The 576,716-nt window shown below is 40.2% G+C and overlaps 3 protein-coding genes and 4 long non-coding RNA genes across 10 annotated transcripts; 3 read left to right on the top strand and 4 right to left on the bottom strand.

Moving 5' to 3' along the window:
* Nucleotides 1–6,656: 6,656 nt before the first annotated feature.
* On the bottom strand, nt 6,657–20,277 carry LOC309842983. The gene is made up of 3 exons (XR_014299894.1): nt 20,242–20,277; nt 8,845–8,903; nt 6,657–6,847 (listed from the first exon to the last, which is right to left on the bottom strand). It is a non-coding gene; the product is annotated as an uncharacterized lncRNA (long non-coding RNA).
* A 116,328-nt stretch (nt 20,278–136,605) lies between these two features.
* Nucleotides 136,606–150,967, top strand: LOC309842984. Its single transcript, XR_014299895.1, has 3 exons — nt 136,606–136,685; nt 137,595–137,701; nt 150,840–150,967. It is a non-coding gene; the product is annotated as an uncharacterized lncRNA (long non-coding RNA).
* Nucleotides 140,337–140,793, bottom strand: LOC309842986. Its single transcript, XR_014299897.1, has 2 exons — nt 140,609–140,793; nt 140,337–140,512 (listed from the first exon to the last, which is right to left on the bottom strand). It is a non-coding gene; the product is annotated as an uncharacterized lncRNA (long non-coding RNA).
* Nucleotides 150,968–182,636: 31,669 nt separating the features above from the next.
* On the bottom strand, nt 182,637–251,183 carry GDAP2 (ganglioside induced differentiation associated protein 2). Of its 3 annotated transcripts, XM_082688013.1 has the most exons (15): nt 250,972–251,158; nt 246,006–246,073; nt 244,281–244,508; nt 242,848–242,987; nt 224,139–224,292; nt 223,646–223,734; nt 218,106–218,182; nt 216,571–216,730; nt 215,383–215,539; nt 202,313–202,389; nt 201,474–201,550; nt 198,721–198,860; nt 197,996–198,050; nt 187,515–187,658; nt 182,637–183,101 (listed from the first exon to the last, which is right to left on the bottom strand). In XM_082688013.1, exons 3-15 carry the CDS (start codon nt 244,454–244,456, stop codon nt 183,054–183,056), a joined length of 1,494 nt encoding a protein of 497 aa, XP_082544139.1. In that variant the 5' UTR covers nt 244,457–244,508; nt 246,006–246,073; nt 250,972–251,158; the 3' UTR covers nt 182,637–183,053. The 3 variants fall into 3 exon arrangements, with proteins under 3 accessions (XP_082544139.1, XP_082544138.1, XP_082544140.1); XM_082688012.1 differs by lacking the exon at nt 246,006–246,073 and having other exon boundaries at nt 250,972–251,183; XM_082688014.1 differs by lacking the exons at nt 246,006–246,073; nt 250,972–251,158 and adding an exon at nt 250,679–250,810.
* A 20-nt stretch (nt 251,184–251,203) lies between these two features.
* Nucleotides 251,204–285,054, top strand: WDR3 (WD repeat domain 3). 2 transcript variants are annotated; one of them, XM_082688010.1, is made up of 27 exons: nt 251,204–251,302; nt 254,136–254,337; nt 255,364–255,573; nt 257,520–257,638; nt 259,442–259,520; nt 260,575–260,670; nt 261,604–261,714; nt 261,909–262,010; nt 262,467–262,564; nt 263,428–263,535; nt 264,033–264,263; nt 266,444–266,537; nt 272,657–272,758; nt 274,419–274,504; nt 274,679–274,814; nt 275,433–275,489; nt 276,740–276,840; nt 277,042–277,153; nt 277,297–277,431; nt 277,692–277,742; nt 278,249–278,314; nt 278,823–278,915; nt 279,350–279,397; nt 280,292–280,335; nt 281,953–282,081; nt 283,820–283,913; nt 284,314–285,054. In XM_082688010.1, exons 2-27 carry the CDS (start codon nt 254,167–254,169, stop codon nt 284,467–284,469), a joined length of 2,829 nt encoding a protein of 942 aa, XP_082544136.1. In that variant the 5' UTR covers nt 251,204–251,302; nt 254,136–254,166; the 3' UTR covers nt 284,470–285,054. The 2 variants fall into 2 exon arrangements, with proteins under 2 accessions (XP_082544136.1, XP_082544137.1); XM_082688011.1 differs by having other exon boundaries at nt 251,237–251,383.
* On the bottom strand, nt 278,663–500,525 carry SPAG17 (sperm associated antigen 17). The gene is made up of 49 exons (XM_082688009.1): nt 500,345–500,525; nt 462,172–462,312; nt 461,472–461,555; nt 429,915–430,046; nt 417,319–417,505; nt 415,550–415,744; nt 412,185–412,366; nt 408,403–408,564; nt 407,164–407,236; nt 406,848–406,960; nt 402,654–402,791; nt 402,452–402,565; nt 401,715–401,865; nt 395,578–395,805; nt 395,264–395,482; nt 389,063–389,124; nt 388,345–388,458; nt 381,055–381,209; nt 376,914–377,092; nt 376,157–376,248; nt 372,981–373,220; nt 371,875–371,986; nt 368,399–368,557; nt 367,133–367,246; nt 360,709–360,884; nt 358,313–358,430; nt 356,059–356,237; nt 353,956–354,115; nt 347,725–347,942; nt 343,838–343,982; nt 342,124–342,278; nt 330,161–330,349; nt 328,297–328,442; nt 327,859–327,989; nt 325,651–325,778; nt 323,469–323,651; nt 322,099–322,212; nt 321,296–321,341; nt 319,328–319,427; nt 319,062–319,109; nt 316,386–316,485; nt 315,539–315,641; nt 313,346–313,474; nt 305,880–306,016; nt 304,409–304,593; nt 302,415–302,475; nt 299,645–299,789; nt 297,191–297,335; nt 278,663–278,865 (listed from the first exon to the last, which is right to left on the bottom strand). Exons 1-48 carry the CDS (start codon nt 500,429–500,431, stop codon nt 297,196–297,198), a joined length of 6,669 nt encoding a protein of 2,222 aa, XP_082544135.1. The 5' UTR covers nt 500,432–500,525; the 3' UTR covers nt 278,663–278,865; nt 297,191–297,195.
* LOC309842972 lies at nt 297,216–301,669 on the top strand. Its single transcript, XR_014299882.1, has 3 exons — nt 297,216–297,302; nt 299,657–299,803; nt 300,175–301,669. It is a non-coding gene; the product is annotated as an uncharacterized lncRNA (long non-coding RNA).
* Nucleotides 500,526–576,716: the final 76,191 nt, after the last annotated feature.

The following is a 576,716-nucleotide window of genomic DNA, read 5'->3' as shown; positions in this document are numbered from 1 at the left end:
ACTGCTGTCAGCCCAGCTGTCCTCATAGGGAGATGCAGGTGTTGGTGATGGTGACCTTGGAGTGGCCAAGAATTAGAGACACAAGGTACTTGACATCAAGTCCCAAGCCCAGCAGCAGTGCCCAGAGATGCTATCTGCTCCTCGATACTGTCTGCCCTCCAACAGTTTCCAGTTTGCCTGGGGAACTAAGAGGTGCTATGTGGCATTTACAGCACTAACTAACGTATGTGTGCCGTGCATTCTTTGGCTCTGTGGGATACCAAGAAGTGAGTTGTAACACTAGCTACACTTTCCTGAAACCTACACAGCCGGCTGTACAAACTATCGTTAATGCTCATGACATTTCTACCAGGCAAGTGGCAGACGTTCGTCCCCCTACCCCATGGAACAGATGAGAAACCAAGGCTCAGAAAGGTCGAGCGACATGCTGCAGCCCACACAGCCACAGAGTGGTCTGTCAGCCCAGGCCAAACAACTTTGATACCTGGAGCCAAGACGGTGGTGGACCATGCCCAGCTGCTGGGCTGGGAGCCTGGGGCAGCGGCCAGCACTCTGTCCTGGCAGGCTGCCCCGTTGCCCATCGGCCGATGGGTGACAATATCATCACAATTCCCACTAGACAACCAGCTAGCCTCATTCCCGAGGTGTTTCCGGCTCACACAGTTCCCCAGAATTCCAGAGGTGCTTCTTCCAGCCCTGTGCCTGGGGAGGGGTGAATAGGGAATGAAAGGTGCTGTTTTGGAGAGCTGGCATGGACTTACTGTACAATGACGTCATTTTGTCCTTTCCCAGAACAACTTCCCTGTCCCAGGAATTAGAACCTACATATGCTGCAAAGCCCCAGAACCCTCCTGCTGCAGTGCAGCGGGCTCTTTTGTAAATGTGTGACCTGCTGGTTTTGCTGGGATGTGCACATTTCCAATAATGGTGATGATAAACAAAGAGGACTTTGCATGGAAGGGGCGTTTCCTCTCTCCAAAGCTGCTGTTTCAGATGTTCCTCCACTGCCTGGGCCCCGGGGCTGGCCCACCCCCATCCCTCACCGGGGGCTGCTCCCCCAGACCTAGCACCAAGCAGCCCTGGAGGAAAAGGGCAGAAACCGGGGCTCTCCCTGCTTGGGATTTCCCATGCTCACATTCCGGAGCACAGCTGAGTTCTCTCTGCTCCACAAGTGCCTCCTCCCCACCGGAAGAGCATTCAGTGACTTCCAGCAAGGTCAGCAGCCAGGACCCGTGGGGAGAGAGGTAGTGAGACACACACAGCCATTTGAGATCAGCTTGGACGAGTTTCTGATCCAGCCATTGTGGAAACTGACTGGATAAGTAACTTCTTGGGGGAATGATGAGGCTCTTAATAGCTCAAGGGTCAGCGATCTTTTTCTGTAAAGGGCCAAATAGATAATAGTTTAGTCTCTCTCACAACTCTGCTGTTGCCACCCAAAAAACCCAGAACAAAGCCAAACAAAAAACCAGCGAGAGTTAATACTGTGTTCCAATAAAACTTTATTTATAAACACTGAAATTTGCATTTAACATAATTTTGATGCATCCTGAAATATCATTATTTTGATTTCCCCTTAACCACTTAAAACGTAAAATCCATTCTTACTTGCTGGCTTTTTGGAAAACAGGCGACAGGAGAGATTTGACCTGCCAGCTCCGGTTTGTGAACCCTTGTCCTAGGTGCAAGTTGTCTCACAGCAAAACACTCTTCCTCTTTTTCTCACCCCAAGGCAAACATGTCTTTCAAACAGGTGGTACTGCAGCCGGGCAGTCTTGTTACCTCTTTGCCAGCTCCCTCCACCCTTTCTCGTCATGGTCTGGCTGTGGTTGCCTGTTGCACCTGCTAGCATGACCGGCTGTCATCACGACTGTGAAGCTGCCTGGAGGTTCTAGCCACGTGTGCATCACTGCCCTCCGGCCCCAGGTCATCCTCTTGGCCCGCCTCCCACCATACCTCTCATCCAGCGGGGGAAGCGCCTCTCCTTAGCAGAGTCACAAATTCTTCTGTGTTCCCAGAGAAGGGTGACTCCCTCCCTCGGTTCTTCATAGAGCTCCCAAATGATACAACTTCTGCTAAGAAGGCTGGTTCTGCTTACGACTCTTCCCAAAGAATGTGGAATGGTTTTCTTGGGAATTTCAAGTCACGTTCATCAGTGTTGAGTCCAATTTATCTTTCTTACCCCTACTTCCCCAAGACCCCAAGGTGCCTAAGCCCAAGGCAAGCCTTTTGTCCTGGTATCCTGGGGGCTGATTCCCAGACTCTCGAGACCTTCACCACTTCTCACAGGGGTCCTTGGGATTCTTTGAAAGTGAAGTGGCCAGCTATACCCCAAGTCTGGGTACGTCCAGCAGGGTCTGTCCTACCTCGCTCAGATCTCCCTGCCCCAGAGGCTCAGCGTCTGCCCCTGCAGCAGGCAACAGGCTGTCACAGGTTTAGAGAAATGATGGCCCTGATACACCAAATCCTTAAGAAGGATGGAGGTCCCAAACGAAAAAAAAAATCAATGTTGTCCCTAATGGGTTTAGAAGGGATAGAGAGGGCACTAATGAAATCAGTGTGACTCTGTAGACCATTCAGTCATTTAAGGGGAAGTCAAAGGGACCATATGAGAGAGGCTCAGCCCTGCCAAGAATAAGTCAAGAAGGTTCAAGCTGTGAAAAGAATATCTGAAAGATTCTAGGCTTCACCAAGAAAAATGTGGAGGGATAGCCCCGCCCCCTGGGGAGGGAGAGAGTGGAGCCCGTGATGCCTGGAAACCACAAGCTTGGTTCCTCCTGATTGTCTTTTCCATTCAGGACAGAGCTGGCAGAGAGAAGGGGATCTGAGTGAGGGGCCAGGCAGACTTTGCACTGTCATTTCTCAACTCTGTGAGCTTTGGTAGCTTACTTAACCTCTCTGTTTCCTCGACTACGAAAATAAGGATGATAACCTGCTATGGTTAGTATAAGGATTGAAGGAGATAAAGTTAGTGAAAAGAACCGAGCCCTAAGTAGATGGTTAAAAAATGATAACGTGTGTGTGTGTGTGTGTGTGTGTGTGTGTGTGTGTGTGTGTGTGAATTTAACCAGGACAATTCTTCAGTAAGTTAGTGGTCTTAGTGTGGGTCCTCAGACTGCCTGATTAAAGTCACCTGGGATGCTAGTAAAAAACTTAGGTTCCCAGGATCCCACCCCAAAAGTCTATTCAGCAGGTCTGGGGAGACGCCAGGGAATCACCCTCAGATTATTCTCATGTGTTCTGAGTTTGGACACCAGAGCAAGGGTTAAGGAGGTGATGTGCCCCAGAGTAGGGACATTCAGAGGACCCTTGGAGTTAGAAGGCAGGGTCGTAGCCTCAGAAGATGACATCCCATGGGATCCCATGTCACAGTTTTCAACAAGAAAGCAAGAGGACCAGAAACATCAGACCAACAAGTTAGATGTCTAACTTAGAATGAGTTTGACTTTTTTAAAGTGTTGCCCACACAGATTCAATGAGAGAGACCAATCTGCCTGTCATTTTCTCAGACTTTAGCATAGGATAACTTAGAATGGAAATCACATGGGTTAGCATTTAGTACACTCTCAACTAAAAGTCTGAAACTCACAGAACAATTGTGGGTTTCTTAACTTGGAGATGAGCAATGGATCATGAGAACTTTTTCACTATTTGAAAAGGTGTTATGTGAAAAAGTAAGCTGAGAAGATCTGTGATATCTATGGAGAGACAGTTGTGCTTTTGTGGTTTTAGCTGACTATTGTTAATATATTGCATTTTTACTTCAGATTTTGAAAACTTGTGTGGGGAGGAACTGGACTGGGTACTGAATAGGAATAAAATCAAGAGGATTTGTGGTTTTTAGAACAAAACAGGGTCTAAGAATTCCTCTCAGACGGTAGTGGTCAGAGATTTTCACTTCCCATGATAAAATCCCCAGGCTTGATGGTTTAGCTTTGAAAGGAGAGTCCTCCAGCGGGAAGGGTAGGGGACCCAGTGGCTCTTCATGCCACTTGCTTAGGAGCCTTTGTCGTAAGGGCCTTGCTACTTCCACTTGGGGAAGCCACTCTTCCCCACAGAGATGCCACCAAGTACCCCTGGCTCCCCAAAACCAGTCGAGAGAAGCTGGATGTTTCAAAAAGACATCTTACTAAAATTTAAAGGAGAACAAAAGGAAAATACATATGGAAAGAACAGAATTCTAAACCTAGAACAATGCAGAGCTGCTTAGCTCCTGATGCCCCCCAAGGTAGCTGGCCAGTGCATGTCTCCAGCTCCTAGACACGGACTCGGGTCTCAGCCTCCCCTAGAGGGGCCCACAGGTGCTGTCACTCCACCTCTGTGACCTCGTGACACTTCCTGGGGTCAGATTCCAGAATCCAGGAACGGATTCCCTACAGTTCTTTATCCAGGATCTCCCTTCTCGGGTTTTACATCTGCTGAGAGAATTCTTCGAACACTGCCCTCTTGAGGGAGACACACCTGCATCTTCACAGGACACAACCAGTGGTGGCACTCACGAACCCTGGACCGGATCCATCCCTGAGGTGGCAGGTTCCCGGGGATCTGCGTCCCACCTCTCCTCTGTCCGAAGCCCTACTCCAGTCAAGACCTTCTCTTCTCAAAATCCTGCAGTGGTAATCTGCACTGTGGAACTCAAATCACCTCCCAAGTCTGCCTCCCATTGCCCTGTCCCCAAGGGCCTTCTGGAAACTTCCACAGTCCTGAGAAGGGAAGACCAGGTGAGATACTCCCTTCAGCTGTAAAACAGTCACCAGTTTCCCCCTGGTTCCCTCACACATGGGGAGAGCACTGGCAGGTCACTGGCCCAGAGGCCAGGAGACCGTGTCCTCTTCGTGGGGTGTGAGCCTGTGGGACTTCCAGCGAGCCACTGGCCCCCACGAGGCCTCACTTTCCTTGCCTGCAAGATGCAGGTGTTGAACTGGCCCATCACTGGGGTCTTAGCCCACAGCTCCCTGCTGAGCCTACAGCCACAAGGACATTTGTGGCTCAGAAGAGCTGGGAAGGACCCAGAGGAGGCCTGACAGGAGGGAGGACCCTTGCTCCTGTCAGTACCAAGAGCCTACCTGGGACTTTTCTCTGAGCACAACCCTCGTGTGAGGAGAAATGGGTCAACTCTATTCAGGTTGGGCATGAGGGGTGTTTACAGCATGCCAGGTGGGGCGCGAGGCATGGGGGACTCAGATGGAGGAAAAGCAGTCAGTCCCTGCCCATGGCCAGTGAGTGTCTCGAGCTCCTAGACGCGGGCTCGTGGATTCCTAGAAACACTGTATAAAACCACACAAATGTCACCCTGTGCATGCATACTGAAAGGGGGGGTACCATACCCAGGTCTCCATTGAAGGGTATGCTGGGAAAAGCCCCTCACAGGAGGTGCCCCGAAGGGAGCTGGGCTTTACAGAAGGCATCCATGGGGCTTCAGGCGTCTGGGGAGCGGGGAGGCGATGGGAAGCCATTGACGGTTCTGGAGCAGGTGAGTGACACAATCAGACGGGAGTCTGAGAATAACGGCCATGGTTGCTGTGTGGTGCCTGGAAGTGCAAAGCTGAGGCTGCGGAAGACATGGCGGGAGGATGTGGGTCTGGACGTGGACACGGAGTGGTGACACAGCCCTTTGCAAATGTGAGTGTCATCCAACAATGTCAGAGAGTTCGTTCTGTAGACTCCTGGGCATGTGGCACATTGGTTTATTTCCATCACTCACCACATTTGATCTCCTAGAACCTTCTCCCCCGACCCTTGTGGTTCGGTTTCCTTCTCTGCCTCACTTAAGCCAACCCCAAACCCTTGGCAACTCCCCAGCCCCACCTGAAGTATGACCAGTTTCAGAATGTGATAGAGCTTCTGATTCCTATTTCACAGGGTCAATGTCTTCTATTACTCTAAGAATAGTATTCGTAAGAATTTGATGTTTTCTTGTGGTCCTAGTACCTGTTTTTTCCAAGTTCCTTTTCCGTGTTTATGGGTCTTATCCCATCTTCCGCTGTAGAGGCTTTCTTCAGAGTGCAGGTGACACTTGGCTGTCTGTTATCACTTTGGAACAAGTCACTTAGACATGAAGGACAAGCTTTGGCCAGGGCACGAAGCTTCCTTATGGGCTTCTAGCTGTCTCTGTTTAGGAGATGTCCACGTGGGTCTCTGTGGGCATTTCTCTGGGGTGGGCCCATCTTCCAAAGAGGAATCTGTCAGCCACACCTGGGTCTGGAGGCATAAGCTTGGCTCACAGCAAGGTGTGTGGACTTTCACTTAATTTCCACTTTTGGAATAGTATCTCAACCATGCCCTTAGCTATTGTTGGTATCCCTGAATCTGGAGCCTTTCCAACCCACCTTCTGCAGAGAGTAAACATCCCATCTTCCACCAATCTGCATTCAGGGTATTTTTCATTTCACACATCATAGTTATCATCTCTAGAGCTTCAGCTTGGGTTTTTGCATGTCTCCTACTTCTTAATATAGTCAATCTTTCCTCTGTTTTTTTGAAAACTAGAGTTGAGTATGATAACATGTTTTGTTACTAATGTAATTTTTTAAATTACGAGACTTTTTTTTTTTTTTTTTTTTTTTACAAATTGGTTTATTTATGAGAGAGATAGAGAGCAAGTGAGAGAACTCAAACAGAGGGAAGGAGCAGAGGGAAAGGGAGAAGCAGACTGCCCGCTGAGCAGGGTGCCTGGCATGGGGTTCAATCCCAGGACCCTGGGATCATGACCTGAGCCAAAGGCAGGCACTTAACTGACTGAGCCACCCAGTCACCTCTGTATTACAAAACTTCTTTTTCTTCTTCTTCTTCTTTTTCTTCTTCTCCTTCTTCTTCTTTTTCTTCTTCTTCTTCTTTTTTACAGGAGCTGAAAGTTTACAGAAAAGCTAAACAGAAGGTATAGAGTTCTCATTTATCCCCTCCCCCTTCCTTGCCCACCCCTACACAGTTTCCTGATTATGAATTAGTATCTTCCTAAGTGTGGAATATTTGTTAAAATTGAGTCAATACTGATACTTTCTTCTTCTTCTTCTTCTTCTTCTTATTAATTATTAACTGAAGTCCATAGTTTATATTAAGGCTCACTTGTATAGTATAACATTCTGTAGATTTTGAAGAATGTATTTCTAGATCACATTAAAAGTATGCTTTGTTTTGTAGTAAACTGCTAAATTGTCTTCCAAGTGTCTGTACCATTTGGCATCGTCACCAGCAATGAATGAGCTTTCCGGTTGCTCTATACCCTTGCCAGCATTTGATGCTGTTAGTGTTTTGCATGTTAGTCCTTCTAAAAGTATCATAACTTTTTAAATGCTCTTGTCTACCAGTTCAGTCATTGATGTCCATTCTCCATTTGATGCCCCTGAATGATAAGGTGTTACGCTCAGGCTGGTGGGGCACTGGAGACTGTTCCCTTCAGTCCTTTAGGGCAGTTCTTTCCCCCACTCTGAGTAGTTTCCTTACGGGTGTGCACTGCTCAGTACTTAGCTGAAGACCCATAGGGGACCCTCTGCCGATCTCTGGAGCTCCCTCCCCATGTAGCTCTGCGTTCTGATGCTCCACCCCACACTCTTCCAGATTCCCACCCACATCTTCAAAACTCAGTTCTCTTTGGCTTCCTCCTTCCTGACTAGCAGCCTGAAGACGCTCTCCTGCTGGTGAGCAGAAGCAACCAGGGGCGCTCAATGCTTTTGTTTCCCATCTCATGGGGATCACACACTGCCTTTCATTGCCTGATGTCCAATGTCTTTCAGATCTTTTGTCTGGTTTTACATTTTTTTTTTTTTTCAGGAAAGAGGGTAAAGATGGTCCCTTTTATTTCATCTTGGCTAGAAATGGAAGTCTAAGGATTTTTTTTTAATGGAACCAATGATCAATAAAGACAAAACTATTATTCCTGCAGTGTTCAGAATAGGTAGATTCCACAGAAGTGGGGTCATGGTACAAATCCTACCATACAAAATTCTTCAGTGTGTGGTTGGGTTCAACTTCAATGGTGCCACCCAGCAGGCCATATCCTCTACTCACCCTGTCCCTGAAAATGGGACCACCAATAATAGAGCCAGTGAACCAGCAGGAGAGGCTGTGCCTGTTCTCTCCCAAAGGCCAGGAGGCCAGATCTATCTTTGGAAATTGTGGCAAAGGGGGGACGTATGTTGGGAGCAACGAAATGATGGGAAAAAGAGATCATAACATCAGTGCAGTTTTTCTGATTAAAAAGCTTCATCTGTTTTCATTCAATCTCTTTAAGACAGTGGGTCTCAGTGGGTATTGCTAAGTAGGGAATCTATTTTTGGCAATTTAAGAGAGATCAAGCTAACTGAATGTCTCCTTGGTCCTTTATCTCTTATCTCTGGTGGCCTTATGGTGCTGTGTCTCTAGGTTATCTGGCAGCTCAGGCGATGGGAGTCACTGGGAGTCAGCTTCTTTCCTACATACCCAAAGATTAGCCCAAGAACACCCGCACTTTCAAATTTTTAGCTTTGTGACAGAATTATTTATAAAAGTCATTGCATACTTTCCTGACTTAGTAAGAGTAATGGACTGGCAATACCAATAGTGATAATAATAACACTCAATGAGTCTGGCACAATTTAAAGTGCTTGGCATGTATTAATTTAATCCTCATAGCAGTGTGAAGCATGTAGAAGCATTATCACCATTCTCTAGGTAAGGAAACATCCAGAGGGAGATTAAATATTTGGCCAAGCCACGTGGATTACAGAGTGTAATTTTATCAGTTCTTGGTAACTTGGAGATATTACTAGGATCATCACATATTGGACTATAGCCATCAATGTAGACACACGTATGGAAAGTCCTAGAAGTTTGAGAGCCGACCTGGGGTCCCCTGAAGTTGGGTACCTTGGAAAAGCGTTTGCTTCCATGGGAGCCTAAAGAGAGGCGAGCCATGGAGGCATCACCTAGAAAATGAATGTTGGGAGAGACCAAGGATTACAGGAGAGTGGAAAACAGGAAACCTTGCCTTTGGGGGAGGGGGAAGCATGGCAAGGTGCTGGAGGATACTGAGGCACACAGATGGTGGTCATGGTGAGCCTGCCCTACACCTGAAGCCGTGTGATGTCCGTTGCTACTTCAGTGGATTGGATGAAGCTGATCCCCTACGTGGACCGGATAACCCTCACAGCTACAAAACCTCCAGGGTGTTCCTTCCCTCAACAATAAAATTGGTAAAAAAAAAAAAAAAAAAAAAAAGCAAAACAAAACCTACCTAAACTGTAGGATTGACTTAGATTGACCCAGCTATGTACAGAAAGTGCTTGGCAGAATGTCTGGAATGAAGTAATAACTCAGTAAATGGTCTTAGCTGTTTTTAATAATGAAATTCTGGAGTGAGGCCAAGAAGAACAGTTGCCTTTGGTTATATAATACAGCCTGTCTATGACTTTAAATCTAGTGTCAGAGCCACAATGGGCACGTTTCTCTGGAGGGAGATTGTTCTCTGAACAGTGAGTGGCTGGGCTAGTGCTGGTGTCCGGTAAGCTCCCCCCTCCTCACCCTGCTGGGCAGCCCATCTGAGCGCGGCCCCTTCCCTTCCGGCTCCCTGGGCCTCGGCTTTCTGTTGCTGGGCTCCGGGCAGTCATATGACCGCTTCTCACTGTGCCCAGCTCACTCTAGCAGGGATCAGGCAGCCTGCACATTGAAGGACTCCCATGTCAGCAGCTCTGGGAGCCAGCAGGTCAGAGAGGAGCCCAGAGGTCCTGAACTGGAGTCTCCTAAAGGCCCAGCAGCTGACAAACTAGAATAGGACATCAGACCTAACAGTACATGGCTTAGCTCTGGGGAGTCCAGATTGTTATGGCCGTGACTGACCCCTGACTCTTTTCTCCTGTGGACCAGCTACACACCCTGTCCGGTAGAGACGCCACCTTCTAGAAGACATAGCCTCCACTAGAGATGACCACCAGGTGACCCGTGTGACTGGAGTTGGCCCTTCCGTGCCCCCAAACCAAGCAGCTTTTCCTTAGCCCCGAGTCGGGGAGGGTGTCGTTGGAAGGAGTGAGATGCGGAGTGAGGGAGAAGAGCTCAAGGCCTCAGGGCCCAGGGCCCAGAGGGAGCCTAAAGGAGATTGTCTTTGTGAGTAGTCTGGAAGAGAAATTAAAAAAAAAAAGTAATTTTAGTATTTCTATATCACTTAAGGGAGAATCGATGCCCCAGGAATTTTCTTCCTTTCTCTCGTAGCATCAGAAGCCATTCTTCAAATGAGCTTTCCTGTGGCTGCCCAATGTATATGGTAGCTGGAGGCACAATGTCTCTGCCCCCAACGTGGGGGGCCCAGAGTCCTGTAGGTTGCTTGGCACTCCCTCAGGAAGCCCGCAGCTCCCCTTCACAGAGCCCCAAGGGCCACACTCTGAAACCCTTTTAAACTAGGGGGACCAGGAACTGGGACGGTGCAGAAGCATCAGAGCCCCCCGTAGTAGTGCACGTTTCATGACACCTCGCGGTCAGAGCCCCTCTCCCCCCACAGTGTAGCAGTTCATTCTCTAAAAACTCACAAGCTCCGCCCATGAACTTCCACTGATTCTGCACTAGGGATTCCAAATGAATGAGTTTTTTGTTTTTTTTTTTTAAAGTCCTTTTTGAACCCATGAGATGAGAAGATTTGTACTCCCCCTTTTTTTAATTTGGGTAACTACCACCAGGTATAACCAATAAAACCTTGTTAATCCCTTAGAAGTCCCCCCAGAACCCCATATTCTGTTACCTCCCTCCTCCCCAAGGGTGTTGCTGCCCTGACCTTTGGGATACTTTTCCCCTCTTTTCCTTGTGTTTTTATCACCTGCGTACAGACCTCTAAGTGGAGTTGAGTTTTGCCTCGTTTTGAACTTGTTAGAAATGAACTCATAATTTCGTTCATTTAGAACATGCTCCCCTATGCTGTTTTGTCTGCAGTCGATTTTGAATGACAGTTGACTATATCATTCTCAGGTCCTCGAGCAAGTCAATGAACTTCTTTGAGCCTCAGTTGCCTCATCAAAAACTGTGGTTCAGAAGTGTCCTAGAACCTTCTCCAAATTCCTCTTTTATTGCAAAAGAGATAAGATAAGTGGAGCACAGAACTCCCAAATCACTGATGAGGATGGAAGAGAAGAGGAGTAAACACATTTTTGTGAGGAATAGCTACCTTTTCATTGAACAGAGAAATGAACGTTATCTTTGGGAGCAAGTGGTTCCAAAAGGAGAGAGATTCTGCCACATAATTGGAATTTTTATTTTTAAAATTCCAGAAGTGGCTTTCTCATTTTGGTAAGTCAGTGAGATCTCTACTACTGTAGGCTGAGCGGACGGCTCTGATGGATAATAACCCCTCAGTCTTCTACCACATCGCTTTTTGGTATCAAGGTGCTTCTAGAAATCATGAAACTTACACATAAAAATTACACATATAGTTTATTGGTTCTTCACCAGTCACTTGAATTTCATAGAACTGGGATTTTGCTGTAATGGCCCTATTTTACCCACCATCCATGGTCTACCTGCCCTTGAAGCCTCCACCTTTCCTATCTGACACTACCCCTGGCACCTGGCACTGTATAACCTGGCCCGCAGCTTCGTTTTCTGTGCGTTCAGTCCTGGGCAATGGTGAGCTGCTTCTACTTGTCACGGACCATTCCTGGATTTGGTGGGGAAACATCATGGATACACAGAATGCCCAGACAGCTTCCTGACTGCATCCTGAGGTCCAGCTGCCTCTCTGAGGTCTGCATTGACCTCACCCAGGGTGAACTCTCACGCACTGAGACCAAACATAAGTTCGAGGCATGTACAGATTGTAGTTGACTCTCTCAAAGGCTTTCCTGCTGGGTTTGGAGAATATTTTGGGTCGGAGGAGGTTGGGAGTGCTGTGCCCCAGTTTAACTGGGCTCGTCTTATGGAAGCCAGCATAGATGTGGTGAATTAAGACTTTTTTCCGAGAGCAGCACTGTCCAGTAGACCTTTTTGCTATGATGGATATGTTCTCTTCAGCTCTGTGCAATGCAGTCGGCATTTAGTACTCCATAAACCACTTAGCACACCAGCCGCTTAGCTACTGTGATTAAGGAGCTGTGTTTTTAATTTAATTGATTTTCATTTCAGTAGCCACATGTGGCTAGTGGTTTTGTTGTCAGACAAGTTCTAGAGTGTTCCTTTCCCATACAGTCTTTTCCTGGATGCATATTGAACTGCATGGTGTCAATACAAAGCAAACAACAACAACAACAAAAACCTCTCAATTTCCAAGGTCATCTGTCTCTCTGTTTCTTCAACTACCCTTGACTTCTGCAGTCTGGCTTCTGCTCACCAATGCACAGAAATTGCAGAGACGAGGCCACACATGCTCTCAATATTGCTAAATCCCTAACATCTGATGCTGGGTTATTTCTCTCTTCTCTTACCCTCTAGCTACATTCCTTTGGTCTTTACTGTCTGCTGCACGCCAGGATTTCAGGTGGTGATGAGGAAAAGGATACCATTCCAGTTTCCCTGTCTTGTGTTACAGTCTGGGTGTTCATTTTATGAATCTGGGACATTCGAACTGGTTGGACCACAACCCAGAAAAATATATTCTAGCTTGCAAGCAAGTGTGTAAGTATGTATAGATATAGATAGATGATAGATAAGCAGATAGATATGTAGACAGAATCATAGCAAAAGTTTCAGGGAAAGACATTTACTGAAATTATAGGCAAAATTATAGGTAATATTTTCAATACCATTTCTGAATGCTGGAGGAGATCTATTCTATTTCATGACACACCCACAATTTGAAAACTCTGCCCTAAATCCCAGCACTCCTCAGGCTCTGGTGTTACCACTGGCTGTCTCATGCCGCCTGCTTTCCCCACGCACCCTCACCCACCTTCACAGTGCCTACTGATTCTTCTTTGGAACTCTCTTTACACAGACTTCCACATCACATTCTGAGACCCATCACTGGCCTGTCCTATCCTAACTTCTTACTCTCTGGGGCCCAGATCAGATTTTTAAAAATTAACATATAATGTGTTATTTGTTTCAGGGGTACAGGTCTGTGAACCATCAGTCTTACACAATTCACAACACTCACCATAGCACATCCCCTCCCCAATGTCCACCACCCAGTTCCCCATCCCTCCCCCCAACAGCAGTCCTCAGTTTGTTTCTGAGATTAAGAGTCTCTTACGGTTTGTCTCCCTCTCTGGTTTCATCTTGTTTCATTTTTCCCTCCCTTCTCCTATGATCCTCTGTCTTGTTTCTCAAATTCCTCATATCACTAAAAGCACATGATAATTGTCTTTCTCTGATTGATTTGTTTTACTTAACATAATACCCTCCAGTTCCATCCATGTCATTGCAAATGGCAAGATTTTGGTGTTTTGATGGCTGCATAATGTTCTATTGTATATATATACCACATTGTCTTTATCCATTTATCTGTCGATGGACATCTGGGCTCTTTCCAGAGTTTTGCTATTGTGGACATTGCTGCTGTAAACATTGGGGTGCAGGTGCCCCTTTAGATCACTACATTTGTATCTTTAGGGTAAATATCCAGTAGTGCAATCACTGGGTTGTAGGGTAGCTCTATTTTCAACTTTTTGAGGACCCTCCATACTGTTTTCCAGAGTGGCTGCACCAGCTTGCATTCCCACCAGCAGTGTAAGAGGGTTCCCCTATCTCCGCATCCTCACCAACACCTTTCGTTTCCTGACTGGAAAATTTTAGCCATTCTGACTGGTGTGAGGCCAAATCCGATTTTATCCCCTTTTCCCAAATCCTGCCTCTTTTGTGCATACCATGTTAGTGAATGGTTCCATTCATCATCTACCCATTTCCCATAGGGAGAGACCTTCAAGGCATCCTTCTTGGATCCTACCTTATTGCTCTGTATGACATTAAGGGTCTCAGAGAGATCCTGCCCCTCAACCTCACCCCCACAGCTTCAGCTCTGACCCCCTCACCTCTACCATTGCTAATATATCTTCAAAGTTTTCTAAATCAGCTCTGTCCAATATCACATAGAGCAATAATGAAATTTTCTATATTGGCACTGTCTGATATGGTAACCATTAGACATGTGTAGCTGTGAGTACTTAAAATGTGGCTAGTGTGACAGAGGAGCTGATTTTAAGTTTATGTATTTTTTAAAAGATTTATTTATTAGAGACAGCATGCAAGTGGGGGGAGGGGCAGAGGGGATTTCCAGCAGACTGCCCGCTGAGCCTGAAGCCTGATGTGGGGCTCGATTTCACAATCCCGAGATCATGACCTGAGTTGAAATCAAGAAGTCGGTCGCTTAAACCACTGAACCACTCAGGTGCCCCATAAATTTTAAGTTGAGATAGCCGTATGTGGCTAGTGACGAATGTGCTGGAAAGCCGGGTCTAATTGACTTCCCTGTTGCCAAGGCACCTCCTCCCAGCCCCTGGAACAAAGAGACAACCTCTCAACCCCTGTTGGGTAAGCTAATGAAAGAAATAGAAAAATAGGAAAGCCGTATGAAGAGGCCAGCAGTACCATCAATTACCAGGTAGTACCAAACACCAACTCAATTTCTCAGATGAAATTTTTTCACCGATTTAAAAGAAAAAGGAGGAGGAGGACACCATGTTATCCAGTCTCTCTCTGTGTTAATTGATTAAGTAATTACTTGTTAAAATTAAGTAATTAAAGAAATAGATAGCAAGCATTACCACGGTGCTTGGCAAGTTCATGATGCAAAGATGAGTAAGACACGATCTCTCCAGGAGCTCGGATTCCAACGAGAGAGAGTAAGCCCATCATCACAATCCCACTGCAATGGCATTTGCATGATGTTTCGAAGGATGACAAAAATTTGCCAGGTAGAGAAGGAGGGTTATCTCAGGCCAGGAAGGAGCCTGTGTATATAGTGGACTATTGTGCATACCACGCTACTCTGAAACTTAGCAGCTTGGAACAGCATCTCCCGTCTCGTGTTTCTGCTGGCCAGTTTAGAACCCACTTCACTGGGTGGATGTGGCCCAAGGTCTGGGTCTGCAGGCACCTGGAGGTTTCCATTGGCTTGGAGAATCTGCTTCCCCATACTCCCACGTGGCAGCTGGCAGAGGGCTTTGTCTCTTGATGGCTGTTGGCAAGAGACCTCACTTCCTTACTACACAGGCCCCTCCTTGGGCTTCTTCCGTGTCTCGGTAACAGGTCAGCTGGCTTGGCACAGAGTGAGTGATGTGAGAATGAGCACGAAGCCCAGCCCCTGGAATCCCACATCATTATCTCTACATTATTTCACCTGTGGGAAGGGGCTCCCCAAGTCCAGCCCACACTCGGGGGGAGGGGAATCAGGCTCAGCCCTCAAAGGGAGGGGTATTAAAGAATATGTGGTCTTGTCTTAACACTACGTTGTGTTAATATCGTGCACAAAGGCACACGGTATGAATATTGCCAGTGTTTTTAGGGAAAACCAGGGTGTCCATTGAGGGTAGAGTAGATTTGTGTGTAACTGTTCCCAGTGGGATTTGGCCCTAGGAGAGCTCCAAGGCCTCAAAACTGCAGTGCCGGGGTGTGCAGTGCCGGTGTGTGGGTCAGTAATCCCTGCTCAAATGGGCAGCCAGCCAGATCCTACTGGACCAGCCCAAGTGGGGCTCTGGGGGTCACACTGCCCCACCAACACCATCTTACAGTTGAAAGCAGGGTGCTGAGTAAGGTCCCCTGCACACATTCTTCACATCAGGGGTTCCAGTGTACGTGGTCAGAACCCAGCCTCTCCCCACACTGTGTGTGTTGCAAAAGCCAACCTTGGGCTTTCTCAATTCCTCTTTAAGGCTGTCGGTGCACCTCTCCCCGCCCCCCCCCCACGGCTCTGCAGCTCCCTGACCCTCAGCTGAAGAACTTCTTTGCTTCGTTGTGGATCTTACATCCGCAGTTCTCCTAGTAGATGGGAGGGACGGATGGGAAGAGACTCCAGCTCCTCGGACTCTCTTCCGGGCCCTACAGAGGTTCTAGAAGTCATCCAGGTGTCATCTTGCTGCTCCCTTCTCAAGTTCGAAAAATTGCCTGGCTAAGGTGGTTCCAAGCCCTCACTCCCTCTTTAAAAAATTCTAAGCCTTTCCTACGATTTTCGCAAGTTTACCCTTTATGGTTGTCTCTGACTCTCAACTCCTGATTCCACTGAATTTGTTCATTTTACATCTGGGCTATTCCTGTTCTGGGCCCCAATGGCTCCAGAGCCCAAATGCTTCCTGTTATATAATTCCACAAAACCCCCGAATCCTACAAGACACAGTGTTAACTGCAGACTTGACTGAAAATGTATAAGAGTGAGAATTTAAATCACAACGATACAGACCCAGGTAATAGCCAGGACACCCAGTTAAATTTGAACTTTAGATGATCAATCATTTTTTATTGCGTGTCCCCCATTTTTTTTTTTAACTAAATCTAGCAACTCCAACAGCCAACAACCTCAAAATGAACATTAGGCCTTCTGGGGATTTCCGTGGTTGGGGTTACCTCTGGTCGCCAGCTCCCACCATCTTGCTGGCTCCCTGCTCTCTCCACTGTTGCCCCCTCCTCGTCCTACTCTAGGTTAGTTTGTGTACCCAAAACCATCCCGGTTCTAACCACAACAAAGGGGCCTCTCACTCACCCATACCTGCTCCCCTGTGAAGGTAGCTCTCCCCACTTCCATAAGTATCACATGATAACACCCTTAGAGGGGAACCACTATGGTGACAGCAAGGCCTTGTCTTCCACTCAAGATGGTTACAGAGCTTCCTTGCTGGCTGTGGTATTCCTGCTGAAGGACATGTGCTAGGCTGAACTATTCATGCATTCAGCACAAATTTATTGTATCCCTATGACTTACTAGGCTCTGGGTATAAAATGATCCATAAGATGAGATGTGGGTCACTGAGTGTGACCTGAGTGCAGGTGGCCAGCGGGCACTGTAGGTTGCAGGGGAGAGGGAACCCTGTGAATCCTACTATAGAGGTTAGTCTCGGAGTGTTTCCCAGAGGAGATATTCTTTCAGCCAGTCCAGGGTGGTAAAAGGGAGTTCATAGGTCAAGCAAAGGGGGTAGACATTCCAAGCAGAGAAAATGCAGGTTCAGGGAATGATAGAAAAGTTGGTATGAGCAAGAAGTAGAGGAGATGCCAAGAGCGTGGGCTTGGTGCGCTGCCTCCATGGCTCACCAGCTGAGTGGCCTCTCACTCAGGAAAGCTTCAGCCTCTCTGAGCGTCGTTCCCTCATGTGCCACAGCCCTAGGGGAAGGAGGAGAAGAGTGGCCACCCCATAAGATTGTGGTGACCTTTCAGTGAGGTGGTGCAAGTAACAGAACGGTAGAGAACAGCTCAAAACTTAACTCACAGCTTCTGCTCCCGCCAACCTAGTCTCCACAAATTACCTTCTAGAAATATTCTGTTCCCCAGCTGCAACGTTCCCTCGGCAGGTAAGATCACATTAGAAGTCCTTGTGCGAGTTGGCATCTACTTTTTCTCCCTTCCTCAGTGAGTACCTTGTACAACCTTGAGCACGTGAGCCTCCTTCAGACCTCAGGACGCACCCCCACAGAGTTTCCCCTGCGTGGGAGGCTCTTCCCACCCACCTATCTCCTGGCTGGCTCCTCATCCACTCTTCAGCTAAAGGGGAGATTAAATGTCACTTCCTGAAGCCTCCTTTGACCCCTCACCTGCGTTAGGTCCCCGAGTTCTCTGTTCCAGTGCCCAACACAGTTTCAGGCACACAGTAAAACTTTGTCTATATGAATAAATGGGGGAGGGGAACGCATATCAGCAACTGACCGCATGACCTTGGCCTGGTCACTTGACTTCACTGGGCTTCAGAGCTTCCTTATCTTTAGCCTGAAGGAGGATGAGACTTCTTTGAGCTCTGGCCATCTTTGCTTCTAACTCTAGGGTCTGCATGGATTGCCTGGACAATGCACGTGGGCAGTAAGGGGGTGGGAGGAGGCTGGGGCCATGGTGGAGGAGTAGGGCATCCACCCTGAGGCCCACCCACCCACGGGGCCCTGTGGTGACGTGATGGACAGGAGTCCGGGGACAGTCACAATCAAAACCATGGCCTCGCAATTTGAGTGCTTGGGTTTCAATTCGGTGAGCCTGACACCATGGTTAGACATAGTGAGTCTACTTCTGGAGGATAAATAAGAGCTCTGCATGGCCATGTGAACAGGCTCAGTGTATCACACACCCAAACACACACACACACACACACACACACACACACACACACACACACTTCAAAGGCACATTTGCAACTGCAAATACAAACGCAAACGCACTGAGATCTCTGAGCTCCCATCATCCATGCCCCGGGAAGTCCGGCCCCTCCTCCCTAAGCCCAGGAGCACTCTGCTGCTCTCTGAGTCTCCAGGGCATTTCTCCTCTCGCCCTTGGGTCCTCCCTGTCCGTGCACACCCCCAAGACTGTGCACCTGCGCCCCAGGGATGTCATACAGCCCCCCAGAGGTCAGAATGGGAGAATAATTTAAAGGACTCTCCAGGTGCACAGCTATTTGCATCTCCACAGTCTAAGGAGCCAAAAACAGCCTCGTCCGGTCACTAGAAACTTGAGGGTGTGCAGGTGCAGCTTTCAAGAGAACCGGGGACTAGTGACGTGTGGTGTCAGAGGGGCACAGGACCCGGGCAGTTTCAGTGTTTACAGAATGGGCTCACCGGTGATCTCACCCCTCACAACAGCTGAGCAGGGAGTATTTTTAGGTAGGAAACTGAGACCTGGACATGTAAAGTGAGTTGACCCCAGGCGTGCAGAGTAAGTGACAGGTGCCGCCTTGGCCCTGGCCTCCTCAGCAGGTTTCTGGCCTCAAGACCACTCCCCCTCTCCTCCACCCACCAGCTCTATTTCTTGTCTTGACCCCACCCTGCCCCTGGGGGCTCCATGTTCAGGCTCACCTCTCTCAAGCTCAGCCCTCTGGGGCCCTGGCCTGGGCTGAGAGGGGAAGGGAGGACTGTGAGGTCTCTAGAAACTCATGAAAGGTTATTTTTCGGGCATGGCTGGAGGGGGTGCTCCCGCCACAGACCCTGGTCCCTCCCTGGTTCCCAGAAGGGGCAGAGGTCTCTGGAGGAAAGCAAACGTGAGTCAGAAGACAGAGACCAACAGTCACATCAGCATACTGGCTTCCCCGGGCATGGAAACGGTGATATGGTGACTAATTCTCGAAAGCGGACAACCTAACATCTTTCTGAAGTGTAATGCCTGGTTGGTGGTTTCATCAGTCCGGAAACATATCTTACCGCCTTTCTCTCTCTCTCTCTCTCTCTCTCACACACACACACACACACACGCACGCACACACAGACGCTGGGGTTGCAGGAGGCAGGAGTTATTAGTCTGAATGACCTGAGGGCTCATGGAGCCCTGTATTTCCCAAAGTACCTTGCAGTCAAGGATCACCTGAGGTACTTGTTTAAATGACAGATTCTAACCTGGGCCCCATTCCAGGCCTTGGGAACCAGAATCTCCAAGGGAAGGGGTAGGGAGGCTGGATGTTCCATGAGGTTCCCGAGAGATTTTCATCACCAGGTTTCAAAATGACCAGACCAACGCGATCATTCTATAAGCCACATTTTAGTGATCTAGGGAGGCCCTGTGAACTGCCCAGGGTCACTCCGCAGGTTGTTAGCAGGATAGGCTTGTGAGTTCCTGGGAGGCGGGGGGAGGTCCTGACCACGGACACAAGGACCTCAGGGTTATTGTGCACCTGCTCGCCAACTTGGCCGTGACAGCCCAGGGAGCCTGCAGACTGCTGGGGTCCGTGCTGCTGTCTAACCCAGGTACGACACTCACTCCTTAGCCATCCTTGCTGGAAAGTGTGGCCCCCCTCATTAAAGAGACTGGGAGAGGGATCCCCAGGGGCTGGGTGCTTCCTGGGGCCCCAGAGGCATGAGAGGCGGGTTAGAATTTAAACCTGGATCTGGGACAAGTCTGCTTGGAAACTCTGCCCCGTGTTAGTTCTGAGAGACACTTTACCCCTTATTATGTCATCTGAGTCTCAGATGAAAATCTTGTGCTAGAGGCAGTTTCTCTTTCAGAGATCTAGAAGCCAAAGCTCAGGGCAGTGAGCTCACCTCCTAAGATCCGGGCAGTCAGCCCCGATGTGGGGGAATCCCAGGCTGTCTTACACCAAAGCCTGTACACTTCTTGCTTCTCTGCGCCAGAGGGGGGGGTGCCCTGAGGCTCAGACGCCTACTGGAACCATCGCACCCCCACTGCCCCAGGTGTGCTTTGCCCCAGCCCCACCCTCATACTGCCCGTCCCCCCCACCTGTGTTTGCGCCCAGCCCTCTTCTGATCGCTCCCGTGTTCTGCAGCTGGGCTCGGTGCACGCTGTCCATAAAGGACCAGACCGTGCGACCATTCAGGGCTTTGCAGGCTGGATGAACGCCGTCATAACCCCTAAACGCGGCCGATGTCGTGAGGAAGGAGCCACAGACATGTGAACAGATGAGCGTGGCTCAGTAAAGCGATTTCATGAGTTTGCCCATCCCTGTCTAAAAGAAAGCTGGGGCTGTGTGTTCGAGCAGGTGTTCATCTGTTTGCTCTGTCTGGGAGGGAACCTGTGTCTGCGTGAGAAGGCCCGTAGAAGAGCCTCCGTGGGTCTGACAACCTCACACCTGAGAAGAGAGGAGAGTACCTAGTCCTCAAGCACGGTTGGCTCACGCATGCGTGTGTTCCTTCATTCATTCACCAAGTGTCTCTGGAGCCCATGCTGGGGGCTGACACGTGCCGGGACTTGGCAAGACAGGCAGACGAGCTCTTGCCCTCGCAGGACTTGGAACTCAGTTGAACCTGGGGCTCCCTACGTGGTGAGAGATGGCTAGGGGTATAACACGACGAGGTTGGGAGCCAGGGAAGACTTCCCAAAGAAGTGACCTCTGAGCCGCGACCTAAAGTAGGACAAAGGAATTACTCAGGTGATGCAGGGACAAGGCAGGATGTGGTCAACACAGGGAAAGGGACCTCCAGGGACAGGTCTTTAAAGGTTGTTTGTAGGGAATATGTGCACGGCTAAAATGACTCTTTTGGGGGAAGGGGAATGGGAGTCTCTCATACAATAGAAACATCTGATTTTCCCATGGAGGTGGGGACCTGGCTGCTTGCTGGTTCTGTTTCATGATCCAAACGGCCCAGTCTCTGTCCTGGGAGACGGAGGGCATGAAGCATTGTGTTCGTTGGTGAATTGACACAGATGTGGACCAAACCATGTTTTGGGAAACAAGACGGTGTTTCTTCAGTTTTACTTCTGAGCAGGGCCTTTCCCATCCTTCCAAAAAATCCACATCACAAACTCCGGTGAAGAGAATGTTATTTTAGAGGCAAATGCTTAGAACTTAACATTTGTAATGTACTCTTCGTTTAAAATATAAAGCAATTTACTTTCTTTTTAAAAAAAAAAAAAAAAGAAAAATCATACCTAGTCATTCCTTGTTCCTGGGGCCCAAAAGACTCATTTGAGCTTTTTAAGGAAAATACAAGAAATGGCAACTATAGCAGTAAGTTAACTGGGTATTTGACTCCAATACTAATTTTATTTTTATTTTTGAGTATGCTTCCCAGAACTGGTATAGTCTTAGGAGTGTCTGAGCCATTGCTTTGATTCAGCTGCACATACAGGAGCCGTTGAGTCATACTGATTACGGACCACATGTGGATAAGCTCTTTCCCCCATTGGGCTCTCATGGCTGGACACGGAAGCCAAGTGCCCCAGGCAGGCTTGGGGACGCTGACAAAGATGATAGTGTCTGAGATCGTGGTGACAGCACAGCGCGAATGAAGCTAATACACCGCCTACGCCCTTGTACCTGGGTCCCGGGCTCCCTGCTGGCGATGCGCCATTCCCTGGAAGGATGCTCTTGGTCAAGTGTCCCCCGGGCAGCTGGCTGTTCCCATTGCCTCTGAGCTTTGAAATACACACTCCGGGATTGGAAGAAGCTGAGGGCTTTGGGCTCCCAGCCCAGAGCACTGTCTCTGGGGAAGCTGAGCTTTACTGGTGAGAACTGAAAACGGCTGAACAGAAGATCCTGGGGCATCTCGGTGCTGAATTTCTAAACAATCGCACGTCCAGCAGCTTTCCTGAAAGTCATTGCAACGGGGCCATTTCCCAAGGGAAGATGGAAGAGGGTGGTCATTGAGGTGGGGTGGCGCCTGTGGCGTGCGGGTGAAGGTGGCCCAGGAAACGGCCTGCCTTCCAGAGAAGGGACTCAGAGTCCTGTCGTGAAGCGGAGGAAATCTCAACTTGAAGGGGCCGAGTCCTGGCCTGGGTGGGGGTGGACCCTGATCAGAACGCCGTGTTGACTGTGGTTCTGTGGGCACGCCTGGGTTTTTTGGGTTTCCTGAGCGGAAAAGCATCTTGTTCTCAAAATCATGCAACCGCTGACCCATGTCAGAGGCAGGAAGGAAGGGGCCCCTCATGCTCCAGGTGTTTATTTCCTCCCCGGTCATAGGTTTCTAGGGTTCAAGAGCTTTTGGTTCATGCTTTATTTACTGAACTTCATACAGAAGCCCAGCCAGGCACATACCCACCGTCAGGATAGCAAGAGGTACCATTTCTGGTTCCACTTGGTCGCTGCCTAACAGCTTTGCTGAGAAGGTCCCTAGACCACCTCTAGCCCCACGGGAAGAGGCTGTGATCAATTACAATGACCACCATGGGTGTGCCACAGGCTTAGAAACTCTACAACTTAGTGGACTTTTCCCTGCTCCCTGGCCCCACGCGTGCAGTGTTCTGTGTACCAATACATGTCTGTTGAATTCAATTTAATCCACCTAGAACTTCTTTCCTTTTGAGTGGCAGGCAGAATCCACACTCCTTCTGATGGCTCAGCAGGTATAAAAGGACAATTGCCTTTTGAGCTCTCCGGAGGAAATCTGGAAAGCAGGAGGTGGGCAGGGAGAGGCAGATGTTTTCATTCATTCCACCGCTGTTTGTTTGGTCTCTGCTGTGGGCTGGCCAGCGTGCTGTGTGCTGGAGATGCACGGTATGTCCTGACAAATGACATCCTCCCTACGTCCTGTGCGGACACACTCCCATCTCTGCTGAGGTAGAAGGTTGCCCAAATGCCTCCCTATTCAGGGGAGCAGAAAAATCCTGCTACAGGTCATAAGTTGGCTTCCTGGGTAGCCGAGGGGTTGGGTGAAGAAATCCTCAGCAAGAGGCCATCTGGTCCAGCCCTTCCCAGAAATCTTTCCCGTAGGCTGCTGGCCCTGACAGGTGGCCCTTCTTCTCCCCACTGAGCTTCAAGCCTCTCAGTTCCCGCTGGGGTTGCTGTCAACTTCAGTTGGTTTTGGTAAACGTCAGTAGACTCTTCTCTTTGTGCCTCTGCACCCTGGTAGAAGACTTGAAGCACTTGTCAAAATCAGCTGGTGGCCCCTGGTTCCTGCTAAATTCTGGCAGTTCCAGAAAAAGCAGATAAAGAAGGTGGAAGGTCTTCTGGCTTGAAATCTACCAACTTTCTCCCTCTCCCAGCCCCTCCCGGAGCCCATTGGGCAGGTCTGGTTTCATGGGTCCCAACACGTGCAATCGCTAGATAAGAATTTCCAGAGAACCTGACCAGCAAGAGTTTAGTTACTATTTGGGTAAGTCATGATGTACGCTTCCTTGTGATTGGTTCCTAAGAACGCAGAAGTGCTCACTTCGTGCACTTTTAAATGGGTAAATAAATGGTTTGAAATCACAGAGAAAGGTGACATTGCCAGTCACATAGATCTTTTTAAAAAATTATTTAAATTCAGTTTAGTTAACATACACTGTATTGTTAGTTTCAGGGGTAGAGTTTAGTGATTCATCAGTCGCATACAACACCCAGTGCTCCTTACATCACGTGCCCTCCTTAGTGCCCATCACCCAGTAACCCTATCTCCCCCACCCATCTCCCCTCCAGCAACCCTCAGTTTGTTTTCCAGAGTTCAGTGTCTCCGATGGTTTGTGTTCCCCTCTCTTTTCATCTTATTTTTTTCTCCTTCCCTTCCCCTATGTTCATCTGTTTTGTTTCTGAAATTCCACATATCTCAACTTTTTTCACAGAGCTGGCACAAATAATCCTAAACTCTCTATTGGGGGGGGGCACCTGGGTGGCTCAGTGGGTTAAGCCTCTGCCTTTGGCTCGGGTCATGATCTCAGGGTCCTGGGATCGAGCCCCACATTGGGCTCTCTGCTCAGTGGGGAGCCTGCTTCTTCCTCTATCTCTGCCTGCTTCTCTGCCTACTTGTGATCTCTCTCCCTTATATATGTCCCTTATATCTCTCTTATTATTAATAAAATAATCTAAAAGAAAAAAAAATCCTAAAATCTGTATGGAACCCAAGAAGACCCCAAATAGCCAGAGCTGGTGGCATCACAATTCCGGACTTCAAGCTCCATGACAGAGTCGTCATCAGCAAGACAGTATGGCACTGGCACAAAAACAGACACATAGACCAATGGAACAGAGTAAAGACCCTGGTCACCTAGATCTTTGAAAGCTGTCATATAAATAAAAGTAGGAGCTTTTTGTTTTGTTTTGCTTCCTATGCTTTAAAAAAGGAAATAAGCTAAATGTTTCCCTGGTGAAACGCACTTTCCAATCTGTTCATACACATATACATCCTTGTGTGTGTGAGAGGCCATCCCCACGCATACTGATGGGCAGGTCCGTGCCGGAACAGAACATACCCTCTCCTTGTGTTGTGGTTTCTGATCTTCTGCCACAGTTGGTTTGAAGAGATCTGAATATCCCCTACCATCAGGGGCTACTTCTCATAGCATGTTTTTGTCTGCCCAGAACACCCCTCCATCACACCAGGTGTAGGTCATGAACACACTTAGTTGCAGGTTCGTAGGGACCCAAAAGCTTCCCCAGGTGTGTATCCTACTCTGTATTTCTGAAGGCACCATGGGTGGCAGGAAGAGCCTAGCCTTTGAAGTTACAAGGATCCAGACATGAGTGATGAACCTTGTGACGTTAGGCAGAGAATTGATCTCTGGAGCCTGGGCTTTCTGATTAGTAAAAGAAATGAGTTTGAAGCTGCCTGCTTCACCAGACTGTGGTTAGGATAAAATGAGGTGACATGCATAAAATAAAATATGCTACCTACCTGGCCCGTGGGGGATGCTTAGTTCCTTTCCCTCTGTAACCAATGGGAGTATTTCAACTAGTGTAGAGGAAGGATAAGCCTTAGCGGTCACGGTCCAACCCCTGCTCGGGCTACTCTGTTCCTTTCAGCACCCTTCCCTGAGCACCAACACCAAATCCCAGCCAGCCACAGGCCCTCTGGGAAGGGTCGTAAGACCTAACTGAATTGAACCCCTGGTTTTGTGGCCCAGGCTCGACCAGATGTGGGGACTAAAAAGGAACTTACTTCCATAAGAAGGAGCCCATTATTTTCAGGCACGTCATGTACTTGGCAATTACTTCAGAGAGATTAGACAAGAGCCACCTCAAATAGTGGAAAAGAAGAGACACTTAAGGGATGAAGGCAGCTCTGTAGAATGTGATACAGTCAGCATACTAATTAGTATATAGTCAGTATACTAGATAGATGTGCAAGCTTCCCATTCTGCTTATGGACAGCTGCTGAAGATACCATCCAGACTGGGTGTCATTCAAAGTGTTCCTGAACCCTTTGAACTATTCACAGACCTTCTCTCCAACTCCAGAGCTGCATATCCAACCATAGTTTTGACATCTGCACTTCAAAATTTAACAGGCATCTCAGACAACACATTCTAAAACTGGACTCCTGGTCCTCACACCCCAAATCTCTTTCGGCAGGGGGAGAAAAAGCTTGCCAGGGATGGGATGGGTGGGTCAGGGTGACTGTCTTTTGCGGGAGGTGAGGGGGGTGGAAATGACCCACAGAACCACTGCCGATGTCTGGAGTTGGTTCCTGGGATGAGGGAGAAGACAGTACCCATTCACATACCTCCTTCCCAGGCTGCTACGTGTTGCCCACAGCATCATTTGAAGGTGCCAACTGAGGTCACGGAATGCATTTTCCTTTTTTCCTGGATGATATTAATGACACAACCACGATTAAAGCCACAGTCACAACCGCATCATGTTACTTCTGGGAAAAGCTAAACAGACTCATGTGAATAGGAGCACACGTATTTCTAGAGATCTAATCTCAGCAGCCTCCAATCCCAACCACTTATGTGACTGGGCATTCAGTCTGATCTGTGATGACTTTGGGTTGCTATCTTTCAGGGTTACTGGAAACCTTGTCACTCTATATGGGAGAAAAAAGAAGAAATGACACTTTGATGTTGTCTCAGAAAGTACGGGTAGGATTTCCCCCTGTGAGAATGCATGTAGTTAGTCACTCAGAGCCCTGTTTTATTTAGCCCAGGAGTGTCACAGGGACAATCACATGTGCCAACAGAAAGTTATGAGGTTTGGGTTCTAATTTTGGTTAATCTTTGAAAGAGCTGTGGGATCTCTCTGAGTCCCGACTTCACCCACATAATAAGAAGGGTAGACAGAACGTTATCTAAGATTTTTTTTTTTTTTTTCAGCTTGGTCATTTGTGATCTTAACCTAACCACAAAACTCACAGATCTGTAGGACCTTCGTCTTTACATTTGTCCCTTTCCTTTAGAGCCCAGAGGAGATTCTGCTCATGGGACTCACCGTCTTCTCCTAGGCCAGTCCTTTCTCAATGGAGCCTAGGTCACTGGCTCCCTGGGTGGTCCTTCTAAAAGGTACAACACATGTTTTTTTTCTTCTATTTAAGAATTTTCATTGAGAACTCATCACTTTTTCTCTTGATGACAGGTTGCATTTTTCTGTCTTTTTACACGTCTTACGCTTTTTTGGTTGTGGGTCAGACTTGGTGAGGGATACTTTGTAGGGAGCGTGAATTTTCTCCTCTTCCTTTAAAGGGCAGTAAGTTTTGTTCTCCAAGTGGAAGGACACGTTGAACCCCCTGTCTGAATTTATGTTTGACAGGGGTTCTGCAGCCTGGCTCGCCTCTCTGAGGCTTTGCCTCTGGTGCACTTTCTCTCTCCATCTGTCTTTTTGGAGGTCTCACAATCTCACTCAGTTTTCTCATGGATAATCTAAGAAACAAAAACAAAGGCTCCATAGTTTATTCACCTCGTTGTGACTATTTCTGGTAGAAAGAGTGACCATGACAAAAATTACAGTTGGTAAAGTTATTTTGTAACCCCCAAATTGAAGAAACAGGGAGAGATCTTAGACCATATTAATTTATGTAAGACTGGACCAAGGAAAGTCAACTTTGTTAGGGATGAAGACGTGCACCCTCATAGTGGTAAAAGCTTTAATAAGCACAAGAGGATGTGAACAAAATAAAGAGATCAATGGATAAAATCTTTGCTGTGCCAAGCAAAAGAAAAAAAGATGAGATGGCAAAAATAATTCTGGTAACATAGAAGTAAGGAAAAATCTGAGACAATTTACAGATTTTACTTATTTTATTTATTTTTAGAGAGAGGGGAGAAAGGGAGCACGTAAGCAGGTGGAGGGGCAGAGACAGAGAAAAAGGAAAATCTCAAGCAGACTCCGAGCTCAGCATGGAGTCTGACCTGGGGCTCGATCTCACGACCCGAAGATCACAACTCAAGCCAACATCAAGAGTTGGACCCAACCCACTTAGCCACCAGGTGCCCTGAAACAATTTCATTGCATTAACAAAAATTCATTAGTGTTTATGTGACTTTGATTAAAAATATCTCTAGTGAAAACACTGAGATAAAAGTACAGCACAGGGAATGTAGTCAATATTATAGTAATAAGGTCGTGTGGTGACAGATGGAGACTATACGCACCGCACTGAACACTGAGTAATGTACAGAATTGTCACATCACACTATTGTATGCATGGAATTAATATAACATTGTACACAAATTATACTTTGATATAAACAAATAAATTTAAAAAACATCCTCCAGATGAGAATGATGGGTACACCACTGTGCTTTTCAACGTCTCCATGTCTTTGTACAAGGTCATCATTGATCTGGAAAATACCCTTCTGAGTTGGCCACCTGACCATCACTTCCTTGACCCCTGGCCCAGCCCAAGTGTTCATGTCCTTGGTGAAGTGCTCCCTACTATGCTAGACATAGCTGGGTCCTCCCTTTCTGTGTTCGCACCATCCTCTGTGCATCTCTATCTGTAGCTTAAACGCATACGTGCCTGGAGACTGTGAGCCCTTGAAGGCAGGTGCTCTTCCATATGCCTTGAAAAAATTGGTTCTTCACCCCAGTACCCAGGAGAATTTTGCTTCAACACATATATGAGTCGGTTCATATGAAACCCAGCCTGGGCCCCAAAAGGGAAAGCAGAGGGGGTACCCAGGGGTGATCGAGGCACAGTCCCTCCAATCATGGAGGGCGCTGTCCGGTAGGCAGATGGCTATCGGCCATAGGAGAGCCACACGAGAGGCCACGAGGAACACTGTTTGGGGGAGCAGGAACCCAGACCCAGCTGAGAGAATTTCCGATGTCTTTCCTAAAATTACAGTGGGTCTTTCCTTTGCATGGTAACATGTGGATCTTAAAATAAAAATGGAAAAATTCATTAAAAATAAAAGAAAAGATGAAGAAAGTTGCCCATGTTTCTATCACATAATGTAGCTCTTTTAATTTTTTCAGGCTTTTCTTTCTGTTTAAGGTTGGGGGCTTTAAAATTTTTTTTTAAATTTTGAAATTATTCTAAATTCACAGGAGTTTGAAAAATAGAACGGAGAGCTGCCGGGTTCTCCTTGACCAGTTTCCCCCAATGCTGACGTCTTTCATAAACATTGTCTAATAGCAAAACCAGGAAACTGACATTGGTGCTACCCACTGATTTTGCTCAGATCTCATCAGTTTTACATGTTACGAATATTTTGTGAACATGGGGGTTTTAATTTAAGATTTTATTTATTTATTTGAGAGAGGACACACGTGGGGTCGGGGGGAGAGGCAGAGGGAGAAGCAGCCTCCCCGCTGAGCAGGAAGCCTGACTGAGGGCTCGATCCCAGGGCCCTGGTATCATGACCTGAGCTGAAGGCAGATGCTTAACGGACTGAGCCACCCAGGTGCCCTGTGTGGTCTCTAATTCTCCAGTTTACTTTATCTTATGGTGTTGCACTGTCTGTGTGACCATCATTTCTAATGACTGGGTACTGAACATCGCCCCCAGCCCTGTTGGTACTTTGCCAAATTCTTCCTCTGTTAAAGTTTTCATTGTTTCAGTTTCACCGTTAGGAACAACCCTGTCCCATGTATTTTATATGCTTTTCATTATTTTATATACCTTTCTATATTTGATATTCTTTCCCCGAAGGTGATTGGAGAGGGGGAAAGAGTTGGGTGGTAGACTGTTTGGTAGGAGTACAGAATACTTTTTTCTTGAGAGGGGAAAGTTATGCACATATTTTGGGGCAAGATCTGATCAAGTAGAGAAGGAGCAGTTGAAGACACAGAAAAAGGTGTGAGGACTGGACAAAGTATGGGAGAAGGTTGGTGTGTGGTAGGTTCATTTCCTCAATGACCCCAATTCTTTACCCACACCACCCCCCATATCTAAGCCTTTTCCATGCAACTTTGGAGTGCTTGCTGGAATGCATGGTACTTTCTACTCGGTGTGGTGTACTTCGGCTGTAGAATAGGGCAGAAGTCACAGTAGGCCTTGAGTATGTCACTGAGGCTTTCTGTTCTGAACAGTTCATACCCAGGATAGAGGCTGAGGGAAGGAAAGGAAAGAGGGCTCAGCTCTAGATAAGGCCAGGCTTTCCAGAAAGAGCTGCATGGGAGTGGATGCTGGGCTTTGCCGAGACCATTTCTCCTCTGCTTCAGACGCTGAGTGGGCGGAGGATGATGGCATCTCAGATGAATGCTGACCTCATATATGGAATTCAACTCATAGAGGTTTCTATCTCCGCTGTCAGAGCTAAGAAGTCATACGGAAAGAGAAGTTCGACTTTTGTTTGGGGAAGCACAGATGGGCCACTCTGAAGACCAGGATTGCCGTGTACAGTTACATAGGCTGTGCCCTGCACAAGGAATCCTGCCCAGCACGGTGTGAAATGCACACAAGTATAGTGAAGCATGTATTCAAATAGAGGAACACCCCCCTCCCCGCCTGGCCTTCTTTTAAACTCAAGAACATACCTGCAAGGTCAAAGAACAGGCTTATACTTTGGGTACCAAAAACACCAAAGAGTGTCAGTAATAAGAATGAGGAGGGAAAGAGCACCAGAATTAAATATAGAATATCCTCAGCATCAAAAAGCCAAGCCGTGTCTTTGCTGAGGCTATTGAGATGTGATAATAAACTGATTTTTTTCCCCTCAGAGAGAAAGCTGGTTTAATTTTGGTTAGTGTGGTGCCACCGAGGGCTGTGTGTTCCCAGGGAAAGTGATGAGAGGAAGTAAAAAGAAAGGGGGTTCTCCTGAGAGAAGCATTTCCCTGCTGGGTAGAGTGGAGTCCTCCTTCAAGCCCATATTCGGGCAAGGATTCCATTACAATCTCTGAGGTCTGCATGACAGAGGAAATCACACAAGGAGAAAGTTCTGGGCCAGATGGGTGGGGGGTGGACCGGTCTTCCTCTAGTTTGTGTGAGTCAGAGTCTTGGGACTGGAAGGATCTGAGGGCTCATTCAGACAACCCTTTCCTTTAACAAATGAGAAAGGAAGCCCAGAGAGGGAAAGGGACTGGCCCAAGGTCACACAGCTCAGAAACAGCACAGCTGGAAGGAAAAACCAGAGATTTGTATTTTGCTCCCTTGGTTCTTTGCCTTGCCATCAAACCCCGGGAGCAGGGTGGCTAGTTGTTACAATACTGGGCCAGAGAGGGGCTTGAAATCAGTGTCCAGACTAAGTCCCCGACTTGAGAAAACCACTGGTATGAACAGCCTGGTATGAACCCGGGCCCTCACCATGGCACTGCTGCTGTCTGCAAGCTGCCTGATCAGGTAGTGCCTCGCACGTTCTGTGTGCTTCTCGGGGCTTCCCGACTGGAGTGAGCTCCTAGGACTGTCAGAAGTTGGTCACACCCCTGCCCGTGTGCTTCCCAGGACTGCGCCCACGGTTAGGATTCAGGAACTGCTCCAGACGCAGAATTGCATGTAGACATCTCCTAAGAGCAGCCAAGCAGTGGTTTTGGACACATTTTTGGATCAGGACCAACTGGGATTAAGCTTCCGGAATATCCCCAGGTTTGCTGTTTTTCCGACGGGGACAGAGACCGAGGGAGCCATGGGGGCGCTATAGGGAGGTGCAGATCATGACCCCCAGACACTTAGGCAGCAGGCCCCAGCACACACTCCCCAGCACGGGCTCTGGGGGTCCCAGCCATGCCCCATCTCTAGCTGGCTGTGCAGCTTTGGACGGTTCCCTCCCCTCTCTGGGCCCTGGGCTCCCCACCTGGACATTAGGGGGTGGACTGGATGGTCGCAGTGTCCCCTCCCAGCGGGGCCTTCTTTCCAGCTGCCATACATGTGCAGACTCAGAGCAACCAGGCAGAGGAGAGCAGTTTCCAGACACTTCCTCTTGCTCCGCCCTGCCCCTGCACCCGGTTCCCCTCTGAGCATTTTCTCTTTGCTTCTGTCTGGACACAGGGCTAGTCTGGCTGTTTCCCAGCCTTCCCTAGGAAATTGTCTTTGCCTGAAGCACACTGGTGCAAGGGCACTTGGCTGCCTCTCGACCCTTGGCCATGGCCTCCTGAAGGCACACAGCAGCTGGGGTAAAGGGGGAGCCTTCCTGTCACAATCCTGGGCAGCTGACAGGCAGCAGGGAAGGGCAGGGACTGGCTCTGTCCCCATGGTCACAGGGTTATGACCTTCTTCTCAATAGTTGTTCTCCTCCCCCATCCCGGGGCAGTGGGGAGGTAGGGAGGAAGCCCTGAATGCTATTGCCAAAGCAGAAGGGGAGGAGGGACAGTAGGGACGGTCTCAGGGAGGGAAGAGTTGCTCCTCTGGCGACCAGAGCAGGAAGTCCTCAGGACAGAGAGAGGCCCGGGCCAGCTGGTGCGCAGGCTGGAGGAAAGCGCTGCTCGGATCCCTCTCCCAAAAAGGAAAGAGGACACAGACCGTAGATTACAGGGTGTCTAATCCCCAATGGTCTGGCTCCGGCAAGGAATTAGGAACTCCTCATATTTTACCTTACAAGCCCAATGCCTGGCCCATGACAGAGGTTTGGTGAATGTTTTCTGAATTACTCTGAATTCTGCAGGCTACTGGATCACCTGCATAATCTCCGTGATTCTGGAGCCAGACGAAGGCTCCCTGGCCATCCCGGGCTTCCAGTGCCCGTGCTCACCGCCTTGTGCTCTCTTGGGAGCACGACTGGGGGTGGACAGAGTTCTGGGTGCTCCAGCAGGCTCCGGGCCTCTCGCCATGGCTTGCTGACCAGATGGCCAGGAGGCCTGGAGCAAAGAACTTCTGCTTCCCGGTCCTCAGTCTCCCCAGCTGTGAGCTAGAATGGAGAGGCAGTGATCTCAGTGCCCCACACTCTTGAGATCCCTCTAGAGCATCTGGAGGACCTGGGGACATGGGCACTGGGCAAATGCTTACAGAGAAACCAAACCTCAGTAGGGTCAAAGGTATTAAATACTTTGTGTCATTTCTGGTGGCCGCCTCTTGAATATTGCATAATATTGGTTTCTGGTATGACCAGAAACTTGAAAAATGAGTTTCTTGGCCTTGTGATTCGTGTGTAGATCTGTGTTAAAAAAAAAAAAATAATAATGCCAAAGTCTGCATTGTGCTTTTTAGATTTGTCAGTTCATTCATGGGTGCGTTCATTCAAAAAATTATCATCGAGCACCACAATAGGGAGGTGGTGGGGACAGACTAGGAGACTCAGAGAGGTCAGCAGCAAGTTACACCCCAGGATCATGACTTGAGCTGAAGGCAGATGGGTAACTGACTGAGCCACCCAGATATTCCCCCCAATAAGACATTTTTTTAAAAAATTAAATAAAAGAAGATCCTGTAACTGCATCTTGTGGGGAGAGGCCCCCTGCTTCCCCTTCTGAGGATAAGCAGGGGCTATTGGCTGGCAACGGTACCCAACCACAGGGGCCCTCCTCTTTTCCAGGCCATGAGGCTCCTTTTGGCCTGGTTCCGGTTCCCTAGTTTTGGGTTCTCTCGAACATGAAGGTTCAGGTTCAGCCCAGCGGGAGTCCTGAAGAAAGGGCCTGGTTGAGGACTTGAACAGGGGCAGGGCCAGACACTGGGAGGTCCCCTCGTGGGAAGGCCAGCCCCGGCTGCTCTTGAGGAGCTAGGAGCAAAGCCGAGTGGCTGGGGTGCGCTGTGCTCTGCAAGTGGGGCTCCCCCTGGCTGATTCTGCACCTTGGAAATCTGCCAGCTCCCTCCAGGTGGCCTGCGAGGGTGTGGCAACTCCACACACAAGGAAAACCTGGGTTAGAGGTCTTGTTTGCGGCTGTGCCTCAGGGTGATAGCTTTGTGACAATTCTGATTAGGCTGCTCCAAAACCTTTGTTTCATCTGCAACGGCTCTCCTCCATTTTTTTTTTTTTAAAGAAGTTGAAGGCCATGACTCTTCCCCTTCCCTTTGAAGTATGATGTCTGTTTCCTTGTTTGAGAACCACATGACTGCATTTCGTGTCAAATGTCCCTACTTGAAGTGTCGGATCCATACGCACCAAATGTCCGTGGAATAAAAACGTCTGCAGTGAGTGTTAACGCAGCAGAAAATGTGTTGCCATGTGCAGTCAAGATACCTAAGCTGCATCTGTATTCATGGACTATAAGCCAGCTGTCAACATGACTTGAGGTCGCCAATGCCAGCTGAGAAGAACAGCCTCCAAGAGGACAAACACAGATACATTCCGTGGCCCCCGAGGATCAAGGCGCGGGTCCAGCCTGTCCAGCCCCCACCAGGCTCTCAAAGGCCGGCGCTCCGAGCTTCTACAGCTCTGCTGAAGATGTCCTCTCCCACCCAGGGACATGGGAAACGCCAATACGGGATTCGTTCAGACAGGCCCCACGCCCAGGGCTCTCCCTACAACCCAAAGGCCCAGATTAACTTCCTGTGTTCCCCCACTTTTCTTTCTTTCTTTCTTTCTTTCTTTCTTTCTTTCTTTCTTTCTTTCTTTCTTTCTTTCTTTTTTTAATGTTTTTATTTAAATTCCAGCTAGTTAACCTATAGCGTAGTATCGGTTTCCCCACTTTTCTATCTGAGAGGGGACCCAAAGCCAAGACCTTCCTTCGATCTGTCTGGTTTAGAGCCGGACCAGACCCAGGAGGCCACCAGTCTATCGGGCGCCCAGGCCCCAGGAGGGCCCCCACTGAATACTTCAGTGACGAGGAACTCCCTGTTTGGGTCAACAGTCTGTGATTTCCATATCACTCAGATCGGTGATCCTTATGGTGAGCTGAAATGGGCCTCCCTGAAATTGCACTGCTGATTCTAGTTCTTTCCTGGGTAGGCGGGAGGCCTTTGCCTGCCTTCCCGTGACTGCCTTTCACATGTATGAGAGCAATTCTCCATACAAAACGGCCTTGCTCCTTCCACTCGGGGAATGGTGGTTCTTAATACTTCGAGGCCTTGGACCCCACTCCCTAATCCCAGAATCTGCAGATTTTCGTCCCAGGAAAAGGCGTCCTCAAGTCCACCTGTGCCGTTCCCTCTTGGGCACGTCCGTGGATCCCCCAAGAGCCCATGGACGGAGGTAGAAAGCTTGCAGTGGAGCTCAAAAGCCAGATGCCAGAGATGGACGGGAGCTCTGCCCCCTCTCCTGACCTCCCAGACGGAGACTGTGAGCGTCTGGACACCCAGTTGGCACTAGTCTGGACAGACCAGGTATCCGGCCTCCGTGGCCATCCACCAGGGAAAAAAGGGTTAGCCAGCTGTCTCGGAGTTTCTTCCCAAGGAGGGCCAGGGATGAAGGCACCCCCCTGGCCCTCGCCACCTCCACCCGAGCCAGGGGAGACGCGGAACTTGGATGCAGGCTGAATCCCAGAATGCGCTGAGATGACCTTCCCTCCTCCTCCCATTCATGTTCCCACCTGAATAAGCTTCCTCCCCAGGATGCTCCTAGCTTGGCCTCTATTAGCTGCTCTTTGGTTTTCTTTCCCTTTCCTTTTCCTTTTCCCTTCCTTCCTCCCTTCCTTCTTCCCTCCTTCCTTCCTTTATAGCCTTCTTTTTTTCTGAACTGAGGTAAGAAAGAGATGATCCCTCCCAGTGATCTCATTTTACACATAACTACGGAACTATACGGCGCATAGGCTTTCCTAAGCCGCCATTTTTGTTGTTGGTTTTTTTTGGTTCTGTGTGTGTGTGTGTTTGTGTTTTGTTTTGTTTTTTTGTTTTGTTTTGTTTTGTTTTTTTTTGCTTCACAATATTGCCATTCTTCTCCATGTCGTTAAAAATTCACTGTAGATTTTGGAGGGATTCTGGAGCTAGAGGGGGAGGGAAAGCGAAACATAGAGACGCAGGAAATCAGGCCGAGGGAAGAGGACTGAGGGAGAAGGAGGGGAGAGTCTGAAGTCTGAGAGAGGCGGCATTTCATGGCAGAAGGGCCAAGGATCAGGGTGGGAGTGGGCTCTGGCCTTGGGTGGCTCAGGGGAATTCTGCTGCCCCTTCTACACATGGACACTTAGCACAGGGGTGGGCGTCCTGAGGGCCCTGCTGGCAGCTGCTCGGTCTGGGGGAGCTCAGGGGTGACGGGATGCCCCAGGAGCAGCACACGTGGGGGTTGCTGGGAGGCGGCGAGCACGGGCACTGCCTGACCTCTCTGCGCATGACATGGCTTCTCGACCCTGAGCATACTGGTTGTCCTCCAGAGGGGCAGACTGATTTGGCAGTGACCTCAGGAATGGGCTTTTACCTTGAAACATCAATAGATTCCTTTTATTTAAACGTTCTTCATTTTTGTTTTACCAAAGTGTTCTGAAAGTTGCCCCCGCACCGTCCCTTCTTGAGACGCTTCCTCTGCCCCAGGACCCCTGTCCTCAGCGGGGACAGAGTGGTCCCCTCTGCTCCGGCAGCACCCAGGCACCTTCTGTCATGACCTGTGTCACCCGGAGTTGAAAGGATCTGAGAGCTTGGCGCTGGCAGGGAGGGCCTGGGTGCTAATCATCTTAGTCTCCCCTGGAGCCTGGCAGGAGAATGATCCTGTCACGTGATTCTCAAACAGTGGCCAAACCATGCCCCCAGGACCCCCGGAAAGGAGGAGGTGGTCTGGGGGACTGTGCATGTGACTCTGTCCCCCTCCTCTTCAGTAAGAGCACTGCCTTCTGCCTTCTCTCCTCCTGCTGTCGTATGCTTAACGCCAAACCCCCACTTGCTCTCTCTGAAAAGGACTGAGTCCCTGCGGTAGAAGGAAAAGGTTTATCCTCTGTTCAAGGAATGTGGTCAGTGAGGAACAAGAGAAGGATATTTAAGTGGGACAGGGAGTCGTTGTGCCCCAAACATGCCAACTTTATTCTCTTGGATCAAAACCACATCAGGCGTCTATGCAGAGCATTCTGGATAACTCCGAGATGTGTCCTTGTACTAAACGGTTATCTTTTTGGAAGCTGATACTGGAATATCTGGGATCATGAGTGTCCTGAAGGGAGGGACAACTTCACAGTTTCCCTGTACACTGTGCAAGTGAAAACAGCTCTGATGGTAGAAAGCATGGGGCCCTGGGTTGGACCTCTGCACTTTGGTCACCAGTGTCTACTGGATAACTGTGTTTTCAGACATAGTTATTAGCTTCGGTGTCTTGGGTTCTTTCTCCCAGAGTCATTTATTCTGATGACCAAAGGAGACAATACACGTGAGCAGTTTTTATAAGCTATGAAGACCTATTTTTAAATGGTGATTTTATTGATGTTGATGATAAACCTGAGTGATCTTACCGGCAGCAGCAGAGGGAACTTAGTCCTAGAGAGAAGAGGCCCTGGGATTTCAGAAATTTTCTCTGACTGATGCCATTGGCAATGTTCCCACCCCTGAAAGATCTGTGGAATCTGGAATGTGTGATGGTCCTCTGTACGCGCGTACGCCGGTGTGCTGATGGGGAAGGACAGTCCAAGCCAGAGTGGGCTCCTTCCAGGAAAGTCCTGCTGTAGGCTGGTGCTCAATTGTTCCAACCCCTACTAATGGACTCACCGCAAAGTGACCAACGCTTACTCGGGAGAGGGTGCTGGGGGCTGGCAGGCCCACATGTCAGGCTTATCTGAGCAGCCCGAGGCAATTTCCCATTGACTCAACGCCCACTCCACTGCCACCAGCAGCCCCTGACCCTCCAGCTTGGGGGAATAGCCGAGGGGTTGACAAGAAGTTCACCAAGTAGCCAGAAGTTTAGAAGGACAAGCCAGCATTCCCAGGAAGCCACAGCCCAGAGAAGTGAGGCAGCAGCTAAAAAGTGGCCCAAACCCAGACTCTGGAAGCGATTCCTTCTGTTTCCGAGGAGGATACACCCTTGTCCTTTTCACCCCAGCCTCCTATTCCGCCCTCCCCGAGTGCCACGAACCCTCAGGCAGGCTGAAGTTTATGTTCGTAACGGAAGTCACAAGCAAAAAATGTTCATAGTCTACCGGTGTTGACTTAAATTATTTTTTTATGTTACTTAAATGTGTGCCCACATAAAACTATGTATAAATTGCTAAATCATACAGGCCTAAAACTAAAGTAAATATACAGATTAAACATCATAGAAAGGATGCAACAGGCAAAGTCGGAAAAGTCCCGCATGATGGAGGAGGTGTTCTTGCTGGAAGTTATTTGCCGCCCGTGCAATGAGGGCCACAGCTCAGGCTCGTCTGCGTCTGGCCTGCCCTGTACGGCACCCCTGTGGGCTCCGTTGGAATAACTGCAAGGACTCGATGAACAAGCACAATATTTCCTCGTTGCATTGGCCTCTGTCCTTCACTTGTTTGTTTATGCCAATTAAAGTGTTGCCACTTGCTGCCCAATGTCAAGGACGACCTTGAACGCCACCGTCCTCGGTTATAAGGCAACATTAGATAATTCAGAACGTTAATTCCCCATAGCAGTGAATACAGTGAAGGTGACGATTCTCCTGGCCGATTTCAAGGACCTCTCTGGAGTATGGCCCCTGGTGGCCGTTTGATTCTGGACTTTGAGGCAGGAACAAGGCCTTGGTGAGAGGGCAGATGGGGGTTTTGCTCCACACTGCCCCCTTGTGGTGCTCTCCACCACACCTTCTCTAATGTCTGCACCTTCCTGTGTGGTTCAGGAGAGGAAAGGTCTCTGCTTCAACGGGTCAGGGGACAGAGGACAGCAGCAGTGCGGGTCAGCATGTTAGCTGGACTTGAGCAAAAGGATAGGAATGGCGGCCAGGATAACTGAGGTCATGGTTCGGTCTGAGCTCTTTTTCTCGCGTGACCTTTCCTCCTAACGTGACCCAGTCACTCTGGAGGTTACCATGATTACAGTAGTAGCAAGTGGTGTGCACCCTGCGGGGGATGAGGGGTTGGGGGCGTGGCCTCCTGGCTTCCTCAGCTATCCTGGACCCCAGTACCCTGAACCTTCCCACCTCCCAGAGATGCAAGAGGGGGCAAGCCTGTACCAGTAGGCTTTGGATTCTCCAGCCCTGTCTCTGTCTATATTAAAGCATGGGCTGAGGCCCTGGGGGTGTCTGGAGCTTTCCAGGAGGGCTTCAGGAAAGGGGTCGTCAAAGATGTGAGAGCTGGAACTCTGTGCTCTTCACCACTCTGTCCCCTTTCAAGATGCCAGAATCCTACCCACTTGAGCAGCTCCAGCTAGAATGTACTTTGGAATCACACAGACCAACATTCAAATCCTAGTTCTACCACGTATGACTTGGGCCCAATTTTCCTAATGTCTGGGAGCCTCAGCTCATTCGTAAAGGCGGGAAGGATTGTGCCCTTTGCTCAGACCTGTGAGGAGAAAATAGGATCAAGTATCTAAGAAGCATGAGGCAGGACACTCATGGTGAGTTGAATTCTTCTGCAATGACCTCCCTGCATGTTCAGAAACTCCTGCTCCAGGCTCCCCAGTGCAAGGCGCCCCCTGCTATGGCCCTGTTGGGGGGTCTAGAGTGTCACCCACCACCGGCTGCACCACACTGAGTGGCTGAACATGCCATCACTCTTCACCAAACAAGGACAAGCCTAGATTTTGTACCAAGATTTTTGTCCCCTCCACCCCCACCCCCCAAAGGACTTTCCCACACCACAAGCTGCCGATTTGGTCCTTCTCGGGCATGTGTCGTGCTCTAGCCTGAAATTGCGGTAAAGCCAAAAGTTATTCTGAGGTTGTCTTTAGCCTCACAGCTATTTCGGGCTCCAGTTGTGACGTGGGGAGAGAAGCCAGCACTCTCTGCCTGTGTCTCAGCCACAACTTCCAAGATTGGTCCTATTATGCTCCTGACACCCTCGGATCCAAAATAGCCCCTGTGTGGGGCTGGCGACGGCAGCCAGCTTAGACGGAGCCGGGATGTGCCCGAGTTACCCATCCTGCAGCTGGGCTGAAGAGGGCTGCAGGGCTTGAGACCACACTCCAGAGAGGTGGCCAGGGCTACGCCTCCGTCCTGCAAGCTGGCAGGCTTTGGGGGTGGGGCTGGTCTGCTGGCACAGCAGCTTCCAATCCCATGGCTCACTTCTGCCTCCTGAGTGTTCAACCGGATGCTTGCTTGTGGACGGGAGGCGTTCATTCATTCATCTGGGCCACAGATACTCCTGAACACCTGTCGTAGGTGCAGCCGTGGACAAAACACACAGAAACCTCTCTCTCGGGGAGCTAGCATAGCTGTCACAAAAGCTGTCATCACAAACTGGCATGGACTTTGTTAGTCTGCAAAGCACTTTTCCGTATCTTTTCTTACTGGCAGATCCTCTCGAATACTCAGTGTTAACACAACAGGTAGTTTTGTACTTTCCTGTCTCCGTGTCATTCTGCCATTACTTCTCTGAGTTAGACACCACTCCGTCTTACCGACAAGGAGGTGAAGACCCAGGAAAGGTCCATAAATTGTGTGAGGTCTGCACAGCCGGTAAGGGGTGGAGCTGGGATCTGAACCGAGGTCAGTCTGGCTTTAGGGACCAAGCAAGATCTTAACCCACTTTTTTTTTTTTTTTTTAAAGATTTTATTTATTTATTTGACAGAGAGAGATCACAAGTAGGCAGAGAGGCAGGCAGAAAGAGAGAGAGAGAGAGGAGGAAGCAGGCTCCCTGCTGAGCAGAGAGCCCGATGCGGGACTCGATCCCAGGACCCTGAGATCATGACCTGAGCCGAAGGCAGCGGCTTAACCCACTGAGCCACCCAGGTGCCCAAGATCTTAACCATTGTGCACAGAGAAGCTGCTGGCATCTGCTCACGGAGGCTCAGGGAGATGCACAGGTGGCCAAAGGCAAGCTCTCTTGCATGGAACGATGTGACATCAAAGGTGGAGGGAATTTTGAGTTCACCCTAGGCAGGATTCCGTCTACCTCAGCCCCAGTGGAAGGAACTGGATTCTGGTCCTGGATCCCTGGATCCCCCGAAACTGACAGCCTGGCGTGAGATTGGGGTGGGAAGCAAGCCAGGGTGTGTTGGTATCTTAACCAGAGAATGCCCAGCTGTTAAAGAAATTATCTGGAAATGTCCAGGAGGACATGGAGGGAGCTACCTAATGCCACAGCAAGGCCAAGACGATACACAGGTCCATGGCTTTGTGGCTTGGCTCTTCCTCTGTGAAGCTGCTCTTGTCCCAGGACACCAACCCTGTGACAATCCATAGCCTGTCATTTGGGTGGTTCTTGAGATCACGTCCCAGGAAGGGTCTGACGGGCCACAAGAAGAGGACTGCCCACAGGGCTCTCCCCGAGCTCTCCCTTAGCACGGATCTTCTCACTGGAGGGCCTGCAGCCAAGCCCAATGCACCTGTGGATTCCTCCATGCCCAGGTGTGCTCGGGCAGTTGGTCTTTACAGCTCTCTTCCCTCTTAACCCAATAAAAGTCTATTTTCATCTACAATTCTTAGTTTAAGCCTAGGCCTCATCTAACTGGTGACCTGGGGGCTAAAAGCATCCAACAGATTCTTTTTTTGGCCCAGAACAGGACTTTTTTTTTTTTTTCTTTTTAAGGAAAGAGTCCCACCCAGCAACTACCGTGGGCCAAGGTCTATTAGGGACCTGAGATACACCAGAGAACAAAACAGACTGATCTCTGCCCTATGTGGGGAGGCACAGTGAGACACATCATAAACGCAAAAGCCGATAACATAGTAAATGTAGTGATAAATGCTATCGTGGAAGGCGAAGCAGGGAAGACGGGTGGAGAGTCCTGAGGGGCAATCTAAACAGGAGAGCCAAGAAGGCCTCGTTAAGAAGATGACCTTCCAGGAAACACTTTAGGGAGGCCAAGAGTAAGCCATGCGGAGCTCTGCAGGGAAAAGTGTGCAGGCTGATGGAACAGCAAGCATGAAGTCCTAGCAGCAGCCTGTCATGTTTGATAAAATATTGGAGATTTTTATGATTATCTCTCTGGTCCTCAGAGGCATTTGAATTTGTGGCATTGCTATCAACTTATGTTGCTACTGGCCGTGGGAACTGCTCCTGTGACTCTGGCGTTGATTGGGGAAAAGCACAGGTAATAGAGGGAGAGCATGGTTAGTGCAAAGTATATAGAGAGCTGTGTTGACTTGCTCTTCTTGAGGGTGGGCTCCCTGAGGGCAGGGGCCAAGTCCCCAGGCCCGGGCCTGATGGATGCCCTCTCTCACTGTTCACAAATGCATGTTTGTACACATAAAGGCAGCGGTCCTGGACTGCAGGGGCTGGGAGATAGGAAGGAATGATGGTGGAGAGGGGTAGGCTTGAAATGAGCCCCACGCAGGAGGAAGCTCTGCCTAAGGGCCCCGCGATTCGAGCTGCGCTGATGATTCTGGGCGAACGGCTGGTGGCTTTAAAGGGAGTTTTGTTTCCAGCTCATTAGAAACAGTCAGTTGGTTTAACTGCAAGCCTAGCTCTTAATGTGATGCTCATCTAAGCAGATTGGAGACATTTTTGCCAGAGTTGCTATTTTAGCAGGCAACAATTTGTGTGCCCACCAGGAAACCAGGTTTGCTATGAAAATAGAGACTTCCCCCGGCATCTTGTGTTCAGGAACCGGCAGTAGCTGGCTTTCCATTTGAGCTGCTTCTTGTATAGGAAACAAGGCCATAAACTGGGGGTGGAACAGGGAGGGGACAACAGCTGCCCAGGTGGGCGCTGTTTGCAGATGCGGGAAAAGTAGGAAGGAGAACACTCTGGTTGGGCTCTCATGCCAACTAGGGTAATACTACCTGCCTCGCCCTGTTAAGGGCGGGATCCCACAAGAAGGCCTGTGAAAAGGGGCCTGCCCGTCGTCCCTTCTGTCTTTCTTGGAGACTCATCTTCTTCATTTACTAGGTCAGGCTGGAGAAAGGTTTCCTCTCTGTGAGATGGAAGCCCCCGGATGCATAAGGACAGAAAGAAGAAATCCAGCAAAAAGCCGCAGTGGGGACCTGGGACTCTCAGATCCGCAGGGCTAGTCACCCCAACACCAGTCTACAGATGAGACCCGCTACGGGAGCCACGGTTGGCCACCGCCGTTCCCAGGGCACCGTCATGGTGCTCCACTCACCTCCAGCTTGCTCCGCAAGCTCAGGGATACAGTGAAACAAGACACAGAGCACAGTCCCCAGGCGTCAAGTGTGCACCTACCAGAGACGGGAAGCCCGAGTCACAGCTGGCAGGCAGATGTGCGTGAGGGCTGCTCACACTTTCTGACCTCTCAATGTTCCCCTTGTTTGCAAAACAAGAATTGGGCACATTCGGGGTTCACATTTCCTGGGCAATTTTGGTTGCAAATAATCAGAACCTCATCTCAGCCAAAAGAGGCATTCACTCCTACCAGAACCCTAACAAGTGTGGAATAATCAAATCAGGACACAAACTTGGATGTGGCTAGGAGAAGGGACTCAGAGGCCACCTGACTCTCTATTCTTCCTTTGCCTGTTTATCTCTGCCAATCTCACTGCACCTGCTCATCTCTGGCTGTCTGGGAACATAACTGGCAATAGCTTTCCCCATGTGAGGGAATTTGACCTCCACTTTCTTGATTCGGAGTTAAAAATTCCCAGGAGAGAAGTTCATTGGCTTGGCTGGAGTCAGGGCCCTTCCCCAGGTCAGTGGGCCGTGGCCAGAGGGTGGGGTCATGCCAGAAGCAGGACACTGTCTGGGGGCTTGCCTGGGGGCCTGAGAGCTGGACGTCCATGATTCGTACCTACTGTGTAATCCTGGACACTTTAAACATTTAGTCTCAGTGGCCACCCCAGGGTGTTGACGCTGCTGTCATCTTTTAGTGGGGTACAAGCCACATCCTTGGGTGACTGGAGGTAGGACGGAGGTGGGGGCTTCCCGAGAGCGAAGAGGGGTGTGGGGCTTTCCCACAAACGGACACCATATCAAGTCCCTGCTGTCCTCACCCATCCACCCCTTATAATGTCACAGAGGTGTCTGTGAGGGTTATTCCTGCAGAGTGAGCAGGGGACCTGGGTGGGGGCTCCCATCTCAGACATTTTGGCTGATCATCTTTCCCATCCTTCCTTTTCTCCCCTACCGTCAGGGCCTTGCTTGAGAAGAAGACACCAATCCTGGCTCTACAGGTGCGGGGCGGGGGGGGGGGGGGCGGGAGGAGTTTCTGGAATGATTCTAGGGTCTCTCATGATCCAAGGAGGCTGTGGGAAGGGGAGAAGCAGGGCAGCGGGAGGGCTCCACAGCAGGAGCTCACACACTTGGACATCATGGTGCTCCCCAAAACCCAACTCAGCGTTAATGTCTGCAGACCCCCAGACCCCTCAGGCCTGCAGTTCCCAGTGCCGGGACAAACTGGTCTCAGTTTGGTTCAGTTATATGTGCCCTGAATGAACCAACAAGAGACATTCATTTTTTAACACCTCCCTCAACAAAGTTATTGTAAGTAACAATCATGAAATATGGATAATAATAATAATGACAGTGCGAGAAAAGAAGTACAGTGAAAGAGTTTACTATTGAACTTTGTATATCCAGTCATACCAATGAAAGTGAATGAAAAAGTAAGGTATAAAATAAAATAACTATTGCAGTATAATGAAGGAAAAAAGTCATGAAATTACTCTTTTTTACATTAATGTATTCTTTGCAAAAAAAAGGGAAATAAATTTACACTTGCATATTGGGCTGTCACAGTAATGAATAGTATCATTTCAGTGTTAGTTTTTAAGTTGTAACTTTGGTGAACTTATAACTTGGTTAAAATTAACCTTTGCATATTCATGTTCTATAGGTGATATAAGATTTCTTCATCCATCTTTGCTCATGGTTGACTGAATAATATTTTTCCTTAACATCAATTTAAAGTATTTTCTTCCATGTGAAGTAACATATAAGTAAATAGGGAAAGTTATAAATGTAAGGATAAATTTAGCAGAGATTCACTAGAATCCCATTCCCTAATAAATTCTAGAAATTGCAATACCATCCCAACACCATCCACATCTTTGTGTCTTAGTTATTGATACTAGTAGCTCTCGAAAGTTGACATGGTTGGAAATCTTCTAGTAAAACAGAAGAGTCATTGTACACCTTAATTATGTTTAGTTACAACTTCCAAAGTTTCTGTTCTATAAAATATTAATGTCTGAACAATAGTCAACATTGACGTTACTCAACCCATCGCTTTAGATCAAATGTCCGGTTTTTGGTGGTAATGGTCAAGGTGTCCTGCACTGCCCTTTTGATTCCACTGGTTAGTATAAGCCAGCATCTTCTGTCATTTCTCCTGGCATTCACAAAATGACACAATGAAAGTAATGTGACTTCTGTTTCTCCATTTTTGTTAGCACTATCCGATTACTGCTTCTATCGAATCGACTGTTGGGATGCAGGAATGTAAGACCACAGACGTTAGGCTTCTGAAGTGAGCTTGAAGGACTTCGGATCATTAGGAATTTACTTGAACGCGTGTGGCTTGAGTCTGTGTGTGCTGGGCCGGGACTGTGCAGCTGAGAGCTCTCCAAGTTAACTCCCATGTAGAATGCAAGTTATAAAGGATAACAAATGAAAAGGTGTTAATTTGAAGCTTGCATACATTTGATGAGAATTCAAACGTAAGCAATTGTTTAGGACTGAGACCAACAGAAGATTTTTTCAGGAAGGAGTACTTTATCACTGACATGGCTTCGCATTGCTGACACATGGTGATAATAAAAAGCAGATTGACTTCTATTTGGTTTTATTATTGTTTTTAAATTCTCTACAAGCTTCCTTATTGCCTGAACCCAGGGTAGATGGTCCCTCTTGCCCCGCAGTTGGTTCACCGCTGCACCCAATTATTGTGGTGGTGGTGGTCGTGAGGGTGGTGGGAAGAAGCTCATGTAATGAAATAGACAAAGACTTCACAGGCCCGCCCTGGGTTTCAAGGGCTGTACTCAGAGCAGGGGGCACTGCTGTGGCTCAAGCGGCTGCTCCACGTGGTGTCCATTATATTCTCCTTTTCGGTTGCTTAGCATACACACACACACACACACACACACACACACCCCATACACTTCATCCAATATAACCAAGATGCTCCCGCCCAGCATGACTGATGTGTGCCCACATACAACCACAAATGCAATGGGCTCTAATTCCAAGTCATATCAGCTACCGCATCCAAGATGGTAGCGTGAAGCCATTGTTCTCTGAGTCTAGATGGCCGAGTGATCTCCATTCCTCCTGTAGTTATACTGAGATGCCATCTGATATCCATCGGGCTTTGGATTACTTACCAAACAAAACCACTAATAACACACCCTATCCTCAAAGTCAATGCTAACACGATTTCTCCCATCTTAATGATATTCTTTAGCCAATCCCTGTGTATGACTGCTTTCTTCTCTCTAATGATCCTGCACAATTCCCTCCAGGCTGTGCTGAGTTCAGATGCTGGCCACAGAGTGGGCATTACCGAGTGGTGCAGCCCAGTATGGTGGATGGCTAGTTTTCTCTGGTTGGTGGGGGTCAGGGTGCAGTGAGAAATGTTTTCAGAGGGGCTTGAAGGTTTAGGGCTCCCGCCTCCCTCAGCTCCTCCCATAGATCATAATTCCCCCTGACAGGATTCCCCTCTTTCCTGACCATGCTGTACACACATAAAACCTAGTGAGTTTGTAAGCACAAGGGCAGGTCTAATTCCTGAAATATCAAGTTCTTGATATTTAGTTCTTGATGTTTTAGTGATCTCGTGCCAGTAGCTCGTGGGATCATATTAGGCCCTTAACCTTGAATATATGCCTCTAGGAAAGATTTCTGGGATGGAGTTAGCTGTTCTCTTACATGGGTTACCCCAAAACACTCAGAGCCAACCACCTGACTCTGTGGTCTCAGCCTTTCTCATCTCTGTTAAACTGCTTTTTTTTTTTTTTTAAAAGATTTTATTTATTTTATTTGACAGAGATCACAAGTAGGAAGAGAGGCAGGTAGAGAGAGAGAGAGGAGGTAGCAGGCTCCCTGCTGAGCAGAGAGCCCGATGCGGGGCTCGATCCCAGGACCCTGGGACCATGACCTGAGCTGAAGGCAGAGGCTCCAACCCACTGAGCCACCCAGGCGCCCCTCTGTTAAACTGCTTTATGGTGGCCTATTGGGTCCCCTTTAACCCTAGTGCTGGTCAAGTCCCAGGTGACCACAAGAAACACATTGATTTCACTTTTTACCAAGGTTACTGATCTCCAGTCTTGGAATAAAAATTATTATTGCCTTCACTACCACCCCAACCCAAAGACTTGTTACATTTTCCTTGAAGATCTGGAATTTGCAATATGCTCTCTAGAACCAATTAATGAATTATTTAATCTCATTATTTGAATAACCTCAGATACCACCTCTAGTGGATTTTTAGCAAAACTAAAGGGAAGAAGACATTTATGAGAAGAATACTGGGATATTCTTCCAATAAATGTCAGCCATAGAAGGTGACTATTGAATAAACACTTCAGCTGTGGGGAAGGGAGAAAACCAGGGTACACAGAAGGTCTCCGCAGCAAGGATCTGTGGCTTCTCTGGAATCCTTCTATTCATGAGCAGCAGCAAGCTGAAGCTCAGCATGTCTCGGGGAGAATCAAAAATTGGCCGAGCTCAAAACTGGTGTCTGACTATGTCAGGGGCAGAATTGTGTGGTCCAGACAAGACCAGTGGAGGGTGGAGACTGGGCGATATGCAGGTGCTGTACCCAGAGGAGGGTGGCTCTTGTGAGAGAGGCAGCCACCACTTGGGGTTTAGGGATGAGGGGGTGCGTACCTTCCATTTCCTTCATTAACCCTCACCCTGCCGTGGGTCCCACTCTCTATACACACTGGGGTCGATTCCACAGTGTTGACCGACTGATGAAAAGGTGTTATTAGCTAAACACAGGCTATAGAAGAGTTTCAAGACCATTGGATCTCTGGCTAGGAAGACAGTGGGGATTTGGAAAGAGAGCGAAGAAAACGAGGCGATGATTCTAGTCCAGACAAGAGAATTCAGAAGAAAAGCACGACTCTGTGTGACTCTGAGCCTTTCGCTGGCATCCGTAGCTTCCAAAAAGCCCTCCCCTCCCTGAATGTTAGCTCCTACCGTCTCTGTTGTTCATTTGACTTGGATACTCTGCCTTGCTCGGTACATTTCTGCATGTAAGCTCCGTATCCCAAACCACACAGATCAGAAGCCCCAAGGACAGAACGCATGTCCTACAGGTTTTTTGCATTTCTGGTTATCAAGCCTGTTGCCCCCTCACACACACAATATGCAGTGACTATCTCTTCATGATCACAATTGCCATAAGCATGACCAGGACAAATAATACTGCAAATTTTTCTGTCTAAGCATATCTTTTGCTGTTTTTTTTTTCTAACATTAAATTAATACTATGGCAATGACTAGGCCTGAAATTGATATTCCACTTAGGACCAGATTTAAGTAATGAAATAAGCAGGGTTTGGTTCATTTTTCACTCACCGTAGTCATAATCAATGCTTAATTAGTTGCTGATTTTCTTTCAAGTTCAAGCAGCTTACATATTGCTAGCTTTTTTTTTTTTAAAGAGAGATTAGAGTGGGGGAAGGGCACAGGGAGAGGGAGAATCTCAAGCAGGCTCCATGCCCAGTGTGGAATGTGATGCAAGCTTTGTTCTCATGACCCTAAGATCATGACTAGAGCCGAAATCAAGAGTTGGACGCTTAACAGACTGAGCCATCCAGGCACCCCTACGTATTTCTAATTCTACACGAGACAGTGTCTATAAGAAATCTAACAAGCTGTCTCACACATAGTAGGCACTCAATAAATATAAACTAAAATACACTGGTGATAAAAATCATTCACCTTGAATAACTTTTAGGCCAAACCTTCCAAGTAAGGCCCTTCAGAGTTTTTTGACATCATGATTCTCAAAACCCTTACAGGAAACTTGTATTTATCCCAGAGGGTGTCAGAGGGCTGAGGCTGGGGGACCCGGGAGTCAGATCTCCCCAGAGAGGTTTTCTTCCTGATCTTTCTCCTCCCGTCACCTCTTGCCTTCCCCATTTGGAGACTCTTTCAGATCTACATTATCTCTCAGGGCTTCTCTGTGGAAAAATGTGTTGAGATCACTTAGCCTTGGCTTTTTTCTTTTCTTTTTCTAGACAAGAAAAGCTATATGCTTGGGATTGATCTGGCAAAGGACTTCTTTGGCCTCTTCTTTGCTGTCAGACAAAAGCAAAACTGGAAGAGGAAAATCACATCGCAGGCCATCAAAACAGTCTCCTGGCCGTGTTAAGAGCCCAGCTCGTAGTTTCTGTTGCTCCCAGACTTCTCCTTGAAGCTTGCTCTGCTTAGAAGAGTCCTGGCAGATTTAGAGGAGACCACAGCATGTGTTTTGACAAAGGCAGCACATTTTCAAGAGGAAGACTCAAGAAGCTTGGGCTCCAGGGCTGGTGTCTCGGCTCGATGTCATGCTACGACTTACAAGCTGTGTCCCTTCTCCACCTCAGTTCTCTGTCTGTAAATGCAGGCAATAATTGTTTATATCTTACAGGTTGTTAAGAATTAAATGAGCACTTGACACATAATAAAGTACTTAATAGATATTAGTTCTCATTATTTTTACTGGGCTCCTGATTTGGGGAATCATCATTAGCCAGCCTGAGTGAGTGTGAGTGTCATAGCACACATATAGATTCCCACACACTATGTAATGTTTTTGTTGTGGGTCTGCCCCAGTCTTCAAGGTGGGTATTTACTCTGTTTTATTCAGTACTGGGTCTTTGTACCTGAAACAATGCTGGGTCTCGTAGGTACCCTAAAACGTTATTTGAGTAAATGTTGAAGGAAATCCGTAAACACAGATATGTGTGCACACACATCTATATACACAATCTTACACACACACACACACACACACACACAAATACACACTGGAATACACTGGAATACACACACTGGAATAGAAAGCATTTTCTTTCCAGAAATCTTGCTATTAGACCAGAGGAGGACAAGCTAGCAAAGGAGATCGTGACTAAGGTTGGGTTAACACAGTCTGATTTCAGAAACTATTCTAGTATACAAACTGAGGTTTTAAGAGAAGAGGTTAACACACCAACATTGCAGGAATCAAACACAAGGAAGTGGGAAGTAGTCCCAAGCGAGGAGATACTGCAGAGGAAGAGAGAGAGGGAGCGGCCGGGTGTCCCTGCCTCCTGCCTCCGGAAGAGGCTGCCCTGGGTTCTCAGGGCTTTGCCAAGGTGGGTCTGCTTCCTTTCCAGGGCTTCCTCTGGACCACGGGCCTAGAGAAGCAGTGGTGGGTTCCCTCCAGCCATCCTAAATTATTCTTCTATTTAGGTCAGTTTGCTCCGTTTCCCAGAGCTCTGGGGATTTCTTTAAAGGACAGTTCCTGGGCATTTTAAGGGCTTTGCTGAGTCACCACGTAAGAACTTTCCTGCAAAGAAGTCTGAGACTCCACTGACCGAGGCAGCAGGCCGCAGCTCCACAACGGCAGCGACAAGGCAGATGATCTCGAGGCTGTTCTGTGTTTAGGGTCTGGGAAAGAACCCAGGTATTCCTGGCAGGGGAAGCTGCCCACTGCCCATCGGGTGCAGACCTCTCTCCATGTGCTTTTCTCCTGGGACTCACAGGCTCCTGTGACCTCCTGCTGGGGGACTCCCCCGTCCTGCTCAACTTCTCCTGGGACTTTCAGAAGAACAGATCCCACTCTCCTCTTCTACTTTTCCATCCCAATGTCCCTGGAAACAGTCCAAACATGAGTGTTCAAACCAAAGAATGTGAGGGGCCGGTGTGGATCATGTCTTGGGTTATCTGCTCTCTGGAGAAGCTCAGGGACCCACAAGAGTGACACTCAGGGATCACGTCCTAAAGCCATGGGTCCTGCAAAAGATTAGCCCTCCTCATTTGGAAATTTTCAAGGTTCAGGGGCGTAATTTCACTAGTTTGGCAAATCAAAGATGTAGAAAGAGAATTCTTTATCTGTTTATCCACAATAGACTATTTCAGCAGCAAGCTTCCATACAGCAACAATTAATGAGCCAATTACGAATGAGGTTATCTAGATAGAAACAGTTGAACTCCATTTAAGCATTCATTGGTCAAAAATGTAGTGAGAGCTTGCTAAGTGGGAGACGGCGGGGCAGGTGGGAATGCTGACTTCAGTTGGAAAGGACAGGTGTCGATCTTCCGTGCACCGTGTTGATCTTTGCAAGTAATCTTCACAACCCGGAATCTTAGCTGGGTATATGACTTCCTAGCTGTTCCTGCACAGGATGGTGGAAGAATCAGACGCTAAGGGTTGGCAAACATTTCCCAGCTTCCCTTGCAGGTAGGTAAGGCTGAGACTCTGGACTAGTCGATAGGATTTGAATGAAAGTGGTATGTGCAACTTTGGGGTGAAGTCCATACTAGGGGAGCTGTTTCCTCTCTGCTCTGCCTTCCTGGGAACTGGAAATAGATGTGGTTGTGAGACTAGCAAATACACCTTTGTTCATCTGGGCAACGTTAAAGCGGTGAGACCAAAGGAACCCGAGTCCCTAGCTGGCTGCGGAGAACTGTCTCCTACCTCCACCACCTGCCCACTGATGGGTCATTTTATGAGAGGACGAAAACTTCTATCTTACTTGAATTCTTCTGTCTGAATGTCTCTCTGCTACATAAGCTGTTTTTACAGTTTTAATATAGTGAATAAGAAATCTGTGCCAAGGATGAAAAAAATGAAGAGGTTAAGCAAACTTTCTAAAATCGCTGAAGTACTATATGGTCCTTTTCACCCAGACTCGGACTCCGGTGTGATGCATTGGGCTTCCTCATGCCGTCTTCCCTAAAATCAGCAGAGAGTAGACGCTGTGAAGTCCCTTGGGCTTCTCAAGAAAAGGAGTTGTACTGTAGGGATTTTTAGGGGTTTATCTGGCAAAAAGCTTGTCAGAAAAGGGGGAGACTTGAACATTTACTGAATAGTGCTATATGCACTTCACATATGATGTTGCCTCAGGGATGCAGATGTCGCTCCCCAAATATGCACAGTCTGAGACGACTTGTCCTGAGCTGACAGTAAGTTCCACGTGAGAGAGCAGAAGCCTGGTGGGTGCTGAGGAGGGAGAGGGGGGCGTCGGACCACACTGGGTCAGGCAGAGCTTCCAGGAAGAGTTGGCCCTGGGCGTTGGATCTCACAGAATAGGTTGTGTCTGCAGAAAGAACGTGGCAAGTAGGGAGCGTGGCAGGAGCAGGGGACAAGGACCAGGGGAGCAGCAGCAGCAACGGCAGGAACAGAAGGTCCGTGAGGCGTTGGTAACCATGGGAAGCCCGGCTCCGCTCAGGCAGGGCTTTGAGGAGCGGAGTTCAGACTTCACTAGAGAAGTGGCATCAGTTCTAGTGAAGGGAAACTCGCTAGAGGAAACTCACCTAACGCGGTGTGTCAGCTATATTCAAATTTCAAACACTGAAAAAAGAAAAAAAAAAAAAAAGTCCAGACATCCAGTGTCGAATTCAGAATAAAATGATGGAAACATCAGAGACTCAGAGGCTGACTATTTCCTGAGCCACTCCGGGGCCCCAGGCGCCGGCTCCAGACGCGTGTGTCAGTAACCTGGACACTCCGTGGAGGACAGACAGGAAACCGGGAGGCCGCCGAGGAGGCTAAGTCGGGGAGCGGCAGCAGGAGCGAAGCGGTGGGATGGGGGGAAGCTGCGTGGGGAAGGCAGCACACACGGTGCTTGGCAGCCCGCTGGGTGTGGGAGGTGAGGGACAGAGAGGAACCCAAGATAACTTGGAGGTTTGTTTTCGTCTGGAAGCTTGAAGGGAAGAACATTTCTTAAAGATATTCTGACCTTTTTTTTTTTTTTTCTTGATTAATACAGTGGGTGTGTTCTACAAAGAACTGAAAAGACCTCCCTCTTCTGAGCAATATCCCTTTACCATGAGAAGGCACCAGAGGACTGGTGGCGGCATCCTGCGTTTCTCTGGGGACGAGTGCCATGGTGGGGACTTAGGATTATGGATTATGTTTTTTAAAACTATCAGATAGCTTTGTAATCTGTCATCTCACCCAAAGTTTGCCAAGACCTGCGGAATCTTGGATCTCTCAGGAATCAGGGAGCAGGCTGTCTGTACACCCACAGCAAGGACGGGCTCCCTACACACTCACTTGGCATGCTTCTCAGATTCAGGGCCGCCAGAAGTGAGCCGTCCTCCTCTGTCTGGCTTCCTCATCCTTCACTTTCCCTCTGGTATCTTCAGTTGCCTTGTGTCACAGGACACCTAGAAGTAGTTGGGGAGTGTTCAACTCTGACAGGAAAGCCAAATCTATCCAGTCACATATAAACGCGAGCTGGTGAATGAAAAGTTTCAGGCTCCTGGTACCTCAGTTTCCTTCTGTACAAAATAGAAGTGACCATTGCCCCTCTTGTAGGATTCTCGGGAGGACCGAGTTATGTAAAACCCTCAGAATGGTGCCTGGCACAAAAAGATTGCCATGCAGGTGTTACCCTTGGGCAGGTGTCAAAGGAGGGGAAACCGAGACTCAGAGAAGCTTAGTAATATTTCCCAAGTCATCCAATTGAATTTCATGCCACCTTGCTGAGGCATGCATCGGAAGTTAGGCATATCTGATATCACAAGCTTCTAAGCCCACACACTTTCCACTATGCCACCTCCTCCTTATAGAGAGCCTAGGATCGGTACAGTAACTGCCTCCTCAGCACAACTCCCTCAGAGAGGGAGACCTGGAGGCAAGAGCCAAATCTTGTTCACCGTCCTTCCTTCTGGAGCTCCAGAGAATATATCCAGTGGGATCAGGAATTTGTCACTAGACAAGGTACAGTCTTCCTAACGGGCTTTTCTCCTTGCACTCCTAGCAGCCAGAGAGATCTGTTAAAATGTAAGTCAGGACAAGGGAGCAAAGGCAATTCAATGGAGCAAAGGTAGTCTCTGCAACAAAAGGATCTCCATATGCAGAAAATGAATCTAGACACAGGACTCAGACCCTTCACAAAAATAAACTCAAAATGGGGGCGCCTGGGTGGCTCAGATGGTTAAGCATCTGCCTTCGGCTCAGGTCATGATCTCAGGGTTGTGGGATCGAGTCCCCATGTCAGGCTCCAGGCTCAGCAGGGAGTCTGCTTCTCCTTCTGCCTCTTCCCCTGCTTGTGTGCTCTCTCTCTTTCTAAAGAATAAATAAAATATTTTAAATAAAAAAAAATTTTTTTAATGTACTGAAAATAGATCATAGACCTGAATGTAAAATGTGAAACTATAAAACTCCCAGAACATAAGCGAGGAGGAGGCCTAGCAGAACTCAGGTATGATGATGTCTTTTAGATATAATACAAAGGACATCATCTTTAATAATTAATACACTGGAGTAAAATTAAGAACTTCTGCTCCATGGATAATGTCCAAAGAATTAGAAGACAAGCCTCAGACTGGGATAAAATATTGCAAAGCTATATCAGATAAAAGACTGCTCTCCAAAATATACAAAAACTCTTCAAACTCAACAACAAGAAAATAACCCGATTAAAACTGGGCCAAAGACCTAAATAGACGTTCACCAAAGAAAAGGAGCTGGCACATGAAAGAAGCACAGGAAAATATGTTTCATACCAAAGGTCTGGAGGCAGATGCAAATTAAGGCAACATTGATATACTACGACATATATATTAGAATGACCAAAATCCCGAACATGGACAACGCCAAATGCTGGCAAGGATTTGGAGCAACAGGAACGCTGGCTGCTGTGGGAATTCAGTCATGGCTGATAGGAATGTGAATTGGTACAGCTACTTCGGAAAGCAGTGGGGGGGTTTCTTCTAAAACTGAACACGCCCTCACCATATGGTCTTCCAGTAGCAGTCTTCGGCTTTCACCCAAAGGAGCTGAGAGATTATATCCAGACAAAAGCCTACACATACATGTTTATAGCAGCTTCACTCATGATTGCCCAAACCTGGAGGCAACAGCGATGTCCCTCAGTAGGTGAATGGATAAATAAACTGGGACACATCCAGACAACGAAACATGTAGCTCTAAAAAGAAATGAATTATCAAGCCATGAATGGTTGGGGAGAAATCTTAGATGCATATTATTAAGTGAAAGAAGCCAATTGGAAAAAGCTGCATACGGTCTGATTCCAACCATATGACATTCTGGAAAAGGCCAAACTATGGAAATAGAAACAATAGAAAGATCAGTGGTGGGGGGTAGCGTGATGAAGAGGCAGAGCACAGAGGATTTTAAGGGCAGGGAAAACACTCTGTATGACCCCGTGTTGATGGGCATGTGTCATTATACATTTGCTCAAATCCATAGAATATACAAAAGCATGAGTGAACCCTAAAGTAAACCATAGGTTTTCCGGTGATTAAGTGTCAATGTAGGTTCATCCGTGGTGATGCCTGTGCCCTCTGAGAAGTGGAGGTAACACGGCAGGCTGCGTATGTGGGGGTAAGGGAAGACAGGAAATCCTGGTCTCTTCCTTTCAATTTTGTTGTCAAAGTAAACCTGCTCTAAAAAAATAAAGTCTTTGTAAAAATGTAAATCAGTTCCTGTCACTCTTTGGCTCCAAACCCTCCAGTCATTTCCTATCACACTCAGAATGAAACCCAGCTTCCAGATTATGATGTGCTGGGCTCTCAGGACACGTTGCCTGGCTTCCTGTCCACCTTACCTCTTTCCCTGGCTCTTGTCAAAGTGGCCTCCTCCAGTCCTTGACCTCAGCACTTCATCTCATCTCATCCTTCTGCTTTCCCTGGATCTTTCCATGTCATTCCCTCATTTCACCCAAGAGGCCTCTGCTCTGATGCCACATTCTGCAAGATACCTTTCCTGAACCCCCAAGGGGCTGTCTTACCCTTTACCAGCCTTTCTTTATCAGCCAGTCAGAGCCAGTATTGCCCAATAGCTCAAGAGCAGGTTTTGTTGTGGCTGGACCTGTGGAAGTCTTGGTGTGACAGGGCGAGGGGCAGCAGGGTCCTAGGGTAAGTCTTGGTGTGACAGGGAGAGGGGCAGCAGGGGAGGGAAGTAATGGAAGACCACTTAGGGTAGCAGCTATTTGCCGATTGGTAGAGATGTCTTTCAGTATTTTAATCAGTGTGGCGACATCAGTCCATACCACACGGTACTACTGGGGCATAGTGCTGGGTCAGGCAGAGAGTAAGCACTTGAGAAATAATTGCTTCATTAAGTAAAGAAAGAAGAATGGACAGGGCAACACTTTGGGGTAAGAAAGTGAAAACAGTTAGCTTGTAGCATGGGGGAGGACGGTAGAGAGGGGCTCCAGGTTGGGATATGACATTAGAAGCTGGGGGGACTGGAGAGGGACCAGGGTCCTCCTCTCTGGGAGCTTCCTCTTTTTGTCTACTGCAGAGAAAAGGGTTCTACTCTTGTGTCCTCCACCGAAGTTGCTCCCCTGGTCTGCCATGCCTGCTGCTGACTTTGCCCTTGGATTGACCTGCTCCCCCTGGAATCTGGTTCAGCTCCATAGCTGGCTGTGCCCTCCATGCAGGTGGTAGCAGAAGGAAGATGTGGGGGACAGCACCCCTTGGCCTGCTCTGCCTGTCTTCCTCGCATCCCCATCCAAGGCTCTGGAGGCATTTCAGAGTGTCCACAGGGTCCTGTGCCTGTTTGGAAGAAACTATTCTCTTGGTTTTATGCTCTGTTGTTGCATTCTGAAATTCTTCATTACTTTGAAACGAGGGGCCCTGCATTTTCATTTCACATGGGGCCCTGCGAATCATGCAGCTGGAACCAAGGGTCCTACTTCCATAAAACAAGAAACCAGCCTGCTTGAGTTGAACCCCACCCACAGACAGACAAACATTTCTCTTCATGGCAGGCAATGGCTGAGCCCGGGGCTGGCCTGTGTAGCAAAAGGGGACCCATTACCCAGCTTTATGCCTTCAGGTGGTCACAGAAAATTAGGCAGGTAAGTTTTAAAGAGCTGCTTTTGATAATTCAGGCTGAACTCTTCATTTCATTTCTCCCTGAGCAGAAAGGACCAGTGACAGGATTGATGATTCTCTGGTGGAACAGGCTGTCCCGGAGGTCTAGGAAGGTAGCATGCATATGGGGAGTGGCGCGTGCACGTGCACCCACAGGCACCCCGGATTGGCTTCTTGCTTTCACATACGGGTTTGTTGATTTGTTGCTAATTAGCCAGAGTCATTCTGACAACTGAATTCTGGCTTCCCAGGCTCTGGAAGCCCAAAACGTTTGTTCAGACACTTGATTTTGCCCCCAAGGGCCCTCAAGTGAGGTAGGAGAGAGAAGACTGAGCTTAAGGCTGGGGCTGGGCCAAATTCCAGTTGTTTCGACTTCTTGTGTTTTTGTGGGGACTGTGCAGCCCCTGGGAGCAAGGTCTGTGTTCCAGGTGTCTCCATATACCTTGCACTAGGCACAGTGCCTTGAAAATAGCATGGCTCAATCAAGGTTATTGCTAAACCAATTAATGAAGCCACGGGCCTATCCAACAGCGGCTCCTGGTCTCTTGCCATGTGGCAGGCAGGCTTTGGAGGCACAACCTGGAGGAGGATTCCTCCGCCTCCGGGCTCCGGACTGTGACCTTTTGCCATCTCAAACTCAACATGCCCAAATGTGAGTTCATGCCCCTTGGCCAAGTCTAGCTCCCAACCCGAGTTCCCCAATGCATGGACGGCACCATTGTTCAGAGAGGCGTCACAGAGCCTCTCTGAGAGAGGCAAACTGCCCACATGTGGGTGCTGGCCGAGACCCTCAGGTGAGTGCATTACTCTGTGCCTCAGTTTCCTCAGAGTTGTGGGGATTGAATGAGCTGATGCACATAGAATATTATTATTATTACTACCCATGCAGGTCTTCAAGCCAGAAAACCAGGAATCAGGTTTGATACCTGCTTCTCCTCCAGTTTGCACCCCAGTCCTGGTTCTATGACCTGCTTAGTGGTTGAAGAATCCATTCTCTGCTCTCTCTCTCTCTCTCTCTTTATCATCGAAGTCCTGGTCCAAGCCACTGTCCTCTCTCAGTGGACCACTACAATTGTCCACAGTTGGTCTTTCTACTTCCTCTGCTCTACTCTGTTCTCTACACTATGCAGCTAAATTAATCTTTCCAAAATGTTGGTCTGATCATGTCGCCGTGCCCACAAGATCTTTAGGGTCTCCAGACTCCACACGTTCCACACCTGCCTTCGCCCTCTGCTCTACCAATGGGCGCCATTGGCAATTTCAGCCAGATCACTCTTGGTCCCCGGGGGACTGTACTGTGCATTGTACAATGCTAAGGACATCTCCGGTTTCTACCCACTAGATGCCTGTGGCAACTCTCACCTCAAGTCGTGTGACAAAAACATATTTCTGGACAGGGCCAGATGTTGTCCCCTGGGGGACAAAAATCCCCCCCCCCCCCACGGAGAACCTTTGCTGTAAAGCACTGTCTTCCTTCCTGGAATGAAGGATCAGGCTGCTCCTTCTGCCTAGAACTCTGTCTACCCCTTCTGGGTCTCAGAATATCTGTTCCACCATCATCTCCTTAGAGGAAGCTTTTCTGTGACTCCTGCTTTCAGGGTCTCCCTATTATAAGTTCTCCTAACATTGGGCACTACTCCTGCGTGGTACTTACCTAAGCTCAAAACAAGTGGTTACCAACAGAGTTGTATTTATGCTTTTCCTTGTATGATGATGGTTTGATTGACAACTGTCTGACCCAACAGACTACAGGGCCCATGTGGGCGGGTTCTGGGCTTGTTTTCATCCTCACCATAACCCTAAGATATGGCGCCTGACTTCACAGAGCTGCTTTCTAGGTTGGAGAAAGGCAAGTAAACAAGCAAATTCCACACGCCATTTTGTGGTGAAGTAATTACACAGTGGGAGCACACAGAGCACCTAACACAGTCTGAGGAAGGTCAGCAGGGCTCCTGGAGGAGGTGGCATCCTGGACCCTGCCAGGAGATTGGAAAGGTGTTTAAGAGTTAAGTGAATGAGGGAGAGAAGAGAAACTGGGAGAGTCTTGGGCTCCCGGGGGAAAAATCAGCTGGGGCAAAGATAGAGAAGTAAGACTGCATGGCCCTCAAGTCCCTCCTTCTCCAACTCTTCTGTCATCTTTTCCATCCGGATCTATGAGGCTTCCTTAGGCGGCCTCCCTCCTGGAAGAGGTGTGAGGAGAGGAAAGGATGGAGCCCCTGCAGTCTCTCCAGGAGGGCACCATCCATCCCTGTTGGCCCAGGCCTGCCTCCCTAAGGCCAGGCCTTAGGATAGCAGGTCCCCAATCCTAGGAAACTGCTGGTCCCTGAAGGAACCAGATAGTGGCTCATGGCACTCTGGGTTCATTCGTGGCCATACCAGCCCCGCTGGAGTGAGCAACAGGACATCTGCCCATCTTGGGATGACCTCTTGACACCTGGGCCTGAGTCCCGGCTCCATTCCTCACCAGACGGGTCATTCCTGGGAACTTGTGTCTCCAGCCTCCCTTTCTTTCTCAGACCCCCTGCCGCACGCGGCCACTGCAAGGGCCGAATGAGAGCATGTCTAGAAAAATGCTTTGTAAGCTTTGGAGCATGAGGCATTTTTATTACCATTCCTTTCCAGATCATTCAGGTCTGGAAGCCCTGAGATCCCACCGAGGCCAGCAGAGGACTCAGGGAGGCGGCTCTGGGTCACTCTCTGCTGTGAGTGAGCTGCCCGCCAGGCAGCCGCGGCCAAGGCCTGTCTGGACGGCCGCCTCCTGGACTCCGGTCCGGCCGCCTCCTCTCGAGCTCGCACCTCCTTTTCCTCTCACTGAGGGAACAGCCTCATTCGGAGTCTAAAGAAATGAAACCACCCTATAAAGTGCTGATCTGAGGGAGAAAAGCTTCCCAATTCTTTAGAGAGAGAGTATGTGTCCCTTGCGGCAGAGCTTTCCAACCCTTTCCTCCAAGTATAACACGGGGGAGGCCCGAAAGCCAAGGAGGCAGGCGCACTGGGCGGGCCCTCCTCGTAAAAGCAGGAACCTTCCTCCTCTTCTCTCATCTCTGCCCGGAAACCATCCTCAGCTCCTGTGGCCCAGGGCCGTTGACTCTGTTTTACCTCCCAGCTGGGTGGTTGACACCCACAGGCCCACCGCGGAGGCCACGTGTGACGGGTGACCACCTCTCAGACACCCGGGCCGTGCAAGAAGTCCCCAGCAGGCCGGAGCAGGGCTATGATTCTGTGGCTTCTCTGCTAAGCGGATTTGACATGTGGCTCGCAGGGCCTCGGGAGAGGCAGCGGGAAAAAAACATGGGATGCTCAAGCGCCGCGCAGCTCAGGCGTGTGCTGAAAAGTATTCGTTGTTTATCTGCCGTTCCAATGGAACTGGGCATCTGTATTTTCAGTCACTCAAATCTGACAAGTCCACCTTGGGAGACCATTTCTGCATCCATTTTTAAAATTTCCAGAGTGAGACCCGGCCCAGGGCCTGAACTTCCTGCCGGGTTTTTTGAGTCCAGTCTTTTGTTCCTGTTCTCCCCCACCCAGATTCCCAGGCATTATCCATCCAGGGGTGCGGGTGGGGCCCCAGCAGTACCCTGCTCGCAGTTCTGTCCCTGATGAGCAGGCAGGATGGCTGACTGGGGAACCGGAAGGTGATCCCCCTGGGGAAACTTCCATGATCCTACAGAAAGCATTTGTAGACACGGAGAGGATGCCTGTGGTCAGGTTGGGTGAGCGGGTGAATTCGCATGGAATAGGAGACGGGCAGGTGGGAGGTGTCTCTACCTTGGGGGCACAAGGGGTTTTGGCTGCTGCCCTGACGTGACTGCAGACTCATGTATCCATTTGTATACAGGAATTTGCCAGGGCCCTGAGAGAAGAGGTCTCGGGTTTGCAGACTGTTTCCCTGGACTTTAATCATTAAGATATGTGTCACGAACTTAGGTAGCGAGCAGCTGAGACCAGATTGCAGGAAAAGCAACGAGCAGGGCAGGGACACCCCCACAAGGAAACACTACAAAGAAAGGAGGTGGGAAGAAACCGGGCTGAGGAAGGAGAGTCTAATTCTAGATACAATGTGTCATGGATAGGGGAGACCATTTTGACCCTGGCCCCATGAGGGGGTCTTGGAGGGTGGGGAAAAAGTAGGTGAACTGAAGGAGCCGTGCCACGAACAGCTGCCCTGTGAGGAGCGGAGCAGTGCATTCTCTTCCTCATCATAGCTATTGACTCTCATTCCCTGAGGAACAGCAGGATTGGACAAAGGGGCAGAGTCTATGCGGGCAGCTGCAGGGACGACACGAGGAGCTTTGAAAACAGCTGGAGTGGGAAGTCAATCAGCCCAGAGCTCTGGAGACTGGCCAAGGCCTTGGCACACTGTCACACACACTGGCTAGTCAGGGTGATTCGGAGCTCCGTGGTCCTGAGGTCAGACCTTTCCATGGCGTCAGAGAGCCTTCTCTTCCAGTAGGTGGCAGCAGGTGAGCAAAGAGAAGAACTGAGATTGGGTTTAGGGGCACAGGTGTGTGTGTGTGTGTGTGTTCACATGCAATCTGGGAAAGTAACCAAGCTTCTCTGGTTTGGCAGGTGGGGGCTCCGCGGTCTTCTGTCTTGGTTGTTAAAGGAAATGGAACATCACTGTGTAGTCAAGGCTTAGTGAGATCAGGTCCGCTGGGGAATGCACACTGGGAAGATGCTGTCCATTTGGATTCCGGTCGACACCAGACTGAATTTCTTTTGATGAAACTTCTTTTGACTCCAGATTCAACTTCTTCCAAATGGAAGATATTGCTCAATTTTGTCAGTTCTTATCTTTCCTGAATGTTCAATTCATAAGGAAGTAGGAGAAGGGAACTATTTTTAAAAAGCATCCCTTTTTCTGAGCGGGTGCAGCTGTAGCCTAGTTTTGGAGAGTGGAGTACAGACTGGATTTCAGCCCCTGTTCTGTCCTCGGACGCATGCCCCCGCACAACCTTGCATTTAAAGAAAGAATATTCTAGAACATAAGTCCCATTACCCTATCATGACATTGTTACACTGACAGAATTAGTGGACATTTACCATACAGTAGGTACTAATCTGAACACTTTATGTGTTTGTTTGGAACCTTTGGGTCCTTGTAGCAGATCTGTCAGATGAAGAAACAGAGCAACTTGCCAAGGTGACCCAGTCATGCTGGAGCCGCCTTTGCTCTCTTAACCGCCTGCTGTCCTGCTCAACATGGAAAGACCCACGGCAACAAGGCAGAGTGCACAGATCAGATAGAGGCCACAAATGAAAGATCTGCAAGAAAAGTCAGGCAAGGCAGGGAAAAAATGAGAGAGAGAGAGCAAAACTGGTAACAAACGCTTGAAGTTGTGTGTATCAGAGATGCCACATATGCATGGTCAGCTCCGAGCTTTTCTGTAACCCACAGGAAGAGAGAAATCAGGGTCATTTTCAAGATTCCGAGTCTCCAGAAGGTAGAGGGGTCAAGTGTCAGGGGAGAAGCGCAACCATTTGTGGAAGTAAAATAAAAGGGAATTGTCTCAGTTGGTTCTTGAAGAGCCACTTATCCAAGGTCTCACAGCTGCTCAGCCATATTTAAACCCCAGCCACCTGGCCCCACAACCCACATTCTCACATGGGGCCCCACACTGCCCCTGGAGCTGGACATGGTGCTCTTAATGAATGTTTGTTGAATGGCTAAGTGACCGGAGCAGAAGAACCAGAACAGGTGGTTCAGGAGTGCAGCTGGATGTCGCCGCCTCCGTTCTTATGTAAGAGATGTTTATAAACCAAGTTCTTACACTTCAGGGACCTATTAGTAATAACCTTAATGTGTTCCTGAATGCAAAAGCAAACTAACTTTTAAATGCATTCGTTCAGACAAAGAGCACAAATGGCTATTGCGTGTCTCCCTTGACTTCGGCAGAACCTAAGAATTTGCTTGGAATCAACCTAATATGAATGGAATTTTACTTACTCACGGCAGTTCTACAGAAACTCCATCATATTCTCTCTCTCTCTCCCCCTCTCCCTCCCTTTCTCTTTCCTAGGACTTAGATGAACACAAGACTTGAGTCAGATACTGGGCTGTTCTTATAGAAGTAGAGAGGGAATATTACTGTAAGTATAAAACTGCTTATAAAATTCTTACAGCAATTGGAAAAAAATTGGAAACATTAACAGCTAAATCCCAATTCAGCTTATACCTCATTAAATAAAAAATCCTTCAAACGTGATAATCATTCAAAGAGGTCCTCAGTCAGCATAGTGAAGCAGAACCAAGTCCTCAGCCAGCGAGAAGGAAGCAGATGGCCCCTATCCCATAAAGATCCCCAAAGCTCCATAGCGAGCTTATGTTCTCCAAACTGTGTCTAAAATCTGTGTAGCACCTCTTAAACAGAATGCCTGAAGCTAATGCATATTGAGAATCTACTACAATCCTTTTGGTTCATTCACACATCTTCCCTTCTCTGAGACCCACAACAACCCTGGGATTTGGGTTGGGCCAACATAATTATCCCTGTTTTAGTTAAGAACACAGGCTTAGCAAGGTAGAGGAACCTGCCAGAAGCTATGAGTGAGTAGGGACCATCCTGAGGGCAAAAAGGAAGCCAGAATTCAAACCTGGGTCTCCTGCTCTCTGACCTCTAACCTCCACCGAAGATGTGAGCCCCCGCCCCCACCCATTGGAAGGCTGGAGAACTATGAAGGCCAAAGGGGTGCCCAGGGTCCACAAAGCACAGCTCTGCATATTCCAGTAAACTGGCTTTCCCTGCTGGAGGCCTTTGCAATCTACCATGTGGAGCATGGGCCCAGCACTCTCTTCTGCGGCTGCCTGGGCCGTGTTTATCAGCTCTTGCCTCCTCCTGTTGTCATGACCAAGTGTTCTTTTACATCATTGATGCATAGGAAGGCCTCACTCCATCCTGCAGATATGGGGTCTAGGACACAGAGCTCCTGTCAGAGGCAACTCTGCGCTCAACAGGTTCAGCTTCTTGTGAACCGTGTGCTCTAGAAGTTTCTTTAATTTTCCTGGGGTTTCTCTGGAAGTCAAAAAGGGTGAAATGTACAGATGGCACCTAGCAGTATGCCCAGCGTGACAAGATTTAGTGACCTTCCGTTCATGTATTTGGCCATTCCTGCCATTTACTTGGCAATTTCTGTTCTCTGCCTGTCCTGTGCCCAACATTTTTCTCAGCACTGGGGATGCAGCATGGGACAGAATTGATGAAAATCTGTGCCCCTGAGGAGCTTACGTTCTGGGGTAGAAATAGATAATCAAAAATAAAACAGATAAAACCAAGAATTGCTATGTAGGATCAACATAATGAAGAAAACTGAGGTAAGAGAGGATGGTTGATCCTGGAAGGCTTCTCAGAAGAGGTGGCATTTGAGCTGAATTCTGGAGGACAAGAGGAGCCGGCTAAGCCATGAGCCTTGCCAGGAGCTTGCCAGGCATAGACAGTTCAAGGGCGAGGACTGGGGTGAGAGCGACCTTGGCATTTCCAGGAGCTGTCGAAATGTCTGTGTGGCTGGAGTGGAGGAGGTGAGGATATGATTGTCAGGAGAAGGGGCTGGAGAAAAGAAGATGGCACAGCCCTGGAAGGCCATGGGAAGGAGTTCCTGCAGCCTGAAGAAGGGAGGGATGTGTGGAGAGACCGTATGGACATACCGGGCAGGAGTGGGCCAGCCGGAGGGGTATCGAGTATGTGGTCCATGTGTGTGAGACTTACCTAAAATATACCCTGAAAATACAAAGACAGCAGCCATCAGCACTACAGGGAGAAATGGATGAACCGAAAACTGTAGTTGGAGATGATCAGAAACTGATAGAGCAGATAAAAATGGTGAAATGCACAGGGATAAAGAAGATCTGAAATATAATAAATACACACACGTATATTCTTTTTTTAGTATGTACATTAGTTTGGAGTTTGCACTAAATCATTAAAGAAACCTCAATAAGCCCAAAGACTTGGCACCACTTGACATTCTCTAATATATTAAAGACAATTAGGAATTAGTAACAAAAGGATTTCAGCTCTAAAATTATGTGTTGGTCTGAAACGAAACAGCATCACTTGGGTTAAAATCTAGAATGTAAGAGAAATCGCAGTATGACTATAGAGCTGAGTGACAATGAAGACACAGCGGAATCTGAACTTCATGAAGATATTTATCAGGGTGTAAGAAAGGTTGGAAACCGGTGAGCTAAGCCACCTACTCAAAAGATCGGAAAAGAAGCAAGAGAGCATACCAAGAGCTCAACTTGTAGGAAGTAGGAAAACCAGAGCAAAAAAGATTAATAAGACTGAAACCTGGCTCTTTCCAAAGAGTCATAAAATAGGTCTCTTTCAAGGCAGATTGAGACAAAAAAGGATAATGGACGAATAAACAAAATACAGAAAAATAGAGACGTGAGAGAAATTTTCAAGTCCTGCTACAGACCGAAGGTTTGAGTGCCCCCAAAACCATATGTGGGAATCCTAATCCCCAGCCTGAGGGCGTTTGGAGGTGAGGTGTTTGGGAGGTAATTGGCTTTAGATGAGCTCACCCAGGTGGAGCCCCCACGATGGGGTTAGGGTCCTTACTGAGAAGAAACCTGGTTTTCTCTTCACGCACATGCTGAGGAAAAGCCATGTGAGCGTACAGGGAGAAGGCAGCTGTCTACAAGACAGGAAGAGGACCCTCACCAAGGACCAGGAACTAAATCTGTGGGCAGCTTGATCCTGGATTTTCTAGCCTCCAAATATATGAAAATAAATGTCTGTTGTTTAAGCCACCCAAGCTTCAACATGCTATTTTGTTATAGCTGCCTGAGCTCACTAACACAAGTATGTTATAAAGACTCTATGCTAAAACATTTGAAAATCTAGATGAAATTAAAACCCACCTGAGGTTGAAAATATCTTGAGTTGAAAGTGCATTTAATACACCCAACCTGGGGCGCCTGGGTGGCTCAGTCAGTTAAGCATCTGCCTTCAGCTCAGGTCATGATCCTAGGGTGCTGGGAATCGAGTCCCTCATCAGACTCCTTCCTCAGGGGGGAGTCTGCTTGTCCCTCTGCCTCTGCTCCTCCCTGACCTCCTTTGTTCATGCTTTCTCTTTCTCAAATAAATAAATAAAAACTTTACAATGGTAATAATACAGCTAATGTACCAAATATCATAGCTTGGCCCACATGGTGAGACAGGTCTCAACAGAAGGGACACATTTTTGGTTTTAAGAGGAGGAGGAGGGGGGGGGGAGGTGCTGACACAAGAATATTGGAAACTTGGTGGTAAAGAGAGAAGAGGGTTTATTCTAGAGACTTCCATTTGTTCAGTAAAACATAGACAGGTCAGTAGCTGAGAGTGGGGATGAGGAAGAATTAGGAGAAGGTGACAGAGTTCTGAGGCCAGAAGTTAAGGCATAAAATAGTTGTAAACCACACGATACAAGACTCAGACTGGCTTTGTAACCCCAGAGCGTGGTCCTGGCATGTCCTCGGTTAGGGTGTGAGGAATGACTGACAGAGTGGGGGCCAAGCAGCCTGCTGTGTGGACGCGGGGGCTGGGCAGAGCATTCAGATAGGCATCCTGGGTCTGGGTGACAAAAAAATCAGAGAGCACTAGATCTGGCCATCTGGTCTACAGACCTAGTTCCTCCTCGGCCCCTCCAGGTGTTCTGGTGAACTTGTTTCTGGGCTTTGGTTTTTCTCATCTGGAAAATGGGAATAATGGGGCCTGCTGCCTTTACCTTACAGAGCTAGTGTGAAAATTGTGTGGGTGACTTCACCGGTCACCCCCTCCAGATCCTTCCTCACTCTCTTGTTTAGCTCTGGGCCCCTGGAGGCTGACCTTATTGGACTGAAGTTCCTGGGTCCGTAGCCCTCTGACTTCCTTTTGGGCTCAGCCAGTTGAAGGCAGCAGCAGCAGATGGGAGAGCAGAAGGAGAGGATAGAGCTCTAAATGCTGCCATTCCCTACAGGCTTTGCTGCCATTCTGGCAACGCCCCGTTCCTCTCTACAGCTGCAGGTCCTGTGAGGTAGCCCCACGTCCATGGCTCCAGCTCTCTCGGGCTCAGACAACACCCTTCCCTCAGTGTTCAACCTGCACCTTCAGGCCCAAGAGTAGTAACTTCCAGTGCCTGGATATTGCCTGTGACCCTGGCCAGACCTCTGTCAATAATCTCTTCGTTCAACTCTTAAATCAGTCTCTTTGGAGGGTGCCATCCATTCCTGTCAGGCCAAGGACAGAAAGGCCATCCCGGTGCTGAACAAAGGTGAGGTAAGTGGGGGCAGGGAGAGAGAGAGTGCAGAAGAAGAGGACTAGCGTAAAGGTTTAAGGGACCATCTATAAAATCTTGCATGGTCTGACCCGAGGAAAAGGATTCTGCTTGCTTCCCCATGGCCTTGAAGTGGGAAGAAAGTTCTGGGAGCAGAAAAAGCTCCACTTAATGCTGAGGTAGAAGGGTGTTGCAGAAACCAAACTTCCATGGTTCAACCTGAAGGAGGGTCCAGGGGCAGGGAAAGGCAGGCCTTGTCCTTGGGACCAAAGTGTTCTTGGAAGCCACTGACCTACGCAAAGCTGCTCAGGTTTCCCACAAGGAACACACGAGCTTTCCAAAAACAGCACAGATCAACGAACAAATCATTGAGGAGGGCAATAAAAAGTTATTGCTGAGACCAGTCATTCATTATGTGAATAGGTCTCCATTGACAAGATTCTCTATATGTTGCTCTCCTCTGTTCATTCAGTGTGTTCTTTTAGGAGGTGTGTGCCAAAAGCGGGAGAGGGAAGTGGGGCCCAAGGTCCCAGCTCCGTCATGTGATGGACAGGTCCTCGTCATTTTTTCTTGCCTCACCCTGCTTGCCCTAGTTCCTTATCCAGCTTCCCCCAGATAAACCCACTGGGCCAGGCCCAACAGCATTCAGGTTCATTGTCGTGGTTTATATTCATCGCATCTACATCCAGTGGGCCAATGGACATAGTAGCACCTGACATGAACCCCTTTATCTCTGTGCAGCTGCAGCCAGCCACACCCCATCTTGTACCTCCCGAGCAAGTCCCATGGACTGGAATCATATGAGTCGGAGTTATTCAGATTTAATTGCCTCTCTCAGAGCCTTGGTCTCCTCGTCAATAAAAGCAGGAGCCATCTTGGCTGTCCCCAGGCTGGCTCTGAAGTGCCTGGCAGGAGGTCTAGCACAGAGAAGATAATCAGTAATGGAGAGTGCCTCCTTTCCTTCACCCTGGGGTTTTGTTGCTGCTGGGACACCTGAGTCCCAGGACTCCCCCCTCACCCAGGAAACTTCTGCTAGAGTGAGCACTCACTGGACATTCTCTGGACTTCCCTGCTTCCCTCTCTGAGGATGACCACTGTGCCAGGGCTACACTGTACCTACTTCATCCGGGTTCCAGCCACCTTCTCCCACATCCCATCTTGATTTCAGCCTAAACCCGTCTGCTTATGATTTCTTTGGGCTCCAAAACTCCATCTTCCTTTATTTATAGAAGATAAGGAAATCCTTCTTTGATGTCTATAAGATGGGTGCAAATATTCTGTATTCACTTAGGGCAGAGGGTAAAAGGCTTACCATCCTCTATCACTGATTTATATGTGACATTTAAAGATGCAGTCTAGTCTGTACAAACTTGACTTAAAATTAATATAACAGCTATCATGATCTTTCCTTCAATGTCTAATAAGCAATAATTCTATTGGCTCATTTAGAACATTTGTGTTTGGATAGCTTGGATCTCTCGAAAAAGCTCTCCAGGGGTGTTTGACTTGTTTTCATTTGATAAAATTTTTAGCAGTAAGTAGAGGCATTAAAAATCATCCCAAAGCCCATCAAGAGAGTCGGTTCATGGTGAATGCCTTTGTGCAGAGATTGAGGGAGGGAGGGAAGGTGTAAGCACCAACATTCCACTTTCTGTTTTCATTTTGTGCCGTTGAGGTGATCTGACTTCACATTTATGTCATTCTTCTTTATGAAAGTCACTGTCAACAGAGGCGGGGGGTTTGTTGTGGGGGGGAGTTGTTCACTTCTTTGTTTCCTATATTTAAAAACATAAATGCTATGTAATTTATATATTACAATATTTATAATATGTACAATTATATATGGCATATATTTTACATACACTATTTTAATAGTTCGTTAAGGTATAATAATAAGATACACACGTACACATCCATGAAACTATCACCACAATCAAGATAATGAACAGATCGGGCGCCTGGGTGGCTCAGTGGGTTAAGCCGCTGCCTTCGGCTCAGGTCATGATCTCAGAGTCCTGGGATCGAGTCCCGCATCGGGCTCTCTGCTGAGCAGAGAGCCTGCTTCCCTCTCTCTCTCTGCCTGCCTCTCCATCTACTTGTGATTTCTCTCTGTCAAATAAATAAATAAAATCTTTAAAAAAAAAAAAAAAGATAATGAACAGATCTTTCCTCCTAACAAATGTCCTCAGGCCCCTTGGCAATCTCTCCCTCCCATGCTCACCCTACACATCCCACAAATACTAATCTACTTTATGTCCTTAGAGATTATTCTGCATTTCCAGAATTTTCTATGAATATAATCACATAGTATGTATCCTTTTCTGTCTGTATTCTTTCACTCACCATAATTATTTAAATATTTATCCATGTTGTTGAATATATCAATAGTTTATTTCCTTTTATTGTTGAAGAGTATGCTATTTGAAGAATATACTAAATTTCTTTCCACTTTGGGGCTATTTCAGGTTATTCGAAAGAAAGCTACTATGGACATTCAGGTACGGTGTTTGTATGGACTTTCTCTAGAGCAAACACTTAGGAGTGGAATGGCCAGATCACACAGTAAGTTATATTTACCTCTTTAATAAACTTTCAATTGATTGTAGCACTTCCCATTCCCATCAGCAATGTGTGAGGGTCCCAGCCCCCCGTGTCCTTGCCAGCACGTGCTAATGGTCAGACGTTTCATTGTAGACATTCTCAGTATCTCACTGTGGTTTTAATTTGCTTTTCTCTCATGACTAGAGATGTTGAGTATCTTTTCATGTGCTCATTTGCCATTGATATATCTTTCCTTGATGAAGTATCTGTTCAAGTCTTCGGCCCTCTAGAAAAAATTCAATTGTTGGTTTGTCATTAGAGTTTTGGAGCTCCTTATATACAGGTTTACCTCCTGTTACTGTGTTTTGCTTTACTGTGCCCTGCGGACGTTGTTTTTACCAAGTGAAAGTCTGTGGCAACCATGTTGATGGAGTCTCCCGGAGCCATTTTCCAAGTAGCATTTGCTCAGTCTGTGTCTGTGTCACATTCTGGTAATTCTTGCACTATTTCAAGCTTTCTCATTATTATTATTATTATTATTATTATTATTATTATTATATCTGTTACCCTGATATGTGACCAGTGATTGTGACTTGTGGAAAGCACAGGTGGTGGTTAGTATTTTCTTTTTTAGCATTAAGGTACTTTTCAATTAAGGTCTTATATTGTGTTTTAGACAGAATGCAGCAATTTCTCCTGCATAGGATTAAGGGTCTCCAGACATTTGTCTGGAGTCTTCTCAGTCTTCTAAGAGCATAGACAGATGTAAAAAATCAAACAAATAGAAAACAGGCTTTTCAGAGAAACTAGCTGGAGAGAAGAACCAACATTTAAGAAGTCCTAATTGATATTAGAATAATAATTATCCTCACTTAGGAACATACTGCAGGCAAGATCAAGACCAAGTGAGAAAAGAACCATCAGGACTCAAGAAAGAGGTCATAGAAAATAAAAAGGATGACTACTGCAAGGCAAAGAAATGATCCTAATCTTGCAAAGCAGGTCTATTTGTCTATGTGGCCTGTCATAACAAAATACCACAACATGGATGGCTTACACAACAGAAATTTATCTCGCACAGTTCTGGAGGCCAGAAGTCCAAAATCAAGGTGTTGGAAGGTTTGGTTTCCAGTGAATCCTCATCCAGCTGAGCAAATGGCCATCTTTTGCTGGGCACGTGAACTCGTGGTGTGTCTTACTCTTCTTGTAAGGACAGCAGGCATCCTGGATCAGGGCCACTGGTATAACCTCATTTGAACTTGACTGTCTCCTTAAAGGCCCTGTCTCTACAGACAACCACACTGGAGGTTAGGGCTCCAATATATGAATTTGGGGGCAAATCAGTGTGGTCCATAACAGTAGGGAATTGAAAAATACTGCCTACGGCCAATGGAAAAGAAACAAAAGCATGCTTATCTATGGAAAGAACTTAAGATTTGAGGAACCTAAAATACTGACAACTGTACTGGAACATCTAGGTAGGCCAAGGTAGAACTAGAGACTTTAATCCTCACCTAGGAGAGCAGAAATTCAATGGACACCATTCTGAATTCATAAATTAAGAAATAGTGGTAGAAGCAGAGTATAGAACCAGAACAAAAAGTTGGAAGAGTTAAAAGGGGTTATTCCCAGGAAGAGTCAACAGAAGTGGGAGGTGTCCTCTGCTTTCCCTTTCAGAGTGAACCTCTCCTTACGATGTGGAGCCTTTTCCATGTATCTGATTTAAAAAATTAGCAAAAACTGCCAACCAAGTTAAAAACAAAACTGTGATCTCTCCCTCCGCTCTTTTCCTCTCCCTCTGGTGAGACCCTTCTTCAATATTTCCAAATATAGAGTCCATTTTGGAAATCCAAGCCTGGCAAGTACAAGCTCAGCTCCAACTCAGCATTTCCAGTTTCCTCTTTAATCCTGTTTTGGTTTTATCTTTATGTGTGTTTATTTCCACATCAGATTGTAGTTCCCTTCAAGACTTATCTGTGGCTCAATTCCAAAGCTTTGAACAATAACCTGGCACATGGAGATGCTCAGGGAATATTTGCTTTATAAACACAGATCTTGTTATCCCTCTGGAGAGCCATTCTGCTCAGCATCTCATCATCAACTGTGTCCCAGCCCTTGGAAACCAGTGCAGAGAGATCCTCATTAGGCTCATTTGAAGGCAAATTGCCTACAATACATTTAGAGTTTCAGTATACATTTAAGAAAGAGATATCAGAAAATGCTATGAAAAATGCCTAGGAGAAACCTCCCCCCGCCCCCGTTTACTTAAGCATAAACTTTTTAAACCTTACATGTATCTTCTGCTTCACTCATTCATCCATTAATTTGTCCTTAGCGGGTCCTATTATGTGCAAAGCTCTGTTTAAATGCACAATTTTATAAATCACATCCTGTCCTCATGTAGATTATGAGCTCTGCCCTCGAATGTGGAAGTCAAGGCCATTATATAAATTCAGAATTTATACTACAAAAACTTTAGAAGGTATACAGGTGCTTCCAACTGGATAACATACATACTTTTGCTGAAAACTTAGCTAGAAATTAAGTTGTTTTCTCAAGTAAACCACATTCCATCATTGCTTAATTGCTGCTACCTTGGAGATTCCTCTCCACCATTTCTGATTCATGCTCGTCTGGGTTTCTGACTCTAAGTTCCCTGCCAGCCCCAACCTCTCCTTTACAGAGTTCTCAATCTGTGAACAATGGATTGGTCAGTCATTTCAAGGAATCCACTGTGAGGGCCAGAGGGCCTTTGGGGAAGAAGGCGGTCATTCTCTGCATGGTCTCTTTGGTACAAAAGAGGCAGTGAAGTACTTTGGAGCAGGATATCTGTGACTTCTAACCCTCGGAATGCTATTATATCTGGGTTCCTGACATCCAGACCCTTAGGTTCTCAGGCTATTTCAAGTCTCCCAGGGACCAGATCAGGATGATGAGGAAAGAACAGCCAGAGGGTAAATGATCTGATCAGGATCTTCTCTGTGGTCTTGGGTGGAGTCTGAGCACTCTATTATCCAAAAGTACTGAGAACTTAGGCCTTTCAGAAGCTCCTTGGTTGAACTTCCTACTGATCATTCCCTAAGACACAAGCTCTGCTGCTGAAAGTCTAGCTCCAGGTGGACATTTAAACACATAATTAGCATGTACTATGTCCCAAGCAATAATTGAAGCAACTGGAAGATTCAGAAGCAGCCCATAAAAGATAATGAATGAATGATTCTGTTTTTGTAGGCTGAAAAAAACAGGGGTAATCAGAGTTGTCTAGGGTTTTGAAGGATGAGTAGATGTTTGCCAAATATATAAGGTAGGAGATTCTAAATAGTGGGAATAGCCCGTAAAAATAAAGGTGACTGTGATCACATGAAATCTCTGATGTCTATCACCAGATCTACATATATACCTGGCCTATGTCCATTTTATTTTATTTTATTTTATTTTATTTTATTTTATTTTATTTTATTTTATTTTATATTTTTAATTTCCTTTTAAGGTAGAGCAAGTATCCCTTAGGGAAGCTGACATCTTTCTGACATTGAGTTTTTCATCATTAACATGATCTTCTTTATTGCCTTTTAGGTTTTTTTCCCCACAAAGATCTTCCACAAGTTTGGATACCTTCTGTTTGGGGTTGTTGTTGCTATTATAGATATTAACTTCAAAAAGTTATTATTTCTATCTGAGTGGGACAAAAAAACCCACTATATACTTTCATATATTGATTTTATATTCAGCAACCCTGTTAAATTTTCTTCATTCTAGTAATTAGTAAATTATTTTCAATTGTCCATATAGACAATCATGTCTCCTGCAAAAAATGACTAATTTGTTTCTTCCTTTAAAATTCTTATACCTTCTATTTATTTTTCTTGTATTACTTCACTGATTATGAACTCCAATACAGTAGTGAACTGATATAGTACAAGCTGACATCTTTGTCTTATTCCTGGTTTTAAAGTGTCACATTCATTCTCTCTGACCTCAACACCTCACTTCCCTGGAATGGCTCTTGCTGCAGCCACCAGTAACCTCTACATTGCTGCATTTAAAAGACTTTTTTTTTTTAAAGATTTTATTTATTTGTTTGACAGACAGAGATCACAAGTAGACAGAGAGGCAGGCAGAGAGAAGGAGAAGCAGGCTCCCTGCTGAGCAGAGAGTCCCATGCGGGGCTTGATCCCAGGACCCTGAGATCATGACCTGAGTGGAAGGCAGAGGCTCCAACCCACTGAGCCACCCAGGCGCCCCTAAAAGACATTTTTTTTTTTACATGTGTGTACTTTATTATTTTTTAAATTTCTTTTCAGTGTAACAGTATTCATTGTTTTTGCACCACACCTAGTGCTCCATGCAATACATGCCCTCCCTAATACCCACCACCTAGTTACCCCAACCTCCCACCCCCGCCCTTTCAAAACCCTCAGGTTTTTTTTCAGAGTCCATAGTCTCTCATGGTTCACCTCCCATTCCAATTTCCCTCAACTCCCTTCTCTCTATCTCCCCATGTCCTCCGTGTTATTTGTTATGCTCCACAAATAAGTGAAACCATATGATAATTGACTCTCTCTGCTTGACTTATTTCACTCAGCATCATCTCTTCCAGTCCCGTCCATGTTGATACAAAAGTTGGGTATTCATCCTTTCTGATGGAGGCATACTACTCCATAGTGTATATGGACCACATCTTCCTTATCCATTCGTCCGTTGAGGGGCATCTTGGTTCTTTCCACAGTTTGGCGACCATTGCACAGTTTGGCCATTGCTGCTATAAACATTGGGGTGCAGATGGCCCTTCTTTTCACTCATCTGTATCTTTGGGGTAAATACCCAGTAGTGCAATTTAAATGGTGGTTTGTTTGACCTCAGTTCCAATGATATCACTGATCACCTCTATTCTCTCTCTCTCTCTCTCTCTCTTTTTTTAGATTTTATTGATTTATGAGAGAGAGAGAGAGAGAGCAAGCATGAGTTGAGGTGGGTTGGGGGGAGAAGCAGACTCCCCACTAAGCAGAGAGCCCAACTTGGGGCTCAATCCTAGGACACGGGGATTATGATCTGAGCTAAAGGCAGATGCTTAACCAGCTCCCTCTATTCTTGAAACATTCTCTTCTTTGAGCTCCCCTATACCACTTTCTCCTTCTAGAGTCTCTGACCACCTCTTCTCAGGTATTCTTCTCTTCACATCTGTATTTCCTCTAAATGTTGAAGCTCCTCAGGACTCATCCTGAGTCTCCTCCTTCATTCTACACTCTTCTTAATTGAGGTCATTCATTTCATATGCCATCTTTGTGATGCACACACACACACATACATTCACACACGACAACTTGACATTATGCTTAGATGTCACATAGGCATCTCAAACTTAGCTTGTTCAAAAGTAAACTTGTTATTTCCCCTACTCTAACGTAACCCTCCTGCAGTCTCCCATCTCAGTAAATGGTGCCTTTAGCCACTCAGTTACTCAAAAAAGAAAGACAGAAATGTGGGGCTCATTTTATTTCCTCCCTTTCTTTCATTCCTCTTCCCACATCCAATCTATTAGCAGGTATTTTTTATTCTAACTCATAGAGATATCTCAAATTCCTTTTGTTCTCCATGACTTTTCAGTCTAAGCTAACATACTTTCTTGCCCCACTTACAGCAGTAGTCTTCTAACTGGTGTCCTTAAACTTTTGTTCTTTTACAATCCCTTTGACAAAGCTGTTAAACTGATATTTTAGAAATATAAACCAGATCATGTTACTCCTTTGTGTCCCTTCATTGACCTCTCCTTATTCACTGTCCTCTAGCCTCTTGAACTCTTATAGTCTTCTGAGAGACCCAGTTTTTCCTGCCTAAGATCTTTGTACTTACAAACTCCAGGAAGGTGGGGATTGTATCTTTCTTGTTCTCAGTTTTATACCCAGGTCCAGGAATGTGTAGATAGTCCAAGAATGTATAAATATTTGCTGTATTAAGGAATGATGTTTCCTTTGTTTAGAATGTTCTTCCCTCACTTATTACCTGGTTAAATATTACTTATCATTTAGGTCTCATGTCACTTTAAACATCACTTTCTCAGAGCAGCCTTCTGAGACCACCCTTCACCTTATCTTTCCTTCTTAGGCACTAACCCTCACCGGCAACAGGGATAGATACTGACCCAGGCTGGACCAACTTCATAGTATCCCATTCCCTGAGTCAATATAAGTCTTCTCCTCAGATTTTCCTGTCTGGAAGTGGTAAGGAAGGCTGTCCTGCTCTTGGGTCAAAGAACTACTTGGCTGTGAATTACACTCTCTGATATGTGGAGAAGGCTCTTCTTGAGTAGAAGAAAATGAGGCCAAACTCAGAGAGATGTGGAGAAGAGGAACAAAGACAGAGAGAGCTCAGATCTGGATCTCATTATCCACCCTTGATGCCTTTTCCAAATCTGGATGGTCAATTCTTCCTTTCTTCTATGAGTTACCCCAATATCTTTTCAATCAGTTCTTCCTTTTTGCTTGATCTAATTCAAATTGGGTTTCTGTTATTTGTTATTGAAAGATTTCTGCTGATTGCCCAATGCTAAATCTAAATTTGGTCCCTTTGTTGTACTCTTTAAAACACACCATGCTTTTCTTTCATAACACTTATAAGAATTTATAAGTATGAATTCATTTTATATTTATTTAATATCTATCTCCCCATAGATGATGGAAGCCATGTTTATTTTGTTCACTGCTTTTTATCCTGCACTCAGTGTGGTGCCTTACACATAGCAAGCATTCAATAAATATTGGTTGAATTAGTGATTAAATAAATGATTCTGTGTTTGACTGGATATGAAGGGGCACAAAACAGGGAGGAGGTTTGGGATAATTCCTCATTTTCTGGCTTCACTGAAAGAGCAGAGGATGATATCATTGACTTGTATTGGGAAAAAATGAGGAGGAGTCAATGTAAGAGAGGAAGAATATGATTTAAGTTTTGGACATGAGTTTGGGGTACTCTTATTCTTATGGTATAGTGGAGCTTTCCAGCAAATATGGGATCTATTTGTCTCTGGCTTAGAAGAGAGGACAAGTTGGAGATTGGATTTGGAAAGGCTTAGATAATAGAATGCACTGGAAGTTTGGGGGAAAGATGAGATTCTCTAGGTAAGCACGAAATATGGGAGAGATCTGAGGACTGAAGAAAGGGCCCTAAAGAACAAACCTTCAGTCTAGAACCAGAGCTTATAAATTCTTATAAGTGTTATGAAAGAAAAGCATGGTGTGAACCAGTAGTCCTCAGAGTCTCCTTAACTCCTGACTTTTAGCTGGACCACAGGAGCCACTGAATAAGAAGTTGAGTCCTAGGTTTTGGAAACTTTAACTTTCTGAGGTATAAATTAGTTACATCTGTTTTACAGAAGAAGGCTCAGGGGTTAAGAAGGTAAAAATAACTTTCCCTGGATCTGACACTTGGGACATGCTCAGGCCAGAACTCTAGTGCCATGATCTTCCCACATTCCGGCTTCCTCTTCATCACAGATTTTTGTCATAGGAGGAGGGAGAGCAGATCTGTCACACAAAAGTTGTGAGAACAAAAGGTCCAGAGGGCAAAGTCAGCAGCCTGAACATTAACCAATTTCCAACTCTTGCCAAACCCACTTCTCAGAGGAGAGTGAGGTCAAGGTCTACAAACCCATTTCATGCTAGACTCTCTTCCTTTGGTGCTACCAGTTGATCTATGTGGTAATTCCCAGTGGCTCCTGCTTCAGGGCTGGTCCTATAGCTTTCCAGGCTTTTCTCTGCTCACTGACAGAGCAGCAGCTCAAAGAGTCTCTTTGGTTTCCCCTGGAAGGTCATGGTAAATGGAGACCCAGCACTCTGAGTTCACCTGCACTTGGGATTTTTTTCTTAATTCTGAAAGTAGAATCATTCATTTGGAAAAGTAAAGCTTCTGGAAATATAAAAGGAACAGACAAACAGAAGAAGAAGGAGGAGGAGGAGGAAGAGGAGGAGAAAATACACCCCATCACATCCTCTTAAAAGAAAAAACACATTTTTAGGAAAAATGACCATGATCTCATGCCTTTTAGATATCATGGCTGATCTAAAGCCATCTTATTAATTTAGAATCACAAAATGTATTATAACACAGTTTGCTCCCAAAATTATCACATGTGGTATATTTAGTGACAAGCAGACCTGATGAAAAATGAAAAAATTACAGGAGAGAAAATGGGGTGTTCATATTTCTCCTTGAGTTTCTAAGAAAACAAAAGCCATTCCCAGAACAAAAAAATTCCCCTCAGATTTTATTATGACCCAACTTGGACTATGATACAGAAAATTATACTCACAAAAGCCATGTCTCCTGGTCAATACCTACTATATATTTCCAGGAAAACAGGATTGTAAGCTACACTACTTTGAAGTTTATTCAAATATACAGAATCCTGATGCCACTCCTGCTTCAAATAAAAATCTACAGGGGTTGGTGGTGCTACAGGTGATGAGATGCCATCTGTAGGCAAGAAAGTGGTTAGATTTATACATCAGATGGTTTGCTCTCAAGACAGGAATAAAGGTTCTTAATCTAGATGGCATGAAAACATGGTCAACATGGCCCTTTGAGAGGACAGATCCAGCCCATCAGCAGCAACTGACTGAGGCTAGACATTAACTGACTTTTGCAAATGGTTTTTCTCTAAGTAATCACTGCCTAATAGGGATTGGAAGAGGGTCCACAGAATCCACGTGACTGGGAGCCTTGAACAGAGAAACCAGAAGAGTGGCCCTTGTCCCATTTCCTCCTAGGAACCAAGACTCACCAGATCAACAGGGGCCTCACTGTCTGTAATAGCCACACCCAAACCAGTGCTTCTTCCAGAAATGAAGAAGGGAGTGAGTTCTGAGCTAGAGTCATAATCTATGTTTCCAGCTAAAGCACACATACAGATAAAGAAAATAAGCAGAAGGGGAGATAAATGTTTGGGCCCAGATGTCAATTTTTGGAAGCTTTTCATGGTCTTATCAGCCATAGCTCTGAAAAGCCAGGTCTGAAATTTTCCTTTCTGAAGCAACAGGTGTTTGATTTCTCTTCAGAAATGGCAACTGTTTGGCTTGGGCAAACAGAGCTTGCACAAAAAGGACTAATAGCACTCTCTTTACTTTCCTTAATCAGTCCTTTTGTAATTTAACTTCATAGCCATGGGGGAATTTTCCACTTAGTTACAAATAACGCTTCCTATCTTCTGGACTGCTTATTTCTAAAACAGGTGGGTCTTGTTCTAGAAAGGTCAATATATGAAAACCCATGCTCACAGTACAGATAATTTGAACTACATAAAAATTCTTAACATTTAAAATAGGTGGTCCTTTGTACAGTGCATAGTTTGTTTATAAACCCTTAAGCCCATTAACTGCTTAGCCAGCATTTTTTAGCTATTGCCAAGTTAAGAGCAATCAGAAATGAAAATAAAATATATTTAAAACCAACGCAGAAATAAGTAGCCTTGTAGTATTAGGCAGCAGGGCTTGGTAGTCAAAAGAAATGGCTCTTGAGTCAAGCAGCCTCTGTTGGAAACCCTGCTTTGCTTCTTACAAGCTGTAAGCTGTGTGACTTTGGGCATGGTAATTCATCTTCCCAGGCCTCAGTTTCCTCATCTATGAATACCAGGAATACTAATTATAGTTCTCCCATAGGATTGTTGTGAAGGTAAAATAAGGTATTGTGTGTACATATATGTGTGTATATATATATGTGTATAGACTCACAGAGAGAGAGAGAGAGAGAGAGAGAGAGAGAGAGAATGAGCTTAGCAGAGTAAATACATAATAAACATTAGCTGTAATATTACTTCTAGTAGGCAAGTCGTTTTATCCTTAAGGGCCTATATTTCTCATTAATGAAATGAGAAAGTTGACTTCTAAAGTCTTTCTTTTAGTTACCAATTCTCCAGCTCATGTAGAAAATTAAAAAGAGAGAGAGAGAAGGCAGGAAAGGGAGGGGAAAGAATGGTCCAAGATAGCAGCCTGTGCAGATCATGAACTCACTTCTTTCAGAGATATACCAAATCTGCAGCTACATATGGATAGTTTCCCTCTGAAAAAGATTTGAAAACTAGATGAACTTCTCTCCATAACAAAGGGTAAAAGAACCACATCGAGATGGGAGGAAAGGCAGAGACACATTCTTGCAAAAAACAAACAAACAAACAAACAAACAAACAAACCCTTCACCAGAGAGATCCTTCTCCCAGAGGAGCAAAGGGTTGGTGCCCATATTAAACACCCTGGTCCCTGAGAAATGCATCAAAGCGACATGCCCCCAGAATGTGTGGTTTGGAAAACCAATGGGAGAGATGTCCAGGGGTTGCAATGTACTATAGGAAAGTGACATTCCCTTCTTGGAGGCCTCTTATATGGTCTTATTCTTGAGACCAAGTGAAAAATAGCCCTTTGAAAGTCACCTAGACTATACTTGAAGTGACTTCATTTGCTGGCCTGGGAACATCAGCTGGAGGGGCAGAGGATGGTTGAGATGCTCCCTGGACATGGAGGCACCAGCAGATGCTGTTGTGCTCTCTCCACATAGCTGCTAGCACAGACAAGCAAGCTTGGATATGACACCCTCCCACTGCATTGCTGCGATATGTGGGGGGTGAATGGTCATGGCACTTGCTGAGGGCAGGAAACATGGCCAGTTGCAACACTCTCTATGCCCTCTAAAAAGAGCTAGCAAGCACAAGTGTTTGTGGCATTTTCCCACTCCCAGCCTAAAGCGCAAGAGTGCACACAGACAAGGGACTCTCCAGCTGCACTGCTGAAGCCCACAGGCTTAGACAGTGAGGACATTTTCCTGCTGCCTTTCTGAAGATGGTGAATGAGCCCACTCCCAACACTTTCTAGTTGCCTTACAAAGCTAACCGGCATGAGAAATTTACACAGGAGACAACCTTGATTACTTGGCCTTGGTGGACAAGAGAACTGGTGCTCCAGAGCTCCACAGAACTGTAGCAATTGGAAAGACAGTTCTTGGCAGTCCACCACTCCTGGGCACTGCACAGATGCAGACTAAAACACAACCTGGTCTTCCTGTGAAAAAGTCCTATTTACTTATCCTGTAGCTTCAGCCTGAGAGATAGCCTCTAGGTTTCCCACACATATGGAGGTTAAAAGGTGCACTCAGAGAGTGTAAGCAGTGTGCACACCTTTGGCCTTTCTACAGCTTGACAAAACTTCCCAGAAAGGAGCTTATCTGCTCATCATGCTGAGCCCCAGGGGACACCAGATCTTTTGGTCTGGAGACCAGCAAAGGTCATAATTGTGACACCATGGGACACTATATATTTGCATACTTTAAGAGCTGCTGCCCAAGGGTCTTGCTTCTGATCAGCCAGAAACTAGATTCCAAATGAGATTTTTTTCCTTGAATCACTGACAAGACTTGGCACACCCTCAACAATGAGGGAATATCAAGAATAAATCAGCCAGTTAGACAATCACAAAGCTTTGACAGACAACAAATAACTTGGACAAGATTGAGTGAGAAAGATCATCACCTGAACAAGGTCACTTCTTCAAGACTGAGAGAGGTAGCTGTTTCACCTAATACATAAAAACAAACACAGAGGGTTTACAAAATGAGGACACAGAGAAATATGTTCCAAACAAAAGAACAAGATAAAACCCTAGAAAAAGACCTATATAATATGAATATAAGAAATCTACTGGTAAAGAATTTGAATAAAGAATTCAAAGTAATGGTCATAAAGATACTCACCAAACTCAGAAAAAGAACAGGTAAACAAAGTGAGAATCTCAACAAAAAGATAGAAAACATAAGCAAGTACCAAATAGAAGTCACAGTGCTAAAAAATACAATAACCAAACCGAAAAATACTCCAGGGGGGGTTCAATAGTAGATTGGATTAAGTAGAAGAGTGGACTAGAAAGCTTGAAGATAAAGCAATGGGACTCACTCAGACAGAGCAGCAAAAAGAAAAGGGAACTTTAAAAAATTAAGAAAACTTGAGGAGCACCTGTGTGGCTCAGATGGTTAAGTGTCTGCCTTTGGCTCAGGTCATGGTCCTAGGGTCCTGGGATCGAACCCTGCATTGGGCTCCCTGACAACAGGGAGTCTGATTCTCCCTCTTTCTCTGCTCATGCTCTCTCTCTCTCTCTCAAATAAATAAACAAAATATTTTTTAAAAAATAATCATGCTTAGCGAAATAAGTCAAGCAGAGAAAGACAACTATCATATGATCTCCCTGATATGAGGAAGTGGCGATGCAACATGGGGGCTTAAGTTGGAACGAGAAGAATAAATGAAACAAGATGGGATTGGGAGGGAGACAAACCATAAGTGACTCTTAATCTCACAAAACAAACTGAGGGTTGCTGGGGGGAGGGGGTTTGGGAGAAGGGAGTGGGGTTATGGACATTGGGGAGGGTATGTGCTTTGGTGAGTGCTGTGAAGTGTGTAAACCTGGTGATTCACAGACCTGTACCCCTGGGGATAAAAATATATGTTTATAAAAAATAAAAAATTTAAAAAAAAAGACCATGAAGGTAAAAAAAAAATAATAAAATAAAAATAAAAATATTAAGATAACTTGAGAGACTTCTATATTACATCAAGCAGAATAACATTTGTAATATAGAGGTCCCAAGGGAAGAAGAGGAAAAGAAGGGGCAGTAAATTAGATAGAGGACACATAAAATAAAAAGATGTAAAGTGACATCAAATATATAAAATGGGGAGGGATAAAATGTAGAGTTTTGGATAGTGTCCAGGTTTAAGTTTCTATCAACTTAAAATAGACTATTATATACATAGAATGATATATGTGAATGTCACAGTAACCAAAAAGCAAAAACTTATAGGAAATACACAAAAGAAAATCAGAAAGATATCTAAACACAACACTAAAGAAAGTCATCACACCATAAGGAAAGAGAGAAAGAGAAAAAGAAATGAACAAAGAACTACAAAAACAACTGGCAAAATGGCAATGAGTATGTACCTATCAATAATTACTTTTAAAAATAAATGGGCTAAATTCTCCAATCAAAAAACATGGAGTGGCTGAATGTATAAAAACAAAACAAAACACGACACTTCTATATACTGCCTACAAGAGGCTCACTTCAGAAGTAAGGACACACACAGACTAAAAGTAAAGAGATGGAAAAAGATATTCTATGCAAATGGAAATGGAAGAAAAAGCTGGCTTTATCAGACAAAATAAGCTTTAAAATAAAAACTGAATGAAATGCATAGAGGGACATTACATAATGATAAAGGAGTCGATCCAGCAAGATATAACACTTGTAAGTACGTATACATACCAACATAGTTGTACCAAAATATATAAAGCAGAAATTAACAGACCTAATGAGACAAAATGACAGCAATAAAATAATAAATAGGGACTCCCAACATTCCATTTACATATGGATAGATCATCCAAACAGAAAATCAATTAGGAACATTGGTCTTACATGACACATTAGAACAGATGGACTTAATATGTATATATAGAACATTCCATCCAGCATCAGCAGAATGCACTTCTCAAGGGCATATGTAACATTCTCCAGGATAAATTATATGTTAGGCCATTAGACAAGTCTCAATAAATTCAAGAAGGTTGACATCATATCAAGCATCTTTTCTGATGACAAGGGTATACAACTAGAAATCAAGTACAAGAAGAAAAGTAGAAAAATTACAAATATGAAATTAAACAACATGTTACTGAACAACGACTGGGTCAAAGAAATATAAGATGAAACTTAAAAATACTTGCAGGCCAATGAAAATAGGAAAACAATATATCAAAGCCTATGGATGCTGCCAAAGCAGTTCTAAGAGGGAAGCTCATAGCAATACAGGGTTACCTTAAGAAACAAGAGAAATATCAAATAAAAAATTTAACTTTATACTTAATGGGACTAGAAAACAAACAAAAAAAAGAACAAAGTCCAAATTTAGAAGGAAGGAAATAGTAAAGATCAGAGTGGAAATAAATGAAATAGAGACTAAAATGACAATAGAAAAGATCAGTGGAACTAAGAACTGGTCTCTGAAAACATAAAATTAACAGATCTAACAAAGAGGGGGGCTCAAGTAAGTAAAATCAGAAATTAAAGAAAGATTACAACTGATACCACAGAAATACGAGGATCATAAGAGACTACTATGACCAATTATATGACGACAAATTTGACGACCTGGAAAAAATGGATAAATTCCTAGAAATTTACAGTCTTCTAATACTGAACTGTAAAGAAATAGAAAATACAACTAGACCTACAGAGATTGACTCAGTAATCAAAACCTCCCTCACAAAAAAAGTCCAGGAACAGATGGCTTCACTGGCGAATTCTATCAAACATTCAAAGCTTTAATACCTATTCTTTTCAAACTCTTCCAAAAAATTGAAGAGGAGGGAAAAATTCCAAACTCGTTTTACATGGCAAGCGTCACCCTAATACCAATACCAGACAAGGACACCACAAGAAAGAAAATTACAAACCAATACCCTGATGAAGATAGATGCAAAACTTCTCAACAAAATATTAGCAACCTGAATTCAACAGTATATTAAAAGGTTCATACATCATGATCAGGTATGATTTATATCAGGGATACAAGAATGGTTCAACATTTGCAAATCAATCAATGTAAGATAACACATTGATGAAGTAAAGGATTAAAATAATAAAATCATCTCAATAGATGCAGAAATAGCATTTGACAAAATTTAACATCAACTTATGATTAAAAACTCTCAACAAAGTGTTTATAGAAGGAATATACTTCAACATAATAAGGGCCATATATGAAAAATCCATAGGTGCTATCATACTCGATGATTAAAAGTTGAAAGCTTTTCTTTAAGATCAAGAACAAAATAAGAATGCCTATTACCCCCACTTTTATTCAACATGGTATTAGAAGTACTAGCCAAAGCAATCAGGAAAGAGAAAGAAATAAAAGACATGAACATTTGAAAGGAAGAAATAATGCTGTCACTATATGACTATATATATATAGAAAATAATGCATCACTATATGACTATATATATAGAAAATCCTAAATACTCTACCAAAAAATTAGAATAAATAAATTCAGTAAAGTTTCAGGATATAAAGTTAATATACAAAAATCTGTTGTGTATCTATACACTAATAATAAAAATTTAGAAGGAAAAACCAAGAAAACAATCATATATACAATTATGTATAAGAGAATAAAATACTTAGGAATAAATTTAACCAAGGAGTTGAAAGACCTATAAACTGAAAACCATAAGATATTGGTGAAAAAAATTAAAGAAGACACAAATAAGTGGAAAGATATTCCATGTTCATGGACTATTAAAATGTTCATAGTACTCAAAGCAATATACATATCCAATGCAAAAATGCCAATGGCATTTTTCACAGAACTAGAGCAAATAATTCCAAATTCTTCACAAAAGACTCTAAATAGCCAAAACACTCTTGAGGAAGAAGAACAAAGTTGGAGGTAAAAGGTTCCCTGGATTCACACTATTCTACAAAGCTATAGTATATAGTGCCAGAACAGTATGGTATTGGCATAAAGACACACAAAGCAATGGAGAACTGTCTAGAATTAAACAGACACATATAGGGTCAATTACTTTATGTGAAAGGAGGCAAGAATATACAATGGGGAAAGAACATTTATCTCCTCCATAAATGGTGTTGGGAAAACTGGAAAGCCATATGGATAGGAATGAAACTAGATCACTATCTCACACCATACCCAAAATTAACTTGGGGTGCCTTGGTGGCTCAGTCAGTTGAGCATTCAACTCTTGGTTTTGGCTCAGGTCATGATCTTATGGGTCATGAAATTTAGCCCCATGTCAGGCTCTGTGCTCAGTGGCAGTCTGTTTTAAGATTCTCTCCCCTCTGCCCCTCTCCCCACTTGTGCACTCTATCTCTCTCTTTCTCTCTAAAATAAATTAATAAATCTTTAAAAAATTAACTCAAAATAGATTAAAGACTTGAATCTAAGACCTGAAACCATAACATTTTTAGGAGAAAACAACAGTGGTAATTTTATTAACGTTGGTCTTAGTGATGTTTTTTGGATCTGATTCCAAAGACAAGGGCAACAAAAATAAATTATTGGGACCAACTAAAATCAGAAAAACAAGAAACAACAATTGTTGGCAAGGATGTGGAGAAAAGAGAACCCTGGTGGAAATGTAAATTAATGTAATTATAACAGAAAACAGAAAATTTTTTTTCCTCAAAAAAAAAAAATTAAAGCTAGAGTTACTGTATGATCTAGGAGTTCCACTACTAGGTATCTGTGTGAAAAAACAAAAACATTAATTTAAAAAAACTATATGCACCCCAATGTTCATTGCAGCATTATTTATAATAGCCAAGATGTGGAAACAACCTAAGTGTTTATCAATGAATGAATGGATTAATATATATATATATATATATATATATATATATTCATTTAATAGTATATATGTAATATTTTATTATTCAGAATATATTATGATGGAATATTATTTAGTCATAAAAAGAATGAAATCTTGCATTTGTGAAGACATGGGTGGACCTTGAGGGTATTATACTAAGTCAGATAAGGAAAGACAAATACCACAAGATTTCACTTACATGTGTAATCTAAAAAAATAAAACAAAATCCAGATTCATAAATACAAAGAACAGATTGGTGGTTGCTGGGCAGGGGGTGAAGAGGATTAATAACTATAAACTTTCAGTTATAAAATAAATGTCATGTGTATGCAACATACAGCATGGGGAATATAGTCAATAATGTAAGATGACAGATGGTAACTAGACTTATTGTGGTGATCAGTTATAGTGTATACATGTCAAATCACATAGAACTGAATGTCAATTATACCTCAATAAAATAAATACATGGATGGGTAGATGGATGAGGAAGAAGAAGGAGGGGAAGGAAGAAGAGGAGGAAGAGAAGGAGAAGAAGAAAAAGAAGGAAAGAGAAGAAGCAGCAGCAGTGGAGTAGAAAGAAGAGAAAGAAGAGGAAAAAGGGAGGGCAGGACTAAGTGGGTACAAAAATGTCACTCTCCAAGACAGTCTTCTGAAAAGTAGCAATGTATTAGGAGGATATATACAGAGGGACAGAGACTTTGTTTGGTAATAAATGGAGAAACAGGAGAGATATTGTTGGGCTATACAACTACATATTTGCTGAGCCAGAAGATGGACATCAATGATATTTTCCTAATCTACATTCAAAAACCAGTTCAGAATCTAAGATATTAAACTATTATTGGGGGTATGTGCTCTAAACTCTGCTAGATATCTTATTCTTCTAAAGGAGAGCATCTGGTAAGTTTGTAATCTGCTTCACTGGCATTTGTGTTATATAGAGGGTGAATGTATTAGGAAAGATAGAAAGAGACTGGACATCTTTACCATCGAAGAGGAATGGATTGGTGCTGTAAAAATGGGAGGGATTTTGGGAGAAAATGGCCATGTCTTCTTCCAAGTTATAGTCATAAACAACAGGAATGCTGTGACTACCATACAGTATTCCAAAAAGTGGTGACCTTCAAATGGAATTGTATAGCCATAAATTGTACCCATAAAGAAGAAACTAGTAGGAATGTTGTTGGAGGTATTAAGTTATTCTAGGCATTATGGAGTACTTAGTACCTTCCAGGTTCAAGTTATGTACTGGGAAGACAGATTTTCTTTTAAACTATTTGTTCTATAGGCACCCACAAGGTCAGAGGGTATAGTTTATGGAGATGACATCAAGTGCACATTTCCAATATAGTTTGAATAATGTTAAGACAGAAGTGTGAACAGGCTACACAGGAAACTTGTGAGAGGCACTTAGCTAGACTCGGAAGGGTCAGAGAAAACTCTGACTAGGAAGTTTTCTAGTTGACCTGAGTTTTAAAGAATATAGGGAAGGACAGGTAAGAAGGAGGTTCTACTCTGAAAAAATATATGTCTGAAAGAGATCATAGTGGAAACTTGGAAAAATTTAGCTTTTCTATGAAATGGAATTTGAATTATGGCATAAAGGGAGATGGGAGCTAGAGAGGTAGAGAGAGGGCCAGGGCGTAAGGGGACTTGTATAAGGAGAGCCTTGCATAAGGTTTTGTAAATTATTTTGCATGTTATCATTCAAGTAATGGACATTACAGAAAGTTTGAATTGAAAACCAGAATGGTTTTCATAGAAGCAAAGCTGAAAACAGAACAGTAGCAGAAATCTAAAAGTGATGAGAAAGAAATTAGGGAGTGGCAAGAGAATGGAGAAGAGGGAGTGGATTTGAGTGATCCTGGGAGGTAGAAATGACATGATTTTGCTAAGAAGATCAACAAAAGGACTTGATGCTAATGTTTATGATAACATAAAGGATAATGTTGGTAATTGAAGACAAAAGAGTAGATGAAGTGGTCCAGGGAGAGTAGGTGGGGTAAGATGAAAAGATAGAGGACTGACTGAATTGCAAACCAAGAAGGGAGTGAAGAAGAAGCCAAAGAAGCAAGAAACAAACCAGGAGAGACAGTTGTCTTGAAATATCAAGAAAGTTTGACTTCTTCATTGCCAATTTGGATACCTTTTATTTCTCTTTGTTGTCTGATTGCTATTGCTAGGACTTCTAATACTATGTTGAACAAGAGTGGTGAAAGTGGGTATCCTTGTCGTGTTCCTGATCTCAACGGGAAGGCTGCAAGCTTTTTCCCATTGAGGATGATATTTGCTGTGGGTCTTTCATAGATAGATTTTATGAAGTTCAGGAATGTTCCCTCTATCCCTATACTTTGAAGCGTTTTAATCAGAAATGGATGCTGGATTTTGTCAAATGCTTTTTCTGCATCAATTGAGAGGACCATGTGGTTCTTCTCTCTTCTCATATTAATTTGTTCTATCACATTGATTAATTTGCAAATGTTGAAACCATCCTTGTAGCTCAGGGATGAATCCCACCTGGTCATGGTGGATAATCTTTTGAATGTGCTGTTGGATCCTGTTTGCTAGGATCTTGTTGAGAATCTTAGTATCCATATTCATCAGTGATATCGGTCTGAAATTCTCCTTTTTTGTAGGGTCTTTGCCTGGTTTGGGGATCCGAGTAATGCTGGCTTCATAAAAAGAGTCTGGAAGTTTTCCTTCTGCTTCAATTTTTTGAAACAGCTTCAGGAGTATAGGTGTTATTTCTTCTTTGAAAGTTTGGTAGAATTCCCCAGGGAATCCATCAGGTCCTGGGCTCTTGTTTTTTGGGAGGTTTTTGATCACTGCTTCAATCTTGTTACTAGATATCGGTCTATTCAGGTTGTCGATTTCTTCCTGGTTCCATTTTGGGAGTTTATAGTTTTCCAGGAATGCATCCATTTCATCAAGGTTGCTAAGCTTATTGGCATACAACCATTGATAATGACTTCTGATTGGGAATGAAGAAGTCAAACTCTCTCTCTTCGCAGATGACATGATTCTTTATATGGAACACCCAAAAGACTCCACCCCCAAACTACTAGAACTCACACAGCAATTCAGCAACATGGCAGGATACAAAGTCAATATGCAGAAATCAGTGGCTTTCTTATACACTAACAATCAAAATACAGAAAGGGAAATTAGAGAATCGATTCCATTTACTATAGCACCAAGAACAATAAGATACCTGGGAATAAACCTAACAAAAGAGGTAAAGGATCTGTACTCGAGGAACTACAGAACACTCATGAAGGAAATTGAAGAAGACACAAAAAGATGGAAGACCATTCCATGCTCTTGGATCAGAAGAATAGACATTGTTAAAATGTCTATACTGCCTAGAGCAATCTATACTTTTAATGCCATTCCGATCAAAATTCCACCAGTATTCTTCAAAGAGCTGGAGCAAATAATCCAGAAATTTGTATGGAATCAGAAGAGACCCCGAATCAATAAGGAAATGTTAAAAAACAAAAATAAAACTGGGGCATCACGTTACCTGATTTCAAGCTTTATTACAAAGCTGTAGTCACCAAGACAGCATGGTACTGGAATAAAAACAGACACATAGACCAGTGGAACAGAGCAGAGAGCCCAGATATGGATCCTCAACTCTATGGTCAATTAATCTTCGACAAAACAGGAAAAAATATACAGTGGAAAAAAGACAGTCTCTTCAATAAATGGTGCTGGGAAAACTGGGCAGCTATATGTAGAAGAATGAAACTCGACCATTCTCTTACACCGTACACAAAGATAAACTTAAAATGGATAAAAGACTCAACGTGAGACAGGAATCCATCAGAATCCTAGAGGAGAACATAGGCAGTAATCTCTTCGATATCAGACACAGCAACTTCTTTCAAGATATGTCTCCAAAGGCAAAGGAAACAAAAGTGAAAATAAACTTTTGGGACTTCATCAAAATCAAAAGCTTCTGCACAGCAAAGGAAACAGTCAACAAAACAAAGAGGCAACTCACGGAATGGGAGAAGATATTTGCAAATGACAGTACAGACAAAAGGTTGATATCCAGGATCTATAATGAACTCCTCAAATTAAATTCAAATTAAAACCACATTGAGATATCACCTTACTCCAGTTAGAATGGCCAAAATTAACAAGACAGGAAACAACATGTGTTGGAGGGGATGTGGAGAAAGGGGAACCCTCTTACACTGTTGGTGGGAATGCAAGTTGGTGCAGCCTCTTTGGAGAACAGTGTGGAGATTCCTCAAGAAATTAAAAATAGAACTTCCCTATGACCCTGCCATTGCACTCCTGGGTATTTACCCCAAATATACAGATGTCGTGAAAAGAAGGGCCGTCTGTACCCCCAATGTTTATAGCGGCAATGGCCACGGTCACCAAACTATGGAAAGAACCAAGATGCCCTTCAACGGATGAATGGATAAGGAAGATGTGGTCCATATACACTATGGAGTATTATGCCTCCATCAGAAAGGATGAATACCCAACTTTTGTAGCAACATGGACGGGACTGGAAGAGATTGTGCTGAGTGAAATAAGTCAAGCAGAGAGTCAATTATCATATGGTTTCACTTATTTGTGGAGCATAACAAATAGCATGGAGGACATGGGGAGTTAGAAGGGAGTTGGGGGAAATTGGAAGGGGAGGTGAATTATGAGATACTATGGACTCTGAAAAACAATCTGAGGGGTTTGAAGTGGTGGGGGGTTGGGAGGTTGGGGTACCAGGTGGTGGGTATTATAGAGGGCACGGATTGCATGGAGCACTGGGTGTGGTGAAAAAATAATGAATACTGTTATGCTGAAAATAAATAAATTTAATTTGAAAAAAAAAAGAGGAATATCAAGAAAGGCAAGGGTTTCAGGTGGGAAGTTAACAGTGTCTAAGTATCGGACTTAGCAAGAGAAAGACAGTCAAGAGTAGTGTCAATGGAGTGGTGGAAACATAAGCCAGATAGCCATGGATTGAGGTGAGGAAGTAGAAACAATAGAAACAGAGGAAATAGAGAGAGAATATACCATATTCTATCAGGAGGCTTGACTGTAAAGGAAAGGACAGATTTAAAGAGATGCCAATTTAAGGGAGAAATTAAAAAAAAAAAAAAACACTGAGAGACTGAGAAAATTTATCTAGGGAAGGGAGGAACCCTCTACAGGGAGAGACTGAAGATAGAGGCTGGATGAAAAGGAGCCCTCTTTGGCAATGGTCATGCTGTCCCTCAAAGGACTGAGCTTCCTGTCACTATTAGAGCACACTCACTGTCAGGGCTGCTAGAGGAAGGGTTCTTCCTTTCATCAGCCTAGCTGAACCCAATGATACCTTCTGACTCTTAGATTCTTCAACATGATGGTAATTTATCAATCTTTTCATATTTGTATAGCTATACACTGACTGAGGTAGGATATTCACATTGACTAAAGCTACATCACAGATCAAATTACCCAGGTCTGCAGTAGGGACCGTTGACCACTTGGCCATCCCAGCTCTCTCTGATTCAGAGATCACAGTGAATTCAGGGTAGAGGTGACTGTCAGGCTAACCATTTCCTTGGCCACCTCCCTATGTCTAGCTTGGGAATATTTGGTTTCAAAGTCTACCTGCCATTTTAATTCAACTCCACACAATTCAATTAATCATAGATCCATTGAGTGTGTGCAAAAGTTGTTTGCAAAGGTTGTATGATGAGAGTAACACACTTTCTGCCTGCAGGAAATGCAGTCTTTCCTCAGTCATTTATCTTTTCTGTGAACTGGAAATAAATAGAAGAGAAATGAATATAACAACCAGGGTAATGGTTTTCAAACCATGTCTACAGGACCCTCAGAGTCTAAGGAGGTGCTCTCTGACCACAGAAGTGGGAGAAGGTAGGTGAGGCTCCAAGCCTTCCTATCCCAGCTTCAAGTCAAGTAGTTTTACTTTCATTTGTTTTAATATGTCTCGGTAGTTATAGGTATTTGTTTGAACCAAGAGTTCCAAGCTTAAGCCACATCAAAGTAATGCTTGATCATCACAATTAAGAAAGGTGTATTGCTTAATACTAAGAATTACCAAAAAAAAAAAAAAAAAAAGCAGATCAAAGGCATCAGTAAAGAGGTTAATCTGGTCTTCCCAAGCCTGTTCAAGGAGTAATTCATCAGAAAAGAAGATACATAGCAGCAGGCTTTATAACAGTCCCATGCTGGGCTCTGGGGAGACAGAGATGAAGAAAACCTGGTCTCTATACCCTCAAGGACTTCATAATCCAGTAAGGAGACAGGCAGGGGAATGGCCATTCTGGGGTGGAACATGGTGTGGTCAAGTGCAGATTAAGGGCAGTGAGGAGACAAAAGTAGCAACAATAAATGCCATCTGAGAAGTAAGGGAGAGAGGATTTTCCAGGGAAAGCTTCGTAAGAGACCTGTTTAAGCTGAGTCAAATGTATGAGAGTTTGCTCGGAAAAGGAGAAGGGATGTACACCTATCTCTGTGGGAAGCTCCAAGAAGAGGCAGGAGAAGGGCGGGAGAAGATGGCCAAATGTTGGTCATCAGTACATGCGGGGGGGGGGGGCAAGCTGAATGAGTGATCTTGGCAGCTATTCCCTCAGGCTGCACCTGGACCTCTCAGAGGCCCTAAATGTTTCAGAGCACTTCCTGTCAGTCATGGGTTCCCTTCTGTGTCCTTCCAAGTACTGCCACCTAGTGGCCATACTCAAAGCCGAGCATTCCCTGGAGAGTCTTGATTGATGCAGACAGGGAATCATCTCAGTCTTCCCACTGATTTTAGAGTGGAAGAAACAGTGGGCTGGTAAGAGGGACAAGTGACTTCTCTGGGAAGTTTGTGAGAGCTGGGACTGGAATGGAATCTAGCTCTGTGACTTCAGGAAGGTTAGGTGGGATCTAGTTCACCCCCGGTCACCCTCTGGCTCTGGCTGGCTTGTACTGAAAGTTGAGTGAGACTCAACTTGCTAGCTGCCTCTGGACTGTGCTTAAAATCCTCATCCAGGCTTTGGTGTGGTGGGGACAGTTTAAGAGAGAAGGAATGTGGGAGTAAATGGTAGAGCAGGAGAGAAAGGAAGGGGATGTATTCTCCCCACTGCACACCCCACCACCACCAGTGCAGCTTTCAAACCTGTTTCTTAGCAATGAGAAAAAGTGGTTAGTGATGTCATAGGGATGGACAGAGACTACTCATCAGGCATTGGGAGTCACTATGTTAAAGACAGAAGGAGAGGGGACTCTTCAGTCATATCCTTTCTGAAGAATGGATGGGGGCAGGGGAACCCCATGGCCACAGGCAAAGAATAGCCAGGGACAGGGCTCAAGGCCTCTGAAAACACCTGTCAGCTGCTGAATGTCCAAAAAAGAAAAAGGGGGGGGATTCAAATAGAATTCTCTGTTCAAGCCAACCATTTACATGCAACATGTTTCAGAAACCCATCTGGGGTTACAGAATTCACTGTGGTTTCAATCTGTTCCAATGCAAAGCCATATACTCAACTATCCTGATTGAAATTCATATGCCACTGTGTGTAGGGCTGGGCATACTCTGTGGTGCTTGCAATATACTATATGTTTTGCAAATATATCTTTCCAAATATATATATTTAATGTTTGAAGTTTAAATAAAATTTAAATTAAAAAACATGATTCTTAAAACTGTATTTAGAGTCAAAACCCTTTTCTTACAAAAATCATAAGGAGTATTTTTGCCTAAGACAGACATTTTCTAGGTTAACAAGAACAGATGTGAATTTGCTTTGATTGTTTATACCTAGTAGCTAATGCATAATGGATTTTTACAATAAAAATTATAGGAATAATAAGACTAATATGATTGACATGGGCAAAAAAATAACAAGAACTGGATGGTAAAAGGAGGCGGGAGAAGAAAATCTGCATATTAAACAACAACAACTTTGGGCAGAGGATTACAAAGTGGAGCCTAAGCTTTGGTCTCCATACCCTGTCAGACTGAGAAAAAAAAATTGTTACAGTTGAGCCCTGAATGAGACCTTTCCTACATTACTACACTACTATTAGGGATGTATCTTGATCATTTCGTAGAGGAGGAAAGTAAGGTTCACAGAGGTTATCTGACCTTCCTGAGGCCATTCAGCTATCATGTGATGGTGTCACTCTATGAAATAAATGGTGGAGTTTTCTCATTGGCATGCTATCTCCAAAACCCTGAGCTGTCTCTACACCCTCTTAACTTTTTCTGCAAGTGTCCCCAGCATGAAGTCTGCCAGCACAATGAAAGCTTTCTGGCTGGGAGTAGGAAGAGCTAGGCTTGCTGATAGTTCAAGGGAGAGTCCTGGCCAAGGTGGCCTCACAGAGGAACTCCCCTTCCCACTCCCAAACAGAAAATTCCTTGAGTTGTTTCTGAATGTCCTATACTTGAGGCTGGGCAGCAGGTCCAGGGATCAAAGCCCTGGCACCTCATCTTGTACCCATCAAACTAAATTCCCAGAGGGAGGGAAAGAGGGAGGAGAAATGGGTGCTGCTTCTGATTAGTTTATGTCTTCTGCCAAAGTGAGATGTCCTCTCCCTGTGGACAATTAAATGGTTCTCACGGACCTGCCATCTGGGCTTAGCAGAGTGTGGAATGGCTTCTCTCTCTCTCTCTCTCTCTTTTTCTCTCTCTCTCTCCACCCTACTCCACCCTGGATTGGGGAACAGGCCAGGGAGATTCAGGAAATCTAGCCCCTTTCTCTTCTTCCCTACCCTTCCCTCCTTTCCTGGCATAGCTGCTGCTAACCCAGTCCTCCAGCCCTTCTCTCTCAGTTGAGGAAGCCAGTCCAGGAGCACGCCCTCTTGATGGCCCTGAATAGAGTCAGGGAGCCACCCTTGTCATTGTGCTGGACCTTGGGAAAGGAACTAGTGGCCCCAAAGATGGAAGCAGCATCAAATTTGCCAAACCAGTCCCAGAAAGGTTCTTGGAGAAGCAAAGCCCTGATTCAGTCACAATTTTCAGAGCAAACTCATGGCTTGCTGTTGCTGTTATTGTTGGTTTGTTTTGAGGTGGACTGTCATGTGAGTTGTGGTGGAGGCCAGCAATGGGAGGTGCCAATTGAGTCAAGCTCAGACAAAATCACTGAGTGGGGAAGGGATGTCTGATTTTTATGTCCTGACTTCTCAGGCCTCATCTTCCCTACCCACAGCCTTCAGATCCATCTGCTAACAAGCATGCACTTTGTCTACTTCCTGTGTTCCAGGCACTGTGCTGGGCCCTAGCCCTGACCTAACCCATATCATGGCAGGGGAGAAGAGAGAGCCAGGTAAACAGGCAAGTGAGAGACCTGTTAGATTTATAGAAGGTTTGATAAAATTGCAGAGGGGAAGTGTGAGATGCACCTTGGAGTCAAATTTTGAAGAGTGTAAAGGAGCCTGTCCAGCTCAGAAGGAAAGAAAGTATCAGAAAACAAAATAATTAGCAACTGTACTATGCTTTTGTTTTGTACAATCCTTCCTCCTAAATGACCTCACTTGATCCCTAAAACAACACTTTTAGGTTGAGAAGGAAGGTGCTATAGTCTGGCTCACAGCAGATACCTCATAAAAGTTTTTCCAGTGGGAGACAAGGAAACCAAGGGTCCAGAGAAGGCAATCTTTGTCAAGGTCACAGAGCAGGAAGCAGGGAGCCAGGGCTCAAACCTAGGTCTCTGACTCCAAATCCTGAGTGTTTCAGTGGTTTTCAGTACGAACTCCACAGACTGTGGGAGTCTTCCTGAGGGTACATGAGTTCTCTATGAGGATTTTCAAGTGTGTTTGTTTTGTTGATTATTTAACAAATTAATATAGGCATATCGTGGGTCATTGTGATGGCCCCTCATGTAGAAGTACACACAGGGTTTTGGTGCCCACATCTTTGTCTATGTTTACACACAGATTGGAGGCATCAGAGAGCCACCTCAAATCGCTATCTAAAAAAGAGTAGATTTAATGTATAAATGAAGCCTTGTCACCACTGAAAGCTGAGTGCATATCCTAACAACCAAGTTTCCACAAGAGCCTAAAAGGAAAAAAAAAAAAAAAAGAGTAGAAATATATAGTAACAAAGTAATAAAGGCTTAGTAACAAAGGCATACCTAATGCAAAACAAAAAACAAACAAGAAACAAACAAAACTGATTCCATAGAAGTAACTAACATATTTATGTTGCCAGTGACACTTTAAACAACATTATTAGTCACATTAAATTAACCCAAACTGGTTTAAACAATAAAGGGAAATTTTTTTTTGTTCACGTAGCTGAAAATTCTCAAGGCATTATGCCTTCAGGATCAATTTGATCAAGGCTCCAACTCCACTTCTCTGTATTACTCTTGGCTCTGCTCTCTTCCATGTGTCTGTTTTGACCACAGGCTAATAGTTATTCACTAGCAGCAACTGGGCCATTTGCTTCTTTATTCACATGCAGGGGGAAGAGACAAACAGACAAACAGAAGGAAAATCCCGAGTTTTGCTCATTAATTGGACTTATCCTTGAACCTTGAACCAACCTCTATAGCCAAAAAAATGGAAGGATATGTTTGGTTTAGGCCTTTTAGAGCAAGAGGGATGGGTTGACCCTGATTGGTTTATACTAAGCAGAGTCCACTGTGACATAGGAGACTGCAATCCCCTGGGAAAGAGGACAAAGGATATTGAAGAGGTAACTACATTGTCCACTATATGGGGTTAGAATATTATAGGAAGAAAAGTGCCATGGACAAAACCCATAAGAAAAGAAGTTATTAGCAGGTTAGAGAAATTAAATAAAATCTATGTGTCTGGATCTGTGCATGAGAAGAGGTTGGAAAAAAAGTTTCCTCAAGCCAGGGCATTCTAAACCATAGTAAGAAATTGGGAATTTTTTTTTTCTTCTAAGTGCAGTGGGAAGCCATTGAGGAATTTCAAGTAAAGGAAGGACATAATCAAGTTTTATCTTCTAATATAATGCCAACTGCTATGTGGAGATGGGTTCGGAAGAATGAGAAAAGAGTGAAAATGGGAAAGCCAGTTAGGAGCAATTGTAATGATCCAGGCAAAAGAGATTTATCGTGATGCTCATGAAGCTTATCCTTCAAGGCTCCTTGCTAGCACAAATCTCTTACAAGGTGCTCTTGAGAGAGCCTTGGAATGCACTCTCATGCTCAAATGTTTTCACACAATTTGTAAGAGTGAGAGGTTAATAGAACCAGATGAACTATCATCTATTCTACTCTAACTCACCCTCCATCACACTTGCCCTCATGACAGATGAACTTAGCGTGACCATGAAGATTCAGGGTGTCCAGCTAAGTGGAGGTTGAATTGCAGAAAAACTTAGTGTGGGTTTGATGGCATATATTTGTGGGGTTCTATAATGTTCTTCCAGTAAGGACCTAAGCAATAGGGTAGCCTCCATATCTTCATTTTTTTTCTCTCTTCACCATAACACTATACTTTTCTTTTCTTCCTTCCTTCCTTCCTTCCTTTCTTTCTTTTTTTTTTTTTTTAAGATTTTATTTATTTATTTTTCAGGGAAAGAGAGAGAGAGCACAAGCAGGGGTAGTGGCAGACAGAGGGAAAAGCAGGCTCCCCATTGAGAAAGGAGCCTGATGCAGGACTTGATCCCAGGACCATGACCTGAACCAAAGGCAGACACTTAATCAACTGAGTCACCCAGGTATCTCTACCATCACACTACACTTAATGGGTCTCCCACTGTTACCCCTGTGGTCCAGGCCTGACCTGGACCTATATCCTCCTAACACCTTCTCCTCTTCTAGTCCTGGTCCCTTCCAGCCCATCCTCCACACTGCCTTTCTGAAATGAAACAAAACAAAGATAGGAGACCATCACCCCTCAGATTAAAAAACCTTGATGAGAACTGTCCATTGCCCATAGGGTAAATTTTATCATGTTCCACCTATTTCTAATCCTTTTCCATCTCTTCTTGATCTCCTGAATTAAGAATTACTTGATATTTTCCACTTAACCTATAGTCTTACAAAGTAATAGGTAATGAAAGGAATAACTAATGGACAATGTTGACTCCTCTTCAATTTATCCACTCCTGAGCCTGAAACTCTTGCTTTTCTGTGGCTACAGCCCTGGGGAAGTGTTTTTGTTGTACCTTACACCTCATTTACTCCCAGTGGCTTATGTCAAGTAGGAGTGAGAGCTGATGTTGACCTTTGAAGGCTGAACTATGATGTGTTCCTTTTGACCACCTCTCTGCCCAAGAGCAATGCTATTTAATTGGTTTGACAGAGGATTATCACTGAAAAAATTCTGTGATGGTCCTGCTGGCAAGGGTGTAAACCCTGTGTGAATTCCTGAACCTGACTTTGGGGAAGGAGTGGGAGACTGAGCTAGGATTAGTAAGAAGGAGGGTCAAGCATGAGTATAAAGACTAGCCAGTTGTTGTGGTTGAAACAGATAAAAAGTGTTCTGTTTGTTTAACAAACATGTTGACATTACTCCTAGAACCAAGTCTAAGGAAGAAAACAACTCAACAAAAGTGATAAAACTCTAGCCAGACTGATCAGAAAATTGAGAAGACACAATTACCAGTTACAGAATGAAAAAGGATTTATCCTGTTGATTATACAGATATTTTACAAATAACAGAAATCTTTTGGACAACTTCAGGCCAAGAAATTTGACAACTTAGATGAAATGGACAAATTTCTTGAAAGGTAAAACTACTAAAGCTTACTCTAGAAGAAACTGTGTAACTCAAATATTCCTATATCTATTGAAGAAATTGAATTCATAGTTGAAAACCTTCCCACAAAATTAAAGACTAAGAAGACTTCATTAAGGGAATTCTATCAAACACTTAAGGAAGAAATAAGATCAATTCTATCCAAACTCTTCCAGAAAGTTGAAGTGAAGGGAGTAATTCCCAGTTTATTCTACCAGGCCAGCATGACCTTGATACCTAAACTGAAGACGTTGCAAGGAAACTATAGACAAACATCTTTAATAAACATAAAGGCAGAAATTCTTAACAATTTTTTTGGCAAGGTGAATCCAACAATATATAAAATGAATAATATAGTATGACCACGTTTATCCCAAGAATGCAGTTTCTCAAGGATGCAACATACAATGTCAATATAAAAAACCAATTGTGCAGGACCCTGGGATCATGACCCGAGCTAAAAAACCAATTGTGTATTTCTGTATATCAGTAATGAACAACCAAAAGTGAAATTTAAAGAACACCACTTACAACAAAAGAGATATGAAATATTTAGGGATAAATCTGATAAGATCTATAAACTGAAAAACTAAAAATCATTGCTGAGAGAAATTAAAGAAGATCTAAATAAATGCAGATAGATACTGTGTTTTTGAATTAGAAAATTCAATATTGTTAAGATACCAATTTTCTCCAATTATTCTATAGATTCAAACAAGCCTAATCAAAATCCCAGTAGCTTTTTTGTAGCAACTGACAAGATGGTTCTAAAATTCACTTGAAAACACAAAGGATCTGGAATAGCTAAAACAAATTGGAAAAAAAAGAACAGAGTTAGATAACTAATATTACCTGATATCCAGATTTATTATAAAATGTATAGTAATCAAGGGAGAAGGAGTAAGATGGTGGAGGAGTAGGAGACCTAAATTTAATCAGGTTCCAGGAACTGAGCTAGCTAGTTACCAAACCATTCTGAACATCTACAACTCAACACGAGATTGAAGAAAAGAATAGCAGCAACTCTAGGAACAAAAAAAGCGACCACTTTCTGGAAGGTAGGACATGCAGAGAAGTGAATCTGAGGTGATATATGGGAAGAGAGACTGCAGGGGGAGGGGCCAGCTCCTGGAAAGTGATAGATCAGCAGAGCACAAAATCAGAACTTTTAGAAGTCTGCTCCACTAAGGGAAGTCCCTCCAGTGGTTAAGGGGGGGGGGGGTGGAGCCTTCATGGGGACAGTGTGGTCTTAGGTCCCTCAAGTTCACAAAAAGAGCAGGGGTGTCTGAGTGTGGCAGAGCTCCCAGGTATCAGAGTGGAGAAGCCAACTACAGAGACGGAGCCGAGGAGTGAGCTCTCAGCTCACAGTTACCTTAAACTATGATCTGAGGCACATTTGGACCACTGCTCTTCAAGGTGGGAACCCACAAGCAGCAGATCGGGAGAGACTCACTTCCTCCTCTGGGAGGAGCAGCACAGGAATGAGCTGAGGAATTTACTGGGTTTGGAGACACCAAACAGGGCTGTGCATCAGAGACAGAAATGCTCAGTCACAGGCTGGGTGAGCTCAGAGCGCAGCCAGAGACCAGGGAGATGGGAGGGATTGACTACTTTTCTCTGAGGATGCACAGAGGAGTGGGGCCTGAGCTCGTTGCTCCTCCGGGGCCAGAGACTGGGAGGCCACCATCTTCATCTCCCTCCTCCAGAGCTCTATGGAAAGTGTTCAGGGAACAAAAGCAGCCAAGAGGGAACCCGAGCAGATTTCTTAGCCCAGCCCCTGGCAAGGGCAGTACAATTTTGCGTTGGGCAAAGACGTTTGAGAATCACTGCAACAGGCCCTTTCCCCAGAAGATCAGCAAGAATATCCAGCCAAGACCAAGATCACTGATCAATGAGAACAGTGGAAGTCCAGAGCTACGGGGAAAGCAGCACATAGAATTCATGATTTTCTTTTCCATGATTCTTCAGTCTTTCCAAGTTAAGTTCTTAAATTTTATTTTTTGGGGACACCTGGATAGCCCAGTGGGTTAAGCCTCTGCCTTCAGCTCAAGTCAGAGTCTCAGGGTTCTGGGATCGAGCCCCACATGGGGCTCTCTGCTCATCAGGGAGCCTGCTTCTCCCCCTCTCTCTGCCTGCATCTCTGCCTATTTGTGATCTCTTTCTCTCTCTCTGTCGAATAAATAAATAAAATCTTTTTTAAAAATTTATTTTTTCTTATTCTATTATTTTTTAATTTTCCCCTTTCCTATTTTAACCTTCTAAACTACTTTGTCTTATCAATAGCTTTTAAAAAATCTTTTAAAATATTCATTTTTATAGTCATGTTCTACGCCTTCATTGTATTTAACCTTATTTTTTGTATACATATAAGTTTTTCTTTCTTTAAAATTTTTGGATACAGTTTCTTCTAACAGATCAAAATATACCCTAAATCTAGCATATGGCTTTGTTCTAGTCTCCAGCCTGATTAGATTCTCTCCTTTTTTTCTTTTTTTAACCAACAGCTTATCAATTCCTTTTTAAAAATATTTTTTAAATTTTCATCTTTATAGTCATAATTGTTGAAAATAGAGCTACCCTATGACCCAACAATTGTGTTACTGGGTATTTACCCTAAAGATACAAATGTAGTGATCTGAAGGGGCATGTGCACCTAAATGTTCATAGTAGCAATGTCCACAATAGCAAAACAATGGAAATAACCTAGATGTCCATCAACAGATGAATGGATAGAGAAGATGTGGTTTATATATATACACTGGAATACTATGCAGCCATCAAAAAACCAAAATCTTGACATTTGCAATTATGTGGATGGAACTAGAGGGTATTATGTTAAGCAAAAAAGTCAATTGGAGAAAGAATTATCATATGATCTCTCTGATATAAGTAATTTGAGAGGCAGGGTGGGGGGTCATGGAGGGTAGGGAGGGAAAAAATGAAACAAGATGGGATCAGGAGGAAGACAAACCATAAGAGACTCTTAATTTCAGGAAACAAACTGAGGGCTGCTGGGGAGTTGAGGGGGTGGGAGATAGGGTGGCTGGCTGATGGACATTGTGGAGGGTATGTGCTGTGGTGAGTGCTGTAAATTGTGTAAGACTGATGATTCACAGATCTGTACTCCTGAAATAAATAATATATTATATGTTAGTTAAAAAAGAAAAGAAGATCAGTATAGTTTACCATATTAGCACACTAAAACAAATCCATGTTTTTATCTCAATAGATGCAGAGGATACATTTTTTTAAATAATTTTTTATTTTTTATAAACATATATTTTTATCCCCAGGGGTACAGATCTGTGAATCGCCAGGTTTACACACTTCACAGCACTCACCAAAGCACATACCCTCCCCAATGTCCATAACCCCACCCCCTTCTCCCAACCCCCCTCCCCCTGCAGAGGATACATTTGAATAAATTAGCATTGGCCTAGAATTAAAACTCTTAGCAAGCTAGAAATAAAAGGGAATGTCCTTGTCCTGATAAGGGTCATCTGCAAAAACCTACAGCAAAATATTATACTTATTGGTGAAGGGTTGAATCCTTCTCTCTTGAAATTGGAAAAAAGGTAAGAACGTCTACTCACCTGTTCTCTTCAACATTGTAGTGGAGATCCAAGCCAGTGCAGTAAGAGAAGAAAAAGGGATCTAAAGACATAGATTTGGAAAGACAGATCTAAAATTGTCTTTATTACATGATCATCAATTAAAAAATCCTAAGGAATCTACAAAATAGCTACTAGAGCAAATAACTAAGTTTAGCAAGTTTACAGGATACAAAGTTAATTTATAAAAATCAGCTGTATTTCCATATATTAAAACAAAAATCAAAATTAAAATGCAATTTATAATAACATCAAAAATATAAAATACTTAGGAATAAATCTGACAGAAGATGTGCAGATCTGTGTACTGAAAACTATAAATAATTATAGAGCAAAATTAAAGTCTTAAATAAATGAATAAATATACCATATTCATGGATTAGAAGACTCAATATTATGAAGATGTTAGTTCTTCCAAATTCATCTGTAGGAGTTCTGTAAGAGTCAATACCATCTCAAATAAAATCCTGACAGGATTTGTTGTACAAATTGATGAAGTGATTTAAAAATTGATATAAATTTATTAAACTAATACATTGTACATCTTAAACTTACACAAAGTTACATACTAATTACACTGCAATTTAAAAATAATTAAAAATTAATAAGCAAAAATTTTCCTTCCACATTCCCATCCCTAATTTGGACCATAAATTTTATTGGTTTTATTTTTTTCCTTTTATTTTTGTTCTCACTTCTAATAGGGAGTCCTACTGTATCTTATTATCCTTCTTCCTAAGGTGGCCTTGTTCCTCCCTCTAGAACTGTAATGGTGGCTGCAAAGAAACATGATTATATGTGATTAGAAATGAAAAATATGTCAATTTATCAGTTTCAGAATATTTTACCCATGAGAAACAATGTTTAAAAACATAGCAGGTGGGTGCCTAGGTGGTTCAGTGGGTTAAGCCTCTGCCTTTGGCCCAGGTCAAGATCTGAGAGTCCTGGGATGGAGCCCCGCATTGGGATCTCTGTTCGGCAGGGAGCCTGCTTCCCCCTCTCTCTTTGCCTGCCTCTCTGCCTACTTATGATCTCCCTTTCTCTGTCAAATAAATAAATAAATCTTTAAGAAAAAAACAAAACAGAGGACGGGCTGCCTTGCAATGCATTGATCTCTCTGTCCCTGGAAGCATTCAAGAGAGACTGAACTATCTTAATTCAACAATCATTTATAGAACACCTACCATGAATCAGACACTGGAGATATTGTAGTAAACAAGGTAAAAATAGTCTGTTTTCATGGGTTTTAAAAACTAGTAACATGTCCAGAATACCGAAGATTTCTGCATAAAGTAGAGATTTGAACTAGGTGACCTGAGAGTTCTCTTCTGGAGATCTGTAAATCTATGTTTCTGGGATTCAAAACAACAACAACAAAAATAAGTAAATAAATAAAGTTTTGTCTTCTAACAAGACAAATGCTTCTCTTGTGCCCTCTCAGGATTTGACAATGGTAGACTGAGTGCAAAGGAGTAAAGAACCCCAACACCTATGAAAGCACCCCTCCAAGCCTAAAACAAAAGAATTTGCCTGGCCCCATCATTAATCAAATTCATCTTGTACATGAAAGCTCTTGTGGGCTTCTGCCAGAGGGAAATGTCAAACACATGGTCTCGGGCCATTCTTGCCCCTGGGAAAGTTTGGAAGGAACTGTGTCAGAAAATACAAACCCATTTCCAGGAAAGTTCACCTTCTGGCATTGTCCCCTTCTCCTGGCTCGGGATCCTGCTTTAGGGATCTGCGTCAGGAAAGTGAGGCAGCCGTGAGCCAACCTAAGCCAGAGTGAGCAGATGGCCTGGCATTCTGGGAACATTCTAGGCATATTCCTTAAAGAACCACCACAGATACAAGGGACAATTCCAGGAAAACATGGAGTTGTAACTAGACTCATGGCTTGGGCACATTCGGCCAGCAAAGAAGTCCCAAGAGCAGACTTGCTGGAGTCAGGGTGGAGGAGACAGTTGGCTTCTCCTGCACACAAATCAATTTGATTATCCCCGCCTTATTGGACCTGATCACTGTTCCCTCCCAAAGACACCCTGTGGGTCTGAAGGCTGATGTCTAGTTGCAGCTCTAGGATTTAGAAGCAGGCTTGAAATGTTTCAGAAAAGGAAGTGAATGGACATCAAATCATCATCCCATTAACGGTTTTGTCCAAAGTGCTTTTTTTCCGTAGCCTTCGTATCTTTGTTCATGCTTTTTCCTCCTGTGATATTCTCTGCCTTCTGTGCTGTTGAAGTCCTACTGTTTTTCCACCCTCGGGTTATCTCAAGTGCTACTTCTTTCATGAAGCCTTTCTGGATTCTTTTAGCTCTAAATGATATCTCTTCTCTTAGTATTCTAAGTTATCTTAAGCAAATATTACATTTTCTATTACAGCATTTTGTGCATGGCTTGCCTTTTTAAAAATTAAATTCCAGGTGTCTTATGGACAGAGGCTATTCTTTCTATCTCATTTATAGCTCATTCTTTACATTTCATCCTACCCCTAAAGTAGGATACATTTTCCCCCCAACCATTGTGCATTTGCCCATGATGGGATTAAGAAAAACTGGGGGGAAAGGAGCTGAATAAATGGTCTTTATAGCAATCAGTGGTAAAGGTCAGAATCCTCCCATTTCTGCAAAGGGCACAGCAAGGTCTCCCCTACAGTCTCACTGGGGTCAACAATGGCTCTCTCTGTCCCAATAATCTAGAAAACTAAATTCACACTCAGTTCTGTCTAATTCACCCTGAATTCAAAAACAAGCAGTTCCACCTAAGTGAATTTTCCAGATCACTGGAGCTTATTTATTTGAATCCAAATTTTAGAAGTGATTTACAAAGCATGCTTTTCAAAAGGCATTTTGAATATCTCTGGAAAAGTCTAAAAGAGATGAGTTATAGTGGTTTTATCAATAAAGAATAACTTGGAAATTAAGAATAAAGGCGGAAGGAGACCTTCTTTTCAGTATGTACCCTTTTGTCCTTTTTGAATTTTGAATGATGTACATCTATTACCTATTATTCTAAAACTAATGGCATGCTTCCTTACTTCCTTGAATATAGCTGCCGAGTGTAAGTGAACTTTTCTTTCTGAGTCAGGATCCAGGATCATCATTATCAATATTATTTATTGTCTTGTTCATAAATAGAATTATTCCAACAGAAGTATTAAAGTTACCCAGAGTTATTCTCCCCTATACTAAATGACTCCAAAACTTCTAAGCCTCCAGAGGTTTTGAGTTTCGTTTACTTTTTAGATTCTCTATCTCTTCCCTGGCAGCTGTCACTTTTTGTTGTTATTTTAGTGACTGCTTATAGCAACCACTGCACCACTGCACCTCCCCCCCTTTTATTTGCTCATTTATTCTGATGTGACTTGGAAGTCAAATGATCTCAGATGATAAATAGGATTCAAGCGGAGATGGGAAGAAAAGAATTCTAGGAGGTTTTTTTTTTTTTAATACTATCAGCTATGTGGGTTATGGTTTTACTAAAATGGATTGGGCTGGGTGGTGTTCTAATCTAACACCAGGTTTACTCCTCTCTCACTCAATATGACACAGTCCTGAGCTTTCAGATAGCAGATCCTAGTGCTAGGCAGGCCTGATGGACACCTGGTACCAGAATGTTAGAGGCAATGCTTCTGAAAGCTAGAGATAACCCATATCTTACTGTCCATGGAGGACACAGGAAAACTACTACGATAATACCTGCGAACACAGAAAGTGATGAAGGTTGTTGTCATTCCATATGTGGACTTCATAACATCATTTTTGGCCCGTCTGTGGTATTTCTGATTATTTCTGGGTTTTTCGATTTTTATGTGGTTTTTGCTTCATTTTTTTGCTGTGTGCTAGATACCTAAGAGACTAGATAAGTAGCTTCTAGATAAGTAGAATTATTATTAATATCTTCATTAAAACTTTTCTCTCTCTTTATCTGAGTGAGGTTAAAATTAAAAAAAGAAAAAAAAAACCTAAAGAATTAACTGGCAACATAGGTGTAAGCAACAATCGCTCTAAACTCAAGTTAAACTGCACCTTCACTGAACTCAGATCGGTAACCAAGAAAGTGGAGCCCTGAGAGCCACCATACTGGGTGGAAGTAAAAATAGTTTGAAAAATCATTGGAAAACTACCAAGAAAGCTGAAAATACAGAGCAGAGAATGAGAAGAAGCCTTAAATATGGTGTGAACGTTCAATAAAGAAAGCAAAAGAAAGCTAATTGTGGAAATTACTAGCCAGTAAATTGGATAGTTATAGTAATAAAACAGATGTTAACAGTGAAAATCCATCAACATCTGGAAAGGATAAAGTCACAAAGGATTTATGGAAAGAAGTGAGTGCAAGAAACTCTGCAGAGGAGAAAAACAGAGTGAGGCCAGGTCTTTAGAAAAGGATCTGGAACTTGGGTAAAGGGTTTTTCTCAGTCTGCCACGCCATTTCTACTCTAAGGCCAGTTCAGATTGTTTTGGATGACAATGTGGTCACATGGACTCAGTAACTGGCTGAGAGATCAGAAATGAAGAATAATGATATAAATACCCAGGAATAGCTCCAGTGAGGGGAGCGGGGGGCTGAGGGCACTTCCCCAGAGAGCAGGGTCAGGTCTGGTTTTATTTAACATCTTTGCTAATGATTTGAAAGCAGGAACAAACAAATGTCAAGAAAATGTGCAAAGCACATCAACTAGAGACAAGGTCCACACACCAACCGGTGAGGAGTTTACCTGACAAGACTGAGAGCAATTATCAAAGGGAGCTGGAAATAACACAGGTCAGAGCAGCCTAGAAAAATGATCTGAAACCAAAACCAGTCACTCTTTGAGATTGGGTAGGGAAGGGTAATGGAAGGGAGAAAGGGAGTCAGAGAGATAGAGTAGGAAATAAGGATGGCCAAAATCAGTCTGAGGGGACAAATCATGTGTAACAACACTACATGGGAATGAAGTCCAACAGAGGTCCAGTTTTGAGGTTTGTACATATATAGCTGTGGATCAACAAATATGAAAGGATAAGTGACCCATTTATTCAGGGTTAAAGGAAAGAGAAGCAGAGGTGGGAGTGTACAGATTGGACTTCAGACATTTACCCAGAACATGCAAGCCCTAGGGGTGCACATCTAGTCATTACACTCCTAAGTATTTACCCAAGAGAAATGAAAGCACATGTCCATGCAAAGACGTGTATACCAATGTTCATGGCAGCACTGTTTGTCGTATTTGCCATTTTATGTTCCAACCAGTAGTATATGAGAATTCCACTTTCTCCATATTCTCACTAACACATAGTTTGGTCACACTTTTAATTTTTAGCATTTTCATATGGGAGCAATGATATTTCATTGTGGTTTTAATTTGCATTCTCAAATGATTAGTGATCTTAAGTATATTTTCATGTACTTATTTGCCATCTGCATATCTTCTTTGGTGAAGTGTCTATTCCATTTTTTCACCCATTTTTCTTTTTTCTTACTTTTCTTTTTTCTTTTTTTCCTTTCTTCTCCTCCTCCCCCTCCTCTTCCTCCTCCTCCTTCTTCCTCCTCACTTCTTCTCCTTCTCCTCCTCCTCACCCTCCTCCTCCTACTCCTCCACCTTCTTCTTCTTTGGTTGTTCTTTTACTACTGAATTTTGAGAGTATTTCATATGTTATGGATCAAGCACTTTCTCAGATATGAAATTTGCAGATATTTTCTCCCAGTGTGTGCCTTAACTTTTCATTGCCTTAAAAGTGTCTTTTGAAGAAAAAATTTTGATTCTTCAAAAAAAAATTTTTGATTTTAATGTTGTAGCTAAGGAATTTTTGTCCAACCCAAGATAACAAAGATTTTTCTACCATTTCCTTTTATACAACTTCTAAAAGTTTACTGATTTAAGTCAATACCTATTTGAGGGTTTCCTGGGTGGATCAATCAATTGAGCATCTGGCTCTTGATTTTGGCTTAGGTCATGGGATCGAGCCCTGGGTCGGGCTGCATGATCAGTGTGGAGTCAGCCTGTCCATCTCCCTCTGCTTCTGCCCCTGCTTGTGGATGCTTTCTCTTTAAAACAGATAAAAAAATAAACAAATAACTTTTTTTTAAAATAAGAAAATCAATATCTGAGTTAAGTTTTGTTTATGGTATTAGGTATGAATCAATCTTCTTCTCCTTCTTCTTTTTCTTCTTTTGTATATAGTTATTCCAACATCAGCTATTAAAAACACTATCCTTGGGACTCCTGGGTGGCTCAGTGAGTTAAGCCTTTGCCTTCGACTCAGGTCATGATCTCAGGGTCCTGGGATCGAGCCCCACATTGGGTTCTCTGCTCGGCAGGGAGCCTGCTTCCCGCTCTCTCTCTGCCTGCATGTGATCTCTCTCTGTCAAATAAGTAAAATCTTTAAAAAACAACAACAACAACACTATCCTCTCTCTGCTAAGTTCTTTTCTTTGTTGGCCAATTGACCATATATATGTGGGTCAGTTTCTGGACTTCCTGTTCTTTCTATTGATTTATTTGTCTATTTTGACACCAATATCATACTGTCTTGATTACTATATTATTTTTTATTAACATATAATGTATTAATTGTTTCAGGGGTACAGGTCTCTGAATCATCAGTCTTACACAACTCACAGAACTCACCATAGCACATACCCTCCCCATTGTCCATCACCCAGCCATCTTGTCTTTCCCACCCACCTCCCCTCCAGCAGCCCTCAATTTGATTCCTGAGGTTAAGAGTCTCTTATGGTTTGTCTCCCTCCCGGGTCCCATCCTTTTTCATTTTTCCCTTCCTTCCCCACACAGCTCCCCACCCTGCCTCTCAAATTCCTCATATCAGAGAGATCATATGCTAATTGTCTTTCTTTGATGGACTTATTTCTATTAGCATAATACCTTCTGGTTCCATCCACATTGTTGCAAATGTCAAGATTTGGGGTTTTTTGATGGCTGCATAGTATTTCTCTCTCTCTCTCTCTCTCTCTGTGTGTGTGTGTGTGTATCACATTTTCTTTATCCATTCATCTGTTGATGGACATCTGGGCTCTTTCCATAGTTTGGCTATTGTGGACATTGCTGCTATAAACACTGGGGTGCAGGTGCCTCTTTGGATCACTACATTTGTGTCTTCGGGGTAAATACCCAGGAGTACAATGGCTAGGTAATAGAGTGACTCTAGTTTCAACTTCTTGAGGAAGAAGAATGTTGTTTTCCAGAGTGGCTGCACCAGCTTGCATTCCCACTAATAGTGTAGGAGGGTTCCCCTCTCTCCGCATACTCACCAACACCTGTCATTTCCTGACTAGTTAATTTTAGCCATTCTGACTGGTGTGCGGTGGTATCTCACTGTGGTTTTGATTCGTATTTCCCTGATGCAGAGTGAGGTTGAAAACTTTTTGATGTGTCTGTTGGCCATTGGATGTCTTCTTTGCAGAAATGTCTGTTCATGTCTTCTGCTCATTTCTTGATTGGATTATTTGTTCTTTGGGTTTTGAGTTTGTAAGTTCTTTATGGATTTTGAATATTGATCTGATATGTCATATGCAAATATCCTCTCCCATTCTGTCAGTTGTCTTTTGGTTTTGTTGACTATTTCCTTTGCAGTGCAAAAGCTTTTGATCTTAATGAAGTCCCAATAATTCATTTCTGCCCTTATTTCCCTTGCCTTTGGTGATGTTTCTAGAAAGAAGTTGCTGTAGCTGAGGTTGAAGAGGCTGCTGCCTGTGTTCTCTCTCCTCTAGCATTTTGATGGATTTCTTTCTCTTTTGAGGTCTTTCATCTATTTTGAGTCTACTTTTGTGTGTGGTGTAAGGAAATGGTCCAGTTTCATTGTTCTACATGTGACTATCCAATTTTCCCAACACCATTTGTTGAAGAGACTGTCTTTTTTTCCATTGGACATTCTTTCCTGCTTTGTCAAAGATTAGTTGACCATAGAGCTGAGGGTCCATTTCTGGGCTCTCTATTCTCTTCCATTGATCTATGTGTCTGTTTTTGTGCTAGTACCATACTGTCTTGATGATGACAACTTTGTAATAGAGCTTGAAGTCTGGAATTGGTTTTCTTTTTCAACATTCCTGTGGCTATTCGGATTCTTTTCTGGTTCCATATAAATTTTAGGATTATATGTTCCATTCCTTTGAAAAAAGTTTATGGTGTTTTGATAGGGATTTCATTAAATGTGTAGATTGCTCTAGGTAGCATAGACATTTTCACAATAGTTATTCTTCTAATCCATGCACATGGAGCATTTTTCCATTTTTTTGTGTCTCCCTCAATTTCTTACATGAGTACTTTAAATTTTTCTGAGTACAGATTCTTTACTTCTTTGGTTAGATTTATCCCTAGGTATCTTATGGTTTGGGGTGCAACTATAAAAGGGATCAACTCCTTAATTTATCTTTTTTCTATCTTGCTGTTGGTGTATAAAAATGCAACTGATTTCTGTGCATTGATTTTATATCCTGACACTTTACTGAATTCCTCTATGAGTTCTAGCATTTTTAGAGTGGTGTCTTTTGGGTTTTCCACATAAAGTATCATATCATCTGCAAAGAGGTACAGTTTGACTTATTTCTTTGCCAGTTTGGATGCATTTTATCTCTCTGTGATGTCTGATTGCTGAGGCTAGGACTTCTAGTACTGTGTTGGATAGCAGTGGAGATAGTGGACATCCCTGGCGTGCTCCTGACCTTAGCAGAAAAGCTCTCAGTGTTTCCCCATTGAGAATGATATTCACTGTGGGTTTTTCATAGATGGCTTTGATGGTATTGAGGTATGTACCTTCTATCCCTATACTGTGAAGAGTTTTGTCAAGAAAGAATGATGTACTTTGTCAGATGCTTTTTCAGCATCTATTGAGAGTATCATATGATTCTTGTTCTTTCTTTTGTTACTGTATTGTATCACATTGATTGATTCACAGATGTTGAACCAACCTTGCAGCCCAGGAATAAATCCCACATGGTCGTGGTGAATAATCCTTTTAATGTACTATTGGATCTTATTGGTTAGTATTTTGGTGAAAATTTTTGCATCAAAAATTTTGGGATCAAGGTAATGCTGGCCTCATAAAATGAGTTTGGAAGTTTTCCTTTCATTTCTATTTTTTGGAACAGTTTCAAGAGAATAGGTATTAATTCATTAAATGTTTGGTAGAATTCCTCTGGGATGCCATCTGGCCCAGGGTTCTTATTTGCTGAGAGATTTTTGATGATTGCTTCAGTCTCATTACTGGTTCTGGGTCTGTTCGGGTTTTCTATTTCTTCCTGGTTCAGTTTTTGTAGTTTATAAGTCTCTACAAATGCATCCATTTCTTCCAAATTGTCAAATTTGCTGGTTTATATTTGCTTATAATACATTTTTATAATTGTTTGTACTCCTTTGGTGTTCATTGTAATCTCTCCTATTTCATTCATGACTTTATTAATTTGGGTCCTTTTTCTTGTCTTTTTGATATATCTGACCAGGGCTTTATCAATCTTATTAATTCTTTCAAAGAGCCAGCTCCTAGTTTTGTTGATTTGTTCCACTGTTCTTTTGGTTTCTATTTCATTGATTTCTGCTCTGATCTTTATGATTTCTCTTCTCTTGCTGCATTTAGGTTTTCTTTGCTGTTCTTTCTCCAGCCCCTTTAGGTGCAGGATTAGGGTTTGTTCTTGAGAACTTTCTTATTTCTTGAGAAGCGTTTGTGTTGCTATCTACTTTCCTCTCATGACTGCCTTTGTTGTGTCCCAAAGATTTTGAACATCTGTGTTTTCATTTTCATTTGTTTCCAGGAATTTTTTAAGTTCTTCTTTAATTTACTGGTTGACCAATTCATTCTTTAGTAGGATGCTTTCTAGCCTCCATGTATTTGAGCTCTTTCCAACTTTGCTCTTGTGGTTGAGTTCTAGTTTCAAAGTTCTGTGGTTTGAAAATATGCAGGGAATGATCCCAATCTTTTGGTACTGGTTGAGAACTGACTTGTGACTCAGGATGTGATCTATTCTGGAGAATGTTCCATGTACACTAGAGAAGAATGTGTATTCTGCTGCTTTGAAATGGAATGTTCTGAATACATCTGTGATGTCTATCTGGTCCAGTGTGTTATTTAAATTCTTTATTTCCTTGTTTATCTTTTGCTTAGGTGATCTGTCCATTTCAGTGAGACGGTGTTAAAGTTTCCTACTAATATTGTATTATTGCCAATGTGTTTCTTTGATTTTGTTATTAACTGGCTTATATAATTGGCTGCTCCTATGTTAGGGATATAGATATTTAAAATTGTTAGATCTTCTTGTTGAACAGACCCTTTAAGTATGATACAGTGTTCTTCCTCATCTCCTATTAAAGTCTTTGGCTTAAAATCTAATTTGTCTGAAATAAGGATTGCCACCCCAGCTTTCTTTTGATGTCCATTAGCATGGTAAATTGTTTTCCACTCTCTCACTTTCAACCTGGAGGTGGTTTTGGGTCTAAAATGAGTTTCTTGCAGACAGCATATCAGTGGGTCTTGTTTTTTTAATCCATTCTGATACCCTGTGTCTTTTGATTGGGGCATTTAGCCCATTTACATTCAGAGTAACTATTGAAAGATATGAATTTACTGCCATTGTATTACCTATAAGGTGACTGTTACTGTATATTTTCTCTGTTCCTTTCTGGTCTGTTACTTTTAGGCTCTCTCTTTGCTTAGAGGACCCCTTTCAATATATCCTGTAGGGTTTATTTGGCATTAGCAAATTCTTTTAGTTTTGTTTGTCCTGGAAGTCTTTTATTTCTCCTATTTCAAATGACAGCCTTGCTGGATATAGTATTCTTGGTGCATATTTTTCTCATTTAGTGCTCTGAATATATCATGCCAGTCCTTTCTGGCCTGCTAGGTCTCTGTGGATAGGTATTTTGCCAATATAATATTTCTACCATTGTATGTTATAGCCCTCTTGTCCAGAGCTGCTTTTAAAATTTTCTCTTTGTCACTGAGACTTGTAAGTTTTATTATTGGATGTTGGGGTATGGGCCTATTTTTATTGATTTTGAGGGGGGTTCTCTGTGCCTCCTGGATTTTGATGCTTGTTCCTTTCGCCAAATTAGGGAAATTCTCTGATATAATTTGCTCTAATATGCCTTCTGCTCCTCTCTTTCTTTCTTCTTCTTCTGGGATCCCAATTATTCTAATATTGTTTCTTCTTATGGTATCACTTATCTCTTGAATTCTCCCTCATGGTCCTAGTTGTTTGTCTCTCTTTTTCTCAGCTTTTTTTATTCTCCATCATTTGGTCTTCTATATCACTAAATCTCTCTTCTGCTTCATTTATCCTAGAAGTAAGAACCTCCATTTTTTGACGGCACCTCATTAATAGATTTTTAAGATTTCAACTTGGTTAGATTTTAGTTCTTTTGTTTCTCCAGAAAGGAATTCTCTAGTATCTTCCATGCTTTTTCAAGCCCAGCTATCATCTTGATAATCACCAGTCTAAACTCTAGTTCTGACATATTACAAAGGTCCATATTGATTATGTCCCTAGCTATTGGTACTGCCTCTTGTTCTTCTTTTTTTTTTTTTTTTTGAGGTAAGTTTTTCCACCTTTTCATTTTATCCAGATAAGAATAGATGAAGGAGAGAACAAAATACTAAAAGGGAGCAACAACCCTAGAAAGATATACACTGACCAAATTTGAAGAGACCTGAAACTGGGGGGAGAAGAAAAAAAAAAACATTTTTTTCTTCCACACTATTTTTAGTGTGTGTGTGTGTGTGTGTGTGTGTGTGTGTGTGTATTTATATGACTGGTGAATAGAACAGAGCCACACACTTGATTTTGGGTGTACTTTGGTCTGTTAGAAGAAACTACCTCCCAAAATTTTAAAGAAAGAAAAACTTATATATGTACAAAAAAATAGGGGTAAACATGATGAAGAGAAGGAATATGACTGTAAAGAGGAAAATTAAAAGAGATTCTAAAAAAGGAATTGATAAGTTAAGAAGTTGGTTGAAAAAGAAGGAAAAAAAAGAGGAAAGAATGTGATCAGGTTGGAGACTAGAACAAAGTCATTCACTAAATTGAGGGTACATTCTGATCTATTAGAAGAAGCTGTATCCCAAAATTTTAAAGAAAGTAAAACCTATACATATACAAAAAATAAGGTTAAATACAATGAAGGATAGACTATGACTGTAACAATGAAAATTTTAAAACATTTTTTAAAAGGTATTGATAAGATAAAATAGTTACAAAAGGTTAAAATAGGAAAAAGGAAAAATTTTAAAAATAGAATAAAAAAAATTTAAAAACTTAATTTAGAAAGACTGAAGTATCATAGGAAGAAAGCCATGAGTTCTATGTGTTGTTTCCCTCTCTAGTTCTGGAGTTCCACAGGTCTCATTGATTAGTGAACTTGGTCTTGTCTGGATGTTCTTGCTGATCTTCTGGGGAAGGGGTCTGTTGCTGTGATTCTCAAATGCCTTTGCCTGAGGCAGAATTGCACCCGCCCTTGCCAGGGGCCATACTAAGCAATCTGCTTGGGTTCCCTCTCAGCAGCTTTTGTTCCCTGAATGCTTTCCATAGACCTTTGGAGGAAGAGAATGAAGATGATGGCCTCCCAATCTCCGACACAGAGGACCTGAGAGCTCAGGGCCCCCTTCCTCAGTGTATGATGGTAGCTGTGGGCTTGTCACATAAGGCCTTTATTAAGTGAGGTCCATTCCTTCTATACCTAACTTGTTGAGAGTTTTTATCATGCATTTTGAATTTTGTCAAATGCTTTCTATGCATCTATTGAGGTGATTATTTGATTTTTATCCCTCATTCTATTACTGCAGAAAATTACAATGATTGATACGTATATGTTGAATTATCCTTGCATTCCAGGGATTAAATCTCACTTGATCATGGTGTATGCAATTTTTAATGTGTTGTTGAATTCAATTTTCTAGTATTTTGTTGAGGATTTTTGCATCTATGTTAATCAGGGATATTAGCTTTTAATTATCTACTCTTATAGCTTTGGTATTAGGGTAATGCTGGCCTTGTAAAATGATTTTGGAAGCATTCTTTCTTCAATTGTTGGAAAGAGTTTGAGAAGAATTGGTATTGATTCTTCTTTATATAATAGAATTTACCAGTTAAGCCATCAGGCTTTGGGCTTATCTTTGTTGGGAGGTTTTCAATTGTTGACTCAATATCTCTACTCCTTTTAGTCTATTAAGATTTTTTTCCTTATGACTCAGTATTCATATATCCCTGTTTCTATGAATTTACCCATTCCTTCTAGGCTATTCAATTTGTTGGCATGTAGTTTTTCATAGTAGTATTTTAGGACTTTTAAAATTTCTGTCCTGTTGTAATACCAGTTGTAATGGCTCCACTTTCATTTCTGAATTATTTATTTGAGTCTTCTTTTTTTTCCCTAGGCTGGCTAGGGAAAAAAAAAAAAAAAAAAAAAAAAAGAAGAAGAAGAAGAAAAGAAAAAACCCTCTCAGTTTCATTGATCTCTTCCAAAGTTTTTCTAGTTTTGATTTCATTTATTTCTGCTCTGACATTTGTTTTGTTTTACTAATTTTTGGCTTAATTCTTCTTTTTCTAGTTATACGCTATGTAAAGTTGTGTTGTTTATTTGAGATTTTTCTTTTTTCTTAATGTAGGCATTTATAAATTTTCTTCTTAGAACTATTTTTGCTGTATCCCTTATATTTTGGTATATTGTGTTTCCATTTTTGTTTGTTTCATGGATTTTTAAAAATTTCCCTTTTGATTTCTTCCTTGACCTATTAATTGTTTAGGAATGTGTTATTTACTTTCCACATATTTGTAAATTTATCTTATTTCCTTCTATAATTGGTTTCTAGTTTCATACCGTTGTGGTCAGAAAAGATGCTTGAACTCAACACACACAAAACAGATAATCATATCAAAAAATGGGCAGAAGACATGAACAGACACTTCTCCAATGAAGACATACAAATGGCTATCAGACATGTGAAAAAATGTTCATCATCACTAGCCATCAGGGAGATTCAAATTAAAACCACATTGAGATACCATCTTACACCAGTTAGAATGGCCAAAATTAGCAAGACAGGAAACAACGTGTGTTGGAGAGGATGTGGAGAAAGGGGAATCCTCTTACACTGTTGGTGGGAATGCAAGTTGTTCTCCAAAGTGGAGAACAGTGTGGAAATTCTTTAAGAAATTAAAAATAGAGCTTCCCTATGACCCTGCAATTGAACTACTGGTTATTTATCCCAAAGATACAGATGTAGTGAAAAGAAGGGCCATCTATATCCCAATGTTCATAGCAGCAATGGCCACAGTCGCCAAACTGTGGAAAGAACCAAGATGCCCTTCAACGGATGAATGGTTAAGGAAGATGTGGTCCATATACACTATGGAGGATTATGCCTCCATCAGAAAGGATGAATACCCAACTTTGGTATCAACATGGATGGGACTGGAAGAGATTATGCTGAGTGAAATAAATCAAGCAGAGAGAGTCAATTATCGTATGGTTTCACTTATTTGTGGAGCAAAGAAATAACACGGAGGACATGGGGAGATGGAGAGGAGAAGGGAGTTGAGGGAAATTGGAGGGGGAGATGAACCATGAGAGACTATGGACTCTGAAAATTAATCTGAGGGTTTTGAAGGTGTGGGGGGTGGGAGGTTGGGGGAGCCTGGTGGTGGGTATTACGGAAGTCATGTATTGCATGGAGCACTGGGTGTGCTGCATAAAAAATGAACTCTGTTACACTGAAAAGAAATTAAATTAAATAAAAATAAAATAAAATAAAGAATATAGATGCCAAAATAAGGAGAAAAGAGAAAAAAAAAGAAAATCTTACAAAATAAAACAACTTAATGAAAATGACTAGAAAAAATACACATGTACATATCTTATAGGTAAAAATAAACATCAATAATAATAAAAAGTGGGGGGGAGGAGTCAAGATGGCGGAGAAGTAGCAAGCTGAGACTGCTTCAGATAGCCGGAGATCAGCTAGATAGCTTATCTAAAGATTGCAAACACCTGAAAATCCATCGGCAGACCGAAGAGAAGAAGAACAGCAATTCTGGAAACAGAAAAACAACCACTTTCTGAAAGGTAGGACCGGCGGAGAAGTGAATCCAAAGCGACGGGAAGATAGACCCCGGGGGGAGGGGCCGGCTCCCGGCAAGCGGCGGAGCAACCGCGCACAAAATCAGGACTTTTAAAAGTCTGTTCCGCTGAGGGACATCAGTCCAGAGGCTAAACCAGGGCGAAGCCCACGCGGGGTCAGCGTGGCCTCAGGTCCCGCAGGGTCACAGAAGGATCGGGGGTGTCTGAGTGTCGCAGAGCTTGCGGGTATTGGAACGGGAAAGCCGGCTACAGAGACAGAGCCGACAGTAAGCTCACAGCTCGGTGTTACCTTGAACCGATCACAGGCTCGGTGAGCTCGGAGCGCGGCCGGAGGTCAGGCAGACGGGAGTAACTGGGCGCTGTTCTCTGAGGGCGCACTGAGGAGTGGGGCCCTGGGCTCTCGGCTCCTCCGGGCCGGAGACCAGGAGGCCGCCATTTGTGTTCCCGTCCTCCGGAACTCTACGGAAAGCGCTCAGGGAACAAAAGCTCCTGAAAGCAAACCCGAGCGGATTACTCACCCCAGCCCCGGGTAAGGGCGGTGTAATTCCGCCTGGGGCAAAGACACTTGAGAATCACTACAACAGGCCCCTCCCCCAGAAGATCAACAAGAAATCCAGCCGAGACCAAGTTCACCTACCAAGGAGTGCGGTTTCAATACCAAGGAGAGCAGCAGAATTCCAGAGGAGGAGAAAGCAAAGCACGGAACTCATGGCTTTTTTCCTGTGATTTTTTTTTTTTTAGTCTTGCAGTTAATTTAATTTTTTCTTTTTAATTTTTTATTCTTTTTTTCTTTTTCTTCTCGCCTTCGGGTAAAATTTTTTTTTTTTTTAACTGTTACCTTTTTCTTTTTTAACGATTTTTTACTAGTTTATCTAATATATATTTTTTTTCTTTTTTACATTTTTCTCAGGTGTTTTCTTTTTTTAAAAAAATTTTTTTCTTTTCTTTTTTTTTCTTTCTTCCTTTTTGAACCTCTTTTTATCCCCTTTCTCCCCACTCACGATTTTGGATCTCTTCTAATTTAGTTAAAGCATATTTTTCTGGGGTTGTTGCCACCCTTTTAGTATTTTACTTGCCCCTTCATTTACTCTTATCTGGCCAAAATGACAAGACGTAAAAATTCAACGCAAAAAAAAGAACAAGAGGCAGTACCAAAGGCTAGGGACCTAATCAATACAGACATCGGTAATATGTCAGATCTAGAGTTCAGAATGACAATTCTCAAGGTTCTAGCCGGGCTCGAAAAAGGCATGGAAGATATTAGAGAAACCCTCTCGAGAGATATAAAAGCCCTTTCTGGAGAAATAAAAGAACTAAAATCTAACCAAGTTGAAATCAAAAAAGCTATTAATGAGGTGCAATCAAAAATGGAGGCTCTAACTGCTAGGATAAATGAGGCAGAAGAAAGAATTAGTGATATAGAAGACCAAATGACAGAGAATAAAGAAGCTGAGCAAAAGAGGGACAAACAGCTACTGGACCACGAGGGGAGAATTCGAGAGATAAGTGACACCATAAGACGAAACAACATTAGAATAATTGGGATTCCAGAAGAAGAAGAAAGAGAGAGGGGAGCAGAAGGTATACTGGAGAGAATTATTGGGGAGAATTTCCCCAATATGGCAAAGGGAACGAGCATCAAAATTCAGGAGGTTCAGAGAACGCCCCTCAAAATCAATAAGAATAGGCCCACACCCCGTCACCTAATAGTAAAATTTACAAGTCTCAGTGACAAAGAGAAAATCCTGAAAGCAGCCCGGGAAAAGAAGTCTGTAACATACAATGGTAAAAATATTAGATTGGCAGCTGACTTATCCACAGAGACCTGGCAGGCCAGAAAGAGCTGGCATGATATTTTTAGAGCACTAAACGAGAAAAACATGCAGCCCAGAATACTATATCCAGCTAGGCTATCATTGAAAATAGAAGGAGAGATTAAAAGCTTCCAGGACAAACAACAACTGAAAGAATTTGCAAATACCAAACCAGCTCTACAGGAAATATTGAAAGGGGTCCTCTAAGCAAAGAGAGAGCCTACAAGTGGTAGATCAGAAAGGAACAGAGACCATATACAATAACAGTCACCTTACAGGCAATACAATGGCACTAAATTCATATCTCTCAATAGTTACCCTAAATGTGAATGGGCTAAATGCCCCTGTCAAAAGACACAGGGTATCAGAATGGATAAAAAAACAAAACCCATCTATATGTTGCCTCCAAGAAACTCATTTTAAGCCCGAAGACACCTCCAGACTTAAAGTGAGGGGGTGGAAAAGAATTTACCATGCTAATGGACATCAGAAGAAAGCAGGAGTGGCAATCCTTATATCAGATCAATTAGATTTTAAGCCAAAGACTATAATAAGAGATGAGGAAGGACACTATATCATACTCAAAGGGTCTGTCCAACAAGAAGATTTAACAATTTTAAATATCTATGCCCCCAACGTGGGAGCAGCCAACTATATAAACCAATTAATAACAAAATCAAAGAAACACATCAACAACAATACAATAATAGTAGGGGACTTTAACACTCCCCTCACTGAAATGGACAGGTCATCCAAGCAAAAGATCAGCAAGGAAATAAAGGCCTTAAACGACACACTGGACCAGATGGACATCACAGATATATTCACAACATTTCATCCCAAAGCAACAGAATACACATTCTTCTCTAGTGCACATGGAACATTCTCCAGAATAGATCACATCCTCGGTCCTAAATCAGGACTCAACCGGTATCAAAAGATTGGGATCATTCCCTGCATATTTTCAGACCACAATGCTCTAAAGCTAGAACTCAACCACAAAAGGAAGTTTGGAAAGAACCCAAATACATGGAGACTAAACAGTATCCTTCTAAAGAATGAATGGGTCAACCGGGAAATTAAAGAAGAATTGAAAAAAATCATGGAAACAAATGATAATGAAAATACAACGGTTCAAAATCTGTGGGACACAATAAAGGCAGTCCTGAGAGGAAAATATATAGCGGTACAAGCCTTTCTCAAGAAACAAGAAAGGTCTCAGGTACACAACCTAACCCTACACCTAAAGGAGCTGGAGAAAGAACAAGAAAGAAACCCTAAGCCCAGCAGGAGAAGAGAAATCATAAAGATCAGAGCAGAAATCAATGAAATAGAAACCAAAAAAACAATAGAAAAAATCAACGAAAGTAGGAGCTGGTTCTTTGAAAGAATTAATAAAATTGATAAACCCCTGGCCCGACTTATCAAAAAGAAAAGAGAAAGGACCCAAATAAATAAAATCATGAATGAAAGAGGAGAGATCACAACTAACACCAAAGAAATACAAACTATTATAAGAACATACTATGAGCAACTCTACGGCAATAAATTTGACAATCTGGAAGAAATGGATGCATTCCTAGAAACATATAAACTACCACAACTGAACCAGGAAGAAATAGAAAGCCTGAACAGACCCATAACCAGTAAGGAGATTGAAACAGTCATTAAAAATCTCCAAACAAACAAAAGCCCAGGGCCAGATGGCTTCCCGGGGGAATTCTACCAAACATTTAAAGAAGAACTAATTCCTATTCTCCTCAAACTGTTCCAAAAAATAGAAATGGAAGGAAAACTTCCAAACTCATTTTATGAGGCCAGCATCACCTTGATCCCAAAACCAGGCAAGGATCCCACCAAAAAAGAGAGCTATAGACCGATATCCTTGATGAACACAGATGCGAAAATACTCAACAAAATACTAGCCAATAGGATTCAACAGTACATTAAAAGGATTATTCACCACGACCAAGTGGGATTTATTCCAGGGCTGCAAGGTTGGTTCAACATCCGCAAATCAGTCAATGTGATACAACACATCAATAAAAGAAAGAACAAGAACCATATGATACTTTCAATAGATGCTGAAAAAGCATTTGACAAAGTACAGCATCCCTTCCTGATCAAAACTCTTCAAAGTGTAGGGATAGAGGGCACATACCTCAATATCATCAAAGCCATCTATGAAAAACCCACCGCAAATATCATTCTCAATGGAGAAAAACTGAAAGCTTTTCCACTAAGGTCAGGAACACGGCAGGGATGTCCATTATCACCACTGCTATTCAACATAGTACTAGAGGTCCTAGCCTCAGCAATCAGACAACAAAAGGAAATTAAAGGCATCCAAATTGGCAAAGAAGAAGTCAAATTATCACTCTTCGCAGATGATATGATACTATATGTGGAAAACCCAAAAGACTCCACTCCAAAACTGCTAGAACTTATACAGGAATTCAGTAAAGTGTCAGGATATAAAATCAATGCACAGAAATCAGTTGCATTTCTCTACACCAACAGCAAGACAGAAGAAAGAGATATTAAGGAGTCAATCCCATTTACAATTGCATCCAAAACCATAAGATACCTAGGAAGAAACCTAACCAAAGAGACACAGAATCTATACTCAGAAAACTATAAAGTACTCATGAAAGAAATTGAGGAAGACACAAAGAAATGGAAAAATGTTCCATGCTCCTGGATTGGAAGAATAAATATTGTGAAAATGTCTATGCTACCTAAAGCAATCTACACATTTAATGCAATTCCTATCAAAGTACCATCCATCTTTTTCAAAGAAATGGAACAAATAATGCTAAAATTTATATGGAACCAGAAAAGACCTCGAATAGCCAAAGGGATATTGAAAAAAAAAGCCAACGTTGGTGGCATCACAATTCCGGACTTCAAGCTCTATTACAAAGCTGTCATCATCAAGACAGCATGGTACTGGCACAAAAACAGACACATAGATCAATGGAATAGAATAGAGAGCCCAGAAATAGACCCTCAAATCTATGGTCAACTCATCTTCGACAAAGCAGGAAAGAATGTCCAATGGAAAAAAGACAGCCTCTTCAATAAATGGTGCTGGGAAAATTGGACAGCCACATGCAGAAAAATGAAATTGGACCATTTCCTTACACCACACACAAAAATAGACTCAAAATGGATCAAGGACCTCAATGTGCGAAAGGAATCCATCAAAATCCTTGAGGAGAACACAGGCAGCAACCTCTTCGACCTCTGCCGCAGCAACATCTTCCTAGGAACAACGCAAAAGGCAAGGGAAGCAAGGGAAAAAATGAACTATTGGGATTTCATCAAGATCAAAAGCTTTTGCACAGCAAAGGAAACAGTTAACAAAATCAAAAGACAACTGACAGAATGGGAGAAGATATTTGCAAACGACATATCAGATAAAGGACTAGTGTCCAGAATCTATAAAGAACTTAGCAAACTCAACACCCAAAGAACAAATAATCCAATCAAGAAATGGGCAGAGGACATGAACAGACATTTCTGCAAAGAAGACATCCAGATGGCCAACAGACACATGAAAAAGTGCTCCATATCACTCGGCATCAGGGAAATACAAATCAAAACCACAATGAGATATCACCTCACACCAGTCAGAATGGCTAAAATCAACAAGTCAGGAAATGACAGATGCTGGCGAGGATGTGGAGAAAGGGGAACCCTCCTACACTGTTGGTGGGAATGCAAGCTGGTGCAGCCACTCTGGAAAACAGCATGGAGGTTCCTCAAAATGTTGAAAATAGAACTGCCCTATGACCCAGCAATTGCACTATTGGGTATTTACCCTAAAGATACAAATGTAGTGATCCAAAGGGGCACATGCACCCGAATGTTTATAGCAGCAATGTCCACAATAGCCAAACTATGGAAAGAACCTAGATGTCCATCCACAGATGAATGGATCAAGAAGATGTGGTATATATACACAATGGAATACTATGCAGCCATCAAAAGAAATGAAATCTTGCCATTTGCGACAACATGGATGGAACTAGAGCGTATCATGCTTAGCGAAATAAGTCAAGCAGAGAAAGACAACTATCATATGATCTCCCTGATATGAGGAAGTGGTGATGCAACATGGAGGCTTAAGTGGGTAGGAGAAGAATCAATGAAACAAGATGGGATTGGGAGGGAGACAAATCATAAGTGACTCTTAATCTCACAAAACAAACTGAGGGCTGCTGGGGGGAGGGGTTTTGGGAGAAGGGGGTGGGATTATGGACATTGGGGAGGGTATGTGCTTTGGTGAGTGCTGTGAAGTGTGTAAACCTGGTGATTCACAGACCTGTACCCCTGGGGATAAAAATATATGTTTATAAAAAAAAAAAAAAAAAAAAAAAAAAAAAAGAAAGGACAAATACCCAACTTTTGTAGCAGCATGGACGGGACTGGAAGAGATTATTATGCTGAGTGAAATAAGTCAAGCAGAGAGAGTCAATTATCATATGGTTTCACTTATTTGTGGAGCATAACAAATAGCATGGAGGACATGGGGAGTTAGAGAGGAGAAGGGAGTTGGGGGAAATTGGAAGGGGAGGTGAACCATGAGAGACTATGGACTCTGAAAAACAATCTGAGGATTTTGAAGGGGTGGGGGGTGGGAGTTTGGGGTACTAGGTGGTGGGTATTATAAAGGGCACGAATTGCATGGAGCACTGGGTGTGGTGAAAAATAATGAATACTGTTATGCTGAAAATAAAAAATAAATTTAAAAAAATAATAATAATAATAAAAAGTTAAAATAGAAAAAAAAAAAAAACAAAAAAATAAAGCAGTAAAGAATAAAAGAAAAAGAGAAGATGCTTGATATAGTTTCAATCTTCTTAATTTTTTTTTAAAAAAGATTTTATTTATTTATTTGACAGAGATCACAAGTAGGCAGAGAGGCAGGCAGAGAGAGAGAGAGGAGGAAGCAGGCTCCCTGCTGAGCAGAGAGCTTGATGTGGGGCTCTATCCCAGGACCCTGAGATCATGACCTGAGCTGAAGGCAGAGGCTTTAATCCACTGAGCCACCCAGGTGCCCCAAACTTCTTAAAATTTTAATAAGATTTATTTTGTGGTCCAATATATGATCTATCCTGGAAAATACTTTAGATGTGCTTGAGAAAAATGTGTATTCTTCTGCTGTTGGATGGAATGTTTTGTATATATCTGTTAGGTCCATTTGGGCTACTGTATAGTTCTACTCAAATGTTACCTTATTGATATGGTCTGAATGAGCCATCCATTGCTGAAAGTGGAGTATTGAAATCCCCTAATATTATCGTATTGCTGCTCCTCTGTCCCTTCAGATCTATATTTTCTTTATGTATTTAGGTGCTCTGATGTTGTGTACCTATATATTTATAATTGTTATATCCTTTTAATGAATTTACTCTTCTGTAATTATATAATAACCTTTGCCTCTTATTACAGCTTTTGAGTTTAAACCTAGTTAGTCTGATATGAGTATAACTAACTTTTTTCTGTTTTGGTTTCCATTTGCATGAGTACCTTTTTCCATCACTTCACTTTCAGTCTATATGTGTCCTTAAAGCTAAAGTGACTCTCGCAATTTTGACTTTAGCCATTCTGACAAGTGTGAGGTTAAATCTCATTATAGTTTTGATTTGCATTTCCTTGATGGTAAGTGATACTGAGCATCTTTTCATGTGTCTGTTGGCATCTGTACGTCTTCCTAGGAGAAATATTTGTTCGTTTCTTCTGCCCATTTTTAAATTGGATTATTTGGGTTTTTGGTGTTGGGTTGTATAAGTTCTTTATATATTTCTTTATATATATATTCTTTATGTATAAATAATATATATTCCTTATATATTTATATACATTTATCAGATGTCATTTGCAAATATCTTCTCCCATTCAGTAGGTTGTCTTTTAGTTTTTTTTTTTTTAATCATTTCCTTTGCTGTGCAGAAGATTTTTAGTGATGTAGTCCCAATAATTTGTTTTTGCTTTTCCTTTGCATCAGGAGACATATCTAGAAAAATGTTGCTATGACAAATGTCAAAGAAATCACTGCCTGTGCTCTCTTCCAGGACTTTTATGGTCTCACATTTAATCCTTAATCCATTTTGAGTTTATTTTTGTGTAAGAAAGTGGCCCAGTTTCATTCTTTTTTATTTTCTTCAATATTTATTTATTTATTTTAGAGAGAGACAGAGAGAATGCACACACTTGAGTAGGGTGAGGGGAGAGGAAAAGGAGGGGAGGGAGAGAGAAATAAAGAGAATCTCAAGCAGCCTCAGTGCCCAGAGCAGAGCCGTATGCCGGGCCTGATCTCACAACTCTGAGATCATGACCTGATTTGTCAACCAGGAGTTGGTCATTTAACTGACTGAGTCATCCACAGGTGCCCTCCACTTTCATTCTTTTGCATGTATGTATCCAGTTTTCCCAACAGTATTTGTTGAAGAGACTACCTTTTCCGTGTTGCATACCCTTGCCTTCTCTGTTGAAGATTAATTGACCATACAATCCTGGGATTATTTCTCTATTCTATTCCATTGACCTATGTGTCATTTTTGTGCCAGTACAATGCCATTTTGATTACTATACCTTGTAGCATATCTTGAAATGTGGGGGATGGGTGAAATAGGTGAAGGGGATTAAGAGTACACTTATGATGAACATTGAGATGTGTATAGAATTGTTGAATCACTACATTATACACCTGAAATAAATGTAACATTATATGTTCACTATACCGGAAATTGAAAAAAAAATTTTTTTTAAGTTGAAGTGACTCTCCTATGGGCAGCACACATTTTAGCCTTCTGGGTTTTCTTTACTCCAGTGAGCTGCTCTCTGTCTTTTGACTGGGGGATTTAATCCATTTATATTTAAAGAATATTTAAGGTAATTAGTGATACATAAGCAACACTATTGCCATTTTATTAATTATATCCTGGGCATTTGCAGCTTCTGTGTTTCTTTCTTACTCTCATGCTGTCTTCTTTTGTGATTTGATAATTTTCTGTAGTGGTATGCTTTGATTCCTTATTTTTTATCTCTTGTGTATTAGCTACAGGTTTTTGCTTTGTGGTTAAGATGAGGCTTACATCTAAAATCTTATAACAGCTTTTTAAGCTGATAGTAACTAAACTCCAATTGCAAATAAAACCTCTAGTGTTATTACTCCCCACATTTTGCTTTTGATGCTACAATTTATATCTTTTTATATTGTTCTTTGATTAACAAATTATCATAGTTATTTTCTATACTTTTGTCTTGTAACCCTTATACTAATTATAAATGATTTACATACCACCATTACAAATAGAGTATTCCGAATTTGACTCATCTTTACCAGTAAATTTTATACTTTTGTATAACTATAGTGTCCTTTTGTTTCTATTTGAAGAACCCCCTTTAGCAATTCCTTTTTTTTTCTTTCAATATTTTATTTAAATTCAAGTTGTTCACATATAGTGTAGTTTTGGTTTCAGGGGCAGAATTTAGCGATTCATCAGTTGCATATAATGCCCAGTGCTTATTATATCCAGTGTCATCCTTAATGCCCATCACCCAATTCCCAATTACCTCATCTTCTCATCCACCTCCCCTCCAGCAACCCTCAGTTTGTTCCCTATATTTAAAAGTCTCTTATGGTTTGCCTACCTCTGTCTTATTTTATTTTTCCTTACTTTCCCTTATAGTCATCTATTTTGCTTTTTAAATTCCACATATAAGTGAAATAATATGGTATTTGTCTTTCTCTGACTGGCTTCTTTCACTTAGTGTAATACACTCTAGTTACTCTAGTTCTATCCATATCCTTGCAAATGGCAAGATTTCATTCCTATTGATGGCTGAGTAATATATATCTACATTTTTTTCACATCTTCTTTATCCATTCATCAGTTGATGGACATTTGGATTCTTTCCATGTTTTGGCTATTATGGATAGCACTGCTATAAACATTGGGATGCACGTACCCCTTCAAATCACTGTTTCTGTATCCTTCAGATAAATACCTAGCAGTACAACTGTACAATTGCTGGGCTATAGGGTAGTGCTATTTTTAATTTTCTGAGGAACCTCCATACTATTTTCCAGAGAAGCTGCACCAGTTTGCATTCCCATCAACAGTATGAGTGGGTTCCCCTTTCTCTGCTTCCTCTCCAAGATTTGTTTTTTCCTGAGTTGTTAATTTTAGCCATTCTGACAGGTGTGTGGTGGTATCTCATTGTGGTTTTGATTTGTATTTCCCTGATAATGAGTGATGTTGAGCATTTTTTCATGTGACTATTGACCATTTGTATGTCTTCTTTGGAGAAATATCTGTTCATGTCTTGTGCCCATTTCTTAACTTATATTTTTTAATTTTTTGAGGTGTTGAGTTTGATAAATTCTTTATAGATTTTGGATACAAGCCCTTTATCTGATAAGTCATTTGCAAATATCTTCCCTTATTTCATAGGCTGCCTTTTAGTTTTGTTGATTGTTTCTGCTGTGCAGAAAATTTGTATCTCGATGAAATACCAATAGTTCATTTTTGCTTTTGTTTCCTAGCAGCTCTTTTTAAAAAAATATTTATTTATTTGGAGCACCTGGGTGGCTCAGTCAGTTAAGCATCTGCCTTCAGCTCAGGTCATGATTCCAGGGTCCTGGGATTGAACCTGGCATCTGGCTCCCTGCTCAGTGGGGGGTCTGCTTCTCTCCCTTTGCTGCTTCCCCTGCTTGTGCTCTCTCTCTCTGTCAAATAAATAAATAAAATATTTTTAAAAAATAAATAAGAATTTATTTATTTGAGAGAAGGCATGAGTTGAGGGAGGGGCAGAGGAAGAGAGTCTTCAAACAGACTCCCCACTGAGCATGGAGCCCAACATGGGACTGGATCTCACCATGCACGAGATTATGACCTGAGCCAAAAGCAATAGTTGGATGCTTAACTGACTGAGCCACCCAGGCATCCCTCCCAGCAATTCTTTACTATAATATGTTTAGGCTATGTCTTTTTTAGTTTGCATCTGTTAGGAGCTTTTGTTGCTTCTAGGATAAGTATATGGATATCCATATCTCTCCCCATATTTGGAAATTTTTAGCCATTTTTTAAAGATTTCATTTAGGTATTTATTTGAGATAGAGAGAGTGAGTGAGTTCACAAGCAGGGAGAGTGGCAGGCAGAGGGAGAGGGAGTTGCATGTTCCCCACTAAACAGGGAGCCTGACAACAGGCTTGATCCTAGGACCCTGGGATCATGACCTGAGGTGAAGGCAGACATTTTACTGATTAAGCCACCCAGGCACCCTGCCATTATCTCTTTAAATGCACTATCTATTTCTCTCTCTTTTCTCCTCTGGGACTCTCTCAATGATAATGTTAACCCTCTTGATGGTGTCCCATAAATCCTTTAGACTTTCTTCATCCCTTTTTCTTTTTTCTCCTCTGGCTGGATAATTTCAAATCCCCTGTCTTCAAGTTCAAATATATTTTCTTCTGCATGTTTACATCTGTTGATGATGCTATGTATTGCATTTTTCATTTCATTCATTCTATTCTTCAGATCCAGAATTTGGTCTTTTAAAACTATTATTTCTATGTTTTATTGAATTTTTCCCTTTGTTCAAGTATTATTTTTCTCATGTTTTTGAGTTGTCTATCCATGTTCTCTTATAGTTTGCAGAGTCCTTAAAATAACTATTTTGAATTCTTTATTAGGCAATTTTGTAGATTTCCATTTCTTTGGGATCCGTTACTGGAAAATTATTGTGGGTAGCATCCTGATGGAGTCTGTGGCATAGTTTGTAGCATTTGTGACCTTTCTTCCATACTCCCAGCCACTTCACACCACTCAGCTGTTCTGATCTCCTTAGTAATCTGGTTAAGGAGACCAAGAAATGGGCCTCTTGGGCAGCATTCCACATGGTTGCTGGACCCAAGTACTCACTCACTGTGCTCTCACTTTCCCTGTGAGAAATTACCGGCTGAGGATCTCTACTGGTACTGAGCTGTGCCACTTTTGGGGAGAGGTGATGCAGATAAAATGAATCTGTTATTACCCTCCTTGATATGTCTATTCCTGGAATTTTTGCTCCAACATTGTGTTGGAACTTCTTGGCTGGACTCCTAGACTCCAACAAAGGTACTTGCATCTGTGGGTAGTTGTAAAATTCATGCTTCTGTGGAGGGATGATAGTAGAAAGCTCCTATTCCTCCATCTTGCTGATGTTCTGATTTATGATGATTTTAGTTCACTTGTTGTTTTTCTTGTCAGTACCACAAAATCATCATATCTTTCTTGTCCTTTCAGTCTCAGCCTGTCCTTATCAGTGTTCACTCAAGAAGGCTGGAGAGGGATACTGCTGAGTACTGAGGCTTGGCTGTGTTTGGGCTCCTCCAGATTTCAATCTACCATGCCAGTCCATGTATTGTCTCAGAAGCTCAGGGAGTTTACCTTTGACTCAGGCAAGTCCTTTGCTTATGGCAGTTCACTAGTTGGCCTGCCTATGATCCCAGGTAGTCAATGCCCCCAGGGATGAAAGCGGCTACCAGTCTTTGCGCACCTAAGAAAGCCTAATTCCTAGAATTTAATTCATTTGAACTTCTTTGCATCTCCAACAATATCTGATGCCTTTAATTTAAAAGTACCCACAGACACCTAGGTGGCTCAGTTGGTTGGGCAACTGCTTTCGGCTTGGGTCATGATCCTGGAGTCCCAGGATTGAGTCCCACATCGGGCCCCCTGCTCAACAGGGAGTCTGCTTCTCCCTCTGATCTCTCCCTTCTCATGCTCTCTCTCTCTCTCTCTCAAATAAGTAAATAAAACCTTAAAAAAAAAAGTACCCACAGATGGCTTTAAATAAGTGTATAGATTTCTTTTTTTCCCCATTTATGTCGTATTTTCTCTAGTTATGTGGGAGTGATAATAAATCTTTATTCCAACAAGTGGAACTCTGCTCTTGCATTTTTTTCTTTTCTTACATCAGTTCTTTATTTTAACCAATTCTCTTCAAATCTTCGCTTCAATTTTTGGAACGATTTTATTTATTTATTTGACAGAGAGAGAGGGAGTGTGGGAGCACAAGCAGAGGTAGTGGCAACCAGAGGGAGAAGCAACTCCCTGCAGAGCAGGGAGCCCAATGTGGGGCTTGGTCCTAGGACTCTGGGATCATGACCTGAGCTGAAGGCGGACACTTAACTGACTGAGCCACCCAGGCGCTCCTCTCCTCCTTCATTTTAATAAATTTTTCCTTTGGTTTTCTTATTTCTATTTCATAGAAGCTACAACTTCTTGTGTCTTTTGGAGGGCTATTAGGATTTTTTTTCCCTGAGAAAAATTATCTTTCTCTGAGCCTTCAGAACTATGTTCTATTTTTCCTTATGATAAAGTAACTTTTCATAAGGTATAAATATTTTTGTTTTCTCCTCTGCCTACTTGGTAGTTAGCAGCTTCCGTCTTTCAAACTTAAATCTGAAAGTGAAGTTGATGTTTATTGTGCCCAGTTCAATTTGCTCCGCCCGATAGTAATTCATCTAGTGAGGTCTGTTGGACTGAGAAAAGATATCCAGCTACCACTCTCTTAGTTTTGGGCTGATTAGAGACTGTCAGATACAGCTCACAGGTGGAAAGACTTTCTAGAATTCACTGTTCAGTGTACCATGTGTTTTCTTAATTACTGAGTACGCCAGGTAACAATTCAGCTTTTGTTCATCCCTCTTTGTTTACCGTAATGTTGGATACAGGGAGTCTGTTGAAATTGGGTGGGATGTCAGGAAAAGAAGAATGCTTTCAAAATGCTGGCTATAATATGAGGTGAACATAGTGATGGGGTTTGTGACCTGATAATAGCAAGCTGTCTCTTGCCAATTTCCTGTTGAAATACAGTGATGAAGATGGGGCACCTGGGTGGTACTGTGGGTGGCTCGACTGACTCTGGTTTTGGCTTAGGTGGTGATCTCAGAATCCTGAGATCAAGGCCCACTTAGGCTCTGTGCTCAGTGCGGAGTCTGCTTAAGATTTTCTCCCTCCCCTCACCTTGCTCTCTCTCTCTGAAACAAAGAAAAAAAGAAAGAGAAAAAATATATAACCATGAAAAAATACTCAAAACAAAAACAATAAATGAACATTATCAAAGATGACAATAAGTGACAGGTGGTCTGCTTGGCTTCAAAGTACAGTGTCTGAACAGAAGGACAAGCTGGTATGAGCTTCGAGTGGATTTTGAATCAAGTTTGGAAGAACACTGATTTAGAAAGGGTAACAAGGAGGAAGGAGAGTGCCGGTTCTGATTGCCGGCTCTGGGAGCCCTGGAGTCTCTCCATGAAGGTGGCTGGGAAACAGGATATGGCAGAGGAATGTTAGAGGAGTATCCAAAAGAGGCTTAATGTGAAAGGAAATGTTAAAGGAGTGCAATGGAAAGGACTGAAATGGAGGTCTCTGGTGGGACAAGGCCCGGGAAGACGGAATGGGAAGAAGAGCTGAGCTGAATGGGAATAGGAGTAGATGGCCCAAGGGAGATGCACTTAGGCAGCAACTGGAATGCGGATGAAAGAGTAGAAAAACATCAATGTATCAAGAGGGAATTAAACATCTTTAGGATTCTGAAAGGCACTTTGGTGTTTCTTAAGGTCTTCATGTCATAAAGGAGACAAGACGGGTATAGGAAAAATTCAAGTAATAATAATGAAATTAATTATTCATCAAACTTAAATGGATCACTACTCAGGCCAAGGTACACTGTCACTGGTCAACAAAAATTTAAAAATTAAGAAAACAACAATAGAATTCTCTATGCAACTTGAATGTGCTAATAAGTGACTCTGCTGCTTCAGGAATTGAGAAGGCAAATAGAGCTCAAATGTCTATCCAGCTGACACTGTGTGCTTGCTGGCACATTCCTTGGAGATGATAGAGCAGTCTATAGTAGAGTATCTAGAGGTGGATCCAATAATTATACCCCTTTTGTCCTCTGATTTAGACAGATTCATGCATCTGGCCACTGACACAAAGGGCCTATCTCTCGGGGATAGGATGCTTGCTGCACAGCAGGAGACAGCATTAGACTGTATCCTTTTTGTCAGCGTATAGATCTGGAGAAGGATCCTAGAAAAGGCAGAATCACCCAGGACCATTTCTCAAGCTCATTGGCAAAATAAATCCCTTCTCCTTCCTAGAAGGGAGGTTGGGAGAATTACCAAAATGGAAATCCTTCTGCATCAAAACTTAAGGAGTGGGGAAGTAGGGTATCCCTCGAACAAGAGTAAGCTAGTAAAAATTAATGCATTATAATGGAATAATAACTTCAGATGTCCTTTGGGGCTAGTGATTTCCTAATCTGAACAGAGCAGAGTCTGGGAATCTAATGAAGATACAAACAACAGTATGGAAGAGAATTGTTGCCCTATTAGCGGTATTAGCAAGCAGAGGTAAGAAAGGACTCTAGAGAAAGTAAAGTCCAGAGAGAGAGGAGACAAAAGCTGCCTATTTTGCATTTTATTTCCGGAGCTTTGTCCCCTGGGAAGAAGGATGCAGTGGGATTCTCAGGCTAATTCTCTGGCTTGGATTCCATGCTCATCAGGTCACTTTCTGATTATAATTTGGCTTTCCATGTAGACTTTCCAACAGCAAAAAGATTGTGCTAACATAGACATTCAAATATTTTATTTCTCACTGAGAATATGGATATTTGGCATCTGGTTTCCTGTGGGTTGTCTGATATCATTAGCACCGACCCCCTCCCCCCAAGCCAAATCAACTTTGTGTGAACTAAAAGGCTTGAGTTGTGGACCCTGCAAAGCTGAAGAATAGACCCAGACCGAGTCTACCACAGTGAAACACGGCAGGTGTCCTCAGGGATACATTGGGTCTTCAACTTGAACCCCCGCTGATACTCCAGACCAGGAAGGTATTAAGTAATTGATGGATTTGTGCCCATGTCTTTGTGTTAAATTTGATTACATTATAGTACATTGCAAAAATGAATGGCCCATCGTTATAATTTCTATGATAGGGTCCCTAGAACCAAGGAGTTATGGCATACAAATAAAAGCCAGCAATAGTCAGAATTTTCAAAGCCATGACATACATTTCTATGCCTTTCTAAGACCACAAAAACAGTCTCCCTCTACCTTTCCTTCAGCCCCCTGCTTCCCTTTCAGTCTGCCTCTCTCAGCTCCCGTGAACCTTTCATTAGATGCTTTTATAGTCTTCAACACACATGAGTTGATTTGGCTCTGAGGAGTTGAGTGGAGTGAAAGTCATCAATTTCCTGTCGTGAACTTGAGAAAGCATTCTTCCACAGGGAGGACTCACACGGCTGTCCCTAAGCACTCAGAGAAGCGAGGCCAATATTTCCTAGACCAAAATGCAACTGCTGAATATCACTATAATTCTGCATGTCCAAAGAACGCTGAAATTTATAAAGGACAGCTGTCCATTTCTAACCACAGAGACTTAAAAAAAAAAAAAAAAAGTTTCAAATGCAGCCTCTGCTGAGAACTTTGCTTCAGGATCTGATTTCAGCTAAGCGCTCTTGTTCACACCTCTTCTACGAGAGGACCTCTTCACCTTCCACCACGTGGCTGACTGGGCCTTTCATGGTCAGGATCAATTGTCACGGCAGGGTCAGGACAAGGAGAAGCCTTTCTTGGCCTTACAAGAAGCTCAGCCTGGGAGGTTGGCCTGGGGGCTGACCAAAAGCAAAATAGGAAAACCACTAATCAGATCCAGCTGGAACAAAGAGCCTCCGTTTATTTTGGGAAAATCACGTTATGTCATCATGACACATATCTGAATCTTGTGTGTTCAATGGGACAGGCCAGATACAGTGAGCTGTAATTCAAGCCGCAGCCACGGCTTTTCCGAGGGAAGATGAATTTATCTGGCTTCGTTGTCCTGCTCTTCAGGTGTGCCTTGTCTTAAGTGGCCACATCGTCAAGGACTTCAAAAATTTCAAGAACTGGAAATGTTGGGAGGCTGCTTATTTTGCATGGCAAGAAATCAGAATCAAAGGAATTTTTAAGACGGGGTAAATAAATGATGGGTTTAGTGGTGACAGTAGGTACTGACAAATTGCTGTCTTTCACCTTTAGAAATAATTCTCCATTGGGAAGGAGGGAGGAATCAAGTTTCAGTTTCTGAAGCCTATAGCTGAGGCATGGGAAGGATTTGTGGTCTGGGTCTGAGAAAACATCAGAGGAAAGAATGTAAGAGGCTGGAGGGCTCTGGGACAAAGAGAAGGCTGCTGAGGAAGGGGTGCACTGTAAAACACCAGGAATAAACCACCCTTCTAGGAACTGGGTCCAGTACCCAGTACATAGGGTGCTGACTCTGCTGCGCGGCCCGCAGGATAACCAGCCACCCCATGACCCTCCCCTCACCTCCAGGGTTCACGCAGACTTCCTAAGTGTGTGGCTGGCAGGCCCCAAGTGGCCCGGCAAGTGTTCTCTTTGACCCAGTGGTTTTTAAAAATTGAGCCTGCTAAACAACACATGGAAATTCAGATTTCTAGTTTCTCTTCAAAGAAAAAAGGAATAGAAAGAATGGGTAGGTGAAGCTGAATCCTGATTCCACCTGACAGGGGCTGGCCCAAGTTCAGTGGCTGCTCATTCCAGACCCAAGAGTGGTGATTTGTGCGTGCGTGTGAGGTGGTCCCCGAGACTCAGCAGCCGGCTGGGGTTCGCAGTCCAACGCCTCCACTCACTAGCTGTGGGAACTCAGGCCAGCTTCTTCTCTGGCTCAGTTTACTTATCAGTGAGATGAGACTAGTAATCGTGCTGATCTCATAGGTTCTTGTGAAAGTTAATCAAAGTGACTGTGCTTTCACTCGTGCCAGGCAAAAGCCAACATTATATAAGTAGTTCTCATTCTTGTAACCCAGCAGTGATGGTACTTCTCATCTTTTCTTCTAAATTATCTATATATGTTAATTTATCTACTCCTCCTAAGGACCCTATAAGATAGGGTCTGTTATTATCCATCTTTTGTGGCTGAGGAAACTGAGACAAGGAGAGACTAGGTAACTGCCTAAACTTGTCACATGATTGGTAAGTGCTCCAGGGTCTGTAATACATAATACACAGAATGATGTTCCTTCTGGTGGGTCAGGCACTCTCCAGTTTGCCATAGTACTTGCCCTTTGCACGCCAGTGTGTTCATATCCTTTTCTTCCATCTACCCCTCCCCTCCTCTCCTTTAGGTTCTCTCATTGGCCCCTGCACACACTCAATTTTGGGACCTCTAAGGATGCCTGGGTGGCTCAGTTGGTTAGGCATCTGCCTTAGGCTCAGGTCATGACCCCAGGGTCCCGGGATCAAGTCCCACATCTGGCTTCTTGCAGTGGGGATCCTGCTTCTCCTTCTGCCTGCCACTTCCCCTGCTTGTGTGCGCTCTCTCTCTCTGACAAATAAATGCATAAAATCTGTGTTTTTTTCAATTTTATTTTTTCACTATTCCAGGATTCATTGTTTATGCACCATACCCAGTGCTCCATGCAAAATGTGCAAAAAAATCTTTAAAATAAATAAACAAAAAGTTGGGACTCCTAATCTAGCAGAGTGCCTGTACTACATAGCTGACTGGCACTTCCCCACATAGAACACCTCTGCCAACAAGGTCTTTATGAAGAGCCGAGCAAAGAACAAATTGTGTCTATTTCTACTCCAAGGGTCTACTTTGGTGCAGGTACTCTGTGACGGTGAAGTGTTCTCCCAAATAAGCGACATAAATAACGTGGAACTTGCTAGAAATAGAAATACTTGGACCCCACTCCCGACCTACTGAATCCAAATCTTAGGTGTAGAGAGCCCAGAAAACTGTGGTTTTCTAAGCCTCCTAGTGATGCTGATGCAAGCTAAAACTTGAGAATCACAGCACTAGAAGGTCATGTTCTTTTCTGCAAGATAAAAAAGCTAAGAAGCAATCCGGTGCAACAGCCCTATCTGCTCCTACAGAATTGGCCCAGAGAAGGATGTGGAAAAATTTTAAAAACACTCCAGTAAAAGGACTAGTTGGGAACAACACAGCTTTCCAATGAAGCTATCAGGATGAAATAGTAGCAAATTGTATGCTTAGGTAATTAATTAAATTACACTTTTATTTGTTGTCATATAAATGACATGCTTTCTACAGGATGAACCAATTAACATTTGGAGACCATCTGTTCAAACAGTGATCTTAATTTTAAAATAGTTGTTATTTTCTGGCAATAGTTAGATAAAAGGTCCAAGCACCCACAGAGGCCAGTATAAAGGAGAACGTATATCCACATATTCCTTGTGGCAATAAGTCTGAGTCAAGGCCATCTAAAACTTGCTTTATAGAATCATAATCTATCAGGACTCTGGTTGTAACTGACAGAAACCCAACTCAAACTAGCTTAAGCAAAGTAGGAGAAATGTTATAAAAGTGATTCTGACCACACTGAGTTCCAGTTCCAAAAGAATGAATAAATTTTGGTATAAAATACACAATGAACCAGAAATAATTTTATATGGCTCAATGAGACCTAGTCAGAAGAATGTTTGTAATTATTAAATCTGATTTCCTCTTTTTTGAGCCAGTCCTAATTAGACCCCTGCTCCCTTGACTGGATCTGAGGAGGAAATAAGCCCACTTGTGACAGTATGGCCTCAGAGGAGAAAGTCCAGAAAAGTCCCAGCCCTGCTGGAGGATACTGGAAATGGGGGTGGGGGGTGGGGTGGGGCATGATACAAGTCTGAGGCCTGGACATAGATCAGGCTCTTTGTTGGTTAGTGTAATATACATCCTATTTGGGTTATACCCTGACTCAACCCCACTTCCCTAGTTCTCCTAGGATGGATATTTGGGGACCCTCAGCTCATCCACTAAGAGGAATCCTTAGAACCTCATCTGCTGTCAGTCTACTGCATCTGGAGGGAAAGGTCACCCAAACCTTGAAAGCATTCTGCCCTGGCACTGTGGGAGAAGAAGTGAGGGTGACAAGGAGTGTGCCACTTCCTTCTCTTAGATCAATACCACCCAATAAATAAGTGAGTAAATCATCTCCCTTTTCAGCACATGTGGCCTAAGGAATGTTTAATTCACTTGAAACTTGTGAGTAGGCCAAGGGATATTCAATTAAGCCAGTCCAGTTGTTCTCCTGAAACCCTATATTAAGGAGTTTGGAATTTATCCTCAGGGCAGTGGGGAACCCTGAATGATTTTACGATGATTGACATAATCAGGTATGAGGTTGAGAACAATCAACTCTGGTTGCTGTGTGGAGACTAGAATTGTAGTGCTCAAGGCAACAGTTGATAGTCATGTTGAAAACAGTCACATCACTTTTAACAGATTCTGTTATCAATCTGATAAACCCAGAATTAACATTTGTTAAAGAGTAAACCGCATGAAGCTTATTTAAAAGTCAGACAAGCTAATGATCTATGGTAGAGGATTGTCCATTTTTAAAAAGTACGATAGAGTTTGCCTTTGTTTCACAGAATCAGATTCAAACCCGGGGAGTTAATTACACTGGTTGGCAAGAATCAGAGTTCATCAGTTATTACGTACTTTGAGTAGCGTTAGTGGAAAAACATGTTCTGGTTATTTAATATTTTAAGCTAGTAACCTATATAAAGAAATGTTAGTGGGTCAAAACAAGGCTCCAAGAACTGTGCAGCTAAGAAAAACAGACCGCTTGGGCAGAGACTTATTTCTACATTTCTGTGACTTCTTTCAACCAGAATCATGTTTCAGACCATGACTCTAAATACAGTCTCACTACTAGTTACAAAACCTCTCACAAGTGTTTGTCACACCCAGGTATTCTGGAGATAATGAGTTGCTAATAAGAATTATATTTGACCAGTTCTCAGGTCCCAGAGGAAGAGTGCTCACTTCCTTGTTCTCTACAAATCGGCTCATCCAGGTAGATTTTTGGTTTGCTTTTCTTTCAGGTTCCTAATGTTCCTGTCAAATCAGTACTTGGGAGATTAATACACATTCGCTTAAGAATGAAGCAGGCAACACTGGACCCAGTTTATCAACAGATCTTCTTTAAGAGGTAAAAGATGACTCTCTCTTGAGGAGAGAGAGTGAAAATTGAATGACTAAGCAGCAGGTACAGAGAGCAGGCTAGGGGATAGGGGGCAGGGATATGTTGGGTGGGTGATGGGTTTGGAGGAGGGCACTTGTGATGAGTACTGGGTGTTTGTGTGTAGGTGATGAATCACTGGATTCTACTCCTGAAACTAGTATTACACTATATGTTGACTAGCTGGAATTTAAATATGAACTTGAGCTCCCCGCCCCAAAAAGAACCCCCAAAAAACCAAAACCCACTAAGCAGTGGGGAAGTCCACGGTATACACTACCGATACTGAAAAATGTTATAAAGATGGCATACACATAGCAAACTTTTCAGGTCTTAAGAAGGAGACTGCTTTGCCAGTGACATCCAAGCCAGCTGCTGCGGCAGTGGGCAAAGCAACCTCACTACATTCTTTGTATGCCAGCCCCTCTCGGGTTGAGGTCTTGGCCCAATGAAGTCAGTTCTGAGCTTTTCAAAGGTTTCTAAATCAAGTCCTTCGGAAACTTGCAGTCAAGTTTTGCTCTTCTCCCTTTTGCCTCAAAGTGATGGTAGCTTCAGGCATTTCCAGATCTTCCTGTTCAGCTGAGCCCTCCAGAGGAGACTTGTACAATTCTTCCTTTTGTTTCCCTCTATCTGTAAAAAGTTCTTGTTTCCTCCAGGACATCTGTGTCTCCTCCCTACATGAGGAGGAAACTCTTGCCCTCCACCCACACTCAGGGCTGTAAGGGGTAGGTTCACAGCAGGACAACTGGTTTAGTCATGCAATTTGAAATTACTAGGTACTCAAATTAAACTTAGACCAGTGAAATACAAAATGTGCTCTTGTGTTTGGCATTATATAAACTTCTATTATCATAGAATTTAGATTCTTATAGGATGCCATAAGCCACAAAGAAGGGGAGAACTAAAATCCAAGACCAACTTGCCCTGTCTGAGGTAATCCTGTGACCCTAGTAAAGCCTACCAGTCCAGCAAGGAGTGTCCAGCAGGGTTCTGCAGGGATGAGCTCACATATGGTCTCACCTAGTAACATGCATGCAGATGCTGTTCACACTAACGCTGAACTGGGTATATATTTATTTCAAAACCGAGAGCCCTCAAATAGGCTATCCACATGGCAAGCCTGCGATTTCCGATCCTGGAGTATGAAATGGCTCCTTTTCAAATATTTATGAGGACATAAATTTTCAGTTTGCTTTCCCAAGTGAATCATAACAATTTTTGACGGGAGGATTCATCCAAGGAAATGAAAATATCCCCAGTCACTATTAATTAAAAGGAAATGTACTAAGACATATATCACTTTGGCTAGAAGGAGCATTCCACGTCTGAAATATAACAGAATCTGCCAACTCTCATTGGAAGGGGGGACTAATTTGAGCCAGAAAGGCCCTATCAGAGAAGTATCTAGCAGTCCTGAGTTTTGTCAGACTTCAGAGAAACTGGTGTAGAAGAGCAAGAGTTAAGATGATAATGAACCTCTTGGAGAGGTTCTCTGAGACCAGCTCCATCAGGAAGACAGTGAGACACATCCTAAGAAGAGAATTCAAGAATGTAGAGGTTTGACACACCCATGAGACTTAGCAAATGGGCATAGTAAGTAAGTACTAAGAGACGGACACAATATTTTCATCAGTCCTTATCAAGGATCTGTTGGATGATATGTGCTATGTTGTGTTGACAAACATAGGTTAGACTAAGGACCAAGGCAAACACATCAGACCCTCTCCAAAAGTTGGAAGCAACTTAAGTATACATTGAAGGATGAGTGGATAAACAAATTGTGGTCTATACATACAATGGAATGATATTCAGCCTTAAAAAGGAAGGAGATTCAAAAAAATTAAAAATTAAAAAAAATAAAGGAAGGAGATTCTGACACACACTACAGCATAGATGAAACATGAGGACAGTATCTGAGTGGGAAAAAAAGGTAAAAAAAAAAAAAGACAAATACTATATGATTCCACTTATATGAGGTATCTGGAATAGTCAAATTCATAGAAACCAAAAGTAAAATGGTGGTTGCCAGGGGTTACGGAGAGGAGGTAATAGAATATTATGGACTGAATGTTTGTGTCCCATCAAAATTTATCTGTTGAAATCCTAATTCACAATGTGATGGGATTAAGAAGTGGGGGCTTTGGAAGGTGATTACGTCATGAGGGTGGAGCCCCCATCAATGGGATTGGTGTCCTTCAAGAAGAGACCTCAGAGAGCTCTCTCCCCTCCTGCTATGTGAAAATACAGTGACAAGACAGCCATCTATAAACCAGAAAGCAGGCTCTCATCAAGCACTGAATCTGCTGGCTTGGACTTCCCAGACTTCAGGACTGTGACAAATCAGTTTTTTGTTTAATCCAATCTACCCAGTCTATGGTACTTTTGTATAGCAGCCTGAATGGACTAAGATGTGGGAGCTGTTGTCTGATGGATACAGAGTTTCAGTTTTGGAAGACAAAAAGGGTTAGGGAGATTGGTTGCATAGCAGTGTGAATATACATAATACTACCAAAATATATAGTTGAAAATGGTTAAAATGGCTAAATTTACATTACGTATATTTTACCACAATTAAAACATTTTAAGACATGTATCAAAGTTCATATTTTATGTAGGTGCAGTTTATTGTATATCAGACATACCTCAATTAAACTATCTTTAAAGAAACAAAGAAAAAATAATAACTCCAGATGAGGTCAGCAGGGAGGGGCCCATTTTGCTTGCATGGTCGGAGAAGACTGCAGTTCCCAGATGGGTACAAGTGGAAGAAGGAAGTTAACTCTGTGAAGTATTTAATACCAATATTCTAATAAATATATGGTAATATTAATAGATATCATAAGGGATATCCTGTATGTTAAACATACTGTTTCTTACCTCCACTGTGGAATATTCATCCAATTTTCCCTTGGTATTTGGGATCAATCATCCCAACCAACACTGTTGAGAAGCCCAAAGTGGTAAGGTGGCAGTTTTAATTATCAGTTCGATGGAATCATTATTTTGTCTACTGGTAAAAGCATTCTTCCCTCCGGAACTAAGAGCTCTAGGCCCACCCAGCAGAAAGCTGTAGAAACACAAAACAAAAATTTTGCTATTATTAGGAAGAAGAGTGAGTGATACCACTCCCATTTCCACCCCTTGATTCCTGGACCCAAGCATTGTGGCTATCTGAGAAATAGTCCCAGATATTGGCTGCTGATTCATAGTTTATATAGCTTACTGGAGAACCTTGCCCCAGCCCTGCAAGGTATTGCCACCATACTGGCACCATAACAGCCAGAATGATAGAAAATATAAGCATACCAGTTATCCAACAGGGGGTTAATATCCAAAATATATAAGGAACACTTACAAATCAAAATTCAAATAATAATAATAAGCAAAAATTCAAATAACCCAATTAAAAAATGGGCAAAGGACCCGAGTAGACATTTTTCCAAAGAAGACATATAAATGGCCAACAGCTGCATGAAAAGATGCTCAACATCATTAATCATCAGGGAAATGCAAGTCAAAACTCCAGTGAAATATCAGCTCATATTTGTTAGGATGGCTATTATTTTTTAAAAAAAAGAGAGATTATTGTACAAGAGTAATGTGTATAAATCAACCAAGCTCAGTGCCCTGAATAAGAATATTTATTATTATTAATGTTATAAATAATATAGTATTTCTATAAATTAAATACACATTTTCATAAAGACTACAGTTCACAGAGAAAAAAGTGTCAAGAGATAACAAATCCTGGCAAGGATATAGAGAAAAGGGAAACCTTGTACATTATTGGTGGGACTGTAACTTCAAACAGCCATTATGGAAAATAATATGAAGGTTCCTTAAAAAATTAAAAATAGACTATCATAAGATCTAGCAATCCCACTTCTGGGTATATATCAAATAAAACTAGTATCTCAAAGAAATAGCTGCTCTCCTGTGTTCATCACATGACATTGTGCTGATTGGACCTAATGAGTGAGAAGTTGTAACTTGTAGATTTATTGGTAAGACATCAGTGTATCAAGTGTGGAAAATAAATCTGACTAAAATTTAGGGGCCTTCCACCTCAGTGCAATTTCTAGGGGTTTCAGTGATATGGGACATGTTGAAATTATCCCTTCTAATGTGAAGGAAAAGTTGTTACAGCTGGTCTCTCCTACAACCAAGAAAGAGGTACAATACAAGAAAGAGGTACAGTACTCCTACAACCAAGAAAGTGGGCTTCTTCTGAGGGCAACATCTTATTCATTTGAGTGTGTTACTTCAGGCCATTATCATGTGACCTGAAAAGTTAGAGTGTAATTCCAAGGTCCTTCTTGTTCCAGGAGTTTGCACAAGTTCAGGGACTATCATCAGTCCTCTTGATGTGCCATTTCTATTTCTGCCCATTTCCCTTCTGCTCTCCCTAGACTGCCGTTCTCCATTGCTTCTGCTTCCTTCCTAATAACTGAATGTACTCTTGCTGCTATTTTATGATTTCTCTCTCTGAGCTTAAGATCTTCTGGCTCATTTCCAGATCTCTTTAGTTTCCTATTAAAATAGGGATGAATTCTTTAAATATAATTCGGTGGGGGGTGGGGGGGAGAAAGCAGACCCAGAAGATTACATTATTTGTGTGAGATTATTTTCAGAAAGCTCAAAGTCAAATAAAATAAATAATATATTGTTTAAACATAATATTAATGACAAAACTATTTTTTAAAAAAAATTCAGACTAGTCCTTTGTCTAAGTGGGGAGAAGAAGGCAGGAGACAGGAGGATGAAATGGGAAGAGTGAATAGGAAGTCATAAGTTATTGAAAAGTTCTGGATTTTATACTGGTTTGTGGATTTCCAGGTGCTCATCATATTATTACACATTATTGTATGTATTGTATATTTATAGCTTATATAATCATTTCTTATACGTTTGTAGTTTACATATTCATGATAAATATTCTCTTGAATGTGGCAAGTATTACATTAAACACAACAGAGGAGAAGCATTTGAAAAATGAAGAAAGAAACAAAAGGCTGAGAAGGGCTAGTGGAGCAAGTATGTAGCCAACTTAAATGAGTTCAATTTCCAGGTCAGATGAATTCTGTCCCAGAATGTTAAAAGAATTTGCAGATGTGCCTGTTAAAATTCTTTAGGAAATCATGAATGGGAGACATGATAGTAAAGCAAAGATAGTTAAATAATTACCCTGATTTTTTAGAAGCAGGGAAAGGTAGATTTTTTTTTAAATAATGGCAATCAACTTAATATTGATTCCTGTCACAAATTTCTAATAGATGGTATGTTGGCATTTAGAAAGGAATCATGTGCCCACCAAGAACTTCATGGGTTATTGGCAAATGTAATTTCCTTTTGTTTTTGGGTGATCAGACTTGTACCGACCATGATTAGGCAAGCATAAACATAGTGTAACAATATCTTTGCAAGACTTTTGATAAAATAACTCCTCTGTTCTTCCTAACATGATAGAGAGCTATATAATAAAATAGTAGGAGTGTGTGGATTTGTTGCTGATTGAGCAATCTAAAGGATATTGGCCAGTATCAGCCGGAATGGAGACACGAGTGAGCTCTGTCTCTGGCCACCTTGCCTTTCTTGTGCAGACTCGAAATGTGGTTGGCAGGGGCGGGGGGTGTGATGGAGCTCACACAGAGTATCAGAACTAAGACTAAGAGAGACCTGGATAGGACATAGGTTGAAAACAAAGCCCTCAATTTAGTTTGAAAATGTACTTGGAATAACATGGTTGTGAGGAAGAGCTGAACCAATAGCCACTTGTTCAGACAAGTGATGGTGAGAGGCAGAGACCAGAAGAAGAAGTATATCCTCCTAGCTAGCTCAAGGGAAATGGCCTGTAAAGGTTGCTAAAAGAACCTTTTAGAGTGTAAGATCCACACTCTATTTTGCAGTTGGTTAAAACACACCTGGAGTGTGAGCCCAATGGCAGGCACATATTTTAAGAGGGACATTGACCAACTAAAGAGAATCCTGTGGAGGGCGGGTTGGCTTTGTACGAGTCACACCGAGAGGTTGAAGGATTGTAGGATTTTTTTTTTTTTTTTAGAGAGAGGAAAAGCCTTGATTTGTGATGGCTACTTTTAACCTACTATGATGTGAGGAAGGGATTAGACGTATTTAGTTAGTCTCCAGATGACCTAACTTGGTTTGGTAAAAGGAATCTTGAAGAAGGTAGATTTTTCTTCCAGAAAATAAGAGAGAGAGAGAATTTTCTAACAAAACCATCCAGAGGCCGAACATCTATCTCTTACAGAAGTAAGTTCCCATACTAGAAGTGATCAACCAGTTCTGGGCGTTTTAGGGAGAATTCTGTCACTGGGTGGAAGATTTCATTAGACAACCATCAAGATCTTTACCAGTGGTTAAGGTTCAGGGATTCTGTACCTATCCTTTAACAAAAACTCAACTTCCTAATACTGAAATGGTATTAGGAAAACACTATTTGGCTGTCAGTTGACTCCAGGAATCCATCTTAAAAGTATAGTTGCTTATGGGTACAGGAAGCTTTAAGCAATTAGCATATAGCCTTAACCTAATTTATCAAAGATTGGCAATAGATTGGACTCAAAAATCTGGAGGGAAAGAGAAAGAAATAAAAAAAATATTACTTTTATTAACAAAACATGATCATCGTAACTGTAAAGGAATTTTTATGGCAGGAAAAGAAATCACCCTTGCTCTGTTGTCTTAAAACTGATTTCACTCGGACATTTCCTGCATTTGTCCTTCTACATGCTGTTTTTTAAAAAATTATTATTTTTTAACATGGGGTAGTCAGAAATATTTTGATGGGAGAAGGTTGGGGAAATAGATTTATAAAGTCAAGAGTTAGCAGCCTGGTTCAGAGCAGAAGAGCTCTAAAAGCCTAGATGTGAACAAAGGAGTAGGAAGGCTGAAGGAGGAAAGGAACTGGCTGGTTAAGGAACTGGCTGGAATGGTACAAAGTGCCTGCTTTTGGGTGGTGATTTGCTACTTGCTATGCCCTGCCTTGACCAGCTAGAATGGCTGGTTCTTCTTTAGGCAAAACCCATATGCCCCTGCCTACTCCCACGGCTTCTAATACCCCTGCACCCTTTCTGCTGCTCTGCCTCCTGGGCCTCTTCCTGCAGGGAAGCCCAGCCAAGTGAGGCTCCTTTTATTGCAATGTGACCAGACACACTCCCAGTTCCAGATGTTGCTGGCATCAGTTGAACAAACCTCATGAAAACCATAAAGCCAAGTACAAACCCCAGATCAACTGCTTTAGATGTTTTCTTTTTCTGAGAACTGGGACAGGGGTCTCAATCTTCTTCATGCCTCTCTCAAGTTAAAGCTATATGGAGACAAATAAAAACCACAGTTTTCAACCTGTTGTTAATCATTACTGTGTAAGAATAGCATATGGCCCAGTAGAGCCTAGTAAACATTACCAAAGGTTACAAATATGGTGCAGGGGGATCTGGTTTCTAGTTCCATACCACGGGGGTGGTGGTCTAATTTGGCTAGAGGCCATGGAGAGTCTAGAAAGGTGACAAAAATGCATTTTGAGACTTGTTTCCTTACCTCAAGGTAATAAAACTCACTGGAAAAATACAGAAAACTATTCCGCAGCTGATGGAAGGGCCAAGCCCTGCCAGGGTAAGGTGGACCCATGGCCTATGTCAAGGGCATTAGAAGGAGGAAGGAATAGTGCCACGGTGATTACAACATGAAGAACCTGCTTTCCCATGCAGGGTCTGGTCTGAGTTCCCACAGCAGGGAAGCTGCCACCTGGAATGCCAGGCTTCTGGTAGGACCTGGATCCTTGGATATTACATCTGCAGTTCGGGCCTCATAAGTACATAGGGTATATCTGCTGACCCCAAAAGTCAAGGAAGACAGAAATATTCTTTATTTTTTTTCAAACCTTTAACTTCTCCTATTTCTATAGGTCCAAGTATGTTTTTCCTCTTGCCTAGAACTCCATCTCTATCCCAGATCCCTTTGCCTGGCTCCTACATGTCCTTTAAAACCTTGGTATTACTCCTCTGGAAAGTCTTCTTGAACCCTCTCTTCCAACACCTGGTTGGCCTCACTTCCAGCACCTGGTGCCCTATGACTGTGTTACACTATTTTGTCTTTTCCCCATTTAGCCCCCAGTCTTCTTTGTAGCGAGGGTGGTGTCTTATCCATTCTGTCCACACAGGACTGCTTGGCACTGTTCTCTGAATAAACAAATAAAGGAATACCATCCTGGGATTCTGAGGAGCTCCAGCAGAGTAGCAGAGATGTCCTAAAGATGGATTGTCAGCAGAACGGAGGAATGAGGCTTCTCCCAGGGATCCCAAGACCATTAGTTCCCATCAAGGTCAAGGATGGGGAAGTGAGTGTGGCCCCAGGATTGGCTTGGTGATCATTTTGCTCTTAGAACTGAATATGCAGAGTGTGTAGCAGTTCTAAGGCAACTTCCAGAGCAGTGATGATGAAGGCTTGTTTTAAGTTATAATCTGGCCTCAACACAGCAATTGGGAGAGGTACCCTGAGACATGTGAATACTACAATGTCTCAGAGATTCTTCCAGAGCAGGCCCAATAGGAGCCCTAGTTGCACTGCGTTTTGTTGCGAGATGAAGAGCAGTGTCACAGCAGCCCTAGGGACAGTCATGATGGTGAGGGGCCTGGATGTGAAGAAGCAGTGGGTGGGACCTGGCACTATTTTGAGGGGGTCAGGTTGACATACATGATGTAATGCACATAATTCCTGCCAGAGTAAGCCTCAAATATGTAAGACTACTCGTAGTAATAATATCATTATTAATATTATGAAGTCAAAAATTAAAATGACCCCAACACTAAATAGCCAATTATCTGTGGAGGGGGTGACTTCATGGTTCAAGTAGTTTCATTCTGAGATGAAAGGAATAGAAAGCAAGTGGAAGACAAGAATCAACTAGGCTTGGTCATCAAAGAACTGTGGGACTCTTGAAATTTGCCAATCAGCATTCTCACTTGAGACAAAAGAAGCACAGACTTGTGTTAAGGGAGAACTGTTCAGCTTCCATTATTAGCTCTTGTGTTTCTGTCCCTGTGGCACCAAGAGGTTGTCACAGAGAGGAGTGGTGAGGTAAGTGAAGGGCTTTGTCATGTGCAGTTGTTGTCCTGCTTGTCAGCAGAGAGGGGCCTCACCCCCACTCCCTCTCAAGAAGCAGGAGTACCCTGGTCATTATGGGGGTAACTGTGTTGCTTGGTGGGGGCAAAGGGATTGTGCCTCTTTTTGTTACCAATTTACTGTTGTAAGGACTCACTAATGTCTTTCAAAGGCTCAGCACCTTCTGAAGAAAACACTCACAAACCATTTCTACTTAGCAGAAACAATCAAGGGACTTATTCAAACAAGCCTTCAGACTCAGGAGAGGATATTCTAGACCAGGGGCTGACAATTTTTCCTGTGAATAGCCAGAGAGTGAATATGTTAGGCTTTTTGTAGACCATGACCTTTATTTCCTAACTACTCACCTCTGCCCTTGGAGCATGAAAGTAGCCATAGACACCATGTGAATATATGAGTGTGGCTGTATCTCAATAAAATTAACTTATGGAATGACTGGATTTGACCTATGAGCCATGGTTTGCTCACCCCTAAAATCAACAAAAAGCTATCATTACTGAAACGGTTCTTTCACATTACAGTAGCTTACTGCTGTGTTCTGGGTTCCGGTAGGGAATGAAACTTCTGGATGGGTGTGACCTGTAGGGTAGAAGGTCAAAATCAGGTCCACAGCCCTGCCCTGGCTGCTGTTCTCAAGGCCACTCTGCTGAAGAGAGCAGAAGAAGGACTGATCAGGGGCATAAGGGGCAGCGGGGGGGAAGAAAAGTTTGAACATACAGTAAGAAAGGGGACTCTGGGTGGGACAAAAAAGGGTGATCAGGGAGAAGCTGGAGATGGGAACAGTAAAATAGGTAGAAGGATGGGAACCCCTATTTTAGCCAACCCCCTTTCTCTGGGGCTGGGGCTAGGAAAAACTTGCTCTGGGTCACAGAATGACTTCTTTCAGCTTCTCCCGGACAAAGCCTTCAGCACCTCTGGCTGGACCCTCAGGTGGTCTATGGTCTTAGTGGGTTAAGACCTGGTCCATTCGTCCGGCCATCTCAGAACTTGGACACTTCCCACCTCCCAAAACTTACTAACCAGATTTCAACTGAACTCAAATAGATGATGTGCTTAGACATGCCACAAGGCAGATCCCTTTTTCCTATGTCTGCTCCTGCTTTCCACTGTCTTAGAGCTAATCTTTAAAAGTATGGAGTCCCCAGGATTTCTGTGTTTTTCCTGTAGGGGGAGGAAATACTTCAGTGATTTCTTCTTTCTTGTGCTTCTGCCTCTCAGAATACTAAGGATTCTGCAGTGCTTGCTGTTGACAGCTCTCAAATAATGAATGGTCAGATCATGGGATGACTTCAGAAATGACAGTCATTTACTGCTCTCTCAGTAACAGAGAGCAGGTCCTTCCAAGGAGGCTCGCATCATGTGGAGTCTATATGGTGCCCACATGTGAGGCACCATATAGGGAGGCAGGGGGCATGGGGCTCCACAGTTAGGAATTCTGAGCAAATAGTGCGCTAGAAGGAAGCAGACTGGTGGCTGAGTGGCCTTCCAGGAGGATTCTCTTCCCTCTCATAGTCAAGGTTTTTACACAAAGGGGAGAGTGACAGAGTGCTTAAGAAGGTGGGCTCTGGAGTCTCATGACCCAAACCCTGAATCCCTGCCCTGACACATTCTAGCTGTCAGTGACTTGAGGCAAATTATTTCACCACTCTGAGCTGTAGTTTCCCTCATCTTTAAAATGAGCATGCTGCGTCTTACTTAGCTGACGTGAGGATTAATTGAAAGAAGCAGTCTAAAGGCATAGGCTACTGAGAGCTTCTTTTTCTTCTTCTCCTTTCTATTGTTACAGGGACAGGAGTCAAATGATGTAGAGAAAGCCCCATAAAAACCTCAGATCTCCTGTTCTGAGCCTATTCTAGCTGCCGAAATTCTCTTCTGGAGATTCCTTCAGAAGAAATGCACATCTGTTTGGAGATAAAACAGTGTTTTTTTTTTTTGTTTGTTTTTTGTTTTTTTTTTTTAAGATTTTATTTATTTATTTATTTGACAGAGAGAAATCACAAGTAGATGGAGAGGCAGGCAGAGAGAGAGAGAGGGAGGGAAGTAGGCTCCCTGCCGAGCAGAGAGCCCGATGCAGGACTCGATCCCAGGACCCTGAGATCATGACCTGAGCCGAAGGCAGCGGCTTAACCCACTGAGCCACCCAGGCGCCCCAAAACAGTGTTTTTAAAAATATATTATATTATAGCATATTATACATTGTCAGTCACTTACATCCCAGGGAGCGTTAATATGCTTCTTTACAAGCATTTTTCTTTAACAGAACACTTTCACATACATACATTATATGTTCAGAACTCATACAGTCCTGGAAAATAAGGCTAGGGAGGGATTGTTCTCTTCATTTCAGAAAGGGAAAAAATGACTCACAGAATCTAAGTCATTCTGAGGAAGCCTGGACAGAAACCAAGTGCTTTTTGCTAGAGCAGTATTTCTCAGTGTGTCCAAGGACACCCCTGCTCGAGAAGCACTGTGGGGCTGAAAAAGCACCTTCCTAGGCCACATCCACATGGGTTATTCAGACTCACGAGAGGCAGGCCTGGGAATCTGTGTTCTTAGCATCTTCCTCATGTAATTCTGATACATGTTAGAACTTTGAAATCATTGCTCCTGAGTGTACACCAGTGGTTCTCAACCCCAGCGAAACATCTAGATTACCTGTGGGGGATTTGCTTACCAAGATTTACTTAGGCCATACCTACTCAAGTATGAGTCCTCTTCTCCAGAACTCTGACTCAGTAGGTTTGGGGTAGATCTCTGGCATCCACAGTGATTCTTATTCTCAGCTACAGTTCAAAGTTTGCTGCAATTAAAATGACTTGCACACACTTCACCCCAAGTCATTAGGTCAGAATCTCTGGAAATAGAACCATTTGTATTTCAAAACTCTTTCCCTGATGTTCCTAATGTGCAGTCACAGCTGAGAACCAGTGGTCTAGACCAGGGGTCAGCAACTTTTTCTGTAAAGGTCCAGGTAATAAATTTTTGACTTTGTGGGACATATGGTCTCTGTCACAACTACAGACAGTCATTGACTTTCCATGGTTCAACTTACATTTTTAAATTTATAATGGTGAGAAAGTGATATGCATTCAGCAGAGACCATACTTCAAAATTTTAATTTTGATCTGTTTCCAGGCTAGTGACATATGGTACAATAATCTGTTATGATGCTGGGCAGTCACAGCTCCCAGTCAGCCCTGTGATCATGAGGGTAAATAACAGATACACTGACAACCATTCTGTCCCACATGGCCATTCTGCTTCTCATGTTCAGTATTCAATAAACTACATGACGTATTCAACATTTTATTATAAAACAGGCTGTGTGTTAGATGATTTTGCCCAACTATAGACTAGTGAAAACATTCTGAGTACATTTAAGGTAGGCTAGCTACCTGGGTTAGCTCAGTAGGTTAAGTGTATTAAACATATTTTTGACGTATGATATTTACAACTCACAATGGGTTTATGGGAACCTAACCTGATCATAAATCAAGGAAGAGCTATACTCAGTACTGCCATCACAGCACAAAAGTAGCCATAGACAATATGTAAATGAATAAGTGTGCTTGTGTTTCAGTACATTTTCATTTATAAGATTAGGTGTTGGGTTGGATTTGGCCCCTGGGGCACAATTTGCTGGTTCCAATCAATGCCTCTCAAGCTATCTGTGGTACAGGATAATTTTTAAAAAATTTTCCAGTCTGTGGTAGATTGATTTTTTCTAAATAAAATGCAATAAAAGTGAATTACTATAAAAATGAATTAAAAGAGATAAAATATAAGCCCACTGACTAGGCAATTAGATATCAGAGCAGTGTCAAATTACTGTCAAATCTTCTAAATAGTTACACTTAGTTTCTTTACCTATCTTGCATGGAATGGCAAAACACATCTCAGATTAGATCCATCCAAAGATTACACTCTGAGTCACACTGCTAAAATCACCATAATCTTCCTGTTTAAGGGGCAAAGGTAAACAGAATTGGACAGAATTGATGGAAACGTCGTAGAGAAAGGACCTCTGAATCCAACTTTTAATAAGATGGTGGACCTCAACTAGTGAAGACGGAAGGAGAAGGCATCTTAACATAATACTTGTCACGTCGTAAACACTCTATAAAGTAAGTGAGCTGGATTTGACTCAGGCAGAGAAAAGCAAGCTTTATTTGCTGAAAAGTTAGAGAGAAGTGTGTTTGCTACTGTAAGTAGAGCAGTGCTGATGGACTCCCAAGTAAAAGCACTTTGAGGGGCTATGAAATCAGACAGGAAATGAAAACCTGGCATTGCCCCCTTTTAGTCAAGTTGGGGCGATCATTGACTACTGGGAGCCTTGCTGACCTTATCTATGAACGAAGAGTATCGCCAACTTCCCAGGACTTTTGAAAAAGTTCAAATCACATAGAAGTCTCCTACCTCAGTAGCTGGCACTCTGTAAAGGACAGCGACTGTTCCTGAAAGCAGACAGGGCCATGGGGAGATAGCCAGTTCTGCAGCCAGGCAGATCTCGGAGTCCGAATTCCAACTCTACCACTTCTGTGGCATTGGGCCATTTAACCTCAGGGAATCTCAGTTAGCTGTAAAATAGGGACGTCAATCCCTACCTACCCTTCAGGTTAACTAAGAACTATAGATGATCAAGATATATAAAATGAAGGCACAAAAGTAGAGTTTAGAAGGTGGTAGGTCCTGTTTTTTCCTTGTATAATTTCTTCATTGAGCTACATTCACATGAACATACAATTCACCCTTTTGAGTGTGCAATTCAGTAATTTCCAGTATATTGACAATGCTGTGCAACCATCATCACCATTTAATTTCAGAATAGCTCTGGTCTCTTAACCCATGCGACTCAATAGTTAGAGAGAAGTGTGTTTGCTACTGTAAGTAGCTCCTGAGGCCAGCCTCAGCCTTCCCACCAGCTCCTGAAGCTCCTGAAGGCTTGGTGAAGCCTGACAAGGGAGCAGTTGCACCAACAACACTCAGAAAGATTTCTTAATAGTCTCTTTCCAAAGTCTCAAGCCCCACAGCTGCCGCTCCAATCTGTTCTCTCCCCTCCTCACCCTCTCTCTTCTCTGAGCCTCAGAGTCCTGCCCCGCTAGTTCTCTGTCCTTTCTCCATTTCCTCAGCTTCTTCACTTCACTACTGCCAATCATTACTTCACCATGTCAGGGACAGCTAGCTGATTTTCTGAGATCTGCATCCCCTCTTAGGATGAGGGGTCTCGAAGAGGGCTCTCCAACTGGAGTTCTATTTCCCAACTCCCTGACATCTGGGAAGAGCTATGTGGACTAGGTGGACTGGTCCTCATCCCTGGGAGGTGGGCAGAAATTATGTGTGTCACTTCCAGGTCAAAGTGATTAAGAACTGAGTATTTCTCCTCCACCTTCTCTTTCCTTATCTGACAGCTGGAGGCAAGAAGGACTCAAGGCCCTTACAGCTAAGCCTCGAGGAAGGAACATGGTTCATGAACCATCACATGGGAGGCTACCTATGGAATCTCTGATGGGACTGATGGGAGCAAGAGATAAAACAATCCTAGTTATACTATGGAGAACTGGAGGGTTTGCTTATTATAGACATTAGTTTTTCTTGATTAGTATAGCTGGTCAACTCAAAGAAAATAAAACCTTTTTTAATCTCAGAAGCCCCCAGAGGAAAAATGGTTATACATACTATCCTTTGTATAGATTTTTGTCATATTACTATGACTATTACATACCCAATTCCACCCAAGACTGGGACTTGCAAGGGTGATATTAAGATGTCTCTTTTGACAAAGAAAGATACTGAGTTGCTCCCCCAGACTGGGGGATAGCTTCTGGGGCAGCTGGTGAGGGTCCCCAACCCCATCTCCCACCCTCTGCTCTAGGATTAGATGCTTAGTTCGCTCAAGTGGTCAGCAGTCACAGGGTTTTCATAAATCTTAAATACATTTATTAATTTATGCATATACTTGTTCATAAAAAAGACATTCCCTGAGACCATACCTTGTAACCAGCACCGTTGTAGGTACCATGGGGCATGAGGAAATAAAGAGGTCATTATCCCTGTCCTTAAAAAGACCACAGAGGTGGAAATAAGAGCAACAGCTTGTGACTAAGTCTGTGTCAAAGCAGTGGCAGCCACACTCTGACAGTATGCCAGGAAAGCTTGGGGTTTTGGTGGGACCTAGAGAGCTGGAAGCCCCTGGATGCTCTGGGGCCTGTGGTCAAAAAAGACAAGGTCTTTGGCAGGGGCTGCGCCATCTCCCAGCTAGGGTGGAGCCTATTGGCATCGTGTTAAAGCACAACAAGAAGGGGACGCCAGAGTTCAGTTGGCTGCTCCAAAGCACTAGGGAGTGGGCTCTGGCTAACTCTAGAGATGACACCTCTCCCCCTGAAGCTGGCTGGAACAGTCCCAGAGAACAGCAGAAAACCTTCCTTGGAGACAGGCACACAGGCTGAATTTTGGTTGTCAAGTTTGGCTCTCTCCCTTTTCTGTTTCTCTGGTCTCTAAGTCAGCAATCCAAGTGAAGCATCCATTACCTGTCCAGACTTGCTCTGCCAGAGAAACCTCCATGGTGTCACTCAGGGAGAGGTTGGTGCAGCTTTTTATAGTGTTAGAGAATGGACCTGCTGTGTGTGTGTGTTGTGTGTGTGTGTGTGTGTGTGTGAGTGAGTGTTAGGGGCCATGGGGGGTCCCACTGCCAATGAATAGGAGTCCTTTGACATAGGTGCTAGGTTTTCAGACCACTACTATCTCTTTCTTCTCTCCCCTGGAAAGAAAATCAAGAGGACAATATTTCTTATAGCCCAGTGGGTAGGCAAAATCAGTTTGAAATCCACCTGAGATCGATTCCTGGGGCAGCTCTGGGACCAAGATGACCAAGGATTTGGGTCAAAGCTCACAACCACACAGGGGAAACACTTAGTGTTTCTTCCCTACAAAAAGGTAAAAGACAGAATGGAATGATGAGCATGGTTCAAGTGTCTCCCTTAGTCTGTTCCTATGACCAGAGGTTTCAGAGCATGACACTTAACTATTTGTGCTACAGGATCTCCCCACAGGGAGCCAGCCTAAGGGTCACTGAGCAGATGTCTGCCATCAAGGCAGCTCAAACTCCTTCCATCCTGCCTAGTTTTAGACAGAGAGGACAGTCCCAGAATTATATTATGTGTCCTGTGACAACATACTCCTTCTCCAGTGGCCAATCCCTTCTGTGTGAGATGTTTTCTTGAATGATGTTTCATTGAATGATGCTAAGAGAGACTTGCCCAGGTTTTCATACTGAGTCACCATGACCCAGAGGTTGGCCCTCAGGTTTGCTGGCTTGAGAACTGAATTCTGTCATTTCCTCACAGGTAAGCAAGCTATGGAGACCCGAGTGCCTCACTGAGGGCCTGAATGACAAATTAGATCCAGGCTTATCAATGAGGGATCAGGTAGATCTGAGAAAAGCCAGTCTTTTCTCAAGGGAGCTCCCGAGGATACCATCACTCCGGATGCTAAAACAATGCAGGCATTCTTAATGTGCACACAAGGAGAGTGAAGTTTCAAGGGATATCCTTTGCTCCTAAGGGATATTTAATCATTCTAGAGTACCTGGACGAACTATCCTACTGCATTCTGGAGATGTTTCTGGATGGACAGTGCTGGTTTTCATCATCAGAAGGACCCAGCTCTGGCATGGAGCTTGAGCACCAACCAGTCTCGTGTAAATTCAGAGACCACTTCCATCTGTGATGCCTGCCTTGCCCCATTCATAATACAGTACAACTGAACAAATAAATGGATAAGCTAGTGCGTTGCAACTTTTTGTATAACTATGAACCCGTGCAAAACAATGTTTGTATGTCATACTGGGTAAATTATAGAGGGACTTGACATCCTAAGTTCTGTTCTGCCACCATAAGCTTACAAGAAAGTAAAAGCCCCCACATATTTGCAAGTCATCATTGCCTAACAGACGTGTTGGAAAGCTCTGGCACAGACCAGGATCATCTTCACTAGACTTGGGAATATTCAGTAGAGATGGTAAGTTCTCTAGTCTCATCAGCCACACACCTTCTTTTAGGATCTGATTCTTTTAACATTGAGTCTCGGGGTGTTCTGGTTTTATTTTCAGCAGGTGTATTCTTCTGATCCTGTCATCCACTCCCCAAATCTTGAATACCTTCTATTCTCCCCAGATCTCCTCTTTAGGGCTGGTGCACCCAGCTCCCAACTCCTGATAGCTCACAGCTTACTAGTCAGCGCCCTTGAAGAAGCTCTCTGAGAGAGAGACTGAGGCCCCTCCCAGGGGCGTCTCACAGCCAGGACTGGCTAATGCAGTGCTCTAAAGTTTGGGCCTCCTTGCTCCCATTGGAAGTAATTCTGAAAACACACCTCAGCTCCAGAATTAGAGATTGTCTAAGGATTGTCTGTGGCCTCAGTTACAACCATAGTAAGGATCAGTTTCTTCTTCTGACCCATCCTTTTGGTGTGTCTCTGGAAGTTTACCCAAAAAACTTCTGCATGCAATTCTCTGCACCAGATCTGTTTGCAGGAAACCCTACCTAGGCCATTCGCTAAGATTGCTTTAGCATTTTATGTACTTAGTGTCGTATACCTTTTAACTATATAAAATGGCCAGATTTATATAAAACAAATATATAAAACAGAGTAAACATTAAAAGTTACTCAGTAATATGAGGACTGGTGAGCAACGAGAACTAAGAAAAGACAACAATTCAAAAGGAAAATCTGAGTTTCCCTATGGGATAGGAGGGATAATGCAGAGAAACCAAAGGCTATCTGCTAGGACAAGTTCCTTTCTCTCTCTGAGCCGCATTTCCTTCATCCATCATGGGATCACCACCCGATTACTCTTCTCAGGCTTTCTAGCTTCTTTGTGTCTGTCTCTCTAAGGTAGTGGTTCTCAAACTTGAGTATGCCTCAAAACCCCTTGAAAGACTTGTGAGAACACACATTGCTGGGGCCCAACTCCCCGAGTTTCTCATTTAGTAGGTAAGGGGTGGGGTCTGAGAATCTGCATTTCTCCAAAGTTCTACTCAGGTGACTTTAAAGAGTTAATTCAGTTTCTTTATTTCTTAGTGAGAAACTCTGGGGAAGAGCATTCCCAGCCTCGTTGTGGCCTAACTATCTAAAGCTAAATCTTATGTGAAAAAGAAGTCACTCTTTCCAGAGAAGACCACAAAGATCATAAACCAAATAAATTTGGATTTCTGGTAAGCTCCTCAAAGCAGGAGAGGGGAAGGAGGAAAGAAACTGTCTTTTGCAGAGGGTCTTTCTTGAAGACTCTTGCCACCTGAATGGGGTTTGGGATGCTAAGGGGGCTAGATACACAAAATCACAGACGCCAGCATCCTGGGATTCTGGGGAAAGTGCTATAACCTTCTGAGGCGTACTCAGTGCCAGCAAGAATCATCGGCATAGGGAGGGCTGCACTGCTGGAAGCATTCTCCCTTCTCTGGCCTGGGGCCTCGCCACCCAGTCTGTTTTTACTGGACATCTTGGAGGTCTGAGAGCCCAGGCGTCAGGGCACTTCCTACTTAAGAGTATCGTGTCTGGGATGCTGAACCCAGGCCTGCCAGTTCCCATGCACGCCTCCAGGCCGTGACATAGCTTTGCTGGCTGGAGGAAGGCAGGCTTTGCCTCTTCTCACCAAGTATTTGGTTGGACAATGCCCTGGAACTGTCCTCTGGAAGCACTCGGGCACTGCATAGATCAGGAACATCTTCAAATAAATCTTCCCTTTTTTCTCCAAGGCAGTATACCCAGCTTTAAAGCATCAGAGGACCTCAGGAGTTCAAGGGACCTTGAGAAACCATCCAGTCTGGCTCTTTCTCTTTAATAACCATAAAATCCAAGGCATTATAAGGAAGATAACATATGACAGTTTGCAAAGTTGCATAGATTACATTTCCCCCGACACACTGCAGTGAATCTGTGGAAGGCCTGCTGACTTCCTGTAAAGCCTGACCCACACTCGCTCTGTCTGCTCTCCCCATCTTTCTTGCTGCCGCCCGAGCCACCCTGGGTCAGTATCAGCCTTCAAACAGGTCTGTCCTGTACTCTTGCTCCCCGATCACTCTTCTTCCACTACGAGAATGAGTTCTAAAAAATACCCATCGGTGGTGATCGCATGACATTGTGAATATACTAAACGCCACTAAAATGTTCACTTCAGAATGGTGGATTTTATGGATGTTGTGTGAGTTTCGCTTCAGTTAAGATGTGTGTGTGTGTGTGTGTGTGTGTGTAAGTCACAGTATATCATGTGCTCTTCAATGGTTTCCCACTGCACTTAGTCAAGACCTAAATTCTCTATCATCAGAGTACTAGGCTTACCTGATGTGACCTCACAAACTTACCTACCTCCTCTCCTACTACTCTTTATTCACTGCCCTATTCCCAGGCACACAGACTTGCCTTCTGCGCAAGCACATTGAGCTCATTCCTAAGAACCTCTGCACTCCCCTTTCTATAATAACGTTCCACCCAGATCCACTCAGGCCAAAGGAGCCCCACCCAGTTTTCAGCACCCTGTTTTGCATTTTATTCTTATCACCACTTGATACTGTTTTTGTTTGCCTTATTGTCTGACTCTTGCCCCTCAAGAACATTTGTTCCCTGTCTCCTTCAAAAATGTATCCTGCAGAACAATGCCTGACCCATAGTAGTTGTGTTAGTCAAGGTTCTCCAGAGAAATGGACCAATGGGAGAGAGAAAGACAGGGACCTATTCTGAGATTGGCTCACATGATTATGGAGGTGGGGCCTCCAAATCTGCAGTGTGGCCCAGCAGGCTGGTGACCCAGGAGAACCAATGAAGGGATAAGGTCTGAAGGCAGTCAGCAGGACGATTCCCTCTTGCTGGGGGAGGCCAAACTTCTTGTTCTATGCAGGCCTTCAAGTGACTGAATGAGAGCCACCCACATTATGGAGGGTAATCTGTTTACTCAAAATTTACCAATTTAAATTTACTCTAGTCTAAGACACCCTCCAAGCTGACATATAACAGTAACCATCACAGTAGCAATACACAGTATTGTGTAGGTTTGAACTGAATTTCTAGTTTGATCCTTGGAAATCCTGTGACAGAAGGATGACTAGGCCCACTTCACAAGTATCCCCAGAGCAAGGAAGTTAATGGATTCATTTAAGAACATGAGCTGGAAAGGGGCAAAGGCCGAGGTAAGCCCCTCTTCCACCCTCAAGTCCAGAGCCCACTTTAACACCCTGCACTGCACTTGTATGCAGGTGGTCTCCAGCCTGATGTCCAACAGGACCATGTCCAGAGAGTGCAGTATTAACTCTTATCAGTTAGCTCATGCTTAAGTTTACAAACGTCTCCCTGCTGGGTCAAGAGCCTGAGAAGAGTCTGAGGGAGGAATGCAGTGCTTTCCCCTAGGACTCAACGCCCTTTTGTTTTTTGTGTCTTTCTCTTCCCACCCTCTTTGCTGCAACCAAGTCAATCAATAACACATGCAGGAGGAAACGAACTCACGGTTTTGCTCTAGCCCACTCCGAGCTAAAGTGGCCACCATTTATCAGATGGCTGCTTTATGTCAGGCAACCTTAAAGAGTAGATATTAACTCTATTCTGCAGCTGATAAAATGGAGGTTTGGACAATTGAGTAACTTGCCAAGGTCACATTTGTATAGCAAGACAGATTCAAATTTAGCCTGACTCCAAAATTACAGTTTTCTCATGACACCACCGAGCCTCTTAAAAGAAGTCAAATCTGTGACTCATTCCACCACCTCAATCTCCTCCCCACTTCTTTCCCTTCCTTTGCCAAACCTGGAGCAGTGTGGTACAGGGCACAGATCCTAGGTCCTGGAGAGAGAAGCCCTGGGCCCTTCCGGGCTGTCTGAACCAGCCTTTTGTTCTCTCTAGTATTCTGCAGTTTATTCACATATGTGCCACCATTTAGATGAGAAGAGACGATGCCTGCGATGGTCTCTGAGGACTAGAGAGTGATACCTGTGTTAGTCGGTATTATTATAATCTATATACATGACTTCTTTATTGATCTGAATTAAAAACTCAACTTGCAAGGGTCCTTTTCTGATTAATACAAACCCATTTAATCACCCCTTGATCTGTATGCCCTGAGCATTAGTGAGCAATTAGGACCTCATTTTTAAATAAATTCAGTATTTGCTATGTATCCTCAAATGGATGGTTCACCAAGGTAGGGGCTGAAATCTCTATCCTTTTCATTCCTCTGTCTTGCCTGATGCAGGGATCTTCATTTAACAGAAGCTGGATAAATCCAAGTGGAACTAACTGGCTCAAGAATGAGAATTGGTAGGAAAAGTCAAGAAGTCATCTTGCCTAGGGCAAGCAAGACCTTTGATAAGGCAAGTCTAGGGAATCCCAAAGTGCAAATTTGCTACGTATCCTAAATTGGGGAGAGATATTTCCCTAAATGGGGTAGCGAGGAATAACGGGGCCAACGCGTAGGGCAAAGTCCTGAAATCACAATGCTTTTACATTTTGAAAGGGTGGGTACTGGTTTTTCTGCCTTAGGGTTGGCATAACACAGCGTAAAAATCACTAAACCAGGAGGCAAAAATCTGGGCTCCAGATTCACAAGTCATTTAACACCCTTAAGTCAGCTTTTAAATTTGTAACATGATAGTGCCGAACTCGATTATTGTAAGGTTATTATTTCCAGCTCAGAAGTGTTATATCACAGACAAGTGGCTTTCTTAACATATAAAGACCTCCCGCAAATCAACTAAAAAAAAAAAAAAAAAAAAAAGCCAGGAACCCAACAAAGAGGGTGAAGGATAGAAGCAGATAGTTCACAGAGAAGAAAATATAGGTGACTTTTAGACAAAAAGAGCTATGCAAGTTAAACCTGCAAAGAAATTCAATGTTTCAACTTTTAGATTAGAAATAGAGTTCCAGTGGCACCTGGATGCCTCAGTCAGTCAAGCACCGGCTTTTGGCTAGGGTCATGCTCTCAGGGTCCTTGGATCCAGCCCCATGTGGGGCTCCCTGCTCCGTGGGAAGTCTGCTTTCCCCTCTCCCTCTGCCCTTGCCCTCCACTTGCGTGTACTCTCTCAAATAAATACAAGCTTAAAAAAAAAAAAAAAAGGGAAAAGAAACCGAGTTCCATATTACACTGTGTTGTTGAGTATTAGAAAGCCAGTACTCTCAAAAAAGTAGTGGGAGGGTATGCTGGAATATCTCGTAGGGTGGCTGGTTTGGTGATTACTATTAAAATGAGAAGCTCGCATACTCTTTGCTGTGGCAGTTCCACAGCAAAGGGTACGCTTATACACATGAACAACAACCTAAAAGGGCATTTGCTGTGGCAACTTGATAGTATCAGTGGACTTAAAACAACCTAAATGTCCATCTATATACTGTTATTTAAATAAATTATGGTACACTGTATTTCCATACAATAAAACAATAGCAGTTTTTAAAAAGAATGAGGCATCTCTATATATACTGACATGGACAGAACTTCAAGATATATTGTTTAATGAAAAAAGAGAGGGGAAGGCAAAAAGAATATATATGTTATACATATTCCTTTTTACTTACAAATACTTTAAAACTGACAACAAAAGTTGTAAAAAAATGATATAAAGAACACCTATGTACATACAGATCACTTATTGTGAACGTTTTACTGCATTTGTTTGATCACCTGAATATATGTATTGTTTTGATGTCTCTAGAAGCTGTCATAAGAAACTTGTACCAATGGCTGCCTCTGGGGAGGGAACTGAATGAGCTGGAGGGAGGAATGAGCAGGGGAGGAAGGCTTTTTATTCTATGCCCTCTTGAACTTTTGAATTTTGTGTTAATATACAAAAAGGACAATGAAAATTATAGGGGCACCTCTGTGAAAATTCTGAGGTATTTAAAATCACTAGGTAAAGGTAAAATCACTAGGTGAAGAAGTTGGAAATCTGGGGGGCCTGTGGGTGGCTTAGACAGTTGTGTCTTTGTCTTGGTTTTGGCTCAGACCATGATCTCAGAGTTGTGAGATTGAGCCCTGTGTCAGGCTCCACGCTCAGTGGAGTCTACCTGAGATTCTCTCTCCCTCGAAATAAAATAAATAAATCTTAAAAAAAAAAAACAACAAAAAAGAAGTCAGAAATCTGAAAGGCTGAAAGGGTAAAAGTGAAAGTAAAAAAGATCTTCAAGAGAGATCAAATAGTGATGAGGGGTAGTTTCTCTTAATACAGATCTTCTAGCTGATAAACAAAGAAAGAATGATAAAATCAGTTTATAAGCATTTGCAAGACTTAGTGTGTCAGTAGGTCAACAGCTGTTTACACTAAAAAGGACATTTTTGTTTGTGTGCTCCCTGATGGCATTGCCCGGAAGGATTCATGCCAACGTGATCCTGCACTGGATTGCCTTCTAGATCTATTCATCACTTAAAGGACATACTGGGATCAGAGAAACATATTAGATGACATTGCCTCTCCCTAGGCAATAGTCAAAAATGCAGAAAGATATTTAACCTCAAAATTAGGGGCACCTGGGTGGCTCAGTGGGTTAAGCCTCTGCCTTCCGCTCAGGTCATGATCTCAGGTCCTGGGATCGAGCCCCGCATCGGGCTTTCTGCTCAGCAGGGAGCCTGCTTCCCTTCCTCTCTCTCTGCCTGCCTCTCTGCCTACTTGTGATCTCTCTCTGTGTCAAATAAATAAAATCTTAAAAAAAAAAAAAGAATATGCAAGATTAGGAATAAGAAAGGGAAATTAACTATAAACATGGAAGAGATTTTAAATGGTAAAATGTAATATTGTATGCTAATATGAAAACCTTTTTGAAATAGATGATTTTTCTTGGAAAATATTAGATGACCAGAATTAGAAAAATTAGAAGAAAAATTGACTAAGTCTAAAAAAGGTTTCTGGGCTCAGGTGGAATGCCAGACCTGGGTCATCTGCCCTCTGACCAGGAGGCTGTCCCCTGCAAGCTCAGCTTCCCAGACTTCTGGTCATCTGGTTCTGGTAGATTCAGGTAGTGAGAGATTCCTGGAAGGCACATAGGAGGGTGGAGGCAGGGGGAGGAGAGAAGTCAGGGTCTGTTCTATCCTACTCTGCCCCTCATGGAGTCTCCTCCACTGCATACCACTTTTCTGGAGCTCCTGCTCCTGCTAGTTATGCCAACAGGATTCCAGCTTCCAACTCCTGATTTTAGCCTTTGGACTCCAGTAATACTCTTACTACCTTTGTCCTTCAGGTTAGGGGTGACAGTTGCTTCTACTATTGCTAATTTCATTTGGTTGGCTTTTGCGTTCATTCTTTCTTGATTTCCCTCTTTTTAAATACTATGGGTGGTTTCTGTTTTCTTGATTGGACACTGAATGATACAGATGGCTTTACAGATTTAACAAATATTTCCAAGGCACATATTTTTCGGAGCATAGCAAAGGGACTTGTTGGTCTTATTTTATAAGATTAGTATAGTCTTGATACAAAGCCTGTGAACGCAGCAGAATAAAACTATAAACAAGGCATAAGAAATGGTTTTCATATGGCTATATGAAATATAGCTACCTGATTTGTAACAAAGATACCACTGCAATTCAGCGCAGGAAAGGATGGTCTTTTCAGTATTTCAACTGAAATCCATTGAAATAAAAGGGTTTTGATCCTCTATTTCACACTCTATTTCATAGTATACCAAAAATAAATTTTTTTTTAAACATGTAGGCCAGTGTATGATTGTTAAAGCAATACGGTCCTAAAAAATAAATACAGGCAAGCGACAGGCTGGAAGATAACACACACTCCTCCGCCTGAAGAACATGGGTCAAGAACACCAGTGACTCCTCCACATGGGAAGTTAACAGTAAGGGCTTTGAAACAGGGATCAAGTTCAGTGTGGGGGAAATCAACGAGGTTTGGAAAATTGGGGGAGGTTTCCTAGAGGATAGGGTTTACGATAGGCCTTAAAGGATACTCAGACGAACAGTAGACATGAAGAAATGGAGAAACTCTGGCAAGGGTTAGCCTGATTTCTTTGGAGGTAAAGGGAAATAGTGGGAAAACACAAGGCTGTAAAAATGGGGCCTTACTGTTGGAATCTTGAGGTCTGAATGAAAAATTTGTTTCTTTACATGCAATGTGGAAACTAATGCTGAAAAAACTAAAGATGATGAAAACAAATACATTCTGCAGCTCACTTGAGTCCCACATCCAACATGAAACTGTGAAACTAAGGTTCCAGTTTCTAATAGAGTGAATGGGGCTGAGATAATCAGAAAATCATCTGATTAATTTGGTCAGAGCACATCTAGAAATTGTCCAAAGAGAATAAATAAGTAATCCCGAAGTACTGTTGAACCAAATATATATATAACTGTTACTATACATTTAACTAGAACCTAGTCTCTCCATATCAAGAACATTCTGTTCCAAGTTACCACAGCAGAGTGCCTATTTCTTATTTCATATTGGGACATGCAGTAATTTGGGTGGTTGCTAAAACAAGTCTTGTCAGACAAAGGGCAAATGTTAAATGACAGGACAGTTCTAAGATCAAATATACATTCTTATTTCATTGTGAGCACAGTCTTGGTTACTTCCTGTAAAGCTCAACATTAAACACTTAACAGTGTTCAACAGCTTTCAACACTGGTACCAGTTGTAGGGTCTATAAAGCTGTGTGGGGAGCCTAAGAGTTTGAATTCCCATCGATCTCACCACTAATTCACACAGTATCCTTAGGAAAGTAACTGCCTATCACTATTGGCAAATTAGAGGCCTAGATACTGTAATACGAGGTTCAAACCTTGGCCCTGCCACTAGTGTGACTCTGGGCCTTAATGCTCTTTGTGCCTCTACTTCCTCATCTGCAGAATGGGGATAATAAGAGTTCTAGCCTCACAGGATTGTTGGGAGAACCAAAAGTGTTCACCTATTTAGAATGACGCCTGGCATGGGGTAAGGGCTTATGAATGCTGGCTACTTTTATTTACCTCACCATACTATTTCAGCCTCTCTCTGAGGTTATCACTGCTTACTGATGATTTTAAATACAAAAGGCAGGAACATTGTTTTAGTAAACTCAAAGGACCGGGAAGCAGAATTTAGCATGCTCAGAAATGTGACCTGATACCTCCACTTCTTCTCCCAGACTCACTGGTTTGTGTCCTATTATCAGAGACCCCTGGGAAGAAAGAGAGAAGTTCTGTCAGAATTCTTTCTTTGAGATGCTCACAGTCATCCTCTGATAGAGCATGTTCTCCAGGAAAACTCTGCCCCCCACCCACCACATTACCCATTTCCATTTGCCTCCTTTTTCCATTGGCTGGTTCACTGGTACCAATTTTTCTCTCCTTTCTTACCTAGCCCATTTTTCAAGTGTGCTTATGTGTATAAGGACAACAGGGCAAATGCGCCAAAGGTCAAAGCCTGATAATTGGGTCAGAGTATCAGTTTCTCTGGTAAGAGATTTAAGAAAGAGTGCACAGCCTCTGGGCTCACCAGTGGGAGAAAGTGCTTTGGGAATCATGTAGTGGGCTGGACTCAGGAGATTAACCAAATTTCTTGTGCAAAACACAGAGAATATGCATTTCCTATTTCTGTGTGCCCTCCTCACCCCTGATTCGAAGGCAGTTAAAAATCCAACTCAGGAGCGCCCACAGGAGTGTTCTTAGCACATGTTGCAAAATTCAGTTGACCTCAACATACTCTCAAATGTGATGCTTGCTGGAAAATCTCTGCAAGGTCACACCTCACAAGAACCATGACCAAACAAGGACATGACTACCAAGTAATCTCTCTGGAATAGCTGCAAATTCAAATAAAGTTCGTCTCCTCAAATGCTCACTTGCAACTGTCATACCACATGTCCTAATGTTTATTTGAAAAAATGCAAAATGTTACAACTATAAGACAAGAAAGTACAGTATGCTGCTTCTGTCCATAGATTGTCCAGAATGAAGGTCAGGACTAACAACTCTCTGCTGGAATGTGTCTGTTTTCAACACTACTCGGCAAAGTGGGATTCTTCAAATAAGACCATAATAATTTGGTAGGGAGATGGCCAAAACTCCTGGCCTTTATCACTGAACACAATGTCCTAGTCTACTCTAATTCATTCCGTGACATATCTGCTTGAGGAATCTTGACATTTTCGTCACTTCTTTTCTCTATCTCCAGGTTGGTTGCCAACCCTTGCTAACACTGCAACAGGATGTAATCACGGACCAAAACTCACAGGACTCTGTGAACTGCTTCTGTTGCACTGTGTTCTTTTCAGGAATTTGCCTTGGCAAAGTCCTTGCATTTATTATATTACATTTGGGTGAGCAGAAGCCTTCCTTAAAAGATGTACTTCTGGCAAATTCTTTAACATCCAGAGTCAGGGGGTTAATCTTGATATATAAAGGATATGATGATGATATTATTTCTAGTTGGGTATTGTGCTCTCTAATTCATAATTTACCTTTAGCTACATTTTGAGGTGATACGGTATAACCTTAAGACAAGCATAAGGGGGGCACCTGAGTGGCTCAGTTGTTAAGCGTCTGCCTTCAGCTCAGGTCATGATCCCAGGGTCCTGGCATCGAGCCCTGTGTCGGGAAGCCTGCTTCTCCTCTCCTACTCCCCCTGCTTGTGTTCCCTTTCTCACTGTGTCTGTGAAAGAAAGAAAGAAAGAAAGAAAGAAAGAAAGAAAGAAAGAAAGAAAGAAAGAAAGAAAGAAAGAAAGACAAGCATAAGGTCCAGGGGCGTCTCAGTGGCTCAGGTGGTCAAGCCTCCAAGGTCATGAGCTCAGGGTCCTGAGATGGAGCCCTGCATTGGGCTTGTGCTCAGTGCAGAGCTGGCTTAAGATTCTTTCTCTCTCCCTTTGTCCCTGCTCCTGCTATCATGTGCTCTTTTCTTTCTAATAAATAAATACATAAAATCTTAAAAAAAAAAAAAAAAAAAAAGAAGACAAGCATAAGGGCCAGAGATAAAGGCCAGATAGGTAAGAAAACTGAGAAGGTGAGGTTCAAACCCAGGCTTTCTAATCCTAGAGCCTATGTTCTTTCTGCAGCACTCTACCAAGTTAAGTGATATAAACAAGGAAAACAAAACCAACAAGAAAAAGAATCTTCTATCCTTAAAACACAGCACACTCTTAGGCCTTTCTAAACTGGGACAGGCCCCCTTTCATTTGCCAAAGAAGATATTTTTGATGAAAATACACCCATCTTTTATATCTTTTGTGCAAATAACTTGATACCAAAAGTCATTTAGTTAGTTATACATGTAAACAAGGCAAGACTGATTTTCCTGACTCCTCTTCTTCTTACCTTCTCCAACTTCTCGTTGTAATGTAGGACTTTGTAGATACATGCCTAGCTGCTTTTCATGATATTACAGTATAAAATAAAAAATAAAAAGCAAATAAATATAAAAATTAGTGTGAAACAGTTAAATAGTGCCCATACCCCAGCAGTAAGTAGGCTATTTTTAAAATGTAGTGTAGTTAAGGAGTACTTATTTATAATGTCATGTCCAGAAGTAACTATAAAAGGCAGGCTTCCAGTTAATGTGAGAATCCAAGACGGCACTTAGCCCAGTTAGTCAGTGGGAAAAAAAAAAAAATACACATTTGGTGCAGGTATTGTGCTCTGGACTATGAATACTGTGGTGCTCAAAAACAGACACTGCATAGTGTGCCCACCTCCAATATACAGTCTAGATGGGAAGTTTCTGTCAACAAAACCCACCTGCAGGGTTAATAAAACTCCTCTTGTTATATAACAATAATATTTTTATTATGTAGCAGGTGGCATCCAAAGCCCTATTTGCAGAACTGGTTAACTTTGGTCAGTCTGATTACTGCAAGGATTTCCCAGGCAGCAAACAGGTAGAGAAATGGCTGCAACAATAGAAACACAGCTGCTGAAGAGTCTACATTTTTTTTTTTTAAAGAATCTACATTTTAAAGCTTAAACTTAGAGCAACTGCTCACGGTTGAGAAATAACCTCTGAAATTAGTTGCTGTGTAACAAGAAGGTCCTCGGTCTCTAGTAGATGGGAGGGGTTCCACAGCATCCTGGATCACACAAGAGGATGGATGGTAGACAGGCATGATGAGAAAGGATCCAGATGAGAATGGGGCTCTCATAAATCATGCATTAGCTTCTTGATGACATTCTGCTGGAAGAGGAAAGGGTTAGCAGGGACTTCCCTTTCTGAGGAGGGGCATGTGGTCCCAAAACAAGCTCAAAGGGCAGATGCTAGTATTTAAAGAAAAATTGTAGAGTGACACATGGGATGTTTTGGACAAAGAAGATTCTGAGACTCATATGGAAAATAGTGAAGTGCACACCAAGAGAGTTTAGAATCTCAGCCTAGCCCTGATTAAGTAGAAAGTCTATATATTTATCACCATGCAGTAAGTGGATCAATGGAGGGCACCATGGTCATTCTCATTATGGTGATGCAAGCAGCTGCAACTGTGTTTGGTTAGTATTCCAAACATAACCTTTTTGTAGCACTTGGACTAGGCTTTCCAGACCTTTTTTATGAGCAGAGAAAGATCTATTAATTTGTTCCCTATCAAGATTCTCCCGAGATCCTGGACTGAGTGAAGAGGAACTTCCAGGTAGCTGATTCCATTTTAGCGCAGATAGGAGAACTGACAGAATAGGTGGGCAAGAACTGATAGAAATTTGCCTAGTCCATCCCGGCTAAGGGTTTTGTCCATCCTCTGTTGTGAAAGAATAGGTCATTAACACCAGATTCACACTTGACCTGCATATTTGCAGGAACATTTTAGAAGGTAATGTATAAGATACATGAAGTTAAGGACTATGACCCTCTTGGGCAAGACTGTATTCCCACAGCCCAGTGCATGGTAGCTGCTTTATTTTCTGAGGAAGCAGTAAACTTGTGTCTTAATTCTTTAGTAAGGACAAATGCAGTAGTGCAGTTTCAGTTGCTCAGAACACTAAGTGATTCCTGAAACACTATTCCAAGGAGAAATACAATATTAGTTCCTTTAAACCTCTGGTCAATACATTTTCATCAATCAATCAATCCATAACTTTGTTTTCTGAATGATCCTGTTTAAAGGTCCCTTATATGGTTGACTCTAACACAGCACTCGTGGCCAACAGCACTGTAGAACTCAGGCCTGAATGAAGCTTATCTAGCCCATTTATTTCTTCCAGAAGGCATGTCACAGCCTTCTTGCATTTAGGAATACTAGATAGCACTTTAGCACTACACCGGGGGCCATTTTATTTTTTTAATTTATGTATTTATTTTATGTATTTATTTATTTGACAAAGAGAGATCACAAGTAGATGGAAAGGCAGGCAAAGAGAGAGAGAGAGAGAGAGAGAGAGAGAGAGAGAGAAGCAGGCTCCCTGCTGAGCAGAGAGCCCCATGTGGGACTCCATCCCAGGACCCTGAGATCATGACCTGAGCCGAAGGCAGCGACTTAACCCACTGAGCCACCCAGGCGCTCTGGGGGCCATTTTAAACAGCAGAATCAACAAAGAACAAAAGGGCAAAACAAACAGCACCAAATGAACCAGAAAAAGGAAACCCGTTTAGAGCATGAGAGCTGATAAGAGAAGGCAGAGTGCCACCTTGTTCCACCTCAATTATTTTGTTGTCATGAGGAAGAAAATACAGAACTCTTTGGTGTGATGGAGAAGAGTAATGGACCCAAGAGGCAGTCTACAGTTGGCATCCAGGTTCCTGGCAGTTCCCCCGAGCATACAGGGCCTATTTAAGATCTATTTTCATGTGGGGATATTTACATAAAGATAGGAGATATTAGGGAGAAGAGTGTCGTACTAAATTATCACTAAATTATAAAATGGTAGGTTTAGGAGGTACCCCTCGAACATTGAAAAAGACAAATTTGGAACAAATGGAAGATTATTATCTCACAGAGTAAAAATAAAAAATAATAGATGGCATACACTTGGAACAGCTTCAGAAGTTCAAGGACATTCACAGGTAGATATTAAAGAAAGGCAGAAACCGTTAGGCAATTCTTAACAATGCACCACGCTGAATTTTTTGGACTCTGCTAAGATGCTGTGAAATGTGTGTGTCTGTCTCCTAGTCTGACAAGAAAGGCATGCTGACAATGGTGCCCAGGTTTGTGTAGTGGAACTTGACCTGAGAGTAGTTCTGTGGGTAGGGAATAAGATTCCACCAGTGCCCACTCAGTGTGTATGTGTATGTTTAGGGGGAGGGGTAGCTGTCAGGAAACAGGAACAGCTCTGGCCATTTAGGCTTTTGGGCTTGTTCTATGGGTGACTTTGTCTCTTCCATCCCAGAAGATTGCACACAACTCCTCAGCAAGATTACCTCATCACCTCAGAGCCTTCCCACAGGCTCCCATACCTTGTTGGCTTAGTGTAAGATTAGTTTTCTACCTCCAGGTGTCATATTTGGTCCTTAATGAGGCAATTTGAGACCCAACACCCAATCCTCACTTATATGCGACCTTCCTGGGAATGCAAGTTGGTGCAGCCTCTTTGGAGAACAGTGTGGAGATTCCTCAAGAAATTAAAAATAGAACTTCCCTATGACCTTGCCATTGCACTACTGGGTATTTATCCCAAAGAAACAGATGTAGTGAAAAGAACGGCCATCTGTACCTCAATGTTTATAGCAGCAATGGCCACGGTCTCCAAACTGTGGAAAGAACCAAGATACCCTTCAACAGATGAATGGAAAAGGAAGATGTGGTCCATATACACTATGGAGTATTATGCCTCCATCAGAAAGGATGAATACCCAACTTTTGTAGCAACATGGACAGGACTGGAAGAGATGATGCTGAGTGAAATAAGTCAAGCAGAGAGAGTCAATTATATGGTTTCACTTATTTGTGGAGCATAAAAAATAGCATGGAGAACATGGGGAGATAGGAGAAGGAAGTTGGGGGAAATTGGAAAGGGAGGTGAACCATGAGAGACTATGGACTCTGAAAAACAATCTGAGGGATTTGAAGGGGCGGGGGTGGGAGGTCGGGGTACCAGGTGGTGGGTATTATAGAGGGCACAGATTGCATGGAGCACTGGGTGTGGTGCAGAAATAATGAATACTGTTATGCTGAAAATAAATTAAAAAAAAAAGCAAATTATTAAGTTAATGTTGTGAAGCAGGGATGCTAACCAAAGGAAAGATCATTTGGCTGTCCACTAAAAAGTTTATATAGGGAGCCTCTCCACTCCTATGTCTTTTCTGCCCATATGACTCAGCAAGTAGTTCTCCAATCCTGACTGATCAAGTGGTTCCCCTGCTTCAGATCTTACTTCTTTGATACCATAAGCATAAGCACACTCTATTTTTTTTCCCCCTAACAATTATTTAAAAGTCTAGTGCATGTCAGGAGCCTGTTCAAGGAGACAGTGATGAAAGTAATGAATGAATGAATACTGTAAAGAACGAAACAGAAAGGTCCATGCCCCTAGTTACTCATACATGCATACATGAATAGAGCAACAATGTGGTATTTAAACTGGTATGGCCCTGCCTGGACCAATCAGAAGAGGTGCTGGCTGTATGTAGTCCCGGAGCAGGATTCTGGAAGGGCAGTGATACCAACCCTTTGTATTGTGTGGAGAACCAGGGAAACTGGAAGAAGTGTGGGGATAGTAAAGGGCATTTGGAGGGTTCAGGATAGCAGCTGTTTCCCCTCTTGTATGGAAGTATTTCAGTACCTTTTACAACTGATGTGGTTGCATATGAGCCCTGGTAATACGTACCATGGGAAAACCCAAATGGCACAACATGGCCAAAGTGAGAATAGAGCGTCTTGTCTCAGAAGCATGAGAGAATATTCATGTTTTAGAATGGAACTCCTTTGTGGGGAGATGTAGTGAAGAGAGTGCAAAGAGAATAGCAAGTGAATGTAGTACCTGAATGGTTGTTTAAGTCTCCATAAGCAACGAACTTTTTTATAGCATTCTGTGAAAACAAAATACCCTTAATCTTACTATTTACCTGAAGTGAGTTATGATCTCAAGGTTCTGATGTAAAGAATGAGGGTATGTAAACAACAGATGTTTTAGAGGTGAAAATAAAAATTAGTAACATTTGAATTTAATGTCTAAGTATTAATAACCCTCTCTCTCATTGTCTTAATGGGAGTTAAGACAATATTAAGACAATGTAATGTCCTAAGTAAATGACAAGAAGTAGAAGCAGCAGAAGGCCCATCCCAAGTATCATAGTAGCTGCAGATCTGGTCAGCTTCTAGGCAGTAAAGAGTGGGTATTTCCCTCGAAACTGTATTTCTGAAGACAAAAAAATTGCATGTTAGTTTTAATAGGCTATGGTTTCTCACTTTTCATGTTGAAGCCCCTGGGTCCAATAAAAGTCATTTTTAAGTAATAATTTTTAAGTGACTTGTAAGGGAATCAAGATTTTGAGAAGTATGTCTGGGAGCTATGAGAGAAGAAAACTTTTAGGTCTTGTTTAGTGTCCTTAATATCATGATTTCAGGAAAAGGAAAGAAGATATCTCCAGATCCTGTTTTCAAGCTTATGAGAAGAGTTATATTGTTCAGAGCATGTGCATAGCATCTTCTTTCAGTAGTTTACAAAAAACTTAACATAGGGTTTCTTAGTTTTAGATTTTTCTGGAGAGATGATGCAGATCTTTAAAATTATTTCTCAGAGGTGTCTCTGACCTATGACAAAAATTAAGAACCACCGGCATAATGGAAAAATTCATTCATTCATTCCACAAACATTTATGCATTGCCTATTATATACCAGGTACTAGTCTAGGCACTGGGGATATAGCATAGAGCGAGTCCAGTGAGGTCCCTATTCTCAAGGAATCTGTATTCTTTTGAGAGGTTTGGGAAGGTTTATGGTAATCAGACACCAGGGTTTAGATACTGGTATTATATAAGCAGGTTATTTGCCTCTCTGAGCCTTCATTTCTTCATCTATAAAGTAGGAATAAGGGGGTAAGAACAAAAATGATTCAACTCTAGCACAAAGGCATAAATTCAATAAATAGTAACTATTATTAAACTCCTGTCACCAGGAGGAAGTAGGTAGAGGTCAGAGAGCTATCACTACTTCATTTTTAAAGATAAGATGTGTAAGTGTAAAGGGGTTACATGCATCATGTTAGCCAAGGGAGTGATTAACATAGCTATGATCTGGGCTGCTAGCTGATAGGCTGACTGGCTCTTGATTTTCCTTCTCCACATTCTTTCCCTTAATTAGGCCTCTGCCAGATTCATCAGCTTTAAAAAACCATTGAATTATTTATTTAAAACACAGTTTGGCAAACTATGGCCAACTGCCTGTTTTTATATGGCCCTCAAGCTAAGTGTAGCTTTTTATAGTTTTAAACGGTTGAAAACAAAGAGAAATAGTGTTTTGTTATACTTGAAAAATCATTTCAACTTTAAATTCCAGTCTCCATAAATAAAGTCTTATTGGAACACAGGCACGCCCATTTGCTCAAGTGTTGTCTATAGCTGCTTTCATGCTACAGCAGCAGAGCTGAATGGTTGTGACAGAAACCATATGGCCTGAAAAGCCTAAAATATTTATGATCTGGCCTTTTACCAAAAAAGTTTGCCAGCCCTGCTTTAAAATGTCATTTTCTCTTGAAGACATACCAAATACATCATACAACTTCTGGATTGAGGATGTGACATAATTTAAAATTAAAGAGCCAAGTGTAACTGAGAAGTCTGGAAAGTGAGACACTTTGATCACCGCAATTAGAATATTTAAAGAAGACAATAGCTAGTATTTATGAGACTTTCAGAAGTATGAAGGCATTTAATCCTCACAGTAATTCCAAGAGGTAAGTGCTCTTTATATATGAGAGCTGAAATTCAAAAAGGTTGGGAACCATGTCCAGGCCACATAGCTAGTAAATGGCTGGAGCTGGGATTTGAAGCCTATGCTTCTATATGTCAGAGGAAAGCCATATAAAGGATAGCCCAAGAGCAGAAGTAAGAAACTCCGTATAGGTAGATTTACCCAAACTTCTCTGCTTTTCCAAAATCTACACTCTAAAATTACCTTGTGGTTAGTTTTTCTTTTCTTTCCTTTTTTTTTTTTTTTTAAAGATTTTATTTATTTATTTGACATAGATCACAAGTAGGCAGAGAGCTAGGCAAAGAGAGAGAAGTAGGATCCCTGCCTAGCAGAGAGCCCGATGCAGGGCTCAATCTCAGGACCCTGGGATCATGACCTGAGCCAAAGGCAGAGGCTTTAACCCACTGAGCCACCCAGTGTCCCCTTTGTGGTTAATTTCTTTTTCTTCTGAAAAATGGGGAAAATGCCTAGCTTGTAAGTTTACTGTAAGAATTAGAGATAATATATTTACAATGCCTGGTGTCCTATCAATGATAGCTGCTACTATTTCATTACTATTGTGCAGGAAACGTTTTTGTAAGATGCGGGGGTAGCAAATCTTTTAAGGCAACTCCGGAAGAAGGGGGAGGTGGTAGCTATGACAGAAGATTGTTAAATATGTTCCCTTGTCCCTGAAAGGCCCAATAAGCAGTCCCAGGCTGCCAGCTGCCTAAACTAGGCAGCTTTTTCTCCTGGAGAGGGTTTTTGCACCTGTGGTGAAGGAAAGGAGCAATAAAGGCTGCTGAAGTTGGGATGAGGGGTCAGTACTTGACAGCCAATGGACAGTGCTCGCTTCTGTCCAAAGTCTGGGCCCGATGTGAGAATCAACATTGGCATGTGGGGAGGAACCAGCTCTCATGCTGGAGAGGAAAGACAGGAGACAGCGGCTAGGAGGTTAAAGAAAAATAAGCAGTTGTAAGCTACACTCCAGAATTCTCTTCTGTGAGGAAGGAAATTGGGAAGATTGAGCCGTAGGAAAGGGCTACATCACTACTCTGAATCCCAACATTGGTGACCAGGGGAAACCCTTGTGGCCAGATTAGACATTAGAGAAATGTGGCCACAAGTATCTCACCTGGTCACTAACCTAGGGGTTTCTCTGTCGCCCAGGAACAAATAGCAATTCCTTTCTTAGTGGGGGCCAGGGACTGTGCCAAGTGTTGTGACTATATTTTCTCAGGTGATTCTCACAACCATCTAGTGAAGCAGATATTGCTAGCAACACTTTATAGATATGAAAACTGAAGCCTAGAAGGGCTAAGTGACTCCATTCCCAGAACAACACTGCTAGTAAGTAAGCATCAGTCAGGATTTGAATCTAGTCTTTGGACATCTATTCCACGGCCCTTTCAATTACTCCTTAGTTGCTACCCATGGCCAGTGACTTATGTGGGTATCAATTCATTCAACAAATATTTATTGAGACACTGTTCTCCTAACAAGTACAACTTGGAGATGTGCCTTAGAAGGAGGACATACTGCAGCAAAGCCCAAACAACACAGGAGGGAGGTTGGAGGACAGTGGGAATGGGGAATGACTGGTAATGGGTATGGGGCTTCCATTTAGGGTGTTAAAAATGTTGTAAAAGTAAATAGTGGTGATGGTTGTACAATGCTAAGCATACTAAAAACCACTGACCTATACACTTTAAGTGGGTGAATTTTATGATAGGTGAGTTACTTTTCAAACAAAGCTGCTAAAAAAAATAAAGAGAAAACTAAAAGATGAACATACCAAAAAAAGATAAACTCCACAAAAGTAGGATAGAAATAGGCATAGTCATGAGAACTTTTATATCCAAAAAATATAATATAGGATGGTATTATATTACAATTTGATTTAGGTACATGTCACAATAAATTATAAACATAAAAACAGAACAAATGAAAAATCCTAGATGCAGAGTGGTCTCACCCTGTGCAATGCATTCCCCTACTGTGAACTAAAAAAAATGGTGCTCTTGCCTTTTCCTCTCTTCCTGTGTAATTTCCATGAGGGTTATGTGAGGCTCCAAACTGAATTTTCTAGGGCAGCATTTTCCATAGCAACAGGATGGATTCAACAAGGAAATGTTAGCATCTCGTAGTTCTAGTCTTGCACTAAGTGCTCTACAAAGAAAACAACTGTGCAGCATGTCTGGGCTTCACTTACCACACTTTAAGTTGATTGATAACCTCTGCTGCTAACTCTTGAACTCTGGTCCTCGCTGGAACTTGGCTGAGCAAGTGCAACTTAGATAAAAAAAATAAATAAATGATAAATAATAAATTAAAAAAAAGAAAACTTCTTCAAAGGACACAAGAGGGAATGTCAAAGTCAAGCAGCTGTGCAAACACAGTTAAACCACAGAGCTCTAGCTATAGATGGCAAAAGGTCATCCTTAAACTGCCTACAATCTACTGGCTAAGGAGTCCAACTGGTCTTAACCTGCCTGGGCCTCTACTTCCTCATCTATTTGAAAACCAAAGCCATCCTTTGTGATAAATTTTAATACCTACTTTACTATTAGAAATAAAATTCTAGATAACAACCCACCTACGTTTTTAAAAAAATCAGTGTTAGAATTTACAATAACCATTTCAAAATGAGTATGTCAGACGTATCTAAACTAGAAGACATGATGAAATAGTCAAATGCTTAGTATTCTTCCTTATAAAAAATAAATTTGGATTTTAAAGAAGCAAAAGATGGGAGGCCATTCCATCCAAAGTTATAATAAAATGGTCTTATTTGTATTTAATAAGAGAAGCAGGGCTCACAACCCAAATCAAGTAACAGACTGCTAAAGTGGAGAAAATCAGGCAGAACTAGGCCTTATCTGTAATGTGAAGTCAGAACAATTTTCTTATGCTGTGCTACAGGATGAGGCAGTGAGGTATCATACAGGACATATCTTCTTTCTTGATAACCTACATGTATGGAGAGCCATTCATTCACTGAACTTAAAGATCTTACAGATGGGTTAAAGATGCTGGATCAGAAACACAATAATTTCCATAACACAGATTATTATAAGGCTTCTATATAGGATATATGAAGGAAAAATATTTTCAAAAACAGACCTTCCAAAATTCAGTGACAGCCTCACATTTCATGTACGCTAGTATCTCTACTACCGTAATAATTTGTGTAAGTATATGTTTTAGTAAGTAGGGAAATAATTTGAATTTGATACACATACTACCTCTGTTAATAAATGAGTTCCTTTTATAATTCTCTCCTGGTACTTTTTTCCCCAGCATCCAATTAGAAAAAAGCACAGAAGAGTAAAAAACCCAGCCTAGAAGTATGCTTGTTCATTTTTCAGAACTCCAAAACTTATTTTAGAAAACTGAGAAAAGAGAGAAGACGTATTCAAAGCTATTTTAAAAGAACAATTTTTAAATAGGTTTCACAGGTGAAAATTAAGATGTTTGCAGACTATTTCTCAGAACTATCAACGAATATAATGGTCTGGGGGGGGGATATTTTTTCCTGCAAAAAAGCTATGAATTCAGGAAGAATTTCATGTTATCATTAGTTACAGATGATAAATGTACGAGAATAGTAATGCACAGGTTGAGCCTAATGATCCTAATACCCCTTTACTGGACCACAACCTAGCAAGACAACCTTTAAAAAAATTGCATTTATCTTTGTCAATTTCTTATCATATTACACAACTGTTTAAAAAGACCTTAGCCATTTTCCCTCCAGAGAAACATCAATTTTATATTAAGAATTTTTGAGAAAATACAATTTAATGTTAAATAACTTTTTAAATAAGCAACTTACACTGATGTTTTATATTATTTTTTATAAGAGTATAAGTTTTGAAGTCAGACTTGGATTTGAATCCTGATTCTATCACTCAATATGTAAGATATGTAAAGTGCTTAGTAAAGCTGAAGGCACATGGTAAGTCCTCTAATCAAAGCAATGGTAGTTGCCTTTTATAAACACTTACCACACATGCTTTATGAATCTCAATGCATTTATTTCTCTTACATTCAACAAGATTATCCCTGTTTAACACACAAAAACCGTTAGGTTCAGAAACAGCTGAGAAACATGCCCAAGGCCTGAACCGAGGTGTGTCAGGAGCCAAAGCATCAATGCTAACCATCATTAAAAATTCTTGTGTGTGTGGGAAGGGCGGAGGGAATTTGAGTGTGTAAGCATGTGGGTGTTTGTTGGGGGATCCAAGAATTTTCTATGAGAATTAGACATTTTTCACACTGATGAAAAATGTATAAAAACAGTTAATATTCATGTTCGGATTATTGATTTTTTAATATAACTGCCTTAATATCAAATTTCACCAGGACATTTCAGTGCCTACGTTTGCATTTGTGTTTGCTTGCACAGCAGACCCAGGTTCTGGTTTAGTTGTGGGAGGCTTATGGAGAAGAGAGACTGACTAAATAGGGAAATGATGCAGTGAAAATAGATGAAGACCAGATAACATCGCTGTGTACTACAATGACAGTAAAAGAGTCTGAACTGAGAAATGCAGTGGGAGAACTGAGTCACCTTGTGGCACACACAGCACCTGGCAGATGTATGCAGAACTCAAAAGAACCTGTGAGACAGCATTCCACACACAATCATGTTACAACTGACAGTGTCGTTTCGGTGAAATGTCATCATCCATCATTATTTCATTAATGTTATTTTAAATTTTATTGGTTTTACAGTTTTGCTCATGTCTATCTATAAACTTCTTTGGGTTTTATACTTGTGCAAGAGCTATAAACATAAAACATTGTATGTAGCTTTATATTCATATATACTTAGGTATCATAAATAATGGAGTAAAAAGTGAGGAACTAAGAGAGCCTTTCTTTATTAAAAGGGGATGTGCATTATTTAAGTTTGAAAAACACGGCTCAATACTGTACTGCTTGTGCGCACGGGCGTCAGCAGGTCATTTAACCTCTCTATCACCATCTTACCTCATAGGATTTGTAGGATTAAGTGAGATAATGAAAGTGAGTGCCTGGCCACAGAAGGAATTAGGACAGTTGTCTCGTTCTTCAAAACAGGTAAGATACAGAAGCTGATACAGTTCAGCTCTTTTACTTGTGGTCTTGGGACTAGGAGTATTGATAATCACCTGAGCTTGTTAGAAACTAAGAATCCCAGGCTCCACCCCAGAGCTACTATATCAAAATCTGCATTTTAATATAGTGCCAGCTGATTTAATATATGCACATTAAAGTTTGAGAAGCACTAGTCTAGATTCCCATAGAGAAGGCTGGCATTTACTGCATTTTGTACTACTATGTAGGTTAATCTCAGCGATTAGAGAAAAGCCAGGTATAAATGACCAAAACAGACTATCCTACCCTGGGGTTCAATACATACATTATTTTACTACTGGTTCTTCATAGGCTATATATCCCACAGAGTGGGATCCTCTTCAAATGGGATCAAACTTCTAATTCAGAAAGATTAAAATAAATTTTTAAATGCAAAATATTCATAAAAGCATTCTGAATAAACAAATTTTAAGATCATGTCAATAATACGTTTTTACGTCTCCTGTGCCCAATAGCAATTAAAATCATTTATGTATGTTAACCTCATAATTAAGTATTTTGGCCCACAAGAACTAGTCTGACAAAGTACTGGCTCTGTTTATAATGACTGTGTGCTTACACTAGCAAAACACATTGCAAAAAAAAAATGTATGAGTGTATATATAAAATGTATTATTTTAACTGTTCAACAAAAATATTAGGTCACATCCAGTAGTTAGGATTTTGTTAGTGTAATTTACCTAGAAAATATCTATGTTTTTCTCCTTGAAATCAGTGGCCCTATACATTTAATGCTTACTTCACTTAAAAAGATTAGGTACTGTTCCTGGAAGCAAAGAAAACAAAATTAACAACTAATATCCAGGAGAGCTACTAATATATAAAATGACCTTGATATCATCCGCTTAAGGGCTATTTTGATAGAATCCAAGCTTGAACTACGTTATTTATTGCTCTATGTTCTCTACATATGGGCCACAGGAACCACATTTGAAGACTGTAATGCAAAGTAGATTATCATGTGTATGTGCATGTATGTATTCATGTATGCATGTATGTATGAAGGTATATATGTACATGTGTGTTTATATGCATATGTAGATATGGTTTGGTCTACTAGGCAATTCTTTTTTTTTTTTTAAAGATTTTATTTATTTATTTGACAGAGATCACAAGTAGTCAGAGAAGCAGGCAGAGAGAGAGAGGAGGAAGCAGACTCCCTGCTGAGCAGAGAGCCCGATATGGGGCTCGATCCCAGGACCCTGAGATCATGACCTGAGCCGAAGGCAGAGGCTTTAACCCACTGAGACACCCAGGCGCCCCTAGTTTGGTCTACTAGGCAATTCTTATAATCTCTGTGTTTCTGATATGACCTAGGTCAAAGGTAGAGTCCTCCTTTAATCTTTCATGGTTTCAGGCAATCCTGAACCAAGAGTCAATCATAAACTGCGAGGTATATTAGTGCCAGTATAGGTAAAACACTCTAGTCCTCATGGTGACTATGATGACTGTAACTTAATAAAAGAATGACAATCTGGGGCACCTGGGTGGCTCAGTGGGTTAAAGCCTCTGCCTTCGGCTCAGGTCATGATCTCAGGGTCTTGGGATCGAGCCCCACATTGGGCTCTCTGCTCTGCAGGAAGCCTGTTTCCTCCTCTCTCTCTGCCTGCTTTTCTGCCTACTTGTGATCTCTGTCTGACAAAAAAATAAATTAAAATCTTTAAAAGAAAAAAAAAAGAGAATGGCAATCTGACACTACTGGTTAACTCCAATTTTAGAAGTGTATATGCTATTTTGCAGTCCTTTGGGCCCTTAATACAATCAATCCACAGTTCTTAGAACCATAAAATCTTTCTCTTTCTAGTACTTCAAATTTTAATAATTTCATATAGTAATCAATATAAACTCTATATATACATACATGGGCAATCCAGGGAAACACAAAGAGATATTTTTAGCTTATACTGAAACTATATTATCATTTTCCTATTAGCTATTGCAAAGAAAAGAAACCATTATCTACAGTTGAATTCACTGAATGATATCTCAGCAAACAGAAAACAGGTAAAAAAAAAAAAAAAAAGGCAAGCCATGTTTTTCTACTAGAGTGGTTACATGCTTCCCTCTCTAGAAACCCAAGATATTTTAATCCTTCAAGATTTTAGATATATGATAAAAAATCTATACCCATTTTCCCTATCAAAAATACTCTAAAAATCCTCTGTTCTTTAGTCTCAAACTAACTGAATCCCTTTGAGAAAATAAACACAATAGGGTACTGGCCAACGAAATAAGATGTGTATTAAAGAAAAGAAAATCTTTTTTTTTTAATTGCTTTTTTTTTTTTTAAGATTTTTTTTTAAATTTATTTACTTGAGAGAGAGACAGTGAGAGAGAGCATGAATGAGGAGAAGGTCAGAGAGAGAAGCAGACTCCCCATGGAGCTGGGAGTCCGATGCGGGACTCGATCCTGGGACTCCAGGATCATGACCCGAGCCGAAGGCAGTCGTCCAACCAACTGAGCCACCCAGGCGTCCCTAAAGAAAAGAAAATCTTAAACCACTTGGTCTCTAAGCCTTAAGAGAGTCTAATAAAGACAGTTTTTTTCGAATTTTTTTTCACTGTCAAGAAACTTGGATATAGGTAAGAAGAATCCAAATATATGCTGAAGAAAGGTACTTGCTTAAGAAAATCCTATTATGCCTTGCATGAATTAATGAATTTACTTAATATTTTGTATGTTGTTTCTTACTCAGTTCAACTAGCATTTGGCACGACCAAAGTTTAATTAAATTAAGGAGTTGGTGGTGCTTTGAATTAACATCAGATGCTAGTACTCATCTCCACCCAGTCATCCTTTTATCCTCTAATGTGTCTCTGAAAATGGCATGTGTTCTCCAGGCAACCCAACCTTTTGACAAAGGCAGATATATACGGAACGTTACATAGTCATTTCGTTATCAAGGTCACTATCTTCCTTTGGTAGGATTTAATACATTGAAACCACTTCATTACATAACACTTTAGATAGCTATGAAAGCATGAATTTGGTCCCATACCAAATTTAGTTTCACTGAGAAGTGCAAGCCTTATCTAGAGTCACCATTAAATTATAAAATGCAGTTAGTACCTTTATAATTCCACACTAACTTTATATCCTAAGACAGCAATTGAACGAGAATCTCACTATATATAGAATCCTGCTTGTGTTACTAGACATTAACATACTCATATGAATATAGCAAAGGGACAGTCTTTCAAAATTATTGCTTATAAGAAATTCTACACATCAATTTTCTTCCTTTCAAATGGCAAAGTAGCTCGCAGCCTCTATTATCTATACAGGAAATGATTCAGGCCAAATGCCAATTTGAGATAGCCAAGTCCACTTTCAAAAAGGAAAAGTTGGCATATTTTTATAATTGCTCCTAGTGCAAAGATACCTCAGATATGATCTAACAATAGACTGGAGAAGATGAAGGTAATTTTTCAGATTTTTAAAGCTCAAGGCTTAAGGGACTAAAAGTAGTCTTGTCTGAGAGGAAGTTTATTAGTAGACATCTGACTGGCTGTCTGGATCTGATGACTTAGGGAAGGTAACAGGAAACCTTCACCCAATAAGCATATATAAGGAGCAAGTGGCTTTGATTTCTGACACAAAGCAAATGTGTCTGTTCCATGCAAAAGATATGAGGGCCTATTGAAGGAATGTAAAGCCCCTTCTTGTTTGTAGGGGAAAACAGGGAACGGGGCTAATACAACTATAGGGGGATTTCTCTGTCATAAAAGAAGTGTTTCTTTTATCCACTTAAGAATTAATTTGGGCACAGAGGAAGGACCTTTGGAAGCACTGATCCTGAACACATCAGAACAGAACAGTTCTACTTTTTCTTCTCTGAACTGCCAATGTACATGATGGAGTGAGGGAGATGGGGGTGGGTGGGTGTAGGAATCAAAAAGAATATGAAGACACTCAGATGGAAATGATACTGGTTTGACCTCAATTCAAGAAGAAATGTTTAAAATGGCTAACAGATGCCTCTTGTTAAAGTGTAGCACTGGGGGAGGAGGAGGCAAGAAGAAATTCTGGACAAAGTAGGAAGGAGTTCCTCAGAGTTGGGATTTTTTAGTAACAGCTCTTGTCCTAAGACATTTCTTGTCTTAGGACAAGAGCTGTTAGACACTCAAAATGTGCCAAGGCCAAGAGGAATGCCTCGTAGTACGCTCAAGTACATTTAGTACCACTTAAAAACTAACTGAAGTGACACCTACACAAACTCCCCTAGCATTTTTGCATCTGAAGACATCACAAGCCCTTTCTACATGCTGGCCTTATGATACCTCTGTAAGGTCTGTATCATAATTCTAATTTTTATTCATAAGCAAGCTAAGGCACAAATAGAGCCTGAGTGGCAACAGCAGTCTGCAATTTTGTTCACTGTAACACACTTCCTCCATTTTAACGTAGGCAACTCTAGAGACACTGTGAGGAAATGTCCTTAGAGACAGCAGCTGTAAAGCCCAACAAAATCACAACTCTGGGGAGACAGAACCCTCTCTAAAGGCTCAGTGATGGAGTCCAGGAGATAGATGCCTTTCACGTAAGAGTACTAATGAGTGCAGTCCTTTAAAAAGGACACCAAATCACCCATGAATACAGGAAAAAGGCAGAAGATACCGTTTTCTTATTTTCCCCCACTGTTGAGACTGGAACAGTGACAATTTTAACAAAACATATAATCCAAAATCTTAATCTTCACTGGTGCAGTAAGATTCCAAGACCCATATTTTGCTAATGATTTCAATGTTTTGATCAGAGACATTTCCACATCCTTGATCCCAGACAGTTCTCTTCTACCATAACCAAATTATCTGTATGAAATGTAATGCCAGGATCTGAAGGAAACAATGCATACGGTCAGCATACACTGGTTCTATATATTTTGAGAAACACTTAAGTACACAAAGGAAGCTTGCAACGTTAAAGAAATGGTGTGAACAAAACTGGTGGCTTGTCTAATGGGAAATCCAGTGTCCTTTCAGAAAACTGAAGATACTCAAAAGTTGCTCCCCAATTTCTATTAACAACCCTCTAAAAATGAACATTTTCTTTTGATACAAATATACAAATTTAAAATAAGTGTGCAGTTCAGAATGGCCTACCATTGTCAGATTGCTTATGTGCCAGAAAATATACAGTCAATAAAAAAATACCAGAGAGGTGGGGGACAAAAGGCTCTCTGGATCTGAACAGCAAAAATGAATTTCACTTCAATAGGTAGCGATTCGTGGAGAAAGTGATGTCCTTGGAAACCAGTAGCACTAAAAGATGGCAGGTCACAAATCTGGTGATGGGGGATAAGACGTATAGTAAGGCCCATTTTCCTGTGGAAGAAAAAAAAGACAAGAACATTAAGTAATAAAACCAATTTAAATGGGAATGTGAAAGAAAAGGATTTATAGTCAATGATACCGCATTTGTAAAATGTCTATCTAGCTCATGCCGGACCCTGAGCAAGGTGTGCCATCAAAACGATTCCATTTCAGTCAGCCAAAGCTGGTATAAAGTGGGCAGAGGTCATTAGGATGATAATATTCTTCAATAACATTATTCCTTACTGAATATGCTAAATGCCAGATACTTTATAACAGCACTTTCTTTCATTATCCCTTTATATCCTTACGTAATGCCATGAGGTAGGTAACCACTTTTTGCAGAAGAAGAAACTGAGGATCACACAGCTTGCATAACTCACCTAAATTCACCTAGCAGTAACAAGGAGTCTGAATTGAAATCCTCGTGTATTCAAATCTAGCGCCCAGATTATTTTGTTAGAGTGGGTTGTCTTACTGCATACTGAACCTTAATATAGAATGATGGAACAGAAAAGTACGTTTGAATTTTCTGACTTCATTTTGTCTAACTTTATCTTAATAAAAGTGAAGACAGTTAATTTGACGATAAATGGACCTTTGATTATATTTATGGGATTTGGGATTCATTTCTCTCTTTTTTTTTAAAAAAGACTTTATTTATTCATTTGACAGAGATCACAAGTATGCAGAGAGGTAGGCAGTGACAGAGAGGAGGAAGCAGGCTCCCTGCTTGAGCAGAAAACCCAATGTGGGGTTCGATCCCAGGACCCTGAGCTGAAGGCAGAGGCTTAACCCACTGAGCCACCCAGGCACCCCTCATTTCTCATTTTTAAGGAAAGTATTTGACAAATAGTTTTTCAGTAAACTATAAACAGAAATGTTTAGCATTAATGTAGATAATAGGAATGGAGAATGAGACACAGCTGAAAGTAGCATTGCTTTATGGTATATTTACACTATTGGTTATGATGGAGCATTAAATCTAACCGGTTTTGAAAAGAGTAGGTGGTTAAATGTTATTTGAGTAACTAAGGGTATCAGAAACTTTTTTGTTTTTGTTTTTGGGAAAGGGTGAGCAAGAGCGTGAGTGGGGTGGGGGTGGATAAGGAGGGAGGGAGATTCTTAAGTAGGCTTCACACCCAGTGTGGAGCTCAACTCAGGGCCGATCTCACGACCCTCAGATTATGACTTGAGCTGAAACAGAGTCCTATGCTTAACCGACTAAGTGCCCCTCCTGCCGGTACCCCTAAAAGCCCTGACATTTTTCAGGGCACATGCTCTGGAGCAAGAATTGATACAGTACCATAGCTAGAAAAATAAGAGAAGAGCTAGGAAAATTTACTTTTTGATTATAAATCTGACCAGGTATTAACAAGATTTTTAAAAAATTAGGTAGAAACAAACCCTAAGATTGGCTGCATTTCAGGATACTTGAGAAAAAATTAATGAAAACTTTATTTTTGTAGTTTAGAATTTCTTATTAAGATCTGTTTTATTTACCACTCCTATAGCCTCAACATATATGGAAGCTATGCTTAAGAAACATTCCTGAAGAGAGAACTGTTTTGAAGTTTACTCTCCATCTTTAAGATTTCTCCATTCCATTCTGTAACTACCAAATATTTTTAGGTTTTCCTTTCTACATTAACTTGTGATAAGTAAGAAGGGCAAATCTAATTCTTAATGCTATGTAACACAGCTTTTTATATTAGTCACATACTGTGCAAAAAGACCGCTGAGCAATCCATTTTCTCTATTTCTTAGAAATTTGAAGAACGGTTGCCAGGTAAATTTGTGTACCCTCTCTTTGACTGTATTTTATATTTGTAAGAATGCTGACTAGCAGCCTTTCTGAAATGGTCTCCGTAACATTTTGATATAGAGAGAGAGATAAAAATTACCTTCTAATTACCTTCAAAGACTCCTTTCACGCCTATAAAACTTATGTCACTGTTCAAAGTCACAAAAGACCCAGAAGATAGAAGGCCATGGAAACCAGTCAACCATGACACATTGTGCCCTGTCACACCTACTATGGGCAAGGCACAACTGAATAGGACAATAAATTAACCAATTCTATACTCATTTCCTTTTCTCTGATTATATATTTCATTTTCCTAGCAAAGGCAAATATTTCTTTACAGGATAGTATCTAACCACTTACTGGATCTCCACCTCAATCCTAGTGTGTCACAAACCGAACATTCCACCTGTCTCTTCTCTCTCATTCCCTCAATACCCTCACCCCAATGCTCTTCCTTCAAACTGCCTCTCTGGCATGGCAGCAATACCGTCCACCAAGTCTCCTACAGCAGAAACTGTAGTCACCTTAGGCATCCTTCCTCTTTCATCTCCCCTAATGGTTTACTCAGTCACCAGATGCTGTGGATTTTATTTCCTAAAATGTTTACTTCTAAATCTAAGATCTTCCAGTCATTGCCATTATCACTATTGCTGCCCTAGCTCTGGTTTCATTTCTCCTCTGGCCTACTGATAGCCTCTTACTTGTCTACCTGCTCAAAGTGTTAACCTCCCTAGTTATGCTGTTTCTATTGCCATCATTCTAAACAGAAATATAACAGCAGAATACTCCCCACAGACCACAAAGCCAAAGTGCTACAAGTAACATGTAAAGCTCTAGTATCCAGTGACCTGCCCTCTACTGGGCCTTCTCACAACATCTCCTAACACCTTCTTTTGTTTCTTCCCTGTTTTTATATCTCTCTTTGGCCTTTATATATAGATGGCCTAATATCTCAATTTTAGAGAGCTCTAGTACAGGCAAGAGAGATGATCCAATCACCCAAGAGTTAGATTACAGGTTTTTTTTTTAAATAAAGATTTTATTTATTTATTAGAAAGAGACAGAGCATGTGTGCACAAGTGAGGGGAGGGGAAGAGGGAGAGGGAGAGGGAGAAGCAGGCTCCCTGTTGAGCAGAAAGCCCAATGCATGGCTGGATCCCAAGACCCCGAGATCATGAACTAAGCCCCACTCAGAGGCTTAACTGACTGAACTACCCAGGCGCTCTGAGATTATAGGTTATTTTATTTTGATTTAGCACATCATTTGATATATAAAATATAAGAAAAATATAAGAAAAACCTAAAAGAAGCAAACAAAACAAAGTTTGAGTGTGGTGTTGAAACTTAATGGAAGTTGGCTTTATAGGCCCTTAAGTATATAGAAAATGTGTTGGCTTAAAAAACAGGCATTGGGGTTTTCTAATCAATACAATCCAACCTATATACTATACCCTAGAAAATAAATTATAAATCCAGACACTAGCTTTGAATTGTCATTCTGAATTTTTGGTCACAAAATATCTTTTAGTGTCTTTCATTTCCTGCTACCCATTTTTTAAATTATTAATGAGAGATGTATACTTCAAAAGAGTAACAATAAGGCCATTTTCTATTCCAGCAATCTACAATAAACACGAACTGATGTTCTTCCCCCCCCATTCAATAATCTTTGTATCTTTGACCCAGCTGCTTCAATTACAAATCCTCTTTGTTCAAAAGCCAAGCATGAAATTTTATTAGCCATTAGAACACATTAAATACTCTGCTCTTCACATAAAGGGAGACAGAAATTATAGCTGAAGTTAAAGAAATGGTAGAGAGAAAATGTCTTGCAGAATAGTTATTTTAGTGTATACATGCTGTACAATAATTAGGGAAAAATAATTCATTTCAAACTGAATATAAGCTTCAAATATATTCCCTGACTCACGCATAAAAATATGTAATCAGCAACAGTTAAATAAGGAGACTGATGATCTTTTGGCCAAGTATGTTACTTACTTTTGTTTTTGGGTTTTTTTTGAACTACTAAAGCACGAATAAACACAATGGGATGGAGCTTTGATAAAATTCAAGAGTAGCCCTTTATCAGTGTTTAAGTAATATATTCATAAATGCATCTATAAGTAATTATACTAATACTACTGGTTGATACTTTTAAAAACATTATATAAACTTTTGGCAAAATGAAACCTTTAGTAGGGTAAAGGCTACTAAGATAGCCTACTGTTTTGAATTAATACTGAAAAATGTCACACACCAGCAGATTCTTCTGACTCTACTTGCATAGATAAAAAGTTAATCAATCTTAAGAAAATTAGGCAGAGGTGGTAGAAAATGGACAATATAAGCAAGGATTGGCTTCAAACCAACAGTAGGAAAATCTCCTATTGAAAAACTTACTGGGGAAAAAGTCCTCTCTTAGGACAAAGAGTTTTCCTATTTACTGTAGGAAAAGAACATTAAATGATACTAGCAAGTTTACTAGAACATTTCTTTAAATGCCCATTAGGCATTCATATCCTCTTCTAATCAAAGGATGTTGTGCCCATCAGCAGTGCCCTATAGAAAAGCTAAGATACTGCACCAGGTGAGGGAGAACTCCTGGTACTTCTTACCCTGGCATCATATTCAAGGACAAAAGGAGGAAAGTCAATCTGTTCCGGTGATATGGCAGAGAATAGCTGGTGGAGGCTGTCCACATGGTGGATTTTGTCCTTCAGTCCCGAGACAGAAAAGGTGGTAAAAAACCATGTTGATACCTGATTAAGAGAAGAGAAAACAATTTAAGCCAGTGGCCAAAGTTAGAAATACAAACATGGTTTTGAAGATTTATACTAGGGAGAAACTATGTTTCAAAATTGAAAGCATGTCAGAAAAAGCTTGTAATAAGTAATGTTTTTCAAAGTATGGGTTGTAGTTCACCAGTGAATTATGCAATCAGTTTAATGGATTATGAACAGCAGTAAAAACAACAATAAAAAGGAACAACATTAGAGTAACAATTACTGGGGAAGGCAGTAAGGGTGAGCAAAGTGTTTCAGGAAGCTTTTGATTCTGTTTAGGTGTCTCTATACTCCTTTGTGTGTAGTATGTTGTCATGCAACAAATGCTTCTTACTGTGGATTGTGGGCAAAATCCCTGGCATTATTTGGTAGAATAATTGATTCATTGCTACTCTGAAAATGGTTAACATCTCCAAATTCACAAGCTCTTTTCATGTTTTCAAATGAGACTGAAAAGTTTGCCAATATTTGATACATTTTTCAGCTAACATTTGGCATGTGGTCTTTTTCCTAAATCAATCAAAGCAAATCTGTGGAGCCACCTTTGCTCATTTCACTTTGCAACATGCAATCCCCCTATAAAAGCTAGTCTGCAAAATTTGTTGGCTCCAAAAAAAGAAAAAAAAATATTCTTAATAACAAACAAAACTACATAAACTAGGCAACAACTAGAACTCACAAATTATTGTCCATCTATCTAAATGCCAGTCTTAACTAGTCATGTTTACCAATGGCTTACACAATGATTCTATGAGGTAGATACAATATTGTTGCTATCCCCATTTTATTTACAGAAGGAAACATGTGCATATGAACACGGCACTGGGACAGTGCACTACGAATGTACAGCTGGGTATGTTATACACACACAACACTCTGGGCATCTGCCACTGATGTCAATCTTACCACATTTTCCAGGTGCTATTCAAACCTTTCACATATTTCATGCCCCTAATATGACATGCTTCCTTTGTACCTCCTTATGAGAATAGGTATGAAAGAACAGACAACACTGCACTAACTTGTCAGGATCTTGTCCAAGTCTGCCCTTGGTAGAGACTCACTTCCTTCATTATTTCTCCCTTACAGCTCCAGATTCTCTCTTCTATTGAATTCGTAATACCTGAAATGTCCATTGCATTTAGAGCACTTATTCCTTCCTAGTATTTTATAAATTCCTAGTATTTTAGTTTCTTATGTCTATTTCTGTAATTTCCCTAGGACTTGGCAGACAATCATAGAATAATAGTCTAAAGTTTTATAAGATACAGATGGAACCATCATTCTCAAAGTATTTGATAAAGAATGAGTAAATAAAGATAGAACTTATTCTACAATGATTTTTACAGTCTGAGTCACTATTCTATTTTGGCTATACTACCAATGACTGGCATAAGGTCTCAAATATTAACATTATCCTCTGAACCCTCTCCCCTCCCATCTTATCAAGTTTATTTGGAGGGGGGTGATGGAGAAGAGGGGAGGCACCTGGCCTTGCTAGAACCAGGTGGGTTAATTTAAATCAAATTAAACAGTCACTTATTTACATACCCCAAATCAGTTTTTGACATCAGTTTCTTTAAAGCACACAGTGTTATATACCTCATTTTCTGCAAACTAGAGTAGTGACACTTCCAGATTAGGAGCTCTAACTACAATTAGCCACAGAAGTAGCTAATAAACCAGTAAGAATGGAGAGATCACAGACATTTTACAGATTCCAGAAAGAGCTTAAGGAACTAGGAAGATTGTAAAATCCAAACAGAGAAGCACCTGATGGCTGTGTTAAGAGATTAAACATGTGTGCAAGGAATTAAACATCTATTGGTCATCTGTGTATTAAGCACTGAGCTGTTGGTGATACAGGGTAACAGTGATAGAGCTATTCCTCTAAAGGGGGCTTGGGTTTTAGTAGAGGAGCTAGATTATAAGCAGAAGCATAACAACTACCTAAGGCAAAATGTACTAAATGCAATGAATGGCCCACAGAAACAGGTGAATACCTATATATGCAAGGAGCCACTGCTGCATGGGAAAAATACAGAACTGTAAGGGCCTAAGAAGAAAACTCTTGTGCCTTTGTTCTCTTGCCTCTGAAGCTTTTTACATGCTGCTTTTATATGCCTGGCAATTGTTCTTCAGAGCTTAGATCAAAATTCACCCCAGTTAGGAGGACTTCTTTGACCACACTTCCACCGAAAACTGGAAAGGAGCTTCTAAATGTCCCAACAAACATTTTGTTTATTCATGCTATGGCATAATTAGTATTCTGTATTGTATTATCTGATTCTCTAAATAGACTGTAAATTCCCCAATGCAGGGAATGTCTTATACAATACCATATGCAGTGTGTAATTAACAACCAAAAAAAGTAGGGAATTTAAGGTGTTGGAAGAATTAACAACTCAGGGGAGGGGTGAACAGCAGTAAAAACAACAATAAAAAGGGTGTACTATTTTAATACTCTTTAGGGGTGGTTTAATAGTTCTTCATTCTACAATAAAAATACATTGTACTTCAATCTGCACCTCAAGTTCTTCCTCTAAAAAACAAGCAAGTTAGACTTACATGATCTTTAAGGTCCCTCTTAATTGTATAGTTCTAGGCAAAGAATCCTGTATATGCCACACCAAACGACCTAGTGGGGTGGCGGTGGTAAACTCAAAGAGAAGGTTGGGTTGGGGAGACTAGTCAGTAACCTCAGGCATACAATCTGCGAAAGAGAAAAACATTTCTCTGTCCCATTTTCTGTCATTACCTCCTTCACATCCTCCAGGTATTGGCAAGAGAAAATTACTCAAAGTAGACAGAAGGAAAAACCCAGTTTTCTGTTCAGGGACACTCAAGAGCACTGTTTTTGCTTCTTAAAATTTCAGTTTTCTATAACTTAGCTTTTAATTTTCAATAATTTATGTCATAAATATGCATTTACATAAACTTATGTTACTTATTACCTCCTATTTTAATGAACCGATGAAAATTTAAAATTTGAAAAAGGACTGTTGTGATGTTTTTTAAATGCTGGAAATTCTTTCACCCAATTATTCACAAACGGAAAGCCAAGAACACAGGATCACAAAATAATATAAACTAGGAAAAGACTATAAAAGACTTTAGTACATGTGTGTACTAAAATAATCTACTGAAGCCAGAATCAAGAGTGGGTTTAAATAGTTAGTTTGCCTTGTATTAGTAAACTTCAAAGAAGAAAAAAAGAGTAGTGATTTATATGAGCAGTCAATTTATTACCACTTTGGGTGGAGTGTCCTGGAAAAGATCTGAGGAGTACTGAAATCAGAACAGTGTGATTCGATTATTTTATTATCCTTTGATTTCATCTCATTATTTTATAATTATAAACACCCCGTTTAGAGTTTTTGACTTAGTATAAAATAATGGATGGATTTCATTACACATGGGTCTTATTCTCTCAATCCTCCCTCATTTTCCCCATTGCAAAATGTTATCAAGAGGTAACATAATGCTTTTCACTTTATATATCTGGTCTTCAGCCTCTGCCCAACTTCTATTTGAAGCAATTCCAATGTGTGGCAGCCAAGGCTGGTGGCTCTAACACTGAAATTTCTGGTAATGTGCTTCCATCAATGCCACAGGCTGGATAGCTATTTATAGACTCTCTACTGTGGAGGAGGAGGGATTAAAGTCATATCTTAGCAAAGAGTGGCCACACAGTTTTATAAGTTTGGTACAAATGAACACTATACTGGTAAATCTGAATTTATAACAGAAGTAAAGAAAATTATGAAAATGTTCAAGTATTCACTGAAGTTAAAAGAACACCAGTATTAGCCACCAATCATTCACATTTTCCTTATGTTTTAACACATATCTACCCATCCCTCTATTCATCTGTTGATCCATCTTACTTTTTTTGCTGCATCTCCAAGTAAACTGCAGACATCAGAAAGCTGTCCCCAACTACAGCATTCATTATCTCTAATGAGACTTCAAAGTTTGTTCAGTTTCTTTGCTATAAAATTTATATTTGATGAAAAGCACAGATTTTAATTGTACTTTGCTATTTAGGCAAATACATTATATATATAAAAATCCTACTCAGATACAAAACATTTCATCACCCCAGAAAGTTCTTTCATGCTCCTCTTCCCTTATGGCCCTCTCCATGGAGGCAAATGATGTTTTGTTTTTTTTTTCTACCATGGATTAGTTTTGTCTGCTCTAGAATTTCATATAAATGGAATCATACAGCATATAATCAATTTTTATGTAAGGACTCTTTCACTCAGCTTAATGTTTTTAAGATTTTTGTGTGTGGTTCTGTGTATCAGTAGTGTGTTCTCTTTCACTGCCAAGAAAAACTTCATTACGAGAACGTGCAAGAGCTTAATTATTTGTAATCCTACTGACAAGCAGCACCTTGGCTGCGTCCAGTTTTTGGGTTGCTATGACGAAAGCTGCTACGAACATTCTTATAGAAGTCTTTTTTGGCACATGTTTTCAGCTCATTTAGGTAAATACTTAGCAGTGGCACTGATGTGTCACAGATGAGATATATATTTAGTTTATAAGAGATTTTTATAACTCTTTTCAAAGTAGTTGCACAATTTCCAATTCCTACTTATGAATTCTCCTACTGGAGAATTCCAGTCACTTCACATCATTGGCAGTATTTGGCATTGCCAGTCTTTTAAATTTTGGCTATTCTGGTGGCAGTGTAGTGGTCTCTCACTGCAGGTTTTTTTTTTTTTTTAATGTTTCTTTTAAGTAAGATATAATTGATACACAATAAACTGCACATAACTGAAGTATACAATTTGTTAAGTTTTGATATATGTATACACCCATGAAACAACTAATCAAGAAAAAGAACATAGCCATCACTCCTAAAGGTTCTTAGGGTCCTTTGTAATTCCTCCCTCCCACTCCTTCTCCCTGTCCACAGGTAATCACTGCTCTGCCTTCTGTAATTACATATTAGTTTGTATGCCCTAGAATTTTATATGAATGAAATCATACAGTGTGTTATACTTGTCTGGCTTCTTTTACTCGGCTTATTTATTTTGAGGTTCATTTATATTGCTGCTATGTATCAAGAGTTCATTCTTCTTTATTACTGAGTAGTATCCTATTGCATGGACATACCACAGTTTGGCTGTCAATTCTCTCAGTGATGGGCATGCAGGTTATTTCCAGTTTTTGACTATAACAAATAAAGGGGCTATGAGCATTTGTGTACAAGTCTTTGTATGGGTACGTTTTCATTTGTCTCATGTAAATACTAGGAGTGGAATGGCTGGATCACATGGTAGGTATACATTTAATTCTTTAAATAAACTGTTTGAAATTCTTCAAAGAAACTGCTGAAGTTTCTGTAATATTTTACATTCAGATAAGCACCGAAGGGGAATGCCAGTTCTTCCACATTCTCACCAACATTTGGTATGGTCAGTCTTTAAGCCACTCGAACAGAAGTGCAGTGTTAACTCATTTTGATTTAATTTGCACTTTCCTAGTGACTAATTAGGCTAAACATCTTTTCATGTGCTTATCTGACAGTTATATATTTTCTTTGGGGAAATGCTTGCACAAATCTTCTGCCCATTTCTAAATTGAGTGATTTCTTTATTAATGATTTTTGAGATTTCTTTATTTATTCTAAAGAGAAATCCTTTATCAGATAAATGTTCTATTTACAGAGATTTTATCCTAGGCCGTGGCTTGCCTATTTACTCTCTTAACTATTTTTAAAAAGGCAGAAGTTTTTAATTTTATGAAGTCCAATTTCTTTTATGGATTGTACTTTGGTGTTGTATCTAAGAAATCTTTGCTTTACTCAAGGTCACAAAGCTTTCTCTCTTATATATATATATTTTTAGAAGCTTAATAGTTACACATTTTATAATTTAGGTCTTTGACCCATTTCCAGTTAATTTCTGTATGTGATGCAAGACACAGATCACAGTTCATTTTTTTTGCATATGGATATCTAATTGTTTCAGTATCACTTATCGAAGACACTCCTTTTTCCACTGACCTGCCTTTGCACTCTTCTCAAACACCAGTTATCTATATACACATGAGTCTATTTTTGGATTCTTTACTCTGTTCCACTGATCTATAGGTCTGTCTTTATGACAACACCTCACATATCCTTGAGTACTGCAGCTTTAGAATAAGCTTCGAAAGCAGGGATTGTCAGTCCTTCAACTTTGGTTTTCTTTTAAGATAGTTTTGGCTATTTAAATTCTTTGCATTTTATTGGTCAATTTCTACAAAAAAGCTTGCTGAATTTTTGGTTGGCAATGAATCACCATATTTAGCAGGCATTGAGAATTTTACAATATTAAGTCTTCTAGTCCACAAATACAGTGTATATCTTTCTTTACTTAGGTCTCCTTTAATTTCTCTTATGAATATTCTGCAGTGTACATAACTTGTATAAGGCATAGGTCTTTCACATCTTTTGTCATATTTATCCTTAAATATAGTATATTTTGATGATAGTGTAAATAATATTAGTTTTTTACATTTCAATTGGAATGTTTGTTGCTAATACATACAACTAATTTTTAAATACTAATCTTAGACACTGAAACCTTGATAAAACTTACTTATTAATTCTACTAGTTTTGCTGAGGATACCACCGAGTTTTCTACACGATGTTCAAGTCATCTGTGAATAAAGACAGTATTATTTACTCCCCTCTACATCTAGAGCCATTTTATTTCCTTTTCTTGCCATATTACAAACTGGTTAGAGCCTCTGGTACAATATTGAATAGAAGCGGGGAGAGCAGACATTCTTGCAAAGATATGCTAAAAACCAAGCTCACCCTTCTGTTTATCTCCACTAAAGAAAAAACGTCAGTAGCCACTGGATGAACAAATATAAATGGATGATGAGATATGGGGAAACAGTCAAGCAGTATCTTCAACTGTTATAGAAAGAAAAAATCAGCCACCCACTGAGCATAACAAAACAGTGGAAAAGTTGATAACAGACATTATCTGATAGGACCATGTAATCAGAACTTAACTGAACAGAGCAGGAAAGGTCCTTCATTTAAGAGACTGTTCGAACACTGTACTTTTTTTTTTTTTTTTAAAGCCTGGCCACTGTTCTCATAAGCATTTAATTAGCACTTATTAAGCTATTCTAACACTGAGGGACCAAAAGGAAATCTGCAACTTTTAAAAGAATTATTTAAAATATTTTATGCAAATTTTATAGGTGGTATTTGGATGAGAAATTCAACAATTCTGTAAACAATGAGAAATCATGTTGAAAACCATTCTCTCAATGAAGTATTCACTCATCTATTAATTATGAAGTGTAATGAGGACTTTTTGCTACTTATCTTACCTAATTTCTCCACAGTACTTTAAAATAATGACTACTTCTACCATGTTTGATGCTTTTCCTGTCCACTGGCTCCCAGAGCATTACTCAGTCTTGGCTCTCCCACTGATTTTTAGATTATGTCTCCTTGATCTCCTTCCTTGATCCCAGGGTCTGTCTTTAGCTATCCTCTTTGGGACTTAATTCATTAACATATTTAAAGAGTTAAAGCTCTATTTACTTAAAGGGGACTCCCAAATTTATATCCCAATCCATGATCCCCTTTAACTGATGACACCTGGGAGTCATGGATCACACAGTCCTTTCTCTCAACCCTATTCATCTAATAAATAACACAATCCTGGCCTTTATGCTGAAATAAGTCCTTTTTTCTCCAAACCCCACTGATATAATCAGGTTTTGTTGCTTTTTTTCTTTTTGCTTAGACCTGGTCAGCCAACTTCTGCAAAAGACCATATAGTAAATATTTTAGGCTTCTTATATTAACATGATAAGAAAATGTCATTAGGCAGTCCTGAAGGAACAGTGCTACGCTGGAGGCAGGACACTATGGACACTAACTAGGAGGTAGCTGTGTCCTCTCAGATGAAAGATGGTGCCAGCATCAACTCAGGTAGAGGCAATGGGACTCATGGCACAGGCATACACTGGGACAAAAGCAAGCACATAGACTGATACAATGTGATGCTTCCCTGGTTCCCGGCTTAGGCACCTAATAGGCAGTGGTTCCATTTACTAAGAAAGGAAACATAAACAGAAGTTTGGGAGTGAGTCGGGGAGGAGGACATGAGTAGTTCTGTTTTTAAAATGTTGAACTTCAGGTGTCTGTAAGACATCTACGTGAAGTATATACTCAACAGCTCAACATGGAACCCAGAAAGGATGATGGTCATGACAACAATGGTATCACTTACTGAGATTTTATTCTAGGTCAGGTAATATTTTAAGCATTTTATACATATTAACTAATTTCATTCTTCCAATAACCCTAGAAGGTGGACACTACTATTATTCCCATTTTATAGAAGATGAAATTAACACACAGAGCAGTTCCATAACTTGCCTGAGAAGATAAACTGGTAGTTGGTACAGCTGGGATTAGTAATATTCCCTGAGTCTTGGGCCCATGCTTTAAACATAGGCTTCATTGCCTCTCCTGACATGTATTTGGGAATTGCATATAATTTGGAGGGTTGGTGAAGGCACAGGAATGAAAGAAGGTACAGAGTGAAAGAAAAGGATGAGGGCTTGGGAACATTAACATTTCAAGGAGAGAGGGACCATCCGTGATTAAGGATGCAGGGGAAAAGGATAAAGATGACCAGTGGTTTGGTGCGAGTAGCTTTAGCTGTCAGAGTGGGGTTTGAACAAGACAGGAGTAATTTAAGGTGTATAAAAAATGGAGACAATGAAAATAGAATGTAGATCACACTAAAAAATTGTGGTTGTTAAGGGGAAGAGAGAGAAATGTAGGCTTTAGCATGTTTAAAAGTTGATGAGTTAGAGCCAGGAAAAGGTGAAAATTGCTGAGGACAAAGTCCTGAGGAAATGGAAATATATTGTGTAGTTTTCAGTGGAGGCTCTATAATTAAAATGTTTAGATTAAAATCCAGCCTCTGCTACCTATTAGTTGCTTACCTTGGAAATGTTATTTAATCTCTCAAAGCATCAATTTCTTTAGCTCCAAAATGGGCATAATACTACTATCTCCTTCTTAGATATAAGGCTTAAACAAGATAACACAGGGAAAAGCAAGGATATAGTTAGGTGCTTAGAAAACATTAGCTATTATTATAATTGTATCTGGACCACAGGTAGAGGGGCTACTCTTCATTAAGAAGAGAGACATTTTTTATGACAGAAAAGAACGAAATGATAGGAACAGATGGCAGGTAAGTCTGGTTGGGAGGGAAGAGAGAGGCAGCTTTTTACTGATGTTTTTTGATGTTCTTGGTTGAGAACAAGGCCAGGCCAACTATTGGAGTAAGGAGCTGCTAGTAGGACCGGGCTTGGGGAGAGCAGAGAGCCTTGCTGGGACACTATCCAGTGAAATACCAGGGGCCCTCAGCAGAGAAAGCTCCATGCATGAGTCTGCTTAGAAGGCCAAAATGACATGGCTCTAAGACTTCTCCATCTGTGCTCAGCAACCCAGATATAGGAGTGAAGAAAGCAGAGTGATGAAATTATCTCATGACGCAGGGTTTGATGGGTAAGTGTGATAAAAGATTAAGAGACATAGGTTATTTTCGGCATTAACAGCAGTGTGACTAAAGTGATAGAATTTGGGTTTTAGGCTGGATAGGGAAGGAAATAAAGACCAAAAAAAAAAAAAAAAAAAAGAGGGAGAGAGAGAGAGAGAGAGAGAGAGAGAGAGATGATAATTTCAGAAAAAGTAAAAGGACCAAAGGAGTGCATACTGATGAAGTCAAGATGCTCGATTAGGTATTAGGGATATTCAAAAAACAAGATAGCTATATTCTAGCTTTCACAAATCTTGCAGTCTAGCATAAGGTAGAAAATTAAACAAATAATTAGAATTAAAAACATCACAATGATAGAGACTAAAATCTTAAGGGGGTACAATGTAGAAGTACCTACTAGTTGCAGAATTGGTTGGGAAAGGTTTTCTATGGAAGTAATTGTTAAGCCGAGATCTGAAGGACAAAGAGAAGTTAGCCATGAGCAGAGAAAGGAAAGTATACTCTGTAACAAGAGCATGAGCAAAGCTCAAACACAGAGTATGAAGAAGCAAGGACTGAAAGGCTTGTATGACTTGCCTATAAAGACACTGGAGTTTACATGGGACCAAAACATTAGAACCACAACTCACTATCACTTAAAAGGAACAGTAAACAAAGAAATCAGCAGTCACAGTGGTAGTAGTAAGAATTAAGATCTTGAAATATAGCTTAATATGCTAGCATGCAGTGCAATAAAATTCAAGATTAAGCTAAAAAGAAACACACTGTACCTTTGAACGAAATGTTGGATGAACAAAATAAACAGCCTTCAAATTCCTCTTGTATCTGATTTGAAATAAAAACAAGGGTCAGTATGTCATGCTATGGACAATTAACTCTGCTAGAGTATAGAAATATATTCACAAAGAAAACAAGTTAAAAGTAGCTCTAGTTCACTTATTGAATTGTAGGTGAAATGTCAAAAAATGATTCAGAGAACTTTTCATTATTTAAAGCTTTTGTTTTATAAAAGATGTTGTTTCTCTTGGCTGCGACAGAGCCACCTACAGGTAGAACAAAGTAATTTCATATTTAACAAACTGTCATTTTTTTCTATTGCACTAGAATCTCTGGGATCAGACTATGAACTAACATACTCATGGATCACTGGGTCAAATAAAATAATATTTATATATGTATTTTGATAAAAGTAACATCTTATTAATAAAAAAGGTAGTATTTTTGTTATTTTTTATAAAGATTGGTAATGATCCCAACCCCTTTTCAAGATGTTTTTTAAAAGCAGGAAAAAGTTTACATATGAATTTCCTTAGATGCAAAACATGCTGGAGTTAAGGAGGGCCTCCTCATATTAAAATATCTTCTCTATATATGATAAAATTCTGTTACATGAAACACATTTTTTTGCATAATACTAAGCAATATTTGTTTATTGATTAGTATTAGGAAAGAAAGAAGCTATCTCCCCTCTTCATAATTTGCAAAAATAACTAACTTGACATCAACAACATCGTAGAGCTTCTTCAGGAAGTCAGAGTCCAGGTGATTGTATTCGCTGGTCAGTGTGTGAAAATATACTAATACATACTCTTTCACAGCAATGTGATCCATTACATGGATAAAATATAAAAGAGCCTAGAAGAAAAAGAGAAGTAAAAGTAAGATCATCTTGCACAGTGGTCTATTTCACAGAAGCCAAGAATGAGACAAAACCCAGAAGATTAGTATCATCAATGGCCCCGGCACTGCAGATGGACATCTCGGACAAGGAGTATCAATTCTCTTTTAAAAGATCTTCAGGAAAGTGAACCATACCAGTGTTATGTAATTCTCAGAAATGGTACAGTAGGATCCATTTTTGCCTTGTTTTTTCTAAATGGTGGAGAACAATCAATCTCTATCGTCTCAAATAACTCTTCCTATACTTAAAAGAGTTCTTCAGTCAGCTGCTAGGTTTTCCCTCTGTAGGATAATGATATTAATATCATCAGAAGTACAATTTGTAGACTTCTGATCTTTCCTGATGTTTTCACATGAACTCAATGAAAATCTCTGCAGTCTCTACTGGGATACAGACTTAGATCTCTCACGTAACCAAGAACTGCTATACAAGGACATTATGAGTGATGCCTCCCTCCCACAGCTCACTTTGAGGACTAATTTTTTGGCATCTTTAACGTTGACCTGAATGAGAAAAATGAGAACAGGTTTAGTCAGTAGATGGCAATGGACTGGGCAGCTTTCTAAGGCTCAAATTTAACATGATCCAGATCACATCAGAGAAATAAATATTAGAGAAATGGTCCATTACCAGAAGGATGAAATGTAAGAGAAACATTAAACACAAAGCAGAGATACAATATGGGCAGGGCCAGGATGACCCAGTGGTGTGCCTATAAACAATGACATAGAGGAAGCTAACAGTTTACAAGTGAAAGATTATTATCAAACAGGCGATTTCCTAGTTCTCCTCAGGAGAGTCCTTGGCACTGAGAGGAGTGGACTGAGACGAATTAGCATCCAACTACTGGCAGAGCTGACAGAAGGCACTAAGAAAACATAGTATCTTCCAGTTTGTTGGTTTGGGCCTCACAATATATCTCATTATATTATATGAAATGGTACATAGTGGATATTCAGAACACCAAGAAAGGACACAACAAAATCAAATGCAGAGATTCATGTTTTTATTGGTTATCAATCATATTATAATGAGAATGAATCAATGTCATACTGATTGTTATTAACACAAAATGAGTAGAGACTTATGATACTTATGGTATCATTTGCAACAGCTGAGTTTTTCTTCTGTGTGTGTGTATTTTTGTTATTATTTCTGCTTTTGCCAGACTGCTTCTGGTCCTCTATCTACTCTCTACCCCCTCCCCAGGGCAATTAAAATGCTCATTTCCAGCTTTAAATTCTCCATCTTTAACTGAACTTTTTTTCATTATAAGGAAGTATAAGCCACATGACAGAAAAATGGAGAAAACACATTCTCCCTAAAACCATTAAATCCATTTTGAAATATTTACATTTTGAGTTTTTACCTTTATGCTTAAAACATAGCAAGTTAAGGTCAGTTTGTAGGCAGCTTAATGTATCACTTTCTCCCTTGCCAATATTATAAGTATTTCTCTACAGTACTTGTCTTTAGAATCATAATTTTTAAGGGTCACAAACCATTCCATTTGTGGATACACCCTAATTACGTGTTAGGAATTTAAGTTCCAATTCTATGCTACAAATGAGCCTGTGGTAACATGCCAGGTCCAGCGCTTCCACGATTTTTTAAATGTAAACACCAGTGACCAGGAAACTAAGGGCTTGGCCAGAAGCAATTATCTGCTTTTGTATAACTGCGTTTTATGTTAAAAATAGGTGTGATTTTTACATTTTTTAAGGGCATAATTTGTTACTGTAGTTAAGGATGATTTATTAAAGTGATTCTCCTCTCTTTCAGTCAGTTTCTAATAATACTGATATTCTAGGACAATTTACATATTTATCTTTTAGATTCAATGGTCCCTTGCCCAAGTATTCCAATTTGGGCAGTTTCAGGGTCAACAGCTAGATTATTTCCTTAGTACAAATTCTGAATTCTTGGGTCAATGGATGTGACCATTTTTATCATTTCGATTCATCTTTGATGACAATGATTATTATTTGAGATTTCTGGCTAGTTTTGAAGGCAACAAAAGGTCTGTCATTCTGATTCACTCCCCCCCCCCGGACTACTAATCATTTTTAAAAGCAGAATCATTTTCTTATTTACTTTGCCAGAAATACCATTTTTTCTTTTATGAATCAGCTATTTCTGTCCTTCGCCTCCAAATGAAGGGATTGTGGCATTATGACATTTTGGGTTAACTACATCTCTGACTTCTTCTCTTCAGATAGATATTCAAGAGTTAATTTTTCTTTTTTCAATAACTGTGATTGTTAGCACAGTTATAACCTAGAGTGATTCCAACCCAAAACTTGCCAGTTGTGTCATATCTGAAAGAGAGCAGTTGCATTTTTTATCACATTATTGGATTCTACTATTTTTTGTTTCTCTTACAGAACCGAACCAAACCCCTAACTTACTGAAATGGTATGTGCCAACATGCAGAGCCAGGGTGGCTCCTCTGCCCAGATACACACAATTCTGCCCCATCTCATATTCTAAGTTCTGATTCGAAATTCATACCTTACTAATCATGAAAATCAACATTATATGTAAAACAGAGCCTTTCTGTGGCTTACCTTGTCCATATCTATTAATGTGACAGGAATGTTTCTTCCAACTACCACCATCACTGTGCGACCACAGTTATCAACACCTGTGAACAGGAAATGTGATCAGCGCCCAGAGACTTTATTCTAAGACTGGACTCTGATGTTATAAAAATATTCTACACAAATATAAAAGATTGAAAATCAAGAACTTACATTTTTTACATTTTATCTTCAGATGTCTTTCACTATGTGGAAAATAATCCTTTTTTTTTAAGCTTCATTAAATTTTGATGACTACCCTTACTACTAAGATAAGTTTTCTTACAGGTTTTAAATCAGGGACAGCCAAAAGTACGGCTGCAGGGCACAGACCTTTTATACATAGCTTTTTGCTTAAGTTCACTATGATTTTTAATAACATTAGTGATCCAGGAAAAACTACTTGGAACTCAACTCTGAAAATTAACAAGTACTGTCTGAAAAAGAAATTTAATGCGGTAAGGAGTGGAAATCTGAGAAATTTCACCATCTCCATCATATGTTTATGTAAGGTTTGAATTTTGTACAGCAAGTGGAAGACATTTTTAAAAGCAGAAAAAATGTTCAAAGGTAAGAAAAAGGGTATTAAGAAGAGGTAAGAAAAAGGATATTAAGAAGAAACAAAGTTGACCAATGTAGAACTGTAAGATGAAAATCTGTAAGTTGATGTGTTGTTTTTACAATCTTGACAATGAGCAAAAACCATCCCCATTAGTATAAAAATTACTTTTTTCACAGATAAAAAAAAATCAGAGAAAAATGAAGTTTCTAACAGCATGCGAGAGAAGGTCCTTAATTAGTAAAAGTTACTTTGTCCTTAAGCTCACCTGTTTGGTATAAGGCTTTTAGAGAAGCAATATCAGATAGATCCTCAGATCTTGCTTGACATAACCAGCGATTGTAACTAGAGAAATAAAGGACATAATTATTAAAATAATCCCTTGTAAATTAAATTTACAAATGGAATCTGTTTTTATCTTTCCCTAAAGAATGGGATTTTATTATAAAGTGCAAGGAATTAAGGAGGTCATTATACTATGCAGAAACTCTACTAATGTGTTATTGATAATACAAATAAGTTACCGAGTAACTGAGAAAGGATGGTGTTCATACTAAACAATTTAAAAAAATCCTTTACGATAAAGTGAAGACTATTCATATAAATGGCAAAGATACCAAGTACTCAATTTAAGTTTTCAAATACTGTTATTTTCCTTTACTAAAAAACATGCAAATAGAGAATCTTAAAACAAAAGCAGTTATCTAAAATAGTTGTTCACTCATCCAACAACAACTTGGTATTGAGAATCCTACAGTGAACAGATACGGTCAGTGCCCTCAAGGAGCTTACTTTTCATAAGAAAATGTTTTCATAATGTTTCATAGTTCATAAATGTTTTCATAAGAAAATGTTCAACATATTATGTGGAACTACAAAGGAACTAGGTAATTTTATGCAGGAAGTCCAGGCCTATTTAATGATTGGTTAATCAAACCAGTTGCCCCGATAATGCATATAGCAGATCCTAGGGACCGCAGCCTGGCTTTAGCCAAGAGGGCATTAAAACTAGAAGAGACATTAAAGATCTCAAAGAGGGCAAATGACCTGTAAAAGGTTGAGCTTATCTTAGTTACGAGCCAATTATTGGTGGAGCTGAATTTGAAACTGTACTCAGATCTCCAGATTTCTGAAAAGGTTAGCATTTTTTCTACTATTTCATACCGCTTTCTTAAAATTCAAAAATTCATTTGTGAAAAAAGCTTTCAAGGCACTGAAATGCATGAAAAGCAACTTTTTTCCCCAAAGATTTTATTTATTTGACAGAGAGAGATCACAAGTAGGCAGAGAGGCAGGCAGGGGGTGGGGGGGAAGCAGGCTCTCTGCTGAGCAGAGAGCCCAATGAGATGCAGGGCTCAATCCCAGGACCCTGAGATCACAACCTGAGCCAAAGGCAGAGGCTTAACACACTGAGCCACCAAGGCATCCTGAAAAGCAACTTTTAAAGCATCTAGGTCACATAGGGCAACATCCCATAACATAAGGAAAACTAAACCAGGAGGGGATGACTTGGTTTCTAATCCTATCACTTTCTGTGCAACCTCAGTAGGTAAAGCTGTTTCACCTCTACGGACTTGTTTCCTCATCTGCCAAGTGGTGCTTATGCAGAACACTTTTCACCTATAAAGCACAATTAAACAGCTAAGGATATTTAATAGGAAGCCTATTACATTTGGATTGTAATCAACAATGCCTGCTAGTGTCACAGAAATTGCAACTGCCTATAAAAAAAAAAATACTTGGTATCACATAGTTCCACAGTTTTCCTTTTTAAATTTGGAAACTTGGGGAACCTGGGTGGCTCAGTCTGTTAAGAGTCTGACTCTTGATTTCAGCTAAGACCATGATCTCAGGGTCATGAGATCAAGACGCAAGTTGGGCTCCATGCTGGGCATGGAACCTACTAAAGATTTTCTCTCTCCCCTTTGCCCTTTGTCCTCTGCCCCTTATCCCCTTCCTTTAAAAAAAAAAATAATAATAAATAAAAGGAAACTTGCCCACCTATGTAAATTGAAAAACCAAAGAGAAAATAGCTTTAAATTTTGGTTTAAGACACAATTTGCAAGTCAAGAGAAGACCTATGTTTATGGTAGTTCTCCTTATCCATATGTTCTGTTCCTATTTTTACATGGAGTCACTTCCTTGGTTATTCACACTAAATTCCCAATCGTACTGTTTTCTAATTGTCTTATGATTAAGTCATCTTCACAAGACTGAACAGAATGCATCTTAAGTGGCTTATAAGCATCATTGGTCTAGCACAAATCATGCAACAGGAATTCAGTAAATGTTGGTTAATTTCTATACTTCATTCTTGGATTCATTAGCTCATTTCTCAACAATGTACTGTGTTCATGCCAGGGCCTGCAACATAGTAGGGACTCAGATCTTTGTTTAATGAAATAGTAAACATGAATATTATTCAAGATATTTTGGGGGGCATCTGAGAATGATAGTAAAAGGTCCTTGGCTTCAAAGAGTTTAAAGTTGAACATATCAGATAGACACATAAAGAATTAACTCTGTGATAAGACACAATGAAACAAGCAATCCAGCAGAAGTCTAAATATTCTATCACTATGCCAAGGGGAGGAGAGGAGGGCAGAATGAGGGGGAGTGGAGTGGAGGCAAGGTCCAGACATGTGGAATTAACTGCTCCCCCTTCTTTGCACCATAAAGATTAGCACAAGGCTTCACCCACTTACAGCCAGTGTTTGCTTCTGCTCTTAGACAACAAAGAGGGAATGCATCTTATTTGTCTCTATATGTTCAGACAATCTCCAGGGTTACTCCTGATGCTGAATAACAATGTGTTCAAAGAACTCTGAAAAATTCTTTTTTCAAACTGGAATTCAGGTGCACAAAACAGAATTAACTTTGGTTCAAAACACTCTCATCATGGGTACACACATGGTTTTCTTTAAAAAACTGATCATCTAGGGGCGCCTGGGTGGCTTAGTCAGTTAAGCACCTGACTCTTGATTTCTACTCAGGTCATGAGATTGAGTCCCAGTCTGGCTCTGCCCTCGGTGGGGAGTTGGCTTGAGAGACCTTCTCTCCCTCTGCGCCTCCCCCCACTCTTGGGCATACTCCCTCTCTCCCTAAAATCAATCAATCAATCAATCAATCAATCTTCAAAATGTTTTTAAAACCGGTTATCTAATTAGTTATTTTTAATGAAATAATAAGCATTCTGAAACCCCAAACAAAAGGTAGCACCCAGCAATAATCTACCTCTAATCCCATGATCATTCCCCTTTGATTCTAGCCCCTGCCCCCATAACCAGTCTCTAGAATCGCCCATCCATCATTTTCTTGCTTCCTTTTCATATCCTTTTGGTTCATCTGATGTACTCCTAAAAAACTTTTTGAAAAAAAGCTTATTATACTGTATGCAATCTTTTGGGTCTGACTTGTTAGATTTACTAGACTGCTAGCACTGGGTGGCAATGCTATTCATTCACTTTGCCAACTACATGATGTATCTGTACCATATGGAAACTAGAGTTTTTTTAATCCACTCTCTTACTTACCAGTACTTGGAACTGTTCCCAGGTTTTTGCTCCTGTGCATACTGCTACAAACAACTTATTGTTATTGATCAACTTATTGATCACTGAACATGATACATATTTCCTGGTATATGTGTGCATGATTTCTCTTGGATAGATACACATGAGTTGAAGTGCCAGGTTATAGGTATATTCGGTTTTAGGAAATAAGACCAGATCTCTTTTCCAAAGTGGTGTACCCATTTATACTTCTACAAGCAGTGAATATGAGATCCTGTGAATCCATGTCCTTCTCAACACTTGGTATCAGCAGAGATTTTAACTTCTGCCAGTCAGGTCTGTAATGGTATCTCATTTCTTTGGTCACTAGTGATGTTGGGATCCCGTTCATGTTCAATGGACATGTTTCCCTCTTTTGTGAGATGCCTATTCATACTGTTTATTTTCTATAGGCCTATTTGTTCTTTTCTTACTTGTAGGAATTCTTGGTATATTCTTGATAGTAATCATTTGCTAGTTATATTTACTTTGAGTACTCCCATTCTATACTTTGCTTTTCACTTGCCTTAAGATTCATTGCCCCACTTGCCAGTGTTCTTAATTTTAATATAATCAAAGCTATTTTTTCTTTTATAGTCAATGCTTTTTATATCTTGTTTAAGAAACCTGTCCTTTCTCCAAGGTATAAAAGATACTAGCCTACAGCTTCTTCCATGAGTTTTAATTTAAAAAAAAAAAAAATTAAGTTCTTAATCTATTTAAAATTGACTGTAGTCCATGGTGTGAACTATGAAATACCATCAACTCTAAAATGTTTTGAACCTTGATCTGTGATAAACAACTTGAGATTCTAGAATAGATTTTGGTTGGCAAAAGCAACATCTATACAAGCATGTTCATGGGGAAAAGGCTTATAGCTTACATGAGAATTTTAAAGGCTTTATGATTCAAGAAAGGTTTAGTATCATTGCTGAGACACTGGTGCTGCTCCAGATTCTAAGGACTGAAATGAAGTCCAGGGCAGCAACTCAACACTGACAGCTTCATCTGGTATTTTCTTTATTAAGTCTCCTCCATTCCCTCTAGGATCATGTAAGCTTGATTTGATTATCTAGTCAATTTTATTTTCTTTTAAATAAGTATTTGGAAGGGGGGAATAAAAGCAAAAAATTCCTCAGCCAGTAGAGAAAAAATGCTTCATTTCCCTCATCTAGTCAGAAAATATTTTAAAAATTTCCATTATATCTCTTATAAACTGCACCTCATTTTTTTGCTGTTGTTTCTGCATTTTATTTCAATAAAGATATGTAAGCTTTTATCCCAATCCAACAATCAAAAGCTAAAAAAAGGAAAACATCAACTCAAAATAGTTTCTTTTCTTTTTTTCTTTTTTTTTTAAAGATTTTATGTATTTATTTGACAGAGAGATCACAAGTAGGCAGAGAAGCAGGCAGAGAGAGAGAGAGAGAGAGAAAGAGAGAGAGAGAGAAAGAGGAGGAAGCAGGCTCCCCGCTGAGCAGAGCGCCCAACGTGGGACTCGATCTCAGGACCTTGAGATCGTGACCTGAGCCGAAGGCAGTGGCTTAACCCACTGAGCCACCCAGGCGCCCAGTTTCTTGTTTTCTTAGAGCTTATTCCAAATAAACAGATTTCTATTACTTGTTGGGTAAACTAATAATGATAGGTAAACAGTCACACAAATTATGGCAAACTGGCAGCAAAGGTGGCCACTACAGAGCTCTGAAGGCAGAAATACTACATAGTTTCTCAACAGGCTGCAATCAACTAAGGTTGGTTGCTGTCCTCATAAAGCTAGTTAAAGGCAATCTCTTCCAGTTAATCAATTACTGTCCACATGCACAGTTTTTACCCTAAAAACTCTTAAAAGACTAATGACTAACCTATTTGTGTACAACCAACAGCCTGGGTTTTGGAGTCAACACGAGTTTTTCCTGGCCTTAGGCAACTGCCCCACCCTGACTTAGGACCCTTGTGGTATACTTACTGCAGCTTATAACTTAAATAAGTTATTCATATAATAATTAGTTTAACATTCTTCTCCTCTGCAAGATTCTAAGCTCCATGAGGGCTGAGGCTGTTCTGTTTTGCATGTCACTTTAGTATGCTTTCAGCATGACACCTGGCACATTGATAAGGGCTCAATAAATACCTAATAATGAAGGAGATAAAGTTTTTATTGTGGGAAATGACTCAAGAGTTGTAGGCAACTGGTCTTAAGCTGACTGAGGAAAACTAATGAAAAAGTTACTGTAAAAGAATTTTTTAAGAGTTTTAAATCTCTATCTTTGAAAAAGAATATTGCTTCCTAATTTTTGTAGTAAGCCAACTTCTTCCTTATGATATACCCAAATTAGTGTCACAGTTGGATAGAAAACCTAGAAATATTAATAAAGAACCAGACAACATGCTAATTTTTTGGGGGGGAGGATTACCACACAGAGAGAATGATGTGGTAAGGCAGTGCCACGAAAGCAATGATCTAACCCTATGTAGTCAATCCATGGGAACTTTAGTTCTATTAATGATGGAAGAATTGAAAGCTTTCAAAAAAATGCTGCTAATGGAAGATCTACTTCCTCAGATTTAGAAAATGTGTGTGTGTATATATATACATACATATATATGTATATATATCTCTCTCACTTGCTTAATTTGATCAATTAACACAGTTAACAGAAACCAGACTCATTACATGTAAAAAGCCTTATTTAGAAAAAATAAAATTAATAAATTAAAAAAAAAAACACACAGCCTGCAATCTTAAACAGTAAGCACAAGACAGAGTATGCAAACAGATGACTCGTAGCTCAGTTATACCATAAACTCCAAAACAAGTAGTCATCAGTTCTCAAACTTTCTGGTCTCAAGGCCCTTTTATGTTTATGTCAATTATACCTACCAATATTCACCATATTAGAAATAAAAACAGAAATTTTAAACGTAATTATTTGTAAATCTCAAAACAATAAAAAACTTTTTTATGTGAACAAAAATAACTTCTATGACAAAAATTGTGTTTAGGGAAAAGAGTTAACCTTCTTTAATGTCTTTGCAAATCTCTAAGTTCTGCTGGATTCTCACGTCTGCTTCTGCATTTAATCTGCTGCAATGTGACATCGTAAGTAGCCTCGGAAAACTCCACCAAACACTGTGGGAATGAGAAGGAAAAGGGGAAATGTGTCCGAGTAGCGTTATAAAACTAGTTGTGGTCTCACAGGCTCCCTATAAAAGGGTCCCTGGTTCCTTGACCACACTTTTGAGCTGCTACTATTCTGAAGTATTCTGCAGTATAGCTATGAGACACCTCATCTTTAATCATCACAGGCACTGAACACTTACATGGGAAATGTGAAAACCTTTTGATTCAGACATAGCTTATTACTCAAGAGAACTGTGTGAGAGAGGCACCTAGCCCATTTCTTAGTTCAGGCTCTGGGAGCTACAGGCTGTGCTCTTCTGTCAGTTGGCAACTATGTACTGACTACATGGGCACACAGCCTGACCACCCTTCAGAACACACCCCTGACATCTGAAGGTGGTGTGGCTCACTCATTAACTTTAAAACAGAAGGACTACCTTATTTATCTCAGTATATTTCAGTACCTAGAATATTATCTTGTACAGAGTAAATATCCAATGTTTCCTGAACTGAATGGAAACTACTGACTGCATAACAAATATGAATCTCAAGATCAAGGCCTTCTACTAGGACAGTACTTTCCATGCTGTGTTCATATTCCTTCCTAGAACCTATTCCTTTGCTCTGGACTCCTTTTCAAAAAGGTGTGAATAGATTTATTTAAATACTGCCTTGAACTAGTCATTATTAAGTAAAACAAATGTCCTCATTAAAGAGAGAAAGAGACAATGACAAGCCTCCAGTCTAACAAACTTCAAAATTTCCAGATTATCTGTAACTCTCATGGAGAAATGGAAAAGATATGAGGGGTGTGTGAATGTGTAAGAGAGAAAAAGAGAGAAGAAGAGGTTGGCTGATTGGAGAAAAGTGGTAACACTGTTCTTTGTAATATGAACACAAAAAATCTCTAGTCCTTTGCCAACTTGTCTGAAGCCGGTTTGTTTAAGTGGGCTGAAGAAGGTGGAAGAGAAGGGAGATGTGCCACAACAGCCATTTTGAAGGCTCTTTCTCAGTGAACTGGAACTCTGGGCAAGCCAGTCTAGGAGATTACTTACCCCATGTAAAGGAGACACACTAGATCAGTATTTAAACACAAACGAATCACTTAAGAAACTTTAGAAGATTTCTGAGCCTCTTCCACAGAGATTCTGATTCATGAAGTTTGGTGTGGGGCATACACATTTTTAGTAAGCAGCCCTGGTGATTCTAATGCTTACAGACTGCATACTCCACTTTGGAAAAACTGTTACCAGATGATCACCAAAACTCCTTTCAATTATAAGGTACTGGTGACCAGTGGTTCTCAAAGTGTGGTCCACTTTTTTAGGGGGTTTGCAAGGTCAAAACTGTTTTGACAGTTTCACAATGACACTGAAACATCATGTGCCCTTTTCACTGCGTTGACATTTGCACCAGTGGTGCAAAAGCATTGTTAAGTAGACTACTAGTGCTCTAGAATGAATCAGGGCGGAGGAACCAGATTCAATACTAGCAGTCACTGTACTTCACTGCCAAAATTCTCACAGGGAAAAAAAAAAAAAAAAGAAAAGAAAAGAAGAAAGAAAGAAAGAAAGATAAAGAAAAAATCCAGTTTAAAAATGTCTTTGATGAGGAGGTATAAAATTAATTTTATTAGATCAACCCTTGGAACACGTCTTTTTAAGATTAATGTATCATAAAATGGGAAGAGCATATAAAGTAATTCTGCATACTGAAGTATGAGGTTGTCTTGAAGAAAGGCACTGTATGACTTGTAAGCTAAACTCTATTGCTTTTTTTCATGGAACACTTTTTCTTCAAATAATGACTGGCAGACAAACTGTGGTTATTCAACATGAGTATTTGGCAGACGTTTTCTCAAAATGAATAAAGTGACCCTATCATTTCAAGAAAAACAGCCAATGGTATTTCTTGCCAGTGATAAAACTTGAGCTTTAAAATATACATATATTTTTGGAAAATTTGTATGCATCCCCAGAAGTTTACAGTTCCTAATACTTAAAGACTTTTCTGATGAGATCAGTGGCAATATTAACAAAATGTAATTTTTTGATATCATATAATGAAATGTATCAGTATCTAGGAGATCTGAAAAATTCAGTGAATCAGTATTTTCCAAAAGACAATCCATCATGTTATAATTCATGCTGTAAATTCCTATTACAAACCCATTCAAAGAGCAGGATAGAACAAACATTTTAATATGACAGAACATAAAAATTCACAGATATGCTTTAAGATTCCATATTATAACTAAGCTTTAAGAAACTACCACTTACCGATTTATGTTATAATATCAAAGAAGATCATAAGTTAATTGAAAGGCTATTAACATATTCCTCCCCTTTCAAATTATATATCTAAGTGAGGTTAGATTTTCTTTATATACTTCACCCAAGATAACTTATTCCAACAGTTTGAACACTGATATGAGAATCCAGCTGTCTTCTATTAAGCCAAACATTTAAACACTGGCAAAAATGTAAGACAGTGAGTGCCGTATCTTCTCACTCATTTTTTAAAAGAGTTATTTTTTAAAAAACATGATGGGTTATTTTTAAATGAATTAATAAACAATTTCTCATATGATAAATATTGGTAGGTACAAACCATGTAAACAAAAGCTCTCTGGCATCCTCAACAACAAAGACTAAATTGTGTGAGAACCACTGCCTTTGACTAGAAAAAGGTATCCTGACCTAACAGTACAAGAATCACAATGTGAAAAAGTTTCAAAATATATACAGATGCCAAAGTCCCAGTCATGTGAGGGAGAGCCCCCTCACTGTATTTAGGGGAAAATGTTTGTCAGATGATTCTTACACATGCCAAGTTAAAAAACCACTAAAACTATTACTTGATGGTGACTGCCTTTGCAAAAGCTAGTCATTGCTGCCACCTAGTGGCAAATTTGCTGTTAATTCTAAATATAAAATCAAAATAACATGAAGACCAGAAACTCACAGAGACACAGCATTCTATCTAATTCTGTGAGGAATTCCAGAGGCCATCTAGACCACTCCCAGTTTATGGATAGAGACTTAAAACAACCACACATCACTGCAATATACTGTGATAAATGCTAATGCTATGCTTTGGTTAAGTATATTTCTTTCTGAAAAAGAAATCGAGGAGGAGGCACCTGTTCCAGATTTCTCTTCTGTCTATCCTGGCTTATCTCCAGGGAGTTAAATTTTCAGAAGAAAGTACTTTTAAGGTGAAACCTGGAGAATGGGCAGGAATTAAAGGATGAGGGTATTCCAATCAAAAGGAATGGCAAGTACCAAAGCTAAAAGGTAAAAGAGACAATGATTTACTCAGTTCCCAGAACAGCAGTGACCAACCTCAAGAATTTGCTAAGTACCAGGTGCTCACAACAACCCTATGTTAACCTTTCAACTAACCCCATAAGATAATGCTGATATGAACTGTTTAGAGTTTATCATTTTTCTTTCCTTTAAAAGTTTCTGAAAAGCAGCTAGCTTTCCAAGGACTGTTAATCCTTGGAAAAGCTTACCCAGAAGTACATAACCTGCTTTCCTTTATGCTTTAAAAAGGACTTATTCAGAATTGCTTTAGAAAGCACCATAAGATACCTAGGAATATACCTAACCAAAGAGGGAAAGGATCTGTACTTTGAAAACTATAGAACACCTACGAAAGAAATTGAGGAAGACACAAAGAAATGGAAAAACATTCCATGCTCAAGGACTGGAAGAACAAATACTGTTACAATGTCTATGCTAGGGGCAACTGGGTGGCTCAGTGGGTTAAGCTTCTGCCTTCGGCGTAGGTCATGATCTCCGGGTCCTGGGATGGTGCCCTGCATTGGGCTCTCTGCTCAGCGGGGAGCCTGCTTCCCCGGCCCTCCTTGCCTACTTGTGATCTCTCTCACTGTCAAATAAATAAAAAAAAATCCTTTTTTTTTTTTTTTTTTTTGTCAGAGAGAGTGAGCACAGGCAGACAGAGTGGCAGGCAGAAGCAGAGGGAGAAGCAGGCTCTCCGCTGAGCAAGGAGCCCAATGTGGGACTCGATCCCAGGACTTCAGGATCATGACCTCAGCTGAAGGCAGCCGCTTAACCAACTGAGCCACCCAGGCGTCCCATAAATAAAATCTTTAAAAAGAAAAAAAAAAACAAAGTCTATGCTATGCAAAGCAATCTATACATTCAATGGAATCACTATGAAAATACTGTCAACACTTTTCAACAGAGCTGGAACAAACAATCCTAAAATTTGTATGGAACCAGAAAAGACCCTGAATAGCCAGAGGAATGTTGAAAAAGGAAACCAAAGTTGGCAGCATCACAATTACAGACTTCAAGCTCTATTTCAAAGCTGTAACCATCAAGACAGTATGGTACTGGCACAAAAACAGACACATAGATCAATGGAACAGAATAGAGAGCCCAGAAATTGACCTTCAACTCTGTGGTCAACTAATCTTCAACAAAGTAGGAAAGAATATCCAATGGAAAAAGAGTCTCTTCAACAAATGGTGTTGGGAAAATTGGACAGCTACATGCAGAACAATGAAACTGGACCATTTTCTTACACCACACATAAAAATACGCTCAAAATGGATGAAAGGTCTAAATGTGAGACAGAAATCCATCAAAATCCTAGAGGAGAACACAGGCAGAAATCTCTCTGAACCCTGCTGCACCAACTTCTTGCTAGACACATCTCCAAAGGCAAGGGAAACAAAAGCAAAAATGAATTATTGGGATTTCATCAAGATAAAAAGGTTCTGCAGGGGCGCATGGGTGGCTCAATCGTTAAGCTCCTGCCTTTGGCTCAAGTCACCATCCTGGTCCTGGGATTGAACCCCACGTTGGGCTCCTTGCTCAGCAGGAGCCTGCTTCTCCCTCTCCTCCCTGCTTGTGCTCTCTCTTACTATCTTACTACCACTGTCTCTCCCTCTCTCTCAAATTAAATAAAATGTTTAAAAAAAAAAAACAAAAACAAAGGCTTTACACAGCAGAGGAAACAGTCAACAAAACTAAAAGACAATCTACAAAATGGGAGAAGATATTTGCAAATGTCTTATCAGATAAAGGGCTAGTATCCAAGATCTATAAAGAACTTATCAAACTCAACACCAAAAGAACAAATAATCCAATCAAGAAATGGGCAGAAAACATGAACAGACATTTTTCCAAAGAACATATCCAAATGGCCACCAGACACATGAAAAAATGGTCAACTTCATTCAGCATTAGGGAAATACAAATCAAAACCACAATGAGATACCACCTCACACCAGTCAGAATGGCTAAAATTAACAAGCCAGGAAAGCACAGATGTTGGTGAGAATGCGGAGAAAGGGGAACCCTCCTACAGTTTATGGGAAGGCAAGCTGGTACAGCCACTCTAGAAAACAGCATGGAGGTTCCTGAAAAGGTTGAAAAATAGAGCTACCCTATGACCCAGCAACTGCACTACTAGGTATTTATCCCAGAGATACGAATGTAGTGATCCAAAGAGGCACCTGCCCCCCAATGTTTATAGCAGCATTGTCCACAATAGCCAAACTATGGAAGGAACCCAGATGTCCATCGACAGATGAATGGATAAAGATGCAGAATATATATACAATGGAATATTACTCAGCTAGCCAAAAAAAGAAAAAAAAAAATCTTGGGGCACCTGGCTCAGTCGGTTAAGCATCTGCCTTCAGCTCAGGTCATGATCCTAGGGTCCTGGGATCAAGCCCCACACTGGGCTCCCTGCTCAGTGGGGAGCCTGCTTTTCCCTCTCCTGCTTCCCCTGTTTGTGCTCTCTGTCAAATAACTAACTAAATAAATAAAATCTTAAAAAAAAAATCTTGCCACGTGCAACAACATGGATGGGAACTAGAACGTATTATGCTAAGTGAAATAAGTCAATCAGAGAAAAAGAATTATCACATGATTTCACTCAAATGGGGAATTTAAGAAACAAAACAGAGGAGCATAGGGAAAGAGATGGAAAAATAAAACAAGACGAAATCAGAGAGGGAGGCAAACCATAAGAGACCCTTAATCATAGAAAACAAACTGAGGGGTTGCGAGAGGGGAGGGAGGTCATGGGATGGGATAAGAGCTTGATGGACATTAAGGGAGCACAGGATGTAATGAGCACTGGATGTTATATAAAACTGATGAATTACTAACCTCTATCTCTGAAGCTAATATTATACTACATGTTAATTAATTGAATTGAAACTAAAAAAGAAAAACAGAAAACATGAAAGAAATGGAATGGCTTTATAAGGTCCTTGGGATAAATTGGGGAGAAGTAAAGGGCTTTTAAATTGAACAAAACTGTAGATTATGTTTTAGTTACAAATACAGAAAAGTAAAAACTTCACAACTCTGCTTTCTCTTTTCCTGTTCTACTTTAAGAACCTAACTTCACCCAGAGGCACAAAAATTACTGCAGGAAGATCAGGAGCTCTGAAATCAGATGTGCATCTGAATACTGGCTTCACCACAAATTAACTGTGCAACTGATAAAATTAACTTTGAATTTCTGCATCTAGAAAAAGGGGTTGCTATCTTCCTCAGCAGATTGTCATGAAGAACAGATGAGAACACATTATATGTAGAACATTTAGCAGATGTAGGCTCCTTGCTTATTTCTCCTGTCCTTCCATGTCTATCAGTACAAAGGGGTTTGCCTTACTTTCTTTGATGCTGCTTCTGCAGGGCTGCCTCTGATAACTGTCCCTGAAGGATCAGTCGTCTTTGCTTGTCAATATCTCCTTCCATTCGAGCAAAAGCATGAGAGCCGATGAAAGAGAGGTCAACTCCCAAGCCTTCAGCTTCCTCTTCTTGGGTTTCTATAACAAAAATACTATCAACAGAGAGCTTATGACAAAACCTGACAGTAAACGCTACAGATTATGAATGATGCAACAGGGAAGACTGTGGCATAATAAAAAAAACTGGGGTTGAGGCTATTTTTTTAAGAATCAAACTGAAATCAGATTTAGGCATTTGAACAATTGAAGTAATGCAAGAAACCACCTGTCCTTGTGTGACAGAAGTTTTAGGAATACATGAAATCAAATCAAGATGACCTGGGTATAGCCTTAAGAAGGAAAGAGCAGAATGTAATGATATGCAAAAAGATAGAATTAGTTACACTGTATGTAGGTTTAAAAAAGGGTTACAGCACTGCATCTAACAGAAGGGAAATATAAAGAACAAATGTTTGGGGTCATTTATCTCTACTAAAGGAGGGAGCACATGATAAATTGATTCAAAAACTGGAGTCCTTTTGTCAGATAATTCTCAAAGGGAGATGACTGGACCAGGGCTGTAGGGTACGATCCACATTCACTAAGATATATCTTCACTCTAATTTAGCATCCTCATTTTCTATACCTGTCATGCCTGCATAATCATCTGGCTCATATGAGTTCTAGTTCTCACTACAAATTAATAGATCAACTTTCTAATGTATTCAGATGATCATTTTATGTTTGGCTAGAAGTCAGTATTTTGGGAATGGGTCATCTGTCTCTTACTGGGTTCCCCACTTTACTTGATTGCTATCTCAACAGGGTCCTGCATACAACTGTGAACTTCATGAAGGTGCAAATGTTGTTATATCCACCTCTGAATCTCTACTCCTAAGAGACTTGATACTTTGTGTGTGGGTGGGGGTAGGTGTATAAATATATGTATTTTAACTTAAAAGACTAAATTTTAACAAGATTAAGACTCTAAAAATATCCAAGTGGGGCCTGAACTTAATGTCACACCACAGAGAGCTCCCCAAAGGTAGACTGAACTTTCTCCATAATTACTGATGGTGTGTTTTATCAGTTCCTGATAAAAGAGGGAAATTAAGAACAGCATAACTCACCTTCTGGGGCACCAGGTTTTTCACATATTCTAATCTGTCGTTCAGGTACCACAGGCTCCCCTTCTGCATTTCCAATATCTGCAGGTAGATATGGCAATGATCGGTATTCCTCCTTTAGTGACCTTGGGAAGTACAGAGGTAGCAGCTTTTGGTAAGTAGCCTGTGTCAGAAAAGCAAGACATTCTGTGAAAAATAATGAAGTAACGAAGCACACGAGCTTGGTGCTGTTTCAGACACTGGGAAGACAGCCTCCATCAAGAATAAAAACCTTACTGCTTCTAAGCTCAACTAGATGCTATCTGGGACCCTCAAAGAGTTAATACGTTAAAGGTCAGGATATTGTCAGAAGGTCAAGTTAAACGTGACTCCCATCCAACATCAAGTCACTGAACCAATGTATGCGTAAGTTAAGTCCTCCCACTCCTGTCCTATTGTCATTTGCCCCTCCCTTGGAGTATCTTATTTATTTTTTACAATGATTTCAAGTGTATCACCTCCCATGGGAAGCTTTTAACCTTGTGCAGGCTGCAGTTATGCGCTCCTATCCATTCCATACCTTCAGTAATGCACTTATCGTAATTGCCATAACTTATCTGACAATGGAGTCCTTGAGGACAATGACCCAACAGACAATGGAGTCCTTGAGGACAATGACCCTCACTTGTTCAACTGGTGTATTAACAGAATCTAGTGTAATAAACTTGGAAGATACAGATACTCAGCAAAAGATCACTGAATGAATAGGTAAACCAGATGAAACAAGAAGAGATAGCAAACAAGAAATGTGCCTCATTTCAGCAATTTCAAAAGTATTTATAATCATGTATATCACTATTAATACCATGAATGGATATTTCACATGTGTCAACTCATTCATCACTGTACTCCTGCGATATAAGTACTACTAATACTCCTATTTTATCAAAGCATAGAGAGATTAAGTAACTTGCCCAAGGACACAAAACAGCAAAAATAATACAAACTGAACTGGATAGAGCACACTAAAACTAAGTAAAATTTAAAAAGGGTTAAAAGAAAAAGAACTCTTTTCTAAAATGGCTCTAAATTTAATTGAAACATACTAAACCTTACTACACACAACAAAACAAAACATAAACCTCACAACTTATTCAATGCTAGTCACTAGGCTGGGATGTCATGATTCTAGGTAAGGTAGACCCAAGGCTTTCCCAGCACATCAATTTTCCAGTTATACTGCCCAGGTACCCAGTACTTGGATTATAAGGTGATGCCTTGAGAGATTTCAAGAGCTAATACAGGGAGCAAAGCAAAATAACACCTTGTAAGATTTCATGAAATGAAAACAAGTTTAGCAGTAAAAACATGACTAAATACTTGTTCTTAACTTGTTTTTAGTCTCTAATACGTGTTCTTTTTAACAAAGGATGGTAAGGCCCACTGCCAAATACATTCACAGATACCTAGAATTTGCCTGCTGGCAATTCAGTAAATAATGATGAGGCAAAGGCAAACAAAAATGAGATTAAAACAATGCAACATAATTAGCAAAATACCTCTTCTAGTTCAGAGACAGCAAATACTACTTTTTCAATGGTCTCTCCATGAATTTCTAGGAATCTCCTTACAGTGCCTAAGGAAAGGAATAGAAAAAAATTATTCAATAAATAAGAAATAACCTGTGTGAAGAAAACTTAAACTCTTCAAAGTTTTATTTTTATAATGGATCACTCCTCATTTCAGTCAGCTCTCTGCTCAATGACACATCAGTGAAGCCTGCCCAGAGTACTGTATCTAACACTCCTCTGATTTGCTTTCCTCCAGAGCAAATATTATAGACATTTTCTGGAGTCTCTTGCTTATTTTAGATCTTCTCCGCCCTCCCTGCCCCATCTGCTAGAATGAAAGTACCCCGCCAGAAAGAGCTTTATTTTATTTACTGCTTTATTGCCAACTTTTAGAACAGTGTCTGGCTATAGAAGATGCTGATTCCAAACAAGTCTTCCTTATCCAGTGTATTTTTATTCCTTGGAGCCTCTCTATCTGACCATTCATTTAGTTATAGAATTCAGGGAACTACTCAGCATTGCAACCCTGTCAAAATCCCACTGACCAAAGGGGAATTCTTTTTTTCTTAATTTCTACGTTATCCTGATTCTTCCCTATCAATTTCCTATTAATGAAACCTAATGGCCTTCCCTCAGTCCTTATCTCACTAGAGATTTCTCTAGCTTTAGTTGTACATGTCCATGCCCTACCTTTTAAAAATGTTGTCCTCCACATTTATTTTCTTGATATATATATATATATCAAGAAATATATATATTACAAATATATGATAAATATATATTATGAATATATAATAAATAAATAAATAAATTCTCTTTAGCTCACCACTTTGCTGGCTTAGCACCAATGTAAACACTGACATTCTCAAAGCTTTATATTGTTTTCTGAATAAAACAGCTAAATTCCCTACTGCCTTCTGGGCATATTTGCCCAGATAACCAGAAACCTTGAACTTCAGAGATCCAAAATTGACCTCCATCTTTCCCCCAAAAATCTGTTCCTCTACCTATATATTTTATAACATAGCAACATCAAATCACTCATCCAAGCTCAAATCCTGATTTTTTTTTTTAACACTTTTTTCACCTCTCCTTTCATTATGCATTTTCAATGGGTTATCATGTCCTTTAAATTCTGCTGCTATTTCTGACATCCATTCCTTCCGTCTTCCAGCTGTTCTTAGGATCTTAATGCTCAAGAAGACTTCAGCAATAAGCTCTTGTTTTCTTGTTTCTCTTTTCCAGGTCTATATATTCACTGTTGCCTGAGTTATCTTTCTTCCCTTGTCACCCTCCTTACTAAATAATTCTGAGGCTCTGCACTGCTTCTAGGTTAGGATCTAAGTCTCCAGCATTGTTTGCCACACTTAGACTTCAACTGGCCACCCCTCCAACCCTGCCCTTTAGTCCTATTTCCCATCATCCTCCCACAGACCTTACTTTCAGCCAGTTGGCTTCTTTGTTGTACTCACAACATTCCACTTAACTTTCATGCTACCCTGCCTCTGCTTGCATGGTTACCTTTGACTAGAATACCATTCATTCACCATGACCTATTAGTGAACTCCTCCTCATTTTCAAGACCCAGTCCAAGGCCATCCGGTTTGTACGGAACTCCAACCTTCCTTGTGTTCTTCCTATAACCTGAAAGGCCCTCCATTTGTGAACTTCTCATTCCATATTATAGCTAGACTGCGAGCTTGCTGAAGGCCAAGTATATCTTACATTAATATTACCAGAACCTAGCACATCTTAAGATATGGCAAACAATCATTCAAAAATAACTAGTAGCTGAAGTAACATTCTATGGGTCTGGTTATGGGTCTACATATTGCCTACCTTGTTCACTACTGTATCTTGAGAATCTTAGACAGATTTATTGAAAGATTAAACTATTTAGAATTCTCCCTCTACTAGGTGACAAATTTATTTTTCATTTCTCTCACTATTCTGCTTTAACAATTTTCTAAAAATATATTTTCAAAAAGGGACCTTCTTTTATTTTGACACCAAGTTGTTTTGATTTTTAAGATTTTATTTAGATGGGGTGCCTAGGTGGCTCAGTGGGTTAAGCCTCTGCCTTCGGCTCAGGGTCCCAATCTTAGGGTCCTGGGATCTAGTCCCGCATCAGGCTCTCTGCTCAGCAAGGAGCCTGCTTCCCCCTCTCTCTGCCTGCCTCTCTGCCTACTTGTGATCTCTGTCTGTCAAATAAATAAATAAAAAATCTTAAAAAAAAAAAAAGATTTTATTTAGAGATAAAGAGTGCACACATGTGCGAGTAGGGGGAGGAGCAGAGAAAGAGTTGGACAAGCAGACTCTGCACTGGGTACAGAGCAGGATGTGGGGCCCAATCCCATGACTCTGAGCAGGATGTGGGACCTAATCCCATGACCATTAAGTCAGATGCTTAAGCGACTAAGCCATCTAGGCACCCAGACACCAAGTTTTAATTAATGTTCACATATATTGGTTTCCCAGCATATAATAGTAGGATTTCTACTAGAAGACAAAATACAATACCAGACAGTAACCGAACTGAATTCCCTCAGCAGAATTCATTAAGAAAAATAATTCTGCACAAAGGAGAAAAGAAAGAGTGATGTCACAGCTGTAAGATTTTAGTACCAACTGCCAATTCAAATGGTTTCTCTCAGAGTTTGATCTGTGCCCTATTCTTTGCAACCAACCAGGATGTCATTTACCTAACTTTTAGTGAAAGCCCTTTAACTGGGGAGAATGACATCTGGGGCATTAAAATTCCCAACATGGAACCACAATAAGAATGAGAGCGTCATCTTTTTTCTCACCACTGTATCCTCATCTATATAGTAGGGGGCCTCCCACACAATCACTCAAAATTTTGCTACATTAATAAATAACCTGATAAATTTATTTCAATGAAGAGGTTTCCTTAGGCTTCTAATGAAGAATTGAACTGTACATGAACCAAGAAAAAAAAAAAAAGACAGTCTTGATAGATAATCAGGAGGATATTACTTAGGTTTCAAATGAAATAAATTTTGGTAATAGTTTAATAAGTAAGAAAGAGTTAGGTACTCAGTACTTAGACTTACATTTATTAGATTTGTTATTGGCCCACATATGTTGCAATTGATTTCCTAAATGCTCAGCAAGTATGTGAGCAAAGGCCACAACTGTTTGTATGTGTGTATTTTTTTTTTAATGAGATGCTATAGTTTTGCTATTAGATTTAAGGTACAATAAGTCAAATAGGCCTTATAAAATAGAAGTTGACTTGTCCATCTTTACATTTTCCATTTCATTTGTGCTAATCCAGTTCTTAGATATTGCTTCATCAAAGTCCCTTATGGCCACTGTTGATTTTCACCTGCTCTTACTATAAGTACTGCTCAAAGTTGACACCTCTAGGGTAAATCGAGTGATTTATCAAGTGATTTAGCTGGGGCCACACAGCTGGTGAGACTGGTAGAACTGGGATCAAAAACCAGTCTTCTGGACTCCCTTTTCAGAGCCTTTTCTATAAAATGTCGTTGCCTCTTTAAACTGGGACCTATATGATTACTTTAATAAGAAAGAGAGACATTAGCTCAATGTATGGGATGATGGGGCAAGGACTAAGGAATCAGAGAACATCAAGACTGCCAAGAGCTTTGTCAGAAAGAATTATAAAAAAGCAGGAACTTGGGGCGCCTGGGTGGCTCAGTGGTTAAGCCTCATGCCTTCGGCTCGGGTCATGATCCCAGGGTTCTGGGATCGAGTCCCGCATCGGGCTCCCTGCTCAGCAGGGAAGCCTGCTCCCCCCTCACTCTCTGCCTACTTGTGATCTCTGTCAAATAAATAAATAAAATCTTAAAAAAAAAAAAAAAAGCAGGAACTTTGGTTTGGTAAGGCACCGTTCAGAATACATGCAGAGTAGTGATAACCTGGTTTCCTACTGAAGTAGTTCTAACCTCAAGCACAACTGAATTATCTAGCATAACAGACAAGTTATGAGACTTGGGGAGTCAGGAGTCTGCATAACCTAGAGAATATGATAAATTTCTGAGCCTCTTTACTTATAAAAAGGACACCTAAAACACAGGGCTGTTGAGGCAACAAAATGGAAATTCTTTATGTCTTCTTAAAATAAATATTTCTTAAGCAAGTATCACATGTAAAGCATTCTTGACATATGGAAGCACTGGAGATGCAAAAAAGAAAAAAATTCTGCTCCTCAAGAAGCTCAGTCTAATATATAAAAACCATAATTACAAAATATGTAAGTTTACTACAAAATCCTTGAGATGTAGGATAAGTCTTAAAAGTAGCTTATTATTAAATAAGACTGCTTATGTCCTCACCCTAAATTCTATGCTATAGAATTACAGGCTAATAATAATTTTATATATTGGAATACGTTTGTAATTTTTTGGTGGATACAAAACTTTCAGCTCCTCCTCTTTAAATTCTAGAGATAGAAATGGGTCTTAAAGATCATCTGGGGTAGTTTTGCTCCTCAGTGAGGAGTATCTGCAACAGATGGGTCATTTAGCTTCTGCACGAACATTCCCAGTGACAAGAAGTTCACTTAAAATGCCTTTCCATTACACAGTCCCATCTTAAGTGGGACCAAGTCTGCTTCCTTGTGACATAGTCTTAGACCTGCCTTATCTACCATTCTTAGAAGAATCTATGAGCTTCCTGAAATTGCACACAAATTCCCTCTATATGTACATTCCTCTGGGAAAAGGTTCTACTTTCTTCCATCAGATGCTCAATGTAATCTACGATGGCTCCCAAAATGGTTCAGAACCACTGCTCTAAAAATGCAGCACAGAATAAATTTACAATGAGACTCCTTTTGATACTCAAGATGAGAACCATATATGCAAAAACAATGCATGGTCTCTTTAGGACAAATACCACTAAGGTTTCAAATTGTTTGCTCTCCAGCTTGGGTCTCATTAGATAGGACACCCAGAACTAGATACAAACATCTAGCTGTGGTCTGAACCTGCAAATAATACAGTGAGATCATTTTCTCTTGAGCTGAATATCCTGTTTTTGTAACACATATGACATTGTGTCTCATTATGTTTGAGCCCAGTCTTTACTTTACCTCAATGCGAGGATTTATACTCAAAGAGCATCTGTGATAGCTGTTGTTTCAACTGCAAAGTGCTATCTATATAAAGATATTATGATATCTGTTTTGACTTCACTGTTATAGCCTGCTATGATTATTCTGAATACTGATTCAAATACTCAATGCATTTGGCAAAGCTCTTGACTTGGTTTCATTTACCAATTTAATAGGCAAGTCTGTAAGCCTTTTCAGAGAAAAGGTGGAGAAAACATCAACCAGAGAAAGTAAATTGAGCTCAGCACCTTATTAATACAAAGTTCCCTCGAGAGTGCCATGATCTACTCATCGAGAGATCTCCTTTAGCTATCACTATGTAATAGCTATTAAAAAAAATCCACAAGACCCAATGTATGCACAGCATCCCTATTCTACTTACAAAATGCTCAGTCAGTGTGTGCACAGCATCTCCAGTGTTACTTACGAAGCGCTATGTGTGTTGCATCCTCTAAAGGGTAACCTCGTTTTGCAGAATTGATGACACAGAATCCCACAGAAGACATTGATTGCTCTCTGCAGTCAAACAGAAAACACAAACCACCAACAGTCATAATACATACATATGTAATTAACTTAAAAATGCAGCTCAACCTCTCTTTCCCTACCCTCTTAACAAATCTAGTATAACAGTTAAGCCAGCTACGCTTTTTAATAATTATATCAATATTATAACTGTATCATCTGGGGGAAATATATTCGAAGTAATGACTGAGTAAAATGGGAACAGGTTAAATTCTTTAGTCACTCAATCCACTCCTTTTATCCCATTAGTGTGTGAAGATAATTAATTTTATCGTCTGAGTCCTTTTACATGATTTAAACCCCTCAAAATTGACTTCCATGGCTAGGTTTCATTCTGAAACTAAAGCCTTTAACAATGTACAGTATGCTGCTTCCAGGAAGTGAATTAGCCGTACTTGGCCAACTGAAGCACGTTTCTGTAGCAGCTGTACAGGGAACTTTCAGCAGCTGTGCGATAGCGGCTCTTGTATTTAGGTCCCACTGTATGAATGATGAACCGGGCAGCTAGATTAAATCCTTTTGTCAATTTTGCTTCACCTGTCCGGCAACCTGGGAAGAATGGAGCATACATAAGTCATGGAGGTGTTAGAAAAAAGAAAGTCAACAACAGTAGGCATAAAACAGAAAAGTAATAAGAATTTTGAGAAATTTCAATTAAAAATATGGACTGAACACAAACATTTATCTCTGCTCCCAAAATGACAGTGAAGCAATACAGTTAAGTATAAAAAACAGAGACAAAGAGAATGGGAGAGGACATGAAGTTGATAGGTATCATCAAAATTGTGGAAGGCAGAAAGTGGCCTAGAAATAACTGATTTCGCAAGCAGAGAAACCTAACTGCTCATAGCAACAGTGTCACCAATACAAAGCAAGCTCGTTGCACTGAAAGGCAGTGCTGGATTCAGGACAGACTGCTCTGATTCAACTCTTTTGTCTACTACCTTCCTGCTGGGCTACCTGGGCAGATGCTTCACCTCTCCATGCCTCATTTGCCTATTTAATGGGAATATTACTAGTACTTACTTCACAGGCCTAAATAAGTCAATACAAGCAAAGTACAAAATGCATTATCTATTATTCTTATTGTTATTATTGCAGAACACTAGAAAGGCTTAAAAATTGTAGGCCTATGTACTTCTAAAAGCTATGATGTGAAGTGGGACTAAAAAGAGGCTGAGTTAAGTCTGCATAGAAACAATCAAATCTGCAACAACCTTTCCCCAGCCAGCACAGCAAGGTAATGATTTTTCACCATAGCAGCTGGAAGGTTTACTCTTTGGACATGCTGAACTAGAGTTTCTGGACTCCAGAACCTCAGGCATGGCTGAAAAGAGGGAATTTAGTTAAAGTATTACACTCAACAGTGACAGCTCCTGCCCTCTGCTCCTAACTGGCTTCTAAAACATAGATGCCCACACTTAGACCCCTGAAGGATTCCTTTCCAGGAAACTACGGGGACCCAAACTAAAGGACTCACAGATTCTGACAACTAAGGGAGGTTCCCCAGCAAAACAACAGGGCTCCTGCTCATCCTCTGCTTCTAGATCCATCAAGCAGTAACTCTTGCCCAGGCACACAAAGGTTCCCTTCACTTTCTCAGTTCCTCCCTCATAAATACAATTGACGCACTGACACTCGAGGATCACCAGGAAATGAGCAAAGCCTCTGACCACAGGGTGTCAAGGCAATGCTCAAAAAAGAGAGAAAGCAACTCCCAAAACCATAATTACTACTGTCTGAGAAATAAGAGAAGATATAGTACCTCTGAAACAAAATCAGAATGTTGTAAGAAAGAAATATTCAGAGACAGGAAAAAGTGCTTATATAATGTATAGCCAAGTGAAAAACATGATAGCAGGAACAATAAGTTCAATAGATGGGTTAAAGCTAAAGTTGAAGAAATCTTCCAGAAAATAAAAAGCTGGACAATAAAAGGTAAGACAAGAATGGGGTGCTTAGGTGGCTCAGTGGCTTAAGCCTCTGCCTTCAGCTCAGATCATGAACTCAGGGTCCTGGGATCTAGCCCTGCATCGGGCTCTCTGCTCAGCAGGGAGCCTGCTTCCCCCTCTCTCTCTGCTTGCCTCCCTCCCTACTTGTGATCTCTCTCTCTCTCTCTGTCAAATAAATAAATAAAATCTCTAAAAAGAAATTATAATAAGACAAGAAAATTGGAGGATTAAGCAAGGAGGTACAATATCCAATAGATTTCTTTAAAGAGAGAACAGAGAATACAAAGGGAAGGAAATTAGGTAAGAAATAAAACGAGAAATTTTCTAGAACTGAAAGATAAGTTTCTAGACCAAGGAGCTCACGGAATACCCAAATCACATCAAGGTACCTCACTGTGAAATTGAGAACACCCGAAATAAGATGAGATCATAAAGTTTCCAGTGGAGGAGGGTGGAGATCAGTGACACACAAAGACTCAGGAATAAGAACAGTATCTGATTTTTCAGAAGCAGTAATAAAAATTGGAGCAATACCTCCAAAAACTTGGAAAATGATGACCAACTTAGAATTTCATTTCCAACCAAACTTTTAAACAAGTATGAAGGTAGAAGATCTCAGCAATTTTGCCCCCATTCATCCTCAGAAATCTCCTGGTAGATATACTCACAAAGAGTACATCACAGAAGAGAAAGGCATGAGATCTAGAAAATGAGTGGATCAAACTACTTAATAGAAAAAAGGATTTCCTAGGATGTTAGCTGTACAAGAGGCAAAGAGAACAGTCTGGAGAGGAAAGAGGACAGGGGATTCCAGGAGGGACGTTACCAAGAAAAAGATGGAGCTGAAAGATTAAACAAAGTTTTTGACTTTATTGAGAGGTTTACAGTTATTATTTAAGGTCTGGGATCGAATCAGTAAGTTAATTAGAAAATTAAGCAAATTAACTTAGAGGAACTTAAGAAAATTAACTTAGAGGAAAACAGTTGTACAAAAAGAACACTGATCAGTTTTGTAATCAGTGGCGAGTAATACTTATTCAGTCACAATGTTAATATTGAATGGGGATTTAATAAAAATCTGATAGGTCTACTTGGAAAGGTAGTGAAGAGGGAATAAAATGTGAGTATTTTATGTATATGTAAAAGAGGAGTGTGGGGGCGCCTGGGTGGCCCAGTGGGTTAAAGCCTCTACCTTAGGCTGGGGTCATGATCTCAGGGTCCTGGGATGGAGCCCCGCATGGGGCTCTCTGCTCAGCAGGGAGCCTGCTTCCCTTCCTCTCTCTCTCTGCCTGCCTCTCTGCCTACTTGTGATCTCTATCAAATAAATAAATAAATAATAAATCTTAAAAAAAACAAAACAAAAAGAGGAGCGTGGGTGAACAAGAATTTAATCTTTAATTTCCATAATAAGAAGTCAAAAAACTGGAAAAAAATCAATAAAGTAGTTGCAGCATATTATTTGGAAACAGAAGGTAAATAAGGAGCTTAAGATTTTGGAAGTATATATGCCTCTGGTGAACAGGTATCAAGGCAGGAAAGGGAAAGGCACAGAACTGATGTTTTCCTATGTACATTGTGACATAAAATTCTTTGACTTTTATGACCACATATACGTTGACCCATGAAAAGCCATAAGCACAAACTAACAGTCGAAAAAGAGAAAGGTAGAGGCTGAGACTACATCAGGTAGCAGAGATCAGCTAGATAGCTTACCAATCTATTGCAAACATCTACAAATCCAACAGGAGACCGAAGAGAAGAACAGCAACAATTCTAGAAACAGAAAATCAACCACTTTCTGAAAGGTAGGACCACGGGAGAAGTGAATCCAAAGTGATGGGAAGACAGACAGTGGGGGAAGGGGCCGGCTCCCGGCAAGCGGTGGAGCAACGGAGCACAAAATCAGGACTTTTAAAAGTCTGTTCCACTGAGGGACATCGCTCCAGAGGCTAAACTGGAGTGAAGCCCACATGGGGTCAGCGTCGCCCCAGGTCCCTTGGGGTCACAGAAGGATGGGGGTGTCTGAGTGTCGCAGAGCTCGCAGGTATTAGAGTGGGGAAGCTGGCTACAGAGACAGAGATGAGGAATGAGCTCTCAGCTCGGGGTTACCTTGAACTGGTCGCAGACTGGGTGAGCTGGGAGCACCGCCAGAGGCCAGGGACACAAGAGTGATTCAGCGCTATTCTCTGAGGGCGCACTGAGGAGTGGGGCCCCAAGCGCTCGGCTCCTCCGGGACAGAGATTGGGAGGCCACCATTTTCATTCCCGTCCTCCAGAACTCTATGGGAAGCGGGAAGCGTTCAGGGAACAAAACCTCCAGAAAAGCGAACCTGATCGGATTACTCAGCCCCGTCCCTGGTAAGGGCGATGCAATTCTGTCTGGGGCAGAAACTTGAGAATCACTACAACAGGCCCCTCCCCCAGAAGACCAACAAGAAATCCAGCCAAGACCAAGTTCACATACCAAGGAGAACAGCAGAATCCCAGAGAAGGAGAAAGCAAAGCATGTTATTTATGGCTTTCTCCCCATGATTCCTTAGTCTTGCAGCTAATTTAATTTTTTTTTAATTTTATTTTTTTTTTCTTCTAAATTTTTTTTAACTTTTACCCTTTCCTCTTTTAACATTTTTAAACTAGTTTATCTTAACAATTCCTTTCATAAAAAAAATAATAATCTTTTTGAAACTTCATTCTTATAGTCATATTTTATCCTTCATTGTATCTAACTTTATTTTTTGTATACACATAGGGTTTTTTCTTCTAAAAAATTTGGGGTACAACTTCTTCTAATAGATCAAAATATGCCCTAAATCTAGCTTGGGGCTTGTCTCCAGCCGGAGCAAACTCTCTCCACTTTTTTCTTCTTTATTTTCCCAACCAACTTACTTTATCAACTCCTTTTTTTAGAAATTAAAAAAATATATATATTTTTTCATCTTTATAGGCATATTCCATCCATTGTGTTTAGCTTATATAAGTTTTTCATTCTTTAAAATTTTGGGAGGTAGTTTCTTTTTTTTTTTTTTTTAAGATTTATTTATTTATTTGAAAGACAGAGATCACAGGTAGAGAGGCAGCCAGAGAGAGAGGAAGGGAAGCAGGCTCCCCGCTGAGCAGAAAGCCCAATGTGGGGCTTGATCCCAGGACCCCGGAATCACAACCTGAGCCGAAGGCAGAGGCTCCAACCCACTGAGCAAACCAGGCAACACCCCCCCCCCCTTTTTTAACAAGATCATAAGCTAATTTTTTTTTTAAGATTTTTATTTAATTTATTTGACAGACAGAGATCACAAGTAGGCAGAGAGGCAGGCAGAGAGAGGGGAGGAAGCAGGCTCCCCACTGAGCAGGGAATCCAATGCGGGACTCGATCCCAGGACCCTGGGATCATGACCTGAGTTGAATGCAGAAGCCCCAACCCACTGAGCCACCCAGGTGCCTGGAGGTATTTTTTTTAAGAGACCAAAATACTCCCAAAATTAAGTGACCCTGTTCTAGTCACTAGACTAATATATATATTTTTTTCTTTTTTATATTCTTTAAAATGTTTTATTTTTTTTTTCTTTTTTCTTTTAGATTTTTTTTTTTTTCCTGAACTTCTTTTTATCCCCTTCCCCCCAACCCCCATTTTTTGGGTCTCTTCTGATTTGGCTAAAGCGCACTTTCCTGGGGTCTTTGCCACCCTTTTAGTACTTTATTTGCTCCTTCATATATTCTTATCTGGACAAAGGTGGAAAAACTCACCACAAAAAGAAGAACAAGAGGTAATACCAAAGGCTAGGGACCTAATCAATATGGACACTGGTAGTAAGTCAGATCTAGAGCTCAGAATGACGATTCTCAAGGTTAGTCGAGCCAGGCTCGAAAAAGGCATGGCAGGTATTAGAAAAACCCTCTCTGGAGAGATAAAAGCCCTTTCTGGAGAAATAAAAGAACTAAAATCTAACCAAGTTGAAATAAAAAAAAATATTAATGAGGTGCATCAAAAATGGAGGCTCTTACTGCTAGGATAAATGAGGCAGAAGAAAGAATTAGCGATATAGAAGACCAAATGACAGAGAATAAAGAAGCTGAGCAAAAGAGAGACAAATACTGGACCACGAGGGGAGAATTCGAGAGATAAGTGACACCATAAGACGAAACAACATTAGAATAATTGGGATTCCAGAAGAAGAAGAAAGAGAGAGGGGAACAGAAGGTATATTGGAGAGAATTATTGTAGAGAATTTCCCTAATATGGCAAAGGGAACAAACATCAAAATCCAGGAGGTGCAGAGAACCCCCCTCAAAATCAATAAGAATAGGTCCACACCACATCAACTAATAGTAAAATTTACAAGTCTTAGTGACAAAGAGAAAATCCTGAAAGCAGCCCAGGAAAAGAAGTCTGTAACATACAAGGGTAAAAACATTAGACTGGCAGTGGACTTATCCACAGAGACCTGGCAGGCCAGAAAGAACTGGCATGATATGTTCAGAGCACGAAACGAGAAAATCAAGCAGCCAAGAATACTATATCCAGCTAGGCTATCATTGAAAATAGAAGGAGAGATAAAAAAGCTTCCAGGACAAACAAAAACTGAAAGAATTTGCAAAAACCAAACCAGCTCTACAGGAAATATTGAAAGGGGTCCTCTAAGCAAAGAGAAACCCTAAAAGTAGTAGATCAGAAAGAAACAGTAACAGTCACCACAGGCAATACAATGGCATTAAACTCATATCTCTCAATAGTTACCCTGAATATTAATGGGCAAAATGCCCCAATCAAAAGACACAGGGTATCAGAATGAATAAAAAAACAAAACACATCTATATGCTGCCTACAAGAAACTCATTTTAGACCCGAAGACACCTCCAGATTTAAAGTGAGGGGGCGGAAAACAATTTACCATGCTAATGGACATCAGAAGAAGGCTGGGGTGGCAATCCTTATATCAGATCAATTAGACTTTAAGCCAAAGACTATAATAAGAGATGAGGAATGACACTATATCATACTCAAAGGGTCTGTACAACAAGAAGATCTAACAATTTTAAATATCTATGCCCCTAAGGTGGGAGCAGCTAACTATATAAACCAATTAATAACAAAATCAAAGAAACACACCAACAATAATACAGTAATACTAGGGGACGTTAACACTCCCCTCACTGAAATGGACAGATCATTCAAGCAAAAGATCAACAAGGAAATAAAGGCCTTAAATGACACACTGGACCAGATGGACATCACAGACATATTCAGAACATTTCATCCCAAAATAACAGAATACACATTCTTCTCTAGTGCACATGGAACATTCTCCAGAATAGATCACATCCTGGGTCACAAATCAGGTCTCAACCGGTATCAAAAGATTGGGATCATTCCCTGCATAGTTTCAGACCACAATGCTCTGAAGCTAGAACTCAATCACAAGAGGAAATTTGGAAAGAACCCAAATACATGGAGACTAAACAGCATCGTTCTAAAGAATGAATGGGTCAACCAAGAAATTAAGGAAGAATTGAAAAAATTCATGGAAACAAATGATAATGAAAACACAACTGTTCAAAATCTGTGGGACACAGCAAAGACAGGCCTGTCCTACGAGGAAAATATATAGTGGTACAAGCCTTTCTCAAGAAACAAGAAAGGTCTCAAATACACAACCTAACCCTACACCTAAAGGAGCTGGATAAAGAACAACAAAGAAAGCCTAAACCCAGCAGGAGAAGAGAAATCATAAAGATCAGAGCAGAAATCAATGAAATGAAGCCAAAAAACCAAAAGAACAAATCAACAAAACCAGGAGCTGGTTCTTTCAAAGAATTAATAAGATTGACAAATCCCTGGCCAGACTTATCAAAAAGAAAAGAGAAAGGACCCAAATCAATAAAATCATGAATGAAAGAGGAGAGATCACAACCAACACTAAAGAAATTCAAAAAATTATAAGAACATATTAGGAACAACTCTATGGCAACAAATTTGGCAATCTGGAAGAAATGGATGCATTCCTGGAGACATATAAACTACCACAACTGAACCAGGAAGAAATAGAAAACCTGAACAGACCTATAACCAGTAAGGAGATTGAAACAGTCATCAAAAAATCTCCAAATGAGCAAAAGCCCAGGGCCAGATGGCTTCCCAGGGGAACTCTACCAAACATTTAAAGAAGAATTAATACCTATTCTTCTGAAATGGCTTCAAAAATAGAAATGGAAGAAAAACTTCCAAACTCATTTTATGAGGCCAGCATCACCTGGATCCCAAAACCAGACAAGGATCTCATCAAAAAAGAGAATCACAGACCAATATCCTTGATGAACACAGATGCGAAAATTCTCACCAAAATACTAGCCAATAAGATCCAACAGTACATTAAAAAGATTATTCACCACGACCAAGTGGGATTTATTCCAGGGCTGCAAGGTTGGTTCAACATCCGCAAATCTATCAATGTGATACAACACATTAATAAAAGAAAGAACAAGAACCATATGATACTCTCAATAGATGCTGAAAAAAGCATTTGACAAAGTAAAGCATCCTTTCCTGATCAAAACTCTTCAAAGTGTAGGGATAGAGAGAACATACTTCAATATCATCAAAGCCCCCTAAGAAAAACCCACCGCAAATATCATTCTCAATGGTGAAAAACTGAAAGCTTTTCCGCTAAGGTCAGGAACACGGCAGGGATGTCCATTATCACCACTGCTATTCAGCATAGTACTAGAAGTCCTAGCCTCAGCAATCAGACAACAAAAAGGAATTAAAGGCATCCAAATCGGCAAAGAAGAAGTCAAACTATCATTTTTTGCATATGATAGGATACTGTATGTGGAAAACCCAAAAGGCTCCGCTCCAAAACTGCTAGAACTTTTACAGGAATTCAGTAAAGTGTCAGGATATAAAATCGATGCACAGAAGTCAGTTGCATTTCTCTACACCAACAAGACAGAAGAAAGAGAAATTAAGGAGTCAATCCCATTTACAGTTGCACCCCAAACCATAAGATACCTAGGAATAAACCTAACCAAAGAGGCAAAGAATCTATACTCAGAAAACTATAAAGTACTCATGAAAGAAACTGAGGAAGACACAAGGAAATGGAAAAATGTTCCATGCTCCTGGAGTGGAGGAGTAAATATTGTGAAAATGTCTATGCTACCTAAAGCAATCTACACATTTAATGCAATCCCTATCAAAATCCCATCCATTTTTTTCAAAGAAATGGAACAAATAATCCTAAAATTTATATGGAACCAGAAAAGACCTCAAATAGCCAAAGGAATACTGAAAAAGAAAGCCAAAGTTGGTGGCATCACAATTCCGGATTTCAAGCTCTATTACAAAGCTGTCATCATCAAGACAGTATGGTATTGGCACAAAAACAGACACACAGATTGAAGGGCGGGGGGTGGGAGGTTGGGGTACCAGGTGGTGGGTATTATAGAAAGCACAGATTGCATGGAGCACTGGGTGTGGTGTAAAAATAATGAATATTGTTATGCTGAAAATAAATAAAAAATAAATTAAAACAAAACAAAAGAAAAGAAAAAACCAGACACATAGATCAATGGAACAGCTTAGAGAGCCCAGAAATAGACCCTCAACTCTATGGTCAACTAATCTTCGACAAAGCAGGAAAGAATTCCCAATGGAAAAAAGACAGTCTGTTTAACAAATGGTGTTGGGAAAATTGGACAGCCACATGCAGAAAAATGAAATTGGATCATTTCCTTATACCACACATGAAAACAGACACTAAATAGATGAAGGACCTCAAGGTGAGAAAGGAATCCATCAAAATCCTTGAGGAGAACACAGGCAGCAACCTCTTTGACCTCAGCCACAGCAACTTCTTCCTGGGAACATCACCAAAGGCAAGGGAAGCAAGGGCAAAAATGAACTATTGGGATTTCATCAAGATCAAAAGCTTTTGCACAGCAAAGGAAACAGTGAACAAAACCAAAAGATAAATGACAGAATGGGAGAAGATATTTGCAAACGACGTATCAGATAACGGGCTAGTATCCAAAATCTATAAAGAGCTTAGCAAACTCAACACCCAAAGAACAAATAATCCAATCAAGAAATGGGAAGAGGACATGAACAGACATTTCTGCAAAGAAGACATCCAGATGGCCAACAAACACATGAAAGAGTGCTCAACATCACTCAGCATTGGAGAAATACAAATCAAAACCACAATGAGATACCACCTCACACCAGTCAGAATGGCTAAAATTAACAAGGCAGGAAATGACAGATGCTGGGGAGGATGCGGAGAAAGGGGAACCCTTTGTTGGTGGGAATGCAAGCTGGTGCAACCACTCTGGAAAACAGCATGGAGGTTCCTCAAAAAGTTGAAAAATATAGCTACCCAATATCCCAGAAATTGCACTACTGGGTATCTACCCTAAAGATACAAACGTAGTGATCCGAAGGGGCACATGCACCCGAATGTTAATAGCAGCATTGTCCACAATAGCCAAACTATGGAAAGAACCTAGATGTCCATCAACAGATGAATGGATAAAGAAGATGTGGTGTATATATACACAATGGAATACTATGCAGCCATCAAAAGAAATGAAATCTTGCCATTTGCGACGACGTGGATGGAACTAGAGGGTATTATGCTTAGCAAAATAAGTCAATTGGAGAAAGACAACTATCATATGATCTCCCTGATACGAGGAAGTGGAGATGCAATGTGGGTTGGTTTGGGGGGGTAGGAAAAGAATAAATGAAACAAGATGGGATCGGGAGGGAGACAAATTATAAGTGACTCTTAATCTCACAAAACAGACTGAGGGTTGCTGGGGGGAGGGGGGACAGGAGAGGGGGGTGGGGTTTGGACACTGGGGAGGGTATGTGCTATGGTGCGTGCTGTGAAGTGTGTAAACCTGGCGATTCACCGACCTGTACTCCTGGGGATAAAAATACATTATATGTTTATTAAAAAAAAAAAGAAAAGAAAAAGAGAAAGGTGGAAAACCTCTTTGGCACCATTTGAGCCAGTGAAAAATGGTAAATAAAACAAGCATTTACCCTACCCTCTCACAGAAACTGTAATTCAGAGTAACCACATATCAGTTATCGAGGAAAGACTCTATAGGAATGTTAGCTAGTAACTATGGATATAATGATATGTTTTAGAAAAATAGAACTTCATAATCTTAATGGAATTACTGACTCAGACAAAGCCTATAAATAGTTGCTAAAACCATTATGTGAGCGTGTGACAGAGAACTGGACATTCACAGAGCTTAAATAACCCCATATTGATTACTTTTCAGTCACAAAGAGTAAAACAACTATATAAATAGAAGAATCAAGCTGTCATGACTTTATACCAGGGAACCATCTTAGTGTCAGTAATAACCCACTAATGGGTCAATCAGATTTCACACATCTTCCAATATGATACATTAAGTACACAATATAATATCACCTATGGAATGCTTAAGTTAAACCTGATTCCATTAGATATAACTTCCAGGTTATAATGCAAGGGATAAAGCAGGAAACCAAATGGCTCCTCAGGGTAATGAGATAAATCCAATGGTGGGCTATCTTGGAAAACATCTCAGCCTAGTCCACTCAACAAGTTGGTATCATAAAAAGGGAACTGAGTTGGATGGAAAAAAAATTTTTTTAAAGATACAACAGTTAGATGTGTGACCCTGGATTGAGTATCAGTTTGGACAAAGTAGTTGCAGAGGGCATTTCAGGGTCAACTGTAAATTTATAATATGGTTTGGGTATTAGATAAAGTAATTTCTGAAGCCAAAAGGTGGAATTCATTTACTGAAGAAAGTATGCCTCAGAACAGTATATGTGCAGCTGGAACACCCAGGTGGCTCAGTCATTAAGCATCTGCCTTCAGCTCAGGTCATGATCCCAGGGTCCTCTGATTGAGCCCCCCAGCAGGGAGGCTGCTTCTCCCTCTCCCTCTGCCTGCTGCTCCCCCTACTTGTGCTCACTCTCTCTCTGTCAAATAAATAAATAAAATCTTTTTTTTTAAAAGTATGTATACAATTATCTGATCAAAGATAAGGACAATATATACAAATTTTATTTTATGCTAATAACAAAATGTGTAAGAACGTATGCATATACCTACATATACGTACAGAAAGATCCAGAAGAATATGTACCATAGAACTAGTATTGGTGATCTTTGTGGGGTGGAAATGTTAAGTTTTCATTTATTTTGTAGCTTCTGTGCATATAATCTCTACAATTTGCATTTATTGCTTCTGTAAGTAGACAACAATTATTCAGAAGAAATAATATATATAAAAAAAATAAAGCAAGCAAGCAAACACATATTTTGGAAGTCAGTTTGCAGAATCAATCCCGAAGATCTCTGAGGATAGACTACAGAAACAGTAAAGAACTGTTAAGTATTCAGGAAACTTTGGTTCTGGGAATCTCACCTTTCCTTTAATAATTGTTAACCAAAACTCAGAACTCTGGAGACTAGACTTAGGCTAAGTACTGTTGCATTGCTTCCCAATCTTCCATTTGTTCTTTCTAAGCCCAGATTTCTTCTAACCTAAAGCCCAAATCCTGACATCATTATCAACAGTTAAAACACATTCCTCAAAGTATTTTTAATTCCTGTAAAACAAATACAAATTTCCTGAATCAGTTCAAATTCACTCCAGTCATAACTCTGTCCAGTGCATCTTTTATCCGTGACTACATCTTCTGCTGAGGAGCGTTGCTGCAATGCTAACCTGAACATATCCGAGTATTAAAGATTAGTTAGGGCTTTTCAACTTCACTTACTTCTAAATCTCAACATCCACAGTAAGAAATACAAAGGTGTCTTAATGCTTATAGCAAAGAGTCCTATTCATACAAGAACAGAGCAACCAAAAAGTATATGTACTCCCATCCTAGCAAAACTGCACATTTAAGAACCAAGTGATGGAACATCTAAGCAGCAAAACTATATAGTGATCCTGATGGGAAAAGAAAGTATTTTTTTCATTTTGTACATGGAGATCCTTTAGCTACTTAAGTATCTATAAATTACATGGATTCTTGCCCAGAAACAAGTAGGACAATTATCAGATTCTATTCTGACTCTAAAGCTGAACATCATTTATCAATCTCTCTTACCACACGTTCTTTACCAAAACAATAACCCACATAGCTTTAGGTTCATAAAATTCCTAAATTCAAAGACTGGATGTAAGACTGGGAAGCACAGACACACAGACACACACAGACACACACACACTCTTTTTTTTTTTTTTTTTTAATTTGGGTATAATAGGCCAAGTATGCCCACTCCATTTTTAGGATGCTCTATTTCTTAGAAAATTTTCTCTGACTGAACTGATAGATGAAGTTTTATGTATCTTCCCACCAAGGATTCTAGGAACACAATAAAACTATCTCTCACTCTCTTCAGTGTGAAGCTTTTTGAATTGTTTGAGGAAGACCATCAGTTTCCCTCAGATTTTCTCTATGCCAACCCTAGCCCTTAATTTTTTTTTCTTTTTTAAAAAGATTTTATATATTTATTTGTCGGAGGAAGAGAGAGGGAAAGTGAGGGAACACACAACCAGGGGAGCAGTAGGCAGGGGGGGTGGGAGAAGGAGACTCCCCGCTGAGGAGGGAGCCTAACCCAGAACTGGATCCTAGGACCGAGATCATGACCTGAGCCGAAAGGCAGATGCTTAACTGACTGAGCTACCCAGGTGTCTCAACCCCAGCCCTTTAAACTATATCTTCAAATTGTATGGTTTCCACAGTGTATATATCATGCTAATCATTTTCTTTTAGGTGTACTCCAGTTTATCATGACTCTTACAAATTTGTAATAAAAATAAGATGAATACTGACTGTATACTACAGGTCCTACCAAGACAAATAAAGGACAGCCATTCTTGACTCTGATACTGTACTTCTCCCCACCCCCACGAGCTCTACTAAGGCATAATCAACACATAACACTGTATAAGTTTAAAGTGTATAAAATGAAGATTTGATACAAGTATACATTGAGAAATAGTTAACCACATAAGGTTAGTTAACACATCTACCACCTCAAATAACTACCTTTTTCTTTTATGAGAACATTTAAGATCTACTTTCTTAGCAATTTTCAAATATGTAACACAGAACTGTTAATTATAATCACCATGTTGTACATGACATCCTCAGACGTTAATCATGTTATAGCTGGAAATTTGTTTCCTTTGAGCAACATGTCATCTCCCTTACTCTCCGGCAACCACCATTCTCCTATTTCTTTGACTTCAGCCTTTTTTTAGGCTCCACATATAAGTAAAGTCATGTAATTATTTGTCTGTCTTACTACACTTACCATACATAATACCATCAAGTACTATGCATGTTGTCACAAATGGCAGGATTTCCTTCTTTCTTATGGCTAAATAATATCCCATTGTGTGTATGTGTATTTTATAACACACAATATATACACACTTGTTTATATGTGTGTATGTGTATATATATATATGTACACACACAAATGTGTAAATAAATGAATAAAGAAAATGTAGTGTATGATCCTTTTAATGTACTTTTAAATTTGGTTTGTTACGATTTTGTTGAAAATTTTTGCACCTATATTCATCAGGGATACAGGACTATAGCTTTCTTGCAGTGTCTTACCTGGCTTTGGTATTAGGCTAATTCTAGTGTTGTAAAATGAATTTAGAAATGTTCTTTCTTCTTTGATTCTTGGGAACAATTTGAGGAAAATTACTATTCTTTTTAAAATGTATGATAGAATTCACCAGTGAAGCTCTCAAGTCCCAGGCTTATCTTTGTTGGGAGGTGTTTGATTACTGATTCAATCTCCTTACTTCTTCTGGTTTGTTTAGATTTTCTGTTTCTTCACAATTTAGTCTTGGCAGACCGTATTTTTCTAGGAATTTACTCAATTCTTCTAGGTTATCCAATATGTTGGCCTATAATTATTCATAGCAGTCTTCCATGATCCTTTATATTTCTGTGGTATCAGCTGTAATATTTCTCCTCATTCATTTATGCTTTTATTTGACTGCTTTTTCTTAAAGGTCTGTCAATTTTTTTTAAATCAATTATTTTTTCATTGATTTTTTTCCCAAATTCTTTCTAGTTTCTATTTTTTAAAATTTCTGCTCTAGACTTTATTATTTCCTACCCTCTGCTAATGCTGGATTTAGATTATTCTTCATTTTCTAATTATTGAGGATTAAAGTTAGGATGCTTATTTGAGACCTTTCTTTTCACTTAGTATCTGGGCATTTATTGCTATGGATTTCTGTCTTAGAACTATTTTTGTTGCATCCCATAAATTTTGGTATATTGTATTTTCATTTGTCTTGAGATACTTTCTGATTTCCCTTTTGATTTCTTCTTGACCCACTGATTGTTCAGAAATGTATTAATTTCCATGTACTTGTGAATTTTTAAATTTTCCTATTACTGATTTCTAGTTTCACACCATTGTGGTCAGAAAAGATACTTGATATGATTTCAATCTTCTTAAATTTGACAGGGCTTGATTTGTGGCCCAACATATGATCAATCCTGGAGAATGTTCTGTATGCACTTCAGAAAAATGTGTATTTGGTGTTGTTGGATGGAATGTCCTGTATATGTCTATTAGGCCCATTTGGTCTATAGTATAATTTAGGCCTTCTGTTCCCTTATTAATTTTGCCTGGATGATTTATCCAGTGTTGAAAGTGGTATTCTGTGGTCCCCAACTATTACTGTATTGCTGTTTCTCCATTTAAGTATATTAACATTTGCCTTAAATATTTATTTAGGTGCTTCAATGTTGGGTACATACATATTTACAGCTGTTACATCCTCTTGATGAACTGACCCCTGTACCACCATATAGTGAACTCTATCTCTTGTGATCAATTTTGACTGAAAGTTTATTTTATCTGGCATGTGTACAGCCACTCCTGCTCTCTTTTGGTTTCCATTTGCACAGAGTATCTTTTAGCATCCCTTCACTTTCAGCCTATGTGTGTCATTAAACCTAAAGTGAATCTCTTGTAGACGCTATACTGTTGGACCTGTATTTTTAAATCCAACAACGACTCTGTGTGTTTTGATTGGAGAACTTAGTCCTTTTATGCTTAAAATAATTATTGCTAGGTAAGGAATTACTATGGCCCTTTTGTTAATTGCTTCCTGGGTTTTTTTAAGGTCCTTTGTTCCTTTCTTGCAGTCTCCCTTTGTGACTTCTTTTTCTTACTGGTATGCTTTAATTCCTTTCTCTTTATCTTTTGTGTATCTATTAAAGGTTTTTTCCCTTTGGATTACCATCAGGCTTACATAAAACATTTATAGACATAATAGTCAATTTTAAGCTGATAAGAAATTACCTTCCTCTATGATGCTGAATTTCTAGTGATATAATCTGACAGTGTTCTCAGCAGAAATGAGACCTTATCATTGCTGAGTCTAGCTAGTTAAAATCCCAGAGAATTTCTAGTCGTATATATACTCTTTACAGGATGACTCCACTGTTCTTGCTACAGAACACATGGAGACCAATAAGACTTTCATAGAAGCCAAAGTTTAATGGGAACACTTTCATCAGGTAAACAATTTATGAAATTACAACTGTAATAAGAGCCCCCAAAGAGAAGTACTACATGCTAGGAGTATATATCATGGGGAGACTGGCCAGTTCTGAAGTAAATGAACAGTGCTTTGTGAAAGAGATACAAGCAAAGACTTAAGAATAAGAGTGAAGAACTGAGAGAAGGAGCAAAGTACATGCAAAACTGAAAAGGAGCTAAAGGAAGAAATTAGAGATCAGACTGGTTCAATATGTTAGAGAATGGAAAAGGGGATGTGAAAGAAGCCTGGAGGCTAGTAACTGATATTCTGAAGGTCCTGAGGGAACCAGTTTAAGGAGTTTACATTTTAAGTATAATGGCAGGCACTACATGGTTTAAAGCAGAGAACCAATACTAAGGGCTTTACAATTTAAAAAGCAATGCTTACTGCATGTGTTAAAGAGATTTAGTTAAAAAAAAATGAAGGTAGGGAGATCAGATGAAAGGGAAGCTATGGCTGTAGTCCACAGAGGGGATGATGGCAGGATAGGCTAAGTTGGAGGCAGTGGTGATAAAGAGATACAAAATATATTTATGGCTTGATGACAGACTTTATGTGGGGGATAAGGAGTAAAGCGTTAACCTGAAGTTTTTTGCATTAAAAATGGAATGAATGATAATGCCATGTTTCCAATAGCAAATACTTTCTTATATAATAAGGGTTGTCAAACTGGGCTTCCCCAACCAGAATTTGGATAATTAAGGTTTTAAACTTATTGCGAAACTTTTATATTCATCCCTGTCAATGTTTTCATTTTTTGGCTCATACTACCAGTCAGTTCAGAATATTTAAAATTCCTTGGTCTAATATCCAAAATCTCCTTATTAACTCCTTTTAGCTTTCTATCACACACAGATTTGGGAAGTCACACTGTAATCACTCATGAGGTTGTTGAAGATGCCTGCAGGTTGGCACTGACTCATCAAACAACTGAGGCCTGTAGCTAACATCAGCAATAACACTAAACACTTAGAATGTGCCTGACACTTAATGGTCATTATTTAATTTGGTTTTCATGATACTGTTTCCATCCCCAAATACTCACTGAACTCTAGCTATGTGTCAGAAACTGAGGTAGAGACTATTACCACCATGCCCACTTTAGAGAAAAGGAAACTCAGGCCCAGAGGTGAAGTAATTGGTTTTACATTACACAGTTAGTGAAGGGCAGAATTATAATGTAAACTCTTGCTTGGAGGCTCTCAAACATATGCTGTTAAATACTGAAGCTTTACTTGTATCCTTGTATTAGATTTTATTACTTCCTTTTTCTTATCCCTAGGTCCAGCTCTAAGGTTGAGAACACACACACACATATGCACATGGACCATAAGGAATTCTTCCAGACCAACTTCTCTATTACCATTATCAAGAAACTTCTCAGTATTATCTGTACATTTTCTAATTTCTACATGTTCTTCATGGTATCATGTTTTTAGTTTAATTGAGGCCTTTTTCCCCCTCTTTCTGCTTTCATAGAGTTCAGTTTCTTAATTAGATGATGTACTTCTTCCCTATTCCTTTGTTCATGGAGTCAGCATTATGTATTCCTGCTCAAATGCTAATATCTTTATTAGGTTAGAAAACAATTTTCACTATTAAATGCTAGAGGTCAAAGAAATCAGAATTTTATGGAGATGAGATTTGTTGTTTACATTTTAAGAAACACTGCTGTATTTCATAATTACTTTTTTATAAAATGGGATGATTGAATTTCATAATATTCTATTTGGGCTCAAATAACGGTAACCTGGTTTGCTAGGTTGGTGATTTAAGAAAATGAATGCGGGGCGCCTGGGTGGCTCAGTGGATTAAGCCGCTGCCTTCGGCTCAGGTCATGATCTCAGGGTCCTGGGATCAAGTCCCGCATCGGGCTCTCTGCTCAGCAGGGAGCTTGCTTCCCTCTCTCTCTCTCTCTGGCTGCCTCTCTGTCTACTTGTGATTTCTCTCTGTCAAATAAATAAATCTTAAAAAAAAAAAAAAAAGAAAGAAAATGAATGCAAATAAAGTAAACAAGATTCTGAACTAATAGAACTCTTCCTGTACCCATTTCCAATGAAATATTCTCAGAAGAATGTTCTGGTTAAGAAAAAAGGAGCAAGTGCAAAATTAGTCAAGAATATATTTTGCTCTTAAAATGCATTTTGGTTTTATCAGTAAGTCAATTACATTTCCAAAGTGCAACAATCACTTCCCATGAGGTATACAAAAAATTCTCTATCAATATCAAATCATAAAATTTTTCAGTTTAGAGAAAGGATAGTTATTTCCCAAAGCTTATTAGTACAAGAAAAATACACAGCCAAGAAAACACTACCAAAGATTTAACTGGCCACAGTGACTGTCATTTTAAAATTTGAGAACATGAGAGTAAAGTCTCAGTGTTCCGCTTTTAACACAGTGTGGGGTTTTCAAAAGCTGTGTTTATGAATTTAAACAACAACAAAATAGCTACATCTACTTAGTATTCTCACTAAACGCAAAACATGCTTCTTCACATATCAAAAATAAATGTTTCCTAAGCAATAATATACCTAGGAAACCTCACTCACCCTTCAGTTTCTGGAGGTCCTCCTTCAAATCAGGTCCTGCGAGCATAAAAATACTGTCTGACACAGGGTTCTTATCTGTAAGATTTTCATTGCTGGTATTCACAATGGCTGTACAGTTCAGTAATGCCACATCTCCTTTCCTGAGGAAATGAGAAACAAAGTACAAGTGTGGGGGAAAAGTAGGGAGATAAGAAAGTTAACTGCTAATTCTTTCAAAACATTCTATCCTCACTCCCCTCACAACATTGGTTTTGGTACCTCACAAGCTTAAGCAAGGGTGAAAAAGTAGTTCTGGACTCAGGAAGTCTAATCTGACATCTTAGAATCTTCAATGCAAATGCTCTAACCCTGAAACCCACAGAACCCTCAAGTTACTCCTTTGCTTCTTTCGTATTTCTCTTTCACTGTAACAGAATGCTTAGACAGTGGACAGTGGTTGGTTTCAAGAGTACACCAGAGCAGCATTATTTATGATAGCCAAAAAGTGGAAACAACCCAAATGTCTATCAGCTAATGAACTGATAAACTGATAAATGTGATAGGTATAGCCATACAATGGATATTATTTGGCCGCAGAAAAGAATGAAGTACTGATTCATACTTCAATATGGATGAACTTTCAAAACGTCATACTAAGTCACACTTGATTCCATTTACATGAAATGTCCAGAATATACAAATCTACAGACAGAGAAGGCAGATTAGTGGTTGGCTGCAGCTGAGAGATGGGGGAAATGGGAAAAGACTGCTAATGCATTCAGGACTTTGAGGTGATGAAAATGTTCTAAAACGGACTATGGCTGATGCTTATACAACTTTTTGCATATACAAAAAACCACAGACATACAACTTAAACTGGTGAATTGTACGATACCACAATAAAGCATTTTAAAAAAAGGTATTACTACTAACAGATGCAAGAACATAAATGAACTTTCAAATAATTATGCTGAATGAAAGAGGCCAGAATAAAAAAATAAAGGTCATGTGATTTCCATTTATATATAACTCTGGAAAATGCAAACTAATCTATAGTGACAGAAAGATCAATGGTTGCTGGGGGATGTGGAGTCAGGGAGGAGAAGGAGACAGGAGGGATTATGAATGGACACAAAGAAATACTTTTCGGGGTGATAAATATATTAACTATCTTGACTGTGGTGATTAAAGTAACACAGAAGGTTCATGGATACATACATGTTAAAATCCACCAAGCTGTACATTTTAAACATGTGCAGTTAACTGTATGTCAATTATTCCTCAATAAAACTCTAAGTATAAGCAAAACAGTATTTTAACAATGCTAGGTCTTACAAAAAAGAGTTTAGAAGAAATTATGAGAAAAAAAGTTTAGAAGAAACAATGAGAAAAAAATAATTTAGAAGAACTTATGGGTATTATTCTATCATGATATGATTTAATCAAAGAATTACCAAAGAATCACTTTTCCATTGATATCCTTATTGTAAAGAAAAGGTGATCTAATAGTGTCTTCCTGAAATGTTTCAGCTGCAGTATCAGAAGTATTTAATTCATCTTCCCATGAGTCGCCCCAGCTTGGTAGTGTGTCCACGTCCACAAACTGGGAAGGTGCACCCAAGGGATCCATGGAATGTCTTTCCCCAAATTCCTCAGGATTCAATATTCACTGCAGACTTTAGCTTAAAAGAAAAGAAAGAACTGTTTTAATAGAGAAGTACATATATTACTTTATTTCTATTAGATCAAAAAACAAATCTCTACTGTGAAACACTCTAAAGGACATTGTGTGACCAGCTGCTTAAAATACTCCATAAAAACCAATATATAACAAAGAATTGCTATAGCTTCTCTAAAACAGGAATAAAGGGGGATTATTTCAGCGCAATTTCTTTTCAAAGAATCACAGCCATTAAAATAATCACATGGCCCACCAGTTCTACTTTCCAGAAACCCAGGACAACTCCTTCAACATTTACTGAATGTCTGCAATTGACAGGCGTTTCTTGGTGAGAAGTGTGACATACTAAGTGGAATGAACCATGGATCAGGCACAATATGTTAATTCCTGTACCAGCACATGGAGTAGGAAACGTGATCATTTAACAATTTCTAAAAGGCTTTAGAGATTATACCAGATAAAACTGTGTAAGAAAATTATTCTTGTTTGATACAAAATACTCCTTTGAGATTATTGAAATAAAGAAACTAATTTTATCTAGAAGTTAGTGTTTAGTCCATCCATTGTCCTTTGAAACTGGAGGCAACCACGAAATCTGTTGATCTGTTAAAAAGTGTTCAAACCTGAGCTGGACAAGCTGAATAGCAGACAAATAGAGACCATTTATTTTCCATGGTTGAACCGCCTGAAGCCCAATGGAATGACACTTTGCAGAAATTAGTACTTTAAAAAATTATTCACAGATTGTTGAGGACAATGATTCATGCTAAAATTTTTATTTTATTTTATTTATTTATTTGAGAGAGAGAGAGAGAGAGCGCGCGCATGAGAGAAAGGGAGAGAGAGCACAAATGGGGGAAGGGGTAAAGGGAGAGGGAGAAACAGACTCCTGCTGAGCAGGGAGTCTAATGAAGGACTTGATCCTGGGACCCTGACTCTGAGATCATGACCTGAGCTGAAGGTGTCTGCTTAACCAACTGAGCCACCCAGGCGCCCCATGTTAAAACTTCTTAACTATAATATAAAAATTCCATTAAACATTAAACTTAGCTTTCATTTTGCAAATTCAAGTACTTTCAGGACACAATTTTTTAAAATAATTTTTCTTTCTAAGTAATACTCACTTATAGAACGTCTTAGGAAAAAAGTCAAGAAAGGAAAAACTCCCAAACTTAGTAATAGACTTCTTAACTTTTTCTATGATAGGTGAAATGATTATGTACAGTTTTGAGCTCGTCTTCTTTAGTATTTTGAGATAAATATTTCCACATGCAATTATATTGCGAGGGAGAGGCAGGGTGGCGCAATGTGAGAGCTGGGGTTCTGTTAGCAGGCCTGAGTTTGGGTCTAGGACCTAACAGCTCTGCTATCCTTGATGTAAGCCAGGGTTCCCTTATTTCAAAAATGAGAGTAATACACTCCTAGGGTTACTGTGAGGATTCAAAGCAAGGCACAATAAAAGTTGTTACAACTTTCTCAGAGCCCATGTGAAAGTCACCTGTTCCACTGTTGAAATGAAGATGTCTCCATGTGTGGCAGAGATTAAAACACTTGCTGTCAAAGACTCTAATGAGCACCAAAAACAAAACACACACTGCTGAATTAAGATACACTTATTTATCTCAATGTCTGCTCTTGAAATGATTTGTTAATCCCCAACACCTAGATCAATCCAACATCTGTCTTCTCTAATCCTGCTCTTATGTTACTAGAAAAAAAAAATCAGTAATTATCCTGTCTGCTGCCAAAACAAATGCATGTTTTCCAATGTCAGCTGGACCCTCCAACACTATTATGAAACTGTTTTAATAATTCTTGGGTGACTCTCTATGCTATACTATATCGCATCTGTGGTTAACATCCTCTAAGATGTCCTTCAATGATAACCTGCTTCCTGATATCTATGCCCCTGTATAGCTGCCTCCTATAATGAATAGGGCTGACCCTTGTAACCAACAGGACACTGCAGAAATGACTGCATATGACTTCCAAGGACGAGTCATAAAAGCTATCATGCTCGTTCTTGGAGTGCTTGATGCGGGACTCTCAAGCAGCCTATGAAAGGCCCCCATGGGAAGAACGGGAGGGTTCCTGCCAACAACCAGCATCAACACCTATGCAGGTGAAGGAATCACCTTGGATCTTCCAGCCTTAGTTGGGCTTCAAATGACTTCAGCCCAGCTTGACCCCACTGCAAGCTGCTACTGAATTCCTGACCCACAGAAAATGCAAGGTAATAAATGCTTATTTGTTCCAGGCACTCATTTATTCAAGTATTGTTAGGTACGGAGACTCTAATGGAAGAGACAGACTCACAAAAAGTGTGGCTCCCAAAAATCACACAAATATACATAATCACAGAAATAAAAATCTGTGAGAAATGTTCTGTAAAGAAGAACAAGGTGGAAAGCTAATTTAGAATTTTGAGAAGCAGAGAATGTCTCTTCCACAAAATGACAGTTGAGACCAAAAGCAGAAGAGTTTTACAGAGGTAAGGGCACATCTGGGAGCCACACTTTAAACCTGCCAAACTGCTTTTATTTATACATTTTACTCCACTTCATCAGCTCTCCTGTAAGAGAATGTCTTAACTCCCCCTTCACAATATCTGATCTCTCTATCCCCTAGGTCCTCCTGCTCTCAAAAAAATTTCCTACTGCATTTCTTCTTCAGGCACCAATGAAACTCCTCATTGTACGATTTAACTTTATAAGCATAATCTGTTTTGCAGCTCTATTTTCTTTTCTCCCATTTATTCAACTTACTGCAGTTTCACCTCCATCACTTAACAATGCTAAAACTGCTCTTTCAAGGTCTAAAATGATTGACCAAATGTCAAATCCAGGAACTAACCACATTTTAGTTGCATTAACTATTGATCATTCTTTCTCTGAAATTCTATTACCTACTTTGACAGTATACTACTGGTGGTTTACTTATATCTCTAATCACCTCTTGTCCATATAATTTATGGGAACTTCTTCCCAGATCTTTTTTTTTATTTTAAAAGATTTTATTTATTTATTTGACAGAGAAAGACACAGTGAGAGAGGGAACACAAGCGGGAGTGAGAGAGGGAGAAGGAGGCTTCCCACCAAACAGGGAACCTGATGTGGGGCTCGATCCCAAGACCTGCGATCATGACCTGAGCTGAAGGCAGATGCTTAATGACTGAGCCCCCAGATGCCCCTTCTTCCCAGATCTTAAAAGTCATTGTCACCCATAAGATATTGTTTACTTAATGAGTAATAAATACAGTTGAGAGCTCTCAAAGTTTAATGGCATTATATAGAAAGTGTCATGACATTTAATAAAGGGTAAATTCCTTTTTAGCTCCATCTCTAAGCTGCAATTGATCCTCTCACCAAAAAGAGATTTAAATGTCCCTTCTTCAACACAGCAAATCCAAGCTAGACAGGAAAATTTGATTCCTGATACTTAAGGTACAGTGGTTCTTAACATTCTTGGGGGTCACGGATCCCTTTGAGAATCATGTAAGAAGTCAAGACCTTTTTACTACTCAAAATGTGAGCATCTGAGGAGCTCATAGAGGCAAAGAGTTGCAAATAAATTTGAGAACGTTCCCAGACTCAGATTAAGAATCCCAGTGATAGGGGCGCTTGGGTGGCTCAGTCATTTAAGCTTCTGCCTTCGGCTCAGGTCATGATCCCAGGGTCCTGGGATCAAGCCCCGCATAGGGCTATCTGCTCAGTGGGAAGCCTGCTTCTCCCTTTCTCACTTCCCCTGCTTCTGTTCCCTCTCTCTGTGTGTTTCTCTCTGTCAAATAAATAAATAAAATCTTAAAAAAAAAAAAAAAAAGAATCCCAGTGATAATACAGAGTAATCAGGTGAGGCGGGGAGAAGGCTACTATAGCTAAAGCAAGACTTTCCACTGAATATCAGTTATCAGTTCTGTACTTTGAACAGGTTCATAAGCAAACACTAAGCCTTAGTATTAAAGGCTCCCAAGGCAAGACATCCATGTCCAGGTTCAAAAAGCCTACATGAGGCAAACAGAAGATTCCAGAATGGATCATATCGATTTCCTTAGCCATACTATGTTAAGGGTTATCTTCAGTATCTTCACAAATGAAGACCTAAAAACAACGAGAGCTCTCCATGTATCCTTTATAATTCAAATGAATAATGAGTATAAACCATTCTCATTACTCTGTGGCTTTTTTTTTTCTCAAATATTGTAAACATTTAGAATAAATGTTCATTTTTTAAAAAGTCTTTCAATCTTTTAGTTTAAGAAGTCCTCTAAATAATGCTTTATATGAATAACTGGATTGGCTAGAGAGGTTAGCTTTTTATTGTTTAAGACTAGGAAGAATCAGACAGAATACTCGACATTACTGTCTCGGCATAGCCCAGTTTTTGTCTGGATAAATAGAAAATGGTATCATTTAAAAGAGAAAAACAAGAACTTTAAATCTGTTTGCTTGTTCTACAAAATGGGTATAGTGATTAGACAGGCCTGTATAAAAGTATAAAGAGATAAATTACAGGTTTACCATTCTTTATGCCTTCTATTTCAATATTTAAAACTTCAGGGTACATTAGATTTTTGTGTATAATACCTCCATCCCAACACCAAATCTATTATAATATTAAAATTCATTCTATGCAAATGGAAATAAACTTTTTAAAAGTTACTTAGGTGAAGCAGTTAGATATGTCAACAATAAATCCAGTATAGCAAAAATATTTCTAAGCAGTATCAATAGCCCAGATCAAATTTAATATGGTCATTCAAAAATATCCAAAGTACAGGCTCCAATGTGAGTCTGTAGCACCACCTTCATACTAAAAGTTTACCATGTCTTAATTATAAGTATTAATACATTGAACAATTTGAAACTTAAAAATTAAGATTATACTCTTTAAAACCTGTATGATTTGGGAACTTATAAGATGCATTATCTTAGCACACAGTTGCTCTTACACCAACTCTTATTAAAATTTTTTTTTCCATTTGTGATTGTCTCTTCTCGTAATATTTTGTAATATTAAAAGGATTTTTTTAAGCAGAATCATGACTCATTCAAATATAAAGATGAAAATGTGTTCAACATTTTATTTAACTCAAAAGAGAACCTGTCAGGTGATAGATAAAAGAAATCCCAAACTGAACACATTAACAGATCAGGAATATTGAAATTAATGTATAAGAACATAAGTTCCACTGAATCTCTAAGAGTACAGAATCTGCATGTCTACAGACAGAAGTTATTTAGTATTGATTTATTAGGTTGAGTGTTTGCTTATGAACCTGTTCAAAGGACAGAACTGATCATTAGTTTTCTATAGTTCACAGAGTTGTAAAATAGCTTCCTTGGAATAGCTTTCTAGATAGAATCTAGACTATGCAGTTTTCTACTGAAGCACACATTTTTTTCCCAATAATAATACAATGCGCATGTCCTACGGGAGATACTTACTATACACACCCACCTAAATGTTTCCTTCCCCCCATGAAACTTATTGTAAAAATAGTCTGTTACCACAATTTCTCCCTTCTCATTCATCCAACCCACAGTAATCTTGTTTCAAAACACCTACATCTATCTACAGTCTCATCATACCCACTCGCTACTGCAATTTTCTTGACTGTGGAAGACTGGCTGCAGGTCTTAAGAATTAAAGAAACGGAGAAAAAAAGAACTCAAGAAACATCTGAAAATAACCAGATAATTCAGATAAAAGTCTAATTTCTAGGTTGGCTGCGGATATATTGTCCAATAAGCGAAGGCAGAGGCTTATTTCTTTTGTACAGCAATAGGTTAGCTTTAATTTTCCACCACTACAGACATCGGCACTCATTTTGAACATTTCTGTACAGCCCAAGAACAGAAGCGGACAGAGCTGCAATAGAGAAAAGCTGATTTCTATCTGGTGACAGAGCACCTAATCCTCAATTACCAAGCAAGGAGGAGTCAGCCCTGGTCACTTCCCCTTCAAGTGGCCAGGGAGCGGAAACACACAGCCAGACCAATGTCACTCCAGGGACTGCGAGGATCCAGACGACTCAGCATCTTGGGCGTAGCGCCTTAACCCAGCCCTGACTCGAGCTGCCCTCGGTGTGTGGAACGCCAGGTCCACACGCGCGGCAAATCACACTCGACCCTGGGACTGTAACCCGCAAGGGTCCCAGCCGCCCTATCTCACCTGCATCAGGGCGCGTGCCTCCCTGGTGACTCCAGCACCAATATCCCTGGTGCCCAGGTCCGCCTACCCTCTCTCTTCTCTTCGATAGGTAGTTCCCGACAGCGCCGCGGGCCAGAGGAGCCAGACAACCTCTGGTGAAGAAGCGGAAGGCTCATTCCTCCAGAGAGTGGTCAGCACTAATCCTCTCTGCCCGCACCCTCAGCCGCGGCCGAGTCCTCAGAGTCTCCCGCCGCGCCCCCAGCCCGCTCCGCCCCGCCTTCCCTCCCGGCCCCGGTGCTAGTCCCGCTTCTCACAGCACTCCGGCGGTCCCATCCGGGCGGCAGCGGGGCGGGTTTAAGCTCCACGTAGAAAGCGTCCAAGCGGCATCCCCGGACACCCCTGGTCAGGAGCTCCGCGGTCAGGAGAGTCAAAGTCCCAGGAGGCTGGAGTGACCAGCTGCAAGAGCTTTGAGTGGCGAAACAACGACTTCCGCTACCGGCCGGCCCTCACCAACCAGAGACCTCCTACGTCATTTCCTCCGCGAAGGCAAAAGGAATGCCGGGCGGAAGTGGGTACGGAAGCGGACCCGGATGGGCTAGGTCCCGTAGGCGGGTCCAGGTGGCTCGTAGCCTCGTGGAGGCCAAGGTAAGTATTTTAAGGGCATGGCGTTCGGTCGCATTTGCTCGTCGTTCACAGTTGCGTGGTCCTCCGTGGCTCCAGCATCAGGTGAGGCGGGGGGACTTGGTGGCTGTTGCTAGAGAGGCGACTGGGAACCTACCGTCCCCGGCGGCCTCCCGCTAACTCCCGGGGCTGGTGCGTGGACCAGATCTCCCTAGGATGCCCGGACAGCACGATCCGTGCGCGGAGCAGCCCCTCAGCCTGTCCTGACTGAAGACTCGGGTTAGGGACGTCTGACAGGTCTGTTACTACACCCGAGCCCCTCGGTGCATCGTAGAAACATTTTCAGGCTCCGTAGGTGGGAAGCTGGGATGGTAGGTAGGTCGCGGAAGGAGGTTAGGTCGTGACCTCGCTCCAAAAGGCGGTAAGATATGTGCGTGTGACTAGTTCCAAGTTGTATGGAAGATACGTTTAAACATTGAGGAAACATTGAAGAAAACTTTAAACATTAAACGAAAAGGCGACGAGAATGGTCTGGCCTCGGAAGAAGTAGACCGCAGGTTAACACCGACTTGGTAAAATAGGATGACATGATAGTGCATGTTATTCTAGGTGAGAGGAACAGTATAAAGGAAGCAAGGTGTCAGGACAGGGAAGGAAACCAACTAACCTGACAAGAACCCCGTGATAAAGAGCTGGAACAGAAAGTGGAAAGAGAAAAGAATCCTACTTCAGAAAATCAATGAATTAGGTGGAAGCTTCTAACAAAAAAGAGGACAGAGGCAGAGAGAAGCAGTTTGGCTTAGAGGTTAAAAGAACAAATTTTGGAATTTGAGGATTGGAACCTGGCTTTGGTACTTAGAACTGCGTAAATGACTTTGGGCTTGTTATTTCACATCTCTTTGCTTAGTTTCCTTGTCTGTAAAATGGAGGTAAGAATAATACCCACTTTGTAAGGTTATTGTGAAGAATTTTTATCCTTATATTTACAATATTATACATGATTTTTAAAAAAATATTTTAGAGAGAGTGTGAGCAAGGGTGGGGCAGAGGGAGAGAATGTCAATCAGACTTCCCACTGAGCTTTGGGCTCAATCTGATAACCCTGAGATCATCACCCCAGTGGAAACAAGAGTCCGGGGCTCAATGGATTGAGCCACCCAGGTGCCCCTCGATGCTTCTTTAAGTGTTTTGCATATGTTAACCCTTTTGATTAACTCAATTACTATTTGTAATTAAATGACTACGCTATGTTTACTCAGGTGTATACATTTAATATATCAATATAGTAAATACTCTTTAAGGCTTGGCTGCGATAATCTTTTTATTAATGAGCCAAAGTTTGCTCATACAAGGTTACATACAAGGTTTATGAGCCTGAATGACAAGGGAGATTGTGTGTCTTAGAATAAGGAAAAGGTGAAGGGGTGAGGAAGCAAGGTAGGTTTGGTTTTACCCATGTTCAGTGTGATGCTGCAAGGTATTTGGATGGATATCTCATGAAAGTTTTTGGAATTCTATCACTTGTATTCACGTACATGGACAGGACTGGAAATAGAGGTGTAGGTATCCCTATGCTTACGTATGCTTTGTGAAGTCTCCAAGGAAAATACTGTGGAAAGAACTGATAGATGGCCAAAGACTGCCAAGAGGAAGAACTACAGTTGAGGGGCTGGAGGAATAAGGAAGTGGGGAAGAGTTGATCAAATGGCTTAGGCTAACAGCATTATCACCATGTTAATATTCTTACCTTGATTTTTATCTGGGTTTTGTTGGTTCATAGGTGAGGAAAAGTCAGTGGTTACTAAAAGAAAATAATAAAGAGAGTTGGCATTAAATATTTTTTGTTAAGGTAGGCTAAAACCAAGTGTAATCAGAAATGGACCCTGTGAGTTAAACCACGTGTAAAAACCAACAACAAAAATCAGCTTCCCAAAAAAGGGTGTAACCGCTGTCTAGTATTGTTTGTTTGTTTTAAGTTGCATGGGTGTTTGGGGTACTTTTCACTCTTCCATATCAAGACCAGACAGGCTTGACTTAGTATCTCTTTAATTTTTTGTCTCTTTTATCCATAAACAGTGTTTTCAGTGAATTTGATTTAGGGTGAGAACTAAGTAAGTAAGGCATCTTTCAAAAATTATATGCCAAGTTGCTGTATCTTTTTCTGTGCCAAGGGTAGGTAGCTGACCTGATTGGGAATCAGAGAAGGACCTACATGTACTAGAACAGTAGTTCAGGTGAGAAACCACACAACCACAGCATCACTTAGGAACTTCTTAGAAAAAAAAAATCTTGGGATCCACCTCAGACCTACTGAATCAGAAGCACTAGGGAGGTTTGGTGGATGTGATTCCCAGCAGTCTGTTTCATAAGCTCACAGGTGATTCGGATACATACTAGAGTTTGAGACTCACTGTGCTGGATGTGTGCCACGAGGTTAGGGATTTTATTTTATTCAACACTCTAGTGTCTAAAACAGCACTTTATCTAGGTAGTAGGATTACAGTAATTCATTGTAGACGTTTTCCAACTCAATCTTGTCAATCTCGGTGTAAAAACTTTGACGGTGGTTGAATGAACAGAAGTAAATTGTTTAGCTCCATTAAGGCCACGTGTTAGTTATTTGCGAGGTGGGCATAACAAGGTGACCAATTTGAAGCTAGAGGAATGAGGGTTTAAATGCTGAGTCAGCAGCAAATACAAAATGATTTCTAGGTATCTATGTCAGTGCTTTATTCAGAGTAAATAAAGGTTAAGAAGGCGCAAGTTACATGCTTTAATCACATGATAAATGGTGGTGTTTGCCAGCCCAGCAAAACCGAGGTACCCAATGAACTGACTCTTATATGTGTGTGCACAGCTGTCTCGCTTGCGGTATCAGGCGTTATAACATGGGGCTCACGAAGCAGTACCTACGCTATGTTGCCAGTGCAGTCTTTGGCCTTATTGGCAGCCAAAAAGGTAATATTGTCTTTGTGACACTTCGTGGTGAAAAAGGACGCTATGTGGCAGTACCAGCCTGCGAACATGTTTTCATCTGGGACTTAAGGAAAGGCGAGAAGGTAAGCCAGAGATCAACTAGGTTGATAACTGATTTATAGGTATTTGAGGATGGAAAGGTCGAAGTGGGAGAGCTCTGATGTAACATGCACAGATTGATTGATTGATTGATTTTTTTAATGTATGTGCCTCTAAAAGAGAAATCTTTCTTCTTTGGGCTACTTCTAGGTAGCCAAGTATCAGGTTCTGTTGTTTTTTTTCTGCGCTAGATTCTGAAAAATTCTGAAATCTAAATTCTGAAAGCCATGACCAAATAGGAGCTTAAGTCTTAGGTATCCATTTGTAGTATCTACAGGTAATTTTTGTAATCACAATTCCAGACATGTTTGGTGTTCTCGACCAGTTCTTTATTTTTCAAGTTCTTTTACCTGCCCTCACTGCTAGTTATAAAATTTTCATCATTTAAAAGGAATAATACTCAGCTGTGGTGAGTATAAAAAAAGGTGGAACCTTTTTTTAATGAACGGAGGAGGCCCAAGTTTGTTAAACTAGGCTTTGACACTTTGTGTTGCTAAGTTCCCTAAGCATGCCATTTCCACCACACCAAATTATAGGCATTTTAGTCTTGCCCAGTCACTGTGTGACTCCCAAGAGATTAATACTTTGATACTTGTTGCCAGCCAGTTTCTTGGGGTAAACCATGTAGCACCCTAGTGCCATACAGGTTGGTTTCTTTCAAGATGGGGCTCAGCTAAAGCATAGATGTGCTAATAACCCTTGATGGAATATCATTTGGTATTAACTTAGGATAAGGACTTAGTAATTTATCACTTGGGAAATTTTTGTACATACCACACTGATGTAGATAGAGCTTTGGAGAAAATTTTACCCTTTCTTGAATGTTGCCCTGTACAAATAATTCCTACATGAAATAACTTGAGATGAAGTGCAGAATTTCATTATTATTTTAAGAATGATTTGGAATTATTAATGCTCTTATTTTTACTGTCCCTGATTATTCCCACATTTTTCCTTTAATCATGCACTTAACTCCACCTGTGCGTTGTTTATGATTCTTGTGATTTCAGATCCTTATCCTTCAGGGACTTAAACAAGAAGTCACTTGCTTGTGTCCCTCCCCGGATGGGCTGCACTTAGCTGTTGGTTATGAGGATGGGTCTATCCGAATCTTCAGTCTCCTGAGTGGGGAAGGAAATGTGACCTTCAATGGACACAAAGCAGCCATCACTTCCTTGAAGTACGATCAGCTAGGGGGCAGGCTGGCTTCTGGGTCCAAGGTGAGACCTTGAATCAGGTACCCAGATTTTAATCTAGTGGAGGAGTATAAAACTTATGCTGAAGCAGGTTGTTCACAAAAACTGTTGGGTGAATCAGTGGGTCTTTGGTGTACAAAACCATATAGATGGTGGAAGTGAAGGGAGGAGGGGGAGTATGAATTAGGAGGTTCATTTTCTTGCTTGCCTATTAAGCCTGTTAAGTATAGGAACAAGATCAGGATGCCTCTGATAAGTATTAATGTAACATCATTGTAGAAGTGCTACTCAAAACAGGAAAAAAACAGATGGGACAAGGAGGACAAAACAGTCGTTCTTTGCCATAAAAATTGGTAGCTTTCCTATGTCTCAGAGTCATCAGTTAGAAAATACAATGTAAAAGATCACATTTACAATAGTATCTTAAGTGACAGAAAAATACTGTGAAACTATAGTGAAGAATGTAGCAGAAGACCTGAATAGAGATACAAATCAGGTACTTGAATGGGAAAACAAAGATTGTAGTGTTTTCTAGTTAATTTATAGAATTACAGCAACATAAGTAAGCATCCCAAAAAGGTTTTGTTGTTGCTTTAAGAACATGACCAAATTATTTATAAGGGTATATGGAAAACAAGTAAATCAAAAACACCAGAAATTTGAGAAAGAGCAATAATAAGAGAGGGCTGCAGATTTTTTTTCCCCCCAGAAGCAGATTTTTTTTAGGAGGTCTCAGGTGTTAAAATGCATTATGAAGTAATTTAAAATGTATTAAGCTAATCTGCTTTCAAAATAGGTCTTTATATCAAAAGGACTTGAAACCTATCAGCAAAGAAAGAAATTATAAAGGAAAAGGGTGATTTGAATATTTAGATTTAAAACATTTGTACATTTAAAAGAAATAGGAAAGTTGTTAAGAATAAGTCCTAAGAGTTCTCACAAGGAGGAATTTTATTTTTCCTTTTATCTTCTTTTCTTTTTATTCTATTTATATGAAAAGATGGATTTTAGCTAAACCTGTTGTGGTCATCATGCTATATATACTCCTTAGACTTAACATGGCGATAAATGTCTGTTATTTCTGGGAAAAAAAGTGAAAGGACATTGAAAAAAGAAGTATTTAATATTTTCAATATAAAAAGGATTAATATCCTTTATCTCTTAATAGCTTACAGTCAAACAAAAAGTAAGGCCCAAAGGAAGAAGAAAGACAGGACTCAGCAGTTCAAGAGAGGTATAAGTGGCCAGTAATCCCCACAGAACATGGACACAGTTTCTCGTTGGTATTCAGAAATGTAAATCCAATAACTACTGAGACAGCATTTGTAACTTCTGACATCGGCAGTGGTTTTTGAGAAACTAGTAATATCCAGAGCTGAGGAGAGGGCAAGACTGGCCTTGTCATTCATATGGTGGACCTGTAGACCTGTAAATTGATGCAATTTAAAGAGATCACCTTGTCGTGATGAATTGCAAACTTTAAAAATAGAAATACCTTTTAACCCAAGAATTTTCTTCTTTAGTATTTATTCTGACCCAAGGTATATACAAAGATTTATGTATAAGAATGTTCACTTCCACATATTTATAATGGAAAATTGAGAACTACTTAAATGGCTAAAGTAGAAAGATGTTTAAATGGATTATGGTATAGCCTTAGGATTATTTTGTGATCATTGAAAATGAGAACAGTCTGGAAGGACATGGAAAAATGGAAATGCTTTAAAATGGGTAAAAAAGGGTTATAAAATGATATCAATAGCATGATCCCAGTTTTCTGAAAATACCTCAGTGTTGGATTGGAGCAGTATAGATGGTGGAATTAAAGGCTGTTTATTCCCTCTAAACTTTTCTGTGTGTTTTCCAAATTTTCTACAAAGATCATCTCTGTAATAACAATGTTACATCGTTTTATTTGTTGAAGCCTGATGAGATAAAGAAAATTCTGCTCTATTTCCTGATCCCTTTAGGACACAGATGCTATTGTGTGGGATGTGATCAATGAAAGCGGCCTCTACCGTCTTAAGGGGCACAAGGACGCCATCACACAAGCACTGTTTCTACGAGAAAAGAATCTGCTGGTTACTAGGTAAATAACAGTTTTATTTCTAGTTCTTTTCTATGGAAATGCATCAGCGAAGGTTTCAAAGACAGAATTTGGGTCATTTCTTCCTCATTTGTCCGCATTACCCTCAGGCTCATGTGTTAGCCTCTGCCCTCTGCTTTCCTCTCTCCTTCCCTCTTCTCCCCAGTAGTATCAAAGAAGATATCCATAGAGTTACGTCTGGCATTTTTAATTCCCTTTTCTGATTTGTCATTTTTATCCTCTGGTATTAGCTTTTTTATGTTCCTTAAACTTTGACATGCCTTTTATAGAATGAGCTATCCCATTTTCTGAATCCTTAGAAAGTCAGGAAAACAGAATGTGGAGCACTGAGCAGAGGTGAATAACAAGTGTTCAATTTGCCTACCTTTTGAGAATAGACATACTCTGTATGTAGGCCTTCTGAACGTCTATTAGGTTGAACCTTTTGGAATTTCCATTTGTGTAGGTCAAACATAATAGGTCAAGTACCAGCAGTTTCATAGGGTTCAAACTAATTATCTGTCCTAAGGAATAGCCACCCAGGAAAGTTTGGGATCCTAAGGTTTGCCAGCAGTAACTAGAACCCTAGTAATGACTCCGAAGCAGTTGTGAAGGAGCACTGAATGCCATATGATTGGTTTGTTAGTTCTTCTGGGATGGAAGGCACATTGGTGTGTTGTCAGATAACACAGATTCTGTGAAAGAATGACTAAGGTTCTAAAAGAACATACACGTTTAGCTTAGGGAACAGTTGATCCTTGAACAACAAGGTTGAATCAGTCAGGTCCGCTTGTATGCATTTATTTTTTTCCAATAAATCCAGGACAGAACTGTAAATGTGTTTTCTATTATGATTTTCTTTTCTTTACTTTGTTGTGAGAATATTACATACAAAATATGTGTTAATGAACTGTTCATGTTACTGGTAAGGCTTCTAATTAGTAGTAGGCTGTGAGTAGTTAAGTTTTGGGGGAATCAGAGGTATTTGGAGATTTTTTACTATACTGGGGGTGAGGGAGTTGGTGCCTCTGGCCCCTTCGTCGTGCAGGGGTCAGCTGTGTCAAAGAAAGGAAATGACACAATGAGATGGGATTGTATAGGAAAGACTTTATAAATCATGTTTTGGGGGTTTTGTTTTGTTTTGTTTTCCAGTTTGGTCATGAAGGAGGATTATGTTAGATTTATATTAATGGGGAAGCAGGGGAGAGGCATTTGAGGCCAGAGTAGAACTCACTGGCAGGGAGACTCAGAGCCAATGAATGAGAAGTTTTTAAAATGGTGCTAAAGGGCCTGATTTTGTTTCTGTAGAGAACCTTGAGCTAGTGGAAGTTTAAAAAACTTAGATTATCTGATAGTTTATTAGATGTAATGAAGACACAGGGAATGGACAAAGAAACTGGAAAAGAAGCTATGAAAATAGTTCAGGCAGTAGAACTTAAATTCAGGTTCATGGACAGAAGTGAATTGGAAAGAGTCAAGACCTCACAGAGGCGGCATTTTCAGGATGTGGGGACCAGCTGGACATGGGAGATTGGAGCAGAAGAGAGGTGAGAGATTTGTGTCAGTCAGTGGGGGAATGTGGGTGCTCTGACAGTGGGCCACAGGTCAGTGTCTGTGTTCCTTGACATTCTGAATTCAAAGTTATTTCTGTACTTACGGGTGAAATACTGTATTTCCTACCTAATAATGGAAAATTAGGATTCTTTATTAAAAAAAATACATATTTTCCTGAAGATACCACATGAGTCCTTGACCTCTCATTTACTGATTTTTCCTAATAAGACTTTTCCTGTTTCTTTTTTCCAGTGGAAAAGATACCATGGTGAAATGGTGGGACCTTGATACCCAGCACTGCTTTAAAACAATGGTTGGCCATCGAACCGAGGTACATGTAAGGTCACGGGCCCAGGGAAAGAATGGCAAGGCAAAAAGATGGTTTTTTTCCCTGGGCCTTTCATGGCCCTTTGTTTTTACTGCTCATAGTAATCATCATGTGTTGTCTTGAGAGATGGAGAGGTTTGGAGCAGATAATGCTACTCTGGTGTTTAGTAGAAATCGGCCTTGGATAAGTTTCTAATCCGTGAATATGAGCTTCATTGATTTTAAGTAACGTATCCACCTTTTTGATGATAGGTTTAATGCCAGTGTATATACAGTGCATGGCCCCATGATGTGTAAACCGCAAATCTTAGTCATTATAATAGTTGCCCGAACATAGACATTTTCAGTAGAGATCAGGGAATATTTTATGTCTTTGCATCCTCTTCCATGCTTTGCTCATAGCAGGCTTTCAAAACCATACCTGGACTTAACTGATGACCAAAGCAAATTAGATTCTTGGACTGTTGATTCACAACAATACTTTTCATTGTTCTTAAATATTTGAGGCTTAAAAATTATCCCATAGACATCAGTGGGGTGCCTTCTATTTGCAAGGTATGGCTGAAGCAAAGAAGTACCGGACTTCAAATCCTCATTTGAGTGGATTCTAGTTAGGAATTGTGCTGAACAGCTACTATCTAAATTTAAGGGTAGGAAATTACAGAGAAACTAATAGTTCACTTCATAATCAACAGTTCTACCACAGGCCATGTTTTCTTTCCAAAAGTGAGATCTCTCTCTTTTTTAAAGATTTTATTTATTTTTTTGATAGAGTGCACAAGTAGAGTGGCAGACAGAGAGAAGCAGGGAGCCCAGCATGGAGCTCGATCCCAGGACCCCAGGATCATAATCTGAGCTTAAGGCAGACAGTTAATAGACTGAGCCACCCAGGCGCTCCAAGGTTTCTCTTAGTGTATTTTGAAAGGGTTACCTTAATATTAGGCTTTGCAAATGTCAGATTTTACTACAGATAGTATACTTAGATTTTTGGATGTCACATCATATATCCTAGAGTCTCCTAAAAATAGATATTATTTGAATCTTTTTATACTCTGTAGGTGTGGGGGTTGGTGCTGGTATCAGAAGACAAGCGACTCATTACTGGGACTTCCGACAGTGAGCTGAGGGCTTGGGACATAGCCTATCTTCAGGAGGTAATTGGTTTTTTTGTTTTGTTTTGTTTGTTTTGGGTTTTTTTTTTTTTTTTGATCATAGGCAATGCTGTGTTTTAGCAGTGTTACAGGCTCATTGAATTTTGAATCAGTTGTAACTACTGAGTACTTCCCAAAGCACTAGAAAGCATTTTAAAACTTCTAATCAGAACTTTTTCTTCATTATTAGTTTAGTTACCCTCCTTTATTTGAGCTCTAAGAAGGCTACTTTTAGGCTTACACCTTCTGGTGATGCTAATGTTAATTTGTGGGGTTTTTAGCCCGGAGTTCTTGGACCTTTGGGTGTCCATGGATGGACTTCAGGATATCTGGGACTTCCCCTCAGACAAAAAATCTGTGTAACATTTGTGTCTGTGTATAAACATATGTTCTGAGAAGATATGTAACTTTCTCAGGTCCTCATAGATTTTGTGTGGAAAAGTTTATGGACTGCAGGTTTAGCTGGAGTTAGGTGTGTAGTGTTTGTTCCGTAGCTATTCTGGCGGGTTCTTTTGTAGTAGGCTAGGCTTTATCTTTTCTTTATGTCTGGATTGCCTTTGTAGTTCTCTGTGCCAGACTGGTAGCTTTCTTTCAGAATATGGCAGTTCTTTCACAAAAGAAAGTTTTAAAGTTAATGAAGAATCAGTCATCATTTTTTCACCTCAGTTTAAATTACTAAACCATAGTCTAGGTTTACTAAACCTTAGTCTGTGTATTTCGGAAAGTTACTGGAGATAGCATAGTGAATACTGTTTTGTTTGCGTTCTTGTAGTCAGCTTTTAACATACTCTGGTTAAGTGTCCTACAGCTGAAGAGGTTTGGTCAAAGAGAGCACTTATTTGTGGCCATAAGAATGGATTTCTAAGTCATTAGGGTTAAGAGACATCTCCTGGAACACATTGTTTCAGCTTCTATTTTCCCATTTTTATAAAACAGGTGGCAGACTTAGAAGAACCAGAGCCCAAGAAAAGCAAAGGGACTTCCCCTGAAATACAGGACACACAGCCTGAGGATGGCGCCCTGGAGACAGACGAAACTCCTGAGGATGTAATTCTTTGTTTTACCCTCATTTGTGTTGAGTCAATGGGAAAAGCGAGAATTGGAGATTTTTTATTTAAAAACTCACAATTATTGTCATTATAGGGAATATCTTTGTCACCTGCATCTCTTTAGAATCGTACTTTTTCATAGGTTTGACAACTTGCATTTTACTTTGGTCTTCTCCCTTGCTTTTTCCATAGCGCATCCTTACATGCAGAAAAGCTGGTTCCATCATGCGGGAGGGAAGGGACAGAGTTGTGAACCTTGCGGTCGACAGGACAGGCAGGATTCTAGCTTGCCATGTGAGTACCAATTGTCAGAGAAAACAGGGATGAGGCTCTTCCTTTCAGTGACTTGTGCTTGTTTTATATTCCGTGTAGGTAGAGATTAATTTTCCCCCAGTTGTCTTAACAATTCATTATGTGCTGCTGGGTAGATTTATAATCCCTAGCTTCTATTAGCATAATACAGTAATAGTTAATATTATTGTTTTTATTGTTAGCAAGCATTACATGCATGCTTTTCTGAGCAATTTAAAAGGATTAGCTAGCTTCTTATTTGGTCTTCAGAGCAAAGCTGTGAGTAGGAAGTGGTATTGCCACTTTATACATGAGATGGCCATCCCAGAGGGAGGCAGCTGTCCAAGGTAATACAACCCATAAGGGAAGAAAAAGGAACATTATTGTTTTGGTCTTTCTAAGAAAAAGCTACATTACAAATTGCCTTTCCTGGACTCACATCAACTTTTCCCTTTCTAGGGAACTGATTCTGTGCTAGAAGTGTTCTGCATCCTTTCCAAAGCAGAAGTTCAAAAGAAAATGGATAAGAAGATGAAGAAAGCTAGAAAGAAAGCAAAGTGTGTTTTTTTGTTTGTTTTTTTAATATTTACTATTAATAAAGTATCTTGAATGGGCCACTTGGTACTGATAGAAAAACTATGGCTTCTTTAAAGAAGTAATTACTCTGTTAGCTGTTACTTTTAAAGGCTAGAGAAGATGTTTGCAGTGCTGTTTACATTTCCACAGCTTCATAATTAGCATGTTGCTGAGTCGTGAGCTCAGAACCACATAGAAAGGCTATACAGATTTTTTAAAAATAGCATCTGAGTGATTTCTAGTTCTCAGGCCAGCAGATGTCTTCAGTGCCAGCAGCCCAGACAGAAGGAAGTTGGGTTCCATAATGCTAACCTTGGGGGCTATGAAGAGAAGGACTATAGAATAGACATTTGGGACAACATCAGCTTGGAACAGGTTACTATGGTAACCAAAGAAATCACTTCCTCGGTGGTTAAAATTTATCAGGGCTCAAGAAAAAGTCACCTTGGCAAACCTTGTATGACCTTTGGTTTATTTGACATAGTTGGACTCATAAGTGCAGGTTAATTATCTTCTAAAAAGTCCTGAAGTTAGAAAAGTTCACCAGGTACATTTCGTTGGAATAGTTTGAATTACAAAACTTATTTGCCCCAGGAAATTTTATGGGCTGTTCCCTTCAAAATCCACTTATCGAGAATACCAATTAAATGGAATAACATTTTATGTCACTGTAGTTCACAAACTACATACACTTCATTATCTAATTATCATGGTAGTCCTGTGTGGTTAGGGGGCTCTCCCAGGATCACACAGGTTATTGGTCGCGGAGCCACAGTTTGGCTCACGTAATAACAAAGCATCTTCTAGAAAAGTCATCATCTTTTTTTTTTTTATCCCCCTATAGATTAAATTCTTCCAAAGGGGAAGAGGAAGACATTGAAGTCAGTGTTGAAATGACTCTGCAAGATGAAATCCAACGGGTGACTAATATCAAAACTTCTGCCAAAATCAAGTGAGTAGAAGTATAATATCTGAAGTGCCTGAGCAATATTGTAGAAATAGTAAGCTGCAAAGTTGTATTGGCTTTTTCATACTAATTTTGGGCAGTCTGGAGAAATTACGTATTTGGAGACAGTGATCGTGGCATGCCTGGATCTTCTGCATTATCTCGTTGGTTTTATTATAATAACGGTTTCTATTTGTTTAGTTTTCTTTTGTGCTGCCGATTAAAAAGAAAAATGTATATGCCATACTCTAAAACATTTAAGGGCACTTAGAAAAATTACATACATATAAGCAAGGTACCCATCAGATCCAGTACCTGAGCCCAGGTGTTTTTGGCCTACCGTCCAACATGCAGAGCACTTTTTGTGAAACTCTTTATACTTGCTCAAACATCACATAGGTTGAGGACACTGTGAAGCTTTATTGGAAGCAGTTAACCTTGTGAGTGAAGATGGTGAGAACATTTATGAATTACTTTCATAAATGAACTACTTTCTCATGCAGATCCTTTGACTTCATTCATTCACCTCAAGGAGAGTTGAAGGCAGTCTTCCTGCTGCAGAACAACTTGGTGGAGTCGTATTCGCTGCAGCCATCTGCGCCTGCTCCTCAGCCCGTCAGGACAAGCAGAATCACCATCGGGGGTCACCGCAGCGACGTGCGGACCCTTTCGTTCAGCTCTGACAACATTGCTGTCCTTTCAGCTGCTGCAGAGTCTGTGAAGATATGGAACAGGTTTGTGAAATGGTGCTCTCCCCGGCTTTATCCAGTCCTGTTGGCTCCTGTGTGAGTGAGGTTCCAGTACTCTTGAGGGTGTCTCTTGATTGTGGGCCTGTGGAGTGTAATTGCTTTTTTAAATTTGGTGCAAAAAAACTTTGTCACTGTAGTTGGCTAGAGGAAAACACACAAATAAGCCGCCTACTATTTAAATTCTAGTAGGCTCTTAGTGCTGTCCAGTATTTTTACTGTAATTTTTCATTCCTTTCCTAGGTGACTGTTGTACACCTCTTCTCTCCTCAAGCCACAAACCCCTCTAGCACCTTTGAGCTGGTGACCTTCCTTCCTAATTCACTGAAAAAAGGAATCATCTAGAAAATATTCATGTGCTCCCAGCATATCTGGCAGTTCACCTGCATCTATACCCATGCAGTCCATCTTCCCTCCTGTTCCTATGTTGGTGCTCCTAACCAACGCTAGCCACAGCTCGCACCTGTGGTCCTGTCTCTGCTCGCCTGCTGGCTGTTGTCCTCCTGCATCTTGACATTCCTGCTCTCTGGGATCATTTCCAGCAGCATACAAGTATGCTCTAATTCGTCCCATCTGAAAAGAAGTTAATAGCCCTGTCTCCTCCTCAGTCTCTCCAGTCACAACCCGTCCTCTAATTTCTGTTCTCTGTTCTGTCTTCATCTGTCTCCCATCAGGCCTTTCCCCACCTTTTCACCACAGCAGCTCTGGTCACCTCATCAGTGATCTTCATATTTCTGAATCCGGTGACCCGTAAGCTTCATGTGGCACTCTTCTCCTTGAATTGATAACTTTCTCCTCTTTGAAGCACTTGGACTCTTATTACTTCCTCTTCCTCTGCTGGTCATTCCCTCTCTCTGTGCTGGGTCCTGCTAACCTTTCTGACCTCTGAGTGTTGGAATACTTCAGGGCAGAGTCCTCGGACCACTTCTCTCTCTACTTACTTTATGAGCTTTCTCTGGGCTGATGACGCATGAATTTCTTCCTCTAGCCTTAAGCCTCTCCCTGAACACCAGACCCTTACATCCAAGTCTTCCATTTGCGTCACCATCTGGCTGTCTGATTGGGTAGCTCCATTTTTTTTATGGCCCAAACCATGCTTGTGATCTTATCTCTACCATGGTCTCCCCACCTGTTGCTCCTACAGACTTTCCCCATCTTTGAAAGTAATTACTTCCTTCCAGTTGTTCTCCCCCAGATGCTGTGGCCATTCTCTCCTCTCCTAGGTCCAGGTCACCAGCAGATCCTGCAGCTCCAGCTTTAGAACTGAGTGTCCAAGCATGTGTCGTCCCCTCTGCTGCCACCCCCAATCGTCCGCCATTGCCTCTCCCCAGAGTGGTATTGATAGCTTCCTGGCGGGTCTCCCTGCTGCATGCCCCACTGGAGTCTCTTGTCCACACAGCCACCGGTGTGATCGTCATAATGGAAGTGGCACCACTCCTAGTAGCCCCACCTCATTCTGCCTAGAAGCAAAAGTGCTCACAGACCTCACCTTTTGCCCACTGGGCTTTTCTCTGCCCTTAAAACACAGCAAGAACGTGCCCCTGTTGTAGGGATTGAACTCCCGTTCTTTGTGCCTGGAACGGTCGCCCACCCTCACCCTCCTCTCTTGCCCCCAGTGTTGTTTCTCCACAGCTCCTGCTGTCACCTGGTAGACCGGTGTGGTGCCTGCTTGTCTCATTGCTAAAGAATGTGAGGGCTTACAAGCTTCAGGGCTGTTTAACTGTTTAACTCACTGTTAAACCTTCAGTGTCTAGATTAACATCTGGCATTCAGCAAGTGATGAATGAAGTGGGCATTTGATGTACATCTGTTGAAGGGATGAATGTTTATCGTCCAATAAAATGAACTTGTAGAGTTATTTCATAATAGGCTAATTTGATTTGTAATCCTGTGGACTCATTTACTTCTTTGTGGTGGCACATTGGCCCGCAGATGCTTTTTTTTTGGGCGGGTGGGGGAGTCCCGATTTTATATAATGTCTATTCCTTAGGATTAGGAGCCCTCCCTGCCCCCCCAAAAAGATGCCACTTAAATTTTTCTCTCTTGACTCTAACTGGGTATGAGCCGAGCTCCGTGTGGCTAGGTGTGTATTGAATGAGTGCGCTGACCTCTAGGATGGGGAAGCAGGTTTTCCTAACATGCGGTTCTTTATTACTTGGTTTTCACAGGGCCACACTACAGTGTATCCGCACAATGACCTGTGAATACGCGCTGTGCTCGTTCTTCGTGCCTGGTGATAGGCAGGTGGTCATAGGAACAAAGGTAAACTCAGACTTTTTGGATTTTGGAGACTTTTCTACTCCATATTCTTTTTTTTTTTTTTTTTTTTTTTTTTTTTTTTTTTTTTAATTTATTTTTTATTTTCAGCATAACAGTATTCATTATTTTTCACCACACCCAGTGCTCCATGCAATCCGTGCCCTTTATAATACCCACCACCTAGTACCCCACCCTCCCACCCCCCACCCCTTCAAAACCCTCAGATTGTTTTTCAGAGTCCATAGTCTCTCATGGTTCACCTCCCCTTCCAATTTCCCCCAACTCCCTTCTCCTCTCTAACTCCCCATGTCCTCCATGCTATTTGTTATGCTCCACAAATAAGTGAAACCATATGATAATTGACTCTCTCTGCTTGACTTATTTCACTCAGCATAATAATCTCTTCCAGTCCCGTACATGTTGCTACAAAAGTTGGGTATTTGTCCTTTCTTTTTTTTTTTTTTTTTTTATAAACATATATTTTTATCCCCAGGGGTACAGGTCTGTGAATCACCAGGTTTACACACTTCACAGCACTCACCAAAGCACATACCCTCCCCAATGTCCATAATCCCACCCCCTTCTCCCAAACCCCCTCCCCCCAGCAACCCTCAGTTTGTTTTGTGAGATTAAGAGTCACTTATGGTTTGTCTCCCTCCCAATCCCATCTTGTTTCATTTATTCTTCTCCTACCCACTTAAGCCTCCATGTTGCATCACCACTTCCTCATATCAGGGAGATCATATGATAGTTGTCTTTCTCTGCTTGACTTATTTCGCTAAGCATGATACGCTCTAGTTCCATCCATGTTGTCGCAAATGGCAAGATTTCATTTCTTTTGATGGCTGCATAGTATTCCATTGTGTATATATACCACATCTTCTTGATCCATTCATCTGTTGATGGACATCTAGGTTCTTTCCATAGTTTGGCTATTGTGGACATTGCTGCTATAAACATTCGGGTGCATGTGCCCCTTTGGATCACTACATTTGTATCTTTAGGGTAAATACCCAATAGTGCAATTGCTGGGTCATAGGGCAGTTCTATTTTCAACATTCTGAGGAACCTCCATGCTGTTTTCCAGAGTGGCTGCACCAGCTTGCATTCCCACCAACAGTGTAGGAGGGTTCCCCTTTCTCCACATCCTCGCCAGCATCTGTCATTTCCTGACTTGTTGATTTTAGCCATTCTGACTGGTGTGAGGTGATATCTCATTGTGATTTTGATTTGTATTTCCCTGATGCCGAGTGATATGGAGCACTTTTTCATGTGTCTGTTGGCCATCTGGATGTCTTCTTTGCAGAAATGTCTGTTCATGTCCTCTGCCCATTTCTTGATTGGATTATTTGTTCTTTGGGTGTTGAGTTTGCTAAGTTCTTTATAGATTCTGGACACTAGTCCTTTATCTGATATGTCGTTTGCAAAAATCTTCTCCCATTCTGTCAGTTGTCTTTTGATTTTGTTAACTGTTTCCTTTGCTGTGCAAAAGCTTTTGATCTTGATGAAATCCCAATAGTTCATTTTTTCCCTTGCTTCCCTTGCCTTTTGCGTTGTTCCTAGGAAGATGTTGCTGCGGCAGAGGTCGAAGAGGTTGCTGCCTGTGTTCTCCTCAAGGATTTTGATGGATTCCTTTCGCACATTGAGGTCCTTCATCCATTTTGAGTCTATTTTTGTGTGTGGTGTAAGGAAATGGTCCAATTTCATTTTTCTGCATGTGGCTGTCCAATTTTCCCAGCACCATTTATTGAAGAGGCTGTCTTTTTTCCATTGGACATTCTTTCCTGCTTTGTCGAAGATGAGTTGACCATAGATTTGAGGGTCTATTTCTGGGCTCTCTATTCTGTTCCATTGATCTATGTGTCTGTTTTTGTGCCAGTACCATGCTGTCTTGATGATGACAGCTTTGTAATAGAGCTTGAAGTCCGGAATTGTGATGCCACCAACGTTGGCTTTCTTTTTCAATATCCCTTTGGCTATTCGAGGTCTTTTCTGGTTCCATATAAATTTTAGCATTATTTGTTCCATTTCTTTGAAAAAGATGGATGGTACTTTGATAGGAATTGCATTAAATGTGTAGATTGCTTTAGGTAGCATAGACATTTTCACAATATTTATTCTTCCAATCCAGGAGCATGGAACATTTTTCCATTTCTTTGTGTCTTCCTCAATTTCTTTCATGAGTACTTTATAGTTTTCTGAGTATAGATTCTGTGTCTCTTTGGTTAGGTTTATTCCTAGGTATCTTATGGTTTTGGATGCAATTGTAAATGGGATTGACTCCTTAATATCTCTTTCTTCTGTCTTGCTGTTGGTGTAGAGAAATGCAACTGATTTCTGTGCATTGATTTTATATCCTGACACTTTACTGAATTCCTGTATAAGTTCTAGCAGTTTTGGAGTGGAGTCTTTTGGGTTTTCCACATATAGTATCATATCATCTGCGAAGAGTGATAATTTGACTTCTTCTTTGCCGATTTGGATGCCTTTAATTTCCTTTTGTTGTCTGATTGCTGAGGCTAGGACCTCTAGTACTATGTTGAATAGCAGTGGTGATAATGGACATCCCTGCCGTGTTCCTGACCTTAGTGGAAAAGCTTTCAGTTTTTCTCCATTGAGAATGATATTTGCGGTGGGTTTTTCATAGATGGCTTTGATGATATTGAGGTATGTGCCCTCTATCCCTACACTTTGAAGAGTTTTGATCAGGAAGGGATGCTGTACTTTGTCAAATGCTTTTTCAGCATCTATTGAAAGTATCATATGGTTCTTGTTCTTTCTTTTATTGATGTGTTGTATCACATTGACTGATTTGCGGATGTTGAACCAACCTTGCAGCCCTGGAATAAATCCCACTTGGTCGTGGTGAATAATCTTTTTAATGTACTGTTGAATCCTATTGGCTAGTATTTTGTTGAGTATTTTTGCATCTGTATTCATCAAGGATATCGGTCTATAGCTCTCTTTTTTGGTGGCATCCTTGTCTGGTTTTGGGATCAAGGTGATGCTGGCCTCATAAAATGAGTTTGGAAGTTTTCCTTCCATTTCTATTTTTTGGAACAGTTTCAGGAGAATAGGAATTAGTTCTTCTTTAAATGTTTGGTAGAATTCCCCCGGGAAGCCATCTGGCCCTGGGCTTTTGTTTGTTTGGAGATTTTTAATGACTGTTTCAATCTCCTTACTGGTTATGGGTCTGTTCAGGCTTTCTATTTCTTCCTGGTTCAGTTGTGGTAGTTTATATGTTTCTAGGAATGCATCCATTTCTTCCAGATTGTCAAATTTATTGCCGTAGAGTTGCTCATAGTATGTTCTTATAATAGTTTGTATTTCTTTGGTGTTAGTTGTGATCTCTCCTCTTTCATTCATGATTTTATTTATTTGGGTCCTTTCTCTTTTCTTTTTGATAAGTCGGGCCAGGGGTTTATCAATTTTATTAATTCTTTCAAAGAACCAGCTCCTACTTTCGTTGATTTTTTCTATTGTTTTTTTGGTTTCTATTTCATTGATTTCTGCTCTGATCTTTATGATTTCTCTTCTCCTGCTGGGCTTAGGGTTTCTTTCTTGTTCTTTCTCCAGCTCCTTTAGGTGTAGGGTTAGGTTGTGTACCTGAGACCTTTCTTGTTTCTTGAGAAAGGCTTGTACCGCTATATATTTTCCTCTCAGGACTGCCTTTATTGTGTCCCACAGATTTTGAACCGTTGTATTTTCATTATCATTTGTTTCCATGATTTTTTTCAATTCTTCTTTAATTTCCCGGTTGACCCATTCATTCTTTAGAAGGATACTGTTTAGTCTCCATGTATTTGGGTTCTTTCCAAACTTCCTTTTGTGGTTGAGTTCTAGCTTTAGAGCATTGTGGTCTGAAAATATGCAGGGAATGATCCCAATCTTTTGATACCGGTTGAGTCCTGATTTAGGACCAAGGATGTGATCTATTCTGGAGAATGTTCCATGTGCACTAGAGAAGAATGTGTATTCTGTTGCTTTGGGATGAAATGTTCTGAATATATCTGTGATGTCCATCTGGTCCAGTGTGTCGTTTAAGGCCTTTATTTCCTTGCTCATCTTTTGCTTGGATGACCTGTCCATTTCAGTGAGGGGAGTGTTAAAGTCCCCTACTATTATTGTATTGTTGTTGATGTGTTTCTTTGATTTTGTTATTAATTGGTTTATATAGTTGGCTGCTCCCACGTTGGGGGCATAGATATTTAAAATTGTTAATCTACTCCATATTCTTAAAGTCGTTTGAAAATTCTGGTTCCTGTTTTTGTATATTGGAAATGAATGGGAGCTGGATAATAAGAAGTTGGTAGTTCATTGCCATTTTTTGAGGGGTTTTCTTTTTAGTTTTGTTTTCTTTGTGTTTTTTAAAAAATCAAACCTTACATCAGACTGTGAGGAAGGAAACGACGATCATGACCTTGAGAGAACTGTCATTCATGTTTTGCTGGCCTTTGCGGCATCTCTTCACAAGCACATGTGTAATTGCGATTTGAGAAGACTAATAAAATATACAGAGTACCTAGTGTCCAGCTTGGCAGGTAGAAGCATTCAGTAAAGACACACTGACTAGTCCTCATTGCCACTTGCCAGTAAGATCAGGGGATAAACGTGCAGGCATAAGCAGACTTGGATTTGGATTCAGATTCTCCCCCTTTTAGAATGGGTAAATTGCTGCAAGTCCCAGAACTTGTTTTAGTGTGTTTCTTCATCTCTATAACAGGATGACAACACGTGCTTTTTGACAGTGGCTTTTGCACTAGGTGGGCCTAGGTTTGAATTCTAGATTTCCCACTCACTGGGTGTGAGAACTTTGGGCAAGGTACTTGCCCCCGTAGGCCTTGGTTTTCTCCTGTAAAATGAGTTAAACAACCCACCTCACCCTACAGAAAGCACTTACCACAGAAACTAGCTCACAGTGAATGATGAGTAAATAAGAGCTGGGAGCATGAAGGACTGATAATAGGAATAGCAGTGAGAATAAATGAAATAAGGTCTTCGGGATGCTTTGAAAAGTGCTTTGCAAAGATTTGTCATTATATACAACTGTTTTATGAGAAAACCTGTGTGTCACAATGGGTATTTTTTGCCCAGCTAAAAGGTTAAAATAAACCAGAGAGATTTTAGAGTCACTGTCAGGGAATGAACATTAAATTCCAATTACAAGTTTCTCTCGTTTGTCTTTCATTCTTTTGGCGAATGGCTCTTCTGTTGTTTTTGTTAGACCATTTCGTGAATATCTTCGAAGTCTACCCATATGACTAACGTGCAGTATGCAGATCCCTGCCCAGTCTCTATGCAAGGCAGTCAATGTACATGATATCATTTAATGCCCACAAACATGTTGAGAAGCTGGTGCTGTAAACCCCATTTTATAGATGAGAAAACAGGCTGTTGAAGGTGAATTCATCAACAGAGCCAGAAGGCGGCAGCCCTGGGAATCAGGTCTTCCTTACACTCTTGCCACCCCACGTGCAGAATACCATCATAGAGGAGGCTTTGCCATCGTGTATGCCTTGCTGGCACTATGATCACATTATTTAGTTAAAAAAAGTTTTTTATTTTTTTGTTTTTTGTTCTTGATTAGCCAAGTTCTAAGCAGGAAATGTGGCTCATTGTTTTCTAAGCTTTTGCATTTTTGTGTTTTTTGTTTTGTTTTTTTGCTCTCCCTAGCATCATAGGTAGTTACTTATTTCTCATTGTCAGCATATACTAGAGAAGGAAACTAAAACTAGCTGGTTGGTTAAGCCAGTTACAGTTAAAGTTTATTAAACTTGAAAGGTTTTTAGGTGTATCTGTTGTTGTGTGTCTCCTGATTTGCCTCTGGCCATGCTATTTCCCTTGTGAAGTTTGAGAACCAGCAAATGTGACAAGAGGCCAGGACTGCCAGGTTGCACGTTTCTGTCATCCTGCTGCCGAGTAGCCCTGCCAGAATTAACCCAGCACATCCACGGCATCTGTTCGGACAGGAGGCACAGAGAGGGGCATGTGGGATCCATTTGCTAAGCCATCAGCCACATAGTCACTGGTCAGCTCTGAAATCTTTTGTAAGCTGTGTAGGCAGGACTCTTGGAGGTTGTGGGTGTGCTCTTGGAGCTGTGTTCATTTTGTGTCTTCCTCAGACAGGAAAGCTGCAGCTTTATGACTTGGCCTCAGGAAATCTGCTGGAGACAATAGACGCACATGATGGAGCTTTATGGTCCTTGTCTCTCTCTCCAGATCAGGTAACGAAACCAGATGTTAGGATCTGGACTGGAGTACTTTCCCGTTTCTTAAATCAGATTTTACTGCTGCCTAACAAATATTTCTTTGGGGTTTCTTAAAGAAGAAGGCCTGCTTCTTATCTGATCTTTAAATTTCCTATATTGATGGCATATCACATGCCTGATAATACGAATAGCTGTCATTATCAAATGCATTCTCGTTCAGCTGCTCTTGACCGCCAGCTGCATGGCATCCAATTGCTTACCCTCGAGAGTTTTCACCAATGGTTTGTGGTACTTCCTAAGAGGAAATAGTTCCTTGGGCAGCATAGTGTGGAGGATGGAGTAGACTTTCCTATTCCCCTTTTAGTCTATATGTCTATGATCATATAAGTCTAGTATTGATAGCAAATACACCAGACCTTTCAAGTCTTCCTTCGAGGAGTCACCTTAGAGAACTGTATACTTACTCAAGTCATGGTGCTGTTCCTCAAAACATTTGGAGGTATTTTTTGGACCATAATAAGAGATTGTGGCCTGTTCATTTGTATCTTCTCAATAGTGTTGAACCTTTGTCCATTGAATGTAGATACCATTTTTGGAAAAAATGGGATCTGGAATTTTAGAGTGGTTATGCCATTTGGGGTCAGAACGAAACAGCATTTAAAATTTAAATAATAGGGTGCATGGGTGGCTCAGTGGGTTAAGCCTCTGTCTCTGGCTCAGGTCATGATCTCAGGGTCCTGGGATGGAGCCCCACATCGGGTTCTCAGCAGGGAGCCTTCTTCCCCTTCTCTCTCTGCCTCCCTCTCTGCCTACTTGTGATCTCTCTCTCTGTCAAATAAATAAAGTCTTAAAAAACAATTTTTAAATAGTAGTAACATACATTTATAGGGAATTCTCTTCCTGAAAAGTATTTTTATGTCCATCATGTCATTGTTATTTGTATAATGGTTTTGTAAACTAGATAGTTTTTGTCATCACAGTGACACTAAGGATCATTGGAAGGTTGTTTCCTATGTTACTAATCTCAAATGGCAGAATAAACACCTGAGATCTAGTTTTCAGACCCTAGTTCTCTATGCTTTAATACTATGTTGTATTGTATTGACTAATTTTCTTAATGTTGGAAACAGTTTCAAACATATTTTAAGCAGGGACATTGCAGGATAAATTTATACTTTTCTGAGGTAAATACTTGAATAAACCTATTTTGATATTCCATGTCTGTGTAAATTTGCCAAACCATTTTATTAATTAATCTATTTATATATTTTTATATAAATATATATTTATATAAATATACCTATTTATATAAATATATATTTAATTTATATAATTTATTAATTAATAGCAAATCCTTTTGATTGGTGCTTTCTTGGGTGGAGCAAGAAACCCTACAATGTTCAGAGTCTTTCTGATGCTGAACAAAAGTATAACTAGAACTTTATATTAGTTACCATCTGTCTACATTAGCCCCTGCTAGGAATTTTCAAATAAGGTCTGTGGCAGCAGCCCCAAAAGAGCAATGAAAGGGGTTACGAAGGAACCACATTTTTCTAAATTATTTTTCCATGCTATTAAATAAAATTGGCCTTTTGAAAACAATTTTGATATATAACTTCTTACCCAAGTTTCTGTAATAAAATATTTTTTAATTGCAATGTCATTGGCTTTTCAGCGTGGCTTTGTGACAGGTGGTGCAGATAAATCTGTCAAGTTCTGGGATTTTGAGTTGGTAAAAGATGAAAATAGTACCCAGAAGAGGTGAGTAGACATTTTTAAATTTCTGTCCTTTTTTTGGAATGAGAATGGGGAACCACTGAAGGGGCTTTCGACATATGTATTTCTCTTACGCTCCAGGGAGTTTTTGGAATTTCTGTCAGCCTTTGTAGAGCACTCATTTATTTCTTTTTTTCTTCATGCTTTCCATCGTGCTAGACTTTCTGTGAAGCAAACCCGAACCTTGCAACTAGATGAAGACGTTCTGTGTGTTCGTTACTCTCCCAACCAAAAGCTGTTGGCTGTGTCTTTGCTGGACTGTACTGTAAAAATTTTCTACGTTGACACTTTAAAGGTACAGTGATTATGCCTGGAAATAGTTTCTGTCTTTCTCACTGACCATGGGTTGAGATTGGAAAGTGGCCTTGACTGTGCCTAGCTGTGCTATGTTTCTAAAGATGTATGTGTGAATCAAAACATTGTAGGTGTACTAGGAAAGCAAGACTTTTTAAAGAACCCTTTGGCTCATAAATTTTGCTTAAAGCAAGTTGTATTTCATAAGCTCAGAAAATCTGTAGACAGAACATCCTATGGCAGCCAGGAGTGGAAGAACATTACTGCGTCTCCTGAGCAGTGATTCCACACTTGGCTGGACAACAGAATCATTTGGGTTGCTTTTAAAAATTGTAGATTACTGGGCCCTAGGCCCAGAGTCCGGAGGACTGCAGTAGGCCTGGGAACATTGTTGGGAAGCAAGTGCCTGAAGTCTTCGCTGTTGCAAAGTGTCACGGCTATGAGCTGCCTTTGGTGGCTTGTCTTCTTTGAATATATAAATAGAAAGCAATCCATGGCAGTGTTTAGGATTGGATCTTAAAAGTTCTATTTTAGATCCACATATAACAAACAATGCCTGTATCTTATACACAAACATGAATTGTTTACATTCTTTTTTTTTTTTTTTTTTTTTAAATAGTTCTTTCTTTCACTGTATGGACACAAACTGCCTGTTATATGCATGGACATTTCTTATGTAAGTAAAATTTAAAGTGTCTTAGTAACAAGCTGTCTTTTCCAAAGCACCTTCTTTGTTCTTGGCTAGCTATCTTCATTTTAGAGTATTTTTTCATCCTGTTGTATATCTTTCTCCCAAAAATCCATTAAATAATGTATATTGTAAACGTATCTCATGTGTTGTATGTGTGTGTGTGTATTACTTTAGTGCTACCAGGATATGTTCACAAATATCTGAGTTAATCCTTACAACTAACTTGCTGTTTTGGATTCCCCAGATGGTATTTTGTTGTCTAAAACACCATAATTGGTAGAGCACCCTAAAATGCAAAAGACTTTAAAAAAGGCATCCCCCTTTCTTCTGAAAGATAATTTCAGTGAAGAAGATGGAACTTGGCTTGGCTTTGTATTTGGACATTTACAGTATTTTGCACTACATCTGTACTGTTAATCTCTTGACCAAAATCATATTTTTTGCAGTGTTGAGTTCCAGGTAAGAGTGGGAATAATGTATTTTTTTTTTTTTTTTTTTTTAAGATTTTGTTTATTTGACAGAGACATAGTGAGAGAGGGAACACAAGCCAGGGGATTGGGAGAGGGAGAAGCAAGCTTCCTGCGGAGCAGAGAGCCCTATGCGGGGCTCGATCCCACAACCCTGGGATCATGACCTGAGCCAAAGGCAGACGCTTAATGACTGAGCCACCCAGGCACCCCTGGGTGGGAGTAATGTATTTAGAGACAGGGTCTGGCCTGTGTGAAAGGACTGCCATCTTTGACCAGTACGTTAATAGTAAGTAGGCAGCGTGAGATAGTTCCAGTGGTCTTGTTAGGCTGACAACTATTTGAATGAGGCATTGACATAAGAAAGATAATAGAAAATAGAACATGGGATAAAAGGCTGGGTAGCAAATATTCTAGTAGATTCTTTCCCAGACTCTCCTTTTCTCCCCTTTACCTTTTCCCCCAAATCCTGTGACAGAGATGAGTTGTTCTTCTCCCTACTTAAGGAAGTAAATAGGTAACAGACACCAAGGCACAGTACTGCCCTATAGCAATACGAAAAATTGGGAGCCACAAGAGTTCTTGCTTTTGCTCAACAAACTTTTTTTAAGGAAATCTTAGATAAAAGCAAAGAAATAGGTGCTCTTCATAAAGATGAAATTTATATTGATTTTAATGTTTCTGAAAGAAAAGGGTTAGTCTTTTTTAATCTAACTGTAGAGTTTCTGATAATCAGGTCAAGTAATGGTTCCCTTTTCTTCCTTGTAGGATGGAGCACTAATAGCAACGGGCTCTGCTGACAGGAATGTGAAAATCTGGGGTTTGGATTTTGGGGACTGCCACAAGTCTCTCTTTGCACATGATGACAGGTAGGGGCAGTCTTTTCCAAGACATCCTTTTGAGTCCTATATGTATCATTTCCCCTGAGCATCTGTGTCTATTCAGTCAGAAATTTAAAATTCTAAAATACAAATAACCAGGCATGCTAGAACTACCTTTTTAAAACTGTGTGCGAGGCTCTTCACTAACATGGAATTTGATGGCATTTGATCACTTTTCTCACCTTTCAGTGTGATGTACCTACAGTTTGTGCCCAAGTCCCACCTCTTCTTCACCGCTGGAAAGGACCATAAGATTAAGCAGTGGGATGCGGACAAATTTGAACACATACAGACTCTGGAGGTGACCTCTGGCCTTCTTTGCTTGCTCAGTACTTCAGAACTTTTAAGATCGAGTGATGTTCTGCCATTCAGGTAGAGTAGGTTTCGGTCAAGGAATAAAGTGTTCCCTCTCAGGGTTTCTGTTTTTGTGTCTTCTCTCTCCAGGGGCACCACCAGGAAATTTGGTGCTTGGCCGTAAGCCCCAGTGGAGACTATGTTGTGTCATCATCACATGACAAATCTCTGAGACTTTGGGAAAGAACCAGGGAGCCTCTTATTCTTGAAGAGGAAAGGGAAATGGTAAGGACTCGGGCTTGGTTACAGAATGTGCTGGTGATTGGATGTCTAGTTCTGTTTAGTGTGGCCACCCCTCAGCCAGTGCACATCCAGGCATCCCCAGAAGAGGTTTCCAACACCACCGTCAGCCATCTCAGCAGGCACACAGACACAGAAGTGCCTCTAAGGGATTGTGTTTTGAAAGAAGCAACTTTTCACTGTCTCCTTTCACTTCGTGTGGAGACCATGGTTGTTCTGGATTAATTTATATATGTCTTTTGCAGCAAAGGGAAGCAGAATATGAGGAGAGTGTGGCCAAAGAAGACCAACCAGTAGTAAGTAAATTTTGGGGGACCCTGAGATTGTAATTATCTTGTTAGAATTTACTTTAATTTCAAGAATTTCTGATAGAATTAGGATTGGAACCAGATGCCCAAGTCATCACCAGCTGGTGTGGAAAGCAGTCTGTGTAATCGTGTTTGATTCAGCTGTTTATCCTGATTTTGTGGGACAAATGACTGATCAGATTTGGTATTGGGTGTTTGTCATTTTGGCTTTTTTTTTTTTGTTGTTATTATTAAGGAGGCTTCAGAGAATCATAGAACAAAAATAAAAATCAAAAATTTTAGAAATTGGACATTTTCTTTATACTTTTAGAGAGGTAGGATATAGTTCATATTATCTGGTTAATAGTATCTGGCACTTACTAAGTACTCCATTAATGGAGTAAATACTCCATTATCATAACACAGTGATGCCTGTTCTTTTCTGGATATAGGATTCATTTACTAGTTCTTTAGTGCCTGTCAATATTTTTCAAGGATCTCTTTGTTTCTGGCAGGTTCCAGGAGAGACTCAAGGTGACAATTACTTTACTGGAAAGAAAACTATTGAAACTGTCAAAGCAGTAAGTTGATATACATTCTATCTCTATATCTATGGATATATGCATTTTTAAGGAGGATCCCAACTTTTGAGTGAAAGTTTTTAACAACCAGGTAGCCCTTTTGAGGCAAAAGGTTGATGAAATTCATAGATGGAGCTCAGAACATTGTTGTCCTCCCTTTTAACAAGGGCAGGAGTCATGCTGAATCAGCACATGGTTTCTGGAAAGGAAAGCTCAATCTCCTGGAAGCAGCACCTCTCAGGGGTTCTGGGGGCTGCCGTACTCCACATGTGCATATCCGTACGGCTTTACCTGAACCCAAAACACCTCATCTTCTCTCTGTAAATTAAACAGAAGAAACACCAGAGATGTTGTCACATGTTGTTCTGCACTCTTAGCACTAATTTATTAAACCGATTCAAGCTAGTTGGTACTTTTCTAGTCAGGCCTTTCAGTTGCAGTGTTCCAGGATGCTGGCGGGGTGGAGGGGCATGGTGATAACTTCTCTCCTTTGTCGCCATCTCTGTAGGCTGAGAGGATCATGGAGGCTATTGAGCTATACCGAGAGGAGACTGCAAAAAGGAAGGAACACAAAGCCATTTGTAAAGCTGCAGGGAAAGAGGTGAGATAGTCTATGAGTTACACCCTGAGAAACATGTCTGTGGAATTCCTGAGATGAACACCATCGCTGTGGGAGTTACTGACTCAGATCAGGAAATGACATAAATGTAATAGTCTTCTCTAATTCAAATAGTAGAAAGGAGTTGAGGGACTGGGAGGAGGGGAGCTGGGTCTTAATAAAAAGCGAGGGGGCAGAAATCACAGACTAAGGTGCTCAACTCGTGGAGCAGAAACTGCTCCTGCCGTGGTTTCGGACACACCACAACCGTCACAGATTTCCAAATGAATTCTATTTCCTAAACTCATTAGCACTCTGGAAACTGAAAGGCCTGATCTTGTATATTCTTTAAAAACTGTACTGTTATCACCCTGCCTGTGACAAGCACTATCAAATTCTTGTTTTTATAATGACTTGATCTAATCATTTCTTCACAGGTTCCTCTTCCCATTAACCCCATCCTGATGGCTTATGGCAATATCTCTGTGAGTAAAGTGTCTACCAGTTTCCCCTTGGTTACTCAGAGGTTACTTTCAGGGACAAAGGAGGGACAGTAGGAAGTACAGAGGCATGATTTGAGGATGGATGTATTGGGAAATACTTCACCATTAACATTCTCTCCTTGGTATTGAGTGTTTTAAAAGGAGTATTTTACTGTAACTTCTAAGTCACCCATTTTGGTTGCATTGGACTGGCATTCTCCTATTTTCTTTCTTTCTTTCTTTTTTTTTTTTTTTTTTTTTTAAAGATTTATATTTATTTGTCAGGAGAGCATGAGAGCACAAACAGGGGGAACAGCAGATAGAGGGAGAAGCAGGCTCCCCGTTGAGCAGAGAGCCTGACGTGGGACTCAGTCCCAGGACCCTGGGATCATGACCTGAGTAAAAGGCAGGCACTTAACTGACTGAGCCACCCAGGCATCCCACATTCTCATATTTTCTAGTGCTTAGTTACGTTCAGTATCCAGAGCCATCTGAAGATTCTCTTCATCTAAATGAACTTTGAAATTGAGATTTTTGGAGGAAAAGTTGACATAAATCAGATAAAGGAGGAGAGAGAGAAATGTATGCTTACATAGCAGTCTCCAGTTACTTAGTACTTAACTTGCACGTCTCATTCATCATGGTCATCATGTGAGTCAGTGTGGCCTCATTTTACAAATGGGCAAATGGACTTATGCATAGAAGGGAACAGAGTTGGGAAATGGCGGAGCTGGATGGTGAACCCACATGGGACAAACTCTAAGCCCGGGCATGTATTGCCATCTTAGTGCATTGTTTCTCCTGTGAGTGGGATCCATGGTTTTTTAGAGGGGAATTAGGGATCTTCAGTAGAAACCAACCTAGAGTATTGATAAGGCTGTTGTTCTTCCTTCATAGCCTTCAGCTTATGTGTTGGAGATCTTTAAAGGAATCAAGTCGAGGTGAGTTTCAGTGTACAATGACTATAATTATAACAACTAACAGCATTTATTGAATGCCTGTCTGACCATGAAATAAATTATAATTCATGGTTATTTTCTTCTAGGTTTAATTATGTCCACATTTTGGTGGAAAATAGTATATTATACTGTCCTTTCTGAAGCAGAACTAGGAGGCTCCTCCTAAAGTATGAAAGGAGATACTTTTAGAGACAAATGAAAGGAAGTCCTATTTTATATTGTAGGTAATGAAATCAACTAATATCAGTCACAAGTACCACCTGGTAACCTTTTTTGGTTGTGTATTTGCTTTGGCTTATTTCTTGTGTATAAACACAGTTGGAATCCTATGTATTTAATTTTATGTCCTTTTCTTTTTCATGAAATATTTCCTGAGCATTTGCTCAAGTTACTAATATTCTTCAAAAATATTAGTTGAATTATCTCAAACATTCCATCGTATGGATAATTATTATTGGATTTGCTTTAATTTTTTTGCTTTTGATCAGTATTGCTTCAGTGAACACCATAGGAATCTTTGTTGTAGCCTAACAATAACTGATCAGTCAGCATGAGCTTTTGAAAGGTCTGTGTTGCTGAATTACTTTCCAGAAAGCTTATAGTGATTTTGACCAGGCTTTCAAAAATTCTTTGCCAGTTTTGGAGGCAAAAGGTGGTATTGTATTATTTTAATTTCTTTCGATTATTAACAGATTTTTTATTTGTTGGCCATTTGTGGTTTTTTCTGTGAATTTTTAGTTATTTGCCCTTTCTTACACTCTTCAGTAGTTTCTTAGTGGATTTTAAGAATTCTTTGTGTCTTTTGTCATATATTTTTAAGATAATGTTTCTTATTTGTGATTTACCTTTGGATTTTATTTATGAGTTTGATCTTCTGAAAGTTATTTTCATCAAAACAATTAATATCTAAATCTGTCCCTTACAACAAGAAATAAACAGACCTGTCTGAGAATCTGAAACTTCCCTGGAGAAATGTAAAACAAAATTTAAATTAATGGAAGTGTTGTGCATTCGTAGAAGGGAAGATTCTGTGTTCTAAAGATTTAGAAGGTTTTTTTGTTTTGTTTTGTTTTTTTAAGCTAGTTATAGGTTTGTGAGTACAGTTGAAATCCCCTTGAGATTTGGAATTGGAGTTGATGAAATGATCCTAGAACTAGTTCAAGAAAAGTAAAACAAAACAAGCCAGAAGATTAAAAAGCTGTGAAATTAGCAAAACTAAAAGATTATAGGGTTATTTTCAGACTCAATCATTAAACAGACTTAACAGCCCTCAAACAGAATCTCGTATGTCTCAATGTATGGCAGAAAGAAGTATCATATAAAGGTGGAATATTCAACAAATTAGTTATTTCTCAAAAAAAAAAAAAAAAAGTGTCCTAGCATTCCATGGACCAGAATGCATCAAATAGATTAAAATATTAAATATAAAAATAGAATATTAAAAAGAGGGAACCATCCAGAATATAGATGAATAGTTGTTTCAACCCTAAATGGGTAAGGTCTGTTCAAATATAAAAGTGGGAGGGAAAAATAGTAAAAGATTTAAACACTGAATGTGTTAAGTAATGTGGCATTTTTAATGTTAATTCTCTTCTTCAGTGAGCTGGAAGAGTCTCTGCTTGTGCTACCTTTTTCTTACGTCCCAGACATCCTTAAGCTCTTCAATGAATTCATCCAGCTGGGCTCTGATATTGAACTCCTGTGTAGGTGCCTCTTCTTTCTGCTCAGGTAACAGCCTTTCCTAAGAATACTGTGTGTGCTCGGCCTAACTCCTCTAGTGCTACTTGAACTGATGGTGTCAACACTCTGGGATTCAGAAGTCTGATGTTTCAGACTGAGAGACGGTTATAGGACTTCATTGTTGTATGACAAAATTGTTATCCCGTGGCATCAGTCATGTCCTTAAACAAGGAGAGCGATGGCCCACCTCTTTAAGTCACAAGATGGAACATGGCTCAGGGATGCTTGCGTAAGCATGGGTCTCCAGGTTGCAGTAGCTCTTGTCCTTATCTGTTTGCTGAGAACCTATTACTGAATGGCCAGTTTGTCTCATATGTGGTTTTTTTTATTTGCTTGTCTGTCTGTTTGTTTTTTACTCTAAGCAAAACAATTGAGTTTTGTCCTCATAACAGCATTGTAAGGAACAGTGACTTTATGTTTCAGGTCTGTATAGAAACAAATGGAAAAGTAAGGGCATACAGGGAGAGAAGGAAGAAACAAAATACGTTTTTTCAATTATTCTTAAATATGAACAGTTCCTCTTAGTGTGTAATTGAGAAGAATGATTTTTTTTAATTTTATTCATTTATTTGACAGACAGATCACAGGTAGGCAGAGAGGCAGGCAGAGAGAGAAAGGGAGGAAGCAGGCTCCATGCTGAGCAGAGAACCCGATGTGGGGCTCGATCCCAGGACTCTGGGACCATGTGACCTGAGCCGAAGGCAGAGGGTTTATCCCACTGAGCCACCCAGGTACCCCAGAATGTATTTTATAGGAGTTTAAAATATACCCTTCTTGTATCCTTCTCTCTGCACCCCAGTCTCCAACTGTTAGAGCAGAGAACAGAAACAGAGAGAACACTCTTTAAAACGCTCTTATGAAGACAAAATACAAACTGATCAGCCAATTCCAAATAGTAAAAAAAAAAAAAAAAAAAAATCCAAACAGGTATATTTAATGAATTGGTATTTGAATTGATCTATTTTCATGCTTCTTAGTTCTTTGTTCCTTTTATTCCATCAAGATAGTAGCAAAAGAAAGATAATGGTATGTTTCTAGTATTCTGTTGCCCTATTTTAATCCTGAGCCTTACGGTGGTACTCAACAATGCTACTGATAATCTCTTTTCACTCTGGCCTCTGTACTTTTGAAATCAGGGTTACTGATTCTAAGTGAGACACAGTGAGGGCTTTGAGCATGTCGGGGGGGTCGTGGATGGGGAGTGCCATACAGGACCTGCAGTGGGCCCTGAGCTTGAGGATGTGCACCGGGGGGCATGAGTTCATGGATGTCATCTTGATTCTAGGTCGGAGTCTGACACTGATCAGGAACTCCTTTTTGCTGAGGCTTCACTAGAAATATTAATAAACCTTAGTTGAGTTAGCATTTCTTAGAGTGTTCATTTCTCTCTGAGTGCTCCATAAAATACTATTGTCAGAGTCTGTGGCCACATGGTAGATGGCTGTGCAAAGAGCCAGCTTTGCAAATGAGTCAAATATGTCATAACTTAGGATAGTAGTGTTAAAATTAACATCAGATAAAACTGAGTAACGGGAGAAATATCTTTAGCTGTTTTTTGCCAGCATTTCGGTATTGCCATGATGATAGGGTAAAATGAATCCTTTTGGGTTTTTTGTTGTTGTTGTTGTTTTACTTTGATATTGTCAATTTGCTTTTCTAGAAGGGGGTAAGCAGAGCCAGAACCACTACCTCTCTTTGTAACGTGACTGTTTTGTTTTTATATTAGGATTCACTTCGGGCAGATTACTAGTAACCAAATGCTTGTGCCAGTGATTGAAAAGTTAAAGGAAACAACTATTTCAAAAGTCAGCCAAGTCCGGGTAGGTATCCTTGTAGAAGTATAGTAACTAGGGAGGGGTGGGTGGGTGTGTGTGCGCGTGTGTGTGTGTGTAACTAGGGAGGGGTGTGTGTGTGTGTGTGTGACTAGGGAGGGGTATGTGTGTGTGTGTGTGTGTGTGTGTGTGACTTAGAAGTAGCACAGTGAGCTGTGCCTTGTCTCTGGTGGTACTGACCAGACGTCTGTCAGTATTTGAGGGAAGATTTTTGTTGGAGCTGGTAGCAATAGAAAAAAGAAAATAAAACCAGACCAGAAAGACCTTAGACGAGGGATGAGTAAGAACACCTGAAGCATTGGTTCTCCTGACTCACATATACTGCTGTATTGAATGAAGTCAGAGAAGGATCATTTAATCTTTCTTATCTGCTCCCCCCACCCCCCAGGATGTTATTGGATTCAACATGGCAGGTCTTGAATATCTCAAGAGGGAATGTGAGGCAAAAAGTGAAGTTATGTTTTTTGCTGATGCGACCAGCCAGTTGGAAGAAAAGAAGAGGAAGAGGAAAAAGAGGGAGAAGCTAATTTTAACATACACTTAGAACTCAAATGCGGTGCCCTTTTCTTTTTATTTAAAAGGACTTCTAAACAGTAGAATTGGTGTCAACTTGAAAATAACCAAGTAACAAGAGTTTGTTTGGTTACAGAAGGTGTCAGGATGTGGTTCCCAGCTTTGCCTGAAGAAAAGCCCAGTGCGGACTGCTGGGGATGATAATGTAAAATCTTCCCATGCCCCTGAAGGTTGAGCCCTTCAGGAGTTGTTCCATTGTATTCCAGCAGGGAACAACGAACTCTTTTTATTTTTTTTAACTAGTTTTTTACTAGAGCTGAAATGAACATTTCAAGAGTTTTGCTTATTTCTGTGATAACAGAAGATTTAATGATGTGTTACTCTTTGTAGTACGTTTTGCCTCTTCAGAGAGTGTCAGGTGCACAATTGATTGCCCTCATCCATTAAATGCAGTCTTGGACTTACAGAGCTGAAAAAGACCATAAAAATTCACTAAAACACCCTCTTTCAACTTTACCTCTTAACAAGGGGTTACATCGGTTTATAAAAATATCTAATTGCTAATTTTTTATAATTCTCCAAATAGTTGTTTCTAATTAAACTGTAGTCAAGCTGAGATGCCTTGCCAGGCTTCTGGGTGATTGATGCGATATAAATACATACATACATATGTACATGCATGGTAAGAATTTGGGGAGGTGGGAATATTCTAGAAGAAATGGACACATTCCTTTGGGCCTGACTTCTATTCGTTGGAAGTTTTTACGTTACTGCCCCAACCTTGTTGCAGTTCTGTGCAGACTTCTGTGACCTTTTTTTGATGTTTTTTTAAAAGATTTATCTAAATTCCAGTTAGTTAATATATACTGTAATATTAGAGGCACACGCCCAGCACATCGATTTAACACTTCCGTAGAACATCTGGTGCTCATCACAAGTGCCTTCCTTAATCCTCATTACCTGTTTAGCCCATCCCCCCACCCACCTCCTCTCCAGTAACCATCAGTTTATTCTCTGTAGTTAAGAATCTGTTTTTCTTGGTTTGTCTCCCCCCGCCCCCACCCTTTGCTCTTTTTTTTTTTCTTAAATTTCACATATGAGTGAAATTATATGGTGTCTTTCTCTGACTTAATTTCACTTAGAATTATACTGGCTGGCTCCATCCACATCATGGCAAATGGCAAGATTTCATTCTTTTTTATGGCTGAGTAATATTCCATTGTGTGTGTGTATACTGCATCTTATCCATTCATCAGTGGATGGACATGTGGTCTGTTTCCCTATTTGATTGTTGTAGATAATGCTGCTATAAACAGCTGAAGGTGCATATATCCTTTTGAATTAGTATTTTTGTATCCTTTGGGTATATACCCAGTAGTGCAATTGCTGGATCATAGAGTAGTTCTGTTTTTAATTTTTTGAAGAAGCTCCATGCTGTTTTCCAGAGTGGCTGCACCAGCTGGCATTCCCACCAGCAGGGCAAGAGAGTTCTCCTTCCTCCACATCCTCGCCAACACTTGTTTCTTGTGTTGTTGATTTTATCGATTCTGGCAGGTGTGAGGTAATACCTCATTGTGGTTTTGATTTGCATTTCTTTGATGGTGAGTGATGTCGAGCATCTTTTTCATCTATCTGTTGGCCAACTATGTCTTCTTTGGAAAACTATTCATGTCTTCTGTACGTTTTTAAATTGGATTAGTTGTTTTGGGGTGTTGAATTTGATAAGTTCTTTATGTATTTGGATATTAACCCTTTATCAGATATGTCACTTGCGGGGCGCCTGGGTGGCTCAGTGGGTTGAGCCACTGCCTTCGGCTCAGGTCATGATCTCAGGGTCCTGGGATCAAGTCCCGCGTCAGGCTCTCTGCTCAGCAGGAAGCCTGCTTCCCTTCCTCTCTCTCTGCCTGCCTCTCTGTCTACTGTGATCTCTGTCTGTCAAATAAATAAATAAATAAAATCTTAAAAAAAAAAAAGATATGTCACTTGCAAATATCTTCTCCCATTTTATTGCCCTTTAGTTTTGTCAACTGTTTTCTTTACCGTGCAGAACCTTTTTATTTTGATGAAGTCCCAATAGTTTATTTTTGCTTTAATTTTCCTTGCCTCAGGAGCAATATCTAGAAGTTGCTATGGCCAGTGTCAAAAGAGGTTACTGCCTGTGTCCTCCAGGATTTTGATGGTTTCCTGTCTCACATTTAGGTCTTTAATCCATTTTTGAATAGATTTTTATGTTTGATTTAAGGAAGTGGTCTAGTTTCTTTCTTTTGCATGTTTCTGTTTGGTTTTCCCAACACCACTTTTTAAAGAGACTATCTTTTTGACATCAGATATTCTTTCCTGCTTTGTCAAAGATTACTTGACCATATAGTTGTGGATCTGTTTCTGGGTTTTCTTTTCTCTTGTTCTATGTGTCTATTTTTGTGCCAGTACCATACCTACGTATCTTGGTTTTGGTGCAATTGTAAATGGGATTGGTTCCTTGATTTCTCTTTCTCCTGCTTCATTACTAGTGTATAGAAATGCAACAGATTTCTGTATATTGATTTTGTATCCTCCAACTTTACTGAACTTGTTTATCAGTTCTAGCAGTTTTTTTAGTGGAGTTTTTCACGTTTTTTCATAGTGTCAGGTCTTCTGCAAATAGTGAAAGTTTTACTTCTTTGTTGCAATTTGGATGACTTCTCTTTCTTTTTGTTGTCTGATTGTTGTGGCTGTGTTGAATAAAAGTGGTGAGAGTAGACATCCCTGTCGCGTTCCTGACCATAGAGGAAAAGTTCTCAGTTTTTCACATTGAGGATGATATTAACTGTGGGTTTTTCATATATGGTCTTTATTATGTTGAAATATGTTCCCTCTAAACTTACTTTGTTGAGGGTTTTTATTATGAATTGATGTTGTACTTTGTCAAATGCTTTTTCTGCGTCTATTGAAAGGCTCATATGGTTCTTATCCTTTCTTTTATTAATGTGGTGTATCACGTTGATTGATTTGTGAATATGTTGAACCACCCTTGTAGCCCAGGAATAAATCCCACTTGATTGTGGTGAATGATTCTTTTAATGTACTGTTGGATTCAGTTTGCTATTATTTTATTGAGAAATTTTGCATCCATGTTCATCAGGGATGTTGGCCTTTAGTTCTCTTTTTTAGTGGAATCTTTATCTGGTTTTGGTATCAGGCTAATGCTGGTGTTACAGGATGAATTTGGAAGTTTTCTTTCCTCTTCCATTTTTTGGAACAGCTTGAGAAGAATAGGTATTAATCTTTAAATGTTTGGTAGAATTCCCCTGTGAAGCCCTCTGGGCCTGGACTTTTGTTGGTTGATTATCAACCTGCTCACGTTTTCTATTCTTGTTTCAATTTTGGTAGTTTATATGTTTCCAGAAATTTATCCATTTTTTCCAGGTTGTCCAGTTTGTTGGCATATAATTTTTCATAATATTATCTTATAATTGTTAATTTATCATCTCTCATTTGTGATTTTGAGTCCTTTCTCTTTTTTTCTTGATCTATCTGGCTAGAGATTTATCAGTTTTACTGATTTTTCTCAAAGAACCAGCTCTTAGTGTCATCTATCTGATCTGTTGTTTTTTTAGTTTCTATATCACATATTTCTGCTGTAATTTTTATTACTTCCCTTATGCTGGATTTAGGCTTCTTTTTCCAGCTCCTTGGGTTGTTTATTTGAAAATTTTCTTCTTGAGGAAGGGCTGTATTGCTATGTGCCTCCCTCTAGGACCACTTTTGCTGCATCCAAAAGGTTTTGGACTGTTACATTTTTGTTTTCATTTGTTTCCTTGTATTTTTGATTTCCTGGTTAACCCATTCATGGTTTTAGAAGCGTGTTGTTTAACCTCCATGTATTTGTAGTCTTTCCAGATTTTTTTCTTGCACGTTACTTCTAGTTTCATAGTATGGTGGTCAGAAAAGGTAGATATGATCTTAGTCTTTTTGTATTTGTTGAAGCCTGTTTTGTGACCTAATATGTGATCTTTTCTGGAGAATGTACTTGAAAAGAATTTGTATTCTGCTTTAGAATGGAATGTTCTGAATATGTCTTTTAAGTCCATCTGCATCATTCAAAGCCATTGTTTCCTTGTTGATTTTCTGTTTAGGTGATCTGTCCACTGTTGTGAATGGAGTATTAAAGTCCCCTACTATTATTGTTATAATCCATATAGTTCCTTTATGTTTGTTATTTTTGTTATTGTCTTATATGTGGGGGTTCTCCCGATTTGGGGACATAAATATTTACAATTGTTACATCTTCTTATTGGAGTGTCCCCTTTGTTTTTATAGCCTCTATCCATTTTTATAGTCTTTGTATTAAAGTCTAGTTTTTCCAATAGATGGATTGCTCCTCTGGCTTTCTTTTGACATCCATTTGCTTGATAAAAAGTTCTCTACCCCCTCACATTCAATCTGTAGGTGTCTTTAAAATGACCCTCTTGTAGGCAGCATATAGAGGAGTCTTTTTTTATCCATTTTGATGCCATGTGTCTTTTGGTTGTTTAGTCTATTTACATTAAAAGTAATTATTGATAGACATGTATTTATTGCCACTTTATTACTTATTTTCTCGTTTCTGGAGATTTTCTCAGACCCTTTCTCACCTTTGCCACTTTTGGTCTCTCTTTTGCACTCAGAGTCCCCTTTAATATTTCTCGCAGTGCTGGTTTAGTGGTCATGGATTCCTTTCATTTTTGTCAGAGAAGCTCTTTCTCTCCTTCTATTCTGAACAATAGTTTTGCTGGATGGAGTATTTTTGGCTGCAGATTTTTCCCATTCAGCACTTTGAATATATCAGGCCACTCCCTTCTGGCTTGCCAAATTTCTCTTGAGGAAACCTCCAGCTAGCCTTATGGGTTTCCCTTATAAGTTAGGGATTTCTTTTGTCTTGTTGGTTTTAAGATTTTTTTATCAATATATTTTGCAAATTTAATTATAGCATGTCTTGTTGTTGACCTGTTTTTGTTGATTTCATGGGAGTTCCCTGTGCCTCCTGGATCTGAATATCTGTTTCCTTCCCCAGATTCGGAAGTTTTCTAGTATTATTATTTTATTTTTTATTTTTTGGACAGAGAGAGATCACAAGTAGGCAGAGCAGCAGGCACAGAGAGAAGGGAGAGAAGGGAAAGCAGGCTCCCTGCTGAGCAGAGAACCCCCCCTTCCCCATGCGGGGCTCGATCCCAGGACCCTGAGATCATGGCCTGAGCAGAAAGCAGAGGCTTAACCCACTGAGCCACCCAGGTGCCCCTCTGCTGTTACTTCTTTTCTTTTTCTTTTTCTTTTTTTTTTTTTTAATTTTATTTATTTATTTGACAGACAGAGATTACAAGTAGGCAGAGAGGGAGTCAGAGAGAGAGAGGGAAGCAGGCTCCCTGCTGAGCAGAGAGCCCGATACAGGGCTCGATCCCAGGACCCTGGGATCATGACCTGAGCTGAAGGCAGAGACTTTAACCCACTGAGCCACCCAGGCGCCCCTGCTGTTATTTCTTAAAATAAGTTTTCTGCCCCCCTTTCTCTCTCTTTCTCTTCTGAGACACCTATGATAGGAATGTTACTACATTTGATGGAGTCACTAAGTTCCTTAAGTCTATTTTCATGTTACATAATTCTTTTTCTTTTTTTTTTCAGCTTCATTATTTTCCTTTGTTTTCTTGTTAATTCATTCCTCTGTTTCTTCCAGCCTACTCTTCATTGCATCAAACCTGTTTCCAGTCTCATTTATTGCATTCTTCATTCTTCATTTCTGATTCTGATTCTGATATCAGATATCACTGATATCTTCAGTTCTTTTCTCAAGCCCAGTGAGTATCCTTATGATTGTTGCTTTAAATTCTCCATCAGTTATGTTACTTATATTTGTTATGCTTTTATCTCTGTCTGTGGCCTTATCTTGTTCTTGCATTTGGAATAAATTACTCTGTCTTGGCATTGTGTCTAATCTCTACTTTTTTCTGGGTGTTAGAAAAGCCCATTAGGATTTCTGCTCCTGAAAGTAATGGTCTTTTTGAAAAAGAGGTCATGTAGTGCTCAGAGCTGGTGCTTCAGGGAGTGTCTCCAGTGTGTGCTGCCTACACTCTGCTGTTGTGTTTTGGCCGTTCTGTCTTTTAGGCCAGTCCTCTGTAGAGGCTCTCCTTATTTGCTGTGGACAGTGTTTGGTCCCTGGCCTGAATGTGCTGAGTTTTAACTAGGTATACTCTGGTCTACCTATGAAATGAGTTTTGACACCACTCCACCAAAACTGAGGCCCTGCAGAACTCGGGTGGAGAGATGTGTGTGGGTAGGGGTTTGTGCTGATATTCGGGGGTAGTGGCCCACCACATTACAGCTGAGGCAAGCTTGACTAAGAAGGCAGTCCTAAGAGCACAGGGGTGTGGGGTCTGTTGTAAGCAAGTTATACAGCCAGTGTCAGTGCTGAGCTGCTTCCTTCTGATGGGTGTGTTTTGGGGGGGTGGGGGGTGTTGGCTCAAGGGAAATGTCACCAGCCAGCTCCTTTGTTTTCAGAGAGGTATCTGAATATTGATAATCCGCCCCCTACACACACACACACACACACACACCCATATCCTATGCATTTTTTCCAGATGGCTGTTTCCATGCTGTTTGCCCCCAGGTCGTTTGCCTGCCTTCTCTTCTGGAGCACCACAGTACCCTCTGGGCTCTATCCCAGCTAAGCCTGTTGACATTTAAAACTCCAGGCTTTAAGTCTCACTCTTTGTAAGAACCCAAAGAAATTAAGCCTTCTCATTTTCCAAGCCAATGGCTTCTAGGAAATATTCTCCTGGATTTGCCCCCCTGGCTGCTGCTGCTCTCCTCCCCTTCTCCACGACCACAGTTCCCTCCCCTCCACAGCAGCCATGATCCATTTCTCCCCTAAAACACATTTCCACACTTCCTGCTTCTTTGATGTGGCCTCTTCTCTCCCTTTAGTTGTGGAGCTTGTCTGTCAGTCGTAAGGTTGATTTCTGGGGTATTTATAGTGATTTTATCATTAGACAAAATGAGCATAGGGTACTCCTGCTCCACTGCCATCTTTTCTCTCTGTGTATCTTCTCCAATCAGGTGTCCTGTGAATTTGTCCATTTCATTTAAGATGCTATATTGTGGTGCCACCATTTTCTTGCCAGTTTCAGAACTGCAGTTCTTGTGGTGTGGTTATCTGATGGTCCCTAGCCACAAGTCTGGTACAGTTCCTGACCATAACAATACAGTCACTGAAGTAAGGTAAGGAACATGGTGGTATTATTCGTTGCACAGAATATAAGTAAAGATTATTGTAACATAGAGTTCCTGATGCTTAACTACAAAAAGGTAAGAGAAGAGATAGTGGATTCTAGGTGCTTCTTGTCTGAAGAAGCAGCCTTTTCTTTAAGCATCTGTTCCTGTCACTAGGGAGAAGAGTTAGTTACTTATTGAAAGATACCCTAATTCTTTAATGAGCAAAGGCTGGATCCGTATCACGTTTGCGCTTGGAAGTGTTCATCAGAAAATAGGAAACTAGCATTTCCCATTAATGTTTTTGATGTTTTCCAAACCAAAACAAGGTCAGGAGGGTACTCTACTTGTATTTAATAAAAGTGTTGCTTTCCCAGAGCTTAGGTAAGATGAACAGTAGGGGATTTAAAGGTGTGTCTGTCTGGTAGGTATTACACAAACCAAAGAGAAGGAGAACTTAGGACAGATGAAATGATGTGTACAGGAAGTAACTGAGCTCTAACTTTTGGTCAAAGTACTTGAATCTCCTTAACCCTAAAGGTTTGAGGTTAACTAGTCAGTTATAAAGTAGATTTTAGAGGCCCCTGTGTGGCTCAGCATCTGACTTTCGGTTTTGGCACAGGTCATGATCTTGCAGTTGTGGGATCAAAAGCCCCTTGTCGGGCTCTGTGATCCACAGAGTTTGCTTCAGCTAATTTCTCCTGCCTTGGCCTCTCCCCACTCATACTCTAAAAATAGTACATAAAATCTTTAAAAAAAACTTCTTAAAATTTTTAAGCCAAGCCAGTTTCTAGTCATTAAGTCAGCATTTACTGACTTAGCTGGTCATTGGCTAGATTCAGTCCTTAGTACCAGAACCATGTAACGAGTAACACACCTTGCAAACTATGCAGTGTAGCTGTAGAAGCTGCTGATGCCATAAAGAAAAGCCTCATGAATGGTTTATTGGGCATAGAACATCTAAGCTTTTATATCTTTATATATGTCTCTATGTAAAGAAGGTAACGCTTAACCATTTTGAGATTCCCTGGCTGGAAGTTAGGTGCTTGGTGTACTTGGTTATTAAATGGTTTCTCAGTTCAAGTGTCCTAAGTCATAGATCTCCCAAAGAAATCTATAAATCTGGGAGAGGGCGTAGGACAGTGACCAAGGAGGCAGTGGTGTCTGTCGTTGGGCTCAAAACTGTATGTAGGGTTCCACCTCCTTATCAGTACAACTGATGAGCCTGCTCAGTGTAACCTTTCCAGGCCAACCACAAACTCAGGAAGAAGCCACCTGGCCTACATACACTATCCACAACCTGCCCCCTTTCCTCACAATTAAAGATCCCAAGTTTTGAGATGAGACTGAGGTTCTTAGGAATAACATCACCTTATATTCTAAGTTCTGTCATTATTTCTGAAATGTGGGCTGCAAGCAGCTCTCATGTGATTTTAGGACTGAGCAAACACTGAGCACACATGGTCCAACAGTCACTGGCTCCAACCCTTGTTAGGTCACATGGAAGTTGCCCTTGTGTAATTCCTTCCCGTGAGTGTGGGCAGGACCTAGAGACTGGCTTCTGAAGAACAGAATACAGCAAACAATAGGATGTCTGTTCCAGGACTGGGTTATAAAACACTGAATTCTGCCTTGCTCACACTCTCAGGCTCTTCTTGTTCTGATAAACCCAGCTGCCCTGCCGTGAGATTCCTTTAGGAGAGCCTCACGTGGCAAGGAACCACATCCTGCTGACGACTATCTCAGTGGGCTGAAAGCACATTCATTCCTAGTTAAGCCAGAGGATCCAACTGAGCTCTATCTGGATTCTGGAACCACAGAAGCTATGAGATCTTAAGTGTCTGTTGCTTTAAGCCAGTAAGTTTTGGGGTAATTTGTTATGTAGGAACAGATAACTAATAGAGCTTCTATACAGCGAATTATGTAATGTGATGTTTTGGATTCCTCATCTATAAATTAGGCACATAAGTATCTACCTTCATAAAGTTACTGTGAAGTGGTTACTGGCTCAAACACAAGAACGGTACTCTTGTTACTGCGTGAACTACACGAGATCTAAAACTACAGAATGATTCCAGTACACACACACATTAGAAGGGATGGGAAAGAAAAAGACTAAAATATTTTCTGTTAGCTCTTGGTGATATTAGAATCTTTACACTAGATATTTGTCTTTATAATAAAAGAATAAGTATAATGGGCATCTTTCAATCACATTAACTCTGATACTATGAACAGAGGCGTAAAGGCAACATCACTTAAGACATTTCTTCTATTAGGTAGATTCACGAAATTACTTAGGATATATTGGTGCCAACAGGAATTATGTATCTATTCAAACGCTGTTCTGTAGTTCAGAGTTGTCTAGCTAGCGATGTAGATTTCACCATTTCTCAGTTTAGAGTAACTTCCAAAAGTCATAGAGTAGAACTGACATAAACTGTGATTTCACTGGTTCCCAAAGTATATTTTAAGACCTCTGGGGGTCTATAAGACCCTTTTTCAAGGAGTTTGCAAGGTCAAAAATACTCTCAAAACAATATTAAAATCTGTAGTAGTTTAAAGAGTGGTCTCCAAAAATTTACATCTACCTAGAACCTGTGAATGTAACCTTATTTAGAAATAGGGTCTTTATAAAGGTAGTTAGTTAAGATGAGGTCATACTAGATTGAAGTGGGCCCTAAATTCAGTGACTGTTGCCATCTAAGAATGTAGTGTGAGGAGACACCGGGAAGGAGGCCATGTGACCACAGAGGCTGAGCCTGGAATTGGCGTGATGTAGCTTTTAGCCAAGGCACACCAAGAACCGACTACTGCCAGAAGCTAGGAGAGCAGCAGGAACAAATTCTTCAGCCTCTAGCTGGAACCAGCCCTGAACGCTTTGGTTTCCTGAACTGCAAGGAAATACTAACTTGTCTTAAATCAGGTTGTGGTAATGAAGCCTCAGGAAACTACACTTGATCTTAGCCAAAAGGCCGAGAAGCGATGAAGCCTCAGGAAACTAACAGTGATACCAGGAAGTGGGATGCTGCTGGAACAAAGGCCTAAATTTGTGGCAGTGGCTTTGGAATTGGGCAGTGAGTAAAGGGAGAATTTTGAGAAGTGTGATTAAAAAGTCTAAGTATCTTTAAATGATCATTAGTAGACATAAGGACTTAAAAACAATTTTGGTGACGGTTCAGAAGGAGGCCATGGAGGCAGCAGAGAAAGTTTCTGTCGTCTCGGAGAATTTCTACATCACCATGAACAAAAATACTGATAGAAGTATAAACATTAAAGGTGCTTCTGGTGCAACCTCAGAAATGAACATGTTGTCGGACACTGGAGGAAAAGCTAAAAGGTGGCAAAAACCTTGGCTGAATTGTGTTCTGCTTCTTGGTTTAAAGAAGAACTTGTAAACAATGAGGTTTCCAAGCAAAAATGAAAGATGTGGCCTGGTTTCTTGCTGCTTATAGTAAAATGCAAGGGGAAAGAATTTGAGGAAGGAACTGGTTAGAAAAAGGAACTAAAACATGATGAGTTTGAAAATTAACGTTCTATCCATACTGCCAACACATTGCAAAGGCATACCCTGGAGTGGTCACCAAGGATGTGTGTGCTGGAGAGATTAGGTTTATGACCACAGACACAATCAGGCATCTCAGCAGAAGCCAGGAATAGAAGTGCAGTTATCCAGGAAGGATCTGTGGAGAAGCCTCGTGTCTAATGATGTGGATCTCCTTGACTTCCATGAAGACTGACAGGTTTTTGAGAATGCTACATGAGCAGAAATGCTGCTGGTTTGGCCTTGACAGGGAGATAGGACAAGATGAAGGAAGGCTGCCAGACTTCTGGGATTCTGTAAGCAGGAAATGAGCTGCCCAGAGGGTAAGACTTTGTCCCAGGCTGAGGATGGAGAGAGTGGGGGCCAACAGGGCTTCTGAAGGCCTGGAGGTTGGAGTTGGTGAAGCCTCTGTGGGCCCAGAAGGCAGATCATGCCACAAATGATTATTCTAAGGCCTTGAAACTTCATGAAATTAGCCTGGTGACTCTATTCCTTCCACTTTCTTCCTTTTGGGAATATCTATCCTATACTTTCTCCACCAGCAGATGTTGCAAGCTGACAGCTTATTTTCTAGCTCCACACATCCACCAATGGAAGGGAGACCGAGGCTGGTCATACCAGCATCTTACCCATACTTGATTTAGAGGGATGAGATGTGAAACTGAGTTAATGCTTATTTTGATGAGAATTTAGGTGTGGGGTTAATGCTGGAACGGGTGAAGAATTTGGGGAATGTTGGGATGGGATGGACATATCTTGCACATGAGATAGATAGGAATATTGGGGGATCAGAAGCCAATTACACTGGGTATGTCTGCCAGAAACTGTGAAGATGACCTTAAGAGGACACTCAGGATTAGGGTAGCCCCTAAATCTAATGAGTGATATTATAAGGAGACAGACAGAAACATATACACCAGGAAGAATTTGAGACAGAGGAAGAGATTAAAGTGATGTAGTAATAAACCAAGGAACACCAAAGAATTCCTGGCAACCACCAGACATTAGGAGAGAGGCATGGAACAAATTCTCCCTCAGTCTCCAGAAGGAACCTCCACCTCCCACCCCCGACACCTTGATTTTGGCCCTCTGCCCTCCTGAACTACAAGAGAATATCTTGTTTTAAACCACCTGGTTTATGCTGCTTTGTCATGGCCGCCCCTAGAAACTAGTACAAATTTGTTACAGCAGCTCTAGGAAATTAATACAAGAGGCTTTCTGGCTTTTTCTCCATGAGCATCCAGTGGAGTTTTCCAGGGGCTGTGTGATGTCTGATATCGTGACAGACCAAATATAGAGCAGGAGGGAGAACCCAGCCGTGCTCTATTAAGCCAGGCAATGAAGAAATTTATAAAAATGTAAAACAATGTCTCATGAGTAATAAATTTTTGTTACGGAAAATAGTTATTATTCATTTAAAAAATCTGTTAATATATTGGCTTTATTATGGTTTTTACATAGAAATTTTTTTCTGTTTTAATTCCAATTTGGTAATTGTGATAGATAAGACCCATGTGAATGAAAGCTTTTCGGGATACTTAATAATTTTTAAGAATATATAAAGAATCTCGTGTCCAAAATGTTTGACAACCATAGGCTTAATTGTAAATTTTCCAGTCCAGAAGGACATCCCTGTGTTGCTGCTCGTGCTTTTTGGAAGGTCAGCTTAACACTGAAAACAGTGCTTAAACGAGCAAACTTTAGAATCACACTGAAGCAGATTAGATTTTTACATGATCTACTTAAGATTCTCTGAGCTTCACTCCTTATTTATAAAGCGGGAAAGATAACAGCTATCTTACTGCTAGTCTGAAGATTAGATATGATCAAGTATACATGGGAGTAGCTATTCTAATTATTGAAAACCAGTATTTCCATCCCACCAGATTAAGTGGCTTATTGGTTTCTGGCTATAAGAGAAGACCAAACATGAGGTCTAAGGCCTCACATTTGAATGGCTGAAGATCAAGTTCCCATTTGTACTTACTGGATTTAACGTTGAGAAATTTTACGGGACATGAAGACTCCAAGTGTAGAGGAAGAAATCGTAGAAGTCCTGTGGACCATGGGATTTTCTTTTCCCTGAGGAAAATCTTTGGGTCTGTTATCATAATTGCTACCTGCTAAAACTGGTAAAATACTCATTAAGGAATATGACTTTCATGACCAAATGATTTGTATATACAAACTCAGATTACATTTTAGAATCAGAACCTCCTCTCTAGCATCATTAGCTCAATTTTGGGTACTTTTCTATGCAATGTGAATCCTAGGCTTAGGGGATGTAGGATGGATATTGATTTCCTAGATTTCTCCTGTTGACCCAGTGTACGCTTCTCTGCTGACTGTGGCTAGTCCTTCTATGGGAGCCACCAGTCACCATAACCAGGTCCCAAATCACATCAACATCCAGGGATAGGGACAGATTTCGGGAAATGGGCTATGAATTCTCACTTTGACTTTAGAAGTAGATAAAAGATCTAATAAAACTCTCTTCCTCCTTTATCTGTGCCTAACTGATAGGTACCTTTAATCTATGAGCAGGAAATAGACGTTTTATTAGCATAAATGCAAAATGACTTAATTGCTATGACTGGCAGCAGGGATCAGGTAGTCTAAATAAGCATCCAATAATCTGTGATGAGGATATTAAGACTTGATTTAATTCCTGGAGGAAAAAACTTCTTATTCTTTGGTTATTTTCCTTCTATCACTACAGAAGAACCCTGCCACCAATATAGGGGGGGGGGGTGAAAAACCTCACATCCCCGGTGAGGTCTTCTCACTTTTATTAAATAGGAATCCTCCTTAACACTCCCTGTACCCTCTTTCCTACTTTTCATTTTTCTCTATTGTACTTAGCACCAGTATGGCCCATATTTTACTTATTTTGTATACAAACTCCCCCCCCCCCACCGAAATGTAAGCTACACGAGGGCAGGGATTTTTGTCTCTTGTTCACTGCCTAGAACAGTTCCTAGCAAATTAGAGACACTTACCTTTGAAACAAGTGGACAAATGAATTCAGCTCCATTTCTACTGTGAAATCAAGGTCCTTTGACACAAGTTCCCCTAAATTTCCCCTTCACCTCAGAATGTCTGGAATCTTAGCCATCTTTGCCGACTCCCTCACCAAGACCAACCCTTCATCTCTGTTCCTGATCATTCTTTTGCTCTTCTTTGGATATTGCTGCTTCAATTACATCTCATTCATATTATTTAACATTTCTCTCCTGATTCATTTCTTTCAGCCAAATCTAGAGATCTACTTGACATCTCTATAGCATCTGTCAACTATGTCCATATTTTTCTTGAAATTCTATGGCTTCTGAGATATTTCTTGGCTTTCTAATTTGCTTACTCTGTCTCCACTGCTTCCTCTTCTTCCTCCTACATACTAAACAGACCGCAATCTCTGCTCCTTTCCCTTATCTTCAGTTGTCACCTCTGTGTGTGATACTTAAAATGATTACATTTCCAGCTCTAACTCCTCAATCAAGATCCACACCTGCATATCCATGATTCTTTACTTGAGCCCAAAATCTTGGAGTGGAACTCTTATGTCCACTTACTTCCTTCTATCAATGGCTTCCACCTCAGATTTTACAGCATTACCCCCCGCCACTCCCCTGCCAAATGTCTTTTCACCCATGTCTCTCTTCCACTTTTGCCACATGATAGTTTCTGTCCTTATACTTGGCTTACTGAAGTGGCCTTCCAATGGCCCTTTGCAAATAGAAATTTGCAACCAGTTGCTCTTCTTCAACATATCCAGCATAGTAACACTGGATTCATTTTCTTAAAAAAAGATTTTTATTTATTTATTTGACGGACAGATCACAAGTAGGCAGAGAGGCAGGCAGAGAGAGAGGAAAGGAAGCAGGCTCCCTGCTGAGCAGAGAGCCTGATGCGAGGTTCCATCCCAGAACCCTGGGATCATGACCTGAGCCAAAGGCAGAGGCTTTAACCCACTGAGCCACCCAGGTGCCCTGGATTCATTTATATAAAAATATGCTGGATCAGAAATCTTCAGTGATTCACTCTTGCTTATATGATAAAGTTTAAGCAGGGATTCAGACTCTTCCACAATTTGATTCCAACCAACATCCCACTATGTTTCCTAATACTCCCTAAGTTCTCAACAAATGGAGCTTCCTACCTTTCCTGACACCTGGTGCTCTCTTATTGCTGTGGATTTGTTCATTTTAAGTCTCTTTTCATAAAAAGTTTTTGCATTTTTATAAGACCCAGCTCAAATACCAAATAGATGCATAACTACAACACAAAATACTATATGTTTCATGTCACTGGAGTACAAAATAATATAGGAATCAAATGGGAGCACTTTATTTCTGATTCTAGATTATGTAAGAAAATGAATCCCATTGTTCATATGTAATTTTTGCTCTATTTATAACTAAAATTGAGCTTTAAAGGATATTTGCTTCCACAGGTAAGAACAGAATATCATGCTCGGTCATTATCTCAATATTGTGCGAGATGTGTGTTGATCCCTTGGCCCCATCCTCTCCGACGGCCATGGCAAATAACTCCACCTTGAGTTCGGTCTGCAAACCAGCTGCCACCTATAGGACACAAGGTAGCTTTAGAGTCAGACATATCTGAGTTCACATCTTGGTTTTAACTTGAATTGGGGCTAGTTACACTCTCTAATCTTTTTTCTCATCTATATGTTTGGTGCTTTTGGATGATGGCATTTATAAAGTTATTTTGTGGGTTCGTTAGGTAGAGTTCCATTGAGCAAATGGGACCCAGGATAAATTGAGGGAGAAAACCAGATGCTATTTAGGAAGAGAATGTCGGTGTACTGTGGTGAACTGCAGGAAAACTTTTACAATGCGCATACTTGTGCTATTTCTTGAATGTTAGCAGTGAGTTCCTATGGGCATCCCTGCAGATAAAGGTAAATTTAAACCCCACAACTTCCCTGCCCTGCTTCTTGGTTTATAGTGTGCCTAATGGAGGACGTGTGATGTGACAAAGCCAGCAGAGGGAGACAGAATGAGTTTAAATGCCAAACTGCTTAGGTCTGAAAGCTACGTGGAAGAGGTCTGGACCAACAAAGAAGAAACCTGATATATAATGAAGAAGAAACACAGCAAGGAATGGGCTTCTTGCCTTGTTCCTTGAAGAGAACACTGGCCAGGAAAGAAAGAGCTGTTTGTGTTTCTAAGCTGCCTCTCCAGGAGGTAGGCTAAAAAGCAGACTTGAGAACAACTGTCTGGAAAAAATACACCAGAAACCACCACATGGAAAGCAATTAGATACAAGTACTTTTTTCTTCATAGTTTATAAATAATAGAACTGAAAAATGTTTCAACTTCTTCAACAATGTACTTATGAAGGTCTGCTAACTGGAGGGCATCCAACTTGCCATGTCTGAGGACCAGGCCCTTTGCCCTTCAGCCCAACAATGAGGGCAGGGCTAGGATGACACCACTCTGCACAAGGCAGCTGGCATCCTGCCCCCGCTCAGGTCTACCCGGACCCTGGGCATATTCATTCAGCGTTGGCAACTAAGCAGGCTGAACAGTGGTTAGATTTACATATGGAGGAGTCTATAGATTATATTTTTGCAGAGCCAAAACTGTCAAAAAGAAAATAACAATAATAATAATTTTAAAAAACCCTAACAGTAGAGAGTGAGCTTGAATACACGCTGAGTTTTTAGTACCTACAAAGGTTGATCCAACAGTCATTTTGACTTTTGGCATCACCCCTACTTTAAATGAAAAAAGTTTTCTAACTTCTCAGAACAGTGGAAGAAGAGCTTGCTTTGATTTTTGCTTTTACTTTATGTTCCAGAGTTTCTGGAATCTTGACACAGTTCAGTGATGAAATGTGACAGAGAGGTACTCATGAATTGGTGGAGCTAATCCCGAAGGATATTTCTGTTTGAAACTGCAGCCTGCAGACTACTGTGCTGTAGACCATAAGATATTAGGGCTGGAAACGGACTAAGAAATTATCAGGTCCAAGCAACTTCTTTTGCACATGAGGAAGGCAAGGTACAGAGGGTTAATTAACCAAAAGTATGACTGAGCTGCTGGTGGCACAATCATAACAAGAGGCCAACTGATTCTGCACCCTATCAAATGGACCCTTCTGGGTCAACGTACAATTGTGGCTGTTCTAAGGTCTTGGGACTCAGTGAACACTATATGCTTATTATGGAAGTGGATGCTGTTGCTCTGTATTCCCATGAGACTAAGCGTGTCCCTGTCTGTGATGAACAAGCATGTGTCTATCAGATGTCCTTACTTCATTCTGTCACTTAGTCATACATTTTGAATCCCCACTATGTACCCAGCTCTGGGAGCAACTTAGATATGTCTACTCATTTTTAACATCCCCTGTCCCCGGTCCCTATCAGTGGCGTTCAAACTTTGTTGAATGAAATGGAAGGAATGTGCCAAGAAATAAATGTTAAGATTTACAAGTGTGATTTTATTATGTTTTATATATTATTTTATATATTATATTTTGTCTATTTATATATTAATAAACTTTTGTTTACTTGATACTACATTTCTGAAATCATAACTTAAAGCAAGTAGCAATATACAGATTTTTTTTTTTGAAGCACCCCATTTTGGGGAATGTAGCAAATAAAATTAGAATAGGTTGACATTTTAAAATTGATATTTTCAGAACTCTGGAGAAATGAGGCAGCTGATGACTAATATATTACTATTTCTTAGAATATCATTAAATAAATTCTCTGGCAAGCAGTAAAAGAACAAACCAAATGTATAGAAAATACAAAAAATAGGGTATTTTTCCAAGAGATTTTTCATTTTGCAGAAGAATTTATTATAGGACACCTTTAGGTAATCAGCTTTCCAAATGCATGTCAAATCATATTTAATTTATAAAAAGGTATTTTTCATACAATTGTGCATAACTGTAGTATTGGGACAAATAAGTGAACTTCGGAAAAATTTCCACAGCTGGAAGTTTAACTGTTTACACATAGGATCTGTCTCACAGCGATTATGTGCAGTATGCAACATTAGCCATGCGGTATACCCATACCAGGAATCTTTTACTTATGATACTAGAAAAATTAGACTTATATATGATTTAAACCGAATGCATAGAATGATTTAAAAAACCCACTTTCCCAGAAACATGCACACATTCACACACGCAAACACGGACACACACAACAGACAGCTCATAGGACTTACAGGTCCGTGTTTGTAAGTCACTTTGAGTCCTGTGCTGGGTGGGGGCTGCTTCACCCTAAACCTACCAGGCAAAAAGATGGAAATAAGTTTAGGCCATAAGAAAAAAGCAATGAACCAACCGGGATGTTATAAAATCAGGAAGGTGTTAATATTTGCTACAAAGGAGTGGGACTGGGAGTGGGGGAGGTCCAGACCATTAGGAGAACAACCTAATCGCCACTTGGGAGAAGAATCTGGGGCTCATTTCACAACTGCCTTTCCAACAACAGTTTTCATCAGCGTCAAACAGACTCCAACCCCAGTTCCCACCCTTGGTTATTGGATGCTGTCGAGCCGCTCAGGGCAGACTGTCGTGAATGTTTGGCTGCCGTGTGCACTGCAGCGTGGCCACCGGCGTGAACACCGAGGCTGACTGCCAGATCATTAAGCTGAAGAATAAAGGCTCTTTTGGAAAGCACTGGAGCATGGGAGCCAGTCTTGCTCTGTCGTGGTATGGGGCTTGCATGTTTGGGCAGAGGAGAAACAGAAAAGGCTCAGAGAATGTTGGAGAACTTGAAAAGCCCCATGCTCACACGTGGTGCTTATTGATCTCTTTCCCTTCCTGTGGTTTGCGGGTTCTGCCTGAAGGTTAAAGACCTGGAGTAAATTAAAATGCCAGGGAAAGCCTACCTCCACGTTGACCTCAATCCTGCCGCTCCTACCATCGACTTTGCTGCCTGTGCTATAACGGCTGAATTTAACAAGCCAAGGAGGGAAATCCAAAAGCTAAAATTCTACACTGAGTAGACAGGATCTACGCGGATGAGTTTTATTAGTTTCAAGTTGATTCTCTATTTTCCCCCACCCACTCTGTTGGCAGCAACCGAAAAAACCAATAATGTCTGATCTGGTGGCCTGGTTGTTTCTGAGGAAACAGATATATTTCCTGAAGCTGGATATTTGCCTCAACTAAAATGGGATGTGGATCTTTTCAACTAGATGCCTCTGCAGTTGTGTTTCATCTGATTTCCAATCTTGAGTCCTTTCCAATCATAAATTGGAAGGACTTGCCACTTACAGCATAACTCTGAGCATAACACTGCAATTGAAATAAACATTTATTCCACTTTTTATGGGGGAAAACCCCCCACCTTATGCTCAAGTTTAATTACAAATAGAATAGGGGAGCTTTTGTAATTGGGAGTTTTCCTATATATATATACAGATATTGCCCCAATGGGAAGGACTGAATTCCCATAGGAAGCAGTGAGCACAGATTTGCTGATAAAGCAACATGTCCCAGGCGAACAGGTCCACAGGAGATATGAGGCCCAGCCTTGCTCTAGCCTACAAGATCTTAAAACATATTACCCTGATCCTTCATAATAGTCTCTAAGGTCTATCTCTACAAGTTCCACAATTCTATTGATCTGGAAAGGAAGGACTCTTTTTCTTGTCACTGAATGCCAGATCTAGGGTATTTTCAACTAGAAGGGCAGGTTGTGGGTTATGGTCAAGTCAGATCTTCAGAGGCAAAGGAACCCTAAAGACTCAGGTGATTTTTTCCCCCTTTTGGCCTCAGTTATGCAGAAATAAGGTAATGAAAACCACCTTTAGATCAGAGAGGGCAAACAGATGCCAGTTGATATTACAGTTGGTGGTGGATCTGAGAAACAGACTTTCAGGGTTTGTGCATTAGTTCCCGTAACACTGGTACAACTTCCCCTTCACTCTTCGCTACTGCAGATCAGTCCTGAGTTGCTTCTGCCAAAGTGTGAATAATGATAAATGGGAGGGCCGAGAAGGGCCCACGGCATCGTTGAGGCTTGATAAACACTGAGCTGATGAAGAATGAATGAATAAATGAAAGAGTAAATGATGGAATGAATGACGTGAAGATTCAGTAGTCAAGGTGTAATTAGAGTTCAGTTCAAATAAACCTTCACTGATGCAGGCATCTGAAGACAAGCCTAGGAGAAGGGGACCTGAGCAGACCTTCAGTGCCTTGGCCTCACCTGCAGAAGTCTACTCCCACGTTCTTGAGCTTCACGGTGGTGGCATAGGTGTGTCCCTCTTCCAGCACTCCAAAATTCACTGATGGCGGGAGAAGATGGAATCCAAAAGGGGATGAAGTCATGTTATTAATGGCAGCGCATGCAACAGAGGATGTTTTCACTCTTCCTCCAACTGAATCTTGCACCTTTGCATTAAGGAAACAGTAATCAAATCAAAGAAAAGGGTTTCTATGTTGTGTTCTCAAGATAAGATAAAGGTTCAAATGCTAGAGGAAAAGGACTGCTTGGCCATGGGAGGAAATGGGCTTTAACAATCTTGTGTAAACCTTACAAGAGCACGTAAGGAGGTATTTAAGGCTTTGTTTTATGGATAAAGAAGCCCAAGTTCAGAGGACTAGAAAGACTTCATTTGCTCAGGTGGTAAGAGGCAGAGTAAAGTTTCAAACTTGAGTTTGCCTGATCCTAAACTTTATGCTTTTGGTGCCAGTAATTACCAAACTTCAGCTTCCATCAGAATCAGCCAGGAGGCTGGTTAAGACCCAAATTGCTGACTCCACCCCCCCGGACTTTTTCAGTCAGTAAGTCTGGGATGGGGTCCATGAATTTGCCTTTGTAATAAATTTCCAGGCACTTCCAATGCTGCTTGTCTGGAAATCACACTTTGAGAATCACTGTCTATGCCCTTGTTATTCCCCAGATTGGCAGCATGGGGCTCACCTGGGAGCTTGCTGGAAATGGCAGGCTTTTGGGCCCCAGTCACTCAGAATCTGCATGCTAACAAGGTCCCCAGGGACTCTATCACGTTGTCGATTACGGACATTGCAATACATTCTGTGGTGGCCATGAACATGGTGTGGCCATGCAAGAATTGAAGGCAGATTCTCAAAACTGGATTGGTAGGCTGAAGGCAGGATTCCCAGCAGAGATGCAAGGGAACCTTTATCTTAGAGGCTGAGGAAGGAAGGAGGTTGGTGGTTTTGGAAAACTAAGAGAAACCCTTAATGGCTGAAGTGAGTAATGAGGGTAGAGATTAATTAATGAGGGTAGAGATTAATGAGGTAGAGAAGCAAACAGGGTTTGTTGTGATGCTGTCATTTGGATTTTATCCTGAGTCAGGAGAAGGGTGGCCAATGATCCCCTTATCCAGTAGTGTGTGTTAACCCAGCTCTCTGCAAAGAATGTTGATCAGTCTCATTTGCTGATTTCCATGGTGTGAGAACTCCTGCAGGCTGATTTCAAGCTACCAATGATTTTAGAGTTGGCTCATAAATTTCCTTTCCCAAGCCAGGTGAGCTGGCTCTCGGAAAGCGCAGCCTTAGCTCATCTCTGTGTGACCTGAATACCTTCATGGAAAGGTGATCTTGCACGTACAGTGAACAGCAGTTGCTGCTAGAAATCAGCAACTTCAAGGAGTCAGGATTACATCAGATGCCGACTGGCTCTGGGAACTTGGTTCCCACGTCTGTGTTACCTTTGTGAGAGGTTGAGACTTGGGCTTGGAACTCAGCAAGTAGTGCGGCAACCTCACTTTCTCTTTCCTTGCTTGTCCTGCGACATCCTGCAGCAGTGACTGGGTTGGAATTTTCACAGGCACACAGGATTCTGGGTCTGTTAGGAAGTTTAATTTGTGCCACATGGACATTTTATTCAAAGGCATCTGAGATCTTACCAGTTTATGACAACATAAACCAACTTGGAAAACGTCTCTCCTTTCCTTTATAAAGAACTTATTTAAAGGGATGGAGGCTTTTTATCAGTTCTTGTGTTATGTTTTTACATTTTACAAAGAGATTTTAACTTAACATCGATTTTCACAACACCCTTCTGAGATGGGCACCAGAGAGGCTTATTAGTATCACCATTTTTAAATAAATGAGAAAAAACAAATTCTGAGAAGTTGGGTGACCAGAACTCCTCAGGGTTCTTTCCATTAAATCAACAAGGTACAACACAATAAACGCTGACTCTAAAAGATCTCTTACAACCAATGGGAGAGAAATCGTAAGAATTTTTTTTGGTTCAACGACTGCATTTATGTTTGTAAAAAGTGGCTTGGTAATTACAGATAAATTAAGCCAGGGACTTAAATCCTCAGATCATTGAACTTGACGAAGGAGTGAGCAAAAGTAGGTAATTTACAGAGCTTCGGTTGTATGCATTTCTCCAAATATGCAGGAGGTTGAAACAAAAACAGTATTTTAAATTCTCATATTCAAATATCTTTTCACACCTTCCAATCATCAAGAGAGGCAAGGCAAGGAAGCCAATATTTGAGTGTCTACCATCTATAGATAAGCACAGCAGGTATGTTTTTACCCAGAGCATCTTACTTAATCCTAATCAAACCCTATGAGCTGAGGGTGAAGGCAGTTATGATTACTGTACGTTCAGCACTCTCCCCTTTGCCACCTCCACCCCAGCTCCTACCACACATACTTCTGGGGCCACCACATCTCTGGCCCCAGCCATCAAGATAGCATATGACACAGGCAAGGCCAATGCAGGCCCTTCACCAGGATATTCCTACAGAAGGCAGCAGGGATAATCCCAGTGTGCCTACTGAATTATGGATCTGGAAGAATCAAAATCTTGGCTCCCTTTTGTCAAGGTTCTTACCACATGGACATAGTCTATTCTTTGCAGGAGAGGATAAAAGCGAACAGGGACAAGTAGGGATGGGGCAAGATGAACGCCAGGGGAATGCCCAAAGAGAGGGGCAAGCAGACATAAAGGCCTTCCTGAAAAGCCAGAGCGCCTGGATCCAGTCATCCCTGGTCTGGCACCATATCCGACACACTGTGGTTTGCTTTTAAGCACCAAGAAATGTTCCCCAGCTCTGCTGAGTGAGTTTGAGTTTGATTTCACTCAGTTACAAATCAAAGCATCCTAACTAGTACAATAGCAGTATCTCTTTCTCTCTCTTCTTTCTTTCTTTCTTTCTTTCTTTCTTTCTTTCTTTCTTTCTACAAACAAGGAAACTGAAGTTAAATAGCTTGTCCAGGAAACGAAAAGAAGTGGCAGGACTGGAATGCACACTAAGTGAGTCAGCCTCCATCAGAAACATGCTCTTCCTACTAGCATGAGATAACAGAAAACCTATTTACTGGTCTCTGCCCCTGGTTCCTTGCACAGAACTCCTAAAACCTTAGGAATTTCCTAGATGATAAGAGTGCTAGGAACACCTTTCTTCCTAATATTCGGTCTTTGACCCAGGTTCCTGACACAGAGCTTGTAAATGTGTTGGACCTTCCTGGGCGATCACAGTGTCTTTGGATGTGATGAGGCTACTCTTGGTGGGCTCCTGGATGGTTTCGAGATGGGGGCCATTCACTAGAAAGACCAGATTAGAAGCTTGGGACTTCCACCCTCACCTCCATCCTCTAAGAAAGGGAGAGGAAATGGAGATTGAGTTAGTGATTGGTCATGCCTGTGTGGTTCATTCATCCATAAAATTCCTCCATAAAAATCCCCACAGCACAGCGTTCAGAGAGCTTCTGGGTTGGTGAACACATCCATGCCTGGAGGGTTTGCTCCCCAACTCCACAGGGAGAGATACTCCTGTGCTGGACCCTTCTAAACCTTGCCCTATGTACCTCTTCACCTGACTGTTCATCTGTGCCCTTTATCATATCCCTTATATAACAATGTACATTTTAATGTATTTTATTCTCTTTGGTCACCATTCCTGACATTGGCAACCATTTTAATGGCTCAACGTGTCTTTTTGTTTGTATTCTTACTATGAGCATACGACTTCTGTGACTGCATTTTACCAGTCTGATGGATTCTAATTAATTGCTCATACTGTTATTATTAATAGTAAATACAGATCCCGCATTAATCACGTCCCAGGCACTACTCCAAAAAGCACTTTACAGATACCCATTTAATCCTGACAACCCTGTGATGTGTATACCATCATTCCCTCTTTATAGGAGAGGAAATGGGAAGGGATAGAGGGGTTAGACAGTGTGCCCAAGGTTACACAGCTCTTCTCTAAAGAGCCAGAGAGAGTGGATTCTTAGACTCCACACCAGGCTGCTGGCCACAATACAGAAGCATGATCACCCTACTAAGCCAACCCCAGGCTTCAGCAGGGATTGGAGGAGTGGAGAAGAGTAGTAGAGGGGCTTGAAGTAGCTGATACAGAGGTACTTTAAAAGTGGAATTGGGATGGTCCTCTAGGTCATCTGACTACAACCTTGGAGTGTGGCTCCCTAAAGAAGCTGTCACAGTTCCCCATTTCTACGCTGAGCCAGACTGTGGTATCTATTCATAATAATGTGTTTTTTCCTTTCCCTCAGGGCATGGCTTTTTGTGCTTCCTCACTGAACATGTCTTCCCTGCAAGTGAAGCACATTTCTCTGCCCCACTGATATTGAGGTCTCTTATAGGACTTGAGCTGACCAGGGAGAGTAGGTAGGGGTAAGGGGCAGGCGGCTAGTCCTGAGCACAGGCTGTGAGCCACAGTGTGCATTTCCACTCACCTCTCTTGAGTTGCTCCCCTCCACCCTGAGAGCAGCTAGTCTCAGGGGGTGGGTACCTCCTTCCCTGTGGGAGCTGTGACACCCCCACTTTTCTCCTGCAGCCCTTGGGAGTGCTGGTAAAAGTTCAACAACTGTCTCTCTGGAGAAACACTGCCCTGGCTTGGACACTTTGCATATTTGCAATATTTGCTGATTGCTCGCCTGGCGGACTCAAGCTCTCAGTGTGGTGTCACTGAGTGTGGATTTGGGAGGAGATGTGCACACTCAGATCTCAGGGCCTCGTGGGGACCCCAGTGTGTCCACCCGCGGCCTGGAACAAAGGCAACTGCAGCCCACCTCCAAACCCCAAACGCCAAAAATGCTTGTTTTAAATTGCTATGAGATTTATACAGTTTTCTTGTAGCAAACGCCAACAAGTTCCTTTTTATTTTACAAAATCCAGACCTCCTCTGACTGACTCTATCAATGACCAAACAAGAACCACTAAACTATTTATGCTAGTTTGAAGTTCATTTCTACTATCAGGCTTTGGAACACATACATCCCCATACTTTTTTTTTTTTTTTGTATAAAATATTCTTTTCTCCTTCCTGCATCTGAAGGACAACATAATAAAATACAGAGAATGAGGAGTCAAAAAACTCACTTTCTTGCCCTCCCAGATTTGCTGTATGATTTTAGAGATTGCTTGCCTTCCTCTAGGCTTCAGTTTCCTCAAGTAAAATGAGGGTTGTCTCAGTGATCTTAAATCTTAAATCTTAAATCTTAAAACCTACGAAATCCAATTTTTTCTTCTAGGCCAGCTCTCTGATAGAGCTTTCCCCTACTCTCTTCCTACCCTGAACTTTTTAAATGGTATTGTTTAAATCAAAATGTGATCTACTACTTTTATCGAGTTGATTATTGTCTCTCATCTTGGAATCTCCGTGCCTAGGGATGTGATAGGTGCCCTCATTTCAAAGACTTTTTTCACTTCTTTAAAAATTCCCATTTCAGGGGCGCCTGGGTGGCTCAGTGGGTTAAGCCACTGCCTTCGGCTCGGGTCATGATCTCAGAGTCCTGAGATCGAGCCCCGCATCGGGCTCTCTGCTCAGCAGGGAGCCTGCTTCCTCCTCTCTCTCTGCCTGCCTCTCTGCCTATTTGTGATCTCTCTCTGTCAAATAAATAAATAAAATTAAAAAAAATTCCCATTTCAAGATGGGATCAGGAGGGAGACAAACTCACAAAACAAACTGAGGGTTGCTGGTGGGGAGGGTGTAGGGATAGGGTGTCTGGGTTATGGACATTAAGGAGTGTATGTGCTATGGTGAATGCTGTGAAATGTGTAAGCCTGATGATTCACAGACCTGTACCCTTGGGACCAATAATACATTATAAGTTAATTAAAAAAGTATCAAAACCCCTGTATCTTAGAAGCTCAAGCCATCAGACTGTATTCCTACACCGTCCCCACATACTTGCTATCTACTGACATCTCAATCATTCCCTGGATTCCCTGGAGATCTTGACACCCCAGACGGACTTCCAGTTCACCTCTTGGAGACATCAGCTAGACATCCCAATCAAAACCCTGTGCTTGGGGCACCTGGGTGGCTCAGTGGGTTAAGCCTCTGCCTTCAGCTCAGGTCATGATCCCAGGGTCCTGGGATCGAGCCCCGCATCGGGCTCTCTGCTCAGCGGGGAGCCTGCTTCCTCCTCTCTCTCTGCCTCCATCTCTGCCTACTTGTGATCTCTGTCTGTCAAATAAATAAATTAAATCTTTAAAAAAAAAAAAACAAAAAAAACCCCCCAAAAAACCCTGTGCTTCTCCACCCAGAAACTCCCATGGTCGAATCTCAACCTCACCAAAACCAAAAATGTCACCACTTTCAGAATTTGTTCCCACTTTCCTCTCTAAGTCATGACCTCCTAATCTAGTTCATTACCCCATAGTATCTAGTCCACAACATTTGACCTTGCTGAGACCTCTAATGAAATGAAACTGTCACCTGAAATAACCAGTCACCCCTTTCCTGTTTGGCTTTCCTGTTTCTCTGGAGTGGATTTTCTATCTTTATATTCACTCCTCTGCCATCAGACTTGCTCATCTGCCTCATATTCAACATGAAAACCCACCGGCCAGGGTATCCATATTCCTTCTCTCTCCTGTCACTGTGGATGAGGTGGCCTTTTCATATCCAAGATTAACTCTGTCACTCAGGGTTTGCCCCAAATGTCACATCCTCTCACCTACTATAGAACTTTGCTTTCCTGCAGTCAGCTCCCTCCTCCTACACTGTAAGTTCTCTCTTGCTACTGAATTATTGTTTGCAACTCAACATCCCCCATATGTCTAATTTTTTTTTTTTTCTTACATCTCTCCCTTGGACACCTATCTGCCTCCAGCTGCAATGCCATTTCTCTCGTCTTTTCAGCAAAACTCTTGGGGGAAGCTACACATTCCTGCTTCTGGTTCCTTTCAGCCATTCCATAAATAGCCCACAGCCCACTTGCATTGGCTTCAGGCCCCACCATGCCCTTAAGGTGCTTTTGCCCAAATCACTAGCGATCTCCATCTTACCCAGTCCCGTGGTTATTCCACATCTCACTGGGCCTTCTGGGGCACTTTGATCCACCGGAAACACTGATTTTCATGCTTCTGTTTTTCTCCAACCTCACTGGCTTCTTCTTCTTAGTAGCCTTTTGTGGCCCCTTCTCTGGCTGAATGTTACATTCTAAAGTTTGCTTTAGGGTTATGGTTCTTGAAGGGTGATCCTATACCAGCAACATCAGCGCCGCCTGAAACCTGTTACAGCTACACATTCCCAGCCTCAAGACTGGTCCCATGGTACTTACCCTGGGAACCACCCTTAGTTTCTCTTACCCTTCAGCCCCACATCCAGTGAACCAGTGAGTCCTGTTGGCTTTACCTCCAGAATATATGGTTCCAGTTCATTTGTTTCCCACCTTCTCTGCCTCCACTGCTCCGGCCAGGTCTCTGCTGGGGCTCACATGTCCTGCCTCAGTGGCTTCCTCCCCCACCACAGTTTCCACTTGTCTACTCCCCCTTCCCCACCATAAGCTATTATCCACACAGCTACCAGAGTAATCTTTTAAAAATACAGATGAGTCATGTTTCTACTCTGTTTAAAACCTTCCAGTGGTGTTTGGCTAAAAACTACACATAGACTAAAGCCCAAAAGTCCTTATGTGGCATCACACAGTCTTATCTCTACTCCTGTCTCTGACCTCACCTTTTGCCTCTTCCTTTGTCCATTTTCTTCTAGCTAAATGCCAGTTTTTCTGCTTCTTCTCCCCTAAGGGTCTTCATACTTGCTGTTCCCACTACTTGCACCATTCCCCTCCCCCAGGGTTTGCATGGTTGGCTCCTTCCTGTCATTCTGTTTGAGCTCAGATGTCCTTTACCAGAGGAGCCTTCTCACCCCCTAATAAAATGCTATCCCTCTCCCCAAGACACTCTCTATACATTATATGTGGTTTTACTCTGTGCAAGCAATCTGAATTTATCTAATTCATTTGTTTACTTACTATCTAGGTCTGTCCATAGTAGGCACAGCCCTATAAGACTTTAGCTTCTTAACTGTTGCATTTCTGCACCTAGAACATGCCTGGCAGACAGTAGGCATTGAGCAAATTATCCACTAAATGAATAAACTTTATACAAGAGATAACATTAAAGTCAGGAAGGCAAAAGGCAAATCCCTTAAGTTACCAAAATATGGCAAGATGCTTCCTCTATAAGAGGTAATTAAGACCTATTGGCAAACTTCCAGCTCACTTTCACTATGGGCCATGTCCACAGGCATGAAGAAGTGCAAATTCACCTACGTGATTTAAATTGATGTTTTTCTTTTTGCTGATCAACCATAAAGTTGAATTAACTTCAGTGAGATTGGTGTAATGTGATTCCCCTGTACAACAATTACTTTGTATTATTCCATACTTTAATTTCTGTTACCTCGATGAGATGATGTGCTGCATAAATACCCTATGTTTCTCTTCTAGCACCTGCAGACCAAGAAAGTACTGAAATGGCAGGTCAATCTGAGTCTAACTACCAAATTACTAGCTGCTTCAACAAAGCTACCAGGTTCCTGATCTTTAGTACATAAGGCAAACTCTCATATCCCTGGGGGATAAAATCAAATAAGGCAATAAATAAATAATAATATAAAATAAAACAATAGAATACAATAATAATATACAAAAACATATTTGCCATATTTTCCTTTTACTATGGGGCTTTCAGTAATTCTCAAAACATTTTTTGAGATACTTTGATGTGCTAAGAAGCCTTACAAAGTTCCTTAGATTCAGGATCTGTGACCCTTTAGAATTTTTTCTGTAACGACCAACCATACACTCAGCTCCCAGTGCCATATTCCTTAGTCCAAAAAGACTTAATGTTCAGTTTGGGGAATGAATAGAATAAAGCAAATGTCCACCATACCTTCAGTAGGTTTTTCTAAAGGTTCAGTTTGGTTCTGGCCAGCAGACTCCTTGATGTCCACAAAATTCTTTGGTTTTAGCAGACGCTGTGGGGATTGTGGGGATTCCTCCTCTGAATCTGGCTGGCCATCTAGAAAACCCCAAACAAATCTTATAAAGTGATACCTGGACAATGATGCAAGGACTACTGTTGTTTTTATTCTTTTTTACCATGAACAGGGTACTCCCACTACCCTTGCCTTTAGAAAGATCACATGGAAGAAGTCCAGTCAGAGGGAGAGAGTCTTCATAATACAAAGTAATGTTTGCCATTAATGAAAGGACAGTATCTACAAAGAACACACTCCCTGGGAGTTAGCTGGTTCTACAAGATAACACAGTAGTTACCTTGGTTGGGTTATGAAGTGGAGACCTGGTAACCTTTTACCCTGGCCAGAGTAACTGAGATGTGATTTTTTTTTTTAAGTTTCCAATCTTAAATCCATTCATTATTATGATGATGTGACTCTTTATTAATATATATCTAAGAAGTACAACATGAAACAAATTTAAAATAAATCTTTCAAGGGGCGCCTGAGTGGCCCGGTTGGCTGAGTGTAGCACTCTTGATTTTGGCTCAGGTCATGATCTCAGGGTCCTGAGATCAAGTCCAGAGTTCAGGCTTGGAGGGGAGGCTACTTCAGGATTCTCTCTCTCCCTCTGCCCCTCCCCTGCCCTCTCTCTCTTTCTCTCAAATAAAAAATGTTTAAAAATATATATATCTATCAAGGACTGGGGATTTCAACTTGTATGTAGGCAACCCTGGCTGAATAGTGCGGGCTGCTGGAGGATTGTTGAGAAACCTGTGGCATCAACCCCTTTCAAGGGGACAGTAGGCTTCATTGATGAGAGTTGTCTGCCTGGGAGAAGACGGGCACCACACCATCCACCTTCATCCCTCATTTCTCCTATCTCATGTCTAAGTTGTTGTTCCAGGCTTACTCTTTGCAATCTCTGTAGTAATCAGAGGTTTCCTTTGGCTATGCTCATTCCAGGAAGCTGAGCCTCTGGTATTGTATTGTGTAGTAGAAAACCCTTCTATCTGGGTGGTTTTACTACCCGGTTTATTAAAGAGAAGTATTAAATTCCATCTTATCCCTAAAGTCTCCAACATGCATCTCTTGAAATGGAGACATTGTTCTATACATCTGTAGCACTGTCATTACATCCAAGAAAACTCACAGATATTCCACAATTCCCTCAACTATATAGTCCTCTCCTCAAACCTGTGTAGTTGCTCCAAAATCTGTTTATTTTCTCAATATAGCACCCAAATTTATGTGTTGCATGTAGTTTATATGCCTCATAAGTCTCTATCTCTCTGTCTCTTTTTTCAAGATTTATCCATCCATTTGAGACACAGAGGGAGAGAGCAAGCAGGGGGAGGGGCAGAGGGAGAGAAATCCTCAAGCAGACTCCCTGCTGAGTGGGGAGCCCAATGTAGTGGCTGAACGCTGAGATCATGACCTGAGCAGAAATCAAGAGTCAGCCACTTAACCAACTGAGCCCCCCAGGTGCCCATAGTCTCTTTTAATATAGAACAATTATTCCATTTTTTTTTTCTTTTAATGTCATTGACTTTTTTGAAGAGTTCAGGACAGTTGTTTCATAGAATGTCTACATTCTGGATTTGTCTGATTGTTTCCTCTTGGTTAAATTCAAGTTAAGGACTTTGGACAAGAATTCTACAGAGGTCTTGAGCACTTCGTATTGTACTATATGAAAAAACACCTAATGCTAGGCTGTCACAATTGGTAGAAATCTGATCGGTTAACCTGGGAAATGCCATAGCTCTCCATTGTAAAGACACATTTTCCTCTTTATAATTAGGTATTATGTGAAGTGATAACTCAAGCCTGCATTTTTGCCCTGTTTTCCACCAACCTTTCATTACTCCCTTGATTTATAAATTAGTCAGCTCTTCTAAATGTTTTTAGGTAAATTTTAAGCATGTGGAACGAAAACTAAATTTTATTTTTATCTTGATTTCCTCAAATAACTCAGCCAAATTTATAATATACAAGTCACAAAAGGTCATGCCATTAACTAGTACTGAGACAAAGGTGGTAGGAACAAGTTCTGTCTTAAGAGGCCTTTGTTAGGCACTCTTCATTGAAGCCCATTAACAGGACTAACAGCTCCATGAACGCGTCACCTGGAAGAAGATCAGATGTCTTCTTAGGAGTTGTTTTGTTTGTGTCTTCCTCCCTCTTTGTAAAAGGAGGCAGGTTTTTAGAAAGGGTGTCCAGATAATTAAACTGCAAGGAAAAACCAAAAGACTTCCTTTAAGACTTACGCAAGCTTGGAAGGCAAAAGTCACAAGTACATTAAATTGATGAGCAATGATGAAAGCATTTTTTTTTTTTTTAGGCTCCGAAAAGAAAGTTGGCAAACTACATGTTTTTCAAGAGACGGTTTAACTCAGTTCTAGATTTTGTCAATCTGTCATAACTTCCTATAACTTCCTCTCAGGCAGCTTTTGGCTAATAATAGCAACTGGAACATTTGTAGCAATACAGGGAGCTCAAAACACATGAAAATATTCACTTTGTTTGGGAGTTTCAAGGTTCAGAGAAGTGGAGTGCTCTATCTCCATGGACTTCCAAGAACTCATAGTAATTCAGTGCTGTTTCAAGAGCAGATGGGGACAGAAATTTTAATGGAATAAAAACTTCAAAATAGAATCTATAAGAGGATAAAAATAGGGAGAATTTGACCCCAAAAAGGGCTTAAAACGGATGATAGAGGGTAATTAATAGTGACAAGGCAAGGCAGAGAGGTGGAGTAGTAATAATACATTGGCAGCAAACTTCTTAGGTGCAAGACTTGAAATTAGTTTTCCCTCTCGTATGTTTGTGAGGACATGGATTCGATGAAAGGTAAAGACAGTTGGGTTGAGGCAGGAAAGAAACATCAGGAAAGGTTGATTACATAATGACACATGTACTGCATTAACTTTTGTAAAGACTCTTAGTCGATTGTTGTTAATTACATTCAATTACCTGAGACTGATAGCACTTGCTCAATTCAGATTTGAAGTAGGGTGATATTACTTTGTTTCTAATTTCCATTAGGTATTTTTTTGTGTTTTCAATTTCCTTCCTGGTTGATATTTCCATAATAATAAAAAAAAAGACACAGAATTTTAGCTTTAAATCCCACAGAAAATGGAATCACCAACAATAAAACTGGTAAGAATTAACTCATCGGAAATTTTTTTTGTCAGTTTGCTTTGGTTCATTTTCTGCTCCTTCTAGAATCAGTCACATTTCCTACTTCAGAAATCAGACTTTCCTTTAAGATAAGAAATAATTATGCCCCATGGTAGTGTTTTCTACAGTTGATCTCAAAAGACTAAAATCCACATGCTTGACCTCTTTTGCATGTCTTTCAATTCTCTGAGGTTTTAATGCCCATTTGATTCTACTGATTTCTATAAATTCAGTAGCATGGTTAACAAAAGCTAAAACCCAAACCTAAGGAATGGTTTATGACTAGTGTGATCAGTGATTAGGAAATAAAATAAAAGCAATCATGATAACCCTCCTAGTTGTCTTTCCAATATGAGAACCCTAGACTGGGGAGGCAATATTCCAGCTAAAAACTTTACTTCCCAGCTTTTCCTATATAGAGGGAAGGCCAATGACAAGAAACTGAAGCCACCGGGTAAGATTCCAGATAGCCTTTAAAGAAGGCTGACACAGCAGAGAGGCTTTCCCTTTGTCCTCGTCTCATCTCTTTTCCTACTTCCTGAAATATGGATGAAATGGCCTCAGCGGACACAGTGATTCTGCAACCACGACACAAACCTGAGGATGGAAATCATGCGCTAGGAATGATGGAACAGACAAAAAGAAGAACTCTGAGTTCCTGGCAATGTTGTGGTGCTGTTTACCATGGACTACTCATTTCTGACTTCTTTTACATCAGGAAAGGTAAACTTTCTTGTAAAAGCCCTGACTTGAGGGGTTGTCTGTTAAAAGTAGATGAACCTAATCTTATTTGAGATAGTTCTCATTTTTAGGTTCTTATTATATACCAGAAATTTTACCAACTGCTTTACACATCTAATCTTATACTAACTCTATGAGTTACTATTATTATCCCCGTTCTTCTGGTCAAAACATCAAGATGTCGAAAAAGTAAGTAACATTCTTTAAATCACGTAACTAGTAAGAGGTGAAGTCTGAATTAAAACCCAGGTTGCCTGCCCCCAAGCCCATGATCTGGATACGTGTATATGCTAGTTAGCTCTTAGTCACCCAATGTGTGAGCTGAAAGACACTTCAGGTATTAAATGGCCCAATTATCCTCATTTTATAGATAGGCAAACTGAATTCCTGAGGTAAATTTTACTGAACTGAAACCACCAGCTGGCATCATTTAGCTATAAGTAATCAAACTGGAACTATCTCTAGGTCTGCTGACATGAGATTAGTGCCCTCTCTCTTATACTAGCTTTTCTGTCAGAAAATACTGGCCTCATCAAAATATCATCTTACTCAAACAACTTTAATTTCCTGTTAAAATATCTTCTTTCTACTGCCTCACCAATTCATTCCTTAGTTTATGGCAGTATGGCCTGTTGTTTACACTCTCTTAGAGCTGTTCTCACAAAATAAATCTCTCAGGTGATAAACCCAAATTCCTCTTTTCATTCTCCTTTCTGATTCCTCCATAGAATCTGATACTTGTTGATCACCCTCCATTTCCTGCAAACTCTCATTTCTTAACCCTCCTCCCCAGATCTGTTTACATGCTGCCAACCCTTCTCTATGACTCAAATCTAATTATGTGTTTTACTTTCTTCTTCAAAAACTTCCATTGGCTTGCCATTATCTTCCTGTAGGTTAAAACCTGAAATTATTATATGTTTCAAAGATTTTAAAAATGTGACTAGATAACACAGGCACATAATTCAGAAAGTATTAAAGAGTATGTAATAAAAAGGCAGTCTGCATCCCACACTGTCCCCTAACCTCTCCATCTCCTTCCCTGTAGGCAACATTGTTACCATTCTCTCAGAACTCCTTGTAGGGGTATTCTAGGAGATAATACCATACCTTCTAGTTTGACCTTGAATATAGGGGTGGTCCATAAGATGGAGGGTCCTATCTCACTACTTCTCCCACACATTCTACAAGGTAACCCAGACATTTTTATGAAGAAGAATCTTCATCCTTCCTCCAGTCATTTTGGAGAGGAACCTTGCAAATGTGTGCAGCAGTACCATATGTACTACAATATACTCAGTAAATATTATCTGGCTTCCTTTCCTGGTGGGGTGGTATCTTCAGCTAGGAATGAAAGGAAAACAAAGCACATAACACTGAGAGCACATTCCTCATCAAATTATAAGAACCTTGAAAGTTGATGACTAGGCCCTGCATTAAGTTCTAGGATATTTATTAGTATATTACAATTACTAGAGCACAGAGAGTACCTAAGAACTTTCTTGCTTATGAAAAGGAGTGGATCTATGTAATGGTCAAACGGGTTTCCTCTAGAGATGGTGACATCCTCACTCATAAGCTGAGTAACCACTTAGCAAAAATGTAGAAGAGATTCAAAGAACAGCGGAGAGCCTAGATGGTAGGACCTTTCAACTTCTCCCATTTCCATGACTCCACAAAACTGGGCCTTTTCACATGTTTATATACACTTCAAGATAGAATTACCTCTTTTGTTCCAACTTTTTCTTCCAGTGCCTCGCTTTTATTGTGTACCTGGGGGAAAGGAAAGTACAATGGGAAAGGGCAATATTCTCAGCTCCCAACAATACAAGAAACACCTCTACTGTCTGATAAATTGTTGATAGTGTAGGAGATGAGAGGCTGAGAACTCACTGATGTCATCACCCAGAGTTAGGAGTCTGTCCCTCTCCACTTTTTTCAATCACTGGTATGCTTCACGCTAATTGGAACACAGTACGGGATCAACTTACCTCCATTTCTTTTCAAAGAAATCTGAATCCAATGTTTCTGGCAAACGTTCTGGAGCAGCAGGCAAAGACTCCTTGAATAAATCAGATAGATGGGCTGCAACTTTAAAAAGAGACACATTTAACTTTTATCCTCCCTTCTCGATAGCACAATGCATAGTCAGTCCCCAATGACTCACTTGAGAGGGTTTCTAAGAGCCTATATTTAATGTATTAAGTGTTTCCTGGAATTTCCATGATCAAGCTATAATATAACAGTAAATCAGACCAGTTGTAGGAAATATCCTATGAGAAAACACACATCTTATTGTCAAAAATGTAAAATGTATTGACCTCTCATCATACCTGGAACAGCAAAAATTAAAAAAAAAAAAACATTTTGTTGAAATTGTTTATCTTCAAAAAAAATCTAAGGATATAAATATAATACAATAGTTGTTTGAATATTTGGGTGGTTATTCTGAGTCTATTCCCCAGAACATGGTCTCTCAGTAGGATGTTAACAAAGATTTACAAAATTAAAAAGGTTCCATGTTTTATGGTTATATGAACTTGGGAAACACTGGTTTATACAAGATTAAATATGTTTTGTTATTGTAGGATTTAGTTAATTTATACTCTGGTTCTCTAAAAAATAAGGCAATATACAGGATTATCCAAACTTATTTTATCATAAAATTCATTTTGGGGGCAGCCATTTCACAAACTAGTGAAATACTTTGGGAAATTTTGGGAAATACTTTGGAAAGCACTGACTTAAAATGACCACTATGAATATTTCAAGAGCAGCTGTAAGTATGCAAGACCCTGTTTGTCTCTTCTGTCTGTTTGTTTGTTAGGATGTTTGAAAAATATATTTTGTTCATCCTTCATTATTAGGCAACCTGCCCATTTACCTCTATGGTGACTGTCCCCTCACACCACAGGTCACAGATTCAAATGCTGCAAGGTATACATCCCAGATAAAATATAAGGCATCTAGTTAAACTTGAACTTCAGATGAGCAACAAATAATTTTTTTGAAAAACTATGTCCCAAATCTAACATGAAATACACTTATATGGAAAGGTTACTTGTTGTTTATCTGAAACTGAAATTTAACTGGGCCTTCTGTGTTTTTATTTGTTAAACTGACAGTCCTAGTGTAATGGGCTTCCCATGTGAAAGAGTGACAACGGAGTGGCAACTGAAGGTTGTGAGGGTTGATTCTTTTGTTCATGGTCACTCTAAAGGCACAGCTGTTTATTACCTTCAGCCAAATGTCACTGTGTGGTAATGTCACATTTCAAGAGATGGAAAATTTACATAAATAAAAATAACTGTACAAGCCAACACTGTGGGGGACACATAAAACACACCGGTGGGCTAAATGAAGCCTATGCCTGCCAGTTTCTGACCTTTGTCATATGGCCAAAATAGAAAAGGAAAAGAAAATCCCAAACCACTAAATTTTGGTGGGCTTGTCTGCTGCGAACTACGAAATCACATAACTAAGTTTGCTGGAGCGGTATGAATATACTTTGAGTGAGGATATTTTCTTAGATTGCTTGATATATATATATATACAAGTGCAAAGTTTTGGTGATGACTGTAGTTGCTCAAAAGTTCTGCAAATGTGTGTGTGCACGCGCACACGCCATTAGGAGAGTGTTGGCTGGTTGACTGTGTCTCTCTTGTATCTTAGCTATGTTGGAAATACAAGCTGAGGTTAACATAAATGTCAGATGTCAACTATTTTCATTCAACAAATCAAAATTAAAAATAAATTCGAGGCAGTCATGGTTTTCAAGGATCTCACAATTTAGGCGGGAAAAAAAGTAAATAAATCATTACAATACAACATGGTCAATATGGCAACAGAAATACGTACATGGTACTTTGCTATCAGATGAAGGAATGACTGGGAAGTGTATTTAAGATTTTTAAATATTTTGCAGAAAAATTTTAAAGTTAAAATACTAAAGTAGTTACCTTCAGTTACATGACTTTTCGTTGTTTGTTCCATTTTAGGGAATGACTGAAAAGAAGATAGAATTCCTTAATAATGATGGTTATATTACATACAAATTCACTTTGCTTAAAAGCATTCTTCATGTGGTCAAATTGATCTTGTATGGAAACTACTATAAAATGAATTAGTTTTTGTTTTTTTTTTTAAGATTTTATTTATTTATTTATTTGACAGAGAGAGAGACAGAGATCACAAGTAGGCAGAGAGACAGGCAGAGAGAGATGGGGAAGCAGGCTCCCTGCTGAGCAGAGAGCCCGATGTAGGGCTCGATCCCAGGACCCTGGGATCATGACCTGAGCCAAAGGCAGAGGCTTTAACCCTCTGAGCCACCCAGGCACCCCATGAATTAGATTTTTAATGCCAATACAACATTTATTAGATTTTTTTTAGCCATCCCTTTCACTTAACAATTTTTTCAAAGTGCAAATCATTTTAAGTTGTCAAAATTCCTTTTTCTTCCTTCTTCCTATGTCATTCATTAACCAATTTGTTCAACATTTTGATGAACATCAGTTTCTTGAAAGACAATATAAACTTTTATTTAAGAGCCTTCAGAATTATTTATGAATTAAGAAAGAACCTAAATAGCATTTGGAAAATTCAGTACATGAGGAATCAGATTTCCCCAGAAATAAGAAATTATAAGGACAGAGCAAATGGTCCACGGAAGTGGCAGAAACAGCTTTAGTTGTAATATTTGTCTTGACGCACCTAATACTGAAACAACACTAGAAATATTGGTACAAAAATCTTTCTTTCTCACCATAACTAGCTTGAGGAGATCTGCAGCATTGCCTCTCTCCTCCTTGGTTCTGGAATCTTTAACAGTCATTTCCTGCAGCTTGTCTTCTTTCTTTAGAATATGGTTTATATAATCCTAAATCAGCAGAATAAAATAAATCAATAAAAAATAGAAATAAGGTAGAAAGAGACACCAAAATAGTCAACATCAACTTGAAATACTACAAAAAGAGTAAGAATATGTAAGTTTGCAGTGCTCAACAACCAGTAACTGGTTTGTTGAGCTATCTGGAAAACCTTTTCCTTAATTGTATTAATTAGCAAAGACCTGCAAAGTCCAAAGACAAAACTTTGAGGGCCACAAGATATTAGAACTCCATGAAGACTCCAGAGAGGCCTGGCTTCTAACTCTATGCTCCAGTGTACTCATCAATAAAATGTATGGATTTGGGTTAGATGGTTTCTAGAGTCCTCTCCAGGGATAGTCTTTATAATTCTATGAATTAGAGTTTAGTCTTTGCCCATGGCTTTGCTTTATTACAGTTGAATCTTTGTCCATGCATTTGTTTCCAAGAGAAATATGTTTTATTTTTCCCATAAGTACCTATTTTCTCTTTCTTTCTTTCTTTCTTTCTTTCTTTCTTTCTTTCTTTCTTTCTTTCTTTCTTTCTTTCTTTTTAAAGATTTTATTTATTTATTTGACTGAGAGAGGGAACACAAGCAGGGGGAGTGGGAGAGGGAAAAGCAGGCTTCCCGCTGAGCAGGGATCCTGATGCAGGGCTCGATGTGGGGCTCAATCCCGGGATCATGACCTGAGCCAAAGGCAGATGCTTAATGACTGAGCGACCCAGGAGCCCATAAGTACTTGTGTTCATAAATAAATGGTCCCTTGCTCTATGCAAGGTGCTAGGTATATATAACCATGAGCAAAACACATATGATCTCACTCTGAGACGGTTAACAAAGTAGACAGTGAGATGTTACAGATGTAGTTTATACAACGACTATATATTTACAAATTCTTAGACCATTTCCAAAAACCAACAGTACTTTTCTTCCACAGACAAGTATCAGATTAATAAACAGCTCTACCTTTTTCCAGAGGTCATTAAACCAGTTTCCCATACAATAAGAAAGCAGACGGACCCTATATGGCAATCACATGTAGAACTTACTTATCTTTTCAATGTCTCAGGGCCTCAATACTTCCTATACCTTATGGGAACCATTATTTTCTACCTCTTAACCTCCTACCCTCTCGAAAATTGACATTCATGTGTTGCATTAGATAAATACTGGGAGAATTACATAATTTCAGGTTCCTCAGGAAACCAAGAGGAATAATTGCCCTGTTACTGATACTTCTTGGTCAAGTTACCTGACTTCCATTACCTTAAGGGAAATCTGCAACTTCAATTTCACCTCATCCTTTATGACCTCGTGCTGGATGAACTGGCGCAACTGTAGCACCTTGGGACTCTTGAGTATAGGGGCTGGGGCACTTACTAGTTGTTTGGACCCAACGTCAAGGCCCTTCCAAATGTGAGTGCCAAATGGAGGTCCAGGAGTTTTTTTCTGTTAACAAAACAAAGCAAAACAACCAACCAAAAAAAAAAAGTCTTAATATTAATTTTTTAATTTATTTGTTTTTACTGAGCCCTTATTTATGTAGATACTATGCTAAGAACCACTTGTTAGGGAACACAATAGTAAAAAAGCAAAAAATCCCTGCTCCCCCAAAGTTTCTCGAATATAAGGAAAATTGGTAGCAGAACTGGGCAAGCTTTCCTTTTTATATATGTTATCAGGAATCTGGATATTTTAAAATCCTGCAGCACTATGTCCCACTGGATAGCCTTTAGGGGAGTAGTAAGCAATGTGGTATCATGGAAATATAGCTTAGCTTATACTTAATGTATGTGGGTATTGCTTACTACCCACAAGTAGCCTAAGACATTTGGAATAACTTCCTGTTTTCATGTTCATTTTGACCTAGGGAGATTGAGAGAGCAATCATCCCATAGATTTGGGTAGTTTTTGAGCTCACTCTAGTTTAAGCATGCCCCCAGAGTCTCCTGGGCATAATGTCTACTGGGCACGAATGTCTACCTCAGAGCAAATTCACATCTTTATGTTATTCTTATAATTATTTTCAGGGGTAGTGTGCTTGGATGCCCTATGTCTGGTAGAGTCTCTGATGTGTTTCATTGTATGCTGCTATTCAGTGTCTGATGCCTGGTCAGGTCAGTGATAACCATTTATAGGTTCACCTGGGCAGAGCCACTGCTACTGGGCAGAGAAGGTTAGAGCTATAGGAATATAGCTATAGGAATATAGGAATATATATGAGTGTCCTTCATTAATCTTAGATGTGGCGTGTTACTGGTCATGAAGCACTACTTTCAGCTTGGATATAGCCTTAGTGAGCCATTTGGTGTGGCCTTTTTATTTTTCAGAAAATAGAGAGCCAATGTGACTTGTCCCAAATCCCACATTAATAATTGGAAGACTCAGAACTCCAATCAGATCATCTTCATTCACCATATTGGTTACAGTCAATTAAAATATAGGACTAAGAGGTCTTCGTCATCTTTTTAAAAAATTTATTTATTTATTTATTTGAGAGAGGGGGAGAGAGAGAGAGAGAGAGAGAGCAAGCATGAGATAGGGGAGGAACAGAGGGAGAGGGAGAAGCAGGCTTTGCACTGAGCAGGACCCTGGGATCATTACCTGAGCCAAAACCAGACTCTTAACTGACTGAGTCACCCAGGTGCCCTAAGGTCTTGGTTATCTTAAGTGCTCATTATCTGTGCCCTTGCTCTTATCAGATTGTTTGGGGAAGGAAAATTCATTATACATCAGAAACATTATCCTCCCCACTTATCACTAGTATGTCTCTCTGATCATTTTATCAATGTGCTCCTTGATTTAATAATTTAACATCTGACAATATGCTGAATATGTTACACAAATTGCCTGCAAAATGAAATGTCAAATCTTGCACGATGCAGGACCTCATGTTTCTTGCTCAAGATGTTTTCTTCCAGTCTTTAAAAAGACTTTAGGTGGGGCTTCTCTAATCTGACATAATTACAGCATTTACTTTCTAACACTGTAGTTGCAAATCCTTTGTAAAATCCTTCACGTTGTTCTTACATGCTTCAGTCTGTGCATTAGTAAATTAGGGGATAAAGTGAGTGTGAAAGATCTAAATTGTGTGTTAAAACTAACAGATAAGGAATGAGAGAAGGAAATATTTCTGTATTGCCCAATATCAATAATTCCATGATAGGAGAGGTAGAACATGCATTACTCAGAGTGGATATTTTCATACTATAGGAAGATGGATGAGCCTGCAATGCAGACTAAAAGAAATAAAACTGAGATTTAGCTAGACAGGGTATATTTCTCTAAAATCTACAAATGTTAGAATCTTCAAATACAAATCTCCTGAGCCCAATAACAATTTTCAAAAGAATGAAAATATGTCACTGTATGAGAGAAGACCCAAGACTCCCAAAATTGATGGATGGATATACAAGTGTAGTGACTTTCCAGAAGAAAAAAATTATACCTCAACGGAGGGGAATGTCTCCCATGACCTTGACTGGAGATTAGGAGGAACAATTGTATCTAATTCTTTCTTCATTAGCCATGGTGATGCTTCATGAAAAGGGCGAAGGACAGTGATGCTCAGGGTGCCTGGGTCAAAGAGAGTTATCAGAGGATCATGTCTCTGTCAAATAGATTCTGAGAAATTCAGTAGGTTTTCACAAAGTTCAACAAATACTTTTTTAAAAGGATTTATTTGAGAGAGAGAGAGAGAGAGTGCAAGGGGGAGGAGGGGCAGAGAGGATCTCCAGCAGACTCCCCACTGAGTGTGGAGCCCCATACAGGGCTCTAGCTCATGACCCATGAGATCATGACGTGAGAGGAAACCAAGAGTCTGACACTTAACAGTTGACTGAGCTAACCAGGCACCCTTGATAAACACTTTTTGATAAGCAAGACACAGTGATTGGACTTAAGAACCTTATGATCTAAACAAGAAAAATTGAGGCTTTTAGCTACTGTAACACTTAGAGATTGGGTTTAGATCACCTGGAATTATTAACTGATACCTTATTATCCTTCAAAAACCACATCCAAGTCTGGTTGGTTCACTTGAGCTCATCCACTGACCTACCTTGGATAATTTGTCTCTGAGAAATCCTGTTCTGGGCTATAGAAACAACCAGCGTTTCTACCCAGATCTACTCTGTGAATGAATCCCTCTGGCAGTCAGAGAGACTGATCACGTTAGGCCATGATTTAAACATTTCTTTGACTTCCCACTGCATGTGGAATAAAACCAAGTCCTCAGTATTTTCTCATCCTGCCTCAACTCTATTGAGGAACTCCATTCCTCCTTCTATGCGTTAGCTACTTTGGCCTTTTCCTCCTTGTTTTCCATGGCTTTTTGCTTTCTGCTTTGTATTGTCTCTTCCAAGAAAGCTCTCCCTCCTGTTTTAATCAATAGCTACTTATCCACCAGTTCTTAACTCCAGTGTCTTCAGGGAAGATTTCTAGATTACATTAGGTTCCTGCTCTCACAGAAACATATTCCTTTCCTTCAAAGGCTTTATCCTAATGACAATCATATAATCACAGTTATCATATGTTATATAATCAATGCCTATGTCTCTTGTTAAACTCTAAGCTCTATGAAGGCAGTATCCACGCTGCTTTAGCTCACTACTCGATTCCTTTTGCTCACTTTTCAACTCTATTTGCCAGTGTGTTTGGCACATTGTAGATTATCCAGCAGATGCTAGTTAAATAAATAACAAAGCCATTTGCAATAAATGCTCATATAGTTCTACACATGCACTGCACCAGTCAGAACTCTTCATTCTCCACATTCACAGATGTAAATGTACACTGATACACTGAAAGATATACTAAGTGTGCAGAGATGCAGGTATATTCATAAATAAGTGTATAACTATATCCCACCAACCGGAGAAGAGATTAAAATGGACCATACATAAACCTAGACATAAAACATTGGTTTCATACACAAATGACATCCAAGTTTATGTTTGAATATACATATGATATACACTGATAATTCTTTCTTTCTTTCTTTCTTTTTTAAGATTTTTAGAAGTAATATCTACACCCAGTGTGGGGCTTAAATTCACAATCCAAAGACCAAGAGTTGTGTACTCCACCAACTGAGCCAGCCAGGTGTCCCTCTGGTGACTCTTTCTTAATGTATTATGTGTCTCTAATCTTTAACCACACACTGATTTCTTTAAAATTGATGAGAATAATATAAATACACAATGAATATAACTTATCCTATATTTTAGGTTGGCTTTCTAAGTCACACATCAAATATATTTTTTTCTTATTATATTAAATTCATCAAAGCAATACCTTCAAAATGACAAAAAAAGTGAACTTACAAGTAATATCTCACTTTTCTTTCTTTCCCTACTGAATACAAAAGGAACATATAAATAGAATCATAGCTACATACCTAATATATCTAAAGACAGATTCAAATTTGCTTACAGGTAGAAGAGGGACTCATACACTGTTTACATAGGTTGATGCTCAGATAAAACTTGGAATGAACATAATTAACTGTAGATACAGGTTGACACTGCCAAGTGGCAAGTAGTGTTGAAGAGTGAGCAAAAGGAAGAAAGTAGAGTTGACACAGGGGTGTACTGGATGAATAGGCTGGGAGCTGGTAAGGGGGCACAACAACTTCCAGACATTCTGGGTTTCTTACCTGGCTGTTCCTGGACTGGCTCCTGGAGAACGACAGTAGATGATTCTCCATATGCCAAGGATAGATACTCTTCTATGTCACTGTCACGAAGAAGTTCCACTCCTGATCCATCAGCATAAATGACAAAAAACCTATTTGAAACAATAAAATCAAAACACGTGAAATATTAGTTCAAGTGCTGCTTACACTTGGAATTTAAAATAAAAATCAGGGGTGCTTGGGTGACTCAGTGGGTTAAGCATCTGCTTTCAGTTCAGGTCATGACCTCAGCGTGCTGGGATAGAGCCCCGACCCGAGGGCTCCCTGCTGAATGGGGAGTCTGCTCCTCCCTCTCCCTCTGCCTCCTCCCTGCTTGTGCTCTCTCTATCTCACTCTCAAATAAGAAAATAAAATCTTTAAAAAAAAATAGAAGTCATAGTATTATTTTTATCATATTACCTGGGCACGTGTTCACCATAGATTAGGAGATGATTCTTATGAAGGTGAGTAGATGATAAATTATCATAGCCTTCAGCTTTTTCACTTAAATCCTCCTCCACATTGTTTTTGGGTGCCATAGTTGATATGCTACCATCAGCCATAACCTAAGGACCAAAGTATATAGGCAACTAAAAGAAAAGAAATGGCGTGAAGCTTATGTTTCCCATTTGAGAAAGCATGTCATCTTTTGGTAGATTCGGAGAATCAGGGATATTTATCTCCAAGGTAATATGAACTAAGTACAGTTGGCATTAATGAAAGTGAAAACCCAGTGGCACATCTCTACTCACAAGCCATACCTAGACTGTGACTGCAAACTGGAAGACAGACTGGAATATACCCAGAGGAAGGTGACAAGGATGGCAGGGGACTTAGAATATTCTCTTTTGAGCATTAGGTCAAGGAACTAGGGATTGAAACATTGAGGGAAGACTCCTTACGTAATAGCTGTCTTGAAATATTAGGGAAGTAATCGTGTGGAGAAGTTTATATTCTGTGATTGCAAGTGCAGAATCAGGATTCATGGTACTAAATCTTTAATAACAGCCTCAGATTTAATAGCTGCATGAAATGTAGTATCAGCATGAGAAGAAATGTTCTAGCCATTACTACTATTTAGATATGGCATGGGTCTTTCCAGGAGGGAGTGCGGTTCAGGCTCAAAGACCACTGACGCGAACACCCAAGAAGAGCATTAATGCCTAGAAGAATGCTTGGTCTGAATGTCCCATGTGTTTAAACCTGAAGGGTTTAGGGCTTTAGCATTCAATTTCAGTTCACTATAAATGGAAACTTGTTAGTAGCCTGAACTCATGCTGGGAAGAGTCACATTTATTGAACACCAAAAAACCAAGCAGGATCAGGGCTAATCTGCATACCAAACCAAAGTTAGGGGCTCTGTGTTATGGTTCCAAACCTGAAAAATAAGTTCACCACTTATTACCTGATACACAAATTCTACTGTTGGATGAGGAGTGAAAACAAGGAGAAATACCTAGAGCAGGGGTTGGCAAACCATTTTATGTCAAGGGCCTGGGAATAAATATTTTAGGATTTGTAGGCCACACAGTTTCTGTTGCAACTGCTCATCATACCACTGTGTGCAAAAGCAGGCAAAGAGAAATGAGCATGGCTGTGTTCCAATAAAACTGTATCATGACATCGAGATTTGAATTTCCTGTAATTTTTATGTGTCATGAAATATTCTTCTCCTTTTGAGTTTTTCCAACCATTTAAAAATATAAAAGCCATTTTTAGCTCATGGGCCTACATAAAGAGGTGGCCATGGTTTGCCAGCGTTTGGCCTGGATGTAAGAAAACAGTTGTGGTGTTGAAGGGCAGAGAAATGGAAGATCGAGTTCTACCATCCAGCAGCTAAACAGTGCTCCCGCCTCCCCATCTTCAACCCTACTAGAACCCACACCAATTAATATTTCTCACCATGGACTCTCTGCCTAGTCAAGCAAAACTGTTCTCGCTTTAACCTGGATACAGACTAGTCTTATATCATTTTTTTTTGGTTTGATATTATTTCTAAATGTTTAGTAATGTTTATTCCCTTCCATTCTAATTCTTTATTTGGCTTTAACATTTCTACCATCCCAACTGTTTGGCTTTCTATCTCCTTGGAAGTATACTTGAGAAGCAAAGATTATTGACATTCATTATTGCTTATGCAAAGTACTGACGATAAGTGGGTAACTAATCCCAAAGCAGCTATGGTGTAAAGCTTCATGGAAGCTCTCTGGGGTGAAATATCTACCAAAAAAAAAAAAAAAAAGAGAAATCCAGCCCCTTTCTCCATATTAATGATGCCCTTTACCTGAAAGGTATTTCCCTCAGGATCCAGGACCTCACAGATAACCTCTGATGTATGCTTCATGATGTACCTGCTAGCTCTTAACTGCTCACGTTTTTGGAAAGGATGGTATATATCACTGCTTAATTCATGGCAATATATAGCTGAGCAATCCCTATCAATGTGGAGGCAGCCTGTGTTTGGAGGTAACACCTGGAAGGGTAACAGAAAGAGAGAAATTGTTTAAAATGTCTTGTTCAACGTAAGGGATTCGGAAAATTGTTTTTAGGAAAAAAATTAGACAAAGACCTCAGCCATAAAACAATTTTTTTTTTCTCCAGGAAACATTATCCAAGAAAGGACATTAGCTTTGGGAAGGGCTCCCTAATAAAGAGGCAAAAATTAATAATTAGAGTGCAATTCCTTTCATGTCCTCACTCATAATTTATCTACTCACTTTATTTTTTTATTATTATTTAAAGATTTTTATTTATTTATTTGACAGAGAGAGATCACAAGTAGGCAGAGAGACAGGCAGAGAGAGAGGAGGAAGCAGGCTCCCTGCTGAGCAGAGAGCCCAATGTGGGACTCGATCCCAGGACCCTGAGATCATGACCTGAGCCGAAGGCAGTGGCTTAACCCACTGAGCCACCCAGGCGCCCCTATCTACTCACTTTAATATCTTTTCCAAGTAATTGTCTTGTGCTTTATGTCATATATTTAATATAAAATAATAAAAATATATTTTAATTGAAGTGAACACAGTAGCCGCATTTAAAAATGTTTGGAATCCTTCATGTTCTTGGGCGAAAAGTATCTCAAACAGTCAGAAGCTATGGGATAAATGCTTTTAAGAACTCTTACTTGTCCCCATTCCTCTGGTGCCTGACACAGTCCTTAAGTATTAACTTTCATGTAATGACTTCTGGTTCAGATAGATTCATTTTTTGAGACATAATTCACATACCATAAAGTGTACATTCAGTGGATTTTCCTATGTTCAAAAACATGTGCAAATGTTATTGCTCATTTCAGAACACTTTCATCATCCCCAAAAGAAACCAGCTCATGATGCCATGAGCTGTCACTCTGCCTCACTCCTGCCCCTAGCTTCTGGCAATCCATGATCACATATCTCTATGGATTTGAATATTCTAGACATTTCATACAGATGGAAGCACACCATACAAGGCCTTTTGTGTCTGGATTCTTTCATTTAGTATAATATTTTCAAGATTCATCCATGTTGTAGTATGTATCAATACTTCATTCTTTTTCATGGGTGCATAATATTCCATTGTATAGCTATATCAGATTGTTTCTTTGTGAGTTGATGGACATATGTGTTATTTTCACAATCTTTTTTAAAAATTTATTTTCAGCATAACAGTACTCATTATTTTTGCACCAAACCCAGTGCTCCATGCAATCCGTGCCCTCTATAATACCCACCACCTGGTACCCCAACCTCCCACCTCCCCGCCACTTCAAACCCCTCAGATTGTTTTTCACAGTCCATAGTCTCTCATGGTTCACCTCCCCTTCAAATTTCCCCCAACTCCCTTCTCCTCTCTAACTCCCCATGTCCTCCATGCTATTTGTTATGCTGCACAAATAAGTGAAACCATACGATAATTGACTCTCTCTGTTTGACTTATTTCACTCAGCATAATCTCTTCCAGTCCCGTCCTTGTTGCTACAAAAGTTGGGTATTCATCCTTTCTGATGGAGGCATAATACTCCATAGTGTATATGGACCACATCTTCCTTATCCATTTGTTCGTTGAAGGGCATCTTGGCTCTTTCCACAGTTTGGCAGACCGTGGCCATTGCTGCTATAAACATTGGGGTACAGATGGCCCTTCTTTTCACGACATCTGTATCTTTGGGGTAAATACCCAGGAGTGCAATGGCAGGGTCATAGGGAAGTTCTATTTTTAATTTCTTGAGGAATCTCCACACTGTTCTCCAAAGAGGCTGCACCAACTTGCATTCCCACCAACAGTGTAAGAGGGTTCCCTTTTTTCCACATCCGCTCCAACACATGTTGTTTCCTGTCTTGCTAATTTTGGCCATTCTAACTGGTTTAAGGTGATATCTCAATGTGGTTTTAATTTCAATCTCCCTGAGGGCTAGTGATGATGAACATTTTTTCATGTGTCTGATAGCCATTTGTATGTCTTCATTGGAGAAGTGTCTGTTCATATCTTCTGCCCATTTTTCGATATGACTGTCTGTTTTATGTGTGTTGAGTTTGAGGAGTTCTTTATAGATCCTGGATATCGACCTTTTGTTTGTACTGTCATTTGCAAATATCTTCTCCTATTCCGTGGGTTGCCTCTTTGTTTCGTTGACTGTTTCCTTTGCTGTGCAGAAGCTTTTGATTTTGATGAAGTCCCAAAAGTTTATTTTTGCTTTTGTTTCCTTTGCCTTTGGAGACATATCTTGAAAGAAGTTGCTGTGGCCGATATCGAAGAGATTACTGCCTATGTTCTCCTCTAGGATTCTGATGGATTCCTGTCTCACGTTGAGGTCTTTTATCCATTTTGAGTTTATCTTTGTGTATGGTGTAAGAGAATGGTCGAGATTCATTCTTCTACATATAGCTTCCCAGTTTTCCCAGCACCATTTATTGAAGAGACTGTCTTTTTTCCACTGTATATTTTTTCCTGTTTTGTCGAAGATTATTTGCCCATAGAGTTGAGGGTCCATATCTGGGCTCTCTACTCTGTTCCACTGGTCTATGTGTCTGTTTTTATGCCAGTACCATGCTGTCTTGGTGATCACAGCTTTGTAGTAAAGCTTGAAATCAGGTAGCGTGAGGCCCCCAGTTTTATTTTTGTTTTTCAACATTTCCTTATCGATTCGGGGTCTTTTCTGATTCCATACAAATTTTTGGATTATTTTCTCTAGCTCTTTGAAGAATACTGGTGGAATTTTGATCGGAATGGCATTAAAAGTATAGATTGCTCTAGGCAGTACAGACATTTTAACAATGTTTATTCTTCCGATCCAAGAGCATGGAATGGTCTTCCATCTTTTTGTGTTTTCTTCAATTTCTTTCATGAGTGTTCTGTAGTTCCTCGAGTACAGATCCTTTACCTCTTTGGTTAGGTTTATTCCCAGGTATCTTAGGGTTCTTGGTGCTATAGTAAATGGAATCGATTCTCTAATTTCCCTTTCTGTATTTTCATTGTTAGTGTACAAGAAAGCCACTGATTTTTATACATTGACTTTGTATCCTGCCACATTGCTGAATTGCTGTATGAGTTCTAGCAGTTTGGGGGTGGAGTCTTTTGGGTTTTCCATATAAAGAATCATGTCGGGACGCCTAGGTGGCTCAGTTGGTTAAGCAGCTGCCTTCGGCTCAGGTCATGATCCCAGCGTCCTGGGATCGAGTCCCACATCGGGCTCCTTGCTCGGCAGGGAGCCTGCTTCTCCCTCTTCCTCTGCCTGCCATTCTGTCTGCCTGTGCTCGTTCTCTCTCCCTCTCTCTGACAAATAAATTAAAAAATCTTAAAAAAAAAAAAAGAATCATGTCATCTGCGAAGAGAGAGAGTTTGACTTCTTCATTGCCAATTTGGATCCCTTTTATTTCTCTTTGTTGTCTGATTGCTGTTGCTAGGACTTCTAATACTATGTTGAAGAAGAGTTGTGAGAGTGGGCATCCTTGTCACGTTCCTGATCTCAAAGGGAAGGCTGCAAGCTTTTTCCCATTGAGGATGATGTTTGCTGTGGGTCTTTCATAGATAGATTTTATGAAGTTCAGGAATGTTCCCTTTATCCCTATACTTTGAAGTGTTTTAATCAGGAATGGATGCTCGATTTTGTCAAATGCTTTTTCTGCATCGATTGAGAGGACCATGTGGTTCTTCTCTCTTCTCATATTAATTTGTTCTATCACACTGATTGATTTGCGAATGTGGAACCATCCTGTAGCCCAGGAATGAATCCCACCTGGTCATGGTGGATAATCTTTTGAATGTGCTATTGGATCCTGTTGGCTAGGATCTTGTTGAGAATCTTAGCATCCATATTCATCAGTGATATTGGTCTGAAATTCTCCTTTTTGGTAGGGTCTTTGCCTGGTTTGGGGATCAGGGTAATGCTGGCTTCATAGAAAGAGTCTGGAAGTTTTCCTTCTGCTTCAATTTTCTGAAACAGCTTCAGGAGTATAGGTGTTATTTCTTCTTTGAAATTTTGGTAGGATTCCCCAGGGAATCTGTCAGGTCCTGGGCTCTTGTTTTTTGGGAGGTTTTTGATCACTGTTTCAATCTCGTTACTAGATATCAGTCTATTCAGGTTGTCAATTTCTTCCTGGTTCAATTTTGGGAGTTTATAGTTTTCCAGGAATGCATCCATTTCATCTAGGTTGCTTAGCTTATTGGCATATAATTGTTGATAATGACTTCTGATGATTGTTTCTACTTCCTTGGTGTTAGTTGTGATCTCTCCCTTTTCATTCATAATTTTATGAATTTGGGCTTTCTCTCTTTTCTTTTGGATTAGTGTGGCCAGTGGTTTATCGATCTTATTGATTCTTTAAAAAAAACCAGCTTCTAGTTTCATTGATACGTTCTACGGTATCTTTGGTTTCTACCTCATTGATCTCAGCTCTAATCTTGATTATCTCCCTTCTTATGTGTGGAGTTGGTTTGATTTGTTGTTGAGTCTCCAGTTCTTTAAGGTGTAGAGACAGCTGCTGTGTTCTGGATTTTTCAATTTTTTTGAGAGAGGCTTGGATGGCTCTGTATTTCCCCCTTAGGACCGCCTTTGCTGTATCCCATAGGTTTTGGACTGAGTGTCTTCATTCTCATTGGTTTCCATGAATTGTTTCAGTTCTTCTTTGATCTCCTGGTTGATCCAAGCATTCTTAAGCAAGGTGGTCTTTAGCTTCCAGGTGTTTGAGTTCCTTCGGAACTTTTCCTTGTGATTGAGCTCCAGTTTCAAAGCGTTGTGATCTGAGAATATGCAAGGAATAATCTCAGTCTTTTGGTATTGGTTGAGTCCTAATTTGTGACCCAGTATGTGGTCTATTCTGGAGAAGGTTCTGTGTGCACTTGAGAAGAATGAGTATTCTGTTGTTTCAGGGTGGAATGTTCTGTATATATCTATGAGGTCCATCTGGTCCAGTGTGTCATTCAATGCTCTTGTTTCTTTATTGATTTTCTGCTTCGATGTTCTGTTTATTTCTGAGAGGCGTGTTAAGATCTCCTACTATTAATGTATTCATATCAATATGACTCTTTATCTTGATGAACAGTTTTCTTATATAATTGGCTGCTCCCATATTGGGGGCATAGATATTTACAATTGTTAGATCATCTTGGTGGATAGTCTCTTTAAGAATGATGTAGTGTCCTTCTGTATCTCTGACTACAGTCTTTAGTTTAAAATTTAATTTATCTGATATGAGAATCGCTACCCTAGCCTTCTTTTGAGGCTCATTGGCATGAAAGATGCTTCTCCATCCCTTTACTTTCAGTCTGGGTGTATCTTTAGGTTCAAAATGGGTCTCTTGTAGACAACATATGGATGGGTCCTGTCGTTTTATCCAATCTGCAACCCTGTGCCATTTTATGGGCGCATTTAGGCCATTCACATTGAGAGTGATTATTGATAGATACATTTTTATTGACATCGTGTTAACTTTGAAGTCTTTCTTTCTGTAGATTGTCTCTATATTTCTGTTCAATGCTATTCTTAGGATTTTTCCTCTTTTATAGAACCCCCCTTTAATATTTCCTGCAGTGTTGGCTTGGTGGTTGCATAGTCTTTTAAGCCTTGCTGGTCTTGGAAACTCTTTCTCTCTCCATCCATTTTGAATGTCAGTCTCGCCAAGTATTCTTGGCTGCATGTTCTTTTCATTTAATGCCCTGAATATGTCTTGCCAGACCTTTCTGGCTTGCCAGTTCTCTGTGGACAGTTCTGACGTCATTCTGATGGGCTTTCCTCTGTAAGTAAGGAGCCTCTTTGTCCTAGCGGCTTTCAAGAGATTATACCTACAATTATGATTCCTCAATTTGACTATCAGGTGCCTTGATTTTTTTTGGAATCTATAATCTTGGGTGGAGACCGTTCGATATCTAGTTGATATCTAGTTCGATATCTAGTACATGAATGCTGGTTCCATTTGCAAGATTGGGAAAATTTTCATGAAGAACTTGTTCCACTATATCTTTTAGACTTCTTTCTTTCTCCTCCCCTTCAGGGATTCCAATAATTCTGACGTTGGAACGTTTCATGGCATCATTTATTTCCCTGATTCTGTTTTCACAATCTTGTTATTATTACCAATGTTATCAACATCTGTATACAAATTTTGGGGTGGATGTATAAATTAATTTCCCTTGGACATCTACTTAGCTGTGGAATTGCTGGGTCATATGATAACTATTTTTAACTTTTTGAGGAACTGCCAAACTGTCTTCCAAAGCAATTGCTGCATTATACATTCCTATCAGTAATGTATGAGGGTTCCAATTTCTCCACATCCTTACTAACACTTATTACTCTCTGTCTTTTTCATTCTAGCCATTTTAGTGGGTGGGAAGTAGTATCTCATAGTTTAATTTGCAATTCCCTAATAATTAATGATGCTGAACATCTTGTTATGTGCTTATTTGTCACTTATATAACTTCTTTGGGGAAATGTTTTTTCAAATACTTCCATTTAAAAATTGCATTATTAGTCTTCATTGTTGAGTTGTAGTCATTCTTTATATATTCCTGATACTAGACTATTATTATTTGTATGATTTACAAATAATATCTTCCATTCTGTTGGTTGTCTTTTCACTTTCTGTGTGGTATCCTTTAGAGTACAAACTTCTCATTTTGTTTGTGCTTTTTCTGTCATCTAAGAAACTGCTGCCAGATTCAAGGACACGAAGCTTTGCACTATCTTCTAAGTTTTCTTCTAAGAAGTTTGTTGTTTGAGCTTTTAAAACTAAGTCCTTGGTGCTTTTTGAGTTCATTTCTGTGTATAATGTGAGGTACAGGTCAACTTTATTAACCAGTTGTTGAAAGACTATTCTTTTCCCCCATTGAATTAGCGTGGCATGCTTATAAAGAATTTTTTGACCACAAATTGATAATAAATGACTACTTAGCTCTATTCTAATGGTCTATATGCCTGTCTTTATTCTAGTAGCACACTGTCTTAATTACTGTAGCTTTGTAGTAAGTTTTGAAATCAGGAAGTGTGAGTCATCTAACTTTGTTCTTTGAGATTGTTTTGGCTATTTGGAGTTTTTCCAATTTACATAAGAATTTTGGTATCAGCCTGTCAATTTTTGCAAAACAGGTGGCTGGGATGTTAATAAAGAATGTAAGGAGTACTGCCATCTTAATAATGTTAACTTTTCCATAAACTTAATATGTGATGTTTTCTGTTTATTAGGTCTTTAATTTCTTTCAGTGATATTTTGTAATTTTCAGTGTATAAGTCTTACTAAATTTATTTCTAATTATTTTATTCCTTTTTTAATCCACATCACCTATTTCACCCATACCCCACTCATCTCTCTTCTAGTAATCATCAGTTCGTTCTCTATTTTAATTTGGAAAAATGTCTGTTCATGTCTTCTGCCCATTTTTAAACTGGATCATTTATTTTGTGTGTGTGTTGTGTAAATTCTTTATATATTTTGGATACTAACTCTTTATCAGATATATCATTTCCAAATATCTTCTCCCATTCAATAGGTTTTCCTTTAGTTTTTTTTTTGTCTGTTGTTTTCTTCACTGTGCAGAAGAAATTTTGATGTTGTCCTAACAGTTTATTTTTGCTTTTGTTTCCCTTGCTCCATAAAACATATCTAAAAAAATATAGCTACAACCAGTGCCAGAGAAATTACTACCTATGCCCTCTTCTAGAATTTTTATGGTTTCAGGTCTCATATTTAGGTCTTTAAGCCATTTTAAGTTTATTTTTGTGTATAATATAAGAAAGTGGTTGAGTTTCATTCTTTTGCATGTAGTTGTATAGTTTTCCCAACACCATTTGTTGAAGAAAGGGTTTTATTCCATTTGATGCTACTTTAAACAGAATTGTTTTCTTAATCTCAATTTTGGATTGATTTTTGTTAATGTAGAAAAATATAATTGAGTTTTATATATTGATCTTATATCTTGCAAACTTGCTGAACTTTTTTATTAGTTCTAATTGTGTGTGTGTGTGTGTGTATGTACATTGTGTTTTGGTAGATTGCATTTCTTAGGATTTTCTAGATATGCTTTTATATCATCTGTAAAAGGAGAGATAGTTTTACATTTTTCCTTTCCAATCTGCTTGCACATTATTTATTCTTATTGTCTGATATCCCTGGTTAGAACCTTCAGTACAATGCTGAGTTGGAAGGATGAGAGCTAACTTTCATGTGCTGTGCCTGATTTTAGACAGAAAGCTTTTAGCTTTTTAACAAATAGCAATAAGAATGCTATTTGTTAGCTGTTTTGTTTGTTTGTTTGTTTGTTTGCTTATTTGTTTTGTAGATGCCTTATATGAGGTTGAAGAAGTTTCTTTCTGTTCCTAGTGCACTGAGTTTGTTTGTTTGTTTGTTTTTAATCGTGAAAGGGTGCTGAATTCTGTCAAATGCTTTTTCTGAGTCTTAGGTAGATGATCATGTGGTTTTAGTTTTTTATTTTTTCATATTATATATTATATTGATTGATTTTTGCATCTTGAACCAACCTTGAATTCTTGGGATAAATCCCACTTGGTGACAATGTATAATTCTTTTTACATGTTTCTGAATTCTGTTGGCTAGCACCTTCTTGAGGATTTTTATCTATCTTCATTAAAGATACTGTTCTGGAGTGTTCTTGTGATGACTTTGTCTGGTTTTGTTATCAGGGTAATACTGACCTGACAGAATTAGTTGGGAAGTGTTCCCTCTTCTATATATTGGAAAAGTTTGTGAAAATTCTTCAGTATTAATTCCTCCATAAATGTTTGGTAGAATTTACCAGTGAGGCTATCTGGCCCTGGGCTTTTCTGTGTGCTAAGTTTTAAAATTACCAATTCAATCTTTTACTTCTTATAGGTCTATTCTGAGCTTTTAGTTCTTCTTGACTCAGATTTGGAAGTTTGTACCTTTCCAGAAATTTATCTATTTCACCTACGGTATCTAATCTGTTGACATTCATTGTATTTCCTTATAATTCTCTTCATTTCTGTAAGATTTGTAAAAATGTTTTATCTTCCACTCTTAATTCTAATAATTTGGGTCTCCCCCCTTCTTTCTCGCTCTCTGTCCCTCAAAGTTTGTTAATTTTGTTGATCTTTTCAAAGAAACAACTTCTGGTTTTGTTGACTCTCTCTATGGTTTTCTATTCTGTCTTTTATTTATTTCTATTATAATCTTTTATTTACTTCTTTATATTTGCTTCGATTTTAGTTTGCCAAAAAGTTGATTTGAACAATATTTTCAGTTTTCTAGTTGTCTTTATGTAGTAGTGTGTTTTCGGGAGTCCTTACTCCATCACTTTGGAAGTGTCTCATACTGACTATCCACCATTGCCTAGGCTCAGAAAACCCTGGGCCTAGGGTCTTGGATCTTGGCTAATTCTGAGACTTCTCTGTGGTTCCAGGTACATTTTACAGTAGGTAATGTGTTTGGTTAAATTTGCAACTTTCCTGGGCTCAAAAAGTCTTCATCATAATGGACCCAAACTGTCAGATTTGACTCTATAACTTATTGAAAGCTGCTCTGGACAGAAAAAGATGTCCTATAACATCCACTGTTAAGACATATACCATAGACCAGGTGAAGCAGAAATACTGAAATGACAAAAGTAAACCTGATAAACAGGATGTGCCTTTCTTTCTAGGATGTTAACCTGGAGAAACATCTATGCTGAAGCCTAGAGACTCAACGTGGCAAATACAGATCTACATTTTCTGCTAGTGGTTGTTTTTGATTAATCCGATAGCAGTTAGATGATAGAATTCTCATGATTTTACATTCTCATATTTTACATTCACAGTTCAAAGTTTCCAATAAAATTTGCCTCTTCCAACTGATTTCATATACTGAGTAGAGGATATAACCACATTCCATTATTATAAGGTGTTTGTGTATGGTATTGCTAACTAAGACGAGGACTCTTGAAGTCCTTCTTCAAAGCATTCTTATAATGGTTATTACATTTCTGTATCTTCCCCAAAGGAACAACTAGGGCTGGATCATAGTGGTATAAAAGAACAGTCTGACTACTCTCTTTCAGAAGCTTGTTCAAGCATATATACACACACACACATACATACACTGTCACCAGAAAGACAATAGGTCTTCTGGTCTAGGGAAATTGGTTTCATTCCTAGAATGAGGGACAGAGGAAGGTTTCCCCTGGGGGATAACAAACCCATTATTTGTCAACTTGTCTTCCTGAAACCCTCTAGTTGGGTGGATGGTCCCACCCCTATTTGTGCATATTATAGTCATAGAGGATAACAACTGTTATACATGCCTCCTATTTGATGTCTTGGTTAATCATTTTAGTGCTGCTAAGGTACAATGGTGGACTATACCAAGCTTAGCCTCCTTTATTATTATTATTATTATATTGTCTAAAATCCTGCCTCCTTCATTATATTGCCCATTGTTCTCATGCTGGTGAGCGATGAGTGATGAGCAACTAACAGGGGGTGGGCAGAGGATTTTTTTGAATGCCATCTTTCAGTGCTATACAACTGCAGAACTATAATAGGTATTGGTAAATTTATTTGGAGGGTTTTTTTTTTTTTTCCATTTGGGAACTTAGGTCTGTGTGTTTCTCAGCCAAGAATGGTCAACCTTCCAATCCATTCTTGGGCTGTGTTTTGGGAGAGTGGGCAAACCTGGAAAGAACAAGTGGCTACACAATAATGGTGGATACTGAATGTCAGTAAGTTGGATCTCTTTTCTGTTTATGTCTCTTTCTCCAGTGGCAACTGTCATTGGTTCTAAAATTCCATTGCCCTCATAGCTGTAACCATTTGAGTTTGGTACTATGATAAAAACAAGGCAAAAACTGGCCTCATCACAGAATCTTAAGGGATTCTCATGACATCTGGCAGCACACATGGTACCAGAATATGGATGCTGCCAATCTGCTGAAGAAAATGGAGCTTCTGAGTATTGAAGAAGGATTGCACCCGTTAGCCAACTGCCACATACCACAATGATGTCTCACCTTCAGCACCTGCCTTGCCCCATGACAATCTACACTGGAAGAAGAGGGAGTAGGGTATCAGCATTTGGAGAGATGGGAGGCATAAACCAATTTAGCAGCTTTCACAGTAACGTTTGACACTGAGGCCTTAGTCAGTCATCTTCTGGTTTTGTGCTCTCAGTATTCTCTGACATTGTATGTGACATCCTGGCACTTGTGTCTCTTCTCCGGCAAGTGGAAAGATGAGGGCAAATCCTTCTAAGGCTTCCAAGAGACTGCAGGCTGACACCTAGGTGGTTGTGATTAATAGGAAAATGTAGGAAGGTACAAGAGTTGCTAAGAGCTCTCCTCACTGATTCTTCAAGAACATAGCTTTGCAAGCTATTCTCCTAGGACCCACAGATCATATGTGCCCTCCCATCCTATGGGGACTCTAGGTAAAGTGGCAATGGACTGGAGATGGGAAGAATGGGAGAGTGTGAGTAAGGACAGAGATGGTAGGAGGTGAAGCTGCTCAGGTAGGCACAGGACAGATCACATGAGTGCTTCTAACAGTGCCTGCCACCTACCACATAAAAGATCCCCAACAAATACATTTTAAAACCTTGATCTGAAAATACCAAAGCATTGTAAGACAAGCAGGACAGTGGTTTTCTGCAATGGGTTGTAAAAAGAAGATGAAAAATAAAAGGAGACTGAGAAGTGTGTTCTAAGCACATGAGACAAAGGGAACAACAGCTGTGTGTGGCAGGAATATTCACCAGAGGAGTGAGTTTTCTTATTCAAATGGACACTTCTCTTTGGCACTCTTCATTTCTTCCTAGACCCACCTGGTATGTTCCCTGTGGCTTTGCAATAATAGACGTCCCATCCCCAAAGGTGGCAGAGCAGCTACTGTCCTCGCAGTTGGTGATGATAGTGGCATAGTGTGAGTTTTCTATCCGCATGCACTTCACCTGCCTGGTGACAGTTTGAGGACTCTCAGCTGCAAGCAAATGCAAGGTAAGCAGATCTCACAGGATGCACACATTGGGAAACACGCCTGCCTGCTGAGTTTGCTCCTGTCTCCTGGCCACCTGGGCTAGAAGCTGAGAGCATGTGCTGAAAACTTACTTCACAGGGCTGGTATATGGCCTCCTCACTGTCAATGCAGAGGAATTCTTCCAGGATAACTCTTTAATGTGCTGTTTTGTTCTTATTATTTTTATTTTGTGTAACACCCAGAAAAGCATAAAAAACAATTTAACTATTATATACTCATCAATCAAAATTTACACTTCTTAATATTTTGCCATATCTGTTTCAACATTCTTAATATGTATATAAGAGAAAAATTGCAGGTAAGCTGAGGTTCACTTTTCTCCTTATCCCTGGGTTTATCTCCTTCTCTTGAAGTCTACTTTTATCTTTTCTATAAATATATGTATCAAAATCATATATAATCTTATGTGGTTTTAAATATGCATACATTGTGTAACACTGTATGTATCATTCTACACCTACATTTTCTACTTGACATAGCTTTGAGACCTTCAGCCATTGTGATATGTAGTTGTGTAGGCATATGTGTGCGTGTGTGTACTTCATTCCTTTTAAGTACTATATAGTATTCTTTTGTAAGAATATACTGCATTTTATTTTTCTATTCTGCTGTTGGTGGACATTTATTTCCCAGCATTTTGATATCATATTCGGTACTGCAAGGAGCACCCTGAACCTGTTTCCTTGTACAAATGAGTAAGAGTGTTGTTAAGAGTGTTTTTCTACATTTACCCAGAAGTGGAGTCAGTGCATCGTATCATATGCCCATTTCAAAGTTACAGATATTTTAAAATTGCCCTCTCCAGTGGTTCTTTTAATTCTCACTCTAACAAGTGGGATACGAAGGTTGTTCTTTTCCACTGGCTTGCCAGTTTTGTTGCACTTAATTTGGCAAGGAAGCATTTAATGCATTAAGCAAATAAGCCCCGGAATTAAAGGAAAGGGAGTCAGGGAATAATTTTCCATTAAAAATCTTGTTTAAATTTAGGTTAGGGAAGGCGTTATGCTTTTAGAGTCTCTGCCCAGGTTCCTGTTAATTAGCACCTGCAGCTTTGTTCTTCTCTCACGCTGTCTCTGATAATGAGAGGCATGTTCAGAATGGAAGGAGGGCCTTATGGTGATGACCTTTATGCAAATCAGATTCCATAAGGATCAACAGAAAAAGGTCTGAAGTTAATGCCCCAGGCAAGAGTTGTGATTATTAACTTTTAGTTGCCACCAATCCAGACTATATTTTAGCAGTGAAAAGGGAAAAAGTTACTATTACTATCCATCAGCCAACCAGAGTTATCACTCCCACAACCGTTGAGGATTAAAAAAAAAAAAAGAAAAGTAGCAAAAGAGCCATAGAGCCCCTGCTCTAGACTGCACGTGTGTTCTTTGGTTGGCAGAGTTCTTCAAAAAATTATTTTTCTTATGTGTGGGTTAAAAAAGAGTAGTGAGCTTTGTACTCATCTTATTCTAAAGACAGATATTGTCCCATGCTTGAAAAATAAAACTTACTTATTTTATTATCTTCTGGAGGAGTAATATGATCTTCATAAACTTGATAAAAGGTTGTAATTCGGGTACCATCAGCATGATCCACTATCCGAGTACCATCTTTTCTTTCCACAATGACCACTCTGTCTTCTCGAGTTGTCATGACCTGAACATACAAAGGCAGAGCATGATCATTTGGTCAGATGGTTAATCCCACGTCCCTTTATTTTTATACCTCATTGAATACCATCAAAATCCTGGTTATCCATTTGTAAGCTTAAGTTTGATCTCCTCTATTTGGTCAAAGCTTTGCAACAATCCTGGAAGGCAGGTAATGCTATCCCCATGTTGTAGATGAGGGAATGTATGCTTAGAGAAGTTAAGGAATTTGCTCACTGTCACTCAGCAAACACCAGGGCTGGTGTTGCACTGAGGCCGTTGGCCTTGAAAACTGATGCTCCTTCCACTGTTGTATATTGAAAAAAGTTAACATCAGGACTGGCCTAGCCCCGGTCTGTCTGGGAAAATGACCCTAGGTCCTGCCTCCTTGAAAATTGCAGGTTTAAAGTGAGCATGGTGCATGGGGGCTCCCTGGCCTGCTATGCCAATCTCAGTCTAATGCCATCAGAACAGAATGTGAAGATTGGTGGGGAACAGAGGCTGTGGTTTCTCTGTGTCAAGCTGATCCACACACCAACGGGCTCTTGTCTGCTGCTGTTGGTCGTGCCCCAGGTGGGTTTGAAGGGTAAAAGAAGCTGCACCTGTGGTCATTGCTGGGCCCCCCAGCTGAATGAGGGTGCCACATTGATCTTGCTGCATTTGCTGCCTTTTGTCCTTCCCTAAAGTGGAGCAAATGCAGATGCAGATTAAAGCCTGGTTGTTCTGTTAGCTTGATTGTCCATGGTAACCTGTAATCTTTTCTATTCCAGTGGAAAGGATTATTGTGGAGGATGGATAGAAGGTCTGAGAAGGAAAATAGCTGTTATCATCCAAGGCAGGAAGCTGAAGGATGGTTACCTGGTCAACACCGTATGTCCCAGGTCTGTTCCAATGTGGAGCGCTACCAGACTTGGGACAGTGGGGCAGAGCATACCAGCTCCTGAGCCCCTGCCAGTCGGCTGAGGCTTTGTCGGTCTGTGCCACAGCTCAGCTTCTCCCTCTGCCGATTTATGTTTCCATCCCCTTCCTTGCATAGGTGCTGTCCAGCTGGCCATAACAGTATATTGCAAACTATGTAGCACATGTTTCAATCATCAAGTATTTTCTAACTTGTACTGTCTTAACTGTAAGGGACACAGTATTTCAATGAAGAGTCCAGATGGATATGAGAGTAGGTTTGTTAGCTGTGTTTTGACTCATATTTCTGAGGCCATTGGAAGCAGGTGATAATTGCTTTATCTCTTTTCAGTAGGCAGAAATCACTATATTTGAGAGAAATGCATGCTGTCATTATTTTATGTTCTTAACATTGGCACTCTCAGCTAATGCATTTAATGAGAAATACCACTGAAGAATATAGTGGTTGAGAGTATGAGCTCTGGAGTAAAGCTGCCTGAATTCAAATCCTAACTTTGCCAATGGCTGGATGACCTAGGCAAGTGGCTTAACTTCTCTGTGCTCTAGTTTCCTCATCTGCAAAATGAAGGCAACACTAGTATCTGCTTCAGGCATATTATGTGGATTAAATGAAATGTTGGTAAAGTGATTGACATTTAGTCAGTCATCAAGTCAGCAAGAGTTAATACTACCTTTTTATCCAGTAAAAATATTCACACACTGTGATTTAGAATTATTCAAATACTTCATAACACCACACAACACTGACACTTTCTGATCACCGTATGGTGGGAAAATCATTATTCTCAGTGGTGATAAGAATAGAGTAGCAAGAATATTTACTGAACACCTGATAATGTTGGATATGGCATTAATCTTAGCAACTATTTCAGGTAATCACTATTATCTCCATTTGTAAGTAAGGAAAATTGGATTAGAAGCTTGTCCAAAGTCACACAGCCAGTAGGGAGTGTGGCTGGGGTTCAAACCCAGATCTGTGTCACCACAAGGGCAGTGCTTATGCCTCTAATTTAGTGATACTTCATGTCATGTGTCATGAAAAAAAAATCCATTTTCAATTTTGTTTCATACAACCATGTGATTTCTTGGCCCTTAGGTCCCTGGTGGCTAGGCACACGGGATCTGGATTGCAACCTTGGGGTCCACGTTCTGACTCTACTACTTGCTGTGTGCTTTTGGGGAAATTATGTAACCTTATATTTTTGCCTCATCTGTAAAATGTAAACACTAATCTTTTGTGAGAATAAAAGGAGAACAGGGCTTGGCAAACAGTGAGCGTTCAGTTAAGTATTATTATTACTGTTGTTTTTATTATTCTGTTATATGTTTGATATTCAACAAATGCTTGGATCCAGGCTCTTGGGCATTGGTTCATGCTTCTGTAATGGTGACAGGTAATAATTAGGGAAACTGAGAGTTATTAAGAAATATTAATCACATTTTCATATTATGCCAAGTAATCTATATCAGAGGCTGAATAAAAGGGAGTTATTTGAAGTGACCAGAAAAACCTTCCTGTAATGATATGTAGTTTGAGTCTCACAAAAAATACAACTAGCAGGCAAGGTAGGAGATTACAAAATTATTTCAGAAGCTGACTAAAGAAGGAAGGAAAACATGTTTGGTTAGGTAATGTAATTCACCTCAATAGCGAGCAGTCATTTTGCTTTTGACCAGCAGCACATGGTTATAAGCAAAGGTAGATATAAGGCTCCTATAAGATAGAACCCAGATATAAGGTACCTATCCATCATGTCATTTATATTCAGAGGGTACTGCAAAGCTCCACCTAAGACTTTAGAGGACTAGCTGAGGGATGGAAAGAGCTCAGTTTTCAGTCACCAACAACTGCTCCTAACTAGGATCTAGCACTGGCTGAATGTGTACTCTTGACCACATTATTCAACTTGCTGAGGCCCGATTTCCTCATAGGTATAACATGATATTCACTGGTGTGGAGACTGAATGAGATAATGTACACAGAACCCCAGTCCCCTAACAGAAAGCCTGCCACATAGAAGGTACTATTGTTCATCCCAGAAGTTTTGATTTCACATCATAAGCCAAACCATTCTTTTCTTTTTTAAGATTTTATTTATTTATTTATGAGAGAGAAAGAGAGAGAGGGCACACAAGTAGGGGGAGGGGTAGAGAGAGAGAGAAAGAGAGAGAGGGAGACTCTCAAATAGACTCTGCATACATACAGAGCCTAACATAGGGCTCAATCTCACTACCCTGAGATTGTGACCTGAGCCAAAACCAAGAGTTGGAGGCTTAACGGTGCCTCCAAACCATTAGTTTCTACACCATTCATTTGTTACTTATTCTTAGGCTACAAATAAAATCTTTTGTCCAGTTACTCTGTAACGTTGCCAAATTCTTGCATTATTTAATGTGAGCATCTCCCTAAATATACCATACATTCTTTGGAGTCATGGATCATGAACAAATTTCTACCACTTATTTCAGTTTCACACGAAGAAAAAGGAACAAAGCATAGCCCCTCAACTTCTAGAAGATAAGACATTACACAAATACATTCAACATAAAGAAATATATGACACAATTAATCTTATATGCCTTAAATGTGATATAAGTATTCATGATTTGTTTCTCATTTCAAAAATTAGTATTTCATGGTACATTTTTCAAGTAAAATAAACCACAGAAGTGTTTTGCACTTGCAAAGAAGGATCCATCTGTTCATCTATCCACCTACTATTTACCAAGTAGTTAGGGTAAATTAAGTATTTGCTAGGTACTCTTCTAATATGTTGTTTCAGAACTCTAATGATTAATAAAATTTTTCAATAAGCAATAGTTTGCCATACCGTTCCATTGACAGGATCTGTGGCCTTGAAGGATAGTAACGGGGTCATGTCTGTTATTCTTTCTAATCCTTTGGTGCCGATTCGATTTCCTTCTGGTGTGGTTGTAAACCAGGTGCCTACATGAACCTCCACAGGAGTTACTCTTTGAACTGTCTCTGGGTGAGGTTCATGGCTTTCATTCTTATGTGCCACTGACGACTGATTTTTGTGACTTTTTCCTGCAGAAGTTCAAGTAAAATCAAACACAATATAATTATAATATCAATTACATAGATTATACATTAAGTTTAACACACTGTAAGCTACCTCAGACACTGTGGCATAGAAATTCTAAGTGGTATTCATCAATTATATTATTTACCAAGTGGGAAAATACCTATTCTGGTCCATTTCTGTATAATTTTGAATGTTGCTTATAGCTCCCTGGATTCCAGATTTGGAGTTTTGTAGCCCAGTTTTTAAAGCCTACCTTTGCTCCATATCTTAAATTCCTTCTTTTGTCTTATTGAACTCTAGCATTTTATCAGATTATTTAACTCTTTATTCCCCTCACTGTGTCATTTTGTTACTCATAGATAGGAAACTGCTTTATTCAGCTGTGGTTCCAAAGAAATTTACCAATCAGGCATATATCCTTGGCCTCTCACTAGGGGAAAGGATCTGTACAATTCAACTACTGCCTCGATAATCATCTGATGCATCCCTCCTTCCAATCCACCACCAACTATTTGGAAAGAAATACAGAACTGAAAAAGCCTTATGGAACTCTGTGAATACTATCTCAATCCCTCTATCATGGATAGATTTGCTCCATTTGTATAAATAATGATGAGTGATCTGTAGGTGAGATTGGCCAGTGTTATCAAATCTCAATGATGAGGTAAACTCAGACCCAGAAGCAAATTACAAACAAAGATAGTGAAGGACTGTTAACTCTAGGAGGATTCCTCAGATTTAGAGTATGAAATGTGCATCAGAGGATGGATCTTGGCCTAAGATGCAGATTTAACTAATAGGAAGAGCCCAATAATACATATGAATAAAGCTAAACTTTACTTTTGCCCTAAAATTTAATTTAGACTTATTTCTATTTCCAGAGTATTAAAAAAGAACTGATAGAATCTAAAGAAATTATTTAGACTGACTCTCGGAGAGTCAAAATAATAGAAATAATAAAAGAGAGGTAAAAGTCTCTAATATATGCAAAAAGTGGAACAGAAACAAGATTTGAAAAGGTAATTATTGAGAATTTTCTGGTATAAATAAAAGATATTAATCCATAGACTCAAGAATCCCAATTTATTCTCACTTGGATAAATAAAAAGAAACTCATACCTAGCTACATTGTATTGAAATTATAATAAGAAAAAGAAAATATTTTCAAGGCAGTTAGATTATCTTCGCAGCAACAACAATTAGACTGAGAACCAACTTTTCAACAGCAACACTGGAAGCAAGAAGAGTCTAAAGAATTTTTGTCAAAATACTGGAGAGAAAACACCTATCAACCCAGAATTCTGTAACCAGTGAAATTATCATCCAAGGATGGGGACAACATAAAGACATTTTTCAGAAAATATCTGTTACACAATAAATGGATTAGAAGCTCTGATTAAAAGACAAAAATTATCAAATCGAATTTTTAAAATATTCACCTATAAGTTGTGTACAACAGATACATTTAAACAAAAACCACTGAAAGTAAAACAAAGTATGAAAAAGTTATACTGCAAAGGAATTAAATGATAGCTGCTATGGCTATAATAATATAAGCAAAATAGATATTAGGACAAAAAAGAATCCTAGAACAAAAAGCCATTGCATACTGATAAAAAGTTAAATTTACCATGAATATATCTAAATTTATAAGTTAATAAAATCACATCCTCAAAGTATATGAAGAAAAATCTTACAGAAATATTAAAAAGATATAATAATTTCAGAGATAAATATTAAATTATAAGAAGGATGGCCTTGGATAGATTATTCTACCCTTATTTAAACATACTTCTGCTGAATAAATTGATACAGTAGATTAAAAATATTTGTGAGGTTATACAATAATGGTTGGCAAATTTTGACCTGTCAAGCAAATGTGGCTTGCTGTCTGTTGTTGTAGTCTGTGAAGTAATATTTCTTTTAACATTTTTATATAATTAAAAGAAAATTAATTATAATACAATTATAATTAAAAGAAAAAAAGAAAAATATTTTGCAACACCTGAAAATTATATGAAATTCAAATTCTAGTGTCCATAAATAAGTTTTCCTTAAACACAATACACCATGCTAATTTAATTATGTATTGTCTATGGCTATTTTCATGCTACAATGGCAGAGGTGAGTAGTTGTGACAGAGACAATATGGCTCACAAAGTCTAAATAAACTCTGGGTGTTATATGCAACTAATGAATTCTTGAACACTACATCAAAAACTCATGATGTACTCTATGTTGGCTAATTGAACATAATAAAAAAATATTTACTATCTTTCCCTTTGTAGAGAAGTTTGCTGAACTTGGAAATAGATTGAATAACACAGCTAACAGTTTTGAACTAACAGTTATAAAGAGAACGCTATACTCAATAACTACAGGATACATGCCCTTTTCAATCATACACAGACTTTTTAAAACAATTGCCCATATTTGAGGCTATACATCACGTTTCAACAATTTTCAAGATTAGTTAAAAATCAATTATTTAAAAATCCTAAAACTACTATCATATGATCTCCCTGATATGAGCAAGTGGTGATGCAACATGGGGGCTTAAGTGGGTAGGAGAAGAATAAATGAAACGAGATGGGATTGGGAGGGAGACAAACCATAAGTGACTCTTAATCTCACAAAACAAACTGAGGGTTGCTGGGGGGAGGGGCTTGGGAGAAGGGGGGTGGGGTTATGGACATTGGGGAGGGTATGTGCTTTGGTGAGTGCTGTGAAGTGTGTAAACCTGGTGATTCACAGACTTATACCCCTGGGGATAAAAATATATGTTTATAAAAAATAAAAAAATTAAAAAAAAATCCTAAAACTACTTTATAGTTTTAGAAATTTAGAAGCATGTTTAAATAGCTTGTGGGTCAAAAAGGAAGTCATCTAAATAAAATTTTTAAAAAATTGTAGTCATCTGGAAATTAGAAAATATTTAGAGCTAAAAAAATTATGAAAATACTAAATGGTATTTCTTGTGAGATGGGAGAAGCACTTCTGGTACAGCAAGAAATGATCTTCAAAAAGCCATTCTTCAAAAAAAAAACAGTGACAACACTGGAAAAAAAATTATCGAAATCAACTCTTTTAGAAATCTGGAAATAAACCAAAAGAATTACAACAATCAGCTGAATCTCAGTAAGAACAACGTATAGCATGGAGCACTGGGTGTTATATACAAACAATGAATCATGGAACACTACATCAAAAACTAATGATGTAGAGGCACCTGGGTGGCTCAGTGGGTTAAACTTCTGCCTTTGGCTCAGGTCATGATCTGCGAGTCCTGGGATTGAGCCCCGCATTGGGCTCTCTGCTCAGCAGGGAGCCTCTTTCCCCCTGTCTCTGCCTGCTTCTCTGCCTACTTGTGATCTCTCTATGTCAAATAAATAGATAAAATCTTAAAAAAAAAAAAAACACTAATGATGTGTGGTGACTAATAGAACACAATAAAAAATTAATAATAAAATAAAATCCTAATGCTTAAGCAGAAACCCAATACCCTCGAAATAATAATCAAAAATAAATAAAATTTTAAAAAGAAAAAAAGAGGAATGGCTCCAGACAGAAAATAACAGTGTTGGCGAGAAAGTGAAGAAATAGGAACCACCCTTCAACGATGCTGGTGAGAATGGAAAACAATGCAGCTGCTTTGGAAAAGTTTGTCAGGTGCTCAAAGTGAGAAACACAGTTACTATTCTAGCAATTCCAATTCTAGCAATTCTAGCAATTCCTGGGTATCCACTCCAGAGAAATGAAAATATATGTCCACACCAAAAACTTGTTAAGAAATGTTCATATCAACTTTATTTACAGTTTTGCAAAAGTGAAACAACTTGTATGTCCATCAATGGATGAGTGGATAAACAAACTGTGGTGTATCCACACAGCAGAATATTGCTCAACCATAAAAATGAAGTGCTGATACAAGTTACAACATAGCTGACCCTTGGAAATATTATGCTAACTAAAAGATGCCAGTCACAAAAGGCCTTGTGTTGTATGCTTCGCTTAAATGGAAATGTCCAGAATATCTAAATCTATGGTAACAGAAAGTAGATTGGTGGTTCCAAGGTTCTGGGTAGAGGGGAAAAGAGACTGTCAGCTCCTTGGTACTGGTTTTGGGGAGAAGATGAAGGGAGAAAGGAATCAAAAGAGCACAGGTTTGTTTTTCTTCTCACGGGGGGTGAAATTATTCTGTATGTTATTGTAGTGGTAGATTCACTACATTATGCATTTGTCAAAACTCTCAGAACTATGCAATGTGAAGAATGAACCCTAATGCAAACTATGGACTTCAGTTAATAACAATGTATTGATATTGGTTTTATCAATTATAACACGTGTTTAAAATAGAGAAAACTTTAAGCCAGGTAGGGAGGAAGTATAGGGGAATTCTGTACATTCTGCTCATTTTTTTTTGTAAACCTAAAATCGTTCTTAAAAAAAAAGTCTTTTAGTTCCTGTGTGTGTGTGTGTGTGTGTGTGTGCATGTGTGTGTGTGTGTGTTTAAGTGAATACATCATCTTAGATGGATGGGCTTTAAAGAAACCTGGAGCACACTATGCTGGAGGCAGAAGCCCTTTGGAACCCCACTGGGCTCTAAGAGAAGTGGCTACCCTTACATCAAGTCCTCTCCCATCAGAAAAGGAGGGGAACCTTTGAGCTGGGAAGTTTGGAAGCAATGAGGATGCCTTCATTCACTTCAACCAGGAGCCCTCAGCTTCTACTAAAGGGAAGTCTATTTCTTTACATTTTGAGTCACCTAAAAGGAAATTCAGTTTGCCTTTATACAAGGTTACTGGTTACTGTGGGAAGATGTGTGAAATTAGCAAAGAAGATTAAATCTTGGTCTCAGATCATTTAAGTCCCATGAGAAATTGAGAAAAGTTTGTGATGCAGATGCCCAGACTCCAGTCACAGCTGTACCACTTACTAGCTGAGAGACCTCGAGAAAGTGACTTAACCTCTCTGTGTCTCAATTTCTTCATTGGTAAAGTGGAATTATTAAAATATATACATAGAAACCAGAGTTGCTATGAGAATTAACTGATTTAATATTTTAAAGTATTCAGAATTGTGCCTGGTACACAAACACACATCTCCTACAAATAAATATGAAAATAATAAACATCTCAATAGTAAACTGAGAAAATCTGTGAATAGAAAATTCACAAAAAGAAAAAAATGATGTTTAACCCCACCAGTAATAAAGAAATGTAAATTAATGTAATAAAAAGATTGTTAATTATCTATGAAATCAAATTAATAAGGAAATCCAGCACTGGCAAGGGTATGAGGAAACAAATATTTTCATACTGCATTGGAGGTGGGGGTGTCAATTGAAAATATCTCTGAGGAGAACAATTTCATATATTAGATTATGGCAGGCATGGTTGATTGCTTACTCAATTGTTATCCAATTTTCTTTTCCCCAAATAGTACTGCTCCTTTCCTGAGAAAAAAATTCAGAAATGTCAGATGTGCGTTTTCCTACCCTAGGTGCTTGGCCAGGTCTAGTCAATGGGATATAAGGGGAGGTCTGCTGGTGGGGACAGGGGGTGGAATCTGGAAATGTCTTCCTCCCTGACAAAAAGAGACACTTGAAAGTTCTTAGATTCTTTCTCTTTGTGTTTCGCTTTGAGAGTTACCACAAGAGAACCTTACACCTAGAGCTGGTGTGGCCTTTTCCCAGCTCACGGCTCAGAGGAAAAGGTCCAGAGAACCAGAGAATCCTAGTTAGCACCTTGATATCATTGATCTGCTCAACTAACCCTACAACAGTAGCCCAGGCGTTAGAGCTAATGCTATGTAAGAGTATATAACAACACAGGAAGATGTTCATTATTTATTACTAAGAGAAAAAAGCTGTTCATGAAACAGTGTGTAATGCTGTGATTCAATTAAGATGTACACACATGTATACATGTGAGTATACTTGAATATATACATGGAAAAGATGAGAAGTGTAAGATTTATTAAGCCCATCATCAGTTGAGATCCTTCAATTATTACCTTTCTTTGGAATGACAATCTCAGACGGTGCTGTTTCTGACTTTTGCCGAGAAACTGTGTCCATCAAGTCTCCACTATGAGGACTTGGTGGCATTTCAACAGGAGGAGAAACAGGACCTGAATCAGGACTACTGCTCACAACGCCATCTGCAAAGAGAACCTGGAAGGAAAAGCAGAAGTTCCTACATTCTCAGCAGCAAGGAAGAGGCTGGTTAACATTTAACACTGTGTTAACATTGGCATAGGTTAAAGTCAATCCGAAGGAAAAGTGCTGTTTGCAGACCTCCAGACTAAGCACAAAGCATATTTTAGGATGGTAACTGTGGAGCTAAGAGACTATAGCTTAATAACCAGCATGATAATATCATTCATGGTTTTCCGTGTACCTTCTATGTTGTTTCTTTTCTTTTTATATCTTGTCTTTATTGGACTGACTTAAGTTTTATTTTTTTGTATTTATTTGTTTTATTTTTATTTTCTCCATTCTGTGCAACTAGAAAATTATCCGCCCTATTTCAGCTTATATAATAACTACATTTAAAATTTTATCACATGTTTAAATGTTTAGTCTCTATCAACGTCTATCACTAGTATGTGTCTCGTCTATAGTTATCATTAATACATCTACCCGGATCAATATCTATAGCCTACCAATGAACATACGAACATGACAAAAACCTCCACCAGGGCTGCTAATGAGAAATCTAATGTCCATTCAGTTCTCATTCTATAGGAGGTAACTGGTTTCTTTAAGGAAGCTTTTGGGATTGTCTACCTGTGCAGTCCCCAAATTGCACTATGACCTGATGATCTTTTAAAGTTAATTAGTATCAATTCTGCTTGGCCCTTGACTGCCCTGTTTAATCTGAAGGGTTTTTGTTGTTGTTGTTTTCTTTTTCTTTCTTTCTTTTTTTTAACTCTGGGAAAATTCCCTAGATTATTTCTTTCATTATTTTCCCTCTTCACTCCCACTATTTTCTTCTTCTGGAGATTGTATTTTTCAGATCCCTTTTCCACGTCTCATAACTCTTCTCTTCCCCATAATCCACTTCCCTGCCTTAATTTTTCACAGTTGTTTTTCTTTTTTTTTTCTCCTTTAAAATTTATAATTGAAGTATATTGATATACAATATTGTATTAGTTTCATATATATATGTATATATATATCAATCACTGCAGCACGGTGATTTGACACACAATTGTGTCGAATATATTGTGTTAAATATCTAAGAACTCTTTATTTTATCCACAGTAACTTTTTAATTGTTATTTTGTAGACTGTTAACCTTTCAAGTCTCTGCCTATGTTACTTTTACTCACCTTCAAGTTTTTTGCTTAACTATTTATCCTTATTTTTAGATGCTATTTCTTTAATTTTTGATTATTCTGTAATTTACTTTCATGCAGTTGGTTTTTCTCTAAGGTTGATGATTCTTGCGTGCATGGTCATCAGTCCCCTTGAGAGTCACTTTTCACTTCTTGGTGGTATATCCTCTGATTACAGAAACAATTTCCCTGTGATTACTGGGGAGGTATAGAGCAGGCCATATGGCTTTTGGATATTATGACTTCTGGTTCTCACCCTCCAGGTGGTAGTGAGTTAATTGGGGACACTAACTTCATTGTCTGGGTGCAGAGCTCCATCTGTGAAATGTCTGTGTTAGAACTGATTTTTAGTTTTGCTGCAGGTTTTCTCTTGTACTTGCTTTAAACTTTGCTTTTATTTCTCCATTGGTCTGATCTCATCTGACTTGCATTTTCTAGAAATTCTCCTAATCTTCTGATCCACTGATGGCCCATTTTGTTGTTTCCCAGTACCGTTATAAATTTATTATTTAAAAGTATTTTTTAAATTATTCTCAGGTGCCTTGAGAGGGGGAGGAGGTAAACACTGTATTTAGTCCTGGATCATATACAGAATAAGTTTGTTTGTATCCTGTATTGCACAGAAAACAATACTAGTCTCCATTTGCCATTTTAAGTGTGACTCCATTTTCAAATGAGTTGTCCCTCTTGCCTACGATAACACTGTTCTTTTCCCCCAGCTTGTTTGTATTGTTCTTTGCAGCAAGAAGGAGTGTTATTTATCTAACATTCCGTTACCTGTGTAGATCCATCCAACATGTATTTGACAACAGTGCCTTGCTTGGTGATAACTCTTGAGGCCTCCTGATCCACAGGTGGCATCACCGTTTTGTGGAATTCATAGTGCTTCACCTTCTGGGGGTAGCTCTGCCGGACCATGATGTCCCAAGTGGGTTCCTCATCCACAACATTCTGATCTTAAAAAAAGAAAAGAAAGAAAGCCTTTCTGTGAACTGAGCAATGCTGTGCAGCTGGTGTTTTATCTTTTTCCTTAATTTTTTTTTATTCTTCTGTCTAAATGTGAATAATAGGACAGTTTTCATAACCTGACAGATGGCCCAGAGCACTGGTGTTTTGCTGCCTTGTTATAGTCAAGTGTAGTGAATAAGGTCATCTACAAGTTCTTAATAGGTACCGTCTCCATGTATAGTCCATTCTTCTGAGGAATTCCAGGATATCCCTGGCAAAATTAGGAAGGAAGCAGAGTTTTCCTGTCGTAGATGTTCTCTTTTCTTCCCGTGGGTACTTTTCTCTCATCTTTGAGTAAGCTCTTGCCCCTGCATGCACAATGCTGTTCTGGGGTTCCCTGGTTGTCAGGAGCCCCAGGGGAAGTTACTCAGGCTTGTCCTTCCTAAATCATTCATCACCTTTCAAAGTTAACATAATCCCCTCATCTCTAACCAAATCCAGACTTCTCTCAAGGTTCTATTCTTAGTTAGCAATCAAGGAGAAAAACACCTCATAGTTTCCTTCAAAAGAAAATACTATCATTGAGAATTTCTGGCATACAGTAACTATTCAGTTTTTGCTAACTGAATACTTTCCTCTCCTCAATTTACAAAGTGGTTTATCAACATGTAATGATGGCATTTCAGGGACTAGATTGGGCTGTTAGAAAAATATTTTGGGGGGCGCCTGGGTGGCTCAGTGGGTTAAGCCTCTGCCTTCAGCCCAGGTCACGATCTCAGGGTCCTGGGATCGAGCCCCGCATCGGGCTCTCTGCTCAGCAGGGAGCCTGCTTCTGCCTCTCTCTCTCTCTCTCTGCCTGCTTGGGATCTCTCTCTCTCTCTCCCTGTGTCAAATAAATAAATAAAATCTTTAAAAAAAAAAAAAGAAAAATATTTTGGAATGGGAGCCCTTCATGATACCCTCTAAGTCACAGAAGTATTAGTAACAATAACATTATAAGCATTTACTGAGATGTTTACATATGTTAATTGCTTTGTATATGTATTTTATTCAGCCCGCCTCAACAACCCTTTAAGAGAGATAATTTCACTTTCCAGAATTTCAGATGAAGAAAAACAAAATTAAGACAAACCAGACCACCTGCGGCACTTAGCTTCTTTTCATTTAGGTGGCAAGCAAACATGGCATTGAATTAGTTTTCAATAGGCATACTCTTTTTCTTTGATAGATACTCTTTTTTCAAATATGGTGTACATAAGGGAACTATAATAAAGAGGACATTTGGTTGTGAATTAAAGTCAGGATCCACTGGTACAACAAAACTTTTATCAGATGAAGAAACATGGTCCAGAGATAGTAAGCAACCAAAAGGGACATATATATAACTCAAGTCCCAGGCCAGTGCTTACTTGGTTGCATCTGCTAATTCTACTGCAAGAGTGGGGCCTCCATATCAGTGATATTCATATTCAGTCACTAATGTGGATGCCCCATCATGTTAATTAAAGAGGTCCTACCTGTACTTACTTAGTCATCTTAACGAGTTAGAGGCCATGTACAAAAATAACAGACTTTATAAAATTACATTCTAATATCTGGGAACAAGACTGATATCCTTCAACCACTTAACCTGTACTTGCCTCCACTTACTTTATACTCACTGTCTTTTGATTTGGTCAGACAGCAAATCACTATACCTGTGGCCCTCTGTAGAGCCAGAAAGACAGGGTCCCACCTCATCAAAGTTGTTAAGAGTCCACCAGCCTTGCCATCACTGACCAAGAATGACCTTTAATTTCTGCCACTTAGGAACTGAGTGACCTGGGAAAGTTAATGAACCTCCTGAAGCCTTGATTTATTTTGTAAAATGGAATTATTAGAACTTAGTTTACCATATTTGTGTATTTTTATATATGTTAAGTACTTAGGGCTGGGGGCTCAAAAAATGATAGTCATTATTATTATTAGCCTATTGTTCATTATCAACATGTTTAACTGGTATGAAAATACACACGTTTTCAATGGTGATTCAACTGTTTTCTGTATGACATTTGCCCCCCCCCCCATGCTGGCTAACACTCACCTGTAGACTCTTGCCCAATAAAGGTCACCAGGAGTCCATTGGGGCAAGACACATTTAGGTTTTGGAAGGTAGGAACATAAGGAGTCTCTTGTAAAACATGTTCTGGTTCTACTTCTTCCTGTAAATAATTTAACAATAATTGTTTGTCATTTTCTAAATGAGCTACTGATTTATTTGGACTAAGCAAGCATTTGCTGAGTGCTTAAGATATGACTTGCCCAGGACTGGTGGACCCTGCAATTGAGCCTGTAAATATGCATGAGTCTGTATTTTTGTGTAATTTATATTCTGTTCATAGAATGACACACAGACATGTGAAACAATTAAATTACAGTACCCAACTGTTAGCACATCTCTACTCCCACAAACGAAGACATCAAAATTAATTAGAATAATTAGGAAAGGATCATGGAGGAGTTGGGGCTTAAAGTAGGCCTTGAAAGATGTCTCTGTATGTAAATGTGGGGTTAAGGGCTGACCTATGTGCCCTCTATTGACTTGGTATATCTTTTAAAGTTTGAGTGTTAAAGATGTTATGCTATTAGGAAATGTGTCATTATTTTTCTCTAATAAGCATTACTTTTGTAGTAAGTAGAAACAATTTAAAAAGACATAAAAAAATTATTTATAAACTAATGAAGTTTGGGTGTGTCTACTTCAAAAATCCTAGTTCAGGGCGCCTGGGTGGCTCAGTGGGTTAAGCCGCTGCCTTCGGCTCAGGTCATGATCTCAGAGTCCTGGGATCGAGTCCCGCATCGGGCTCTCTGCTCAGCGGAGAGCCTGCTTCCCTCTCTCTCTCTGCCTGCCTCTCCATCTACTTGTGATTTCTCTCTGTCAAATAAATAAATAAAATCTTAAAAAAAAAAAAAATCCTAGTTCATTTTATGCTAACTATGCTGAGTTCCTTGTTGGTTACTTGGACCCCAGAATGAAAGTTATTTAGTTACTTCCAACCAACCCCTCATGATAATCATTTCAGTTTTCCAGTTGGCTCTCTTTTGTTAGCCTCTAAAATCATTCCAACTGATACCCTGTTGCTGCACCTGTAGTTTAACTAGTCTTGTGCTGTGGATCACTTAGGTTGTTCTGCCTTTGTTACTAACAAATAATAAATTTGGAATAGTTAGCCAAAAGTCAATTAAAAACACAAAGTAAGGGGCACCTGAGTGGCTCAGTCAGTAAAGCGTCTGCATGCAGCTCAGGTCATGATTCTGGAGTCCTGGGACTGAGCCCCATTTTGGGCTTCCTGCTCAGTGGAGCACCTGCTTCTCCCTCTGCCTCTTACTCCCCCTGCTTGTGCTCTCTCTCTATTTTTCTCTCACTCTTGCTCTATCTCAAATTAATAAATAAATAAAATCTTTAAAAGAATTAAACAGAAAACAAAATTAGGAGGAAAAAATTATGAAGTTCTGTAAAATGAACAATAATGTTCAAAGACATGAACCTGAACCTGCCATGACAAATTTATGATTACACAAAAAAACAGTAATTATCTCCCACCCTTCTATTATTGCCACTTACTAAAATTATGGGATAACTGATTGGTTTGTTATCAGATTGCTTTCAGTAAATTAATGAATCATCTAGGGCTATTCTGCTCAACACTGTAAAATTTTTACTTAATGAGGGTCAAGTACCCTGGATTGAGAAAAGTCATCTAGTATAGCTAAATAAATATGGTGCCGAGGTTAAGTAACGTACAAACACCAGAACTTTTAAAGGACCAAGTTCTGAAATCAATAGTTCTGGTCACTTTTTAATATTTTTTTCTTCTAATAAGTCGAGAATTTGTACACTGTACAAACTGTACAGCTCACCTAGCAAATTTTCAAGATTTCATTAGTGATTTCCTTCTTGTCAGTTTTCTTTTTATCTGTATTCTGGTATTAGGAACATATTTGGAATCAAAGCCTCTGTGTGTGTCTGCATTTGGTGGTATTGGAAGTAGAGGGTGAACTGCTCTTTAGCCAGAAGCCCTGGAGGCCATCAATATCTAAGGCCAAGTCTAATGGAAGTACTTCCTATTTAATTAGAAATATTCTTCTTTCAATTGTTGCTTATCTAACAAAACTAAATAAAGTATTTAGAGAATGGTAGGAACATAACCAACCAAAAGCAAAGAACCAGAGTGGAAAAAAGGGTGAGCTCTTCATTCTGAGTTTTGAATGGAAGACCTGAGTCAGTTTGTACATGACAATATGTCTCCTGGTGCAGGGATCCAACTCCTGTGTACACATCTCTTCTTTTCATTCAAAATTGAAACTTCAAGGAATGTTAATACATCTGCACAACAATATACATGTACTAAAATGATACTGTTGGTGTAACTTGTGATTTTAAAAAAGTTAAAACTGAGGTAGAAGTAGGGTTTAGGAATCAATGGCAAGTCTATGCACCTTTTTCTCTTCTTCTTTTGGGTGTTCCTCTTCTTTAAGAAATTCTTTAGGTTTTTCTTTGCCTTTTGTTTTTCCTTTCACTTTGCTTTGAGGAACAGTCACTATAAGAGGAACTACTGTTGTAGTAAGTGCTGATGGGATACTCAACATTGTTTCCAAATTAGGATCCTTATTCTCTATAACAGGAAAAAAGGAGAAACTAGTAAATTGGAATTCATATTTTATGTTTGTTAAATCAATATATAAATGTTTGCATGGCAAATATGTTTTGCATTTTTACCAGCTGGCAACAATTTTTACCTTGCTGAAAATGATTTTTCAGTCAGATAGATTTCAGGGGTAATACAGTTAATTTAAAAATGAGAATTATAGTTAATAAATCTGAGGTACTTAATATTTTGATATATTTGATTGAATCATTATTTCACATGTTTTTGCCTTCCCATCTAGATTATGAACTCCTAAAGATAGTGCAACAACCATCTGTTTGAGAAATATTTTTTGAAATGTATTTATATGCAACATCTTTGGAGCAGTGGGCAATAATGACAAAGTATATATAAAAGACCCTATGAAACCAAAATATTCTAATAATAATTATACTCAAATAGCTTTAATACAAGGACATATTAAATAGGAAAATAATAAGGGATACAAAAAAAGAAATTCAGAAAAGAGAGTTTTCTAGTTGAGTTGATAAAAAGAAGTTTTAGAAGTTGTAAAAGATTAATTTTATTCTGGGTCTAAAAGTATTGCCAGAATTTTCAAAAGCAAGTTGATCTCTGAAGGAATTTTGTCACAATCTTCTGAGCATCACTGGTGTGTTAAAGGAATTCTATTCTCCTCTGGGTTCCAGGATAATACTCTCCCTGTATTTCCTCTTCCCTCTCTGAACATTTTTTTTCTGTCTCCTTTACTAGTTCTTCCTCTTTTGTGAATCCTTAAATGTCATTAGATTCCAGGGGTTTTTCCCTTTATGCTTACAATGGATGTTCTCAACTCTGGCTGCTCATAATGATTGCTCATTGAATTTTTTATAAAAAGCTCAGGCCCCCATCTTGACCCACTGAATCACACTCTCTAAGGATGAGGCAACAGGCATTATATTTATGAAAAGTCACACATGACTGTGATATAGCCAAAGCTGAGCTTTATTATGTATAGTAGATCTGAGTATCTCACTCACTACTGGGGCTCTAACTCTCATCTGTATGCTGATGACTCCAAAATTTCTATCACAAGGCATGACCTTTCTTCTCAGCATCAGATTAATATGTCCAACAACCTTTCTATATCTCTCCCTGGTTGTGGTACTGGAGACATTTCAAACTCAGTAAGTCTCTCTTCTGCTAGGAAAGGAAAGCCTCCTATATACTTAATCTCATTTAATGAGCAATCAAGCATCTCATTTCTCAAGTTAGACAGTGAGGTATTTGCATTTTCTCTTTTTGACTGACCTCATACATCCAACCAGTCAACAAGCCATCAGAAATTTCTCTTGAATGATGCCTCTCCTACCTGTTCCTAACTTACCTCATATTCTCATTAATCTTTTACTTGATTTTCTGCAAAAAGTTCCCAAACTGGTATGAAACCTCCTATACTATCATTTCAGTGTACTTTTGAAACTATCATAAAATTATATTTCTAATATAAAATCCAATTGTATCACTTCTCATCCTTTATTTAAACACCTTTGATACTCATTGATCTTATGGGCCATTGAGTACTGACATTCCACCGCTCCAACCACACTCAACTTTTCCCCTTTCTGTGAAGATGCTATGTTTTTACACAGTTGTATGTTTATACACAATGGTTCTTAATGTCAAGAATTCCCTTTCCTTGTTGCTTTGTCTGGATAGTTATCATTCATCTCTAAAATCCCACCTCAGATACTATACTTTCTCTCTGAAGTATTTTCTAGCTGTTCCCAGTACTATGTTTATATATAATTTCTAGCAATCCAGCAGTTATTTATTTATTCTTTTCCCATCAGACAATGAGTTTTTTTAAAAAAATTTATTTATTTATTTGAGAGAGAGAGAGAGAGAGGAAAAAAGAGGGGAGAAGAGGCAGAGGAAGAGGGAGAGAAAGAATCTCAAGCAGACTCCCCACTGAGTGTGTAGCCCAATGTGGAGCTTGATTTCACAACCCTGAGATCGTGACCTGAGGTGAAATCAAGGGTCAGGTGCTCAAATGACTGAGCCATCCAGGTGCCCTTAGACAATGAGTTTTTTGAATATTGTGCCATGGTTTTATTCATCATTGTGGCTCAATGCCAGCAAGATTCCTCACCTATAGGAAGTACAGTATATAAATAAGTGAATGGCATCCAGTTATAGGGAGCTGGAAACTCCTCCCTCTCATCCCCATCCATCTACTCATTCAGTAAAAATTTATGGAGTACCTACCACATGGACTATGAATTGGATAACCAATGATGAAGACTACAAGGAACTTGCAATGGGTGGATCAAATGAAAAAACCCTCAGGTACAATGTCCTGTGTTAAATCTGTGATAAAGAAATTTATCAGTGCTCCATGGGAACCTAGGAGAAAGACATCTAACACAAAAGTTACTCAAATACTTGGAGGTTAAAGAGCATCCTACTAAAGAATGAATGGGTCAACAAGGAAATTAAAGAAGAATTTAAAAGATTCATGAAAACAAATAAAAATGAAAACACAACTGATTAAAATCTTTGATATGCAGCAAAGGCAGTCCTAAAAGGGAAGTACATAGCACTACAAGTCTTCCTCAAGAAACAAAAAAGATCTCAAGAGGCACCTGGGTGGCTCAGTGGGTTAAGCCTCTGCCTTCAGCTCAGGTCATGATCTCAGGGTCCTGGGATCAAGCCCCACATCAAGTACTCTGCTCAGCAGGGAGTCTTCCCCTCCCCCACCTGCCTCTCTGTCTACTTGTGATCTCTATCTCTGTGTCAAATAAATAAATAAAATCTTAAAAAAAAAAAAAGATTTCAAATACACAACATAACCTAACCAAACATCTAAAGGAGCTGGAGAAAGAACAGCAAAAAAGTAGGAGAAAAGAAATAATAAAGATCAGAGCAGAGATCAATGCAATATAAATCAAAGGAACAGAAGAAAGGATCAATGAAACTAGGAGATAGTTCTTTGAAAGAATGGATAAGATAGATAAAACCCTGGTCAGACTTACCAAAAAGAAAAGAGAAAGGACCAAAATTAATAAAATCATATGATTTTATGAAAGAGTAGAGATCACAACCAACACCACAGAAATACAAATAATTATGACAACATAGTATGAGCCATTATATGCTAACAAATTAGGCAGTCTGAAAGAAATGGATGCACTCCTAGGGACATAGAAACTACCAAAACTGAAACAGGAAGAAACAGAAAATCTAAACAGACCCACAACCAGCAAGGAAATTGAAGCAGTTGTTAGGGCCAATTTAATGTTAAAACCTGTTTAACTATTAGGGCCTGTTTAGCTGGAGCAACTCCATATTGCCTGGGTAGCCATATTGTTGTTTACATCCATGGACTTCATTCCAGGAATAAACACCCCAGTAGTTCCTAGTATGGTTCCGGGTATTGATTCCAGGAGTAAACGCCTTAACAATAAAAGCCACATACCTTGGGTCTGCGGTTATGCCCTACAAAATCAGCCTGTGAGATCAGGAGGGGGTTGCTCTCTTCTGAGGCGGCCCTGGCTGGTCAGTCTGATTTCTAATGCTTGGCATAGAATAAAGTTTCACACAACTTTTACTTTGTCTCAGTCTCGTTCCCTGGCCGGTCTAATGCTTGGCATAGAATAAGGCTTTGATAACTTTCACGTTGTCTCAGTCTTGTTCCTTTGATAACAGACCCCAATAGCAGTAATCAAAAATCTCCCAGCAAACAAGAATGCCAGGCTGGACAGCTTCCATGGGGAATTCTACCAAACATTTAAAAGAAGAATTAATTCCTATTCTTCTGAAGCACTTTCAAAAACTGGAAATGGAACACTTTCAGACTTTTTCTCTGAGGCCAGCATTACGTTGATCCCCAAACCAGACAGAGACCCCACCCAAAAAGGAGAATTACCGACCAATATCCCTGATGAACATGTATGCCAAAATTCTCACCAAGACACTAGCCAATAGGATCCAACAGTACATTAAAAAGATTAATCACATCTATTTTTAACTTTTTGGGGAACTTCCATATTGTTTTCCAGAGTGGCTACACCAGTTTGAATTCCCACCAACACAGTAAGAGGGTTCCCCTATCTCTGCATCCTCGCCAACATCTGTTGTTTCCTCTGTTGTTAATTTCAGCCATTCTAACAGGTGTGAGGTGCCAGCTCTTTGTAGTTTTGACTTTTCTCTGATTATGAGTTATGCTGAGTGATGTTTGAGTGTATTTGTTAGCTATCTGAATGTTTTCTTTCGAAAAATGTTTATTCGTGTCTTCTGCCCATTTCTTAACTGGATTATTTGTTTTTTGGGTGTTCAGTTTGATAAGTTCTTTATGGATTTTGGATACTAGCCCTTTATCTGATACATAATTTGCAAATATCCTCTCCCATTCTGTTGGTTGCCTTTTAGTTTTGTTGATTGTTTCCTTTGTGGTGCAAAAGCTTTTTATCTTGAAGTCCCAATAGTTCATTTTTATTTTTGTTTCCATTGCTTCTGGAGACATGTTTAGTAAGAAGTTGCTATGGCTGATGTGGAAGATGTTTCTTCCTATGTTCTTCTCTAGGATTTTGATAGTATTCTGTCTCACATTTAGGTATTTCACTCATTTTGAATTTATTTTTGTGTAAGGTATAAGAAGGAGGTTGAATTTCCTTCTTTTGCATGTTGCTGTCCAGTTTTCCCAGCACCATTTATTGAAGAGACTTTTTCCCATTGGATAGTCTTTCCTGCTTTGTCTAAAAATAATTGTGAATCTATTTCTGGATTTTCTATTCTGTTCTACTGATATATGTGTCTATTTTTGTGCCAGCACAATACTGTCTTGATGATTACAGCTTTGTAATATAACTTGAAGTCCAGAATTGTGACGCCCTCAGCTTTGCTTTCCTTTTCAAGATTGCTTTGGTTATTTGGGGTCTTTTGTGGTTCCATACAAATTTTAGGATTGTTTGTGCTAGCTGTGTGAAAAATGCTTTTGGTATTTTGATAAGGATTGCATTAAGTATGTAGATTGCTTTAGATAGTATAGACATTTTAACAACAGTCATTCTTCCAACCACAAACACTGGAAACCTTTCTATTTCTTTCATATTATAAACATTTTCAAATGCAGTACTTATAAATGTGAAATTAGGAACATTTGTTTTAAATGGAATAATTGCATAATAAGTTAAGGATGAGATCAAGAATAAGGAAATCACTGGGAAACAGCAGCAATATAGTTGATAGAGAGCAGAGTATAAATATCTTAATCTGAAATCGTGATAAGCTATGTTCAGAAGGGATAGGATTTTTTAGTGAATGTGCATGATAATGGAGTTAATAATTTGTTACATAATTTGTTAGGCAGAGAATGACTTCAAATGCTGGCTTAGAAACAAACCAAATATAAGATTAAAAGACAAAATCCCAAATAAATAAAAAATACTAACAAATTTAATGGGCTCTCTAACTCACTAGAGTACTACAATATTTGCACAAGGTAAGAAAAAGATTATAACGAACCTATGGAATGATGTTTCTGCAGAAAAGGAGTTACATAGTTAGGCAGACAGTTGGATCACTATGATCTATATGTAGTTTGAAGTCTATATAGCATAGGGATTATCTTCCAATTTCGTAAAGCTTTTTTTTTTTTTTTTAAAATGTGTGCCTATATCCCTGTAAAATGCCTGGGAGCCCACAAAATTTCTCAATTGGTTCTTGGTTAAATGACATATTATTTTGTGGTTTGTAAGGAAATAGCTTCCAGTTGGAGAATTTGTTCATTAAATGTGGGGTAAAGTAATCCTTTAAGATGTCCAATGAATGGTTCCTTTAAGACTGTTAAGTCCTGAAGCACACTGAGCATTTCCACAATCACAGGACTCATAAAAATATCATTATGTGGAAAACCAAGAGGATACTTGGAGAAATCATGCTTTTTTGGGGGGCATGAACAGACTTATTTTCCCAGGCTAGTTAACAAAGATAACTGAAATACATATAATTTTATATGTATATGTGATTCTATGTAAAATTGTATATATGATAAATTGTTTCAAATGTCAAAGCACTGTTATTTTCTATGTATGAGCAACTATATATGTGCATACATGTAAACACACACGTATGTACGCACTCAAACATATATTCCCACCTTTCTAAGAAAAGAGGGGCGTTAAATCAAAACAAGTTTATCAACACGTAAGCAGATTGAGGATGGGCAGATGCTCTTGGTCATGGGACACTTATCCTTGCTATTGTGTTTATTTTACCTGGGGCCATTCCACTTGGTCCATAGTAACTTATTGAGAGGCAGATCCCATTTTCTAAGGTGGCAGAAAAAGATCCAAACTTGCTGATAACTTTATTCTCTGCATCTGATTTTCCTAAAAGGCAAATTCAAATCAAGGACATTTCCATTTTATTAAAAAGAAATGGAAGCAAAACAGTGCAAAGTGGAAATCACATAGATAAAAATGTGGACATAATTAATTCAGTTATTGATATATATGTATGTACGAATGAATTATTATGAAATTATTAGAAAACTTTGTTTTCAAAGAGTATTTAATGAATGGGAAAATGTTCATGATGATAAAGTAAGAAATACACTGCAATAGTGGCCACTGCTGGGGTGGTAGAATTAGGTGCAACTCTCGTTTTCTTTAAATATTCTTATATTTCCTAATTTTTAAAATAAACCACATACTCTTTTATCAAGCAAAACAAAGAAAAGTAATTTAAAAATTTCTGTTTGAAGGTCTGGAGTACATTCAAACTTTCAAACATCATGTTCTTGAGTTTGGAAAATACTGGGACCATGAATTTATTAGTAAGATTTGGTTATTTGTCTTATTACGAGTTTGAGTTGAAAACATCCTATTAATTAACTCTTCTCCTTTTGCAGGTATAACCTATGTCACACTGGGCAGATAACATTGCTTCTCTGGGTGGTGTTGCCTAGAGATGTTAAATAGTGTTATCAGGAAGTTTCATGTTGTTTCTTCAATGGACAAACACCTGGAGCTCTCATCTATTTGCAGGTAGAGACTATCAAGACCAAATGTAGGATTTTTCTCTTGTCCTTGCAACCTAAGACATTTGATACCATGGAGAGAACTAAGTGATAGAGCACAGAAGGAAAGCCCAGCATTTGTAGTGAATATTGGAGAAAAGCTAAAACTTCAGCAGAAATCAACTAATGCAGACCTGAGTCCTAGAGACTGCACTTGATACAAGTTGTGTAAAACAAAATTCAGGCCAGAATGGACACTGCAAATGCAATGTTGCTACATAAAGGTAGCCAGCTACATAGACTTTGTATGACAACTGGAATCAATAGCTGTTCATCCAGAGGGGGCAAAACCAAGTTAGCAGTCCACTGTCGATGTGCTATGTATATAATGCCGGTACACATTACCTCAGGGAAAATGTATATAAGCAGAATCGCAAAACACTTTCCTTACCATCTGGAAAAATGAGCCTAGTTGCTAAGTGGAAGAGATGTGAGGGTTAGACACAAAGATGCTACTGCTTACCTGTTTCAAGATTTTGCTCTTCCTCTCTGTTTTCTTTCACATCTTCTGAAGAATAATCCTCTTCTTTTTTTCCCTTTTTCACAATTTCCTTAGGGTCTTTTAAATGAATTATAAAAGTATGCTTGTCCTTTTTCACTGTCACCTTGATAAAAGTTGGCCCTGGGGAAAATAAGGGATAGAAGACTGCTACTGATGCCCCATTAAGGTCCTTGACAAGACACCTAAATAATGCAGCATAGAATGTAACTAAGGGCATGGAAACATCTATGGACATCACTATTTTATAGAAAGGTGCCTCAGGAATAATGTGATGTGATTTTTAAAAAATTTTCAAAGACAACTTTATTCATGACACATATTAAAAAAAAAAAAAAACAACAAAACTCCCACCCCCCTGGAAATGAGTAAAATAATAAATAAATAAATAAAATCCACCTCCCACCTCCCTGTTCAATAAAATAAAAGGGTAAATAAAGGGAATAAAATAAAAGGGAAAAATAAAATAAAAGGGAAAAAAAGGCAAAGGAAAACAAAACAAAACAAAAAACCGGAAAACAAAGAAAAACCCACCCCAAAACAAGGTAGTGCATTTCCCCAGGGGGTAGGGGATTTTACACTGGAGCCTCTGGGAGCAGGAGGGAGATCTTCTGGCTACAGAAACCTGCAAAGAAAGACCCTCAAAACAAAAAGAAACAAAAGGAAACAAGAGAGATCACCAGGCAATCTGGAAGGGCAGAGAGCCTGACAAGAGGGGTGGGGTGGGTGGCAAATTGGCAAGACAAGAGCAGGTGGAAGGGACTGTGGAAAGTTAGGGAGAAGAGGAGGGAAGGTAACACGCAGAACAGTTTGGTGTGCTTCCAGGGCCCTGGGTAAAAACACCCCCCCACCACCCATGCCCATCGACCCTTGAGCAGCCCCCAAGGGAGTGAAGTCGGACAGGGAAACAAGGGGAGCAGCTTGCGCAGTTGAGACGTGTCCATGGTGAGACCCCAGAGTGAATGAGCAGCCCCCTGCCCCACTCCCTGGGCTTTCCCCTCCTCTGCAAAGCAGGTCCCTCCTCAGCAGTTAGTTATGGGATTCTACCCGCTTCCACAGTATATCTTTAAAAAAAATTGGTTTTTTCCATCAAGATCATTTTCTATTTTTCTTTTTGTTTTTTTTTTTTTTAAATTCTTTTTTCCCCTTTCTTTCCTCTTTTTTTTTTCTCTCTCTCCTCCTAATACACACTTTTTTAGTAAGAGGAATACCATGATGTCACTCTAGCCCAGCCCCTGTAGATGTGACCCGGGAGCCAGAAATAAATGGCAAGTGGTTCAGGGAGATGTTTGCAGACTTTCTAATCAAATTACAAAAGAGAAAATACATTGGTTGAGACTATTGTATACCTATACTCAACTTGGTGATTAATCACATGAGCTAGTTGTATTTTACAGCTTATAAAGAATTACATCAATGGTAATTAGAGTATTGTTATCATTAGTAGCAGCAAATCAGAGTTTTCCAAATGGCAGTTTCCCTCTTCTGGTGTTCTCATTTTTTGCCTTTTTTTTCAGCTTTTCTCTTCTCTTCTTCTTCTTCTTCTTCTTTGTTTTTTAATCCAGCTTGTTCTTTTCAACTTTGATTGAGCTATCTTCTGCCTAATTGATAGGATTAGTATTTGCTGTGACTCGTATGAAACTAATAAACATGAGCATATACAAATTTCCATAAGCGTGAGGAACAGTTATGGAAAATAGAACACAGCCTCACAAAACTTGAGTCCAGTAGTTTTCTTAGTTATGTGATTTTGAGCTCCATTTTTCATTATTATTAATTGTACACTATACCCCAGGATGATATTCAAAATATTTAAAATATCAAATATCAACTATGAAAACATATGATCATATAAATATGTGTACCTATATTAATAACAATCCCTATCATGGTTTAAATAAACAAACCTTATATAATAAAATGGTCTGACATTTGATATAAGTTGTATCGCCAACCATTGTTTAAATAATTTGAATGACTTTCAGGCCTTTTTATTTTAAAAAATTATTGATGTGATCTTTTGTTTGATGGGGTGATTATCATCTAATGATTCTTCCACTTGAGCCATGACTTCACATAGGGAACAGCATGTAACTTTTGCAATGACTTCCTTCTTACATTGGTAGATATTAGATGACAAGAAAGAAGGAAGGGAAGAGAGAGGGGTTAAGAGAGAGAAAGGTAGGGAGGGGAGGATAGGAAATGAGGAGGGGTAAGCTGGTCCAGACAGAGGGTGGGGGTAGGAGGAGCCTGTGTTACCCCTTGCTGGGGGGCATAACCTTGTGGACATTAAATAGGGCCCTGCTCAAATTTCTTCCACACTGACCTCCTCACAGTTCTGAGAGACAATAAGCTACCAAATAAAGCCCAGGTTCTCAAATCCACCTGAGAGATCTTTTTTTTTTTTTAAATTTACTTGACAGACAGAGATCACAAGTAGGCAGAGAAACGGGAAGAGAGAGAGAAGGGGAAGCAGGCTCCCTGCTGAGAAGAGAGCCCAATGCAGGGCTCTATCCCAGGACCCTGAGATCATGACCTGAGCTGAAGGCAGAGGCTTTAATCCACTAAGCCACCCAGGCATCCCTACCTAAGAGATCTTTAAAGCCCAGTGAAAAGATAGACCCTGCAAGATATCCCTGATAGGGTACCTGGGTGGCTCAGTGGGTTAAGCCGCTGCCTTCGGCTTGGGTCATGATCTCAGGGTCCTGGGATCGAGTCCCGCATCGGGCTCTCTGCTCGGCAGGGAGCCTGCTTCCTCCTCTCTCTCTCTCTCTGCCTGCCTCTGTGCCTACTTGTGATCTCTCTCTGTCAAATAAATAAATAAAATCTTTAAGAAAAAAAAAAAAAAGATGTCCCTGACAGGTTCCCTAGAGCTCATATCTGCTTCTTGGGAAGAATTACACATTTCCTTTAGGGGTTTTCTAGACTAGGTCCTCACTGTATCCACAAGGCTCATCTCCTCATCTCCCATTCAAAGACTTCTGAATCCAGAAGAAACTTCTCTGTAGCAAAAATACCTGGACCTTGGCAGCAGAACCCCAAGCTTGGTGCTCCAGAGCCCAGATTAGAAATTTGCTCTCAAATCACAGTGTGTGCTTGGTTTCTGAGATAACGCTACGTGCAGTAATTAATATTATTAATTAATTATGTTTATTGTGGTTACTATTATAGTATTTTTGAATCATACAGAAACATTTCAAGATTTTAACAACCAGAAAGTTTGTAACAGTATGTCCCAGCTAACCTCTCAGCTGGCTTGTGCCTTGCAGTCAGTTGTAACAGAAGAATGTGAAGGCTGGAAGTGCTGAATGTGGTGTATAATAAAGAAAATTGGGTACATTACCACTCTCACCTATCACATCCAAGGGTACAAGACCCCAAGATGATTTGAAATGCGTTAGTATCTTCCAAACTATTAACCGGCTGTGTTCAAAAGGTACCTTTTTCAAATGTTGTCTTCTCTACTTCAATCTGCCCTCCATCTGAAGGATACAGATAAGAATTTGTTCCTGAGATTTGGACGGGTATGTCTCCCATATTATATCCATGAAACTAGAAGGGAAAACATCAGGCTTTGAGTGTGAAATGGCAACTACAAAAATCAACTCATCAGTGTGAGCCAGTTAAAGATGCTGTAAGCTTAATTCTGCTAAATGAATGTCTGTCACTTTATAGATTCACAGGACAGTGTCCATATTATCTTTAGCACCTCCTGTGATATTACAAGGACAGGCAGAATAAAAGGAGGTCCATGATTTTAAAATCTGTTCACCGGAGCATCCTTCCAGGTAGTACAGATCAAATAATTATACTACTGAAAAGCAGTGGGAGAAGAAATCAATTTCTCTTTCATTGGCTATTAATTTTCTGTTTAAAGTAAACTGATATATTGAGGAATAGTGACACTTTATGCATTTTTCTTGACACTTTATACTTTAGGAAGGAATATGGTAATGACATTTTTTGCTAAGTGTTGCTAATAGAACTCCAAATGATTGTGATGCATGCTAATGCCTAAGAACTGGCTTAGAGTAGCTGCTAGAAAGAACAAGAGTTGTTACATTTTTGTCCATCTCTTGCCCATTAGGTTTTCCTTATAAGACTGCCTGGGGGACAGACTGGCAAAGGGATGATTTTACCAAAGCCTACAAGCAAAATACATGGGTGCATACTCAGCAAGGCCTGTCACCTGAGACAATACAGCTAGCTTTTGTATGCACTTTGATCGTTCACAGCTGCTTTATTTACATTAACCTAAATGAATGCTTTTGTGTCAAATCCCCATTTTTCTTGCCCTTAGTAACCTAGTTTCAGAGTACTCAAGAAAAACTGGCCTGACGGTATTCCCATCTTGGTGACTGGCTACAGTGAAAGTCCTAGGTATCTGAGGGTTGAGTATGGGTCTGGGGTCATCTATGCTAGAAGAAACTTCAAGGCCTTCTGTGGTGTCAGTGAAGACTGGGAACCTTGTGATTCCACAGAAGCTGTGTTTCTCCCAGAACAATTTGAAAGGACCCAAAGAGGCTTCTTGGAATGCTGATTTTACCGGATAAATGATCTCAGGTTCTGGTTGCTGGAGGGGTTCCTCTGCTACTTCTGGAATCTTCATTTGTTCTTCTTTAGATTTCTCCTTGAAAAGAAATTTTTTCTTTGAAGTTTTACTGTCTTCTTTCTCTACCTTTTCCTTGCCTTTCTTTTTACCAGCTTCCTTACTCTTCTTTTCTGCTTTTTTTTCTTCCTTTAAGCGCTCTTCTTCTGCTAATCGATCTTGTTCTTCTTTCCATGCCTATAAACGCATTTAAGAAAAATTAACAGGATTTTGAAACAAATTAGATCCCATTCAGGTTCATTTTGGAGAATACTTTATATGCTTTTTATAAGGCACCTCTGATAAATTAAGATCTTGAGCTAGAAACCTTGGAGTTCCCTTGACTCTCTTCTTATACCCAACTTCCATGTACCACGTCCTGCCAAGCTCTTTAGAGAATTCTCTTTACTGAGCTTCCTCTCTCACCTTCTTTGAATTTTCCTTTAATTCAGGTCTTCTCATTTTATCCTGAACTATTACATCAGCCTCTTAGCTGGTCTCCCTCCCTTCTATATTTTTCCACATGAATCCAGTCCCTAGTTTAAGTCTTCTTAATCCAGCAATATGGTGGACCAGATGTTCAGAGAAACACTCCTGGCATAAAACATTTCAAAAATGATAGATAAAATGTAAAAATCATCATTGCAATGCATAGCAGGGCTGGCAACAAAATAAAAGGTATGAAAAAGCACTAATCTAATGAGGAACAGGAGTATTCAGGACAGAAGTTTCTGAGGGCTTTATGTCCATCCCTGGCAGCTTAGAACAGGAGTTTCAATGAGTTACAGGGACTAAAGCATTAACCTGGGAGATCAAATCAGAGACCTCTGAATAGAGCAGATATTTTAAAAAAATGACACCTTCGTTGGGTGAACTAAAAAAAAAAAACAACACAAAACCTTTCCCTATAGAGGAAGAGTATGAATTCTAGCTTGATTCTTTGTTCCTCAGTTAAAGGTTGAGAAGAGGTGGGGGGAATCTCCCCTGAGAACTAATGACAAGTTGTCCTCACACAGATTTGAGGCCAAAATATATTACCTTAAAAATGTATTCTAAAAAGGTTGTGGGTGGATATGCGCTCACAAATGAGAATGAGTAAGTAAGCCAGAAGCAAGATTCTGAAGGAGAAGCATACTGTGAAGAAATATCTGTGAAGTCGAAGAAGATATTGGAATTATCAAATAGAGGAGATAACATAAGTATTTGAATCTGCTTAATCTTTAATTTGTTTAAAGAGAAAGAAGTGTCCAAAGATAAATAGGAAACAAAAAAAGTATCAAAAATAGGAAGGTGAGTTTGAAATCTCTATTAGAAATGAAATAGAACTTTAGAAAAGGTAGCATTTGGATAGATTATGGCTGAGTCGTTTCCAGAATTGATGAAAGACATGCACCCTAACATTCAGGAAGGCCAATGAGTGAAAAGCAGGAAGTAACAGGGGTGTGTGGACTTCAAAAATAAGTCAGTCAGAGAAAGACAAATATCATATGATTTCATATGATATTTCATAGTGTGATCTATTCTGGAGAATACTCCATGGACACCCCAGAACAATGTGTATTCTGTTGTTTTAGGATGGAATGTTCTGAATGTATCTACGAAGTCCATCTGGTCCAGTGTGTTATTCAAAGCCCTTGTTTCTTCTTTGATCTTCTGCTTAGAAGATCTGTCCATTGCTGTGAGTGGGGTGTTAAAGTCTCCTACTATTATTGTATTATTATCAATGTGCTTCTTTAACTTTGTTATTAACTGGCTTATGTAACTGGATTCTCCCAAGTTAGGAGCATAAATATTTATAATTATTAGATCTTCTTGTTGAATAGGCCCTTTTAACTATGATATAGTGTCCCTCTTCATCCCTTACTACAGTCTTTGGTTTAAAATCTAATTTGTCTGTTATAAGGATTGCTACCCCAGCTTTCTTTTGATGTTCCATAGCATGATAAGTGGTTCTCCATTTCCTCATTTTCAATCTGGAGGTGTCCTTTAGGTCTAAAATGAATTTCTTACAGACACCAGATAGGTCTTCCTTTTTTATCTAATCTGAAACTCTGTCTTCTGATTGGAGCATTTATTCCATTTACATTCAGAGCAACTATTGGAAGAAATGAATTTCGTGCCATTGTATTACCTATAAAGTCATTCTTTCTGTATATTGCTTCTGTTCCTTTCTGGCCTCTGTTACTTTTGGGTGCTCTCTCCACTTACAAGATCCCCTTTAATATTTCTCTCTCTCTCTTTTTTTAAAGATTTTATTTTTTTATTTGAAAGAGAGACAGAACAAGAGAGAGAGAGAGAGTATGCTTGATTTTAATATGTATGTCCAGCTTTCCAAAGTAGAAGTGCCCGCTTATATTTCAACCAGCAGTATATGAGAATTCACTTTGCTTCACATCCTTGACAAAATGTGCTTTTTGTCTTTTAAATTTTGGCCAAAAATGATGGATTTGACTACATAAAAGTAAAATACTTCTGTATAAATAAAAACATAAATGACACTTATTAATAAGGAAATTGTTTTATATTTTATAAATATCCAAATTATAGACTAACAATCTTGCTCTGAAAATAAGTTAAATCTCTAGATATTATCTGGAAGTGACAGTAATGATAGGTTGCTATGAAAAAAAGTTATGTGGCCGAGTTAAAAAAATATATATATATCAATCTAAATAAAAACCAAACAAATGCAGACCCTCTTCCTTATTTGTGCATGTGTGCAGGTATGAGTATAGAGCATACCAAATCATTACTATTTCTTATTTTCAGGGGCTTAGGAGAGCCAAAGTAATTTTGATTTATTGTAAACCATATATCAATTTTGTAATAAAATTCCAATTAAAAATTGGAAACAAAAAACAAATACCTGCAGCAGAAATAGAGAGTATACTAAGTATGAACAAGACACCGCCCTGGATTTTGGTTATATAAATGTGAATGACACAGAGTCCTTTAAAGGTTTATAGCCTGGAGAAGAAGACAGCTCAGCGGAGAGACTGCTTTTTCATTGCAGATTCAATTATTTCTGAGAGTTTAGTAAAAAAGATCACTTCTATTTCACCACACAAACTCTCTATCACACAGTAAATTTGAATTTGTAATGATTCAGTGTCATTTGTCTTTTCTTGAATTACCTTGAGAGAGCCTTCTAAAATGAAAGGAATCTTTTCCTTCTCTTTTTCTTTTTCTTGATCTGCTATCTCTGTTTTGCTCATTCCTTTGCTACCTATAACCAGAGAAAATTAAATTTCTTAGTAACTCTCAACAACAAAGTTTCGTAGAAGGACCAAATGTCTGGATTGTAGGGGATCTTACAGGCAAGCAAGTCCAACTCTCTATTCATTCATCTCTCACTTTTTCTCACTGCCTCTAGAGCAGATTTCTGAAGTGGAAGTGAGCTCCTCTAGAGATGAGGAAGTCATTGTCCTTGGTGGAAGCAAGGAATTCCATTCTCACTATGTTGTGACCCTGAAGCTTTTATTGAAGTAGACTCTCTCTTCCTACGGCTTTTGGAATCTGTAAGCATTCTTATGGAGAGATACTGACTCTGAATTTGTCTCCTATATTGTCAATAAATCCTAGATAGATGAACCTATCAAGCCTGCCGAAATAAAGACATCTGGCATTTCCCTAACATCACATTTAATCTGCCGGACAGATCGAATCTGCCAGGTCTGGCAGGAAGCGGCATCAATATAATGTCAAATATTCCATTATCCCATCATCGATCTCATCATATTTGGAATGCAACTATTTGATTTTTTAGAAAAAGTAAAGAGTCACAGAAATTTATAGGCAACTCTTTTTAACACCTAAGTATTCAGTTCTGATTACATTAACAAATAGGAAAATGTCTTTGGACTTTACATGTAAGTTCAACCAGTTACTTACTCTTAGATTTTTTAATAGCATTGATTTTGCCAGGAGAAGTGATTTTGGCAGCAGCAGATTTCAGTTCCAGCTCAGCCTTTGTCCTATTGATTTCCTCAGCCATTTTAGATTCTTGATATATGGCTTCTTCTTTTATGACCCAATCTTGAATGGATTTTGCCACAAGTTCCAAATAATTCCTTAAAAAGGCAACACAGAGCAAATGACAATTGTTACTATCAGTTATAATCAACCAATACTTAAGATACCAACTGTGCAAATGAAACAAATGCAATAGATATATCCTAGGTATAATTTGTACAAAACTGTCAAATATAAATAACCAGTGAACATGTGAAAAATGCTACCCATGTAACAAATGCAATAGACTCAGATATATCCTAGGTATAATTTGTACAAAACTGTCAAATATAAATAACCAGTGAACATGTGAAAAATGCTACCTTCATCCACAATTAAAGACATACATATTTAAAAATGAGACATTTCCATCCCAGTAGAGGATTAAAAAAGTTTGATTCTTCCAGCACTATTAGCTGGAGAGTAATATGGTGTGATCTCTTTTTAGGGAAATTTTATAGCATAAGAGAAACTCTTTTAATTGACTTGCTGGATTAATCGAAATGCTGCAGTCTTGCTGTGAAACTTCCTGGCCTTCAAATACCCACACCTCAAATACTGTGCGCTACACTGCTTGGGCAATTATGCTCACACCAGTGAGTTGTTGCTCACCAGGATTCGGTCAACAAACCCATTCATTCTATTTATTCTGATGATTGTACTTATTTGTAATGAAATGTTATGTATACTTTAACATACGAATGTCCTGAAAGAGTTGCTTCTGAGATAATAAGTTGAAATATTAGGTTTGACCATCAAGATTAGTTATTTCAAATCATGTGAAAGTGAGGCTTCTAAAGCTTGAAAAATAAAGCTAGAGGGATTCTACACTCAGGTCATTTCACAAATTTCTTCCATTCTTGACTCCTTTTAAAGAAATAAACTGAAAACTGTAGACTATGAATTATGGACACCCAACATCTTCATTGTGAAAGGAAAAGATATCTTAAACTCAACCTGTTCTTAAATGGACTGATCTTCCTTTTCAAACTGCCCCATCAAGCCTTTTTGGCATCTTAATTGACAGCAAGCCTATACTTCAAGTTGATCAGCCCAAATGCCCTGAAGGCATCCTTGGACCACTCTTATTTTCTCACCCTCCCTTCCAATCTATTGGGAGACCCAAATGATTTTTTTTTTTAATATACAAAATCTAATCACTTCTCACTTAAACTTTACTGCTATCTTCCCAGTTTAAGCCACCATCACCTCTTGCTAGGATGGTTGCAGTCGCCTCTCAACCTGTCTCTGTGTCCCAATCTTGATCCCCTGTAGTCTACGCTCAACAGAATCATTAGAGAGATCCTTTTTATTCTTAAGTCAGATCATGTCTCTCTTCAGTCCAGAACCTTTCAATGAGTCTGCCTTTCACACAAAATCTAGAGTTCTTGCTATTTTTCTGTAATGAAGGAACACAGCCAAATCAGTATTCAAATGAGGTGACAAAATAGAGAATATGTCAGCATGCAATGATTCAGGAATTCACCAGCCATAGATACTTTCTGAAAGAATTGCTCACAAATGTATTCCAGCTGCACTGAAAAAATAAATCTAAGAAAGAAGACAACATGGGATCTAAATACGAGCTGAGAAAAAAAAGGTACGATTTGTAATTAAATGTAAATAAATATTTGTGTTACTTGTCTGTTATTAAAAAATGTTACTTAATAATTGGAAATAAAATTTGGAAATAAAATTTCAAAACAGGAGGTAGGCGATTGGTTGGGAGTAAGTGAAAATATGTTAAAAATTTAACATTTTTTGTGAAATGATATTAATACTCATTAACTCCAATTATGTTATAAAATATTTAAATATGTGGTTTAAAAGGATACCTCTAGAAGGATATAAATAGAATGTATAACTTTAAAAATATCACACATTAAGAATGAACTAAAAATTCAATCTAACAAAAAGAAGAAAAGAGATTAATCCTTAAGTAGAAATATACTTATTAAATGGTAAGTATGAAGCCAAAGACATTATTGATAAAAATAGAAGTAAATAAATAAATTCTTTAAAATACAAAGTCTTAGGGGCACCTGGGTGGCTCAGTCAGTTGAATGTCTCACTCTTGATTTTGGCTCAGGTCATGATCTCAGGGAAATAAGGCTGAGCTCTTTGTTGGGCTCTGAGGTGGACATGGAGCCTGCTTAAGATTATCTCTCCCTCTGCTCCTCCCCCACTACTCGTGTGTGATCTCTGTCTCTGTCTCTGTCTCCAAAAAAAAAAAAAGAGGTGCACCCTGGTGGCTCAGTCAGTTAAGTTTTATTGGACTCCCTGCTCAGCAGGGTGACTTCTTTTCCCTCTGCCCTTCCCTACTGCTCATAATCTCTCTCTGTCTGTCTATCTGTCTCTCTCTCAAATAAGTAAAATTTTTAAAAAAATAAAATATAAACTTTTAAATATTGTTATAAGCAATGAATCTTGGAACACTGAAAAAATAAAATAAAATATAAAAAAATAAAATATTGTTACTAATTATTATTAAAATCTTTTCAAGGGCAGAGGATCTCAGAGTAGCTGAAAAATCCAAGCTGGTATTTAAGAGACATGTAACTATAAATCAAAATTATGCAAGAAAATGAAAGGGTGACAGATAGCTACTTAGGAAGCCAGAAAAGGTCCAGATCCTTGACAACTTTGGTGAGTAGCTGCACTATCCCTGAGACACTGCCCAATTCCAGATTTCTCACTACAGAAGAAAACTAATCCCCTTATTAGTTTAACCACTATAGTCCATTTTCTATTAGTATTGTGAGACAGAATTCCTAGTTGACATGTAAAATAATTGAGAAAGTTATATTAGTAAATTTTTATATAAAAGATACTGTCCAATGATACTTATATTAAATGTGGTGAAATTCAAGGTCAAAAACATTAAAGGGAACAAGAAGGATATGTTATGTTGGTAAAAGTTAAAATGCATTAGAAGGATGGTTTTAAAAATATAGATTCAAAAGTAAATTTAAACATACAGTACACATGAAAACTGACAGGAGAAACAGATAAAATTATAATAAGAAAGACAGACATTAATACATCTCTCTCAGGAATGGACATTTATCATGAGAATACTATTTGATTTTATTGTAATAGACACCCAAAATCCAAATGTCATGCATGAAGTTGTAGAACAATGTAAATTACATTGCAATTGCAATGTAAATTACAAAAGTAATTGAAAGAATAGAAACCCTGAATAGAAGATTAATTTTAGAAGAATTGCAAATGTTGTAGATAATCTGTTCCTCATCCTTTCACACTATCCTCTCTCCCAATGGGCCCTGCCATCCATCCCCCAAAGAGCCACTATCTCTAAATGGTTTTCCATGTGAAGTGTTCCTATTCTTCCCAAAATAATGTACTATATTATGTGAGCGAAGGATTAGTATACAACCTGTTTCCCCAGTTATTCTGCAAGTCCATTTTCTACCATTCTGTATCCTTTTAAGCTAAAACAATGCTGTACAAATAATAAATACTGGATATACATTAACCCGCAATGAAAAAATGAAATATTCTCATCAATACTGAGAAGAGAACAAAGCTTTAAGATCCTGAAGAAATAATCAAGGAGCTTGGAAGAAAATCACTGATTTCTAGGGGTCTCAGTTTGCTGAGCAACTGGCTGTTGTGTTGATATGTCACTCAGTTGCCCATTTTTGAGTCTTCCCCTGATCAAGTGGAGTTGTCCAACATCAGCATGTAGAATGTCATGTTTCAGACTTTCTACTTGAAATCTTTCAGAGGCAGTTTTATTAGAATCTAAATAAATCAGGTATGAGGTAAGAGCATCCTCATTAGACTTAACTGGTCCTAAAGTGATATCTGTCTTCTTTAGTGGTATAGCTCTGATGCTTATCACAGTGGCTGATACAGCTCGCACCTTCAGCTTGAACTAAATTGAAATTTTCTTTGACTTGAGCCACCTTGCTTAGACTAAGAAGATAACCAGGTGACTAAGTAACTAACAAGGTAACTAAACTAAGATAGCTATTAACAAAACTAAGTTGGTTACCTGAATCCAACATTGGAGTGAAGAGCAATATTCCAATGTTCACAATGCAGACGTTGTACATTCATTGGATTATGAAAGACTAAAAGTAGAGAGTTGTCCTGGGTATGGTAATAAGAATCAATCCACCTGTACTGCTGGTTGGCTTCTTGAAGAACCTGAAATCAACATATTTGCATTGTTGTGTATGTGTGTGTGTCTCCACCCCGCCCTCCACCTCCCCCAAGAAGGGTTTCCTGCTAGGGCATATCTCAGCTCCTTTCTCTTCCTGTTAGTCTCACTGTTAATGAGAACATAAACAGTGGATTTTTTTTTTTTTGGAACTGAATTCAGCAACTCTTATAGAAAAACAGATACCAGGTTTCAGGTGTTTTTTTATTAAGGCTGGGTGATAATAATTAAGTCAAGCAGTTATTTAACTTTTCCCATGCCTTCATATAGATTCTCTCATTTTGTCATTATTAAAAACCCCAGATAAATAGGTACAGTTATTTTTCCCATTTAAAAATAATAAAATCCTCATTTTTTCAGTGGAAATTGGGGCTGAGATAGGAAAAGAGATTCATCCAACAACACAGAGTTTGTAACTTCCAGGACAAGTCTCACACCAGTCCAAGCGTCACTGTTTTGCACTCCAAAGACTGCTCTCCATGTGTACCGGGCTATAGTACAGAAAAATGAGGTGAGTAGTCTTTTTCATACATACTATTTTCAAACGACTTCTACTCCTGGCCTTTTCCAGAACATTCCACCCTCAGCATGCCCTGCAATTGCAGCTACCAATAAAGAGACAGAGAGGGTAGGCACACTTGTGTCCTGCTTCCATTTCACTGCTGATCAATATAAGGAAACATGTCCACAGGAAGATAAATTAGGTAGCTGTGGGTTGTTGTTTTCATTTTCAACATCAAACTCGTGTAGGAACTTTCAGTTTTCTGCTGTTTGGGTGATCTGAAGGCATGGAATTGCTTATTATATTAGGAAAGGACTGTTTTAGTTTTGTTTTCAATTTTCCACTGGTAGCATTACCAAAATAATACATTTACTTCCCCAATCCAGTCCCTTGTATGAGAGTCTTATGGTGTGGCATTTAAGCTATTACATCTGTTCGCTAAGAAGTAATACCAGAAATACACATATGGTGAATATTTTTGCATTAATTGTTTTTGTTACATACAGTACTATCCATTACTTTACGGAAAAGCAAATTCCTTTTTATTTATTTATTTATTTATTTATTTATAAAGATTTTATTTATTTATTTGACAGACAGAGATCACAAGTAGGCAGAGAGGCAGGCAGAGAGAGAGGGAGTGGGAAGCAGCCTCCCTGCTGAGCAGAGAGCCCGATGCAGGGCTCGATCCCAGGACCCTGAGATCATGACCTGAGCTGAAGGCAGAGGCTTTAACCCACTGAGCCACCCAGATGCCCTGCAAATTCCTTTTACTTTAAATCCCTAAACCAAATATGTTAATTTCTGATGAATATGTATCCTTCTTTCCATTAGAGAGCTCTGCAAAATGTGTTTTCATATTTACTTTGGCTGCTAGAATTTACATATTTACACTAAATTTCTCAGAGCTATAGTTGCTCTCAATCAATGCTTGACAAGTTTTAATATATCTTTCTTCACCTTTTTTTTACTATTTGGCTTTTACCTATTACTCTATAATAATATTGCTGGTGCCATAAATTTATTATTAAAAATAAACATGTACTTATTGCAGCATTATTCACAGTAGCCAAGATATGGAGGCAACCGTGCACCTGGGTGGCTCAGTTGGCTAAGCATCTGCCTTCAGCTCAGGTCATGATCCTGGAGTCCTGGGATGAAGTCCTGCATAGGGTTCTCTGCTCAGTAGGGAGTCTGCTTCTCACTCTCCCTCTGCCCCTCCCCTCTGCTTATGCTTGCTTTCTGTCTCTCAAAATAAATAAATAAAAATCTTAAAAAAAAAAAAAAAAAGATATGGCAGTAACCCAAATGTTCTATCATAGGTGAATGGATAAAGGAGATGTGAGATATATTTATATATACACACACACACATATATACACACAATTACATATATACATATATGTATACAGATATAGGTACAATATATATGTATATATATACAATTAAATATATAGATATATAAATATAGAATGTATACTATATATACAATATAAATTTATTGCATATATATATAATTAAATATTACCCCAACATGCAAAAGAATGAACTCTTGTCATTTGTAATAACATGGATGGATCTGGAGGGTATAATGCTAATTGAAATAAGTCAGTCAGAGAAAGACAAATACCACATGATTTCACTCATATGTGGAATTTATGAAGCAAAACAAATGAACAAACAAAGAAAAAAGAGATAAACAAAAAACAGATTCTTAAATACAGAAAACAAACTGGTGGTTGCCCAGAGGCAGGTTGCCCAGAGGCAGGTGAAACAGGTGAAGGGGATTAGGAGCACACTTATCATGACGAGCACTGAGAAATGTATAGAAGAGTTGAATCATTATATTTTATACTTGAAACTAATATAACTCTGTATATTAACTATACTTCAGTTAAAAAAATAAACACCTACTATGTCCCAGATACTGTGTAGGTTCTAGGAAAACAAAAGTGAACAAGGTAAGATTTTCCTTTAAGATCTGATTAAGATTTTTATAGATCATCCTGGATTCAGAGACATATCCTAAGAAGATGAAATTGATGGAGTATCGGTCTGATACATAGCATGGATGGCGCAGGAGCAGAAGTGGGTTGGCGATGAGGGGGATACTGTGGTAGAACAGCAGGATGGTGGTTGGACTGACATAGCCACAGTGGAGATGGTGAGGAGCTTTGATGGTATCAAAATTGGATGATGGATCAGACAGGCAGGACACAGGAAAAGCTGAGACAAAGGATGACTTAGACATTTTGGCTTGAAGGTGGTATTTTCTGAGATCGATGAGGAAAGGAACATGAGTAGGTGGGGAAATTATTAGTTTCATCTAAGACACTGAAGCTGAGATGCTTGTCAGAAATTCAAGTGGAATTTGGAGTTAGGTCTTTTAGGGTGGACTCAAGAGAGAAATCGTTTGGAAGGTAAGATTTTAGGTGTCATTAGTATTAGGTCAAATACATAGATGAATCATCACAAGAATGTTTACAGTAGAGAGAAGATGGTTCAGGACTAAGACTCCAGACATTTTGATATTTAGACATTAGGTCAACAAAATTCCAAACAGAGCACTGAGGAGAGGTATATTAGGGCATCTTGGTAACGGAGAGTGAGGAGTATTTCACAGTGAAGTGCTCAGCTCTGTGATGCTGTTAAAAGGTCAAGGAAGATGAAGAAAGATAAATATCCATAGATATGGCAGGACAGCAATCATGCAGCTTCATGGAACGGTGGGGACAGAACCAAATTGAAAAAAAAAAAAAAAAGTCTGGGTGAATGTCCAGTTAAAGATAAACGATTAAACACATGTACTTCTTGGCACTTCATTAAAAGAACAGTAAAATTATTGGGGTTTAATACCATGAAATTGAAGGTCACAGGAGAGAAAATAAAGGCAACAAGAGTTTGGAAGCTGGAAAGCAGAAGGATAAGGGATTACTGACAGCAGACAGAGAAGACCAAATTCTAAGATTGATTTTATGAGAGATCAAAAGTAACCTTACTTGTGTGCAGAAGTGCAGAAAGGCTCAAGACATAGCAGTTAGGTACCTCTGAGAGGGGGGTGAAAGTGGCACCAAAAATAGGAAGATTAGAATACTTTTTAGGAAGCTGTTAGGGTCCCCAGAAGCCCTTGAGAATTCTGAGCAATGAGGAGGCTGCCCTCCTACCCCCTTAGCAGATAAAGGGAAGATTATTACCTACAGAATGATGCAGTGCATTCTAAGAAAATGGACCCTAGGCACTGCCAAGGGAGAGGTGTACTACAGCAAAAAAATAAATAAATAAAAAAAATAAGGAGTTTTATAAAATTTTAAATTGATGTCTAAGAAATACAAGGTGACCCACATGTATAATTCTAAATTTTATAATAGTCACACTTGAAAAGTAAAAAGAAACAGGTAAAGTTAAGTTTTAAAGTATATTTTATTTAACCCAATCTGTCAAAAATATTATCATTTCAACATGTAATCAGTATAAAAATTGTTAATGAGACATACCACTTCTTTCATATTAAGTCTTTGAAGTTTGGTATATATACTTATACAAATATATAGTATATATGTTGTAAAAATATAATAATAAGTAATATATATATTTTATAAGTAATATATTTTATATATAGTATAGCAAATTTACAGAACATCTCAATTTGGACCAGCTACATTTCAAGTACCCGGAAGCTTCATGTGACTTGTGGTTACCACCTTGAATGAGGCTGAATGGCAAGGAATCTAACTGCCTTCTCTCCACCACACAGCTCCTAAAACCCTGACAAGTAAATTATGTCTTTTGGTTAGCAGATTAGGATTTCTTTTCCCCTGAGAATCTAAATGGCTTAAGAGTATAGACTAATATGCCAACACTGCTGGGTCTCCCAGGGAAACCAGCCAGCCAAATATCCCGAAATGAAGTCCATTTATTGACAAATACTCCCTGCCCTGAGCTCACGCAACACTTCCTATGATGCCTTTAGTGTCTCATTATTAACATGAACAAAAGGGCAAATGTCATTAGATATTTCTCTCTAATACAAAAAATGGAGACCCAAAAACAAAACCAAAAAGAAATTTGAGAAAAAAATAAAAAGAACTTGAGGAAAACTAGACAATGCAGGGAGAAAACACTGAGACTTCAAAGGACCTTAATATCTTCACAGACATAAGAGAAGATATGGTATCAGAGAATGTGAACAAGATGCTATAAAAAGGTGATTTGCAATTATAAATAGAACTTCAGGAAATTAACCGTGATGATAACAGAAATAGAAGGCTCAGTAGAAGAACTGGGTGAAACTGAGTCTGTCTCCAGAACAAGAAGACAAGTATTGGAGACTTAGGAGAGGAAATGTAAGGAAACTGGAAGTTCAGTCCAGGAGGTCCAGCGCTGAATAATAGGAGCTCTGGGAAGAAAAATGAGAAAAAGTAGAAAGAAGACAATTACCAGAGAAACGATTGTAGAACATTTTACTGAATATAAAGACTTGAGTCTCTGCATTGTACTGGGCTTATCAGAATGATACTTGGAAACAGAACCACACCAAGGCATACAAACAAGAAACAAAGAACACTGGAACAATAGGAGATGTTAAAATCTTCCAGAGAGAGAAAAACAAACAAACAAACAAAAAACCCACAAAAACCTCAAAAAACAGAAACCAGACTCAAACAACTGATCAGGAATCAGAATTTCATGTTTTGTTTTGTTTTGTTTTTCCTTCTCAAGGACAATCCAAGAAGCTAGAACACTACTGAGGAATGGCTTCAAAATTTTCAGGGAAAATGTTTTCTAAATTGAGCTATTTTTATATAAAGCCAAACTGTCACTCAGATATAAGGGTGGAATTAAGATGTTTTCAAACATCCAATGCTCCCAAGATTTACCTGTCATCCATTTTAATTCAGGAAGCAGCTAGACGAGATAGTCCCCTACAAAAAGAGAGTAAACCAAGAAAGAAGATGACATGGGGTTCAGACACTGGAGTATCTGGCTGGTAAGAGAGGCCAAAGCTGTGACCAGGATGACAATGAAGGAGGCTCCCAGGCCCACAGCTGCGAAGCAGGACTGGAGGGTTAACAGGAGTTCACAGCATATGAGAGAGAGGTGGCTTAGCGTAAAACTGAGAGAATGTTAGGTTTGAATGTATTGAGAGGAGATCTTACTCTCTGGTGGAGAGCTTGAGTAATGATAAATGCATAGTAAACTACACAAATGAAGAAAATGTTAGGCAACAAACTCCAGGGAAAACAAAAAGTATCAAGAAAGGAAATGTAATCAGAGTATTTACATAGTTCAGCTACAAATAACATTTATACAAATGAAAGTAAATACTGAATATTGATATAACAAAAAATGATGATATGGTTAACAATGTTAGCAGATGGCAAAAAATGTTAGTGTGCACGTAGGAGTGTATGAGTGATTGTGTACTTGTGTGTGTGTATATTTGCATGCATGTATGCATGCACACGCTGCATGGTTTGCAGAGCTGTTTTCTCAGGAGGTATTCAATTGGTGATGATGCCCAATGGAAACAAAAACTAAACAAAATACACTTGTTTTTAGAGATAATTGAGTTAAGTAACACCAGAAATAGGTAAATAAATATTTTAAAGTTTTTACCTCTGGCAATTTAGGCAAAGGGGTGGGAGAGAGCTGCTACTTTTCCTAAAACTCTATATAGAACTTTTTGGTTTTAAAAATATGTGGATATAAAACTTTGATATTGATAAGATTAAAATTTAAAAGATGAAACAAAAATTAGTACGGGTTTCTGCATGAAACATGTAAACAGGAAATGTAGGATTCCTTGTTATTTTGCAGAGTGGTTAAGAGCACAAGTTCTGGGGCCAGATTTCTTGGGTTCATATCCTGCTTCACTCACTCACCAGACATGTGACCTTGGACAAAAGTTACTATTGGTTAAGTTGTCTCAATTTCTTACTATTTACATAGTTTCTATTTTATAGGATTATTGCAAGGATTAAATGAGCAAATAATATATACAAGCCATTGCTAGTATATGGTAAGTGCTCAATAAATGCTAGCTATTGCTGGTCTCATTGACCTGTCAACTGTATCAAGTCAATACTTGGAGGCGCACCTGGGTGGCTCAGTCAGTTAGGCAACCAACTCTTGGTTTTGGCTCAGGTCCTGATCTCAGGGTCCTCAGGCTCTATACTCAGAGGGGAGTCTGGTTGAGATTCTTTTTCTCCCTTTACCTATACCCCTCCCCATGTTCTCTCTCTCAAAGGAATAAATAAATCTTTAAAAAAAAATACTTTGAAACATGGTGAAAACTTAATAGAATGGATAGCTGATATAGGAAAAATATAAGGTTGTCTCATAATATCTGACTTTTGTTCTTGGAAAATATGTGCAGCAGTCATGTACACTTTTTTGTTTATAAAAACATCCCTTTGGAAAATATATTTGAAACTATTTTGGAGATTCCCTGGGCATGCATAGCTCAATTTGGGAATAAATTCCTTTTATAGCTGAAGTAAATGGGAATATTGATCTGAAGGAGATCTGAGAGAGTGACCTAGAAGTGAACTGTTCTAAATCATACCATGACTCCCCAGACCTGTCCAAGTGTCTCCTAGAGACTCACGGTCCATTAATACCTGAAGCAGAACTTTCGGTTTAAAATGTTCAGTGAAACTCCAGTCCATTAGACTGCGTTGTTGCGTTTTCTTTATGTCCTCTAACTCGGCTTCCACAGTCATCTTCTTGGGTTTCTAAAAAATCATAGGAGTGCAATTTCAGCTTTAATTTGTGCAAGTCCAAATGAAGCCCTTTTGGACTCCATCAACTAACCAGCATGCACTCCATCTAATTGGGGAAATCTGCATATGTATAAATCCATATGGCAACATTTTAGGAGAACTGCTGCCAGAAAGAGTATGCCTTTGAGTTTTTTTTTTTTTTTATGGGCAACATAATCTAAATATTTTTATTGTTAGGTTATACTCTTCTGAGTCCTGTTAGCAATTATAGGCAGGTTTTCTGAACTCACTTCAAGACAGCATTAGTTCTACATGGCTGTATGGTCAGCAGGTGTTTGTGAAGTTGCCAAGCCACACTGTCTAGAGAGGAGCATGGAGCTTGGAAGTTTTGCTTAAGCCGCTAGTGAAATTAACTCCTTTATCTCCGGTTGGAGCTGGTCTGGGGATGTCAGAGCAATCCCCCATTCCCTGCTGAGCCTCTCCTTTGCGTGTGTGTGTGTGTGTGTGTGTGTGTGTGTGTGCGCGCGCGCTCGCGTGCCCGTCTCTCTCACTCTGGGTCACTGTTTTTTCAGATCATCTTACTTGTATCTACACTTCTAGGAAAACAATTCCTTACCTTTTCAAGAGGCTCAGCCTTTGTGACTCCTTCATCTTTGATCTCATTGTTCGTGGTCTGTTCTGTAAATCAAAGACACCAACATCCAGTTGTGTTTGGGCTTTGTTCTTGCCTTTGTCAGTGCTGTGCCTTTTTGCTGCCCTTATGATCTATGTTTCTGTGCTGAAAAGGTAATTCCTGAAAGGCATGTTTCATGCCTTCCAAAAGGTGTTTATGTTAATAATTCTAAATCAGTGTCTACCTAGAAAAGTTGTACTAAACCCTTTGAAAAGAACCCAGCTTCCTATATGAAGCATTCCTAAATCATATCATAGTATCTCCCTCACTTCTAAAAATATACCCTTACCTTTATGAGTTGCAAATACTCACGGATTAAGCTATAGCTCTTGTGATTCTGAAACTTTCATATAAAAATGGATACACTGTATAGCATATACCAAGTTTGACCAAAAAAATGGCATGGGCGATGTATCTTGTGGCAACATATTTGTGATACTACTGAATAACTGAACCAACCTGGTCTTTTATCATCCTTAGAACTATAGCAAATTGATCCCTACAGAGCCAGACATAAAAAACGGTTCCACCTTCACTCTCCAGTGACATCCCTTCCACTCTCCTTTGTTCATGTCCTCTAGACTCACCAGCTTGCTTGCCGTGTCTTAAAGTTTTTACATTTGCCTTTCTTTCTGACATGCTTTGCTCTTAGATAATCACCTGCTTCAAACACTTCATCATATCATTGCTCAAATGTCACCTCCTTAAGGGTCTTTCTGCCTTTTGCCCTGTTTTATTTTTGATCATAGCATTTACTAGTGTCTTATGATGTTTATTTGCTTATGTCTATCTCTCCATCTCAATGTGAATTTCTGGAGAATAAGAGCTTGACCTTATTGTCCCTAACTCTACCCTGAGCACCCAGCACGTGAGAGGGATTCCGTGCATTTTGTTTTGATGGAATGAGGAAAATCTACATCACATAATAAACCTGGAAATCTATGTAAAGCCAGAGAGAGAGCGAGCGAGCAGAACTGTGGAAGAAACTCACAACAAAAGCTTGTTTTAGGGGAGGCATAAGATTCAACTTCATTTTGTGGCAAAGAGAACCATATCTGCACTTCTGGAGAGTGTAGTTAATTGTGTCTACTAAGGATAGGCCAAGGTTTTTCTTTCTTTTTGGAGCATAGCTACTTATATTTTTGCTACTAGTTGTATCTTGCCTTGGGCTGGGGAAGGTGACGGCATGAATGTTCCATTTTGATTTAGAGGAAAACTATAAAGTCAATTCAGTTTTGTATTTATATAAATACATCTACTCAAGAGAAAACTCAGGCCAACTATAACTCTAAATAGACCATGATGTCCCATGTGTCCTTGAAGCAACTGATATGAAATCTGTGGAATAAAAATTATTCTATTCTGTGGTCTGCCAGATTTCCGGGAGATTTGATATTCCCTCCAGCGTCTAAGGATCCAGCAGGAAAAGTCTCCAGTTCAGAAAATATGTTCTAAAAATTGTGCATCGGTTATTTTGTCACAGGAAAGTACATTCTAAAACTAATGTGAACTCTTCATTTAATAGTAGAATAAAAATCATTTTTTCTTTCTTTCTGATTCTGCCTTCAACTGCATAATCCTTTGACAGTGTGATTCAGTAGTTTTTGACACATCTGGAAATGGATGCTTTCTCATCCCTTTGAAAAACAGCTTTCCTAATCTGTTTTACTTTAGAGATAACAAGATCCCTCTGCAAAGCAGTTACTTTATTAAAAAAACACCCAACAAGCAAAAGGGCACATCTAAACCTTGAGCCTTATGGTTATCAACTCTCAGGTTTTTCATAAATATCCAATAGGCCCTGTCAAGTTCAAAAACAGTCTCAGATGGAAATCCCGTGTTTGGTTAAGAAAAGCACAAATATTCAGTCCTTCACATCCAGGAACAGGTTTTTATATGTATTTGATGCTAAGATGGTTGTGCAGGAAATACATGAACAATTTCTGCTTTGTTTAAAAGGATTTCAAGTGGCTGCTTTAGAAATATGACTCAGAGTTAGGGGGAAATGCAAGATCAATAGCAACAAATTCCCTGAGACCTAACAGCCTCTCCTGTCCCCTCCCCTCGGCTGCAAGAGTTACTTGATGTGGATCAACATACACCATATAGGATCCCTTATAGGTCATGGGGGCTCAGCTCTCAGGATTGCTCAGCCTCTAGGATACACTCTCCATTTTTAGCCCTGACAATTCAGAGTTGCTCTAATCATCTGTTTTCCACCAGGATCTGGAATGCCAGTTTACATGGTTTCACCACCAGGTGGCAAAAGTTGCCTGAGGAAATCTGCACATCAGTTGCTCTAAAGAAAAAACAAAATACAGGGAAAAAAACCACAGGCCTTCTTTCCCTCCTGGCTTATTCTGGATCCACATGAATACAAGGTGATTTCTTTGTCATGTATTTACATTCCCACAGGATGCCCAAAGGCATGATATCCCAGGCTGACTTATTTGGCTTAATTATTTTTGTGAGCTTGGCTAATAGATAAGGGACTTAGAGAAATAGGGAATCGACCCTTTTGGTAACAAAATCAGGTTAAGTATCAGTATGAAGAAGAGACTATGAGTGTGGCTAAACCACTAGACAAGGAATTTCTGGAACTGAGGAAGCCACAAGACACAGTGGGGGAAGCATTGGTTTGGAGTTAGCTTTCTGTTGGAATCCTGACTTCCCATTCCTATGTAGTTGAACAAATTGCTTAATCCCTCTGAGTCTTTGACTCTTCATCTTTAGAATTAGGATAATAGCATCTTACAGACTTGAGGTTTATATTAAACACTATTAATATATGTAAAATTTCTTAGCAGAGTGCTTGGAATATAGCAGGGCAATATTAAATAAATATTTCCTCCTCCTCTCCTCTGACTCCCTCACCCTCACCTATCTGCTCTATTAATAAGTAAGCAGATTTTCCCTAATTCCGCTCCATCAATGACTTTCTCTTTCACCATCATTTGAACTAATGAAATGGCAAGATGACCATTCAGGCAATACTGACTGAATACCCCTTCCCTTGTGCCACAGACCACTTACTCTTATTTAATACTTTTAAAAATTATAAATTTTAACATATACAGAGAAGTACATAGACTACAAATGCTTAGTGTAATGGAATACGAGAAAGGACCCAGCACCGCAGACATCTTATATGTGTCCTTTCTTAACCATGACTTCCTTGTTAAACTCTCATATTAATCCATCTTTGTGTGTATTATTTTGGTTTTTCTACATGTATGATATTTACAAATAGTAACAGTTTTGTTTCTCCCTTTTCAAAACTTACAGTTTTATCTCTTTTTCTTGCCTTACTGAGTTGGCTAGCATCTCCAACGTAGTATTGAACACAAGTGTTTATAGTAGATATCTTCCTGGTGTCAACGGAAATCTTCTAACTTTTCACCGTGATACAAAATGTTAGTTGTAGTAATTTAAGAATAAACTTTATAAGGTAGAGAAATTTTCCTTCTCTTGCTAGCTTTAAGATTTCCTTCATAAATTACTAGAGAGTTTCAAGTGCTTTTTCTGCATCGATTAAGATGATGATATTATTTTTCTCTGTGTCAATTGATAGATTATATTGATTTTTATACTGTATGTTTTTCCTCTATTCCTGTTATAAAAGCAGCTTGTGATGTATTATTACCATTCTGTACATTGCTACATCAGTTTATTTGTGTTTTTTTCAGGATTTTTGCCTCTATGTTCATGAGTGAGTTTGATTTATAATTTTCTTTTGTTGTACTATCCCTGACAGTGTTATTATAAGGTTTTTGCCAGCTTTGTAGAATGAGTAGGGAGGATATCCATTTTTTAACTTCGGGAAATAATTTTTAAGATTAGAATTATTTCTCTTTTTTTGAGTGTTTGAAATCCCTAGTAAATAAGATCATTTGGGTTTGGTATGTCCTATTCAGGAGGCTCTTTAATTATTGATTTAATTTAATTAAATGATTACACTGTCCATGTTTCTATTTCTTCTTGAGTCACTATTGATAAGATATACTTTTCTACTAATTTGGTCATTTTATTTTAAGATTTAGTGAAATAAAGTTGCTTATATCCTCCTACTATTTTTTACATTTCTGTAGGATCAGAGGGAAGTCTATTTCTTTATTCCTAATGATTTTTATTCCTGATACGGTATTATTCCTAATATGGTTATTTATGCTTCCTTTTTTGTGGTCTGCCTTTTATTTTAAAAAAATTATCAAATTTTCAAAGTCTTTTCAAAGAACCAGAATTTTTTAGTATTTGCTCTTCCTTATTACATCTACATTTACTTTCTTTTTTTTCTCTTTAGATTTTATTTATTTATTTGAGAGAGTGGAAAAGAAAGAGAGAAGGAGCCAGCAGAGGGGCAGAGAAGCAGGCTTCCCACTGAGCAAGGAGTCTGATGTGGGACTGGACCCCAGGACCCTGGGATCATGACCTGAGTCAAAGGCAGATGCTTAACCAACTGAGCCACCTAGGCACCCACACATCTATATTTTTTTCTGTCAATAATTTACTCTTATTTTTTTTCCCTTTTACTTTATTTGGATGTATTTTGCTCATCTTTATCTAAGAACTTGAGGTCTATGTTTAGCTAATTTATTTTTTGCTTTCTTTTAAAAAGTGTATTCATTTAAAGCTGTGAGCTTCTTTCTGAGTATCCTTTGCTTTAGTTACATTATAGAAATTTTGATATTCAGTATTTTCATTACCATTCAGCTTGAAATATTTCTTAATTTCTATTGTGACTTTTCTCTCTGAGTATTTGAGTATTTTCTCATTATTTTTCATAATAATGTCCACCATAATTTCACTGTGGTATGAGAATGTATTCTGATCTTTGTATAGAGAATGTACTTTGTACTTTGATCCTGTAAAAATTTGCTGACACTTGTTCTGTGGTCCAGCATACCATTAATATTTTTAAGATATGCATACCTGTGACCTCTAAGAAGCTCTAATATTATGGAAACTTAATATAGGCATATGAATAATTATAATAAGTAGTAGGAAATCCTAACTAATGCCCTAAAGGAAGCACAGATTAATTATGACCGTGGGAATGCTAAGGGATCCATTTCGAGATGGACACATCTAACAAAGCTTCATGGAAGTGCTACTGAAATCTAATTGTAATAAAAAAGAGAACTCTACAAAAAAAAAAAAAGAGAGAGAGAGAGACAAAGAGAGAGAATTCTAGGTGGAGGGTATTGTGGAGAAAAGCCACAGAGAATGAAAATAGCAGACCGTGTAGAGGAAATAGAGCCCAATTCTGTTTGGCTAGAGCATGGGATGAGTGAGCAAAAGGGAAAGCGGAAGGATTTTGGAAAAGTATTTTGGTCCTACTGGAGAAGCATGTATAGCAGGCCAAAGAGACGGTTCTGTTAGTAGGAGCCACTGAAGGTTGTAAGCAGGAAACGAACACTGGATTTTAGGTAATTAATCTGACAGTTGTGCATAAGATAGCTCAATAAATTTAGCCTAATAGTCTCCTATACTTCTATACCTCCTAATATAACAATATTTATGATGATATATTCTAGAGTAAGAGTGATTACCTGAGCTATAAAGAAGAGAGAAAGGGAATCCTTGTTCTTCATTGAGCATTTATTTTGTATCAAGCTCTGTGTGGTCAGTTCACTAATTGCAAATGCTTAACCAACTGAGCCACCTAGGCACCCACACATCTATATTTTTTTCTGTCAATAATTTACTCTTACTTTTTTTCCCCTTTACTTTATTTGGATTTATTTTGCTCATCTTTATCTAACAACTTGAGATCTATGTTTAGCTAATTTATTTTTTGTTTTCTTTTAAAAAGTGTATTCATTTCTAATTTTTTTTTCATATAAGCATAATAACCCTATGAAATATTGATAATAAAAGTTTTATTTATGTTCACCTTACTATATTTACTAGGGTTAAAGCAGACTAACAGGCCTTACGATAGTTTTAAAAACAAGGGTTAAAATAAGAACTAAGTAAGACTCAGTAGCAAAGTTTAATTTTAACTTAGATATTAAACAGTATTTCAGTTGAAATAGGGAGGCATTTAAATTTAGATAATGTTCCCTGAATCATTTTGGGGGGTTAATGCATCTTATCATTGTGCACACACACTCACACAACACACACACACACACGTTTACTCACCTGAAGGCCCAGACTGGACCTGAGCCTTCAGGCTGATCTCCTTCTCTGACAGCTGTATATTACCAGGGTCTATGGGTTCCTTACTGTTTGGGTCAGAATGCTTCATGTTGTTAGAATCAGACTGAGGAGCATCTGAAGGTTCTTTAGTGATCTCATCCTCTTGCACAGATGTTGACCAATTCTGATCCACAAATAAAATTCTGTCTTTAGTTTCAGTATCTAGCCAGTTTAAAGAGAATCTGTTAGATACAATGCTAGAAAAACTGACAGTCATAAAACATAAGAATTCCTTTGATTCCCTCCATGTATTGTACCTGTTTGGTGTTCGGCCTCTTGCGCATTCATTTTCATGATGTATTGCTGCCTGATCTGTTTAGCAAATCTCGCAGGGTTGTCCCATGGTATATTGAACATCTCAGAAGCTGTCCCATACATCATCTCAGAAGGCATTAGCTTTCCTTCTTCATTAACCTCAGAGAGTTTCAGGCTCTCAAAAGTAAACACTTTGAAGGCTCGTTCTACTTCAGTCCAGCTCAAGGCTTCTGTAAGAAAGCAGGAACTGTGCTGCTAGGAATGCTCTTATTACCACATGGTACAGGGCTGACAGAGGGGCCCTCAGGGGGTCTGTCCACTGCAATCACAAGGGAGTCATGTCATGCTGGGTGTTGACCTGACTTTAAACATAGGCTCTGCAATTTTGCAACAAATATGGATAGTACCTAATAATAAGAAAGCTGCACAATCAAGATATAATCTATCAAGAAAATGCTCACAAATTGCTTCATAGCTTAATCAATATTAGGTGTGTTAATATTAATTCACATGGACTCTTCAGGGTACCATATTTGTTGAATATGTTTAAAACTGATCATTTCTGGGGCGCCTGGGTGGCTCGGTGGGTTAAAGCCTCTGCCTTCGGCTCAGGTCATGATCCCAGGGTCCTGGGATCGAGCCCCACATCGGGCCCTCTGCTCAGCAGGGAGCCTGCTTCCTCCTCTCTCTCTGCCTCTCTGCCTACTTGTGATCTCTGTATGTAAGATAAATAAATAAAATTTAAAAAAACCTGATCATTTCTAAGCAAAAGCACCTTTACTGCTGTTTAATTTGAAGTAAAAAAAAAAATTACTTGTGTCTGATATGCACTGTTATATTCAGTAGGTTCTATTGTTCCTTAGGGTTCAGAAAAGGCCTCTTTTCTCCCACTTGAACTGGTGTAGTGCTTTCCATAATTGCTCTTCAAAGGTTATCAGCTTTCAACTGGCCCTATTCATTTGTGCATTTATTCTCTTACAGCATTTTTTGTCCTTTCACCCATACCCCCCCCCCCCCGCTTGCTCACTTGTTTTTGTTTTCTATATATCAGGCTTTGTCATAGATCTCTGAAATTCAAAGAAAGGATTTGCTTCTTGTGTTTTAGAAGTTCAAGGTAGAGGGGTGGGAGGTAGGTATTAAAAATAATCACAGGATTCCATGAGGAAAAGTAAAATGATTGTGGCAGATCAATGATTCTGGGGTAACGTCCACTTTTTCTCCAATAGAAATGAGGACATAGGGAGGGTTCTTTTGAGGAAAAAATACATGAGGAAATACAGAAGGGAGATAGGGAAAAGGTAAAAGTTACAGAATTAAGAATTAAGAATTAAGGAAAGTTTGCTCAGTCATTCATTTTGCAAACATCTTTTGAGCACGTATTAATTGTTAAGGATTATAGTAAAAGCTGGGACCACAGCAGTGGAGTTAGCAGTGAACCCTGGATCTTCTAGAGTATCCATTCTGGTGGCTGGAAAGAGGGCAAACAGATAAGTGTATGCCATATCAGAGATGATAAGAAGGATAAAGCCAGATGAAGGGGTAAAAAGTGGTAGTGGTTAGGGAGGGGCTTCTTTTTTATATAAGGTAGTCAGAGAAAAACCCTCTGAACAATTAAGCAAAAATGTGAAGGAAGTTGGAGGGCAAGTCCTGTGAATATCTGGAAGAAAAGGGATGGAGGCAGGTGAAATAGCAAGTGCAAAGGTCCTGAGGCAAGGGACTGACCAACAGGTTCAAGGAATCACAGGACGGCCAGTGTAGATCCAGTGGAGTGGAATGATGAGTGCTTGACAGGTGATGAGCTCAAAAAGTGGGTGGTAGAACAGTTTAGATTATTCTTTGAGTGACATGGGTGTCCATTAGAGAATTCTGTATTAAAAGGGTATATTGTATACTAACATTTTGAAAGGATGATTCCAGTAATTGCATGAAGAAAAAACTGGGTGAAAAGGTGAAAGCCTGTTAACCAACTGGAAAGCTTCTGAAATGGTCCAAGTGAGAGGTGATGGGGGCCTGGGATGCCATGGCAGTGAGGGATGTGGGGGGGGGCTGGTTATGGAGCAAAAGAAACAAAAATGAATCAGGGATGACTCCAAGGTTTGGGAAGAGAATGGCTGCCATTTACTGAAATAAGGAGGACTGACTGTGAAGGGACAAATTTTGGGAAGTCAAGAGCTTAGTTTTGGATCTGTTAGGTTTGAAGTGTTGATAGGTGAGAAGAGGAGAGAAGAGGAGGAGCAAGGGTTTTGGAAGGAACACATAAGCAGGATATGTGTGACGTGGCAGCAGTAGCAACAGAGACAAGAATCCTGTTGCTGTGTTTAGAACAAATTGGAGAGAGCGTGGAGTCATACCACAGACAGAAGGAGAGGCGGAGTGCGGCAGGATATAGGCAAGGGACAGACATTCTCAGGAACACCAGAACCGGGTGGTTATGTAAACAAAGTTCTCCACACACCCAGGTAGGTAGGCTCCACCCTGCTTTTCCATGAGGTAATGGTATGTATTCAAAAGATTTTGTTGTTCCTTTACCATTTTGCCTACTTAAATATCAAAGAGGAAATCATGAATAAAGTATTTCATGATTTGCTTAGAGTGAGAAAGGAAACGAGGTGCTTTTCTCTTTCTTAGGGCAAATGCTTTCTTGTCAAATAAAGATATCTATAATTTCATATTCCCTCTTATAAGTAGGAATGTATCTGCGGATTGCCTCAAGTGGAAATAAAGTTGGTTTTTTTTTTTTTAAGATTTTATTTATTTGAGAGAGAAGGAGAAAGAGAGAGCATAAGCAGGGGGAGGGGCAGACTCCCCACTGAGCAGAGAGACCTATGCAGGGTTCAATCCCAGGACCCCCAGATCATGATCTCAGCCTAAGTCAGACACTTAACTGACTAAGCCACCCAGGTACCTCTGAAAATACAGTTTTTGAAGGAAATGACTGTTTCTAAAATCTCAGTGAACTCTGCAATGAGAAGCTGATTTTAGATTCTCAAAATTACCTCTCTTTCCTCAGTCCTCATTAAACTGGGTTTTAGAGGGGAGGAGGTCAGGGGTGTGTGTGAGCCAGGTGATGGGTATTAAGGAGGGTATGTATTACATGGAGCATTGGGTGTTATATGGAAACAATGGCCCATGGAACGCTATGTCAAAAGCTAATGACGAGGGTAGGAGCAAGTTGGTGGAGGAGTAGGAGACCTGAATTTCATCTGGTCCCAGGAATTCAGTTATATAGTAATCAAACCATTCTCAACACCTACAAACTCAACTGGAGATTGAAGAGAAAAGAACACCAATTCTAGGAACAGACAAGCGACCACTTTCTGGAAGGTAGGACATGCAGAAAAGTGAATCCGAGGCTATATATGGAAAGAGAGGCCGTGGGGGAGGGACTGGCTTCTGGCAAGCGGTAGAGCAGCAGAGCACAAAATCGAAACTTTTAGAAGTCTGTCCCACTGAGGGACATTGTTCCAGAGGCAAAGTGGCAGATGGAGCCCTTGCAGGGACAGTGTGGTCTCAGGACCTGCAGAAACACTGGGGGTGCCTAAGTGTGTCAGAGCTCCCAGGTATCTGAGCAGGGAAGCCAGCTACAGAGACAGAGCTGAGGAGGGGGCTCTCAGCTCACGGTTACCTTAAACCGTGATCCAAGGCACAGCTGGGCTACTGCTCTTTCAGTAGGGACCCCACAAGCGGCAGATTCAGGAAGACTCACTTTCCTCCGTGGGGAGGAGTAGCATGGGAGCATGCTGAAGGAATCAGCTGAGTTTGGAGACTCCAAACCGGCCCATGCGCCAGAGATAGAAACGCTCTGTCACAAGCTGGGTGAGTTCAGAGCGCAGCCAGAGACCAGGGAGCCAGGAGGGATTGAATGCTTTTCTCTGAGGGTGCACTGAGGATTGGAGCCCCGAGCTCTCGGCTCCTCTGGGTTGGAGATTGGGAGGCCGCCATCTTCATTCCCATTCTCCAAAGCTCTACGGAAAGCGTTCAGGGAACAACAGCCCCGAGAGGGAACCCAAGCAGATTACTTAGCCTGGCCCCTGGCAAGAGTGGTGCAATTCTGCCTCAGGCAAAGACATTTGAGAATCACTGCAACAGGTCCCTTCCCCAGAAGTTCAGCAAGAACCACCAGCCAAGACCAAGTTCACCGATTAATGAGAACAGTGGAATTCCAGAGCTACAGGAACACAGCATATAGAATTCGTGGCTTTCCCCCCATGATTCTTTAGTTTTTCAAAGTTAATTTTTTTTAAATTTCATTTTTTTCTTACTCTATTCTTTTTAAATTTTTCCCCTTTCGTATTTTAATGTCATTTAACTATTTTATCTTATCAATACCTTTAAAAAAATCTTTTAAAATATTCATTGTTATAGTGATAGTCTATCCCTTCATTGTATTTAAACTAATTTTCTGTATACATGTAAGTTTTCCTTTCTTTAAAATTTTGGGATATAGTCTCTACTAACAGACCAAAATATACCCTAAATCTAGCATATGGCTTTGTTCTAGTCTCCAGCCTGATCACATTGTCTCTTTTTTCTTTTTTCAACCAACTGCTTATCTTATCAATTCCTTTTTAAGAATCTTTTTAAGTTTTCATCTTTACAGTCATGTTCCATCCCTTGATCATGTTTACCCTTATTTTTATATATGTGTGTACATGTGTGTGTATATATATATATCCCCCCCCCCCTTTCTTTTCTCCCCCATTTCGGGTCTCTTCTGATTTGGTGAGTGTATATTTTCCCAGGGTTGTTGTTAACCCTTTTAGCATTTTGTTCTCTCATTTATCTATTCTTCTCTGGACAAACTACAAGGCAGAAAAACTCACCTTAAAAAAAAAAAAAAAAAGAACAAGAGGCAATACCAATGGCTAGGGACCTAATCAATATGGACAATTAGTAAGATGTCAGAACTAGAGCTCAGAAGGATGATTATCAAGATCCTAGCTGGGCTTGAAAAAAGCATAGAAGATACTAGAGAATCCCTTTCTGGAGAACTAAAAGAATTAAAATCTAACCAATTTGAAATTTAAAAAGCTATTAATGAGGTGCAATAAAAAATGGAGGCTGTTCCTGCTAGAATAAATGAGGCAGAGGAGAGAATTAGTGATACAGAAGACCAAGTGATGAAGAATAAAGAAGTTGAGAAAAAGAGAGACAGACAGCTACTGGACCATGAGGGGAGAATCTGAGAGATAAGTGATACCATAAGATGAAACAATATTAGAATCATTGGGATCTCAGAAGAAGAAGAAAGAGAGGGAAGGGAAGAAGGTATATTGGACCAAATTACAGCAGACGATTTCCCTAATTTGGTGAAGGGAACAAGCATCAAAATCCAGGAGGCACAGAGAACCCCCCTTCAAAATCAATAAAATAGGTCCATACCCCATCATCTAATAGTAAAACTTACAAGTATCAGAGACAAAGAGAAAATCCTGAAAGCAGCTTGGGATAAGAGGTCTGGAGCCTACAGTGGTAGAAATATTAGATTGGTAGCAGACCTATCCACAGAGACCTAACAGGATAGAAAGGACTGGCATGATATATTCAGAGCACTAAACAAGAAAAGTATACAGCCAAGAATACTACATCCAGCTAGGCTATCATTGAATATAGGAGAAATTAAAAGCTTCCAGGACAAACAAAAACTAATGACATACTATTTGGTGACTAACATAACATAATTTTTAAAAAAATTGCTTAAAAAAAAAGAAACAGCAGAAAATGACCCCTTCTGTGAGAAGAGGTGAACTTGAATCAACACACCCTTGGCACCACATGGCCAGGGGCTTTTTACTCTGTGTTCTTACCTGGAATAGGGATCACCATGGTTTCTGCAATGATGTCAAGGAAGGGATGTGGGGGTGGGGAGCAGGGAGAAGAAAGGAAGAAGCAGATTATGCTCATCATGGAAACACAGTGGAAAAGAAAACTCAGTGCATTAAATTGAAGGCTGTTATGCATAATAGTTGTCATAATATTGCTAATGATGTTACTCAAGATGAGAGAATCAAAATACCCACCTCAGCTTCTGAAAGCTCTTTCAATAATCAAAATACTTTTTACAAATAGGGGTGTCATCTTAAGAAGCACATGTGACCATAAATGAGTGAGTTTAAGCCAAGGCAAAAAATGTACTCACCATTCGTACAGAAGTGCATGAGCTCATGAATTGTAGCTAGACGTTTAGTGCTGTTCCATGGTGGGGGCAGAGGGAATTTAAGGAATTCCCACAGTGGCAACTTGGACTGCATCTCCTGCTCAATTTGAACTGGGTCAAAATTCTTTTGGTCCTGATGAAAAAGAGCAACATGACAGAAGACATTAGAGTAAGCTGTCAAGTGCCTAATGCATATGGAGAAGGCAAAACCTGATACCTTCACTCTCATTATTTGGAAACAGGGGAAATCAATGGTAATTGGGGAAGACAAACTGTTGGTATTTTGCTGAAGGTCAAAAAAGCTCGTTCTCACTTTGCCAGGGGTGTCCCCTGTGCACAGAAATGATAGATTCTTCATTAGCTATGACAAACTGCCAAAGTTTCATATATATTCATCTCTCCCTTCTGAGATCCCTCTTTGGCCTCCACTAGTTTTTCACATTGGTGGATATAGAAAGCAAATAACTATAAGATGTTAATGCAAATTTGGTGCACTGACAATCAATTAAACAGTTAACTGGACCTCTATAATTAGACAAGTTTTCTTTGCTCCCGCATACACCTCTATTTCCTGAGGTCTCACTTTGAAAGCAGGGATCCATTTTGAATATTATTTTTAATGCCAAAGGTAAAACTATCTAACCATAATTTCTTCAATGGATAATTACAAATGGGCTTTCTTGGATCACTTCTCCTTGGGGTGGCCCAATTATTATTACCTTTAGAGCATACTTCTTGTGGGCATGTGCATCATGATAGTCCAATAGGAGAGGACCTTTGGGCACCGCTTTGCTTTCATTTTCTTCTTCAGATAAGAATATTTCATGGAGATTCTATTCAAATTGAAATATAGTGACTTAAAAAGAGAATCCATACTTTTTCAAAGCATGCAAGCTCTTTGGATATCTCATGCCATCTGACCTTTTTCTCCCTCTCTGTGAGACAGAGAGAGGGCAGGATGGACACAATGTGAGCTGCAATTCTGTGGTCCAGCCCATCTGCTCTTGGAGGAGGCTGCGCCAGACTGGGCGGGACAAGGTCTTCTTCAGTTGCCACAACCTGTTCAAATAAGCAGGTGAGAGAGTCAGTTTAGTGGTCAGCTAAATACTAAATAAATACTTACTGGTACTCATGGATTTCCATTGCTCTTACTAAAAACAAGGCGGTTTCTACCAATAACATCCAATGATTACATAAAGTGGCAGTGATTATCAAAATAAAAAAGGATATGTTTACAATGCATCCATTAAAGTAGATATAATTTTAATGTGTAAATTAGAATAGATAACACAAAACACAAATGGTCAACAGGAAAATTCATTATAACAGAAATCAAAATACCAATATGATAAATTTTTTTTTTCTTACTGATTTGCTCTTTCTCTTAAAGCACTGGAAACCACTTGTACCTTTGGATTCAGTAAGTATTTATTAAGTGCCTATCATATGCCAAGCACTGTATGAGGCATCTTTTAATACATTACCTCATTTAAGCAGTAGAGCAACATTATGGTGTAGATATTATCTTAATTTTACAGGGGAAGAGTTAGGGTGACTGAAGTTAGTGACTGGTGCAAGTCCAAGGCTACTGAGTGGGGTTCAGGTCAAGTCCTCATTCTTTCTTCAAGGGAGTGATAGATGGTGAGATCAGTAAGGGGAAATAAGTCTCCTTTATATGGGGAAACAGAGGTCTAGAAAGATTACATGGCTTGTTCAATTTTACCTGGCAAACAAAAGAAGTTGAAATGTAATCAAGGTAGACACCTAATTTATAGCTTTTCTCTTCACTTCAAGTCCTGCAATCATTCTCTGTGATTTCATATCCTTTTACAGGGGTTCTCAACCTTAGAACTTAAGACATTTTGAATTAGACAGTTATATGTTGTGGGTTCTTTTCTGTGCAATGGAGAATCTTTAGCAGTATCCCTGACCTCAAACCATTTCATGCCAGCATCTCCCCTCCAATTGTGTCAAGCAAAAATATACCCTGATTTTTCCTGGGAGGAAAAATCAGCTGCTATTGAAAACTACTTCTATAGATGGCTAACAAAAGAGTCTCCCATACTTTACCCTTTGTCAACTCCTTACTTTCAAAAGAGCCACTCATATCTCCACTATCTCCGATCATCTCTTGGACCCACTCCAATCACAAAAGACCACTCAAAACTGTTCTACCTCTGAAATGTCAAACTCTAATAGCCTGTCTTGAAAAAAAAAAACCTATCTAATTCCCCTTATATTTTAATTTTTTTCCTTCCCATTATTAAGCATTTTTTCAATCAACATGATCTACTATCGATTTGCCTTCTATGGGTCAGGCAATAAGGTTACCAGCTGATGGTTGTAATACAGCAGGTGATTAATAAGCATTTGTTGCTTTGAATTGAGTTGAATAAAATAGTAAAGACCAAGATAAAATGATACCACAAGCTCTACAGGACTTTTCAGCTTTTATGAATTTATTGATATAATAAAACTACTGGCCTCCTCAAAACCTTATGTGATAATGAAAGGTAACTGTGAGTGTGCTTATCTAATCAGTTAGAAAACTAAAGCAGACATAAAAATGTATAGTGAAGGTAAAAATGATGATAGAGTCTGAACAGGACTTTAAAACAAACATTTGAAAATTCAGAGACATAAGGAATATGTTATATTCATGCAATAAGGACAATGACAGGCAGTTGTAAAAAGAAATTGGAGAATTTATAAAATAAATACAATCTATTTTTGAGAAAAAACTTCACTAGCAGACTGGACTCCAGAGAAGAATGGATTAATTGGGAGTTAAGCTGAAATTCCCCAAAAGATAAAATTGATAGAAAATGTAAAAGACAAGGAGGAAAAACCAGAAGTTCCACCATCCATCTAATAAAAGGATAAATCAACAGAAAAAAAATAATGTTTGAGACTATGTTTAATTCAGCAAATACAGCTTCAGTGTCTGCGGTGGGTTACATGTGGTTATGGTGTGCTGGGCATACTGCAGTGAAAAGTTTAGGATTACGTCCCTACTTGCATGGAGCTTCTATTCTAATGAGAAGGGGAAGGTAAGACACAAAGCAAATAAATTATTTTAAGAGGAGTGGTGGTTGGGCGCCTGGGTGGCTCAGTGGGTTAAGCCGCTGCCTTCGGCTCAGGTCATGATCTCAGGGTCCTGGGATCGAGTCCCGCATCGGGCTCTCTGCTCAGCAGGGAGCCTGCTTCCCTCTCTCTCTCTCTGCCTGCCTCTCCATCTACTTGTGATTTCTCTCTGTCAAATAAATAAATAAAATCTTAAAAACAAAAAAAAGAGGAGTGGTTGTTGATAAGAAAATAAAACCAAGTGATATGGTAAAGAAAACTCTGGGTTGTCAAGGGTTTCCTTTGGATCAGGTGGGAGAAAGGCTAAGGAATACCATTTCCATTGGGCACTGAATGAAAAGGAGTATCCTCCAGGCAGACATGAAATTTTTTCTAGGAAAAGAAGTTGGAGTAAAAAGCTACAGTGGAATTAAGTAGTGTAGTTGAGGAAAACCCAGAAAGCCTGTGTAGATGAAGAGTAGTAAGTGTGTATTTTGTGTGTGTGTGTGTGTGTGTGTATTGAGGGGGGCAGGAGATGAGATGATAGATTGACAGATCAGCCCAGACCCATATTTTTAGGGTCCTCCAATGTAAGGAATTTTGATTTTATTCAGAATGTAATCGGAAACCAGATTATAATCCTTTAGATTGCTAGTGACAATGATAAAACAAAGCCCTACCTGGACATAGCCTTGTGTTATGAATTATAAAGAGAAAATTCTAATAGCTTCCAGAAAGAAAAAAAACAGATTATCTGCAAAGATAAAAGTGTCAGATTGACATGAGATTTCTCAGCAACATTAGAAGAAAGAAGACAAAAAAGCAATGCCTTCGAAATACTTTTTCACTTAAGACTGACTAGGTTCTAAGGCAGTTTCTGACACTCACTACTCGGACAAGTTACTTAATCTTTTTATGCCTCATTTTCCTTATTTTTAAAAGAGGGGGCAAAAATAGTTTCTGCATCATAGTGTTGTCCTAAGGATTAAATGAATTAGTTTATAACAACTCTTCTCAAACACATCCAGAAAACTCATGAGAATTGACCACATACCTCAGGTCCCATGGAAAGTTCAATAAATTTATGAAGACCATGTTTACTGACCATAATGCAATAAAACTAGGAACTGACAATAAACAATAGAAATAAAAATAAAAGATTTAGAACTGAATAGACTGAAAGCATCAGGATGCAGCCAAAGAAATATTCAAAAGGAAATGTATAGCCTTAAGCAAAAAGCCTGAAAGTAAATGAGGTAAGCTTCTGAATTCAAATAAAATGCAAAATGAACTCAAAGAAATCAGAAAGAAGGAAATAATAAAGATAAATGAGAAAATTAGTTAAACATAAAGTAGAAAGTGTTGATCAATGAAGCATAATGCTAGTTCTTTGAAAAGACTGATACAGTAGATGTACCATTGACAGCCATGATCAAGAAGAGAGAGGGGACAAATAAGTAATATTAGTCATAGAGAAGGAGCATAATTAGATGCCAAACAAATTTAAAAAGGCAAGTAAGTGAATAAAGAACTTTATATGATATTGAAAACACAAATAAAATGGCCATATTTATTAAAAAATACTAATGACTAAAATTGACATCAGAAAGAGAAAAATCTGATTAAACCTACAACCATAAAGGAAATTTTATCAGATGAGATCGGGCACGTTCAGAGTGGTATGGCTATAGACAAGGAAATTTTAAAGAAAAAGACTATTAACCACCCATCCGCTTGTCTACCTCCTCTTTCTTGTCCATTAAAATGACACTAGACACGGATAGTTTAAAGGATAGATACATCTCCCGAAACTTCAGGGAATATGAGAGCAGTAGCAAAAGAAAGAGAGCATAGCAAAAGAAAGAGGATTAAAGTAAATGATCAAAGTAAACTTTGGTTTTACTTGAAGTATTCTATAATCTTTGTAAAGGAAAATACACTCAGGGATTTTGTGTGTAGTTTAAAATAGGTAACACCAAAAGCAAAGAGAGATGAAATGACGAATTCAAGGTTACCCAGCTGGGAAAGGCACCACGGCATGTACCCACCTACCTGTTCCAGCATACAGTGCAGTATCAGGGGCACAGAGATGAATTCTTCTGGAATCTGATTCAGCAAGTCATTGTAATATCTCATGTCTACTTCAGTTGTTAAGACAAAAGTCACTGTAAAATATACAATATATCACTGCTCAGTTAAGATGTGTTCTCCATTTCTTCCACCAAAACTTTATCCACAAATTCAAAATGTCACTGTGCACTAAAAAGTGGGATGTGTAGGTAGAGGGATGTCTGAAGGCAAGTTGGAGGACAGTCAGTAGTCCTTGACGCACCAGCTCTCGGTGTTGGTCTTCGGGTTTCATACTTGCCTGATGGGGGCGCTTGTGGTTCCTCATTCTGTGCTTTCTTCTTGCCTGGGGTTGGAGCAACAGGTTGTGGTGCCTAAAAGTAGAAGAATTCAAAAGAGACGACTGAGATATTCAGCTGAGCGATGCTTTCGTCAGATGCTGGTATGACGGGGTCTGACAGGATTCTGAGACTGTATGATGTTCACACCACAAAATCATTGGCTAATATTAGGAACAAACAAAAGGGTTTTGTCTGACAAAGGGAAGAAATTAATGGGTATAGACAGTTTTTAGTTTCCCCTAACAGAGTCCATTGAGCAATTGCCAGGAAAGGGATGGGGAAATGGGGCACTGGTCCCTGGGTGACTCAGAATCCCACCATTCCCCCTCTTCGAGTCCTTCAGTGGTTCCCCATCACTTTCCAGGTACAACCCAAACTCTTTAACGCAGCACCAAAGCACATCTGCTTCCGTTCTCCAGTGTTGTTTTTCTTCATTTTGTACTACCGCCTGGAGCACAGACTGATCCTGTAGTCCTGGCTTGTGCCCTAGCACTTCTCTCCTTTGACCGCATGCCTGTGTATGTCATCTTTGCCCGTTTCTTGAGGCTGTCCTTCTGACCCTTTGCCCACTCGGCATTCCTGTAGGCAGTTCACACCCAGCCTTCACCACATCATTTACCCTGCTGGGGGAGGCTCTCCCGACTCCTCCCTCTCTCCCGCTGCTCCTCTCCAGGCCAGGTTAGATGCCATGTTTTAGTGTTTCTACTGCAGCCTGAGCGGACTCCTCTCACCATGCTATGCTGAAACCACTGTTGACATGACTGCCATCCTCTTTAAAAGTTAACCTCAATGAAGGGCACGGGGAGGGGGAGACTTGTTCATCATTGGCAGCACCTTGTGCAAGGCGAGCACATGGTAGGTGCTAAATAAACACCATGGTTAATTTATCAATAGCCCGCCCCTTGTTCCAGGTGTTATTTATTGTGTCATGGGCTGAAAGTGGCTTCCAGCATCAGCTCTCCATATGGCAAATAGTTAGGGGGCTTCATAGAGCCCCCTAAAGGACCACTTGGGTGTCTCTTAATGCTGTGACTGGTGGCCTCTCCCTGTTCCCACCCTCACCACTTAAATTCCAGCAGGGAGTATTTCCTTTCTACAAGTATTTATGTAGTTTTTTCCTTCGTGTGTTTTACAAATGTGAAAATCACTTTGTTCAGTTGGTCATGCAGCCCACTGAAGTCATTGCAGAGTGTGCCTACCTCAGTAATTGATGTGGCCTCCAAGATAGGTTTCTCATTAACCACTTGTGGGATATTGATAAGCTGCATGCTTTCCAAATAGTGTTGGTGCTGCCTTTTCCAGTCCAGGGTGTCATACATCAAACAGGCAATATTTTCAAAAATATCAGTACCCAATTCCAGCTATAGGGGAGAGAATCAATAACAGTTAGTTATTAGTGTTTTGTTGCTGGAATCAGATGTATGGTTCATTTCTCTCTTAACAGATGAACCAACCAAGCACTTCACCAAATCACGGAATCCCAGCCATGGGGAGTGAATCTTCATTTATCGAACCCTTCTTGACCATCTTGTTCACCACGATGCAGACTGCTCCCTTTGGAGGGTCCTAGGGCTGCATTATACTCTTAGAGTCTAATGAATGCTTCAACTAAGTGAAGAACACCCTGTCCACAAATTTCAGCAACATGGCCTATATTCTGATGTCTGTTTCTTTTTTTTTTTTTTTTTTTAAAGATTTTATTTATTTATTTGACAGACAGAGATCACAAGTAGGCAGAGAGGCAGGCAGAGAGAGAGAGAGGGGGGGGGGGAAGCAGACTTCCTGCGGAGCAGGGAGCCCGATGCGGGGCTCGATCCCAGGACCCTGAGATCATGACCCGAGCCGAAGGCAGCAGCCCAAACCACTGAGCCACCCAGGCGCCCCTGATGTCTCAGTTTCTAAAACAACATATTAGGTAACTTCAATACCTCTTCTGTGCCATCAGAGGAAAAAAAAAAACTAAGAAATAAGTCTACTGCTTTTGTATCTAATATCCACAAGTTTTACTGTCTAGCAAGCAAGTTGTAGATCAGATATCCTTATTACCTGGGCTTTCATTTCCAGAACTGGAAAAGTACTGCTATCACTAGGTTTCTCTGCCTGAAAGCAAGGAAGGGTTAAGTAGGCTTATCTTAGATCTGTGCTACCAAGGTAAGGTAGGATTAGATAGCTTCTTGGGGGGGCCAGTGAATCACAGTCTGGCAGGAGTCCAGGGAGGTGCTGAGCTCTGCTCACCTTCAAGGCACAGCTGCCAGTCTGGGCTTCACGTGCCTACCCTAGGACTGAGTATTCTTCAGTTAATCTTCAACCTGCTAGTCGTCTGCCTAATTTCTGGCACAGAAACAAGTTTTTGTTTGTATTTATAAGAAATATGGTAGGACTTCTGCTCCTTTTGATCCCTTAGCTTAACTAGTTTATTCATTTTTAAATCAAAGAGCAAATCACATGCTAAAAGTCAGAAAATTATTTCAGCAACCAAGATCTTAACTTGAGATGTTGCAGATGTCTTACATGAGCAGTTAGCACTTCTTGATGGGCATTTATTTGATGTAAAGCTTTCGTTACCTTGGTTCAGCAGAAATATAGCCTGCTTGTCTGCAGACAAAGGTACTAATGCTTTCCTTCTTCCAGAGAGTAAGAGGACTCCTTGGCTGGCTTCTGCTTTGGATATGAGGCCATTACCAACTTCGAAGTACAGCGGAGTATGTGACATCATGTATCCACACCACATATTTAGTCTATTTCTATGAAAAGTAGATTTATTACTTTTATGTTTCTCAGGTGATCTAAACTTCAAGGTGAACTTTGTTCCTCAATATGAAATCCAATGGCCTTTCTTTGCAAACCCAACTCCATGACTGAACTGTTTGCAAGGCTCTCTTTCCCTGTCGTTCTCAATTCTGGGTGGTTCATCCACAATGCATACCTTATAGAGGCATGCTTAGGCTCTAAAAAAAAATTACTGCAATTGGACCCAGACCACAGCTCTAGCATGAAGAAGATATTCGATAAACACTTGCAAATGGATTGATAGAAGATCAGTGTGTCCAGCTGGGCAGCACAGCTATAAATGGCTCCCCAGATGACTGAATGTTTTCATTCCTGCCTGTTACTTTTATGGCCCAACTAGATGCCCTTGATGGTAACTTTTTAGTTTGGAGGTCAGGAATATTCTATACCATACCTAGTATTTCAACTGAGATGACAAAATTTTTTCAACATAAAATTTTCTGAACTTTAATTGCCATTTAAATTCTTCTACTCTAGATTTTAAAAAAGTAAAATAGTCAATACACTTTCTTTTAAAAAGGAGTGATTAAAATCTTTCAAAGAACACAAAATTGTGGGTTCTGGAGGAGGAAGCAGGGTGCTGGGAATGGTGCTGGGTCTTTTGAAGCTGTGATCTGTGCCTTGGTGTTATGACATCTATGTACTGAAGGTGCAATGGAATGTACTGTACCTTGGGCCCACCACATTTCAGCTCTTGTCAGTCCATGCCTTGCAGGGAGGTAGTGGGGAGAGCAGTAAATAAAATACAAAGAAGAGAGCCCTAGCTAGTGCAAGAGAAAAAGATACATGGCCTGACAGTGCCTTCAAAGACTCTATTTCTTCCTCTAAATGATGGCTCAGGAATTATATGGCTGTGATCTCTTGTGCTCTATTGAACCAAAAAAGGACAAAAGGTAGTGCCTTCTTTACTGAACTCAGGCTTAGGAGGCAGAAGAGTGAAAGACAAAGCAGGGAAGATGAAGATATCCAGATGAAAGGGTGGAAAGAGGCCAAGCCAAGGGAATTTGGACTAACCAGTTTTGCTTAGAACAAGCTCTGCCTTAGACCACGGCTTCATGTTTGGTTTCTTTTCCACGTATAGGTCAAGGCCAGTATTTATTCTTACTATTGGCAAGGCATCAGGCTTCAGTGTTCTGTTTCTACATAGTGACATCTAATGCTTTATGTTGACAGTCTTAATAACTCGAAGTGATCTGTATATTGTTACTAATTTAAATCCGGCCCATCCTTCAAAGTTCAAATCTGGGTCTCCCTCTCCTCAGAGTTTTCCTTACTTCGCCATGTGCACATCCACCTCAAGGTCATCCAGTCAGGGGCTCTGGTCATGAGAAATGTTCATGCTCTCACTCCGGGGCCTCTGGTTGTTGGAACAGGGGGCGTCAAGCAGAAAGAGACCTGAGAAGTTCTGTGTAACAGGGAATGCCTGGATATCTACCATAACACCCATGAGGAACTGCCACTCAACCTTCTTTTTAAAAACACCCTCATGTATCCAACATTTGCTATTACTTTGTGATGCATCCCATTTCTTCTTTTTCTGAATTAGTAGGAAATTTAGAGTGTGTTTCACATAACTGAGCACATAGGTGTATGGCACCTTCCACATCGCTTCTCTGTTTCATGGTTTTAGTCATGTCTCTCTGTAAGATCCACAGTAGCAGAGATCAGTAAATGTTCTCAGAAAATGCCTGTTAATTGTTGGGGTGGGGCCAAGTCATCCTATTAGATAGACCTTGTTGACCAAATACATTAACAATGCAATTTTAGCAATAAAATTAAGGACCCAGATAAACAATATTTTGAACTGATATATTAAACAGAGAAAGACAATGTAATTGGAAAAACTGTAAAATTTATATTTTCATAATTAACAATGTTACATATTAAGACTACTGCCAAGAATATGAAGTATGAATCAAAGCCACATGCACCAAATAAAAGAATTACCATCCTTTGTTTCTATCTCCACCTCATTTTTTGCCGTTAGTTCTTACATTAAAAGCTAAAGAACCAGGCTATAGCCATCACTGGGCATTCAGTGTTATCACTGTCTTGAAGAAAAGGAGTCTAGCACAAAGCTATGCATATAGTCAGTGCTTAATGAATGTCTGTGGGAAGAATAAAGATGATAAATGATAAATGGACCACACTACCACAAGCCCCAACCACTCTCACAAGACCATGTACTAACCATCATCTCGTTGTCTGCCCAGTCAGAAGGAAAGTTATCTGCCTTGACCATGTATTCAAGACGAGCAACATCACAGAGATTTGTTTCAGGTTTCTCATTATTCAGGATTGGTTCCAGGTACTTCCAGAAAATTTCAAGTTCTTTTATGGCCTTCTCTTTCTTCAGTTTCTCAGCCTCTATGTCTAATTATAACATGTTAATAAAACATAATGAGAATGTTGAATTCTTCCCACTGTAAGTGGACATGGTGAGGTATAGGCATTTTAAGATACCTGTGCAGTACCAGAGCAAGTAAAGGATCATAATTTTGAGAAGGTTTGAACTTGGGTTATACAATTATGAGACTGGAGGATTTTTCTTCCAGAATTGATTATCAAACATGAGCTTATTTCACGCCTTCCTTTTACACTTGAAGACCAGAAACGTTATGATAAGGTCACACACTTGCAGAGCTTAATGTGTCTGATGTTTCCATCATCTTTCGATGGCATCTATGTGGGAGCAGTTCGTCTGCCAGACAGCTTTTTGGCCATCTCAGTGTGTTTGCTTCATAACTGGTTAGAAATGCTGTTGATCCACTTCTCCTTCCCCCATGGCGGGAAATAGACCGGATCAATGACTGATGCTTTAGTCAACCTTGGGTTACATTTGGATAGCTACAGACTTCTCTGGACATTTGTGCTCTGAATAAAATCATGACAGTTCCCCATAAATGTACACATGAAATTTTGCCCAAGATATTAGTGTTTATTATGTCTATAACAAAATGGGTTGGTTCTACTACTAACACCTCAGGATTCTATTACAAAGTCTATTTTTCTGTGCTTTTATTTCTATATATTAAATATTTCTTTTGATGTTCTTTTCCAGTTTTATTGAGAATTAACCAACAAACATTACTGTATAAGTTTAAGGCATATAGCATGATGGTTTGATTCACATATATTGTGAAACGATTATCATAATAGGTTCCGCAAAAACCCACATTTCCTATAGATAGAATGAAAAGAAAGAAAAAAAAAGAAATTTCTCTGTGTGATAAAAACTCTTAGGAATTACCTTCTTAACAACTTTCTTATATATCATACAGCAGTGTTAACCACAGTCATCATGTTGTACATTACATCCCCAGTAATTATTTATATTATAACTAGAAATTCGTACTTTTTCACTACCTCCCTCCAATTTTCTCCTCCCCCACCCTCTACCTCTGATAACCACATGTCTGAGCTTTTTTCCTCTGAGTTTGGCGTTTTTTTGTTTTTTAAATTTTTAAATTAACATATAATGTATTATTAGCCCCAGCGGTACAGGTCTGTGAATGGCCAGGTTTACATACTTCACAGCACTCACCGAGGTACATACCTTCCCCAATGTCCATAACCCCACCACCGTCTCCCTCCCCCTCTCCCCCCAGCAACCCTCAGTTTGTTTTGTGAGATTAAGAGTCTCTTAAGGTTTGTTTCCCTCCCAATCCCATCTTTTCATTTATCCTTTGCTACCCCCCAAAACCCCCATGGTGCCTCTCAACTTCCTCATATCAGGGAGATCGTATGACAATTATCTTTCTCTGATTGACTTATTTCGCTTAGCATAATACCCTCTAGTTCCATCCAGTGGTTGTCGCAAATGGCAAGGTTTCTACAGAGAGGGTATGCACTTTTTTACAGAGAGGCTATGCACTTACGGAACATTTTCTCACTGGCTTCAACAGTAAGATATTTAATGTTACAGCTATCCTTTGAGATAGTCGGGAGCAGCTGGGTCTGGATCTCTACTGTTTTACTTACTAACTGCCTCTAGGCTGAGAGTCCTTTTGGTAAAATGGAAGAAACAGATCTTCCTTGACTTAAGAGTGGGGATAGAGTTATCCCAATAAATGCATTGTGAATGGAACTTTTGAAAGTGACATAATACACCTAACCTAGCCTACCTTAAACATGCTCAGAAGACTTACCTTAGCCTGCAGTTGGGCAGAATCATCTAACACAAAGCCCGTTTTATAATAAAGGGTTGCCTATCTCCTGTAGTTTTCAAACACTGTACTAAAAGTGAACAACACAGTGGCTGTAGGGGTACAGAATGTGCTGGTGTATTGGTAGTTTTCTCTCGGGATCACGTGGATGGCTGGGAGCTGCCACCAGCCAGAACTGCAGGTGAGCAGGTTATTAGTCTGAGGAAAAAAGCAAAATTCAAACTTCGAAGTATTGTTTTTACTGAACGCGTATTTGTTTCACACCAAAGTCGGAAAGCTAAGTCCAACCATCATGAGTTGGGGACCGTCTGTAATAAAACACACTTCCGGGGGTAGTAGTGGAGACTACATAAACTGATGCACTTAGAGCCCTTAGCACTAAGCCTAGTCCAAGGCATCTGCCCAGTAAATGGTAGTTTTTACTGTCATGAGTGGGAGTAATTTCTAACTTGGAAGAGCAAATTTTTTAAAAAAGATTTTATTTGAGAGAGAGGGGGCAAGAGATAGAGCATGAGTAGGGGAAGGAGCAGAAGGAGAAGCAGACTCCTGGCTGAGCCGAGAACCCGAGTGGGCTCGATCCCAGGACCCTGGGATCATGACCTGAGCCAAAGGCTGGTGCTTAACCGACTGAGCTACCCAGGTACCCCCAGGAACAGCAAGTTCTTAAAAGGCAGTGTTTTAGACATTGGCATGTGGTTGTGTAGATTACAAAACACTGTGCAAATGACATTAATAAGTAACAATGAAAGGAACAGCATTACAGCAGAAAATCTTGGACTTGCATGTCACACAGGCTTACACCGAATCCTTGTTGTGTCACCTAAAGTATACAGTAACTTTTAGTTCCCCTCCCACAGTGGCATTCTAGCATAACTCCCTTAGATGAAGCCCTGAATGGTTGAATTGTAGCGTGGATGGGGCTTCACCCCACAACGTCCTAGTGTAAAGCTCAGAAGATAGAATGCCCTCTCTGATTTATCACAAGAAGCCAGAAGCCGAGCAGAGCAAGAATCCAAGGCTATGACCTCCCTTGGTCCATGTGGTGACTTCTGGAAGAACACATTATCTATAGTTGATCTGTCCAGCCTACACATTAGGTAAAAGCTATTGGTTAAATGTTCCTGAGAAAGGTAGTCAGATAACCAAGTCTTGTGACTCACAGTCCGTGTTCTCTGGGGCTACACAGGGATATAAACAGAGTATGATTTTAATTTGCAGAATTTACAGCACCTGGCTAGCACAAGCAGAATAAAGAGCAAATCAAAGTCTTAAAAGGATTTAATAACGAAGGTATTGTAGGACTCTTTTTTTGGACAGAAAATTCTATTTGTACTTTACAGACAGTGGAGAATACTGAAGGATTCAGTGAGTTGTGTAGCAGACTGCATACCTTCTGGCTGAAGAAGAACTTCCTGCTGCTGGCTAAGTGCTGCCAGGTGTGTCTGCAGAGGTTCATAATTCTCTGAAGATATTTTAATCACGCTGCTTATGGGAACGCCAAGCTCAGTCATAATCGCGAATAGCTGAGGATTGTTGAAGCCCACAACTATAATGTAATGCTGGGCACCATCATCTGGCTCATCGTCTGTTCAAAATGCCATAAAGGAGAGCGGTCGTCATTTTAAAAGAGAACAGGTTGCACTCAACCAGTTCGATGGCTACATACATTATGCATGCATTTATAATGCCTCTGGCTCACCAGACACAGTCCAGTTGGCTGCAGTGCAGGTCTGTGGGCTGTTTTCCATTACTAGCCTTCCAGTAAGAAGGCTGTGCCCATTTTACAAAATATTAAATCACTTTTGTAAATGAGATAGTCATGATAGAAGGACAAACATACATGGGGCCCGCACTCATGGAAAATGTGTACTTGGGTTTTTGTAAAAAGAAAAAGGCTTTGGAGATATATATATATATATATATATATATACATATATATTTTTTTTTTTGGTTCAGTCTCTTTTGAGTCACATATGGCTTTACTCCCGAATTACGAGTAGCTGCAGCTTTTTGCGGTATTTTATAAGTAGAGGTGTTTACAGGAGAGGGAAGTATCAAGTATGGACGTGCCCCCTACCAGAGTATTCTGTGTATTTACGTCAAGAGGTGTGAATGCTGAGTGTGGGTTACAGAGCAGTGATACAGTTCTTGCATTAAAATTTTTAAGATATATATTGTGTACTTTCCTAACATTTTTTCCCCCTCTGCTTGGCCTTGGCTACAGTTTTTACTAATGTTAAAACAGGACTTTCTCCTAGACTCTGAGATTCCGAGAGGTAAAAATAATTGTACATTCATAGTCATGCTGGGTAATACGTGAAAACATTAAATTCCATAATAGCCCATTAAGATGAATTTACAAATAAGGCAATATGCACAAACTTTTCATTTTTAAGTGATACTTTTTCTTCTATCCCTAAACAAATCTGTGTTGATATTGGGAATGTTGATATTGGAAACCATAATATCATGGCTTCTAAGTCTTGTGGCTTTAGAGTGGAGCTACGGCAGGGGAGTTCAAGCGATGAGGGGTGTGAAGGCCTGCCATCTCATTTAAGTGGGATCCAAATAATAATAGGAAGCTCCATTTGGGTTCAAGGGTAGGTGGCAATGAATTACTCACAGGTGGTACAGGTCAAACCAGTTTTATATCAATAATCAAAAATGAAAAGAAACTCCAGTTGCTCTAAGAGAAGCTAATAGTGGGAGAAGTTGAGGTCAGGTCAGGAAGCGGTGTGCCCTGTGTGAGTCCCACATTAACTGGTCTCATTTTATCACCACTGTATTTCACTCATTACAATAATCGTTTTCTAATTGGCCTCATAATTATGCCTGACTTTTTAAAATGTCCTGAACAAGGTGGTAAGATGCCTGGTGGCACAGTCAGCTCTTGATTTTTTACTTCATTTGCATTATTTAAACATCCCCACAGCAAGACACAAGCTAAATGTGTATTTACTGAAAACATAAAGGAACTGCAAAAAGTAATATTTTCCTATTAGGATATCATGAGTGATACGTGATTTCTGGTTTTAGAAAGAGCGAAAGTGAAAAGCCTGGGAAAGAGTAAGCATCATTATTGGAATGTTTTCTCAAGTTACTTCGTAGATTGGAAAGCAGGAAGTGAAAGGTGACCGACCGGAGGAGCATATCACTGACCGATGTAGTGTTTAGTGTCATCGTCTTCTCCCCTCCGTTTTAACTGCGTGGTCTTTTTCACTGTTGTGTTTGCCTCAGGCTGATCTTTTCCCTTTCCTTTGGCAACCTTCACACCTGAGGTCTTCTTCTCCTTGGGAGGTTTTGCTTTCCCTTTATCCTTTTCTATCTTGAATCTATCTTCTATTACCTGGAAAGAAAGAATACTTTTTCTCCAAATCATATGGTGAGCAAACAATAGCTTTTCTACTGTCGGCAAATTAATTCTTTATTTCATTCAATTGCTTGTTTACTCATTTATTTTGAGGGTAGTCATTCTTCAAGCCAGGATAGTGGAGATCCCAGGTTGGGCCTGACTTGTCATACGGCACATCTACACATGAGGACTGTGGGGTACATGATAGGAGACTTTTTACACAAGCGGCTTTCTAGAAGAAAATTCATCCAAAGGGAGAGTCAAGCCTAGGCCTATAAATTACCTCAACTGGGGGGAGCAGGGTGAGTGGGAGATTCTGAGTACCTCGTGATGGCAGGAACTTGGGTTTAGCTTGCAGCCTAACCCCGAGGAGTCTTGTATGAGTCTAAGAGAGAGGTTGGCTTTTCCATTAAAAACAAAACAAAGGTTAAAAAAAAAAAAATGGTGCAGACACTCTTGAAAACAGTATGGAGGTTCTTCAAAAAGTTAAAAATAGAGCTACCCCACAACCCAGCAATTACACTAGGAAGTATTTACCCAAAGGATACAAACATAGTGATTCAAAGGGGCACATGCACCCCAGCATTTATAGCAGCAGTGTCCACAATAGCCAAACTATGCAAAGATAGAAAAACCCCAGATGTTCATCAACAGATGAATGGATAAAGAAGAGGACACACACACACACACTTAATTAATAATATGTGTGTGTGTGTGTGTGTGTGTGTGTGTGTGTAGCCCTCTCTCTATAGATATACCTCTCTTTATATATACATATATATATATGAATATTACTCATCCATCAAAGGAATGAAATCTTGCCATTTGCAATGACATGGATGGAACTAGACTGTATTATGCTAAACAAAATAAGTCATTCAAAGAAATACAAATACCATATGATTTTACTCATATATGGAATTAAAAAAACAAATCAGATAAACATGGGGAAGGGAAGGAAAAATAAAATAAGATGAAAATTGAGAGACAGGCAATCATTAGAGATGTTGAACTCTAGGAAACGAATTGAGGGTTGCTAGAAGGGAGGTGGATGGGAGGAAGGGGTAATTGGGTGATGGGCATTAAGGAGGGCACTTGATGTAATGAGCACTGGGTTAACACCCAGCATGCAACTGAAGAATCACTAAATTCTACTTCCGAAACCAATGTAAAAGTTAAAAAACCCAGAAAGAATAGTTTTCTCTAAAATCTTCTTGATAAAATTTTTCAAAGTTTAAGTATTATATTAACAAGTTTTAAAGGTTAATAGATTTTTGGGGGGAACCTAGCACCAACAAATCATTTTTATTACAATGCTAGTTAAAAATGTATAGACAAAATCAATGATGGTTCTTTGATACATTCAAAGATGGGATCAACATAAAACATCAGTGGCCAGAGCAAACTCTTTACACATTGTTCTGGAGCATATTTGGACTGCCACATAACATGTAAAGACCCAATTTTCCCATCATTTTTTTTTTCACACTATTGCTGAAAGCTTTGTGCATTATTTCATAGTGTAATTACACTTTCAATTCATTTGTTTAGAAATACAAATGGGTTGTGTTCATTAAAATTCTCTGTCACTACTGGATCATAAGGTGGCCATACAGAAGATTTGGAATATGCTGATATTATTTGCTTTTTCCATACTCTACACAATTGGAACAGCAAAATTTAAAAAAAAAATATTGTAGTAACATCTGGGCTCTGTGTTTTCCAGAGATCAAGAAATCAAATTTGAAAAATTACATTATAATACATTAAAGACAAGAGTAGAAGATATGTTGCTTTGACACCAAGCTAACAGAATGAAGCACAGAAGAGGAGAGAGACAATCCTCTACTGCATGTATCTTCTGGATGTTGAGAGCTCCAGAAAGAGTTTGGCTTTGGCTTTGCCACCTACAAGTGTCAGAGGTAACTATGGATTATCCACGAGGGCCTAGCGCCTGGGGTGGGGAAACTCTGTCTCCACTGCCCCAGCGGAAAGCATCAGGGGAAGGCTGCCGATGTCATTACTAGCCTTGGGTGGAGGCAGCAAGGAGTGCACAAAGTAAGGTGCAAAGGTTGGATAAGCCCCAGCATTTCTTTCTGCACCAGACATGAACTCATGCATAAACTACAGCTGGGCTTATCCCCTTGAGCTCCTAGCCTACTGGGGAAGAAAGAGGCAAAAAGCACATCCCAAACAAGCAAAAATACATGACTTTTATGAAGGCTAAAACCCAATGAGAGGCACACAACTGAGGAAACCTCTCTAATAATTTAGTGATAGAGGGCTTCTCTGAGGAGGTGACATTTGAGTGAAGACCTGGAAGATGAAGAATCATCCATGGGAGAAGCAAGGAAAAGACAAAGTGTGGCACAAAGGCCCTGAGTCATAAAGGAGAGAGAGGTATGTTCAAGAGTGAGGATAGCAGAAGAGTGGGCAAAGAAAGAGTAGACCAAGCTTAGGTGGGGGAGACAAAACATGACCCACATCTTGGGAGATGGCTTCAAGGGGACTAAAGCCCTTAAGAAGGTAAGATGGGCACAGATCTAGAGAATGTGTCCATTTCCTTTGCTAGGAGGAAAGGCCATTTCTCAGTTTAGTAAGAGGAGCAAGAGGAGGGGGGTGTCTGGGTGTGGGTTTAAAAAAGAGAGAGGTCTTCCTGGTGGTAAGGGAATGTTTCAATTTTTTTCAAGTGAAGGAATGAGGCACAGTTATTGGCCAAGGACAGGCAGGTACGAGGTAAGAGGTTTTGAACAGGGATGGTAATGGGAGTCATGTCAGAAAGTGGGAGTGCAAGCTTAGCGAAAAAATATGGTAGAACTCTCTGCCAGTGTCGAGAGCTTACTGGAAATTTTGAGATTGTTAATTTAAAATGAAACCGGAGTACAAATCAATGCCCCTGAGTCCAGTTAGCTCGGAGGCATTGGCAAGACTCACACAGGCCCTCAGGCAGCCGCACTGGGATCATGGTAAATCCACTGAAGTGGAACACTCCCATGTAGCTCCTTGGTGGACAGCTAGCCTTGCCACAGAGAAGTCCTAACTCTGCCATCAAAAGCTTCAAGAAATTTCCACAACTGTGATTTTAAATAAAATCTCAAAGTGACCTTTAGAACTGAAAGGGAGAAACCATTACAGATTAAATTATTCTCAAGTACACCCAGAAGAATAAACATGGGTATTTCATACACCCATTTACTTAGTCTATCTTTCCAAAAAATACTGCTGAGTACAGAGGAAGTTTAAAACTAGTTTCTTTATCCTTTTCCTGATATGATGGTATAAGGTCCCTTTCACCCCGCTGGCTCTCCTAGGTGGGGTTATGAGCACATGGGCGGCCACACAGCTCCCATCGCTTTGGAGCTTCTTTGGCAAGGTTGGGGTTCTCTAAGGTAAGGAACTCCCTGAGTCCTTTATTCTGTAAGGTTTCTTGGGAGCCCAGAGAGAGCAGGGTAGATCACAACCAAAATGTAAAATTAGCAATAAATTACAGAGACTCAGCTCTGGAGTGTGACAGGTGCTTTCTAGACACCATCATCTTCCATTTGTTCTCCAAATGCAACCTGTGAGATGGGTAGTTTTGTTCACGCTGTATAAATGGCGACACACAGTTTGCCCCCAGACATACCACTACGGTAGAGACTCAAAGCCTAAAGTCATTTTATTTCTCTCGTCCTGTAAGTCTCAGTCTTTGATATCTTCCCACCTTCTTTGCCAGGCCTCCGCCCTCCTTCTACTCTGTCTTTCCAGGGGCTAAATAACACTATTTGTTGGATGCGCTTTTGTTTCTCCATAGCTTCACCTTCCTCACCTACTCCTTTTGTTGCGTGGTCTGTTCTTTTTCTTTCTTTTTGCTTTTGCATTCCCTTAACAAGGCAAAGCTTGGTTGCCTGGAGAAACACATTTCCATTGGCACTGAAATGATCAATATCTACCTCCCTCCTTTCATGAAAGTATCTTAAAGATGTCCATAAATCCTGATTCATTTAAGTAACTTTTTTTTTAAATTATAAAAATAATAGTCATTATTGGGAAATCTGAAATACAGAGAGCTGACAAAAACCACCAGAGAAGATGAATGAAGAAGATATTTAGTGAGTTCTTTCAAATTATGTTTACCCACCATTTTAACATCGTTACTGTTCTCACTACATAATTTAGTGTTTTGCATCTTCTGTTTAACAATAATGTTTTCTTCAATGGATGGAATTTCAAGAAGATTACACAGTAATCTATGTAAAGAATTTCCTAGGTAGAGTGACTATGGATGTATTTTCCTGGTACAGACATATCATACAGTAGAGAATAGAAGCCAATGGAAGTACCTAGGTTATTTGGGGCGCCGGATCCAGGCAGAGAAGTTCTTGGTGGATTTCTGAACACTCTGTCCTACCCAGTCCCTTTTGGTCTCCCATGTCTGACTCTAGTTGTGGTTCCTCACTTCTCCCTCACATATTCACCTGTTCCCCATGCCTCCAAGCCTCCACACTTGAACTGAACCAGGACAGTCCCTTTGTCCCTGAGGTTCTTGATGATGACTGGACCCTAGAATTCTATTTTGGTCAAAAAGTGACACCTCCTTTTTTACCAAACCCCAATCATAGCAAAATGACCTCCGGTCTTCCCTCCTGTCTGTTCTCTCATATCCAGAATCAGCCCTTCCCCCTATGAGTTTATGTCTTGAGATTTGGAGATGGGGGATTCTAGGGAGTGAACCAGATTAGCTGAGCATTCACCAAATTTGACCCCTTCCTAAGTCATAAACTAAAATTTGTTCACACTAACTTTTCTTCTGGGGAGCATAGCACGAATGTTCCCATTCTATGGTCATCTGCACAAAACTTAACTCAGGGGGACCTTGCCAATTCAAGACAAAAATTTAGGAAGGGTATATCCAAAAGGCCCCTCTTTCCACCATGTTTAGGGAACACATGTTCCCCAGCATATGAAGGTGGAGGCAAGTTCCTTATAGAGTATATTTTCTTTAAAATGCACTGCATACAAAAAACATCTGGATGCCCCCTACTGTGAGAAGGCTGTGGCTAGGAACAGAGATTTCTTACCCAGTTAAGCTACATAGCAGATGTGGGGCTCTTGTTTTAGCTACAAACTAAAGAAGTATTAGCATGTCACATACTTAGCTGAGAATCAAGCAACACTTACCTAGAATCCTCAGTCTTGTTATTCTCACTTTTTTAAAAAAGGGAAATATAAAAAATTCTCCCTCTAACAGGCAACCTAGTTATTTGACACTCTCAAAGATTCTAGATTGTATTTTATTTTGTAAATGGCTCTCGATGCCAACATTCAAATGCCTTTAAATACCTTCAAAAACCTTGACAGGTGTTTGTTACGTTATCCAATAAAAGGGAGACGAACAGTAAAAGTCAGTGGAACTGTTGGTAAATAACTCTCCTACATCTTTTTCTTATAGATAACAGCGCATCTACATATTTGTGTAGTACTCTGTGATTTCACATGTGTTCTATCATAAGATTCCCACAACAATATTATTAAGGATATAGATAAGAAAACATGTTCATGGTGGTTAAGTAACTAAGTCACTCCTTTATTATGTGGCTTATGAAAAACTAGGTCTGTTTTCTGAATGTTACTTTAGTTGTCTTTCAAGAGATTACTGTGATTCACAAACAAGCCATTCTTATGGTCACAGAAGATAAGAAGGCTGAAAGACGTGTATGTGTCAAATATGGTTGAGAGACAGTAGCTTAAACAGGATTAAACGCATGTATTTTCATGAAATCCCTCCATCTTTTTTTTTTAATTTTTAATTTTTTATAAACATATATTTTTATCCCCAGGGGTACAGGTCTGTGAATCACCAGGTTTACACACTTCACAGCACTCACCAAAGCACATACCCTCCCCAATGTCTATAAAAATCCCTCCATCTTTAATAAACTAATGTGTTGTTAAATCTCCCAGGAGTTGTGCATAATACAGAGTGGTTTCCAAGTTCATCTGACTGGGGGAGGGGAATTTTTTTCTTTCTTTCTTTCTTTCTTTTTTAAATTAAGAACTGGGTCTATTATGGAGGGCACGTATTACATGGAGAACTGGGTGTGGTGCATAAACAAGGAATTCTGTTATGCTGAAAAGAAAAAAAAAGAAAAAAAGAAAAAAAAAAGAACTGGGTCTAAAGACTTCCAGAACCTACTCTGGAAACACAAGTTATGGGAACATTCTGAGGCCCAATGAATCCATTTCTATAACCAATGCTAGGGAAATTATCCAAAGTATGAAGAATTCTATACTATAGAGGTGTTGATAACAACATTGTTTATTATAAAAAATTATGGAAATAACTGAAACATTTAACAATAGAGAAGTGGTTCAGATAATTATGGTAGTCATAGAATATCCTACAGCCAACAATAATGATAGATGTGGATGCTGAGGTAATGAGTAAAATTATGTATTTTAATTACAGTAATTATATAAAGAAAAAAATTCACAGAACAAAATAAAGGAAACACATCAGAGTGTTAACATTAATTGTAATGGCATTATGGCATTATGAACATGTTGCTTCTCCTTTTCTGTATTTTCTATTTATTCTTTTTTTAAAACAACTTTTTTTTTTTTTTTAAAGATTTTATTTCTTTATTTGAGAGAGAGACAGTGAGAGAGAACATGAGAGGTAAGAAGGTCAGAGGGAGAAGCAGACTCCCCATGGAGCTGGGAGCCTGATGTGGGACTCGACCCCGGGACATCCGGGACTGTGACCTGAGCCAAAGGCAGTTGCTTAACCAACTGAGCCACCCAGGCACCCGTTTCCTATTTATTCTTTCCCCTCTGCTCTCCTCTCTGTTGCCCTGCCAAACAGAAAATATAATGCATGTGGTTGAGTTAGGAGCCTGCTCTTCTAGATAGATGCTATGGTGTAGAAAATGTAAGTCTAGGCATGTTGTGGGCTCTCTTGACCCAGTGATGGAATCTTTGGGTCATCTCTTTGGGTACCTCCTGCAGAACATCCTAGGGTGCCATATTGCCATCTTCAGGTGCTGTTCCTAATCCACTGAATCAAAACATGGCCATGACTGTGGTTGGTGATAGTGAGGGTCTGATGTCTACCTGCTGTCTCTCTCTTGCAGGATTCTATGTGACTCAGAGGCTTTGGCAGTGAATCAGCCAGTTGTAGCCCTACCTCCACATTCAGAAGGGCAGAGAGGGGGTAAGGCTGTGCGGAGTAATCTCAGAGAGTCTAGTTCTAGGAGATGTCCCCAAAGACCATGTGATTTCTGGGCAGGGGGACAGAACCAGAAATAAAGTCAGAACTCCCCTGGGAACCAGTGGTTGCTTAGTTCTGTAGACTTTGTCTTTGGAGAGCTCTGTTCCTTTCCTTGACTTGTCCCCACACTTTCCATCAGGATATTATAGGCAGTGTAATTAGTGGGACCAGATGGCTGATGGCAGATCACTGAGCAAAGCCATACCTCCTGCTGGGAAACATCTCTGGGCAGGCACTCTATAGACGGTGAGCCGAGAGTGCCATTGTACATGATTGGGACACATTCGGAAGGTGTCTGTGTAGGGGCTGAGGACATGATCTTAAGTGTCTGGCGGTTTTGGATGTGATTCCCAGCTACACCTCTGAGTAGCTATTCACACCTTTAGTTTCCCCATTGGCAAATCAAAAATAATACTCTGTACCTCATAAAGTAATTTGAAAGATTAAATGATATAATATGTGTAAAGAGCTTAGCCTAATGCCAAAGAGCCAATAACGGGTAGCTGAATATGATCCTTCGCTGTTGGAATTATAGCTGTTTGTTTTTTAAAATACGACTCTATTTTAAGAGTATTTTGGGGGTGTTTATTTTTTCCCCTGAAGTCCGTGAAGAAATTTTCATTAATGAAAAGCATCCCAATTAGGAAAACACTTCTTCTCTTCTACAGATCAATTTGGGAGGGAGTCACCGATTATTTACCCTGAATTGCTGAATTTTATAGCTCTTTAGCTCCAACGGTTTTGTTGGTAGTATCCTCATTTTGATAATCCAGCTTCAAAGAATTCCATCCAGTTAGTGAGGCAAGTTATTCCTTTCCTGAAACCACACGGGTCCCTCTAAACTGAGTTCCTGCTCTTCCTCTGTTTGATTTCTTAAAACAGTTTTTGAAGATTTTAACCACAACTGAATCAAAACTAACCAGCCTGTAATTTCCTGGTATGTCCCTATGGCCTTTCTTTAAAACAAAACACACACAAAAAATGGCATTACGTTGGCAGGTTTCCAATATTTTGGGGTTTCGACTGGAGTAAGGTCTAAAAACGTCTGTGAAAGTGACCCTAATTTTTCTTTGTCCTTCCTTCGGAGCAAGCTCTGGGTTGTTTGTGGCTTCATCATGACGTCTTACCACATTCACGTACTTTTAATTTGGGGCTGTTTTAAGAAAATTTGCCCAAACCATCTCTGCATAGTTCTTGACTGCGGACCTCCCTCTTTTCCATTTCTAGTACTTTGGAAAATAAGGCAACGTGTAATAAGTATACGAGCCAGAAAGAGACAGCACTGTTCTGCTTTTACATGAAAGATATAAAAATATCCAAGAAGCTATGGACTAGTTATTTGAATTCACAAATTAAAAGCATGGTTTGGGGCACCAGGGTGGCTCAGTGGGTTAAAGCCTCTGCCTTCAGCTCAGGTCATGATCTTGGGGTCCTGGGATGGAGCCCTGCATCGGGCACTGCTCTTAGTGGGGAGCCTGCTTCCCCCTCTCTCTCTGCCTGCCTCTCTGCCTACTTGTGATCTCTCTCTCTGTCAAATAAATAAATAAAATCTTTTAAAAAAAATATAAGCACATTTGGATGTTTTCCTAAAACCTAAAATATGCAAATTTTCTGAACTGGACACAGAGGCACAGGAAGACTAGATTTAGTTTAGCCGATTATTTAAACGTTTTTTTTTTTTTTTTTGTATTATAGCCATTTTGCATCTCTTTTTTCAATGATTAAGTGTCTCCTTTTCGTTGAATACTCAATATATTTTAAATATATTCCCAATAAAGTGCTTTAGCTTTAAATAAATGTTTAGATTAATATCTAATGTGGAAGTTGGAGAGAAACAGAAGTAAAAATGTGAACAATGTTGTAATATTCAGATAATGACTACATTAAAACATGGATCAGAATAGAAACCATGTAATTTATTTTAAAATTATAATGGACATTATGAACATAGGATGTGCTTAGTATGTTGTTCCTCTAAATACTTATTTCAATAAATGTTTGTTAAGATAATAATTAACAACAGACTAATACTGCTAGACCTAAACATAAATAAGTGTTGAGATAATGATGTGTGCAAGGAAAAGTCATTTCTAAGCAAAGCACTCTCATTCAGGTTTTAAGATATAACAAAATCCATTTTGAGAGTAATGGTATGAAAGAATCAGATTTTCTGAAATTCTAAAACATATTTATAGCAATAGAATGTTTTCTTCATGTATATTTGGAAAGAACCAATAAGGTGTTTCCAAATAGATCAGAGTTTTCAAATATTTTCGACTTAATTGCAATTAGAGGCAGGCATTGGCCTTTCAGAAATTCATGTGCTAAAGTCTTCAAAACTGTTCTTTAAAAAAATCTTTGCTTGCATTATTTTTTATAATATTAATTAGCCAGCAAACTTTCTTCAAGGACAAAGCAAATGTAACGGTAAGCAGGGCCCACAGGGAAGTGCTACAGATTTTTAAAATCAGTGGAATCTAAAATAATGACATTTTTACTGTATTTGGCAACTGGAGCTATATTATTCACTACTTATCTTTCTTTTTCGCCACATTTTTAAGAAAAACTTTGGCCGATTAAAACAAGACCGAACATAGAATGGTCTATTTGTTTCACTAGGGACAAAGAACCTGGACCTAATTATATTAGTTATTTTTGTCCAAATCTTCTCCCTAAGTCTTTTCGGTAATTACCTGTTACGGATACTTTTTAAGCATTCATTAAAAAAAAAAAAAAAAAATACAATTCTGAAACTTCAGGAAAGGAGATGCAAAGCACGATTTGGGTCGCACAGTGGTCAGCAACAAAATTAGCATTGGAAAGAAAACATCTACATACATTTCGGCTTGCTGTAAAAAAGCTGAAGGGATAGTCACTCCCCTTGTAGGAATCTCAGAATTCCATCCTGGGGTTCAGGAAAGATGAAGAATCTGGGTCAAGTCCTCTTTTCTTTTTTGTGTTTTCTAATCCACAGCATGGGTCGGTTTTCCGTACTTCATACTTACTTTACTTTCTTCCAAACTCCCTGGCTGACGAGCATTAACCTCAATTGTTCTAACTGACTGGTGGGTGGTGGTGTTGAAATGAACAGAGATTAGATCATCCCTCAAACAACAATCTTCCTCTTGCCTTTACCAGGAGTATTTTCTGGACAGGACTCCATTCCAATCAGTTTTCATCCATTTACTTAGCACTTACTCTTGTGGTTGCAACTGAGAGATTTAGGGCTGGTGTTGGGGGAGCCCAATCTAAGGAAGACATCAAATTAAACTATGTAATTGTTGGCTCTTGATTGCTCAGAGTTCTTTTAGGCACCGATTACATATATACGCACATACATGTCAATCTAAAATTCAAGCCCCAATTCCTTTGGACTTGGAATTTTCAAAAAATAAAGTAAGATTGTTTCTGTATCTTCAGAATCCCAGAACTGTATTATTATAGTTCACTTTTCAAAGATATGTTGAGAAAAATCACTGCAGAACTATTTTTACATTGTCATGAGCTTTAAAAACTTTTTGGGAGCTGCCAGGATATTCCAAGTACTGTTACTTAAAATTCGTGCACTGAAATCTAAAACTTTTTTCTATTACAAACAATTGCTGATTTAAAGTAGTTGGTAAACAAGTAAACTGATACTCTGTAGCATGTTAGGTTTCATTGCACAGAGCAAACAGAAGGCACAGAGGTTTTCACAGGACTCACGGTCTATTTTTTATAATCCAGATTCCCATGTAACATTGGAATTTAAAAAGGCAAGGAAAGATGTTTCTATACTAGTTTCAAGTTTTCCCATTTTTCTTCTGCCAAGCCTTAATGTCCCCGAGTATTTCTTAAGGTACCAAGCTCCCACACATGATGTAAAAATGGATGGAAAACTGGTCCATCATTTGTGTTCGTATGAATATAATTTTCCCCAGGAAATAATATGCACCACCCTAATAAAATGCCATATGGGGAATCTCTTTGAAAAACATAAAGCCCTCTATCACAAATCTAAGGTGGCATTATTATTTTGTCCTACAATTATCCTGTCAAGAGTCCAATTCAAGTAGGAAACCTAGATTTGGGGGTCTTGCAAAGGTGAGCAAGGTATTATTGGAACATACTCCCTTTTCCCTTTTTTTCTTCCACGAACTGATTTTGCCTCTTCCACCAACGGGCACAAAGAAACAGCTTACATGGAAATCCATTTCATATACACATGTGCACATACATATCACACATGTACACACAGAAACATTTGGCTTTCCAAAAATATTTCAGCATGACTGGGAAAATAAGAAAAACCTCTCTTATTTTGAGTAATGATAATAACAAATGAGTTTGAACCTGACATCGTTTTGCTAAAGGTATTTTAGACTATTTTTGTTTTTTCAGATGAAAATATGAATCTTCGGAAAGCACACAGATTGATTTCCACGCGCAAATGAAAAATCTACATGTGAAGAAATAATCAGGTGTGTGATATGGGAGTAGAAGTGATGGATGGCTGCTGAAATACTCAGATTCTGAGGAAGGTACAGATGTAGCCCATTAGTTCAGTAGGAACTCCTACTGAATATCAGATAAAATATTTTAAATAGTTCGGGTTTGCGGGTTTTTTCACATGACATTTACTTCTCCTGACTCCGTCTCTTCTTGATTCTCTTCTTTGCTACCAGCATGGAAATAGACTACTAGGAAAACAACCTCAGGCGCTTGCTCTGACTGTTGTCCTATTTCTGCCCAGGGGAATTTTTTTATTTTTTTTTAAAGATTTTTTATTTATTTGACAGACAGAGATCACAAGTAGGCAGACAGGTAGGCAGAGAGAGAGGAGGAAGCAGGCTCCCCAGTGAGCAGAGAGCCTGATGAGGGGCTCGATCCCAGGACACTGGGATCATGACCTGAGCCGAAGGCAGAGGATTTAACCCACTGGGGGGAGCCACCCAGGCGCCCAGGGAATTTATTTTTAATGGGTCTGCCTTTGAGAAAACAAGAGTTCCTCCAATGGTTCTTTGGATGGCCTTTTCCCTGTTGTGGAGGCGGCGACAGCTGAATGTGCCAGGTAACACTTAATGGAAGGCTTACGAAGAGAGGAAGTGACCTGGAGAAACCTGGCTCCATTTTCCCCCCTTTGCCCTCTTTAGAAGACCCACCATCACACAGTACCTTCTTTTCATTTTCCCGTCGCTGCTGGTCCTTCATTTTAACTTGGAGAAGCTGAAATTTCAAGAGTTTCCCTATCAGTGGTAGAGTTAATTTCTCTCCGCTGTCCATAATTGCTTTTGCTGCTATTAACACCTATGAAGAAGCACACAATTAATAGGAAAATTGGCATTTTGTAACCTTTGGCTCAGTTTGGTGGTGAGGAAAAGATGAAATGGTATTTCAGTTTTATAATATTCATCCGATTGCAAAGGTGTCTCACTGCTGGCCCAAAGCATTAGAGAAAAATTCCCCATTGCCATAGAGAGGGGCATTTATCTTCTACTTTACAGAAATTGGGTCATCTGAAAATGAATTTATTTTTCCAAAGAGGCAGAAAGTGCTTCCCACAGAGGTGCTAGACTCAGACTCCCAAAAAAGGGGTAGAGGAAAGATACGTAGGGGCTCCCTTCAGGAGGACTGATAGGTCAGTTTCCTGCTACAGAAAGTCTATTGTTTGGCATAGCCAGTCATCTAAGCTGTCAAACTTTGACTTATTACAACAGTATAAATTAAATAGGGTTTTATAATAATGGAAATAGCTATGTTAGCAATCTTTTACTTCTTGGTGACCGAATTCAAATGAAAGATAAAAACTGCTTGACACAGAGGTGCCATAGGAATGTTTCTTCCCTACCCCCTTGCAATTTAATGTTGGTCCTGTTGGTATGCTGCCTAATTGGGGTGAAATGAGGTTATTGAGTTTTCTTTGGGTGATGACAGCCACTAGGAACATACAGCTGTATTGTCCAGATGTGTGGCACTGACAGCCTGTTTTATGACTGCACTTTTTACAGCTTGTTTCCCCTAAATTTCACACAACTCTCTAACATCTGGGCCCTTTTCCTTGGAGCCCTATAACCACTTTATTTACTGCAAAAAAATAAAATCATGTAAAATATACCATAAAATGTTGTTAGGCATTTCTCTTTATTCGTGTTGCCTCCCTAATAAAGTTCACCTCTGCCGGAAGCACTGTCACAAAAGCAATCTGGTCAAAGTATTTTTCGACTTTTGTTTTTAGGCAAGCATTAAGATTTATTTATAACCTCGAGATGAATTAGGTGTTACTAAAATGTTCTGACATGTTGCTTTTCTCCTGCCTTCAGAGCAATTACTCCTCCAGGCGCATATGGTGTCAATTTCAGACCCTCTGTCTCAGACAATGACTGTGCACACGGCATCTCATCAGGCTGCGTCTTGTCTGAAGTTCATACCAGCTCTTGGTCAGGGCTTTCCTGACCGATCTGGTTCCTGATGACTTTCCACTTTGCCAAAGGAAATAGCAGAAAGAAGGGGAGATGACTATTTTGCTTCTAACTGCAGAAGGCCCTGCGGATTATTCCAAGCCAAAATGTAATTGGACCTCTTAGAGACCTATTGCTTCGCAGAAGGGGAAGGGCCAGGGAAAAGGACTCCTTTAAAGCTGAAAAACCAAAGGAACAAACTGTCAGAAAGCTTAGCGTGTGTCTAAGCAAACACCCATCATGGAACAGAGTGCTTTGCTTTTTATAGCAGCTCTGCTCCTGCTACCACAATTTAGGGAAAGGGACCTGACGGCTGTGATTTCTGGGAGCAGGAAAGCATGAGGGTACACCTGCAGAGCCTCTCCATTTAATGAAGAGCAGATTCAAGAGTGAAGGGAGTCCTAAGGGGACAGACGGTCACACGTTAAATGAAAGCTGTCCAATCGGGTCCAACCCCAAGGGAAGATGTATTTGGTTTGAAATGACATTTTTCAATACCAGTTCAACAGTGTGCTGACAGTCCGGCTGTTTTGGGACATCTGGTTCAAAATACACAAATTTGGCTTTGAAGAAACTCACAGCAGTCTCGTATGGGGCGTTGCCCCGTAATACAAATATAATGACAGTGTTGAAGGGAAGTCAGCACTGGAATGGGTTCCCCAAGAGTGGTGGGAGGCTCTTTTCCTGATGACCTGTGAACACAGGATATTTACCTCTGTCTGGGAGGGTTTGGGTGAAGCCTGCCTGGCGTCATGGCGATGGATGAGATGTCTCTGGAATTGCTTTCTAATCCTGTGTCTCTGTGAATCTACAAATGTTACCTCACTGTGTTAAAATGTATTCAAAGCACAACAAAATGTCCCGAGAGAAAGGTATTTTGCAGTCCATAAAAGTTATTTCTGGTCCATCTGAAACTATCTATACAGAGCTTGTTTTAAAACAAAAATCTGGGGGCGCCTGGGTGGCTCAGTGGGTTAAGCCTTTGCCTTCAGCTCAGGTCATGATCCCAGAGTCCTGGGATCGAGCCCCAAATGGGGCTCTCTGCTCAGCAGGGAGCCTGCTTCCCTTTCTCTCTCTTCCTGCCTCTCTGCCTACTTGTGATCTCTCTCTGTGTCAAATAAATAAATAAAATCTTTAAAACAAAACAAAAAATAAACCACCAAAATCTGGCATGGCATCAAAATAACTGTGATATCCTACTGTGAAATGGGGAAATTAGAGACAGGAAGTGTCACTGGAATCACTGGGTACCCATGTTCTTCTGATGCATGAACACACAGGGAGTCAGAGAAGTGGCAGGGCAAGGCAGCACCGAGGAGGGCTCGATGGACTTTCCGTCCTCCCTTGGGGCAGCCCACGGAGGCAGGCTCCATGCCAACAAGGCACAGAAGTACATGTGGGTGGCACCAGGAGCAGGGGCAGAAACTGAGCATACCTGTCCTTCCCCAGGGCTGCTCAGAGGATATTCGACTCCATTTTCCCTGTGTGCTTCCCCCAAAGGGAATGATGGTATGAATCCTTGGAATAATTTTTTTTTTAAAGGGCTTTATTTATCTATTTGAGAGTGAGACAGAGGTAGTGAGAGCACAAGTGCAGAGGAGAGGGAGAAGCAGTCTCCCTGCCCAGCAGGGAGCCTGATGTGGGTCTCAATCCCAGGATGCTGGGATCATGACCTGAGCTGAAGGCAGATGCTTAACTGACTGAGCCGCCCAGGTGCCCCAATCCTTGGGATAATTCATGAAAATGAAAGTCTCTGCTGAACTCAAAATCTGAGACTGAAATTTTTTATGGTTTGTGGGTCACTCCCAAAAGAGGCAGAGAAAGAAAAATGTTTACAGATTCATTTCTACTGAAAAGGCTTTCTTCTCACACTCCACGATTCACAATTCTACCCCATTAGGAGTCAGTGGTTTGGTCTCAGATGAAAAACAAATCCTTAGAGGGTCTTTGTTTGAAGGATGAGTCTTTGAAGAAAGAAGAAATAACTGCATTTAGAGGGAAATGCAACTCTTCATGGAACATTCCAGACAGACTTTCCTTCCTCACCTTACCTGAAGTAATTGACATAACAATCAAGCCTTCAACCTTCCATCACTGGACCTTCAACCAACCGTCCATTATCTACTCAACGTGAGTTGGTGTGTGCATGCATGCTGGGAAGACAGACTGACCTGTGGTAGGTATAGGGATGATAAGGGACACAAGTCAAGAGAAAATGGGAGCAATGAGCTGGTCAGGGTTGGGGAATAATCAGGCAAAAACCAGAGCTTCCAGAATGAGGCAGACAAACAGTCCTGAAGTGGTTTAAACCCTGGGTACTCGTCAAGCCGAAATACCAAATAAATGAGCCTGGCATGAACCAGAAACTTAAAGTCTTATGGGCAAATGAGACTCATTAAAATGGGGTAGAACTATTGCCAGGCAAGGCCTGTATGCGTCTCCTGGATCTATTCAGGCCAGGACTTTGGGGCTGCCAGGGCTGGAGGGGGAAGCCTGGGCCAATCTACCAAAGGTGTCTGGTTCTGGGAAAGCCTGGTGTAAGGGGAAACTTAGCTTGGGAGTGCAGCTTGAGGGAAGAAGACACGTGGGGTTTCTCCCATCTGTGAAGATCATATTTTGAGGGTACATGCCCTTTGTTAGGAAATTCATGATTCTGTGCATACTAAGAAACAAAAGCATTTCCTTCTTTATCGCTGGCCTGGCTCAAAGACTTATGTCATATTTACTATCTAATGAGCTGGTCCAACAAAGATATATCAGATAAGCCAAATTCTTTCCTTGCCTGGGGATCAGGCTCACCCACAGACACTAGTGCCCTCCCTTTCCCTCTCCCAACCCTCCTCTCTGTTGGCCGTAAGCACAGCATCTGCTGGGACAGCAGTTAGAACTGCTTCGCAGATTCCCATGGAAACCAAATGTAGGCATGTGTGCAAGTGTGTGCACATACAAACACATATGCATACATGCATGTGTACATATATATGACAGATGATAAACAGATAGATAGGACATCATGAGGCCTGCTGCCTGGTTTCCCTGGTGAGCTTACAAGGAGACATACGGAGCAGTTTGAATCTTCGCCAACATGGTCATACTCAATGCAGGAGAGTTCTGAGCAAAGGTAAAGATTTTGGATCTACATTTCTCCTGCTTGGAGCCGCCCACAGAAGAAGGTGGTGGAAGGGAGGGAAAAGTGTGGTTGTGAGGGGCAGAGGAGGGGGAGGTGATGGGAGAGGGATGAACAGAGGTAAGACAGCCCTCTAGGAACTCCAAGCAGCCACCAGTGTTCCTAAAAACAAACAAACAAACAAACACAAAAACCCTTTCACTTCAGGGCCCTCCTTAGGGGTCCATGATGTTTGTTACAGCAGTTGAAATAATGCACAGGGGTGTGATTTCACATCGAACCCATTATCCTTCAGTCAATGACTTAGGGTTGGTTTGGATATGCAAAGACCCTGGCAAACAGAACACAGTCCAGTACCTTGGCTCTATCCAACTAACACAGGGTTGCACAAACGATTTTGACACACAGAAGATCTAACGCTTATAGGTATGTATGTATTCTTTTGTTCATTCGGTATCACATTACTTTGAGTAGCTCATTTCCTTAATATATGACTGATTAAGTGTGATAGTTCCCCATCACTGTCAGAAGTTGAAACAGTACCAGAAGGGTGTCCAATGAAAAAAATGCGTCCTCAACCCGCTTCACCATCCCCTCTATACAGAAGAAAATCCTTGTGTATCCTTATGTAATTTCCTGTACATTAATAAACATACATGTGTCTATCCTGTATGTTTTAATACCATTGGGATTATGCTTTCCCATGGTCAAATGACTTGTGTTTTTACACAAAGTTATACGACAGCTTTCTGTGCCGACATGTATTGCTTATGCTTATATTTTCAAATTATTTTCACAGTCTCCTATTGTATGGACATTTGGACATTTATTTTACCAGTTTCCTAATGATGGACATGTTGGCAATTTCAGGTTTTTCCTTCTATGAAGTGCATATGTCTTTTAAATATTTATAGCTTCTTCCAAATCGGCATTTGAAAAAGAAAAGCATTTTTCTTCCCCTCACCACTCTGTGAAGGGATGTATCCCCCCCAACCCCCAACTCCTTAACACTGAGTATTCTCCAGCCTCTCTCTCTCTTGTCTAGATTCTTGCCGACAGATCTTTCGGTGATGCTGGAATGTTCTGTGGGCTGTACAAAATAGGAGCCACCCGCCACGTGTGGTTATCAAGCACTTGAATATTGCTTGTCCGAGGAACTGAATTTTTCATTTTATTTTTTAGTTGATTAAAATTGAATTTTAAGTAGCCACAGGTAGCTAGTGGTTGCTGTTTTGGTCAGAGCAGATCTGTGTGAAAGCAAAAGGTGGAAGAAATAGTATTTCATTTAAATTATGTTTAATTATCCCATCACTCTGTCCTTTTACCCCAAAACTGAGAGCAAAAATATCCTATCTGGCACCATCTTTCCAAATTTTATTAATGTAGGCAATGCTTAAATACACTTATTAAATAATAATGGTATATTCAGATTTACAGAGGGCTCAGGATGAAAGGCAATGGAAACCCATGACTCCCAGGCTAAGGTGTTTGTTTCTGGCCACCAGGGAAATTTGCCCCAGGAAAGTGAAGATGAACAGGGTTGGCATGGGGCAAAAATGGGAAAGATACAGTTTGCTTCTGGCTTCTTTTATTACCCTTTTCTCCTCTGCTGCATTCCTCCTCCAAGAACCCGATGCCTTTCTGCCTTCCAAATCTCTCTTGCTACTAAAATAGAAAAGTTTTCACTTGGTAACTTTGAATGAACTTCATTCATACCAGCGGGTTAGGTGTATTTTAAGATTTTATCCCACAGTTACAGGAAGAAAAGGATTAGAAACTGTGAAATAATTTCAAACAATATGTAATAGGTGTGGCTGTTTAGAATTTAGAGTGGCAGGCAGCTGTTTTCGCCAACCTGAAAGCTTGCAGTGCCTAAGCCTGGCTCAAAGGAAAATCCGGGTTCTGTGCTCCTGGTCCTGGAAGGGGGGGTGTGCGGGGGAGGCCTGGAGTGACAGCAGCCTTGAAGCTTTGACAGGTTTCCCAAGCACCAGCCCTTGGGGTTCATTGCTTGGTGTTGCTGATAGATTCCAGGACTAGGTCCTACAGAGGAAAGGATCTGAAGGGAAAATGGAAATCTCCTTCGGATCAGGGTCAGAGGAGCATCTGAGAGGGCGGATGAGTGGGTGGGTGGGGCAGAAAAAGAGTCAGGGGGCAGCTGGGTACCACGGTGAAGAATAAAGAAAAAGGAAACAGCTCCCGGAATAAGACCAGGGACTGGTCTGTGTGTGCGTGTGTCTGCATGTGTGTGTCTGTGCACACACGTATCTGTGTGCAAGTGTGCACACGACTATGTATGTTTATGTGCACAGCTGCCTTGGGGATGATCAAGATGATTAAGATACTCTATATGTCAGATTAAAGAAGTGCTTTGCTCATCAAAGCGGACTGTGTAACTATATGTGCCATCTTCAAAATTTGCTGCTTGGTAGCATCATTATTTGCTTACGTATTCTGCTTTATTCTTGTATGTTGTATCTGCTTATAACACTAAACAGTCAGAGGAATTACTCCCCTAGTGTGTGTATGCACACAAATGTGGGCATGTGTGTGCATGTGCATGTGTGCGTGTTTTACAAAACTTCCCATGATTAAATGGGCCTGATTCTGCACATTTGATGAAAAGGATGGACAAACAAGAGATTTGCAAATGACTGAAAAGGCCCACTTATTTGGAGATGCCCTCACATGGAACAATCCTATTGGGAATTTCAGCTCCTGTGGTACAAAGGCTGAGAAACCAGGTGCCAGAAGTTATCGTGACTTCTGTGCAACGTAAAGAGAAAGCCCAGGTTGCACCTGCGTTCCGTTCTCGGACACCACTGGGTGGCCCTGGGCAAGCAACCGAATTCCTTTTAAATCTCAGCTTTTTAATCTGCAGCAGGGTTTCCCAACAGTGGCACGTTGACATTTGGCACCAGGTAATTCTTTGTTGTCAGAGGTTTTCCTATGCCTTGCAGGAGGTTTTGGTACAATCCTGGCTTCTACCCAGCTGCAACAATCAGAGGTCTCTCCAGACATTGCTAAATGTTCCCCCGGGGACTAAACCATCCCTGGTTGAGAACCACTGATTTACAGAAATAGAACATAACTAGAATTGAATGAAATGACGCCTAAAAAGACACGGTATGGTGAGCGACAGACACATGGTAAACCCTCACTAAACTCAGCTCTTGCTGTAATTATTCTTATCTCCGAGGGGGAAAAAATCGGAATTCTTGAAGGCTTTACAGCCCATCTTGGGAAAAAGAGGAAAGGAATGGGGTGAAGCACATTTAGGCTGGTGGATAGACAGTGACCTTAAATTTATCATCAGGGGGTGGTAAACTGGTTTCAACTTTCATTTAACCCTTTCTCTAGTCTGATAAAAACACACCAAGATCCATCTAGGGAAAGCAGAGATAGAGGAGGTGTGAAAACGTATCTTGTTGTGGCGCAGTATACAATGGCAGGGGGAAGGAAGGAAGAAGAAGGTTTGCTGTTCTTAATTTCTCTTAAAATGCGAGCTGGAGGAGTCCTACGGTGACTAGCGGCGCCCCTCTTCTGCTCCCCTGGCTCCTGTCCCTCCTCCGTCCCTCCTGTGCTTACTGAGTGCCCAGCTATACTGCAGTCAGCTGCATTACTTGATCCTCTACACATCTTGTCTACCCAATTCGCATTCCTTAAGTAATGAATAATTTCCAATGAAACATAATTGGAAAAACAGCTGGAAGGGTAAGGGTTGCGGCGAGAGGAGGTGCCGGAGAGAGACAGAAAAAGAGGAAAGGGAAAGAATGGGAATGACTGAAACTTATTTTCTCACTTTGAGCCGAGGAAAAGAAAATAATCAAGCAATTCTAAACTATCCATACATAGGTTTAAAGGTGACAGAAGAGGTAGGCTCCGCAGGGATCGCACTGCCTGTCTAATGCAAATGGAACGTTGGGAAGGTGCTCAGACCGCAGCTTGGTGAGAAGTTCATAATGATGATAAATACCCATAGCAGGTGACTCCCAGATCAGTTTCAGCTGTCCGTAATTAAACTGGTATCCATCTCCCGACAGCGTCAGGGCTGTAAAGTAATTCCAGTCATTGGACCCCTTACATCTGTGCTGAAATGAAATAATATTTGGCAGTAACAAGAAGTCACTGAAACTAAATAAACAACCCCTTTCAAGACTACATAAAAGTCGGTAACATAATAACATTTGACAGGGATTAAGACTTCTCTGGGGCTCTAAGGAAGTTTCAGAAGCAGCAATAACAAATACATGGAAGGTAGAACCGATCTTTGCTTTCACGGCCATGTAGAATTTGAAATGTGACAGATTTCCCAAAGGAGATGTGCATGTCCAACATCTAATATGCACATGTCAAAAAAGCGCACAACTCTGTTTCAGAAAAGTTTGCTGGGATTACTCTTCCCAAGAAGGATAATGCAAAGCTTCCCTCTTTTTATTAAGGAGTGTTTCAGTTTCTGTATTTCTATAAGACATGGAAAGGCACATGAAGCTGTGTATGATAATATATGGGAGAATGATAGAGAAAGTTCATATGCACATTAGCTCTAGGTGTATAAGAGTAACACATGGTTCCATAATCATGGCAACCTTTTTTTTTCCCCCCTTTATTTTGGTAGATCAAGATCTTTTCTTTAGTCCCCAGTACCGCCACTCCCCCTGAAGTCATTCTTATTTCTTTCAGTTTGTCCTGGAAGCTACAACTGAATAATCCTACCACGTTTTTGAATCTTTCCTAAGGGAGTTAGCTCTTTTGTACTGGAATTATTGGCATCCAGGGTTTGTCTCCTCTAGGAGCTCCCAGGTCAGATCCTTAACCTTACCTAACTCATCTTTTCCAAATCCCTCACAGAATATGTAGGGATGTAGGCGTGTAGTATGTTCACTCAATCAGAGTGAGGATGCTGTCTTCCGAATTATTTTCAAATGTTTTTAGCTATGATTATAAAGCTGTAGGAATAGATTGTAAGTCTGTTCTCAATCATAGATGGTCACATAGCATTCACTACATAAAGGGCAAGGGCTGTTCTAACAACCACACTGTTTTTATTTTAATCTGAGGACTGGACTTCAGGTATTCTAACTCATTGAATTCTCTCTCGCCTTTCCTTTCGAGTGGATATGCTTGTCATCCCATTTTATGGATAAAGAAAGTGAGGCCCGGTGATCACACAGCAAGTAGTACAGCTGGGATTAGAAGCCAGATGATCTTGCTCCAGTCCTGCTCCCTGTCCCCATATCTGTGGCTTTACAGGGGGCTTCTCATCCCTTAGCTGGGGCTGCTGGTCTCCCGTCTCGTGCCTCAGCCCCTCCCCAGTCTCCACACCCAATCCTCATCTTGGCAGGAGGGATGAAGGGCTTCTCATTTTTGTTTTTAAGATTTATTTGACAGTGAGAGAGAGAAAGAGAGAGAGTGAGAGAGAGCGAGCGAGCAGGGGGCAGAGGGAGAAGAAGACAGAGAATCTCAAGCAGACTGTACACCAAACACGGAGTCCGATTTGGGGCTCGATCTCACAGCCCTGAGATCATGACCTGAGCTAAAACTAGGAGTCAGATACTTAACCAACTGAGCCACTCATGTGACCCTGAAGGGTTTCTTGGACCAATATTTAATGTTTAAATACTTTTGATACTCTTCCTCATTTGGCCCTAACCTGGCTCCTCCAATCTGAGCAGCTAAGCTGGGGTTTTTTTGTTTTTTGTTTTTTTCCACTGACACCTAGTGGGAACCTGAGACTCAGAACTCTTGATTCTAATGGCTATGGAGGAGGGCAGAATATACCATCCCCAAATATGCTGCTTTGGCATAAGGATCATTTTGAACTAAAACACTTACACAGCAGGCACAAGACGGGCCTTCTGGTCTCCCCCTTTTTCTTAACGAAAATAGTAGATAAAAGCTTCCATGTGAAAGATGCCCTCCCTACACCAGAAGAAATTAAATATTATCATTATCAAGGATGAGAAGTTGAGACAGAATTCTATAAAAACAGGCCTTGTTAAAATAATTCTTACTTTCCTTTGGCCTCCCCATAGAGTTTACCGACTTTTCCACATTGTCTCTCTGTTCAACTTAATATAAAGACCTGCAGGGTTGTTGTGTTTTGTTTGTTTGTTTTGTCTTTTTGAGGGTCTTCATTTCTTTAGGAGGGTCCCCTCATCACATAAAACTTATGGCAGTGTGAATGTTTTTTCTCCTGCTCGTCTGACCAATGCCAATCTAATTGTCAGGCTCGGCTAGAAAAAACTCCAAGAGGGTAAACCTTGACAGTTACCTTCCCTAAGGCTCCCTTTGTGTCTTGTCCCAGGGCCGGGTACTAACTTAGAAATGGAGAAACTCAGGCTGGCAGCTGCCTCCATTTTCTAGCCTCCTCCTCCTTAGATCCCAAGTCATTCTCCTGAAATCCTGCCTCAGTCTGAGTCCTATACCCGAGACCCTGCTAGTCATCGGAGATCTAGCTGTCTAAACATGGCTGCTCCCTGCATATCTGACCCCTGACACCAGAGCATTAGAAGCATCCTTTGCCATTTGGCTTGGATACCACTTTCCACCTCCCAGACCAGAGATGATGGGTGCATACCCATCATCCTTTCTTTCTCTCTAGGAGAATCTGACTTTTTTTCAGGCATTTGCCCCCTCTCCTATTTGGCCCCATGTGCGCAACCATGGCTCCACGGGCAGACCTGTTTGTACTGGAAATGATCCTAGGCCCTCCGCCACCCCATCCAGGATTGGTTCAGGATAAGCCCACAATCTAGTTCAAGCCAGTGGGATGGGAGGAGAGGTATTCTGGGGTTTCTAGATTTGTCATGACAAAGCTCTGGGAAAAGGCCTGAGGAAATGTTGCTGCTGCCATGTCATCTCCCTCAGCCACCTCACAGATAAAGGAGGGTCGAAGCCTAGAGGAAGTGGGGCTGGAACCATGGTCTATGCTTATCCGGAGCCTTGCCTGGGCTTCTTCTTATGCAAGCCAGTATGTTCTCTTTGGCTTAAGGCAGTGTTAGTTTTACTTGCTCATGTTAGAAGGTAGAAGTAAGGTGACCAAGTTGATATCGATATGGTGAGATTCATACTTTCAAATTAATGGAGACCTTAAAAAAAAACCAAAAACCAAACCAAAACAAAAAACCCCACCACAGACAGAAATAATCCAGGTGTGTTTCCCAGATCAGCAGCGCCAGCATCACCTGGGAACCCACTGGGACATACAGATACGTGGGATCTACCCCAGACCTACCGAAGTTGCCACTATGGGGCTCCCACTCTGTCTCAAGCTCTGCAAAACAAGCTCTCTGGTGATTTGGACATACCTCAGTTTTGGGAGCCACTGCCTCGTACCTGGTTTCCTTTGTGGCCTTTCATGCTAGTGCACTGAACCCACATGCTGCCTGTTTCATCCAGAATCCCTTGCTAACTCTAAGTTATTGCCTCAAAAAATTAAAAAAAAAATATATATATATAGAGTCACCACATTGCCCATTTCAGAAGACAGCCTGCCGTGGGATTTCTGCTAATGTCCTGCTGGGTGAAGAATGTTTTCAATGTGTCAGCACTCTCTGCTTTTTCCCAGCGTACTTTGTTCTTCCACCATTATGGGAAAGTTGTAGTGTTTCTCTAACTTGATCATGAATGGTGGAGTTGCCCTCAGCTTTAAACTGATCCCGAACTTGTCCCATAGACAGGGCTCATTTTCCAGTTCTCCTGTCCCTTCTTCAACTCCCTGACTCATTACTTAGAAAGGAGGCATATAAAATATGGGTGTCTCCTGGCTGTCCACCAACAATGACCTTTATGAGCAGATGGATGCCACATCAGTCCCCATTAGTGTTCCTCTGGTGTGCCCTGTGGACCACCTGGCCCAGAATCGCTGGGACCATCATTAAAGATACAGAGTACCCAGGATCTAACCCCCAGACTACCAAATTAACCCCTGGAGGTGAGGGCCTGAGAGTATGAAATTGTAACATGCATTCTAGGGATTCCTAAATACCCTGGAGTTTAAGAACTAGGACAAAGGTAATTTATATATTAATACTAGAATGGCCAACAGAGGAGTTCACTAGGGTGTGGTATTTTCAGAGCTAAACAAAAAGTCCCTGGTAGGCAGGATGGTAGGTCAGCCTGAGAAAGCAAGTTCAAGGTGTGCCATCCTGAGACTATCTGCTATAGCGTTAGAGGGTCAGAGTCTCTCTCCTTCGATCTGCTTTCCCCGTCTCAGCTCATCAACCAATGGCCTTCTCAGAACCTCCTGTTCGCCCCAAATCCTGAGTCAGTCTATTTAAGGCAGCAAGGGTATTGATTCTCCCCTCTGGCAGTATCATTTAACATGGTTATTCATCTCAGAGTCAGGATCTAGTAACCTACCAATAAATATTCATGGGCCCCTGGGATGTAGTAACTTGCCCATGGGCACTGGGGTTAAACGGTGGTACTGATGGTTAAATATAACACCTTCTAAGCAGTGTGATATCTGCTGCTAACTTCTAGAATTGGCTAGGATTTTCTTCTGTGAACTCAAGAAGAGTCTGAAATGCAACACCAAGAAGTTATGAGCCAGACCACCAGTCTAGACACTCCCTTAAGATTTTCATTCCTTAGGCTCAGACTGTGAACCCCATACTCCTACTGCCTGGTGGATCCTCTCAGTAGCTCCAGATCAGTTTTCCATGATCTGAACCCATGCCATGTTGCTTTCCTTTCCTGGGACTTCTTTCGCACACACTATCTTCTTGGGTGTCCAGCAAATATACTCCAGAGCCTTCTTACACACAGCCTTCTCCTACCTGGGAGGATTTTCCTCAGATAGCGTCATAACTCCATCACCTCCCTCAGGTTTTTATGCAGATGTTTCCTTCTCAATTTTACCCTCTCTGATCACCATATTTAAATGAGAATCCCACCCCCTACTGCCCACAATCCCAACACTCCGTGCTTCTTTTCCTCCATAGCATTTATTACCATTTAATATAATATACACTTTATCTTCTCTATTATTTCTCTTTGCTATAAAGGCATTGGTTTTTATTTATTCCTTCCCCACTGATTTGAATTCAAAGCCCAGGACATAAAAAATGCTTACTAAATAATTACTGGACCAATTGAATCAAATGGTCACTGTGAACCATGTTTTAAAATGCTTAATTGCAAATTTCACCACTATCTGGAGGCCTACTCTCATGATTCACCCATGCTTGGATTTTCCTGTTGGCCTGGATATATCTGAGTTAACTGGGGCCTTCTGGTGGGTGTACCGTCAATGCTGTTTACTCTTCCTCAGAGACTTTTTCTAGAGACAGATTGTTCTTGTGGTGCAATCCTGGTGATGTTCCTTTTTTCACCATCCAACTGTTGAGATGGCGCCATTCTTGGTTATGAGTTAACTAGCTTGGCTTGCACTGTAAGGATCCATCTTGTCATTCATCTGATATTTTACAGAGCACCCACTACCTTCCACATACTGGAGATCTAGAGATAAAGGCTGCAGCCTCTGCCCATGATAAGCTCTCAGTCGAGATGGGGAGGCTGACCACAGTGTGCACGGCCTATGCGCATGCCTTATGGTATCTCGTGCCCTGCCCAGTGAGGGAGGGGAACGGGTTGTGATGGCCACGGGAGGCCACCTCCTCCAAACTCAGAGGGGCAGCAAAGGTTTCCTGCGGGTGTCATCCCTGAGGGAGTCTCGAAGGATCTGTGGGATGACTGTGACTGAGGTTGGGTGGTGGGTGATGGGAGGAGGGACAGGATCTCAGGCAGAAGGACTGAAGCCAGAGAAAGAGGCATATTCAGGAAACCGGAAAGTGGTTGGGGGGTGTGGTACAGGTGACTAGAGGACAAAGATGGCGGGGGTGGGGGAATGGGGGAAGGACTGAAGGAACATGGACATTGGAGAGGCCCCCAGGGGTGAGGACACCAGGGTCTTGAATGATACATTAATGGAATTTAGATTTTATCCTCAAAGTAAGGAGACCCAGAGAGTTTTAAGCAGCTGAGAGACGTGATCAGATGTATAGATGTCTCTTTTTGGGTCTCAGGATTTTATCTTCAGTGCCTGCTTATATGGTCAAAAAACCCAGGCTTATGGGAGGTCTTGGTAACACACGGCACACTTCAAAATGCTTGAGGGTGTATCTCAGAGTTTATATTCTATACTTTTCCCTTCCAGCTTTGACTGTTCTCTGCTCCTAGTGCTAGAAGCATATATGTTTACTATATATAGTTTGCCCAGAAACTATAGACAAAGCTTTGGGCAAGTGGTGGCACCACTGACCTTAAAGAGCAATGGGTGAAGCCTGAACACTTTCCGGCCCTTCTCAGGTCAGCTCCTTTCACCAAACCCAAAAGGTTTCCCTTTGGATATCTTGACCTTTGGATGCTTACAAAGGCGAGAGCCTCTGATGGCACGTTCCTTTGTTCCTCCAGCTCCCAGAACAGCACTGGCACAAGTGCTCAGAATGAAAGAAAGAATGGATAGGATGAAGGCGGCTTGGAGCAGTGGAGAATGTAAGGAGGATTGCGAAGAAGTGGAGCCATAGTCAGGTTCTGGGTGGTTGGCAAGGGGCTTCCGGAGTAAGATGGAGAGCCCCTCGTGGAGAAGAATGTCCCTTTCTCAGCCCTCTGGGTGGCATATGGACACAGGGAGGCTGATTTCTCCAACTGTAGGCTCAGAAGTGCCTAGGTTCTAGCACAGAAGGTGTGTTCCTGGACTTGCCCGAAGATACCCCTGTATCTCCACGACCACAGCCGGGATCTGGAAGTGACATTTTTAATGAATTCTCTGGGTGATTTTGAGGCATGCCACTTTGAGCACCACTGACGCAAGGAGACAAGAAGAGGGTGGAAACTGGATTAGCTCACACCAAAGAGCCTCCTCCATCAACTCTTCCCAGACTCCTTATCGGAGATCACTCTCCCTGGGTCCCCCTGCCCCTGCCCTCAGTCTAGTTTCTGTGGAGGCCCCTCCTGTGCCTCTCTCAGCATTCTTGCATTATGTGTCCTTTTCCTATGGGGCACTGTTGAGCTTGTGTGGGTGACGGCTTCTCCGTTTCATGCCTCACGGCACCGAAAATCTGTTTGGAAATCACTTAAAGCAAACATTCCCCATTTGAATTTACAATACCAGGATCCCCTCCCATTATCAGAAGAAATCTGAAAATGGAATTCCATAATCATTTCACTTTAATGAATTCCATACTCATAAAATACAGTCAATAAAAATGCGATGAAATGTTCAACCTTACAACTTTTCTTATCGAATTGACTGAGATTAAAAAAAAAATTACAGTGTCGAAGAGGGTGTGCTTAAATTGGAACTGTTAGAAGGAATGTAAATTGGCACAGATTGTCTCGAATGCATTTTGACAATATGTGTCAAGAGCTTTAAAAAGACTTACATATTTTGTCTCAGTTATTCCTCTTCTTGAAATTTTTCGTAAGGAAACAATCAGGGTCATAACTATCAGTAAACAGTCTAAATTTAGCAAAAGGGGGCGTGGTTAAGTGAATTACTAACTAGAGATATGCTTTCTATTATATAGACACTGAATACGGATCTAGAAAGGCTAATGTCATCATTTGTGGCACACACACACACACACACACACACACACATAGATAAGGCACACATAATATCATTTCCATTTTTAAAAAGAAGCACACATCTCTGAACGATGGAATAGTCTACACATACTTCTGACTTCCAGTACTTTCTTGCTATTGCTATATGAACTATGCTTTTCCTACATTCTCCACATTTTCTACAATTAAAGTGCATTGCTTTCATAATAAAACAGCTAATAAATTACATATATGATGTAAATGCTATACACCCACCTCCCACAGAAGGCTCCTTCCTGCACACTGATCCCAGCATCTCTACCTCTCATATTGCTTCTCAGCTTCAAATCCCTCAGTGGCCCTCACACCTCTGAGATAAACTGTATACTTCTCTTCAGGGCAGGCCAAGCCCTTTATGACCTGGTCTTGACCCTGTGTCCAGTCTTACTCCTGGCTCCTCCTTCCACATCATTTCTAGTTCCTTGGGCATGCCACGCCATCTTAGGCCTGCATTATATATATATATTTTATTTTTTATTTGAGAGAGAGACAGTGAGAGAGAGCATGAGCGAGGAGGTCAGAGAGAGAAGCAGACTCCCCGTGGAGCTGGGAGCCCGATGCAGCAATCGATTCCGGAACTCTGGGATCATGACCTGAGCAGTTGTCCAACCAACTGAGCCACCCAGGCGTCCCAGGCCGGCATGATTTTTAATGAGCTGATTCTTTTGCCTAGAATTTCCACCCCTTCGTTACTTTGTAAAAGCTCCATTCAGCTCTTAAGCTTTTTTCCCCTAAAGCCTTTCCCTCAGAACTTTAGATTTAGGCATTGTTCTGTGCACTCATTGCACCTTTTAAAACTTCTTCATCATCATAAAGGAATAGAATTGCTCATTTCTGTTTCTGTTTTCCAGGTTGAAGACTGGAAGTAGCTTTGTGATTGGCATGTGGTTATCAACCAAAGCAGTGGTTATCAACCAAAGCAGCACGTGCTGAGAGAATGGGCATGCAAATCACACAGACCTTCGCAAACATTGTGCAGGTTGTACCTTGTGAAAGGGCCCCCTGCAACGAGTGAGTGTAGATGAACACCAAGCCAGACCTTCTCTCACCAAGCCAGTGTGCTCAAAGCCTGGGAAAGCAAATGGTGCTAGGTTGCTAATTGTTTTATTTTTTTAAAGATTATTTATTTATTTTAGAGAAAGAGAGAGAGAGAGCGCGCACGAATGGGAGGGGCAGAGGGAGAGGAAGAGAGAATCTCAAGCAAACTTCACACACAGTGGAGGGGGGCCTGGGTGGCTCAGTGTGTTAAAGCCTCTGCCTTCGGCTCAGGACCTTATACTGGGGTCCTGGGATCGAGCCCCACATCAGCCACTCTGCCCAGCGGGAAGCCTGCTTCTACCTCTCTCTCTGTCTGCCTCTCTGCCTACCTTGTAATCTCTGTCTGTCAAATAAATAAATAAAATCTTAAAAAAAAAATCAAAAAAACTTCACACTCAGTGGATCCCAACTGGGGGCTCGATCTCAGCACCCCGAGGTCATGAACTGCACCTAAACGAAGAGTCAGATGCTTAACTGACTCTGCCACCCAGGAGCCCCTGTCATATGTTTGTATTCTTCTTTTTTTTTTTTAATATGTTTGTATTCTTATACATTTTTGTCTCGCTCTCTCTGTACACACACACACAATGTACATGAATAAATGCTCAATTATTTTTTAACTGATGGGATACGTGATCACAATGGTTTAGGATTGCTAGCCTAGAGCACTGGGGTTTTCGTGATGAGTAACACATGCTTTCTAATGCTCACGGCATTCACTACGGAGTAGGGGATTCACTGACAAACAAACCATCACAATATAACAGGGTAAGATGAATTTTGCCTGGGAGAATCCCAAGAAGGTTTCGTACAAGAGATGACATCCGAACTGGGTTATTTGGCTGGTAAATGGAAACATCTAAGTCTAATCTGTACATAATTCTCTTCAACTCAGTGCACTTTGCACTTAGCAGTGAAGGAGTATGAAATGAATTGTATGTTCTAAATGATGGAAAACGGATGAGCCAGAGTTCGTTCAAAACTGTAAAGAAATGGAGCCATGTGTGTTCCGTTACGGGGCCAGGTAGAAATCCTAGGTTTCACAGTCACGTCATAAGGATACCCCACTTTGTATCTAGTCTCAAAATACCCCTGGATCCCAAGGGCTTCTAGAGAAGTCCTAAGTTCATTTCCACCAATTCGTGTTTTTATTTTGCCTATCTAATTTGTGCAAAGTGGTCAGTCCTCTCTAAGTGGGGGATGTTTGTTGCCTGGGGAATGCTGTGAATTTGTGCCTGCCAAGGCCTGCCTGCGTTTGGCCCCATTCTTTTAGAAAGTTGAAGACAAGGGGAAACATTTCCTCAGTGATAGCACTAGGAAAACCTCCTGGCGCTTGCTCTTTTGCTTAGGTGAATCACTAAGTGGGTTAAACGGAACCATCAGCTTCTTGACGGTAGGGACTGTGTCTCCTGGAAGTACCAGCATGAAGTTTGGAGTCCGAAGGTTTGGGTTCCAACATGGGGCGCTGCCATGATTAGCCGCTGGTTGGGGCAGGGCAAATCACTTATCATCTTCGAGACTCTCCCCGTCTGTCACCTGAGAATAGTAAGATGCATGAGGCTGTGGTTGGGATCGAATCTGACATTAGGTAGGCAAGTATTTTGTCCTCAAAGGGGCAATTTCCAAATGTGAGCTGTGGGTATTACTCCTGTCTTCCTTAGGGTCCCAGTGAAGAGCATTGGCTGCAAGAGAAAATGCCATCTTCCCAGCGGTTCCAGAAGGACTGGCTGTCTGGCTGACGAAGGTGTAACAGATTTAGTTCCAGCAAGTTTGCTCATGGTCAGGTAGAAATTGTTTCTGGTGATGGTGACTTGTGCCATGGCCCACAGGGTTGGACCTTGCTGACCCCTTCCCACCCCCCATACAAAGGACATTCTCCTGGGGTCCAGCTTTTATCTCTGATAAGTCAAGTCAGGCTAACAGGGTAATGGATACGATGGGTTAACATTCTGAAAATGCAGTTTCATTTCATTTAAACCAGGGTTTTATGGACACTGTGTGAACTCGACAGGCGGCTGTGGGGGCTATTTTTGGACAAGCAGGACTTCCAGCACCTCTTAAATCACATCACACAGCAATTGCGTACTCCACCTACACACAGGGCGGGTCTGCATACATGAAACAGGACGCTGGCCATGGGTGAGACCCAAAAACTCTTTCCCTCATCTGATGACTAATCCTTGTCTCTGCTTTCAGAAAGAGAAAGCACCCTACACAGAGCTTACCAGTGCAATACATTTTCCTTTTCTTGCTCCAAGAAAGGGGGAAAAGAAGTGGTGTGTGTGTGTGTGTGTGTGTGTGTGTGTGTATTTCTCCAATGATTGAGGAATCCTGAAATGAACTTCTATAGGAGACCTCTGACAATGTTCTATGCATGGTTTTGTACAGGGAATTGAAACAAGTTGGCAGGAGGAAGAATTCTTTCTGTATAATTCAAAGCAGATATTTTACTGGGGGAAAAGCAAGTCAGAAATTTGCTGTCAGTCTTGAAATTTTATTAGTTACGAAAAGTAATATATTAGCCCATTGCATTAAGTCAAGATAGGATCTGCCCTTTTCTTTTTCTCAGTGATAGTCCTAAAATGAATCTTTGAGAATGCAGTGTAAGACTAGCTCCTCATAAAGGATGTAAGTCTCAGTGGTGGTCACATGTCACATGTTATTAGACTCTGCTTTGCTTCCCTGTAGCTCCAGAGATAAATAAAAGGATAATATCATAAGACTTTGAATAACTAAATAATTAGCTATTCCTCCTGACTAATAGGATAATCTAATTGAAGATTTCTTGGTGAATGAGTGAGGCCAGATTGAGTCTGTCTTTTCCACATAAATTCTTGATAAAGGCTAATTAAGATAACGATAAACTGACTAGTTTGGGAGTGTCTGGGGTAGGACAGGACACTATGTGGGGCATTCTGTTGGCCTCACTCACCATCAGAGTCCTGTAGATTTCAAATGATTATGTACATTATAATGCAAATAAGTCTGAGCTGAAATATGAAAATTTAAAGGCAGGGCTTTGTTAAACAATTTCACTTTTTCTCAGTAGGAGTTTTTGTAGGATTGGTTTCCTATGTGTGAACATACTAAATTCATAATTACATGCATTTTATACATTTCTTGAAGCAACGTAGAGACCGTATTTTAACTAGCTTACATTATCTTTCTCCTTAACAGTGTTTGCAGGTTGTTTTTGGCCCATGATGTTTGTGAAATAGAAGAATGGATGCATTTTTGGTATAAAAATATCTATCTGAAACTCATTCATTCAAATTAATATTCATGGAGTGTTTAATGCGCACAGTAGCTTTTCAATAAATACAAATGAATTTCTAATAGTCCATTCTTTCACCTCGATTTTAGCATTTCTTCTTCCTTTCCTTGCTACCAAAGATCGAAGAAAGAATTAGAATTTCAGAAATAGACGTTGTATTAAAAACATGTAGAAGCATGAAAATTGTTACCATACTTCACTTCCAGCAATACTTTTTCTCCCTCTAAGGAAGCAGGTTTTCTGTATGTTTGTTGCATCTTTGGCTGTTTCGGTGTGTCCTGCCCTCTTGCTCTCCTCTTTCCAACACACCCTGTCTGGGGACCATTACCCGTCTTGCTAGAAGTTGTGAACAATAAGTGAGGTCGGCTGCAGGCTCAATGAAGAGCAGACTCCATTGTAACTGGGGATTAAATCTGTAACTCTCCCATCAGACTTGCTGCACGGTATTAAAATGAAATCGCAGGAAACAAGTCCGCTGTTTACAAAATTATCCACTACGAGCTTGTGAGGTCAGAGACGGGGTTCAATTCAGTCTTGTGCCCATTATCTGGCGTACAACAGAAATTCAGTCAACGTCTGCTGAGTAAGGAGAGGCCTGGGCTGAGGATCTGCTATATCCATTAGCACAGGGCTACGTGAGAGACTGAGAGAGGAATATTCAAGAGGAAGAGGGATGGATTGAGAGGATTCTGGGCTGTGGTTTTGAAAACTTTCTTGGACCTGTATTTATAGCAAACAAATACTTAGATCACAAATCACACACATACAAACACGGCTGCAGCTAACTAAATGTCTTTGTGGACCACAGGGTGATCAACTGCAGTCAGGAACCCGCTGTGGAGGACACGCAGCCCACCAAGGGAAGATGGGAGGGCCTGGAGCTGCTAGAACCTGGGAAGTGCCGCCGAGCCACTATGGCTGAAGGAAGGAAGCCATGTGCTTTACTCCCTGTTGCCTCCACCAGGGACCCTCACTAGCCCTGCATTAATAAGTGAGGTCTTTTAGACAACAAGCACCTCTTCCGTGCTTACTATGCACCAGCACTGAGTCAGGCATATCAGAGTTACCCTATCCCAAAGTGTACTTTCAAACTTCCCCCAAATTTAAACTCTGATTTTCTCTATATCAGAAGATACTTTTGCTCAGTTTCTCACACCACTTGGGAGTCTCTCCTTATGCCTACATCTCCCCTACCCCTCACATCTCACATTGGCACCATTCTGCTGAGTCTTCCCTTTAAATACACTCGTATCTGTCAGCACTCTTTTTGCCCGGGGATTCTCCTGGAGCCTCCTAACTGGTGCACTCACTCCCACGTGTGCCTCCTACTCTATCCTGATTTGGGTTTCACTTAGCAGCAAGAGAACATTTAAAACAAGAACTCAGATTGTGTCACTCTCCCCTTTAAAGGGTTTTATGGCTTCCCATTTCCTATGAAGCAAAAATGCAAACCCTTTCCTAACAAGGACCCAGTTGGTAGGTCTGGCCTCACCCCTCTCCACCTCGATTTCTGCGTTCCAGGCTCGGTGGCCTCTGATTCCTCTAACAGGCCCACATCTTTCCCTTCCCGCCTCATGTTCTTTGCACCCGCTGTTCCCTCTGCCTGAGTATTCTCCCCTGCTCTTTTCAGTTGTCTCCTATTTGTCATTCAGCTCATCTCCACTCAGTCTAAAGCATTCTGTCTGGTCTAAGACAGTTATCCCAATTCATAATTATGTATACATGTGTTGGTTTGTTTGATCTTTGCGTAATGCCTGCCTTCCCTATTCAGATGTAAACTCGGCAAGGGCAGGGAATTATATCTGTTTTATTCACCAAAATAAACTCAATCATAGGTTTGGTATATAGTAGACGCTCAAATATTTGTAGGATGCATGAAAATGAAGCATTTCCTAACCCTTAGTCATTGAACACCCCTTGATGATTTAGCCAAAACTGTGTACCTCCTGTACTATGCAGCTAATATTTTTCTCTAAACATACTGTAAAGCAAGTTAAAAAAAATAATACGGCTCGATCCTAAGCCATGAAGTTGGGACACTGCCAGTTCGTATTATGTTTTTATTTTTAAAATGCACATTAAAATATGTGTTTAACAAGATATAAATTTTGTATCTATAAACTGTCTAAAATTATCTTGTGGGAAATGCAAGAATAAATAAGAAATTCTTAATGAGTGAGGCATGCTTTCTTTAGATGAAGAGTAGAACCCCTGGGCTATGAGTTAGGAAGACTGACATTCATTTTAACTCTGGCTGGTGACAGGGAACAAGTCATTTGAGGTTCCTAGGTTTCCATTTTCCCGTTTAGGCTACAGAGACACTACCAGATTTCAGCTCGGCTCACATGGAGTTGTGAAGACATAATGAGATAATGGTTGCAAAATCCTTCTTTTTACCTAAATGTAAGGTTTTATTATTATAATTATTATTATTTGAGAAATGATGCTTCTTTTGTTTATTCCTTAGGGTGTTCAGTCGTATTTATCCCTTCCATGACATAACAAAGAAGAAGAATGCATATTAGTTTCCATCATGGCAATGAGGACTAGTATAAAATATCCCAAAGACCCTTTGACCATCAGATTGCCTTTTTTCCTCTTAACTAGCAATTAACTTATCTTTCATTAGTTGTATTCCACTTGGTGGAAAACCTACTCATAATCTGCATACCTATGTTCATAACAGCATAATTCACAATAGCCAAGAGATGGAAGCAACCCAAAGCTTCATCAGTGGTTGAACAGATAAGTAAAAGGTTACACGTACGTACCATGGAATGTTATTCAGCTTGGAAAGGAAGGCAATTCTGACATATACTACAGTATGGATGGGCTCTGAAGACATTATGTTACATGAAATAAGCCAGTCACAAAAAGACAAATACTGTATGATTCCACTTCTATGATGTATCTAGGAAATTGGAATTTCCTTTCCAATTCGTAAGGAAAATAAAAGAGTAGAATGATGGTCCTCAGGGCCTAGAGGAGGGGGAAATGGGCAGTTGTTTACTGGATATAAAGTTTCAGTTTTATAAGATCAAAAGTTGTGGAGACTGGTTGTGCAACAATGCAAATATATTTAGCCCTACTAGATGATATACTTGGAAATAATGAAAATGGTAAATACGATGTTATGGGTTTTTTACTATAATAAAAAATTAAAAAAAATATATCCTGCTCATAGATGTTTCTAGTTCTTTCACACATCCTAAAGTACAAAATGCTAACATTCATTATGACTGAGAAGAGAAACTTAAAACAAAATGGTCCACTATAATAGCCAAACTTTAATGGACACTCACTGTACGACAGGGACTATGCTAACTGTTTTGTATTTACTATCTCATTTAATCATCACAACAGCTTGATGAGGCAGATACCACCATCAATGCTGACTTCACAAAGAGAAAACAGGTACAACAGAGTTACCGAACGTGCCTGAGGTCACACGGCTAGTAGGCAGTAGAATCACAGCAGGAGTCCAGCCAGACTCATTTGGATCTGTGCATCTAATTGCTAAGGGTATGTCTCACCAAACTAGCAGAAGGCTCTAGAAATTCACTCTCACTAATTCGCTTAGGTCTCTTTCTTTCCACACCGTCATCTCTAATGCATATGTATTAACGTCTCTCTCATTTCCCATCCTTCCCTCTCCCCTCGCCCAAAGACTTAGTTACCTTAACCATGTAAACCTAAACTGTTAGAATTAAAAGTTCCAGGTGATCTGAACATTGGGGCAGAAGCCCCTCATCAAGGTGGCTCAAGAATAGGACCAAGACTGTTTGGCACCTCCCTCATGTGGCAGATATACCATTGGCTTCGCCAGAGCAGTAGGAAAAGCAATAAACGGATCACAGAACTACTGAGAGGTTTAAGACTTAATTCTGATTACTAGCAGTAGCTTGTATTCAAGAAATGTTAAACCACAACAACTACTTGCAGAATTCCAACTATTGACCCTCAGTTTTTATGTGATGCAAGCAGAAGGAAGAGAGGCTTCTGAGTCATGGAGTTACTTAACATGTCTGAGGCTCCAGTTTTCATTGTTTGTAAGTATCTCTTGGCAGGCTGTTGAGAAGATTATATTAGCTAATATATATGAAGCACCACGCACACAAGACTTGTAATAAATGAAGTAGTCAATAAATCATAACTATTATTATTACCCTGGTAATAGGGTAATAAAGGCAGCTTATTCAGAGCCCTAGATAGAAAAATAGAACGATACAGTCTTCCTGATTCCTTCTCTGACATTCTTCCAGTCATAGTGGGTGTGGAGTGTACAATGTTGGAGAAGCTCCAGGACCCACCCTGCCAAGACTGTGATGGCTGCTCTTCACCAGCTGAACCTTGCTTCATTCTTGTGGCTTCTCCTCCGCTTATAGCTTTGTCCTGGGATTCTTCACTAGGTTCTTGTCCTGTCTAGCAGTTCTCCCATGGACTGAAGGTCTGATCAGCAACCCCATCACCAGCGCTTGGATGGTATGGTTTCCTGGGACTGAATTCCAGGGGCCTCGGCTTCTGATTCCACTCCTCGCCAGTGATCCCTTGCCTCCTCCTGAAACGCATGGGCTTGGCCAGCTGTCTGTGCCCCAGGGTGGGAAAGAGCTGGGGGGCATGATTTGGATGTTTTTCAATGTCTTTGCTTGAGTTATGCTTTTCTTTGAAAACAGAACTCCAGATTTCTGATCTGAGAGGCAAACATATTTGCTCCCTAGGAGCCCATTCCTAAAGCAATGGAGCTCTGACCTTCCACCTCTCTCATGGACACGCCTGGACTCAACTTTCTCTGCTGGGCTTCTCTGTCCTTCTCCAGGACCATAGAGGCTCAGGGTTGTTAACACATCTGACTGCTCCGTTTCCCATCTTGACAAAATTCATTCGGTTGCAACTCTTCATAACTCTTTAGTCTACGACCATTTCTAGCACTGTAATTTCTCCTCATTTTCCCTTCCTTGGGTGAGAAATGCCTCCAAAAGCCTAGATTTTGGCACAATAACTCCCAGATTGTTTTTATAGTCCCCGTGTAGTACTTCTTTGTTACAGCTCCATATTCCTAAATTTTGTTCCAAGTCTTTATTTAACATTTATAAATATCAGGTTGTATTAATTGGTTCCAGCTTTAAAAATGTTCCATCCGAGGTTATTTTCTGCTATTTTGATAGTGGTTTCGAAACCCGGAACACCAAGGCCTGATGTGGGCCATGTTCTGCAAGCATCCCTCAAGGACTGGTGGGGAACGGAAAAGATACGCAGATCTTGGGCCTTGCTGTGTTCTTTGAAGACTGTACTGGCCATAATAGCTTCAAAGAATTTCAACAAGTTCCTAAGACATGACCTTCCCTTTCCGAAAACCACGCTGGCCAGGCTTGCCTTAATCAAGCTGTGCTTTTCTAAGCATCCTTTTACTTGATCTCCTGCAGCAGTTTTCAATACTTTCCCTACAAGTGAAGTTAAACTAACTGGCCTGTAATTTCCTGGTGTGTCCCTAAGCTCTATGAAATAACGGCATTATGTTGGCTACCTTCCAATTCTTCCTGAATTTTTTTGTTTTGTTTTAAAACGCAGGATTGAAAAGGCCAGAGAATGCTTCCTGTCTCCCCTTTCCTTCGTTCCTCCCATGACATACTGCTTTCTGGTCCCAGTAGATCTGCCATTTTAATAACTTCAAACCTCTTAAAAGTTTTCACATATTATTTGTTTCTATCTCTGAAGCATGAGTTTTCCATTTTTCATTTTGACAAGCCTCCCCGCTCCTCACCCCAAACAAGGGCTCACAATTCCATGGAATATACTGTTAATGTGAGGCACTGTTAAAAAAACGAGTTTCATATTAGAAATGTGGACTAGGGAAGCAACTAGATCGTAATTAAGTCTGTGGTTTTACTTGTGAGTTATTAAGAATACATGTTGGGGAAGGAGCTAAAGAATGTATCTACATGCATAGGAATAGGAACCAACAAAATGAAATGATTACATTTGGGGATACTAATCCAATGTACCTGCCAAGTATCTTAAGAACGTGATGAAACTAATTAGATCTTTATATATAAAATTTGCAACCTGTCTCTTTTTAAGCTGCATTTGATTCATTACTTTCAAATCCAACATCAGAAGAATCTTTCCATATTTAATCATCTCCCAATAAAAAAGCCCACAGAAATATTTTAGTTAAAATATGTCAGTTAAAAAATAACATCTTTTTTTTTTTAACTGGTAGGAGTAAAGAGGAAAATTCACAATTATTCGTATTCATAAAACTACACTGTATCACATCATCTTTCAGACTGTCTTGGTTGGTTGTTGCATAGAATTGATTAATTTTTAAGATAAGTGAGTCACCAACTAGGGCATACAAACTTTTATTCTTTATAGATGTTTTTTGTTTCAGCAAGCTTTTGTGTTTTTCAAAGTTTTTTTTTTTTGCGGTGATCTAACTCGTCTTTTCTGAATAAATCATAGGCAGGCAAACTACGGCCCATGTCTGGATGACCATCCGGGTTGCTGATTTCTGGGTTGGAAGGTAGGATGATCACCATCGTGAAACCAAGCCAAACATAGAATGGAGTCTAAAACTTTAAAACTGTTGACCCTGACTTCAGAGAAGTTGAATTAACAAACCCCTGTCCAATGGATAGGTTTTCTTTCTAATTCTTCAGTCACAAACTCCAAAATTTGCATATCTCTTAATAATGCACACATACTGTGCATCAGATTAAACACAGGTGGGAGAATCTTCGCATGTATGGAACATGTAGACCTGTCACATAGGGAACATTTCAATCAGCTTTGAATGATTCCTACTATTTTCCTTTTTGATTTTGGACATGACTGAAGAAACCTGCAAATGAACAAATCAGATTCTCTCTGGGGGCCATCAAAGTGAGTGACACTTGCCAAATATTTGTGCATATTTAGCAAATAAATTTAAGTTCGGGAGTTGATCTTAAAGCATGGATTTTATTATGTACTTGAAATATTTTCTCATAGATATTCATCTTCAGGATTTTAAAGATTCAATTAAAGCATGTATAGAATTTACCCTTCCTACTGAGCATATATCTTATACCAGGCAATAATAAATTTAGTACTATTCACTCTTCTCCCACAACTATGCCTTTGCTTGAGCTTTCCTTTTTCTTGGAAGGCCCTCTCCCACATTTGAATGTCAAGACTGCCAAGACCTACTCATCCAAGGGTGGACAGCTTAGAGCCCAGTGGAAAAATCCTGGGTTTGTGGTAAAGACGAACATCTTGAGTCTATGGATTTGACTATGGCTAAACCCAAGTTCTTCAATATTCTAGTTAATAAACTTCCTACCTCCTCCATGTCTCCATCTCCCTACATGTAAAATGGCAATATTTATATCTCCTTTAAGAATTGTGATGTGAGGGGCGCCTGGGTGGCTCAGTGGATTAGGCAGCTGCCTTCGGCTCGGATTATGATCTCAGGGTCCTGGGATCGGGTCCCGCATCGGGCTCTCTGCTCGGCAGGGAGCTTGCTTCCCTCTCTCTCTCTCTCTGGCTGCCTCTCTGTCTACTTGTGATTTCTCTCTGTCAAATAAATAAATCTTTAAAAAAAAAAAAAAAAGAATTGTGATGTGGGTTATTTGGAATTATTTATTCATTTATTTACTAGAGAGAGAGAGAGAGAGAGAAAGTGTGAGTTGGGGAGGGGCAGAGAAAGAGAGAAAGAATCCTAAGCAGTCTCCCTACTGAGCACCATGGAGCCCAACACGGGGCCAAATCCTACGACTCTGAGATCATGACCTGAGCCAAAATCAAGAGTCGGGTGTTCAACCAACTGAGCCACCCAGGCATTCCTGCAATAATATATAAAAGATCAAAATTAGCTACCCTTCCTTTTCCTCCCTATGCCATCTACTCCACAAGGCTTCTCTAGATCCCACTCATAACCCCACTCTCACGGCAATTTCATCTTCCTTTGAATGCCCATAACACTTCATCTGTCCCTCGTGGGCTTCAATGCAGTATGTTATTATTATTATTATTATTATTATTATTATTACTCTTCTTCTTCTTCTTCTTCTTTTAGGACTTAATTTATTTGAGAGAGAGAGAGCACAAGCAGAGGTAAGGGCAGAGGGAAAGGGAGCTCTTCTCCCCACTGAGCAGGGAGCTCAATGCAGGGCCCTATCCTAGGACCCTGGGATCATGACCTGAGTTGAAGGCAGACACTTAACCAACTGAGCCACCCAAGCACCCCTTCATTTCTTTAACAAACATTTTTTGACCATTTACTATGTGTTAGGATACATTTCCCCCCCCCCCCCCCCAACTAATCCTTAAGCTTCTTGAGGTTAGAGTCTTTATAATATTCATCTCTCCCCCATTGTCTATATAGTGTGTAATCCCCCTAGTGTTGAACAAGAATGTACTTGTTAATTGTTTGGTATTTGATAAAGTACCACTATCTGGTAAAAGCTGGTGACTGTATAATGCAGACAATATCTGTATATCCATTTTCATATAAGTCCACAGCCTCAAATAGGATTACAAGCTGGAAATTATGTTCATATGTGAGGCCAGTGAATGGGATCATCATAATTTTCATCCTTGTTATTAAATACTACAACTACTACTAATAATATAATAAAGGAATAGCTAACATCCCTGAGACCATGCACAAAGGAGAACATTCTCTTCCCATTCCGTATGGGTCCTTAGAGTAGTTCCTGCTAGAGTAGACCATGGTTTCCAAAAAGAGAAGGTGAATGAACAAATGAGCTGTAGCCGAGTCTCTGTGGAATCACATTAGCACAAATCTCAGCACATTTTCAAAGAACTGTGGTTTATAAATAAAGACTCTCTCTCATATATACAATCCTATGGCTACATGAACTCTAAAGTTTCAGCGGGAAATTACACAATTTCAGAATGAGGCTGTGTGTACACAACACCAAGCCATCCAAGTGAAAGCCTGAGCAAATCACTTAGGAATGTGGTCTTTGCTAGCCCAGACATTTCAAGTCGTTATTGCAAATATGTAATGTGGTTCTGACGCTATTTTACTACTCATGGATGAACTGCACTATGGTGACATTTCACTTTAATTTGCTGCTCCTAATTGACTGCAGGCAAGGAATCCAGAAAGCCGAACTGGTTAGAACTATGTTTAAAGTGAGAACGACGAGGCTCCGATTTAAGGCCAGTGAGAGTGGCCTACAAATGGACGTAAATGTGAGGGTATGACCTTCAGAGTTCCTGGTTCTTGAGCTTTCCCCTCCAAACTGGAAGACACAGAACTCTACCAATGTTGTATGCAGCATAAACAAATTTCTTAGATGACCTTTTCTTCTCCAAGGAGGAGAAAGAAAATATAAGACCTTGCAAAGAGGCTCTTGAGGAGTTTAACTGTGGCCAGTGTCCTAGCTGCTACAGACTGTGCCAGGCTTCAGGCAGAAACAGACTCGTGAGTCTTAAAAGTTCACAAGTCCCAGAAGGGTTTGGGTCTGGGCCTCTCTCAAGGTCACCATTCACTATCACAACCACCTTGGGGGTTCTCAGTAGGCACTGCCAGCAGCTTTTCAACTCACTTGGGATGAGGTCCCAAGCGACAGAGTTCCCAAACAGGTCCTAAGTGTGAAGGGACTAAGACTGGAAATGTGCCCTCTTCTCCAGATGTGCTTTCTGTCGTTGACTGATGCTGATCAGGAGACCGAGTTGGTTTTATGTTCTATATCTCTCTTTACCAAAGCAAATTGATGTTGATGCATGTGTGGTATACCCAAGATCCAATCTCGGTGGTGCTCATCCCGCCTTCCCTTTTCTTCTGGAACCATTCAGGAAAGGGTATGTGAGTGGGTGTGGGAGGCTCACGGCCCAAATGCTCCACTGGAAGAATGTGGTAGAGCCAGATGTGAAATGGACCTCCCCTGAGTGAAGGATTCACAACCCAGAGTCACAGCACATATTGGAGAGGAATGGCTTTCTAACTGAACTCTGGATTTGTAACATTGTGCTATCCCACATCCAAGTCAAAATGTCTGTCCAGATTAGACATCAAAACTGGCCTGTTATCATCTCTGATTTTTACTGAGAATCTTTGAAGAAGAAAGAGTCCTTTGGGGGGCTAATTGGTCCCAGGCCTGAGAATTGGACAGGGATTTCTATGGCTACTTCAGAAGAAAATTTCCAATATTTTAAGTATCACATAATGTTTCAACTGGAGCACGCACACTGAGAACATCGTAACAAAAGGTAGAAGGTATTTTATTTGACTCAAAGAGCACAGAATCAATTTTTCCTGGTAGTGAGAGTAGTGTAGCAAGAGTTAATGCTATAAAATCCACACTATTGTCAAGTGTAAATAAATCCAATGAAACTTGTTCCGATAGTACTCAGGCAATACTAAAGAGCCCATTAGGAAATCATCCAAGACCTGAGACACATAAAAAACTTTATTAGATCACTGAAATAAAGTGCAAACAAGTTTGTCTTAGAAAGATCCAAAATCCTTACGCTTTCAGTCTGAAGAGCCATAAAACAGTGCCTGACAAATTTTAAGTGATATTCTAATTAATCACTGAATTTTTATAGCTTCTTGTGAGCTGTAAGTTAGATATTAACAAGGCAGCATGAGAGGCAATCGCCCTGCACTGAGCATGAGTTCTAAATCCTTCCATAAACCCAATGGTCAGCCAGGCCAGACTTTTGTGTTAAGCATCTGCTAGAAATGCAGAATAGACCATTAACCTAAAAATTGTCATTAATTTCATGTAGGTTAAAATAGGATAGAAAATGTGCCCAAATCTCGCTGACTCGTGGAAAATTATAACAGCTGTGTCTTAGTCTTGTACAGGAAACACTTTCTGAGCCATTTTTACATTGTTCCTTTGGTGAAAATAACACTTTGTAATACACTAATCATACAGCTCCCTTTAATACCATCACACACTTAATAATTACCAGGAAAAAGTCTGACCCAACTCTTTTGTATATAAAAATTTCTGATTTATAGTCCTTACTTGGATACAGTGGTGGTGTAGACAATCTAGGACAATTTTATTCCTAGAAAGGGATTTTTTTCAGAAGAGAGGCAGATTTTCTTAAGTGCCTACCATCGGATAGTTCCAATGAGGAGCAAGAATTTGCTTTCAAAGAATGAATTTAAAAAAAATTTTGTAATGTGAGTTTAAGATTATTACTTCAATTCTCATTTTCTAAAAATTACAAACATATCTTCAGTAAAGACATCCACCTACCTCATGATATAAGGGAGCACTACCGCCTAGAGGTTTCTTTGCCTTTTTAGATGGAGTTCCAAGAAATGCATTTGATTCATTGATCTGTAAGAAAATTAAATTCATCCACAGTGAAAAAGAAAGACATACTTAAAGCATACTTAGGTATATGTAACTTTCAATTACCTAGGTGGCTTTTAGGGTTGAAAAACCTAGTAAGGAAGAGCTATTCACTAACTAGGCAAAATATTTATAGTTACTTTGGTAAGCTGTTAGTAATCACGTAAGTATGGGCCACCTGACAGGACTTTTCTGTGTGGTCATTCCTCTCTGTCCTCCGACAGCTAGGTTTCTCTGTAGTCTTAATTTCTCTTGCTATTGACTTCCCTGGAATAGTAAATATTTTATCTTTTGTTATTATTAAGTCTTTTATTGAATAAACAATTCTTCAGAGAGCCTAGCATGGAGCCTGGTATGGCCACAGGAGCTTTGTCAAATGAATGAGTGCCGAAAGGGACTAAATGGGCCTAAATAATGGGTCAAAATAATTCTTCCCAGTTAAACAATGCAAGTTTATTCTAGCTAAGTTTTGTTTAAAATGATCCACCCCGATTTACTGAAAAGCCCAAGAATCTGATAGTTGTACTTATTTTATTATCTTATTCTATTATTTTAAGCACAAAAGTCCTCACGGGGCCTAGCGGTGGGAAGGGACAGATACCTGCTGGAGAATGTCTTGCCAGGACACGATACTGAACAATTTCCGCTGAGGCACCTGGACAGCAAGGGTAAGAGCTCTGATGAGAAGATCGTCCTCACTCCGGTTTCCAACTATAAAAGCGACAGAGCCCTTCCAATCATTCTGTTAAAACAAACAAACAAACAAACAAACAAACCAAAAAACCAGAAGGAATTAAATTCTAAATCCTGGGTAGGTAGGTAATTGTGTGTCAAAGGGTTCCACTAAAACAAGATAGTTTTCCGTTTAAATGTCACCTTAAAAGACAAGAGCTGACCACATAGCGTAAGTTCCTGACTCAAGTAGCCACAAGGCGGCAGTGTTGTGCCAAATTTCATGCAACTAGACCAAAAGGGAAAAAAAAAAACCAAAAAAAAAAAAAAAAACACCCCACCAAAAAAACAAACAACCATTTTCTTGTGAAATTAGACCTTTCATTTTAAGGAAGACAGTGTTTAAAAATGACATGCTTTCACTAGAATGCTGTCCAAGAAAAATTTGGTATTTGGAAGAAATGGTTCATTCATATGTTACAAATATATATTAAGATATAATCTTGAAAGCAGAAATCTTTGTTTTTTTTCCCCAATACATTCTAAGACTCTAAATAGTGCTAGAGGCATAGGAGGAACTTGATCAATACTTGTTGAATGTTCGGTAATAGTGAATGAGTTGCCCAATGGGCCTTTATATGGGTTAAAAATGTAATCCCTGAAGTTGTTGTAAAGCACAGAACTAGAACACATCTTTTCCTCTTCGTGTAACACAAGAATCTCATTGCTAATTCACAAACGAGTCCTTTCCCTTCCCAGGACTTAGGCTAAAAAATAACACTTGGACATGAAATGCTGCATCAAATAATTTTTTAAAAATGTTACTAAAGACAATATTCTTATTCAGTAATCCCTTTCTCTATTGTAATTTCTCTTGGGAAGAAGCAGTTCCCTGAAGATTAAGAATGGAATTTATTGAATTATCCACTGTGTGGTGCTGAGAGTCAAACTCATCATGCCTACCACGTCTATGGCTTCCTTACATTAACAATCTTATGGGGAAATGAAATAAGCAAATGTGATAAAGACATTTGGAAAGAGAAATAAATAATAAAGGAGAGCACCCCGGCCATGTGACCTCTCTAGGCCTTACCAACCCCATTTATAGCATAAAGGCGTTGGACAGGGCAAAACCTAACATCCCTCTAGAGATCTGATTCAAATAGAGTAACCCCTCCTGTCAGTGGATTCTGAAACAACGTCTAAGATGACGTGAAGAGATTTTACACAAATGTAATGAAATGCATAATTTTCTGTGATTCTCTCTGGTTTCTGTCCAGTCCATGGTCAGGGTGATGACAGAACTAGGGCATAGGTGGGAGAAAAGACCTTAGTGCAAATTCCTCCTTACCATCAAATAATTAGTATCCTTAAAAGTCTCTTATTTCTTTCCATGGAAACTTACTAGCTACCTAACAAAACCTGCCCAACTGTCAATCCAAAACCAAAACCACACATGAAAGCATAAAAATGTGTATCTTACCTACAAAATGTGTGTGTGTGTGTGCGTGTGTGTGTGTGCGTGTGTGTGTGTGTGTGTATGGACATGTTAGTGTGCTTCAATGTGTTTCCCTCTGTTACACTGAGTTTAAGACCTTTTTTGTTTGTTTGCTAATACACCATAGGAAGACTGAGCATCGGTTCTTTCTTTTTGCTTTGTTTTGTTTTAATATTCTGACTCTGAAAAGTTAGTATGACATTTATAATTTATTCTTTTGGGAAAAAAATTCCACTATCACAAAACGACCTTTCCCACATGGGATGCCTTTGGTTTTCTCTTGTCTACTCCCACAGTCAAAACCTCAACTATAATCATTGAAAGACGAAAATCTCTTATATTCTCACAAAACAGTACACATGGATCCTAAACAGGCAATACCCCAAACTTCCCATCAGTTACACTTTCCCACACTGAAGATTTTAATGAGCACCTCTACCTCACCCCCTCCCCGCTGCACTGTCCTTGCCAGTATTTGAAAGCTAACAGTGAAAAGGAAGGGCTGCCTCTCCACTCCTTGGGGGATAAATCAGAACAAGGGCATTGTAGTAGTCCACCACCTACCCAGTTGTATCCGGTGTCAAAGGCAGGTGTTGACTATTTCAGACCAGACAAAAATAAGGGAGGAGGAGGCAGGAACTAACAATTATTGAAATCTGCCATGTGCCAGGCATATGTTATCTCACTGAATCCCTGAGTAATTCCTTTAAATAGGTGCACTAATACGTTATAGATGGAAAGACAGAAGTCCAATGAAGTCAAACAACTTGTTCGAGGTCATCTTGGCAGAACATCATGCAGACCACATACGTTGCTTACAATTTTGAGATCATTTTAGAACAGTTTTGCAAGCAAGTCTTTGGGTCACAACGCCTTTCCATAAGGCCTAAATTGCAGCTAATGGCTACTTCATTCATAAGAAACACAATAGATGAATATCTGTATCACGTGTCAAAGTGTAAAAAACCTTCAAAAATAGATATTGTAGTAAATGCTTAGGACATCTTAAGTTTATTTTAGTTTATTTTTTAATCAATGATTGTTTGACAAAGGCTCAAAGACATTAAGGAAATTTCCCAAGCTTGTCTCTCTCCAAGCCGGTGTTCTTGTTACTTTGGTCAGATGCACCTTAGCGCAAGCTCTGTTCCTCTGATTACTGGTCCTATGCTGAAAATTCTGGGCCCCATTTCTCTACTGGAAGGGGTCTGGAGAGTATAGTCCAGCCGAGACTCCATTTCCCACCTGTACTCGCTAGCTCCCCAAATTCCTGCTCCCCAGAAGAGGATCTACCTGGCAAAACAGGACCCACGATGGACTTTGTCAGAGTCATGGATTAGGGTCAAGTCATGCTGCCAGAAGCCAGGTAAGCATAAAACGGACTATCAGGCAGAAATAATGCAAATCAAGAATGTCTGCAGAGAAAGATGCACTCACTAGAGTGCTGCACTAGGGGGCAGCGAGATGTCAGGAAATGCAGACTATTCAACTAATGAAGAGTAAGTCATTGCCCTGGGGTCTAATTAGGGAGAATCGTTAAAGGAACAAGGCTCTGCAAATATAATATCTGAATCTTTCTCTTACTACTCCAGGATAACTGTAGATTCCGAATTACCACTACTGGCAGCAGTTTTAAAAATAGGAAATTGTTTCGGAAAAACTGGGACAAAAATTAGATTTGATACAAACCGATTCAGAACATCCCTCCGCCATATATCCTGCCCCGACATGCAGTTAAACACAGTCCTTAAATTTGGGTTCACAGGGCAGCCGGGGAAAATGAGTATAGAGAAAATAAATGTAGACAATCGGTGAGAAATGAACCTACAATGTGTGTATTTGAGTCATCCCGCTTGTGAGCCCCAAGGTGCTTGCTACCTGTGGGTGAGTTTCACATAGCTCAAGAACCTTGGGCTGACTCTTAACATAAGCCTAGACGAAGAAAACATTAATCATTTTAGAAAAACTACACTGGATACATCCAATGGTAGAGGCACACCTCGAAAGCCTTAGGAAATGAAGTTGGCTCTCCGCTGGCTGGAGGCATATGCTGGACACAGTTTTTCTGAGTCTCACTTTCTAGCAGTTATTGATAAAGTCATTCAAAGGGTGGAATGAAGTCATGTATGGACACAATCCATTACCTTTTATTTACTTTACCAGCCTCACCTAATTGAAGCTTGGCAGGAGGGCGTCTTAACCCAAACACAGACATACTAGTCTCCCAAATCAAGAAAGTATTCATGTGAATGCAGAGACCCGGGCTGTCTCCCACATGCCTATGGTCACAGAGACACGGGGTAGACTTAGGATTCCATTCCTTCACAGACTGCAAACTCTCCAGATTTCACTTAGGCACTTCTGTATTCTAAGATAATTACAAAAACGCTTTCAGACGAGTGAAATGCAGCTTTTGGACAATGGGAAGGTGATTGCTTCCTTCCATTAGCACAAGGCATCAGCGGGGAGGGGAAGGGCAGGACACCCGGGCTGTCTTCTGCTGCCTTTGCTGGCATGTGGTGGGGTGGGGGAGGAGCTGCTGCCCTCGAAGACCTGAAATGAGATTCCCACAGTCCACTTCCCAGAGCTGATCAGCTCCCAAGGAACTCGATGAACCAACAGTGGTCACCACTTTTAGTCGAAGAAGATGTATACAAGCCCCAAAAGTAAAATTCTGTGCAGAGTTATTTAACAACTGTTCCAATATGCAAACCTATACTTTACGTTGATATTCTGCTGCAAGGATGATCTTCTTGTCAAGCAGATTTACTGACAAATGGAGAGGGATTTGTGACTGTCTCTCTCATACCAGGTTTTCCCTTCAAAAGGGGTCTTGGATCTCCATCAGGCAAAGAGTGTTAGTGTGGGCTGTTGGCCAGCAGAAGAAATATTTTTATTACACAGAACTGGCTGCTATAATCATATTTGTTAAAAAGGGGTTATAGGTATAAAATAAGTTGGGAATAGAGATTACAAATGATTCATTTAATAAACAGGAACAACACAACCACCCAGGATGTGCAGTCATCTAACTCCTTTGACTGCCTCTACTAAACAAATTCTTATTACAGATTCTTCTCTAATGATAGATTCCTCACAATTTATTATAAATACTACAGCTTGACGCATTGTCATCATACTATTAGAACTGCTCCTTATTTAGGAATCGGTTCACATGGCTGTCACATTTTCTCAACTAGATTATAAGCTCTTTACGTTAGAAATTCCATTTTGTCGATTTTGTACCTCATGGTGCCCAGCAGAACAATGGGGAATCAAACGGGGCTTTCTTTATAAATAACTATTGATTGGTACTTTAAAGGAACAGAGAATGTGCTTGGACACTGAGGATTTTGACCCTGAGAATCATAAATGTCTAGAAGGTCATGCAGCACATACAGGGTCCAGAGCCCCGAAATCTTTTGGGAGGAAAATGGGCTGTCCTTGATCCAACATGATTTCTGCCAAGCGTCGGTGACAAGGTGTAAGGAGTTAGCCCTACAGCTGTTCCTCTGCCAAGATAGGTTTCCTGGGAGTGGCTCAGAGAAGCAGCCGGGTGGTAGGAAAAGGAGGCAGCTCTTTCAGATAAGAGGGGAAAGCCCAAGACTCACACACAAACATGCGTTGGCTATAAAACCATGCCTCTTTCTCTTTCTTTCCTACTGTACCCTGTCACCCAAAGACAGGGACCTCGATGGCCTTCTTCCCCTCCACCTAACCACCTACAGACTGCAAGTTCTGTTATTCCTTTCTCCTTCTAGGTGCCTCTGAAATTCCTATGAGTCAAACTTTATGGTGAGAGCATATCAGGGTGGGGTGGGGAGAGAGGAAAGACCGACGCTACACATGCTATCAGGGGTCTGGATCCAGAATCCACCAGATGTGCAGAATTTGAACCTGACACTTGCCTCCTGCAGCAACGTCATTGCCACATCCACCCTAATCATCATCAGGAGTGTGCTGGATCTGGTCGCCCTCACTCTTCCTGACTCTGTCCAGTGAGCTTGCATTGAGACCGTGAAATCACCATGGCGGAAGTGTGGAAACTACAGCAATGCCAAGTGCCACGAATCTGAGCTTTGCCCTGGAGAACGGGTTGTTAAAACATTTAGCAGCACGTCATGCTCCCTTCCTGGGAAGGCCTGTGTATCTAAGCCTGACTTAGAAATGATTTTGATTGAAATGGTTGAAGACTATCTCTGGGAAAACACTGAGGGCAAAGTGGATTCTCTCCACCTGCCACATTTCCCACCCAGTACACGTTCTGCAGTGTACGCTGTGTGGAGTGACACTGTCTGCCGACAGACACTGCTTCAGGTGGGACCCAGCCTCACTTTCCTTCAAAATGGACTCCAAGAAAAGCAGGTGACAAGGACAGAGAGGCCACTATGGGAGGAGCAGGGCCAACCCACTCCAAGGCTCTCCTTTCCTCCTGAACATATCAGGCATGAGTCACATCAGGGCAGGGAACCACTGCCCGGGTAGGGTGGGCGTTCCCCAAGCACCTCTCACCCACAGATGGTGGGACTACTTCATACTTCCATGACCCCTTGGAGAAGGTCATTGTGGCATGATGATTAAGAGCCTGGGCCCAGGAGGCTGACTTCCTGGATTCAAATTTCAGTGTACCATCTGTGTGTCCTTGGGCAAGTCATTTAACTTCTCTGTGCCTCACGTATACATGGGGATAATGACAGTACCTGCCTCATTGTTGTGAAGATGGAATGAGAAAACCTATAGAAAGCCCTTCTGAGCATAGCACCTAAGAATGATCACAGCCATCATGGATATTATTTTTTTTTGTTGTGTGCATGTGGGGGATCTTTGGCTCTTGGTACTTGTTAAAACAAAAATGGTTACTTGATACATTCTGTTCCAAGTGTGGAGAACTTACGAGTGAATCAGGAAGGAAAAATCAAACAGAATATCAACAGTTGTATCACGAAAAAGAAAGTCTTCATTTGAATGACAATTTGTAGAATAATTTGCTGTTTGATAGTGATAAACTTATTAACTGAAACATTACATTTCTAAAATATATAGGTGCTTGAAAGAGAGGGCAAAAGTCATGAACACACTATGTTTAAAATTCCAAAGGTATATAATCTTCAGAGCTATGGGGAAAAAAAATAAATGTGAGAGCGTGGCAAAAGGGAGCCAAAAGTGATTTTGTGTTCGGTAGAGGCCAGAGACACCGACCCATCTCCAACAGTGAAAGAGGCATGGCTTGGGAAAAAAATGTGGGGCTGACTAAGGAGACAGTGAGTTTCAAGGCAGCCACACAGAGGGCTGGGGGAGGACAGCTGCACTGCACTAATACTTATTAGAGACCAAAACCCAGCTCACTGGCTTAAAAAAATAAGAACAATGGATCACATGCTTGGGATCTGACTTACAAATATCAACCTGATTAATTTTATGGATGCAGACGTTAAACACAGATATCAGGCAGGGCTTATTCTTAAAAAACAAAAAGTGAGTAAAGTTTATTTTTGGTCCAGAGTGTTTGGGCACCTCTTTCTCCAGATCAGACAAGCTCCCTGGCCTGTTGCTGTATTCTGGCTTCCCTGGGCCCCTTATAGGACACTCTAGAATTCAGCATCCCTTTCTCCTGGATAGAATACAATTTATTCACACCACCTCCTATTCATCTCAGGGCCTTAATACTTGACTTATTAACTAGATAAATTAACATACCTACAGCATAAGTGACTGGGGCTATCTTGATGTATTTTTTTTTTTCCTCCATGCTATCTACATAGGAACTCCTGGACTAAGTCAAAGAGATGCCTTGCTAACAGGGTCATGTTAGCAGTGTCCAGTGGAAAAGGCTCCCCTAGGATCATACTAAATAGACAATTTCCTGCTTTGCCCATGGGCATGGCATATAGTATAGCATTCAATAAATGTGTCTTGAAGTTAGCAGCCAAAACCACACCTTAAAGAGAATTTTTACACACATTTAGTATGGGAATGACAACTAAGTATGTGGCATTTTATCAAGTACACTCAGCACTTTGGAAGGAACTATGCCTCTGAGTGACTGAGCATTTAAGTTAAAGGAAGAGCATATTCCTTTGAGACACAGACAACACTGTAATGTCTTCTATTCACTGAAAAGAACCCAGCAGTTCAGAAACATCTTTCCTGTGCATGCACATGCTATCTGGCTGGTTTTCCTTGTCTTCATAAATATTAAATGTGATCACTAATTACAATTATTGACATTTTGGTGCAGAAGACACAATGCTCTGAAATAGAATCAAATTCTGCCTCTGTGGCTTCTTAGACAAATGACCTTGGGCCTACCTTTGTGACTCAGTTTCTCACTTGTAAAAATGGATTTAATAATATGATCTTCCAAAGGTTTTTGCAGGGCTCTAATAAACAAATATGCCTAGGATCATTTTGTACACTGTAAAGTACTGCACAAAGGTAAAATATTGATGTATGCAAGGGAAATATTATTTCCCTCAAAAAGTTCTGCAAAAATGGGTTAAAAGCAGTAATCACTTCTTCAATTTTGAATTTGGATATATCCTGTGGATCTTCTTTGGATGGTTTAGCCTCAGAGCTTGGCTGTTTGATTGTTTTTCTTTCATTTTTCAGAGTCCTTGGCCCATCCCACCAATCTAGCACATGAGCCTAATTCGGTTTTGCTCCATACATCAGAGAGTTTTAAGACAGCTATTAAAACACCACATGGAAAAGCTTTGCAGGGAATTCTACTCCACAGAGAAACCACAGAAACCACTACACACCTTAACCATCTCCCCACCCCCAACAGTTGGCTAAAATTACGGCTCCATTATGTTCGTACAATCCAACCAGTTTTATTGCTTGGAGCAAAATCTGAGGTCCGAAATGAACTTCAGAGCATAAAAAGTAAGGCAAACCTCAAAAGGAAACAAACTTCTTTGGGTTTTCAAACAAATATTACATATCAGAGGCATTCTTCTAACAGAGGAGACCAAGCAAAGCTAAGAGGAGTCCTGCTAATTGCTCCACGAATGTAAAATTGAAATCAGGGACTCACCCCAAAGAAAGGAGATCTCTTTTCATCATCAGATATTAAAGGCTACAACCTTTCATCAACTCTATCCTCAGACATGAGACCCTCTTGCCCCTCCCTGAAGTCTCTTCAGTGTTGAGTCACTATCTCCCACATTAAAAATGAAGACATTTTCAAGGCTCAACATTAGCTCATTATTACCCTATTGTAGTCCTTTTCTTTGGTTTTTGTTTTTTTCCCACCTTCATTTCTCTATTTTAAATGTCATTTATCCACTGACCATTGTGGTATGTTCTATAAATTTGTATAACCTTGGCACCAGAACTACTCAGAGGAAACAAATAACCAGCCAATACTCTTTCTAATGAATCATCTCTGCCCCATGGCTGCTTTTCAGTTAATTACGTGTCATGGACAACTCATTTCCTTGCAGTTAATTCAAGTGTCCTCATTTACCATTTGTTGACTACATAGCCATGAATGGAGTTTTTTTGTTTGTTTTCTTTTGGTATTTATTTATTTATTTATTTATTTATTTATTTATTTTAAGCCACTGATGGAGTTTAATTTCTACATCCATCTAGAGTGAGTAAAGAACCCAAGGACACTTCTGACAACTACAAAGATACATACAAGACTGTCTTGATTATAAACACTCTACCTTATTCTCCCTCCAATTCAATGAAATATCTGAGAAATACCAATATTTTGGCCACCAAATTATGATGTGGGGAAGAAAGGGCTCCAAGGATGGTTCTGGGGCAATGCCAGATTTTCTAGATACCCAAAGTCAGTCATGCTCCTAGGTGATGATGGGTCAATCTGAAAACTCCCAGAAGTTGTCTCAGAAAAGCTATGAGGGGGCACCTTGAGCAATAGCCTGCTTGGGAATCTGGGCTCTGCCTTAATTCAGCAAGACATGAGCAGCAATTCCACTCAACACACATTTATTAAATTAGTGTGATTACATGTCTCTGATGTAAGAAATGCAGTTACACAAAAATGACTAAGATAGGACTTTGAAAAGTAAGCAAACAATGTTGATTATACAAAATGACTTAAGTTACACAAAATGTAAGTTACACAAAAATGACTAAGATAGGAGATTAAAAAGTAAGCAAACAATGTTGATGTTTCACAATAAGTTTCTATTTTTTAAGGATTTTATTTATTTATTAGAGAGAGAGAGAAAGAGAGAGTGAGAGAGCAGGAGAAGGGAGAGGGTCAGGGGGAGAAGCAGACTGCCTGCAGAGCAAGGAGCCCAATGCAGACCGATTCTGGGACTCTGGGATCATGACCTGAACTGAAGGCAGTGGTTTAACTAACTGAGCCACCCAGGCACCACCACAATAAGTTTCTTCAGAGATTTTTCTTTGTTCAGGCTACTTAATGACACCAGTTGCTCTGATGAGCCCATCAAGGGAGTTAAGATTTGCAGATTTACAGAGCTGGCATTATGTAATAATCCTGACCTTCCCAGCCTACCAGGAATCAGGATTTTCTCAAGGAAGGTAAGAGGTGGTAGAGATCTGTCTCTGCTGAGAAAACTGGGGTAAGACCACCAAACTGACAAAGGGTAAAAAGAATTTAGCAGTATCAATCAGTTCTGGTGGGAGGGCAGATTAGAGAATGGGTAGCTGCCTGAGGCAGTTCTTTGGATCTTTTCCCTAGAATGCTTATGATTTTCTTCAGATCCTCACACAGCTGCCACTGTTTTAGGGAAGAGTTTCTTGGGAGGTTGACAAGAAAGTGGGGTGGAGGAAAGTCAGGAGGGAAGGCATCACTGAAGTCAGGGGAGGAGTGGTATATGTCGTCAAAGGCAATTAGAAGGTTACCAGTGACCTTAGCAAGAGCAGTTTTATTTAAGTGAAACTGCTTCCTGCTCATTCCTTCATTCCTGCAACACCATACACCCTCATAATTCACATATCTCCTTTACCATATGAACCTCGTGTAAAGACCATGTGACTAAATATTCCAAGTTAATGATTATGATAAATTTCAAGTCCTCGATCTGGATATGGTTATTAATTTTCTCCAATTACACAGGTACATGGAGTCTATTTATTGGTTACATCAGGGCAGTAATTCATTATAATTATTCCTCTCTTATTGATTCCCTAATATAGTCCTTACAATAGCTCTTTCAATGGTGTAATAAAAAGAGCACTGGTTTTAGTATCAGAAAACCTCGTTATTAGTCCTGATTCCAACCACATGGGCTTGGAAAAACACTCAGGTACTCAGAATCTGGACTGTTGTAATATAATGTTTATAGTAGAGAGTCATTCATTCATTCAACCAATATTCACTGAGGAGTTACTAAGTGCCAAACATTGAAATGGGCATCAGGAAGAGAATGCATGGGCATAGGGCAAAATCACCATCCTTAAACCACATCAGCCTAGGAAAGGCAATACACAAATGCCAAAGTATTTATCAAAGTGTTTCATAGCTATAAAGCACTCTACTATATATTCATTTTAATTACTATATTATTCACCCCAATTTATTCCCTAATAATTAACATTTACTATGTGGGTAACTATGTTGCATGTGCTGCCCTGGAAATGGAGGATACAAAAATGAGTAAGAGCAATCAAAAGAAATGAATGAAATCTGTATATCTCCACATGGTAGACTTCAATACACCATGTGCGGTAAAAAATGGTAGGATTGGTAAACAAAAAATGGAAATTAAAAAAATAGTCCTCATACAGTAATATACAGTAAGCAGTAATATACAGTAAGCAATAATATGTATTATTCATGGATACAGATAAATAGGTACACAGGTAGGCTGAGAGGATATACATCAAATTCGTGATACTGTTTGTTTCTGGGAAGAGAGAGAAAGGGATGGGATAGGGGTTGGCCATAAGGACAAGGTATCTAGGTTTTTTTTCAGAGTTTACTTAAAAAAAAAAAGGAACTAGCAAACTAGCTGTTGTCAGTTTTTCAAGATACAGTTTTTCATAGTACAGATATTCTTGTTATATTATACTTCGAGAGGTCTTCCTTTTATAAAGTCTGGAAAGAAGTCTGCTCTCAAATGACCCACAGTCTAGTAGGAGAGATAGATGTATGAAAGTCACATTGTAAGGTGATATGCATTTCACTAGACCACATCTCTCCCTGTGTCTTAGAATTAGTTTCATGGGCAGATGCTACTTGAAGAAACAGTGGAAGGAATTGACTACGTCTCCTGCTTATCTACTTTGTGTCTACACAGTGGTCTCACTTCACTGCCTCAGAGAAGCAAGACTTTCTTGCTTTTTTTTCCTCCCTTGTTCACATTTCATCTCAATACATCCTTCTTGAGTCTCAAGAATTTGCTCCTTTTGCTTGGGCTGAGGAAGACTGATCCCTTCTCTACTGTTCTAGAGCCAGTGACTCATTTTCCTTTGACCTTGTCTATAACTTTGTTCCTTCAATTCTCCCATTTCTCCCTCTCCAGTTTTCCAGCCCTTCCTCCCCCTTCCTTTTTATGGTATTTCACACATAGATAATTATTTTACCTAATTCCAGTATTCCTACTAACCATTTCCCATCTGATCTTCTTTTCTTCATAACTGAACTCCCTAGAACATGTGACCTATACTTGAGGCTCCCATATCCTGATAAGCCCTCACGTTCTTAAATCCTGTAGTCCTGATTCCAACTCCTCCCTGACTACCATTACCAACACCACCCACCCTATTGAAATTGTGTCTTTGAAGATCACTAATGATGTCCTCATCACTAAATATGGTTGTCTTACCCTATTCTCCCAATGTCTCCATAGGTGGGAGAATTTACCCTTCTCCCTGATCTAACTTTCAGGACTCCATCCTGTCCTCATTCTCTTTCCTCCTTTGGATGTTCCAACTCCAACCATCAGGCTCGCTCTTTTCTTTCTGTTTTTTTTTTTTTTTTTTTTTTTTAAGATTTTTATTTATTTATCTGACAGACAGAGATCACAAGTAGGCAGAGAGGCAGACGGGTCAGGGGGAGGGTAGGAAGCAGGCTCTCTGCTGAGCAGAGAGCCCGATGTGGGACTCGATCCCAGGACCCTGGGATCATGACCTGAGCCGAAGGCAGCGGCTTAACCCACTGAGCCACCCAGGTGCCCCATTCTTTCTGTTTCATACATGAAGATCTTTTAGATATTCCAGAGAATTCTGTTCTTATCCTGTTCTTCTCCTGGCACATACTCTCTGTTGAATATTTTAGCTGCTTCCATGGCATCCACCAGCACTTCTCTACTGACACCCCTTAAGTTTATGTTTCTAACATGGGCTGTGAGCCTATTTTTAACTTCCTGATAAACATTTCTACTTTGATGTTATACTATTATATCAAACTCAGCATGTCTAAAAGCTGAGCTCTTTGCCTCTTTATATCCTAAAAACAAAACAAACAAAATCTCCCCTATCACAACCAGTAAAAATCATCTAAGATCATTTTGCTATATTTGTCTGTTTCTGAGACTTTTCACTTCTCCTAGTCATCATAACTTCAAATCCTCTCCCATTATCCTCTTGGATAGGCTACCACTGTTATTTTCTTCCCAGAGTTTCTTGAATCTGCCCCTTCCTCATGGCTATTCCCCCAGTTCAATCTATAACTGAATCTGGACTATTGAATACACCTTCTACAGGGTCTATTCAAGCCCCTTAACTTCTTCTAATTCCAACCTATTTATTTTCCTAAGACATCAAATTCATCATTTCATTCTTCCTTCACAGAATGTGTTTTAATTGTCTAAATCTTGGACTCTAATGGGATATGATATAGCCTTAGACTCCAGGGACTGGAACTCAAAGCTCTTTACATTGCCTTCCTCAGATATTTTTAATACCATACCAACAATTACTTTTCTAAATTCTCACAGTTCAGGCAAATTGTTCTGAAGAAGTTCATGAGCTTCAATTTTCTTATGTAATTAGGAAGAATGTTTTCAGGGGTTTTGTGAGGATTAACCAGGATGATATGTGTAAAGAACCTAATACAGTGTCTCATTGGCGATTAACTATATATCACAAATATGCCATTTATTGTCTCAATTCTCTGCTCACCTGGTCCTTTTATAAGAATGCCTTCCTTCCAGGGAATGCTTCATTTGTCCCAGCCTAACAATGATCATTATGTGCTCTGTCTGCCTTTGAAAAATCACTGTCAGTACTATTTAGTACTATGCTAGTAATATAGTTACAGACATTGTGATCACTGTATTAGTGTATGTCTTAAACATTAATGTGCATCAGACACATGCTTGATAAAGCACAGATTACTGGACTCCACCCCAAATTTCTGATTCAGTAAGTCTAAGGTGGGACCCGAGAATCTGTATTTCTTAGGGTTAGGGTTAGGGATCATATTTTTACTTAATATTTTTGTGGGTGGGGAGAGGCAAAGGAAAAGAGAGAGAATCTTAAGCAAGCTCTCTGATCAGCACAGAGTCCATTGTGGGGTTTGGTCTCACAAGCCTGAGATCATGACCTGAGCCAAAAGCAAGATTTGGTCACTTAACCAACTGAGCCATCTAGGTGTCCCAATGTGATCACACTTTTAGAATAACTGTCTGCATATTTTCAGATTGTAAGATCCTGTGTAACAGGAACCCTGTATTATTCTTTTTTCCACTGACTCACCCTTCCCTTTCTATATTTTCCAGTTAGTACATAAGACAGTAGTTTAACATGGAAGAAACAAATGTTTTTTAACTGAATTTAACGCAAACTCCATATTCACTAGCTGGTGTAATCAGTCTTAAACCATTTCCAATATTTAAAAATCTACTGAAAGGGAATGACTTAGTGAATGGCAGGTGAACAACACACTATTTACTTGAAAAAACCCATTGATATAAATACAAGGAGACAAGCCTCAATTCTTCATGTTAGTGAAGAGGTATAAGAACTCCAGGAATTTAAAAAATATGTCAACACCCCATCATCTAATGGTAAAACTTACAAGTCGCAGTGACAAAGAGAAAATCCTAAAAGCAGCTCGGGACAAGAGCTCTTTAACATACAATGGTAGAAATATTAGATTGGCAGCAGACCTATCCACAGAGACCTGGAAGACCAGAAAGGACTGGCATGATATATTCAGAGCACTAAACAAGAAAAAAAATGCAGCCAAGAATACTATATCCAGCAAGGCTGTCATTGAAAATAGAAGGAGAAATAAAAAGCTTCCAAGAAAAGCAAAAACGAAAAGAATTTGCAAACACCAAACTAGGCTTACAGGAAATATTGAAAGGGGTCCTCCAAGCAAAGAGAGAGCCTAAAAGTAACAGACCAGAAAGGAACAGAGACAATATACAGTAACAGTCAGCTTATAGACAACACAATGGCACTATATTCATTTCTTTCAATAGTTACCCTGAATGTAAATGAGCTAAATGCCCCAATCAAAAGACACAGGGTATCAGAATGGATAAAAAAACAAGACCTATCAATATGCTGTTTGCAAAAAACTCATTTTAAACCCAAAGATACCTCCAGATTTAAAGTGAGGGGGTGGACAACTTTTGTATCAATGTGGACCAAACTGGAGATTATGCCAAACCATGAGAGACTGTGGATTCTGAGAAACAAACTGAGGATTTTGGAGAGGAGGAGGTTGGGGGGTTGAGAGATCCTGGTAGTGGGTAATAAGGAGGGCACATATTGCATGGAGCACTGGGTGTGGTGTATATACAATGAATTTTGGAACGCTGAAAAAAATAATTAAAAAATAATAAAGTGAGGGGCTGGAAAACAATTTACCATGCTAATGGACATCAAAAGAAGGCTGGGGTGGCAATCCTTATAGCAGATAAATTGGATTTTAAGCCAAAGACTATAATAATAGATGAGGAAGGACACTATATCATACTTAAAGGATCTGACAGGAAGATCTAATAATTTTAAATATCCCCTAACATGGGAGCAGCCAATTATATAAACCAATTAATAACAAAATCAAAGAAACACATCGACAATAATACAATAATAGTAGGGGACTTTAACACTCCCTCACTGAAATGGACAAATCATCCAAGCAAAAGATCAGCAAGGAAATAAAGGCTGTAAATGATACACTGGACCAGATGGACCTCACACATATATTCAGAACATTCCATCCCAAAGCAACAGGATAACACATTCTTCTCAAGTGCACATGGAACATTCTCCAGAATAGATCACATCCTGGGTCACAAATCAGGTCTCAACCTATACCAAAAGACTGGGATCATTCCCTGCTTCAGACCACAATGCTCTGAAGCTTGAACTCAATCACAAGAGGAAAGTAGGAAAGAACTCAAATGCATGGAGCCTACAGAGAATCCTACTAAAGAATTAATGGGTCAACCAGGAAATTAAAGAAGAATTGAAAAAATCCATGGAAACAACTGAAAATGAAAACATTACTGTTCAAAATCTTTGGGACACAGCAAAGGTAGTCCCAAGAGGAAAGTATATAGCAATACAAGCCTTTCTCAAGAAACAAGAAAGCTCTCAAGTACACAAGCTAACCCTACACCTAAAAGAGCTGGAGAATGAACAGCAAAGAAAGCCTAAACCCAGGAGAAGAGAAATCATAAAGATCAGAACAGAAATCAATGAAATAAAAACCAAAAGAATAGAACAAATCAATGAAACTAGGAGCTGCTTCTATTAAAGAATTAATAAGATTGATACACCCCTGGCCAGACTTATCAAAAAGATAAGAGGAAGTACCTAAATTCATAAAATCATGAATGAAAGAGGAGAGATCACAACCAACACCAAAGAAATACAAACAATTATAAGAACAGATTATGAGCAACTATACACCAGCAAATTAGGCAATCTGGAAGAAATGGATGCATTCCTAGAGATATACAAACTACCAAAACTGAACCAGGAAGAAATAGAAAACCCATAACCAGTAAGGACCCATAACAGACCCATAACCCATAACCAGTAAGGAGATTGAGGCAGTAAAAAATCTCCCTACAAACAAGAGCCCAGGGCCAGATGGCTTCCCAGGGGAATTCCATCAAACATTTAAAGAAGAATTAATACCTATTCTCTTGAAACTGTTCAAAAAAATAGAAATGGAAGGAAAGGAAAGGAAAACTTCCAAACCCATTTTATGAGGCCAGCATTACCTTGAACCCAAAACCAGATAAAGACCCCATTTAAAAGGAGAATTACAGATCAATATCTTTGATGAACACAGATGCAAAAATTCTCACCAAAATATTAGCTAATAGGATCCAACAGTATATTAAAAGGATTATTCACCACAACCAAGTGGGATTTATTCTGGAGCTGCAAGGTTGGTTCAACATTTTCAAATCAATCAATGTGATACAATACAGTAATAAAAGAAAGAACAAGAACTAGCTAATACTCTCAATAGATGCTGAAAAGGCATCTGACAAAGTACAGCATCCTTTCTTGATCAAAACTCTTCACTGTGTAGAGATAGAGGGTACAAACCTTAATATCATCAAAGCCATCAATGGAAAACTCACATTAAATATCATTCTCAATGGGGAAAAACTGAAAACTTTTCCCCTAAGGTCAGGAACATGGAAGGGCTATCCACTATCAACACTGTTATTCAACACAGTACTGGAAGTCCAAGCCTCAACAATCAGACAACAAAAAGAAATAAAATGCATCTGAATCCACAAAGAAGTCAAACTCTCACTCTTTGCAGATGATATGATACTTTATGTGGGAAAGCCCAAAAGATTCCACTCTAGAACTGCTAGAACTCATACAGGAATTCAGTAAATTGTCAGGATATAAAATGAATGCACAGAAATCAGTTGCATTTCTATACACTAAGAGCAAGACAGAAAAAAGAGAAATTAAGAAGGAGTTAATCCCATTTACAATTGCACCCCAAACCATAAGATACCTAGGAGTAAACCTAACAAAAGAGGCAAAGAATCTTTACTCAGGTAAACTATAAAGTACTCAGAAAGGAATTAAAGTACTCAGAATGGAAAAACATTCCATACTCATGGATTGGAAGAAAAAATATTGTGAAAACATCTATGCTACCTAAAGCAATCTATGCATTTAATGCAATCCCTATCAAAATACCATCAATTTTTTTCAAAGAAATGGAACAAATCATCCTAAAATTTATATGGAACCGGAAAAGACCCTGAATAGCCAGAAGAATGTTGAAAAAGAAAACCAAAGTTGGTGGTATCACAATTCCAGACTTCAAGCTCTATTCCAAAGCTGTCATCATCAAGACGGTATGGTACTGGCATAAAAACAGAGAGGTTGATCAGTGGAACAGAATAGAGAGCCCAGAAATAGACCCTCAACTCGATGGTCAACTAATCTTTGACAAAGCAAGAAAGAATGTCAAATGGAAAAAAGACAGTCTCTTTAACAAATGGTGTTGGGAAAATTGGACAGCCACATGCAGAAGAATGAAACTGTATGATTTCCTTATACCACACACAAGAATAGATGAAATGGATGAAAGGCCTCAATGTGAGACAGGAATCCATCAAAATCCTTGAGGAGAACACAGGCAGCAACCTCTTCGACCTCTGCTGCAGCAAATTCTTCATAGAAACTTCTCGAAAAGCAAGGGAAGCAAGGGCAAAAATTAACTATTGGTACTTCATCAAGATCAAAAGCTTTTGAGCAGCAAAGGAAACAGTCAACAAAACTGAAAGACAACCAACAGAATGGGAGAAGATAATTGCAAATGAGGTATCAGATAAAGGGCTAGTATCCAAAAATCTATAAAGAACTTATCATACTCAACGTCCAAAGAACAAATAATCCAATCAAGAAAAGGGGAGAAGGCATGGACAGACATTTCTGCAAAGAAGACAACCAAGTGGCCAACAGACACATGAAAAAGTGCTTAATATCACTCAGCATCAGGGAGATACAAATCAAAACCACAGTGATATATCACTTCATACCAGTCAGAATGGCTAAAATTAACTGGTCAGGAAACGAAAGATGTGGAGAGAGGGGAACCCTCCTACACTGTTGGTGGGAATGTAGGCTGGTGTAGCCACACTGGAAAACAGTATGGAAGTTCCTCAAAAAGTTGAAAATAGAGAACTACCCTACAACCTAGCAACTGCACTACTGGGTATTTACCCCAAAGATACAAATGTAGTGATCTGAAGGGGCACGTGCACCCAAATGTTTATAGCAGCAATGTCCACAATAGCCAAACAATGGAAAGAACCTAGATGTCCATCAACAGATGAATGGATAAAGATGTGGCATATATATACAATGACTACTATGCAGCCATCAAAAAACCTGAAGTCTTGCCATTTGCAATGACGTGGATGGAACTAGAGGGTATTATGCTAAGTGAAATAATCAGAGAAAGACAATTCCCATATGATACCTCACATATGAGGAATTTGAGAAGCAGGGTGGTGGGTCGTGGAGGATAGTGAGGGACCAAATGAAACAAGATGGGACCAGGGAGGGAGACAAACCATAAGAAACTCCTAATCTCAGGAAATAAAGTGAAGGTTGCTGGCAGCAGGGTGGAGGCAGTAGGGATAGGGTGGCTGGGTGATGGGACATTGGGGAGGGTATGTGCTATGGTGAATGCTGTGAATTGTGTAAGACTGATGATTCACAGACCTGTACCCCTGAAACAAATAATACATAGTATATATTTAAAAAAAAAAGAACTCCAGAAATTTAAAAAAGGAATATTAAGGATGCCTGGGTGTCTTTGTCAGTTAAGCATCTGACTCTTGATTTTGGCTCAGGTCATGATCTCAGGGTTGTGAGATTGAGCCCCAAGACAGGCTGCATGCTGGGTGTGAAGCCTGCTTAAGATTCACTCTCTCCTCCCTCTGCTCTATCTCTATCTCTCTCTCTTCCTCTCTCCTCTAAGAAAAGAGAGAGCGAGAGAGAGAGAGAGAAGAAAAAAAAGAAAATTATTTATATCTTCCTCTGGAATGCATTTTAAAAGTTATATTTTGGGATGGGCCTATCTTACATTCTGGAAATTCATAATGCTCTGAGTAAGTGCCCCCATGAAGAGAAGCTTCTGTGTCAAGGACCACTCCCCGCCTTCTCTAAAACAGAGGATGGATGGAGGAAGGAGGGTTAAGTAGAAGGTGTCAATAGAAAAATAGGATAAGAAATGAAAATGGGGAAAACTTTCAGAAGATAATGAAAAGGTAATTCTGGCCCCAAATTTGGGGAAGATAATGGCTGGCCACTTAATAATGGCTTACTCTCCCTGTTGCCTACCCACATCTCAGCTACTTCTGGGCTGAAAGCATATTATGTTAAGAGGCTCCTGCTCCATAGCTGACATTTTCAATGTTTAGAACAGACTGGTGAGCAAGGTCTAAAAGACTGACATAAGAAAGATTTGGAAAAGCATCCACTTTGCCTAACTTGGCTTTGTTTCAATCCCACCTTTTCCAGCCCAAGCTAAGGTATACAGTATTTCTTGCTGAATTAATTTAAAACAAAACGTCAGACACAACCACTCTGTTTCTATACATTTAATTTGTTTGGCTAAAAACATTCATTGACCAAATTAAGTTGGATGATTTTAAAGACTGTTTTAGTAGTTACAGTAGTAGAGAGGAAACTTTTAGTCTCACTTTTGCTGAACACTGGCTTCTATGATACAAGAATAATTAGAGATGGTGATGAGGCCAACAGATAAGGCAATAGGAAGAATCCTCAAGAAGCTGAAAGCAAACTTTCCATGAAACTGCAATTGGTGAAATGACTCTTTGTGGTTTATGCCATGGAGGATGAGCTGGTTTCTTCAGCTGTTATGGTGGTGGTGCTAAAGAGGCTATAATCAGAGGTCCAGTTCTACTTCCTACATGGACTTCACATGACCAGAAATTATGCTCCACATGGCCAAACCTTTGGTCTCCAGACAAGATTGTTTATTATTATTATTATTATTTAAAATTTTTGTTTATTTATTTATTTGACAGAGAGAGACAAGGGAAGAGAGGGAAGACAAGCAGGGGAAGTGGGAGAAGGAAAAGCAGGCTTCCCACCAAGCAGAGAGCCCCATGCAGGGCTCGATCCCAGGACCCTGGAACCATGACCTGAGCTGAAGGCAGATGCTTAACCACTGAGCCACCCAGGTGCCCCAAGATTGCTCATTATTGAACACAAGAGGGACTAAGCAAAAACCTTCTGAAGCAAAACAGGTCATCATAACTTTAAATATAATTTAAAGCATATACCATTCTGACCTGAAGTGTCGTCTTCATCACAAAAAGTAATTCAGTGTAATAAATCTATAGATTTCCATAGCAGAGGTTGAAAATATGGTCATAAAAACCATTTTCCCACAAACATTTTCCTAGGTTGGTGCTAAATGTATAAGATATACAAGACAAGATAAACAACAGACATTCTTTAATGTTTTGCTTTAAATTACAATGAAAAGTGTAAATAAAGAAACCATTTTTATTCTTGCTCTTCCGTCTAAATATCTGATGTGAAGATAGAAGTGGTTGAACTCAATATTCCTAACCCTAAACTAGTTTAAACCAAACTCAAATTTTATATGCATATATGGAGTCCTGTGCATTTTCAGAGCTCATGTGTTTTTTCCATTGGTGTTTATATAATTTTGGAGGTTCCTTCCCCATTTCTATTCAAACTATGCTGTCTGAGAAACTGTTATATTTGCCTGTGCCACCCAGGGCCACATATGAGAACCATATTTACCGGAAGACACAATAAGAACAACACAAAGAATAATGATTGTGAGGAGTGAGGATAAGGAGAGGCCAGGAAACAGAACTTATTTAATTTTAGAATGCACTTCACAAGTTTTCATACCCCAAATATTGGGTTACTATGAAGTAGAGGAAATCTTTTGTCATGGTTAGGGAACTGGCTTAAAAACAAAGGTAAGGTTAAGCAGACCCTTCTCTGGATGAAGCAATATTAACAGTGGGGAGCCCTAGGGATCATTCTTGGAAAGGTCTTATTTAACTGCTTTTATACAAGATATGAAAATAGATTACAATGAAATTTAAAATTGTGCAGTGCAATGCTGGGAGAGTTCCTTCCTTGTCATTTAGTCTAATTTCCATTATTTTGCAGTGAGAAAGGAAAATCTGTGACATCTTGGTCAAGGTGACACAGAAGCAAGAAACATGTTCTGATTTCCAGACAATGGGCCCTCCTCTGCCACCCTGTCTTGCCTTCATTATTAGATGGGACAATGACATGGTGCCATTAAGCACTGCTGGTAGATTTCACAAAGCTCTCTGAGCTGAGCAAGCACCTATGTCCAATTGAGATTCAGTGTGAGAAGTCTAAGTGAATGCTTTGATGAAAATATAGATTAGCCACAAGTGTAGAGGTTTTGATGATCAATTATAGGAAGTGTGTCGATATGTAATGCTTCCCATAAAATGTGCTACAGGTCTACTGAAAGGCCCTTCTTTGCTTATCATATCTGGGAAAAATGGTAGGAATTAATTAGAAAACATTATCCTACCATTGCACAAAACCAGTGTCTTTATTCATGGAAAGCTGCGTTGAGTTTTGGCATAAAACCTAAAAAGGATTGAACATCTGGAAAGATCCACAGAATGGCAAATAAACTAGTCATGAGAAAGGAGGGACTTTCAGTGGGAGGACTGACTAAAACAAACTTAGGGAGGAAAATATAGAGTAAGTCTTAGTCTTTTCAGGCTGCTATAATGGATATCACAGACTTGATGGCTTATAATTAACAGACATTTATTTCTTATAGTTCCAGAGTCTGAGAAGTCCAAGATTAAGGAAGCTGAAGATTCAGTGTCTGATGAGAACTCACTTTTGGTTTACAGATGTTTATCTTCTTACTAAAACCTCATATGGCAGAGGGATAAGGGATCTCTCTTTAATTAGGGAACTAATCCCTAATCATGACCTAATTACCACCTAAGGCCTTACCTCCAAATACCATCACATTAGGGATTGGGTTTAAGCACATGACTTTGGGGGTGGGGAAAACAAGGCATGGTTAAAGAAATAATGGAATGAAAAAGACTTATATGTGGCTTGTACTCTCATATATTACTGATGGGGGTGTAAACTGTTGTAAATCCTTTAGAAAACTCTATGGTAGTGGCTACTAAAGCTAAACCCACGTTGATCCTATGATCCAGCATTTCCATTCCTAAGTATATATATGCCCAAGAGAAATGAATACATATGTCCAAAGAAAAAATTGGTCAAGACATTTATAGCTGCATTGTTTGTATTTTTCAAATTAGGGATGACCCAAATGTCAATCAGCAGGAGAGTACATAAATAAATCATGGTATAGTTACACATGGAATACTACAATGCCACAAAAAAGAATGCACTATTTATATTGCAACTGTATGTATGAATTTCACAGACATTATATTGAAAAAAAGGGTATATTGTGTATTAGTTCATTTCTATGAAATTTATATAAAGTTCACTTATATAAAACTAGTTCATTTATACAAAATTATATAAAAGCAAAACAACTAATGATGACAGAAGTCAGAGTAATGTTATCACCCTGGGGTGTAAGTACTGACAAGAGAAGGCTTGAGGAAACCAGCTGTAGGGCTGGTCATGTTCTATATCTTCACCTCGCTGGTGGATTACAGGGGTGTATACATATGTCAGTACGTACTGGGCTGCACACTTAATATTACTGTTAGCTTGTTTTCTGGCAGTAAAAAAAAAATGATGGGAGCTTGGGAAGAATGTGATTTAAAGGAGGGTAGCTTTAGTACAAATAACAGGAAAGACTACTGTGTTTGTTTTGTCATTTCTCCAATTCAGATTGACCGAGTATGATCCATGCACTATGTTCAGGGAGGAAAGAAAATATGACTCACTTCTTGTCCTTGAAAAATTCAGTCATGTGAGAGAACAGATGCATGGATAAAATAAACAACTCAGGAAACAACAGATGTTGGCAAGGATGTGGAGAAAAGGGAACCCTCTTCCACTCTTGGTGAGATTGCAAACTGATGCAGTCCCTCTGGAAAACAGTATGGAGGTTCCTCAAAAAGTTGAAAATAGAGTAACCCTATGACCTAGCAACTGCACTACTGAATATTTACCCTAAAGATACAAATCTAGTGATCTGAAGGGGCACATGCACCCAAATGTTTATATCAGCAATGTCTACAATAGCCAAATGATGGAAAGAACCTAGATGTCTATCAACAGATGAATGGATAAAGAAGATGTGTGAGATCTATATCTATATCTATATCTATATCTATATCTATATCTATATCTATATATATTCCAGCCATCAAAAAGCCCTGAAATCCTGCCATTTGCAGTGGCATGGATGGAACTAGAGTGTATTATGTTAAATGAAATGTCAATCAGAGAAAAAATTATCATATGACCTCACTGATATGAGGAATTTGAGAAACAAGACAGAGAATCATAGAGGAAGGGAGGGAAAAATGAAACAAGATGAAACCAGAGAGGGAGACAAACCATAAGAGACTCCTAATCTCAGGAAACAAACTGAGGTTTGCTGGAGTGGAGGAGGGTGGGAAGGATAAGGTGGCTGGGTGATGGACATTGGGGAGGGTATGTGCTATGGTGAGTGCTATGAATTGCGTAAGACTGATGAATCACAGACATTTATCCCTGAAAAAGATAATACATTATATGTTAATAAAAAAGAAAGTTAAAAATAGAGTTACCCTATGACCCAGCAAATGCAGTACTGGGTATTTATCCAAACAATACTAACATAGTGATTCGAAGGGGCACCTACACCCCAATGTTTATAGCAGCACTGTTCACAATAGCCAAAATATGCAACGAGCCCACATGTCCATTGACTGATGAATGGATAAAGAAGATGTGGAATATACATACAATGGAATATTGTATTACTCAGCCATCAAAAAATAATGAAACTTTGCCATTTGAAATGACATGGATGCAACTAGAGGATATTATGCTAAATGAACTAAGTCAGTCAGACATTTGAGTTATGACTTTAAGAAAGGGAAGAAGCTCAACAAGTGGTATACGGGAAGGAAGGGTAATTTTAAAGATCCTACATATATGAAAGCACAAAATCACCCAGCAGGTGTGAGTTGTCTAGTTGTCAGGCATGACGGGGCATCTGGATAGGGGAAGGAAGATGAGGCTGGAATAGAGCTAGGAAGATTGTGGGCCTGTAAGCAATTAGGACTGAAGCAGGAAGTGACATGGTGATATTAGTGTTAGGAAAGGAGAACCACAGAGCTGCAGAGGGTGCATAGCGGGGAGAGGAGGAGGCGGTGCCAATAGTCACTGAACACACACAGATAAGCCAACTTAGTGGTTGAACTGAAATGCATGTCGGCTGGTAGACAGAATAAAATTAATTGTGCTAAGTGGTAAAATTAAGAATGCAAAAATCTAATAGCCTGTTAGTATAAATTGATCATTATAAGATGTTGCTATGATCATTGATAACTGGGCTTGCTGGCATTGTGACATCAACGCAACTTCTGCAGCAGGGTCTGTGGATCTGGGATATGTCATGGTAGGCAGCAAGGCAAAGTTGTGCAACTTTTAGTAAGCATTCTGGGCTTCCAGAGGATCCCAGTTAATCATCACCCTCAACTTCAAACTATTGTTTCTGACTTGTTTAGATTTACTTTTATTTTATTTTTTAATTTTTAAAATTTTTATTATTATTTTTTTTAAGCAGGCTCCACACCCAACATGGGGCTTGAACTTACAACTCTGTGGTCAAGACTCAGACACTCAACTGACTGAGCCACCCAGGCACCCCAGTTTTTACCTTTATTTTGATTATAGTGCAATGCAATTCTGTGTGTGCAGTTTTTGATATAACGTATACATTTATGATAAATATTTTAAGTTGAAATCCACAATGAAGAAACTTCAAAGGCTGGATATGTTTCTAAAATTTGTTTTAAATATCACAAACAGGTAAATATTCTGGGTTTTCATAAGATCAAAGAAGAAACCAGTAATCAACCACGACCTGAGCCATGTTCTGATATTGTGCAAAAATCATTACAACATTAAAAATGTTTGTATGTCACAAATGAAAACAACTTGATTCTTTCAACATAAAAATCTGATTAACTTATTATTGCAAGTCATATAAATGTTGGATGCAAATAGAGCTCAAAGATTCTGCTGTTAAAAGTTGAACAGGCGAAACACTTTTTAAAAATCAAACTACCAAAAAAAAAAAAATCAAACTACCTATCACATTTTGTTAAATGTCATGATTCCAATAAAGAAAATTTGCAATGATTAATGGAGGAAATTTTAAAGAACACAATAAGTCAGTTTCATGCACTAATGCACTTACAATAAAAAAATTTTTTAATCAAAATGTGTCAAAACATTTTTAAACATATCATCAGAACTTTGAACACACTCTATTATGTAGTTAAACATAAGTGAATGTTTTGAGACATGAAATACTTGGTCGAAATTTGAAAAACAATTTCTATGGGTATATAACAGCAATGAAGACTGATGATCTAGATTGTGACAAAGCACGTATCTACTGAAAAGATAAAGGAACCTTTTGGGAAACACAGAAATCAAACCAGTAAAATTTTGATCAATGTCAGTAGAGCTTTAAGAGTTTCATGTAGAGAGACTATGGACTCTGAAAAACAATCTGAGGGGTTTGAAGGGGCAGGGGGTGGGAGGTTGGGGTACCAGGTGGTGGGTATTATAGAGGGCACGGATTGCATGGAGCACTGGGTGTGGTGCAAAAATAATGAATACTGTTATGTTGAAAAAAAATAAATTAAAGAGTTTCATGTAAAAGGGTTTTGATAGTACCTAGCAAACAAAATTCAAGGTGCTGAAGGTGGTTATGTATTTTTTGTCAATCTGGTGGAACAAGATGGGAAAGCATCTGTGATATCTCAAACTATTTCAATGGGTACCAAGAAGAATGGTTTCACTGAGAAGTATTCACATGACAAATGTGCCAGAATGGGAATATGGGAAATGTCTGGACTTAAATTTAAATTTAAAAGAAATTTAAAAGAAAGTTCCATATGTTTTGTTTTAATCTCAACTCAATATATTCAATATATTCAGCTGATGCAGTGAGAGATGTATATCAAATAAATCAGTATTAGTATATTCTTTGTGAATTTTCTATTTATTGCCATACATTACACAAATACCAGAGATAATTACATAATATATCTGAAGAGAGCTCAGGACTGGATGTTAGAGAAATACTAGGACCCCAATAGAGCTAGACCTGCAACCACTGAGATGAAATCATGCCAAGCTTGTGTGTTGGTTTAATGCAAATCATGAAGCGGGAGTAGTTGAACATTTGAAAAGTGCAATTAACTTCTAGGGATTTGGTTTTAATGAAATATTCTACTGGAAATTTCAATACATTCTTTAGCTTTAATAAGACAGAAATGAAAATATGTTGTCCATATAAAATTAATAAAGCAAACTATAGAGAAACAAATGAACAAAGGGTATAATTTGAAACAAAACAAAATAATTATAAGAGAAAAACTATCATATTGTCTAACAAATGACACAGAAATGGGCTTATTATTTTATGACAAAAATGAAAAGTATGATGAATTAATAACCTCTTTCAATTTATTTAATCCTAAACTTTAGTCACATTATGTATGCTAACCAAGTAGGTTTAGGGTGATCAAAAACTTACAAAATTGGGGTGCTTGGGTGGTTCAGTGGGTTAAGCCTCTGCCTTCAACTCAGGTGGTGATCTCAGGGTCCTGGGATCAAGCCCCACATTGGGCTCTCTGCTCAGCAGGGAGCCTGCTTCTCCTCTTTCTCTCTCTCTCTGCCTACCTCTCTGCCTACGTGTGATCTCTATCAAATAAATTTTTTAAAAAATTTAAAAAAACCTTATAAAATTAAGCCACCTGATTAAATATGACAGTCCAAGAAATGGCTTTTGTGATTTAATTGGTAATAAATAAATATGTAAAAACCCAGACAGTATTATGAAGGCTAGAAAAAAATTTCAACATAATAATTAAAAGTTCAAAAGTTGGAATTATAAAAAGTGCAAAAGTATAATTGATTACTTTTAGTATGATGAATAATATTGTTGATATTGAGAGACATTCTCTACATACAGAGAACTACAAATTACATAATGACTAGCAATGTAAAAGGAAAGTTATAGGAAAAGCCTATGTACATTCTTCATGTCACCTCATGACTCAGATGAAGACAACTTTAAGGATGTGAGCCCCATCAACCAAAGGCTGTACCAATACTTCTGAAAACCAACAAATGATTTTTAAATCATTAGAAAAATGTGATGACTGATAAGTACTAAAAATGATACCATCTGGCAAGGAGTTTCATAAGGTACACATAGCTTAGTTTTCATAGAGAATAAAAAGTGATTTTTAATTTTTAAAATTTATATGTTGATTCACATATACTTGTGAAAATTAATGTATTTTTAAATTTGCACCCCTGAATGAAGGCAGGCAAGAAGGAAGTTTAGAAGGTTATTGTAATAATGTTGGAAGTTACAAGGGTAAAAAAGAAAGACATGAAATAAAGAAGTAAGAGTAATAGGACTTGTTGACCAATTTGATATTAGAAGAGGAGGTGCTAGGGTGTTTCTGACTTCAACGAACAGGGTAATATCAGTTTTGAACATACTGAGTTTGAAGAACATGTGTAACATCCATATGAAAATATATAAAAAGTAATAACAATAATAATTATTATCTTATATAATATTTATAAATATTTATATTGGGCTAGTGTTCCATATTCTTTCAGATACTTTATTTGATTTTCATACCACTCTAGTAAATATAGTAATACAAGATTATTACTAGAAGCTCCTTCTTACTGAGCCCCTACTATTCCTCCATTTAGCAGAGTTATCTGAGCCCTTCTGTCTGTCAGCAGGATAAATCCCTGCCTTCATGGAGCTGACCTTCTTATGGAGGAAGACTGACGATAATGAAATAAATGTAAAGTAGAAAGTCAGGACAGAGTCAGGGTTAAGAGGATGGAACGTGATGGTGTAGTTGAAATAGGATGGTCAGAGAAGGGGGTACTTGAAGAGAATCCTGAAGGAAGGGAAAGAGTGATTCACATGATTTTCTTGGGAGGGGTCATTCTCAGCAGAGGGCACAGCAAGGGTAAAGATGGCAATATGCTTTTTGATAGATCTGAAGATCACCAAAAAGACCAGTGTGGCTACCACAGACTAAGTGAAGGGGTGAGTCACAGAAGATTTGAGATCAAGTCAAAGTAGTTGGCAGAGGACACACACACAGGGTCTTTTAAGGCCATGGTAGAATATTTGGATTTTACTCTAAGTCTTACATCCTAAAAGAACCACTTTAGCTCTGTATGGTTACAAGACTCTAGGTCAGCAAGAATGGAAGAAAGAGACCAAGTTCTGAAGTTCCAGGGTAGAACCAATAGAATTTACTAAAAGTTAATTATGGGGTGCATAAGAGGGAAAGAAAACTTATGCAAGATTTTTGGCACTATTGACTCACTGGGTGAATGGTGAGACGCCTCAAAGAGAAGGTGAAGAGCAGGTTTGAGGGGGGACAATCTTAGGGTTTGGGTCTGGACCTGTGAAGTCTGAGATACTATGTGCTAGATGTCTTTAGATCATTTCAACAGTCAGTCTAATATCCTCAAGGGAGGTATGACCATTGTCCCTGTTTTATAGTTGCAAAAACTAAGGCTTTGAGATTTTCTTCAATTTAAGTTCTTATAACCAATGGATTGGGACTAATCCTAGAGCTCAGCCAGCAGGCTGAGACCATATAATATACTCAATGTATTTAATTCAAAAGTATTTCTTGAAGGTCACTATGTACTTACTTATCACTCAGGTGCTGTGACCAGGAAGGAAATATTTAAATATGTTAACTTTTTGCTACCTTCCAGGAATTTGCACTGTTAAAAGGAAATGTAGATGTAGTAGATGACACTGAAATTGTTGGACAACAGCTCAAAATAAGATAGCAGTAAAGATAACAATCACTGGAGTAATTTAGTATAAGGAAAAAAGTCAGTGAGGGATAGAACTGTGTGTGACTTGAGCTCCTTTCTGGAAGATATGAAGGAAGATTTTAATGAGAAGGTGTTGGCTGGTTTTCAGGCCAGAAACCTGCATGGTATAGTCAGTATGTACCTGGGGATACCACGGAGACCATTCAGCTGGAGTAGAGAAAGAAAGAGATGGATGGGCAGAGGAGGGCCAAATTAGGCAGGGTTGTGAAAGCCAGGCAGAGCATCTTGGATTTTATCCCATAGGTAACTAGGAGCCAATGATGGTTTCTAAGGCTAGAGCTGAAACATGGTCAACATTCAGCATTTCTTAACTAACATTTTCCTAGAGGGTTGCCAAACTCATATTGGCAACATTTATATATTTTACTTGTATTTGATATTTTTCATTTGCAATAAAAGTGATCACATATAACATCTAGATAGATATTTTGACATGCTTATTCCTTTTGGTTCCCAACTCATTCAAATAATACATTTTTGTCCAACAAGGAGAAATTATAATGTGAGGTTATGAAAAGTCCATTTCCCTCTTAACATTCTTCCTAGCAACTCAGTTGTTTTCATTGGCTTTTATTAAAACAACCTTTGTGTGAACTGGCAATTTGTTTTGTAAATATCAATGAAAGCATATTTCAGAAAATGCAGTAATAAAACCAGCCCAATTTCAGAAATATGCTTGCTGCCAGACATCAGTCTTCAGCTCATATTATGAGTATTTCCAGTAAGTCTTAAGTACACATTAACATGAGAAATAGCTCACTGTTTAAGATCAAAAAAGTTGAAAAAGCCTTCACTGCCTCTCAAATATGGTTTAAGGATTCTGTCCAATAAAATGTATTTCCCTTTTTGATAAAATATATTTGTAATGATCAAATAGCTCATTTTAATTGAACATTTTCTCCCCGAAAAAACTGACTTAAACTCAGTTTATTATCATCATAATATCTACATGTTTAATAGTTTTGTTTGTGTGACAGGTCTGGGATATTAACATTTCAGCAATACATATCTTGATCCATATCCACCTTATTAAATCTTTTCAAGAATTACAACTTTGTCCAAGATTTTAAGGAACTCTATTACTATTTTTCAGATATGCACAACTCAGCTATTGTCACTAAGCTACATTTAATAAGAGAAAAATATTGTTCCTCAACTGAAGTAGAGTAAGGAAAGACTACTAACTAAATTTTCTGAAGAACTTCCCCTTGAATGCCTCCTGGCTGGCAGAAGACATATCTGAGAAGTGAAACAGTATGGTTGCAAAGTTGTTTTCTAGGCATTGTCATAATTGTGTTATGTATCTGTGGTGATGCTTTTTATGTAGCTGTTTTCTGTCCCTTCCTTTTCTCTCAGAACACACCTCCACCATGTACTAACTATCCTGGTTTCCACAATATATATTTCTTCATGTTTCAAAGTAAATCAGGGAATTCATTCCATTAATATAGTTTGAGTGTGATACCTTATGCTCACAACCATGCTAGTCATTGTGGGGTAGGTACAAGGGGTATAAATATGTTATTTGCTAGGAAGCAGCTCACATTATACTTGTGCTCTATAAAACATAAATTGACAGCACATAATTCAAGGCATTCTGTAACTAAGTACTGAGTTATAAGAGAAAGCCTAGGGCCAAAGTGAGGGAAGTTAAATCGTAAGCATAGAAAAAGAGGGCATTACCATGTATAGCGGCAATTTGTGTCTTTGATGCAAATATTATTAGTTACTTGAAAAGTATCATACATTTCAATGTATAAAAACATACATTTAAAATGAAAATATAGAAATTGGAAGCAAGACCTCCTGAGTGTCATTAAGAATCTCAATATGTTATGGTAGATGTTCCCAAATATTTTTAATTATATAGATATTTATATTTAAGAAAACTGAAGTCTTAATCAAGAAGTAAAATCTTAGTGATAAATTATAAAGCAAATGACATTAAGTGTTCAGTCCCTTATGCTGGGTATTAGGGAACAAAAATCATAATTATAAAATGAAATGAGGGAATTAGAATAGTGAAGCTGGTTGGGTTAAGGGGTATGTGGATTAAACTTTTTTTTGTTGTTGTTGTTTTTAATGTTTCTTTGTGGTGGATCACAGCAAGCAAATGGAATAGTTGTTATGCCTAAAGATGGCCTCATGAGTTATGGCTGCCTTTTTGCTACACATAAAAATGAGGCCTAAAACCAGGAACAAATGAAAAAAAAAAAACCCTCAGGTATTCTGAAAATATGAAAGGATTTAATAAAATTAGGAAAATACCCAAAACTCTACCTGTGAGATATCTAAATCAACACAAACTTTTGGGGAACCTGGAATTGTGAAGAACATATTTGAGGCAAAAGTCCATAATATCTTAAAGAAAAAAAAAAAGGATTTGCATCCGTCTTCTGAATATTTTCCATAGTGTTATCATGCTGTCACTTATCATAGAAAACACTGCGATGTTCTTTTACCCCGTGTTGACACAAAAATTCTGACCATAATACAAAATTCCAATTGAAACATGTAGCTCAGTCATTTTGAAGCTATGTGACATTACCCAGAAACAGGCCTTGTGTAATCAGTAAGCTCCTAAAGGGAATGGCTCCATTGTTTGAATAATTGTAGAAAATTTTCCTAAATTGTCATGAACAAAGCCCCTATTAATATCCACTTTCTCAGCATCACCTGTCATATAATAAGCTTGGAAGAAACGGAAAGATTGGAACTGACTACAAATTCTCTTAGACCACAGTGATATCAACAAAATGGCAGACTAGGCAGTTACAGGTCCTCTGTACTCACGGGAAACATTAGAAGAACAACTACAGACTGACTAAAATCATTTTATAGGAGCTCTAAAATCAGTCAACGATCTAAAGTAACCAAGTGAACGCGCAACCAAGAAAAAGTCACATTCAATATGGTAGGAAATTTCATGGCACTTGTGCTCTTCCTTGTCCCATCCTTTCTCCAGGAGAAGGAATAGCCTTTTCAACAATTGGTGCTGGGAAAACTGAATATCCCATGCAAAAATATTACTAGGTTGGATGCTTATCTTACACCATCTACAAAAATTAACTCAAAATGGATCACATATCTAAATTCAAGATTATAACTATAAACATCTGAGAGGAAAACATGGGGGAAAACCTTCATGACACTGGATTTGGTAGAGATTTCTTGGATCTGACACCATTTGCAACAAAAGCAAAATCAGATAAATTGATCATCAGAATTAAAAAATTTGTGCGTCAAAGACACCATCAACAGACTGAAGAGGAAACCACAGAAGAGAAGAAAATATTTGCAAATCATAACATCTCATAAAGGTTTAATATCCAGAATATATAAATTAGTCCTATAATTCCACAGTAAAAAACAAAAAACAGAAATTCTCCACTAAAAACATGGGCAACAGGGGGCACCTGGGCAGCTCAGTCAGTTAAATGTCTGACTTTGGTTCAGATCATGATCTTGGGATCCTGGGATTGAGCCCCATGTTGGGTTCCCCACTTACTGGGGAGTCTGCTTCTCCCTCTCCTTCTGCTCCTCCCCAGCACTTGTGTGTGCATGCTCTCTCTCAAATAAATAAATAAGTAAAATCTTAAAAGAATATATGGGCAAAAGAAGATATACAATTTGGGGTGCCTGGGTGGCTCAGCTAGTTGAGTGCCTGACTTTTGGTTTTGGTTCAGGTCATGCATGATCTCAGTGCTCTGGGATTGAGCCCCACGTGGGGCTCCACACTCAGCTTGGAGTCTGCTTGAGATTCTCTCCTTCATCCCTTCCCCCACTTCACACTTGCTTTCTCTCTCTCTGTCTCAAATAAATAAATAAAATATTAACAAAAAAAAGATACAGAATTGGCCAAAAGTACCTAAAAAGATGCTTGATATCACTAATTATTAGGGAAATGCAAATTAAAACTATAATGAAATCGCACTTTGCATTCATTAGGATGGCATATATATATATGAATTTTAAAGTATTGGTGAGGATGTGGAAACTTTGGAACACTTGGCCTTGCTGGGGGGAATATAAAATGGTACAGCTACTGTGAAAAATATTATGGTAGTTCATCAAAAAATTAAACATAGAATTATCGCACTACTCAGCAATTCCTACTTCTAGATATATACTTAAAAAAAAAACTGTAAGTAGGAATAGGGACTCAAATAGATTTTTGTACACTTGTAATTTTTTTGTAAAATGTGTACAGTCATATTAATAGCAACATTATTCACAGTAGCCAAGAATTAGAAGCAAACCAAGTGGCCGTCAATGGATGACTAGATAAATAAGATGTACTCTGTACATACAATGGAGTATTATTCAGCCTTAAAAACAAGCCAATCTTAATACATGCTACAACATGAATGAACTTTGAGGACATCATGCTAAGTGAAATAAGCCAGTCACAAAAAGACAAGTACTGGATGATTTTATATATATATATATATATATATATATATATATATATTTTAATATTTTATTTATTTATTTTTTGAAAGACAAAGATCACAAGTAGGCAGAGAGGCAGGCAGAGAGAGAGGAGGAAGCAGGCTCTCTGCTGAGCTGAGAGCCTGACGTGGGGCTCGATCCCAGGACCCTGAGATCATGACCTGAGCAGAAGGCAGAGGCTTTAACCCACTGAGCCACCCAGGTACCCCAGGATGATTATATTTACATGAAATACCTAAACTAGTTAAATTCATGGAGACATAAGATAGAATGGTGGTTGACAGGAGCTGGGGGAAGAGGGGCATAGGGAATTCATTAAAGCGTGTAGTTTCTTCTAAGATTTTATTTATTTATTTGTCAGAGAAAAAGAGAGAGAGCACAAGCTGGGGAAGTGGAAGGCAGAGGGAGAAGCAGGCTCCCTGCTGAGCAAGGAGCCCCACGCAAGACTCAATTCCAGGACCTTGGGATCATGACCTGAGCTGAAGGCAGACGCTTAACCAACTGAGCCACCCAGGCATTACTAAAGGGTACATTTTCAATCAGGGAAGATGAAACAGTTCTGGAGATAATTGATGATGATGGTTGAACAATATGAGTGTACTCAATTTCGCCAAATAGTACATTTAAAAATGGTTGAAATGGGGTGCTTAGGTGGCTCAGTTGGTTCAGCACCTGCCTTTGGTTTAGATCATGATCCCAGGGTCCTGGGATTCAGCCTTGAATTAGGGTCTCTGGCCAGAAGAGAGCCTGCTTCTCCCTCTCTCTCTGCCTACCACTCTGCCTATTTATACTACCCGCCTCTCTCTGTCAAATAAATATATAAAATCTTTTAAAAAATAAATTAAAAAAAATGGTTGAAATGGCAAATTTCACGTTATTATATTTTACACTTCCCAAAAATACAAATAAAAATATCTTAGACCAGGCTGTCTCCAGATAGCACCTTCAGTCACCAAGTGTTTAGGTTAAACACATTTTCCTCTCATGTGACCGATAGAGTCTGCCTTGACAGCCTCTACAAGACAGCCTCTATTGAAATATTTGAAATAATTGAAATATATATGAAAATATAAATGAAAATATTTTATTTATCTTTGAAAAAAAATCTTTAACTCCTTAATGCTTCTGGAGATCTTAAATATAATGTCTTTGTCATGTACAAGTCCACATTAAGATGTGTTTTTAAAATCTTATTGCCACTATGCCTAAATATTTTTTGACCTAATTTGAGGTGTGATATTTCATGTATATTAATAAGACAAATGTTTTATATATACAGATAGCAAGTTAGTAAATGACTATTTGGTGGGCTTAATGCAGGAGCAATATTTACCAGAAGCAGTCTAATCCATATCTCTCTTTCTCAATTTAAATGTTCCAGATTTATTTAAAGCATGGCCTCCTTACCCAAAATAATCACTCTCCTTCATTTTACCTACTCGAATTCTCCCCATTCTTTAGGGCCTAGCTAAAGGCAAGTTATTTTACAAAACATTCCCTGACAATCCCAGCCCACATTCATCTAACTTCTAGTCTCTATCTAGTCATTTAGTGCTTAGTAACAGACTGTCTTGTATTATTTGCTATCATTTCGTGTTTTAGGACCAACTAACATGTACTAAAAAAGGAGCAATTCTGGGGTCTGGATGGCTCGGTCTGTTGAGTGTCTGATTCTTGTTTTCTGCCAAGGTCATGACCAGGTTGGGCTCTACACTCAGCATAGAGTCTGCTTGAGATTCTTTTCTCTCTCTCTGCTTCTCCCCACCAATAAACAAAAAAAGAAACAAACAAATAAATATTGTCTTTAAAAAAATTAGCAAATAACCCAACATGACCTTGGCGGAAAACAAGAATCAGACACTCAACAGACGGAGCCATCCAGACCCCAGAATTCCTCCTTTTTTAGTACATGTTAGTTGGTCCTAAAACACGAAATGATAGCAAATAATACAAGACAGTCTGTTACTAAGCACTAAATGACTAGATAGAGACTAGAAGTTAGTTACCAAAATACAGATACAAGGTAGATTCATTGAAACCAAATTGTAAATTTGTTGGTTCTCTTTTAAGTCTAGTGCAGCTCCCTGTGAACACGAGTTCTTTATACTACTGATGTGAATTCTTTAATCAGCTAATTCTAAAAACTGGCTTATGGAAGACTGAAAGACTTCCTTTTCTCTCAACCCCCAGCACATGCACGCACACACATACACACAACTGCACATACTGGAATGCAATATTTCCATGAATAGCAACTGTACAGAAGGAAACTTTGGGTGCCAAGGCAAAACAGTTTTTGAGTACCCACTATGTGCACTTGGCTAAACCTTGAGAATAAGGAATTCACACCTCTAGAATCAGCTTTAACGCAAATTCAGAGTCTGTTACATTGGTGGTTAAGGCATGCCTCTGGGCATTGGACTGCTGGGTTAATCCAGGAATTTTCCTCTTGGAGCAGACATGAAATCAAACTGAGAAAAAAAGATATATGAGAGGAGACAGTGGGCAGTTGTCTTCCCCTGCTATTAAAAAACATGTATTCAACAAACTGAAGAAGTTCATCCTTTGTAGTTAAGACTATGTATTATTTTGAGTTCAAATTCTTTCTTTTAATATGTAAGATTTATTGAAATTATACTTTCTGAGCAGAACTGAGAAAGCTGAGTATTATTTCAGGTTTTCAAGCCATAAGGAAAAATAGTGCCTTTAGGTTTTCCATTCAACTAGGAAAATTATAGCTTCATATTTGCAACACTAAAGCTAATGCAGTGTCAGCACCTCCATCAAATTCTGTTGTTCAGCAGTTTATAATTCAAGCAGAAAGTTTCACTCCAAGCCCAAACTTGGCCTTCACAATCCCAAAGCAAATGGAGAAAAAGCTATTTTGGCTAGGGCTGACTTACAAAAGCAAAAGAGAGGGTGCTTATACAGACTATTTTGAAAAACATCTTTCAGAATCTGAGGACGTAACTGAGAATTACTGAGCTGACATCCTTCATTCTTAAAGAAATAACCCCAAATTCCATGACGTCATGTCAGCATCAGCAGAATCTTAACCACTTTCATGAAATTCTTCATCAGGTAGAATTCCATATCAGACAGAATTACCTTTCTTAGAGAAAAAAGCACTACAGTAGAAAATAAGGACAAATGAGACTTTGGATATGTTTGTCCCTTAAGTGATGATTTTCTAGTGCATTATCCACACACACAGAAGATGAAAAAAGATTTTTTTTCAGTTTTTAAAATACATTGGAATGGCAGACTGCAATTCCCAGAATCAGCCTTTCTCCATCTAAATGTTATCTTAGACTCAGAAACAACTAAGTGTGGAAGTGGATTCCCAGCAACAGGTGAGAGGAGCTATTGGCCTCCCCAGTGAACTAAATGTTGGTGGGTGTGAGTGGGGTAGGGAGCGAGTCCGTTGGGGGTGCTGTGCAATTTGAAGTCCTCTGGCAGGTGGGTTACAGACTGCCTGGTTCTTTTTTTGCTACCCTACGGATGCTTCTAGCAGCCAATCCATCAGTACTCTGATATCTTACAGTACCTTCAAAATATTTCAAAAGTTTGATATCATGGTATCAGGGCATTGCATAAGAATTTCATCTTTTCCTACCTGCAGAAAGCTCACTTGTATGAAATACATTGATATCTTAGCTGCTGCATGTCTCTTTTCCTACAGCATTCAGTGAAGCCCTACTATAGGCCAGGCTACGGGTGAATCAGCAGGATTTCTGCCCTCCAGGAGAAGTCAGGAGGAAGAGAAAAGTTCATAAAGACGGCTCCAGTGTAATTTGGAGTGCCGTCTGGGCGACTCCGCCGAAAAGGATCGTGAGGTGTCATGGCTATACCACCTCTGTTCCCCACCACTCAGCTTTCTCCACACTTTGAAATCGCACTGATTCACCCGGTGTCCCCTTCTGCCCTCAACGCTCATTCTCCGCTGATGGGACCCCGGGTCTTTCGTGGGAGGAGCGATCCTTCTGGGGAGAGCGGGATCAAGAACTGTTTTCGGCAGGGGCGACGGGGCGTCTGGACGAGAGGGCGAGCCTGGCAGCGCCGTCTGGAGGCTCTGGCGGAGCTTTGGCACTGCGGGGGTCAGAAAGGATTTACGGGGCTCGGAGCTCACCTGATTGAAGTGTGCACCGATGAGCGAGGGTTCCCATATCTTAGAACTGTTGCTCACAGTCCCGCCTTTCTCTTTCTTGGGTGCCATGCAAAAGACGGGAGGAGCATGGGCTGTCTAAACTGGGCTCAGGCCTGGAATAAGCGTCCCTGCTGCCATAGCAACCGAAGCCACGCCCAGTTTCTGAACGACTTCGGTTCCCCTCCCCCAAACCTGCTCTTAATCCACAGGCCAACCGCTTCCGTCTCCATAGCAACCAGCATGCCGCAACCCTCAGGCCGGACTCCTAGACTCCTTGATTAAATTTTAGGATTTTCCAGCTGCACAACTGTGCAAATGGGAGAGGTCAGGCCGAGGCTGGCCTCGAGCTGGTCTGCTTACTTCCTTTTACTCGCTTGGCCCCTCTGCTGCTTCTTGGAGCCTCTTTGGCCCAAGGCATTGTCTAGAAACTCAAAATCCCTGGAATCCCACCCAAGACTTGGACACCAAGATTTTTTCGACCCTGGGCAACCTAGAATGGAGAGCTGATTTCCTTAAGAGACATCCCATGCCATTTCCTCACTCATACTAATCTGCTCGGACTGCTTCCTTATATGCAAATTTATCACCCTGACCTCCATCCTTAGCTTCAGCCTTGGGTCCTCCTCCCAGGGAATTCCTACTCAAGTGGGAGCACTTCTCTAAGAGATCCTTTATAAAACTGTAGTTGGGGATTAATGTCTTTCTAGGTTGTCTTCTCTGCCTAATCAGAGCCAGTTCTCTCAAACTGTCCCCCCACTGGTAAGCAGTCTTTCTTCCCCTCCACCCCCTGCCTCCCCCACGCTCACCACTACCTAAAGATCCTAAAGATGGTGGTCAGATTCCCCCAAATAATAATGACAGTAATAATAGTAATCATAATAACAACAGCTCCTGTCTCACGATCACTGCTATATCCTGTATATAGTTCTATCATTTAATTCTTACAACCACCTTCTTGCAAGTCTCACAGTGTGTGACTGAGGCACCAGGGTTAGAATCTGGGGTTGTCCGGGTTCACAAATCCAGTGCACTTAATTAACCTCTACAACAGTTTTAGGACTGCCAAAATGAGAGATGCCACCATTTGGGGGCCTAGGCTTACTTTTATTTATTTTTTTATTACAATAAAACTGATTTAAGGTCAGACAGGGCAAAACTCAATCGAAGGTGTTTTGCTTTCAGTACCTGTAAAATGCAATGTCTAACTATTCCCCTGAACCTGGAACTTGCCCAGAGGTGAGATGCTTCAATGATCCCAATGGGCCAGGAATGGCTAAGGTGACCCATGTGACCTGCGGCTTAATTTCATTCAGCACAACCTGCCAGCTGACCTTCTACAGGGGAAGATGTTCTAATGCTTTTTGTTGCTTTCTTTGAGGAATAAATTATGTGTGATGGTCATGGTGATATCCAGCCACTATCTCACTTCGTTTTGGGGAGGTGGAATGGGTTTAAAGATGCTGCTGCTTCCCAACTCCTATTCATAATTTGGCCCAACGAAGGGAAAATTTCTCCTCCTGCCTCAGTTGTTTAATACAGATTATTAAAGAGAAAGCACAATTTCTAGAAATAGTCTTTTCATAGGAAATTTACAAAAAACATCCACTTTTCCTTTCTTGCTGCAATATGTCTTATTACAATGTGTCTAAATGTTGCATTGTGTCTAAATATGTTATTTGTCTTCTGGGAGGGACTAGATCCATGCAGCCTAGTAGCAAGTCATACCTCTAGGCCCTCTCTTGTTATGAGAATAAAATGTCTGATGCGTAGTGAGCCCAGAGGAATCATGCAGAAAGAGATTTTCCTGAGGGTTTCTGCAACCACCTAGGCTGCCACTGATACATTATCATAGAAATTTCTCCAAAATTTTGTTCATCATTAAATTTTTCTTTATTAGGTGAAAACTGTTCTTTGGGTCGCAGTTTGAATATAAAGACCAATCACTTTCAGACATATATATATATATATATATATAGTCATTGATTACATCATTCTTCATTTTGATCATAACTCTTCGCATGGGTTTAAACCGTCTGGGAAAAAGGTCTTTCATTTTTACTAGAGAAGCAGTAAAAAGTTTGTTGGCCTTCCAGTTAGATTTTATAAAAAATTTAACTAGATGTTTATGTGTGTCATACTATGTTACTAATTTTCTTTCTTCTTGAATGTGAATGCATATTTCAATATAAAACATTATGGACAATTGGTTCAGCCAAATTGCTAGCAGATGATTAATAAGATGGGTTGCAGATAAGAAAGAGGAATGAACGGAAAAAATGGAATGAGGACAAAAAAGTAAGATTTTTTTTAAAAACTGCAGAGAAAGTGTCACTAGCTTCGTCTTATAAGTGACAGCTGTCTAACTCCAGTTTTTGCAGCAACAAAATTTTTGTGACATATACTGTGGTAAAAACTGACTAGCTATTCATCAAACATTTCATTCTTTTTCCTCCTGCTGTGAGAGTCGGAAGACATTTTTCAGTCTTTCTTATCCTTTGATGGGAACATGTGACTGAGTTCTAGCCAGGGTACATGAGCAGAATGATATATGGGCACATCCAAGTCTGGCCCTTAAAAATATCTTGCAAGCATTATTCATGCCCTTCCTTGATCTGCCCAGATATTGGGGTGACACAGAAAGCCCTACATTTCTGAATGATCATTGTGACACAGAGGTACCAAAGTCTCCCTTACTCCTGAGTGCTACCTTGTTTTCTCCACCAAAGGCATTGCTTGGGACCACTAAGTGCATGAAAAATAGACTTTTATTTTCTAAAGCTACTGAAATATTGGCATTTGTTATAGCAGCTAGAGTTACCCTAACTACTCTAACATTTCTGATAATTTTCATTTGAGAGTCAGCTTTTAATAAATCTAACAGTAGCTGGCCTTCCCCCATCGGCCTGAGAAAACGAGCTCGTGACTTTCAAGGAGGCGGGATGCAGGGCTGGCCACTGTGGAGGGTAAAATGTCCAATCCTTGACCTTCTGGTGACTATAGTCAGTGGTATCCACCCTCTTTCCACCCTTTACCCTGCCCTCCACCTGCTTCTACAGTACATTCATTCACTTCTTTATCACGTTAATAAATTCCTTAAAGAAGAGGTTTGCATATTAGAGCAATACAATAAATTCGTCTGCTTATGTCACATACACCTATGGAGATTTTTGCTCATTTTTCAGAAAGCAAACCGTGACCCTTCACTAAGACATCTGTGAACATAAATTATGATCTAGCAAATGATTTAGAGGAATTGAACATTTTAAATGTGAAAAATAGAGATTTCAGGATGGAAGGATGTACTTCCAATATAATCTTTTATAGTTTCCTTCATTAAAGTCCTAAAAGAATAAAAGATTTTGTAGAAGACTTTTATGTAGATTTCTTTTAAACAGATTTAGAGAATTTGAAACGAAAGTTCTATGCCTTTTGCGTACTTTTGGCCTATTTCATTATTCTAGGGAAAGTGGCACTGTAGATAATTTATGATACAAAAGGGGAAGACATTTTACAGTAACCAAATTTATAGGAGGTTTCATCATAGAACTGGTCTGTTTAATTTCAGAAAATAGGTGTGAATGACAATGGTCATAGTTTTAAGAAGTGAAAGCCATTCCCCCAAAAAAGGGACCCTGCCAAGAAGAGAAAAAGAAAAGAAAAAAAAAAAAGCATTGCCATCTGTCACACATTTATGCTTTTTTGGTATAATAAATTGTTTCCCCAACTAAATATAAGTTGAAACTTTATAAGCATATACTTTACTACATAAATTTTCCCATATGTCAGTGGCTAAAACAAAACTAGACTATTTGGAGGATTTTCTTTCTCTTTGGCAGGGTTACTCCTGGCTTGTTTCATTTAATTTTTGCATTTAATACTGTTTTGTTCACCAAAGACTGTCTACTTTTAGGGATGTACTGTTTCTTAAGGATATTATGATTATGGAATAAGTTATTTTTAAAGGCTTTATACTTCAATTTTATAGTGTTCAGAGAACTCTTATTTAGGCATGAAGTCAAGCATTATTTCTCATACCTGAAAGGATCTAGCCAGCTCCTCACGCATCTCGTGTTCTTAACTGTTGTCAGGTAACATCAGGACCCATGGACCCATTCATTGCCAGGCCAACATTTCAGGCACTCAAGGAATATTTAGCTAGAACACTCTGCTTGCCTTTGCTGGGAAGTTCTCACAGATGTGTGCTGACTTTTCAGACTGGCATCCTATGTCTAAGAACACTTCTCACAATATGTTTGTTCTATTTACCATCAGGAGCCTCACGCCTCTGACCTTCAAAACAGAATGTTGTAATGCACTGTCCTTGAGTTTTTATTGCGTGTGATGCAGAGGGCTTGATCTCTTTCAGCTACAAGTTTCAAAACATATGGAGAATGTTACACCTGCATTCTATGGTCAGCATTTGCTTCCTATTCAGTTGTGAGTGCAATTTAAAGTGTTGACTTTAATCTTTAAAGCCCCTCATTGTTTAGAAGTCAGTTATTCCAGATATCACATCTCTCTCTATGCATCATCGTGGCAATTAAAATCAGCTGCAGAGCTCGCAAGTCAGAATCCCCAGTGGATTGTGGGAAGCTTGGGAGTAGATCATTTGCTAAAGAAGAACTTCCCTAAGAACCCTCTGTTTCTGTGAATGATAAAAACAATATTCAAAGTTTACGGTTTTGGCCTGGAATGTCTTGTCATATATCTATAGGTCTCTGGAACTGTAATTAAATGATGCTGATTTAATTTTTATTTTATTCCATGTTATTTGTGGCCAAGAGTTTAGAATACCAAATCTCTTTTTTAATGAATCAGAAAAATAACAGTTGTGGATATTAAAAATAGAAAAAGCTAAAATTCATCTGTTTCATATTTGTTAGTGTGGGAGTTTTCACTCCAGTATGCTCTCACTCAAGTTTTTCTTTGAATCTAATTTTAAATGTCTTCAGTGAAGGGATTTGCTGTAAATCCTTTGGGGACGGTTTTAAAATCCATAACTCATGGTAAGTCATTTCTCTAAATGCTTAGCTAAATGTTTGATTTCTTAATGTTTTGTCAGATGTCTGTCACTTACAAATTTGTGCTATGTTAAATAATAACTTTCTTTTTACTGTGTACAAAGTTCAAAACCTGTGGTTGAGGTGAGCCTTCATTAAATCATATGCCAGACCACGGAACGATCTTTTGGGAAGAAAAGATATTATATGTCTATCTGTGTCCATATTTGTACCTATATCTATATATTCTCTTGCTTATGTTTCTCTGGAGAGCACTTACTAAATACACTGGTCTTCCAAGACTGCACTTTATTTATTTTAGAGAGAGAGAAAGAGAGCATGCGTGAGGGGGAGGGGGCGCAGAGGGAGAGGAAGAAAGAGAATCTCAAACAGACTCCCCGCTGAGTGTGGAGCCTGACTTGGGGCTCCATGTCATGACCCATGAGATCATGAGATTCGCTGAAATCAAGAGTCGGCACTTAACTGACTAAGCCACCCAGGTGCCCCAAGAGTGCATTTTAAAAAAATTACATTTCCTGTAGTCTAATATGTGGTGAATTCTTTGAAAAATCACCTTTATTACAACACATAGTTTTTATTATATGTATTTTATTTGACATCTTTTTTTTTTCAGATATTGATAATCATTGGCTTCTATGTGAAGTATAAAGTAATATTCATAGTACTGACATCTTTTATGTTTTTAAGAAATTTAAGAGGAGATTTCATTGAAATATAGAGTCTTTCTGGTAACAATATAATAGGAAGGAAACCTTACTGAAATCTACTTTCTGTTTTGTGAAGATGTCAGCCTGAAAAAAGAGAAGAGATTTGCTTATATTAAGGAAAATTTCCTACTCTATTTCTGTCCCTTTCTGAACACACATTCTCAGAAAACATCTAATGAAGGCTTTGCCTTATGGCTGATATAAATGGAAATAAGGAAACAATATGAAGAAAAAGAAAGTCCAAGTCCAGCACTAGGAAGAAAAGGAAGATTATAAGAAAAGACTCATTCAAACATAAAATAATTTCAGCCAATGCACAAGTCAATCGTACTGCTGAAGGTCATATTAGAGGCTGCTTTCTCTGCCTCACACTATTTCTGAATGAATCTATTCAGGTCTTCCACCATTTCCTTTATGGGAGCCAACCATTTCTAGGTTTGCCTACCAAAATAATGGCTTCATTGACTCTTTCTTAGATTTCAATTCTCTACTATATTAAACAAAACCAAACCTCATTCTTTGTTATGCTTTGATTGTTACACTTCACTTTTTCTCTTATGCATAGCAGTGCCTTCTTTATGCTCCTAAAGATTTTTTCCCCCCTTCAGCTGACTGTAATCTTTAGGCTTCTAATTTTGTTCACAATCAAGTTACACAATTTGACAATTATCCACGTTTTAAAACTTTTATGATTATTTTCACATAATGGTATGCACTCTACCTGAGCCAGCTGTCTTAATCCTTTAGAGTGTGGCCATTTTCCCTACTATACTTTTGGGTAATAACCACTGCCAATTTATCCCACTAAGTAAATTCCTCATTTTATTGAAATTGTTTTTATAAAGCTTAAGTTACTCACATTTATACCCATAATCTCTCTCCCACCCCGATCGCTCTAGTAGGAGTTTGAAACCCTGTTAATCTATTTGTTACCATAGTTTCCAAAATGCCTCAATATTAGCTTTTTAACTTTCCATAAGCTCCATCCTCAACACAACAGATCTATTAAAAATCAGAGAATCAAATCATGATGTTAAGAGACACTTCTTGAGATCATCTTCTATAAGAAGGGAAAAATTATTTCTCTTAGGCTCCATTCCCTGCTCCAGCCCTTCCTGGCTATGTAACAACCTTGGGCAAATTAATTTGCCCCTTTTTACTTCAGTTTCCTTATGAAATGGGATAATCATGTTTGCATTATAGGGTTGTTGTGAAGATTACAGTACTTAGTAGATGTAACTGCTTAGGAGTTGGCATATACTATGTCCTCAATAATTGTTACTTAATATTTTTTTGAGAAAGTTCTTAGAGTAGTTTCAGATTTACAGAAAAGTTGCAAAGATAGTGCCTGAATCCCATTTTACTCCACACAGTTTCTCCTATTATTAACTCTTAAATTAGTATGTTACAACTAGTGAACCAATATTGATATGCTATTATTAACTAATAGTTCTTACCTAATGTCCCTTTTCTGTTCCAAGATCCAGGATATTGCATTTAATTTAGATACTCTATCTCCTTAGGTTCCTCTAATCTGATAATTTCTCAAACTTCCCTTGCTTTTCCAGGACTTCGACAGTTTGAAATGCTAAGATACTTTACAGAATGTCCCTCGATTTTGGTCTGATGTTTCTCTTATGTGTAGACTGGGGTTATAGGATTAGGGAGTAAGTGAAGACATAAAGTGCTAATTATCAGCATGATACCAAGGTACATGCTGTCAACATGGCTCACTGAGGATGTTAACCTTGAACACCTAGCTAAGGTAGTGGTTGGTAGGATTCTCCACTAAAAAGTAGCACTCTCCACCACCAATTATTCTTAGCACCTAGATCTGGGTTTTTCATTCCATTCTCTAATAAAAATAATAATACTGTTTGAAAGAAAACTACTATGGACCTATGGACAGCCCAATCTTCAGATATGGGGAGTTACGCTCCACCTCCCTGAGGGAGCCAGTGTCTACGTAAGTATTTGAAATTCTATATCAGAAATCTTTTACTCACTACCATTTATTTATACAATTGTTTATTTCTATCAGTAAGGGTTCATAAATATTTAATTTATTCTTCAGGTTATAATCCAGTACTACTTTATGTATTTGGTGCTTAGCTTAATTGTTCTAGCTTTGACCACAGGGAGTTCTTTCAGTTGGCTTCTGGGTCTCTTTGACACATTCTTCCCTCATTGTTTTCTCTCTCTCTCTCTCTCTCTCTCTCTTTATTTAACCCCTTCTGGTACTATCAAACGTCCCAGGCTCATATTGCATATTCTCTGCCCCAACCCTAGAATCAGCCATTTCTCCAAAGAGCCCTGGTTCTTTTTATTAGAGAATGGAATGAAAAACCCAGATCTAGGTGCTAAGAATGCTTGTAACTACCAGAGTGTTGTTTGTTTCTAGGTGTTTTCACTATGTAGAATTAAGAAATAACCTATGAATATACACTTATATGTACATAATTATCTCTCTATATACCAATTTGGGTAACATAAATTCATACTAATATTTATCACTCTAATCCAATACCACATGGTTCCTTTTACCCTGCTAATAGTTTATTAGCTATGCATCCATTCAGTCATTCATTCACGTTGAGTGTCTATATTATATGCCAGGACCTATGCTCAGAACATGACGGATGCTCTCCCTACTCTCATGTGACTTAGAACTCGGTTACTAACTTAAATTTTTACTTTAGTGTTTTAGTACTCTCAAGGGCTGATACCACTCACACTCACTATAGTTTATTTTCACATGTTTTTCTCCCACCATACTCCATTCTCCCACTTTCAAAACTGTATTATCTCTACTGATGATCCATTTCCCTCTCCACCCTCATTTCTCTTCCTTCAACTCTTTGTCCTCTGGGGTTTGTTTGTTTGTTTGTTTGTTTGTTTAAATCTCTCTTTAAAACACACTCCAGCATAAAAGTGACTGGGACACTTGATAAGCAATTTACTACTTCCTGTTTGTGTGGCGTATTTTTAACCTCTTTCACATCTCATTTTGACTACAGAGTTCTTTAAAGAATGATCAGGTTATTACTATGTGTCTCCAGAGGCAAAGGAAACAAAAGCAAAAATAAACTATTGGGACTTTATCAGGATAAAATCTTTTGCACAGCAAAGGAAATAGTCAACAAAGCTAAAAGACAACCTACTGAATAGAGGATATTTGCAAATGACATATTAGATAAAGGGCTAGCATCCAAAATGTATAGCTTATCAAACACCCAAAAAACTAAAGCAAAAATCATCCAGTCAAGAAATGGGCAGAAGACATGAACAGACATTTAGATATATAAATGGCCAACAGACACATGAAAAAATGTTCAACATTACTTGGCATTAGGGAAATACAAATCAAACCCACATGAGATATCACCACATACTTGTCAGAATGGCTAAAATTAGCAACTCAGGAAACAACAGGTTTTGGCAAAGCTTGGAGAAAGGAGAACCCTTTTAAACTGTTGATGGGAATACACACTGGTGTAGCTACTCTGGAAAACAGTACGGAGTTTCTTTTAATTTTCAAAAAGTTAAATAGAACTACCCTAAGACCCAGCAATTGCATTACTAGGTATTTACCTGAAGGATATAAAACTACTGATTTGAAAGGGCACATGCACCCCAATGTTGACAGCAGCAATGTCCACAATAGCCAAAATATGGAAAGAGCCCAGATGTCCACTGACTGATAAATGGATAAAGAAGATGTGATACACACACACAGAGAGAGAGAGAGAGAGAGAGAGAGAGAGAGACAAGAATATTAGTCAGTCATAAAAGAATGAAATCTTGCCATTTTCAGTGAAGTGGATGGAGCTAGAGCCTATTATGGAAAGTGAAATAAATCAGTCAGAGAAAGACAAACACCATACAATTTCACTCATATGTAGAATCTAAGAAACAAAAACCAAGAACATAGGGGAAGGGATGGAAAAATAAAATATGAGGAAATCAGAAAGGTAGACAAGCTATAAGAGACTCTTACCTCTAGGAAACAAACTGAAGGTTGATGGAGGGGAGGTTGGTGGGAGGATGGCTTAACTGGGTGATGGACATTAAGGGGGGCATTTGATGTAAGGAGCACCGAATGTTCTATGCAATGATGAATCACTAGATTCTACTAATAATACACTAATTCTAATTATTCTACTAATAATATACTATGTTAACTAATTTGAACTTAAAAAATTTAAAAATAAATATATAGAAAATAAAAACCCATTTTACTATTAAAAAAAAAAAAGAGTGATGAGGTTATTATGAAGGTGTTTGTCCTTGGTGGCATCTTATGATTGCTACAGACATGAAAGAATTTGTATGGGATCCATCATTAGAGGTCCCACATGGTCTATTCATTCACCTGACTCCTGCTGTCAGGAATTGAAGGCCATGAGTTATTCTGTCACGAAACAGAGAATAATGTCTACTGATGCAAACCTCTAGGGTCTCCAAACTTAGTGTTCTTGTTTTCTGCTCGCTGAAAAGAAAATTTCTTGGCATTTTCATATATTGTTACGTTGAGTCAATATTTTAATTATTTTAAGTTAAATTCAACCCAATCCTTCTTATTGTTTGAGGAGAATTAAAATTATCTCTGTCCACAAAGGGAATTCACTTGTAATTCTCTTTTTCATACTGTCCTAGTTTTGTTTTGATAACAAAATTATATTAGTCTATCAAATGGACTGGGAAGTTTTTCTTCTTTTTCTATTTTGCTGAAAAGTTTGAATAAAATTAGAATTATCAGTTCCCAGATTTTTTGGAAAAGGTCACCTACAAAACTGTATGCGTATGGTGAGGTTTTCTGGTTTTGCTTGTTTGTTTTAAAGATTTGCTTTTATTTGAGAGAGAGAGAGAGAGGGAGAGGGAGAGATAGCCCAAGAGAGAGTCAGCATGAGGTGGGGTGCAGGAAAAGCAGAGGAAGTGGGAGAATCAGGCTTTCCACTGAGCAGAGAGAGAGCCCAATGCCCAACTTGATCCCAGGACTCCAAGATCATGAAACAAAGGGAACTGAAGGCAGATGCTTAACAGACTGAGCTAACCAGGTGCTCCTGTTTGTTTGTTCTTTGAAAAAAATATTTAACATCCAGTTAGATGTTAATTAAATTTTGTGTTCCTTCACGGTTTTAACATTATTTAGGTTTCTTCATTATTCTTGAGTTACTTTAAAGATTTTTTTTTAAGATTTTATTTATTTATTTGACAGAGATCATAAGTAAGCAGAGAGGCAGGCAGAGAGAGAGGAGGAAGCAGGTTTCCAGCTGAACAGAGAGTCCAATGCGGGGCTCGATCCCAGGACCTGGGATCATGACCTGAAGCAAAGGCAGAGGCTTTAACCCACTGAGCCACCCAGGTGCCCCTTGAGTTACTTTAAAGCAGTTACACTTTTCTTAAAAAATTTACATTTTTGTTTTAAAGTTAATCGTTTGAAGTTATAGTATTCTCCCATTATTTTGGTACGTAACTGTATCTCTTCCTTCAATCGGAAGGTTGTGTATGTGGGTTTTTCTTTTTTCTTGAGTAATCTTTCCAGAGATTTGCTAATTTATTAGACTTTTCTAAAAACAACTCTGGGAGGTGCTTGGGTGGCTCAGTCGGTTAAGTGTCCAACACTTGATTTGGCTCAGGTCATGATTTCAGGGTCATGAGTCTGGCTCCACAATGCATGTGGAGTCTGCTTGGAATTCGTTCTCCCTCTTTCCCTCTACCTCTCTGCCTAATCTCTGTTTCTAAAAAATAAAACAAAAAATAAAAACAACTTTAGGCTTTTTGATTCTCTCTATTGTATGTTTCTTATTTTATAATTTTTTACTTCTTTATTATTCCCTTTTACTTTCTACATTGTATTCTATTATTTTCAAATTTATAAAGGTTGTTGTTTACTATGTTAATTTTAGTGTTTTGTTATTATTATTTTTTTCTTTTTGCTAATATAATCATTTAAGACCGAGTGTTTTCTGGTAAGTACTATTTTAGCTTTCTAGCACAAGTTTTGGTAAGTACTATTGTATTATTGGTATTGCTTTATATTTTCTAATTTTCATTATAATTTCTTTTTGACCCATAAGTTACTAGAAATGCAAGTCTATGTTTCTGAATGTGGGGATTTTTTCCCAGTTATCCTTTTAATATTCATTTTTGACTTAATTATATTAATTTATTCTGAATGATGTTTATTCTTTGAAACTTATTGACATCTTATGATGTGAATCTTATGAACACATCTATGTCCAATTTTTGTAAATGTTTTATGTGTCCTTAAAATGAATGAGTTTTCCTTATTGATGAAAGTAGTGGGGTCTGTAAAGAGCTAAGACTGAGTTCATATTATTCATTCTTTCCCCAATATTCCTACTGATTTATTGTCTGGTTAGTTATCAGTTATTTAGAAAGGTGTTAAAATCTCTTTCCTTAAAAGTAGATTTTTAAATTCATCCTTGAAATTTATCAAATTTCTATATTGTTCTGTACCTGCTGAAGCTGTGTCATTTGCTTCATACAAGTTTAGAATTATCGTGTCTTATTAGTAATATGCAATTTTCTGTCATTGTGTAGTGATTCTGTTGCTTCTAAAGAATGGTTTTTTGCCTTAAGGTCTATTATTTTTATATACCAATTACTATGGCTGGAAACTGATCTGAATTTATTTCTACTGTATTATTTTGTACTTTCTTTTTGTTCTGCTTTTCTAGCTATCTGTGTCTTGGCTCCTTTCTTGTCATTTTATTATTATTTTTTTATTTGCTGAGGCTTTTGTTTAGTACTTCATTTATATCCTATAGTAGATACAAATTAGACACTCCATGCACATTCTTTTATTTACCTTAGAAATTTTAACATACATCCTTAAATTGTCAAAGTCTCTGCCCAAACAGAAAAAGAACTTTGGACCACTTTAAATTCCACCAACCCCTTGCCATTTGCACATTGTACCATTTGTACCATTGGCAAGCACTTCATTCAGTTTTGTCCTCTCCCCAAAAAGATAGTCCATGTTTGCTTAGATGCTTAGATTTAGCCACAATTTGGGTTATTCTTTACCCATCATTTCTTCTTTTATCTCACACCTTTCCTCCTGTATAATTTCCCTTCCTTGTGCAGTTCAACCCTTCTGATTTATTTTAATGATAATCTGTTAGTGATTAAGTACTGTAGATTTCATGTGTATGAAAAAGTGTTCATGTTACTAAGTTGTTAAAAGGTAATTTTATTTTGCATACAATTCTCAGCTGATAATTGCTTTCTTTCAGAATATTGAAGAAATTATTTTCCAATTTTTTGGCTTCCACGGTTGCTGACAATACAGCAATAAATTAATTTGTTGTTTTTTTAATGTAGCCATTATGTTTTCTCTGCTTTTATCAGGATCTTCTCTTCACATTTGGTTTTCAATAGTTTCACTATGATGTACCTAGTTATGGATTGCTTTCTGTTTACCAGCTCGCGATTCCTGTTGCTTCCTGTATCTGCCAATTAATATCTTGAATAAATTCTGAGAATTTTCTCAGCATTTGTGTCTTCACATATATTGTCTTTCATTTTTTTCTATTGTTTTTATTTGAAACTTCGACATGTATGATTGATCTTCTTACTCTAGTCCTAACATTTATCCATTCTGTTTTCCATATCTTTGTTTCTCTGTATTGAGTTTTCTGTAATTCATTCAGATTTATCTTCTAATTCATTAATTCCCTCTTTTTCTATGACTAACTTGCTGTTTAACATTTCTTTCTTTCCATTTAATTTCAGTCCTAGTATGTCTATGTGATTTTTTTTCATATCTGCCTGGTCGGTCATTTTCTTTCTTCTTTTCTTTTCTTCTTTCTTTCTCTCTTTCCTTTCTCTTCCTTCCGGCTGAGTGTCTTATTCCTTGACTTACTTGATATTCTTGTTTTTTTCTAAAGGTTTTTATTTATTTACTTATTTGAGAGAGAGAGAGTGACAGAGAGCATGGGAGTAGGGGGAGGGGCAGAGAGAGAAGCCTGCTCCCCACTGAGCAAGGATCCTGACATGGGCCTCAATTCCAGGACCTGGGGATCATGATCTGAGCCAAAGGCAGATGGATGCTTAACCTACTGAGCCACCCAGGTGCCCGATATTTCCATTTTTTCTATTAACATAGTAAACATACTTATTTTATATTCTTACTTGATAGTTCTATCATTTGAAATCTTAAGTGTGTCTGAATATATCTTTGCTGTTTCTGGTTTTACTCATGGAACAGTGTTTTGTTTTGTTTTTTTGACCATTTTTATTGTTCTTCTTTTCTTTTCACTGAATTTATATTAATGAAATACTTAAGGCCTGAATTGAAAGTTTCTTTCTCTCATAGGTCCATGTATGCTAATTCTAGACTTGAAGTTTTGTTGTCACAAACCTTCAAACCTACGAGAGTGGGCCTGTAGTTTTGCAGTCTCAGGAGAGATTTATTTTTTATCCACTACTCAGGCTTTGGCAAGCAAGTTTCTTTGCCATCACCCTTTCTGGAGTGGGATTCATATGTCTACATTTAGGCTCTCTCTTTCACCAAAAGTGTACTGCTCTGTAGTTTCAGTTTTATGTAGGGGTCCCTACCAAAGACCTCCTTTGTTCTAGCCTCTCCACTCCTGGCAGAACGGATAGAATGAAAGTTCATGGTCACTTTGGTGTCTCTTTACTTTTCTGGTTTCTGAATTTACTTGGTCTTTGGCCCCTGAGATTCTCCTTATATTCCTGTCTTCTCAATAATATAGTATTTTTTCAAATATAAGTTTATTCAGAATATTAAAGATTTCTGTAAGGAGAAAGTTGTTCATTGTATTTCGTGTATCATACTGTCAGAAACATAAGTATTATGTTATTTTTTTCAACTAATGTCCAACCTAGACAATGCAGCTTTCAAATTAAAAGAACAAAATGATGGCACAATGATCCCCACATTTAAGAATTCCTGTCTGACCAGTTTGTAGATATCCAGTAATTCTTCTTCCATATATGCAGCTTCCCGTGTATTTCTGTCTTTTAGGAAGAATCATTTTGTGTGTGTGTGTGAATAAGGTTTATGAATTTATTTCCCTGAAACTGATATTTGTTCTTTGCTTTATATAATACTGAAAATGAAGTAAATATGTTCAATGATAGAAACACTTGAATGTGAGGGAGAGAACCTATGTGAGGTGGTAAAATCCCTAAAAATATATATATTATGACCATAGGAATATTCTCCGGAAGAGTCAAATGTAATGTCTTTTATTCTAATGCTCCCTAAAAACTTTGAAAATGAGTGTAAGCCAAAAATGCAACAGAAGGATCTTCCGAGAGTGAGACTAAATAAATCTTCCAAGCATGGAGTAACTGTCATTGTAATCAAAGACATTATCTACCACAAGAGAGGGATACTGAGCACATATGCAGTGAATAGGAAATCCTCTAGTCAAAGGTCACACGTTAATAGGCAACAAACTGTACAAAATCACTTACTGGGGGAACAGCATAGATATAAAATGCAGATTTGAATGAAACCACACCCTGGATTTACTCCTTTTTCCTGATGTACGGGGCCCTATGTTGCCCTTGGGAAATGAACAATGCACTAAGAAATATTAAGGAGGAACTCGGTGGATGGAAACAGATGGAGTGGGCTGCTGGCAGTATAGAGAACTCTGTGAATCGCATTTCTTCCACATTTTGAAGTGGGAGAGAGCAGAAGAGAAAAGCATGAACAAGAGGAGGAAGGTATGGGGGCTTAAGTTTGCAGAACAGAAAGGCTAGCTGTGGCAACCAGATGGAGAGATGTCTGGGGAACTTGTTTCAATATTCTCTGGTTCAATAAGGAAGACTGATTTGGGCTTCATTCAGAACCTCTTTATAATTACAACTCCTCCCCAGCCCCCGCCCGCCACACACACACACATTTATATCCAGTGACAATATGGAAAAATGGAAGATTTTTATGTTCAACTTCCTGTTAAACTTCCTTAAATAAAAAATGCCTGATTTGTCTAAATAAGTTGCATTTCCAACTCTGAAATGCTGGTATAAAAGGATCTGCTCTAAAATTAATGTATCTTAAAACCATAACCATAATAAGACTAGCTTTATACTTAACTACATTCTATTTAGCAACCCAGGAAAAGAGAAGAGACCGGTATCTTCCAAACCTCCCAAGCTAAAATTCAGATTGTTTCCAGTGTCACATGAAGTAGAATATGTTTTTTTACTTTACTTACTTCTTTCATTCTCATTGAAGGCTTAATATAGCCATTTGTCTGAAAAGAGGACATGTATTTTACATAACCTAATCCTTGCTGATTGGAATTCAAGCTGAGGTAAATATGAGTGCTGAAACTTTGCTTGGCAGAAATTCAGTATACCGAACCTAAGCTCAAATGTCTAATCCACAGAATGTTGTGCCTCTGAAATCAAGAGTTAATCATCTCTTTCCCATGCATTGTATATTGTCACCATAATCCTAATTAAAATAATAAGTCTGATCATGGTTGGTATTATAATGAGAAGACTTTTATGTAAGTTTACAAAGAAATGCCATCATTGAAAATGAGATAAAATTATTGATCCTTGCTTCTGTAATTACTTACAAATATTCTGAAAAATATCATGTACTCCATGGCATTAGCAGCAAAATTTAAAAAGCCTCCAAAAAAAAATCAACATTTGGTACACGTAAACATCAATAAATTATAGCTATTATGGATTTAATTTTTATTACTGACCTTATAAATAGGTTTTATAAGTATTATAAACACAATATTTGTAACTTATAAATACGTTACAGGTATATAAATATACCAGTAACATAACCTGTTTGTGCTGACAGTCTCTGATAAACAGATACCAGCTCACATATATAAAACACCCATTTTTTTTCTCTTTTATTTTATTCTGGCCACTAACACCTCTGGTTTAGCTGCCATATTAGATAGGAACTTCCCACAATCTATTTCCTCTCCTGACCTCTAATTCCCAGTGGAATCTTTATCTTATATTTCTGCTGCTGATGCTGTCTCAATGTTAGGAAACAGAATTCTGTCCCTTCTTCAGCCCAGGAAAAGGGAAGGGTTGAATATTTTCCAAATCTCCCGAAGTTGAATAACTGAATGAATTTCCCCTAGAAATAAAGTCTAAGGGGAAGAAACCAAAATGAGTAAGTGACATTCAGACCTATAAAATATCCCCATGCCATGACAATAAAGAAGCTAATCAATGAGAGGATGGAGTTCTCTGACTCAGAGAAAGGAGCCCCCAAAACATGGCAATTTCAGAGAAGAGCTGAAAAGGACTTGGGTGAGGAAAGGGAACATTACAGGTAAGAAAGCTGGTATAGGCAAAACCTCAACCACAACAAAAGTGTGTGTGTGTGTGTGTGTGTGTATGTGCATGATGTGTTGATCAGTTGGGGTGGGTTGGGGGGGTACAATGATGGGACCAGGATGACTGGAATCAAGAGTGTGCTAAAATAAAGATAGGCAGGATAGAAGGTTGTATCCAGTATAAAGTCAGATTATAGAGGCTCCCCTCAGAAAATTTCAGAGATTGGGGTGCCTGGGTGGCTCAGTTGGTTAAGTAACTGACTCATGATTTTGGCGCAGGTCATGAACTCATGGGTCTTGGGATCAGCCTCCTGTCTGGCTCCCTGCTCAGCCTGGGTTCTGCTTGGGATTGTCTCCCGCTCTCCCCTTCCCATTTGTGTGCACATGCTCTCTGTCAAATAAATAAACAAGTAAATCTTTTTTTTTTTTTTTTTTTTTTTTTTTCTTAAAATTTCAGTGATGCACATTGTGATGAATTTGACTCCTGGGTCTTAAAGCAGATTGGATTTTCCGGTAGGTCAACCTAATCTCCATCCATAGGCTCAGCCCTAACCCAGGTCAAGAGAAGACAGTCATGTTTTGGGGACTAGAATGATTTTGTATTCTGATTTAATCACCAAGCTTTTGTTTTATTTCTGGGTCTGAGGCCTGCCCCTGTGCCATGATCTTAGTGTTTGGGTTTCTATCTTGTTACCCCATTCCTGGGGTCTTACCTTGTCCAGATTCTAGAAAACAGTGCCTTTCTCTTGTACTGGGATCCTTCTTCCCTGTTTAGCTCCTCCTGCCCCTTTCCGTTTTATCCCCTTAATCCTACTCCCTATTATCTCTGTATACATTAGTTTCTTCTCATGAAAACTAGCTCCTGTCACTCACACCAGAACTCCTTCAGATTCAAACAGATTCTTCCTGAAAAGACCACTTGTAACCTGCCCTATAGACTATCCTAATAATGGGTGGGTCTGTAACATTTCTGTAGCTTCTTTGCTTCTCTGCTGGTTGAGAGATTATAGCAATGCGGAGAGAAATTTTCCTTTTGTCATCCCCTACTAAAGAACCTTTCTTTCACAACTCCCTATCACTTCCAATATGGAATCCAAGTTCCTAAGACTGAGAGTGACTTACTTCTGAAGAAAAGATAGCATGCTTTGTTCCTATTTATTTGTGCCTAGAATTGGCACTAGAAGGCATTCAGTAAGTTTTTGTTAAAAAGATGGATTTTGTTTGTTTTCTAAGTCTTCCACTATAATCTGGTCTCATTCTACCAGCCCCACCCCATCTTCTTTTTAACCCACACATTATATTACATTTAAACTTGCCTTTGAATAGCTTTTTCCACTTTCCCTTTCCCCCCCTAAAACATCATGACTACCACTATTTCCATGCCTTTGCTCATTATGATCAGCCACTAAATCATCCCTTCTCCTCTGTAAGTTTTTCTGAGATCAAGCCCTGCATCCTTTAGGAAAGCTTCATTCATTATTCTTGTCAACACTAACAACTTCATTTTTTTCATAATTGTTTTATGTGTCTTAATAGGGTACAAGCTTAGGGAAGGGATTCCTCAGACATGTTTTATTTCTCTTTTTGTTTCCACCATGCCTAGGTCAACATGAGTCACATAGTAGAACTCTGGGCTTGCAGTCTGGTTATTGATTGCTGGAGGCCTTGGTCCCAAGCACAGAAAAGGCAGTTTCTTCCCCACTTGACTTTCATGTCCTGTCTAAGGCCTTGCTCTGGTATCTCCTATCTGCCTTGTTTGCTTAGAAGCACTTAGTAGATGCCAGTGGCAAGAGGGTCATGTTCAAATTCTGGCTATAGCTATGTGTATTAGTTAACGTTCTCCAGAGAAAGAGAACCAGTAGGATAGAATCTGGTTTACTCAGTCTACCTATTCAAAGGCTAACGTTTTTTTAAAACACCCTCACAGACACTTCCAGAAATAATGTCTAACCAAATATCTGGGCAACTATGACCTAATCAAGTAGACATAAAATTAATCATCACACTGTACAATTTTGAGTAAGCTGTGTAAGTATGTTAGCCTCAGTTAACTCACAAATAATAAATAATAATAGTAACTGCCTCATAGGGTTCAAAGGAAGACAAGATGTGGTAATATGTATGAAGAGTTTTATAAACTATAAAGTGCTTGGTAAATATTGGGTAGTTTTAGGGTCTCAGTAAAACTTACTTGAATGAACATGTCAGAGAATTATCCATCTTCCACGTGTGGTGTCCAGATGAGGAGGCTCTGAAATTTCTGACAAAATGGTTTGTGAGAAAACTCACAAGACACCAGCCATCTCATCTGTATTTACGGTGCTCTTTTAAAGGTCTTCCTTGATGTGTTATTTTCTAAATTTTCTTCATTTTAATTAACTTATAAAAGGTTTTCCAGCTACCCTTACCATCTTAATAAACATGTACCACATACTTCACTGTTTATTTTTTTCTCACTTGGGCCATTTTACATGGTCATTTCTTACTTGGGCTACCCTTAGTGGGGTTAACCACCTTCTAAGGAGATCCTTTGATTTTCCCCTTTCTAGAATCCTACATGGAGATGCTATGTCTGTTACTGGGGCAGGTTAGCTGTTAGGGATCCCCCTCACACGTCTCCTCCAGCAACTTTCTGCGCCTCCTCTTTCCTGCTGTCATTGTCAGGAATACCAAATGGGAAGGGCCCCCATGTTGGTGAGGCCAACTGCTGATGTGCAAATGATAACTCATTCTGATGTGGTGTTGACAGAGGAGAAAGGCTGAGGGAGCCATGCACCCGAGAGGCAGGTGGTGGCACTGATCCAAGGAGAAGTATCTGGATAATCTTTGACAACAGCACATGCCTGGATTAGGATTTTTTTTTCTTCATTTGTTATGACCAGCTTTAAGAATAGGGAAGAACTTGGCAGAAAACCCCAGAGGGAAAGTTGTTCTACTTAGCATTTCTAATGATCAACTATTGAGGTATATTCCCTTCATGTGGAGCCACACTGGAGGGTATGGATGGTGGATAAGTGCAAATAACTTCTCTTTTGACCCAGTGATTTCAATTTAAGCTGTAAACAAAAAATTCGTTATGATGCAGTTTATCACAGTATGTTTATAGCAGATTGGAAGATAATCTACATTTTTATCCAAAGGAAATAGATTTATTTCATCAATTTCATTAATATGATGAAATATTATGCACTGATAAAAATGATGTTTCAGAAGAATATTAAATTACATGAAAACTCTTCAAAATATTTTAACTATAAAAAAAGCAAGTTACTGACCTGGTTGGTTTTGTATAGTCTGCTCCCATGTATACGTGCACGAGAAGCAATGTGTCTTAGGGGCTAAAAGCACATTCTCAGGAGTTGGGCTGCTTTGGTTCAAATGCCAGCTCTACCACTTAATATGTGTGTGGCCCTGGGCAAGTCTCCATGTCCCTCCATGCCTCAGTTTCCTCATATTAATGGAGTAATCTCATATTAATGGAGTAATCTCATATTAATGGAGTAATTTTGTCAATCTCATGAGACTGTTCTGAGGGTTAAAATTAATCCACAGAGAGCATACAACAGCTCACAGCATTTATGGAGTTGATATCAACTATTCATTCATAATTATATATACCTAGATAAAAGGGAAAGATACATATCCAAACAAGAGTGATCGTCTTTGTCTGGTATGATTACAGGTTACTTTTATTTTCTTCATTTTGTATATTTATACCTATAAAATTTCTACAATAAATGCACAATACCTTTATAATTTGAAAACAGTGAAAATGATTTCAGTGGGCAGATAATTAAAATACAGAACTCTGGGCTTTGCTTTTTATAAGCAGGGCTCTAGAGACTGTATAAAAATATATCCTATAAATCAATTAATCTGAAGTGCAAAAAGTTCTATTAGGCCATTTTTCCGGATTCAAAATCCTGGTCAACCCTAAATATGTACTTGGAGAGGGCATTGCAGGCTATTGTCCTTAAGTAATCCCAGACTCTTTTATGAGGCAAACTCCATGAACTTACAAAGATTCAAACAGACAAATATACAGAGAGAAGTCTTATGGAGAACTCTGGTGCAGAGACACATGGATTGCGAATGAGAGCAGAGAATTAGGATCTTGGGCCTGAATTTTGTTTTGTTTTGTTTGTTTTTAAGAAGAAGAAGGGAGAATGAGCAGAGACTCACATCCCTGATAGAGTAGGGAGCATCTTGGGTTGAGCATAAGATGGTAGAAGTGTTGTCTGCTTCAGAATCAGAAAATCAGAAAGACCTGCGTTCAGTCCTTAACATCTCCTGTGGTTCCCCTCCCTCTCCCCTCCCCTCTTCTCTTCTTACCTCCTCCCCGTTTCTTTCCATTTTTCATTCATTCAACAAACCTTCTTTAACTCTATTTTATTGTAGGTATTTTGTAAGTTTTGGGTGAGGGTTACAGAGGCCAGGTTCCATATCTTCAACAAGGGCAGGGGTCTTGTGGAGGGGATGACATGATAGATGACACCACGATGTATGTAGTCAGTGTTTTGTTTTAGACAGTCCCAAGATCCTGCAAGAGCAACAGGAACATTCCCCACACCTGATTTGGTGACAAAGTTGTTGGTAGTGAGCATGTGGGAGTGGAGTGCTTCTAAGGGAAGGGTCAATGAGCTGAGTGGCAGCAAGTTAAAGGTAGATGAAAATAGAAGCAGGGACAGCACATAAGATGCATACAGGGTGGTTAGTAATCTGAGGAACCAAAAAGTGCTCCTTAAGATAGGAAAGGTCAGTGTCAGTGGGGGAGCAGAACGAAAGGTGGGCAAAACCCAGATTGTGATGAGCCTCGTGTTAGTTAAGATGAGGATTTGCTTTTATTCTGAAAGCATGAAAGCTCTGAGCTGCTTTTTATTCTTGAAAATTGAAGAAAGTGAGATTTGGGGCAGAAAGCATTAAGATCATTTTTGCACCTGTACCCCTGGGGATAAAAATATATGTTTATAAAAAATAAAAAAATTTAAAAAAAAAGATCATTTTTGCATTTGGTTATGTGATTTGGGGCAACACGACCTTTATGAGCCCCATTTCCATAAAATCTTTACACTGACTAAACTAGAACCCACCTTGCTGGGCTATTGTATAAAGGAGATGGTGTCTAGAGGGCACCTAGTAAGGAACCTGGATTTTTAGTGATGGTATGGTGGATTATCTCCAAAAAACAAATAACTATGGCTTGGTAGTCAGGGAAAATGTTGAACCTGAAATAAGGTCTGTCTTTTAATCTCCATTCTGCCACTTCCTGGCTCTGTGACCTTGAGCAGGTTCCTTGACTCCTCTGAGCAAACAAGGATTTCACAAGCATAAGTCAGGAGAGTGCTTACCCAACAAAAGGTCTCTGTTCTTTTCCTTCGGAGGCTGCAGGCTCTTGGAAGTGAACCTTCTTCTTTATGAAGAAGAGCACCCCAGGAGTAATCCCTGGAACCCTGAAAAGTAAACCAGCCCGGGGGGGGGGGCACATCTGGAGGTGCCTGCACACCTGGCGAGAGGAAGGAGCAGGGCGGGCGGGCCTGCAAGGCAGTGAGCGTGAGTGTGTGCGCAGAGCACTTGGGGAACACGACCTTGCCGAATCGCCTGCTGGGCCATTACTTAAGGACCTACACAGGTGTAGCCTGAATTCCAGGCCTAATTCAAGGAAAAGTATTTCCACATGTTCCCACACAGAGAGCAGCGGCGCGAAAGCCGCTCAGAGCGAGGGAGGAGGGGACAGGCGGAAGTGAGGAACCGGTGGAGGAAGGCAGGAAAACAGAGGGGCTGCCAATGTAAAGAATTCATTAGAGGCAAGTCGTGGTGTGACCTCCAAGATGAAGATGAGTGAAAATTCTTGTATGATTTAATATTCCGTGGCAACAGTCCAAACCACACGCTCTCTGCGCGGGCTGAGGTCGTCTACCTTCACTTGGGGGAAGTCCCACTGCCCCTTCCTCTCTCTGCTTGTGGCTGACTTGGTCTGAGCCTCTCTGTAGCGTGCTGCCAGGGTCAGAGTGAGAGGCTTGATTCCCTCTGCAGTCCTAGAGGCCTGGGCAGTGCAAGTGTGGAAGAACTGGAAGCTTGGCTGGCGGGCTGCAGGGGAAGGGAAGCCTCCCAGCAGAGTACCACAAGAACCATAGGGCAGCCCTGCTAACTGGGACATAAGTGTCAGTCATGTTAATTCTCCCAGTGCTCTCCTGCACTCCCAATTAGTCCAGTGCTTTTTAAACTTAAAACATAGTATCAGAAACATCTACTTAAGAACCCGCATGGAGCAATGACAACCCCTTTGAAAAACAAGACCCCAAATCAGCTCTAAAATAATAATAATTTTAAAAAATCGGTCCTGGTTGGAAGTCAGAATGGGGTTGTGAGGCCTGTCCCGCAAGCTTCTCTCTGCTCATGCAGCTCCATGCATGAAGGGGCTTCCCAGAGAAAGTGTGAAAACTCTAAGACTAGCCCAACTCTCCCAGTTTGTAGGTGAGGAAATGGAGACAGGAGAGATTAAGAGACTGTCCAGGTGCCAATAATGAGGGGTTGAGTCAGGACTGAAAGAAGTCACATTCCTCTGGTACCTATCTTCAGTGCATTTTCCTAGCCTCCCGCTCATAGCTGTTTGCTTTCAGAAGAGAGGTCGTTGCAGTGATGTTGTGTCTAATCGCCTGGGGGTTCCAAGAAGCAGTGGGAGAATTTGAGGAACCTGATGCCCTGTCTTCTGTAGGAGCCTTAGAGGAAGCCTCTACACCTGGTCCTCACTCGGTGCAAAATACACATCTGTTGAATTACAATGAAATGCTGTGGTTTCAGGCAGGAGTCCCTGGGAGCCCATAACCCTCCCACACCCAGTCTTAGACACTCTCTGTGTGGAAGAGACTGGGACTCTGAGGAGCCGCCTCCTCCCAGGAATGCTCTGTGCTGCTGGAAATGGGCCCTGCCTGGGCTTTAGACTTAGGCAGCAAAACCTCAAATTGCTACTTTATTGTTTAGAGAAGCAAATTCATAATAATGTGCTGCATCTCTCCAGTGTAAAAGAGGTCCAGAGTAAAGACTGCCTCGGGCTCTTGTTGAGTTGGAAGTCTCTTTCCCAAAGAACAACTGGTTTGACATATGTATTTATTAGCAGTAAAAATAAATGTATATGTATCATCCTTTGAAGATTCTTGCTGAGTTTCTGATGTTTCCAAGGTATTCAGTCAGGTCCTTCATTTCTTCTTCAGCTGGCTGAATCCCCCTCACTATGGAGTGTCCTGAACCACCAGAACCAAGATTGCCCGCTGAAATCATCGCGGCTCTGATGGGACAGTGGTACTCACCCAGCATTCCATCTGCCCCCACGCCTTTGCCAAATCCCTTGCATTTGGGGGGGGGGTGGGACTAGTTCTGACTAATGAAATTGAGAAGCCCATATACAAATCTCCAGGCTGGACCTCACTGCCGCCAGCACGTTCCAAATGGTGAAGCCCCCAGCAATCGAAGACCTGAATAATTTTGATAAGCAAAGTACCATCCCACAATGGACCCATGATGGACACATACCATGGTATGAAGTGCAAACCTGGGCAGTTTTCAGCCACTGAGATTTCACCGCTAATTTGTTATGCGACATAAACTAGCTAATCATGACTAATACCAAAGAATTTGGGCTTGAAGCAAGGAAGCCGGAAAACTGGCTCCGGCAGGAGCTACTCTGGTCAGTCCCAGGCCTTCAAGCAGCGGTGTGCTGGAGTGGGCTCAGGACAGCTTTGGACCAGTGATTGTACGCACCTTCCCCCCACTTTGTGTTCAGTGACATTGCCTTGGCAACTTGTGGTTCGATCTGGTGGGGGCATTCACTCTGCAGAAACTGGCTAAGTCTGATAATTGTGTCCTTTCCCCTCAGCCCTGGCAAACCGGCTGCTAAATGTTTACCAGCATGCCCCTGGTTTCAAGTCTCTGCAGAGAGATTAAAGGTGGGGAGTAGGACATGGGAAAGGAGGACCTTTAGTAAATAAGAACTCCTTAGAGCCCTAATTCTTTCCCATTTTCCTTGAGGAGAAAATTGGGTAGAGAGACACTCTGCTAGATAAGGTTTTCTCTAAATCATATAATAAAGCGGTAAAATAATGTTTTGACAGTATCCCCTAAACAAGAATTCAGAGCTCATTTTATCTTAGCTGTTACCTTTGCACAGGATAGGAATGCCAGAGGCATCTTCAACCATTAATCCACCACACCTCACAGGCCTCTTTGCCTTTCAGATTTTTAAGGGAGCTGCTGATAAGGAAGCTTTTATTCTGACTTTGCTACTTGCTGGCTTGTAACCGAGGGAAGGTACTCAATTCAGCATTCTTTTCTCCCCTTCCCCCAAATTCTTTTACTATTTCTTTAATTTTGATCATTTTTAAAGATTTTATTTATTTATTTGATATTGAGAGAGAGCGAGAGAGAGCACAAGAAGGCAGAGTGGCAGGCAGAGGGAGAAGCAGAGGGAGAGGGAGAAGCAGGCTCCCTGCTGAGTAGAGAGCCAGACTTGGGGCTGGACCGGCACAAACCCAGGTGCCTAACCAACGGGGCATCCAAGAACCCGTTTTATTTTTTAAAGAATATTTTCCACATATTTCTTTCCCCTTTCTCACCACTCTTCTTCATGAATACAAAGCCAAGAGATTCAAAGTTGATTTGCTAGGAGTAGGATATTAAATTTAAAAGCCTAATGAATTACCATTTTATTGAATGATATTTAGTACCATTGTCTGAGGGCCCCCAATTTGAAGGATTTAATTCCTTAATATATTACTTATATTTCCACATACAGAAATAAGTACCATCTATAAGAAACTCTTCGCATTGACTGCACACTCATGACGATCCCCACTTCTCCCAATAGTCACAAGCTCTAGAAACGTCACAGAGGATAAATTTCCAAGAGACTAGAAATGCCATCTGTCCCTGCTTCTCCACAAGTTGAAAGAGAGGCCTTGCTTAGCTACATCGTATCACAAATTAGTAGCCGCTCTTCTTCCTAGTTGCATTTCTACTTGTTCATTCTGGCATTTCCCCAGGTGTTTCCACTGTGAAATGTGGGTGGTATGGGAGGGGAGGTGCTTACATACTGACTTAAGAAAAATATCTCATAAAAACTTGACTTACTTTATTTTATAAGGAGTTATAAAGTCGTTTTGGTTGACATATTACATTATTGGCTTGAATATTAAATATCATTGGTGAAAAGCTTATGTTTCATTGCACTGGCAACTGATATCTGCTAAAAATAAGATACTAGGATGCTTTTCCAGCTTATGTCATTCTGAGAAATGGTCTTGCCCTGGCCTTCTTGACCTCAATTTCTTCATTTGTAAAATGAAGGTTTTGGCCCATTGATTTATGGGGTCCCTCCCAAGTCAATTTCCTATGGATATATCACCATATACTCATTTATGCAATACACATTAATTGCCTACTACATATCAAGCTCTATGACAAGGACAGTAAATATAAGGTCCCTGCCCTCAAAGAACTTACTGTTTCACAGGAAAGATAAACAATTAAAAAGGCAACTACAATACACCAAAATAAATGCTACAGTGGAGGGGGGTGGACTGTGGGTACAAATGAAGGACAGGGAGGGGATAAGCACCTAACCCATTTTTGAGTAATAAAGATAACAGGGCTCAAGAAGAAAGATATGAAGCATCTGTAGGGCTGAAATGAGGTGGAGCGAGAGGGGCTGAATAAAAGCAGGGGTGTGCTGGGCTGTGCACAGAGACTCACCCTTTTCCTGGACCATGAGTGTGTAATCTGGGAATAGGTTTGAAGTTAGCCATAAGGAAGACAACTGAAACCATTCTAGGCAAAGAGAAGAGCAGGTGCAAAGGCCTAAGGGCAAGATCCAGAACTTTAGGAACCTTCAGGTGCCTTAGTGTGTCTAAATTTGGGAGCGGAGTTAAGGTCACAGATGTGAAAGACGAGAGGTGAATAGGGCCAGTTCATGAAATATCTTATAAAATAAAGTCTTTGAACTTGCTCCTTAGGCTAACAGGTTTCCATTAGGGATTATTTTTTCTTGAAAAGGGAGCGGTATGACTAGACATGATTTTTAGAATATTACCTCTGGCAGCCATGTGGAGGTAGAAATAGGGAATTAGATAGAGAAAGAGGCTGGGGGCTGACAGATCAGTGGGGTGGTGGTGGAAATAGTGATGGGGAGAAGTGAACCCAACAGCCTCTAGAAATGTTGAAGAGTCAGAACAACCTAGCACAGGTGACTCCTTGAATAAGTTGGGTGTTAAGAGGGAACGAGGATGCTCAGGATCCTGATTTGAGAAAGTGAGTGGAAAATGGTGCTGGTCCCTGAAATATGGAACACTCCAGACTGAACATGGTTGAGAGGGGAGGCAATGAGCTCAGGCTCTGACTTGCAACTAGTAAACTCTGAGGGGAGAGTTTAGATGGCTGCTGCATGGATTGGTGCTCTGCAGAGAGACATGGTGTGGTTATGGATGGGGCCAGTCAGGCCATCTTCCCTGTAAGTGATAGAATGGGAATTGATGAAATTGACTGGGGGGGGAGGGACAATGACAAAAGAAGGCCCAGGGGACCCTGGGAGCCCCTGTCACTCTTCAGTAAAGTCATGCTAAGAAAAAAAGCACATCTTTGGAGCCAACACTGGGATGCGATGGGCGCTAGGATAGTGAACAGTTGTGTTGCCCTGCCTTTGCGGCAGTGGATTTCCAGGTCACTAAAGAACTTGTGTTAGTCTGTGGTTACAGAGTCTGTTTGCTGCAGCTGGTGACTCTGGACTCTGCAGAGAAGGAGCACAGGGGCCCTCTCTTCCTTGTGGTTTTGGAGCGTGTATCAGTGCTCATTCCTGAGGAGAGGGGAAAATTGGGCAGATTTAAATTTCTCTTTCCCTCTAAGTTACAAAAGTAAAAAAATCAGTGACTTTTTTGGATGCCCCTGTCCCAGTGTTCACACTTGAGAGAAAATTGCTTTTTCCAGGAAGTAAGTAATAAATCTCTCACCAATGGAAGTCACTACATCCTGAAACAACAATCATCAGCTAAAAAGGAGAAAAAAATAAGACAAAGAAAAAAATAAAACATTCTTTCCCTCCATGAAATGCTCTTTCTCCTAACATGTGTCCCTATCGGACTATAGAGAGCCCCATTATGCAGACAACTCGGGCTTCTTCAGGCCTTACCCAGGAACATAATTGGCTGTGACCAAATGACCATGGCAAACTGCCCAGAGTGTGAAAATGTTTAGTTAGGGTCATTGCTGGAGGGGTTCTGCTGTGTAAGGCAGGTTAAATGAGCAAACCAGGCCAAGCACACACAGATGTGGCCGAGGTTTGGTGTGAAGGGGATGAGAGAGGGGTAGGGGGGCTATTGAATGAGATATTTGGACATGTGCCCTTTAAATCTTTTACATCTTCATTTTGCAAGCTGTGTGTGTGTGTGTGTGTGTGTGTGTGTATGTGTGTGTGTGTGTGTGAGAGACAGAGAGAGAGAGATGGCCAAGTATGTTGCCTTTTATCCTTTATTTGTGTTTTGCCCTTATATTCAGGCTCTCTGCTTCTGGTCTTGCTTCCTTCCTATCTATCTTCCAAACTATCACTAGAATGAAATGCATCCCAGAACCTGCTTCAGACTTTTTAAGGGCATCCCTGCTCTTACAGCTGGGAGTCTATACACCCTGAATGCAGAGGGAGGAACTAGCTGACTCCCAGGAGACCTGGAGCACTTCTTCCAGGAAAGGAAGCTTCTGAAAATCTCACTTTTAATTGGAAAATTCAAGCACATTTTTCCATAATATACCCATTGTTTTAATAAAAATTATTCTTTTAAAACACTATCATTGAGGGAAAGATGAATGTTCCAGAAAGATGCACTGCTTTATCCCAAAAGTATGTTTCATAAGCTTAGAACTGGGCACTGGAGAACAAGTCCACGGTGCTATCCAAGTCACCATCAGCGGGCCTTCCTCCACCTTAAATTCTACAAATTAACCCAAAGCAAGTTCCTACATGGAGGTGTGGCAAGGTATTTATTTTCTGATTGTGTTGCTATTAACATATATATGATTTGTAGATAAAATAATTCTATTTGATGTGATAGCACAGATGTTAGGAGAAGACAAAGCAGTTCTAGGTTGTATTTCTTGCTCTTCCAAACTAAAAATACAATCTCACGGAGCCTCAGTTTCCTCATCTGAAAGATGGGGGATTATAATGGCAATTGTCTCATGGGGTTGTTGTGAGGATTCAATAAGATGTTTGCAAAGTAGGTAGCATGTGCCTGACGCATAGTTAAATGCTCAATACCTATAAACTATTGGGATTATTTGCTATGGAAATAATTTTAGAGGTGATTATAATTACAGGTACCAAATGATCACAAATAGACATGATTGAGTTGGTTATATTAGGCAGTTTTCAGAAAAGAAACAATTAAGATTACTTTGCATTGTGCCAGTAGATACTCAGTAATACTAAGATCTAAAATATAAATTAAGAAAGATTTTAGAGTTCATTATAAGTGTGCATTCAAGAAAATTCTAGAATCACGTCACTTCTGGTTGACTGAGGTAATTATGTTTAATTCTGGTGACCACACTGTCTTGACATTCTGTATAATACAGTTTATTATACTAATATGTCTTTCCCCAGAGAAGAAGTATCTTGAAAACTTAAGCAAAGAATATAAATAAATGTGAACATCTGGTAGAGGAGCTGAAGCAGATGTGCAGACTGAGGTACATCAAAGAAATGTGCATTATTATCTTGGTGACTGCCTAGTGCTGCATAATATAAACAACTTATAAAAATGAAAATTAATTGCCAGAGGTGTCAGTGCACATAAAAAAAGTATCCTGAAAATAAGAGATATTAAACAATAGATCCTTGCAATGTATATAGTTAATGCTCATGTGGATAAAAGGAACCAATAGATGAGGGACTCAAGACACAGAATACCAAGTGTTTGGCTCTGTTTACTGGAGAATTGTTTCCTTAAATGTGGAGATAAGAACATGTCTCTGCAATTTTCTTTCTTTTTTTTTTTAATTTTTTATTTTTTATAAACATATATTTTTATCCCCGGGGGTACAGGTCTGTGAATCACCAGGTTTACACACTTCACAGCCCTCACCAAAGCACATACCCTTCCCAATGTCCATAATCCCACCCCCTTCTCCCAAACCCCCTCCCCCCAGCAACCCTCAGTTTGTTTTGTGAGATTAAGAGTCACTTATGGTTTGTCTCCCTCCCAATACCATCTTGTTTCATTTATTCTTCTCCTACCCACTTAAGCCTCCATGTTGCATCACCACTTCCTCATATCAGGGAGATCATATGATAGTTGTCTTTCTCTGCTTGACTTATTTCGCTAAGCATGATACGCTCTAGTTCCATCCATGTTGTTGCAAATGGCAAGATTTCATTTCTTTTGATGGCTGCATAGTATTCCATTGTGTATATATACCACATCTTCTTGATCCATTCATCTGTGGATGGACATCTAGGTTCTTTCCATAGTTTGGCTATTGTGGACATTGCTGCTATAAACATTTGGGTGCATGTGCCCCTTTGGATCACTACCTTTGTATCTTTAGGGTAAATACCCAATAGTGCAATTGCTGGGTCATAGGTCAGTTCTATTTTCAACATTTTGAGGAACCTCCATGCTGTTTTCCAGAGTGGCTGCACCAGCTTGCATTCCCACCAACAGTGTAGGAGGGTTCCCCTTTCTCCGCATCCTCGCCAGCATCTGTCATTTCCTGACTTGTTGATTTTAGCCATTCTGACTGGTGTGAGGTGATATCTCATTGTGGTTTTGATTTGTATTTCCCTGATGCCGAGTGATATGGAGCACTTTTTCATGTGTCTGTTGGCCATCTGGATGTCTTCTTTGCAGAAATGTCTGTTCATGTCCTCTGCCCATTTCTTGATTGGATTATTTGTTCTTTGGGTGTTGAGTTTGCTAAGTTCTTTATAGATTCTGGACACTAGTCCTTTATCTGATATGTCGTTTGCAAATATCTTCTCCCATTCTGTCAGTTGTCTTTTGATTTTGTTAACTGTTTCCTTTGCTGTGCAAAAGCTTTTGATCTTGATGAAATCCCAATAGTTCATTTTTTCCCTTGCTTCCCTTGCCTTTGGCGTTGCTCCTAGGAAGATGTTGCTGCGGCAGAGGTGGAAGAGGTTGCTGCCCGTGTTCTCCTCAAGGATTTTGATGGATTCCTTTCGCACATTGAGGTCCTTCATCCATTTTGAGTCTATTTTTGTGTGTGGTGTAAGGAAATGGTCCAATTTAATTTTTCTGCATGTGGCTGTCCAATTTTCCCAGCACCATTTATTGAAGAGGCTGTCTTTTTTCCATTGGACATTCTTTCCTACTTTGTCGAAGATGAGTTGACCATAGATTTGAGGGTCTATTTCTGGGCTCTCTATTCTGTTCCATTGATCTATGTGTCTGTTTTTGTGCCAGTACCATGCTGTCTTGATGATGACAGCTTTGTAATAGAGCTTGAAGTCCGGAATTGTGATGCCACCAACGTTGGCTTTCTTTTTCAATATCCCTTTGGCTATTCGAGGTCTTTTCTGGTTCCATATAAATTTTAGCATTATTTGTTCCATTTCTTTGAAAAAGATGGATGGTACTTTGATAGGAATTGCATTAAATGTGTAGATTGCTTTAGGTAGCATAGACATTTTAACAATATTTATTCTTCCAATCCAGGAGCATGGAACATTTTTCCATTTCTTTGTGTCTTCCTCAATTTCTTTCATGAGTACTTTATAGTTTTCTGAGTATAGATTCTGTGTCTCTTTGGCTAGGTTTATTCCTAGGTATCTTATGGTTTTGGATGCAATTGTAAATGGGATTGACTCCTTAATAATCTCTTTCTTCTGTCTTGCTGTTGGTGTAGAGAAATGCAACTGATTTCTGTGCATTGATTTTATATCCTGACACTTTACTGAATTCCTGTATAAGTTCTAGCAGTTTTGGAGTGGAGTCTTTTGGGTTTTCCACATATAGTATCATATCATCTGCGAAGAGTGATAATTTGACTTCTTCTTTGCCGATTTGGATGCCTTTAATTTCCTTTTGTTGTCTGATTGCTGAGGCTAGGACCTCTAGTACTATGTTGAATAGCAGTGGTGATAATGGACATCCCTGCCGTGTTCCTGACCTTAGTGGAAAAGCTTTCAGTTTTTCTCCATTGAGAATGATATTTGCGGCGGGTTTTTCATAGATGGCTTTGATGATATTGAGGTATGTGCCCTCTATCCCTACACTTTGAAGAGTTTTGATCAGGAAGGGATGCTGTACTTTGTCAAATGCTTTTTCAGCATCTATGGAGAGTATCATATGGTCCTTGTTCTTTCTTTTATTGATGTGTTGTATCACATTGACTGATTTGCGGATGTTGAACCAACCTTGCAGCCCTGGAATAAATCCCACTTGGTCGTGGTGAATAATCTTTTTAATGTACTGTTGAATCCTATTGGCTAGTATTTTGTTGAGTATTTTCGCATCTGTGTTCATCAAGGATATCGGTCTATAGCTCTCTTTTTTGGTGGGATCCTTGTCTGGTTTTGGGATCAAGGTGATGCTGGCCTCATAAAATGAGTTTGGAAGTTTTCCTTCCATTTCTATTTTTTGGAACAGTTTCAGGAGAATAGGAATTAGTTCTTCTTTAAATGTTTGGTAGAATTCCCCCGGGAAGCTGTCTGGCCCTGGGCTTTTGTTTGTTTGGAGATTTTTAATGACTGTTTCAATCTCCTTACTGGTTATGGGTCTGTTCAGGCTTTCTATTTCTTCCTGGTTCAGTTGTGGTAGTTTATATGTTTCTAGGAATGCATCCATTTCTTCCAGATTGTCAAATTTATTGCCGTAGAGTTGCTCATAGTATGTTCTTATAATAGTTTGTATTTCTTTGGTGTTAGTTGTGATCTCTCCTCTTTCATTCATGATTTTATTTATTTGGGTCCATTCTCTTTTCTTTTTGATAAGTCGGGCCAGGGGTTTATCAATTTTATTAATTCTTTCAAAGAACCAGCTCCTACTTTCGTTGATTTGTTCTATTGTTTTTTTGGTTTCTATTTCATTGATTTCTGCTCTGATCTTTATGATTTCTCTTCTCCTGCTGGGCTTAGGGTTTCTTTCTTGTTCTTTCTCCAACTCCTTTAGGTGTAGGGTTAGGTTGTGTACCTGAGACCTTTCTTGTTTCTTGAGAAAGGCTTGTACCGCTATATATTTTCCTCTCAGGACTGCCTTTGTTGTGTCCCACAGATTTTGAACCGTTGTATTTTCATTATCATTTGTTTCCATGATTTTTTTCAATTCTTCTTTAATTTCCCGGTTGACCCATTCATTCTTTAGAAGGATACTGTTTAGTCTCCATGTATTTGGGTTCTTTCCAAACTTCCTTTTGTGGTTGAGTTCTAGCTTTAGAGCATTGTGGTCTGAAAATATGCAGGGAATGATCCCAATCTTTTGATACCGGTTGAGTCCTGATTTAGGACCGAGGATGTGATCTATTCTGGAGAATGTTCCATGTGCACTAGAGAAGAATGTGTATTCTGTTGCTTTGGGATGAAATATTCTGAATATATCTGTGATGTCCATCTGGTCCAGTGTGTCGTTTAAGGCCTTTATTTCCTTGCTGATCTTTTGCTTGGATGACCTGTCCATTTCAGTGAGGGGAGTGTAAAAGTCCCCCACTATTATTGTATTATTGTTGATGTGTTTCTTTGATTTTGTTATTAATTGGTTTATATAGTTGGCTGCTCCCACGTTGGGGGCATAGATATTTAAAATTGTTAAATCTTCTTGTTGGACAGACCCTTTGAGTATGATATAGTGTCCTTCCTCATCTCTTATTATAGTCTTTGGCTTAAAATCTAATTGATCTGATATAAGGATTGCCACTCCTGCTTTCTTCTGATGTCCATTAGCATGGTAAATTCTTTTCCACCCCCTCACTTTAAATCTGGAGGTGTCTTCAGGCTTAAAATGAGTTTCTTGGAGGCAACATATAGACGGGTTTTGTTTTTTCATCCTTTCTGATACCCTGTGTCTTTTGACAGGGGCATTTAGCCCATTCACATTCAGGGTAACTATTGAGAGATATGAATTTAGTGCCATTGTATTGCCTGTAAGGTGACTGTTACTGTATATGGTCTCTGTTCCTTTCTGCTCTACCACTTGTAGGCTCTCTCTTTGCTTAGAAGACCCCTTTCTATATTTCCTGTAGAGCTGGTTTGGTATTTGCAAATTCTTTCAGTTGTTGTTTGTCCTGGAAGCTTTTAATCTCTCCTTCTATTTTCAATGATAGCCTAGCTGGATATAGTATTCTTGGCTGCATGTTTTTCTCGTTTAGTGCTCTGAAAATATCATGCCAGCTCTTTCTGGCCTGCCAGGTCTCTGTGCATAAGTCAGCTGCCAATCTAATATTTTTACCATTGTATGTTACAGACTTCTTTTCCCGGGCTACTTTCAGGATTTTCTCTTTGTCACTGAGACTTGTAAATTTTACTATTAGGTGACGGGGTGTGGGCCTATTCTTATTGATTTTGAGGGGCGTTCTCTGAACCTCCTGAATTTTGATGCTCATTCCCTTTGCCATATTGGGGAAATTCTCCCCAATAATTCTCTCCAGTATACCTTCTGCTCCCCTCTCTCTTTCTTCTTCTTCTGGAATCCCAATTATTCTAATGTTGTTTCGTCTTATGGTGTCACTTATCTCTCGAATTCTCCCCTCGTGGTCCAGTAGCTGTTTGTCCCTCTTTTGCTCAGCTTCTTTATTCTCTGTCATTTGGTCTTCTATATCACTAATTCTTTCTTCTGCCTCATTTATCCTAGCAGTTAGAGCCTCCATTTTTGATTGCACCTCATTAATAGCTTTTTTGATTTCAACTTGGTTAGATTTTAGTTCTTTTATTTCTCCAGAAAGGGCTTTTATATCTCTCGAGAGGGTTTCTCTAATATCTTCCATGCCTTTTTCGAGCCCGGCTAGAACCTTGAGAATTGTCATTCTGAACTCTAGATCTGACATGTTACCGATGTCTGTATTGATTAGGTCCCTAGCCTTCGGTACTGCCTCTTGTTCTTTTTTTTGGGTTGAATTTTTACGTCTTGTCATTTTGTCCAGATAAGAGTAAATGAAGGGGCAAGTAAAATACTAAAAGGGTGGCAACAACCCCAGGAAAATATGCTTTAACCAAATTAGAAGAGATCCAAAATCGTGAGTGGGTAGAAAGGGGATAAAAAGAGGTTCAAAAAGGAAGAAAGGAAAAAAAAAGCAAAAAGAAAAAAAAAAAAGAAAAAAGAATTTTTTAAAAAAGAAAACACCTAAGAAAAATGTAAAAAAGAAAAAAATATATATATTAGATAAACTAGTAAAAAATCGTTAAAAAAGAAAAAGGTAACAGTTAAAAAAAAAATTTTTACCCGAAGGCGAGAAAAAAAGAAAAAAAAAATGAAAAAGAAAAAATTAAATTAACTGCAAGACTAAAAAAAATCGCAGGAAAAAAGCCATGAGTTCCGTGCTTGGCTTTCTCCTCTTCTGGAGTTCTGCTGCTCTCCTTGGTATTGAAACCGCACTCCTTGGTAAGTGAGCTTGGCTTCGGCTGGATTTCTTGTTGATCTTCTGCAATTTTCTTACACAGCATTATACACAGTGGAGAGATCATTGTTCCTGAACCGATAGGTTAGATGTGGTGATGAATTGACACTAATGTGTACTCACAACTCTGTGCTCATGGGACTGCAGAGTTGGAATGCTCATGTGATATGACATTTTTAATGCAGGGAACAGTGAAAAGGCCTTATTCCCAGAATGATTCTGTCTGATGTCATGTAAGTTATAGTTACAGACCTTCAAGTTCGAGGTCAAGAATTGGGCAGAAAAATAGCAGGACTTTAGATTTATTGGTAATAAATCCAAATATATTAGTTTTCTTTGACATAGCACAAGACAGAAAAGGGTAGTGTGCCTGCTGCTGCAAGTAATTTCTCTAATATCTTATTGATGACTTTTAGATTGTTTTATAAATTTATTACATAATTCTCCATAACTGATTTTATCGATGAACTATACAGTGTAAAATTATTATTTGTTAAAGATTTCATATTACTTTTTTTTAAATGTAGTTTTATTTTTTCAGTGTTCCGAGATTCATTGTTTACACACCACACCCAGTGCTCCATGCAATATATGCCCTCCTTAATACCCACCACCCGGCTCACCCAACCTCCCATCCCCCTCCCTTCCAAAACCCTCAGTTTGTTTCTCAAAGTTCACAGTCCCTCATGCTTCGTCTCCCCCTCTGATTTCCCTCAAATGATTACCTTCAAATGCAGTGAATCTTCACTAATGTAAAACCAAAAAAACAGGGGCACTTGGTGGCTCAGTTCTTTTAAGCATCTGATTGGGCTCAGGTCAAGATCTCAGGGTCCTGAGATTGAGCCACATTGGGCTCTGCACTTGGTGGAGTCTATGTGTCCCTCTCCCTGCCCCTCACTCCCTCAATTTCTCCACTCCCCCCACCCCTGCTGCTATCCACTCTCAAGCTCTCTCTCTCTCTCTCTCAAATAAATAAATAAACAAATAAACAACAACAACAGAAAACCAGCTGAGGATCATGAATTTAACAAAAATTGTCCAAAACACCTTTTCAAATGTCACATTCTGGGAAGACTAAGTGTAGTCCTAAAACATATTAAATAATATTGTAATCCAAGTAAGTCTGGATGCCTAAAGGCACTGTGCAGTATCCCTAAATGTCACAAATATGACTCCCTAAAGCACTGAAATATCATGAAAAGCTTTTATGACATTCTCCTGAACCATTTGCAAAAGAGGATTTTTTTTCTTTTTTTAAATAAGAAAACTTCCTGAAATTTCCCTCTACAAAACTCTAGAACTATTTAATTCATTGCTGGCCCCTTTCTCACTCTCTTTTTCCCACTTTCTGAATCTTTTCTTGCATTCTGTGGCTATAATAATGCTTTTTCTCATGCAGCATGACCTACAGCATTCTCTCTGCTTCTTAAGTTCTGCATCTAGGCCCGTGACTATGCTTGGGCCTATAAGGGCTCAACCATCAGGCCATGAAGCACAGGATTCTCCTTGGAAGGTGAGAGAAGGAAAAACTGTTGGTCTGTCACTTCTACTCTAGAGCGTTGGACACTAAATCAAAAAGTTTTAAACAAATTGCAAATGTCTTAAATATGAGGGTTGAATTTCACTTGAAGTCACTGAGTTTCCTCATTTAGCTTCAATGTCTTCTCTCTTCAAGCATATTAGCAGTAATTGAAAGAACTGGACCTCTTAATAAAATTGAAATGGCTATATGAGGTTTAAAATGAGATGCACAGATCCGTTTATCCAATTAAAAGCTACCTACTTGGTGGGTATTATAAAGGGCACGAATTGCATGGAGCACTGGGTGTGGTGAAAAATAATGAATACTGTTATGCTGAAAATAAAAAATAAATTTAAAAAAAAAAAAAAAAAAAAAAAAAAAAAAAAAAAAAAAGCTACCTACTGACAACTTTCCCATTCAGTGGTATATGTGTGTGTGGTAATTGTTGTCACTGTTGTCCTTATTTTGTTCATAGCCCATATTTGAAAGTATTTGAAATTATAATATTTGACTTTTTCCTTGATATGAAAATCTCTCTCCTTTCTTTTAATGTTCAATTAGCTCTATACACAATCTTAAATTCTGCTTCCTTACCCCACATTGACACCCAGAGACTGGATTTTATTTTGCACAGAAATAAATTTTAACTTAAAATAATTTCCACACCTACTTTGTTTAAAGAAGAGCCACGAAACATTAAATTTAATTTATGAACCCCTCTATTTATGTTCCAGTCCTCTGCACATACACGCTGTGGTAATGCTGTGTCTCTATATGCCAATGACATTAGAGTTTCTGGCAAAATTCAATGTGTAATCAATTATCACCTGTCATGAATGACTTTTAAGATCCAGCCAGATATTTTAAAAATACCACTTAGCTCCACTGAGCAGGGAAATCTCCCTCTGAAAGTGGGATGGCCCTCATCTTTAAATCTCTTATTCAAAGGCGTCTGGACAACTTTCAGCTTAGTCAATATGAAATAGAAGCCAACAACTTACATCTTAAAAAACACAAAATTCTAGCTATTTCAAAACTGCTTCAAGAGTATGCTTGTTGCTTAGAAAAGAAATGATAACAAATCTTTAATCTTTTTTTTTTTTTTCTCTGTAGGGAAGCAGGAATCTCACATGCACCAATTATAGGCCCACACCTCTTTTCCCCCTAGCTTTTATGCTTGTTTTGATTGCAGACCATGAATTGAGAGTCCTTGGACTCCAATAAGTACTGTACTTTCTTTTTCTTTTGTTATTCTTAATTGATTTTCTCAGAGGAATTACAAATCAATCATTATCCTACCAGAGATATCACTAGTCTCCCAACATGCCAGCTTTTTTAGGCATAAACACATAGTTTTATCTTCTCAACTATTATCAGATGGCTTTGTGATCTGCTTTCCCCCTAATTAATGACATATCATGACCACCTCTTTATATCACATTTAGTTGACTTACTGTATCAAGAGAAGGAAGCTGTAAGGCAATGCCCCCAAACTGCATAGACTTCCAAATACAATGAGATGATCCAGGGTGGTCCACGCAAATCAACATTTACTCACTCAGCTTCACACACTCATTCCTACATATTCAGCAAATACCCAGTCCAGCAAGGAACACACCTGGTTTGACTCCAGAGTGTAGAATCAGAGGGAAGCCAGGGATAATGGATTGAAACTGATTATGTCGAGGCACAGAAAAGCAAAGTCTGTCACTTGGGGATACCAGCATTTGCCTGCTTGAAGAGAGGTCAGAGCATTACTGCTTTTAAACACAATCATTGTCTTAGCATCAGAAAGTTTAGAAGCTACTTCAGATCATTTATTTCCAGAATGCAGTCATGTTGAGATTAACAGGTTAGCAAATGACTAGTGGCTAATGCTAAGCTCATTGTCTTATCCACAGTAAGTGTGCAATTAGTGCCTTCAAGACATGATCTACCTGAATATTGATACTGATAAACATATAGCCATTTTTTCCCAGGTTCAAGCTGCAGGAAGTTCCCCGGTGAGGAATTTCCTGTCTGGCATTGCTATTCCAACTCTCCGAAAAGAACTGCGTCTGTGCGGGTTGATTCTGTTGCAATGTTGAGGCCTCACTATCCCTCAGATTCAATCAATGCCTCTGGTTAGAACCTCTGGCCTGCCTTTACGGAAACAGGCTTTCTTAGACCTCCAGGGGGCAGCCCCATACCAACTGTTAGGAGGGACAGGGTCTGCTTGCTAGGAGGAAGAGGGTAGGATTTCTGCCCCTTGCTCAGGCAGACAGCAGCACCCAAAAAAGAGTTGCTGACAAAGACACCTGCACAGCACCTGTCAGGACAGGCATGAGGTGAGGCACAGAGGAGCCAGCCTTATTGGTGGCTAAATAACCACGGCCCATAGCTGTCTCAATTCTGACGCAATTAGAGATTTTCAGTGAGTTCTAGGAACGCACAGGGACCCCTAGTGAGTGAGCTTGTCCTAGGACTCTGTTTCCCAGGGTTTGAGGGCATAAAAAGCATGCATATTCATTGTATATTCATGCCTCATAGTCATAGTTTTTTCAAGAGCAGATTCTAGAGTATCTATAGGAGCCAGAGGTTGGTGAGGAATTAACCCTTGGTTTGGTCCATTTTTAGCTCAAAAGATTTGCACTCCCTTCTTTAGGGAGAGATCAGAAATGATTCTCTATTAATAGATCACATTTTAAAGTGAATTAAATGACAGAAATATTTGTTAAGCATTCCCTGTGGGAGTCTGAGCAAAACTGAGTCTCTTTTGCTTTCAATGAATTTATATTTTAGCAGGATATCCAAGAACGCAAAATAATCATCTAAATCAATGAATCACTCCCCCTTTTGGGGAAGAAGGATTGGACGCCTAGGAGGCTTGCATGATAGAGCTACATTCAAAGAGGCTTGTTTTAATGTTACAAGAAAATCAAAGTTTTCCCCAGTTCCCAGATATAGGAGAAAAATACCAAGTAGAATATCAAAAAGGTGGATAGTAATCATTACAAAACCAGCTCTTTCTGGAAATAACACTGCGCTGTGCTGATGATTTAAGGTGAGGCAACGGCTAGATTATCATCATTTACCATCATTTCCCTGAGATGTGCTTCTTAGAGACATGCTGTCATTTATGAGTTCCCAGTCCTAGTGGGGCTGCTTGAGCCAGAGCCGTATGTACGTATGTTACATGCAAACACACGCATGTGCACACACATGCACAACAAATTCCTAAGGTGGTCCTATTTGAGGGATTCAATTATAGGAAAGCACCTGGTTGATGTTACCTTTAAAAAAAAAAAAAAAAAACAAGGCGTTCGTTAGCACACACAGCAAGAAGTCCAGAGATGGGTTAGTTCTTAGCAGAGACCTCTCTTGGAAGATGTGATAGAAAAGCTTAAGTTCTCATCTTAATAAATTCCAAGGTACTTCATGTGTACACCTCATGACGGCCCCTTCCTAGACGGAGGCAGATCCAACTAGTCTTGGAAGGGTCCCCCCTGGGGACTCAGAAATGGGTTTCCAGGCCCAGCAAAGTGAGGTTCAAAGTTCCCATTATTATGTCCATTTCATTAAAAAAATTATTTATTTATTTGAGAGAGAGAGCATGAAAGTAGTGGGGGGACAGGAGAAGGAGAGTGAAAATACTTAAGCAAACTCCATGCTGAGCGTGGAGCCCAACACAGGGCTCTATCTTAGGATCCTTAGATCATCACCTGAGCTGAAATCGAGAGTCGGCTGCTTAACTGACGGAGCCACCCAGGGTCCCCTATCGTGTCAATTTCCAAGCTGAAAGCTCATTCATCTATTATCTTTCTTTAAATCGTCACTTTAGTAACAGTACTTAATACTTAGTATTTTGATACCCATGATATGAATTAATCCTCACAATTTACCCTGTTGTGATGATCCCACTAGCTCTATTTTCCAGAATAGTAAACTGGAGCTCAGAGTATTTAGATAGCTTGCTGTATGCCTGACGGGGGATAGGGACAAAACCTGACCTTGAGCACAGGTACTTTTTACAATAAATCTCATGTTTCTTCTCCCACATCGTCCTAAGTGCCCATAGGTTTGTCTTGGGTATGGTTTCCTGGTAAGCTAAACTTAAACATCAGACAAAGGATGCCCGTAAAATATGATTGATCAAACAAGGCACATTAAAATTATCCTCACCACAATATTGTCACCTTCTACACACACTCAGCTGACACTTCGGAGTAGCTGTCTATGTTCAGGAGGATTGCAGTTCCCTGTTTATGCACCGAATATAGTGGTTCCATGAGGATTAGGATAGAACATCCCCCCGCCCCCCCACCACCACCTCCTCTGCCATAGGTTCTCTGGCCTTTAATGGCAGACTTTCTTTGAATCTCCAGCACCTGACTCAGCCACCCTCACCCCTTCTCCCGAGTTGGCACTGTCATTAGGAAAGCAGCTGGGTGCCAATTGCCACATCACCTTTAGCTTCCTGAAAAGCCTGTCCCCATAGAAGGCTACTATCTCCCACCTCAAACATAGCCACCCCAACCTGGGGCATTAGAAAGTATCAGGATTTACCCCTTCTCTCCCCACACCACTGTATCTCAGGCAGTCAGGAAGTCTCCCAGCTCATTCCTTGCCACCTGACTCTCCTCCCCCAAACTGTCCTGGAGGCACAGGTCCCTTCAATCCCTGGCATGTTCACCTGTCCTCTGATCCTCTCCCCTCCACCCTCTTATTTTAACCCAAACTTGGCTCTTCTCTGAGGACACTTTTCCATAGCTCTCTCAGACGTGTGTGTTTCCTTTCCTAAAGTCAGGGTGCCTGAGATGGTCTCCTCACTCTTCATTCATAACCCTTCATGGGCTCTTCTGGACCATTCTCCTTTTCTCCCTTCTCCCCATCTCCCATCCAGCTCATTGGAAGTTCATGCTCTTGGCTCTGACATTTTCAAATCCTTCCGGGCAATTAATGTCCTCAACAATCTATTCTTTGATTCCTCCTACTCCTACCAAACCACTCATTCATTTTTTTTTTAAAGATTTTATTTATTTATTTATTTGAGAGAGAGAGAGAGAGATCATGAGTGGGGTGAGGGGCAGAACAAGAAGCAGACTTCCTGCTAACAGGGAGCCCATTGCAGGGCCAGTGATCATGACCAGAGCTGAAGGCAGACATTTAACCAACTGAGCCACCCAGGTGCCCCTAACACTCATTCTTATAGTTCTACCCCAGCTTAGTCACTACCAGTAACTGCAGCTCCTCCAGATCTCAATTCTCCTGGTAACTGACACTTCCCATCTATTTAACTTATTGCAGCTGGTCTCCTGTCTCCCAACAGTCCCCAACTCCACAGGAAGCTACAAGCTATTGGTTATACTCCATTTTTACTGTCAGTCATCTTTTCTTATCTCCACTTTGCCTACTGCCTTGGATTCTGTGGTTCATCATTATAAACCTCATCTATATACACACTGAACTCACTGGTTACTCTCTCCCTCTATAGTACTCATCCAGCAGAACTACAGCTCTAATTAAACTAAAACTCTCTACTCCATATCAATCCCCAAAAGCTGAACATAGCTGGGAGAAAACCATGCAACCATATGAGCTGTTGTCACATTTAAGGCATGGGCACAGGCTGCAGGTGGGCCCCAGTGCTGCCCAACAAGTCTATAGTCCATTTTCCTTTAACATGCACTCCACCCCCTCCCCCATGACTGTGCCGCCTCTTCTCCATTCTTCTGAAACCTCCGGGATCTCCTCCAATTTCCCTTTTAGCCATTGCCTGGATGTTTACTTCATGAAGAAAACACAAAACCTAGGAAAATATGTACATTTGTTTCCATGTTTTGCTTTTTTGGTCCCATTATTATAGATAGGCTAAAACCTATGCACTTGAGCTTGTCCCCTGCTTCTATCCCAGGGCCTCTCTTATGGGATGAACAGTGTCCCTCCAAAGTTCATATGTTGAACTGCTAACCCCCAGTACCTCAGAATGCAACTGTTTTTGGAAATAAGGTCTATTCTTTACTATGCTCAATTAGCCAGCATATAGTACCTCATTAGTTTTTGACATAGTGTTCAATGCTTCATTAGTTGCATATAAGACCCAGTGCTCATCACCACATATGCCCTCCTTAATTCCCTTCATCTGGTCACCCCATTCTCCCACCCCTCCCCTTCTATAACCCTCAGTTTGATTCTCAGAGTCCAGAGTCTCTCATGGTTTGTCTCCCTCTCTGATTTCTTCCCATTCAGTTTTCCCAAACCTTCCGTTGTGGTCCTACACACTGGAAATAAGGTCTTTAAAGATGCAATTGGGATTAAATAATGTAGTACGGATGGGCTCTAATGCTGTATGACTGGTGTCCTTATAAGAGGAGAAGGTCAGGACACAGGGAGGCACACAAAGGAGGTCACAGGAAGACAGAAGACAGCCATCTACAAGCCAAGAAGAGAGGTCCTCAGCAGGAGTAACCCTGCTGACACATGGATACAACTGAATGGAGGCCGCCTTCTAGCCTCCAGAACACATAACACAGTTCTGTTGTTTTAGCCACCGAGGCTGTGGCACTTTGCTATGGCAACCCCGGCAAACTAATACAGCTTCGTTCCTCAAACCTTTTCACCCAATTTTTCCTTTCAGCTGAACTACTGAGGTAGCCATACGAACATGCTATTTACCGACTGTATTCCACTGTTAAAATAAAATAAAACCCTGCCTTGGCCTCAGAATGCCTTCTAGCTCTACTCCCTTGACAGGAAAACTCCCCCTCAATGCAGTGGTCTCTAGTCCCCGTCTCTATTTATTCTCCTTTCAGAGCCTCTCAGTCAACCCTAGTGAGGCCTTCAGCATCACACTCCATCAAAACAAACTTCTCTTTTTCTTTCTTTTTCTTCTTTTTCTCCTCTTCCTCCTCCATCCCCTCTCCCGTCTCCCCCCTGCTTTACCCTCCTCCCCCTTCCCCTCCCCCTCTCCCTCCTACCCCTCCCCCTACTCCTCAGCTTCAGCTCATGATCTGAGCTGAAGGCAGATGCTTAACCGACTGAGCCACCCAGGTGCCTCCCAAACAGTCTTTTCTAAATTCAGCAGTGACCTCACAAAAGTGGGCTTTTCTCAGTGCTCATCTTACTCCGTATATCTGATTTGGTTTCTTCCGAAAGACCTCTTGGTTTCTGGGCTTCCTCTTTTTGGTTTGGTTACTCTGATCTCTGTCTGGCCACTCCTTTTCTATTTTTTGCTTATTTCTCCTAATTTTTGCTACCTCTTTTGATGGTGGGGTTTCCAGGGCTCAGTCCTTAGACTTCTTCTCTGACTACACTCACTTAGGTAATCTCATTCTAGTGTCCTGGCCTTGAAAACAATCTCTATACTGACAACTCCCAAATTCGTAGCTTTAATTTTGATTCTCCCCTTAACTATAGACTTCTCTATTTGCATGTCAATAAAGTTTTGAGCTTGACTTGCTCAAAACCCAGCTCTTAATTTTTTTTTTAATTTTTTATTTTTTATAAACATATATTTTTATCCCCAGGGGTACAGGTCTGTGAATCACCAGGTTTACACACTTCACAGCACTCACCAAAGCACATAATTTTTGAACTGACCTTCCAAACTTGCTCCTCCTATATTCTTTCTCATTTCATAAATCTTGTTCCAGTTTCTCAGGGTAAACCTTTGGAGTCAAGGTTATCCCTTCTCTTTCAAGCACAGCTCATGCCCAATTCAAAGCAGTCCCCTGACAGTTCTTCCTTCAATACAGCTAGAATTCGGTCACACCTCAGCACCTTCATGGCATCACCTTGGGTGCAGGCCATCATCCTCTCACCCTTGGACAAGTGCAATAGCCATCTAGCAGCTTGCTTCTTTTATCCTTGCCCTGAATATCAATACTGTGGCCAAAATGATCATTTTCAAACTTGTCGATCCATGTCTTCTCTGATGTCCACATAACCTTAACTAGCATCCCATCTCACTCAGAGAAAATCTCCAATCTTTACCGTAACCTAAAGGGGTGATGTGATCTAGCCCCCTGACACCTCTCTGACCTCTCTGTCTCCCATGCTTCCCCTGCTGAATCTGCCCTCTTGCCCAGGCCTCTCTCAGTTCCTACAACATGCCATATGCCCTCTTGCCTCAGGCCTTTGGCAAGTGCCACTCCCTCTCTCTCTCTCTCATGCTCCTTCAGGAATTATCTTCATTGTTCTTTCTCTCCTGTTTTTCAGGTCTTTGTTCCTCAGCTGTCTTCTTAGAAAAGATCTTTGCTGTGCTCTGTGTCTCCAGTTGTTCCTCCTTCCTCTCTCCCTTCTCCCCTGCCTTCGCACCCCCCCAACTCTGCTTTGTCTTCACAGGGCCCATCATCCTCTTTTTATATTTGTAATTGTTCAATGGATGATATGAAAACTATAGATATGTGCACAAAGAACTTTGGTATGTTTCAGATGGTTTTATTTAAAAAAAAAAAAAAAAGAATATTTTCTTGCAATTTCATTTCCCTGAATGATGGTCAAAAATTTTGTTGCTGGGGCACCTGGGTGGCTCAGTGGGTTAAAGCCTCTGCCTTCGGCTCAGGTCATGATCTCAGAGTCCTGGGATCGAGCCCTGCATTGGGCTCTCTGCTCAGCGGGGAGCCTGCTTCCTCCTCTCTCTCTTTGCCTGCCTCTCTGCCTACTTGTGATCTCTGTCTGTCAAATAAATAAATAAAATCTTAAAAAAAAAAGAATTTTGTTGTGTAGAAAAATGGCCTTTGATATAGTCCTCAACTTTGGTAAAAACATTATTTTGAAATATAAAGGGGACACAGCCCCTTCTTTATGAGGAAACTCCTAAATACTTAACACCACCTTCAGGGCAAAGAATACAAATAAAAAAGGGTTATGTTTTGTTTTGTTTTGTTTTAAAGGGAGAGAGAGAATCTTTTTTTTTTTTTTAAGATTTTATTTATTTATTTGACAGAGAGAGAGAGAGATCACAAGAAGGCAGAAAGGCAGGCAGAGAGAGAGAGGGGGAAGCAAGCTCCCTGCCGATCAGAGAGCCCGATGCAGGATTCGATCCCAGGACCCTGAGATCATGACCTGAGCTGAAGGCAGAGGCTTAACCAACTGAGACACCCAGGCACCCTAAAAAGGCATATGTTCTTAGAGAAATCAGGCTAAACCTAATGACATTCAGGAAACAACTGAAAATATTTAGACTTCTATTTATTCTATAGTGAAAAGGGAATATATCAGTTAATGTCTTCTAGACATTAACCTGCTGCTCAAAGTTTTCTATGCTACTTCCTAGTTATTTGTGGATTTATTTTACTATGAATCTATAATCTATGATTATAGGGAATGTTTGATGGATGGATGCTTGCTTTTATTAGATTCTCAATTTTTTAAAAAGTGGAAACAGCAGTAGAAATTGGTAGTAGTAATAAGAGGAAGTGACAGAGCTGAATGTAAGCATAGCCAAAACAAAATCAGTGGTGTGAACATCATTTTTTGCAGGCATGGTGAAATCTCTCTGCAAAGCAGACTTCCAAGAATATTTTATTTTATTTTTAAATATATTTATTTGAGAGAGAGAAAGAGTGGGTGTGCACATGCATGTACATAAGAGGGGGAGAGAATCTTCGAGCAGACTCCCTGATGAGTGCGGCTCGATCCCATGACCTGGTGCCTCAATCCCATGACCCATAAGATCGTGACCTGAGATGAAAGCAAGAGTTGGTTGCTTAACCAATTGGGTCACCCAGGGAGGCCCAAGAACATTTTAAATCAGGGAGTTGATAATAAGATGAAGAAATTATTAAGTAAAGGAGGAAAATACTTGTTGAAGAAATTAGACATAATTTTCTAAGAGGCAACTCTCAAAAACTACTGTTAATGAAAATAATCAATATAGATTTATCAGCTTTAAAAAAGAAATGTGCATTCCGTATGTATTTCATAAATATTGGTGATGAAAAACCCAGGGAGGGGTGTCTGGGTAGCTCAGTTGGTAAAGCTACCAACTCTTAGTTTCAACTCAAGTCATGGTTTCAGGGTCCTGGTGGGGCTCTGCTCAGTGGGGAGACAGCTCGAGGATTCTCCCTTTCCCTTCCCCTCTTCTCCACCACCCCCTTACAGTCTCCCCCTCTCTCTCTCAAATAAATAAAAAAAGCCCAGGGAGTCAACCACCATCAGTCATTGTTACTGTCCTTTTACTGCAAAACCAAATTGGACTCTCTTCTAGTGAACATTTATTTCTTAAAGTTGTACACACATGTCCAAGCACATCAAATTGTATATTAAAGATGTATGATTTTTTGTATATCAATTATACTTCAATAAGGCTGTATTTAATATGAAAAAAATCTAGGGTTGCATGTTCTTTGTTGTTAAAAGATTTATGCCACTTTGAAAATTTGAAATTTGAAGGCATCTTTTCCTTGTGAATAACAAGCTTTTAATATTTTTATTATAATGCATAAATAATGTTTTCTCCATCACTTCACCAACAATACAAAGATATTTTCTATCTCTTCCTCTAAATGCTCTACTGGATCAAAGAAAATGACTAGTTTTACCTGGTTCCTCTGAGCACTGCAGGAACTGTAGTAGTCCCAAACTCCTCCTTGGTTGTAGTAATAACATGAGAAACTTGGAGAAAAGAAATATATTCCTTAAAAATATACTCTCTTAGAAATCTTCTGCAGAGCAAAGAATAATCATAAATAGCTATAATAATATAATAACAAATGGCTTACATCCATATATAAGTTCATAATTTATAAAGCTCATCATTAACTTTTTATCAATTAATCCTATTAATAATTATGTAATGTGTGGCTTAGATACACTTTATAGATCACAATATTTAAGTTGAACAAGGTGAAGCTATTGTTAGAGATATGCAACTAAGCAGAACAAAGTTGAAGTCCATCCTTATTCTGTTTATCAGTAGAGTCGGTACCCCTTCAACTTCCCCATCAATAATAAAGTAATTTAAGGAGATAGAAGACGTAAACATGAGCTGCCATCACTGTTTTCAGGGTAGGCAGGAAGTGGAGGGAGGAGAAAGCCTGTATTCCTGACACCAGCATCCTGGATGGGTGGCAGCAACATATGTGAGAGTATATGGAGTTGGGCAGAGAAGACATTTAAAGACAGGTATTTGCTCCCTGAAATGTCAGATTTTTAGACCTGACCTCAGAAGCAGTGGAAAACCATTCCTCAAAGCCCGTCTTTCACCGAGTTTCTAGTCTCTGAAATCAACAACTGCAAGGCTCTTTCTACTTCTAGTTTGAGCGATTGTATAAATATTCGTTGAGAACTGCCACCTCCCCTGACAAAGTCTCACAGATGAAGTGTAAAACTGAGACTCCAGCCATTTGTGCTTATTAAAGGCCCCATGGTACCTTTTACAGGAATTGGGTGATTAACATTCACAGTCTTGGCCTATTTCCAACCAGGGGAAAGGAACTGAGCTTCCATACTGCCTGTGTGCCCCTGTCGTTGCCATTGGGTGGATGGCGGCACACACACACACACACACACACACACACACACACACACAGTGTGGAGATGGGAGACCCTGAACGACTGGCCACGGGAGACTTGGGAAAATCCCATTCTCACTGTGTTTTGACTTAGGACATCTGAGGACCACATGGATGCAGGAAAGCAAACTGACTCCTATCTTCAAAGGAGTGGAGAAGCAAGGCTTTCAGAGTAATTTCCTTCAATCAATTTCATCTTTACTTCCCTGGGCTGTTTTGTGGAACCAACTCTTTTCTCCTCACTGTGAAAGAACTTGCCTGAGGCAAGGAGCAGATGCATTTTCCAGAACACCTGGTAGATACCCACTGACAGTGGTGGCTTAGCTCTGGGTTCTGAATGGTGGTTTTAGGGCTCAAATATCACTCCCATTTTGTGACTCAGGGGTAGGTGGCACAAAATAAGCAGCCTCATAATTCTAAGGTATTACTGCAAGTGTGGGGGAGGGGAAAAGAAAGAGGATCAGGAGAGAAGTTTTGCAGAGTTTGGAACCCATTCAGATGTTACACGTTTTGAATATCAAACCTTCTGGTATTCTGATTTGCATATCCTTGGCAAAAGAGCCAATCCCTCTTAATGAGATATATAAAATGGCTCAGTGGACATCAACTTGTACTTATTGAGTGACTTATGAGTTAAGTATAAATGAGTCAGAGACATTGATCCTTTCAAATGATCCAAGGTTCACAAATGGAAAGGAAAACAATACATAGAACATGGAAAGGACCTAGAATATTCCTAAAATAAAACAACCCCTTGGCTGTAGTAAAGTAGAATGTTAACAAAAAAAGCACATGTAACCCTAGGGTTTCGACTTGAGAGAATAAGTGGTCACTGGAAGGGATTTTAATTTGGTGGATGGTAACAAGAAGGACTGAAGGTGGTTAGTCATGGGATTAACTCCCTGGGCTTTTCCATCACTAATACTCATAAAGTACAGACAGAATATACATTTCTTCGTGAAAGATAAAGGAAAGTGACAAGCCTACGTTGAATAAAGTCTTAAAACATGCTTGGGTCTGAGGCTACAGAAAGAAGACAGACACAAATATTTGGAAACTTACGTGAAATAAAAGGGGGAGAACAGGTTTGAGGATTAAGCTGTTGCCACCCATGTTTATTTGGCCTATTTATTTTAGGATGAGGCCTGGATATTCTTGATTCTCTGAGGGGATTCTATTTCCTTTTATTTTCCAATCACAGGCACTGCTTAACACCACTTAAGCCAATAACTCTCTAGATCTTACCCCATGGGCCCCACTTCTGGCAAAGACCAACCAGGCCTCTCTTCTGCTAGTCCACAGGTCACTTTAGCTATTTCAAAGGCCAGAAGAGGTTGTAAATGTGTGACAAGTCATTAATTTTTCAGGAATTGGTTGTCATTATGGAAGCAAAAAGCCCAAAACAAAACGGGCCCCTCAAAAGTTGATTTGGTCATGGAATGTGCATAGGAGAATTGGGATAGACATAGTTACAAGCTGGACAAAAAAATGATTATCACACTACTTCTTTCCTCATGTTCCTGTCTTCTTGGCAAAAGGGCCAAGGAAAATGTTGGTTGGAAGAGTGAAGGGATTGCTCTCTTGTGTACCAGAGAATGGCCATTTTCTATTAAAGTTCTACTTTTGGAGGCTTAGTTAAATTATCAAACAGATAGTTACTGAGCTAGTAGCAGGCACTATGTTAAGTGCTAGGGATATAATGAATAGCAAAGATAAGACACAGGACACTACATAAAGAGCCTCTTGAGATATGCATGGGCATCGGGCAGGTCAGAAATAATCTCAGACAAGGTCAGCAGAAAGTTGAAAGTAAGAAAACAGAATTTTACCCTGCTCTTTCCTGCAACAACAGCTGTGGCCTCTTGCAAAGCGATTAAGCCTGTGGGTAGGATTCCAGTCCCATCTCATCTCAGCAGCCTTGCAGTTTTGGAACGTTCTTGAAGGGAGACTTAATCGATTGCATTCCTTTGTTTTTGCCTTGGCATCTCAGATGGTGGCATTTCCAAAGCTGATTAGCTTGAAGTTCCTTCCCTGTGAAGCCAAAGCCACCATGTAATTTCCATTAGACCTGAAAATGATCCTGATTTAAAGCATAGATGGGGTCCCTAAGCCATTGTCTAATCATACTTAAGAATTATCTGGCCTGGGCTATGTGTTCTTCCTTTCCTTAGTAGTAAAATTATTCTTAAAAATAAGTCACTCTTTGTAGACAAACAGGCATGATGACAGCCTAGTTTCAAATTGAGTGTGCACTGAATATGGAACTATGATGCTGAATCGTGTGACTTTGGGCAAGCCACTAAGTTTCCTCCTTTCATTTTTTTCCTATTGTGTTCTTCCAGTATCTTTGATGGGCCAGTCTTTGAAACTGGATCTAGAATAGGGTAGAGAGAAGATAGATACGAAGGGGAAGGGTCAACAGAGATAAAGAAAACCTACCCCTGCTGTGAGAAGAACACAGTCTACTGAGGAAACAGACTTTTAAAGCCAATGATTAGAGCACCACCAAACAGGACTGTTATGGAGGGGTGTGTAGGGTGCTGTGGGAGCACACAGGAAAGAGACTCACTGCTCCCGGGAGATTATGTAGGGGTTTGACAAGGCATCCTAAAGGTAGTTAGCAATGAGTCGAATTTGGCGGGATGAAGAATTCCATGGGTAGAGAAGGAGAAAAGACACACCTAGTTGTTCAATCCTTTAAAAGGTATAATCTTTCATCCTACTTAGCTCTCAGAAATATATTGAGAACAGATACATAAAACATGGTAGACTTGCGAGTCCATCTCCTCTGTGAATGCTGGAGCATAGAAGCCCCACCAGAAAATGATGCCACATTAGTCTTAGAACTTCTGATGACTTCTCCACCCCATGCCAGGGAATGCTTGTTAATCTTTTTTCCCTTGGCAAAGGAAAGGAGAAGACCCGCTCACAGCTGGTTTCTTTATCCCATCCTGGCTTACACTGATGCCGGGACTGCACAGCGTGTAGCAATGATGGCTCTCAGAGCTGCTGTGGGAGAGACCAGTACAATGTCCAGGGAGTGAGTGTCCTCACCCTGGAGCAAGGCTGGGGTCTTCCTTGTGTCACCATTTCTGTGGTAGGCCTTTCCTACTCGGAGACATGAACTCAGCTGCTCAGTTAGCTCTCAAAAGTCTTACAAGTAAGAGTCTCCTTATATCCCTGTGAGCTTATAGCCACCAACAGACTCATATACTCATGTATAGCAGAGCTGCCCTGAAGGGCAAAAGAACAGGCAGACATGCCCAAAGCCCCAGAGTTATAGGGATTTTGTGTCTAGGGTAAAGGACAAACATCAGCTAATGCCAGCTCAGCCCTGCCTTAGTGTTCAAAGTTATTCAGAGGGCAGAATTTAGATTCTATGGCTCTTTGCAGCTAGATCTGATAGCCTGTGATCCTCTGATCAAATGTATGTAAGACTCTCACTCTCAGACCAGGAGACTATGCTTATTTTATGGGAGTGGGGAATTTAAAAAGTGATTTAATAGTACGTGTTTCTAAGAAAGTATTATATAATAAGATAGGTGTTACATTTACTATGCTGTATTTGTGAATACTCTTGTCATCTTCAGAGATAGTAGCATCAATACTAACAACTTCATTGTATAAAAATAGAAAAAAGAGTCCTAAGTAGGTTAAGTACAATGTGTATTATTCAAAATGGTGTGATCCTCCTTCTCGCCCATTACAAAAACCACAGTGGCTTCAAGAATAAACATCAAAGAAAACACAGGAAGCAGCTGGGTAGGGAGATAGAGTTGGTTTATGAGGCTGGATGGCCAGGTGTTAGCCTTTCTCTCCCCCTTTTTGTTTTGCGACCTATAGCACATTGTCATTGTTTTTAGGGCCTTAATTTCTGTGTCTCTCAAATTAGGGCTAGCAATGCTAGTCACAGAGTCAATTTAAGAATAATGACAGGTGTCTGTTAAAGTCTTTCTTGAGGTAAGAGGTCCCTCTTACCTCAAGGTGGCCCCTGCTTGCAGCCAAAGTGCTGGTGGGGTCTACGTGTTTGGCCGTGGTGACATGTTTCCCTGTGTGAGACCCGTGTGAGTGCATTCAGGGCTTAGTGCTTATGTAAGACCAAGACCCTCAGCCTTCCATTGTGGTTTTTTTTAATTTTTTAATTTTTTTATTTAAGAGGGAAGCAGGCTTCCTGCGGAGCAGAGAGCCCGATGTGGGGCTCGATCCCAGGACCCCGAGATCATGACCCGAGCCGAAGGCAGCAGCCCAAACCACTGAGCCACCCAGGCGCCCCTCCATTGTGTTTTTAACCCAAATGCAGAACGACCTCCTTCTTTCCTGTCTGCTACCCCAACTCATGCTGCCTGAGGATCCTAACGCATAGGAACTGGGCTCAGCTGGGCTAAGTTATTCACCAGGACATGCATTCTGAACCTCCTTTTCCTTCCCTGTCTCCCTTCAACTCACCTTTTCATCCAAGAGATATTTATTGAGCACCTCCCAAATGCTAGGTACCATTCTGAGCAAGGAGTCCCTATTCCTTTGGAACGTATGGGAATATGGGGAAGACAGGAAATAAATAAAATGGATGTTATATTTTCAGATAAAGATTTACGTGCAAAGGAGAAAATCAATGGGATTTTGGTTGAGAGAGAGACTAGGGAGCTGAACTACCCTACCTTCAGACTCTGGAGGCCTGGGTTCGGTCCAGGGATCTCTGTTGTTAACCAAAAGCTCAGCAGATTCCACTACAGCTGGCCTCTGGAGGATTCATCTAGCTCCACGGCTCTCAGAAATGTTCTAAGTGTGTAACCCCCCAGGGTCATGGTCTCCTTTGTGAGTGGTGGGAGAAGGGTGGGGTGTGTTTTAGGGTGAAGGTTAACTGCTCTGGGCAGATTCCCACCTGAAGTTCCCTCTTCCTGGCACCCATTCTCACTTCCAGCAGCTGCTTTCTCTGTAGGGATGGGCCTTGCCACCTGTTGGCTCTAGCCTCAAATTTGGAGGGTTAATGTGCCCTTATCTGAAATGACAGGAAGAGGAGGAGGGGGAAACGAAATTGTTAACATCGTTCTCCTTATCTCTCCTCTCCCAGATCCTTTTCTGACCCCTCCCTTCCCCGGATCCTTCCCCCACCCTCTCAAATCCGCTATGAGCAGCTGCTGGCCTCCTGGCCCATGGGCCTCCTAGCCAGCTGTCTGACGTCACACATCAATCTTCCATCTTTACTGCAAAGCTCTACTGATCACATTTCACATTTCCAGGACTCTGGCCATAAAGCCCCTTTCTCTGGTGTAATTAGTAATTAGAGGAAAAATGTTAGCTAACAGACACTCAATCCACATCTGTCAAGTGAGGAAATTCCCATTCAAGAGGAGGCCTGACCGCTCGATCCAGGTGACAGAGCACTTGTGGTCTGCTCTTCTGTGCTAAGTGGTTCTAATGGAATGTGAGAGTTTTGTTTTCAAGTGTCTGTTTGGCTGTACACATGTCCCTCTGTATCTGTATAAGCTAATTCATAATTGAAAAAATCACTCCTTCCTTTCTCTCATCTTCTCTCCCACCCTGCTGCTAATATTAATTCAATGGGATCATCAACTAAAGTAGTTCCTCTTGCTGAAGCATACTTCATGGGCTGTCCCTGGTACCTTCCTGTGATTACCTGGTTACCTTCTGAGAAGGCCGAGAATAGCTGCGAGCTAGCTGGCTGATGAAGCATCACAACTGGGAAGATGGTTCACAGGAGGGAGGAAATGGCCCATGCAACACCTGCAGATTTGCCCAAGTGGGGACATTTGTAGTTGAGGGCAGTCTTTGCTTATTGTTTCTGTCACTTATAAAAGGGTCTCATGAAATATTCTGCAAACCCGTGCTTTGTAGAGATTTAGTTATTATTTAGCTAAACATGGGCCAATGGCACTGTATGGATACCCCAAACAAGCACACAAATAAAGCTCCTCAAATCCAATGTGTCTCTAGAAAGGTGATAGTTTGCTGTTTTTAGTGTGGGTTGAATCAGAGCAGGCGGCCGGATTACTCCCAAGACCCAAACTTAATGAGAACATAGAAACCCCAAGGTGTTTCAGAGGCCAACCATCAAGAGGGTAAAAGAATTTTCAACCTTGTCATTTGAAGAGCAGTAGAATAATTGGAGGATTCAGAGAAAAGAGGCTTTGGGAAGAATTTGAGCTGTTTTCTAAAGATTTTATTTATTTATTTGACAGAGAGAGACCACAAGCAGGCAGAGAGGCAGGCAGAGAGAGAGAGAGAGGAGGAAGCAGTCTCCCTGCTGAGCAGAGAGTCCGATGCGGGGCTCGATCCCAGGACCCTGAGATCATGACCTGAGCCGAAGGCAGCGGCTTAACCCACTGAGCCACCCAGGTGCCCCTTGAGCTGTTTTCAAATAAAGAGTTCACATACTATAAGAGGCTGGACTCATTTTGTAGAACCCAGAGTTCACGTGGGATGACAATTACTGGGGGTGGGGGGAGATTCAGCTTGATTACCTCCTGAGAAGGCTGCTTGCACATAGGGTTACAATGCATTGTGATCACTGTCCTCATGGAAGTTTAAAAATCCAAGACCCAAGAGAACAGGCAGGAGGGAAAATGAATAATTCTGACCGAAGTAGAGAGGTTTCGGAAGGAAAAGGTGGTTTCCTCTCAGATTGCCCTGTAGGATGAAGAAGGGATACTTATTTACAGGAAAACATAAATGGGGAGGAGGTATTCATTAGAGAAGGGCAGACCAGGGAGAGGGACCTGAGGGAAAGGTGCCAGAAGAAAGAATGCATTATGTGCTCACGGACAAGAAGACACAAAAGTGATGCCACATTTAGAGATTATCCAGTTAGGGGCTTAATAGCCAAGAGGCCCAGAGGTTTCATATTTGCTTCGATTGCTTTAATCAACTATTCTCTTTCTTGAACTATGTGAGTCTTTTTTTTTTTTTTAAGATTTTATTTATTTATTTGACAGAGAGATGTATCACAAGTAGGCAGAGAGGCAGGCAGAGGGGGAGGGGGAAGCAGACTCCTCACTGAGCAGAGAGCCCGATGAGGGGCTCGATCCCAGGACCCTGAGAACCTGACCTGAGCTGAAGGCAGAGGCTCAACCCACTGAGCCACTCAGGTGCCCCTATTTGAGTCTTTTAATTGCAAAATGGAGGAGGGATGGAGTAGGTTTCTAAGACCACCTTCTTATCTAATAGTCTCTGATCCCATGACAGATAAACTGCGATTCTCAATGCTCTATGTTTCTACCATAACCTGATACCAGCCAGCACATTCTGTGAAATTGTAAAAACCTCACCTCAAATCAACCACCTTTAACTATCTATTATTGCTTTTGCACTTTCCTGACCTCCTCATTTTTCTTTCTCATCCCTTACTTTCCAAGGGAGAGATTTGAACTCAGAATTCCAAGTGTGGCCTTCCCTAGGGGTGCAGAAATCATCCATCTTCTATTCACTGGTATGATGATTATGTCTCCAGCTAGTTCTGTTGCCACAAAACATTGTAAGCTCATATGTTTTTGGTTACTTGCTCCCAAATGCATTACTTTGCATTTTTCCAAGTTGAATCCTGTTTCATTCTTTTCCACCCATACTTCTATAATCTCTTAATATCATTCATGTGTTTAATGCTTGCCCACACTGGGATCTGCTTCTTCTAGCCTGGTACCATTTGCATGCTCTATTAATCTTTTTTAAAGAATACTGCATCTAGTACTTCTCCCTGTGTCTCTTTTCCTATTACCTCACAGCCCAATGACTGATCTTAAGGATGGCACAGATCCTAGTGCTTAGTAAGAAACATCACTTTGTGAATGCATTTAAACATTCCAAATGCTGCTTATCTAATAATTGCTTAGTTCTTGTGGAATTTAACATCCTACAGTTGGATGCAGTCATGAAGGTAATATTATCGAATACTCCCATTTTACAGAAGAAGAAAACAGGCCCAGAGAAGTTAAGTGTACAGTTTGCCAGGGTGGGGTATGGCAGAAACCAACACTTAAGGTTCCCAACTTCCAGACCAGGAGTGGAGAGGGTACCTAAGAACCTCACTAACCTGGGGGTGGTGTAGGAAAGACCAGGAGAGGGGAGAAATGAAAAAGGGATAATAATGTTATAGACTTCCTTGCTCTGAGCAGAGCTGCACAACTCTGGTGCCAATTAAATTGTCATGCCTTAAGAGTCTCATTTGCCCTGAGATGCATTTACCACACACAACCTATACCCTTTCCCTTTCCACGAGCCCCTAAGAGGCCTGCGAGGAGGCAGGGCTCTCCTATCCTCAATAACTAAGGAGCCATGTTCTAATAAAAAATACTATTTGAAATCCCTTTCTTGTTCTTATGGTATTTATTATTAGCTAGATTCCTGGGAGTCTTCTCTGGTCTTCATCAGCCTTCAGAAAGATAAGTGGTTGATTCCATACAGTTTTTCATGCTCCATTACATGGGTTTATTATTTTCTGTTAATCTTGGTGATTCAGGATTTCCAAGAATATCTGCTAAAATAATTCACAGTTCGTTGTACATTGTACCATTTTCATGGCTTCCTAATTGACCAATCATTCACCCGAGTTCTGTAAGAGGTCTAAAAGCTTAGTTCATTATTTTCTGCTGCCTGGTCATTATTCACTGAGTTATTTAGAAGAGTTTTTTTCCCAGTGTCTTCTCGCATCATAGGGATCATCAACAAAAAAATCTCTATTCTTTTTAGACTGTTATGCTATCAGTAAGTCATTCTGGCTTTTTTTCTGCCAAGTTTTTCCTCCAAGTCTTGACCGAGGTTGGGCCTACATGACACCAAACATCCAAATGAGAAAGAAAAATTCAGTTGAACCACTCATATGTTTCTCCACCAAATCCAGATGTTTGGCAAGTACAGACAATACTCTGGATAATGAATGATTCCCCCTACAGTCCACATTTTCATCTTACTGCTTTAATTAATAAAGACACAGCTTAGTTGTATGCACTCTGTAAAGAATAGTAGTTTCTGGTAGATTCAACCCCTGTGTGAAAAGAACCTCTGACTCACTAGCTTGACCAAGGTTGGGGTGCAGTCATTTGTCCTAGGTGAATGTGATGGGTTTGTTACCATGAAGAATTGTGGGTTAGGAAGTGGGTATCATTCTCGGCATAAATAAATCCAGATGCAAAAAGTTCAAGGGAATAAGAATCAGGAACTGGAATCTTCCTTGGCTACAGAATTGTGGTAAAAATTTCAAAATATCCACACTATCCAATTCATTCAGTTTGCATAATTTGCCTGACTCGCCCCTCAATATAATTAAATGAAAAACACACATTTTGCACTAATTGTCATTCTGAAAGTTTTGAAATACTAAACACATGGCGCCTTGTATACTCTCTCAATGTTCCAGTGAAGAGTTTTTGTTATTTTAACTTATCAAATAACTAGAGTGAGGTGGGCAGTTTCACATAAAAGGTAGAAAATATTTTAAGAGTCTAGAATTATAGATTTGAGGGACTTGAAAGGTCTTTTAAGAAAAATCCTCATCCTGATCCTCATTTAACACATTTGTTGAGTGGTTATCCAAGTAGCTCTGGAGAGAGGGAATGACCTTATTCTTTTTTTTTTTTTTTTTTTTTTACATTAACCTCAGAATCTACCTCTCTGTGGTTTCCATTTGCCAAACCCTGACTTCCTCCTTGCCCCCACAGAACAAGTCAGGCTGTCTTTTTGTATTTGAAATAATTTGTCCTATCCCACTTGTTCCGACATTTCAGCCAAGACTTCTCTTCTCTAGCCACTTCTTCCTTCCTGTCATAAGGTCTGAGGTTCTTCCCCAGATGTGTTCCAGTTTGTTTCTCTTAAAGCACTAGATTCAAGGAAGGCCATGCTTCCTTGATGCTCCCCTCCCTCCCCAGCTTCAGCTTCTGCCTGGGGGAGGCCAGATTGAGATGGCTTCTACCCTAGGCTCTGCTTCACCTCTGCGTCATCTTCACTTCAGAGGCCCGATTTTCTGACAATGAATAGAGACTCGACTCATGCCTCCTCCTAACACAGCAAACTGCTTCTCCCAGCGGCGGCAACTACCACCCACCTTCTCCTGGCAGGGTTCCAGGACAAGGTGAGGGCTCTGAAACTTTTACACACCGCTAAATGGGTCAAGGACTCCAACAGGTACCCTGGACCACCTAATGATGGAAAGTCTGACCTAGCAGGCAGAATCAATAGCAGCGATTCTGCTGCTAAGGGCGGAGGTGAGGAGCAAAAGAACATGCTCCCTCTTTGTGTCAGGGGATTGCCCCTTTTCTCACGTGGGCTCTGCTGAAGCTCCCACACATCTGTAGTCTCTTTACAGCTTCTGGCAGCCATTCTTGAGGCCCCAGAGGTGAGTCCCCTGGCAAGAACAACTGAATTTTCCTCCCACTTTTTGTCTTTCTCCAGGTACGATGTAATATTGCCTGGTCCGGAATTTTAACTTCTTTGAAATGTGGTTTGTACCACCAGCACCTTGGGTTTATAAAAGAAGGGTAAAATTTCTGCCTTGTATTGTGACTATAAAAACCCTTAACCTAATTTTCCAGCTGAGCCAATTTCAAATTAAATAACTTCATGTCAGGAACATCTGGACAAGCCTCGAACAGATTCTGTGATAAATCAGCAGCTGCTGTGGGCGAAAGGTCACTCTAATTCCAGATTCTCTGCCTAGAAAATGCCGAGGCAATAAATAAAATTACCACACAGATTCCGTAAAAGCCACAAGGGGTTCACACAGGAGAGAGAGCGGAGGAGAGCAGGATGGCCTTGGGTGGCGAAGTTGGCAAGCCCCGTTAAGTTGCTGTTAGCTTGAATGAGATGATGATGGTGCAAACCAGAGGTGATGGTCTGTCTCTGTGCCCCCTCACTGCACAGTTTGGTAAGTCACTGCATCTCCAGAACAGACCCCATTGTACAGGTAAGGATTATTGTACAATTGTAAAGGTTGTACAGGTAAAGATTTGACAGGCGTGGTGGCAGGGAAGAAGGTAAACATCACAGACTACCTGACAAAGCTTCATAAAATCCTATTTTGTCTGCCTATCCCCAAGAGTTCCATTATGGGCCTTTACCACATCATCTTTCTTGTCTCTCTGGTTCTCCTGCTCAAGGCCAGGCTTTCCATCTTCCTTTCCTCTGGATATTGACCACCCACCCCCACTAGCCCAGGGCTCCTCTCCACCTTTTTTTTTTTTTTTTTTAAGACTTTATTATTTGTTTGAGGCGGGGAGGAGCAGAAGGGGAGGGAGAGAATCTCAAGCGACTCCATGCCGAGCATGAGCTCAACCTGACGCTTGACTCAGGGCTCCATTCTGGCTCTATCTTGTGACCCTGAGATCATGACCTGAGCAGAAACCAAGAGTCAGACGTTTAACCAACTGAGTCCCCCAGGCATAGTACTGGCACAAAAAAGACACAAAGACCAGGGTAGGTTGCATAAGCTAAGAAATGAATTATTCTAAACAGTAGGACTAGAACCATGAGTGGCAGGAAGTAGGTCTAGGTTAGGATAAGTGGTACTTTTAAACATAATTCAAGCTGTCAAGGAGCTGCTTTGGTTAGAGTATAGAGCCCAGATATGGACCCACAACTCTTTGGTTAAACAATCTTCAACAAAGCAGGAAAAAATATCCAGTGGAAAAAAAGACAGTCTCTTCAATAAAGGTGCTGGGAAAGTTAGACAGTTATGTATAGAAGAATGAAACTTGACCATGCTCTTCCACCGTATACAAATATAACTTGAAATGGATAAAAGACCTCAACTTGAATCCTAGAGGAAAACATAGGCAGTAACCTCTTTGACACTGGCCACAACAACTTCTTTCAAGACATGTCTCCAAAGGCAAAGGAACAAAAACTAAAATGAACTTTTGGGACTTCATCAAGACCAAAAGCTAATGCACAGCAAAGGAACAGTCAACAAAACAAAGAGGCAATGGAATGGGAGAAGATACACACAAATGACACTACAAACAAAGGGCTGATATCCAAGATCTATAAAGAACTCCTCAAACTCAACACACACAAAACAGGTGTGTGTTCTTTATTTTTTTAACTGTTGCATAATTTCCTGGCAAATCATAATTTCCTGGTCAGCCTGTACTCAGACATCCCCTCTTTCTAAAGCAGCTCCCTGACGGCTTGAGTTATGTTTAAAAGTACCCCTTATACTAACCTAGACCTACTTCCTGCCACTCATGGTTCTAGTCCTACTGTTTAGAATAATTCATTTCTTAGCTTATGCAACCTACCCTTTGCATAGGTGCTAGTACATACTAAATACACAAATAATGATATTTTTTCCCCACATGGTGGTCTCCATTCTCATAATCATTAAGGAAAACTATCATTTCTCTGTGGGAAGATAATTCATAAAATAATTTTCTTTTAATAAGAGCCTTTCCTAATTCTGGATCCTACCGTTTGGAGACTACTGAATGTGGCTCAAAGAATAACAGCCATTGCCAGTTTATTTCTACTACACTAACATGGTACCTCTTTCTCTCTATGTGACAAGAATATACCTCTGTCTGGAAAAAGGCCAGAGTACTTTGTTGAGGAAGTGGTTTGGGGTTCCCAGGATAACTGTAAGAGATTCAGCACTAACAAGAGTGATGGCTGCCTTGACTGTAGGAGATTAAGAATTAGCTATTATTAAGACTTGCCCCCTCATCTGTTCAAGTTGTGCATTTGGATTTCACTGCCTTCCTCGTTCCAGTGATATTAACCAAGCTTTCGACTAAGCTTCCCTCCTCTTTTGGTATCAGAGGGACAATGGCCTCTGTGGCCTTGCTGGGTTTTAGTATGTTCTGCTATAGTCTGGTTCCTTGAAACACTTTCCCTGGATGACCCTGAGTAGCAGCTATTCAATTTCAAATAGAAATATTTGTTGGATATATTTGTTGTAAGGAGCAGAAGGAGATCACAGGTCTCTACAGAAGTTCTGCCCATCATCAGATTTATGTCAGGCTCAGACTCTGCTGCTGTGTTTCAATGTTCTTAAAGACATTTAACAACTGTATCTGTATCAGTGCATCGTGAAAGACACTTTTCCACAGAATGTGCAGAATAACATTTCTTAGGGCAGAGAGAGAGAGAAGCCCCACTTGAAGATTTGGTTTATTCTTATCTTATAGACACTGTGATTCCTGTCATTGAATATCTTTCCCTCTCTTTTTTTCTTTTTCCTTTTTTTTTTTCTAGTTTCTAGGAAGCTTAGAGTCTGATTTGCAATAAACCTATAATACACATACAGGGCCTTATGGCCTTCATGTTCTATATCAATCATTTTCTATATTAATCATTAATTATCTTAATTGTTCTATGTCTCTTCTTCCTTTGCATTAACTTTTTTCACTTTAAAAAACATCTTTTGCTATGTCTTTTTTTTTTTTTTTTTGTAATCTTCCTAAAGTTCTTTTTGTAAAAGGCAGAGTTAAAGTAAATAATAATCCTTTGCTGTAACAGGTGTTCCTACTAGGCTCATCACAACACCAGCCACTGTCTGCAGAGAATCCGAAAAATCCAAGGGACTAGAAATGCAGGACTTCCCTTACTGAGGGAACAAAGAAATAAGACCAAAGCACTTAAGCAGACTGTAGCTAACAAGTGGTACTAATGTCCTGAAGCCCACCCTGAAAGAAGCCTGAGAAATGTGGATAGACTTCCCAGGGACACAACTACTTAAGACAAACTTCGTCATCAGTAAGACAAGTCTCACCCTTGTATGAGTGTTTTCGTTCTGTGGATGCAGCTAGAAGTTCAGCTGGTCCCAACTGGTACAGCTGTCTGCAGCTGGGGACTTTAGTACCCCATAAGCCAGCAGCTGGGGAGGGAGAGGCCCTGTAGTGTGACTGTCTCTGCTCAGAAATGCCATCAGTTTTACACACCTCTTTGGTAGAGTGAGGTCCCCACACACTGTGGGTTCATTCATTCATTCATTGGCTTCCCACCATGAATCAGGCATTGTGATAGAAGTCTAAGGAATACAAACATGGGTGAGGCACAGACTTCAAGGAAAGGTCAACAAAATAAGCTTGGTATATAAATAGCCCTAATATAAGGTGAAAGTGTTAAGCACCAAAAGGAAGCACAGGTCAACTACTATGAGAGTTGAGAAGAAGGAAGAGTTCCTTTTAGCTAAAAGATCAGGAAGACTTTCAAAGAGTTTAAACTGTAACCTGAAGTCTGCACTGCAGACAGAGGGAACTATAAGAGCAAAGATATAGAAGTGGTTAAGTACAGGATATGTTGGGAGAATAATAATTGGCTCAGTCTGGCTTGGGGGAAGTTGAGTGAAGGTAAGAAGGAGTGGGAGATGAGGCTGAAGTGTCATTAATAGCGAGATTTTAGGGGTACCTGGGTGGCTCAGTCAGTTAAGCATCTGCCTTCGGCTCAGGTCATGATCCCAGGGTCCTAGGATTGAGTCCCACATGGAGCTCCCTGTTCAACAGTGAGTCTGTTTCTCCTTCTGCCTCTGTAATCTCCCTGGATCTCACTCTCTCTCAAATAAATAAATAAAATCTTAAAAAAAAATAGTGAGATTGTAGTTTATGGGAATTGACCCCCTAACAATGGTTAGACACCAGAGATGGAAATTCTAACAGGAGAACTGCCATAATAGTCTCAGCAAGAGATAACACCAGGAGAAAAATGTTAGGTATTTCAGGAGTAGTGTGGACAAAATAAGCCACTGTCAGAAAGACAGATGTTCTCAGTCTCTGCTTTATGCTACCTCCTCCCCATCTCTTCCACACCAATATACTCTTTCACACAAAGTCATAAGAAATCCCCACTGCTTGTAATCACCAATGAAGCTAGCTGTTTCCAGCCTGCCAAACTTTCTTCCTTGGGAGGGACGGATATACCCAAAGTATACTGGAAAGTCAAGGCAATTTGCAGGGAATATGTTGGAAAAGAAAATCTAAAGAGTTTAGACCCATTTTTATTACTTTTTGATTTAAGTAGTTAATTACTTCAATTATTTACTTCTTTATAGGGAGAGGCTGAGTGCGTGAAAGCAGGCTCTCCACCATCACTGACCCAAATGTAACAGCAGCCCTGAGATGAATGAGCCTTTGGACTCTTATAAAAGGTCTGCTACCATTGAAGGGGCTGATCCTTTTCTTTCCGAGAGTTAATAGCCAAGTTGAATCTGGACTCCTCTCTTGACTACATCACTGTTCTTTAGGACCTGGGACACTTGGGTGTAACTGGAGCTTCAGATCCTCAGAAAAGCAATTTAAATCTGAGTGGGATTCTACAACAACTGTATTTCCTCCTGACTAGGGTTGATCCAGATTCCCAAGCTTTAGCCAGCCCCACCCACAGCCTCATTTCCTGCCGTGCCTCCACCCTGTTGCCTCATCATCCAGAATTAACTTCCCCAAGTATCTGCTGTCTCCTGTATCTGTGCATTCGTGCATGTCATTCTGCCTGTGTGGAAGGCACCTTCCTGCCCTTCCCAATTTGCTGAATCCTCCTTGCCCTTCGAGTTCAGCTCATTTGTTCCTACTTGAGGAACCATCTTGATCTCCTATCCCATTTATGCCTATCCGCTGTGATCCCAAGTCACCCAGGTTTATCTTTAATGCAGCACTTCATTCAATTCTTAAATTGACACCAGGTACTTGGCTGGGTCCTACATTCATCAAAAGTAATGGGACAAAGACTCTGCCAGTGATACATATATATATATATATATATGGGGAGAACAACCTGCTAATAAATGGTGACAGGTCTCAACAGTGAGCAGCAGTCTAATCATTGGATTTTTTTTTTTTCCTGATTCTCCTGCAATGCTATGAGTTCCTTGAAGGCAAGGAATTAGTTTAATAATCTCTTATTTATCAGGGGCTTAATAAATACTGAAAGAACAAATGGAAGTTGACTATTAATGAGGAAGACTCTGGTCATTTCAGGACTCAACCACTCTAGACATCAGGTCTTGAAATTACAGTGAGGTGAGCAGTTGTCTGACTCATTTAGCATCATACTGGAGCACCCGAGATCATAAGGGAATCTGACTATTCACCTGGGTTGCACAGAACAGTCCCAATTGACACCTATTGTTCCGGCATCCTGTATGGGTTAGTATTTATTCCAGATTGTTTTTTTTTTTTCAATGACATTTAGTTATTTTATTAAAGTAAGCTAGGATGAGTTTGGTAGACCTCCACTTCTTATTCCTAGATTTTTCCACGTCTTTTCTTCCTACATCTGGTCTCATTTAGTGATACGTGAGAAACATAGTTAAAAAACAGAGGTCTCACCTTACTACATATTACAATCTAAAAGACACTAGTGATGACCTATCTTTCTTTCCCCAATTCTCCTTTGTACAATGTAACTAACACTCCCTTTTCTTAGGACAGCATACAAGGTGTTGGCTGATAGACCCTAGCGCCCTTTGCCATGACTTAAGAGATGCTCAAGACTATTAGAAAATGACAGAAAGTCATCTTGAATGAGGTCAGTAGAAACATGGGAAATAATGAGTACATGAACCTGAAATATGTGCAAGAAATACAGGCCTGAGAGTCTTGTCATACAGTAGAGAGAGCTGTCTGAGTTCTCTTGTTATAGTGGTTTTGTTATTTACAGTAGTCTACAACTACTGATTATTTACAATAATCTACAGTTTGCAGAAGTCTACAAGTATTTTATTGTTTGGCAATACTTTCTTATTTTGTACTAAACCCATCAATAGCACTTACATTTAAAAATGGAAGTGCGAGTTTAATGAAATATTAAAACTGAATTTGTTTTTCAAGACAAACGATGATAAAATAGAACTTGCAAAACAGTTTATAAATATTTACTCTCCACCATGGGGGATGGCAACCCATGAGAACCATAAAACACCAATCTGCTTAAGAAGCACCAGCATCTACCTTCAAAGTCTGTTGTTATTTTAAGACTGTACCCAAAGATGACAATTCAACATCGATTTACAAGTGAAATTTATAGCACTGTGGTAGAGAGCTAAGTGAGATCAATGTAGACATTATAATCTGTACATGGAACTAAATCAGACCCAAGCAAAGTACGCAGTGAGAATAATAGTCACCCCCACCCCAGTTGTATATGTGGGATTTCCACTTTTTCCTTAGCATTTCTTTTTTAAAAAATTTTATTTAAATTCAATTAGCCAACATATTTCAGATGTAGAGTTCAGAAATTCATCAGTTGCTTGTAACACCCAGTGCCCATCACATCATGTGCCCTCCTTAATGCCAGTCACCCAAGTACCCCATCTACCCACCCACCACCCCTCCATCAACCCTCAGTTTGTTTCCTATAGTTAAGAGACTCTCATCCTTAGCTTTTCTTGCATAGTAAATGTGTCTACCAGATATTTAGGTCAAGCAAGGGTGCTGTGACATTGTGGTTTATATTAAGAAATATGTATTTGATCTTTGTCCCTTCTCCAGACCAAGAACTCTTAAATCCTTGGAATTCCCTGTGATGAGAGCAATAAAGTGTCTTTTGCTATGTTAATGGTAACCTTTGGAAAGCACCTAAGAATGGGCGCTGGTTGCCCCTCGAGCCAACTCTTGTGATTATAGGGGTGGAAATTTTAGTCCTACACTCTGACTTCCTGGGGATTGGAAGGGAGCTAGATAGAGACAGAGTTTAATCACCAAGAGCCAGTAGATTTAATCAATCATGTTTCTGTAAACATGAAAACTGCATGTAACCTCCTTACATCTTTACCTTACTGCAAACATGGGCCTCCATGAAAACTGCAAAGGCCAGGGTTTGGAAGAGCTTCAGGACTGGTGAATATGTGGAGGAACTGGGAGAGTGGGGCCCAGAGAGAACACAGAAGCCCATGCCCCTTCCCTCATATCTTGTTCTATGTATATTTTCCATCTTCCTGAGTTATACCCTTTTTATAAGAAACCCAAGAATCTTGTGAGTACAAAGAGTCTCTGAGTTCTGTGACTCACTTTAGTAAATTAATCAAACATAAGGAGGGGGTCTTTGGAACCTCCACTTTGTAACTGGTGGGTCAGAAGCAAAAATGATAAGTCTGGCGGGATAGTCTTGTAGAACTGAGCCCTTAACCTGTGGAATCTGTTTCTACCTCCAGGCAGACAGTGTGACAATTACTTCAATTGTAGGATACCCTGCTGGTGTTGGAGGATTGGCTGGTTAGGGTAAAACTTTCACACATCAAAAGCAGTACCGGAACTATAAGTGCCAATATAAAAAAATATCTTAACTATTAGTGAGAATTTAAAAGATAAATAACAGTTATTTAATAATAAAAGGATAAATATTTAGTGATAAATAATAAGTAATTCACTATGTTTCTTCACTTGTAACACAGGAATAATAATAGGCATCTATCCCATTAGCATTTTTATGAGGCTTTAATGAGTTAAGCATTGAGAAGGGTCCCTAAAACCTGGTAAGCAGTCGGGTTTGTATTTGTTCATCTGGTTGCTGTTACAATAATCATTATTGTTATTTAGCATATGCTTACTGAAATATCTGTGCCAAGTCCTAAGGTTTTTGTGCCAACAGATTTTTGGCTGATGATTAAGATACCATGAAGAGACAGTCTTTCCCATTGGATATTCTTTACTGCTTTGTTGAAGATTAGTTGACCACAGAGTTGTGGGTTCATTTCTAGATTTTCTATTCCATTCCATTCATCTATGTGTCTATTTTTGTGCCAGTACCATGCTGTTTTGTTTACTACAGCTTTGTAATGTAACTTGAAGTATGGAATTGTGATGCCTCCAGCTTTGTTTTACATTTTTAAGGTTGCTTTGGTTATTTAGAGTGATTTGTGGTTCCATACAAATTTTAGGATTGTTTGTTCTACCTCTGTGAAAAAATGCTGATGGTATTTTCATAGGGATTGCATTAAATGTAGATTGCTTTGGATAGTATATACCTTTTAACAATATTTGTTCTTCCAATCCATGAGCATGGGATGTCTTTTTCTTTGTGTCATTTTCAATTTCTTTCACCAGTGTTTTGTGGTTTTCAGAGTACAGGTCTTTCACCTTTTTGGTTAGGTTTATTCCTAGGAACCTTACTGTTTTTGGTGTAATTGTAAATGGGACTGTTGCCTTAATTTCTCTTTCTGCTGCTTCATTATAGGTGTATAGAGATGCAACAGATTTCTGTATGTTGATTTTGTATCCTGGGGCTTTACTGAATTCCTTTATCAGTGCTAGCAGTTTTTTGGTAGAGTCTTTTGGGTTTTATATGTAGAGTATCATTTCATCTGCCAGAAAAAATATCCAATGGGAAAAAGACAAGTGTCTCCAACAAATGGTGTTGGAAAACTAGACAGTAACATGCAGAAGAATGAAACTCAGCCACTTTCTTACACCATACACAAAAATAAATGCAAAATTGGTTAAAGACCTAAATGTGAGTCCTGAAACCATAAAAATCCTAGAAGAGAACACAGGTAGTGGCTTCTTTGACATCAACTGTAGCAATACCTTTCTAGATATGTCTCTGGAGGGAAGGGAAATAAGCAAAAATAAACTATTAGGACTACATCAAAATAAAAAAGTGGGTATTAAGGAGGGCATGTATTGCATGGGGCATTGGGTGTTTTAAGTAAACAATGAATCTTAGAACAATACATCAAAAACTAATGATGTGTTATATGGTGACTAAGATAAAACAATAAAAAAATTTTTTTAAGAAAGGTTCTGCACAATGAAGGAAACAATGAACAAAACTAAAAGGCAACCTTTGGAATGGGAGAAGATATTTGCAAATGACATATCTGATAAAGGGAGAGTATCCAAAATACATAAAGAACTTCTAAAACTCACTGAGAAAATGAATAATCCAATTAAAAAATGGGCAGAAAACATAAATAGACATTCTTCCAAAGAAGACATGCAGATGGATAACTGGCACATGCAAAAATGCTCAACATCACCTATCATCAGGAAATGCAAACCAAAACTACAATGAGATATCTCCTCACACCTGTCAGAATGTCTTAAATCAACACAAGAAATAAGTGTTGGCAAGGATGTAGAGAAAGGAGAACACCCTTGCACTACTGGTGGGAATGCAAACTGGTGCAGCCACTCTGGAAAATAGTAGGGAGGCTCCTCAAGAAACTAAAAAATAGAACTATTTTATAATTCAGCTATTGCAGTACTAGGTATTTGCCCAAAGAATACAAAAATGTTAATTCAAAGGAAAACATGCACCCTGATATTTTAGCGTATTATCTATAATAGCCAAATTATGAAAATAGCCCAACTGTCCATGAATGGATAAGGAAGATGTGGTTGCAAATATATATGAATGTGTATATGTGTATTTATACACACACAATGGAATATTACCCAGCCATAAAAAAGAATGAAATCTTGCCATTTGCAACAAATGGATGGAACTGGACAGTATTATGCTAAGTGAGGTAAGTCATTCTGAAAAAAGATAAATACCATATGATTTTACTCACATGTAGAATTTAAGAAACAAAACAAATGAACAAAGGGAAAGAAAAGAGAGAGAAAGGCAAACCAAGAAACAGACTTTTAACTATAGAGAACAAACTGATGGTTACCAGAGGGGAGGTGAGTAGGAGGATGGGTCAAATACGTGATGAGGATTCAGTAATGCACCTGTGATGAGCATGGGATATTGTATGAAGTGTTGAATCACTATATTGTACACCTGAAACTAATATTACAGTGTAAGTCAACAAACTGGAATTTTTTTAAAAAAAGAAACTTAAAAAAAAAAAAAGGATACCATGAATAAAAGGAAAACTTATAAAGAAATGACGACAGTATCCTCTGGCTATGTGGAAGGACCAGCCACATTTTCACCTTTCACGGTTTACATAAACCTGGGCTGAGCGGTGTGGATGGAAAAGCTCTAGGCCCTGCAAATGCTGCAGAACTAGATACTTTTCCTGGCTCAGCCACATATTAACCTAAATTTACTCATCCAATAAAATGGAGATAATAGTACCCACTCCGCAAGAGGATTACGAGGGGATTATATCAGACCATAGTTGTAAAAAGGTCAACAGAGTGCCCAGAAAATGTAGATGCAAAGACATTTAAAATACTTTTGAACCCATGAAGTCCACTTGTCTCCCACCTAGACAAAATGAGTGTGGTCATTTCTGACAAGGTCAGGCTGTTGGCAGGAATAGCTGAGAGAATAGTAGGACAAAGGTATATCTCTTGATGGGCTCATGGTGGAGGCCATTCTAGGCAGATTTCTCCAGTTGCTGTAGCACCATGGGTTAAGGAGGAAGGAAAATATTGATGTTTTATTGAATTACTCCTATAGGTCAGATCATGTCTCACTGCTGTGATCTAAACAATGAGGCGGCGCAGGAGGAATGCACAGCTGAGACTGATGAGATAAGACTTCCCCAGCCCTGACTTCTCCAAGACCCAGTCAATTGCTTCCTTTATTTAATTACAAATTAATTGAAAACACTCTCATTCTGATAAAACCATCCTAGTCCTCGATTTGTTGATAATAGCCTAATCCTCCTGTAATAGTCCCATAGACACCATCACATGATTATGTCATCAATTTTACACTTGCAGGGTCTGGATAAACATTGCTGCCTGAGGTTCAAGAAGAGGATAAACACGGAGAGAAGTGCTTTACGAAGGCCAATTTATAGTTAAATTTGGTGTCAGAGGGTTCTGGGTCCAATTCGCAGCTCTGCCAGTCATTAGGTAGGAGGCATTTTAATGCCCTTGCAGCTCTTGAAGATTAATAAATACATGAAAATGGCTACCATTGTGCTTGTCACAAAGCGCAAGGTTCATTAATATTATTGTGTTCTTTTTTTCCCTCTCTTCCTCTATGCAGTTAGGGGAGTTCATGATTTGTTTATCGTTCAGAAGGTCATCTTAGTCCTGGGAGGTCAGAAAGTATGATACCCTCTCCAGCATCCAGATCCCCTGATCTGGTCTTCTGGATCCACCAGAGCAATTTGCAACCCATGGTCACTCCTTCCTGCCTGGTATATGCTTGCTTATGCCTGATCACCAGACCATCACACCTTTCCAGACAAGGGAAAGGATCCCATCTTGTGAGGTGGGTACCAACACTACTGACTAGCAAAGCTCATGTACTGGGGAGACTGGTCATTCCTGGGTAAGGTGGCTAGAAAAATGATACTGCAATTAAGGACAGGTACACATAACAGAAAGTGAAGCAACATCCTACAGCACAGAACTCATTTTAAATAAGAGCTAGTAAGAATGAGTTAAGGTTAAATTTCAAAGGACTCTGAAGGCCAGGCCATTTACTAGGACAAGATATATGGTCCTTTTTAAAATTAAACTCATCACTCCATTAAGATTATCAGGATAGGATTTTACCAGGAAAAGTAATTTATTTTCATGTTCTTTCACATAAAGCAGAAAGTGAGATGCTCTATCTTTATTATTTCAGTGGCAGAATCTTTGAAAACAGGACAGAAGAAAATCAGACACTGGTTTTACCTGTATTTAGAGGAGAATAGACTGTCCTCTCACAGTTTTCATCTTCAAGAAGGAGAAAAGGGATGGAACATGAATATGTGCATAAAGCAGAGAGGGACATTTCTGAGTCTGGTCCAGGAAACACAAAGGATTCATGGTTTCACAGTTCTCAGACCACTTTCTACTCTCCTACAAACCCCCACAATCCCCAACTTCTGGAAGAAGGCCAGAGGGAGCAAGGAAGGTCTTCGTTTTCAAGATACAATCGCAATCTTTATTAAGTGTTCATGCCATTTTTTATTAACTATTTTTATTAAAATATAATGTATTATTTGCCCCAGGGGTAAGGTCTGTGAATCATCAGTCTTACACATTTCACAGCACTCACCATATCACATACCCTCCCTAATGTCCATAACCCAACCACCCTCTCCTTACCCACTCTCCCCCCAGCAACCCTCAGTCTTGTTTGTGCCATTTTTGTAGGAGTCTATTTTTTTTTTTTTTTTTTTTTTTTTTTGGAGAGAGAGAGAGTGAGAGAGAACTAGGATGGGGGAGGGGCAGAGGGGGAGGGAGACAGAATCTTAAGGAGATTCCATGCCCAGTTGCTATCTATGTGGGCTAGGTTTCAACAACCCTGATTGTGACCTGACTTGAAATCAAGAGTTGGACGCTAAACTGACCTAGCTACCCAGGTGTCCTTACTTTTGATATTGTCTAAAAGAAACCAAGCTCAGTTTAATGGCTATGGATTGGGAAGATGGACAGTGTTTAAGTAAAACCGCAGTCGAAATAAAAAAAGATCTTAAATCAGGAATGAAGGGACTTATGGAAAGTGCATCCCATGAGGTCAGGGATGCTGCTCTCTCCTCTGCAGCATGTGGCTTATACCCCTTCACTGTGCTTTCACATCCATGCCTGACTTTCCTCTGGTTATGGGTCATATTCATAGTGAAATTCCTTCACCCACTGAATGCCTGACACAGCACAAAATCAGTAACTGTTTGCTTTATGAAATAAAGTACAGGGAGGGGGAAAAATAGGAAAAGAAACAAAAGAACCCAAATTTCTTTCCATCATAAAAATGTTTACTCCAACTTAATCAGAAAGTAAAGGCTGATTTTGCATGTATTGTAAGAAAAGACATAATGTTATTGGATCTGAAAGTAGATAAGTCAGCATCACCTCATACAACTATTTAAGTTACACAAAGACATCACTGGAATCAGAGCCACAATAACTTGCACCATAGTGCAAACAATGGTTTCACCAAGGTGAAGATAAAGTAAACTTCTGAAACTCAAATCACCTTTAGGCCAAGCCTATCACCCTGACTGAGTGACTAATTTGCTCTGTTGAATCAGATCATCTAATTGTCGAGACCAAGATTAAACTCTGCTGGCAGATTCCAGCAATCCAGATGTCTGCTAGATCCCATCTTGCTAAAACCAGAGAAAGCATCAGATACATTTTTTATTTTTCTTGCTGATAATTTCATATGTTTGGATGTATAGGAATGAATGATGGGACTCAGTCCAAAATTTCATTTTGACCAGCCAAAAATATGGGTTTCTATCAAACAGAATGTGTTCAGCTGTAAGTATCTTAATGTCTGTGTATTGTTTAAGGAAGAACATTAGCTCACATGCATGGAAGACCAATGATAGAGCAGGTCTGAGTTGGTTCACCCAGTGGCTCAATGGTGACCTTCAGAATTCTGGGCTTTCTCTTCTGCTGAACTATTTATCAGCCCTGTCAATTTCACCTTACGTCAGGTTTCTTCCATGCCAATGGGATGCTGCCTGGTAATAGTTGGGTCTCTTTTCCTTTTTGCATCTAATGGAAGAAAGACCTTTACCGGCTTTCTCTATCTCTCTCTCTCTCTCTCTTTTTTTTTTTTTTTAAGTTTTTACTTATTTATTTGACAGAGAGATTACAAGTAGGCTGAGAGACAGGCAGAGAGAGAGGGGGAAGCAGGCTTCCAGCTGAGCAGAGAGCCTGATGTGGGGCTTGATCTCAAGACCCTGAGTTCATGACCTGAGCCGAAGGCAGAGGCTTAACCCACTGAATCACCCAGGTGCCCCTCCACTGGCTTTCTCTTAAAACAGAAGAAATAAAAATTTCACCATACCTTCAGATAAATCCCCCCTCACATCTTTTTGGTTAGAATTTGGTAATATGTTAATTCCTGATTCCATCATTAGCAAGAAGGGTGGGATTTCCCTAAGACCTATAAGGTACATCTTTGAAGCTGAGGGTAGGAACTGCCTCTTCTTAGTCTTATGAGCACCATGGGAGAGGGAAAGACCTCAACCGAGGGATATGTTTTTTAGGAATAAAGAAAAGAGAGTGGGGAAAAATGAATGCTGAAATGGCAAACAAGAGGCATAAAAGGCAGAGCTGTACCCAATACACATTCTGACAGAATGCCAAATGGTCAGGAGTTAAAACAAATATCCAGCTAAAATCGAGGCTTGAGTCAATTGTTGCCATTATGAAACTGACTTTTGAGATAAGGATAAATTAATTGAAAAAATTTTTAAAAACTTATTGTGAAATTTAAAGAAAGAAGGCAAAAAAATTCGTTTTAAAAATTATTATTCATAACATTGTTGGTTCATACCCACAAGATGAAGGGAATATTACATTTGTTAGAAAGGTAAGTGCAGAAGGATTACCTCTCACTCCTCAGGTAGTGGAATGGAAGCAGAAGTAGTCTGCAAATCCTTGGAGTAGATGAGAGAAAATCAAAGCAACAAGGTGATGGATGGTATAACCATCTCATGCACAGATCAGGGCTTCACTAAGCTATCAAACACCAAATTGTCAGGTACTTCCTACTGATTAAACTGAAGAGCACCATTGACCATTCTTTTATATACACTTTTGATAGCACAGAGGATGACACTGTCTGGAAAAATGCGGACAAAAAAGTGATTCAGAAGAATTTGGCTCAACGTCATGGGTGATAATTTGTTTTGCTTATATTTTCCTTTTCACATACATAAGTGTGATTGTGATAAAACAATGTGTAAATTTCTCTAAAATTGATTTTAATAAGTATAAATAAACATTTGAAATGGTAATAAAAGTGTTGGTAGTTAAATTTAAAAGTCTGACATTATAATATAAGAGCAATCCATTCTTGGATGTGTTAGCTATTAGATCACTCCCATTTGTCATACTATATAGATACCTGCTATTAACTAAGGTCAGTAGAAAAACAAAACAATTTTTGGCAAGCTGTTGTTAGAAAGATTTTCTATCTTTTTAATTGTACCTAATATAAAAATTTATTTTTTTCATTATCTTCTGGACTTGGGAGATTTGGCCAATGATTATGACATAGTTTTTTTTATTTTTTATTTTTTTTGCATTAATGGATAGTTAACATACAATGTTATATTAGTCTCAGGTGTACAAAATAGTTTGTCAACAAATATAGTTCCTATCTGTCACCATACATTATTGCAATATTATTGGTTACATTCCCCATGCTTTACTTTTCATCCCAGAGACTTATTTATTTTATGACTAGAAGTTTGTGACTCTTAATCTTCCTTACCTATTTTGCTAATCTCCTGCCCCTCTCCCCTAGGACAACAAATGGTTTGTTCTCTGTATTTATGAATCTATTTCTATTTTTGTTTACTTATTTTTTTTTATTTGTGTGCATGTTTTGTTTTTTAGATTTCACATATAAGTGAAATCACAAGTGTTATTTGTCTTTCTCTGTTGGACTCATTTCACTAGTGTGATACCCTCTAAGGCCATCCATGTTGTCACAAAAGATAATATTTCATTCTTTTTTATGGGTGGGTAATATTCCATTCTCTCTATATATACCACATCTTCTTTATCCATTCATCTATCAATGGACACTAAGATTGCTTCCATATCTTGGCTATTATAAATAATGCTGCAGTGACTACAGAGAGGCATATCTTTTCAAATTAACATTTTTGTTTTCTTTGAGTTAAAACCCAGCAATGGATTTACTGGGTCATATGGTATTTCTACTTTTAATTTTTTGGGAACGCTCCAAACTGTTTTCCATAGTGCCTGCACTAATTTACATTCTAACTGTGCATGAGGGTTTCCTTTCCTTCATAGCCTTGCCAACACTTATTATTTCTTGTCTTGTTGATATTATCTATTCTGACTGGGGTGAAATGATATCTCATTGTGGTTTTGATTTGCATTTCCCTGATGATTAGTGATATTGAACATCTTATCATGTGTCTGCTGGCCATCTGCATGTCTTCTTTAAGAAAATATCTAGAGGTCCTTTACCCATTTCTAATAGGATTATTATTATTATTATTATTATTTTGGTTATTATTATTATTTGCTGTTGAATTTTATGAATTCTTTATATATTTTGGATATTAACCCTTTACTGGATATATGATTTGCAAATATCTTCTTCCACTCAGTAGGATACCTTTTGTTTTATTAATGGTTTCCTTCCTTGTTTGTAAGTTTTTTAGATATTCTTTTGAAGCAATCCCCAGCTGAAGTTTTGTGTACTGTTTGAAGATGCATTCTGAATATTTTCAGAAGTAGACTTTTTTTTCTTTTCATTTATAATTTTATTTCTACTTCTTTGTAATCACTATTTTTTCTGATTGTTTGAGATATTTTTCTTTTGGTCTATTAATAGAGCAGTGGAGCTGTGTAATTGGATTTCAACATAACTAAATTGATTCTGCCTTTTTCATCTATACCTGCTTTCTTTGCCTGCATACAAGTGTCAAAATCATAGCAATGGAGCACTGGGTGTGGTACATAAACAATGAATTCTGAAACACTGAAAAGAAATTAAAAAATTTTAAAAAAGAGAAAAAAAATCATAGCAATAGTTGAGTAATAGGAGGCTCTGTACCACGTGACTCACGAAATACTGAACCTTCAACACTGACCACTTTGCAATAGGCTCCAGCAAACTACTTTAAGCAACCTGTTGTACTTACTAAGTTATGCTATATAAATATTATCATTTAAAAATTACAAAGCTCAGGCTTTTGTTGTTGTTGTTGTTGGAAAAAAACCTTTAACTTACACTAGCTGGCCCATTTTATTTCAACATTTTTTTTTTAATATATAAAAGTACTTATCAAATCAAATGGCTGGTAACAGTGGCCCACTGTCCTTCTGGGTCAGTCTGTGATTCTGTTAGGCTATTCTATGTTAAAATTTCTTTCTGAACACCTTGTTGAAGGGTAAGAATAAAACATGCT

Source organism: Mustela nivalis, assembly GCF_964662115.1.
Source record: "Mustela nivalis genome assembly, chromosome: 10".
NCBI classification, from domain to species: Eukaryota; Metazoa; Chordata; class Mammalia; order Carnivora; family Mustelidae; genus Mustela; species Mustela nivalis.
Note: the sequence above shows the minus strand (reverse complement) of the source record. Positions and strands in the feature narration are given on the sequence as shown.

What these genes read in the sequence shown, in the direction of transcription:
- GDAP2 (XM_082688012.1), bottom strand. Translation starts at nt 244,456, where the DNA reads ATGGATCCCTTGGGTGCACCTTCCCAGTTTGTGGACGTGGACACACTA. An exon ending in AAAACCTGGTGCCCCAGAAG is followed by an intron (nt 215,540 to 216,570) that starts GTGAGTTATGCT and finishes TTTTTGTTATAG; the next exon opens with AAACCCAAGAAGAGGAAGCT. An exon ending in CATTAATAGATATGGACAAG is followed by an intron (nt 198,861 to 201,473) that starts GTAAGCCACAGA and finishes TTTTTCTTCTAG; the next exon opens with GCTCTTTTATATTTTATCCA.
- WDR3 (XM_082688010.1), top strand. Translation starts at nt 254,167, where the DNA reads ATGGGGCTCACGAAGCAGTACCTACGCTATGTTGCCAGTGCAGTCTTT. An exon ending in TCTACGTTGACACTTTAAAG is followed by an intron (nt 274,815 to 275,432) that starts GTACAGTGATTA and finishes TTTTTTAAATAG; the next exon opens with TTCTTTCTTTCACTGTATGG. An exon ending in TGCCTCTTCTTTCTGCTCAG is followed by an intron (nt 282,082 to 283,819) that starts GTAACAGCCTTT and finishes TTTTTATATTAG; the next exon opens with GATTCACTTCGGGCAGATTA.
- SPAG17 (XM_082688009.1), bottom strand. Translation starts at nt 500,431, where the DNA reads ATGGCACCCAAGAAAGAGAAAGGCGGGACTGTGAGCAACAGTTCTAAG. An exon ending in ACAAGAAGTATGCTCTAAAG is followed by an intron (nt 401,866 to 402,451) that starts GTAATAATAATT and finishes CTTTTTCATCAG; the next exon opens with GACCAAAAGAATTTTGACCC. An exon ending in AGAGCAAAATCTTGAAACAG is followed by an intron (nt 367,247 to 368,398) that starts GTAAGCAGTAGC and finishes TTTGCCTTTTAG; the next exon opens with GAAAATCAGATGCAGAGAAT.